We start from the raw sequence: 572006 nt of genomic DNA on the forward strand, positions 1-572006 counted from the left end.
CATTACCGCCCTAGATCATTTTCTTTGGTTATCGTCACAGCCGTGCACATTCTCCCTTAAACCGAAACCACGATGGCTCTCAAGAAACTACACTGGACCTTGTGCAAACTGGAAACTGCATATCCTGAGGCCACGTTTATTATAGCTGGGGACTTTAAACCTCTTAGGGATTACGGATCGCTAGCGGTCCACGTGCGACAACATCCGGGGGAAATTGCTGAATACCAAAGTCAAAATAAGAAAATCGAAATATTAAACATTCCTGAACATACAAGTGTCTTACATCATTTAAAAGCTAAAGTCCTTCTTTATATCCAAAAAGTATGTTTAGTTGGCACAATTGATTTCAGTAATCCAGTCCTTCAACATGCATAAAAAGGAATCCAGAAAGCTACTGGTAAACTTTGATCAAACAATGTTTCTAATCAAAAGTCAAACAACGTTTCTAATCAATCCTCAGGTACCCTAATATGTAAATAAATGATAATATTTCAGACAGAAAGAACAGTGTTCAATAGATAATAATAATAATCACAGTAGTTGTCGAGGGTGCAGCAAGTCAGCACCTCAGGTGCTGAACAGTTGAAACTGGAGCAGCAGCACGGCCAGGTGGACTGGGGACAGCAAGGAGTCCTCATGCCAGGTAGTCCTGAGGCATGGTCCTCGGGCTCAGGTCCTCCGATAGAGAGAAAGAAAGAGAGAAAGAGAGAATTAGAGAGAGCATATTTAAATTCACACAGGACACCGCAATAAGACCGGAGAAATACACCAGATATAACAAACTGACCCTAGCCCCCCGACACATAAACTACTGCAGCATAAATACTGGAGGCTGAGACAGGACGGGTCAGGAGACACTGTGGCCCCATCCGATGATACCCCCAGACAGGGCCAAACAGGAAGGATATAACCCAACCCACTTTGCCAAAGCACAGCCCTCATACCACTAGAGGGATATTTTCAGCCACCAACTGACCATCCTGAGACAAGGTCGAGTGTAGCACACAAAGATCTCCGCCACGGCACAACCCAAGGGGGGGGGGGGGGGGACGCCAACCCAGACAGGAAGATCACATCAGTGACTCAACCCACTCAAATGATGCACCCCTCCTAGGGACGGCATGAAAGAGCACCAGTAAGCCAGTGACTCAGCCCCTGTAATAGGGTAAGAGGCAGAGAATCCCAGTGGAAAGAGGGGAACCGGCCAGGCAGAGACAGCAAGGACGGTTCGTTGCTCCAGAGCCTTTCCATTCACCTTCACACTCCTGGGCCAGACTACACTCAATCATATGACCCACTGAAGAGATGAGTCTTCAGTAAAGACTTAAAGGTTGAGACCGAGTCTGCGTCTCTCACATGGGTAGGCAGACCATTCCATTAAAATGGAGCTCTATAGGAGAAAGCCCTGCCTCCAGCTGTTTGCTTAGAAATTCTAGGGACAATTAGGAGGCCTGTGTCTTGTGACCGTAGTGTACGTGTAGGTATGTATGGCAGGACCAAATCAGAAAGATAGGTAGGAGCAAGCCCATGTAATGCTTTGTAGGTTAGCAGTAAAACCTTGAAATCAGCCCTTGCCTTAACAGGAAGCCAGTGTATGGAGGCTAGCACTGGAGTAATATGATAATTTTTTGGTTCTAGTCAGGATTCTAGCAGCCGTATTTAGCACTAACTGAAGTTTATTTAGTGCTTTATCCGGGTAGCCGGAAAGTAGAGCATTGCAGTAGTCTAACCTAGAAGTAACAAAAGCATGGATTAATTTTTCGGAATAATTTTTGGACAGAAGTTTTCTGATTTTTGCAATGTTACGTAGATGGAAAAAAGCTGCCCTTGAAACAGTCTTGATATGGTCGTCAAAAGAGAGATCAGGGTCCAGAGTAACACCGATGTCCTTCACAGTTTTATTTGAGACGACTGTACAACCATTAAGATTAATTGTCAGATTCAACAGAAGATCTCTTTGTTTCTTGGGACCTAGAACAAGCATCTCTGTTTTGTCCGAGTTTAAAAGTAGAACGTTTGCAGCCATCCACTTCCTTATGTCTGAAACACAGACTTCTAGCGAGGGCAATTTTGGGGCTTCACCATGTTTCATTGAAATGTACAGCTGTGTGTCATCCGCATAGCAGTGAAAGTTAACATTATGTTTTCGAATGACATCCCCAAGAGGTAAAATATATAGTGAAAACAATAGTGGTCCTAAAACGGAACCTTGAGGAACACCAAAATGTACAGTTGATTTGTCAGAGGACAAACCATTCACAGAGACAAACTGATATCTTTCCGACAGATAAGATCTAAACCAGGCCAGAACTTGTCCGTGTAGACCAATTTGGGTTTCCAATCTCTCCAAAAGAATGTGGTGATTGATGGTATCAAAAACAGCACTAAGGTCTAGGAGCACGAGGTTAGATGCAGAGCCTCGGTCTGATGCCATTTAAAGGTCATTTACCACCTTCACAAGTGCAGTCTCAGTGCTATGTTGGGGTTTATAACCAGACTGAAGTATTTCGTAAACATTGTTTGTCTTCAGGAAGGCAGTGAGTTGCTGGGCAACAGCCTTTTCAAAGAATTTTGAGAGGAATGGAAGATTCGATATAGGCCGATTAGTTTTTTATATTTTCTGGGTCAAGGTTTAGCTTTTTCAAGAGAGGCTTTATTACTGCCACTTTTAGTGAGTTTGGTACACATCCGGTGGATAGAGAGCCGTTTATTATGTTCAACATAGGAGGGCAAGTTGTGACCGGCGTTACCTTAGATTGTAAATTGTCATGGTCAAAACATATGGATTCAATGGTTGCAAAGATGGGGAGAGGTCTAGCCGTAATAATATCTGCTTTTTTGACACCACATTCCAAAAAGCAAGTTCTGCAGGCTCTTGTTTTGTCTAATCTTGATTATTGTCCAGTCGTGTGGTCCAGTTAAGCTACATCTGGCCCAGAACAGAGCAGCATGTTTTGCTCTTAATTGTAATCAGAGGGCTAATATAAATACTATTGTCATGACTGTCCTGACCAGGTCAGGTTACAGGAGACCACAACCCTACCGATTATCTCTCAACCCCAACAGAGGAGGAGAGATCGAGGGGTCTGAAGATGTGGGGGGTTTTATGGTCCCTCACGCCCCTGGTAAATCTCAGGCCACAGACAAATTCCTTTGTCCTGTTACTGAGAACCAGCCTCAGAACATTAAACATGAAATAAAGGGACTTTGGAACAATGGTTTTCGTCAGCCACAATGGTGGTCATGACGGTAGATGGAATATGAAAATGTATGTCATTTTTGTTTTGTTATTAAAGGTTAATAGATTACGTTATTACGAAAACATTGTAACGTGAAGAGTTTTCCTAGTAGATGTTTGATGTTTTTACATTGTACATTGTATGGAAAATATCCAAATCAAAGAGAATGTTTTGGGGAAGATGAAATGTTAAGTTAGTTGTCTAAAATTGGATTTGAATAAAACCTAGACCTTGCTCTTAACTTGGTACGCCCAGAGAATTGCCCTAAATGTGGCTACGCCCACTTCTGACCCAAGGGTATAAAACCTGTGAGTATAGAATTTACAGGAGGACTACGTGACCCCAGCTGCAGCAAGGTCTAAAAAAGTCAACGAACCCAGAACGCAACGCAAGTTTGAGGACAAAGAAAACCTTTTCTACCCAAGCTACGGATGAGTAGCTGTGTCTAAGGGGGCGAATTCAAGTCAAACCACCTAGCCTCCATCTCCCATAGAATCGTGGTATCTAAAGGGTTTCATTCCTATGCTGTGAGCTCTGAGCTACAGCTGTCTGTCCTCAGAAGACCCCTTCCAGAGAAATGGGTGAGGGAACAGACTCCTAACCCAAAAAGGACACTGACATCGGGAGGACGAGCAGGGAGGTGTGCAGGAGAAGTGCGTCATCGAACAGCGGAAAGGTCCACGCAAAGAATCCTCGGAGATCATCCCCACGTAACTACATCATTATATTCTGACACATAAGAGCGGCAGTTTGGGGCAAAGCTAGGGTTAGAATAGCGTAGCTGACAAATTCACCCAAATATATATTTCTCTTGTGTACTTTCTTTTTTCTCTCTCTATTGAAATCCTCATTGTGGCTAACACGCGCCATAGTGTGTTGGCCCGTTATACTAAGTTCTAATCAATAGCCTATAATGTGTTTTGTCTATGTGTATCTTTTATCATCATTTTAGCTTTTTAGTAAATAAATAATCAACTTCATAATTCATTAGTGAGACTCGGGTCCGTGCAGATTCACGGGCTATACGATGTTCAGAATGAGATTGGTAGAGGCAACTGGTTAATTAGCGGCTGTTGTAAAATCTATATTCTGATATTCTTTGAGTTAATTTGGGAAATAGAAACTCAATTAAAACTAGTTTTCCCATGGTGCCCCAGGTTAATGAGTTAATAATTGCTTGATTCAGTTAATCCCGCAATTAGAAACTTGTAATCATTCGATGAGCAACAGTCGTCACATTAGCTAATACAACGTCACGACACTATGCATGCCAGTCTCTCTTGACTAAGAGTTGAGGAGAGACTGACTGCATCACTATTTTAATAAGAAACATGAATGTGTTGAAAATCCCAAATTGTTTGCATAGTCAATTTACACACAGCTCTGATACACACATTTATCCCACCAAACATGCCACCAGGTATCTTTCCATAGTCCCCAAATCCAGAACAAATTCAAGAAAACATACAGTATTATATAGAGCCATTGTTGCACGGAACTCCGTTCCATTTCATATTGCTCAAATAACAACGCCTCTCCCCTATTTGACCTAGATAGTTTGTGTGTATGCATTGATATGTAGGCTACATGTGCCTTTTTAAAAATTTACATAGTTCTGTCCTTGAGCTGTTCTTGTCTAATTTTGTACTATGTTTCATGTTTTGTGTGGACTCCAGGAAGAGTAGCTGCTGCTTTTGCAACAGCTAATAGGGATCCTAATAAAATACCAAATATCAAATACCAAAACTGACAGATTTTTATGGGGATTATTTTATTATGCCAATTGATTTCCACAGGGGCGCGGACATCAATTTTAGGGTTTTTTAACAAGTCACATAATAAGTTTCATAGACTCACTGTGTGCTAATAGCGTTTAACATGATTTTTGAATGACTCTTCAGGGATTTCACCATGAGGCCAATGGTGATTTTAAAACAGTTACAAAGTTGAATGGCTGTGATAGGAGAAAACTGAGGATGGATCAACAACATTGTAGTTACTCCACAATACTAACCTAGCTGACAGAGTGAAAAGCAGGAAGCCTGTATAATGTAACAAGGCACTAAATAATACTGTGAAAAAAGTGGCAAAGCAATTCACTTATTGTCCTGAATACAAATGTTTGGGGCAAATCCAATACATCACGGAGTACCACTCTCCATATTTGCAAGCCGATTGGTGGCATCATGTTATGGGTACGCTTGTAGTTGTTAAGGACTGGGATGTTTTTCTGGATAAAGAAGAAACCGAATGGAGCTAGGCACAGGCAAAATCCTAGAGGAAAACCTGGTTCAGTCTGCTTTCCACTAGACACAGAGATTCATTCACACTTCAGCAGGACAATAACCTAAAAGACGAGGCCAAATCTACACTGGAGTTGCTTACCAAGAAGACAGTGAATATTCCTGAGTGGCCGAGTTACAGTTTTGACTTAAATCTGCATGAAAATACAGTGGGGCAAAAAAGTATTTAGTCAGCCACCAATTGTGCAAGTTCTCCCACTTAAAAAGATGAGAGAGGCCTGTAATTTTCATCATAGGTACACTTCAACTATGACAGACAAAATTAGAAAAAAAAAATCACATTGTAGGATTTTTAATGAATTGATTTGCAAATTATGGTGGAAAATAAGTATTTGGTCAATAACAAAAGTTTATCTCAATACTTTGTTATATACCCTTTGTTGGCAATGACAGAGGTCAAACGTTTTCTGTAAGTCTTCACAAGGTTTTCACACACTGTTGCTGGTATTTTGGCCCATTCCTCAGATCTCCTGCAGATCTCCTCTAGAGCAGTGATGTTTTGGGGCTGTTGCTGGGCAACACGGACTTTCAACTCCCTCCAAAGATTTTCTATGGGGTTGAGATCTGGAGACTGGCTAGGCCACTCCAGGACCTTGAAATGCTTCTTACGAAGCCACTACTTCGTTGCCCGGGTGGTGTGTTTGGGATCATTGTCATGCTGAAAGACCCAGCCACGTTTCATCTTCAATGCCCTTGCTGATGGAAGGAGATTTTCACTCAAAATCTCACGATACATGGCCCCATTCATTCTTTCCTTTACAGGGATCAGTCGTCCTCATCCCTTTGCAGAGAAACAGACCCAAAGCATGATGTTTCCACCCCCATGCTTCACAGTAGGTATGGTGTTCTTTGGATGCAACTCAGCATTCTTTGTCCTCCAAACACGACGAGTTGAGTTTTTACCAAAAAGTTATATTTTGGTTTCATCTGACCATATGACATTCTCCCAATCTTCTTCTGGATCATCCAAATGCTCTCTAGCAAACTTCAGACGGGCCTGGACATGTTCTGGCTTAAACAGGGAGACACGTCTGGCACTGCAGGATTTGAGTCCCTGGCAGCATAGTGTGTTACTGATGGTAGGCTTTGTTACTTTGGTCCCAGCTCTCTGCAGGTCATTCACTAGGTCCCCCCGTGTGGTTCTGGGATTTTTGCTCACCGTTCTTGTGATCATTTTGACCCCACGGGGTGAGATCTTGCGTGGAGCCCCAGATCGAGGGAGATTATCAGTGGTCTTGTATGTCTTCCATTTCCTAATAATTGCTCCCACAGTTGATTTTTTCAAACCAAGCTGCTTACCTATTGCAGATTCAGTCTTCCCAGCCTGGTGCAGGTCTACAATTTTGATTCTGGTGTCCTTTGACAGCTCTTTGGTCTTGGCCATAGTCGAGTTTGGAGTGTGACTGTTTGAGGTTGTGGACAGGTGTCTTTTATACTGATAAAAACTACAAATAAAAAAAATTACTCTCTCCAGAAATAAGTCTCTCACTGTTGCCGCCTGCTACCGACCCCCCTCAGCTCCCAGCTGTGCCCTGGACACCATTTGTGAATTAATCGCCCCCCATCTAGCTTCAGAGTTTGTTCTGTTAGGTGACCTAAACTGGGATATGCTTAACACCCCGGCAGTCCTACATTCTAAGCTAGATGCCCTCAATCTCACACAAATCACGAAGGAACCCATCAGGTACAACCCTAAATCTGTAAACAAGGGCACCCTCATAGACATCATCCCGACCAACTGGCCCTCCAAATACACCTCCGCTGTCTTCAACCAGGATCTCAGCGATCACTGCCTCATTGCCTGTATCCGCTACGAATCCGCAGTCAAACGACCACCCCTCATCACTGTCAAACGCTCCCTAAAACACTTCTGTGAGCAGGCCTTTGTAATCGCCCTGGCCCGGGTATCCTGGAAGGATATTGACCTCATCCCGTCAGTTGAGGATGCCTGGTCATTCTTTAAAAGTAACTTCCTCACCATTTTAGATAAGCATGCTCCGTTCAAAAAATGCAGAACTAAGAACAGATATAGCCCTTGGTTCACTCCAGACCTGATTGCCCTCGACCAGCACAAAAACATCCTGTGGCGGCCTGCAATAGCATCGAATAGTCCCCGCGATATGCAACTGTTCAGGGAAGTCAGGAACCAATACACGCAGTCAGTCAGGAAAGCAAAGGCCAGCTTCTTCAGGCAGAAATTTGCATCCTGTAGCTCTAACTCCAAAAAGTTCTGGGACACTGTGAAGTCCATGGAGAACAAGAGCACCTCCTCCCAGCTGCCCACTGCACTGAGGCTAGGTAACACGGTCACCACCGATAAATCCATGGTTATCGAAAACTTCAACAAGCATTTCTCAACGGCTGGCCATGCCTTCCTCCTGGCTACTCCAACCTCGGCCAACAGCTCCGCCCCCTCCCGCAGCTACTCGCCCAAGCCTCTCCAGGTTCTCCTTTACCCAAATCCAGATAGCAGATGTTCTGAAAGAGCTGCAAAACCTGGACCCGTACAAATCAGCTGGGCTTGACAATCTGGACCCTCTATTTCTGAAACTATCTGCCGCCATCGTCACAACCCCTATTACCAGCCTGTTCAACCTCTCTTTCATATTGTCTGAGATCCCCAAGGATTGGAAAGCTGCCGCAGTCATCCCCCTCTTCAAAGGGGGAGACACCCTGGACCCAAACTGTTACAGACCTATATCCATCCTGCCCTGCCTATCTAAGGTCTTCGAAAGCCAAGTCAACAAACAGGTCACTGACCATCTCGAATCACACCGTACCTTCTCCGCTGTGCAATCTGGTTTCTGAGCCGGTCACGGGTGCACCTCAGCCACGCTCAAGGTACAAAACGATATCATAACCGCCATCGATAAAAGACAGTACTGTGCAGCCGTCTTCATCGACCTTGCCAAGGCTTTCGACTCTGTCAATCACCATATTCTTATCGGCAGACTCAGTAGCCTCGGTTTTTCTGATGACTGCCTTGCCTGGTTTACTACTTTGCAGACAGAGTTCAGTGTGTCAAATCGGAGGGCATGCTGTCCGGTCCTCTGGCAGTCTCTATGGGGGTGCCACAGGGTTCAATTCTCGGGCCGACTCTTTTCTCTGTATATATCAATGATGTTGCTCTTGCTGCGGGCGATTCCCTGATCCACCTCTACGCAGACGACACCATTCTGCATACTTCCGGCCCGTCCTTGGACACTGTGCTATCTAAACTCCAAACGAGCTTCAATGCCATACAACACTCCTTCCGTGGTCTCCAACTGCTCTTAAACGCTAGTAAAACCAAATGCATGCTTTTCAACTGTTCGCTGCCTGCACCCGCACGCCAGACTAGCATCACCACCCTGGATGGTTCCGACCTAGAATATGTGGACATCTATAAGTACCTAGGTGTCTGGCTAGACTGTAAACTCTCCTTCCAGACTCATATCAAACATCTCCAATCTAAAATCAAATCTAGAGTCGGCTTTCTATTCCGCAACAAAACCTCCTTCACTCACGCCGTCAAACTTACCGTAGTAAAACTGACTATCCTACCGATCCTCGACTTCGGCGATGTCATCTACAAAATAGCTTCCAACACTCTACTCAGCAAACTGGATGCAGTTTATCACAGTGCCATCCGTTTTGTTACTAAAGCACCTTATACCACCCACCACTGCGACCTGTATGCTCTAGTCGGCTGGTCCTCGCTACATATTCGTTGCCAGAAACACTGGCTCCAGATCATCTACAAGTCCATGCTAGGTAAAGCTCCGCCTTATCTCAGTTCACTGGTCACGATGGCAACACCCACCCGTAGCACGCACTCCAGCAGGTGTATCTCACTGATCATCCCTAAAGCCAACACCTCATTTGGCCGCCTTTCGTTCCAGTTCTCTGCTGCCTGTGACTGGAACGAATTGCAAAAATCACTGAAGTTGGAGACTTTTATCTCCCTCACCAACTTCAAACATCTGCTATCTGAGCAGCTAACCGATCGCTGCAGCTGTACATAGTCTATCGGTAAATAGCCCACCCAATTTTACCTACCTCATCCCCATACTGTTTTTATTTATTTACTTTTCTGCTCTTTTGCACACCAATATCTCTACCTGTACATGACCATCTGATCATTTATCACTCCAGTGTTAATCTGCAAAATTGTAATTATCCGCCTACCTCCTCATGCCTTTTGCACACAATGTATATAGACTCTCTTTTTTTTCTACTGTGTTATTGACTTGTTAATTGTTTACTCCATGTGTAACTCTGTGTTGTCTGTTCACACTGCTATGCTTTATCTTGGCCAGGTCCCAGTTGCAAATGAGAACTTGTTCTCAACTAGCCTACCTGGTTAAATAAAGGTGAAATAAAAAAATAAATAAAAAATAACAAGTTCAAACAGGTGCCATTAATACAGGTAACGAGTGGAGGACAGAGGAGCCTCTTAAAGAAGAAGTTACAGGTCTGTGAGAGCCAGAAATCTTGCTTGTTTGTAGGTGACCAAATACTTATTTTCCACCATAGTTTGCAAATAAATTCATTAAAAATCATACAATGTCATCTTCTGGATTTTTTTTCTCAATTTGTCTGTCATAGTTGAAGTGTACCTATGATGAAAATGACAGGCCTCTCTCATCTTTTTAAGTGGGAGAACTTGCACAATTGGTGGCTGACCAAATAATTTTTTGCCCCACTGTATATGGCAAGACTTGAAAATGGTTGTCTAGCAATGATCAACAACCAATTTGACAGAGCTTGAAGAATTTTGAAAATAATCATGTACAATCCAGGTGTGCAAAGCTCTTAGAGACTTAGCCAGAAAGAATCACAGCTATAATCGCTGCCAACTGTGAATTTAACATGTATTTACTCAGAGGTGTGAATACTTACATAAATTACATCTTTGTGCATTTCATTTTCATTTAATTTGCAAACATTTCTAAAAACATGATTTCACTTTGTCATTATGGGGTATTGTGTGTAGGTGGGTGAGAAAAAATATATTTTGAATTCAGGCTGTAGCACAACAAAATGTGAAATAAGTCAAGGGGTAGGAATACTTTCTGAAGACCCTGTACCTTTGTCTACCTTTGTCTAAGACGAACTTTGTATTACAAGCCGCTAAAAGTATTGTATGATGCAGGAGATGTCGTTTTCATACTAGTACTCTGGTATGGTTCCAGTGTATGTACTCATCCTCCTGTTAAATATGCATGGCGATCCCACGGCAGCCTCTGAGCCCTCCCACACACAGTACAGAGTAAATAGCATATCTAACAGCTAGTATCTGACGATTGAGGTGACGCCATGTACACAGCCGTTGGGCAAACACCCACGCTATGCGGTTGCCTGAGAGTGTTGCCTCATCAGAGAAAGAATCCAGCCTTACATCTACGTCTATTCTATTCTCTAAGTTGGCACCAAAAAGCACTTCATCTGATTGAGCTTAAACCCTAGCTTGGAGAGGTGAGGTTACAAGGGAAGTTGTGTCTCATACCGCAATCTCAGGGGTGTGAAAGCTGCCTCTGCACATTGCTGAACTTTCAGGGAGCTAGTGCTAGCCTGAATGGAAGAGAGAGATAATTGTTGGCTGTTCCTTGAAAAGCAAACCCTAGAAACCTGTGTGTGTCCTGGGAGGATGCTTATATGAAGAAAAAAAAGTCCAACATTTTGATTGATGTGAACCCATCGCCTCGACAAATAGAGCGAGACAGCACATTGAACGTAAACATACGGACTGTGAACTTCAGATAGTCACTGTTCCCAGAACATTTGTTAGGTTGCGGTCAAATGTTCTCGTAACACAGCAACTGTCAAGTCGTGCTGATGATTATACAATGTTTGTATAAAACATTTGCCTGATGTCACAAAAACATTCCCAGAACACATTTAATCTTTTCTTTAAAGGTTCCCAGAATGTTTCAATAGGTTGTCATTATTGAAAGAGATTGTGATATCTCAAATCTCAAAATAGGGCTACTTAATGTTAGATCCCTCACTTCCAAGGCAGTTATAGTCAATGAGCTAATCACTGATCATAATCCTGATGTGACTGGCCTGACTGAAACATGGCCTAAGCCTGATTAATTTACAAGTGAAATGAGGCCTCTTCTCCTGGTTACACTAGTGACACTAGTGTTGCAAACATTTACGATAGCAAATTTCAATTTACATCTATGCAGCCTACTCAACACATTTTTATAGCTACTGTTTACAGGCTTCATGTCTTGGTATACAGTGTTCCTAACTGAGTTCCCTGAAATCCAATCGGACCTTGTAGTCAAGGCAGATAATATTCACATTTTTGGTAATTTTAATATTCACATGGAAAAGTCTACACACCCACTCCAAAGGCTTTCCGAGTCATGATCGACTCAGTGGGTTTAGTCCAACATGTCTCCTGACCTACTCACTGCCACAGTCATACTCTGGACCTAGTTTTGTCCCGTGGAATAAATATTGTGGATCTTAGCTTTTTTCCTCATAGTCCTGGCCTATCGGACCACTAATTTTTTAAGTTTGCAATCGCAACAAATAATCTGCTTAGAGCCCAACCAAGGATCATCAAAAGACGTCTATAAATTCCCGGACAACTCAAAGATTCCTGGATGCCCTTCCAGACTCCCTTCACCTACTCAAGGACGCCGGAGTACAAAAATTGGTTAACCCCTAACTGAGGAACTCAATTTTACCTTGCGTAATACCCTAGATTCAGTCTCACCCCTAAAAACAAAAAACATTTATTATAAGTAACTAGCTCCCTGGAATACAGAAAATACCAGAGCCTTGAAGAAAGCTTCCAGAAAATTGGAACGGAAATGGTGCTACACCAAACTGGAAGTCTACCAACTAGCTTGGAAAGACAGTACCGTACAATATCGAAGAGCCTCCACTGCTATTTTTTATACTGTCGCAAATATAACTAAATTAATTAACTTCTTTGACGAAAAGATCATGATCATTAGAAAGCAAATTACGGACTCCTCTTTAAATCTGCATATTTCTACAAAGCTCAGTTGTCCTGAGTCTGCACAACGCTGCCAGGACCTAGGATCAAGGGAAACACTCAAGTTGTTTAATCCTATATCTCTTGACACTTTAATGAAAATAGTAATGGCCTCTAAACCTCCAAGCTGCATTCTGCACCCTACTCCAACTAAACTACTGAAAGAGCTGCTTCCTGTGCTTGGCCCTGTCACGCCCTGGTCTTAGTATTTTGTGTTTTCTTTATTATTTTGGTCAGGCCAGGGTGTGACATGCGTTTTTTTATGTGGTGTGTTTTGTCTTGGGGTTTTAGTAGGTATTGGGATTGTGGCTTAGTGGGGTTCTCTAGGTAAGTCTATGGCTGGTTGGAGTGGTTCTCAATCAGAGGCAGGTGTTTATCGTTGTCTCTGATTGGGAACCATATTTAGGCAGCCATATTCTTTGAGTGTTTCGTGGGTGACTGTTCCTGTCTCTGTGTTAGTTTGCACCAGATAGGCTGTATAGGTTTTCGTGTTACGTTTCTTGTTTTTGTATTGTTAGTTTTTGATCATTATTAAAGATGAATCTAAATTACCACGCTGCATTTTGGTCCGACTTTCTTTCACCCGAAGAAATACGTAATAGAATCACCCACCACAACAGGACCAAGCGGCGTGGTGACAGGCAGCGACAGGAGGAGCAGCGATCACAGGACTTCTGGACTTGGCAGGAGATATTGGACGGAAAAGGACCCTGGGCACAGCCTGGAGAATATCGCCGCCCCAAAGAAGAACTGGAGGCGGCGAAAGCGGAGAGGCGCTGGTATGAGGAGGCAGCACGGCGACGCGGATGGAAGCCCAGTCAGCCCCAAAAATGTCTTGGGGGGGGGGGGTGGCTCACAGGGAGTATGGCTACACCAGGTAGGAGACCTACGCTAACTTCCTGTGCTTACCGGGGGGCTAGAGAGACCGGGCAGGCACCGTGTTATGCTGTGGTGCGCACGGTGTCTCCAGTGCGGGTGCATAGCCCGGTGCGGTACCTACCAGCTCCTCGTATCGGCCGGGCTAGAGTGGGCATCGAGCCAGGTAAGGTTGGGCAGGCTCGGTGCTCAAGAGCTCCAGTGCGCCTGCACGGCCCGGTCTATCCAGTACCACCTCCATGCATCAGCCCTCCGGTGGCAGCTCCCCGCACCAGGCTTCCTGTGCGTGTTCTCGGCCCAGTACCACCAGTGCCAGCACCACGCATCAGGCCTACAGTGCGCCTCGCCTGTCCAGCGCTGCTATAGCCTTCCTCCTCTCCAGCGCTGCTGGAGTCTCCCGCCTGTCTAGCGCTGCCAGAGCCTTCCTCTACAGGCTGCCGGAGTCTCCCGCCTGTTTAGCGCTGCCAGAGCCTTCCTCCTCTCCAGCGCTGCCGGAGTCTCCTGCCTGTTCAGCGCAGCCAGAGCTGCCAGTCTGCATGGAGCAGCCAGAGCTGCCAGTCTGCATGGAGCAGCCAGAGCTGCCAGTCTGCATGGAGCAGCCAGAGCTGCCAGTCTGCATGGAGCAGCCAGAGCTGCCAGTCTGCATGGAGCAGCCAGAGCTGCCAGTCTGCATGGAGCTGCCAGAGCTGCCAGTCTGCATGGAGCAGCCAGAGCAGCTGGATCCGCCAGTCAGCCATGATCTTCCAGATCTGCCAGTCAACCAGGATCCGCCAGTCAGCCAGGATCTTCCAGATCCGCCAGTCAGTCAGGATCTGCCAGTCAGCCAGGATCTTCCAGAACCACCAGTCAGCCAGGATCTGCCAGAGCCACCAGCCAGCCAGGATCTGCCAGATCCTACTACCTGCCTGGGCTTCCTCTCAGTACTGGGTTTCCTCTCAGTCCCGAGCTACCCCTCAGTCCCGAGCTACCCCTCAGTCCCGAGCTACCCCTCAGTCCCGAGCTACCCCATCAGTCCCGAGCTTTCCCTCAGTCCCGAGCTTCCCCTCAGTCCCGAGCTGCCCCTCAGTCCAGTGGGGTCCATGCTGAGGGTTATTAGGCCAAGGTCGGCGGTGAGGGTCGCCAATCAAAGGACTAGTTACAAAGGGACTAAGACTTTGTTGGAGTGGGGTCCACGTCCCGAGCCGGAGCCGCCACCGTGGACAGACGCCCACCCGGACCCTCCCCTATGGGTTTAGTTGTGCGGTCGGGAGTCCGCACCTTGGGGGGGGGGTTCTGTCACACCCTGGTCTTAGTATTTTGTGTTTTCTTTATTATTTTGGTCAGGCCAGGGTGTGACATGGGTTTTTTTATGTGGTGTGTTTTGTCTTGGGGTTTTAGTAGGTATTGGGATTGTGGCTTAGTGGGGTTCTCTAGGTAAGTCTATGGCTGGTTGGAGTGGTTCTCAATCAGAGGCAGGTGTTTATCGTTGTCTCTGATTGGGAACCATATTTAGGCAGCCATATTCTTTGAGTGTTTCGTGGGTGACTGTTCCTGTCTCTGTGTTAGTTTGCACCAGATAGGCTGTATAGGTTTTCGTGTTACGTTTCTTGTTTTTGTATTGTTAGTTTTTGATCATTATTAAAGATGAATCTAAATTACCACGCTGCATTTTGGTCCGACTTTCTTTCACCCGAAGAAATCCGTAATAGAATCACCCACCACAACAGGACCAAGCGGCGTGGTGACAGGCAGCGACAGGAGGAGCAGCGATCACAGGACTTCTGGACTTGGCAGGAGATATTGGACGGAAAAGGACCCTGGGCACAGCCTGGAGAATATCGCCGCCCCAAAGAAGAACTGGAGGCGGCGAAAGCGGAGAGGCGCTGGTATGAGGAGGCAGCACGGCGACGCGGATGGAAGCCCAGTCAGCCCCAAAAATGTCTTGGGGGGGGGGGGGGGCGGCTCACAGGGAGTATGACTACACCAGGTAGGAGACCTACGCTAACTTCCTGTGCTTACCGGGGGGCTAGAGAGACCGGGCAGGCACCGTGTTATGCTGTGGTGCGCACGGTGTCTCCAGTGCGGGTGCATAGCCCGGTGCGGTACCTACCAGCTCCTCGTATCGGCCGGGCTAGAGTGGGCATCGAGCCAGGTAAGGTTGGGCAGGCTCGGTGCTCAAGAGCTCCAGTGCGCCTGCACGGCCCGGTCTATCCAGTACCACCTCCATGCATCAGCCCTCCGGTGGCAGCTCCCCGCACCAGGCTTCCTGTGCGTGTTCTCGGCCCAGTACCACCAGTGCCAGCACCACGCATCAGGCCTACAGTGCGCCTCGCCTGTCCAGCGCTGCTATAGCCTTCCTCCTCTCCAGCGCTGCTGGATTCTCCCGCCTGTCTAGCGCTGCCAGAGCCTTCCTCTACAGGCTGCCGGAGTCTCCCGCCTGTTTAGCGCTGCCAGAGCCTTCCTCCTCTCCAGCGCTGCCGGAGTCTCCTGCCTGTTCAGCGCAGCCAGAGCTGCCAGTCTGCATGGAGCAGCCAGAGCTGCCAGTCTGCATGGAGCAGCCAGAGCTGCCAGTCTGCATGGAGAAGCCAGAGCTGCCAGTCTGCATGGAGCAGCCAGAGCAGCTGGATCCGCCAGTCAGCCAGGATCTTCCAGATCCGCCAGTCAGCCAGGATCCGCCAGTCAGCCAGGATCTTCCAGATCCGCTAGTCAGCCAGGATCTGCCAGTCAGCCATGATCTTCCAGATCTGCCAGTCAACCAGGATCCGCCAGTCAGCCAGGATCTTCCAGATCCGCCAGTCAGTCAGGATCCGCCAGTCAGCCAGGATCTTCCAGAACCACCAGTCAGCCAGGATCTGCCAGAGCCACCAGCCAGCCAGGATCTGCCAGATCCTACTACCTGCCTGGGCTTCCTCTCAGTACTGGGTTTCCTCTCAGTCCCGAGCTACCCCTCAGTCCCGAGCTACCCCTCAGTCCCGAGCTACCCCATCAGTCCCGAGCTACCCCATCAGTCCCGAGCTTTCCCTCAGTCCCGAGCTTCCCCTCAGTCCCGAGCTGCCCCTCAGTCCAGTGGGGTCCATGGTGAGGGTTATTAGGCCAAGGTCGGCGGTGAGGGTCGCCAATCAAAGGACTAGTTACAAAGGGACTAAGACTTTGTTGGAGTGGGGTCCACGTCCCGAGCCGGAGCCGCCACCGTGGACAGACGCCCACCCGGACCCTCCCCTATGGGTTTAGTTGTGCGGTCGGGAGTCCGCACCTTGGGGGGGGGTTCTGTCACACCCTGGTCTTAGTATTTTGTGTTTTCTTTATTATTTTGGTCAGGCCAGGGTGTGACATGGGTTTTTTTTATGTGGTGTGTTTTGTCTTGGGGTTTTAGTAGGTATTGGGATTGTGGCTTAGTGGGGTTCTCTAGGTAAGTCTATGGCTGGTTGGAGTGGTTCTCAATCAGAGGCAGGTGTTTATCGTTGTCTCTGATTGGGAACCATATTTAGGCAGCCATATTCTTTGAGTGTTTCGTGGGTGACTGTTCCTGTCTCTGTGTTAGTTTGCACCAGATAGGCTGTATAGGTTTTCGTGTTACGTTTCTTGTTTTTGTATTGTTAGTTTTTGATCATTATTAAAGATGAATCTAAATTACCACGCTGCATTTTGGTCCGACTTTCTTTCACCCGAAGAAATCCGTAATAGAATCACCCACCACAACAGGACCAAGCGGCGTGGTGACAGGCAGCGACAGTAGGAGCAGCGATCACAGGACTTCTGGACTTGGCAGGAGATATTGGACGGAAAAGGACCCTGGGCACAGCCTGGAGAATATCGCCGCCCCAAAGAAGAACTGGAGGCGGCGAAAGCGGAGAGGCGCTGGTATGAGGAGGCAGCACGGCGACGCGGATGGAAGCCCAGTCAGCCCCAAAAATGTCTTGGGGGGGGGGGGTGGCTCACAGGGAGTATGACTACACCAGGTAGGAGACCTACGCTAATTTCCTGTGCTTACACAGGAGGCTAAAGAGAGCGGGCAGGCACCGTGTTATGCTGTGGTGCGCACGGTGTCTCCAGTGCGGGTGCATAGCCCGGTGCGGTTCCTACCAGCTCCTCCTATCGGCCGGGCTAGAGTGGGCATCGAGCCAGGTAAGGTTGGGCAGGCTCGGTGCTCAAGAGCTCCAGTGCGCCTGCACGGTCCGGTCTATCCAGTACCACCTCCATGCATCAGCCCTCCGGTGGCAGCTCCCCGCACCAGGCTTCCTGTGCGTGTTCTCGGCCCAGTACCACCAGTGCCAGCACCACGCATCAGGCCTACAGTGCGCCTCGCCTGTCCAGCGCTGCTATAGCCTTCCTCCTCTCCAGCGCTGCTGGAGTCTCCCGCCTGTCTAGCGCTGCCAGAGCCTTCCTCTACAGGCTGCCGGAGTCTCCCGCCTGTTCAGCGCAGTCAGAGCCTTCCTCCTCTCCAGCACTGTCGGAGTCTCCCGCCTGTTTAGCGCTGCCAGAGCCTTCCTCCTCTCCAGCGCTGCCGGAGTCTCCTGCCTGTTCAGCGCAGCCAGAGCTGCCGTCTGCATGGAGCAGCCAGAGCTGCCAGTCTGCATGGAGCAGCCAGAGCTACCAGTCTGCATGGAGCAGCCAGAGCTGCCAGTCTGCATGGAGCTGCCAGAGCTGCCAGTCTGCATGGAGCAGCCAGAGCAGCTGGATCCGCCAGTCAGCCAGGATCTTCCAGATCCGCCAGTCAGCCAGGATCCGCCAGTCAGCCAGGATCTTCCAGATCCGCTAGTCAGCCAGGATCCGCCAGTCAGCCATGATCTTCCAGATCTGCCAGTCAACCAGGATCCGCCAGTCAGCCAGGATCTTCCAGATCCGCCAGTCAGTCAGGATCCGCCAGTCAGCCAGGATCTTCCAGAACCACCAGTCAGCCAGGATCTGCCAGAGCCACCAGCCAGCCAGGATCTGCCAGATCCTACTACCTGCCTAGGCTTCCTCTCAGTACTGGGTTTCCTCTCAGTCCCGAGCTACCCCTCAGTCCCGAGCTACCCCTCAGTCCCGAGCTACCCCTCAGTCCCGAGCTACCCCTCAGTCCCGAGCTACCCCTCAGTCCCGAGCTACCCCTCAGTCCGAGCTACCCCTCAATCCTGAGCTACCCCTCAATCCTGAGCTACCCCTCAGTCCCGAGCTACCCCTCAGTCCCGAGCTGCCCCTCAGTCCAGTGGGGTCCATGGTGAGGGTTATTAGGCCAAGGTCAGCGGCGAGGGTCGCCAATCAAAGGACTAGTTACAAAGGGACTAAGACTTTGTTGGAGTGGGGTCCACGTCCCGAGCCGGAGCCGCCACCGGGGACAGACGCCCACCCGGACCCTCCCCTATGGGTTTAGTTGTGCGGTCGGGAGTCCGCACCTTGGGGGGGGGGGGGTTCTGTCACACCCTGGTCTTAGTATTTTGTGTTTTCTTTATTATTTTGGTCAGGCCAGGGTGTGACATGGGTTTTTTTATGTGGTGTGTTTTGTCTTGGGGTTTTAGTAGGTATTGGGATTGTGGCTTAGTGGGGTTCTCTAGGTAAGTCTGTGGCTGGTTGGAATGGTTCTCAATCAGAGGCAGGTGTTTATCGTTGTCTCTGATTGGGAACCATATTTAGGCAGCCATATTCTTTGAGTGTTTCGTGGGTGATTGTTCCTGTCTCTGTGTTAGTTTGCACCAGATAGGCTGTATAGGTTTTCATGTTACGTTTCTTGTTTTTGTATTGTTCGTTTTTTATCATTATTAAAGATGAATCTAAATTACCACGCTGCATTTTGGTCCGACTTTCTTTCACCCGAAGAAAACCGTAACAGGCCCATCTATGTTTAATATAATAAACAGCTCCCTATCCACCGGATGTGTACCAAACTCACTAAAAGTGGCAGTAAAAAAAAAAAAAAAGCCAAACCTTGACCCAGAAAAACAAAAAAACTAATGGCCTATATGAAATCTCCCATTCCTCTCACTGCCTTCCTGAAGACCAACAATATTTACCAAACGCTTCAGTCTGGTTTTAGACCCTATCATAGCACTGAGACTGCACTCGTGAATGTGGTAAATTACCTTTTAATCTGGATCTGACAATTCATCTTGATGGTTGTACAGTCATTGCAAATAAAACTGTGAAGGTCCTCGGTGTTACTCTGGACCCTGATCGCTCTTTTGATTAGACTATTGCAGTGCTCTACTTTCCGGCTTCCCAGATACAGCATTAAATAATCTTCAGTTTGTGCTAAACACGGCTGCTAGAATCTTGACTAGAACCCCCCCAAAATGTCATATTACTCCAGTGCTAGCCTCACTACACTGGCTTCCTGTTAAGGCTAGGGCTGATTTCAAGGTTTTACTGCTAACCTAAAAAGCATTACATGGGCTTGCTCCTACTTATCTTTCTGATTTTGTCCTGCCGTACATACCTACTCGTACGCTATGGTCACAAGACGCAGGCCTCCTTATTGTCCCTAGAATCTCTAAGCAAACAGCTGGAGGCAGGGCTTTCTCCAATAGAGCTCAATTTTTATGGAATGGCCTGCCTATCGATGTGAGAGATGCAGACTGTCTCGACCTTTAAGTCTTTATTGAAGACTCATCTTTTCAGTAGGTCCTATGATTGAGTGTAGTCTGGCCCAGGGGTGTGAAGGTGAATGGAAAGGCACTGGAGCAACGAACCGCCCTTGCTGTCTCTGCCTTGCTGTCTCTGCCTGGGCCCCCCACGGGGGAGATCTTTGTGGGCTATACTCGGACTTGTCTTAGGGTAGTAAGTTGAAGATATCCCTCTAGTGGTGTGGGGGCTGTGCAAAGTGGGTGGAGTTATATCCTGCCTGGTTGGCCCTTTCTGGGGGTATCGTCGGGCGAGGCCACAGTGTCTCCCGACCCGTCCTGTCTCAGCCTCCAGTATTTATGGTACAATAGTTTATGTGTCGGGGGCTAGGGTCAGTCTGTTATATCTGGAGTATTTCTCCTGTCTTATCCAGTGTCCTGTGTGAATTTAAGTATGCTCTCTCTAATTCTCTCTCTCTCTGTCTCTCTCTTTGTCTCTCTGTCTCTCTCTTTCTCTCTCTCTCTCAGAGGACCTCAGCCCTAGGACCATGCCTCAACACTACCTGGCCTGATGACTCCTTGCTTTCCCCAGTCCACCTGGTCGTGCTGCTGCTCCAGTTTCAACTGTTCTGCGTGTGGCTATGGAACACTGACCTGTTCACCGGAAGTGCTACCTTGTCCCGGACCTGCTGTTTTCGACTCTCTCTACCGCACCTGCTGTCTCTAACTCTGAATGATCGGCTATGAAAAACCAACTGACATTTACTTCTGAGGTGCTGACCTGTTGCATCCTCTACAACCACTGTGATTATTATTATTATTTGACCCTGCTGGTCATCTATGAACGTTTGAATATCTTCGCCATGTACACCATGCACTGTTATAATCTCAACCTGGCACACCCAGAAGAGGACTGGCCACCCCTCAGAACCGGGTTCCTCTCTTGTTTTCTCCCTAGGTTCCTGCCTTTCTAGGGAGTTATTCCTAGCCACCGTGCTTCTACATCTGCATTTTGGGGTTTTAGGCTGGGTTTCGGTATAGCACTTTGTGTCATCGGCTGATGTAAAAAGGGCTTTATAAATTAAATTAGATTGATTGATTGATTGGCTAATGACTTCTCCAAAAGAAAATTGGAGTCAGGAGTTTGCTAACTTGGAGTCCAATCAATGAGACAAGATTGGAGATTTTGGTTAGAGCTGCCCCTCACTACAAAAAACTCACAAAATCTGAGTTTGCTATTCACAAGAATCATTGCCTGATGTGAACCATGCCTCAAACAAAATAGATCTCAGAAGACCCAAGATTAAGAATTGTTGACTTGCATAAACCTGGAAAAGGTTACAAAAATATCTTTAAAAGCCTTGATGTTCATCAGTCCACATTAAAACAAATTGTATATAAATGGAGAAAGTTCAGCACTGTTGCTACTCTCCCTAGGAGTGGCCATCCTGCAAAGATGACTGCAAGAGCACAGCACAGAATGCCCAATGAGGTTAAGTAGTATCCCAGAGTGTCAGTTAAAGACTTACAGAAATCACTGGAACATGCTAACATCTCTGTTGACGAGTCCACGATCTGTAAAACAAGAATGGTGTTCATGGGGGGACACCACAACAGAAGCCACTGCTGTCCACAAAAAAACATTGCTGCACATCTGAAGTTTGCAAAAGAGCATTTGGATGTTCCAAAAAATTCTGTCGACAGATTAAACTAAAGTTGAGTTGTTTGGAAGGATGGAACACACAGCACTATGTGTGGAGAAAAAAGGCACAGCACACCAACATCAAAACCTCATCCCAACTGTAAACTATGGTGGAAGGAGCATCATGGTTTGGGGCTGCTTTGTTGCCTTAGTGCCTGGACAGCTTGATATCATCGACGGAAAAATGAATTCCCAAGTTTATCAAGACATTTTGCAGGAGAATGTAAGGCTATCTGTCTGTGAATTGAATCTCAACAGGAGTTGGGTGATGCAACATGACAATGACCCAAAACACAGAAGTAAATCAACAATTAAATGGCTTCAACAGAAGAAAATATGCCTTCTGGAGTGGCCCAGTCAGAGTCCTGCCCTCAACCCTATTGAGATGCTGTGGCATGACCTCGAGAGTGGTTCACACTAGACATCCCAAGAATATTGTTGAACTGAAACAGTTTTGTAAAGAGGAATGGTCCAAACTTTCTCCTGACCATTGTGCAGGTCTGATCTGCAACTACAGAAAACATTTGGCTGAGGTTATTGCTGCCAAAGGATGGTCAACCAGTTATTAAATCCAAGGGTTCACATACTTTTTGCACCCTGCACTGTGAATGTTTACATGGGGTGTTCAATAAAGACATGAAAACGTATAATTGTTTGTGTGTTATTAGTTAAGGCAGACTGTGTTTGTCTATTGTTGTGACTTAGATGAAGATAAGATCACATTTGATGACCAATTTATGCAGAAATACAGGTAATTCCAAAGGGTTCACATACTTTCCCTTGCCACTGTATACTGTAGCCAAGAAAGTAATACTAAGTGTATGTTGTGTAGTAAGCTGTTAGTAGCCCATGTGCCTCACCCTAATAATTTGGTCCCTTTCCCCCCTCATAACTTAGCCTACTGTTCTGACTTGGTGGTGCACATGTAGCCTATAGCCTGTTTTCGAGAAATGTAGTCATCACATTTTGTAAGAGCTTTAATTTTCTGCTTATATGCCCCCTTTATTTATCATACAGCTTTGACTTGGTGTACAGGGAAAATACTGTAAGAACGGCCCATGTTCTGAATTCTGTCACTGTACATTTCAAAAGTGCTGAACAAATAATTATATTGATTAACGTCTGTCCTAGCTCGGATTGCCTCTTATCCGCTCATTTTCCCCTTATGCCATAGTTTGCACATCTCAATTGTCAGTAGACCCCCATTTGTTTATGCAAGTCAGCAATATCAGTTATGTTTTTTTTAAAAGGCAGTAAATGAGGCTGAATGAACTGTTTCGCTGTTAGACAATGCTCCTTGATAGCCAGGTGTAGCGGTGGTAAGGATTAACTCCATGGTGCTGAAAAGAAAGCTCTGCTGTTGGGACAACAATTTGTGGGCACCATTTGTCACCGTTACTGTGTAATTAATGTATTGTTTTAGTGTTGTGTAGTGACTTTGCTGGCATGCATCAAATACATATATATATATATATATATATATATGTATATATATTATTTTTTTTGCCCCACCAAGATGTACATGCTAAAATTCCCCTGATGTGTTTTACTATCTCCTGCCTTAGTATACAGTAGGCTCTGAGATTAAATATGCTATGATGTCGGCTCCTATCACAAAGCAATACTGTAGCCTACCCATGATGTTCATTGTATTATGCTGCTTTGTGATCTCCTAACCAACGGTAAATGCATCTGTTAGGCCTACATTTTAATGTTTTTATTAGCCCTACCATTATTAGAATTCCCGTGCATTAAAACGCCTCAATTCTCCCCTTTAAATAACAATATTTGCTTGCAGTACAGTTGATCAACCACTAGAAGTTATGTGTTCTGCGTTCTCTGCATGAGTGAGTGCACGTAGTAGATGGACCGTAGAGATCACAGTAGTAAGGCACACAAAAAATGCAGGAGGCGGGAACAGTAAATAAATAAGCCAGTGCCCAGCGCCGGTGGATGCTCAGCGCAACAAGTTCGCTTGTTAGTCAGCCCGAAATGTAATCTACTCGGTGCTCCTGCCTTTGTGTTTGACAGCTCGACAACTCTGACAACCGCTTTTCCCCTCTTCCAGTCTTGTCTACCATTTTCCCTTTACCCACGGACTTCTTCCTTTAGAGTACGATTAGGTGGACGGACATTCGACCTAATTTCTCTTCCCCGAGTCCGCCGCGGAAATGATATACTCGACAGCGTATCTACCCAGTTTCCACGGTAGGTTCTTATCCATGTCGAGACCGCAGACAGGGTCAACGAGAGGCAGATTTATTTCTGCCTCGCGTTCCTGTCACTGTATTTATTTACCCGTTATTTTACAAGATAGACAAGTTAATTGGTTAATATGACCGACGGTTGAAGGTAATGAACAGGTAGGTGATTCAAGTCGGACAGTAACATTATTATTATGTTATTACATAACGGATAGGTTAGTGCTTGGCCATTCAATTATCTATTTGAGTGACATAATGCATTTCTTCGACACTCCTGCCACTGTGCTGTGGTAGTCGATGCACTCATCCTGTCATTCGTCCGTGCCAACTTTGTGCACTGTTCCTCTAGGACAATGGAAAAAGGTGTGCAGAGAGAGATTTCCAGTGTGCTGACAATGTGAAATCATGGCAGCTAAAATAGACTTGCTCGGTTCTCAGTAGTTTCTACTTTGGGAATGGAAACTTGTCACCCAGCACATGATAGCACATGATGTTCCACTCATGGCTATGTCGGATATGTGGTTGGGTTATTATGATTCGTTTAGCCAACAGCCCCATGTACGTTTAGTGTCTGTCTGAAAGGTAATGACATGCGTTTTTCTAATGGTTCGTGTCAAACGGGTCATGCAATTCCAGAGAGTGGTTAATAATTAGACACAAGTGCGTTTGAATCCATTTGGCATACTTTTGTATATGTAGTGTAGCTTCCTCTCTGATCTCCATGCAACCACTCATAGACTGAACCACGTGATTATTATTCGCCCCATCTGACACAATGTATCATCCAGCTGCAACATGTAGCCTAGTGCTCCCTTGGGCTTGCGTATTATGAAAGACTTCAAATAAATCGTGTTGACGGCATTGAAAAACCATCCTGTGGCTTTTTCCAAATACCGCGGTGTGCTGTATGTCGCCCAAGCCTATCACACAATACCAATTACAGCCATCACAATTGTAAAGCTCTCTTTATTGAAAGGTTAAACAGGTTAACATTGCCTATGGCCCAACCTCTATTATGAGTGTCTGAAAGAGATGGATCAATTATTATGTCCCATTTATAATGGGGAATAGTCCGTTTTATTGTACTTGTATTGGAAATGAAAGGTGCTAATTGAGCACTACAGGCTATGTTTGGCCAGCCTAATATTCTGAAGTGAAGTAGGTTGGGAGCTTCAAAGAGAACCCATTTATAAAACTGTGGACACGGCTCTCGGCAGCGAGGTAATTTACATCTCAAGGTTCTGTATCCGCTCGTGTTGTAGATATAACGGCTGTCTGAAAGTCGAAGTTGGACAGAACAGCCTCGACTAAACCAAACAGTAAAATTGACTTTGTGGGCGAAGATATTACTTTACTAGTAAATGATTGAATTCATTACTACTGACATTGGATCATGTGGATACATTCCTCATTGCTTGCCATGCAACTTCCTTAGACCTATCCACCACACAATGCCCCCTGTCTATTGGTATGCATCTCCCATAATGACTGATTTACTGTGTGGCCTGGTGTGATGTTGTTTACAGTTTCCGGTCCACTAGGCTGAAGCCAAAATCTTTATCTAGGGGGAAATGGTTCCCCTCCACAGAGTTTGAGACAGGCACACTGTGGCCGTTTCCCCTAGAGTTGTTTGGAATGGACTCCTCGTTTGGGGACAGGGAGCACTGAAGGGATGAGATCACTCAGGGACACTTTTAAAACAAGAGACCCATTGAGGAGGTTTAGAAGCATTCTGGCTCTGATTTGGGGTCAGTAGCAGCACTACACAATATAACTGTTTGTGTTTGTTTAGTTGTAAAACCGCCGCCCCTTGAATGTCTTTTGGACCCCTAAAGTTACTACTTACTCGTTAGAACTCCCAAAGAGCAGCCATGATCTATCGTTCAGGTGAGCAACTACTTTATTTTTGTCTTCTGGGGGCAACAAGTTATGACGGAAGAGAAGCTGCATGTGTCCAACTATAGTTGAACAAACAAATGGCCTACCAAATGTTGGAAATTTGGTATAAAGCCTCGTTTGTTCCTTTAGTCTAATTTGGTAAATATTTTCTAAACTCTTCTTGAACTGCGCCGTAGGTTAAGTGCTTGTAAAGTAAGCTTTTCACGGTATTGTCTGCACTTGTTGTGTTATAATACGGCCTACCAAATGTCGGAAATGATCAGCAGAAACTTTTCTAAAATAGGGGTGAAAGTAGCCAGTAGGCTTTACAGTCCAGTACGGAGTCTCAGCAAAATCCATGATTATGGAATTATTATGGTGGATTTAACTGCGGCAGGTGCCCTACTTTTCAAAGTGATTTGTTTGACAATCAGATGAAAACATCACACAACAACCATGATATGCGAAACTGAGCCTGCGCAGACCACACAAAAACAACAGTAACTGCGCTAAGATGTTTACATGCAACAGTATCCCGTCTAAGACCAGGCATCTTATCCGGGTTTCTCATAACCGGGATACAAGCTTTTTTGGGGGGTTATTGGGATATGATGTTTATATGCGTCAAACTCAAAAGCAGAATATTTGAGTATCCTGAATAATAATGGGATATTGGTGTGCATGTAAATGTGGTCAGTGGCCACCATAATACCATGCAAGTTATAATCAGCCAGTAAAGACATATCTTGAAATAAACATGGACATTAATCCGATTGGTATTTGACCGTTAACTTGCAGTGTTGATGGAGTTGTTGTAGCTTGCTTGCTAGCTTATTCCATCCCCATACACCATGCTAAATCCAAGTGGGCCAGTTTGTTTTGCATGGCACGTTTTTAAAAATCATCTACTAGCAACATAACATGACAAAACTCTTTGGGCACTTTAGTACCTACTTCCCCGATTCGCCTCCATCACCGAAGCCACCAGCAGGCTGTTCCTTTCTTGACTTCAAAGCCGCAGTGTATTGTTGGTATATGAGTTTTTTTGATAAATGTAATTCAAATTGTGAAAACAGAAGTCTTTTTTTTATAAACTTTTGCGCAAAAAAAAAAAAATGTTTGAAGGAATATAATCAGTCGACGTTGTTTTAGATGTGTGGAATATATATTGTGCAACCTTTCCTTTAACAGCACAAGTGAGGCTGGATTATTGATAAAATCTCTGAATTAAATATACTTTTGAACATCCAGTGGTTGTTTTTAATATTGTATCTAGATTATTTTTAACCATCATCTCAATGCTAGCCTGGTCCTAGATGTCTGTCGATCTCTGTGGGACAATGACCATGGGAGTTGGCAAGACAGCACACACAGATCTGGGACCAGGCCATCTCAGTGCACGTTACTCTGATCCTGGCGGAGCTAGGACGCCAGACAGCACACACAGATCTGGGACCAGGCCATCTCAGTACATGTTACTCTGATCCTGGCGGAGCTAGGACGCCAGACAGCACACACAGATCTGGGACCAGGCCATCTCAGTGCACGTTACTCTGATCCTGGCGGAGCTAGGACGCCAGACAGCACACACAGATCTGGGACCAGGCCATCTCAGTGCACGTTACTCTGATCCTGGCGGAGCTAGGACGCCAGACAGCACACACAGATCTGGGACCAGGCCATCTCAGTGCACGTTACTCTGATCCTGGCGGAGCTAGGACGCCAGAGAGCCAGTCAGTCACCAAGGGGCTTACTGAACTTCAGAGAACATGACGCTTTGAATAAAAGTGGGAAGAGAAGAGCATGTTTCGCAGATGAAACCAGGAGATACCTGGTCTGGGGAGTCACCGGGCATTCACCTACACTGACCTCAGATCCAGTTCTTCCTACCTGACTGGCAAATTAGGAGAAAGTTCAAGAAAGGACAGATGGAGAGAGCAAAGTTGTGTAACTAATAAAATGAAAATCTTACCAAGCACAGAATAAACACAGAGTGTACAAAACATTATGAACACCTTCCTAATATTGAGTTGCACCCCCTTTTGCTCTCAGAACAGCCTCAATTAGTCTGGGCATGGACTCTAGAATGTGTCAAGCGTCCCACAGGGATGCTGACCCATGTTGTCACCAATGCTTCCCACAGTTGTGTCAAGTTGGCCGGATGTCCTTTGGGTGGTGGACCATTCTTGATACACACAGGAAACTGTTGATTAAAGTGGATGTAACAAGTGACATCAATAAGAGATCATAGCTTTCACCTGGATTCACCTGGTCAGTCTGTCATGGAAAGAGTTCCTAATGTTTTGTACACTCAGTGTATCCAGGACCTCTGCACCAGGCAGTGTCAGAGGAAGGCCCCAAAAATGGTCAGTCATAGACTGTTCTCTCTACTACTGCATGGCAAGCGCTACCGGAGTGCCAAGTCTAGGACAAAAAAGCTTCTCAACAGTTTTTACCCCCAAGCCATAAGATTCCTGAACAGGTAATCAAATGGCTACCCAGACTATATGCATTGTGTGCCCCCCCTAACCACTCTTTCATGCTGCTGCTACTCTCTGTTCATCATATATGCATAGTCACTTTAACTATACATTCATGTACATACTACCTCAATTTGCCCGACCAACCAGTGCCCCCCCCCGCACATTGGCTAACCGGGCTATCTGCATTGAGTCCCACTACCCGCCAACCCCTCTATCATATATGCATAGTCACTTTAACCATATCTACATGTACATACTACCTCAATCAGCCCGACTAACCGATGTCTGTATGTAGCCTCGCTACTGTTATAGCCTCGCTACGCTACTGTTGTTTTATTTCTTTACTTACCTATTGTTCACCTAATACCTTTTTTGCACTGTTGGTTAGAGCCTGTAAGTAAGCATTTCACTGTAAGGTCTACACCTATTGTATTCGGGGCACGTGACAAGTAAACTTTGATTTGATTTCTCAAAGGGGAATGCGTTGCTGTAAGCCGTGTATCCTGATTAAATCCGAAGGGAACAGACAGGTGCAGGCACAGACAAGTTGAATGATAGTTTGTTAATGCTAGGGATGTAACAAATTAAAAAAATTAAACCGCCATTTAAAAAAAATTGGTTTTCCACATGAATTCACAATGCAGCTGCGTTTCTGCCAGCAACAGTTTGGGCCTCCCGGTGCGTCCCTTTCAGGTGGTTAAGCATTGAACCTGTACTACCATTACCTCAATTCCACCTAGAAAAGTTTGCATTTCGTTCTCATTTACCTTCTCAAAGTATTGTCATACAGGACTTCACCGGTGTCTCTTGCCTTTTTCTGACATTTTCCCAACTGTTACCGACACTGACGTAGAGGTGGAGAGTCGACTCCAATTGAATTGATTTCTCGACTCCTTTCATGCTGACTCCCGGTGTAAACTCTAATTTCTGAGTGTCAAGATTCGATTCCCGCTAGGACTCCACTTCAACAATTCAGTATTTTTGGAACGGAGGAGACGGATTAGTTGCCGTACTTCCGAAAACGGAAACACGTGCATCTTTCATAGCGAGCTAGCGAGGGATGGAGAGAGAGAGGGGAGGGGCCACAAGTATAGGCAGGTAGACCAGTGACCGAGTCAGAACTGTGTACGAGGCCCATCTATGGACAATCAAAAGCTGGTTCTCGCAATGGACAGCTGTATCTGTTGTTTGGCTTGCAATGTCTCGCAACTTCAGTCAAGCAGGGCCTATCATCAGTGAATAGGCCAGGATGTTAAGATGCAACACTTTGCTCTCCCAGTCACACAGAGTATCTGCGTAAGTGCAGGTGGTTTATTGGTTGATTTGGCCTTGTGTGTGGAGATCTAGGAGAGTGTCTAAGCACGGCTTTATCGATCGCAGCTTCCACAGTCATGTTGCTGGTGATGCAGGTTAACTGACTTGCCTAGTTAAATATAAAAAAAGTTAAAAAAATAATATCGCTGAGTCTACATTTAAATTACGCATCTTTCCCTTTATAGCCTATCGTCTAGTTAGGCTAAAAAATTGAAAATAATATGTTTTGTGATAATGGCACTGTGTTTTTCGTTTAGGAATTTTTCTTAACGTTAAGGATCCCAATTTCGTTTCAAAGTTGTAATGTTCACACCCCTAGTTCCTGTATCGTAGTGATCACACTTCATTGGTCACTCATCAACCTGCATCAGGGAGCTGCGATCGATAAAGCCGTGCTTAGACACTCTCCTAGATCTCCACACTCAAGGCCAAATGAACCAATAAACCACCTTCTCCCTACGCCACTGTGATTAGAGAAGAGAAATGGGGATGAGACTAATTAGATCTATTTATGTTCCCAGCCACATCACAGGAAATGGGTTTCCAAGAATCAGGGAGCCATGGAAACCGTAGTCGTGGTTTGTCTCGATGGAGCTTGTACCTGTCTTCTCAGGCAGTGTGTGTGTGAACTCCGCAGCTGTTGCAGATAGGATCACGTCAGGAGATGGGTGAAAAGGGTGGCCCTGGAGCGAAAGGAAGGGAACAGAGAGGCGTCAACTCTTCTTAAAGATGCTGTCCGGGATCTTAAGCACTTACTTCATAACATTTTGTACGGAACATTTCATACGAAATGGATGGCGTAGTACACGATTGTGCACAATTTTCGAGGGACCTGTTTTCGCTTGTGAGCACTACTTCCAAAACTACTGGGTGACAATATACAAAAGGCTCTGGAGCATCACTTCAATGACAGCTGAAGCCGACAGGAACAGGAAACCAGATACACGTATATAGTACGACAACAGACTGACATATATTTTTCACATCTTATCCCATTTTTTTACTCTGAAATACATTTCTGCACATTCACTCTACTATTTCTATCTACTATATCAACACTATCAGAATTCTGTTCCTATGTATTTATTTTTTCTGTTTAGCACAGTTTTAAATTGTGACTCCCTTTTGAAGGCATTCGTGTTTGTCTAAGGGAACGGAAAGGCTACACTTGCTCACAGATGGTTCGTTTCGCAAACCCTCTCAAGGTCCTCTGTTTTGTGTGCTACCTGACCTTTCGCGAGTTAACCTGCACTCCTCATATAGCCCAGGCTGTGTTTGCACCGGGTTTCTATCGGTTGACCATTAAACGAGGTGTCTCCTCATGTCCACTTTAGAACTCGGTAACGAGAAGAAGGAAAAAGCCCGACTCGAATGGCCTTTTCTCAGGCTGTTGCCATGGCGACTGAGAGAGGAAAATACCTGCGTGCATAGCGGCCGTACGTGACTGTGTGGCAGAGTGAGATTTTGCAAGCACTGGGGACAAAAGGAAGCCCACTGACAATATGTGTCCAACACTGTCACGGAACTGCCAAGAGCTTTTTTGTTGTTGTGTGGTGATGCGTTTGGTCTTTGGTCGAGGGAAGAAGCCTTTGTCTATCCATAGTGCAGGGCCACTGGACAGAGAATAACGAGCCAGGCCTGGCATGCAGTAGAGAGTAAGTTCCTTATATTGCTCCGTTCTCTTTTCACTGCCATTATTAAAAAAACGTTGCCCTCCCGAAACGTGTTGGTGGCCCTGTAATCTAACCTCATCGTCTCCTGTATTATTTCCCTCCAACAATAAGATCACTATTCCGTCTCGTTTGGCCGTTTCTCTATCTTTGAGGTCGTGGGGATATAAAACTCCCTTTGTGTCCGGACAGTCCGGGTGGGTAGTGTCTGGTGCCAACTCTACCCCATGGCAGTCCCGACTCCCGTCACATTGCAGCTAAAGAAAACACAATGCCAGCTAGTCCTCCGGACCAGCCCTGTGCTTTTCCCTGAGCTGCATTTTGGACACCCTCCAAATGGCACAATGATCTCTTCTTCAGTGTCATTGGGTGAGGCAGCATTGGTGAGGATTGGGAACCTGGCAAGGTATAATTGACTAAGTACAGAATACAGAATATGGGGTTGATAGACCTAGAGCTGCGAATGCCTCGTCTGCCCTGGTTAAAGTAGGGCTGATCCAGCCCTTTGAATTCGAATGTGAGCGTAGTTACTTACTTTTCACATTGAATCGTGTGTGTGTGTGTGCATTTTGTCATTCTCTCATCTCATAAGGCTCACACATACAGACTCATCAACCTAGTTACTTTTGGCAACTCATTGTGTCTTTGCTGCTTCTCCGTTTGCTGCCACCACACTATTTACACTCTGCATCACTACCTGTCACCGTGTTTGTCATCTCCCGTTGTCAACTCGCTGTCATGCCATGTACATCCTCTGTCGGCCTATCTGTCTCAATGTAAACTCTCCGCTGCCTGGCATCCCCGGCTGAACTGCCAGGGTTAACCGTTGTCCTTTGACTGCTTGAAAGAATATCTCGTGAATGGGTGTTTTTATCATGTACACCAATGAAGAATGTGGGGTCTTCAGCATCTTCAGAGGAACGAAGTTGAAGTCCTTGAAAGGATTTAGGGCGATAAGGGATTTTGCAGCAGGGGGGAGGTTGAAAGACCTGTGCGCCAAGCATGTATGAATCACGGGCTTGAATGGAGACAGGTCAAGCTCAGTGGTGGTCTTATCTCAGATTCACTTCCGTCTTATCAGCCTTCCTCATCTGCTTGAACTGCATCTGTTCAGCAAACGGGCTCTGTTTTATTCCCTTCAGAACACTGAAGGGAAGTTGAAACAATGGTATTTTGTTTGATGTGCCCGCTAATTACTGTTTCTAAATGTGTTCATTGTTCACCCAGTCGAAGGAGTCTACGTGCTTTGCCAAGCTAACGGTTCTGAAGCCGTGCGAGCGGCCCACGCCTCAACCTTTCTCTCTGCGGTCTTTTAATGATGGTCGAACCTCTATATTTAGTCGTTATCTCCCACACTCCCTCCCTCGCCTCCTTCCCCTTCCCACCTTTTCAATAAGCTGGGATGTTAGCTGAACTGACAGCCTGATCCTCACACCACTTCTCCGTCCGGCTTGTCAGTTATCACCTACCTTGTCTCTCCGTTCCCAGCCCACCAATCAACTGTCCACCTACCTTGTCTCTCCATTCCATGCTAGCCAATCAACTGTTAGCGTGCCGGTCTTCCCTCAGACAGCCACCCAGTCTGTGGTTGTTATTCTCATTAGTGACTTTCTACTCTCTTGGAGAATGGTATTAGCTAATGAAAGAGGGCTTTGTTGTTTCAGGTCAGGGCCAGTTTAGTGGATTGACAGGAAACCACTAATGACAAGCAGAAAACCACACTCTGTTGCGGTTGTCTCAACTCGTGAGCAGAACAACTGGAATCCCACAGTTATTAGCGTGTGGATACCCAAAGCTGGTTAATTAATTAGGGGTCCATCAAGGTGTGTGACTCTCACGAAACCAAACGTTTGGTTTGGAGGTGACAAAGCTGAACACAAAGCATGTCTGTTCTACGAAATATATTCCCAAATAAACGTATTCTCAAATATTGTGTTTTCTCTGTTACGCTGTGTAAACTGAACTGAACTGACATGTACTAGCATTCAAAAGTTTGGGTTAACTTAGAAAAGTCCTTTGTAGACTATTGTAGCTCTAAACTGCTGATTTTGTTATGGAATATCTGCATAGGCATAGAGAAGCCCATTATCAGCAACCATCACTCCTGTGTTCCAATGGCACGTTGTGTTAGCTAATCCAAGTTTATCATTTTAAAAGGCTAATTGATCATTAGAAAATCCTTTTGCAATTATGTTAGCACAGCTGAAAACTGTTGTTCTGATTAAAGAAGCAATACAACTGGACTTCTTTAGACTAGTTGAGTATCTGGAGCATCAGCATTTGTGGGTTCGATTACAGGCTCTTAACGGCTGGAAAAAACAAAGAACTTTCTTCTGAAACTCGTCAGTATATTCTTGTTCTGAGAAATGAAGGCTATTCCATGCGATAAATTGCCAAGAAAATGAAGATCTCGTACAAGGCTGTGTACTACTCCCTTCACAAAACAGCGCAAACTGGCTCTAAGCAGAGGCCCTGGTGCACAACTGAGCAAGAGGACAAGTACATTAGAGTGTCTAGTTTGAGAAACAGACGCCTCACAAGTCCTCAACTGGCAGCTTCATTAAATAGTACCCGCAAAACACCAGTCTCAACGTCAATAATGAAGAGGCAACTCCGGGATGCTGGCCTTCTAGGCAGAGTTCCTCTGTCAAGTGTCTGTGTTCTTTTGCCCATCTTAATCTTTTCTTTTTATTGGCCAGTCTGAGATATGGCTTTTTCTTTGCAACTCTGCCTAATTTGTACATGTAGGTAGGGCTAAAGTGACTATATATAGATAATAAACAGCGAGTAGCAGCAGTGTAAAAACAAATGGGGGGTCAATGTAAATAGTGCGGGTGGCTATTTTATTAATTGTTCTGCAGTCTTATGGCTTTGGGGTAGAAGCTGTTAAGAAGCCTTTTGGTCCTAGACTTTGGCGCTCCGGTACCGCTTGCTGTGCGCTACCAGAGAGAACAGGCGATGATTTGGGTGACTGGAGTCCTTGACAATTTTTTGGTCTTTCCTCTGACACCGCCTAGTATATAGGTCCTGGATGGCAGAAAGCTTGGCCCCAGTGATGTACAGGGCCGTATGCAACACCCGCTGTAGCGCCTTATGATCAGATGCCGAAAATTTGCCATATCTGTCAGGATGCTCTCGATGGTGCAGCTGTAGAACATTTTGAGAATCTGGGGATCCATTCCAAATCTTTTCAGTCTCCTGAGGTGTTGTCGTGCCCTCTTCAAGACTGTCTTGGTGTGTTTGGAGCATGATAGTTCGTTGGTGATGTGGACACCAAGAAACGTGAAACTCTCCACACGCTCCACTTCAGCCCCGTCAATATTAATGGTGGCCTGTTCGGTCCTCCTTTTCTTATTGTCCACAATCAGCTCCCTTGTCTTTCTCTGCCAGGTCTCTGACCTCCTCCGTATAGGCTGTCTCATCGTTGTTGATAATCAGGCCTACCACTGTTGTGTCGTCAGCTAACTTAATGATGGTGTTGGAGTCGTGCTTGGCCATTCAGTCGTGGGTAAACAGGGAGTACAGGAGGGGACTGAGCACGCACCCCTGAGGGGCCCCAGTGTTGAGGATTAGCGTAGCAGATGTGTTGTTGCCTACCCTTACCACCTGGGGGGCAGCCCTGTCAGGAAGTCCAGGATCCAGTTGCAGAGGGAGGTGTTTAGTCCCAGGGTCCTTAGCTTAGTGATGAGTTTTGTGGGCACTGTGGTGTTGAACGCTGAGCTGTAGTCAATGATTAGCATTCTCACATAAGGTGTTCCTTTTGTCCAGGTGAGAAAGGGCATTGTGGAGTGCGATTGAGATTGCATCATCTGTGGATCTGTTGGGGCGGTATGCAAATTGGAGTGAGTCTAGGGTATCCGGGATGATGCTGTTGATGTGAGGCATGACCAGCCTTTCAAAGCACTTCATGGCTACCAAAGTGAGTGCTACGGGGCGGTAATCATTTAAGCAGGTTAACTTCGCTTCCTTGGGAACAGGGACTTTGGTTGTCTGCTTGAAACATGTCGGTATTACAGACTCGGTCAGGGAGAGGTTGAACATGTCAGTGAAGACACTTGGCAGTCGGTCCAAAGTAATTCAATGCCTGTACTTTATCACGTAGGATGCAACTTTCCAGTGATACTATTTTTTTCTACGTAATGTTGTTATTTAAACAAAATTAGACAACCCCATAGTAGAGTAGTTGACCCATTTACCTAGTCAGCTTGTTGTTGTGTGCTCTATGCGAGAAAAGTATTCCTCGTTGCGAGAGTTGCGAGAGCCATAGATAGGGAGGGAAACATGTAGTGTTTTAGACAAGTAGTCTTGGCTCAACAATTCTTAATACAACCGCGGGAAAACGGTTTCGAAAGCAGTTTTTGCAAATGTATTTTGAAAGCAGTTTTAGCCTTTGTTAAAAAAAGAGGGGGGGGGTCCCATCATTTTACAAATGCTGTTACAACTAGGGCTGGAGATTTCCAGGGTTCTCCCAATATGATATTATCACAATAATTCTGTATGTATTTCGATACTGTGATTCGATATTCCAGTCATATTGCTCGCCATATGTCTACTGCAGAGGGACGTGAGAGAGACAAAATACGAGTTTTGATCAGTCATGGGAATAAAATTGTTGAAAACAAATTGTCTCCGGATTTAAAAAGAAGATGGAGAACAAGCTATGAAGGCAAGATACTGGATTTTAGACACGGGTACAGCCAACTAGCACAAAAATAATATTGTGATGTTGTCAAAACGATGCGATTATACTGTTAAAATGAATATCCCGATATGTAACTGATTCCCCCCCTTCACTAATAGTCTTTTGCACAGTGCGACATTTTTCACTGACTTCAGATTTGCTAAGAGTACAGAGAGTACTAAGCATTTGGAACTGTTTATGAAAGGAAAGGTCCAGGGACAGCAAGGGAAATGAGCAAGTGTGAAATTGTGTCTGGGTACAATTGCATTACCCACACATATTAAGGAGAGTGGGTGTCACTAGCTCTTCCTCAGAAGTGCCTTTCTCGCATTTTTAGCACCCTTCCCACTTTCTAAATAGTTATTGGCATCCTTGATAAAGATGAGCATATCAAACAAGTCAACAATTTCTTTGTGGATTTTGATTAGTGCTTGGGGTTATTGTCTTTCTGGAAGATCCACTTGCGGCCAAATGTCAGCATCCTGAGAGAGGCAACCAAAACCTATAGACTCTATGGTTGCTAAAATGGTAAGAGATCTGTCCATGCTCTGCTTTCTTGACATCTCAGTCAACCAGACAGGTCCGACAGGCCTGGTCATGTGCTACAAAGAGGGACATAGGTCAATTGCAGTTGGTCCAGAACAGGGTAGCACGTATTGCACTTAGATGTTGATGTGTTGAAGGTATCAAACTATTTGTTCAAGCAGTTGGCACACAGTTCGGACACTTTTCGGCAATCAGAAGTCTCTTCACAGTCTCCAGGTTCAGAACAGAGGCAGGGAAATGCACAGTAATAAATAGAGCCATGTCTACATGGAACTCTCTGCCACCCCAGGTAACTCAAGCTAGCAATAAAAACAGATTCAAAAACCAGATAAAATAACACCTTACGGCACAATAGGGACTTTGAAGAGACACAGATATTTGTATATATTTTGTATTGTAATTTACACGGTATTATGTATTGTATTATGTAGGTGGGTGGCCTTGTAAAAATCCTTGGCTTATGCGAGCCCGAATGGCTCATAGGGTAGGAGCTATCTCCTGTTTCTGAAGAGTGAGGCAGAGTCAGGAGATTATGAATATCATGTATTTCATTTGTTGTGTTTTGTTTCCTGTTTGGACTGTTTTGCCTTGGTAGCGGATAATTGGGGAACCCAATAAATACTACTACCCGGTTTTTGGTCAAATGTCTTGGTACTTGGTGAAGTTCATGATGCCGTTGACCTTAACAAGGCCCCCAGGACCAGTGGAAGCAAACTAGCCCCATAACATCAAAGATCCACCACCATATTTTACAGTAGGTATGAGGTACTTTTCTGCATATGCTTCTTATTTTCCAACGCCAAACCCACCATAAACATTTTGCCATAGCCATCTCAGTCTCCGGATTTGAACCCCATTGAAAACCTGTGGTTTGAATTGAAGATGGCAGCCAATAAGCGCAGACAAAGGATGTCAAGGATCTGAAAATACTATGTATTGGGGTATGGTCTAAGATCCCTCCCAACGTGTTCTCCAATATCACAAAACATTTTAGAAACAGGCTCAGTGTCGTTGTCAAAGGGTAGGGTACTGAAAACGGCTGTTGATCATTTTGATCCCTATCTAAAAAAACATGTATATTTATATATTATATTACTTGTTAAACACAATCTCTTTCTCTGAGAAATTGTATTAATATAAAATACATTTCAAATACTTTTGAGCATGCAATATATTATTTATTTTACACAGTTTATTTTATACAGTCTTTTTTTCTCATCTTTATCAAGGGTGCCAGTAATTATGGAACTAGCTGTAGCTGTGGACTATATCCTGGGAAAGTGGGTTTATAGGCCTTTTCATACCACTGAGCAGAGTGAAACCAAGCTGTACCGAGCTGGCCCTGTTACACATCCACCATTCATACCACTGAGCAGAGTGAAACCAAGCTGTACCGAGCTGGCCCTGTTACACATCCACCATTCATACCACTGAGCAGAGTGAAACCAAGCTGTACCGAGCTGGCCCTGTTACACATCCACCATTCATACCACTGAGCAGAGTGAAACCAAGCTGTACCGAGCTGGCCCTGTTACACATCCACCATTCATACCACTGAGCAGAGTGAAACCAAGCTGTACCGAGCTGGCCCTGTTACACATCCACCATTGTAACTGAAAAAGACCATGTCAAAGGAAAATATCATCTGCCAGCACAGTTTGTCTCGAGTCAGCACTATAGTTAGAAAAGGGTATGTGTATGTACTTGAGTGAAGTGTTTCTGTTGATAATTTAGTCCGTGTGTGAATGGGTTTTGTGTTTTGTTCTGTCCCCTCAGGCTGAAGATGATGGAACACCAGGAGCAGAGTGATGACATCAGTGTCCTGAGCCCGCTGGAGTTGCTGGCAGAGGCCGCCAAGGAGGATGATGGACACTGCCAACCACAGTTCAGGTGAGGCATCCCCACTACCTATGGCACAGATTTAGGATCATCGAACCCCCTACCCTCTCAATCCTAATCTTAATTGTTGAGTTATAAAACTGACCTCAGAAGAACTGAACTAGGACCACTTCAACCTACTCCCTTCCCATACAGGGCTCCTGAGTGGCACAGCGGTCTAAGGCACTGCATCTCATTGCTAGAGGTGTCACTACAGACCTTGGTTCAATTCCAGGCTGTATCACAACCAGCCGGGATTGGGAGTCCCATAGGGCGGTGCACAATTGGTCGTCCGGGTTAGGGTTTGGCCGGGGTAGGCCGTCATTGTAAAAACAAATTTGTTCTGAACTGACTTGCCTAGTTAAATAAAGGTCACAAATAAAATACAGTACACTTATACGGATCTTGGATATGATATACTCCATTGCCTTTGAGTGGTCAAGAAAATGTCTGTCCTCGCTTGTTCTTTTAGCAATTGTTAGGGCAAATAGAAGAGGCCTCCCTGCAGACTCCAGGGTGCTAAACAGATGGATAATGTCACCTCATGCTGTCATGATGTACACACTCAGTCAGTCATGGTTAATGTGGCTACTCTGATCACACCGCACCCCCAGCGAGCAAAACTAGTTGCAATGACATCATCATGGTTGTATAGCGGTTGCATAAAGACATGTTGTTAACATCTTTTTTTAGCAACCAGAAAATCACATTGTAATCTGTTTATATAACATCTTCTGAATCAGAAAAAAAAACAATTCTCAACCAGAAAATAATGTAATTAAGATGCCATGTGTCATTGCTTGCTGCGCTGACTAAGGACAGGGTTGGCCAATTAGCAACTAGCGGTATGATGATGTACAGTGATATTGCCATCTCTTTTCACCATATTCAACAACACTGTCTTCTCCTCTTCAGTAGCCTACACGTCCCCACTTGCATTCTGCCCCACCTTGCGGTCTCCTCTGCATACAGGAGTGGTATAATTGCTAATGGCTTAGGATACAATAAAAGTCTGGAAAACGCCGGCAGCCTGGCACACAAAGACAGTTAAAGGTCTCTGCTGTCTATTTAGTTTTACATTGGTGTCGAGTAGAATAGAATCACACCTCGTGATTCAACATTGAGGACTAGGTGCGAATGCTGTCTTGAGGTCTGGGACCCACCCTTTTTCCAAAGTGTAATTATAGTGACATTTTCCTTGACTCAGGAGCAGGATTAGCTTTCACATGCTTTCCTAGCAATTACTATAAAGTATTTCTGGGAAATCTCTCTCTTCCTATCTCATTTTTATACCCTACCCATCTGTCAACACGCCGTTTACATCATGGTCTTTTGATACAGCATAGTTGCACTTGTGATTAATCTAAAGTGCACAGAACACACAGACAGACAGACAGACAGACAGACAGACAGACAGACAGACAGACAGACAGACAGACAGACAGACAGACAGACAGACAGACAGACAGACAGACAGACAGACAGACAGACAGACAGACAGACAGACAGACAGACAGACAGAGAGAGAGAGAAATGTTTACTGTTAATTTTTATTGTTTATTTCACTTTATATATTCACTTTATATATTATCTACCTCACTTGCTTTGGCAATGTTAACACATGCCAATAAAGCCAATAAAGCCCTTGAATTCAATTGAATTGAATTGAGAGGGAGGGAGAGAGAGAGAGAGAGTGAGTTACGGAGTAATGTCCTGACATAGACCCGTACCTACCCTGGTTTGTGACTCCCAGTCACTGTCAGACCTGGGGTAACCTCTCACTGGCAGAGACGAACAGACAGACAGCCACATTCTGTCAGGAACACAGCCAACAGAGTCAGAGATCACGTCAGGCCTTTTAACACAGCGTCCTGGTTTTAACTGTCTGTCCAATAATACAGTACATTGCTATGCTATACGATACTATACAACACAATATAATACAATAGAAATCAATGACAATATAACTTTATAAATCCCCCAGCCAGACTATTGAGTTTCCTTACAGATAACTACCCACTTAGCATCTTAAATGTTAGTAAGCAATGCTATAGGGCTAATTTACCCTTCAGGTGATCTGAGATCTGTCTGAAGCGCTCATAATAACAGCACTAACGGTGAGGCAGCAGTAGTCTGTGCTGTTCTGGGAGTGTGACTGATAAACAGGCTCTCTGGCAGCACATGAAAGCCTAGAAGGGTGCGTGCTGAGGGAGGAAATACAGAGGGAATTAGGATCATTAGATATGAAAATGGAACCCCCCCCTCCCTCCACCCCATACACACACACACACACACACACACACAGACAGAAAAGGCACACACACTCAAAACGCACGCTATCATACACACACAAAGGCGTTGTGTCTCTGCTCACTCAGAGAGTCTCACGTGTAAAGAGAATCCCTGTGGTGATACTGTCTGCTCGCTGCACTGAGCCAAAGAGGGAAAACCAGACCTGGTCAGAGAGACGAGCTAGCTCTTTAAGAGGGAAAATGCTGGAAAATAAGTGGGCAAAACCATTGTCTATGTTGTCTATTGTCTATGATGTCTATTGTCTATGTAAATATGTTGTCTATGTCTATGTAGTCTATTGTCTATGATGTCTATTGACTTTGTTGTCCATTGTCTATGTTGTCTAGGTAAATATGTTGTCTATGTTGCACCTCCGTCACTCGGTCGCATCGTTGCCATTGTTATCCGCTTGCCTCAGCTTATTGATGTGTGACTGATGGTTAATACCAAGTCTTTCTGAACGGGGGCTAATGGCTGTTTCATAAAATGTACACTATTGTGGCCTGGAAATATGATCACATTGCTAACATAGACAAATAAAGAGTAGAAAACAACGTTGCCAGCATTGTGATGTCATCGAGTTTAATTTAGAGGAGTGGCAATGTTGCTATGAGCTAGCAAAGTTAGTCAGAAATAGCTAGCAATGCTAACGTTAGCGAGCTTACATTTCAGCGCTCTGCACTCAATCTTAGCTAGCTAGCTAAAGTTCTAATGCATCTAAAGTCAGTTTGGAGATATCGCAATGATCACAAAATCTTGTCCTACAAATGATTTGCCTCCTTTTGAAATGTCATCGTGTTTCCAAGCCACAGTAATGCACTTTAGACTAGCACCCATTGAGACTGAATTGAGTAGAATGCTCAGCTGGACATCAGGCCTAAAACGAACGTTCAAAACAATATTATGATGTAATGAGCAACCCATGAATATGTTGTCTATGTAAATACAGGTTACTGCCAAAATAAAGGAAACACCAACATAAAGTGTCTTAATAGGGTATTGAGCCAGAACAGCTTCAATGCACTTTGGCATAGATTCTGCAAGTGTCTGGAACTCTTAGAGGGATGCAACACTATTCTTCCACCATAATTTGGTGATTTGTTGATGGTGGTGGAAAAACGCTGTCTCAAGCGCTCCAGAATCTCCTATAAGTGTTCAATTGGGTTGAGATCTATTGACTGAGATGGCAATGGCATATGGTTTACATTGTTTTCATGCTTTTCAAACCATTCAGTGACCACTGAAGTGTTTCCATTATTTTGACAGTTACCTGTATATACAGTGCATTCAGAAAGTATTCAGACCCCTGGACTTTTTCCACATTCTGTTACGTTACAGCCTTATTCTAAAATTGATAAAATAGTTTTTTTTCCCCCCTTCATCAATCTACACACAATACCCCATAATGACAGAGAAAAACATAAATTTTTGCAAATGTATAAAAAGAAAACTGAAATATCATATTTGAATAAGTATTCAGACCCTTTATTCAGTGCATTGTTGAAGCAACTTTTGCAGCGATTACAGCCTCAAGTCTTCTTAGCTATGACGCTACAAGCTTGGCACACCTGTATTGGGGGAGTTTCTCCCATTCTTCAGATCCTCTCAAGCTCTGTCAGGTTGGATGGGGAGAGTCGCTGCACAGCTATTTTCAGGTCTCCAGAGATGTTCGATCGGGTTCAAGTCTGGGCTCTGGCTGGCCCACTCAAGGACATTCAGAGACTTGTCCCGTAGCCACTCATGCGTTGTCTTGGCTGTGTACTTATGGTCGTTGTTCCATTGGAAGATGAACCTTTGCCTCAGGTCCTGAGCGCTCTGGAGCAGGTTTTCATCAAGGATCTCTGTTCTTTACTCCGTTCATCTTTCCCTCGATCCTGACTAGTCTCCCAGTCGCTGCCGCTGAAAAACATCCTGACAGCATGATGCTGCCACCACCATGCTTCAATGTAGGGATGGTGCCAGGTTTCCTCCAGACGTGATGCTTGGCATTCAGTCCAAAGTCTTCAATCTTGGTAACATCAGACCAGAGACTCTTGTTTCTCATGGTCTGAGTCCTTTAGGTGCTTTTTTTCAAAACTCCAAGCGGGCTGTCGTGCATTTTACTGAGGAGTGGCTTCCGTCTGGCCACCCTGCCATAAAGGCCTGATAAAGGCCATCGGGTTCTTGGTCACCTCCCAGACCAAGGCCCTTCTCCGAATTCTTCAGCTTGGCCGGGTGGCCAGCTCTAGGAAGAATCTTGCTGGTTCCAAACTTCTTCCATTTAAGAATGATGGAGGCCACTGTGTTCTTGGGGACCTTCCATATTGCAGGCATTTTTTGGTACCCTTCCCCAGATCTGTGCCTCGACACAATCCTGTCTCGAAGCTCTACGGACAATTCCTTCGACCTCATGTCTTGGTTTTTGCTCTGACATGCACTGTCAACTGTGGGATCTTATATAGACAGGTGTCTGGCTTTCCAAATCATGTCCAATCAATTGAATTGACCACAAGTGGACTCCAATCAAGTTGTAGAAACATCTCAAGGATGATCAATGGAAACCGGATGCACCTGAGCAAAATTTAGACTCATAGCAAAGGATCTGAATACTTAAGGTATTTCAGTTTTTTATTTTATTTTATAAACTAGCAAAAAATGTTAGAACCTGTTTTTGCTTTGTCATTATGGGGTATTGTGTGCAGATTGATGAGGAATACAAATATTTTGTATCAATTTTACAATAAGGCTGTAATGTTGTCTGTGTTGTCTACATCTATTTAAATGTGTATATGTTGTCTGCTGTCTATGTAAATTAGCTAGTAGTTATTGAGATAGATGTTTGTGTGCATGCAAGCATATGAGCAGGGCTGAAAGTGTGTGCATACATGCACACTGCACACATGTCCTAAAGAAATTGCAGACAGGAGCCATGTCATCTTCAAGCTGCTCTTCACACTTAAACGCCATATCAGTGCGGCTGTGGTGTGATCTGAACTGGGCCCCAGCAGAGCTCAAAAACACCTCCCTAAGATAGATCCTACCCCTACAAACACACCACACCCACACACATACACTCCTCACCCTCTTCTCCTCTCACGCAGCACCCAAGAGGCTGCAGGAGATGCAGAGTGCTGGGAGAGGCAGAGCGAGAGGATCACAGGAAGAGATGGAGAGAGAGAGAGAGTGCTGCAGCCCAGCGCACGTGCAGCCTGCACATGTTTACTAGAGAAGAGCGGAGACCCCGTTATGTAACACATATCTAGGGGGAGGGGGGAGGATAAGAGGAAGAGTTAGATGGAAGAGGGAGAGTGAGATGGATAGAAGGGGATTGAGGGAGAAATAGATGGGAAAGAGAGGGAGAGGAGAGAGACATAATGGGGAGGGAGAGGGATTTATGGAAAAGAGGGGCAAGGAGGGAGAAATATATATGGCAAAGAGAGGGAGAAGGAGAGAGAAATACATAAGCATTCACTCCCCATGACTTTCCATATTTTGTTGAGTTACAGCCTGAATTTTAGATGGATTAAATTTAGGTTTTGTGTCACTGGCCTACACACAATATCCCAGTGGAATTATGTTTTTCTACATTTTTACAAATTCATTTAAATAAAAATCTGAAATGTCAATAAGTATTCAACCCCTTTGTTATGGCGAGCCTATATAAGTTCATGAGTAGGAATTTGCTTAACAAGTCACATAATAAGTTCAATGGACTCTGTGTGTTTAACATGATTTTTGAATGACTACCTAATTTCTGTATCTTAAACATACAATTATTTGTATGGTCCCTAAGTCAAGCAGTGAATTTCAAACACAGATTCAACCAGAAAGACCAGGGAGGTTTTCCAATGCCTCTCAAAGAAGGGCCTCTATTGGTAGATGGGTAAAAAAAAAACTATCCCTTTGAGCATGATGAAGTTATAATACAGTCACTACAAAGATAAAGGCGTCTTTCCTAACTCAGTTGCCGGAGAGGAGGGAAACCGCTTAGGAATTTCGCCATGAGGTCAATGGTGACTTTAAAACATTTACAGAGTGTACTGGCTGTGATAGGGGAAATCTGAAGATGGATCAACAACATTGTAGTTACTCCACAATACTAACCTATGTTGTGACTTTACTTTCATTCATCTGATGACTGTTATTTATCTAATCAACTAACTCTTTAAAAGTCAATCGATTAAATACATAATAAACTAATAATAATAAACAAACTATTATTATGGCACCACGAGAGCATTGTTTTAAAGAGTTACCATATCCCGATTAAACTCTAAAGGTCTTTACCTATTACATCCATAAACAGTCAACTCATTAACCATAACCTCATATCATCCTTCTGAACAGTCGTAACCTCCTGCATCTGCATAAACCCCAGCCTTACTTATGATTCAGTACTACACAAATTGTTTAAATGATTTATTTACTAGCGAACTAAATGATAACACAGGATAAACATACACATTTAATACATTAAAACAGGTCCCTAGAGGACTGACACAATATGGCGTTTTGTTACAAAGGAGATGAAGAGGGCGAGAGAGAGAGAGAGAGGGACAGAGACATAATACTTTGGTACATTTAGAAACTACTCTCACAGTAATTATATACTTTTCACACGAACCACTGCCAGTTTGGAGTAAGAAATCATGAATGTATTTACATGTAAATGCCTTGGTTCACCGGGTATCTCTGTCGGAACCAAGCCTTCTTTGAAAGGTGTTTGGTTGGGACTTTCTGTGGCACGCTTGTAATGCTCTGATTGTCCCCTGTCTCTTCTACATTTGCACTCCTCTGCCGTTGCCCGGCATCCGGCGACCCGTCGTGTAGTCCTGAACAGAACAACAGAGCTCACTCTGCTTCCACTCGCTCTGGAAGATGATTCTTTGAAGATAGGCTAGCCAGCCGTATCGATGGTTCTCAGTGGGGCGATGAGAGTATTAGAATACATACGATGGCTAGCCTATCTATCTACGATCAGCCATACCAGTGATTGTCCGAGAGGTGACGTTATTGTCTCTACCTCGTGTTGAGATTTCAGAGTTCTATCCACTTTGGACGTGAGCTGCAGCTCAATGCCTCTCTGGCCTGGTATGTTAATTCTTAACCCACTGTTTTATACAGTTCATTCAAAAACGCTCTCTGACCTCACTCAAGGGGCGGTGACTACTCACTTGTACAAAGTTATAGAAACAATTTCCTCTTGTAGTTTCTAAGATCACTTCCCTCTCTTAACAAAAATACAATTTCGTACACAATGTAGAGGATATAGACTTCGTACAGATAGTGTCTATACTTTTCAAGTTACAGTATTTCCTTTATAACATTTTTATTGACATCACAAAATGACAACCGAAATGACATTATTATTCTTTAGATCGGCTCTGACCATTCTCCACGTTCCATGTTAGAAATATTGTTCCAGCATTCGCTTTAGAACGTGTTACAGATTCGGCGGGAAAACGTCTGCGAAACAAATTCCATTACATTTCTTTGTGAATTTGGAGAGGGAGATAGCTGAAAATTCTAATTCTTGATTTACAACAGGGTTTGAACTGTCATACCCCCACCAGCCCCCCCTCCCCTGATCCGACCTATTTGAATCCTCACAGGACAGTCATGACACCTAAATGACAGAGTGAAAAGAATGAAGTCTGCACAAAATAAAAACAATTAAAAACATGCATTCTGTTTGCAATAAGGCACTAAAGTCAAACTACAAAAAATGTGTCAAGAAAATTCACTTTATATCCTGAATAGAAAGTGTTATGTTTGGGGCAAATCCAACCCAACACATCACTTAGTACCACTCTTCATATTTCCAAGCTGGCTGCATTATGTTATGGGTATGCTTGTCATCTGCAAGTTTTTTTTTTTTAAGAAACTGAATACAGCTAAGCACAGACAAAATCCTAGAGGAAAACTTGGTTCAGTCTGCTTTCCACCAGACACATGGGAGACAAATTCACCTTTCAGCAGGACAATAACCAAAAACACAAGGCCAAATATACACAACATCTGTAACGGCTTTCTTCTATCTCCTCCTCGGACGAGGAGGTGTAGCAAGGATCGGACCAAAATGCGGCGTGTAGATTGCGATCCATGTTTATTAAACAATAGCAACACGAATCTAAATACAAACACTACAAAACAATAAACGTAACGAAAACCGAAACAGCCTAATACTCGTGCACATAAACACAGAACACGGACATAAGGACACTAATGACAATCACCCACGAAACACCCAAAGAATATGGCTGCCTAAATATGGTTCCCAATCAGAGACAACGATAAACACCTGCCTCTGATTGAGAACCACTTCAGACAGCCATAGACTTCACTAGAACACCCCACTAAGCTACAAACCCAACACACCACATACAAAAACCCATGCCACAACCTGGCCTGACCAAATAAATGAAAATAAACACAAAATACTTCAACCAGGGCGTGACAACATCGAATGTTCCTGACTGGCCTAGTTACGATTTTGACTTAAATTGGCTTGACAATCTATGGCAAGACTTGAAAATGTCTGTCTAGCTATGATCAACAACCAACTTGACAGAGTTTGAGGAATTTAAAAAAGAATAATGTGCAAATATTGTACAATCCAGCTCTTAGCGACTTACCCAGAAAGACTCAGCTGTAATCGCTGTCTAAGGTGATACTAAAATGTATTGACTCAGGGGTGTAAATACTTATTTCAATACATTTGCTAAAAATGTCTAAAAACATGTTTCCACTTTGCCATTATGGGGTATGTATAGTATGTAGATGGGAGAGAGAAAAAATATATTTAATCCTTCTTGAATTAAGTCAAGAGGTATGAATACTTTCTGAAGGCACTGTATATGGGAAAGAGAGAGAATGAGTCACACACACACACACACACACACACACACACTGCTACCTACCTTTCAAATACAAAGCAAAGAGCCTCCACTCACCGGCTGGTTAGATCTCAGTCAGTGAGAGCTGAGAGCCTGGAGCAATGCCATTGGAGGTAATGATAGCCCTGTCACACACACACACACACACACACACACACACACACACACACACACACACACACACACACACACACACACACACACACATAGAGACATTAGACACCACAAACACACAGAGATTAGACACCATACACCTGCTTCTAATCCACTGCCAGGGAACACAGAGAACTGCCAGCCTTTGACTTGAGAAGCATGGCTCAGCATCTATATCAGGGGTGCTGGAAAGCATGGGAACCAAGTACCTTAAGGAAAATCACTTTGACACGTGAAACATTTTTTTATCACAGTGAATTCTATAGGACTATTCTATTTTGCATTGGGGAGTTCCCAAAAGTGTCATTTTTCCAATTCCACTCCCTCCGAGAGTCGTCGTCATCAACATATTTTTTTGTACTAGCTACTGAATTCTATCAGAGCTGGTATTACTAGTGAACAGCGTTGGCTTTGATGTAGGTAAACACTGATTTTCCTGCCAGAATGGTGAGAAAAGGACAACCATTGGCTGTGTGCGTTTCTCTAATGTTTACCCACACCTGATTTGGTATTATCAGTAGCATTTTGAATGGGGGACTCAAATCCTGGTAGCACACTATCTATTGTACACCATTTCTAGCATAGTTGACAGTAGCATGGGTGCCGAGAAACATTGTGTACGCTGGCCCAAGTTGCGTTGGTTGTGCCGGGTCTTAATTAAAAGCTGTTTAATAATGGAGGACGATGCAGCTCACTCGTCCCCACGGAGTGCCAGTGTTTTTCTATTAGCGGCCTCGGCGCTGCCTGGGTACTGGCAAGGGGCCTATAGCACTGCCTGTTTACAGCACGGAAGAAATGGAGGCACAAGTGCGCACAGAACACACGCAGGCACAGACCCATTGCGTCAGCGGCAGTGGTCCCTTAGAAGTTGAGGATTACATCAGTCAGGCTGACACACACACACACACACACACGCATGCATGATACTTACAAACCATTTTCTTTCTTTCGCTCTCCCATCCCTCTTTCACTCTCACACACACAAACCACTCGCATGTCCCACACACCCGCACATACATGCCACTTAATCTCTCACACGTCAGACATTGGCATTTAAATGTCTCTTATCTACGCTCACGGCTGATTCAGCTCCCGTCTCAAAGTAAGCCACTCCAGATAATGTTCCCAAACAAATACATTAGAATGACTTTAATAATGACTCATCGATTTCCCTCCCCTTCCTATTTATAGCCCAGGGGAGAACGACTGCCCCCTCTCATTCAAGCCACATAAGTTCAAGGCCGACTGCGGTACTGCAGGCATTGTTAGCAGAAAACAGGATCCCCCATTCTAGTGAATCGAATATCAATTCCCCCAAAATATATATACAGTACCAGTCAAAAGTTTACACACCTACTCATACTACATTGTAGAATAATAGGGAAGACATCAAAACTATGAAATAACACATATGGAATCATGTAGTAACCAAAAAAAGTGTTAAACAAATCAATATATATTTTATATTTGTGATTCTTCAAAGTAGCAGGGTACGAGGTAATTGAAGTGGAGAAGTGTTTACTGTGTAGGAAGAGATAAAGTGACTAAGCAACGGGATAGATTATCAAAATGGTAATCTTTGTGGTCAATCTTCGTACCAATAATTGTTCTATGTCCTTGAATCAATTATAAAAAAAATTGCACACAGAAGAAGTTATAAGGATAATTGAGTTGCTATTCAGCCTGCAGTACCCCGGGCGGCCTTCAACTTGAGTTACTCAATAAGAGGGGACAGCACTGAGCTAGCCTGCAACATCACTTCCTGGAGTAGCTCAAACTGCGCATGCTATGTCTCCATGAGACGCCATCTTAACCGACTTCATTTTGCTTCTATGCACAATTGAGTCTTCACATAGGAATGAATGGTGTTACGTGATCGATGGCTTTGTCCATTCATATACAGCCATTGCTATACCCCCCCCCTCTCTCCCTCTCCTTTTGACTCTCATCTCCCTCCCTCCTTCCTATACCTCCCTCTCCCTCCTTTTTCCCTTCCTTTCTCTTTCTCTGTAGTTGTGTGTATGTGGCTGGGTGTCTGTTGGTGTAGTGTCTTTGTACTACCAGGGAGCCAGAGGGCACGCTGCTGCAACGGCCAATCTCTCCCTTTCCCTCTAATGAGAGTGTGCCATAGAGATGGCCACGTGAGGCTGGGTTACACACGCGCCCCCGCGCGCGCACACACACACACACACATACACACCCTTCACACATACTGTACATCAAGTAAAATGTTATTAGTCACATACTTCGTTAAACAACAAGTGTAGACTAACAGTGAAACACTTACAGTGCCCTGGGAAAGTATTCAGACCCCTTGACTTTTTCCACATTCTGTTACTTTACAGCCTTATTCTAAAATGGATTTAATAAAAACATTTCCTCAGCACACTATCCCATAATGACAAAGCAAAAACAGGTTTTTGGACATTTTTGCACATTTATTACAAGTAAAAATAGAAATTCCTTATTTACATAAGTATTCAGACCCTTTGCTTATGAGACTCGAAATTGAGCTCAGGAGCATCCTGTTTCCATTGATCATCCAACTTGATTGGAGTCCACCTGTGGTAAATTCAATTGATTGGACATGATTTGGAAAGGCACACAGTGCATGGCAGAGCAAAAACCAAGCCATGAGATCGAAGGAATACTTATGTAAATGTGATATTAAATGTTTTTTTTTATTTTTATAAATTAGTAAACCTTTCTAAAAACCTTTTTTTTGCTTTGTCATTATGGGGTATTGTGTGTACATCAATGAGGAAATCAATTTTAGAATAAGGCTGTAACATAACAAAATGTGGAAAAAGTCAAGGGGTCTGAATACTTTCCGAATGCACTGTAATTAGAAGTAGTGACATGTGGAATGAATAAATGCACTCACACACACTTGCACTTGCCCATACACACAGACAAACACACACACATACACATACACACACACACACACATATACACACAGTGCCATCTCTGTCTCAGTGGAAATTCTGTACTAGACCACTGGGCTAGAGTACAGCCAGTCTCTGTTTGTCTTGGGCCGGCCTGATGCCACTGCGAGCAGAAATATATTCTCTTCTCTTCCTTTGCTCTCTGTCTGCTACTCCCTCATTATAGAAGCCAGTGGGTTGCAGAACTGTAGGACAAACAAACCGTTTGGGATTAACTCTCTCTCATCTCTTTCACCAGACCAGTGCTTTTCAAACCTCTCCTCGGGAACCCTTAAGACATTTCACCATTTTGTTGTAGCCCTTAGCGAGCTCACCCGATTCACCTATTCAAGCGCTTGATGATTAGTTGACAAGTTGAATCAGGTGTGCGAGCTGTGGAATTGCTCAAACACATGGAACTGCTGAGGGTGCCTGAGGAGAGGTTTGAAATCCCTTGGACTAGACAAGAGGACCACAGTACTGCGGCTTGTATCCTAGCTAGGTTGTGCAGAGCCGTGGTCGAGTGGGTAACACTACCGGCCCAATCTGCATATGCCTCCCCACTGGAGACTGGGGTTCCATCCCTGTCTCCTCTTATGTCTCCCTTCTCACTATATCCCCTACTACCGGTATATAACCAGGAAAAAAAGACTAGGTTGAGTGAAACTCTATTCTTATTTTTATATCAATATCCGAGGTAGCTTTTCTCCCTATGTGGTCTTGCGTGACCATAATCGAATGCCTCGTTTTCGCTCTGAAAGTTTGACAACCTGGAAATCGAGGTCCACCGTGTGCTACCAACAAGAAGAAAATCATATGAAATGTGCAAATGCTTGCTATTCCGGTTTTAACCGGTTCAACTTAAGGCCCCTCTGTTGTGTGTCGTTCATTTGTGGTGGAACTCCAACTGAAAGTATACGCAGAAAATGGTACACAGCAGTTTACTGGAAGAGAGTTGTTAATTGCAGGCATTACAGGAGGGACAGTGAGTCTATGAAGGGCAGTGTGAGTGAATGACCTCTCAGTACTAAGGGCTATAGAGCCTCAGTGGATAGGCAGTCGGAACAGCTCTAGGGCTGTGTGTGTGTGTGTGTGTGTGTGTGTGTGTGTGTGTGTGTGTGTGTGTGTGTGTGTGTGTGTGTGTGTGTGTGTGTGTGTGTGTGTGTGTGTGTGTGTGTGTGTGTGCCAGTAATTGTCTCCTGTGAGAACAACATGTAGGCCACCCAAAAGTTCCTGAGGACAACAAATGCTGCATTCACCGCTACGGACAAACTGACGCCGCTTACTCACCCACACTCAGGCTGTGGCCTACACACACACACGCTCGCAGGCACACACACAAGTACACGCACACAGACAGATAGAAAAAAAGACAGATAGACACACACAGACTGACACGCAAACACACATATACACACAAAAACACACACTCCCCCCCCCCCCTCACACCTCTCACAAACACAGGAAAGCAAACACAGAAAAGAGGAGAGTAAATAATTCATACTGAACACAGTTCGATGTGGTGGGAACTAACCTCATTATGCAATGCAGTTTACATCTTGTATAACCCACATAAGAACTGGAGTTTCTCTCAGACCACCTGACATCAATTCCTTACCTGAGGGTCTGTGTCCAATAACTTAGTCTGTGCGCTCCTCCTGTTGACTGTGTCTGAGAACTCTGATCACACACACACACACACACACACACACACACACACACACACACACACACACACACACACACACACACACACACACACACACAGTGCCTGGGACCTCTAAAGCTGACGATCTATTCATCCTCTGGTGTTTAGTATTGTTCTGCTTCCATTTTCTCCTGGTCTCTGTTTGCACTTGATTAGAATATTGACAATGGTTTCTGCGTATGAACAAGAGTGTGTTTGTGTGTGTGTGTGTGTGTGTGTGTTAGAGAGAGAGAGAACTTCTCTGTTGTGTATATATACTGTATGTACAGTGCATCCGGAAAGTATTCAGACCTCTTGACTCTTCCCACATTTTGTTACATTACAGCCTTATTCTAAAATTGATTAAATTATTTTTGCCTCATCAATCTACACACAATATCCCATAATGACAAAGTGAAAACAGTTATTTTGACATTTTAGCACATTTATTAAAAATGAAAAACAGAAATACCTTAATTACATAAATATTCAGACCCTTTGCTATGAGACTCGAAATTGAGCTCAGGAGCATCCTGATTCCATTGGTCATCCTTGAGATGTTTCTACAACTTTATTGGAGTCCACCTGTGGTCAATTAAATTGATTGGACATGATTTGGAAAGGCACACACCTGTCTATACAAGGTCCCACAGTTGACAGTGCATGTCAGAGCAGAAACCAAGACATGAGGTTGAAGGTATTGTCCGTAGAGCTTCGAAACAGGATTGTGTCGAGGCACAGATCTGGGTAAGGGTACCAAAAAATGTCTGCAGCATTGAAGGTCCCCAAGAACACAGTGGCCTCCATCATTCTTAAATTGAAGAAGTTTGGAACCCCCAAGACTCTTCCGAGAGCTGGCCGCCCGCCCAAACTGAGCAATCGGGAGAGGAGGGCCTTGGTCTGGGAAGTGACCAAGAACCCAATGGTCTCTCTGACAGAGCTCCTGAGTGCCTTTGTGGAGATGGGAGAATCTTCCAGAAGGACAACCAATCACTCTGATAGAGTGGCTAGATGGAAGCAACTCCTCAGTAAAAAGCCCATGACAGTAATTGTCAAAAGCTGCCTAAAGGATTCAGACCATGCTGAAACCAAGATTGAACTCTTTGAGCTGAATGCCAAGTACCACGTCTGGAGGAAACCTGTCACCATCCCTATGATGAAGCATGGTGGTGACAGCATGATGCTGTGGGGATGTTTTTCAGTGGCAGGCACTGATAGACTAGTCAGGATCAAGGGAAAGATTAACGGAGCAAAGTACAGAGAGATCCTTGATGAAAACCTGCTCTAGAGTGCTCGGGACCTCAGACTGGGGCGAAGGTTCACCTTCCAACAGGACAACGACCCTAAACACACAGCCAAGACAATGCAGGAGTGTCTTCAGGACAAGTCTCTGAATGTCCTTGAGTGGCCCAACCAGAGCCCGGACTTTAACCCGATCTAACATCTCTAGCGAGACCTAAAAATAGCTGTGCAGCAACGCTCCCCATCCAACCCGACAGAGCTTGAGAGGATCTGCAGAGAAGAATGGGAGAAACTCCCAAAAATACAGGTGTGCCAAGCTTATAGTGTCATACCCAATAAGAGTTGAGGCTGTAATCTCTGCCAAAGGTGCTTCAACGAAGTACTGAGTAAAGGGTCTGAATACTTATGTATATGTGATATTGCGGTCCCTTACTTTGACTACTTTTGCTAACATTTAAAAAAAAAAAACCTGTTCTTGCTTTGTCATTATGGGGTATTGTGTGTTGATTGATGAGGGAAAAAAACAATTTATTCCATTTTAGAATAAGACTAACATAAAAAACAATGTGGACAATGTCAAGAGTTGTGAATACATTAAATGCACTGTATATAGTGTGTCTCATAAATGGAGTACATTACAGAGGACTGTGGTGAAAGGAAGCTGTGTAATACGTGTTTAAGTTTAGATTGGCCTTCTCTTTTCCCTGAAGGCAGGGAGTGGGGGGGAGGTCTGGTCTGGCAATGTTGGCACGGCCCTAGTGGTGTCATCATACCTACCTAGCCTCGTGATCCATGGTTGGCATTTCTTGAAAGGAAGGTATCTCCGCGAGCAACAAACAAACGGTGGTTGGCCTCAGAAATCCAGGGACTATAGAGAGGCTTTTAGTCACACTTTATAATAATAGCGTTCACAAATAAGCCATTTAAAAGCTCATGAACGTTTAAATGCTTATGAATTGTAATGGTTATAAAAAAGTATAAATGCCTTTACGTGTATATTAATGTTTCTAAATAATACAATACTTAAAGGGCGGCTGAATTTCCTGATTTAGCCTCTGTTTCAATTCTCCTCATTAGGAAATGCGCCTGAGAATGAGATTTGGGTCTTGGAGGTGTGCTTTGATGTGGGGATCTTTTGTGTGTGTGTTCGAACGTGGGAAGCGTTTGAACTTTCACTCTGCCAAAACAGTACACAGTTACAGTCACTCACCCTTCTAGATAAACTGAAGCAGTCTAACCAGGTCTTGTGTCTGGAAGTAGCCTAGACTAGCTAGCAAGCTAGCCAACTAATTTTGCCAATTAGCTTCAGCCGGCCGGAGTGCGACTGTGGCAAAGTTGTTTTTTACTTTGAAAGCCTATCTGTGAGGCTAGTTAGGGACAGTCAATAAATTACACAATGTAAATGGGACAATATGGGTAATTCTCACATTATCTCAAATTCTTTATTTCATATGACAGTACACCTACTTTAATATAAATATGGTATCAAAGCAAGTATTGTTGTTATGCCACACAGTACAATACTGTAAAATGGACTGTATTATACTGTAAAAATGTAAATGCTACCGTAATCTGAATGAGTGATTGGATGAATGAATTAAATTCATTGAGGGGAGGGGTTTGAATTTCACCGTTTTTAACTGTAATTACAAGGGATTGGTGCAAGCAGGTTAGTAGATAGGTAAACTGCTTATACATTATAGCATATTAATTCATATTTGGTGAAGTGAGGCCTTAACATAGGCTTCCAAACTGGCAGCTACTACAGCTACTACAGGGCAAAACAGACCCAAAGGACATGGCAAAATGCTCAATCATTTAAGGTTGAAGACTTGTTGCCACTCCAATCTGTATACATTTTAAGTTTATGGGGCACTATAACCACATAGGGGTTAAATTGGTACAGCATTTTCACTCACGGGTGCAACAAATATAGTGTCTTACAAGGTAGGGCTGGGAATTGCCAGGGACCTCACGATACGATATTATCACAATACTTATGTATTGCTATTCTCACGATTCTATATGTATTGTGATTCGATACTGTGATTTTATTGCAATTCGATGTTCCAAACATATTGCCCACTATGTATCTGCTGCAGAGGGACAAGAGAGACACACGAGAAAACAATTTTTTGATCGGTCATGGTAATAAAAGTGGCGGAAACATATTGACTCACCGTTTAAAAAAATACCTGCGTTTTGGAACAGGGACGGCCAACTAGCGCAAAAATGATATTGTGACGTTGTAAAAAAGAATGTTGCGATATATCCTCAATTACGATTACGTAACTGTGTCGATTTTTTTCCCCCATCACTATTACAAGGCACACTTGTAAATATGTTAATGAGACAGAAACAAAAATCAGCCAGGTCACCAGTGATGCAATTCAGTACTCGACAACCATCCCATGTCTGAGGACGGCGTATTTTTCTGTTGAGAATACCCCAAATTACAGTATAAATTCCAGTTTTTTGTTGCATTGGAACATCAACATGGACACCCCCAAAAACTGTAAAAAAAAATATAAAATATCCACATTGGATTGGAGCGCTATTTTTAGGGCACTTTTAGGAGTCCGTATGTAATTCAAACCCTGGCAGTTATCAAATCGGTTATATAGGGCTTGAACCGAGACCTTGCACGTGACTATGACTTACTGATGTGATTTGATTGGATAATTCATATAAATTAAGCTGTTCCAATTGAAGAATGACACACATTTTAAAACCATTTGGGATCCAATTCAAAAGGATTATTTACACAGTATTATTCTTATACAGAATCATGTGACCCTGCCTGCACCTTGCTGGTACCAGAGTCAAATCTTTTCGAATATATATTTTTATATTCTGCATTCTTATTTGTGACTCAGACACAGTGTTCTTGGTTTCAGTCAGAGGTAGTCTCAACCTGTCACCTTGACTATGTTGTCAATCAGCTACTGTTGTGGTCTGCCCCCCCCCCCCCCCCTCCGTTAGACAGCCCCTGCCTACCTCTCTGTCCCTTGGCTCCTGTCCTCGTTTCTTTCTCTCCGCTCTCCTCTGATAATAATATCATAATACTGTATATGAGATTTAGCAGACAGACACTTTTAGCCAAAAGTCACTTACAACAGTGACTCACTTACAACATACACTGTCGCATTGGTGGTAGAGGGGGCCTCACCTCACCTCACCTCCTGGCTGACAGAGAGACAGATGGAGAGAATGACGCCCTGACTGGGTGCATGTGGACTGACACCAGCTGACTGACAGGTATCCGATGGCACGTGACAGACAGGATTGTACCAACATGGGGTTAAACACTGTCACTGCTCTTTAGAAGACGCTATTTTGGGGACTGCTTCAGTTGTTGCGGTGGTGAGGGGGAGTGACAGAATCAGACCACAACACTAGCCATATAGGGAAAGGAAAGCTGGACACACAGATATCTAGGTATTGTGTAGTGCTGCTGTTTCCTTAATAGAGTATATATTATATTATAACCTGGGTGGTTTGAGCCCTGAATGCTGATTGGCTGACAGCCGTGGTATATCAGACCGTATACTACGGGTATGACAAAACATTTATTTTTACCGCTCTAATTATGTTAGTAACCAGTTTATAATAGCAATAAGGCACCGCGTTGCGTCGTGCGTATGAACAGTCTTTAGCCGTGGTATATTATATTAGCCATATACCACGCCCCCTCGGGCCTTATTGCTTAAGGATACAGTGTTTGTTTCTATAGTAGCCTACATCTAGTGAACACCAATTATTGTGCAGTTTGTTTTGGTATCACGTAGAAACCATTTAGGGTGTTCTCTGTTTGTATAGACTGTTTGTATAGCTTACTGCAGTGTAATGGACAATACAGTAGGTGGTTCCCTGTCACATTAGATTGTCACTACGATGCTCTAGTCTAGCCACGGAACCAAAATAGAACACCTGGAGAGAGTGATAATGACACAGTGGCCCTCAATGAAAACCAGTCACAACCGGTCTGAAGGCTTCATTGTCCCTCATTGACCACCGTCCAAAATCTATAGAGCTGAAATTATTATTATTATTAAAACAAATTACAACCAAATCTCTACTTTCGATTTAAATGGCGTGTTATAGGAGGGTCCAGACACCTTTTGTGTGATTTCACGTTTTTGATAAACTTGCCCCAAACAGAAAATTACTTCCTCGTCCTCATTGTGTAGTATTGGGGCCCCGAAAGCACAAACAGTACAATATACCAGGCTTGAGCTGTGAATGGGAAGTAGCCTCTCCAAGCCATAATCAGCCCTTGGGGATATTAGAGGGTGTCTACTTTGGGCTTTAGTGGTCTGAGTTTAGTATCAATCACTTTAGGTGTGTGTGCGTGTGCGTCTGTCTGTCTGTGTGTGTGTATGTGTGTGTGTATTTGTGCCTGTGTGTGTGGGGTCAGGACTTGGCCAATAGAGACATCTGCTAAACTGTTTGTCTTTTACTTGACTTTCACAATCTGACTTTACATAAACAGACTTTTCATATTACCTAAGCATTTACATTCACACCGATGACCTGTTTGAGGTGTGTATGTGTGTGTGTTTGCCTGTGTGTGTGTGTGTGTCCATTTGCATGTCCCTGTCTTTGATTAGTGTGTGTGTGTGTGTGTGTGTGTGTGTGTGTGTGTGTGTGTGAGAGAGAGAGAGAAAGAGAAGACTGAGCTTGTGTGTGCCATTCAAATATATGGGTCATTTTGTCCATCATTAGCAGTTCAACAGTACATGCTATCATAGTCTTCCTCTGCTTAAAGACTATATGGAGGATACATTTGAGGAACAAATGCATCATCACCATCACAGTTTTTGCTCTGTACTGAAAGTGCTCTTATCTTGTAGACTTGGTGGGATTGTACGGACAGTGGACTAGTTAACAAAATACCAGAAACAAAAAATGTTCTGTTAACTATCCGGATTGAGCTGAACATGGCACAACAGTCAGATGATTCTTTCTTTTTTTTCTCCTCGACATATTTAGAAACTTGTGTCACCCCTCCTAAACTTCTCGGTGTTTCTCTCTCCTCCACAGGCTGCAACTGATTGATGACCTGACCTATGAAGATGTCAAGAAATGCTACAGGGGCTCGGTGAGTCGTTGTTTTTTTTCTCACCGCATCCAGATTCCCACTGTCTGTGGACATTTACACGGTATTGTCGGCATAAGGAAGTAATGGAGGGCTTCGTTCATGTGTAAAAAAAATAAAATGTCCTACCCACTACAATATTACGTATAGTCCAAGGGGAGACACAGTAAGGTCGTGTGTAGTTGTACTTGAACTATCACACAGAAATACTGCCTTTACCCGAATTTGTAAGCAAGACGTAATGGTATTTTGTCATAACAAAGGATTGAGTTCATGGCAAGTTATTTAGCATGGTAACAGTCAGTTCAACAGTCCACAGAACATTGTATGTGCATAGCATGAGTGTCAGCGAATGCATTTGAAATCTTACGAAGTGTTTGTTATTTTACACGATTTTAGCACAGTAACAGTACGCATACAGTATGAGTTTCAGGGATTTGCATTTCATACGATTTCAAATGTGTATTATTGTCCAAGGTTTTCTAGTGCAAGCTTCACATACAGGGTTAAGAAAAGTATGTGAGGTTTAAATTAAGCTCCGAACGGATCAGACCATATGCCCTCTGATTTGAATAAACTTGTCTCCAGTCTGATGCGCACACAGACTCACGCACAACCGCAATCGAACTGATTCAAACAATCACTCCCCTTCAGAATGGCTGACAAAAATTATCCCTTAGAAATTAACCCACAGACGTTTCCAGCAAAGGAGTTTCCGTCTTTAATCTATTTCTGTGACATGGTGAGGTTGGACCCGGGTGCAGAGAAGAGACCAGATGAGGAATCAGTGGTTACGTAGGAACATAATATTTGACTGAGAAATGGTAACAGAAGGATCACAGTAACGCTGGGGAAAACCCAGCAAACACTAAGTCTCGAAAACTCACTCAGGCGACAAACGCACACGGCATACATAACTCGAAAATAGAAAACACGCCTCTTTTAACAGGGAAATCCGAATGAGTAAATAAGACACACCTGAGCGTTGTTAATGTCTCTAGGGCGGTCTCTGCCGCCCTCTGGTGACAGGTGGAACCATGACAATTCTAAGTTATAACCCAGGTTGAGGCAAAGAGGGGAAGGGATTGTCTGTGGCACCACTACAGAGGAACAGAGAAGGGAAGGGAACACTGTTAGATGTTACGCAGGATAAACAATTGGGTCAGAACACATTGTGACATAGGAAGTGTGTCTGAGTTATAAAACAACACAGTGTAACAGAGAGGGTGTGGGACTAGTGTATAGTGATTGACCAGCACCAGGGGAACAGGTGTGTGTGTTTTTTGTGTGCGCTTGCGTGTGCACGTGTGTGGAGAAGAGTGCATTTCTTATGCGTGTGTGTGTGTTTATATTTTATTTTATTGCCTGTTCAGGGGCAGAACGACAGATTTGTACCTTGTCAGCTCGGGGATTCGAACTTGCAACGCTCTAACCACTAGGCTACCCTACCGGGTACCATGCCAAAGCGCCAGCCCCCATAGGGAAAGGACAGGGCAGGATCACGTGGCTGAGAGGAACTTAATTGATTGGAAGGGGTTTTATGCACTTCCAAAATAATAACAGGAGCTGAATCATAATCTGTTACTAAAGATTACTAAAGATTAGGTGATATAGTCACATGGCCATCAACTTTTTTTCAAGATTCCGTTTGGGAGAAGTAAAACAGTAACATTTTCTGAAAGGAACCTCACCCACCTCCCCCTTCTCTCACCCCTGTCTATCCCCGTCTCACCCCTGTTCTCCCCCTTACAGACGGTCAGCAAGTACAATTCCCAGTACCACAAGCTGTTCCAGACCGTTCCCAAGGAGGAGATCCTCATGAAAGGTAAGTCAGGGGAAATGGAACACTGTCCACACATCACACACTCTGTCCATAATACGAGAATGCTCCTGTACTTAGAATGCACGCCCAGTACATTGCTTCATACAAAGTGGTATGCCAACTGACGGCTTGGGTTGAATGGGTGCATGACGTTTGTGGCAAGATAAAATACAGTGCAAGAAAACACCATTTGAATTGGGAGTGCTGAACTGCACTGTGTTTGAATGGGGTTTGCATCACTCTAATGTTGACTTGACACTAGACTAGATATGGCTGTGCATGGCTATATCACTGTCCGCTGGCTGTCAGAATCACGTCGTCAATCTCCTTACAGCAGGCTTCACAGTGCTTCCTAGCCGTCTGCTTTCCACTCCACAGTGTCTTCCTCTCCCTTCTCTCTCACTACTGTTCTCTCTTTCCATCTCTTTCTCTCTCTTTCCGTCTCTCTCTCTCTCTCTCGACCACTCTCCCTTTTCTCCTCTCTGTGGGGGACCCTGTACCAGCCTGCTGCATTCAGCTGGAAATGGAAGTTGGATAACTGAAATCATTCAACCGCCTTTAAGCCAAAAGCCCTCTGAATCAGAGAGGTGCGGGGGGCCGTGATCAAAAGCCTCTCCAATCACAAGTTGCCACTTTGGACTGTTTGTGTTTTGGTCATGACTCATATTTTGTGACGTTAGTTCATAAACTGTGTTAGAACAGAATTTAGTTTATTTCTGGTTCTTTCAGAATTTGTGGTACGGGCGTCTAAAGATTGATGTGTTAGTATGCAGGCCCTAAAGAGAATATTTACGGGGAAAAGGAAAATGACATAATGATATTGCAAGTTGAGTTGTGTTTCTATACGAAAGGAAATCATCACTAGCCAACGGTATTCCACAGTTCCATACACTTCAGCTGTATCCCACAGCCACAATGTGTAGGTTTGAAGCCAACTCATATATATCCCACGCTAGCCTCCAGCTCTGCGGATTCTCCCTCTGGTGTGTGTATTCCCCACAGAATGAAATAGAATTGTATTGTATCTCTATGGTATTCCCGGTCTTATTTGTGGGTTTTTTTTCTCCCATTTCCAGTGTATTCCTGTGCTCTTCTCCGAGACATCCTACTTCAGGGCCGCCTCTACATCTCCCGCAACTGGCTGTGTTTCTATGCCAACCTCTTTGGGAAGGACATCAAGGTGAGTGTCAAACAGCCTCGGTGATGTGGTGGTTCATTCGCTCCAGTGGGTCTTCCGTGGTTAGCAGTTACGCTACTGCTGCCTAGTTCACAATGGGAAGGAATTGCAACCGCCCTCAGCCTTGACACAAAATGTCTTCTCTCTTCTAACAATGGGCACATTTGTAAATTCACTCCGGTTATCTACTCCGATTTCAGAGCACTCTCGTTTGAGTGTGCCAGAGCGCAAAATAACTTATGCATTTATGAACGCTCAACAACTGTTGTATATGGCCGGTGTCAGTAAACGTCAGTAAAAAAGTGTAATTATATTGTTGCCAGCAGCACAGTTACAGTCACCAACGCTCTGGATAACATGAAAACAGCCTAACCAGCTCTGCTCGGGCGGTTAAAATGGTCAGAGGTGTTCTCTCATTTGTGTCTGGGACTAGCTAGCAAGCTAGCCAACATTAGCTTGCTAGCACACTCTGGCACTCCAAATTTAATTTACAAACACGCCAAATATGAAGACCTGTGTTGAAAATAAATAATAGGCTTATCATCATACATATCAATGCTTATATAGCGTTGTTGGTACGGTCATTCCCGTTGATAACAGGCTCTCATTTTTACCTCCACACTGTCCATTGATTAGGGATCATTGAACATAAATGGGTGTTTCTCTGTTCAATTGCTGAAGGTTTCTCTCTTTGAAATAGAGAATTAGGCTGTCTGATAGAGACTTATATCCTCTGCAATTTACAACCTGAACACAAAAGACATTCAAATGAGTCGCACTGCATGCAGGTTTCCCTCTATTAAGTCCGTCATTGAAACGGCTTATTTGCTCATGTTTCCTAGTTCAGATAATTGAGCTTGAAAAATGTAATTGGCCTGTTTTGATGTGGTTATTGAAAATAAGTACAATAAAGTGACACGATAGTCAGGTTATTTATTGAACAGCAAACAGTTTTACAAAGATGTTAAGTCCATTTACAGTAAAGGAAATTGAGTTGAGCACCAGTTTCCTTCTTTACAAATCAATACTTTCCACGACGTCACGGGACACAACATAAAAATGTAGTAAGTACGTTCTGAATAATACAATTGTTGGTCAGTCAAGTGTAAAAAATGTTTTCCAGAGGAAAGGGTATTTTGTATTGTATTCTATTGAATGGATAAAGCATAAGCCTAACAAGGCTATTTTAAGCTCAAAGACCCGTTCACCAGCCAGTCATTTGAAGTGACTGAAGATTAAGCACGGTGTCAACTCGCCCTGAACCCAACGATCAATCACTCACTGTGTGTACACTTCCACTGGAATAGACCTTTACCTCTTCCTTATCTCACACTGTTCCGCTCCCCCTTTCTTTAAATGGGCACAAAGTCCCAAGATTGGGGTGCATAGTTATGTAGCGGAAAGGTCACACAGCTAATTTTTTGTCATGTGCCGTGTGTCTACTCTTAACTCAGCGAATGGCATCCCAAACACTGTTCTGTACAGAATAAAATGCTTCTTCGAAATGTTTGCAAGTCATCCGGCTCAGATTCCCCATGTATAAATGGATTGGGTAGAATTTATAATGTCCATGTTAGTTGCTCTCAATATGCAACAATAATGCCATTGCAATGAGAATGTGCAAAATAACAATATTACCTTAATGTGTCCTTGTTGACTGACTGATCACTAAGGGAGTGAAGGGATGCTACGCTTAACACTAGAAAAAGCCTGGCCTCATTGGGCCCCCCTTCGGGCCAATGACGTGTCTTCTGAACGTCAACATTCTAGTAAATACATTTCATATGCAGTACCAGTCAAAAGTTCGGACACATCTACTCATTCAAGAGTTTTTCTTTATTTGGACTATTTTCTACATTGTAGAATAATAGTGAAGACATCAAAACAATGAAATAACACATATGGAATCATGTAGTAACCAAAAAAAGTGTTAAAGAAATACAAATATATTTTCTAGTTGAGATACTTCAAAGTAGCCACCCTTTGCCTTGATGACAGCTTTGCACACTCTTGGCATTCTCTCAACCAGCTTCACCTGGAATGCATTTCAATTAACAGGTGTGCCTTGTTAAAAGTTCATTTGTGGAATTTCTTTCATTCTTAATGCGTTTGAGCCAATCAGTTGTGTTGTGACAAAGTAGGGTTGGTATACAGAAGATAGCCCTATTTGGTAAAAGACCAAGTCCATATTATGTCAAGAACAGCTCAAATAAGCAAAGGGAAGTGACAGTCCATCATTACTTTAAGACATGAGGGTCAGTAAATGGAGAAAATGTCAAGAACTTTGAAAGTTTTTTCAAGTGCAGTCACTAAAACAATCAAGCGCTATGATGAAACTGGCTCCCATGAGGATCGCCACAGGAAAGGACGTCCCAGAGTCACCTCTGCTACAGAGGATAAGTTCATTAGAGTTAACTGCATCTCAGATTGCAGCCCGAATAAATGCTTCACAGAGTTCAAGTAACAGACACATCTCAACATCAACTTTTCAGAGGAGGCCTTCATGGTCGAATTGCTCCAAAGAAACCACTACTAAAGAACACCAATAAGAAGAAGAGACTTGTTTGTGCTAAGAAACACAATGGACATATATTTTCTAAACTGCATTGTTAGTTAAGGGCTTGTAAGTAAGCATTTCACTGTAAGGTCTACACCTGTTGTATTCAGCGCATGTGACAAATACAATTTGATTTGACAAATATGATTTGATTTGATTAGACCGGTGGAAATCTGTCCTTTGGTCTGATTAGATTTTTGGTTCCAACTGCCGTGTCTTTCTGAGGCACAGAGTAGGTGAACGGATGATCTCTGCATGTGTTGTTCCCACCGTGAAGCAGGGAGGAGGAGGTGCGATGGTGTGGGGGTGCTCTGCTGGTGACACTGTCTGAGATTTATTTAGAATTCAAGGCACACTTTAACCAGCATGGCTACCACAGCATTCTGCAGCGATACGCCATACCATCTGGTTTGCGCTTAGTGGGACTATCATATGTTTTTCAACAGGACAATGACCCAACACACCTCCAGGCTGTGTAAGAGCTATTTGACCAAGAAGCAGAGTGATGGAGTGATGCATCAGACCTGGTCTCCACAATCACCCAACCTCAAACAAATGACAATTACAAGTTACCTTAGTTTTAAAGAGCACAACCTCTTATTTAATATTACACCACATTCATGTCAGTAGGAATAAGACTCATTGTGTCAATTGTGTAGAATTCCTTCCTCTGTAGTCATATCACAAAGTGAATGCACAAGCTGCATTTTGAATGCCTTCAGGGACCAGCACCTGCGGTTTCTGGGAAGGAGCCATTGCAGGGTCCCGCAAACAATGTATGCATTTATGATGGACATTTTGAGCATCCCCAAAACATATCCTTCCACCATTTTTTTGCCTGTGGATCCAACACTGTAATAGCTTCTCATTTGGTCAAGATGGTCAACCACACTCTTCATTTTCTTGTTATAATCCATTATAAGGTCTGGAAGGGATTTCTACCACCGTTTCTACCACTTTTAAAAACAACTCCAAACCCCCTGCCTTTCACTTTAGGCACATGCTGTGTGGTACAAGGGTGAATGTTGTGACTTGGGGCAGACAAACTCCATGGAAACGTAGGCTCCCCTCTCGGGTTTTCTCTCCCTCTTCCTCTCTCTCTCAGTCTGCTTCCTCCTCTCCCTCTTCCTCCTCCTGTCCCTTTTCCACCCGCTCTTCCTCCATGTTCCTCTTCAAAACAACTAGTTAGCTGACTACAGTAGATACAGCTAAACACTAACTATTTCAACGAAACAGAGAGCAATCATTCGAGCTCCACCGCTGATGCTCTCACCTGTACCAACCAAGTTATCGTGACATGACTTGCTAATCTGAGAACGAATCCACAAGTTTCACAGCATCAAACATCGACAACACCAAACATATATCTGCTCTTTACTTATTTCAATCACCTCGACATCATCGTTTTTCTGCCCCAAATATATAAACATTTAAATGACAGAATACCCTGTATCCGGTTTCTGCTTGATGACAATAGCCACGCAAATACGACAACAGGTTTATTAATTAGTACATTTTGCGATATTGACACAAATATTATTGTTAGATAAGAAAGGCTGTTGACGGCCGCTATGGTTTTTGAGTTAAATATATTAATGTGCTTTGAGTGTTGCGAATTCAAGTATTTTTGGGGGTAAAGTATTTTTTAGGAAATGTCAAGGATGGGGCGGGACAGTTAAAAAGTTGTTTTTAGTCAACATGACGCTCTTGGCTCTCCTAGTGCTGCAGGAGTAAAGGGATGCTATGCTATTAGGCTAGGAAGTGCAGGTGCTAATCATGTTTGCTTTTCCTCTACAGGTGGCCATTCCAGTGGTGTCAGTACGGCTGGTGAAGAAACACAGGACAGCAGGCCTAGTACCTAACGGGTTGGCCATCACTGTGGACACCAGCCAGAAGGTATGGCTCAGCATAGTACAGCAGCACAATGCAATATGGCTCTACCACTCACAGACAGCTAGCATTATCTAGGTGTTAACCCTAACACTTTAAGAGTTTTTTTCTTCATAGAAGAGTTTCAAGCAGGCCGGGTAAATGTTTTTTCGGGACGCCTATGTCCAAACACTATAAAAAATATATTTATTAAAATATATAGACTGGAAATAAACTACCGTTCTAAAGTTTGGGGTAACTTAGAAATGTCCTTGTTTTTGAAAGAAAAGCACATTTTCTGTCCATTTAAAATAACATCAAATTGATCAGAAATACAGTGTAGACATTGTTAATGTTGTAAATGGCTATTGTAGCTATAAAAGGCAGATTTTTTTCATGGAATATCTACAGAGGCCCATTATCAGCAACCATCACTCCTGTGTTCCAATGGCACGTTGTGTTAGCTAATCCAAGTTTATCATTTTAGAATGCTAATTGATCATTAGAAAACCATTTTGCTACTATGTTAGCACAGCTGAAAACTGTTGTCCTGATCAAAGAAGCAATAAAACTGGCCTTCTTTATACTAGTTGAGTATCTGGAGCATCAACATTTGTGGGATCGATTACAGGCTCAAAATGGCCAGAAACAAAGAACTTTCTTCTGAAACTCGTCAATCTATTATTGTTCTGAGAAATGAAGGCTATTCCATGCGAGAAATTGCCAAGAAACTGAAGATCTTGTTCAACGCTGTGTACTACTCCACTTCACAGAACAGCGCTAAAAATTATTTAATGGAAAAATTGTATTTGGCCCTATCTGGTAAAGACCAAATCCATAGTATAGTAAGAACAGCTCAAATAAGCAAAGAGAAATGAGTCCATCATTACTTTAAGACATGGTCAGTCAATGCGGAACATCTCAAGAACTTTGAAAGTTTCCTCACGTGCTGTCACTAAAAACATCAAGAGCTATGATGAAACTGGCTCTCATGAGGACTGCCACATGAAAGGAAGATCCACAGTTACCTCTGCTACAGAGTACAAGTTCATTTGAGTTACCAGCCCAAATAAATTCTTCAGAGTTCAAGCAACAGACACATCTCAACATCAACTGTTCAGAGGAGACTGCATGAATCAGGCCTTCATGGTCAAATTGCTTACCATAATATGGACTTGCTTCTACCAAATAGGGCTATCTTCTCTATACCAACCCTACCTTGTCACAACACAACTGATTGGCTCAAACGCATTAAGAAGGAAAGAAACTCCACAAATGTAATTTTAACAAGGCACACCTGTTAATTGAAATGCATTCCAGGTGACTACCTCATAAAGCTGGTTGAGAGAATGCCAAGAGTTTGCAAAGCTGTCATCAAGGCAAAGGGTGGCTACTTTGAAGAATCTAAAATCTGAAATATATTTGGACTTGTTTAACACTTTTTTGTTTACTGCGTGATTCCATATGTGCTATTGTGCAGTGTTGATGTCTTCACTATTATTCTACAATGTAGAAGTGACCCTTGAATGAGTAGGGGTGTCCAAACTTTTGACTTGTACTGTACTTCCATAATTGTCTTTTACTGATACCGGGTGGCCTTCAGACGAGTCTTGTGAGGCCTGTGGGCATCCTAGAGCAAAATAACCTAGGGGGGATAGTGTGTAGGTCAAACTGTTCGGACGCTGCAGACAGAAGTTGGCAGATCGGCCGTGCCGACTTCAGACAAATCCCAAAACGCTTGTGGGGGGTCGTAGAGCAAAACGGAGAACACCATGTTCGTGAGTCTCGCGATTTCCGCGGGGCTCTAGGTGGTTAAGACACTTTGTGTCCTTTATTTTGGCAGTTACTGTACCTGTAGTTTGTTCTCAACAGACACTGCTCTGATTTGAGAATATACAACATATCAGGTTAAAGGCCCAGTTCAGTCAAAAACGTGATTTACCTGTATTTCCACACTATCAGGTAGGAATAGTACTGTGAGCATCTGTGTGAAAAGACCGCCTTAAATTTCAGCTTTTTTTGTGGGATGGAGTTTTGGTGACCAGGCATTAAATGTGTTAATATACCAATAAGAAACTGTTCCGAACCTCTCTGCCAATAATAGCTAGGTTTCCCCTCCCCACTCTGACCACTCCCAGACAGTCCTAGCAAAATTCTAGCATGAGAAATTGCTCTTTGCTCAAAGCTATTTTTGTTCCTTTTTTACTATTTTAATTAATGGAAAACAATCACAGTAAGGTTGCTCAGAAATGATTTGATATTGAGATAAAAATGGTGCTATTGGACCTTGAAAGGTCAAAGGTCACATCCATGTTCACCTTATTGACTATATACAGTTCTTCAGAGGTGTTTGCTTTGAGGATATGAGCAGTTTATTTGTAAATGAATTAACATATTTCTCTGTACTTCATTTATCTCTGTGTCAGAAGCCCATTCTTCTGGCCCAGCAAAAATGATTTCTGTTTGATGGAAGCCTCCACACTCGATGGATCTTAATATTTTTGGATGTGATTTATATGGAGTAGTCTACAGCTTGCATTCATGGAGCTATAGAAGACACGTTGACCCAATGGCTTCTTGCTACTTAATCACTTCGTGATGTATTGCTTTGAGTTTTTCTTGTTTTTCTTTATTTAATTAGATCCATTGGGTCCTCAATGGGGTGGGATTGGGTTGGGGGAGGGGGGGTTTGTAACTTCATTCTGTTTTGTTTGCTTATCTTTATTTAATTAGATCCATTGGGTCCTCTGTGTGGTGGGATTGGGTTGGGGGGGGGGTGTAACTTCATTCTGTGCATCTGTATTCTTGTTTGCTAAGAGTTATTATTATGAATAAAAACATTTGATCGTAAAAAGGGATGTACAGCGATCAGGGTGCTCGCGTTTTGTTTCAAACGGTAACTCAAGAGTCTGTTCTCGTTCTTGTACAAGTTAGTGGTGTGATGTAACAGGGCTCCTGACACAGCAAACGCCTTTTATGGGGTTTTACGGTCCTTAGTGATGATGGCTAAAGCTGCTGACTGCCACCTGGCTTTGTTTTGTCTTTCATGAATTAGAGAAGCTGAGTAGGGGGAGACAGCTCTCACATAACTTCAATGACTAAATGTGTTTTGGGAATAGTGGTCTAAAGCAACAACAAAAAAATGGAATGGGTAACACTTACTATACACCTATTGTCTGTTTCGTTTATCTAGTACACAGCTGGATTGATTGGTTGAAGCTACTCAGTCATTGCATGTCATAAAAATGTCAGTTGACAAGTGAGAAATCGAACTTTGTTGATAACCTGTGCATCTTCACATCTGCTGTAATAGACCGTCAAAGGTAGTGGATTTATTTTTATTTTTAACCCAAGTGTCTTGTTCTCTCTTGCAGTATGTGTTTGTGTCCTTGCTGTCCCGAGACAGTGTCTACGATGTCCTCAGGAGGATCTGTACACACCTTCAGGTGCGGAATAACCTCACAATATGCCATTGTCAAAGGGACTTTAGTATACCAGTAGATGCAGTAAAAGGTCAGTGGAACGCAGACCTTGGGGGAGAGAAGTTTGCCGGATGGGCGCACACTAACCAAGTTGATATTTGCCAAATCCATCAAGATTGCTGTATTGTAACAGGCCCACAATGTGGTTACTAAAGTCCCGTTTGGATACATTTCGCTGTTTTCAGTGCATAACATTTAGAAAGTTGTCCCTTTTTCGGGTTTAGAAAAAGTGGTTGCTAAATGCTAGCTCCCGTTCGTGTAAGCTGATGGCATAGCTGGCATACAGAAATTGTTGGTGGCAGTCAGATGTTATTTTACTGTAATGTAGATGATGATATGTACATGTACTGGGGTTGACATCCATACAAGCATTATACACCGATTTTTACCTCAACATAGTGTGAAATACACCTAAACAATAGCTTGAATGGGCTAATTTTGCTTGGGGGCAATTAGGCGATTCGGGATCTTTCCCCCCACTCATTTCCATTGTTTTTGGTCGAGATCCATTGACCTCTTTACCTCATGCATGGTCTGTGAGATTGAGCAGATATCGTGGATATCAATACTGATGTGTAGTTACACAATAGAGAACTACTAATTACTGTAGTTACAATGTAACCTTATTTTCCTCCTTAGGTGAATGGGAAGAAAAGCCTTAGCCTGAAGCAGTACTTGGAGGAGCCTAGCTCACTATCTATGGTAAGCCCAGCCAGTACACACAACGACACTACTCTGGGTGCAGTACAGTAGGATAGGTATGGTAGCCTGGGTGCCAAACGGTTTATGCTCTCTTACAAACATGGAATGAGTGACAAGGAGTTAGCAAGAGATCAAAACACAGTCTCGCACCCAGGATACAGTTGTGGTGCAACCAACCCTGCTTTACACAACAGTCTAGATCCATCTGCTACTCTTTGTTGACCAGCAGCCAAAGACCATAAATTGAACTTGGCAATGTGCAATTTACAGCATCCCTGTACTTTATAGTAAGTGTGTGTAGGGTCAAAGAGATAGATGGGGTCATGTAGCGTTAGAATTATTCAAGTCAGAGTTAGGCATTTGTTAAAGATGTCTATTTCTTTTTACTTTTACTGTTGGAAAGCAATATCCCAAGTATGAGCACAGTAAAGTACACACACTTTATGGTAAAAAAAAAAAAATTGAGCAAAATATAGTTTTTTTAGACACTACTGCAAGGAGACTGGAGTGGTACTTTAAGTGTTTTGAATATGCCCCTACACATTACTCAACGTGACTCTCATAGTAGTAAATTGCACTACTATACTGAACAAAAATATAAACGCAACATGCAATCATTTCTAAGATTTTACTGAGTTACAGTTCATACTGTATAAGGAAATCAGTCAATTGAAATAAATTCATTAGGCCCTAATCTATGGATTTTGACGATGTAGGCAATTTATGGTAGAGAAATTAACATCAAATTATCTGGCAACAGCTCTGGTGGACATTCCTGCAATCAGCATGCCAATTGCACGCTCCCTCAACTTGAGACACCTGTGGCCTTTTATTGTCCCCAGCACAAGGTGCACCTGTGTAATGATCATGCTCTTTAATCAGATTCTTTCTATGCCACACCTGTCAGGTGGATGGATTATCTTGGCAAAGGAGAAATGCTCACTAACAGGGATGTAAACAAATTTGTGCCAAATTAGCTTTTTGTGCGTGTGGAAAATGTCTGGGATTTTTTTTATTTCAGCTCATGAAACATGGGACCAACACTTTAATATTTTTTGTTCGGTGTATATACACTGAAGCATGCTTCTGGCCTTCCTTGTCAATTGTAAGTCCTCTTAAGAATAAGATAAAAACTGCTGTTTTTAATCCTTTAGTAGACCCTTTTTTGATTGTTGCCGTCATCATGGGTTAAGGACATCATGGGTTATTAAGAAGCTTAGCATGCTGCTATTTTACTCAGGCGAAAGTCAAATGTTTTTTTTTAGAGCTACTAAAGCAATAATAATCCACTCAGTGATGTGAGTGCTTAAAAGGGACCTCAAACTCGAACTGCCCTTCTAGCCTTTTCTCCTCTTGATCTTGTTTTTTACTCACTGGCATAATGGTAGGTTCCAATTCGTTTACAAAAAAACCCATATCCAAATTAATAACAGCCGCTGGGAAAAAAGGCCAATATATAGAAAAAGAGAATGCCTACTCACTGTTTCGCTTCTCCCAAACGTGATAATTTAACAAAGCTTAGGCAATACAATCCCTAACTGGTCAACCAAAAACATTGTGATTATAATCGCCCAAACGTAATTAAAGATACCTTTTCCTTTCAGCCTCTCTCAACTTCATCTCCTCTCTTCCTCTGCGGGCCTCTCCTCTCTTCCCCTTGCTCCTCTCCTCCCTCATTCAGGATGAGTTCCCTGTGGTCAATGACTTCCCTCCTGTGTTGAAGTGGAGGAGAAAGCCGTCCATTCCGTCCGTGTCCTCCTCTCTCCCAGACCTCCTGGGGAACTCCACCAGCAGCCTGAGCGCAGTGGACACCCCCTACCTACCCACTGAGGTTCCACTGACATTGAAGAGTAAGATCAAAGGTAAGCCCCGCTCAATCATCAATCATCATGGAGCAACAGGTTCATGGGGCGACAGATTTCTTGGGTTGGAAAGGATTATTTTGGATTAAAAAATGACTCCAGGCTGCACATAAACGCCTAAAGCCTGATAGAAAGTATGTCGAAATTATAATGGACCTATATATTTGGAAATAACTGCCCTTTTTCCAGTCCACAAATAGATTTTGACAAACAAATCAGTCCAAACAAAAGTATTCGCAACCTTCCTTTTGAATTTTTCAATCCTTATGTGGATTGAAACCCTCGATGTTGCTTGCCCCTAGAGGTTAGAGAGGTAAACCTGGCCACAAGACGGTTGCCAGTTCGAAACTTTGAATCCCGGGTCTTATGGGGAAAGTCTAAAAGGAAGTGAGCAGGCAACTGGAGGGTTGCTGTTGTCAAGTCCTACAAATGGTGTACATGTTTTAGGACCTCTGTCAGGTTCAAAGTTCAAAGCCTAAATCATACAGCAGGTATCCTCAAACAGTGGACAATAACCTAACCACTGGTCCAAGGTCAGATATTTTCCAGCCCTTTTATGGCCTAGGTTAGGATTGGGATGACGGTAATCTGATCCATAGAGGCAACCTTTCATCCATCACACTGTCAGCACTCTCACAAACAGCCTGTCATGCTCAGCTCAGTCAGCTCAGTTGTAGCTTGCATGGGTGCCTGATTTACTTTTTTTTTTTATCCAACAACAGACGGGCAACGACAAGCTAACTAAAACAGAAACAGGCTAACTTAGCTAAATGACTAAATTATACATACTTAATGACTAACATTTAAATGTAAGCTAGGCTCTGTTTTGGTTCTCTGTGCCTGACGGTAGTCTCTCATGACAGACGGGTACCGAGATAACTCTTGACAGAAAAGAGGACTATTAGCCGATATCTCTTTCTTCCTCCACACGCAAGCTGTTTTTGCTAATGTAGTCATTGGAGTCACCTTTTGGGCCACAAGTCACACGCTATTGACTCACACACTGATAAGTAGGGATCTATGGCTACTAATTACCCAGCCGATAGTCTTTTTCTAACCAGCGTGCACAGAGACACGTACGTTCTCCAATAAACTACCTGAACTCTTGATTTTTGTATGAGCTCAACTTATTTTTTTTCTTCTTCTTTCCCTTCTACTGGCTAGAGCAGAGATGGACAACTGGTGCCTCCCCACCCCCCCTTTTTTTAGGCCGGGGACCAATTAATAAAAGTATATATTTTTTTTTTTACATTTGAACTCAACATACTTTTCCTTGAGAGTTAGAGGAATAGAGTACATAAGGTGCAATTTCGAAATTTGGTTGTGCATCAGCATCAGCAGATTGGTAAATTAGTCTAGTGGCCAGCTATCTAAACTTCTAGTAAGCAGTTTAGATAGGGTGGAGGCAAACGTTTGCGGTTTTCACTATGGCAAAATATGTAGAATTGCAGCAAATTAGCTGTAAAACTGAAGAAGAAAAAATTCTCCGCCCCGTGGCAAAATGAGAATTGCTTGAAATGAGTTATAAAATAGCAAAGTCTTCTCTCCGCCCCATGGCAAAATGTGTAGAATAGCAGGATTAGCATTAATTATTAAGCCAGTGAGGAGTTTATGTATGGGGGGCAATGAGTGTTGAATTTAGTCAAGATAAACTTGTATTGCTATTTTGATATGTGAGGCATATTTACTCTAATAGAAGGAACATAATGCTTAGGTTGTTACAAGTGTACTGATATAAGTGTGATGCACGTGACATCCCGGCAACTTTGAGAAAAAAACACTTGACATCGGAGTTGTCCCTGTTGACATTCGAGACGTTCTGTACATATTCGTGAGGCTAGCTTAGCATCTCACTCTCCATTGAATACAAGCGATTGACGTCAACACCCTTCATCGAAGAGTTCAAAAAACTATTAAAATAACGAGATGTATCCACCAATCCAAAGACAGGAATAGGCGGGAGCTTGACAGCCCGCTGTTCTGCTCTGTGGACAACAAATCCCATTGTTAGGGTGAAGACACAAGCATCTCGTCATTATTTCCAGTATCTCTGGTTGTCCCTGTAGTTCTAGAAGTATGAGAGGTGCCCTCAGAGTGGCGGGAAACACACAGACTTCTCCTTTCATACATAATTGTACCTTCTCTCAGATCATTAAAAGCCCCGCTGTGTGGTTTTTAGCAGGGTCCTGTTCATTAGGCACCAAATTGAAGAAAGTGGACTGAAAAATGGAGAGACTACTTTGACTTGTCCAATAAGAAACGCACATTTTCTGTTTGCCGTTGCAAAAACATTTCCATAGCGTGACATAATGAACAAGACCCTGTCGAGGCCAACCCCAGCCCTGTTAAAAAAGATGGCTAGAATGAAATGTTAGCACGATCAACGCATACAAATGTACAAAATATATCTGACTGTAAAACTAGCTCCAAGACTAGTATTGTTCCTTTCTATGTGGAAGCACCACTTCAAAGCAACGATTATGGTTTAAAGGGTGTGTAGGCTAAGTAAGGTTGTAAATGGATCCCCTGACTTTCTCCAACGTGTCTACCTTCAAGTTTAATTCCTGCTGCGTTGGTGTCAGACTTGGGATAGGAGACGGACAGTGGTGCATAGCTGTTACATGCTGACCAGACCAGACACGTGTAACGGATGTGAAATGCTAGCTTAGCTAGCGGTGGTGCGCGCTAAATAGTGTTTCAATCGGTGACGTCACTTGCTCTGAGACCTTGAAGTAGTGGTTCCCCTGTTACACACGTTGCGTGCGCGAGCGTCGCAAAATACATTCAGAAATCCATGTTATTCAATTATTGCTGGCGCGCGCCAACGAGCGTCTGCGAAAGTCTCCAACGAGTGTGCGCTGAAAGCCCTGCCTCTCCCATCTCCTCATTGGCTTATAGAAGCAGGTACCCACGTGCCATCTCCTCATTGGTTATACCCACGTGGATGACTGAAGGACGAACTGTTTTGCCGGTAGTTGTGGTAATACAATGAAAGTTTCACCATATAAGTTAAATGATGAAAAAGCCTGGAAGGAGGAGAGTTGACTAGAACCAACTCGGTTGGCCGTTTTATGTGTGGATTAATTGTCGGAGTAGAGGACCTTGTGCATTTCAGGTAAAATAACAACTCAATGTTTATATCCCAGGACAAATTAGCTAGCAACAGCAAGCTAGCTAAATAGGACAAATTAACGTTAGCTAGCAAGTGTAAGCTAACTAGCTAAATTGCCATACATGTTTAATGATTTTCGACCTGTCCCCAAATTAATGTCATTGGTTCAGTTTGTTTTGATATTTTAACCTGCGTGTGGTGATCGCGTTTGGTGTGGGGGGGGCAAAATAAATTTATGCACGATAGCGCACGCGCGCAGCCGGTTTGGGTTCCGTGTTAGCCACCCACATACTCAGCGCTGTGTTGACTGTGTAGTCTATAGAGAAAGAAAAGCTCAATGATAACACTCAGGCCATTATGCTGTGGTGTGTTGTCTAAAGACGGGTTGGTTGTTTAGCCACAAAACCGGCACTTACGCAATGTTTATTGAAAACATAAATACATATGTGAGCACTTGTTGTCTCTCAAATATATTGTTACAGTTGTTGGTTAGCTAGCTAGCAATTATTTTACCATATTAGCAAAACAAGACATGGTATCAATAACAAGATACAACGAGCTGTAGCAAGCCACCCAAGATTCCCCACATTCCCCGCAGCGTCTTGTCATTGTTGCTAGCTATCTGACCATTCAGAATCACAATGCCAAACGGCCTTCTGCCTCATCGATGTGCGCGCATCATTTTTTTGTGACGTTGTCAGCCGACCCTTCTATAGAGACAGAATAGCTTAATGCTAATGCCTTTTAGCATTGCTCTCTCTTGTGGTGTTGTCTATAGAGAAGCAACAGCTCAACGCTAACGCTAACCCATTTTGGTCTGTTGTGTTGTGTGCAGAGCGGAGTCTGGAGACGGAGAAGATCCTCCTGGCAGAGCCAGTACCAGAGCTGGGCCACATGGAGTACCAGCTGCTCAAGTTCTTCATCCTTCTGTGAGTACTGGACAAACTCACCAGGTGCTGTTTGTGTTCTCGTGGCGTGACAAGCACCATAGGAGTTGGCAAGGCAACCCAAACAGATCTGGGACCAGGCTTCGGACGGACCACAATGCACTCACATCACACACAGGGATAAGGTCCTGTTATTATGCACTTCGGAAGAATATAAATTGCATCGACTTCTTTCCTGGTGTCACCGCTCCTCACCTCCTTCTCAAAACCCATTGGATGAGAAGGTCAGAGGTCCCTCCCCTCTGACCTTCTCGTCCCATGGGTATTGAGAAACACGAGGAGTGACGACGTGAGGAATCAAGGCAATGCAATTGCGATTCTCCCTTGCTGTCATACTGCCACCTGCTGGTCATAGTAATTCTGACCAGTTCTTATTAAACTTAGTGTACATATTACATTTGCATCTCTTTACATGATCATTTTTTTTGTAAATGGCATTACGCTGTTCTTTTTCATGGCTGTTAAGATTTTTATGAATTTTATAGCATGCTTGGGGGGAAAAAACTATGTTGAAGCTCATGGCACGTCACTCACATAATGATCCATAGGCCTTTTACTATAGCTGTCAGTGTACACGTGTGTGGAAAACAATGTGGGGAAAGTGTATGTCTCTTGTCTCCCTCAGTATCATTCTGCTCATCGTGTCCTCCTGCTACCTGGCCTTCCGTGTGTGTAGTCTGGAGCAGCAGCTGTCCTTCCTCAATACACACCCGACAGTGCACATGAGAGAGAGGTGAGGGGCACACACATACACGTGCATTGGTTCACACACACAACCCGAGAGCGATAGTTGAGTGTGACACACACACACATAAAGACATATTAGTTTATAACGTAGGTGCACAGGTCGAGAGACGAACTGGAGTAATCAAGGTGACCGACAGTGACACACATTCAATACCACCTTGCACACTCTTGCTTGCATCTAGCTGATCTGGAGTGTCATCATTAGTCCAAACCGTTGCAACTAAAAGGAGAGCTTCTATTGGACAAATTCAGGTTGGTCCCTCCCTATGCAATAAGGCCAAAATATCATATCACAATATTTTAGGTTTTTGAATAATACAAGTTCTAAATATGCTTCATGAGTAATGCATAACCCTAGGGTGGCAACACATACATTTGAAATGTTTTTTTTTAATGGGGATTTCTACATTCTGATTGTTTAATACTGTTCAATCAAACTTCAACCAAAAGTTTGAATATATTGGATACAGTGTTTGACATGACAACGAATGACAAATTCAGGGAGGGGTTATTTTAACTGGGTTGGAACCAAAGTGTTGGTCAGTGTTTCCCGGTGGACCCTAATTAGAGGTTACATTCTAGGTTATCTTACTTGATGTAGCTAAAATATTCATGTTTTGCCTATTCCTCTCTGATTTAGAATATAAAGTTGCACAAATGACATGCTGATCTATGTCTACACCAGCACTGGTATCAGACTGTATTTTTTTAGCTAGCTAGCTACGTTTGCTCTGACTAAGCACATTTAGCCAGCTAACTATCGATGAGCATTCGTGGCTAACACAACTTATTTTAGCCACAACTTGCCAAGAAAAGACAAACTAGTTGTTTGCAGACAGTAAGATGCACAAACTAATAGTGTCATCATAGAAGGCTTGTGGATTTACAGGACGTTAAGAAGCGAAGTGGAAAGCAGCACCGCTGTCACAATCTTGTTGCATCTGCAGCATTGACCATGCAGACAGTCACTGCGGGTAAACAGCAAGCGAAGTGGCTGTGACTCGTGGTAGAGCACTCTCCTTGGGTGACGGGGGGTGGGGCTTGGCGTGTGTGGAAAGAGAGCGGGAGAGAGACGACTCAAGTAGAAAAACGGGTGAACTATAAAAAAAAAAATTAAAACTGCCATTGCATGCGGTGGAGTGGCGTAACACATTAAACAAACCATACATTGAAATACCGTAATACAAGGTAAAGTAAAAACCCAAACTGGTACGTGCATCAATACCGGTATATAGTCAAATACGGCATGCCGCCCAGCCCTAGGTTCCTTCGTTCAGAAATGTTTTGCGACAGAATCGTTGGAATGAATACAACTCAAAAGCTTACCTTGACTTGGAAGAGTTGCAGTGTTGGATAGCCTTAGCCAGCTAGCTAACATAGATAGCATTCCTCTCTGTTTGATTCATGTCGGGAATAGGCTAAATTAGCTGCATTAGCTAAGTAGGTGAAAGGTGAACTATGCTTCTTCTCCTGGCGTCACCAGAAAATGCTAACATACGTTTTTCAGGGATACAGTATTTGCAACCTAACTTCTGTTTCCTCTGAAAAACGGAAGCGGGAACTCCGCTCAAGGCATCTTTCTACGCCTGCCACATTAGGTTAGTCTAAGGTAAACTAGTTACTATCTCCCTCTCTCTGCTGCGTCTCCTTAATTTCTCAAGAAATTAATTTGTTGAAAACTGTTCAACTATTGACTTTCTCTGTCTGCGAGTCAACTACTCACCACACTTTATGCACTGCAGTGCTAACTAGCTGTAGCTTATGCTTTCAGTACTAGATTCATCCTCTTATCCTTGGGTGGACAAGTTGTTCATTCATACTGCAAGAGCTTTTGATAGATTGAAGAACGTCCTCCGGAAGTCGTCATAATTACTGTGTAAGTCTATGGAAGGGGGTGAGAACCTCCTAGATTTTGTATTTGAAATCAATGTACCCAGAAGACGGAAAACAAATCTTTGTCCCCCAGTCCCTTTGTTCATTTCCTATCTCAAGAGAGTGCTGAATGCTTTGATAAGTCATATTTGCTGCATAGTCATATTTTACTAGATATAACATTATATTCCCACTTCAAGATCAGATAGTGTTATTGCTATGCCAACGTGCATGTTTGTCTCCTCCCAGGTAACACTTGCTGTATGCTGCGTCCCCATTGGACAGATGTCCTGTCAGTCACGGAGGTTCTCCTGATGATTGGGCAAACAGAGACTCGGTTCATTTACCTGTCCCACCATGTAGGTGTGGAGGAGTGCCCTGCTGGTTCAATGAGAAGACAATGACTTGAGAAAAGCCAAGATCCGAAGCAAAAACTGCACTTAAACAGACAGCCTAGTAGGGGGTGCCAGTGAGTCAATAATCCTCTTGTCATTCCCTAGAAAGACTATGGACCCCTCGGGACAAGAGACTAGGATGGAATGAGGAGAATGGAGGAAAATTGGAAGTAGAGGACTAGAGAGTAAATGTCAATAGGGCTGTGCCAACCAAGTTCACCTGACCTTTGACCTCAATGTCCTTATTTTACTGCCAAGGAATTACAATTACAATTCCAGTCGACTGATCAGACACCTTCTTCGCATTCAGGATTTCAGAGACTAGAGTATTTTTTTTTCTTCCAGAGACTTTTTCAACAGGAACAGACTGAACCCAAGTGGGTGTTTTTTGTGTACACTTTTGTGGAGAGTTGCTGCCAGAGAGACTGAAGACAAGGTATTCCCTTCCGTTAAGGAACTCAACCTGACCTGGTCAAACAGTTCCCACCGCAACCCACCCGGCAATGTTTACTGAGCACCGTCACTAAGGCACGAACTCTCCTGTACCCTAATGAAGAAACTATTTCAATAGACATTATTATCAGAACTTTATCTGCCTGTCAGAATTGTGAGATGATATGCTAGAGTTACGGCTGAACTATAGCGGTCTTGTCATGCAAACTGAAAACATGGTACCGTGTGTGTCGGGTGAGGTCGACAAGTCGTGAGGTGAAAGGATGCGAGCGTGTGTGCGTGTCAGTGTGGGTGCGTGTTTACGTGTGTATGAGTGTTTTCAAACATTATGTGTGCAACTTAAACAAGTGACTGGGAATATCTCAAGGTAGCGTGCAGCTTCTCCACCTGACAAACGATGCCTGCATGTAATGTAACACTAGATATTGACCGAATTGTAAAGCCATTGTCTGTGACACTGTTGCATGGATGTTATCGACGGAGTGGAACTAACGCAGAGTAAAGCAGTGACGGTATCGAGAGAGACGCAGGTTGACAGAGAATGTCGTTGCTGTTCACTTGTTCTGTAGCGTTCCACGTGGAGGTGTGTACTATAGAGATTGTACAGTACTTGAAACCTAATCATTGCATTTCATAGGAGATTATGTATTCATGTCATCCATGGTGTGGAAAAATATGGCCTCCACTTCAGCTACTAGGTGCACCTTTTTAAAGCGTATCTGAGGCTGGTTCAGAGAGAATTGTGTAGACTAGAGTGTATTTACTACTAGAGCCTGTATGTATTTATTTGTGTGCAATTTTGTACTGAGTCAGAAAGGCATGTTGTTTTTAGTGAGTCGGTATGGGTGTTTGTTCACTGACGTATTTCTAACATGGGTCGTGTTCATTTTGCACAAAAGGGGGGGGGGGGGGGACTGATTTTAAATTAACTACTTGGATTTGTCCAATCGTGCCCTAATGAATACGACCCTGTCTTGCAGTAGGGCTGGAGTCAGCAGTGCCGTGCGTAACTGTGAGACAGCAGTGACTAATAAACAGCCTTCCTTGCCTGTGCCTCTTGTGACCTTTGACCTCTTATGCACACACTTCCTGACCCGTGCCTCTTGCGACCTTTCACCTCATATAACTGGATCCCAACACTGGAAATTTAAACATCTGGAAGAAATAATGGAGGAACATCAACAGTAGGTCCTCCCCCTACTGACCTACAGCCTATTTACCGTGCAGGGGTTACTTTATTACAAGTGTGTGGGATGTTAGATTAGTTGGGAGAGACTATGGTAAACACAGTGATGAAATGCCCACTCTCGGAGGGTTAAATGTATGCATTTATTGTTTGCAGATGTGTTCTAATACTTACAGTGCATTCGGAAAGTATTCAGACTCCTTGGCTTTTTCCACATTTTGTTACGTAACAGCCTTATTCTAAAATTGATTATAAAAAATGTTTCCCTGATCAATCTACACACAATACCACATAATAACATAGCAAAAACAGGTTTTTATACATTTTTGCAAACATATTAAAAGTAAGAGTGAAATATCACATTACATAAGTACAGTGCCTTGCGAAAGTATTCGGCCCCCTTGAACTTTGCGACCTTTTGCCACATTTCAGGCTTCAAACATAAAGATATAAAACTGTATTTTTTTGTGAAGAATCAACAGCAAGTGGGACACAATCATGAAGTGGAACGACATTTATTGGATATTTCAAACTTTTTTAACAAATCAAAAACTGAAAAATTGGGCGTGCAAAATTATTCAGCCCCTTTACTTTCAGTGCAGCAAACTCTCTCCAGAAGTTCAGTGAGGATCTGTGAATGATCCAATGTTGACCTAAATGACTAATGATGATAAATACAATCCACCTGTGTGTAATCAAGTCTCCGTATAAATGCACCTGCACTGTGATAGTCTCAGAGGTCTGTCAAAACGCAGAGAGCATCATGAAGAACAAGGAACACACCAGGCAGGTCCGAGATACTGTTGTGAAGAAGTTTAAAGCCGGATTTGGATACAAAAAGATTTCCCAAGCTTTAAACATCCCAAGGAGCACTGTGCAAGCGATAATATTGAAATGGAAGGAGTATCAGACCACTGCAAATCTACCGAGACCTGGCCGTCCCTCTAAACTTTCAGCTCATACAAGGAGAAGACTGATCAGAGATGCAGCCAAGAGGCCCATGATCACTCTGGATGAACTGCAGAGATCTACAGCTGAGGTGGGAGACTCTGTCCATAGGACAACAATCAGTTGTATATTGCACAAATCTGGCCTTTATGGAAGAGTGGCAAGAAGAAAGCCATTTCTTAAAGATATCCATAAAAGTGTTGTTTAAAGTTTGCCACAAGCCACCTGGGAGACACACCAAACATGTGGAAGAAGGTGCTCTGGTCAGATGAAACCAAAATTGAACTTTTTGGCAACAATGCAAAACGTTATGTTTGGCGTAAAAGCAACACAGCTGAACACACCATCCCCACTGTCAAACATGGTGGTGGCAGCATCATGGTTTGGGCCTGCTTTTCTTCAGCAGGGACAGGGAAGATGGTTAAAATTGATGGGAAGATGGATGGAGCCAAATACAGGACCATTCTGGAAGACAACCTGATGGAGTCTGCAAAAGACCTGAGACTGGGACGGATTTTGTCTTCCAACAAGACAATGATCCAAAACATAAAGCAAAATCTACAATGGAATGGTTAAAAAATAAACATATCCAGGTGTTAGAATGGCCAAGTCAAAGTCCAGACCTGAATCCAATCGAGAATATGTGGAAAGAACTGAAAACTGCTGTTCACAAATGCTCTCCATCCAACCTCACTGAGCTCGAGCTGTTTTGCAAGGAGGAATGGGAAAAAATTTCAGTCTCTCGATGTGCAAAACTGATAGAGACATACCCCAAGCGGCTTACAGCTGTAATCGCAGCAAAAGGTGGCGCTACAAAGTATTAACTTAAGGGGGCTGAATAATTTTGCACGCCCAATTTTTCAGTTTTTGATTTGTTAAAAAAGTTTGAAATATCCAATAAATGTCGTTCCACTTCATGATTGTGTCCCACTTGTTGTTGATTCTTCACAAAAAAATACAGTTTTATATCTTTATGTTTGAAGCCTGAAATGTGGCAAAAGGTTGCAAAGTTCAAGGGGGCCGAATACTTTCGCAAGGCACTGTATTTAGACCCTTTACTCAGTACTTTGTTGAAGCACATTTGGCAGAGATTACAGCCTCGAGTCTTCTTGTGTATGACGCTACAAGCTTGGCACACCTGTATTTGGGGAGTTTCTCCCATTCTTCTCTGCAGATCCTCTCAAGCTCTGTCAGGTTGGATGGGAAGTGTTGCTGCACAGCTATTTTCAGGTCTCTCCAGAGATGTTCGAGGCTCTGTCTGGGCCACTCAAGGAGATTCAGAGACCTGCATTGTATTGTATTGTATTGTATTGGCTTTGTGCTTAGGGTTGTTGTCCTGTTGGAAGGTGAACTTTCGCCCCAGTCTGTCCTGAGCAGGTTTTCATCAAGGATCTCTCTGTACTTTTCTCCGTTAATCTTTGCCTCAATCTTGACTAGTCTCCCAGTCCCTACTGCTGAAAATCATCCCCACAGCATGATGCTGCCACCATCATGCTTCGCCGTAGGGATGGTGGCAGGTTTGCTCCAGACGTGACACTTGGCATTCAGGCCAAAGAATTCAATCTTGGTTTCATCAGACCAGAGAATCTTAGTTCTCATGGTCTGAGAGTCTTTAGGTGCCTTTTGGCAAACTCCAAGCAGGCTGTCATGTGCCTTTTACTGAGGAGAGGCTTCCGTCTGGCCACTCTACCATAAAGGCCTGATTTGGTGGAGTGTTGCAGAGATGGTTGTCCTTCTGGAAGGTTCTCCCGTCTCCACAGAGGAACTCTAGAGCTCTGTCAGAGTGGCCATTGGGTTCTTGGTTACCTCCTTGACCAAGGTCGTTCTCCCCCGATTGCTCAGTTTGGCCGGGCGGCCAGCTCTAGGAAGAGTCTTGGTGGTTCCAAACTTCTTCCATTTAATAATAATGGAGGCCACTGTGTTCTTGGGGACTTTCAATGCCTCAGAAATGTTTTGGTGCCCTTCCCCAGATCTGTGCCTCGACACAATCCTGTCTCAGAGTTCTACGGACAATTCCTTCGACCTCATGGCTTGGTTTCTGCTCTGACATGCACTGTCAACTGTGGGACCTTATATAGACAGATGTGTGCCTTTCCAAATCATGTCCAATCAATTGAATTTACCACAGGTGGACTCCAATAAAGTTTGGAAACATCTCAAGGATGATCAATGGAAACAGCATGCACCTGAGCTCAACTTCGAGTCTCATAGCAAAGGGTCTGAATACTTATGTAAATAAGGTATCTGTTTTTTGTTTTGAATACATTTGCAAAAAAAATTAAAAACCTGTTTTTGCTTTGTCATTATGGGGTATTGTGTGTAGATTGCAGAGGAAAATGTTGATTTAATCCATTTTAGAATAAGGCTGTAACGTAACAAAATGTTGAAAAAGTCAAGGGGTCTGAATTCTTTCCCAAGGCATTGCACATTACTGCTACTAAAGTAGAGTTCATAACGTTGTATGCAACACATCTGTTTGTGTTACTCAGCAATAAGTTATGGATAAGACAAAGAGCTGATTGTCTATGAGGGGAGGCACATAGGCCGTGTTACTTACTCTGTGTAAAGCAGCCCCCCCCCCCCCCCCCCTCCCTCCCCCCACCTCAGGTAGCCTAGCGGTAAGAGAGGCAAGCCAGCAACAGGAGGGTTGCCATTTCGAATCCCGGGTACAATTGGAAAAGAAATGGTTGTGAAGTGAGCTGGCAACCAAAGGGTTGCTGGTATCAAATCCTAGATGCCATTGCCTGCCGTTATGCTCCCCCCCCCCCAACAACAGCTCCCAGGGCGCCCAGTGTGGAAGCCCCCCGCACCTCTCCCCCAAAGAATTGTGTGTGTCTTTTGGAGGGGTTGGGTTAAAAGTGGAAGTTCAATTTCGGGTTGGACCTTGTAAGCAATGACCAATAAAGTGATCTTCACCTCAGTCAATGGGAGCCTTTGATGGGGGATGTACAGAAGGTTTTTTGCTGACACACCCATGACACTGGCTACACATTGGGAGAAGCACCACTGACAAAGTAGGGGGAAAATTGCTGGAGTTTTGCTATTGGTTACAAAACATTGCATACCCAATGGAAATACGATCCCCATTTTCTGTGGACGTATATTATTATATTATTCAGCAAAAACAGACCCAAACTCAAACTAAGTAGATATAGTTGATATAGATAGTTATTGTTATGTGCTTTTGGAAAGTTCAGTGGTAAATCTAGACTTGGTTGTTGGCTGTTCTATGGTTTCTAGCTGTAGCAAATTCATCCAGAGTCTAGTACAGCTCTGGCTTTTGTGAATTACTTTCTGCAGTCCATTGCAACAGTATTTGGAGCAAACATTTCCAGCCTACGTGTGTGAAGTTGCTTGTGTCTCTTATCATAGCAAAAAGAACCGCACTATGGCTGGGATTCAGTCAAGCCCGTCTTTGTTTACAAACTTCACCCTGTGCACACACTACACGCTAAGTTAAAGCATACCTGTGAGGGGAGTCTACCTGGTAGTCGCAGTGAGTGCTCAAGTAGTGGGATTGTACAGTAGAGGCCACTTCATTCAAGCAAGAGGTCATATTTGTTTCCATCCACAAGAAATTACACAGAAATTAGTGACCATCGAAATTGACCCACTAAAATAGATCTTATTCTCCTCAAAGCATTTCTCCAGAAGGATATATATGTTTTAGATAAGTAGATGCACTGTGTCCATCAATTGTCAATTTTGTTTTGATGCTCTCTTGTGCTTTCTCCGATCTTCTGTTGCCGAGCAGTATCAAGATACTTCAAATATAACTCTCCCTTCCTATTAACTATCTGCGTGACACAACTATTCAACGGGTCATTTTTCTTGGAGGTGAGCGAGAGGATACCTCGGGCGCGGTAATCTGACACTTTTTTTTGTATAAAGAACGATTATGGAGCATGGTTCGTGGAATGATAGACCTACCACCGGAGAAAGAACAGGATGCGCTGTCTAAGTTTTATATATTTAAAAAAATATATGTTTTAATGTCAATTAACCTTCTGGGATGCTCTCCCACTTGCGGTGAGAAATGTTTTCAGATATGCACAGGTGAAGCTGAGGTCCACGCCGGTAGATTTATGACAGGTGGTGATGTTTATGCTACATTACTAGTCTCCCGTCTACCAGACTCGAGGCCTCTTCTCATGGTCAACACCTACACAGCTCTGCGCAGAGAGGAACTGGAGATGCTGTTATGAACAAGTATCTGCTTCTCTGCTGATAGATCTACAGCAGTCCCATTGCCCCAATTCCAAATTCACCGCTAGACGTGGGGTCTGACAACTATAAGCAATACGGTGAAATGTATTACCATATTGCTTACACACATCAAATCCTCTCGTATCTTCATAGGTGCATAGGTTCTAGGGCTGGATTTGAGATTGCGCAACTCCAGGAACACTCCTACTATCGAAATGATAAGGTGGGTTGAGGCAACTGTACAATCAGAAGGGTCTGTGTGATTTAGTATTTGTATCCACCTTAGCTTTTCGGTAGGAACCAGAGGGAAGCTAGTCTAATGATCAACAGAAGAAACGTCAACATGACATTCCTGTGTGTGCATGTGTGTATGTGCAAGAAGCTGTGTAATGGGGCTGGGACTGTGTGTGGGTGGTGATGGAGACAGTATAGGGTTCCGCACCCCTCCTTCCTCCTTCTCTCCAGTTAATATATGCACTGGGAGGGAGTTTGACTAGGACATTCCTGCCTGGTGGCTAATGGCTGCTGGGGTTCAGGGGACAGTCTTTATGAGTCTCTCCCCTGGGAGGTGGGGGTGTTCAGGGGGAGAGCAGAGCAAGTGGAGGGCAACCAACCATCCGTGGTGGAGGATGTCTGGGTGGGTGTCCGTGTTCAACCTTATTTTTCCATTCTATATAAGACTTGACCAAACGACTAGACCAATCAAATCAAATGTTATTTGTCACATGCGCCAAATATAACAGGCAACAGGTATAACCTTACAGTGAAATGCTTACTTACAAGCCCTTAACCAACAATGCTTTAAGAAGTTAAGAAAATAAGTGTTATGTAAAAAATTGAAAATAAAAATAAATATTTCAACAACAGCAGTACAATAACAATAGCGAGGCCATATACAGTGGGTGCCGGTACAGAGTCAATGTGCGGGGGCACCAGTTAATCGAGGTAGTTGAGGTAATATGCACATGTAGTTAGAGATAAAGTCAATGCATAGATAATAAACAGAGTAGCAGCAGAGTAAAAGAGGGTTCTGGGTGGCCCTTTGATTAGCTGTTCAGGAGTCATATAGCTTGGGGGTAGAAGCTGTTAAGAAGCCTTTTGGACCTTAGTGTTCTTGGGCACTGACCACTGTTGAGAGTCTAGACCTGGAGCTGAGTACCATGGGGCCAGAGTGGTTAGGCCAGATATGCTCCAAACACCGCTGTCCAGGCAAACAGTGAAGCGAAGGAAAAATACCATGCATGCTGCAGCCGATGTGGCCCTTGGGTGTAATTTGCTGTAGAGCCAGGGGTCACACACACACACCTCAGTGTGGGGGGCAGCACGTGCCACAAATTCAATAAAACGGGAAAACAACCAGGGAGGACAACCATGTCTGTGGGTTAACTATCAATGACCTGACAGTGTCTGTTTCCCTGCAGGGAGTCTGTCTGACATGGGATCTGTGTCTGTGTCTATCTATGATGGTATCTATGTCGAAACTAACTGAACTGAGATCCATTTTTGTGTTTGTGTCGAGCCATAATACTATCTGTGTGAGGCCTGGCTGTTCCAGGATCAGTGGATAGAGGCAACACAGTGAGGCTCGGGAATGGGGAATTTGCTGACTGAGCAGATGGAAGTCTCGACTCGGCCTCTAGCTCTCCCCGGAGTCCCTTCAGCCTCTGGAATGTTCTTCCAGGGACCTTTGCTCTGCTCAGTCTGTCTGTACGAGATGAGGCAGCCGTGGGCGAGACAGCGGATGACAAATGAAATGACTGACACCGTCTCAGTCTTTCTCTTCCATTTAGAACAAGCAGTGAAGAAACAATACACCAGAATGAACCAAATCAGCGCACATACACTACATGACCAAAAGTATGCTCTGCGAACATCTAATTCCAAAATCATGGGCATTAATATGTGGTTGGGTCCCCCCTTTACTGCTATAACAGCCTCCACTCTTCTGGGAAGGCTTTCCACTAGATGTAGGAACATTGCTGCGGGGACCAATCAGCCACAAGAGCATTAGTGAGGTTGGGCACTGATGTTGGGCGATTAGGCCTGGTTCACAGTCAGCGTTCCAATTCATCCCAAAGGTGTCCGATGGGGTTGAGGTCAGGGCTCTGTGCAGGCCAGTCAAGTTCTTCCACACCGATCTCAACAAACCATTTCTGTATGGACCTCGCTTTGTGCACGGGGGCATTGTCATGCTGAAAGGAAAGGGCCTTTCCCAAACTGTTGCCACAAAGTTGGAAGCACATAATACACTATAATGTCATTGTATGCTGTAGCATTAAGATTTCCTTTCACTGGAACTAAGGGGCCTAGCCCAAACCTCCTCCACCAAACTTTACAGTTGGCACTAAGCATTCGGGAAGGTAGCTTTCTCCTACCATCCGCCAAACCCAGATTTGTCCCTAAGACTGCCAGATGTTGAAGCGTGATTCATCACTCTAGAGAACGCGTTTCCACTGCTCCAGAGTCCAATGGTGACGAGCTTTACACCACTCCAGCTGACGCTTGTCATTGCGCATGGTGATCTTAGGCTTTTGTGTGGCTGCTCGGCCATGGAAAGCCGTTTCATGAAGCTCCCGACGAACAGTTCTTGTGCTGACGTTGCTTCTAGAGACAGTTTGGAAGTCTGTAGTGAGTGTTACAACCGAGGACAGATGATTTTCACGCGCTACACGCTTCAGCACTCGCCGGTCCCGTTCTCTAAGCTTGTGTGGCCTACCACTTCACGGCTGAGCAGTTGTTGCTCCTAGACATTTCCACTTTACAATGACAGCGCTTACAGTTGACCGGGGCTGCTCTGGCAGGACAGAAATGTGACGAACCGACTTGTTGGAGAGTTGGCATCCTATGAATGTGCCACGTTGAAAGTCACTGAGCTTTTCAGTAAGGCCATCCTACTGCCAGTGTATTTCTATGGAAATTGCATGGCTGTGTGCTCAATTTTATACACCTGTCAGACCCTGAAATTGGCTTATATGGATAGGTCTACATTTAAAGTTTTTTTTTACAGAAGAATTATGAAATGCATATGCATAACCATGGTAGCAATTTTACGCTGCTGCTACTCTCTGTTTATCTTATATGCATAGTCACTTTAACCATACATCCATGTACATGCTACCTCAATTGGCCCGACCAACCAGTGCTCCCGCACATTGGCTAACCGTGCTATCTGCATTGTGTCCCACCACCCGCCAACCCCTCTTTTTACACTACTGCTACTCTCTATTCATCATATATGCATAGTCACTTTAACCATACCTACATGTACATACTACCTCAATAAGCCTGACTAACCGGTGTCTGCATATAGCCTTGCTACTCTTATTTTCAAATGTATTTTTACTGTTGTTTTATTTCTTTACTTACCTACACACACATACACACACCTTTTTTTCGCACTATTGGTTAGAGCCTGTAAGTAAGCATTTCACTGTAAGGTCTACCTACACCTGTTGTATTCCGCGCACATGACAAATAAACTTTGATTTGATTTGAAAGGGAACAGTTTGGAGATCATGGGGAAATGATTATACCAAAGGAGAGGACACAACAGTTCACCTTAAACAAGAAGTCATGTGCATTTTACATATACTGTACTTTTCACCCCATTTATTTCCAAACGAAATCTGAAAATACTCTGGATACATTCAGTAACACGATAAGAATATTCCTGGACAACGTCGGGTAGATGCAACATAAGACCACAAAAATCAAGGTTTTTAGTGAGAGGACTAACTGGTGTCTCCAAGTGGCCACACAGCTCTCCAAAGTGGGCACTGATCCTAAGTCATTTCGGTGCACTTTTATGACTCAAAGAAGAGTCTTCAACTATAAGGTGCTTTCTTTGAGCTCTCCTACCTGTGCCGTTGAGGAACTAGAGCGAGCACACTTGTAGTTGTTTTGAATACAACCCTGCATCCCCGCCCTCACACAATTACTGTCGTTGTTTACGCAATCCAAATACGGTCCATTATAAATCACAATCTGGGTCAGGTGGGCATCATTTGTAAGCCTGTTCTATTGCCAACATGACTGGCTGAGTTCTAAAATACAATATTACAGTGTTAGGCTTTCACAATGCAATTCAAGGAAACGGATATGCTTGGTATGCATGGAAAGGAGTCCTGGGTGCATTCAGGTGTGCGTGCCGTGGCAAATGTTCTTCACAATACACAAACATAAGCTCATTCTGTTCAGAACAACCCATGGTGTGACGTCATGTCATCTTGTAACTAACTGTACATCAAACATAGTGATCATAAACGTTGACACTGTTTATGACATGAGTTTTATTATAAGGAAACGTGAAGTGCACATTTGGACTCACGGGTGTTTGGCTTGCTTGCATTGACATCAAAGCGGCATATATTATCAAATCCCATCAAATCTAATTGTATTGGTCACATACATGTGTTTAGCAGATGTTATTGCTGGTGTAGCGAAATGCTTATAATCCTCAATGTCTCATCTTTCAAAATACATAGAGTCCTCTTAATTTCCAACATGTCCCGCACTCCGACAACAACAAATATGCTAAAGTTGCCCAGTTAGTGGGTGGGATGAGGTGCTCAAGTTCAGAACGGCTGTTAGTCAAAACCCATAAAGCGCTGCGAAGCGCAGAGCCCGAGCTCTGACGTCATGTATAGCGCGTTACTGTACAGGCACTGCGCTCCATTTTCAACCCGTATATTGGTACAAATGTAAACGGTTAGGACCCTGTAAACTGGCCTCAAAGTGATACATCTGATCAAGGATCAGTATTATAGGGGCACTCGAACTCATTTTGAATGAAGAGTTGTGTAATGGAGGATTTTCTGATAAACCAGTCGACCGTCAGTTTAAAGACCACCAGGCCAGCAGGGGGTGCTCCATAAAATATATATACGAGGATAAAGGTAGTCAATTCGCACAAGTGTAATGGACACACACAAAGCTTACGGTAAAGTATTTCCTTACTGGTATTCTTTCAGGGTCCTTTACTAAACACATCAAATAAAATCCAAATGATGCGTTTCTCTGTATAACAGAAGGACCCATGGTGATGTAAAAGCCCTGACTGCTTCAGTCATGCCCTGTTTCTTCTACTCCAAGGATCATCAACTAGATTCAGCCGCGGGCAGATTTATTTCCTTAGCGGATGTTCCGGGGGACATTTTGGAATATAATTACAAATCATTTGTAGGCTGCAAATTGGCCGCAAGAAGCCCAAACTGATATGTTTGACTTAAACATAATAATTTCAAACCTTGCTCACATTCGTATACGATCCCATATCTCTCTGTTATGCGTGGGACAACGTTTGAACAGATTTTCTAAATTAAAATCACTTGGAGCTGATTTTCTAGTGTTTTTAGAGGTAGTTTTTTTTGCTCAGAAAACTTGGCGGGGGGGGGGATAAAAAAAAATCAACAGTTTGGGGAACCCTGTTCAACGCTATCATTTCCCCCAGGTATACTGCAGACGCTGGGACACTTACGGGCAGCCTAAAAGCTGCACACACCCCCCCCCCCCCTCCCTCAGCGCTATGATAAACATTGGTCTTTTCTGGCATATTTATTTTCCTAATGTAGATCTAGCAAGAAGATGCCTCTCTATCCTCTAGAACGAAGCGTTGCCTTGTCTTACAGTCAAATGCCTGAAATGAAATAGTGCCTCCGGGATATTTGGGCAGCTTCTTTGTGTTTAAAGCAGTTGTACGTCCTATGTCCACAGTGTTATGCTCTGTGAGTGTAAATTAACCAATCAGATGTCTCAAGCTGGACCATAACAGGAACATAACACGACTGTTTGATTTTATAGGGGCTCTTGGTTCAGTTACGGGAGCAAAGGACAAAAAAGACCTTTCGGTTTTTCTTGGCAGCAGAAGCATGAGAATGAAAAGCATGCGACGACCAAACAGCGGTCTTCAAATGAGGAATCTGATCTCATGTTTACGTAATATACGTTCCCCTAATGTGTGCATGTTATGTGTAGCACGTGTGCACATGTGTTCAGCCATTGACTATAGCGTCGTCACGTGGTCTCTGAAATGTGTTTTCCATCGGTTGGAGTCTGTGCCGTGTTCACTTCACTCCTCCTGGGGATCCTCAAGCTCTTCTGAAAGCTCTTCTGAAAGCTCTTCTGAAATCTCTAAACCCGGCCGAGGCCTTAGGAAAACCAGAGGGCAGGCATGGAGGCGTCGGGACGGGTGACATTGATTGATAAAGTCAGGAGAGAACATGCCCCGTCCCTCTCAGCGCACACACACGTCCACACTCACATGTGCTAATGCGCAGCAGCACACACACACCTCTTCAAGGCATTGGATCATAGCTGAGGTGTGCGTATGTGTGTGTGTGTGTGGTGGGGGGAGGCATAGGGGGGATTGGGACGCACGAAATTGAGTGATGAAGTTATACAGAACGATTAATTAGGAGAGAACATACCTCCAATCAACTCAACACGCACACACACATCTCAAGGCACTTGATCGTAGCTGCGGTGCATTTGCCTGTGTGCGGGGCCCATTTCTGCTGCTTTCGATATGCCTAATGGGGAGAGAAGTTCGGGGGGTCGGCGAGGTAGTCGACGAGCCGTCAGCCGTGGAACTGGACTGTTTCCTCATATTAAAGCTGTCTAATTCTAACCATAATTCACCCGCAGAGAGCTCTACCTTTCAGAGGGCATTAATTACTTTTTTGTCAGCTCTACAGACCCTCTAGTCTGTGTCCCAAATGGGTCCATAGGGCTCTTGGTCAAATGATGTGCACTATGTAAGTAAAAGGGTGCCGTTTGGAATCTCTAGTCCACATCCCTCCACCCCGGACCCCCGTCCTGAGACCGTGGAGGCGCCAAGGCCGCAAGTGGCGACAGAGACAGGGGAACTCGAACCTGCAGCACCTGGTCGCCTGTCACCACATGCTAATGAACACCACCTGCTGGAGAGAGAGAGTGAGAGAGAGAAAGGTGTCGGAAGAGTACATGTCCTAAACAAATTACCTCAGGCAGTGACCCATGGGTGCAATGGAGGTATGTTGTATCACACTTGTGATAGTTACTACATATGACCATAGACAGCTCAGTGTGTGTGTCATTTCTGTCTCTACGCTGGGTTGGTTGCAAAGCAATTCTGAATATTATTTCCCTTCCTTCTTAGCCTAGGCCTACTGTGCTATATTCTTGTATAAATGAGGAAAATGCAAATGAGATATGCTCAAGGCATTGGAATATATTCAATTATTTCCACCCATCTTAGAGTGAAGCGAACACGGTACAGACTCCAACCGAATGTTTCAAATCCAAGTTTATTGGTACACAGATTTGCAGATGTTATCGCAGGTGTAGCAAAATGCTTGTGTTTCTAGCTCCAAACAGGACAGTAATAATACCTAGCAATACAAAACAATATGCACATAGTCCAAATTATCCAAGTTGAATGAAAGAAAATGCAAAATATCAGAACGAGCAATGTCAAGTCAAACGTTTGGACACACCTACTCATTCCATTTTTATTTTATTTTTTATATATAGTTAAACAAATCAAAATAGATTTTAAATTTGAGATTCTTCAAAGTAGCCACCCTTTGCCTTGATGAAAGCTTTGCACAAGCTTGGCGTTCTCTCAACCAGCTTCATGAGGTAGTCACTTGGAATGCATTTCAATTAACACGTGTGCCTTGTTAAATGTTAATTTGTGGAAATTCTTTCCTTCGTAATGCGTTTGAGCCTATCAGTTGGGCTGTGACAAGGTAGGGTTGGTATACAGAAGACAGCCCTATTTGGTAGAAGCAAGTCCATATTATGGCAAAGAGAAACAACAGTCCATCATTACTTTAAAACATGAAGGTCAGTCAATCTGGAACATTTCAAGAACTTTGAAAGTTTCTTCAAGTGCAGTTGCAAAACCCATCAAGCGCTATGATGAAACTGGCTCTCATGAGGACTGCCACAGGAAAGGAAGACCCAGAGTTACCTCTGCTGCAGAGGATAAGTTCTTTAGAGTTAACTGCACCTCAGATTGCAGCCCAAATAAATGCTTCAGAGAGTAACAGACAAATCTCAACATCAGACTTATTGGTCGAAATGCTGCAGAGAAACCACTACTAAAGGACACCAATAAGAAGAATAGACTTGCCTGGGCCAAGAAACACAAGCAATGGACATTGGACTGGTGGAAGTCCAAATTTGCGATTTTTGGCTCCAACCTCTGTGTCTTTGTGAGAAGGATGATCTCCGCATTTGTGGTTCCCACTGGAGGAGGAGGTGTGAGCATGGAGGAGAACGTGTGATGGTGTGGGGGTGCTTTGCTGGTGACCCTGTCTGTGATTTATTTAGAATTCAAGGCACACTTGGGCCTCCCGGGTGGTGCAGTGGTTAAGGGCGCTGTACTGCAGCGCAGCTGTGCCATCAGAGTCCCTGGGTTCGCGCCCAGGCTCTGTCGTAACCGGCTGCGACCGGGAGGTCCGTGGGGCGACGCACAATTGGCCTAGTGTCGCCCGGGTTAGGGAGGGCTTGGTCGGTAGGGGTGTCCTTGTCTCATTGCGCACCAGCGAATCCTGTGGCGGGCTGGGCGCAGTGTGCGCTACCCAAGGTGGCCAGGTGCACGGTGTTTCCTCCGGCACATTGGTGCGGCTGGCTTCCAGGTTGGATGCGTGCTGTGTTAAGAAGCAGTGCGGCTTGGTTGGGTTGTGTATCGGAGGACGCATGACTTTCAACCTTCGTCTCTCCCGAGCCCGTACGGGAGTTGTAGCGATGAGACAAGATAGTAGCTACTACAACAATTGGATACCACGAAATTGGGGAGAAAAAGGGGTAAAACATTTTTAAAAACGAAAAAAAATAATGAAAAAATTATAATTCAGCAAAAGGGGCACTCTAACAGCACTCTGTAGAGATACACCATCCCATCTGGTTTGCGCTTAGTGGGACTATCATTTGTTTTTCAACAGGACAATTACCCAAAACACAACTCCAGGCTGTGTAGGGGCTATTTGACCAAGAAGGATAGTGATGGAGTACCACGAAATTGGGGAGAAAAAGGGGTAAAACATTTTTAAAAATTAAAAAATTATAATTCAAGGCACACTTAACCAGCATAGCTACCACAGCACTCTGTAGAGATACACCATCCCATCTGGTTTGCGCTTAGTGGGACTATCATTTGTTTTTCAACAGGACAATTACCCAAAACACACCTCCAGGCTGTGTAGGGGCTATTTGACCAAGAAGGAGAGTGATGGATCAGATGCATCAGATGACCTGGCCTCCACCCAATCACCCAACCTCAACTTAATTGAGATGGTGTGGGATGGATTGGACCGCAAAGTGAATAGAAAGCAGTCAAAAATTGCTCAGCATATGTGGGAGCTGAACGTATTCTCTGCAGCAGAGGTAACTCTGGGTCTTCCTTTCCTGTGGCGGTCCTCATGAGAGCCAGTTTCATCATATCGCCTGATGGTTTTTTGCAACTGCACTTGAAGAAAATGTCAAAGTTCTTGCAATGTTCCCTATTGACTGACCTTCATATCATAAAGTAATGATGAACTGTTGTTTCTCTTTGCTTATTTGAGCTGTTCTTGCCATAATACGGACTTGGTCTTTTACCAAATAGGGCTATCTTCTGTATACCACCCGTACTTGTCACAACACAACTGATTGGCTCAAACGCATTAAGAAAGAAATTCCACAAATGAACTTTTAACAAGGCACACCTTGTTAATCGAAATGCATTCCACCTCATGAAGCTGGTTGAGAGAATGCCAAGAGTGTGCAAAGCTGTCATCAAGGCGAAGGGTGGCTACTTTGTAGAATCTCTAATATAACATATATCTTAATTTGTTTAAGCCTTATTTGGTTGCTACATGATTCCATATGTGCTATTTCATAGCTTTGATGTCGTCACAATTATTTTACAACGTAGAAAATAGTAAAAATAAAGAAAAACCCTTGAATGAGTAGGTGTGTCCAAACTTATAAATATATAAATAATGGTGTGTATAGACAGTATGGACAGTATATGAATTGAAACGGCGTTTAGTAATAATTATATAGGATGAGCCATGACTAGTAGAATACAGTATATACATACAGTATCTTCGCAAAGTATTCAAACCCCTTGACTTTTGCCACATTTTGTTATGTTACATCCTTCTTATAAAATCGATTAAATCGTTTTTTTCACGCATCAATCTACACACAATACCCCATACTGACAAAGCAGAAACAGATTTCTAGAAATGTTTGCTAATTTCAAAACAAACAAAAAAATCACAGTCTCTGCCTCTGAAGAACATCCCCATAGCATGATACCACCAGCATTCTTCACCGTAGGGATGGTACCAGGTTTCCTCCAGATGTGACACTTGGCATTCAGGCCAAAGAGTTCAATCTTTCTTTCATCAGACCAGAGAATCTTATTTCCCATGGTCTGAGATTCTTTAGGTGCCTTTTGGCAAACAAAGCAGGCTGTCATGTGCCTTTTACTGAGGAGTGGCTTCCATCTGACCACTCTACCATAAAGGCCTGATTGGTGGAGTGCTGCAGAGATGGTTGTTCTTCTGGAAGGTTCTCCCATCTCCACAGAGAAACTCTAGAGCTCTGTCAGAGTGGCCATCGAGTTCTTGGTCACCTCGCTGACGAAGGTGTTTAGCTTATCTGGGAACCAGGCGTCGGTGTCCGCTACATGGCTGACTTTTTTTTAAATAATCCGTGATTGTCTGGAGTCCCTGCCACATACACTACTGTTCAAAAGTTTGGGGTCACTTAGAAATGTCCTTGTTTTTGAAAGAAAAGCTTGTTTTTGTCCATTAAAATAACATCAAATTGATCAGAAATACAGTCTAGACATTGTTAATGTAGTAAATGACTATTGTAGCTGGAAACAGCTGATTTTGAATGGAATATATATATAGAGTTGCAAAGAAAAATCTCAGACTGGCCAATAAAAATAAAAGATTAAAATGGGCAAAAGAACACAGACACTGGACAGAGGAACTCTGCCTAGATGGCCAGCATCCCAGACTCGCCTCTTCACTGTTGACAGTGAGACTGGTGTTTTGCAGGTACTATTGAATGAAGTTGCCAGATGAGGAAGTCTGTTAAATTATTCTTTATTACCAACGCAGTATTGTAAACTCATCATTCATGGCCGATGTTTGCTTGTTTGCAGACTTTTTGTACAGCTTTGACAGTGCTACTGTATCTTTTTTGTGTAACGTCCTGACCTTAGTTCCTTTTTTATGTCTCTGTTTAAGTTTGGTCAGGGCGTGAGTTGGGGTGGGCATTCTATGTTTTTGTTCTAGGTTTTGTATTTCTGTGTTTGGCCTGGTATGGTTCTTAATCAGAGGCAGCTGTCGATCGTTGTCTCTGATTGAAAACCATACTTAGGTAGCCTGTGGGTAGTTATTTTCTGGTTAGTGTTTATTGCACCTGTCAGAACTGTTCGTTTATCGTTTTGTTGTTTTTGTTCTTGTAATCATTCTTTATTAAAAGTATTATGGATACGTACAACGCTGCACTTTGGTCCTCCTCTTCTTCCACCAATGACAATCGTTACATTTTGACACGCAAAGACCCAAACGTCATTCCATAGTATGTATATTGTGAAGCTAATAGCAGTAACGCTATTACTGTGTAACTCCGGTAGGGTAACATCTGAAAAATAGCGCACTTGGTAGTGCGTACCTATGCTCGACCAGTTGGCAAAAGCCAACATCACCCACAACAGAGAATGGTTGATTGTCAAGGGCAATGAATTCCATTATATTGGCTTTAATGGATTCTCGCTGAAAATGTCTTACTCTTTCAAATGACTGCTAGACTTGTTGACTGCCCGATCCACACAGCAGACATTGTGGGCTAGGTTAGGAATGCTGTGTTGCACGTGTTGCACAGCATTTTACGTGGCGTCATTAATGTCACGCCATGACCTTAGAGCTTTTTATGTCTCTATTTTGGTTTGGTCAGTGTGTGAGTTGGGTGGGCATTCTATGTTCTTTTTTCCTATTTCTGTATTTCTTTGTTTTGGCCGGGTATGGTTCTCAATCAGGGACAGCTGTCTATCGTTGTTTCTGATTGGGAACCATACTTAGGTGACTTTTCCCCACACGGTTTTTGTGGGTAGTTATTTTCTCTTTTGACAGGACTGTTTTGGTTTTCGTTCATTCTCTTTGTTATTCAGTGTCCAGTTGAAATAAAAGTATGAACACTTACCACGCTGCGCTTTGGTCCTCACCTTCTTCAACAGACGATCGTTACAGAACTACCCACCACCAAAGGACCAAGCAGCGTGGAAGAGTGGACTGGACATGGGAAGACATCCTGGACGGCAAGGGATCCTACACATGGAAGGAGATCCTGGCTGGAAGGGATTGCCTCCCATGGGAACAGGTGTAGGCAGCCAGGAGAACGGAGGCAGCAGGAAAAGGGAACCAGCGTTATGAGGGAACATGGCTGGCAAGGAAGCCCGCGAGGCAGCGCTGAATCCGGAGCGTCCAGAGGCGCCCTTCGGTCCGGAGCGTCCAGAGGCGCCCTTCGGTCCGGAGCGTCCAGAGGCGCCCTTCGTTCCGGAGCGTCCAGAGGCGCCCTTCGTTCCGGAGCGTCCAGAGGCTCCCTTCGTTCCGGAGCGTCCAGAGGCTCCCTTCGTTCCGGAGCGTCCAGAGGCTCCCTTCGGTCCGGAGCGTCCAGAGGCTCCCTTCGGTCCGGAGCGTCCAGCGGCGCCCTTCGTTCCGGAGCGTCCAGAGGCTCCCTTCGTTCCGGAGCGTCCAGAGGCTCCCTTCGTTCCGGAGCGTCCAGAGGCTCCCTTCGTTCCGGAGCGTCCAGAGGCTCCCTTCGGTCCGGAGCGTCCAGAGGCTCCCTTCGGTCCGGAGCGTCCAGAGGCTCCCTTCGGTCCGGAGCGTCCAGCGGCGCCCTTCGGTCCGGAGCGTCCAGCGGCGCCCTTCGGTCCGGAGCGTCCAGCGGCGCCCTTCGGTCCGGAGCGTCCAGCGGCGCCCTTCGGTCCGGAGCGTCCAGAGGCGCCCTTCGGTCCGGAGCGTCCAGAGGCGCCCTTCGGTCCGGAGCGTCCAGAGGCGCCCTTCGGTCCGGAGCGTCCAGAGGCGCCCTTCGGTCCGGAGCGTCCAGAGGCGCCCTTCGGTCCGGAGCGTCCAGCGGCGCCCTTCGGTCCGGAGCGTCCAGCGGCGCCCTTCGGACCGGAGCGTCCAGAGGCGCCCTTTGGTCCGGAGCGTCCAGAGGCGCCCTTTGGTCCGGAGCGTCCAGAGGTGCCCTTTGGTCCGGAGCGTCCAGAGGCGCCCTTTGGTCCGGAGCGTCCAGAGGCGCCCTTCGGTCCGGAGCGTCCAGAGGCGCCCTTCGGTCCGGAGCGTCCAGAGGCGCCCTTCGGTCCGGAGCGTCCAGAGGCGCCCTTCGGTCCGGAGCGTCCAGAGGCGCCCTTCGGACCGGAGCGTCCAGAGGCGCCCTTCGGTCCGGGGCACGCTACGTGGGTGCCCAGTCCGGGGTCGGTGGCGACTGTCCCCGCTCTAGAGGCGGCACCTAAGTGGGCCAAGCCAGAGGTGGAGCGGGGTCTATGTCCTTCACCAGAGCCGCCACCTCGGAGAAATGCCCACCCAGACCCTCCCCTATAGGTTCAGGAGGGGGGGGGGGGGGGTACTGTCACGTCCTAACCTTAGAGCTTTTTATGTCTCTATTTTGATTTGGTCAGGGTGTTAGTTGGGTGGGCATTCTATGTTATTTTTTTCTATGTTTTTGTATTTCTTTGTTTTGTATTGTTTTGTATTTTCTGTTTTGTGTTTCTGCACCCGACAGGACTGTTTTGGTTTTCGTTCATTCTCTTTGTTATTCAGTGTTCAGTTGAAATAAGAGTATGAACACTTACCACGCTGCGCTTTGATCCTCACCTTCTTCAACAGACGATCGTTACAATTAGGTATGCACAGTAGCTTTGACATCGGTTTTTAACGTCGATGTTAAACTAGACATACCGATGTATTAAACTAGACATGCCGATACCCATGTTGGCATTTTTAGCTAATACCGGCTAATCCCTATATGTTCACCAATATATCGTGCATCCCTAAAAATAGATTGGGGGCTGTGAATTTATGCACGGGTTGACAGTTGGGTCTTTAACTAGGGTGTTGATTGGAGAGGCAATGTTTTTTTTCGGAGGGGGACAAAGAAAAGGGAAAGGGGGATACGATTAGTACCCATGTCCTCGTGCAAGGGACTCACGATTAGTACCCATGTCCTCGTGCAAGGGACTCGAGTCCAAGGCACCGGTTTTGTATAAACACCCCTCCATGGGTGTGTTTGACAGGGACAAGGTGCTAGCAGAGGGCAGAGAGTAGCCAGGGAGTAGAGCCGAAAATAATATTCAAATACTTGAGCTGGGCTTGATTGAGCTTTCCTGGCGTAATGGAACCTATAGAATAGTAGCAAATATGCAATCCCTGTCCTTCTGGCACTCCAGGCAGACTTAAGCAAACGCTAAAAATATTTGAAAAATATTAAATAGTATTTGAACACAGGTCTGCAGATGAGAAAGGTCTGTCGTCTCACCCACATTACGGCTTCCCACGATGCTCAGCCATTGGCCGTGACACATGTGGAGTTGATTGGAACGTTTCTTGTCTCTTGGAATGAGCCAATTATTTACACTCCGTGGTTCAAAGCTGGCTGTGTGTTTACTAGACTACAGATCTCATCAAAGGAAGGAGGACTTTGGTTAAAACGGGCTTCCAGGAAAAGTAAATCACATTTAGGAGGAACCTAACTGACATCAGCAAGAGCCTTATGATTTTGGTATGAGCCATGTGTTTGAGCCTCAAGTGTGGAGACTGGTTTCCCAGCACACCATCATAAGTGTCAATCTTGTGGTAAATGTCATTAACATAACTCCTGTACAGGACTTAATCCCTTTGTATCCAGCTTCCCTTAGCGCTCTGGGAGAGTTACTGACAGTCTCTTTCATACCGGATATCTCACACTGTCTGTCTGCGGACAACAGGTGTATTCTATATCCATATGATGAGAGAGGACAAATTTTTTTCTCATGAGCATGGCCTTATTTCTTTTACAGCATGTTGGATGACTGTCATTCATATTCCATTCATATAACATCGATAGGTTTAGGTATATAACACTCAAATGTTCCCTATACCCATCATGAGGTTACTACAACCTAGCCTATGAATGAAAGTTTACAATGCAGGTGCACACAGGTCGAGAATGTTTTTGAGATGACAGACAGTGACACATGGACAGACAGTGACACATTCAATACCGCCTTGCACACTCTTGCCTGCTTCTAGCTTATCTAAGGTGTAATCATTAGTCCAACAGTTGCAAACAAGAGTTTTTATTGGACAAATTCAGGTATTTTTATCCACGTTTCATTTGCTTCCATTTAAGAAACGTTTTTTCAACAGAATCGGTGGATTGAATACAACCCTGATCACGCAAACACAGTTTACTTTCATAGCAGCCACGTTGTATTCATTCTAGCCTCTATGCACTTTACTCTCTCACCTTTTCACAATTAATTAATAAAACCAAAAGCTTACCTTGACTTGGAAGAGTTCCAATGTTGTGTTGAATAGTCATAGCCAGCTAGCTAACATAGCATCCCTCTGTTTGAGCCGGGTGTTTCAGTAGGCTAAACTAGCGAGCTGCATTTGTAAGTTAAGTAAGTGAAACTGAAAGGGGAAAAAAATACAATCAGAAATTCATTTGTTGTTGTCTTTCTCTCTCCGAGTCAACTACTCTCCACATTTTATGCACTGTAGTTCTAGCTAGCTGTAGCTTAGGCTTTCAGTACTAGATTAATTCTCGGATCCTTTGATTGGGTGGAGGACATGTCAGTCCATGCTGCAAGCCCTCTGATAGGTTGGAGGACGTCCAAATTAGAAGTTGTCATAATTCATGTGTAAGTCTATGGAAGGGGGTGAGAACCAAGAGCCTCTTAGGTTTTGTATTGAACTCAGTGTATCAAAAGGAGGATGGAAGCTAGCTGTCCTCCGGCTACACCATGGTGCTACCCTACAGAGTGCTATTAAGGCTACTGTAGACCTTTGCAAAACAATGTGTTTTAAAAGGATAACTTTTTCAATGTTTTACATTCTTTATTTTTATGAAATTCACTGAGAAGGATGGTCCTTACCTTCCTCCTCTGAGGAGCCTCCATTGCTGGGTATTGTCAATAAGGAGCAGCAACAGTAGACACGGTAGAGTTTAGGGTTGAAAATATCACAGTTGTGATATTGAGTGCTGGGTATGATGAAACAAGTGAAGCTACAAGTAAAATCCATTAGTCTCACAACTCTCACCAGAGGAACACATCACTCTGGGCCTATGGGGGGTTTCTTATCCTTTCATAGCACTATACACCCCCACCACCAGAGGTCAAAGTGGTCCAGTCCCCTAGTTCACACCTCGTCTTGTAGGAAACAGACATGAGAAGAGAGACACCACGACAGCTTGTTGATGCTCATAGCGCCCTCGGAACATGACGCTAGAAAGCCAGCCGTGTCCTCAACCATCTCGAGTCCCACAAACTCTTGTTACCAAACAACACCAGCGTCACATTGAGAAGACCACCGAACGTGGTAGAGAAAAGGGTGTTTTTGCTCTTTAATCCAGTACCATTTTGACATTACCCCACAGCTTCATGTTCCCATAACCATGGTTGTGTAGGGTCAGCCACGTTGTGACCACAGGGGGTTAGTAGCACCTTAATTGGGGAGAAGGGGCTTGTGGTAATGACTGTAGCGGGTTCAGTGGAATGCTATCAAACACAGCAAACGCGTGGTTTCCAGGTGTTTGATGCCATTCCATTTCCTCCATTGCTCCGGACATTATTATGAGCTGTTCTCCCCTCAGCAGTCTCCACTGGCTGTGCCTGACAAACCCTTGTTGCCGAAACACAGCCGTCTTCAGAAGCATTCCAGAGAAGAGAGTATTTTCCAGCCCTACTTAAACAAAATCAAACCCAAGGCCTATTCGTGTCCTTATAACCAGCCTGTGTTTGGGGCTCTTGTGCTTTAGCCACACAATAAGCCCGGTTCTTTTTATGTAAACGACATGTCAAAGTTTGGTAAACTGACCTTGGGATTACCACAAATATTCATATCCTCACATTGTTCTCCTGGGCTGAGATTGGCTGGGAGCCAGGAAGGGGAGGTCCAGATCCACCTCTGCTGCCTGCACCACAATTAACAGCATGTAACTGCTTTGTTTACAGGACGAAAGTGAATAATATATGGGATTTCGATTAGATTTCACAATGTCACGTCGACATTCCGTCAAGCAGGAAGCTAGATACTCTAGTGTATATAGACAGTATTGTCAGTGGAGGAGGAGAGAGAGTGTCAAGTGACACGCGCAGAGCGCTTGATTTTAGCTGCCGTTGACGGGCAGGACTCTCGCGTTGTGCTTGTGAATGAATTTGATCATGTAGCCTACTGATTACTTCTTGATGAATAAATACAATTCAAATGTTTTGTTGTTTCTCTGTAATACTAGCCACCTAACCATTTTATGAAGTTGGCTTTAGCTAGCTGGCTAGACAGATTCCCAATCTCCCAACCTCATAGCTACAAAACCATTTCAGGCTATCAATCGAGTCTTAGCTGGCAATCCTACTGGCAAGGTTGCTAGACTTTAGAAAAAAACTAAAGTTGCTTTAATTCCAACAGAGATTAGATGTCACATTGAAAACTACCATTATGTGACACATTAAGAAATATTCAAATAAGACTCAAAGGAAGAACACGGAAAAACAAAATCTACTCTAATGGAGTTGATTTGTTAATTCAAAATTCATCTGAGTTCAATTTAAATAAGTCTGAGAGTTGGATATTTACTCCATTTGGTGTCGTTTTAACTCCAAAAATATCAACACCATGACCAGAGTAGTTTTAACACAAAATGGGGGTGGGACCATCTAAACTCCAAAATAGTGTTACATTTGACTCCATATGGGTTGAATTAACTCTTGCGATTTTACCGTGTATGTATTACATATAATTTAATTGCCAAATTTTGTTAAAGATAAATTTCACTACTGCTCTTTCACTGTACATGTCATTAATATAATTATAAATGTATATCATACATTTTTTTTTCCTCACTACACTCAAAGACGAGCATTTCTGCATCTCACCGGTAGAAACGGGCCATCTATATTTCCTGGTTGTAAGAAAACCACAATATCCAGAATTCATAGCGAATTCATTACGTAGTACCGCCCCTGTCGAGGTGGAGTCAGTCGAGAATGGGTGTCAACAGGTAGCTAACGTTACTCAATGGACCAGTCACTCGTTCATAGAACATCAGCTTGCAAATAACTATATATTTTTATTTTTGTTTCGACAACAACTGTAAAGTATAGTCATGGTGTGGTGCACAGTACCAGGATGTGCAAACTACAAGCAAGCACAGGCTGCTGGAGTAACATTAAAATGTGTTACCTTATTAAGCCAATGAGTCCCACCACGATGCCAGTGCGATTTGGACTTCTAACCCCTTTTAAACATTGTGTGTTTGAGGTACACACTTTTGGGTTATACCATTGGATATGTCTATTTCTTCTGCATCCGTTGGTACCATTAGTATGTGATTAATGGGGGCTAAGTTAGAGAGGTGTTTGCGAGATAAGGGCTGATCCCGAAGGGGACCGGAGCCAGGTCTTTTTTACAAGAACATCTGTAGAGTGACTCCATCGTTGCATTATCCACATGGTAAATGTGAACTTGTGAGTCTGAAAATGGACACTGGAGGTTATAATGAACCAATTAGGCACATTTGGGCAGTCTTGATGCAAAATTTTGAACAGGAATGCAGTGGTTCATTTGATCAGTCTGATACTTTGCACATACTGCTGCCATCTAGTGGCCAAAATTGAAATTACTTCTGGGATGGGATAATACATTATGGCCTTTCTCTTGCTTTTCAAATATGATGGTACAATGATTTTTTTTAAAACGCATGTTTTTTCCATTGTATTATCTTTTACCAGATCTATTGTGTTATATTCTCCTACATTCCTTACACATTTCCACAAACTTCAAAGTGTTTCTTTTCAAATGGTATCAAGAATATGCATATCCTTGCTTCAGGTCTTGAGCTACAGGCAGTTAGATTTGGGTGTCATTTTAGGCGAAAATTGAAAAAAAGGGGCGGATCCTTAAGAGATTTTAAAGTACAAAAGGGAAAATAAATAAACATAAACGTAGGTTGTATTTACAATGGTGTTTGTTCTTTACTGGTTGCCCTTTTCTAGTGGCAACAGGTCACAAATCTTGCTGCTGTGATTGCACTCTGTGGTATTTCACCCAATAGATAGTTTATCAAAATTGTAATTGTTTTCGAATTCTTTGTGGGTCTGTATAATATGAGGAAAATATGTGTCTCTAATATGGTCCTACATTTGGCAGGACGTTAGGAAGTGCAGCTCAGGTTCCACCTCATTTTGTGGGCAGTGTGCACATAGCCTGTCTTCTCCTGAGAGACAGGTCTGCCTTCGACGGGCCTTTCTCAATAGCAAGGCTATGCTCACTGATTCAGTACATAGTCAAAGATTTCCTTAATTTAGGGTCAGTCACATTATTTGGTGTTGTACAGTACATGGAGGATATTTTTGCATAACTCTGCACGCAGTCTCAATTTAGTGATTGTCCCATTTTGTGAATTCTTGGTTGGTGAGCGAACTCCAGACCTATCAACCATAAAGGACAATGGGTTCTAGAACTTTCAAGTATTTTTAGCCAGATCCTAATTGGTATGTCAAACTTTGCAGAAGATATAGGTGCTGCTGTAGGTCCTCCTTGGTTGGGGACAGAAGCACCAGATCATCAGCACACCTTAGACATTTAACTTCAGATTCTAGTAGGGTGAGGCCAGGTGCTACAGACTGTTCTAGCGCCCTCACCAATTTGTTGATATACATGTTGAAGAGGATGGGGCTTAAGCTGCATCCCTGTCTCACACCCCGGCCCTGTGGAAATAAAGGTTTTTTGCCAATTTTAACCGCATACTTGTTGTTTGTGTACATGGATTTCATAATGCTGTATGTTTTTCCCCCAACACCATCAATTTATATAGTAGGCCCTCATGCCAAATTGAGTCTGAAGCTTTTTTGAGATCAACAAATAATGAGAAGAATTTGCCTTTGTTTTGGTTTGGTTTGTTTGTTTGTCAATTAGGGTGTGCATTGTGAATACGTGGTCTGTCTTATGGTAATTTGGTAAAAAGCCAATTTTGACATTTGCTCAGTACATTGTTTTCGCTCAGGAAATGTACGAGACACTGCTGTTAATGATAATGCAGAGGATTTTCCCAAGGTTGCTGTTGACGCATATCCCACAGTAGTTATTGGGGTCAAATTTGTTCTAAATATTGGGGAATATGCCAGAGCTGAGGATGATGTTAAAGAGTTTAAGTATAGCCTATTGGAATTTGTGGTCTGTATATTTTATCATTTAGGATACCATCAATCCCACAGGCCTTTTTGGGTTGGAGGGTTTGTATTTTGTCCTTTAGTTCATTCATTGTAATTGGAGAATCTAGTGGGTTGTGGTAGTTTTTGATAGTTGATTGTTATATTTGTATTTGATAATCTATATGTTTTGGCTGTTTGTTCTTTGTTATAGAGCCAAAAAGATTGGCGAAGTGGTTTATCCATACATCTCCGTTTTGGATAGATAACTGTTCGTGTTGTTGTTTGTTTAGAGTTTTCCAATTTTCCCAGAAGTGGTTAGATTCTATGGATTCTTCAATTACATTGAGCTGATTTTTGTATTGTTTTAGCGATTCACCATAATGAAGGCGTATACTCAGGTTTTCTGGGTCTCTATGCCTAGGTTTGATTGATTTCTCCATTTCTTTCGTAGGTTTTTGCATTCTTCATCCAACCATTTCTCGTAAATTTTATAAGGTTGTCTGCTTGAAATGTTTAGATTTGATAGGGAAGCTGAAACGTCAAATATACTATCAAGGTTTTCTACTGCTAAGTTTACACCTTCACTATTACAGTGAAATATTTTGTCCAGGAAATTATCTAGAAGGGATTGCATTTGTTGTTGCCTAATAGTTTTTTGGTACATCTCCACACTACTTTTCTTGCATCTATAGAATTTCTTAATAGTATTCAGTTCCCTTGGCTTTGATGCCTCATGATTGATCTGTTCAAGTAGTGTGTGATTTTGTTGTGATCTGATAGGAGTGTCAGTGGACTGACTGTGAACCCTTTGAGTTGAGGTCAGTGATTAAGTACTCTTTTTAGTATTTAACCAGGTAAGTTGACTGAGAACACATTCTCATTTACAGCAACAACCTGGGGAATAGTTACAGGGGAGAGATGAATGAGCCAATTGTAAGGATTAGGTGGCCATGAAGGCATGAATGCCAGAGTGGGAATTTAGCCAGGACACCGGGGTTAACACCCCTATTCTTACGATAAGTGCCATGGGATCTTTAGTGACCTCAGAGTCAGGACACCCATGTAACGTCCCATCCGAAAGACGGCACCGTACAGTACACATGACAATATCCCGATTCACTTCCCTGGGATACTTATTTTATACCAGAGGAAAGGGTGCCTCTTACTGGCCCTCCAACACCACTTCCAGCAGCATCTGGTCTCCCATCCAGGGACTGACCAGAACCAACCCTGCTTAGCTTCAGAAGCAAGCCAGCAGTGGGATGCTGGCTGGTATACAGTACTACTGCCAAATTGTGTACCTACTAAAGGAGTCCTCTCGAAGCCTACCATTGACTATGTACATACCTAGTGTCCGACAGAGCTGCAGGAGTTGTAACCCATTTCTGTTGGTTATGTTGTCGTGGTTGTGTCTAGGGGGGCATATGGGGGAGGGAATGTTGTCACCTCCAGGCAGGTGTTTGTCCCCCTGTGTGTTGAGGGTGTCAGGTTCTTGTCCAGTTCTAGCATTTAGGTTGCCACAGACTAGTACATGTCCCTGGGCCTGGACATTTTTGATCCCCCCCTCTTGAATGGAGAAGCTGTCATCGTTAAAGTATGGGGATTCTATTGGTGTGATATAGGTAGCACACATGAGGATATTTCTCTCTGTTGAGGTCATTTCCTTATTAATTTCTAGCCAGATGTAAAATGTTCCTGTTTTGACTAATTTAATAGAGTGGGTTAGGTCTGCTCTATACCAAATTAGCATACCTCCTGTGTCTCTTCCCTGTTTCACACTTGGTAGATGGGACTACCAGCTCTCTATAACCTAGAGGGCAACCAGTCTCCGTTATACCATGTTTCTTCTCTCTCTCTCTCCACTATGTATGTATGTATGTATGCATGCATGTGACAAAATAAAGGAAACACTTTAGTAAATGAGAGATACAAAGTATATCTGATCATCTGCACAAAAAAAACTTCAACCCATAAGTTCTAATAACGATGAAGTCCTATGAAATATAGATCTTAATACATACATACATACATACATACATATACTTTGTATCTCTCATTTACTAGTGTTTCCTTTATTTTGTCATATATATACGTACGTACATATATGACAAAATAAAGGAAACACTTTAGTAAATGAGAAATACAAAGTATATTGAAAGCAGGTGCTTTTAATTAAGCTATTAGCATCCCGTCATGCGTAAATGATTTTGGCTACCATGGCTAGAAAAAGGGATCTCAGTGACATTGAAATGATGCTCTCAAAGGAGCATACGGGGTTTAACGTGTGTGTGTCAGTCATTCACCAGATCTCAACCCAATTGAACACTTATGGGAGATCCTGCAACTGCATTTTCCACCACCATCAACAAAGCACTAAATTATGGAATTTATTGTGGAAGAAAAGTGTCACATCCCTCCAATAGAGTTCCACTTGTAGAATCTATGCCAAGGCACATTGAATCTGTTCTGGTGGCTCGTGGTGGCCCAACACCCTATTAGGACATTTTATGTTGGTGTTTAGTTTGGCAGTTACCAGTATATTTTAACATGTACACTGGGGTCCAGAATTATTGGAAAAAACCTGTATAAAACGGTATACATATTGTATGGTCAAAATGTTATCAATTATATACTTTTATTGTAATACAATTGCTTAGCGAGAGATTTTGTTTAACAAGTAATGTACAGTATATATTTTTTTGAAAGATAAGGGCCAAAATGATTGGCTCCCCTGTTTTCAATATTCCAGCACCCTCCCTTGCTGTCAGTGTCATTATTCTGGCAAGGGGGTGGTGCTGGAGTTTTGAAAACTGAGGATCCAATCATTTTGACCCATATCTTTTTTACCTAGATTTTTTGTTACTTGTTAAATATTTCTTTCTTTGAGCAATTGTATTAGTATAAAAGAACACGTAAAAAAAACATATATATTTAGTATTGAATACAGCTCAGTGTTTGTATTATTTATTTTATAGTCATTTTTGCTCATCTTTATCAACAGAGTTGAAATGTATTTGGCTAAGATGTATGTAAACATCCGACTTCAACTGTATATCCATGGGGTATCGGTACCAAGTCAATGTGTGGGGTCAAAGGTTAGTCGAGGTAATTTGTACATGTAGGTAGGGGTGAAGTGACTATGCATAGATAGTAAACAGCGAGTAGCAGCAGTGTAAAAAAACAAATGGGTGGGTGAGTGGCGGACTGGAATCTCTGACAATGTCCTGGGCTTTCTTCTGACAACGCCTAGTATATACTAGGGTTTCGACCGATTAATCGGAATGGCCGATTAATTAGGGCCGATTTCAAGATTTTCTAACAATCGGTATTTGCATTTTTGGACACAGATTATGGCCGATTACGTTGCACTCCATGAGGAGACTGCGTGGCAGGCTGACTACCTGTTATGCGAGTGCAGCAAGGAACCAAGGTAAGGTGCTAGCTAGCATTAAACTTATCTTAAAAAACAATCTTAACATAATCACTAGTTAACTACACATGGTTGATGATATTACTAGTTTATCTAGCTTGTCCTGCGTTGCGTATATTCGATGCAGTGCCTGTTAATTTATCATTGAATCCCAGCATACTTCGCCAAACGGGTGATTTAACAAGCGCATTCACGAAAAAGCACTGTCGTTGCACCAATGTGTACCTAACCATAAACATCAACGCCTTTCTTAAAATCAATACACAAGTATACATTTTTAATATTGCCTGCTAAACATGAAATTATTTTAATTAGGAGAAATTGTGTCACTTCTCTTGCGTTCTGTGCAACAGGGCCTGGCTCGTTGCGAACTGTGTGAAGACCATTTCTTCCTAACAAAGATAGCCAACTTCGCCAAACGGGGGATGATTTAACAAAAGCGCATTTGCAAAAAAGCACAATCATTGCACGAATGTACATAACCATAAAATCAATACACAGAAGTATATATTTCTAAACCTGCATATTTAGTTAAAATGAATTCATGTTAGCAGGCAATATTAACGAGGGAAATTGTGTCACTTCCCTTGCGTTCATTGCACGCAGAGTCAGGGTATATGCAACAGGCTCGTTGTGAACTAATTTGCCAGATATTACATAATTATGACATAACATTGAAGGTTGTGCAATGTAACAGCAATATTTAGACTTATGGATGCCACCTGTTAGATAAAATACGGAACGGTTCCGTATTTCACTGAAATAATAAACGTTTTGTTTTGGAGATTAAAGTTTCTGGATTTGACCATATTAATGACGTATTTGTGTGTGTTATTATATTATAATTAAGTCCATGATTTGATAGAGCAGTCTGACTGAGCAGTGGTAGGCAGCAGCAAGCTCGGAAGCATTCATTCAAACAGCACTTTCCTGCATTTGCCAGCAGCTGTCACGCCCTGACCTTAGAGAGCCGTTTTATTTCTCTATTTGGTTAGGTCAGAGTGTGATGTGGGGTGGGCATTCTATGTTTTGTTTTCTATGTTTCTATGTTTTGGCCGGGTATGGTTCTCAATCAGGGACAGCTGTCTTTCGTTGTCTCTGATTGGGAATCATACTTAGGTAGCCCATTTTCCCTCCTTTCAGTGTGGGTAGTTCACTTTTTTTGTGGCACTTAGCCCTGTAAGCTTCACGGTTGTTTCTTCGTTTGTTGTTTTGTTGGCAACATTTTAAATAAAAAGGAAAATGTACACTAACCACAGCGGCACTTTGGTCCACTTCTTTCGACGGCCGTGACAGCAGCTCTTTGCTGTGCTTCAAGCCTATCAACTCCTGAGATTAGGCTGTCAATACTAAATGACCTATTAGAACATCCAATAGTCAAAGGTATATGAAATACAAATGGTATAGAGAGAAATAGTCCTAAAATAACTACAACCTAAAACTTCTTACCTGGGAATATTGAAGACTCATGTTAAAAGGAACCACCAGCTTTCACATATATCTCATGTCCTGAGCAAGGAATTTAGCTTTTTTACATGGCACATAAGTTAGCATTTTTACATGGCACATATTGCACTTTTACTTTCTTCACTTTGTTTTTGCATTATTTAAACCGAATTGAACATGTTTCATTATTTATTTGAGACTAAATTGATTTTATTGATGTATTATATTAAGTTAAAATGAAATTGTTCATTGTTCATTCAGTATTGTTGCAATTGTCATTATTACAAATATATATATATATACATACATATAAAAAAATTGTTTGATTAATCGGTATCGGCTTTTTTTGCTCCTCCAATAATCGGTATCGGCGTGAAAAATCATAATCGGCCGACCTCTAGTATACAGTTGAAGTCGGAAGTTTACATACACCTTAGCCAAATACATTTAAACTCTGTTTTTCACAATTCCTGACATTTAATCCTAGTAAAAATTCCCTGTCTTAGGGTAGTTAGGATCACCACTTTATTTTAAGAAAGGGAAATGTCAGAATAATAGTAGAGAGAATTATTTATTTCAGCTTTTGTTTATTTCGTCACATTCCCAGTAGGTCAGAAGTTTACATACACTCAATTCGTATTTGGTAACATTGCCCTTAAATTGTTTAACTTGGGTCAAATGTTTTGGGTAGCCTTCCACAAGCTTAGCCTTCCACAGAGTCAGGTTTGTAGGCCTCCTTGCTCGCACATGCTTTTTTTTTAGATCTGCCCACAAATTTTCAATTGGATTAAGGTCAGGGCTTTGTGATGGGCACTCCAATACCTAGACTTTGTTTTCCTTAAGCCATTTTGCCACAACTTTTGGAAGTATGCTTGGGGTCGGAAGCTTTAACTTCCTGACTGATGTCTTTGGATGTTGCTTCAATATATCCACAGAACTTTTTGTTGCTTCTTCCTTGCTGAGCGGCCTTTCAGGATATGTCGATATAGGACTCGTTTTACTATGGATATAGATACTTTGGTAACTGTTTCCTCCAGCATCTTCACAAGGTCCTTTGCTGTTGTTCAGGGATTGATTTGCACTTTTGGCACCAAAGTATGTTCATCTCTAGGAGACAGAACGCGTATCCTTCCTGAGCCATATGACGGCTGCGTGGTCCCACGTACTATTGTTTGTACAGATGAATGTGGTACCTTCAGGCGTTTGGAAATTGCTCCCAAGGATGAACCAGACTTGTGGAGGTCTACCATTTTGTTTCTGAGGTCTTGGCTGATTTCTTTTCATTTTCCCATGATGTCAAGCAAAGAGGCACTGAGTTTGAAGGTAGGCCTTGAAATACATCCACAGGTACACCTTCAATTGACTCAAATGATGTCAATTAGCCTATCAGAAGCTTCTAAAGCAATGACATAATTTTCTGGAATTTTCCAAGCTGTTTAAAGGTACAATCAACTTAGTGTATGTTAACACCTGACCAACCGGAATTGTGATACAATGCATTTAAGTGAAATTTTCTGTCTGTAAACAATTGTTGGAAAAATGATTTGTGTCATGCACAAAGTAGATGTCCTAACCGACTTGCCAAAACTATAGTTTGTTAACTATAAATTTGTGGAGTGGTTGAAAAATTAGCTTTAATGACTCCAACCTAAGTGTATGTAAACTTCCGACTTGGCCCCAGTGATGTACTGGGCCGTACGCACTACCCTCTGTAGTGCCTTACGATCAGATGCTGAGCAGTTGCCATACCAGGTGGTGATGCAACCAGTCAGGATGCTCTCGATGGTGTAGCTGTAGAACCTTTTGAGGATCTTGGAACCCATGCCAAATCTTTTCAGTCTCCTGGGGGGGAAAAGGTGTTGTCGTGCCCTCTTCACAACTGTCTTGGTGTGTTTGGACCATGAGATTTTGTTGGTGAAACTCTCGACCTGCTCCACTACAGCCCAGTCGATGTTAATGGGGGCCTGTTCGGCCCCGCCTTTTCCTGTAGTCCACGATCAGCTCCTTTGTCTTTCTCACATTGAGGGAGAAGTTGATGTCCTGGCACCACACAGCCAGGTCTCTCATCATTGTCGGTGATCAGGCCTACCACTGTTGTGTCATCAGCAAACTTAATGATGGCGTTGGAGTCGTGTATGGCCACTCAGTCAGGGACTAAATACACACCCCTGAGGGACCCCAGTGTTGAGGATCATCATGACAGACATGTTGTTGCCAACCCTTACCTACCCTACCCTTGTTCTGTCTATTCTGGTGGATTAAATGGAAATTGCAACCAACTTCACATGGCCTGTTTTTTTTATTGATGTTTTGGAGATTATTTCATTTTCAAATAACCAAAAGTGAGAGGTTGTATCTAAATCAAGGGAAAAAGGCCATTCTTGAACATGGGGTGAGACATTCTTACTAATCTGCCAAAGAACTTTTGCATGACTGAAGCCTTTAGTGAGAGGTATAACGCTTTAATATTTAATCATTTCTGCACTCCGAATTCATATATCCGGGATGCTGGCTTTCTAGGCAGAGTTTCTCTGTCCAGTGTCTGTGTTTTTTTGCCCATCTTAATATTTTATTTTTATTGGCCAGTCTGAGATATGGCTTTTTCTTTGCAACTCTGCCTAGAAGGCCAGCATCCCGGAGTCACCTCTTCACTGTTGACGTTGAGACTGGTGTTTTGCGGGTACTATTTAATAAAGCTGCCAGTTGAGGACTTGTGAGGCGTCTGTTTCTCGAACTAGAACTACACTCTAATGTACTTGTCCTCTTGCTCAGTTGTGCACCGGGGCCTCCCACTCCTCTTTCTACTCTGCTTAGAGTCAGTTTGCTCTGTTCTGTAAAGGGAGTAGCACACAGCGTTGTACCAGATCTTGAGTTTCTTGTCAATTTCTCGTATGGAATAGCCTTAATTTCGCAGAACAATAATAGACTGACGAGTTTCAGAAGAAAGTTATTTGTTTCTGGACATTTTGAGCCTGTTATCGAACCCACAAATGCTGATGCTCCAGGTACTCAACTAGACTAAAGAAGGCCAGTTTTCTTGCTTCTTTAAATCAGCACAACAGTTTTCAGCTGTGCTAACATAATTGCAAAAGGGTTTCTAATGATCAATTAGCCTTTTAAAATGATAAACATGGATTAGCTAACACAACGTGCCATTGGAACACAGGAGTGATGGTTGCTGATAATTGGCCTCTATGCCTATGTAGATATTCCATAAAAATTAAGCCGTTTCCTGCTACAATAGTAATTTACAACATTAACAATGTCTACACTGTATTTCTGATCAATTTGATGTTATTTTAATGGACAAAAAAAAGTGATTTTCTTTCAAAAACAAGGATATATAATTTCAATGACAACCTCAAGCCAACCATAAATTGTAGAAATGATTTTACAAATATTAAAAGCATTTAATAAAGCATTAACTAAAAGGTTTGCAACTTGAAAATATTGTACAATTTACATTGTGTAAGTTATTGACAGTCCCTAACTATCCCCACAGATATCCAAGGTGAATCAGTCGATATAATCGAGAACTATTAGAAATCACGCGATATGAATCAGACACACGGGCGTAATGCAGTTTCTCTGGACCTCCGCGAGGTCGGAATCCCCCCTCCCCCCTTAAAAAATACATAATGCGTCAGCCAATCACAAAGTCGGCCTATAGACTACCGATCACTGTCCATGGTGCTGAAACGTGTCTATTATGCTGCATGCCTATCGAATCGATGATAGGCTCTCTGTGTTGCCAGGGTTTATATAGCTTTGCTTTAGCAAATGGATAAATGTTTATTGGTAGGCCTATATGGTCGTAATTTTCTCCATGTTAAGCATAACATTTCACGAAGCTATAGACTGTGTCGCAATGGTGCCATTGTTAGAATGCTGGCTGGTGTCTTACTTGCTCAGTAATTAAAGTTGGAAATTCCTACATTGCAGATTGTACCTGAGCATGACTAAGCCGTCTGTGGTCGACAATGCGCACCTCTTCTCTGAATCGATATTTGGTTTTAATGCAGACGAGAGCACTGAATCCAGCCTTACACAGATATGAGCTGGTGAAGGGTAGCCTACCATGAGTTTTATGGTGCTTTCAAGACCCCTGGAAACTCTGAAAAATACTAGATCAAATCAGGATGTCAGTGATCTTTAGGCCGGAAAGTCAGAGCTCTAGAAACAGGTCGGACTTCCTGAGTTGGAGTTCCGAGTTGGATAATCGTTCAAAAATATTTTTTCCAGTTGGAGCTCGTTTCTTTCAGAGATCCCAGTCATCTTGAACGCACTGTTCCACGTTGTTTTGACAGCAGGGTGTTCCGTTTCGAGTCAGGAACCAAAACTCCTCCGTAGTGACCTGTGAATATCCGTTCTCTGCAGCATTCGATCAGCTGTTCGATTTCACTTACCGGAATATCAACTGAGCCAGGATTGCAGCCAAATCGATTTGGAAGTAGGTCCCAAAGTGCTATTCCAAGCGAGGGAGATGAGCAGTCATCACTTGTGTGGGTCACTTACTGATGCATCTCCCAACATATATAGTGAACAAAAGTCAATGCTTCGGCATCTCTGCCCTCACAGCTAACGTCCATCTGGAGAGCATAAGCCGGAGAGTTTGAGTCATTCAGTAAGAACATAAGTTCTTTGTTTAACAGTGTTACGTGACAAAGGTATTGATGTGAGTTTCTGTGCCTCTGCCTCCCCACACATTGTTTTCACCATGTCACTGTTGACAGTGAGCACAGGTATAAATACACAGGGGATAATGGTGCAAATGGACGACACCTGGAGGGGGGTGGAGACAAGCACAAAGACAGGTGAAACAGATCAGAGTGGGACAGCAATAATGTGTGGTTTCATAGCATAGCGGGCCTAGCCATTTACCGTGGGAATGATTCAAGTGCAACGGACAATTGCAGCCTTTTCCCCATGATCTAATGGCGCTCTCTGATTGAATTTTATCTTTTAGATTTGAATAATTTTCATTTCGATTTTTAAGCGTTCAGTACATATCTGTCTGACCTTGTCTTGTGAAGTATGTCCTATGATATGTGTTGTATTTTGGTGAAGTGTTGAATGTTATGTGAATTAATTCATACTGTTGCCAGGCTATCGTTGGTCCCAGTGGACTCCCCAAGCCTACCCCTCCCCCTTGTAAAACTATCAGGAGCTATGACTTCAAATTCATGAAAAAAGAAGAGTCAAATCCTGGATCCTATTCTCTGCTGTTGTGATAATGTTGATTATTCGTATGTTATTTTAAACTTTTTCCAGTAGCTCTTTGTGTTTTGCCTCATAACCCCTCACGGCTCCTCTGTTTGTGACACAATTGAGATAAATCACAGTGGTGAGTCTCTATAAGGGCTGCTTTTTCAATCATCTGCAAGATAAAAAGCTGTGTTGGTGGAGCAACATTTTTTGTCTGTATCCTTTAATAAAGTATTATGTAAAATTACTCTGATCTGAAAATATTATTTACTACTTTGTTGTCTTCCTATTGTTTCCTCTAGAACTGGTTAGGGAACGAAAGAAGAAAACTGGCCCAGAATCAAGCTGCCTCTCCCCCAAAAAATGAAGCTCTACAAATGTAATGTGTCAACCTACAACCTGTTTATGAGGGACCATGGGCAAATGGCAGGCATTACAACCTGCCACAAAAGCTCATTACATTAAGGAGGCAGGCGAGCTTCAGGCAGTTGGTCAGGAGTTGGAGGAGAACCTGAAGGCATCAAAGGTCAAGGATTATTTTAGCCGGCTGAAATCAATGGTTGGAATATATACAGTGCATTCGGAAAGTATTCAGACCCCTTGACTTTTTCCACATTTTATTACGTTACAGCCTGATTCTAAAATCGATTAAATAAATGTTTTTCCTCCTTAATCTATACAGAATACCCCGTAATGATCAAGCGAAAACAGATTTTTTAAAATGTTTGTAAATGTATTAAAAATAAATAACTGAAATACCTTATTTACATAAGTATTCAGACCCTTTGCTATTAGACTCAAAATTGAGCTCATGTGCATCCTGTTCCCATTGATCATCCTTGAGATGTTTCTACAACTTGATTGGAGTCCACCTGTGGTCAATTAAATTGATTGGAATTAAATTGACAGGCACACACCTGTCTATTTAAGGTTGACAGTGCATGTCAGAGCAAAAACCAAGCCATGAGGTCAAAGGAATTGTCCGTAGACCCCCGAGACAGGATTGTGTCGAGACACAGATCTGGGGAAGGGTACAAAAACATTTTGCAGCATTGAAATTCCCCAACAACACAGTGGCCTCCATCAGTCTTAAATGGAAGAAGTTTGGAACCACAGAACAGGCGTAAACAGCTGAAGTTGGAAGTTTACACACACTTAGGTTGGAGTCCTTAAAACTCGTTTTTCAACCACTCCACAAATTTATAGTTAACAAACTATAGTTTTGGCAAGTTGGTTAGAACATCTACTTTGTGCATGACACAAGTAACTTTTCCAACAATTGTTTACAGACAGATTATTTCACTTATAATTCACTTATAATTCACTGTATCACAATTCCAGTCGGTCAGAAGTTTACATACACTAAGTTGACTGTGCCTTTAAACAGCTTGGAAAATTCCAGAAAATGTCATTTTAGAAGCTTTAGAAATTGTAGACCTCCACAAGTCTGGTTAATCATTGGGAGCCATTTCCAAACGCCTGAAGGTACCACATTCATCTGTACAAACAATAGTACGCAAGTATAAACACCATGGGACCACGCAGCCGTCATACCTGCCAGGAAGGAGACGTGTTCTGTCTCCTAGAGATGAACGTACTTTGGAGCGAAAAGTGCAAATCATTCCCAGAACAACAGCAAAAGACCTAGTGAAGATGCTGGAGGAAACAGTTACAAAACTATCTATATCCACAGTAAAACAAGTCCTATATCGACATATCCTGAAAGGCTGCTCAGCAAGGAAGAGCCACTGCTCTAAAATCGCCATAAAAAAAGACAGACGGTTTGCAACTGCACATGGGGACAAAGATCGTACTTTTTGGAGAAATGTCCTCTGGTCTGATGAAACAAAAATAGAACTGTTTGGCCATAATGACCATCTTTATGTTTGGAGGAAAAAGGGGGAGGCTTGCAAGCCGAAGAACACCATCCAAACCGTGAAGCACAGGGGTGGCGGCATAATGTTGTTGGGATGCTTTGCTGCAGGAAGGACTGGTGCACTTCACAAAATAGATGGCATCATGAGGGTGGAAAATTATGTGGATATATTGAGGCAACATCTCAAGACATCAGTCAGGAAGTTAAAGCTTGGTCGCAAATGGGTCTTCCAAATGGACAATGACCCCAAGCATACTTCCAAAAGTTGTGGCAAAATGGCTTAAGGACAACAAAGTCAAGGTATTGGAATGGCCATCACAAAGCCCTGACCTCAATCCTATAGAAAATGTGTGGGCAGAACTTAAAAAGCGTGTGCGAGGAAGGAGGCCTACAAACCTGACTCAGTTACACCAGCTCTGTCAGGAGGAATGGGCCACAATTCACTCAACTTATTGTGGGATGCTTGTGGAAGGCTTCCCGAAACGTTTGAACCAAGTTAATTTAAAGGCAATGCTACCAAATACTAATTGAGTGTATGTAAACTTCTGACCCACTGGGAATGTGATGAAAGAAATAAAAGCTGAAATAGATCATTCTCTCTACTATTATTCTGACATTTCACATTCTTAAAATAAAGGGGTGATCCTAACTGCCGTAAAACAGGGAATTTTTACTAGGATTAAATGTCAGAAATTGTGAAAAACAGAGTTTAAATGTATTTGGCGAAGGTGTATGTATACTTCCGACTTCAACTGTATATTTAATAAATAACTCTGGTAATACTTAACCTCAAGCATACAGTACATCTATATATAATGCCTCATACAGTAGTGTACCTCTTTTATTGTTACAATTAGGCAAACCTGCAGCTTCACAGTCCAAGTTCAAAGGGTTTGACAAGGCTAGGGTGCAAGGAGTCTAAGCCTTATTCAACCAGAAGTGTAGTATGCATCATTATATTTGAATTAACTATACACATCTATGTGATTCAACAATGAAATAACTGTCCTGCTGCATTTAAGCAAGCCTAAAGTGGAACTGACAGCATTTTTAGCAACATGAAATCTTATTCAAATCTGTTCATATACACCCCCAGGAAGAATGACACTTTTTTTTGTTACATTTTCTGACACGCGAGCACTTAGATACGGTCATTTTCACATTTTTATAAATTCATAGAATGTTTGGGAATGACAGAGTAAAGGCATTTGTGAAAATTTGAGTTAACTGATGGTGTCAGTGCATGCAGCCGAGTTGATGGTCATGATTCTAGGTTTGAGATGGACGGAGGAGGTGAAACCACTCAGGAGTTGTGATCTGTTCTGAGGAGGAAGTGTGAAAACGGGCAGGTCGGATAGGGGAGACTTGTTTGTGGAGATGATGGTGTTGTTCATGGGATTGGAGGTAAGCTTTTGCTGGGTTACCGCCCATGTGGGCGTGGAGGGTAATGAGAAGGCTGATGTATTGGCTAAGTGTGCGTTGAGGAGAGAGGGGGTAGACTACAGTTGGGGCACACGGGTTTGAATGCCACAGTGTGGATGATAGGGAGACATGAAGTAGTTCTGTTTGTTTAGCGGAGGAAACAGCAGAGCATGTGTTATTTTGTGAACTGTATGACGTAGATAGGGGGAGATTGTGTGAAAGGGTTAGAGAGGCTTGACGGGTTTGGAGTTTGGGTGGTGTAGTGGGGGGAGGAAAGTGATGTCTAGGGCTCTATTTCACTGTCTTCAGGGAACAGGGATAATGAAGAAAATGGGGGTGGGGGTGTATGCACCTTAAAAGTTGGACGCGATCTGCCAAGAAGAAGAAGAAGCTACGCAGATGTTCCATAGCCAGTCAGAGCTACAGTCATAGCCATTTGCAGTAATAATCAGTAATACTCAATTTGCTACATGGGCCTGCGATCATTCATTTGAACTGGACTGTGTTTTTACAGGCAGAAGCAACAGATAAAATTTCGGTGATTAGAATGCATTTGTCGAAAGCCACAAAAGATGTAACTACCACGGGAGTCCTCTTACATTTGGGAACATTGCAGTCCTATTGATCAAACAACCATGAAATGGTAGACTCTCTCTCCCTCGGTTATGCACATCAACACCAGCTAACGCTCGAGCGAGATGAGCTCAAATCTAAAGTAGATTTAATTTCTTACCGTATGTGACACCCAAGCCTAGGTGTAATCATTAAATTACATACACATAGAATCCCTATTAATTTCATATATGATCTCTGTGCCTCAAAGATGTGTCGTATCACATTTAACATGCAATACCTTTTAACATAGGCGGTGCGTGGGCTTGAGGTTTGGGAAACTCATTTTCCCCATAAACATGTGCCATTTTAATAAAGCATTCCATGCATCCTTGCTTACAATTCCTAATGTAATGACTAGATCACATTAGATGGGAATGTCTTCTTCTTTAAGGTTTTATTGGCTGTCCTTTGGGTGGTAGACCATTCTTGATACACACTGGAAACTGTTGAGTGTGAAAAACTCATGAACATTGCAGTTCTTGACACAGTGCGCCTGGCACCTACTACCATACCCTGTTCAAAGGCACTTAAATCTTTTGTCTTGCCCATTCACCCTCTGAATGGCACACATACACAATCCATGTCTCAATTGTCTCAAGGCTTAAAAATCATTCTTTAACCTCCCCTCCCCTTCATCTACACTGATTGAAGTGGATTTAACAGGTGACATCAATAAGGGATCATAGCTTTCACCTGGATTCACCTGGTCAGTCTAAGACAAGTGTATAAAATCGACCGCACAGCCATGCAATCTCTATAGACAAACATTTGTAGTAGAATGGCCTTACGGAGGAGCTCAGTGACTTTCTACGTTGCACCGTCATAGGATGCCACCTTTCCAACAAATCAGTTTGTCAGAGCTCTGCCTTGCTAGAGCTTCTCCGGTCAATTGTAAGTGTTGTTATTGTGATGTGGAAACGTCTAGGAGCAACAACGGCTCAGACGCTCGCAAAGTGGTAGGCCACACAAGCTCACAGAACAGGACCGCCGAGTGCTGAAAAGCGTAAGAATCATCTGTCATCTTACTACAGAGTTCCAAACAACCTCTGGAAGCAACGTCAGCACAATAACTGTTTCATCGGGAGCTTCAGGAAATGGGTTTCCATGGCCGAGCAGCCACACACAAGCCTAAGATCACCATGTGCAATGCCAAACGTTTCCTGGAGAGGTGTAAAGCTTGCCGCCATTGGACTCTGGAAAACTGTAAATGTTCTCTGGAGTGATGAATCACGCTTCACCATCTGGCAGTCCGATGCCAGGAGAATGTTACATGCCCCAATGCATAGTGTCAACTGTAAAGTTTGTTGGAAGAGGAAAAATGGTCTCAGGCTGTTTTTAATGGTTTGGGTTAGGTCCCTTAGTTCTTGTGAATGGAAATCTAACGCCACAGCATAAAATGACATTCTAGACGATTCTGTGCTTCCAACTTTGTGGCAACTGTTTGGGGAAGGCTCTTTCCTGTTTCAGCATAACAGTGCCCTCATGCACAAAGCGGTGTCCATACAGAAATGGTTTGTCAAGATCGGTGTGGAAGAACTTGACTGGCCTGCACAGAGCCCTGACCTCAACCCCATCAAACACCTTTGGGATGAATTGGAACGCCAACTGCGAGCCAGACTTAATCGCTCAACATCAGTGCCCGCCTCACTAATGCTCTTGTGGCTGAATGGAAGCAAGTCTCTGCAGCAATGTTCCAACATCTAGTGGAAAGCCTTCCTAGAAGAGTGGAGGATGGGGGGGACCAACTCCACATTAATGCCCATGATTTTGGAATGAGATTTTCGACAAGCAGGTGTCCACATACTTTTAATAATGTGGTATCTATCCTAACTTTTAATAATGTGGTATCTATCTATCTATCTATCTATCTATTAAACAGGACATATCTGAGGGGGCATGTGCCCCCTTTGGAGCTGGAGTAGGAGATTGGGTTATGGGTGGAACTAGGGTTAGAGGAGGAAGGGGTTGGACCTGGGGTTGAAGTTGGGCTGAGCCTGGAGGTTGGGCTGGACCTATGTCTAATTCTGGAGGTTGGTATCAATGTATGTTATGTAGGTAGGAAGTTGTGTATGTTATGAATGATGCTTAAAGGGATTTCCCAGGACTTTTGTATACTTTTTTGCCTGTAGTTCTGAAGCATGAGCCAAAAGCACTCACAAACTTCTACAGATGCACAATCGAGAGCATCCTGGCGGGCTGTATCACCGCCTGGTACGGCAACTGCTCCGCCCTCAACCGTAAGGCTCTCCAGAGGGTAGTGAGGTCTGCACAACGCATCACCGGGGGCAAACTACCTGCCCTCCAGGACACCTACACCACCCGATGTCACAGGAAGGCCATAAAGATCATCAAGGACATCAACCACCCGAGCCACTGCCTGTTCACCCCGCTATCATCCAGAAGGCGAGGTCAGTACAGGTGCATCAAAGCTGGGACCGAGAGACTGAAAAACAGCTTCTATCTCAAGGCCATCAGACTGTTAAACAGCCACCACTAACATTGAGTGGCTGCTGCCAACACACTGACACTGACTCAACTCCAGCCACTTTAATAATGGGAATTGATGGGAAATGATGTAAATATATCACTAGCCACTTTAAACAATGCTACCTTATATAATGTTACTTACCTTACATTATTCATCTCATATGCATACGTATATACTGTACTCTATATCATCGACTGTATCCTTATGTAATACATGTATCACTAGCCACTTTAACTATGCCACTTTGTTTACATACTCATCTCATATGTACATACTGTACTCGATACCATCTACTGTATCTTGCCTATGCTGCTCTGTACCATCACTCATTCATATATCCTTATGTACATATTCTTTATCCCCTTACACTGTGTACAAGACAGTAGTTTTGGAATTGTTAGTTAGATAACTTGTTATTACTGCATTGTCGGAACTAGAAGCACAAGCATTTCGCTACACTCGCATTAACATCTGCTAACCATGTGTATGTGACAAATAAAATTTGATTTGATTTGAAGTGGTCCGGGACAATTGCGTACTATATCACATATGTACAGATATGTGCGCCACGTCATTGCGCTTTCTCTCGCTCTGCTGTGTGTGATGCTTGCTAGCTGTCACTCAAATGGCGAGGGGCTGAATGTCTTTGGCTGGAACTCGAATTGCTAGGGGGCTGGCCCATGTGGGGGGAAATGTTAGGGAAATGGCATAGAACAGCATCCAGAAAACAATGGCTTTCAAACTATTTTGTGGCTAATTGAGGTAAGATAGTAATTCTGCTCATATATTATGCATGTGTAAACTACACATTGACACAACCAGCATGAACCTGAAGGTTTAAAAAAATACTTACTACTCGTAAAAGTACCAGAGCATGTCTTTAAGACCTATCCAGAGAAATGAGACACAGCCTAGCAACAAAAACAGGAAATGACACCATCCATGGTTCCCAGGAAATGTAAAAGCCAAAGACTGCTAATGCAAAATTGCAAATCATGTGAAATTGATAATATATACAAATCGAATTGCACTCGAAGTGTTCTCCCCTACTATGGGTCATTTTAGCGGTCTATCCCAGGGTAAAAACACTTTTGAAAAATCTATTACATTAGCATTTGTAAATCACAGTTTAAAAACAATGCTATTGGGAACCTTTTTGACTTTTAAAGGGAAAGTCAGAAGATCTTCTAGTTTTTGTTACAGAACAAAAAAAATGCAATCAAAACTGTCATTACTGCCACCAACTTGTGTAATAGCAGCCAATTTGCTTACTGTAAATATGGCACTCAGAAATTACGATTTGAATAGTTGATTTAAACCTTCTGACCAACTAGTGGGTCAGGCGGCACCCCACTATCTGATTCAGAGACAGCAGGGTTTCAAACTGTAGATCCCAGTTCCTATATTTGAAAATACAAATGGGTTTTATCAAACAAAACTATGCTATATTTTATCTCTGGGACACTCAGGATGACAAATCAGAGCAAGATTACTGAATATAAGTACATTATTTAACTTCAGAGGAATGTATCAAACCAGTTGCTGTGACAAGTGTTTTGTTGTTGCGCACTCTCCTCAACCAATAGCATGGCAGTTTTTCACTGTAATAGCTACTGTAAATTGGACAGTTGGCTGTTACTTACAACGTCATTCTAGTCACATTAGCGCACGTTAGTAACAACCGTCCCGGTAAAGGGACGCCGATCTCGTAGATCCTTTTATCTACTTCAGTTGCTTTGGCAATGTAAAGATATGTTTCCCCTGCCAATAAAGCCCCTTAAATTGAATTGAGAGAGAGAGAATTTATTCGTATGGGCCATTAGGTTGCTTTACTAAAACTCTTTCTTCTTTAACAAACAGCCCTATTGTTGTGACATACTCTGCACAGATGACCTACTAATGTTAGGTGTCCAATTTTCTTCCTTTGGCCTCTTAAATTGTTTGGCATCTCAAAAAGCAGGCTAATGTTGTAACAGTCAGTTGGCTGCCGGTGCAGAGGCTCACTCATTCCCGCTCCGAAGGCTTTTATTGGGCTTATAAACCTTAACGTGTCGGCAGTAGGTGCCGCGTGCTCCTGGTGAAATGTCGAAGCCTGGTGTGGATGGCCACCCATCATCACCCAGAGCGTGGCATGGCTCCAGAGACAGTAAATATGAGAAGTAGACTGCCAGCCCGCTCATACTGCTCTGCTCTACCATGCATTCACTCCCCTTTGTGTGGCTCCACTCCCTAAAGGGCTGTGATATTAAGACACATATTGTTTACTTGTTAACCGTATAAAATGAGGTGGGAGATTACAGGGAATGTATTGTCTTTCCACCTGTATTTGGTAGAAGTTAATCATTTTGTCTGCTGGGGATGCATTTGCTCCATTTTTATTGGTGAGTTTAAGATAATAATATAGTTTAACATGTTTTTTTAATGACTAACTTATCTCAGTACCCCACACATACAATTATCTGTAATGTCCCTCAGTCGAGCAGTGCATATCAAACAGATTCAACCCAAAAAAACAGGGAGGTTTTCCAATGCCACAAAGGTAGATGGGTAAAAATAAAAAAGCAGACATCGAATATCCATTTGAGCATGGTGAAGTTATGAATTACACTTTGGATAGACCCAGTCACTACAAAGATACAAGTGTCCTTCCTATCCAGGTGTGGAAAGCTCTTAGAGACTTACCTAGAAAGACTCACAGGTGTAATTGCTGCCAAAGGGTGTCAATACTAAGGTATATGTCACGTTCTGACCTTAGTTCCTTTTTAATGTCTTTGTGTTAGGTTGGTCAGGGCATGAGTTGGGGTGGGTAGTCTATGTTCTTTTTACTATGTTGTTATATTTCTATGTGTTTGGCCTAGTATGGTTCTCAATCAGAGGCAGGTGTCGTTCGTTGTCTCTGATTGAGAATCATACTTAGGTAGCATGTTTTCCCCATTTTGGTTGTTGGTGTTTAATTTCTGTTTAGTGTCTGTTCACCTGGCAGAACTGTTTCGTTTTCTCTTTGTTATTATTTTGTGTAGTGTTCAGTTTGTTCAATTAAAAACATGACGAACACTTACCATGCTGCATTTTGGTCCTCCTCTCCTTCCACCAACGAGAAGCGTTACAGTATATTAGATTTATTTTCAATAAATGAGCACATTTTTTGTCATTATGTGGGTAGATGAGTGAGAATTATTTTTTAATTTATCCGTTTTGAATTCTGGCTGTAACAACAAAATGTGGAATAAATTGAGGGGGATGAATACTTTCTGAAGGCACTGTATGTCACAGGGCTTGGCAATCAATCCCATGAAAAACAGGTGGTATGTCTTCTGAATATTCAAAGAGGCGTTAATTTACCCATACATTCCACATACGGCACTGTATACAAGTGTCAATCTGATGTTGATGGAGGCAAACTTTTCTGTCATAAATCAAATAGATATAAATAGGTAATCAACGCCTTGAGCAGCCCTGGAGCAGTTCCTCTAAATCTCCTCAACAATGCTCGCAAGAAGAGGTATGTGTACAGCACGGCATGTGGGCACTGCTTGTAGTAGTGTTAGCCCTTGGTTCCCTCCAGACTTGGCTGCCCTTGACCAGCACAAAAACATCCTGAGGCGTACTGCACTAGCATCGAATATCCCCGTGATATGCAACTTTTCCGGGAAGCCAGGAATTAATATACACAGTCAGTTAGGAAAGCTAAGGCTAGCTTTTTCAAACAGAAATGTGCATCCTGCAGCACTAATTCCAACAAGTTTTGGGACACTGTAAAGTCCATGGAGAATAGGAGTACCTCTTCCCAGCTGCCCACTGAACTGAGGCTAGGAAACACTGTCACCACCGATAAATCCACGATAATTGAGAATTTCAATAAGCATTTCTCTATGGCTGGCCATGCTTTCCACCTGGCTACCCCAACTCCGGCCAACACCCCCCGCAGCAACTGGCCCAAATCCAGACGTCTGATGTTCTGCAAAATCTGGATCCCTACAAATCAGCTGGGCTAGACAATCTGGACCCTCTCTTCCTAAAATGATGCAACCCCTATTACTAGTCTGTTCAACCTCTCTTTCGTATCATCTGAGATTCCTAAAGGTTGGAAATCGGCTGCGGTCATCCCCCTATTCAAAGGGGGAGACACTCTAGGCGCAAACTTTTACAGACTTATGTGTATCCTGCTCTGCCTTTCTAAAGTCTTCGAAAGCCAAGTGAACAAACAGATCATCGACCATTTCGAATCCCACTGTACCTTCTCCGCTATGAAATCCGGTTTCCGAGCTGGTCAAGGGTGCACCTTAGCCACGCTCAAGGTCCTAAACTATATCATAACCGCCATCGATAAAAGACAGTACTGTGCAGCCGTACTCATCGACCTGGCCAAGGCTTTCGACTCTGTCAATCACCGTATTCTTATCGGCAGACTCAACAGCCTTGGTTTCTCTAATGACTGCCTTCCCTGGTTCACTAACTACTTCTCAGAAAGAGTTCAGTGTGTCAAATCGGAGGGCCTGTTGTCAGGACTTCTGGCAGTCTCTATGGGCCGACTCTTTTCTCTGTATATATCAATGATGTCGCTCTTGCTGCGGGTGATTATTTGATCCACCTCTACGCAGACAACACCATTCTCTATACATCTGGCCCTTCTTTGGACACTGTCTTAACAAACCTCTAAACGAGCTTCAATGCCAAACAACACTCCTTCCGTGGCCTCCAACTGCTCTTAAATACTAGTAAAACGAAATGCATGCTCTTCAGCCGATCGCTGTCCGCACCCGCCTGCCCAACTAGCATCACTACTCTGGACAGTTCTGACTTAGAATATGTGGACAACTATAAATACCTAGGTGTCTGGCTAGACTGTAAACTCTCCTTCCAGACTCATATTAAGCATCTCCAATCCAAAATGAAATCTAGAATCTGCTTCCTATTTCGCAACAAAGCCTGCTTCACTCACATTGCCAAACATACCCTTGTAAAACTAACTATCCTACCGATCCTTGACTTCAGCGATGTCATTTACAAAATAGCCTCCAACAGTCAACTCAGCAAATTGCATGCAGTCTATCACAGCGCCATTCGTTTTGTCACCAAAGTCCCATATACTACCCACCACTGCGACCTGTATGCTCTCGTTGGCTGGCCCTCGCTACATATTCGTCGCCAAACCCACTGGCTCCAGGTCATCTATAAGTCTCTGCTAGGTAAAACGCTGCCTTATCTCAGCTCACTGGTCACCATAGCAACACCCACCCATAGCACAGGCTCCAGCAGGTATATTTCACTGGTCATCCCCAACACCTCTTTGGCTGCCTTTCCTTCTAGTTCTCTGCTGCCAATGACTGGAACGAATTGCAAAAATCATTGAAATTGAAGACTTATATCAAATCAAAATCAAATGTATTTATATAGCCCTTCGTACATCAGCTGATATCTCAAAGTGCTGTACCCAGCCTAAAACCCCAAACAGCAAGCAATGCAGGTGTAGAAGCACGGTGGCTAGGAAAAACTCCCTAGAAAGGCCAAAATCTAGGAAGAAACCTAGAGAGGAACCAGGCTATGTGGGGTGGCCAGTCCTCTTCTGGCTGTGCCGGGTGGAGATTATAACAGAACATGGCCAAGATGTTCAAATGTTCATAAATGACCAGCATGGTCAAATAATAATAATCACAGGCAGAACAGTTGAAACTGGAGCAGCAGCACGGCCAGGTGGACTGGGGACAGCAAGGAGTCATCATGTCAGGTAGTCCTGAGGCATGGTCCTAGGGCTCAGGTCCTCCGAGAGAGAGAAAGAAAGAGAGAAAGAGAGAATTAGAGAGAGCATACTTAAATTCACACAGGACACCGGATAGGACAGGAGAAGTACTCCAGATATAACAAACTGACCCTAGCCCCCCGACAGAAACTACTGCAGCATAAATACTGGAGGCTGAGACAGGAGGGATCATGAGACACTGTGGCCTCATCCGATGACACCCCCGGACAGGGCCAAACAGGAAGGATATAACCCCACCCACTTTGCCAAAGCACAGCCCCCACACCATCAACCACCAACTTACCATCCTGAGACAAGTATAGCCCACAAACATCTCCGCCACGGCACAACCCAAGGGGGGGGGGGGGGGGGCGCCAACCCAGACAGGAAGATCACATCAGTGACTCAATCCACTCAAGTGACGCACCCCTCCTAGGGACGGTATGAAATAGCCCTAGTAAGCCAGTGACTCAGCCCCTGTAATAGGGTTAGAGGCAGAGAATCCCAGTGGAAAGAGGGGAACCGGCCAGGCAGAGACAGCAAGGGCGGTTCGTTGCTCCAGAGCCTTTAAGTTCACCTTCACACTCCTGGGCCAGACTACACTCCATCATATGACCCACTGAAGAGATGAGACTTAAAGGTTGAGACCGAGTTTGAGTCTCTCACATGGGTAGGCAGCCCATTCCATAAAAATGGAGCTCTATAGGAGAAAGCCCTGCCTCCAGCTGTTTTGCTTAGAAATTCTAGGGACAATTAGGAGGCCTGCGTCTTGTGACCGTAGCGTACGTGTAGGTATGTACGGCAGGACCAAATCAGAGAGATAGGTAGGAGCAAGCCCATGTAATGCTTTGTAGGTTAGCAGTAAAACCTTGAAATCAGCCCTTGCCTTGACAGGAAGCCAGTGTAGGGAGGCTAGCACTGGAGTAATATGATTATGACCAAATTTTTTGGTTCTAGTCAGGATTCTAGCAGCCGTATTTAGCACTAACTGAAGTTTATTTTGTGCTTTATCCGGGTAGCCGGAAAGTAGAGCATTGCAGTAGTCTAACCTAGAAGTGACAAAAGCATGGATGATTTTTCTGCATCATTTTTGGACAAAAAGTTTCAGATTTTTGCAATGTTACGTAGATGGAAAAAAGCTGTCCTTGAAACAGTCTTGATATGTTCTTCAAAAGAGAGATCAGGGTCCAGAGTAACGCCGAGGTCCTTCACAGTTTTATTTGAGACGACTGTACAACCATTAAGATTAATTGTCAGATTCAATAGAAGATCTCTTTGTTTCTTGGGACCTAGAACAAGCATCTCTGTTTATATCTCCATCACTAACTTTAAGCATCAGCTGTCAGAGCAGCTTACCGATCGCTGCATCTGTACACAGCCCATCTGAAAATAGCCCATCAAACCAACTACCTACCTCATCCCCATATTTGTTTTTCTGCTCTTTTGCACACCAGTACACGCCCTGGCCTTAGTATTTTGTTTTTTCTTTATTCTTTTGGTCAGGCCAGGGTGTGACATGGGTGAATTATGTGTTCGTCTTGTCTAGGGTTTTTTGTAGATTGATGGGGTTGTGTTTAGTATAGTAGTCTAGGTAAGTCTATGGTTGCCTAGAGTGGTTCTCAATCAGAGGCAGGTGGTTATCGTTGTCTCCGATTGGGAACCATATTTAGGCAGACAAATTCTTTAGGTACAGTATTTCGTGGGTGATTGTTCCTGTCTCTGTGTTTGTTGCACCAGATAGGGCTGTTTCGGTTTTCACGTTTCTTGTTTTTTGTATATACACGTATTTTCATCTTTATTAAAGATGTTTATGAATAACCACGCTGCATTTTGGTCCTCCTCTCCTTCGACAGAAGAAAACCGTAACAATCTGCACATCTATCACACCAGTGTTAATTTTCTAAATTGTAATTTCTTTGCCACTATGGCCTATTCATTTGCACACACTGTATAAATATTTTTATATTGTGTTATTGACTGTACGTGTGTTTATACCATGTTCTTTGTTCTTTGTTGTTTTTGTCGCACTTCATCTTGGCCAGGTCGCAGTTGTAAATAAGAATTTGATCTCAACTGGCCTACCTGGTTAAATAAAGGTGAAATAAAATACATTTTAAAAATCCACTTGAACAGGCATACCTTCCATTACTACACCCTGTGGTCAGAAGAAACAAAATAGTGAAATCATAGGATCGGACCCTTTTTGTAATTTTTGCCTAAAATGACATACCCAAATCTAACTGCCTGTAGCTCAGGTCCTGATGCAAGGATATGCATATTCTTGATGTCATTTGAAAGGAAACACTTAGAAGTTTGTTTAAATGTGAAATTAATGTAGGGGAATATAATAGATCTGGTATAATATTAAAACATAAAAAAATCATGTTTGAAATACAAGAGAAAGGCCACAATGTTTTATTGGAGTTTAGGCGCAAATGTGGTCTGCCCAAATGTGCTTAATTGGTTTATTGATACATTTTCAAGTACATAACTGTGCACTTTCCTCAAACAATAACATGGCATTATTTCACTGTAACAGCTACTGTAAATTGCAATGCAGTTCGATTAACAAGAATTTAAGCTTTCTGTCCATATAAGACGTGTATGTCCTGGGAAATGTTCTTGTTACTTAAACCGTAAAGCTAATCACATTAGCGCATGTTAGCCACACCGATCCCGTAGTTAACACTGAAGTCACCAAGCTCATAAAATAAATTGTTAATTTAATTTTTTAAGTTCATTGGAAATAAATTGGGCTCAGAGTACCTAGCATAAGAATGAAAGTTTACAATGTAGGTGCACAGGTCAAGATTGATTTTTGTAATCAAGGTGACAGACATTGACACATTCAATTCCGCCTTGCATACTCTTGCCTGCATCTAGCAAATCTAGGGCGTAATCATTTGTCCAAAAGTTGCAAACGAGAGTTTCTCTTGGACAAATTCAGTTAAGTTTATCCGCGTTTTGTTTTCCGTTTGCTTCCGTTTAAGAAACGCTTAACAGAATTGGCAGAATGAATACGCCAAATTATCAAACGCAATCACAGTTCACGTTCATAGCAGCCACATACAAAAAGTATGATCCCTTTGATCATTGTATAATTCCCTCTCACATCTACACGCTCTCCTCCTCTCACCATTTCCCTTCACTTGTGTACTTCAGTGCACAACACATCAGCTGTCTGTGACCAGACGAAAAAACCTCTCCAAGCCAAACCTTCATACCATAACTGCTAACCGCTACACGTTGTCAACATATTAGTTAACGTCAGGGAGGTAGGTAACCTAGTGGTTGGAGCGTTGGGCTAGTAACCAAAAGGTTGCTGGATTGAATCCCTGAGCTGGCAAGGTAAAAATCTGTCGTTCTGCACCTGAACAAGTTAATCCACTGTTCCCCGGTAGGCCGTCATTGTAAGTAAGAATTTGTTCTTAACTGACTTGCCTAGTTAAATTAAGGTTAAATGTTCACAAAAATGTCATAGTCAACATAGCTACTAGATCTAACGTGTTAGTAAACCTGCTACATTCATGCAGTTTAGCAGTTACACTGTCGGGCCCTGGTGGCAATAAATTAATAAAACCAAAAGCTTACCTTGCCTTGGAAGAGTTCCAGTGTTGGATAGCCATAGCGAGCTAGCTAACATTGCAGCCCTCTGTTTGAGCTGGGTGTTTGAGTAGGCTAAACTAGCTAGCTGCATTCACCAGCTAAGTATGTCTAAGTGAAAAAAATACTACAAAATATAACTAGTACTCTCTCGCTTCTCCTTCATTTTTGAAGAAATACATTTTTTTCAAAACTGTTATACTTTTGTCTTTCTTTCTGAGTCAACTACTCAACACATGTTCTGCACTGCAGTGGTAGCTAGCTGTAGTTTATGCTTTCAGTACTAGATTAATTCTCTAATCCTTTGATTTGGTGGACAACATGTCAGTTCATGCTGCAAGAGCTTTGATAGGTTGTAGGACGTCCTCCGGAAGTTTTCATGATTACTGTGTAAGTCTATGGAAGGAGAAGTGAGAACCATGAGCCTCTTAGGTTTTGTATGAAGTCAATTTAACCAGAGGACAGAAACTAGCTGTCCAACAGCTACACCATGGTGTTACCTTACAGAGTGCTGTTGAGGCTACTGTATAATTTCATTGCAAAACAGTGTTTTAATCAATTATTTGGTGACGTGAATATATTTAAATAGTTTTATCTAAAAAGGATAATTTTTAAATGTTTCACTATTTGAATTTTTATGAAATTCACTGAGGATGGTCTTCCCTTCCTCCTCTGAGGAGCCTCCGCTTATGTCAATACACATCCAAGAGTACAACCAGTTTTTTAGACACTTGCTGCTGATGAGTATTTTTTTTATTTTTCTGGCTGAGACAGTTTGTTTGGATTGCCAATAATAATTGATAATTGAACTACTATTAGGGGCGGTAGGTACCCCAGCGGCTAGGGAGTTGGACCTGTGGCCAAAAATTGACAATACATTTAAATTGTCCACAACAAATAAGAGTGAGATATAACTTATTAGTCCATACAAGATGGACATTTTTCCTCTGCTTTTAACCCAACCACTCCGATATACACACAAACATCAGGTTTGGATCACTGGATCAGAAGGCAGCCTCAGTGCACCCACCCACTGCGGAGCCAGGCCCAGCCATTCAGAATAAATTTTTCTCCACAAAAGGGCGTTATTACAGACAGAAAATACTCCCCTCTACCCTCAGACAATCACGCCGGTGAAGTAGCCGGATGTGGAGGTCCGGTCTGGCGTGGTTACACGTGGTCTGCAGTTGTGAGGTCGGTTGGATGTACTGCCAAGTTCTCTAAAACGACGTTGGAGGTATCTTATAGTGGCGAAATTAACATTAAATTCTCTGCCAACAGCTCTGGTGGACATTCCTGCAGTCAGCATGCCAATTGCACACAAAACTTGAGACATCTGTGGCATTGTCTTCTGTGACAAAACTGCACATTTAAGAGTGGCCTTTTATTGTCCCCAGCACAAGTTGCACCTCTGTAATGATCATGCTGTTTAATCAACTGCTTGATATGCCACACCTGTCAAGTGGATGGATTATCAAAGCAAAGGAGAAATGCTCACTAACAGGGATGTAAACAAATCCCGTATCTGTCGCAGAATGTTGCTGCTAACCTTGTGCGATAGCAAGCCTTTTCCTTTTGGACAAAAATGATGAGAATATGGAGAGTTATGAAGTTATGAAAACTGGGTGTTTTGCAAATGTTGAACTTGTAATATGGCTACTAATACTGGAAAAGCTCAATTAAAGTCCAAGTATACAAATTTGATGATATTCTTGCAGAAAAAATGTAATTTGAATGTAAATGTATCCTTCAAGATTTGCCCAAATGTGACTTCACACTAAATGTCATGTAGTTTGCTCATACTTCAAGTTATCCGTCTGAAACTCTGCACATACACTGCTGCCATCTGGTGGACACCATCAGAATTACAACCAGAGTGATGGCTAGATTTGGGGCCTTTCTGTTGCCTTTCAAAGACGGTGGTAGAACAAAATTAAAACGGTTGGTTTATTCTTTGTATTTTCTTCTACCAGATCTATTGTGTTATATTCTCCTACATTCAATTCACATTTCCACAAACTTCAGTGTTTCCTTTCAAATGGTACCAAGAATATGCGTATCCTTGCTTCAGGGCCTGAGATACAGACAGTTAGAAAAAAGATGTCAATACGCACATTTTTTGGCATTTTGTAACAGATGTCTATTTCCACTCATTAAATAGCGTGAGTATACAGTACATGCAGTTTGGATGCTGGAATTATTTGGGAGTGGACAAACATGCACTTTTTGAAGTGATTTGTTTGAAAATAGCATGACTGATTATGTTCATGCCAAATGTAAAGGTAATACATTTTTTACAGTTTAAATTACATCTTTATTAATAGGCCCATAAAAAAAAGAATGTGCGTGCACTCAATAGAGACCCTCAAATCTCACGGTGTAATTAGCACTTCCTCTTTCCTTCAAATCACCATATGATTCAATTGACATGCTTCCACTCCTGGTACGTGGTGCATAATAAGAATTTACACTGCGACGCCAGAGATGACATCTTTTTCTGAAAATTCCCTGAGACACAATGCACTTTCCTTTTGTTCTCCTGACGTACAATAAATCAACACCATACCACTCCTGGTCACTGATTGACTCCACCTTCCCAATCACCAACACTGGATTGCTGAGGAGTGGAAAAACAATCACCAGGTCTGATAAATTGCCAGTTCAAATCAAATCAAATGTTATTTGTCACATGCCCGAATAACAGTGAAATGCGTACTTACAAGCCCTTAACCAACAACGCAGTTTTAAGAAAATACCGAAAAGAGATTTAAAAAAAAAGTAAAAGTAAGAGACAAGAAAAACAAATCATTAAAGAGCAGCAGTTAAAAACAATAGCGGGGCTAAAAACAGGGGGTTCCGGTTCAGTGTCAATGCGCAGGGGCACCAGTGTCGAGGTAGTTTAGGTAATTATGTACATGCAGGTAGGGTTATTAAAGTAGCTATGCATAGAAGATAACAGAGAGTAGCAGCGGCGTTGTGGTGGTGCGGGGGTGCAAATAGTCTGGGTAAACATTTGATTAGCTGTTCGGGAATCTTATGGCTTGGGGGTAGAAGCTGTTTAGAAGCCTCTTGGACCTAGACTTGGCGCTCCGGTATCTCTTGCCATGTGGTAGCAGAGAGAACAGTCTATGACTAGGGTGCCTGGAGTCTTTGACAATTGTTAGGGCCTTCCTCTGACACCGCCTGGTATAGAGGTCCTGGATGGCAGGAAGCTTGGCCCCGGTGATGTACTGGCTGGTAGCACTACCCTCTGTAGTGCCTTGCAGTCGGAGGCCTGAGCATTGCCATACCAGGCAGTGATGCAACCCATCAGGATGCTCTCGATGGTGCAGCTGTAAAACCTTTTGAGGATCTAAGGACCCATGCCAAATCTTTTCAGTCTCCTGAGGGGGAATAGGTTTTGTCGTGCCCTCTTCACGACTGTCATGCTGTGCTTGGACGATGATAGTTTGTTGGTGATGTGGATGCCAAGGAACTTGAAGCTCCCAACCTGCTCCACTACAGCCCCGTCGATCAGAATGGGGGCGTGCTCGGTCCTCCTTTTCCTGTAGTCCACAATCATCTCCTTAGTCTTGATCAAGTTGAGGGGGAGGTTGTTGTCCTTGCACCACCAGGTCAGGTCTCTGACCTCCTCCCTATAGGCTGTCTCATCGTTGTTGGTTGATCAGCCCTACCACTGTTGTGTCATCAGCAAACTTGATGATGGTGTTGGAGTTGTGCCTGGCCACACAGTCATGAGTGAACAGGGAGTGCAGGAGGAGACTGAGCAAGCACCCCTGAGGGGCCCCTGTGTTGAGGATCAGTGCGATTTAATCTTAGTCTTGTATTGACACTTTGCCTTTTTGATGGTTCGTCAAGGGGAAAGTGGGATTTCTTATAAGCTTCAGGGTTAGAGTCCCGCTCCCTAAAAGCTGCAGCTCTATCCTTTAGCTCAGTGCGACTGTTGCCTGTAATCCATGGCATCTGGTTGGGGTATGTATGTACAGTCACTGTGGGGACAACGTCATCGATGCACTTATTGATAAAGCCAGTGACTGATGTGGTGTATTCCTCAATGCCATCGGAAGAATCATGGAACTTATTCCAGTCTGTGCTAGCAAAACAGTCCTGTAGTTTAGCATCTGCTTCATCTGACCACTTTTTTATAGACCGAGTCACTGGTGCTTCCTGCTTAAATTTTTGCTTGTAAGCAGGAATCAGGAGAATAGAGTTATGGTCAGATTTGCCAAATGGAGAGCGAGGGAGAGCTTTGTACGTGTCTCTGTGTGTGGAGTGAAGGTGGTCTAGAATTCTTTCCCCCACTTGGTTGCACATGTAACATGCTGATAGAAATTCGGTAAAACTGATTTAAGTTTCCCTGCATTAAAGTTACCAGCCACTAGGAGCACTGCCTCTGGATGAGCGTTTTCCTGTTTGTTTATGGCGGAATACAGCTCATTGAGGCGATTTTAGTGCCAACCTCACTGATATGTAGACAGCTACGAAAAATACAGATGGAAACTCTCTTGGTAGATAGTGTGGTCTACAGCTTATCATGAGCTACTCTACCTCAGGTGAGCAAAACTTGGAGACTTCCTTAGATATTGTGCACCAGCTGTTGTTTACATAAATGCATAGGCCCCCGCCCGTGTCTTACCAGAGGATGCTATTCTGTCTTGCCGATACAGTGTATAATCCACCAGCTGTATGTTCCTAATGTCGTTGTTCAGCCACAACTCGGTGAAACATAAGATATTACAGTTTTTAATGTCCCGTTGGTAGCATATACATGCTTTCAGTTCACCCCATTTATTTTCCAGCAAGGCAGATTAGCCACTTATCGCCTGATCCTCGCAAGGCACTATGATCTTTTGCCTCGAATTCTGTTTCCTTCTCCAGCAAATCACTGGAATCGGGGCCTGGTCAGGTGTCTGCAGTATATCCTTCGCGTCCGACTCATTGAAGAACCCCTCGTCCAAATTGAGGTGAATAATCCAAGTTCTAATGTCCAGATGCTCTTTTCGTTCATAAGCGACGGTAGCAGCAACAAAATGTACAACACAAGTTACGAACAACGCGAAAAACCAAACAAAATCATATGATTGTTTGAGAGCCGATAAGACGGACCCTCCGGCGCCATCATCAAGTTGCGTTAGCTGATGGCAAGAGTCAAGATTTGGCTTAAGCAGCATGAGTCCAATGCCCCATCCTACCTAGTGTCAACGAGGCTGTTCTGGAGGGGAAGAGGAGTCTGACCTGGTACTAGATGAGTGTACCTAATAAACTGGCCATTGAGTGTATATCTAGTCATATCGCATGCCTGGTATACTATAGGCTACAGCAAAAGCAGAAAGCTTACTCCTAATTTTCAGAATGTATATGATACAGCAGCCTATCTTCAGGTTGTATTACTCTGGAGACCCCTCCCTCGTTGACGCCCATTCCCAGCACAACTCCCTCCCACCAAACTGTAGGCTACCTCCCATAATACGATACAATGAAATGATAAAATAGAGGTCGCTCGCTCAGAAGTTTACACATATTAACACGAAAAAGACCAAGCTGTTGGCTGGTGACGTGACACAGAGCTCTCAAATACGCAATATTCTGGAGAAAAAATGAAAGGAAATTTGGATGATCTACTAGTTGACACCTGAACGGAGTAAGATTTATATTGAAGGAGCCAGCCAGGGGTGCCGTTTGGAAAGCAGTCACATTGGCATTCGTGGAAAGGGAATTAGTATGGGTTTGAGTGCAGTACTGTATTTGTAAGCAGACGGAACGCACGCCTTCCTCATTAGAAACGGTTGTATCGGGAGCTGGACTACAGGAGTGGATTCAAGCAACAGTGGAGGTAAACCCGTTTGATAACGTTACTCACACTTTACATACGAGAGCATAGATTATATAGTCAATGGCAAGCACCAAATCTACCTAACTGTCCCTGTGCAAGGCTATTGACATCAAGTCGAATGTCAAATCGCTCTTGCAAGCTGCTGTCTCGCTGCATAGCGTTGAATGGCACATCTATCGTGGCCGTTCAATTCCAACACACAGACGCTTAAACGGGTAGTAACGTTATTACGTCGAGAAAATAACGTGACAACATTCAGGTTTTCTTTAGGTTTGCTTTGTGTGGTCGAAGACCACTAGCTCAGTCACCCGAACAGGCTCGAAGAAGCATAATTTTCACCCATTTGCCTTTGATAATGTCATGGATGCGGTTTTAAAACAGACACGTAACACATTTTCCCCAAACTGTTAGGTACTAGGTCGGTTCGATTTGTTGACCCCACCTATCAAACGTGTAACGTTATAATAAGACATTGTCACATTCTCAATGGACAAGCAACAGTCAACGTGACGCATTTGGTTGAGTTACTTTGTATCTGACTAGTAGCGTTCCATGTCGCGGGGAGTGGGGGTGTAATTACTCTTTGACTTGTATTGTTACACATGTAGCCACTGCCATATTTGCCACTGGTCAACAGGGCTTATTCAGTGAGGTTGCGTTTGGTGTATGGAGATGCTTGCAGGATGGGCATCATAAGCGTTTTGATGAGGGGGAAACGGCACTTTCCAGAGCAACAATGTATTCATTATCTATAGTAACTATAATATAGAATCATGCCATTTTATTGTAAGGAACCATGTCCATACTCTACAAAGCACATGGGTTAGTTTAACTTTTTTTTTTTATATTAACCTGAATTCCCAAGGAGCCTTAAAGGGGAAAACCATCGAGCTATTCAGCAAAGAGCGCAATAGGTGACTGCAGAAGGAGATCCCCAAACTTGGCCTACCTCTATAGGGAATATGGTACCTTAGTCCTAGTTCGTATTCCGCTCTACATTGTGTCAATGTCTCATAGTGAGGGAAGACATGGGCATAGAGACCCACATTCCTCAACAACTCTTAATTTGCCGACATTGAGCAACAGTCCTCTCAAAGCCCATGTCACGAGTCGCTATGGGCCTTGGTCAATCCTCATGAAATACCACAATGATGTTATTCTCAGCAGGGAAGACAGGCTAAAGTTGTTATGGCGTGGAGAGGTGACATCTCAACAAAGGTTGCATGCAACTGTATCTACACTAGGAAAAAAATGATCTTGGTTGGTCGAGAGTAGTCTGTTCTTTCGACCTATTAGTCAACATTTTTTAACGCATATTTTTCCCTAAATAGACACACCCTATGTGTTAATAAAATCAACCAGATGTAGGCTACAGAGCTTGTCTGATGCTTTTAGCACACTGTGATTAAATAATTAAGGCACGCCAATGACTCGAGGGAGACAGAGATCAAGATCGCCTAACCAGAATTAAAAAACCTGTTCCCATTCCCCCACTTCCCCCTCCTCCAGCAGCTGCTGGCCTTGGCAGATTCTGCCATTTAAGCTCCTGAAGTTGTCGGTAATAGGCTACACCAGGGGTCGGCAACCTTTTCCATTTGAAGTGCCAATTTATCTTAACATTCATACTGATCTGCATGCCAGTTATGATTGTCAAATGCACATTTTCGTGGAACAGTTTCATTTATAATACTCTTCTCAAAATTCCAAAAGTGACTCCTATTTCCATTAGCAACTATGTAAAAATAGCCTACATAAAGCCAACAAATAAAAACATTGAAGCCTGCAGGTAGAAAATATCCTGATAATAAATATCTGATAAATCACATTGGCTACGCATGGCCTGTCTGCAAGGAACTTGAAACATTGTATCAACTATAAACTTGTTCCTGCCTGAAGCTTACACTTGCAAAATTGTATAAAATATTCTGCGCCCTCAGTTTCCAGCGCCATTGATCTCCGGACAGACACAGCTGTAGGCTATTTGAGCAAGGGAAAATAAGTAGTCAGGTAGGCCTATTTTATGACGTTTCCACCGGATCAGAGCATTACATTTTTTCCCCCTTTCACACCAAGTGGTTATTGAAAGAGCTGGAAAGATTTTTCAAATAGGCTACGTTGAGGAACTACTGTCATCCTCAATGGATGTAAAAACAGACTTTGTTTACTTTCTGTTTGAGGTGAAGAAAAATTTACTTTGAGAAGCTCCACAGTGGTGGTGTGTTAAGACAATCAGAAATACTATCAGATCCAAAAATGGGCACATTTACAGGCCTACATTTGGATGCAGGCCAGGTAGCCTAGGCCTACTTCTATGCATAATCAGGTATGCATAGAAGGCCTGTTTTCAACAGACATCACCGGCAACAACGTCGCCTATGGGCACAAATCTACCGTTGCTGGACCAGACAGGACTGGCAAAAAATGCTCTTCACTGACGAGTCACGGTTTTGTCTCACCAGGGGTGATGGTCAGATTCACATTTATCGTCAAAGGAATGAGCTTTACACAGAGGCCTGTACTCTGGAGCGGGATTGAGGTGGAGGGTCCGTCATGGTCTGGGGCGGTGTGTCACAGCATAATCGGACTGAGCTTGTTGTCATTGCAGGCAATCTCAACACTGTGTGCTACAGGGAAGACATCCTCCATCTTGTGGTACCTTTCCTGCAGGCTTATCCTGACATGACCCTCATGACAATGCCACCAGCCATACTGCTCGTTCTGTGCGTGATTTCCTGCAAGACAGGAATGTTAGTGTTCTGCCATGGCCAGCGAAGAGCCCTGATCTCAATCCCATTGAACACGTCTGGGACCTGTTGGATCTGAGGGTGAGGGCTAGGGCCATTCCCCCCCCAGAAATGTACGGGAACTTGCAGGTGCCTTGGTGGAAGAGTGGGGTAACGTCTCACAGCAAGAACGGGCAAATCTGGTGCAGTCCATGAGGAGGAGATGCACTGCAGTACTTAATGCAGCTTGTGGCCACACCAGATACTGACTGTTACTTTTGATTTTGATACCCCTTTGTTCATGGACACATTATTCCATTTCTGTTAGTAACATGTCTGTGGAACTTGTTCAGTTTATGTCTAATATGTTGAATCTGGTTATGTTCATACAAATATTCACACATGTTAATTAAGTTTGCTGAAAATAAACGCAGTTGACAGTGAGAGGACATTTATTTTTTTTGCTGTGTGTGTGTGTGTGTGTGTGTGTGTGTGTGTGTGTATATATATACAGTTGAAGTCGGAGGTTTACATACACTTAGGTTGGAGTCATTAAAACTTGTTTTTCAAACACTCCACAAGTTAATTGTTAACAAACTCTAGTTTTGGCAAGTCGGTTAGGACATCTACTTTGTGCATGACACACACAAGCAATTTTTTGAACAATTGTTTACAGACAGATTATTCCAAAAGGCACTGTATCACAATTCCAGTGGGTCGGAAGTTTACATACACTAAGTTGACTGTGCCTTTTAAACAGCTTGGAAACGGCTTGAAAGTTCCAGAAAATGTCATAGCTTTAGAAGCTTCTAATAGGCTAATTGACATAATTTGAGTCAATTGGAGGTGTACCTGTGAATGTATTTCAAGGCCTACCTTCAAACTCAGTGCTTATTTGCTTGACATCATGGGAAATTCAAAAGAAATCAGCCAAGACCTCATAAAAAAAATTGTAGACCACGAGTCTGGTTCATCCTTGGGAGCAATTTCTAAATGCCTGAAGGTACCACATTCTTCTGTACAAACAATAGTACGCAAGTATAAACACCATGGGACCACGTATCCATCATACCGCTCAGGAGGGAGACACGTTGTCTCCTACAGATGAATGTAGTTTTGTGCAAAAAGTGCAAATCAATCCCAGAACAACAGCAAAGGACCTTGTGAAGATGCTGGAGGAAACGGGTAAAAAAGTATCTATATCCACAGTAAAACGAGTCCTATATCAACATAACCTGAAAAGCCGCTCAGCAAGGAAGAAGCAACTGCTCAAAAACCGCCATAAAAAAGCCAGACTATGCTTTGCAAATGCACTTGGGGACAAAAATTTTACTTTTTGGAGAAATGTCCTCTGGTCTGATGAAACAAAAATAGAACTGTTTGGCCATAATGGCCAATCGTTATGTTTGGATGATAAAGGGGGAGGCGTGCAAGCCGAAGAACAACATCCCAACCGTGAAGCACGGGGGTGGCAGCCTCATGTTGTGGGGGTGCTTTGCTGCAGGAAGGACTGGTGCACTTCACAAAACAGATGGCATCATGAGGATGGAAAATTATGTGGATATATTGAAGCAACATCTCAAGACATCAGTCAGGAAGCTAAAGCTTGGTCGCAAATGGGTCTTCCAAATGGACAATGACCCCAAGCATACTTCCAAAAGTTGTGGCAAAATGGCTTAAGGACAACAAAGTCAAGGTATTGGAGTGGCCATCACAAAGCCCTAACCTCAAACCTATTGAACATTTTTTGGGCAGAACTTATGCAAGGAAGGAGGCCTACAAACCTGACTCAGTTACATCATGTCTGTCAGGAGGAATGGGCCAAAATTGACCCAAATTATTGTGGGAAGCTTGTGGAAGGCTACCCAAAACATTTGACCCAAGTTAAACAATTTAAAGGAAATGCTAACAAATACTAGTTGAGTGTATATAAACTTCTCAAATCAAATTTTATTTGTCACATACACATGGTTAGCAGATGTTAATGCGAGTGTAGCGAAAGGCTTGTGCTTCTAGTTCCGACAATGCAGTAATAACAAGTAATCTAACTAACAATTCCAAAACTACTGTCTTGTACACAGTGTAAGGGGATAAAGAATATGTACATAAGGATATATGAATGAGTGATGGTACAGAGCAGCATAGGCAAGATACAGTAGATGGTATCGGGTACAGTATGTACAAATGAGATGAGTATGTAAACAAAGTGGCATAGTATAAAGTGGCTAGTGATACATGTATTACATAAGGATACCGTCGATGATATAGAGTACAGTATATACGTATGCATATGACATGAATAATGTAGGGTAAGTAACATTTATATAAGGTAGCATTGTTTAAAGTGGCTAGTGATTTATGTCCTTTCCCATCAATTCCCATTATTAAAGTGGCTGGAGTTGAGTCAGTGTCAGTGTGTTGGCAGCAGCCACTCAATGTTAGTGGTGGCTGTTTAACAGTCTGATGGCCTTGAGATAGAAGCTGTTTTTCAGTCTCTCGGTCCCAGCTTTGATGCACCTGTACTGACCTCGCCTTCTGGATGATAGCGGGGTGAACAGGCAGTGGCTCGGGTGGTTGATGTCCTTGATGATCTTTATGGCCTTCCTGTGACATCGGGTGGTGTAGGTGTCCTGGAGGGCAGGTAGTTTGCCCCCGGTGATGCGTTGTGCAGACCTCACTACCCTCTGGAGAGCCTTACGGTTGAGGGCGGTGCAGTTGCCATACCAGGTGGTGATACAGCCCGCCAGGATGCTCTCGATTGTGCATCTGTAGAAGTTTGTGAGTGCTTTTGGTGACAAGCCGAATTTCTTCAGCCTCCTGAGGTTGAAGAGGCGCTGCTGCGCCTTCTTCACGATGCTGTCTGTGTGAGTGGACCAATTCAGTTTGTCTGTGATGTGTATGCCGAGGAACTTAAAACTTGCTACCCTCTCCACTACTGTTCCATCGATGTGGCTAGGGGGGTGTTCCCTCTGCTGTTTCCTGAAGTCCACAATCATCTCCTTAGTTTTGTTGACGTTGAGTGTGAGGTTATTTTCCTGACACCACACTCCGAGGGCCCTCACCTCCTCCCTGTAGGCCGTCTCATTGTTGTTGGTAATCAAGCCTACCACTGTTGTGTCGTCCGCAAACTTGATGATTGAGTTGGAGGTGTGCGTGGCCACGCAGTCGTGGGTGAACAGGGAGTACAGGAGAGGGCTCAGAACGCACCCTTGTGGGGCCCCAGTGTTGAGGATCAGCGGGGAGGAGATGTTGTTGCCTACCCTCACCACCTGGGGGCGGCCCGTCAGGAAGTCCAGTACCCAGTTGCACAGGGCGGGGTCGAGACCCAGGGTCTCGAGCTTGATGACGAGCTTGGAGGGTACTATGGTGTTGAATGCCGAGCTGTAGTCGATGAACAGCATTCTCACATAGGTATTCCTCTTGTCCAGATGGGTTAGGGCAGTGTGGTTGAGATTGCATCGTCTGTGGACCTATTTGGGCGGTAAGCAAATTGGAGTGGGTCTAGGGTGTCAGGTAGGGTGGAGGTGATATGGTCCTTGACTAGTCTCTCAAAGCACTTCATGATGACGGAAGTGAGTGCTACGGGGCGGTAGTCGTTTAGCTCAGTTACCTTAGCTTTCTTGGGAACAGGAACAATGGTGGCCCTCTTGAAGCATGTGGGAACAGCAGACAGCAGTATAGGGATTGATAGGGATTGAAGGGATAGGGATTGAACAGCAGTATAGGGATTGATTGAATATGTCCGTAAACACACCGGCCAGCTGGTCTGCGCATGCTCTGAGGGCGCGGCTGGGGATGCCGTCTGGGCCTGCAGCCTTGCGAGGGTTAACACGTTTAAATGTCTTACTCACCTCGGCTGCAGTGAAGGAGAGACCGCATGTTTTCGTTGCAGGCCGTGTCAGTGGCACTGTATTGTCCTCAAAGCGGGCAAAAAAGTGATTTAGTCTGCCTGGGAGCAAGACATCCTGGTCCGTGACTGGGCTGGATTTCTTCCTGTAGTCCGTGATTGACTGTAGACCCTGCCACACGCCTCTTGTGTCTGAGCCGTTGAATTGAGATTCTACTTTGTCTCTGTACTGGCACTTAGCTTGTTTGATAGCCTTGCGGAGGGAATAGCTGCACTGTTTGTATTCGGTCATGTTACCAGACACCTTGCCCTGATTGAAAGCAGTGGTTCGCGCTTTCGGTTTCACACGAATGCTGCCATCAATCCACGGTTTCTGGTTAGGGAATGTTTTAATCGTTGCTATGGGAACGACATCTTCAACGCACGTTCTAATGAACTCGCACACCGAATCAGCGTATTCGTCAATGTTGTTATCTGACGCAATACGAAACATCTCCCAGTCCACGTGATGGAAGCAGTCTTGGAGTGTGGAGTCAGCTTGGTCGGACCAGCATTGGACAGACCTCAGCGTGGGAGCCTCTTGTTTTAGTTTCTGTCTGTAGGCAGGGATCAACAAAATGGAGTCGTGGTCAGCTTTTCCGAAAGGGGGGCGGGGCAGGGCCTTATATGCGTCGCGGAAGTTAGAGTAACAATGATCCAAGGTCTTTCCTCCCCTGGTTGCGCAATCGATATGCTGATAAAATTTGGGGAGTCTTGTTTTCAGATTAGCCTTGTTAAAATCCCCAGCTACAATGAATGCAGCCTCCGGATAAATTGTTTCCAGTTTGCAGAGAGTTAAATAAAGTTCGTTCAGAGCCATCGATGTGTCTGCTTGGGGGGGGATATATACGGCTGTGATTATAATCGAAGAGAATTCTCTTGGTAGATAATGCGGTCTACATTTGATTGTGAGGAATTCTAAATCAGGTGAACAGAAGGATTTGAGTTCCTGTATGTTTCTTTCATCACACCATGTCACGTTGGCCATGAGGCATACGCCCCCGCCCCTCTTCTTACCAGAAAGATGTTTGTTTCTGTCAGCGCAATGTGTGGAGAAACCCGTTGGCTGCACCGCTTCGGATAGCGTCTCTCCAGTGAGCCATGTTTCAGTGAAGCAAAGGACGTTACAGTCTCTGATGTCCCTCTGGAATGCTACCCTTGCTCGGATTTCATCAACCTTGTTGTCAAGAGACTGGACATTGGCAAGAAGAATGCTAGGGAGTGGTGCGCGCTGTGCCCGTCTCCGGAGTCTGACCAGAAGACCGCCTCGTTTCCCTCTCTTTCGGAGTCGTTTTTTTGGGTCGCTGCATAGGATCCACTCCGTTGTCCTGTTTGTAAGGCAGAACACAGGATCCGCGTCGCGAAAAACATATTCTTGGTCGTACTGATGGTGAGTTGATGCTGATCTTATATTCAGTAGTTCTTCTCGACTGTATGTAATGAAACCTAAGATGACCTGGGGTACTAATGTAAGAAATAACACGTAAAAAAACAAAAAACTGCATAGTTTCCTAGGAACGCGAAGCGAGGCGGCCATCTCTGTCGGCGCCGGAAGTTCTAACCTACTGGGAATGTGATGAAATAAATAAAAGCTGAAATAAATAATTCTGTCTACTATTATTCTGACATTTCACATTCTTAAAATAAAGTGGTGATCCTACCTGACCTAAGACAGAGAATTTTTACTGGGATTAAGTGTCAGTAATTGTGAAAAACTGAGTTTAAATCTATTTGGCTATGGTGTATGTAAACTTCCGACTTCAACTGTGTCACACACACACACACACACACACACACACACACAGTACCAGTCAAAGTTTGGACAAACCGAAGGGTTTTTCTTTATTTGTGCTATTTCCTTCATTGTAGAATAATAGTGAAGACAAACTATGGAATCATGTAGTAACCCCCCCAAAAAATGGTTCTATCCAAATGTACTTTATATTGGAAATTGTCTAAGTAGCCACTTTGCCTTGATGACAGCTTTGCACACTCTTGGCGTTCTCTCAACCAGCTTCATGAGGAATGCTTTTCCAATAGTCTTGAAGGAGTTCCCACATGCTGAGCACTTGTTGGCTGCTTTTCCTTCACTCTGTGGTCCAACTCATCCCAAACCATCTCAATTGGGTTGAGGTCGGAAGATTGTAGAGGCCAGGTCTTCTGATGCAGCACTCCACCACTCTCCTTCTTGGTCAAATAACCCTTACACAGCCTGGAGGTGTGTTGGGATCATTGTCCTGTTGAAAAACAAATGATAATCCCACTAAGTGCAAACCAGATGGGATGGCGTATCGCTGCAGAATGCAGTGGTAGCCATGCTGGTTAAGTGTGCCTTGAATTCTAAATAAATCACAAATGATGTCACCAGCAAAGCGCCATCACACCACATCCTCCTCCATGCTTCCCAGTGGGAACCACACATGCAGAGATAATCTGTTCACCTACTCTGCGTCTCACAAAGACACTGCGGTTTGAACCAGAAATTGCAAAGGACACATGTCCACCTGTCTAATGTCCATTGCTCGTGTTTCTTGGCTCAAGCAAGTCTCTTCTTATTGGTTTCCTTTAGTGGTTTCTTTGCAGCAATTTGACCATTTAGTCCTGATCCACGCAGTCTCCTCTGAACAGTGAGATGTCTGTTACTTTAACACTGATGCATTTTTTTGGGCTGCAATTTCTGAGGCTGGTAACTCTCTTGAACTTATCCTCTGCAGCAGAGATAACCCTGGGTCTTCCTTTCCTGTGGTGGTCCTCATGAGCGCCAGTTTCATCATAGCGGTTGATGGTTTTTGCGACTGCACTTTAAGAAACTTTCAAAGTTCTTAATTTTCCGGATTGACTTTCCTTCGTGGCTTAAAGTAATTGACTGTTATTACTCTTTGCTTATTTGAGCTGTTCTTGACATAATGTAGACTTGGTCTTTTACCAAATAGGTCCAATCTGTGTACCAATTATACCTTGTCAGAACACAACTGATTGGCTCAAATGCATTCAGGAAAGAAATTCCACAAAAATAACTTTTAACAAGGCACACCTGTTAATTGAAATGCATTCCAGGTGACTACCACATGAAGCTGGTTGACAGAATGCCAAGAGTGTGCAAAGCTGTCAAGGCAAAGGGTGGCTATTTTTAAGATTCTTCAATATAAAGTGTATTATGATTTTGTTTAACACTTTTTTTGGTTACTACATGATTCCATGTGTTATTTCATAGTTTTGATGTCTTCACTATTATTCTACAATGTAGAAAAAAAAAACCTTGAATGAGTAGTGGTGTCAACTTTTGACTGGTACTGTATATATTTGCTACTGCTCGGCCAAAAATATTTTGGTTGACCAGCAGTCTATCGACAAACCAGTCGACTAAATGTGGTCATTGCACGCTCCCTCAATTTGAGACCTCTGTTGCATTGTGTTGTGTGTCAAAACTGCACATTTTTGTGACCTTCTGTCTCCAGCACAAGGTGCACCTGTGTAATGATCGTGTTGTTTTATCAGCTTCTTGATATGCCACACCTGTCAAGTGGTTGGATTATCTCGGCAAAAGAGAAATGCTCATTAACATTGATATGAACATATTTGTACACAAAATTTGAGCAAAATGTGCTTTGTGTATAGAACATTTCTAGGATCTTTAATTTTAGCTTATGAAACATGGGACCAACATGTTGCATTTTTATATTTTCAGTATATTTACAGCTCAGCGTTTATGGCAAATTTAAATTGTTTCGCAAGCACAATGACAACCTAACACTGCTAGCCTGACAGGGAATGATTCAGAATGTTGGAGTTTGCTGTATTTCTTTAACATTTTATGCAGGTGATCGCATAAGCGAGCAAATGAAAAGCCTTGGAGAAAATCATTGAAACATTGATTTGACAGTGTACTTAAAAAATCTTGGAACAAATGCCTAGTACCACATTGTCTCAACAGCAGTGGCTTACCTCGGTGGCAGACATTTCCCTCAACACCCCTGGTTTTAAATGAGCTAATTAACACATGGCAATGACTATCACCTGTGACAGTGAGCCACTGTTCCAGCTCCGCCAATCGAAACACACAGACAATCGATGCAAAAAGGCTTGTCCTTCACTAATGTTGTTTGGCGTTTGTTTTTGATTTGAAAGCATCACCTAGGATCGGGTTTCCCAAACTCTGTGCACATTTTGGTTTTTGCCCTAGCACTACACACCTGATTCAAATAACCAACTCATCATCAAGCTTTGATTATTTGAATCAGCTGAATAAGCAAGTGAGTTTTTGTGCATGGCTGAAACAGAAATGTGTGCTGTTGGGGGTTACTTGATGACTGGAATTGGGAAACACAGACTTAGGGCATGTATTTGTTCACTTATCCCTGGTCACACCCATGCATTCCCAGTTTACACCATATTTATAACATTGAGCAGGGAATGTGAACATATTTATGGTTGCTTTACTACGTTCCAGTTGGCACCATATCTTGATGCCCATTGCTTTTGCATTTGGCTCATTCAGTCTTTCCAGTTGCAACATTCAAGGCTTGTTGCATAAAACATGACCAGGATGAGTTCCTCTCATACTATAGGCCTACTCTGTCACCAGAGCTAAATGCATCTTATACGAATGTGTATTTATAGGCCTACAAAAATGGAGGGATATCTCAAATAGAACTGTCGTTGTCTTAACATGGCCAAGGGATGTGAGAATATACTATGGTAAGGGTCATTGACGCGTTCAGCCAGCGACAGGGCAATTTAACTCGGAGGTGGCGGCAGTTGTATCCTAGTAACCTTCTGGCCCCCGGGCCACGAGCCACAATTCATGTGACAAGTCACAATAGTTGATGAGAGTGGCAATTTGTCGCATCACGATGCACGTATAGCCTGTGCTTTTGCCCACGTAGACATTTTTCTGAATTGGCCCAACATATTTGGTCCAATAACTGTATGACATTTCGCTTACAGGTAGAAAAACACAAAGGAATTGAATCAAACATGCGTCCGCCCAAGCGATTTATTGAATGTACAAAACCGTATTTATTTTTCTGTAATTCATTTTGTCAGAGTTAGCCCACGTTGCAGTCAAAGCAACATTTTTAAAGGACTATTTCAAGAAGAAGAAAACAAATCTGTTTCCCATCGTTGCTGTCCAAGGATATTAGAGGATTTTCCATTTGCGAGAGCGCTCTTCAAAGGACAGTGTCACTGGCACAGATTGTTAGTGTAATATCAGCATTCCGTTTGATTTCGACATGGCCTGATTCTTATTGGGGCCCTTGTTTCTTGTCTGTCTTCAGTGAATCTCTGCATCTATCTACTTGTATTCATAAGTTAACCTGAGTATAATGGTTGCAAGAAGATCAACCAATTGTTATTTTACAGCGGGTAGACATACTGTTAAACAACAATGTCCCCTCTGCCTATGCTATCATGTGCCAGGCCCGGCTTGCTATGTATGTGCCTGTCTTTGGCATCAGGCAGCAGCTGGGGAGGAGGGGGAGAGAGAGGGACTGTCTCATATACACTGCTCAAAAAAAGAAAGGGAACACTAAAATAACACATCCTAGATCTGAATGAATGAAATATTCTTGTTAAATACTTTTTTCTTTATATAGTTGAATGTGCTGACAACAAAATCACACAGAAATTATCAATGGAAATCAAATTTATCAACCCATGGAGGTCTGGATTTGGAATCACACTCAAAATTAAAACCACACTACAGGCTGATCCAACTTTGATGTAATGTCCTTAAAACAAGTCAAAATGAGGCTCAGTTGTGTGTGTGTGTGGCCTTCACGTGCCTGTTTGACCTCCCTACAACGCCTGGGCATGCTCCTGATGAGGTGGCGGATGATCTCCTGAGGGATCTCCTCCCAGACCTGGACTAAAGCATCCGCCAACTCCTGGACAGTCTGTGGTGCAGTCTGTGGACAGTCTGTTGGTGGATGGAGCGAGACATGATGTCCCAGATGTGCTCAATTGGATTCAGGTCTGGGGAACGGGCGGGCCAGTCCATAGCATCAATGCCTTCCTCTTGCAGGAACTGCTGACACACTCCAGCCACATGAGGTCTAGCATTGTCTTGCATTAGGAGGAACCCAGGGCCAACCGCACCAGCATATGGTCTCATAAGGGGTCTGAGGATCTCATCTCGGTACCTAATGGCAGTCCGGCTACCTCTGGCGAGCACGTAGAGGGCTGTGCGGCCCCCCAAAGAAATGCCACCCCACACCATGACCGACCCACTGCCAAACCGGTCATGCTGGAGGATGTTGCAGGCAGCAGAACGTTCTCCACGGCGTCTCCAGACTCTGTCACGTCTGTCACGTGCTCAGTGTGAACCTGCTTTCATCTGTGAAGAGCACAGGGCGCCAGTGGCGAATTTGCCAATCTTGGTGTTCTTTGGCAAATGCCAGACACCTGACACCTGTAAGCACAACCCCCACCTGTGGACGTCGGGCCCTCATACCACCCTCATGGAGTCTGTTTCTGACCGTTTGAGCAGACACATGCACATTTGTGGTCGGCTGGAGGTCATTTTGCAGGGCTCTGGCAGTGCTCCTCCTGCACAAAGGCGGAGGTAGCGGTCCTGCTGCTGAGTTTTTGCCCTCCTACGGCCTCCTCCACGTCTCCTGATGTACTGGCCTGTCTCCTGGTAGTGCCTCCATGCTCTGGACACTACGCTGACAGACACAGCAAACCTTCTTGCCACAGCTCGCATTGATGTACCATCCTGGATGAGCTGCACTACCTGAGCCACTTGTGTGGGTTGTAGACTCTGTCTCATGCTACCGCTAGAGTGAAAGCACCGCCAGCATTCAAAAGTGACCAAAACATCAGCCATGAAGCATAGGAACTGAGATGTGGTCTGTGGTCACCACCTGCATAACCACTCCTTTATTGGGGGTGTCTTGCTAATTGCCTTTAATTTCCACCTGTTGTCAATCCATTTGCACAACAGCATGTGACATTTGTCAGTCAGTGTTGCTTCCTAAGTGGACAGTTTGATTTCACAGAAGTGTGATTGACTTGGAGTTACATTGTGTTGTTTAAGTGTTCCCTTTTTTGTTTGTTGAGCAGTGCATTATCATTACTTAGCCTACCTGAAAGATGCCAAGGGCCTGAACTACGTTGAATTGCAGGAAATGACCTTCAAAACAACACATTAAACAAAATCAAGCTGGTTGTGTTTTTCATTATAGGCTATCTCAATAAACAATTTAAATCAACAATTTGAAAAAGGGGACAGGCTGGTAAGCCCTGGTATAGGCCTACTAACTATAGATGGCTATGTCATGGAGGTCTGTAGATGCAGCGTTCTACACTGTGTGTACAAACAATAGGAACATCTTACTGATATTGAGTCCCCCCTTTTGCCCTCAGAACAGCCTCAGATCGTCGGGGCATGGACTACAAGGTGTCAAGCGTTCCACAGGGATGCTGGCCCATGTTGACTCCAATGCTTCCCACAGTTGTCAAGTTGGCTGGTTATCCTTTAGCACCACCATTTTTAAAACACACAGAACTGCTGAGCATTAAAAAAAAAAACAGCAGCGTTGCAGTTCTTGACACAAACCAGAGCGCCTGGCACTTACTACTATACCCCGTTCACAGGCACTTCAATCTTTTGTCTTGCACATTCACCCTCTGACTGGCACACATATACAATCCATGTCTCAAGGCTTAAAAATGATTCTTTAACCCTCCCCCCCTTCATATACACTGATTTGAAGTGGATTTGACAAGTGACATCAATAACAGGATCACAGCTTTCACCTGGATTCAGGCGTTCCTAATGTGCAGGCGTTCCTAATGTGCTGTACACCCCGTGTATATCCAGCCATATAAACTCCTGTTGATGTTTACCCACTCAGGAAGTTTCCTTTGATTCTGTTTAGGCCTCGAGTCGGTGGCTTAGCGTCGCTTGAAGCCAAATCCCAGCTCGTTTGTTTGGACGGCAGTCTCACCATAACACACAAGAACAATGGCAGGAGGAGACTACGAGGATGTGGAGAAAGTCAATAGGGCTTAATGGCCATTGTGACACACAATCACAGTCTACCATTGACTGCAGTGGGAGCTATCTAAGCTAAAGTAATGCTAACAACAAGAAGTTAGCCTAGCCATTCAATGTGATTGGAAAGACTGCTTAGAGATGCTAATGGTAAACTAATATAGCTTCCTTTTTTCATTGGGTGACTCTTAGGGTCAGCTTATTCACCGAGGATATGATTTGTAGGTGGTCTATTTGGTCTTTAGTCTCAGTTTGGCAGCTAATGCTGATGTTAGCATTTTTGCTCTCACTCTGTAGCTAGCTGATGGGTAGAGTTGTTGGTGGGATTGACAGTTCTCGTCCAGCGCAGCACTTATGTAAGGCAAACACAATCTTTTTTTTTTAAGTTAGCACCATTTCATTTGGGTTTTGAAGGCAACCAATCATTTTACATGTCTCAGTGTTTTGTGGTGAAGCCTGTTCATACGCTGACAGGGTGGTGACATTCTTTAATGCTTGTTTATTTTCCGTTAGTGCTGAATCACTGTCTAATAAGTACTGTCATTTTTCTGCATTACTTGTCTGGCCAGTGTTGGTCAGTCTGTGTTAGTCCGTTTTTTTATATTAAATAATTCATCAGTGGGTGCTTATTTGTCATATTTCCTTTTTTATTTTATTTTTATCCCAACCCTTCCTGAGACACCTTCTGAGATTGGCGTCACAGCCAGGGTCTGCCATTATGTGGGTAGTCTAGTGTGTGTAGTCTGGTCTGGGTACAGTACAGTCATAGGGGGTGGCAGTTTGTCCCTGTAGCCGAATGACAAATGAGAGAAGGGTGGTGGCTGTCGACAGACACCCCCCTCCTCTAACCCAGTCTCTCTAGCAGTGTATTGGAGGAACAGTGTGACAGACAGTGGGAGGGCGGTGGCCAGTCAGTCACCAGGCCTGCGTCACTGAGCTGGCACAATGCAGACCAGTGCCTGGGTGTGGCACCACAGCTTGATGTGGAGCCCTGCTGTCCTAGCGCACTAGGAATGGACAGTCTGTCTCTCTCTCTCAAACACGTTTGTTTTACAACCAAAAAGTTGATTCCTATTTTAAAAATCTGATTTTCCTTTACCTAACTCCTAACCCTAATGGTAAGCCTAAAATAACCTTTTTCCTTGAAATTGCCCCTATTGTCAGAATATATTGTCATACTATCCTTGTGAGGACTTCTGGTCCCCATAAGGATAGTAAAACACATACAAACATACAGCTCAAGTGACCTTTCTCTCAATTTCTCTGTCCCTGACTCTACTTCTCTCCCTCTCGTCCCCTTCTCACTCTCTCCTCTCTCTCTCTATCCCCCCCTCCTCTCTCTTTCTCTCTTTCTTTCCTCTCTCTTTCTCTTTCTCTCTCTCTCTATCTTTCTTAATCTCTCACTTGCTCTCATTACTTCTACACTCAGCTGAGGGGACTCTGAAAGTATAGTCAAGGTTCTGTGAAAGTTGTTTTGTTCCCTATTACAGGTGTCCTACTTGTGTGAACAGTGTCGAGGTTAATCTGGGACACTGGACTATAAATATACTAGGTTATGGGTAGAACATAATTCCTCCTCACACAGTAGTTAAGAGAGGAATTGTCATGTGTATCATTGTTGAAAGGGCCACTATTCTATCAGTTGAAAGATTCCATTTTAGAAACAGCACTTCCCTTTTCATATGGAAAACGAGCTGGAAAAGCCATTCACTTACATGGTAAGCTGTCAGTCAACAGTCAAGTTTATCTTTAATGATTCTACCATACTTGGCCTACTTCCACAATGCAAAGAGGAACGTATAAGTGCAAGTTAAAGATTTGTGGTGCAGTAGTTTCTCTTTTACTATAGAGTGTACGTCCACACACAAACACACACACTTACCCCCTCCACACATACACCCCTCTAGCTCATCTGTGTCCATGTGACTCCCATGAAGCTCTCTGTCTGTGGCTCTAGATCATTTGATGTGAGGGATGTTCAAAGGCAGAATACCCACTCACTGTGATCCGTCACTGATCAGAGCTCCAGGCATCCCCCCCCACACACAGTCACGGGGGCTGTCTTGGGTACCCTTTTTAATACCGCTTTGCAAATTTATTTAGGCCCTCCACGGTGTCATGTTTGTTTAATACACAATTCACTCCCATTCATTCACCCACAGATTCTTGTCCATTTCAGAAGTTACATGGTATATCAACCTTGTCCGCTACTGGGAAGGAAGGAGCTGTCGCTAGGAGCTCTACAAAATACTTGTATTGCAATGTTTAGCCTGGGTCTGAATGGTAAAACGGGTCACTAATTAGTCTGTAGTGTTACCATAGAGATGTATAGTAATATGTAAATTCATGCCAATGTGCCGCATGAAGAGGTAGAGGTGTATAATGTTCATACGCTCAGCCCGTACATTCTACTTCCTTTCACAAAGAGTGTCACGAAATGGGCAATGGAATATAACTATAGGACTGCTTACATTTTAATGAATACATCTATCTCCTCACTCAAAGCGACTGTGTTTCAGGGTCTATTTTGAATAATGTGGGGAGATAGTGCAGTAAGGGAGTGTAATCTATAGAGCTGATGAAAGCTGCATTGTCTACACCAGCTCCAGACTGAGCTGTCCTATTGGCCGGTGTTCACAGTGGCGGGGCAGATGATTGGCTCGTGGCTGTGATGGCTGGTTGTTCAGTGTTTTCCTGGAGTAGCCAGCCAAATAGAAAAAGTATTTAGCTGAGCTGGGGGGGGGGGTCCCAGCTTGCTCCCCCCATGGGTTAAGACATTTTTGCAGAACAAGCAATATTTTTCAGAGATATCTTGTCCCGCAGTTTTACGTGCACGGACCTAGTTCACATAACTCGGCAAGGAGCCAGGTGAAAAAGAGGCCTTATACTACGGTTACATTCATTTTTATACATAGAATAAAGTAGGTGGAGTCTTGTCGTTTTGGTCTTCTTGACTGGTCGGAGGGTTGGAGGCGGGCCTTGCTCTAGCCAGAGCGGGCCCCATTGGTGCACAGCAAAAGTCCTTTGCTCTTGGGACCGGCCAGTTAGAGGGAGATGAGATGTGTGTTTATATAAGGAAGAGGGGGTCAGTCTTATGGCTGGGTGTATGTGTTCTTACGACGGAATGTCTTTGTTTATATGAGCTATGTGTATGAATATTTATATAACAAATCCCCCTCTTCACATCTATTAGACGTGAAAACTATAGCAGAAAGGTGGCGTTTGCAATCGTGGGTATACATAAATTTTCGGGGCCCATGTCGGTGTAGTCTATACTAATATCCTGAAAACATGCATTAGGTATTAAGTATGAGCCCATTGGTGTTCGATATGGTTTCTTTGGGTTGTGTCTGTCACAACCATTGCATTCGTCACAAAATAAATCATCGTCATAAAATAAGTCAGTCATATTTTTTATGTGAGGGTGCCACCAGATGTGCGAGGCCTTTTTGGAGGGTCTTTAGTTTGCCTTCGTGTGTGGGGCCATGTGTTTCTCATAAAAGTTCTGGGTCCATCAGTGTGGCCTGCTTCATGGGCATGGGCTGAGTCTGTATAGATATTTAGTCTTTCCTTTTCCTCTGATGAGGACCTGCGTCAATCCGATGATTTCAGCTAATTTGGCCGATGCTGGTTGAGGGATGATGGCTGATTGAAGGGTGACATCACGAGGTGAGCTGTTTTTTCAATAGCTTTTGCTACTGCAGCAACGTATCTGGAGCATGTTGACTGTCCTACCTCAATGTGGTCAAGTTTGAAGAGTAGTACATCAAGACCCTTCTCTCCCCCTCTTGTTTCTGGAATAGGACGGATGAGGTGAATCCTTCCCTTTCAGAAACATCCAAATGGAACTTGTTCTTGTAGTCAGGTGCAGTCAGAGCTGCTGCCGCTGATAGATCTGTTTTCAGGAGTGCTATGGCTGTTGATGCTTCAGCCGTCCAGGCCAGGGGTGCATGGAGGTTCCTTGATCGTAGGATGACCGGTGCTGCCACCCCCTCTGGGCCACACCCAATGGTACAACACCTGATAGGTGGGGTCAGGTGCATCATGTCTTCGTCCCAGTCTGCAGCGTAGAGGCAGTCATCAGTTTCTGTTGCATTGAGTGTGCAATGGATCTCAGCTTGGGGAGTCTTATATGGGTGCAGAGTGTAGATTTGAGCTTTCAGTTGGTTGAACTTAAACTGGATGTGAGGGGTGGCAGGCCCTGTGGGTAGGCATTTTAGCCAGTACACTTCTTGGGCTTCAGACAGTGTGGTCATCGGCAGGAGTGGCATCCTCATCATTCTTACTGGGTGATCAGGTGTTGAAGTGGGAGGGTTGGTTGTAATCTTGCTGCTCCTGCTGCATGTGGCTAGATTCTGGGTGGTTGTATGCTGGCTGTTGCTGATGCATGGGTGTGGGTCCTGGTTGCTGATGTTGCAGAGGTGGGTTTCCCCCACTTCCTCTTGCTCTCCATTGCTGTTGCTGCGGGGAGAGTGGTTTCATGCAATCTCTGGCAAAATGACCGGGAATTCCGCAGTTAAAACACTGGTAGTTTCCCCCTCTGTGTTGTCCAGTGTAGGGACCCCGTCGAGCCCATACTGGGTGTTGTTGTTGCAGGATATACTGCTGTGGTTGAGGGTATTGGGGTGGTTGGGCCCCCCTAGTGGCCGTGAGTGAGGCTGCCTGCTGTTGGATCATCTGAGAGACAGTCTGGGCCACTATTTGGGAGATGTCTGTTTTGGTTCCCGGCTCCTTCGTTTGTTCCGCCACCATCTGTTTCTTAGGTTTTTCTCCTTGTTGTGCTTCCTTCAATTGGAGTTTCAGGAGTTGTACCTGGAGGGACTGCACCTGGCTCTCAGCACCCCCTATTTCCTTGTTGTGCTGGGTCACATGGTGGTGCACATGCGTATTGAATTGGGTCAGAGGAAGTGCAATCAACCCTACCGTTCCTCTGAGTTTGGTTTTAACATCTCCAGGACACCCGTTGACCACCATTTCCTTCCACATGCTGAGTGTGGTATCAGTGTGATCGAATGGTTCTTCGTGGACCGATCTCCATGTGGTCTTAGCCCTGTCCAGGTATGCTGCAGGTTGCTCACCTGGGTTGATTGTAAAGGAGGATAAGGTGGCATGGTTTCTTTCTGTAGGGTATGCTCTCCGTAGAACTTCCCATAATCTGGTACGGAAGTGGTCTATGGGCAGTGTTGGGGCCCACCATCCAAGGTCAGCTGCTGTCATGAGGGCCTCCATGGTTCCGTGGTCGGTGGCTCTTGCTAGAAGTGCTTTCATGTCTCCTAGGCAGAGTTGCAGGCCTGACGTAAGTGTCTGCAGTTGAAGTAGCCACGCTGAAGCTCCTCCATGTAGGCTAGGCATCTGTCCCATCAGTGTTGTTAAATCAGTAATTTTCCAGGGCTGGTACTCCACAGTGTGTGCATCACCTGGTGTCGGTCGCAGGGGGTACTGTCCTGCCATCTCCTGCTCTCGCTCTCTTCTATCAGCAATTCTGGAGGACCGACGGAGTGTTTCGGACCCCATTGATTCGGTAACTTTGGTTACTGTTCCTCTCATTATGCCTTCCACACGGTAGGCTCCCTCTGTGTTGTTATCTTGGTTAGCTATTAGCTCCCTGAGTTCCTTAGCTCGAGCTATTGATGATTTCAGCAGCTCCTGCATCTTAGTCACGTTTGGAGCTCCCATCGGAGCTGGGGTGAGCACCATGTCAATTTCTTCTTCGTTTTCGATATCCATGTTCTGATGACAGTCCTCCCTATCCGTCTGATAGAAGTGGTTTGAATCTAATCTTGTTTGTAGGTGTCCTCTGGTTTCAGAGGTGAGAGAGTTCACAGAGGAGCATTGCGGCCTCCGTTCCTGGGGGAGGTCTCCTGCTCCTGGAATCCCAGTTTCGAACTGTTCACGTACCATATGGCCAGCCGTTATCCCCAGGGTAATTTCCCCTTTTAACTCCCCTTGGTCTATTCTCAGAACTGGAGCCTGTATTGTGGGAGGTGCCCTGGGCAGGAATGGGTTGTGTGACGGGCTCTGGTGATTTTGTCCCTTTGAGTATGGCGGGGGCTGAACTGCCTCCATTGTCAATTGTGGATATAGTGAGGGAGAAACGGCCACAGGGGGAGCCGTGGGCAAGTTCTCAGGCTCAGAGCTTTAACATCCCCCGACGCCACAAAATAGCCACGCACATCATGTCTGGTGTGTTTTTGGGTAGCACCCTCCTACTCTCCTGTATGGCCCATGTACCTATCTTGAGCTCCCCCTCCGCTCTCTCTCTCTCTCTTGTACCTACTTTTTTGAACCTGTGTATCTTGTTTCTCTCCGCCTCACTCGCTTTTGCATGCTCTACTGCGTCCTCTAATTCTGTCTGCATATCTTGGAGTTTCCCCCCTGTAGGTGTTCCTCCGCTAAAATAACCTGCTTGTGTCCATCTTATCCGTAATCCTTTCCACACTTTCTCCACTTTCCCATACTGTTCTTTACCTCCCGCTCTATCAATCATACTCTGATCTAAATATTCATTGAATTTTAGTTTGGGCGTGGTGGCTGCAGACATTTTATCTAGTTCGTCTGATAATGTGTATAATGCGTTATTTTAGGTATATTCAATCCTTACTATGTGGTGTTTATTTCTATCGTTGTATGCTTAGCCCGTCCCTGGTCGAGACCAGGGATGTACTGCTGTACTGGCTGTGGCTTATCTCTTCCACCCCCACCCTCGCATACAAAGGGGGTTATCAGTATGTGACGCCCGCCACGTGTCTGTTTCTCCGGTATTTTATTTGAATTTGTTCAGCGATTCGTTTAGGTATTTTCTAGAAATGATTCGGCGATTTCCTTTTGGAACAATATATCAGTGAATATATGCGGTTCTATAACAATTTTCAGAGTAATTCTAGCTCTTTAGGAAATATAGATAGAATTTCTAGACAACTAAGAGTTGTTCAGTGAATTATTTAAATACTTTCTGTAAACAATTCGGTAAATTCCTTTATGAACTTATATCAGTAAATTCGAGCGATTCTATAGCAATTGTCAGAATAATTCTATATCTTTAGGAAATATGGATAGAATAGAAAAACCCAAAAATCAGTGTGTAGCTTTTAACGTCTGTCAAACAAAGTCTGTACTAAGCTCGGCGGCTTATTTAAATACTTTCTAGAAACAATTCAGTAAGTTCCTTTATGAACTTATATCAGTAAATTCCAGCGATTCTATAGCAATTGTCAGAATAATTTTAAACTTTAGGCAATATCAACAGGAATGAAAAAAAACGAAAATCAGTATTCCAGCCCGGCTGCTGTCAATCAAAGTTGCACAGCCATTCGATACTAAGGTGGCTTTGTCTATCAGCACGTGTGCCTAATAGCCCAGTTACGTATCCCAACCTACTCCGCGACAAACGTTTCTTTCAATTTAATTTCCCCCATCTCCAAATCATGGAATGTCAACTCTGGTTCATATTATGTTTATTGTTTGATGTGCAATAGCCACCTCATTCCCGATCTCTGTCTTGTGGAACGCCAAACTTACATATCCTGTATCTACTCGACTACACCTCTTACAAAACCTATTAAATAATACACAGCTTTTTTAATAGGGCATTTTTCATGCAGATTCATTCAATCCAACCACACCTCCACAAGACCTATTCGATGTTATATGTATCAACAGGAGATTTTATTTGCAGATCCGGTTCATCTATCATTCAACTATAACCGCACCTCCACAAGACCTTATTCGATAGTACAGAACGTATCAAAATAGGACATTTTTACTTGCAGATTCGGTTCATCTATAATTCAACTATAACCACACCTCCACAATACCTTTATTCGATAGTACAGAACGTATCAAAATAGGACATTTTTACTTGCAGATTTGGTTCATCTATAATTCAACTATAACCACACCTCCACAAGACCTTATTCGATAGTACAGAACGTATCAAAATAGGACATTTTTACTTGCAGATTCGGTTCATCTATCATTCATTCATTCGTATGAAATTCTCATTGAATTTCCAACATCCATAATTGTGTCCTTTACGTGTTAAAACACAGCCACTATTTAACGTCACCTCTATACACAACCCAATACATATATAATTAGGACAGTTTTCTATGCAGATTTCAGAACAAATAGGGTCCCTGGAGGAATTTAACACATTGGTCAATCACAATTCACACATTCCTATTAAAATATCTGAGTATAGGCCCATTAATAAGAATATATATATATATATATATCTTGTTTTGTAAAAAAAAAAATAATAATAATATCTTTAATCAATGTCTTAGGTTCTTATGTAAAAAAATTGGGCACCGATTCATACTCACGCCCAGTACTTTCTGATCAAAATTTGGTTTAGGCTATAATACAATATGCAGATTTCGATATAACCGGCTCTGCTCACCTTATATAGAGCGCTCCGATCAGATTTCCTGAGGCAAGATGAATGGCTGGGGAAGTCACTCTTCCGTCTGATTTTTTTTAGCCGTGATCAGTCTCGTCCTCTCACACTAACTTATAATAGATCGAATTCAAGAATAACCAAACTCTGCTACCAAGTTCTGTTAGTGTTCAAATACTGGAGAGTTGAGACCAAATCACGGACGCTGGACAGAGTGGATTTCAGTTGTAACAAAAGACAGTTTTAATGAGTCAGAGATATCTTGTCCCGCAGTTTTACGTGCACGGACCTAGTTCACACAACTCGGCAAGGAGCCAGGTGAAAAAGAGGCCTTATACTACGGTTACATTCATTTTTATACATAGAATAAAGTAGGTGGAGTCTTGTCGTTTCGGTCTTCTTGACTGGTCGGAGGGTTGGAGGCGGGCCTTGCTCTAGCCAGAGCGGGCCCCATTGGTGCACAGCAAAAGTCCTTTGCTCTTGGGACCGGCCAGTTAGAGGGAGATGAGATGTGTGTTTATATAAGGAAGAGGGGGTCAGTCTTATGGCTGGGTGTATGTGTTCTTACGACGGAATGTCTTTGTTTATATGAGCTATGTGTATGAATATTTATATAACACTTGGAAATATAGATTAGTCAAATGGTTTTACCTGAGCCTAACCCCAAAACTAAGGTCTTATTAGCCAGCCTTACTCTGTTGTTTATTTTGTTGTCATGGAGGACTGATTGGGCTCATTGATTTGAGTTGAGTTGAAAAGTAAATGCTGAGCTCATGGAATGGCATGCTTTGAGCACATGCTATTTACATGTGAAAAATGAATGCCATTTGCTGCATTTGCTATAGGCCTATTGTTTATCTTTTTGTCGGTGACACTTTGATATCTTGATAATGTGCAGCTGTTTAAAGGGCAAATCCACAGATGAAACAATAACAAAATGGAGGCCCCGTCTCTGTTTTGGTAAAAAGCTGAGGGATGAGCCTGGAGAAATGTAACCACTCTCAGATTAATAGACCGCTGTGGATGCAAGGACTGACCGTCCATTATATCAAAATTATTGTTTTAACCATGTTATGAGGCTACAGTGTTTGTTTACAATGTTTACCAACATTGGAGAAAAACAAGCTTATATTTTGGGTTCTCATAGAGTGTGACAGTTGAACTAAGCTCATGAGGCATTTCTAAGTTATATTCTTCAAGAATCAATATTATTATTCTACAATATTATTATTCTACAATGTTGAAAATAGTAAAAATAAAGAAAAATCCTTGAATGAGTATACTGTCGCACTGTATATATACATACATACATACATACATACATACATACATACATACATACATACATACATACATACATACATACATACATACAGTGCCTTGCGAAAATATTCGGCCCCCTTGAACTTTGCGACCTTTTGCCACATTTCAGGCTTCAAACATAAAGATATAAAACTGTATTTTTTGTGAAGAATCAACAACAAGTGGGACACAATCATGATGTGGAACGACATTTATTGGATATTTCAAACTTTTTTAACAAATCAAAAACTGAAAAATTGGGCGTGCAAAATTATTCAGCCCCTTTACTTTCAGTGCAGCAAACTCTCTCCAGAAGAGAAGCCTTAGGAATTGCAATCAGACCAAATTTACACTATCTTGGATAGGCAAAGAGTTGAAAAACTACAAACCTCAGATTTCCCACTTCCTGGTTGTATTTTTTTCTCAGGTTTTTGCCTGCCATATGAGTTCTGTTATACACAGACATCATTCAAACATTTTTAAAAACTTCAGAGTGTTTTCTATCCAAATCTACAAAAAATATGCATATCTTAGCTACTGGACCTGAGTAGCAGGCAGTTTACTCTGGTTACCTTATTCATCCAAGCTACTCAATACTGCCCCCCAGCCATAAGAAGTTAAAGGGATACTTTAGGATTTTGGCAATGAAGCCCTTTTTAATAGCATTAGCGCAATTGCTAACTAGTGTTAGCACAAGACTGGAAGTCTATGGTAACTGCTAGCATGCTAGTAGATACAACAGACTTCCAGTCACTGTGCAACGCTAGTTAGCACCGGGCTCGTGAAACTACCTCTTAATTTCCTTCATAGTGGATTTATAGACATAAAAATGGTATCCATGAGTTAATCCATGACTCTGGGGAAGTAGATAAAGGGCTTCATTGTCAAAATCTTGAAGAATCCTGAATTTTCCCAAAAGTATATTGCCATGGCTACAGTAGGCTAGCTAAGATGAATGTTTGGTGTCTTTTTGTAGCTGGCTTTTTTTCAGACTATCAACAGTAGCCATCATATTGCTGTTATGTTCACTATTGAGGGTTTACTTTTGTATATCACTTTCTCAAATAAATATGCTCAGCGAGTAGATTGATGGGCACTTCTTTTTGCTCTGGGCAGCTAGTGTGCTGTGTGAAGGCATCAACTCATGTCTTGCTCGATTGCTCGGAGTTGTGAATCACGGGAGCGTGGTGGTGCTTGAATGAACGGCCAATCCTATTGCTCAAATACAAAGCATTACATTTATGCGTGTAGTTTTCAATGGTAGACTTCAAGAGATCAGGTAAATGTTGAACTGGAAGGACCCTGTCGGGCTAGTGACTGACAAGACTTACAATCCACTTGCCTGGCATTTTTTTTCTGGGCCCAGACCCTGCACCTAAAGAAAATAAATGTATGTGCCAGAAAACAATAGGCTAAGTCGATTTTTGTCATCGTTACCAGATTATACTCTATGGGATGTGCAAATTCACTCATTATATGGGAAGTGCAAATTCATGCTCTCTCTGTAAAGAAATTTGACTACAACCACAGGTCACACACACACCCAGGTACCGAGAGGCAGGACAGACAGCAGACTGTCAAACTAGCAGTGTTTCCTGTCATTGCTCATTTTATGAGTGACAGGTGCCACATTGTTCATTTTAGCCGGAGAGGGCTCTGCAGATTTTTTTTTTCTGACTACCAAATTGTAAAGGAGTCTAGTTCATTTAAGTGGAAAAGGTACTCTGCTGAAAATAAGACTGTAATCAGCTGTATAACCGGCACTAGCCGGCACTATTGGAAAACACTGGTCGATGTGCCGCTGCTCAGAAATCACTCACTGGGGAGAGTGTGAACATGAATGAGGTTGGCCATCAGAGGGTGGGTGAGTGTGTGTGTGTGCGTATATACAGTGGCTTGTGAAAGTATTCACTCCCTTGGCATTTTTACTATTTTGTTGCCTTACAACCTGGAATTAAAATAGATTTTTGGGGGGTTTGTATCATTTGATTTACACAAAATATTTATATTGTGAAACAAGCAAGACATAAGACAAAAAACTGAACTTGAGCGTAGTTATTGTAGTTATTACCATGCGTGAGATCCCCACATTGTAGCCTGTACATTTAATATATTCACTGATTAAGTACTCTAAGAACTCAGTTCTACCCAAAACCAGGAGTATCAAATTCCAGTCTTTGAATGATGCTGTGTGTGTATGCATGTATTACAGTTATACACTTCAACAGTGTTCACCAATCCTGGTCCTGGGACATCAATGGTACACATTGTAAATATGCAGTATACCAGAAACATGATTTAACTAGTTAAAGGCTGATTTGTAATTCATACAAAAACCATACACTACACTTCCAATGCATCATGTAAATCTCTAAAATTTCTCTAATTTCCTTAATCTGCATTAATCTGATCAACACAGGATAGGAGAAATATTTAATCAAATGAGACTTAATTTCAACCAGTAGAGAATGTGAAATGCTTTATTGAAAATGTTCATTATTCAAGTGTTATAAATACATAATACATGCATTATAAATATTATAATTGTAATATTATAAATGCAAGTTCAATCTGTACTTCAATGCACATCTGGTGTGCATTATAAAAACAGGAGAAGATAGAGGTTGTGAGGGAGGTGTTAAGGGAAAGAGGTAAGCACAGAGGAGCAGGGAAGACGGCATATTATTAATGTATCACAGTGCTACCCTATTCTCTCAGTTCATCACAATTACATACATACATCCTAACCAGCCTTGGGCTCCCGTTCGACCGAAGGTTATTTTAAGAGCGGGTGAGGTGGCCATGACGGGACTGGGGGTTGGCATCCTCTCTCACATCAAAGCATACCCTCCGAAAAGAGGGACAGAGCATGTTTTTAAGCCTTGTTTATTAAATTTTAACATTTCCATCATAATTTGCAAATTAAATTCATAAAAAATCATAAAATGTGATTTTTCTAGATCTTCCTCATTATGTCTGTCATAGTTGAAGTGATGAACATTATAGGCCTCTCATCTTTTTAAGTGGGAGAACTTGCACAATTGGTGGCTGACTAAATACTTTTTTGCCCCACTAAGTTCAAAGATGAAAAAGCCTTGAAGGTGGAGAGATGACTAGAAATGATTCAGTTGGCCGTTTTATGTGTGGATTAATTGTTGGAGTAGAGGACCTTGTGCATTTCAGGTAAAATAACAACTCAATGTTATATCCCAGGACAAATTGGCTAACAACCGCAAGCTAGCTAAATAGGACAAATTAGCTAGCAAGTGCAAGCTAACTAGCTAAATTGCCATACATGTTTAACAACCCTGTCATCTCAGATTTTCAAAATATGCTTTTCAACCATAGCTACACAAGCATTTGTGTAAGAGTATTGATAGCTAGCATAGCATTAAGCCTAGCATTCAGCAGGCAACATTTTCACAAAAACAAGAAAAGCATTCAAATAAAATCATTTACCTTTGAAGAACTTTGGATGTTTTCAATGAGGAGACTCTCAGTTAGATAACAAATGTTCAGTTTTTCCAAAAATATTATTTGTGTAGGAGAAATCGCTCCGTTTTGTTCATCACGTTTGGCTAAGAAAACCCCCCGAAAATTCAGTCATAACAATGGCAAACTTTTTTCAAAATTAACTCCATAATATCGACAGAAACATGGCATAAATTGTTTAGAATCAATCCTCAAGGTGTTTTCCACATATCTATTTGATGATCAATCACTCGTGGCAGTTTGGTTTCTCCTCTGTTCAAAATGGAAAAATGCACGCACCTGGAGATTACGCAATAGTTTCGACGGAGGACACCGAGCGGACACCTGGTAAATGTAGTCTCTTATGGTCAATTTTCCAATGATATGCCTACAAATACGTCACAATGCTGCAAACACCTTGGGGAAACGACAAAGTGTAGGCTCATTCCTTGCGCATTCACAGCCATATAAGGAGACATTGGAACACACCGCATTCAAAATCTGGCTCGCTTCCTGTATGAAATTTCGTCTTGGTTTCGCCTGTAGCATTAGTTCTGTGGCACTCACAGACAATATCTTTGCAGTTTTGGAAACGTCAGTGTTTTCTTTCCAAAGCTGTCAATTATATGCATAGTCGAGCATCTTTTCGTGACAAAATATCTTGTTTAAAATGGGAACGTTTTTCATCCAAAAATGAAATACTGCCCCCAAAGGTTCAAGAGGTTAATGCTTTTTGACCTGTTAACCAAATTAATGTTTGACCAAATGAATGTAATTGGTTCAGAGTTTGTTTTGATATTATAACCTGCGTGTCGTGATCGCGTTTGGTTTAGGGGGACGAAATAAATTTATGCGCGATGGCGCACGTGCGCAGCCAGTTTGGGTTCCGTGTAAGTGGCTGCAGAGAACTTTATGCTGAAAAACATGCACAGACACACGAGGACAAACAATATAGTATAGTTATCGAAATAATGACATGTCCTTGCCTATTCTTTGAAGGTGGAAGGAGCCACAGTTATACACCTGAGCATGCTTACTGCACAACACAATAAATCAGATTGATACATGTGTGGGTTATAGCTGCCACTTTCAAGGAGTGGGACTCCAACCCGGAAGCTTATAAGAAATCCCACTATGCCCTTCGACGAACAATCAAACCGGCAAAGCGTGAATACAGGACTAATATTAAATCGTACTACACCGGCTCCGATGCTCGTCTAAATGTGACAGGGCTTGCAAATTATTACAGACTACAAAGGGAATCACAGCCTAGAGCTGCCCAGTGACACGAGCCTACCAGAAGAGCTAAATTACTTATATGATCGCTTCGAGGCAAGTCACACTGAAACATGTATGAGAGCGTTCCGGACGATTGTGTGATCATGTTCTCCGTTGCCGATGTGAGTAAGACCTTAAAACAGGCTAACATTCACAAGGCCGCAGGGACAGACGGATTGCCAGGACATGTACTCCGAGCATGTGCTGACCAGCTGGCAAGTGTCTTCACTGACATTTTCAACCTGTCCTTGACTGAGTCTGCAATACCAACACGTTTCAAGCAGACCACCATAGTCCCTGTGCCCAAGAACACCAAGGAAACCTGCCTAAATGACTACCGATCGTAGCACTCACGTCTGTAGCCATGAAGTGCTTTGAAAGGCTGGTCATGGCTCACATCAACACCATTATCCCAGAAACCATAGACCTACTCCAATTTGCATACTGCCCCAACAGATCCACAGATGATGCAATCTCTATTGCACTCCACAATGCCCTTTCCCACCAGGACAAAAGAAACACCTATGTGAGAATGCTATTCATTGACTACAGCTCAGTGCTCAACACCATAGTGCCCTCCAAGCTCATCAATAAGCCAAGGGCCCTGGGACTAAACACCTCCCTCTGCAACTGGACCCTAGACTTCCTGACGGGCAGCCCCCCCCCCAGGTTGTAAGGGTAATTAACAACAGATACGCCACGCTAATACTCAACATGGGGGCCCCTCATGGGTGCCTACTCAGTCCCCTCCTGTACTCCCTATTCACTCATGACTGCATGGCCAGGCATGACTCCAACACCCTCATCAATTTGCTGATGACACAACAGTGGTAGTAGGCCTGATCACTGACAATGATGAGACAACCTATAGGGAGCAGGTCAGAGACTTGGTAGTGTGGTTCCAGGACAACAACCTCTCCCTCAGCTTGATCAAGACAAAGGAGATGATTGTGGACTACAGAAAAAGGAGGACCGAGCACACCCCCATTCTCATCGACGGGGCTGCAGTGGAGCAAGTTTAGAGCTTCAAGTTCCATGGTGTCCACATCACTATCAAGGTCCAAACGCACTAAGACAGTCGTGAAGAGGGCACGACAAAGCCTATTCCCCCTCAGGAGACTGAAAAGATTTGGCGTGGGTCCTCAGATCCTCAAAAGGTTCTACAGCTGCACCATTGAGAGTATCCTGACGGGTTGCTTCACTGTCTGGTATGGCAACTGCTCGGCCTCTGACTGCAAGGCACTACAGAGGGTATTGTGTACGGCCCAGTACATCACTGGGGCCAAGCTTCCCGCCATCCAGGACCTCTATACCAGGCGGTGTCAGAGGAAGGCCCGGAAAATTGTCAGCCACCCTGGTCATAGACAGTACTCTCTGCTACTGCATGTCAAGTGGTACCGGAGCGCCAACTCTAGTTCCAAAAGGCTTTTTTAACAGCTTCTACCCCCAAGCCATAAGACTCCTAATCAAAGGGCTACCTAGACCCGTCTTTTACTCTGCTGCTACTCTCTGTTTATTATCTATGCATAGTCACACTAACGCTACCTTCATGTACATATTACCTCAACTAACTGGTGGGTGGCCCCCACACATTGACTCTGTACCTGTACCCCCTGTATATAGCCTCCTTATTGTTACTTTACTGCTGCTGTTTGATTACTATTATTTTTTTTAAAATAATTCTTAATTTCTTAAAGCATTGTTGGTTAAGGGCTTGTCATTAAGCCATTTCACTGTAAGGTTGTTGAATGTTGTATTCAGCGCATTTGACAAATGAAAATGAGATTTGATTTATTTGTTTGGAGATCTCCCGCACACGGCTTGCCTCTCTTGCTGCGTTTTTGGTCCCCATCCTTGAAACATCCTGCAAAGCAGCAGACTTCTCCTCTGGCACATGGCGGAAACTGGGAATTGAAGAACTGCAGTTGACATAGCTAAGTAAATGGACGAATACTCTTATTGCAATGTGGATGGCTGTTAAGCGGACCCATGTCTCATTCAGGGGGTCTGGGCCCCCTGGTAATTCGCACTCTGTTGATAGCTCTGAAACATTCTCAGTAGCAGCGCATTTATGAGTGCTTCCGATGCCGATTAGGGGAGCGGGGGCTATACCGAGGATATAGACTACTTGAATATAGGCTATTCACATCGCAGTTCGAGCGGATTCCTTCCACATGTTGTTGGAAGACCAAAGACAAAGTAAAGGGACATTTGGGGACACAAGTTATGCTTCTTGATAATCGCAGATGGATTTAACATGAGCATTTTGTTTAGTAATTTTTTTAGTTCATTAGACATTTGGCAATGTGAAACCAGCCTGCCCAAATGAAAAAAAAACTACAACAAATAGTCAAACTCTGATTCGAACTATAGCTCAGAACGATGTGTGTAGACGCTTTAAGTTTACACTGAAAGAATTAGCGTGAGTGGCAAATTAATTTTGTAGGCACATCTTACTAACTAGTGTTTTGGAGAGAATAAGTTGGGCAAATGTAAAACAGAAAACGTGGATTTGGAAACAAAGTGGAAAAGCAGTATCGTTTTCTCCAACATCTTGTTTGTAAGAATCTGTTTCTACTTGACCGGTACGTTGACCTCATGCGAGTGGTCAAGCCTCGAGGAACAGCTTCCCTGAGTGGCATGGAGCGCGGGGCCTTGGTATGTGTGGGAGTTGGGGTACAGGAGGCGAGCGAGACGACTCACAAGATGCAAATTGCATATAATGAACAGCGTAAACCCCTCCTCACCCAACACACACTCCTCCTATCCTTCTGTTCTCTCACGTTAGTGGCTTAAAATGTCATGTTCCTAGCCAGGTCTACAGTCCAAACATCCTCACTGTACATCAGCCTACTGTCTCCATGGATTTCTGTCTTTAGACCAGGGCTTAGAAGCAGGAGATTGCCAGGCTTGTGCTTGACTGTACTGTACCGTATGCCTGGGTCTTGTGTGCAGTCAAGTCAATCTCATTAGGGAGTGTATTGGCTGGTGTAAATGACTGCCGGAATAACGGATGGCCCCGTAAGCTCTACGTTTCATGGGTTAATTACAGTGGTGTGCGTGTCTGTCTCCTTTGCATGTGTGCATTCATGTTAGTATGTGTACGTGCCTGCGTTTTATTGCATACTTGTATTCTATCCAGGCGCCAGGGCAGAAGGGCACCACTCAAGAGCTCCTCACTCTCATCAACTCCTGCAGTTCCCTTCGGATCTCGTCTGTGGCAGTCTAGTCCTTAGCCCAGCCCAGCCTGGCTCTGCTTTGATAGTTGTTTAGGGAGAGAGACCGAGGGAGATCCCAATTTTAAAAGAGAAGAGCAGCTACAATGAGATGGAAAAAAAAAGTGTACCTGTGACTCCAAGTCGTTTTGGTGGATTGGAGGGTAGGGAGAGGTGAGTGTGGGGCATCAAACCAAATCAAATGTTATTTGTCACATACACATGGTTAGCAGATGTTAATGCGAGTGTAGCAATGCTAATGCTTCTGGTTCCCGACAGTGCAGTAATATCTAACAAGTAATCAAACAGTTCCCCAACAACTACCTAATACACACAAATCTAAAAGGGTGAATGAGAATATAAATGTATGGATGAGCGATGGCTGAGCGGCATAGGCAAGGTGCAATAGATGGTATAAAATACAGTATATAAACTCAGCAAAAAAAAGAAACGTCCCTTTTTCAGGACCCTGTCTTTCAAAGATAATTTATAAAAATACAAATAACTTTACAGATCTTCATTGTAAATGGTTTAAACACTGTTTCCCATTCTTGTTCAATGAACAATAAACAATTTATGAACATGCACCTTTGGAACGGTCGTTAAGACACTAACAGCTTACAGACGGTATTCAATTAAGGTCACAGTTATGAAAACATAGGACACTAAAGAGGCCTTTCTACTGACTCTGAAAAACACCAAAATAAAGATTCCCAGGGTCCCTGCTTATCTGCGTAAATGTGTCTTAGGCATGCTGCAAGGAGGCATGAGGACTGCAGATGTGGCCAGGGCAATAAATTGCAAGATCTGTACTGTGAAATGCCTAAGACAGCGCTACAGGGAGAGAGGGTGGAGAGCTGATTGTCCTCGCAGTGGCAGAACACGTGTAACAACACCTGCACAGGATCGGTACATACGAACATCACACCTGCGGGACAGGTACAGGATGGCAACAACTGCCCAAGTTACACCAGGAATGCACAATCCCTCCATCAGTGCTCAGAATGTCTGCAATAGGCTGGACTGAGGGCTTGTAGGCCTGTTGTAAGGCAGGTCCTCACCAGACATCACCGGCAACGACGTCGCCCATGGGCGCAAACCCACCATCGCTGGACCAGACAGGACTGGCAAAAAGTGCTCTTCACTGACGAGTTGCAGTTTTGTCTCACCAGGGGTGGTGGTCGGATTAGTGTTTATCGTCGAAGGATTGATTTGGAGGTGGAGGGTCCGTCATGGTTTGGGGCAGTGTGTCACAGCATCATCGGACTGAGCTTGTTGTCATTGCAGGCAATCTCAACGCTGTGCTTTACAGGGAAGACATCCTCCTCCCTCATGTGGTACCCTTCCTGGAGGCTTATCCTGACATGACCCTCCAGCATGACAATGCCACCAGCCATACTGCTTGTTCTGTGAGTGATTTCCTGCAAGACAGGAATGTCGGTGTTCTGCCATGACCAGCGAAGAGCCCGGATCTCAATCACATTGAGCACTACTTTGACCTGTTGGATCAGAGGGTGAGGGCTAGGGTCATTCCCCACAGAAATGTCTGGGAATTTGCAGGTGCCTTGGTGGAAGAGTGGGGTAACATCTCACAGCAAGAACTGGCAAATCTGGTGCAGTCCATGAAGAGGAGACGCACTGCTGTACTTAATGCAGCTGGTGGCCACGCCAGATACTGACTGATTGCTTTTGATTTTGACCCCCCCTTTGTTCCACATGTCTGTGGAACTTGTTCAGTTTATGTATCAGTTGTTGAATCTTGTTATGTTTATACAAATATTTACAAATGTTAAGTTTGCTGAAAATAATTGCAGTTGACAGTGAGAGGACGTTTCTTTTTTTGCTGAGTTTACATATGATTTGAGTAATATACGATATGCAAAGATTATTTGAAGTGACATTGTTTAAGGTGACTAGTGATCCATTTGTTAAAGTGGCCAGGGATTTGGTCTCAATGTAGGCAGCAGAGTTCCATGGAAGGTTTTGTGTGTGTGTGTGTGTGTGTGTGTGAGCGTAGTATGGCAGTATGTCTGTCTGACGGTTGAGTTTAGTCTGTCTGTACAGTATGTTAGTAAGTGTCTTTTGTGTTGGAAAGAAGATTGGCTTGATGTGGCATGTGTCTGAAGGTTGTGTGTGCATTGCCACATAGGCTAGTGTCTGATTTGTTTTCTAGGTCTATGCATGTACCTAAGGGTCAGTGTATGTGCATAAGTTACCTAAATGATTGAGCATGCATTCTTTACCTTAGACCCCAACTTACGTACAATGTGGAAAAGACAGTGTGACGTTTCTGGCCCGCGAGAGTGGTTGAGCTTAGAGGAAGTGAGAGGAGCTCTCCCTTTCCCCCCTCCCCCGGTCTCTCTCTCCATATCCCTCTCCCTTCTCTCTCCCTTTACTCTCTCTACCCCCCTTTCTCCCACCCTCTCTCTTTCTGCATTAGCAGTTTCGTTCTGGACTCGCTGTCTCTCGCTAGCAAAAACGGCAAATGCAACCTAAAAAGAAAATAGTGCACCATAGGGAATAGGCTGCCATTTGGGATGTAGTCATGGACATCATAAACCCATACATTCCGATTTCCAGTGGATCGCCCCGTCATAACGGGATTTAATGACATGCATGGGGACCCTAATCATCCTCTTGTCCCTGGCCACACCGTCTGTGCATGGTGTGTGCGAGACGTGAACCTGTGGTTTGCACTTGCACAGCCATTTGTGTGTGTTCGTCAGGTGTAAATGTATGCATGTCCGTGTTCGTATGGGTTTTCACGATACTAGAATTTAGATTTCGATACCAGGTTCTGGTATCACGATACTCGATACATCACGATGCCACCACTACAAAAATAAGGCGTATTATCCAAGGTATGGCACTTGATCCGAACAGAGGCTCCGCTACTGCTGTGTTCAATCGTCGGGCCTCTTGAGTTCAGTATCATTACATTTGAACATTTTTATGGGTATGTTTGAGACAGAGGTGTATGCATTAATGACTCAATTATACAATCAAATTGCAGAACAACATAATGGCAATCATTTATTTCAATGGTAAATCTCTACTGATAACCTGTGCAAATCAAGACGTAGCCTCGGTCTTCACAATGCATACTGTCCTGTTATTCAATAGGAGTTTGTGCGTGCATTGAGTTATTGAGCTTGTTTTAGCTTCATGGGGCAAGCAGAGGACAAACGATCCCTTCAGTTTATGAATTATCTGCTAGGAGAATATATTATTTGATTGTGCTGATCAGCAATATTTGCGTAGAAGATGCAATCTGTTCTTTTATAAAAGTGTTCACTGTCTCTTGAAGAAAGTAATGATATCATTCCCAAGGCAGAATGTGGCTATGGAATCTAGTGGAAACCATATGGGAAGAGAGGGAGATGAAGGTAATGAGTTTTTGGTGGCGAGGGAGACTAAGTGAATTAATAACGTTTTTTTTGTGACAATCCGCTTTGAAATCAGCATATTTTTTTTTGTATCATGAAGTACCAACGTTTTGGTATACTGTGCAATACTAGTGCATATGTGTGGGATGTGATCATCCGTGCCAGTATAGTATATAGTCTGCCGATATAGTATGTACCCCATCCCAGTCTATTGAAGTAGTGTGTATGCCCCCAGGCCAGGCCGTGCTGAGAGAAAGGTTTGGCCTAATGGCTGTATTGTCAGGGTTAAATGGAGTGCGTCTAATCCAGGCCACTGACACACACACACACACACACACAGTCTATCTATCCTTGTTCCTGGGTATTTTTACTGTCTCATCCCCAGGAGTATGACTGGTGGGCTAATGGGCCCGATGCTCCTGAAAGTAAATGTTGCTCACTTCAATGCCACAGTGATACCTCTGAACAAGACAAAAATCGGTGTCCAATGGCTGTGGAAGTGAAACCAATTTAGTACATGTGCTGGATGTTGGGTAATCTCTATTAGGGACGGGAACGGTTATCCAGATATCCAAACAGACGTTAGTATTTGATTACTTGAGTGAGCGTTCATTTTTGGAGAAAAATATTTTGTAATATCCTGTGTTTCTCGAGTCGTGGTTGAAGGAGGATATGGATATACAGTGCATTTGGAAAGTATTCACGCCCCTTCCCTTCCAAATTTTTGTTACGTTACAGCCTTATTCTAAAATGGATTAAATTAAAAAAACTACAGAAATACCTTATTTACATAAGTATTCAGAACCTTTGCTTTGAGACTCAAAATTGAGCTCCGGTGCGTCCTGTTTCCGTTGATAATCATTCAGATGTGTCTACAACTTGATTTGGAGTCCACCAGTAGTAAATTATATTGATTGGACATGATTTGGAAAGGCACATGCCTGTCTATACAAGGTCCCACAGTTGACAGTGCTTGTCAGAGCAAAAACCAAGCCGTGAGGTCGAAGGATTTGTCTGAAGAGCTTCAAGACAGGTTTGTGTCGAGCAACATTGAAGGTCCCCAAGAACACAGTGGCCTCATCATTCTTAAGCGGAAGAAGTTTGCAATCACCAAGACTCTTCCTAGAACTGTCCGCTTGGCCAATCTGACCAATCATGGGAGAAGGGCCTTGGTCATGGAGGTGACCAAGAAACCCAATGGTCATTCTGACAGCGCTCCAGAGTTCCGCTGTGGAGATGGGAGAACCTAACAGATGGACAACCATCTCTGCAGCATTCCACCAATCAGGCCTTTATGGTAGAGTGGCCAGACGGAAGCCACTCCTCAGTAAAAGGCACATGGCAGCCTGCTTGGAATTTGCCAAAGAGGCACCTAAAGAACTCTCAGACCATGAGAAACAAGATTCTCTAGTCTGATGAAACCAAGATTGAACTTTTTGGCCAAGTGTCACATCTGGAGGAAACCTGGCACTATCCGTACTGTGAAGCATGGTGGTGGCAGCATCATGCTGTGGGGATGTTTTTCAGAGGCAGGGAAATTAGTCAGGATAGAAGGAAAGATGAACGTATCAAAGTACAGAGAGATCCTTGATGAAAACCTGCTCAGGACCTTGGACTGAGCAGGAGTGGCTTCGAGACAAGTCTCAATGTCCTTGAGTGGCCCTGCCAGAGCCCGGACTTGAACCTGAGCGAACATCTCTGGAGAGACCTGAAAATAGCTCAACAGTGACGCTCCCCATCCAACCTGACAGAGCTTGAGATGCTCTGCAGAGAAGAATGGTAGAAACTCTCCAAATACAGTTGTGCCAAGTTTGTAGCGTCATACCCAAGAAGTTTCCAGGCTGTAATCGCTGCCAACGGTGTTTCAACAAAATATTGAGTAAAGGGTCTGAATAATTATGTAAATGTGAGATTTCCGTTTTTATTTTTAGTAAATGTGCAAAACAGTCTGAACCTGTTTTTGCTTTGTAATTATGGAGTATTGTGTGTAGATTGATTGATTTGATGAAAAACAACAACAATTTAATAAATCTTAAAATAAGGCTGTAACGTAACAACATGTGGAAAAAGTCAAGGTGTCTGAAATCTTACCCAATGCACTTTGTCTCGCTGGCTTTTCTATATATTGTCGACTGGATGGCAGACTCGGGTAAGACGAATGGTGGAGGGGTGTGTCTCCTTTGTTAACCTTTCTGATCTCCCCATCCCGGATCCGGGTTCGTGAATACAGACTCAAGCTCATTACCATAACGCAACGTTAACTATTCATGAAAATCGCAAATGAAATGAAATAAATATGCTAGCTCTCAAGCTTAGCCTTTTGTTAACAACACTGTCATCTCAGATTTTCAAAATATGCTTCTCAACCATTGCAAAACAAGCATTTGTGTAACAGTATTGATGGCTAACGTAGCATTTAGCATTAGCATTCAGCTGGCAACATTTACACAAAAAAACAGAAAAGCATTCAAAAAAATCATTTACCTTTGAAGAACTTCAGATGTTTTCAATGAGGAGACTCTCAGATAGCAAATGTTCAGTTTTTCCTGAAAGATTATTTGTTTAGGACAAATCGCTCCGTTTTCTGCGTCACGTTTAGCTATGAAAAAAACCCTGTATCCAGGATTGTGTAAATCTATCAGCAAGCTCATTAGCATAACACAACGTTAACTATTTATGAAAATCGCAAATGAAATGAAATAAATATGCCATCTCTCAAGCTTAGCCTTTTGTAAACAACACTGTCATCTCAGATTTTCAAAATATGCTTCTCAACCATAGGAAAACAATCATTTGTGTAAAAGTAGCTAGCTAGAGTTAGCATTTCGCGTTAGCATTTAGCGTTAGCATTAGCGTTAGCATCCAGCACGCAACATTAACAAAAACATAAAAGCCTTCAAATAAAATCATTTACCTTTGAAGAACTTCTGATGTTTTCAATGAGGATACTCTCAGTTAGATAGCAGATGCTCAGTTTTTCCAAAAAGATTCCTTGTGTATTAGAAATAGCTCCGTTTTATCACATTTGGCTACCAAAAAAAATCCATAAATTCAGTCCTCAAAACGCAAACTTTTTTCCAAATTAACTCCATAATATCGACTGAAAACATGGCAAACGTTGTTAGAATCAATCCTCAAGGTGTTTTTCACATATCTCTTCATTGATACATCGTTCTTGGAAACATGCTTTCTCTCCTGAATCCCAGGAGAAAATGCCTGCACCTGAAGATTACGCACAAATTTAGACAAAGGACACCGGGCGGACCTCTGGAAAATGTAGTCTCTTATGGCCAATCTTCCAATGATATGCCTACAAATACGTCACAATGCTGCTAAGACCTTGGGCGAACGACAGAAAGTGTAGGCTCATTCCTTGCGCAATCACAGCCATATAAGGAGAGAATGGAAAACAGAGCTTCAGAAATTCTGCTAATTCCTGGGTGATGCATCATCTTGGTTTCGCCTGTAGAATGAGTTCTGGGGCACTTACAGACAAAATCTTTGCAGATTCTGAAACTTCAGTGTTTTCTTTCCAAAACTGTCAAGAATATGCATAGTCGAGCATCTTTTCGTGACAAAATATCGCGCTTAAAACGGGAACGTTTTTTATCCAAAAATGAAATAGCGCCCCTAGAGCTCTAAGAGGTTAATAACAACAGCTGGTGCGCAATTTCCAATATTAAGAAAATCTCTAGTTTTTGTTCGCCTGAGTTAGAATACCTCATGATAAGCTGCAGACCATACTATTTACCAAGAGTTTATCTATATTCTTTGTAGCTGTTTGTTTACCACCACAAACCGATGCTGGCACTAAGACCACACTCAACGAGCTGTATAGGGCCATAAGCAAACAAGAAAATGAAAAATCAGAGGTGCCGCTTCTTGTGGCCGTTGGTTTTTATTGCAAGGAAACTGAAATCCTTTTTACTTCATTTTTACCAGCATGTCACCTGTGCATCTAGAGGCAACAAAACTCTAGATCACCTTAACTCCACACATAGAAATGCATACAAGGCCTTCCCTTTGGCAAATCAGACCATAACTCTACCCTCCTGCTTACACGCAAAAATTCTAACAGGAAGTACCAGTGACACGCTCAATACGGAAGTGGTCCGATGAAGCGGATGCTAAGCTACAGGACTTTTTCGCTAGCACAGACTGGAATGTGTTCCGGGATTCATCCGATGACGTGGAGTATACTCCACATCAGCCACCGGCTTCATTAATACACTGAACAGAATTATAAAACGCAACAATTTCAAAGATTTTACTGAGTTACAGTTCATATAAGGAAATCACTCAATTGAAGTAAGTTCATTAGACCCTAATCTATGGATTTCTGGTAATACAGATACCTTTTAAAAAAATGGTAGGGTTGTGGATAAGAAGCAGTCAGTATCTGCTGTGACCACCATTTGCCTCATGCAGTGCACCAAATCTCATTCACATAGAGTTGATCAGGCTGCTGAATTAAGAATTCCTCTACAATGGCTGTACTAAGTTGTTGGACATTGTAAGGAACTGGAACACGCTGTCGTACATTTCAATCCAGAGCATCCCAAACATGCTCACTGGGTGACATGTCTGGTGAGTATGCAGGCCATAGATGAACTGGAACATTTTCAGCTTCCAGGAATTGTGTACAGATCCTTGCGACACGGGGTCATGCGTTATCATGTACGAACCTGAGGTGATGACGTCAGATTAATGGCACGATAATGGGCCTCAGGATCTCCTCACGGTATCTCTGTGCATTCAAATTGCCATCGATAAAATGCAATTGTGTTTGATGTTCGTAGCTTATGCCTGCCCAAACCATAACCCCACCGCACCATGGGGCACTCTGTTCACAATGTTGACATCAGCAAACCGCTTGCCCACACGACGCCATCTGCCCGACACAGTTGAAACCGGGTTTCATCTGTGAAGAGCACACATTGGCAGCGTGCCAGTGGCCATCGAAGGTGAGCATTTGCCCACTGAAGTTGGTTATGACGCCGAACTTCAGTCAGGTCAAGACACTGGTGAAGAAGAGCACGCAGATGAGCTTCCCTGAGACTGTTTCTGACAGTTTGTGCAGGTGAAGAAACCGGATGTGGAGGTCCTGTGCTTGCATGGTTACACTTTGTCTGTGGTTGTGAAGCCAGTGGACATTCCTGCAGTCAGCATGTCAATTGCACACTCCCTCAAAACATGAGACTTCTGTGAAGAGAGACATTTTTATAATAATGTATTATTTCAGCTCATGAAACATGGAACCAACACTTTACACGGTGTGTTTTACAATACATTTTAATTATAAGTACGTCGTTGATGTTGTACCCACAGTTGACCGTGCGAAAGTATTCGGCCCCCTGGAACTTTGTGACCTTTTGCCACATTTCAGGCTTCAAACATAAAGATATAAAACTGTATTTTTTTGTGAAGAATCAACAACAAGTGGGACACAATCATGAAGTGGAACGACATTTATTGGATATTTCAAACTTTTTTAACAAATCAAAAACTGAAAAATTGGGCGTGCAAAATTATTCAGCCCCTTTACTTTCAGTGCAGCAAACTCTCTCCAGAAGTTCAGTGAGGATCTCTGAATGATCCAATGTTGACCTAAATGACTAATGATGATAAATACAATCCACCTGTGTGTAATCAAGTCTCCGTATAAATGCACCTGCACTGTGATAGTCTCAGAGGTCCGTCAAAAGCGCAGAGAGCATCATGAAGAACAAGGAACACACCAGGCAGGTCCGAGATACTGTTGTGAAGAAGTTTAAAGCCGGATTTGGATACAAAAAGATTTCCCAAGCTTTAAACATCCCAAGGAGCACTGTGCAAGCGATAATATTGAAATGGAAGGAGTATCAGACCACTGCAAATCTACCAAGACCTGGCCGTCCCTCTAAACTTTCAGCTCATACAAGGAGAAGACTGATCAGAGATGCAGCCAAGAGGCCCATGATCACTCTGGATGAACTGCAGAGATCTACAGCTGAGGTGGGAGACTCTGTCCATAGGACAACAATCAGTCGTATATTGCACAAATCTGGCCTTTATGGAAGAGTGGCAAGAAGAAAGCCATTTCTTAAAGATATCCATAAAAAGTGTCGTTTAAAGTTTGCCACAAGCCACCTGGGAGACACACCAAACATGTGGAAGAAGGTGCTCTGGTCAGATGAAACCAAAATTGAACTTTTTGGCAACAATGCAAAACGTTATGTTTGGCGTAAAAGCAACACAGCTGAACACACCATCCCCACTGTCAAACATGGTGGTGGCAGCATCATGGTTTGGGCCTGCTTTTCTTCAGCAGGGACAGGGAAGATGGTTAAAATTGATGGGAAGATGGATGGAGCCAAATACAGGACCATTCTGGAAGAACCTGATGGAGTCTGCAAAAGACCTGAGACTGAGACGGAGATTTGTCTTCCAACAAGACAATGATCCAAAACATAAAGCAAAATCTACAATGGAATGGTTCAAAAATAAACATATCCAGGTGTTAGAATGGCCAAGTCAAAGTCCAGACCTAAATCCAATCGAGAATCTGTGGAAAGAACTGAAAACTGCTGTTCACAAATGCTCTCCATCCAACCTCACTGAGCTCAAGCTGTTTTGCAAGGAGGAATGGGAAAAAATGTCAGTCTCTCGATGTGCAAAACTGATAGAGACATACCCCAAGCGACTTACAGCTGTAATCGCAGTAAAAGGTGGCGCTACAAATTATTAACTTAAGGGGGCTGAATAATTTTGCACGCCCAATTTTTCAGTTTTTGATTTGTTAAAAAAGTTTGAAATATCCAATAAATGTCGTTCCACTTCATGATTGTGTCCCACTTGTTGTTGATTCTTCACAAAAAAATACAGTTTTATATCTTTATGTTTGAAGCCTGAAATGTGGCAAAAGGTCGCAAAGTTCAAGGGGGCCGAATACTTTCGCAAGGCACTGTACATACCCCAACCAGAAGCCATGGATTACAGGCAACATCCGCACTGAGCTAGACCTGCCGCTTTTGTGGAGTCGTACACTAAGAAATCCTGCTATGACCTCTGACGAGCGAACAAACAGGAAAAGGGTCCAATATAGGACTAAGATCGAGTCATGCTACACCGGCTCTGATGCTCGATTGATGAGCCAGGGCTTGCTAACTATCATGGATTACAAAGGGAAACCCAACTGCGAGCTGCCCGGCAACGCAAGCCTACCAGATGAGTTAAATGCCTTCTATGCGCACTTCCTAGGCAAGCAACACTAAATCATGCATAAGAGCACCCGCTGTTTCGGACGACTTTGATCTCGCTCTCCATAGCTGATGTGAGTAAAACATTTAAACAGGTTAACATTTGCAAGGCCGCGGGGCCAGACGAAATGGCAGCATGCGCTAACCAGCTAGCAAGTGTCTTCACTTACATTCTCACCACATTCTCACCACATTCTTCACCAACTTGATTCAAGAACGGGGACTATGGTGGTCCCCTCCAAGCTCACCACCAAGCTCAGGACCCTGGGACTAAACACCTCCCCCTGCAACTGGATCCTGGACCTCCAGGCAGGCAGTGAAGGTTGGCATTCAACACGGGTGCCCCTCGGATGTATGCTTAGTCCCCTCCCGTATTCTCTGTTCACCCACGACCGTGGCCGTGCACGACTCCAACACCATCAGGTTTGCTGACGACACGATGGTGGTAGGACTGATCAACGACAAGGCAAACTATAGGAAGGTGGTCCTGCCAGTGTGGTGCCAAGAAGACGACCTCTCCCTTAATGTCAGCAAGACATTAGCTGATCGTGGACTACATTAAACAGAGTGGTAAGCACACCCACATCTACATCGATGGGGCTGTAGTGGAGTGGGTCGAGAGCTTCAAGTTCCTCAGTGTCCACATCACTAAGGAATTAACATGGTCCACATACACCCACACAGCTGTGAAGAGGGCATGACAGTGCCTCTTCCCACTCAGGATGCTGAAAATATTTGTCATGGGCTCTCAGATCCACAAAGTTCTATAGCTGCACCATTGTGAGCATCTTGACTTGCTGCATCACCTCTTGGTACAGCAACTGCAAGGCACCCGACCGCAAGGCATTACAGAGGGTGGTGAGTACAGCCCAGTACATCACTGGGGCCGAGCTTCCTGCTATCCTGAGGGGTAACCTACAAAGCCGATTCAAGCAGTTAGCGAGGTAACTTCGGTCAAGTTCAAGAGTTCAACTCGGGATAACCCGCCTTTTTTAAAGTGGCTCCCGTTTTGCCAGGTACATTTCTATGGCAACAAATGTTTCAGAACTAACCTGCTCCCAGGCAGGCTATCTCCACCATGAATGAATTGACTTCCTTTTGCAAAAATTGTGTCGCCACCCCCTTCATTTGAGCAAGACGACTGATTTTAAATATTTAATTAATACAACGTTTTTTTGTTGTCTTAAATGGTGGTGTTAAAATATTACATTTAGTAATGAAAGAATGCATGTTAAACTTCACGCAATGTAACAGGTTTGTATGACTTATGACCAAAACATTTTATAGGAGTGGGGGGAAAGAGTGCCCGGGCATTGATAAGCATCCCAAAGTACACCAAAGACCGCATTAACAATAAATGACAAAACAAAGATGGCCCTGTAAAAAGCCTATTCCACACCATAGCCTGCTGAATTTGCAAGATATAACTTTTCTTTCATTTTGATTTCACCACAAATGAAACTGTGGCACTGACTTGCCCAAGGATTTAGTTCCGCTTTCGATTAGCTATGTGCAACAGGTGGATGAGCAATATCTACCATCGTAGTACAGATGAAGCCTGAGCTGGAATGTGATGTTAACTGAAGCTTTCGAAGAGCCAGAGTACATACCCCTCTGGACCTCTATACCAGGCAGTGTCAGAGGCATGGACTGTGCTCTCTGCTACCGCACTGGAGGTGCACCAAGTCTGGAACCAACAGGATCCTGAACAGCTTCTACACCCAAGCCATAACTGCTAAACAAGACTGCTAAATATCTAATCAAACGGCTACCTGGACTACCTGCATTGACTCACACACTACATACGCCCACACACACACAACATCCGCACACATCCATACTGATGCCACGCACGCGGGTTCACATGCACGCGGGCGCACACGCACGCTACAGCTCGGACTATTTATTATCTATCCTGTTGCCTGGTGACTTTAACCCTACCTATATTCACTGTGTATTTATTCCTCGTCTCACTAGTTCAATTATTATTTTTTTTTTTATCTTTAACTCTGCATTGTTGGGAAAGGACCCGTAAGTCACTGTTAGTCTAAACAAATCAAATACATTTTCATTGCTTGCGTACACAGAGAAATGCTTGTTTCTAGCTCCAACAGTGCTATACACACACAATCCAGAAAAATTAAGAATATATATATACACATACACATACACTAACAGTCAAAGGTTTGGACACACCTACTCATTCAAGGGTTTTTCTTTATATTTACTGTTTTCTACATTGTAGAATAATAGTGACGACATCAAAACTATGAATAACACATATGGAATCATGTAGTAACCAAAAAAGTGTTAAACAAATCTAACTGTATTTTATATTTGAGATTCTTCTAGGTAGCCATGACAGCTTCGCACACTCTTGGCATTCTCTCAACCAGCTTCATGAGGTAGTCACCTGGAATGGATTTCATTTAACAGGTGTGCCATGTAAAAAGTTAATTTGTGGAATTTCTTTACTTTTTAATGCGTTTGGCTCAATCAGTTGTGTTGTAACAAGGTAGGGGTCGGGTCATATGAGTAGGCGTGTCCAAACCTTTTTGACTGGTACTGTACATGCATACAGACAGTCAGTCAGTCAGTGTATTCAGAAAGTATTCATATACCCCTTGACTTTTTCCACATTTTGTTACGTTATAGCCTTATTTTCTAAGATGGATGAATTCCCCCCCCCCCCCCCCCATCAATCTACACACAATACTCCATAATGATAAAGCAAAAGCAGGTTTTAAGAAATGTTAGCAAATGTATAAAAAAATGATTGAAATATACATTTTGCATAATTATTCAGACTTCACTCAGTACTTTGTAGCACCTATTGCAGCGATTACAGCCTTGAGTCTTCTTGGGTATGACGCTACAAGCTTGTCACACCTGTATTTTGGGAGTTTCTCCCCTTCTCTGCAGATGCTCTCACGCTCTGTCAGGTTGGATGGGGAGCATCGTTGCACAGCTATTTTCAGGTCTCTCCAGAGATCAGATCAGGATCAAGTCCAGGTTCTGGCTTGGCCACTCAAGGACATTCAGAGACTTGTCCCGAAAACACTCCTGCATTGTCTTGGCTGTGTGCTTAGTGTCGTCCTGTTGGTAGGTGAACCTTCGCCCCAGTCTGAGGTCAATTGAAGTTTTATTGGTCACATACACATAGTTCCAACAGTGCACAATGACTACCTTATACACACAAATGTAAAGGGATGAATAAGAATATGTACATATAAATATATGAATGACCGATGGCCGTGCGGCATAGGCAAGATGCAGAAGATGGTATAGAATACAGTATATACATATACGATGAGTAATGTAGGATATGTAGGGATTATTAAAGTGACGTTATTTAAAGTGTCTAGTGATACATTTATTACATCCATTTATTAAAGAGGCCAGAGATTTGAGTCTGTATGTTGGCAGCAGCCACTCTGTGTTACGGATTCCTGTTTAACAGTCTGATGGCCTTGAGATAGAAGCTGTTTTTCAGTCTCTCGGCCCCAGCTTTGATGCACCTGTACCGACCTCGCCTGGATGATAGTGAGGTGAACAGGCAGTGGCTCGGGTGGTTGTTGTCCTTGATGATCTTTTTGGCCTTCCTGTGACATAGGGTGCTGTAGGTGTCCTGGAAGACAGGGAGTTTGCCCCCGGTGATGCGTTGTGCAGACCGCACTACCCTCTGGAAAGCCTTGGGGTTGTGGGCGGAGCAGTTGCCGTACCAGGCTGTGATATAGCCCGACAGGATGCTCTCGATTGTGCATTTGTAAAAGTTTGAGGGTTTTAGGTGCCAAGCTTCTTCACCACACTATCTGTGTGGGTTGACCATAGAGGTCAACCAATTAATTTATGGTTGCCGATTATGGCCGATTTATATTTCAATCCACAAGGAGACTGCGTGGCAGGCTGACCATCTGTTACGCGAGTGCAGGCAGCAAGGAGCCATGGTAAGTTGCTAGCTAGCATTAAATCTTATAAAAAACAATACATTTTAACAATCAGTTTACTACACATGGTTGATGATATTACTCGTTTAACTAGCTTGTCCTGCGTTGCATATAATCAATGCGGTGCCTGAAATTGTGTCACTTCTCTTGCCTTCAGTGTAAGCGGCGTCAGGGTACAGTTGAAGTCATAAGTTTACATACACTTAGGTTGGAGACATTAAAACTCATTTTTCAACCACTCCACAAATGTCTTGTTAACAAACTATAGTTTTGGAAAGTTTGTTAGGACATCTACTTTGTGCATGACACAAGTCATTTTTCCTACAATTGTTAACAGACTGATTATTTCACTTTTTATTCACTGTCACAATTCCAGTGCGTCAGAAGTTTACATACACTAAGATGGCTGTGCCTTTAAACAGTACAAATCAATCCCAGGACAACAGCAAAGGACCTTGTGAAGATGCTGGAGGAAACGGGTACAAAAGTATTTTTATCCACAGGTAAAGGAGTCCTATATCGACAACCTTAAAGGCCGCTAAGCAAGAAAGAAGCCAAAAAACTGCCATAAAAAAGCCAGACTACGGTTTGCAACTGCACATGGATTTTTTTTTTACTTTTTGGAGAAATGTCCTCTGGTATGATGAAACAAAAATAGAACTGTTTGGCCATAATGACCATCATTATGTTTGCAGGAAAAAGGGGGATGCTTGCAAGCTGAAGAACACCATCCCAACTGTGAAGCATGGTTCACAAAATAGATGACATCATGAGGGAGGAAAATTATGTGGATATATTGAAGCAACTCAAGCATCTCAAGATATCAGTCAGGAAGTTAAAGCTTGGTCGCAAATGGTTTTTCCAAATGGACAATGACCCCAAGAATACTTCCAAAGTTGTGGCAAAATGGCTTAAGGACAACAAGGTCAAGGTATTCGAGTGGCCATCACAAAGCCCTGACCTCAATCCTATAGACAATTTGTGTGGGCTGAACTGAAAAAGTGTGGGTGAGCAAGGAGGCCTTCAAACCACACTTTCCTCCGTTTGCCAGCAGCTTTTCGCAATGATTGAAGCACAGCGCTGTTTATGACTTCAAGCCTATCAACTCCTGAGATTAGGCTGGCAATACTATAGTGCCTATAAGAACATCCAATAGTCAAAGGTCTATGAAATACAAGTGGTATAGAGAGACAGTCCTATAATAACTACTACCTAAAACTTCTTACCTGGGGAATATTGAAGACTCATGTTAAAAGGAACCACCAGCTTTCATATGTTCTCATGTTCTGAGCAAGGAACTGAAACGTTAGCTTTCTTACATGGCACATATTGCACTTTTACTTCCTTCTCCAACACTGTGTTTTTGCATTATTTAAACCATGAGCATTGAACATGTTTCATTATTTATTTGAGACTAAATAGATTTCATTTATGTATTATATTAAGTTCAAATAAGTGTTCGTTGTTCATTCAGTATTGTTGTAATTGTTATTATTACAATTTTTTGGGGTTCTCCTATAATTGGTATCGGTGTTGAAAAATCATAGTCGGTCGACCTCTAGTGGACCATTTCAGTTTGTCCATGGTGTACGCCGAGGAACTTACAATCTTTCCACCTTCTCCACTACTGTCCCGTTGATGTGGATAGGGGGCTGCTCCCTCTGCTGTTTCCTGAAGTCCACGATCATCTCCTTCGTTTTGTTGACGTTGAGTGTGAGGTTATTTTCCTGACAACACACCGAGGGCCCTCACCTCCTCACTGTAGGCCGTTGAGTTGGAGGCGTGCATGGCCACACAGTCATGGGTGAACAGGGAGTCATGGGTGAACAGTGTCCTTAGTGCTCTGGTGCAGGTTTTCATCAATGATCTCTCTGCACTTTGCTCCATTCATCTTGCCCTTGATCCTGATTAGTCTCTGCCGGTGAAAAACATCCCCACAGCATGATTCTGCCACCACCATGCTTCACCGTAGGGATGGTGCAGGGTTTCCTCCAGACGTGAGGCTTGGCATTCAGGCCAGAGACTAGTCAGGATCATCTTGGTTTCATCCGACTAGAGTCATCCCTACGGTGAAGCATGGTGTTCTTGGGGACCGAATGTCTTGTTACCCTTCCCCAGATCAGTTCCTCGACACAATCCCATCTTGGAGCTCTAGGGACAATTCCTTCAACCTCATGGCTTAGTTTATGCTTAGACATGCACTGTCAGCTGCAAAGGGTCTGCATATTTTTGTATACATTTGCCAAAATTTCTAAACCTGATTTCGCTTTGTCATTATGGGTTGTAGTGTGTAGATTGAGGGAAAAATATTATTTAATCAATTTTAGAAGAAGGCTGTAACGTAACAAAATGTGGAAAAGGGAAGGGGTCTGAATACTTTCCCGAAGGCACTGCTGTGTTTTGTACATAAACATCATTATTAAAGTGACCAGTGTTTAAATCACTCGATGTACATAGGGCAACAGCCTCTAAGGCGCAGGGTAGGGTAGCCAGCTAGAATAGTGACTGAGGCTTGTGGTTACTTTTTAAAGTTGCACTATGCAGAAATCACTCCTCCATTTCCTTCTTGTTAAAATAGTAGTTGCCTGTTTTCAGTTTGACAAAATAAGCTAGTATAGTGTAGAGAATCATGGTACCATTCTAAACCGCTGTGAAATATATTTTCCATAAACAAAAATGTTGTTTCAGCTGTTTTGAAGCTGGTGTACTAACCAAAAGTTTATGACTCGAAAACAAAACTTAAGAATGGGAAGCATTGAAATGGCACACACAGAACAGATATACTGCTTCCTAGACTTGCTTTCAAGTAAAGTTATAACATTGCTATGTGAATTTGGTCAGGTCGCCCAAAAAGTTACATATTGCCACTAACTGTTGTTTACGAAGCTTGTGACAAATACAATTAGATTTTTCAATACTTATTTTAATAAAACAACAATCTTTTGTATGTAGTTTTTCTAACTTTTTTTGAGGTAGTGCTGCGCATTTAGCCCTCCCAGTCTCTGCCCTGACATCGGTATGCTATTTTCCCCACTTCAAATATCAGTTACAGGTGCGCACCTAACGGAGTTCCCACAGGACCTAACACAGTTCAATGCAAAACACTCACTTTGTAACAGAGCCAAGTCTATCATTGCAAAAACCAGACTTCTCTTTCTTTCACTGTTGCTTTTAGCATGTGCATTTGCATCATTCTGATTGGTAAAGAGAGTTGAGCATTTATTTTATACTTTTTATGTTTTGTTTTGAAGTTAGACCGGGGTTGTCAATCATAAGCGGGGGGGTCCAATCCGGCACGCTGGTGGTTTGAGTTAAAAAAAAAAATATATAATAATAATAATTTGAAATATTGAAAAGCAACTCGATATACTGTACTTTAATATACTTTAAAAAACTAAAACCAAATCGGCACTGTGTAGAAATGATAATGGACCTACATTCAGACACTTTCTTGTCCAGCTCACAAATAACAATCACTGAAATGAAAGCTAGACAGTCGGGGAGCTTTGAAAATTCGAAAAACTACTGATCGATTACACATTTTCTTTGCTAATTTTGACGGCGAGAAAATATAACCAATTTTCAGTATAGCCCTCCAGAGAGCGAATGCAGCCCCTGGTGCAAAATGAGTTTGACATCTGTAATTTCAGACTATCTGGATCAAAAATGTCATGATATATTATTTGAATAGTGAAATAATGTAAAATGCCCATCCTTAATCTCTGTTGCGTTCGAGCGTGTTTCAGTATTTACTGTATAATCAATCCTCTCTGTCCACCTCCTTGTCTCTAGCATGGCCCTTTTTGTTCAGACTAAGCACTCTATAGCTAAAGGCTGATGATTATGAAGATTTTTTTTATTTTTATTTTTTTTATTTCACCTTTATTTAACCAGGTAGGCTAGTTGAGAACAAGTTCTCATTTGCAACTGCGACCTGGCCAAGATAAGGCATAGCAGTGTGAACAGACAACACAGAGTTACACATGGAGTAAACAATTAACAAGTCAATAACACAGTAGAAAAAAGGGGAGTCTATATATACAGTGTGTGCAAAAGGCATGAGAAGGTAGGCAAATAATTACAATTATGCAGATTAACACTGGAGTGATAAATGATCAGATGGTTATGTAAAGGTAGAGATAGAGATATTGGTGTGCAAAAGAGCAGAAAAATAAATAAATAAAAACAGTATGGGGATGAGGTAGGTGAAAATGGGTGGGCTATTTACCAATAGACTATGTACAGCTGCAGCGATCGGTTAGCTGCTCAGATAGCAGATGTTTGAAGTTGGTGAGGGAGATAAAAGTCTCCAACTTCAGCGATTTTTGCAATTCGTTCCAATCACAGGCAGCAGAGAACTGGAACGAAAGGCGGCCAAATGAGGTGTTGGCTTTAGGGATGATCAGTGAGATACACCTGCTGGAGCGCGTGCTACGGATGGGTGTTGCCATCGTAACCAGTGAACTGAGATAAGGCGGAGCTTTACCTAGCATGGACTTGTAGATGACCTGGAGCCAGTGGGTCTGGCGACGAATATGTAGCGAGGGCCAGCCGACTAGAGCATACAAGTCGCAGTGGTGGGTGGTATAAGGTGCTTTAGTGACAAAACGGATGGCAAAACGGATGAGATACCATTACCACTAATGTTTTGGTTTGCAATATGCACACAATATGTGTGTTAATGTGTGACTTGTTTGTACAGTATGGTCCGTTTTTACAGTGCAAACTGTCAGTCCTTTAGGCTAGCCACCAGCCACCATGATTTCCTGATATTATCCCTGAGGATTAACTTCCTCCTCTGATGGTATATTTAATCTGTGTGGGATTGGGCAGAGGCCCGTTGACATCATGCCGTCTCCATGGTAACCCCAGATGACGGGCCTATAGGATGAGAGCTCTCGGGTTTCAGGGCTAGTGGGTAATATTGATGAAGTATTTCTATCCGATTTGGAACCAGGCACTTCAGACTTCACCCTTCTTGACCTAATCTAGGAGGACATTGCATTCACATTGACTTTCAACCAACCCAGCGTTATTGCATCATTGTCCACTGGTTCTAGCGAGAGATGACTCCTTGGTGAGGATTGGTCAATGCTGCTCTGTGTACATGAAACACTGGTTACTGTAATGGTACGCTAATGATTCCAGCACATACAGTACAGGACACTGGTGGTGATGGGTATTAGGGGCTTTGTGAGTCAATGGAAACAGCCTTCCACTGTACATGTGATAATAGTTTGATTTAGTACCCAGGCTTCTATGTTAATATAATAAAACTGATGAAAAACAAAGACAACCCTTACAAGAAAAAAAATCTGTTTTTAAACTGCAGTAAAAGTGCAGTAACTGCAGTCGACTGTGGTATTTTGGACACTGCAGTTATATTGCACTGTAACTGCTGTTCCACTGGAAAATTACTGCAGTAGAAACTGTTATTTTGGATGCAGTATTTGCAGCATACTGCATTATGACTGCAATAATTTTTTCGTAAGGAAAAGACCAATAGATGGCACAGATATGAGAGAACCCCGTTGTCATTAGTTAAAAAAGAACTATGGTTGATTTAATTTAATTTATCGATATTTATGAAAAAGTTATACAGTACCAGTCAAAAGTTTGGACACACCTACTCATTCAAGGGTTTTTATTTGTTTTTATTATTTTCTACATTGTAGAATAATAGTGAAGACATCAAAACTATGAAATAACACGTGGGGAAATAATGTATTAACCCCCCTCAAAAAAGCTACACAAGGTAGTCACCAGGAATGCATTTCAATTAACAATGTGCCTTGTTAAAAAATTTTTACATTTCTTTCTTAATGTGTTTGAGCCAATCAGTTGTGTTGTGGCAGGGTTGGTATACAGAAGATAGCCCTATTAGGCCTTCATAGTCAAAGAAACCACTACTAAAGGACACCAAAAATAAGACTTGCTTGGACCAAGAAGCACAAGGAATGGATATTAGACCCGTGGAAATGTGTCCTTTTGGTCTGATGAGTCCAAATTTGAGATTTTTGGTTCCAATTGCTGTGTCTTTGTGAGATGCAGAGTAGGTGAACGGATGATATCCATGTGTAGTTCCCACGTGAAGCATGGAGGAGGAGGTCTGGGGGTGCTTTGCTGGTGACACTATCTGTGATTTATTTAGAATTCAAGGCACACTTGGCTACCACAGCATTCTGCAGTGATACGCCACCCCATCTGGTTTGCGCTTAGTGGGACTATCATTTGTTTTCAACAGGACACCCAACACACCTCCAGGCTGTGTAAGGGCTATTTGACGAAGAAGGAGAGTGATGGAGTGCTGCATCAAATGACCTGGCCTCCACAATCACTTGACCTCAACCCAACTGAAATGGTTTGTAAAGAGTGAAGGAAAAGCTCCCATCAAGTGCTCAGCATATGTGGGAATTCCTTCAAGACTGTTGGAAACGCATTCCTGGTGAAGCTGGTTGAGAGAATGCCAAGAGTGTGCAAAGCTGTCATCAAGGCAAATGGTGGCTACTTTGAAGAATCTAAAATATATTTAACACCTTTTCGGTTACTACATGATTCCATGTGTTATTTCATAGTTTTGATGTCTTCAGTATTATTCTACAATGTAGAAAATAGTAAAAATAACGAAAAACCCTTGATTGAGTTGGTCTGTCCAGACTTTTGACTGGTACTGTATATTGTTGATGTATTTTTTTAATCCACACATCTGCATTCCCCCACACAGCAGCAGACCTATTTGTCCAGGCCCCTAGCTTCCAGGGTAAGATGATAACAGGGTTCTACACTGGTTCTTGTGAGCACTCTAACCATCTTACAATGATGGGGTGCGGTAAACTGCTCAATACTGGAGGTGTTCATCTAATAACAGAATCACTTGGCTGAGAGAAGAGAACATAAGAATGTGTGGAGAGTTATTTGCTCCAGATTCACCCCCGCTGGCTGTTCTCCTCTAACCCTGAACCTAAACCACTCCGGGTTATCTGACTGCATTATGGTTTGTTATCAGAGAGAATTAATGACCAACCGTCAATCTATCGATCTGATTCGATCTTCCGTTTGATGTAGACTTGCTGGTTTCTGCTCCTCTTTTGGCTGTCTGATCGCTCACAGGCCTACTGAACGCTCCAAACGTGTCTAAAACTCAGTCACGCTCATCATACCATGTTGGAATTTTCTGGAAGCCAACCTCCATTTCCCGAAGAGAACTAGATCATCCCACTGTTGGCTTGGACAAGTGAGAGGGAGTGAGGAAGTGAAAGAGAGAAAGTAGCAGAGGGGGGCAGTCCAGCTACAACGAAATGTTCAGAACTGCAACATTACTCAATCCAGCTGAACAATGTGCTCATTGAACAGTGGGAGTGCATTCTTTCTTGCTGTGGGGGACCCCAGCGGCGCAGGCACACCACAATGGCCCTTTTTGTTGAGAGCCCCAGTGTCGCAGTTCTACAGATATACGGCCCAGACTGCCGCACAGTCAAACATTGTGCATATCTAACACACTAATGCAGGACATGAGACAGTCATGTCTACAGCTAGAGGCTATGGACGCAGTCCAGCGTTTGTTTTTGGTCCTCCGATGCGGCCGAAGTCTATGAACCCACTTGATAGACTTGGGAGTCGTCAGTGTGGCGTTTTTGTTTGAGTTAGGCAAAGTAATCTCTTTACGTTCCTCTACGGCGCATAGAATTTGACATGCAATAACGGGGAATATTCCAATTTGTCAGCGTAGTCCGAAAACATATTTTTGTTGTGAGATTGTTCTGGCAATTCTCGCAAAACTAGCCTTTTTTTTGCATTTGCTTATTTTTTTACATGTATTGTTTAACGATATACTCTTCAAACACTTCAAATTTTCCAGAGGGGGCTCTGGTACTTTTTTTTAAATTATATGACCCAGTTTATGCATAGAAATGTACATTTAACAGTCATTAACCAATCAGATTGGTTCTCCTTTAGGATTACACATTTAGCAAGCCACCAGTAGGGAGGGAGTTCGCTTTTTAATACATTTAACAGTCATTAACCAATCAGATTGGTTCTCCTTTAGGATTACACATTTAGCAAGCCACCAGTAGGGAGGGAGTTCGCTTTTTAATACATTTAACAGTCATTAACCAATCAGATTGGTTCTCCTTTAGGATTACACATTTAGCAAGCCACCAGTAGGGAGGGAGTTCGCTTTTAATACATTTAACCATTCACTGTGTTTGCTGGTGCTCATGACATGTATCTTAACTTCAGAATGAGCAGAGAGCCCACTCTGGAAATGGTACGTACTTGTAGAGTATATTGTTCCAAACAATATGTCATAAAATGAACTAAATCAAAAAGGGTTGTTTTTTTAGATATGAATAAATTGTGTTGAATAAAATGTACACACATTCATTTCAGCATCAAGACCTACTACATACTTTAGAGCACACTGTAAGGAGGATAATGTCACCAAGATGTCTGTTTTCATGTACGATTCACAGATCATAGGGTCTTACAGGAGGCATGTACAGCTCAAAAAAGGGCCTAAAATGGCCACTTTCACCATGATTAAAAAAATCATAATGGTTATGCAAATGTAAAAAGCATGTGAAATATCCTTCACTCCCAATGAAGTTTCTATGTGAAAATTGCCAGAACAATCTGACAAACCCTAAAAAAAAATTCAGGCTACACTGGTACGGAATCGCCAGATTGACTCCAGCGGTGTGATTAGAAGCCAACGCTTCTCAAAACGAGCAGTTTGATGTAGCGCTTCTTTGACGTTTGAAATGGGGCCCTATCCCTCTGTTCCTCTTTCCAATAGACAGTCAGGCTCTTTTGGAGCGGACGTTACCACACCATAATGGGGAGGTTGCGCAACGCAGCAACCCACAGGGCCCCATCATTACCTGGCATTGCAGTGCTGCTGCGTTCAGTATCAGCACTCTCCAGTGCGGGTTTCTCTCCCTGTCTCCTCGCTACCTCTGTTGACCTCGCTGTGGCACAGGAAGAAAGGAAACAACAAAACAGACTGTCTCCTCTGCAAGGCTGCCTGGCGATGGGAGGTTATATTGTATGTTCAGACAGAGCTCTCTGGTTTCAGAGGCTCAGATATCTGATGCTTCACTTGTACTGTACATGACCTTAGAATAGCTCTTAGTGGTCTAGGCCGGGTTACTGTACAGCACTATGTGACAGCTGTTGAAAAGGACTAAATAAATGTAATTGATAATCAAATGAAAGTCATCGTAGGTCAGAGTAGTCTGAGTATGAGAGCAAGAAGAGGAAGATGGAAAAGTGAAGTAAAGAGTGGATATGATCTTGCTGGGGGATCCATTCATAGACCTCACGACCTGGCTAGTACTGTATACTGGGGTATTTGGAAATAGCCATGGGATGGTGTTTCAATACCGTCAACTTTCTTTTTTGAAGTTTTTCAATACATTTGTATATTTGTAGCTACTTTTTAAGTAAATGCCTGCAGTCAACTCGTGCCACGCATTAGGAGATGAAGCAGATCGCGTTCTTCATTTCACCACAATTATTTTACATTACGAAGCTAACCTTAGTTCCCCGGGAACAGTTGAGCCAGTCAAGTGTTTGTTTGTAAATGGCACATCGGGAGAAAGTGGGGAGCAAATGAGTCCAGTTGTGTATTGACTGACGGGTCATGTTTTATATTGAAAGTAATGTTGTTGTTTTTTTCGTGGTGTTTTTTTCTTCAATAAAGTGATTGGGGGCATGTAGCTATAGTTTTCCTTTACAGAAAATACAACACATTCGGCAGAAAATAGCTTCACTTTCATCAGGTGAAAACGGACGTGCAACACTATTTTGGCTGGCAGCCACCCAGGTAAAGATGCTTCATTTTTTAAAATTGAACCTTTATTTAACTTAGCAAGTCAGTTAAGAACAAATTCTTATTTACAACGACGGTCAATCCCGGACGATGCTGGGCCAATTGTGCGCCGCCCTATGGGACTCCCAATTACGGTTGTGATACAGCCCGGGAATCGAACCAGTATGTCTGCAGTGACGCCTCTAGCACTGAGATGCCGTGCCTTGGACCGCTGCGCCACTCGGGCGCCCAAAAGCAATGTCTTTATTGCAACAAACGATGCATGGCCGTCACACTTCTAATGTTTAGGCCTAACATAGAAAGAATGTAGCCAGCTACATTTCCTAACTTTTAACAAAACGTTAAGTCTTGTGTTTTACGTGACAAAAAATAGGCTTTGTACACTGAGAAAAGTACTGCAGCTACACAAGTCAAAGTGCTGTCTGCTGATAAAATGCCCGCTTAGTGAATACTCATCCAAGTTTAGAAGTGCAACTGCAGTACAAGATGAGTCTTATGCCGAGCAGAAATGACAATAAGAAGCCTTTTTAGATCTGGGTTTACAAAACACAGAATTCTGCGTTAACACGGCCCCTAAGTTTAACTTGCTATCTACGTAAGTGGCTGAATTAATAAGGTGACGGGGCATCACATTGTGTTAGCTTTGACTTTGACTTCTCAAACACGGCAGAAAGCGATCTTGATTTTCCTTCAGGTTTTTTCTCCTCGCCGTTCTCCTGTCTGCTCCTCCCCCCTCTTCTCGGAGCAGGGAAGCCCATTGCCCAAGCGACTCCAGACTCCAAACAGACACAGCGTGTAGACATGCTGCTGGAGAGGACTGTCAAAACTTTGCCTTTTAAACTTTGTTCGTTTGCACAATGTCTCTCGTTCACATTCATTTGGAAATGTCCATACTAACCAAAAAATGACATTCGGTAGCTCCTACCCATAGATGTATAATTTTATCAGCTGTTTTGCCTGTGTTTGCAATTTTGTATATTTTCGTTTGCGCTCATTAGCATATCTTGCAGCCACCATCGAAATTCGCTAATTCTATTAACATTCTGGTAATAGACGCACAATGTATTTATTATATTTTATGCCCACTATTGTACTAAGCCCGGTAATACCGTAAATCCCTGTGTGAGAGAAGGACGGTATGATGATATGAAAATCTGGATACCGCCAAAACTCTACTCCCTACCGCAGGAAAGGCCAGATGAGCCAAATGTGTCACTGTGGTGCTATGCGTGACCATTCAGTGAAAGTGAGCGAGAGAGGTTGACTGTGTCACGCTGTACTAGAAAGAGAAGCTCTGAATCGATCTTCCTCTTCCCCTACCGGAGTTATTGTTCTGGGGGATATGGGAAGGTGACCAAAAGGGAATAGTGGAGCCTTAGTACACAATGACTTTGGAGATATTACCTTAACACACTGTGTTCTTTGTGTCTGTACATTTTGGGTGTGTATTAGAGATGGGGGGGAGAGAAAGAGAGAGGGAACTGAGTTAATAGGCCAGACTAGACCTGGGCCCATTTCCACAAAGCGTCTAAGAGTAGAAAATTGCTCGTAAGTGCTGAGAAGAGACATTTCACTCCTACTTTAGGACCTTTTCTGCGATGCTTTTGTGGATACGAGCCCAGACCCAAATCTCAAATGCAGCACTGTCTCATGTAGGATCAGCTACAGAAAAACAATCCAGACCTGAATGGGATGCCTTTTTTTTTATTTCCCTGCTTCTCCCAAAAGTGAATCATACCCTGACCTGTCAACAACTTCTAAAACCTAGCGTTTCCATCCTGTAACGTCTTGTAAAATCCTTTGTGTATAATGAACGAGCCCAAAGGCCGAAGGAGTCAGCGGTGTCACCCTGCGCACTGGGCTCTTTTGGTGCGTAGAGAGGTCAAGGCCCGGATATTTACCCCATGTTTACAAGGCCATAAACAGGCCATAATCTCAGCTTTTTGAGGCTCCTCCCTTTTTACAAACACAAACCACTGGCCCCACCCTCATGGGAAGGCTGGACAACAAGTCGTGACTTTGGACTTGGTTTGCGTTTGCTAGATGCAGTGCTCCCGTTTGCTAGATGCAGTGCTCCCGCCGTACATAACACAGCCTATATGGAATGCCACTGAAAATGCGTCTGTAAGTAGAGTGTAATTTGTATGTGTTAAACGGTTGGATCGGTTGGTGTGTGCAGTGGCTCATGGGGCAACAATGGATGTTTCTCTTGTGCAAGAGGTTTTGCTAAGTGGAATGTCCTCGGGGGTCCATTGCAGTGTAAGAGGGGCATGATCGCTTCTCGTCAAGGCAGTGGCATGAGCTTTCGCATATGTCCTGCTGCATACTGACTCGCTCTCATTCCTTCTGTGACGTCCACCCTTCCTTATGTCCTTCCTCCCTTATGTCCTTCCTCCCATGGAGTCTGAAGCGTAAGACAAAGCCCACACACTTTTGACTGGTGCCGTATGTATAGACGGGACTAATTACACAATTTTGTCCAATTTTTATTTCCCGTTACGTTCCCTATTGGACCCACTGCTATGCGATTTCTCTCCTGTTCTATTGGTTTTCATATCAACTTTCTTTCGTTGTCCAGAAGCCAAAGGAACAGTCCTGGTCATATTAGCAACCCATCCTAGTGGTTGCATCTTTTAGAGTTCCCCTCTTTTTAACAGAGATGTTCATCTCTGTCACCTGCTATCAGGTGCTCTGTTTAGAATGGTGTTTCCCCGGGAATTATATTTTAGCAAATGTTTTAAAAAAAAGTTTTGTTGGCTGCTTCATTACAAGAGTTGCATGTTCTGTTAAGATGCGTTGCCATAATAGAAATGTCACTTCTGTTATGATGCGTCATGACATACATTTCTCAAATGGCTGGTCAATTTAGATATTTTTGGTCACGTTGTCTGGCGCCACATTTTCCTAACGCAAACCCTGGTCTGAGTGGATGTCACTTCAGATTTCGTTGCGTGTTCGCTCTGCAGTTAAACTGCCCGAAATGTGGGGACAAACACGTAATTTCACATCCCTCTGCTGACTGTCAAATTCCATGCTTTGGAAGGGCACACTGCGGGTAATTCTTGTGGACAGGATGGTTGTTTTGCTTGTTTTTCCTCTGTACAGTGCCCAATGTTGTTTGAGACCACTGTTTATTGAGGCGCTCTAGCCGTATTTGCAGCAATGGCCTTTTCTTCTCAGAGCCAATGACTTCATCTCCGTGACAAGACTATAGGACAAAAGTCAAACCTGCTTTTCCACTCACAGGCATTAGTTCAGATGCTGACCTGCTTTTGTCCATCCATAACCAAGGAAGGTTGGTTGATGTGGAACTATTCTGTCTGCAGAGACCAGCATAGTCAACCTTCGAAGAGAATGGAGGGTCCATTGTCTGAAGTGCTGTCTACTATTTATGTAGTGCACCTGTGAGTGATGTGTTGTTTTCACGGGTCGACATTCAGAACTCCGTCCTTCTCAAGCTATGTTACTATCCACAGAGCCAATGTCAAGTAACTAGTGTTTCAACACTATCCGCAGAGCCAATGTCAAGTAACTAGCCCCGACACACACACACACACACACCACACACTCCTGCCGGTCGGGACATGTTTGATTCTGCTCTGTCCAACACTGTGAGGTGTCTGTTATTATGGCCAGATTTGCTTCCCTTTGAACTCCCCAAATGGCCTGGTCATTAATTCTAGTATACAATTTGTGTATGAGAAGCTGTCCGTCCAAAAGTATTTCTCAGCTCGGGGCTGCATTGGGTCAAAACTAAACAAATGGGGTCTTATACTCAGCCTATTGATTATAGGCTGAGTATGGGACCAAAATCAGGGAATGATACCATACCGGACACATGTTTTACAAACAGGAAACTGATGGAGAAATATAATTGTCTCAATGCCGGCGACGTGTCTTGCCATTTTGTTGAAATGACTGTTTTTACAGGATTGTTTTTGTTTTATCGTAACTGTGCCTTTAATAACAGCATCCACTTTTCTTTTTGACGGCGGTTGGCCAAAGTCAATGAATGTATGCTACGTTGTAGCATTTCTTCTTAGCGTTACGCAGTAGCTTCTCTGGAACCCGGAAGTTCACCCCACGTCACTGAGCCAAAGTAGTGGCAAGTTCCTCTCGTGTTTGGGTGGAGAAGTTACGGTAAAGCTACCTCGAAAAACACGCTGGTGTTTCTGTTGGCTTGGCTGACCGTGGGTGGGAGAGCCCGACGTGTCCTTGCCTCTGTCCCAGCTGGGTTTTCATCTGACGGCGTAGGGGTTGTGAAAGGCCGTCACGCCTCGATTAGAACACACAAAATCCACCTCGTTAAATGCAATGATGTTTTCGCTTAGCTTATTCATAATAAACGGAATTGAAGAACGATGGGAAACTTGCACCTTTTTTTTGCCTTTGGTCCTCACTGAACCATGTGGCTGATGGTTTTCTTCTTTTCCTTCCACCTTCCTGGCCGCAGGTTGATCCAATGTTCTGTACTGGCAGCTTTAGTGAAACATTTCCTTTCTCACCTACCGCCGATGGCCTGAGTTGAAATGCAGAAACTGCGTTGAGTTTCTCTGCAGATGTCGAAGATTCATTATGAGCCTCACGAGCGGCTCGCTCTGAGATCTAGTCTGAGACTGTTTGGGCGCTCTAAGTGGCGCAGCGGTCTAAGGCACTCGGTGCTAGAGGCGTCCCTACAGACCCTGGTTCGAATCCGGGCTGTATCACAACCGGCCGTGATTGGGAGTCCCATAGGGCAGCGCACAATTGGCCCAGCGTCATCTGGGTTCGGCCGGCGGTAGGTGCGTCATTTGTAAGTAACAATTTGTTCTTCACTGACTCTCCTGGTTAAATACAATAGATGGTGAACCAGAGATATTATTGAAAGATCTGGGTTGTGAGTTTATTCCCATTCGTGTTCTGCTTATTTTGCTTACGGGGCACAAGTGGTGTTTCTGTACGTATTCTACAGCTCCGTCAGGCTAGGCCTCAGGGAGAGGGCTGATCTGAGACCTGTGAATGGGACATGTTCTCAGGCTACATCAGAACGGCTCCGTCAGTCAGACTGGGGCTCAGGGAGAGCTCTGATGAGATCAAATATCCCCCCTCCCTGAGGATTACATTTTTTTTGTTTTCTTCTCGTAAGCGCCGATCAATAATGGCTCACTTCACTGCACTCTACTGCACTTATCGATCCGTCAATTCCACCCAGGCTGAGTTGGCTTGTCTGGGCACAGAGGTACGTCAGAGGGAAGAAGTGGAGGCAGGGAAGAGTAAAGCGTAATTCAGAGTTCCCAGACCCGATAGTCCAGTGTCCCATTGTGACATAGCTGCACGGCTCTGAGAGCACTATCAGTGAGGGATGCACAGCCCGAACGCGCACCTTCCCAAAATTCCCAACCAACGCAGATCCGCGTACCGCAGTTTTTCGGGTCCTATGAACATGCGGCAAAGAGGAAAAATGTGCAGTTTTTATGCCATGGGGCATAATGAAAAATGTGCAGTTTTTATGCCATGGGGCATAATGAAAAATGTGCAGTTGTATAGCAAGTCTCCTGCTATTCTACTCATTTTGACATGAGGCTCAGAGAAAATGTTGCAGTTTTACAGCAAATTTCCTCTAATTCAGATGGCTAATGATGTTCATATGTTATCTCTTCTAGAACACTACCGCGTGTATACTTGTTGGACTATGCGAGATACTTTAGCCTCGGGCCATTCAGCTGTCTTGTCTAGTACAACATGCTCACTGTCAATCATTTTTTTGGAGGCGCTGCAACTGCAGGCCGTTCTAAAAGCTCAATGAGTATTTATAATGTACATTTGGTACGTATACTAGATTAATCTATCGCAGTAAAATGGGTATACTGTACGTGTCATCCAGATGTTAGCTGTGTGTGTAGCAGGCTCCGAGAAAATCTGTTTTTATATTTTTGCCTGATTCCATTTAGTTTTCCCCCAAATTGTGTTTACTCTGTTTATTTAAATTTTTTAAATGCAGGTTTTCACTCTCAATCACACTTTTTTAAATAGAAAAACAACAAAATTGGATTTTTTATGTCCACAACAATGATGAAACCACATCAGGGGACCACTTTTGAGGTCTGAGGGAAAAAAATCAAACCTATTTAAAATGTTGGTGTAGTTACCCTTTAATACAAGTATGCACTAGCCAGAGACCGTTGTAATTGTTATAGATTTGTCTGTCGCGCTCATGTTTTTGGGAAAGCCTTTCCATCTTTACCAGAACACGGTTATCATTAGCATCATTGGTGACTGCGACACAAAGTTTAAACATACCCACACCCCATACCAAAATAATTATACATTTAAAATACCATTTCCGAAGAAAAAAATTGGATACATGTGAAATGTTTTTTATTAAATGCGTTTTAAATACATTCCAACCTAATTACTTTTGTAAAATGTATATCAGTATTTATAAACAGGTGGTTCGAGCCCTGAATACTGATTGGCTGACAGCTGTGGTATATCACACCGTATACCACGGGTATAACAAAACCATTTATTTTTACTGCTCTAATTACGTTGGTAGCCAGTTTGTAATAGCAATAAGACACCTCGGGGGTTTGTGGTATATGGCCAATATACCACGGCTAAGGGTTGTGTCCAGGTACTCCGCGTTGCGTCTTGCCCAAGAACAGCCCTTAGCCGTGAAATATTGGCCATATACCACACCCCCTCGTGCCTTCTTGCTTAAATGTATACAGTATATCACATTGCATCAGAAAATGTATATGTATTTTAAAAATACATTCTGAAATGTACTGAACAAAAATATAAAAATATGCTACAATTTCAATGATTTCACTGAGTTACAGTTCATATAAGGAAATCAGTCAATTTAAATAAATTCATTAGGCCCTAATCTATGGCTTTCACATGACTGGGAATACAGATATGCATCTGTTGGTCACAGATACTTTTTTAAAAAGAAAGAAGGGGCATAAATATATTTCCAAAAAAATGTTATCTGCGTGTTGAAATAAGGAGTGTTCCCTCATATATCTCACCAAGTAACATTGTGTTGAATCACCATGTTTTTGCTATTGGCATAAGATCTTTGAGCTTAAACAGAAAGGACAAATGGCTATGGTCCGTCATTATTCTAGGAATATATACATTCAGAAACGGTCAATCAAAGAACAGTTTACAATAGAAAAGTCCATTCTTGAATATGAGTTGTGGATGTGAGAGTAATAGGCATATTCTCTTTCAGCTGGATGTTTATAGCCACAGTTCACATAGACCCATCTCTTTTGATGTTTTGGTTTAATACCTTCGACATGTTAGGAAGAGGACGTAGTTGATGACTTGTCTAAAATTGCATCCCGCACACGGTTAAAATCACCCCGCCTCATATAATATTCCTGTTACATTCAGATGGTGTAAGGTCATTAATGAACTTTGGGTCATCTTCATTTGGGCAGTAAAAAAATCAGTAAAGTTATTTTTTTTCCTGTGCCAGGTGTCTTTTTAGCATTTATTAAAAACACAATTCGGGTCTGTAGTAATTTCTGTAGACTTTAATGGGACTTTTCTTTTATTAATGATAATTGATACCCCTCTGGATCTTGAGGACTAGGCGGAGGAGCAGGCCAATCCATCCCAAGCTCGCCCAAACCTTTCACTTTCTACTGCTGATAGGTGAGTTTCTTAAAAAGATAAAACAGATGTTGGTGTTTTTAATAATTTTTCAAATAAGAAAATACCTTAGTTATTTTGGCAGGCTGCACAATTCCATAGATAATCCATGTCAGATGTTAATGTTTTCACACACTATCTATATATATATATATATATATATATATATATATATATATATATATATATATATATATATCTCTAACACACACACACACACACACACACACACACACACACACACACACACACACACACACACACACACACACACACACACACACAAATTAGTGGATTTGGCTATTTCAGCCATACCCATTGCTGACCGGTGTATAAAATCGAGCACACACTGACCTTACTGAAGAGCTCAGTGACTTTCAACGTGGCACCGTCATAGGATGCCACCTTTCCAACAAGTCAGTTAGTCAAATTTCTGCCCTGCTAGAGCTGCCCTGGTCAGATGTAAGTGCTGTTATTGTGTCTAAGAGCAATAACGGCTCAGCCACGAAGTTTTAAGTGCGTAGCGCATCAAAATCATCTGTCCTCGGTTGCAACACTCACGACAGAGTTCCAAACCATCTCTGGAAGCAACGTCAGCACAAAAACTGTTAGTCGGGAGCTTCATGAAATGGGTTTCCATGGCCAAGCAGCTGCATAAAAGCCTAAGATCACTATGTGCGATGCCAAGCGTCAGCTGGAGTGGTGTACAGCTCGCCGCAATTGGACTCTGGAGCAGTGGAAACGCATTCTTTGAATCACGCTTCCCCATCTGGCAGTCCAACGGATGAATCTGAGTTTGGCAGATGCCAGGAGAATGCTACCTGTCCAAATGCATAGTGCCAACTGTAAAGTTTGGTGGAGGAGGAATAATGGTCTGTGTTTTTCATGGTTCGGGCTAGGTCCCTTAGTTCCAGTGAAGGGAAATCTTAACGCTACAGCATACAATGACATTCTAGATGATTCTGTGCGTCCAACTTTGTGGCAACAGTTTAGGGAAGGCCCTTTCCTGTTTCAGCATGACAATGCACCCATGCACAAAGCGAGGTCCATACAGAAATGGTTTGTCGAGCTGGCCTGCACAGAGCCCTGACCTCAACCCCATCGAACACCTTTGTGATGAATTAGAACACCGACTACGAGCCAGGCCTAATCTGTCAAACATCATTGCCTGACCTCACTAATGCTCTAGTGGCTGAGTGGAAGCAAGTCCCTACAGCAATGTTCCAACATCTAGTTGAAAGCCTTCCCAGAAGAATGGAGGTTATAGCAGAAAAGAGGGGGACAAACTCCACATGAACGCCCATGATTTTAGAGTGAGATGTTCGATGAACAGGTGTCCACATACCTTTGATCATGTAGCACTACATGACTAAAAGTATGTGGACACCTTCTCGTCAAACATCTCATTCAAAAGTCATGGGGTGTCCACATCCTTTTGGCCATGTGGTGTATGTCTTTTATAACAGGGTGGGGGCATAAAAAATGGGTCAACTTGAAGCACCGCTACCTCCTAAATATTCTTGGCATTCAGCTCCAAAAAGTGACTCTCTGACCACTTATACCACGGGCAAATATGTATGAAATGTTTTGTTCAAATCAAAAGGGGTGTGGTCAAAAAGTGATAGAAATCAAACGGAATGACCCTTAATCATTACTGTCATTTCACTTGGCTATGGTCGTCAGAGAACCAAACGGTCTGTTTTTAAACTAATGTATTTAAACTAATTGTATACATGACCCATGTTGGGAGTTACTGTATTCTCTCCACCACTATAAGTAGAGGGAGGACTAGACCGGAGAGTAAACAAAGCTAAGGGTTGACGGGACAACAAACGAGAACCAAGTCTAGAGATGGAGAAAGAGATTGGCTTGCGGTCTGCTATGAGACCACGAGAGTGAGAGCGAGGGATGGAGGTCAGAGAAGGAAAGAGAGCTTCTGTGTTGGGCCTTAGAAACAGAGACGGTCTCTGATACTGGGAGGATGAGGAGAGGGAGGGGGGGGGGGGGGGGGGGCTTAAATCCATACAATACATCAGTGGGCTTTCCATAAGGGAAACGGCGCCACTCTCCGCCCCCAGCATGTTTTTGTTGTTGTTTTTGTTTTGTGGTACCTATTCTGCTGTTCTGTTATGCCGGCAATGATGTCGAGTGGGGGGGGGGAATCTGTGTTCGCTGATTGCAGTAACTTTTTGTTGTCGTATCCGAAACAGACGTGGCAGTTTCACCATTAAGGATTTCATCTTTAAGGCGTGGTGGTGCGGATCTTGTGGTTGAGAGGGAGGGAGTGATTTGTTTGGCTGGAGGTGGATCATGCTGTCGATGGGGGGGGGGGGGGGGGGGGGGGGGGGGCTGTATCAGCCAGTGAGCCGCACAGCCAGGGCTGAGGCCAGACTGGGCCAGGGTGATGTCATATCCCCTGGGGAGTGTGGTACTGTAGCAGCACAGAAGGGAGGCTGCTCTGTTGCTCTGCACCATGTCTTTGTCACACACTCACTCCCCAAGATCTATCGACCCGGCTGGGCTGGGGCTCAGTGTGCGTGTGTACAGACATACGCGCACAAGCGTGCACACAAACGCACGTGTGCACATTTCTTTGCTCTTGTAAGAGCACAAGCAGACGGACACACACACACACACACACACACACACACACACACGTGCCACACAATTTCCGTTGTTCCCCCTGTCTTACCCACCCTCAGTCTTTGATAACATCTCTCCTCCATGTCCCTCTCTCTCTCTCTTTCGCTCTCTCACTTTCCTCCTAGTCACACCACGCTTTCTCCCTCACTCTCTCTCTCTGGCTGCGATCAGATTTCAGAAAACAACAGATCTCCCTCCCTCTCATCCCCTCCCCCTCTCCTCTCCTCCCCCTTTCCCTCCAGCTCTGCTGCCAAACCCCACACACAAACGCTCACTTCCCTGTCATTCCCTGGACAGAGGGCTGAGGTAGAGAGAGAAGGAAAGAGGGAGAGAAAAGGAGTGCAGGAGGGACGTGGGGGGAAAAAGGCTGCGTGTCTGTTTTGCAGATGAGTATGTCCTCATGGCGGTCTGATTTTGACCAGTGAGGATCTCTTTTTTTTGTGTGTTTTGTTGTTGTTGAAGCAATCTGTCATTTGTACACAATCTGTGCTTCTGGATTTTTGTCATTCTACAATTCTACATTGGACTGGAGTTGGTTAAGGATGTTGACTCCTCTCATGCTAAAATTGGAGTTATTGTCTTGAGTTCCTTGGTCGAGAGCTGCGTCAAAGGAGTGTTTGTTCAAGATTCAATGCAAGGTCACTTCATTGACCATCCTCTGTGGATCTCTAGTCACTGCGGACATTTTGAACGAAGCAAGATTGGCTACGGAATCTTTGACTTTGTCCTTCCTTTGGAGATGACACGCATGTACATGCATACTTCAAACACACTCCTACTCTGAATGACTCTGCACTCTTTCCTCGCGCACGGAATTCCTGGAAGATGTGTGTGTGTGTGTGTGCAGTAGTTCCTGTGAACCGTGCTAGTCTGATGGATTCAGGAATTCTCTCCTGCTCACATCCTCATCGGACATTCCCTGGAAGCCTAAGTCTTTGAAGGCCTTTTTAACCTCTAAAGACCTCCGTAAACTGCACAACCGAACGTCATCTTCCCGTAAACTCCCAACACACTCCCGACAATGTCTGAGGCTGATATCATCACTGCTGTATTCTAGTACGCTCTCATTCCCAACCAACGTCAGACTGCTCTCTGAGGCGATTTTCCGTGGAACTCCGGCAGGATTTGCCTTGTTGAGCTGTGTGGTTTGGTTGTAACTGCAGGGTCCACGTTCCTCTTGTTGGCTCATGCCTGTTACCCTGCAGGTCAAAGGGTAAGTGGAGCTGGAACTTTGTCTATTGCTGCCTATCACAAGGCCAAATCATTTTGATGATTTATCTTGATAAGTACTGTATGACCTCACTCAAGGGACAAGTGTAGCAGTTTGCAAGGGCTATAGGACTTTGTTCTTCTTTGAAAACCTGGGTTGGAACCGGTTCAGGGAACAAAACTGGAAAATAACATTTTTCAAGGAACAGAATGAGAACCGGGAACGACAGTGATCTATAGTGTTCCGGAACAGAACCGTTATTTTGAAGGCATGGCAACCAGTTAATAATGTTCTTTTGGGTTCTGGGATATATTTTTGGGGACCCACAAAAAAATGCAACAATGCGCCTATGCAAAGCCCTCACTCTGTCACTTATGACAGTCTGCCTGCCAGCTAGACTCTTTTCCTGTGCATGCGTGAAATTAGGGAGAGGGATTTTTATTTAGAGAAGAATGGATTCACTTTTTCAATGCTAGTTAAGGTTACTATAGTTGTCACGTTTCACATTGGATTTATTAACTACAAAAAGGTAAGACGTGTTTTATTTTCATTCTGGTGTCGCTCTGCACACACGCGCTTGTTAGCTAGCTAGCTAACGAGCTCTGGTCCAATATTAAGCCAAGTCTCGAAAGTTGAGACATTCAAAGTTCCTTCTTAGAAGGCGCTCCTCAGGAGGTATAATTCTGTGGGACTAATTCAGATAATGCATGTCATCACAAGATGCCAAGCTTCCTTCACTCTCTCTCGCAAAATTCCAGTCGCATGTTAACAACTATAGCTTGTAAACTTCTCTATCCACTCTAATTGTTGAAGTAATTTAAGGTTAATGCTAAATGTAAAAAATAGTGTAGTATAGTGGAATGAAAAACATTATGGTTCTGTTCGGAACAAAACGATTTGAAAATCATTTTGGTTCCAACCCCTGCTTGAAAATGGGTTTGAAAGGAGAGTTGAAAAGGTTTGGGTTGGAAATCCATAATTTTGGTGTCTAGTAGACTAGATGAAGAATACAGTACAGGATATCTGTTTTCGGCAATGTCAGTCTGCATGTTATCAGAAACCACATTTTATTTTTTAGGAGTGCGTGAAAGTACATGAAGATTATTGAAGTGTGTGTGTGTGTGAGATCTTCTGTGGTCAGGGATTTTGATCAAACATTTCAATAAGGAAATGTAAATGTCAACCTTTTAGTGTATTTCACTAAGCGCAAAAGTAGTGTGATGTGTGAGGTTGATGTGTGAGGATGTGGAATGCAGACGTTGTATGGGTGAGAACACAAACTAAACGGGCTGTTTGCTGATGTTACTGAAGGAGAGGCGGAAGTGCAGGATGACTCTGAATTTCAGTTGGTGGTTTGTTGAAATCTGGATTTTTCTTTGGCCAGACATTCTGGTAACAGCCTAGTGTGGTTGGGGATTCCTGTCTCTCTTTTTCTCTTTCTGTCTATTTCTTTCTTTCTGTCGGTCTGTCTCTTTCTGTCGGTCTGTCTCACACACATATACACACACACACACACACACACACACGATGTTCCTTGTGAAAGCAGGACCTGAGCAACCCCCCCCCCCCCGTGACCTAGTGGTGAACTGACCCTGTCAGTTGTCAGATAAATGGCCTCCTTTTTTCATTAAGAGCTTTCTTTATGTCTCTCGGTTTACGGCCCTCATGTCTACAGCCACATCAATGGGGATCCCCCATCCACATAAGAGCTTCGGCTCAACGTTATCTCTGTTATCTACCCCACACTGTCAGCTACATTGACGGAACTGTGACAAAACAAGACAACAACAAAAACCATGTATCCCCCCCCCCCCCCCCACCCCCCCCCCCCCCCCCCCCCCCCCCCTCGTTCTCTTCCTCCCCTACCTGTATCGGGTTAGCAGTGAGGTCGTTGTAATCGGCTCGAGCTCTGTCGGAACAGCGAGCGCGGTGCTCCGAATCAAATCAAACGTTATTTGTCACATGCTTCGTAAACAACAGGTGTAGACTAACAGTGACGTGTGCTTACTTATGGCCCTTTCCAACAATGCAGAGAGAAGAACAAAAAATAGAGTAATAATTACACAAGGAATAAATACACAATGAGTAATGATAACGTGGCCATATACACGGGGTACTGGTACATAGTCGATGTGCAGGGGTGCGAGGTAATTGAGGTAGATATGTACATGTAGGTAGGGGTAAAGTGACTAGGCAACAGGATAGATAATAAACAGTAACGAGAGTAATGAGTCGAGAGTCAGTGCAAAACGGGTCAGATCTTATAGCGATTGGTTAACTATTGAGCAGTCTTATAGCTTGGGGGTGGAAGCTTCAATCTCCTTGACAAGGTCTTTGTCACCGTGCAGCTTTCGCTGTCCCTCAGGCTTGGGTTGGACCACCACCTGTCCAGCACTCCAGGCTGGAGTGACCTCACCTCCACTGCACAGAGCTGGCTACAGAGGTGCCTGACAGTAAATGGAGTAAATCCCAAACAGTGGTGAGCTAGGTGCTATCAACCGTGTTATCTGCATTGGGAGCCTGTCGGGGCCTGAGCTGGTATGCCCCCTTGGCTCCTTACCCTGACCGCTGACCTTTCGGTCCATCCATCAACCGCGACCCTGCCTACTGTCCAGACATCTTTCTGTTGGCTCTGGTGACTGCTGCCTGTTTTTCTCAAGGCCCACCAGCCTCCCAGTCTTATCGTATCCGGGTCTATTCAGTCCCCAGCGTCGGACTGACTGTCTCTCTATCCGCCCATGCTGTGGCTCCTGTAGGCAGGAAAGGTCAGGCCAACCTCTCTCCAGTCTCTAGGCTAGAGTGGTGTGGTTTACTGTCATATGTGGAGTCCCATGATTTTCTGTTCCCCCACTCCCTGAGGGTGGGCAGCTAGGTTGGCTGGGGTCAGTGTCATCTAATTTCAGTCCACCCAGGAGCCAGTTTAGGAGTGTGGCTCAATTGACAGATTTTCCTCCTTTTTTTTCTTTGCCGCAGGGTTGAACGTTGCATGGGTATTTTTTTCTTTATTTTTCTCTTCGAGAACCCTTGTCTCTCTTCACGCTCAGGCTTGGGCTTTTTTTTTGTTACAGCACAATCTCATCACATTTTGCATGAGGCTATATGCTCACCTAACTACACTACTCATCCAAGCTAGCATTTACAACTTCAGAGTAGCAGCGGTCTATCGCAGTACTAGCTGTGCCACTAGAGATTCTGGGTTTGAGTCCAGGCTATGTCGCAGCCGGCCGCGACCGGGAGACCCATGGGGCGGCGCACAATTGGCCCAGAGTTGTTAGGGAAGGGTTTGTCCGGCAGGGATGTCCTTGTCCAATCGCGCACTAGCGACTCCTGAGACGGGCCGGGCGCAGTGCACGCTGACACCAGGCCAGGTGTACTGTATTTCCTCCGACACATTGGTGCGGCTGGTTTCCACGTTAAGCGGCATTGTGTCAAGAAGCAGTGCGGCTTGGTTGGGTCGTGTTTCGGAGGACGCACGGCTCTCGACCTTCACCTCTCCCGAGTCCATACGGGAGATGCAGCAATGACACAAGGCTGTAACTACCAATTGGATACCACGAAATTGGGGAGAAAAAGGGGTACAAAAAAATGAAAAAACTTCTGAGTAATTGTGATGTATGCCTGAACAATGAAACACTATGCTTAGACAAGGACAGAGATATGAGTGGTATACCCCAGTTGTTTATCAGTAACCAGCTGCATGCTCTCTCGCTCTCTCTCCCCCTCTCCCCCTTTGTCATCCATCCTCATTGACAAATCTCTATCCCCAGTGTGGGGTTCTCCTACGAGCTCAGAGACAACTGGACGTGTTGGCAACAGTCACAACTCACTTAGCCCCAGTAATGACTCACTGAGCAGGGTTGATGGAGGCTCTTCACAGGGCCTCCCATGTTACTGCACAGTAGATGGACGTCGTGACGTAGCTTGAGGAGCGCCGTGCGAAGGCAATCCAGACTTTTTTTTTTATTTTTTAACGACCCAACAACAGAATGGCAGGCTGTCAGTGTGTCTCTCTAGGGGGCTTCTCTTTCTCCCTGTTGTCTCTCTCGGGAGACTGCAGCGTGCAACAGGCCCCTGAGGCAAGCAGACGGAATATGTTTTTATGATGCTGTGCTGAAGTGGTCTTCTTTACATCTCCTCACTCTGTTTCAATTCAATTCTAGGGGCTTTTTTGGCATGGGAAACATATGTTAACATTTCCAAAGCAAGTGAAGTAGATCATAAACAAAAGTGAAATAAACAATAAAAATGAACTGAACATTACACCCACAGAAGTTCAAAAATAATTAAGACATTACAAATGTCATATTATGTATATATACAGTGTTGTAACGATGTTCAAAATGGTTAAAGTACAAAAAGTAAGTTGTATTTACAATGGTGTTTGTTCTTCACTGGTTGCCCTTTTATTGTGGCAACAGGTCATATTTCACCCAGTAGATATGGGAGTTTATCAAAATTGGGTTTGTTTTCAAATAATTTGTGGATCTGTCATACATTTGGCAGGAGGTTAGGGAGTGCAGCTCAGTTTCCACCTCATTTTGTGGACAGTGTGCACATAGCCTCTCTTCTCTTGAGAGCCAGGTCTGCCTTCGACGGGCCTTTCTCAATAGCAAGGCTATGCTCACTGAGTCTGTACATAGTGAAAGCTTTCTTTAAGTTTGGGTCAGTCACAGTGGTCAGGTATTCTGCCACTGTGTACTCTCTGTTTAGGGCCAAATAACATTCTAGTTTGCTCTGTTTTTTTTGTGAATTCTTTCCAATTTATCAAATAATTATTTTTGTTTTCTCATGATTTGGTTGGTTCTAATTGTGTTGCTGTCCTGAGGCTCTGTGGGGTCTGTTTGTGTTTGTGAACAGAGTCCCAGGACCAGCTTGCTTAGGGGGACTCTTCTCCAGGTGCATCTCTCTGTAGGTGATGGCTTTGTTATGGAAGGTTTGGGAATCACTTCCTTTTAGGTGGTTGTAGAATTTAACGGCTCTTTTCTGGATTTTGTTAATTAGCGGGTATCGGCCTAATTCTGCTCTGCATGCATTATTTGGTGTTTTACGTTGTACACAGAGGATATTTTTTGCAGAATTCCACATGCAGAGTCTCAATTTGGTGTTTGTCCCCAATTTTTTTGAATTCTTGGTTGGTGAGCGGACCTCAGACCTCACAACCATAAAGGGCAATGGGTTCTATAACTAATTCAAGTATTTTTTAGCCAGATCCTAATTCGTATGTCGAATTCTATGTTCCTTTTGATGGCATAGAATGCCCTTTTTGCCTTGTCTCTCAGATCGTTCACATCTTTGTGAAAGTTACATGTGCCACTGATGTTTAGGCCAAGGTATGTATTGTTTTTTTTTTTGTGTGTGCTTTAGGGCAGTAATGTCTAGATGGAATTTGTGGTCCTGGCGACAGGACCTTTTTTGGAGCACCATTATTTTGGTCTTACTGATATTTCCTGTCAGGGCCCAGGCCTGGCAGAATGTGTGCAGAAGATCTAGGTACTGCTGTAGGTCCTCCTTGTTTGGTGACAGAAGCACCAGATCATCAGCAAACGGTAGACGTTTGACTTCAGATTCTAATAGGGTGAGGCCGGGGGCTGCAGACTGTTCTAGCGCCCGCGCCAATTCTGCATCCCTGTCATGTCTCTCTCTCGCTCTCGCTCTCGCTCTCGCTCTCTCTTACTCTATCACTTTCAATTTCTCTCCTCTGCAACTCACTCATTCTACCCTCCTCCCTGTGTATCTCCCTCTCTCATGTTGTCTCTGTTAATCTCCCGCTCACTTTCACTCTCTCCTCCTGTCTGTGTGATAAAGAGAGGCGACCCGTGAAGCTGCAGACGCAGATCTCTCCAGACAATGGAGACACAGCAGCACAGTTCAGATGAGACGGACGGACAGACAGTCAGACGGACAGGCACCTGAGAGAGCAGCTGGCCTGCTGCCAACTGCAGGAGGCAATTGCAGAGCGAGAAAAGAGGGGGAAGGGGAGGCTAAAACGAAGAGACAAAAGAGGCTGCGAGAGAATCCATACCGTAGAAAGACATGAGCTAATGCGGAGAGGGGCTTAGTAGTTATGACATCCACTCTACCTTTGAGGCTCAATCTAAAGAAAAGCAGATCAGATCTCTCTCCCCCTGAGGATATTTCCATGTACAAATGACACGCTCATTTCTCTCAGCCGAATGAAAACCTACACCTACCTGTAAATAGAAATGGTAGTTCCTGGAAACACGCTGTACTGCTTCGTAGTTGTTGCTTTGAGGCCTAATGTTGTTCGCATGAAACCATTCATCTTTTTGAGTTTGTTCTGATAGTCCGATGCCTGTCCTTTAGAATTTCTTGTTTTTGTGTGGCAAGGGATCAGAATTAGGAGTTTTAATCACTTCATAATTCCTAAATAAAATTGATTTCAGTAAAAATACTGTGCCTAATTGGTCGGTCTACCTTTACTTGTTACTTCTATGGACTTGAATTATCCTCCCTCCTCGTGAGGGAGAGAAAAGATATGTGGGGTTTTGGTAATGGATATACAAGGCCATGTTTCTTAAAAAATGCAGAACTAAATATAAGTTTTGATAGGGGTCTTCAACATTATTGTGTTTTTAGATGTATTTCTAATTTCTTTTAAGACTTTTCCTGGTAGATGTTGTCTTAACCCCTTTTTCATCTGTTTGACTAGAAAGACTAGTCTTTGCGTGTTCCCAATTTTGTAGGATGGAAAATGGTTGAACATTTTATTTTATGCCTTCATTTAAAAAAAACATACAGACTGTTCGCTTTCATTTGGCACCTAATTCGACATGCTCCTATAAACTTCACATGTTGGCACTCATGGATCCTTTTACATGGAAATGCCCTCAGCTAATCAACCGTGTGTGATGAAGATAAAGCGAATCTGATCGAAACTAACGCCCTCAGTCCAAATTCTTCATCTCTCATATTTAATTTAAGGGAACAATTTGCCACGAGTCTTGCATAGTATTTTGCCTACATGTTGGCTCCATTGATGAGAGATGTCTCGATAGGACATAAATGGCCGTCGATGTCAGTAATTGTTTTTTGACGTTGGTCTCTGTCGCCTTAGCTGTGGAGTTAGAATATTTTCTTTTGACATGCTAGTTGCTAAGCGTAGCTTAGTCTCTGTACTTGTACAGTGTTCTCTGTGGTGAATGGTGGCCCGTGGAGAGCACTCGGTCTATCCAGTATCAACAGGGAAGTGGTGAATTAAGCCATTGTGTTCTCATTAGAGACACTTCTGTGTGGACGCTGGCAGCTGTTAATCTTGGCACGCGGACACTGGGATTAGCACACACACGGTCCATGGCTCAGATAAACAAGGGCCCAGTGGCTTAGAAATTTTGTAACACTCATACTGTCTGGAGTTTTTTACATTTTTTATAAGGCGTTACTTGGTTTTGCTCTCTGTTTTGTGACTTTCTCTAGAACAAGATAGCAGTTATTTTGAATATGACACACACAAAGCCTGTGACACATAAAATGTACAATCTGTAACCTCTCCCCTCATGTTGTTCATCTGCCTCTAACTTTTCTCTCTTCTTTCCTAATATATATTTATATATTTTTTTCTTCTTCTCTTCTCAGCTGGAATGTCCTGAGTCAGTCCCCCGGGCCCAGAGAAGAACTCCCAGCAGCAGCAGCGGCAGCCAGCGCTGATGGGACCTGCTGCTCCAGTATGAGCCTTCAAGATGCCGGCTGCGGCTATGCTAGCACCAACGCTAACGCCAATGTGGCGGCTAACACGGCTAGCGGCAGCATGCGGCGGCGCCTGGAGGACCAGGAGTTCACCCTGCGCGTCTACCCGGGCGCCCTGGCCGAGGGAACCATCTACTGCCCCGTGGGCGCCCGCAAGAGCACCACGGCTGCCGAGGCCATCGAGCATCTGCTGGAGCGCCTCAGCCTGAACGGCACCAAATGCTACGTGTTAGCCGAGGTGAAGGAGTTCGGCGGGGAGGAGTGGATACTTAACCCCAGCGACTGCCCCATCCAGCGGATGATGCTGTGGCCCCGCAACGCCCTGGAGAACCGCTGCGGCCTGGGCAGTGGCGAGGACTACCGCTTCCTGCTCCGCGAGAAGAACCTGGACGGCTCCATCTATTATGGGGGGAGTCTCCAGATGTGGCTGCTTGTGACCGAGGAGCGCCGCCGCATGGTGGAACGGGGTTTCCTGCCCCAGCCCGCAGGGGGCGAGCACCCTTCCGACCTGTGCGCTCTCCCCGAGCTGACGGAGCGCGCCCTGCTGGAGAGCCTGCGCGCGCGTTTCCGCCAGGAGAAGATCTACACCTATGTCGGCTCCATCCTCATCGTCATTAACCCTTTCCAGTTCCTACCCATCTACAACCCCAAGTATGTCAAGATGTACGACAACCATGCGCTGGGCAAGCTGGAGCCGCACATCTACGCGGTGGCGGACGTGGCGTACCACGCCATGCTGCAGCGACGGAGGAACCAGTGCATCGTCATATCCGGCGAGAGCGGCTCGGGGAAGACCCAGAGCACCAACTTCCTGATTCATCACCTGACCGCCCTCAGCCAGAAGGGATTTGCCAGCGGGGTGGAGCAGATCATCCTGGGGGCGGGGCCTGTGTTAGAGGTAAGGACTTGATTGGTTTGTTGACTGGTTGTGGGGTTTTAATATTGTGTTTGTGTGTGGGGGAGAGGCTCCAACTCTACATACACAAGTGTGAATGTGATCGATGTTTTGTGAAATGCAGGTCATGGCTGCTGACTGGGTGGTGGTAGAAAGGCAGGTGGAGGGGCTACATATCATATGAAAGTGAGGATAAACTAGCGGTCGCGGCTTTAGCCTAAATTCTCATGTCTTACTGTCTCGTCCTTCTTTATCCCATCATTGGCCTCATGTCGTGATACCCTCTTCCTTGTTACATGAATTAATGGCAGGTATACACTTCATGATTTCGCCACCCATGGTTTTTACCGTCCCAGATGAATTTTCATGATCGGGGTGAAATCCTATGAACTTTGGCTAGGATCAGTATGTTGGGACTCATGTTTGAGTGGGTCATGGACACACCGATAATGGCTGTTCAGTTTTCCAGACCCCTGTCGGATGTCCCGATTTTTAATAAAAATAAAAAATAGTTTTAGGACATTTCAGAAATGCTGGTTGTGCATCTTGTAGTATGAGCAGTGCTACGATGCGATTGGGCAAGGACTACTGCCAATAGCCAATGAGCACTCAGCATGACCAAAACAATGATGGCGAAGAGGAAAGCAGCAACAACAACACGTGCCATGTGGGCCGAGGTGATGGAAGACAGATTGGTGAAGCTGCGACCTATTTGTTTAATTATATTTATGTCACCTTTTATTTAACCAGGTAGGCCAGTTGAGAACAAGTTCTCATTTACAACTGTGACCTCACCTGACGTACCAAATGCAGGGCAGGATCAGCTAGAGAATCATTGTGTAACGTGAGCTCCCACATCCTGGGGTTGAGTGAAAGAAAATCTGGAAATGTGAGCACGTCCCAAGTTAAGATTTTAGAAGTCGTATAGTATATGCTGTCCAGCGTAACTGTAAATGAGGCAAATGATTGACAGCTTGCTGTGACAGTAAGACATAGGGAAGTGGTGGTGGTGGGGGGGTGGGGGGGGTGCTCACTGTGCTACATACAGAAGTACAAACGCGGAACTGTGTTGTGAATTATAGGTCATGGTTACAGGGAGGAAGTGCGACATGAAAGCCCAGTATAATATGTTATTTCACTAGCAGCCGTGTGTATTTAGCCATGAGACGAAGCATGTCACAGTGGATTATAGACATGTTTTAAATAGAGATTGGAATGCCTCGACATGCGGAACCTATATTTATCTGTTATCGGAACATATGAGCTGATGCTTATATACGTTATTGACCTAGAAACCGTGCTTGGACATTTTTATAGCTCTTCAGAAAACCTAAATGCAGCATGGCCTACTCAAAATGGGATTAGGAGTCGATTTATGCATTTAGATTTTGATGTATAAAAAAAGCCAAGGACTACTAAAGGGCACTAATTTTACTCAAGTCTGATTTGTGACTGCCTTTCAGTGCTCGTTACTAAGTGATTGGCTGCAACAGGAGCCTCTTTGTCGAGTTTGTGGTTTTCCAGCGGCCATTTTGTCTGCCACGAGTCACGACCCAAGAACACTGCTGCACATACAGTGGGGTCATGGTAGAATGTGCACACTCACCATGTGCTTCACATGTGGACCCAATGCTGCAAAGCAGGCCTCGGATCTGGTTAGTTAGGGATAAGGGGGCCGGTAGTCCTCAGGAAATCATAAATACATATTTTTATAAGACCTTATTCGAGTCTTCCGTTGAAAGAGAATAGAGAGAAATTTACCTTTTTTTATAATTTAAAAGGGCTTTGAACTTTGAATCTTGTGTTGGATAACAACAGAGTTATGAGCTAAGGCTTGTTCACCAGTTCTGATATCCTCCAGGCAAGTAATACGTCAGCGTGAACCAGTTACTAGGTGTAGATACTTGACATGGATGAATCTGAACACCTGTCCGGTTCTCAATTCCAATGTGGCAGTTCTTCTGTTTTTTTTTGTTTTCTACAGTATGCTTTTGTAGGCTGTCGGTCTCCTACTTCCTAGTCTATAAGCAGAAGATAACAGACCTTGAATAAATACCTTTGAAGTCGATAGTAATGACATGCAATTTTTTCTCTTAACCAGCTGAACATCCCAGTCTCTCTTTGATATGAGTAGCAGCGGTATCGAGTGGAGAATGTATCGCTCTGGTCGGAAGTTTCCCCAAGGTACAGATCTAGGATCAGCTTCCCCTCCACCAATCCTAATCTTAACCACCAGTGGGGGAAATGCAAAACTGATCCAAGATCAGCGTCTAGGGGCAACTTCCCCTCCCTATTCCAGGAGGTATCAATGGCTAACTGTGAATACTTTGAGGCCTGACATTCTTTGTCCCGCTGAGCTGGACCGGTGTCGAGCAGTTTGTGGTAAAAAAGGTCACCGACTTACAATCTGAGCCGTAGAAGCGGAACTACTAGACAGTTCTTCTGGCCGGCCTCCAGTATAGCCATGCCAATTACAGACCCGTTTGCCTCGGTCAGATTTTTTAAGTATTTTTTTTATTTTACCTTTATTTAAGGCAAGTCAGTTAAGAACAAATTCTTATTTTCAATGACGGCCTAGGAACAGTGGGTGAACTGCCTGTTCAGGGGCAGAACGACAGATTTGTACCTCAGGGATTTGAACTTGCAACCTTCCAGTTACTAGTCCAACGCTCTAACCACTAGGCTACCCTGCCGCACCAGATGCTCAGACGGGTCTAGTTAATCTAGCTGCTGGTGGTGCATTGTTGAAGTGGCTTGTCAAGTGGCCTGGGCTAACATTGAATTGTTTGCCCTGTGAGATTGCTTATCGGCCACTGCCATTGGTAGGTTGTGGGAGTTTGGGGAGAGAGGCAAGTGTTGCTCTGTTAGCTGGATGCTAGCAACTCGTTTTGCCCGGTGGCGCTTGCTATGGCTCCTCCTGTACTCGTCTTCTTATGTACCGTACACATGTACATAAGCATGTATCCAAGTTAAGATAAAGATGACTATCTGTGGGAATAATGGCTACTCTGGTTTCTAGGAAAAACGGAACAGAGATTCAGGCGTGCGCGCACACACGTTTGTATCCACGCATACATGCACAGATGAAGGCACACATACACTTCACTGCATATGTACACACACTGTGCCTTTTGATGTTGCCTTGACCTGACGCTTGCGCTTCTGCTGCGGAGGCAAAAAATCTGCTGCCATTTCACTCCTGAGAGAACAATACGCCTCTGGTCTTCATTCCAGCACATGGACACCCTGGTGAGAGCAGCCTGCCCTCCTCTCGCTCTCTTCCCTCATGTCCTGCCTTGCAGCGTATCCCCCCCCCCCCACGCACACACACGCGCGCATCACATTCTGTTACCGTGTAGTGTGGGTTAACTGCATCTCAGGTTGATGCCAAGTTAGTCATCTTTATCTTATCTGTGGGAATGCTGGCTACTCTGGTTTCCAGGAAAAACAGAACAAAGATACATATACACACACACACACACGTTTGTAACCATGGCCTGAATCTGTTTTACACCCTTGCTGTGGGTAACCCATAGCAGTAGACTAGAGACACTAACTCACTGTGATTGACATTGATTTTCCTTATCGGTGAAGGGCACCATAGCCTGCACTCCAAAAACAACTAAAACCGCAATCTCCAGTCTACTCTTCTCCACCAATGCACCATCGCCATGACCGACAGCATGACATCATTCCAGCAGTATCATCTAACAGCTCGCTTCACCCCAAATGTCCCAGTAATCATTACTTACCATAAAAAAAAACCTTTTAATGTGTCACCGTAGAGGCCAGCAACTGCAGCCGTGTGTAATCTGACCAGCGTTCAGAGCCCCAATGACAGAGGCATGACGGCACAGGGTGCATCAATATTGTGCTGACAGGAACACTGTGGGATGATGGGAAAGAAGTGTGGCTAGTGTCATACAATGTTTTTCTAATCAGTCAGGTGACTCAAACGAGAAATGTTTGCCACAGGCCCCAAATACCGCCCCTACACCTCTGCCTGTTTAATCGCCATCTCTTGAAGGAGAAAGACCCGTCTCTGAGACTAACTGTATGACATTTTGCAAGCATTCAATAGCATTCATTCCATCTATAGTTTCCTGTCCCTGATTATTTATAGGAGAATAAAAGTATATCCCGACATTGATTTGAGCCCTCCAAGATGGCACCGTTTGACTGAGAACTGCGCTGCAGACGTGGTATTGTTCCTATCATGTAGCCTGGCTCCGATTTTGAAGTTGCCCTCTATGCAGACAGCCGATAGACTATAGTAGGGATCCAGTATCAGTTAGCATTCGCTTAGCTCTCCTGGAAGGACTCCCCAGGGTGACAACCAGCTAATCTCTACTTCAGACAGACCCTACTTCATTCAGGAGGTCGAATCTAGTTGGGATCAGACCACGCTAATTGGTCAGGCTCGCCCTTGAAGGAAAGTGCTCAATTTACCCAACGCGGGGCAATCTCGTCATGCAAATCACCCGACGTTCCCAAGATTTACGCGTCTCGCTGCCTCATTTTTACATGGACCCTTGACTCGTCAAAACACCGTCGGGATCTATATGCCCCGCATCCTTCCAATGACACCCTAATGTTCCAAAGTTTTTTTTTGTTTTAAAGAAGAGGGAAAAAAATCTAAATGGCTGCCCAACTCTTTCTTCGTACTTTGTTGGCCAACCACAAACCCTTCCCAGTCTGAATAAGCTAACACACTGACCTTAGCTGTGGGCTGTGTGTCTGGGGGCTGATGGACTGAATCTGGGGTTCTTCCGCTGGGGCTCTAGGGGACAGATTGTAGCCTGCTTTGTTCTCGTGGTGTTCCAGCAGACGTGCCTGCCTACGGAGTAGTAATAGGCCTAATAGTATGGTGGTGGTGGTAGAAGCAACTGAGGCCACCGCCAGATATCACCTCTTAACCAGGCCCAGAGCGACGGACAGCCCTGTCTGCTGTGGCTCAGATGGATGGCTCCAGGTAGTGCCAGCCTCTGGTCTCTATCAATGGAGTTTGGGTGTAGAGAGTGTATGTGTGTGTGGGGGTCTGTGAGGTGCTGTTCCGACGCTTCTGAGCTTAAGATCAGAGATGGCCTTATCGCTTGAAATCCCATATAGCCAGGCATATGGATGCACTTACAGTAGACACCAGGCTTGTATCCGGCTGTATAGCTACGTTTGCTCTGACTCTGTACATTTATTAGCTAGCTAGCAACATGCAACCCTGCATCCCACTGCTGGCTTGCTTCTGATGGGAGACCAGATGCTGCTGGAAGTGGTATTGGAGGGCCAGTAGAAGGCACTCTTTCCTATGGTCTAAAATAAATATTCCGGTAATTGGGGACATTGCCCGGTGTAGGGTGTAGTCTGTGGGCTGGGACGTTAAACGGGTCTCCTGACTCTCTGTGGACACTAAAGATCCCATGGCACTTATCGTAAGAGTTGGGGTGTTCACCCTGGTGTCCTGGGTGAATTTCCAATTTGGCCCTCATACCATCATGGCCACCTAATTGTCCTAAGCTTCCAAATGGTTTATTCATCCCCCCTCTTCCCTGTAACTATTATCCAGGTCGTTGCTGTAAATGAGGATGTGTCCTCAGTCAACTTACCTGGTCAAATAAGGGTTAAAATAATAATAAAAACTAGCGATTAACGGCTTACACGACTTAGCCACAACTTGCTAAGAAAAGGCAATAAATAAAAAATATAAACGCAACATATTACAGTTACAGTTCCTTTAAGGAATTCAATCAATTGAAATACGTTCATTACAAGGAATTAAGATATACATCTGTTGCTCACTGGTACCTTACAATAAGGTAGGGGCGTGGATCAGAAAACAAGTATTTGGTGTGACCATTTGCCTCGTGCAGCGGGACACATCTGCTTCGCATAGAGTTGATCAGGTTGTTTGTGGCCTGGGAATGTTGTCCCACTCGTCTTCAATGGCTGTGCGATTGACATTCAATTCTCTGGCAACAGCTCTGGTGGACATTCCTGCAGTCATCACGCCAATTGCACGCTCCCTCAACTTTAGACATCTGTGGCATTGTGTCGTGTGACAAAACGACACATTTTAGAAGGGCCTTTTATTGTCCCCAGCACAAGGTGAACCTGTGTAATGATCATGTTGTTTAATCAGCTTCTAGATATGCCACACCTGTCAGGTGGATAGATTATCTTGGCAAAAGAGAAATGCTTACTAACAGGGACATAAACAAATTTGTGCACAACATTTGAGAGAAGATTTTTGTGCGTATTGAACATTTCTGTGATCTTTTTATTTCAGCTCATGAAACAAATGATAGATGAGGCAGATATGCATACAATCAGGGGTAAATAAAATATATAATAAATAAAAAGCAACATATGGAGAGAGTCATGTGAATAGAGGCACTGCAGATAGTGCTGATGACTGGTCCTTCCGAACCACGCATGAACAAGGGAATCTATATTCGGAGAGCCTGTTTCTGTCCTGCCCTTGACTTTGGTGCAGGGCATGTGATGTCCATAGCCTCTTCGTCGCAAAACTCCCCGATCTTCTCAAAAATATACGTTTGTCAAGCTGTGTCCAGTCCAGGCGGTGCTTCTACAGGCAGACCATCTATGATGTCAGCGTTGCGCAGCAGCTGAAACCTGGTCCCGACTGAGTCTGAACGCTTGGTGATGACGACACCAGGCTCCAGAGCATCGAAGCTGTAAAACAGGAAATAACAAAAAAGATTGAGAAGACATTACAACCTTACACAACATCAATTCACCTCCCAAGTATAGATTAGAAAAATAACCTCATACAATACAATGAAAATGATATTCAGTGCTAGTCCTGCTTGATCTATGGCAGCGGCATGAAGTCAGGTGTTGTTGCCAGCCATAGCTTTCTACCAGCACCGTACCATCCTCCAGTCCAACCAGCTGTGGGATGTTGACCCCTGGCACAGTGCTGTCCTTCACAACACCAGCAATCTCTGACAAAATGGCAGTCGTATTGGAGGTCAATTAAATAATCATAACATGTTGTTTATGCTTTACATACCAAGGTTTGTCATTGATTTCTTGTAGAGCTGCTTTTGTCACATGGCATCAGCAGCTTTCCACCAAGTGTTTTTGTCCTAGGTGGCGTCCTGATAATACTATTGCATTATCCTCTGCGTAGTCGTTGATGAAGGTCACGCTCCTCATGCTTTAGGTGTAACCTGTGCTTGCTTGGGCCAGCTCTCTTTTTGATGGGAGGAATTAGACCATTCTCCTTCTATGATTGGCGGAGGAGAGTCCAGTGTGTTCTACTGATGCTGAAAGACACACATTCCAGATGCAAATATTTTAGCATTATTATACAATAGATAGCCGTAATCACCGTCAGACACCTGGCTAACTTGATGGGTCGTCAGCCAGCTAGCTAAAAGTGAGCTTTAACTTGGGGTCTTTTGTTTAGACAAAAGTGTAGCTAAACAATGAACCATAATCCCAATCCATAAAATGCTAGCAATACAAACCGATTGTCATTGCTAGCTAAAGTTAACCAAATAGGGTCAATGTTAGCTAGTTAGCTAGCTAACATTAGGCTATAACTAGCGATGCGAAATGGCATTCCGAGAGAACATCATACACATAATGTTAGCTAGCGAGCCAGTCATCTCACGTCAGCTAGCTATCTAACAGTACGCTTTAACTTGCAATGAAAACAACTTTCTGACAAAATTAGAAACATATATAATATCTGAAACTGTATATATGGATGGATGTTTCACAGCAGACTTCAACCCCTTTCATTAAATAAGACGTCCTGTGAACGTTTCTGTTTTGTTTGTACAGATTGCTTGGCCCGTTGTGTCAAGTCACTCTGGTTCACACTGACCGTGTGCAATGCCATAATAATCATCTTAAACTTTAACCCCCACCCAAACTCTGACCATTTTACCAGCCCTGGCAGAGCTGGTTAGGCTGTTTTCATGTTATCCAGAGCGTTGGTGACTGCAACTGTGCTCCTGGCAGCGATTTAATTCTGCTTTTTTGCTGACATTTACTGACACCAGCCATATTCAACGGGTGTTCAGCGTTCGTAAATTCATCAGTTATTCTGCACTCTGGCACACTCAGATGTTTACAACTCTCCTGTGAAGTAGTGACCCGCAACATACGCCTAGTTTCCTAAAACGGGTCACATATTTCCTTCTATGTTGCCAGCTATTGTGGCAGACCCAAGGACTCTTAACAGGTTATTGTGTTTGTTATGCTAGCCTTTCTAGGATAGCTTTCATAACGTTGGACTAAGTACAGCAGGCGGTCTACCTGAGAGCTAGCGTTAGCATGTTTTTGTCTAATCATGAGCTCCTGTTAGCACATCTCTCTCCATAATCCATATCCCCAGCTCACTGCACGCCCTCCAATGGGCTCCCAACATCTGTTCCCTGGATTATACTCATCCCGCCTCTCTCCTATCTCTTGCTCTCTCTCTCTCACTCTCTTTTTCTGGAACATTCCCCTTTTCCCCCTCTCAGGAAATTGTACAGGATGCATGTACCTTAGCAGACAGCTACATGTACATGGTATACAAAGACGTTAGTATAGCTTCAACAGGAAAGACCATGTTCAATACGTATCATTGTCTCCTTTGGCTGTCCTCTGTCTCGTTGCTCTTCTACATGACAATTGAAGTCTGATTTCTGGACACTTAGCCATTTTGTGTAGCCTCACTTTAAACTAGGGCTTGCACAATTACCATATAACCGTGTAACCAACGGTTATTGATGAAGACCAAGAAAATAAAATAACGGGTGTCTTCGGAAACTATTCAGACCCCTTGGCTTTTTCCACATTTTGTTACGTTACAGCCTTATTCTAAAATTGATTAAATGAATACAAATCCTCAGCAATTTACACAATATCCCATAATGCCAAAGTGAAAACAACATGTTTTTAGACAATTTTGCAAATGTGATAAAATTAAAAAACTGATACCGTATTTACATAAGTATTCAGACCCTTTGCTATGAGACTTGAAATTGAGCTCAGGTGCTTCCTGTTTCCATTGATCATCCTTGAGATGTTTCTACAACTTGATTGGAGTCCACCTGTGGTAAATGAAATGGATTGGATATGATTTGGAAAGGCACACACCTGTCTATATAACGTCCCACAGATGACAGTGCATGTTGGAGCAAAAACCAAGCCAGGAGGTCGAAGTAATTGTCCGTAGAGCTCCGAGACAGGATTGTGTCAAGGCAGAGATCTGGGGAAGGCTACCAAAACATTTCTGCATCATTGAAGGTCCCCAAGAACACAGTAGCCTCCATCATTCTTAAATGTAAGAAGTTTGGAACCACCAAGACGCTTCCTAGAGCTGGCTGCCCGGCCAAACTGAGCAATTGGGAGAGAAGGGCGGGGAGGTGACCAAGAACCCGATGGTCACTAACAGAGCTCCAGAGTTCCTCTGTGGAGATGGTGCAGCACTCCACCAATCAGAGCCTGGACTTGAATCCGATCAAACATCACTGGAGAGACCTGAAAATACCTGAGCAGCAACGCTCCCCATCCAACCGGACAGAGCTTGAGAGGATCGGAGAGGATAGGATAAACTCCCCAAATACAAGCTTGTAGCGTCATACTCAAGGCTGTAATCGCTGCCGAAGGTGCTTCAACAAAGTACTGAGTAAAGTATCTGAATACTTATGTAAATGTGATATTTCAGCTTTAGATTTTTTTAAAATAAATAACAAAAAATGTTTAAACCTCTTTTTGCTTCGTCAATGTGTGTAGATTGAGGGGGAAAAAAAACATTTCAATAAATTTTTTAACAATGCTATAACTTAACAAAATGTGGAAAAAGTCAAGCGGTCTGAATACTTTCTGAAGGCACTGTATATGTCTATTAGCAGTGTTTCCCATCCCTCTCCTAGGGCCCCCCCAAACGTTTCACATTTTAGCTTTAACGCTAAACTGGCACACCTGATTTCAAATGATTTAAACTAATCACCAAGCCCTTTGGCTCATAATTACCTCAACTTTACAAAGCGCTTGTGGTGATTTATATAATTATTTCTAATTTTATTAACTTGTTTGTTTTGGGGACGGACAACTGACTGAGGACTGTATGGCGGGGCATTCGTGAGGTTGAGTCCGTTTCTGTGGTAACGGGGACTCTTAACAATGTGATTTGTTGCTCCTTGCTGAAATTGAGAATGTTCATTCAAATGATGTTAAAACTGATGTGGTGCTTGCAATGGAATGTATTTTTTGTTTGTCTTGTCAAGTGAGTCTAATCAACAAATCACAGCATATATTGATGTGTACATATATTGATTCTGCTTTTACTTCATACTTTGCTGCTGTGGGCAGAGCCGGAAGAAGAACTGTGACATCTCACTCCCTCATTTTTTTCAGTTTAAATGGAAATCAATGAACAAAGTAGACCCCCAGCTGCTATCGAATTAGTGTCTATTGGAGAGCCACCGCCCTTACGTTTACCTTTTTTTTTTCTCCATTGGTAAACGGCCCGAGTCTACGGGTACACTCGCAATGGCTGCCAGTCAACCCATTATGCCGTCGTTGATTTGAATGGGGACGCCCATGCTATTCGTTCTATTTCAATGGTTGCACACGCAGTCAGGAGCGCACATTTCTGTGTTTTTTTGTTGTTGTTGCTATTTGAACGGTTATTACGGTGAACTCTGTCATTTGGCTGGCCAATTACGGTCATCCAAAATGCCATGACCGTCACAGCCCTACTTTAAACTCAACCTTTTCATTTTGACTGGGCTATTATGTCCGGTGCGAAAAACTCTTATGTCGACAACACAGTGCACCACAAAAAAATAAAAAGATTGTCCTTGCTATCACTCAAGACATGCTATCTCGACATCACTCGTACTGTACACAGTTGTCTTGATTGTATAATGTACTGCCTGTACAGTATACACGCTCCTCCTTGTCAGTCTCTGCATGTGTTGTGCAACTGGCATGAATTAAACAAGCGCGTTATCCCAGTTGATTTCTCCCACGGCCGCTGCTGTGTTGTGTAATTATTCATGTGCGCGAGAACTGCTGCTCGGTGTGGGAGTTCAGTATCTCTAAAGATGTGGTGTGTATTAACACACTAGATGTGTGTTCTGTTCATTTCCATTTTCAGTAAAAGTCAGGCCTTGGCTTTGTTGCTATGCTCAGACTCATTTTATTCAGGGCTATGTTGTGTTCAGTACAGATTAGTTTAACTCAGACAAGTCACCTATCTTTGCACATAATACCACGTTATACCTAAGCAAGTTAAACATGTCTTCGTGTCATAGACTGCACAACTGCAGCACACCCACACACAAAGCCAGAATGAAATGGCCTAGCGCAGGAAATGTATTGTCTAAATGGGCTTGATTCAATCGGGGCCTGCTAACTTGGTGACCGGCCAATCAGATTTAGATGAGATTGAAGCCATTAGGCATTTTAATTGGAGGCCAGTTCCATCATGGGCTGAGCCAGTGAATCGGATCTGCACTCTGCAGCAGTGACCTCACCAACTTGATCCAGTTAGCCTAGCTAGCTATCATCTATCAAACTAATACCTTATCTAGTCAAGAAGAGTACACAAAACATTAGGAACACCTTCCTAATATTGAATTGCACCAGCGTTTCTGCTGCTCCAGAGTCCAATGGCGGCAAGCTTTCCACCACCCCTCCCGACGCTTGTGTGTGCGTCTGCTCGGCTATGGAAACCCATTTCATGAATCTCCCGACGAACAGTTATTGTGCTGACGTTGTAGTTAGGAACTCAGTTTAGAGTTTCGAAACCCGAGGACAGACAATTTTTTTATTTCTTTTAAAATCTTGTGTGGCCAACCACTTTGCGGCTGAGCTGTTGTTGCTCCTAGACGTTGCCACGTCATAATAACAGCACTTACAGTTGACCGGGGCAGCTCTAGCAGGGCAGAAATGTAACAAACTGACATGTTGGAAAGGTGGCATCCTATGACAGTGCCACGTTGAAAGTCACTGAGCTCATCAGTAAGGCCATTCTACTGCCTATGTATTACTATGGAGATTGCATGGCTGTGTGCTCGATTGTATACAACTGTCAGCATCGGGTGTGGCTGAAATAGCCGAATCCACTAATTTGACGGGGTGTCGACCTACTTTTGTAAAAAAAAAATCCATAACCGAACCGACTTCAAATAGGAAGTGTCATTTTGTTGCAAAGCTTTGTGATTGGTTCACTCGAGTGAGCCTTGCGCGTCAGTCACAGCACATAAGAGCGTAGTGCCTTACCGCTATGTTTTCACAGAGACGCGGGCAGAGTTTAAAAAAGAAAGAAAATACCACAATCATGACTAGCTCACTAGGTGGGTTTAACTGTACCACGATTTTTACTCCCCACACCTTTCAGATATAAAGAAAAGGCGGTATAAAGAATAAGGTATGGTAAAGGTTGCGGGGTTTCGTCGAGCTGTAACTGGTTCCATTCCATCTCCAGAAAGCACAAGAAAGAGGATTTCATACACTCACCATCTCCGATTTGTTTTCAAATGTTTCTGTGGTTAGAAGCCGAGAAGGTTTAGCCTTCCTGGTACAATATTTGGCTGAAAGATAATCTGAGAAATGAAGCTAATTGATTGCACCCAAATTTCATTGTTTAGCTTCAATTCTCAGTATCTGTTTCTAACTACGGAAACCATTTCGGGAACAATCTGAGATGGTGGGTGTCATGCCTTGCTGAAATTAAACGGAACGACCCTGGAGTCCAGTACAAATGCAGCTTCCTTACAAAATGTCTGCTTCCTCCCTTTGTGCCTCGATCGATAACAGTAACTGAGATCCTAATTACCGTGGCAGATATTGCAGCATTCAAACACGAGATGGCATCAGAAGGGCTACGTTGCCTCAGGTGGAGTACTGTAGATTCCAGAAATCCTTTGGATGCTATGGTGGATCTCGCAGCATCCTACACACTAGCTAGCGCAATAAAGGGCCACAGCAAGAGAGAGCAGAATAGCATTAGCTTAGCATAGCGTTAGTGTAGCCTCAGGCGGTAGTGCTGTTCCATAGATTCCATTAGCCTAGCTACGCTATCTCTGGTGGCTGTTCCCCCTCACAGTGAGACCCCCAGTTGGGATACAGCCTGCAGCAGACTTATTCCATCACTTCACTGTGACAGTAATTAAAGCTTTGATTCTCTCTCTACCTCCCTCCCCCCTACTCTTTCAGTTTTTTTTCTACTTTGTCGTTCTGCATGTCGCTCCCCTTGGAAAGAGATCAGTGTCATCTGTTGAAAAAAGATTGCTTTTGGTTAAAATTATGATTTACAGTACTGTTGCTAAATGGCACAGGGTTGCTTGGCAGGCATTTTGCTTGAGTGAACAAAATATCGTAGCTATGTTTTGACTTCTGATGTCAATTAGAAACAGTGGGCCGTCACCAACGATGTGAAATGAGAACGAATGGGGCTGGCACACATAATTATTGCTCCAGAAAGGTGTTTGATGTGCACACGCTATCTGAGCTAAAACATGTTGTCATATTGCCAGGTCGGTCAGATCAGTTAAGCCCAGCTAGACATGCTAGGATAGACATGGATTCATATTTCTGGCATCAGACACCGTCTGACGTAAAAGCGTCAACAGTGTTCTGAGTTCTGTGACGAGTGGCGTTGCACATATTTTCGCAATCCCCAATGTTTTTTTTTTTTTTGCGCAAGCGGATTCAGTGGGGATTATCCGGGTCATTGAAAAGACTTGTCAGTTCTTTCTCCCACATGGGGCTTTTGAATACAAATAAGATGTCACAATCTGAATCAACGTGTCTTTATTCACTATTCGTTGCTTGTAAAAAAAAACGTCTTTGTACGCGTTAGGGAAACCATCAGGTTGGAACAGGTCTCTAAAGAACTGCCCTTACCCAGCGCAAACACAAGGCCTCTCAAACGAAAGGCATTGGATTAGAGTCCAATTCACAGTCCGCAGCCTTTTTGAAACGAGGCCGTGTCGTGAACCACACAGGTGTGCTATTGAGATTCGCCCCTTTTCTGAATGGTTCGAGAGGGGGAAAATATAAAGCAGGGGAGTGTTTGGCTGAAGTTTGAACTTGCCCACGGCGTTATCTTTGCTCCACACACAGCCCTGGCCCAACAGGTGTTGCCATTCCAAGGAGGTGTCATATTAGAGGGAAGTGTGTGCGTCTGTGCACATGTCTGTGTGGGCTGTGTATACTACACGTGTGGGCTGTGTATACTACACGTGTACATCTGTGTGGACTGTGTATACTACACGTGTACGTCTGAGTAGCTCGAGTGGCTCACAGCTTGCTTACCCATCACCCATACTCCCATGTAGGGTGTATGCAGGGTAAGTCTCTCCCCCCTCCAAACCCTCTGTTGTAACTCTATCTCCCCCGTGTCAAACTCTCTCCCTCATATTCTCATAAATGAACAGTAGCCCGTGTTGCCCTCGTTCCCCTGGCAGTGAGTATGCCGCAGGTTGAGTTAGAATAGAACAACGTCCGCTGTAATAGGCCACCATGAATGAGCTGTAGCACGTACAGTCTGACTGTGTCTTCCCTTCCAGCAGCAGCAGCAGCAGAGAAGAGATCAAAGAGCCCTGTTACAGCGCCCGTTCCCTCTCCTCTCCTCTGTTTCTGTGTTGGCACAGTGCTACAGGGGCATGTGGGATAGGACTCGTACAAGCAAGGAGAAGGGGAGGGGGGGGATAGAGGGAGAGAAGGAGAGATATAAGGGATTGAGCCTTAATAAGAGAGATAAGGGGTGGAGCTCTGATGAGACGGTGGAAGGGGGGGTTCCAATTATAGGGGGTTGTTTTTAATGTAGTCCAATTCACTCTTATACAGTGCATTTGAAAAGTATTAAGACCCCTTGACTTTTTCCACATTTCGTTACGTTACAGCCTTATTCTAACACTTATTCTGTTTTTATTTTTTTAGTCCACACACAATACCCCATAATGACAAAGCAAAAACAGGTTTTTAGAAATGTTTGCTAACATATTAAAAACTGAAATATTACATTTACGTAACTATTCAGACCCTTTACTCAGTACTTTGTTGAAGCACCTTTGGTAGTGATTACAGTCCTCTTGGGTATGACACTACAAGCTTGGCACACCTGTATTTGGGGAGTTTCTCCCATTCGTCTCTGAAGATCCTCTCAAGCTCTGTCAAGTTGGATGGGGAGTGTCGAGGCACAGTTATTTTCAGGTTTCTTCTGAGATGTTTCTTCCATTTAAAAATGATGGAGGCCACTGTGTTCTTGAGGACCTTCAATGCTGCAGAAATGTTTTGGTACCTTTCCCCAGATCTGTGACTCGACACAATCCTGTCTCGGATTTCTACGGACAATTCCTTCAACCTCATGGCTTGGTTTTTGCTCTGACATACACTGTCAACTGTGGGACCTTATATAGACAGGTGTGTGCCTTTCCAAATCATGTCCAATCAATTGAATTTACCACAGGTGGACTCCAATCTAGTTTGAGAAACATTGGAAACAGTATTCACCTGAGCTCAATGTTGAGTGTCATAGCAAAGGGTCTGAATACTTGTGTAATTAAGGTATTTCTGTTTTTTTCATAAATGTGCACAACTGTTTAAAAATCTGTTTTCTTTGTCATTATGGGGTATTGTGTGTAGATTGATGAGGGAAAAAAATAATTGTATCATTTTTAGAAGGCTCTAACGTAACAAAATGTGGAAAAGCCCAGTGGTCTGAATACTTTCCGAATGCACTGGAAGTCCACTTTGTGACCAACTAGAACCTTGGCTTGCCTTTCCTTTCAGACTCGATGGCTTTTTGATAGACCCCTTTATCATGTTATTGTATACAAATAAGGAACCCCCCCCTCCTCGCCCCATCACCTCTCACCGTTTAACCCGCCCCAGCACCTTGTAAACAAAAAAGCTTGGAATGTCTTTGGAGGGTTGACTTTCATCGCTCCATAAAGCGCTTTAACAAGCCTAGTCTGTTTTTGTCTGTGCCTTTTCTACTTCCTAGTACTTTATCCTAGTGAACACAACCCATTCTTAAACACCGGGTCCCTCGCAATGTCTTTTCTGACCCCCGAGGCAGAGCAGTGTCAGTAATATCTCCTGTCACATTGGAGTCCTGCACATTCACTCACAGGATGCATCCCCTGTTTTGGGGCTAATGGCTATTCCGGACTAAGAGACGTATGCGTTTGATCACTGGCACTGGCACCCTGATCTATTTGGATCAGTAAATATTTTGGGTGGATCGATATATTATTATTGTTGCTCCTTAATTATTATTATTATTTGTTATTTTTCTATTTTTAAATGTTTTACTTCAGTTTTTTTTTGTAAATACTTACCACTTGTTTTTCTTAACTGCATTGATGGTTAAGGGTTTGAGTTTTAGTTAATTTAATTTTTTACAGGGACAGTGCACATTTAATCAACGTTTCAGTAAAAGTGCCAGTTTTAGCCAGCCGGCTAATTTTCAACCGCAGTCCCTGGGCAGGTCATTCAAAACAATTACAATATAGACAATCATTGAGCAGTGAGCACATGCAGAGCAACATAGGACAAGCAAGACGTAGCATACAGACAGAGCAACATAGGACAAGCAAGACGTAGCATACAGACAGAGCAACATAGGACAAGCAAGACGTAGCATACAGACAGAGCAACATAGGACAAGCAAGACGTAGCATACAGACAGAGCAACATAGGACAAGCAAGACGTAGCATACAGACAGAGCAACATAGGACAAGCAAGACGTAGCATACAGACAGAGCAACATAGGACAAGCAAGACGTAGCATACAGACAGAGCAACATAGAACAAAAAGCAGCAAGTAAGCAAGCATTTCACTGTAAGGCAAACCACCTGTTGTATTCAGCGCATGTGACAAATAAAATGTGAATTTATTTGGATTTGATATTTGGGCGTGGATCTATATTATTGTGTGTACTTGTATGGTTTGACCCTAATGTGTATTACAGGGATCCAGTTGTTTTTTTCAGCACAGCATTCTATTTTGCTCCTTTGTACCAATTCCCTCCTTGCCTGTGCAATTACAAATCCATGCGATTCTAAATACCCAGTTAGACGCTGTTTGTGGTGTGTGTGTGTGTGTGTGTGCATTTTTTTTTAGATTGACGCCGCGAGTGTGGTGTTAGGATCTGAGTGGGCTCTGTGTGTGTGTGTGTGTGTGTATGTTGGTTTTGGGATTACATGTGGTACGTGTTACAGTAGCCAGTCGTAATGTCACGTCGGAGCTGTGCACTGGTAGCCCTGATGTAAAATTAGGCTGCGCTGCTGAAACAAACGGAGCTGCACCCAGAGTATTGGTCCCTCCATAGAGAGTTGGAAAGAGACACGGAGAGAGGTAGACAGACGGAGACATTTCAGACAGAGATATTTCAGAAGGACACATTTCAGACAGACAGCTGGACACGTTTCTGACAGACAGACAGGAAATCCTGACTATTTACAGGAAGGGGGAAAAAAAGAGAGGAGAATGATGAAGGAAATCCGGTTTCGTCCTTCGCTCCCCAAACGTTTCTCTGTTTCCTCCTTCCCCGCTAGACGGAGATAAGACGACAAGAAGCCGAGGCCTCTTATTAAATCAACTTGAGTAAATCCACCATTCCAACCGCTCGCTAATTCAACTTCCATCTCTCTTCCCCAGCGGTTTGGGTAACACAATACCAAGCTATGGAGGAAAGAGATCGACCGATAACTCCTCCGCCTGCCATTTTGGCTTTAGCCATGTGACCGTTGCTAAGTGAGTTAATGGAAATCAGACTTCCTGTTAAAAGTATAGGTTATTTATACGTAGGTTCGGAAACAGACAAAGTGGAGGTATTAGTGTAATGCCAATAAATCTGGCCAGTCTCGTAAACTTAAACTCTCCTGTTATTGAGTGAGCTCACCTTTTAGAGAAAGATATTCTATACATAAACACAAGTATGTGGGCACCCATTCAAATGAGTGGATTTGGCTATTTCAGACACACCCGTTGCTGACAGGTTTATAAAATCGAGCACACACAGATCGAGCAATCTCCATAGACACTAATTTGCAGTAGAATGGCCTTACTGAATAGCTCAGTGACTGTCAACGTGGCACCGTCATAGGATGCCACCTTTCCAATAAGTCAGTTTGTCGATTTTTCTTCCCTGTTAGAGCTGCCTCGGTCAATTGTGAGTGCTATTATTGTGGGAAACGTCTCGGAGCAACAACGGCTCAGCCGCGAAGTGGTAGGCCACACATGCTCACAGAACGGGACCGCTAAAGTGTTGAAGCGCGTAAAAATCGCCTGTCCTCGGTTGTAACACTCACTACCAAGTTCCAAATTGCCTCTGAAAGCAACGTCAGCACAATAACTGTTTGTTGGGTGCTTCAGAAAATTGGTTTCCATGGCCGAGCAGCCGCATGCATGCCTAAGATCACTGTGCACAATGCCAAGCGTCGCATGGGGTGGTGTGGACTCTGGAGCCGTGGAAACGCTTTCTCTGGAGTGATGAATCACGCTTCACCATCTGGCAGTCAGACGGACGAATCTGGGTATGGCGGATACCAGGAGAACGCTACCTGCCCCAAAGTATAGTGCCAACTGTAAAGTTTGGTGGAGGAGGAATAATGGTCTGGGGCTGTTTTTCACGATTAGTTATTAATGCCCATGATTTTGGAATGAGATGGTCGACGAGCAGGTGGCCACATACTTTTGGTCATGTAGTGTAATTCCTTCTGAATCAATAAATAAATTGCCAAACTCACAGCCCTGGTTAGTAATAGTATGCCATCTCCAAATCGCCACACTTCCATCCCTGGATATTAAGGATGCATGGCGGAACACCACACCTCAGGTTAACGCTGTGGACTCAACATATGCTTAACCCTATGGGGCCTATTGAAACAGTGTTTCGTAACCCATTCCCTATTGAACATCACATTACATTTTGTAATTTCAGTCATTTTATTCAGGATTTATCCTAATAATATACCTTTTGGGGTGATTTCTTCACGTTACCAATTTGTCTCTTGGTGTAAAGTCCCTCGATGCTACCTGCTACTTCATAGTCATAACCAACACAAACACAGCTACACCTACCCAAGCTAGCATCTACCTTTCATCACTCAACCGCATCAGGTATTGTATCAATGTTTGTTACATTCCTGGCCCATGTAAAAACCACTGTTTGCTGTGTTGACGCAGACAAGCCAAGGCTCTCTACAATGAAAGCTGGTGTTATGGTCTATTCTGCATTCCAAATGGCACCTTTTCCCCTATATAGTGTACTACTTTTGACCAGGTTGTGTGTTTCAGGGAATAGGGTGCCGTTTGAGACACACACTGCAACTTCTATTGTAATCAGATGGTGTTTTTGTTCTTTTGGGGCCGTCTGAGTTCAGATCAGTCCGGCTGCAGGTATCAGTGCCTGGTCTGCTGGACTGACTTTGGCCCCTCTTTCACATCCAGAATAAGCAGTTTTCCAGAGAGCTCTCTTCCTCTTTCTCTCTTTCTTTCCTGCTCTCTCCCTCTTTCTCTCACTCACACACTGTGACACAGTATGCATGTCACGCAACACAAATTCTGACCCGTAACTTTTCTGGCTCTTCTTTTTCACATTACCAACTCTCTCACACAGACACGTGCTAGAGCGCACACACTTGAATTCGCAAATCTTTTAGCAATTCATAAATCGCTCTGAGCCTCTCTCCTCGCATATGTAAATGCGTGTGCGTGCACACACACCGCTGACTTGGCTTCAGTAGATCTGCTGGTGGAATGTTCTTCACAAGCTAAGGTTAGAACCACTGCGCCGTCTTACCATCAGCAGCGTAGCTTTGGGTAATTAAATCACCATTTACCATTCCTTTAGTGCTATTTTAGGCGGGAATTTATGCATTTGTGTTTCCCACCTTACATTTCAAAGCATTTATGCACAACCCTATATATTTACACACACACACACTATTTATTTATTTATTTATTAATTAATTTATTTATTCATACATACATACATACATACATACATACATACATACAGTGGGGCAAAAAAGTATTTAGTCAGCCACAATTTGTGCAAGTTCTCCCACTTAAAAAGATGAGAGAGGCCTGTAATTTTCATCATAGGTACACTTCAACTATGACAGACAAAATGAGAAAAAATATCCAGAAAATCACATTGTAGGATTTTGAATGCATTTATTTGCAAATTATGGTGGAAAATAAGTGTTTGGTCAATAACAAAAGTTTATCTCAATACTTTGTTATATACCCTTTGTTGGCAATGACAGAGGTGAAGACTTACAGAAAACGTTTGACAAGGTTTTCACACACTGTTGCTGGTATTTTGGCCCATTCCTCCATGCAGATCTCCTCTAGAGTAGTGATGTTTTGGGGCTGTTGCTGGGCAACACGGACTTTCAACTCTCTCCAAAGATTTTCTACGGGGTTGAGATCTGGAGACTGGTTAGGCCACTCCAGGACCTTGAAATGCTTCTTACGAAGCCACTCCTTCGTTGCCCGGGCGGTGTGTTTGGGATCATTGTCATGCTGAAAGACCCAGCCACGTTTCATCTTCAATGCCCTTGCTGATGGTAGGCTTTGTTACTTTGGTCCCAGCTCTCTGCAGGTCATTCACTAGGTCCCCCCCGTGTAGTTCTGGGATTTTTGCTCACCACTCTTGTGATCATTTTGACCCCACGGGGTGAGATCTTGCGTGGAGCCCCAGATCGAGGGAGTTTATCAGTGGTCTTGTATGTCTTCCATTTCCTAATATTTGCTCCCACAGTTCATTTATTCAAACCAAGCTGCTTACTTATTTCAGATTCAGTCTTCACAGCCTGGTGCAGGTCTACAATTTTGTTTCTGGTGTCCTTTGACAGCTCTTTGGTCTTGGCCATAGTGGAGTTTGGAGTGTGACTGTTTGAGGTTGTGGACAGGTGTCTTTTATACTGATAACAAGTTAAAACAGGTGCCATTAATACAGGTAACGAGTGGAGGACAGAGGAGCCTCTTAAAGAAAAAGTTACAGGTCTGTGAGAGCCAGAAATCTTGCTTGTTTATAGGGGACCAAATACTTATTTTCCACCATAATTTGCAAATAAATTCATAAAAAATCCTACAATGTGATTTTCTGGATTTTTTTTCTTCTCATTTTGTCTGTCATGGTTGAAGTGTACCAATGATGAAAATTACAGGCCTCTCTCATCTTTAAGTGGGAGAACTTGCACAATTGGTGGCTGACTAAATACTTTTTTGTCCCACTGTATATATTTATTTATATATATTTATTTATTTATATAGAGCGAGAGAATGGCAAGAGTGTGCAAAGCTGTCATCAAGGCAAAGGTTGGCTACTTTGAAGAATCTGAAATATATTTTGATTTGTTTAACACTTTTTTTTTTGGTTACGACATGATTCCATGTGTTATTTCATAGTTTTGATGTCTTCACTATTATTCTACAATGTAGAACATAGTAATAATAAAGAAAAATAGGTGTCCAAACTTTTGACTGGTACTGTGTGTGTGTATAAATCTATGTTTTAATTTAAAGTATGCAACTTTTTAAAACCAAGATAAATCCCTATAGAGCTCTCTAGTAAGTTGAAATGGGTGAGGAATGACTTGGAGTACCGTGCCAATTGTAAAACTTCTAGGTCATGATAAGACTTCAGAGGGAACCATTTAGGGAGCTTTGGATTTGAGGTGTGGACTTCAGGAAATAGGTGCAGGGCTCTCAAATGGCAACTCTTCCTTTTATATAGAGTAATGATGCACTATGTAGGGAATAGAATGCCATGTGGTACACAGCCCAGGTCCGTTAATGTAGATATAGCCCTATACAGTATGCTGTATGGAGGCTAGCCAGAACTGCTGAAACAGAAAAGTATTGCATAAAATCAAATTCTATTAAAAGCAAATGATGCTGTGACTTGTAGCACCATATTTATTATAGAATCATGAACTGGAATGATGGTTAGATATAGGATAAGGAACAATGGGAAAACGTATGCATATGGCAAATCAATTCAAACTTTATTTGTCGCATGCGCCGAATACAACACGTGAAATGCTTACTGACGAGCCCTTAACCAATAGTGCAGTTCAAGAAAGGGTTAAGAATTGTTTTACCAATAAAACTAATGTAAACAAAACAAAAAGATAAAAAGTAACAAAGTAAAATAACAATAGCGAGACTATATACATGGGGTACCGGTACAGGTGAGTTGAGGTAATTTGTACATGTAGGAAGGGGTGGAGTGACGATGCATAGATAATAAGTAGCAGCAGTGTAAAAACAAAGGGGGGGGGGGGGGGGGGGGGGTGTCAATGTACATAGTACGGTGGCCATTGATTAATTGTTCAGCAGTCTTATGGCTTGAGGGTAGAAGCTGTTAAGAAGCCTTTTGGTCCTAGACTTGGCGCTCCGGTACCGCTTGCCGTGCGGTAGCAGAGAAAACAGTCTAAGACTTGGGTGACTTTAGTCTCTGATAATTTTTTGGGCTTTCCTCTGACACCGCCTAGTATATAGGTCCTGGATGGCAGGAAGCTTGGCCCCAGTGATGTACTGGGCTATACGTACTACCCTCTCTAGCGCCTTACGGTCAGATGCTGAGCAGTTACCATACCAGGCAGTGATGCAACCGGTCAGGATGCTCTCTATGGTGCAGCTGTATAACTTTTTGAGGATCTGAGGACCCATGCCAAATCTTTTCAGTCTCCTGAGGGGGAATAGGCTTTGTCATGCCCTCTTCACGACTGTCTTGGTGTGTTTGGACCATGATAGTTGTTGGTGATGTGGACACCAAGGAACTTGATGCTCTCAACCCGCTCCACTACAGCCTCGTCGATGTTAATGGGGGCCCGGTCTCTGACCTCCTCCCAAAGGCTGTCTCATCATTGTCTGTGATCAGTCCTACCACTGTTGTGTCGTCAGCAAACTTAATGATGGTGTTGGAGTCATGTTGGCCACACAGTTGTGGGTGAACAGGGAGTACAGAAGGGGGCTGAACACACACCCCTGAGGGGCCCCCGTGTTGAGGATCAACGTAGTAGATATGTTGTTGCCTACCCATACCACCTGGGTGCAGCCCATCAGGGAGTCCAGGATCCAGTTGCAGAGGGAGGTGTTTAGTCCTAGGGTCCATAGCTTAGTGATGAGCTTTGTGGGCACTATGGTGTTGAACGCTGAGCTGTAGTCAATGAACAACATTCTCGCGTAGGTGTTCCTTTTGTCCAGGTGGGAAATGGCAGCGTGGCGTGTGATTGAGATTGCGTCATCTGTTGGGGCGGTATGCAAATGTTTTTTTAATATATTTTTTTTAACCTTTATTTACCTAGGCAAGTCAGTTAAGACTGGTGTAGTAGGATCCAATCTTAATCCTGTATTGACGCTTTGCTTGTTTGATTGTTCGTCTGATGGCATAGCGGGATTTCTTATAAGCGTCCGGATTAGTGTCCCGCTCCTTGAAAGCGGCAGCTCTAGCCTTTAGCTCAGTGCGGATGTTGCCTGTAATCCATGGCTTCTGGTTATGATATGTACGTACGGTCACTGTGGGGATGACGTCGTCGATGCACTTATTGATAAAGCCGATGACTGAGGTGGTATACTCCTCAATGCCATTGAATGAATCCCGGAACATATTCCAGTCTGCTAGCAAAACAGTGATGTAGCGTAGCATTTGACCACTTCTGTATTGAGTGAGTCACTGGTACTTCCTGCTTTAGTTTTTGGTTGTCAGCAGGAATCCGGAGGATAGAATTATGGTCAGATTTGCCAAATGGAGGGCGAGGGAGAGCTTTGTATGCATCTCTGTGTTTGTAGTAAAGGTGGTCTAGAGTATTTTTTTTCTCTCTGGTTGCACATGTGACATGCTGGTAGAAATGAGGTCAAAGGGATTTAAGTTTGCCTGCATTAAAGTCCCCGGCCACTAGGAGCGTCGCATCTGGATGAGCATTTTCTTGTTTGCTTATGGCCTTATACACAAACACATGCTTACGCACGCACTGGTACCAACATGAACTAAGAGGGATGTTTAACAGCGTAACAGTGCAACTTCAACCATAAATGAGTTACTTATTTTACTGTATGTCGTGTTCTGTTATTTAACCCATCAATGTGAAGAATTCCATTGCACGAGGCCAGTCACGTTACTGAACACACACTACAGACTCCGTCTGCATGGCAACAGTCTTGCCAGCCCCGATGTCGTGAAGCCATCAGGGCCCGTAATGAGATTAGGCATAATCTCATCGATTTAAACTGTATTATGATTTATGGGCCTTTGTGTGTTTATGTTGGTATTTGGGGATTGTGTGTGTGTTATATGTGTTTCTCTCTGTGTGTGTGTGTGTCTCTCTCTCTCTCTCTCTGTCTCTCTGTCTCTCTGTCTCTCTCTCTGTGTGTGTGTCTATCTGTGTGTGCTCTGGCACTTACGTGTGTTTGACGCCTCTGTCATACAGTACACACACGCACACGGGAAAGAGGCCCCGTGTTCAACAGCAGAGAGTCTCTCAGGATTAACACTTCAAAATAGTGAAGTAGTCTCTTCCCAACAGGCATTGGGCACGTGAAATAGTTCACTAGATTATTAACGTTCTGTGTCAGTCACACTTAGTAACTTGACCCGTTATTCTTTCTGTGATTAGACAGAGGCATCACACACACACACGGCGTGTAGCCTGATTCGTGATTAGAACCAGAGCGGTAAGCCTAACACTAGGCTAACCGCTAACTGCTAGCCCCACTGATGATCTGTAAAGGAACTCATGACTGCAGTCAGGGCTATTCTGTACTTATGTCTGGAACAGCACACACAAACCACCCTTCCACACTCTCCCAACTTGGCACACGGCCACAGCCCCTCAGTTCCTGTCAGAGCCAGTTGGGTAATTAACTTTTCATCAGGTGGAGTTAAACCCAGTCTACAGCCCTGTAGCCCCCCCCCCCCCCCCCCCCCCCCCCCCCTCCCTCTGTCTTCATACTGCAGGCTGACGCTGACAGTCAGAGTGGCTGATGTTGAAAAGAGGCTGTCCGGAGCATTTTATTGGAGCCCCGCAGCGCACAACCCTTTCTGAGCCCAATGGGATCCAGATGTGGCTTTTCAAGCCTGGTGACAATCACAATTTGGGGGCGGGGGGGGGTGCGGGAGATTCAGGAGTCACTGCCAGACACACACATCCGTGTGTGAGTGGGCGCACACGTTCACATTTAGACAGACACACATAGATACTTTAACATGTGCAACACCAATATACACTGACACAGGCACACAGAAATTCCAACACACAAACATGCAAGCGCACACACATACTCACAGGAGAGAAAACACTGAAACACACCCACCCATTCATTACAGTGTAGATCTAGTGTGCCCATATGCATTACATACTAGATTGTGTCAGATTAAGTGTTTGCGATACAAACATGTAGAATTTAGAATGCTGAAGTGATTAATAAGAGGTATTTCAGATCATGTCTTCGCATGGTCTCCGAAACAGGACACTGTTCACTGGTGTCCTAGCTAGCTAGCTACTTCCCTCGCCGTAACGTAACAGGACTGCGTGAAAGCAGTGCTCGGCAGGCCGGGACGAAGGACACTGCACCGGTGTTCTAGCTAGCTCTTTCCCTCGCCATAACGTTAACAGAAGTCCAGACTCTCGTGGTGGCTACCCCATAGTTTATGCTAAGGTAGCCACGCAGAGCGACATACCTATCAATATCACGTCATTCGTCACTATGGGCTGACGGAACGTTGTAACAATGGACCCCATGCGAATTGGGCAGCCCGTGATAATTGGATAGCCACCCATGCAGAGACATGGTTTTAATGAGTTCATCTGACTCTGGGTAAGTAGTAACGGGGCTTGATTGCCAAAATCTCTCACTATCCCTTTATTACATTTTTTTGTAGCGGCGGCAACGATTTAGCAGTGACTGCCTGCCGCCGCTAAATTAATGTAGGAGAAATACTATTTCATAACACTCTGCCTACATCACATTGAGCCCTGAGGGTCCCTCTTTCAGACACAGCGTGTTAGCCGCTGTCTCTGTCTGTATTCCAAATGGCACCCTATTCCCTTAATAGTGTACTACTTTTGACCAGTTTTCATAGGACTGTGGTCAAAAGTAGGGCACTATATAGATAATAGGGTGCCATTTGGGATGCACACTGTGTACGAGCCCTAATCAGCGATGGCATTTCACACAAAGGTAATGCTGTGGGATTTTCTAAACAAGTCTGAGTGGAGGTGATGGCTCAGAGCCATTATAATTCTCTCCCACAGCAGGCTTTGATCCAGGATGACATGTTTTCTATGTGGGAGAGTTTCAGAAAAGCAAACTCGTCCTTTAAAAGTTGCAGCATACTGCGGCGCAGATTGCATGGTGCCGCAGAATTCTATTGCACGTTATTTAAGTGTGAACCACTGGTACCATTTAATAGTAGTTAGTGCTAGTTTGACCACCAGAGGGCATCTTTGAGAAGCATTTAATAGCCTTCAATCGTGGCTGTACTAGAGAATTTGAAATCTTTTTTTGTAAGTTAATTATTTTGATTAATATTATGGTGCTTCTATTCCAAGAAAAACGAAAATCCTCTGGGTTTCCGTTAGGATGGAACAGAAAATATGGCACTATACAATGTGGCGGTCGGGAGTACAGTACTGGGGTATTTAGCTAAAGAATCCCCATGTCGTGCAGGCACGTGGGAGACCAGGGTTCAATTCCCCGATGGAGAGGAAGGAGTAGGCTGTCCTTGTTAATAAGAATTTGTTCTTAACTGACTTGCCTAGTTAAATAAAGGTCACACTAAGAGCAAAACATTTCCACACCCTAATTTTCTAATTCTAGTCTAACCAATACCCAAATGGAGATTCCGTGAAAATAAAAATCTCATTGATTTATCAAGACCAGTCCCCAAGCTTGTCTCAGAGCAGTGCGAAATGGTGCAAAATAGTTGTAGGCTATTGCTTCAATATGCTCTTTAAATAAATAAGACCTACACCACTTTTAACAGCACATTACTCAACACTAGTGAGACTCAAGTCGCCTACAGTTTATTGAAGAAGAAAAAATCACGTGACTCTCCGCCAATAATTACATATTGAGGATTGGAGGATATTTCTGTAATTCAGTGATATTTATTCCCATAGTATTTTGTTATGGATCCATAACTAAATTAACATCGGCATTTTGAAAGCGTTTTAATCATTATTTTATTAACAAACGCATAAAGATGCTATTATTAGTTACATTGTTTTAGTTTGAACGTGCAGACTGCCACTAAGAACAGAACAGTGGGAGCGTTTCCCTAGTTAGCTCCGTTATTAGTGCAATGCCCCTTAAAGTGCTGCCAGTGTGGCGGGGTGGGGGTCAACCCCCCCAATCAAATAAAAACATTAGTGTAACAACAGTTTTGGTAAGTAATACTGATGTTGTGCACAATTATCCATTTCTATTTAGGTTTATGTCGCCCATTCATTGTCAGTTAGAGACACAGTAGGACCCAAAATCAGAATCAGTGCTCGTACTAAACCACAAATGACCTCTAAATCCCACAACATAATCGCAAAACTTTTAGTGGAGCAACCACTGTACATCACACTAGATGCATATTCTGTAGTCATCGCTGATGTCATATGTCCAGTAGCTAACTTGAATCTCCCGCAAATAAGAGTAAATGGCCATTGGGAGAGCAACGCAAACACACACACACACACACACACGCTATAACAAGAGAGTGGGGAGGGGGTGAAAAAGTAGGCCCTGTCATTTTCATAGGCTACTGTAAAAGTGATGTTAATACTATCACACAATGAGTGTGTAATGCAAATGAATGTGCTGCACAAATGAATGTCCTTCCCCTACATTCAGGCGGAGATCCGTCCCAAGTTGTCTTGCCTAGCCAAGGTACTAAAATTATTGCACTGACTGTTGACCAATAGGTTTGAAGCTTATTTCCTGCAATTCCATACATTTTGTCATAGGGTGCAAACAAAATGTTGTGGTTTGTAAACTAATTTCCTTGCAATTCTATAGGCTGAGAAACCTGAATTTAAAAAAATGTTGACATGGGCTAGTTGATCTGGACATTTCTGACAAGTTAGAAATAGCTCTCTAACATTACCAGAGGAAATTATGATGCACTACCCAATTTACAAATTGCACCTTGTGCAGTCTACTATTAAAACTTTCAAGAGTAAGTTTAAAGCCAGACTGAGTTCCCTCCTACTGACCCCTCTCACAGTTTGGGAATCACTGCTCTAACTCACTATCACATGTCTGATGGGCTACACACTCACTCATTGGATGGCTCGAACGGGTACCCGCCTATAAATATCTGGGCGTTTGGAATGATAAATATCTGTGCGTTTGGAATTGATAAAGATCTAACGTTTTATAGAAAACATACCGATGAGCTAGTTAAAAAGCTAAGAATTTAAAGTAGGCTTCTTTTTTTAGAAATAGATTTAGCCTCTCCCTGAACAGCAGGAAGCAGATTGTGCAGTCAACTTTCCTGCCAGTTCTTGACTATGGTGACGGCTTTTACCAGAATGTAGCAATAAGATAACTACCAAGACAGCTATAAATACATTACATCAGGTTACATTACATCTTAAACCATTGGATGCCGTCTACCGTAGCGCCCACAGTTTTAATACTCACTACTGCATCCTGTATCAGAATGTAGATCACTTCATTACTCCCTTCTTGTTTACAAAGCTCTGCTCCACAAGCTTTCAACATACCTCACTTCCCTGTTCAAATATACAAATATGAGATAGCAAATCCGTTTGCAGGGTTGGTTAACCCTTGAGGTCCTGCTCGTCTCCACAAAGTTTGGTAAATCCGCCTATAGTTTTTAACGCACCGCAGTTAGGGAATACCATAAAAAACAAATTACACCTGGATTTCCTGGTGCTGATAGGGCAGTTTACTGAAGTGTGCAATTGTTTCAATTGACTCTTATAACTTGTTGTAATAACCTGATGTAATGTATTTATAGCTGTCTTGGTAGTTACCTTTTTGTTGTATGTGTTGATGGAATTTTTGTCCTCAGGGCACCATTGTAAATGAGACGCTGGTCTCAATTGGGCTTCCCCGAGTAAATAAATAATAAATGATAACCGAGTGAAAGTTTGTCTTGTCGTTTTAGTATTCTACACACGGTATTGGTCCAACATTCAAAATGTTTTTTTTGTTTTTTTTTAGGCTTGATCTGAAATGCAGGCATATACACCAACTGTCATTTTGCACAGAAGAAAGCATGCGATGTTGAGAGAAGCCACAGGAAAACTGGTAGCCCAAGATGCGTCACCTCGGAGCATAACCAATAGGCTGCATTGGTCATTGACCTTATACCCGTCAAATAACGCAAAGAATCACAGATACCTTTTAAAAGATGCAATGAAATAAAATAAAAGGCCTAAACTATACATTACGCTAAAGAATTCGCCAAACAACCAGTAGGCTTACATGAGGGAAAGACAATGAATTCATTATTCTTGCACGGTGGCCAGGGCCATAATGGTTGTAGCTTACCATTTAGACAAGTTGCAGCCTCCTCCATGCTGTGTTGAACCTCATGAGAAGTTTCTGATTCCAGTCTCCTTCCTGGCAGAATGTACTTGTCCGGTCCCCCTAAAATGCCAAGCTGGAACAGCTGTGCTTTTCGTTGATGTAACAAGCTGTGTCTGTGTTCACTAAACAACCTTCTTCAGAGTGGAGAAGGAATTTCCACACATTGCTGTCGATGTCCCAAACGTAATCCAAATTCACGTTTCGGTGCCAACCACATTGCTGACAAAGGCCCGCCCGCCGTATCTTTTGAAGAAAACTGAGTGGGGTCCATTTGTTGTTGCTGGCTGTGGTTGCGATTTCGCTTTGCAAGAATCAATAAACTCTGCTTCCACTTGTTCAGTTTTGCTTAGGTCCAACAGGTTGTCAGGTGCTAGTGGCTGGGGGTAACGGAGATGCAGGTGCTTGCTGTGATGTTGTCCTTGTGCTGTTGGTGCCATGCCCTGGTGTTTATCAATCGAATTGGCCACCAGGTAGCGTGGGAGATGGGCGGCTATTACATTTTCTGCCTGGCTCCTCAACCTCGTGGTGCGGTCAGCCAGCTGCTCGGTGAGCTCGGCAGAACACTCAACATGGTGGACCTCCGTGTTTTGTTCTTGGAAGTGCCAAGATTAGCCAGCTAATATTATTCAGCTCTACTCTACCAAAACTTAAGATTGTAGCTTCTAGCTAGCCTATTATTAGCTAGCCTATTATTAGCTAGCCTATTATTAGCTAGCCTATTATTAGCTGTCCCCTCTGTGAGGAGAAAAAACTGTCAATTTGACCCAGCCATGAGTGGGATCCAATGAGCTTCCTAAACATGGTAATAAAGTCAGTACCTTATGACATTGCATGGCTAGTTGCCCAATCGGAATGCATTTTTGGATTTTAACTACTAAATATTACATCTCATCAGTTCTATCTTTTTCTTGTTCGTTCGTTCTGTCTCATTGAATGATACTTGACATACTGTAGATGTGCATTAGAACCGCATTTCCTTCAATCTGAGCTTCTTTTTCTGTCTGTGTCACACGTTTGGAATGAAATGGCCTGCAAGGCTGTCCGTGATATACCCCTAATGGGCATGTTGCTCTTTTTGGGTGTGGTCAGAGATTAGTCAATAGATGAGTGCTAAATTTCCCAGAATAGGAGAACTTGATTCAATGACGGGGTTAATGACCACTCTTTTCTGTGGCACAACCCATGTTTGAGGCTACAATAAGCCTAAGGACCAAGTACGAGTGGTATTAGGGTCTTCTATGTTCAATATAAAAGACCATCATATATTGAGTATGTAATCGTTTTGAGTCTTGAGTCTTTACTCTTATTGATTAATATGGAGTTCTGCTTGGGGCTTAAATACCCTGCTTTGGTCTTAAATACTCCAGACGTATGGTAACTTCAAGTTGTTGGGGATACATTTCATGTAGCAGATGGTGTGCATTTAATTAGCTGGGGCTGGGCCCTATCCGATAGTCATTGAGAAGTCCTTCACTTTATTGCAGCGCTCTCATGAAGCACCAATGACTACCCCGTGATGCTAACCGCTAGCGCTCACCACATGAAAGGGCTATCCTCCATTTAAAAAGTGTGATCTAATGGCAGCGTGATATTAGCCATTAACCAAGCCCACATGTGTTAGGGGAATGAATGAGTCGGTTGAAGATGCAGCCGGTCCCAATTGACTCCCTACGTCTTGCCCTTGGCCCTAATGCTTCGATGTGTTTGCCGATCTGAATGGTCTGGATAGCTCCCACCGTATTGCTTAGACCGTACAGATCTAGAGAATAGAAGGGCTGGGGGCAATTTGAATTGAAGGGGTAGATGGCGATTTGGGACTGGCTGTGGAAGTCAGTGGAAAGACTAGCCTCATCAAGTTCACCAACTGCCTGTTACTGTACATGATAAATGGCCCCTGTAGGTGTCAATACAATCGCAGTTGACCGTTGTCAATACAGTCGCTTAAATACACCTAAATGACAGTTTGTGGAGTGTTTTTGAGCAAATATACGCTACCTTTCAAAAGTTTGGGGTCACTTAGTAATGTCCTTGTTATTGAAAGAAAAGCAAAAAAAAAAGTGTCCATTAAAATAACATCAAATTGATCAGAAATACAGTGTAGACATGGTTAATGTTGTAAATGACTATTGTAGCTGGAAACGGCTGATTTTTTTAAAAATGGAATATCTGCATAGGCGTACAAATCAAATCAAATCAAATGTATTTATATAGCCCTTCGTACATCAGCTGATATCTCAAAGTGCTGTACAGAAACCCAGCCTAAAACCCCAAACAGCAAGCAATGCAGGTGTAGAAGCACGGTGGCTAGGAAAAACTCCCTAGAAAGGCCAAAACCTAGGAAGAAACCTAGAGAGGAACCAGGCTATGTGGGGTGGCCAGTCCTCTTCTGGCTGTGCCGGGTGGAGATTATAACAGAACATGGCCAAGATGTTCAAATGTTCATAAATAACCAGCATGGTCGAATAATAATAAGGCAGAACAGTTGAAACTGGAGCAGCAGCACAGTCAGGTGGACTGGGGACAGCAAGGATACATCATGTCAGGTATTCCTGGGGCATGGTCCTAGGGCTCAGGTCCTCCGAGACAGAGAAAGAAAGAGAGAATTAGAGAGAGCATATGTGGGATGGCCAGTTCTCTTCTGGCTGTGCCGGGTGGAGATTATAACAGAACATGGCCAAGATGTTCAAATGTTCATAAATAACCAGCATGGTCGAATAATAATAAGGCAGAACAGTTGAAACTGGAGCAGCAGCACAGTCAGGTGGACTGGGGACAGCAAGGAGTCATCATGTCAGGTAGTCCTGGGGCATGGTCCTAGGGCTCAGGTCCTCCGAGAGAGAGAAAGAAAGAGAGAAGGAGAGAATTAGAGAACGCACACTTAGATTCACACAGGACACCGAATAGGACAGGAGAAGTACTCCAGATATAACAAACTGACCCTAGCCCCCCGACACATAAACTACTGCAGCATAAATACTGGAGGCTGAGACAGGATGGGTCAGGAGACACAGAGGCTCAGAGGCTACAGAGGCTCATTATCAGCAACCATCACTCCTGTGTTCCAATGGCACGTTGTTAGCTAATCCAAGTTTATCATTTTAAAAAGACTAATTGAAAATGAGAACTGTTGTGCTGATATAAAGAAGCAATAAAACTGGCCTTCTTCAGACTAGTTGAGTACCTGGAGCGTCAGCATTTGTGGGTTCGATTACAGGCCTAACACGGCCAGAAACAAATAACTTTCTTCTGAAACTCGTCAGTCTATTCTTGTTCTGAGAAATGAAGGCTATTCCATGCGAGAAATTGCCAAGAAACTCAAGATCTCGTACACCGCTGGGTACTACTCCCTTCACAGAACAGCGCAAACTGTCTCTAACCAGAATTGAAAGAGTGGGAGGCCCCGGTGCACAACTGAGCAAGAGGACAAGTACATTGGAGTGTCTAGTTTAAGAAACAGACGCCTCACAAGTCCTCAACTGGCAGCTTCATTAAATAGTACCCGCAAAACACCAGTCTCAACGTCAACAGTGAAGAGGCGACTCTGAGATGCTTGCCTTCAGTGTGTAGTCAGTGTGTGGAAGCCAGGAGATGCCAAATGTGTTTTATTTTACTCTACGGTTTATTACCGTGAGACTGGAAGTTATTTGCATAACAATTAGCGGCTGAAAAAATGTCATGACCGACACTGCCCTAGTTGGAGGAGTGTGTAAGAGTGGTGTGTGTCACTTTTCCATAAAGTCAGTCGGTCATTGGTCCCACACACAGAGTCTGGAGCAGCAGAACAGAACTATACACCGAGTGTACAAAACATGAACACCTTCCTAATATTGAGTTGCACCCCCTTTTACCCCCAGAACGGCCTCAATTCGTCGGGGCATGGCATTCCCAGGGATGCTGGCCCATGTTGACTCCAATGCTTCCCACAGTTGTGTCAAATTGTCTGGATGTCCCTTGGCTGGTGGACCATTCTTGATACACACGGGAAACTCCTTGAGCATAAAAAACCCAGCAGCGTTGCAGTTCTTGACACACTAAACCCGGTGCGCCTGGCACCTACTACCATGCCCCGTTCAAAGGCACTTAAATCTTTTGTCTTGCCCATTCACCTTCTAAATGACAGGCAAACACAATTCATGTCTCCAGTTTTCTCGAGGCTTAAAAATCATTATTTAACCTGTCTCCTAACATTCATCTATGCTGATTGTAGTGGATTTAACAGGTGACATCAATAAGGGATCCTAGCTTTCACCTCGTCAGTCTGTCATGGAAAGAGCAGGTGTTCCTAATGTTTTGTGCTCTCAGTGTAGTTTAACGCTGAAGAGTCTATAGTGGGAGGAACCCACCCAGCCTGACCCAGAGTGATTTCACTTAATGAAAACATCTTCCAATTTTACCTCAGACCACCCCATACAGCCTTGAACTGGGTTGGTCTCACTGCTTTACATTATAGTGGAACAACTATCTAGGGTACACACTCATCCATGTACTATGTCTGTGCATGTAGCTGTGTACTTATGCTGTGTGTGTGCTCATCTCTATATGCTGCACTGCTGTATAAAAACTATCCCATATTATTTATAGCATACTGTAAACAACATTAAACACAGGCTATCTTTTCTATGTGGAGGCCTCAGTGTGACCTCCACTCCTTGGTCTTGTTCATTTCTCCTCCGCCTGGCCCCCCTTAAGAGGAGTGCGTGGCTCGTCCCAGTCCTTCGAGCTCTTTCCTCAAGGTACGAGATGAGACACTCTCTACAGTGCGCCCCCCCCCAAGGAAGAAAACGCTGGCCCTGTTCTCAGAGAGATCGCGAGGGAGAGCGTGGGGGCATACCACGAGGAGATGGAGAGACTTTGAAGGAAGAGTTGAGGATAAGAATTTAGGAGAGAGGGAAGCATATGAAGGTGGGTGAGGGGGGAAAAAAAGGGGACAGACCTATCCAGTTCCCATTGGGGTGAAATAAGTTCAACTTCAAGCCAGATGTGAGGATGATTACAGAAGAAGTGTTCTTCTAGCACAGGCTACACACAGGATTACTTTCGCGCTCAAACAGGAAATGCTGATAGGAGAATGCAGCCAAGGCAAACACACACCGGGCCCAAACTTGCCATCTGGAGAGGGCCTGCACCTGCTACCAAAAGAATGTGATGTCATTCTCCTGAAAGAAAGCCACACGTGGGTTGAGTTGTTAGTCAGTTACACACTGAGCGATTCTAAAACAATCCTCAAAGGAAGACCGAGGCTACATCCTGTGATTACAGCAGTAAAGTCTCCACAGACTGTCTCCATCGAAAAAGGTTTTAAATAAGCCTATTGAACTGCACACAGGCAGCAGCACAGTTCAGACTAATCACTTTGAATGTGGAAGGCTTTGATTTGAGGACAAGACTCCCAGTAAGAGTCGATGTGTTTTGAACCTATCAGTTGTGTTGTGACAAAGGTAGGAGGGTTTACAGAAGGAAGCCCTATTTGGTAAAAGACCAAGTCCATATTATGACAGGAACAGCTCAAATAAGCAAAGATAAACAACAGTCCGTTATTACTTTAAGACATGAAGGTCAGTCGATCCGGAAAAAGTTTCTTCAAGTGCAGTCGCAAAAACCATCAAGCTCTATGATGAAACTGGCTCTCATGAGGACCGCCACAGGAAAGGAAGACCCAGAGTTACCTCTGCTGCAGAGGATAAGTGTATATGATATATTATACAATAAATCATCCCAGTAGTTTTACAAACCGGATGATTTAACCTCCGCCCACTAATGAAACTCAGTTTTCCTCCTATAGTGTCTGAAATGTGCATGTTTGATATCGGCTACAGAATCACTGATCTACAGTACCAATCATTTTGCAGTACAATAGCTCGCTACGCGTTATGTGAAGATTAGTGATTCTGCGCCTCCCCTGGCTCAAATCTCCTCAAACATGCTGAAAATCTTGTGTAGGTTGTAGCAACTGTATGAGCAGGCTTTGTAAACTCTACTGCCACGAGTGTTTTTTCCTGTGGAGGTAGAGTGGCAGTAGTGGGTTAGGACTCCCCGGTGAGCAAAATTGGTTGAAAGACATTGAAAATGTATTTTCAACCAAAACGTTTCAGGAGGTCTTTGCCGCAGCGTGAGGAGTGTGACACCTAATCCCCCACCAGCCCCCCCCCCCCCCCTAGCAGTATCCGGATAAACAGCAAACATGGAGGCCAACATGTGGACAGGAAGGTTAGCGGGCAGCCAACATGAATCATTTGAGACTTTACATTACAGACAGTCCAAACGGTATGTATTGTCAATGTGTCGCAAATGGGTGACAGTACATTGGTGGCGTTTGTCAAGCCAGTAGGTCACCTGTTAGTGTTTTCCCGAGGACAATGAGGAAATTAGGCTAGGAGAATAGTATTGGGTCCCAGGCTCTGAAAAAAACGAGTGGGAACCAACAGCAGCTAGCTAGCTGGAGTGGTAGAGATACTCTTAATGATCGGCTATGAAAAGCCAACTGACATTTACTCCTGAGGTGCTGACTTGCTGCACCCTCGACAACTACTGTGATTATTATTATTTGACCATGCTGGTAATTTATGAACATTTGAACATCTTGGCCATGTTCTGTTATAATCTCCACCCGGCACAGACAGAAGAGGACTGGCCACCCCTCAGCCTGGTTCCTCTCTAGGTTTCTTCCTAGGTTTTTGTCCTTTCTAGGGAGTTTTTCCTAGCCACTGTGCTTCTACACCTGCATTGCTTGCTGTTTGGGGTTTTAGGCTGGGTTTCTGTACAGCACTTTGAGATATCAGCTGATGTACGAAGGGCTATATAAATACATTTGATTTGATTTTGATTTAGCTAATGATGCTAACTTGTGTTAGACTGAACAGGTCTTGACTGGGCTGCAGTACATTCACATGAAGGTTCACTAGCCATTAGCCGTAGCCTAGCGCTGAAGTTTCACTAGCATTTGCCATCGTCTAGTGCTGAAGTTACACTAGCGTTGGCCGTAGCTTAGTGCTGAAGAGGTCCTGACAGGCAATTAGCGGGTCGTGCGCTGTGCCACCTCAGAGGGTGTGAAATTATGCTATGTCTGCAGGGGTGGTCGTGCTAACAAGCTAACACCAACTGACAGCGTGGAACAGCCCTCAGGGTACTGGCTCCAACCGGACATTATCATTCTGCTATTACTGAGCTAATTTAGAGATGGCTAATAGAGCACTGCTGTTACACACACCTTCACAGGCACACATACACACATGTAACAACACATACACTGTACAGTAGAGTGAGTACAGGCCAGCCCAGTGTGCGGTACAGTGAGTTTGTTTTCCTCTCCTGTCCCTCTGCAGTGTCTAGTCCCAGTGGAGGTGGCTGCTCTGTAGAGGTCACCGCTAGATCAACCTGACACAGTCCCACTCATTACTCATAGACACACGCGCACGCACAGTGCCATCGGGAAATATTCAGACCCCCCCCCCCCCCCCCCATTTTCCCTCCCCGTTAATTATTCTAAAATTGATTTAAAAAATAATTTATCCTCAGCAATCTACACAAAATACCCCATAATGAAAGCTAAACACAGGTTTTTAGACGTCCTCCTTGATGTTTCTACAACTTGATTGAAGTCCACCTGTGGAAAATTCAATTGAATTGATTGGACATGATTTGGAAAGGCACACACCTGCCTATATAAGGTCCCACAGTTGACAGTGCACGTCAGAGCAAAAACTAAGCCAGGAGGTCGAATGAATTGTCCGTAGAGCTCCGAGACAGGAATGTGTCGAGGCACAGATCTGGGGAAGGGTACCAAAAAATGTCTGCAGTATTCAAGATCCCCAAGACCACAGTGGCATCCATTATTCTTAAATGGAAGAAGTTTGAAACCCCCAAGACTAATCCTAATGCTGGCTGCCCGGGCAAACTGAGAAGGGCCTTGGTCAGGGAGGTGACCAAGAACACGATGGTCACTCTGACAGAGCTCTAGAGTTCCTCTGTGGAGACGGGAGAATAAGGCTGTAACCGAACAAAATGTGTCAAAAGTCAAAGGGTCTGAATACTTTCTGAAGGTACCCACCCGTATGTACAGACACACACACACACACACACACACACACACACACACACACACACACACACACACTCGTACAGTTGTCCCGCTGAGCGCTGTTCACCTTAGTCCATTAGCCCACCACATGGGGCTACTGCTCTGAGACAGCGTTAGCTGTGAACACGGAATGTCTCGTGAATGTTTTATGTCTTTTTTTTGCCCTTTCCTCCCTCCAGAGTCCAAATCAAGTTGCGTTGGTCACCATACACATATTTAGCAGATGTTGTTGCAGGTGTAGCCCTCCCTTTTCTGTCTTCTGTCATGCGATCTCTAGACATCCCTCTTTCCTTCTCTACCTTTCTCTGTTTCTTTTCTTTTTTTAAACTTTTTTTTCTCTTTCGCCTCGCTCCCTCCTGGTGTTTCAGGGGCCAATTCAGTAAGAATAACACTGGGCTGGTTGGTTTGTCGTCTTCAGTGCAGGACTGCCCAGGGTTCCAGCTCATAAAGTGCAAATTAAAATCTGGCCTCTTGGAATTTGCCTGCTTAATTACCACCATGCTCATCTACAGCAGTGGAGAGAGGAAGGGAGGAAACGAGTGAGTGTTTTAGCAGCAGGGGAGACCTACTCCCCTTGATTATCACCGATTGGAGTGTGTGTTTTGTGCGGGTTGGTTGTGTACTGTAGACCGGGGTCACACGCCAGTGGTCCCGCGGATTAATAACTTTGCTCAAGCAAGAGTAAACTTTTTGTGTAAGATGTTGGTAAAGTCAGAGGACTAGGATGTGAACAGGCCTGATCACCGACCGATTAGTCTGCGTCACTCTCTCTTTTTCCCCTTCTATTGCTCCCTACTGATTTGGTTCGAAAAGGCATGACATGCCTGCTTAATGCCCTTTTTTAAAAAGGGGAATTGGAAACCTCTCATTTCCATGATCAAAGGGGCATTTTGAGTATGAATGCTGTCTCATAAATAGTAATGATATGTCCATATACTCAGTACACATGTAACATGGAAATACACTTGTAGCAACACACACACACACAAGCCAACACACACACACACACACCACCATCCACAATCACTCCACCAACCCCCACTCACTTCCCACACCAGTTAATAAAGCCTCAGCACAGTATGCACTCGTCTCAGATTACCCATAGTGCCGCAGGAGTTTGGTCTCTTTCACTACCTTCCCGCACTTCCAACTGACTCCACTCGGCCCCGTCTGTCTCCTAATGACCCATAATGGCAAACTCTTAAGACCCTTAATGGGCAACTGAATCTCCTCTGGCCCTCTAGCACTCCCGATTCCACTCATATAATCAGATTAACTACTCTCTCGTGTGTGTGTGTGAGAACAGATAACTGGACAGTGGTAAAGTTAGCTTAGATAAGAGGCATCACTGTGACATTGACCACTGCTATTGGCCCACCTGCTGTGATTTTACATATAGCAGAGCCATGCATGATGGGTATTAGGATCTGTGGTGGGTGATGATTGACTCTGTTTGGCTTTAACAGTGAGTGCACTGTACTCCCTGACTCCGAGACCTAGCCAACAGAAAAGTGACCTGTGAGAAACTATCACACTGTACAGTGTTTGGGTGTTTTTTTGTGTGTGTTGGGTGCAGGGAAGAGGAATGAGTAAAAACCTGAGCTTTTGTATGTATGCGTGCTTGCATTTCCACGCTACATGTTTGTTTCATATGTACAACGATCCTAAATAAACCTTAACGTATATCCTCCTCTTCTCCCCAGGCATTTGGGAACGCCAAGACAGCTCACAACAACAACTCCAGCCGCTTTGGCAAGTTCATCCAGGTCAACTACCAAGAGAGTGGTACCGTCCGGGGGTGAGACATCTACACCTTCTTTATCCAGCCTCGCCTTCCTTCCTCGTTCTCTCTCTTTCTTGCGGTCGCTCTCATACACTGCCTTTCTATTCAATTCAATTCAATTCAAGGGGCTTTATTGTCATGGGGAAACATATGTTAACATTGCCAAAGCAAGTGGGGTAGATAATATACAAAAGTGAAATAAACAATACAAATTAACAGTAAACATTATACATACAGAAGTTTCAAAACAATAAAGACATTACAAATGTCATATTATGTATATATACAGTGTTGTAACAATGTACAAATGGTAAAAGTACACAAGGGAAAATAAATATGGGTTGTATTTACAATGGTGTTTGTTCTTCACTGGTTGCCCTTTTCTTGTGGCAACAGGTCACAAATCTTGCTGCTGTGATGTCACACTATGGTATTTCACCCAGTAGATATGGGAGTTTATCAAAATTGGATTAGCAGCAGTGGGCTGAAGCTCTCTCTCTCTGTCTCTCTTTCTCTCTCTCTCTCACTCTCTGTCTCTCTCTGTCTCTGTCTATTTACAACAACAAAAAATTAGAATCAAAATTGTCAATGGGACATCTCAATCTCTGTATGATGTAAATCTTGTCTAAAGTCACTCCTGTGTGTGTGTTCAGAGCGTACGTGGAGAAGTACCTTCTAGAGAAGTCACGTCTGGTCTACCAGGAGCACAATGAAAGGTAAGGGGGAGAAAGTATTTACCTACAGCTTAAATGAAATGCATGCAAGTATATAGTATTACATAACTTATATGGTTGTTTATCTAGTATTGATTCAGTATCGTAAAATCAGCTTGATTCAGTGGTAAGTAATCCAATCCAAGTGCGTTGGTTGTGTACACAGTTTAGAATACGTTATAGTTGATGCAGAGAAATGCTCCGTTACTGGCTCCTAACAGTGCAGTAAAATGTCAAACGAGTACACAAATATCATAAACAATAAATCAAGACAAATCCAATTTAACAACCTTAATACAGTCATTCAAACTCAATATTTGTGTATGTACACAACAATATATAGCTGTAGATAAATTAGGGAATCCATTATCAAGAATCCAGTATTTGAATACGCTGTGTGTTTAAGCAGTGTAACAAAAATGCAATGTACAGTAGTAGATATTAGAATTAGCCATGTCGAATACAGTATGTATTGGTATGTATCCACTACCAGTCAAAAGTTTCGACACACCTCCTCATTCAAGGGTTTTTCTTTATTTTTTACTATTTTCTACATTGTAGAAGAATAGTGAAGATAACAAAAATATGAAATAACACATACAGTGGGACAAAAAAGTATTTAGTCAGCCACCAATTGTGCAAGTTCTCCCACTTAAAAAGATGAGAGGCCTGTAATTTTCATCATATTTTTAAGTGGGAGAACTTGCACAATTGGTGGCTGACTAAATACTTTTTTGCCCCACTGTATGGAATCATGTAGTTACCAAAAAAGTGTTGAAACAAATCAAAATATATTTTAGATTCTTCAAAGTAGCCACCATTTGCCTTGATGGCAGCTTTGCACGCTCTTGGAATTCTCTCAACCAGCGTCATGAGAAATGCTCTTCCAACAGTCTTGAAGGAGTTCACACACATGCTGAGCCCTTGTTGGCTGCTTTTCCTTCACTCTGCGGTCCAACTCATCCCAAACCATCTCAATTGGGTTGAGGTCGGGTGATTGTGGAGGTCAGGTTACCTGATGCAGCACTCCATCACTCTCATTGGTCAAATAGCCCTTACACAGCCTGGAGGTGTGTTTTGAGTCCTTGTACTGTTGAAAAACAAATGATAGTCCCACTAAGCGCAACCAAAACCAGATGGGATGGCGTATCGCTGCGGAATGCTGTGGTAGCCATGCTGGTTAAGTGTGCCTTGTATTCTAAATCACTGACAGTGTCACCAGCAAAGCACCATCACACCTCCTCCTCCGTGCTTAATGGTGGGGACCACACATGCGAAGATCATCCATTCACCTACTTGGAATCTCACAAAGACACGGCGGTTGGAACAAAAAATCTCAAATTTGGACTCATCAGACCAAAGGACAGATTTCCACTGGTCTAATGTCTATTGCTCGTGTTTCTTGGCCCAAGCACGTCTCTTCTTCTTATTGGTGTCCTTTAGTAGTGGTTTCTTTGCAGCAATTTGACCATGAAGGCCTGATTCACGCAGTCTCCTCTGAACAGTTGATGTTGAGATGTGTCTGTTACTTGAACTCTGTGTTGCATTTGTTTGGGCTGCAGTTTCTGGGGCTGGTAACTCTAATGAACTTATCCTCTGCAGCAGAGGTAACTCTGGGTCTTCCTTTCCTGTGGCGGTCTTCCTGAGAGCCAGTTTCATCATAGTGCTTGATGGTTTTTGCGACTGTGCTTTCAAAGTTCTTGAAATTTTCCAAATTGACTGACCTTCATCTCATAACGTAATGGACTGTTGTTTCTCTTTGCTTATTTGAGCTGTTCTTGCCATAATATGGACTTGGTCTTCAATCACATAGGGCTTTCTTCTGTATACCACTCCCAGATTGTCACAACACAACTGATTTGTCTCAAACACATTAAGAAGGAAAGAAATTCCACCAATTAACTTTTAACAAGGCACACCTGTTAATTGAAATGCATTCCAGGTGACTACCTCATGAAGCTGGTTGGGAGAAGTGTGCAAAGCTGTCATCAAGGCAAATGGTAGCTATTTTTAAGAATCTCATATATTGTGTGTGTACACACACACACACACACACACACACACACACACACACACAGTATGAAAAACAGTATAAAAGAAACGGTAAGTGACCAGTGTTTTAATGTTTCTATATACTGTACATGGAACAGCCTGGACAATTAAGGCCTGTAGGTCAGGAGACAATCTCCTGTTTCTGTAGCGTGACGCAGCTTGATATATATTGGGTCCCATTATTTAAGTCTTTGGTATGACTCGCCCTGGGATCAAATCCCCAACCTTCCAATCTCACTCTAACCGCTCAGGCCACTAAGTTGATATTCCAAGTAACTTTCAGTTTTTCTTGTCTGTTGTTCTCTGACACTGAATAAGCCATCTTAATTTCCTCAATCTCCACACAGGATATCTGATGTACATCCGAAATAGATCAGAATAGCTGTCAGAATAACTCATTGCTTTCTCATAATGAGTGTTATATTTTTCCCCTCAAGTTGAATCATTATCATTATTGTGGTTATGTAATATCATATACGTAGGCTATTAACTACATAAACAGTATTGTTGAACTTCTTTTTTTTTACATTCATGTTCATAAACATGTTGTTGACAGGTTGTGCAACCAGAATACTCCGACACATACACACCACCTCATCGCTAAATCACAAAATCCCTAATAGGTTTAAAACCGTGGTTGTTTTATCCCCCAAGCCCTGAATTTGGCCCCGCTGGCCACCAAGGTTTCCATTTCACCGTGATGGCAGCACAGGCGGCCATATTGATGCGGCTCAAACTCAAACCAGACCTCCCAGCCTTCTCCTTTAGACCGGGGGGGGGGGGGGGGGGGTGAGGAGAGGAGAGGTCACTGTTAACCACAGTGTCCACTCCAATAAGTGTTATGTTTTAGACCAAGTCTTGAACCTACCGAAGTACAAATTTACAGTTCTTTATCTTGGACGCACGTAGACACACACACACACTTGGAAAGCTCCCAGTCTTTGTCACGCCTAATCATGGTTTAATACTTTGGCGACGTACTGTTTGTTTTCACTGGAAATGCAACCTCTCGCTGTCTATAATGTGTTGCGCGGATTGAGTCTCTACAGGGTTTGCCTATTGCTTTCACGGTCGTAAGAGACCACACTTTTGCATCAGGAGATATCAGATGGGCTCCATGTGCGTGTCGCACATTTTAAATTCCGATTTTCGGCTCTAGTCATGCGTTGCTGTCAACAGGACAGCTCTGTGCTTAAGCTAAGTGTGTGTACACCACTGTATTGTGTTGACAGCAATGCGTGACATCAAACAAGTCTGACTTAGGCTGGAGTTTATGGAGCTAAATCCACATGTGACAAGTCAATGTGGTCAAGACTCAGCTCAATCATCCGTCTGGTTCTTTTTTCTAACCCATTGGCCCACTCAGCAGAACTCTCTTATTCTATACTGTGTCAGAAAGTCTCATGTTAAATATGTCAATCTGGCAAACCTGTTTTTACCTCAATCTGGGTTGTGTTCATTGGGCATCAAACATAAGAAAACAGACTAAAACAGGGGAAGGGATGACATGGACCAGTCCGATAAGAAACGCTTTTCTCTTTCCGTTGCAAATTGTTTTAAAACGTGTTCGGTTGTATGCCATATTGAACACCACCTTGGCAACCCTGTGTCTCCCTCCTCTCTCCAGGAACTACCATGTGTTCTACTACCTGTTGGCCGGAGCCAGTGAGGAGGAGAGGAAGGCCTTCCACCTGCTCAAACCTGAGGAGTACCACTACCTCAACCAGGTGGGCTCTCCCCACACACACACACACACACACGGAATCAGGATGTAGTATGGGTGTATTCGTGTGTGTGTGTATCCTGTGGACACATGTAATAGCGAGAGAGCTGTTTAGACTGCAGGTGATGCTAATGGTTGCACTTCAGTTGGATGTTTGTCTCGCGCTTCAGTTCCTAAATGGAGCCCGTCTCAACACCTCTGGCTGCTGATTGCTTTGACCCACATTCCGAGTGTGCGTCTGTTCACAGCACCACTACTGTGTATGTGTGAGCTTGCGCGTGTGTGTGTGCGCTCGCGTGCCTGCGTGTGTGTGTGTGTGTGTGTGTGTGTGTGCTCGTGCGTGTGTGTACACATCTGCCTACTTTGGCAACAGATGCATATTCAGATTCACAGGACACTGGTGAAAATCTGCATCCTTTGTTCCTTGGTTATTTTTTGGCATCCCAAAAAAGTATGTTTTTTTTTTTCTTCTTCCCCCTCCTCTTCCCCCAAAACACCCCTAATCCCCCCGACAACAAACCCAGCTCCACACCGTCTGTTACTCTGCACCGCTGTTTCCATGGTGACAGCACGAGTGGAGAGTTAATCTCGATTCCTGGCGCGTGCAGCGGCGCTGGCTGTGTGTGTGTGTGTGTGTGTGTGTGCGCGCGTGTGACGATGGCATGCGTGTTCATGGTGTGTAAAGCGGTCTGTGTTTTTGTATCTCTCTGTCGCTCTTTATGTCTTTCTCTCGCTCTGTATGACCGGGACCCTATACGTGTTCGTGCACGATACAAAGGACATTCTCCGAAACAGATTGCTGTTGTCTTTTCTCCTTTTTTTTTTAGTAAAGAATATAAGCTGTCATGTGCAATGCATGGCAGCATTGGCATGTGTCTGTCTATGTAGCCCATCCCCGGTGAACACTCCTAACCCTATCTGGGAGCAGGGTGTGAATTCCTCCCATAGCTGAGCAGTTCTATTACTCTTGCGTCCTTCCTGTGTCCATGTGTCCACAGAGAGAGAGAGAGTGAGTCTGGAGTGTGTCACCCTCTGTTCTCTCCCTCTCTTTCGCTCGAAATGTTCTTGGAAAGACAGATCTTTCTCCCGCAATTCAAACTAGTTGAGTCATTCATTTTTTTTTTTTTTAGGTCATTGCTAAATGGATTTAATTATTGCAGCTTTGGGGATTTGTGGTGTGTGTGTGTGTGTGTGTGTGTGTGTTTAGACCAGTTTAGTGAATCTTCCCCCGTGTATTAACAGTATGCGTCATCTCCGAGTCAGTTGAGTGAGTGTGTTTTGAGTGTGTGTATACATACCTCTCTCTAACCCCCTCTACCTTACTTCCAGATGACAAAGAAATCTCACAGACTCCACTGGGAAAATTACTATGAGAGCGAGCTGGTCAGTATTGTGTGTGTGTGTGTGTGTTTAGTTGTGCATACCTCTTTTGAGTGCGCGTGTGTCTGTGTACATGTGGGGTCGATTTGGTGCTGGGTTGGGCCTCGGCTCTTGTCACGTCTTCACACACATGAGAGCACAATCCTGTTTGTTTTTGGAGTGTGTGTGTTGATATCTTTCAGTGTGTTGTTGTCTCCCTGCCGTTGTCTGCACAGCCTTCACTTATAGTGGTCTATGTAGTGGTCATTGTGATGTCCTGTATCTGAGTGTCTGTTTATATGGCATGTCTCAGGGGTGAGTCTATGACCTCCCTGCCCTTTCGTCTGCAATCCCTGACCCCTGAGTCAGAGGAGATGATGTCAGAGTCTCTGTCGCGCCGTGCCTCCCAACGCTTCCTGACAGCTTGGCTGTACTCTTTCCCTCTCTTTTCTACTCACTCACTCACACGCTCTGAAACATAAACAAACACAAGGGAGCGTCTGACACAAGATCACAATGACCAAACATGTTTGCCGTTTTAAAAAATTTGGGATGTGGTATGTTTCTGGCTTGGTGGCTATGGGTGTATTTCCGTGTCTTTTTTGGGTTCACTTTGGTCGAATTGCTTTGGTGTGAGAAGCATGCTGTCGTGGGACACATTTTGAATGATGAGCACTTTCTCACACAACACCGGTGGCCTGTCAAAAGGCATTTACCGCCTAAGTCTGTGTTTAGGACAAGGGGCCAATCCTAACTTGGAATATTTCTCGCACTGATATCAATGTGTGATTTTTTAAATTAATCTTTTGAGATACGCGCACAGACAGTATCTCAAGTCAGAATTCGGCCCCAAGTGGGATAATTGCTAAAAGCTATATGCCATATGTATCGAATTTTATCCCAAACATTTTCACCATGTACATTTTAGCGTTAACTTAATGATGACTAGGCGTGGTAAGTAAACTGTAGCGTATGTGCTGAATAAAATACCGTTCTCTGTTTGAGAAGGTAAAAAGAACAGGAGGGAGCTTTCTTCAGTCATTCCCTCAGTGTCTAAACCAATTTTGTTTTGATTAGAGGAGTACCAGAGTTAAGGGTTTGGTGTAGGCCCAGAGATTCCAAGTTGGAACTGTCCGACAATGATCTCTCTTTGTTTTCTCAACTTCCTTTGACATATCGCATTGCGCTGTTTGGCATTTGAGAAGAAAAAAAACGACCAACGAACCCAGCAATTCAGACATTCTCTTTTTTTACCCAAGTGCTTGTGAAGCCTCAAATCTCATGTTGGAGAAAGTGCACATTTTCACCTCAGAAATTGCCCGTCACTGTACCCTGGAAACGGTAAAGAAATCCAAACAGCAGGGAAGAATGTTAAATGGTTTTAGAAGCTGATCCTGTTTCGTGTGTGTGTTTGCTCTCTGCCCCATCATTAGAACTGAGAGGAAGGCCGCTCTCTATTAGCCCTGCCAGTGGCCACCAGGCTCCGAGCACGGAAGGACAACCTTGTGTGTGTGTGTGTGTGTGTGTGTGTTTTGGCTTGACCACCTCCCTTAGAACAACAACCAAACACTCCTATGCCACAAGGCTGTTGTATAAAGCAGGCTTATTCAGTTCCTGGCCTGGAGGGCCAAAGTAGTTCAGTTAAAAAAATATATATTTTGTAAATGATTGATTCATGATTATCAATCAACCCTGAATTAGGGGAGAATGAAAACCAGAGCTCCAAGAATGAAATGGACTATGATTCAGTAAATCAGATAAGATGTGAACTAGAAAAAAGATGTGGAAGGGTGGATGAGTCAAAAGTAGTGTCAGAGTGTGTAAGACATGACCAATAGTTAGTGTGTGTGGTATTCTATGGTACAGGTGTACATTGTATTGTCTGTTGATAGCGGTACTCGTTACTTCAGCAGGACTGCTTCACTGTGGAAGGGGAGGACCTGAAGCACGACTTTGAGCGGCTGCAGTTGGCTATGGAGATGGTGGGGTTCCTGCCTGCCACACGCAAACAGTAAGTACATTAAACACATGCATGCACACTCACACACACACACACACATACACACACACATGCCCCGCATGTCTGTCTCTTTCTCCCTTTCTCTCTCCATCTTTTCCACACCATCATTTCTAATGCAGTTGTCTAGGTTTATCCTCACCTTAACTCGTATTTGACTCCGTCCCTCTCTCTCTCCCTCTCTGTCTGGTAGGATCTTCTCCCTGCTCTCTGCTATCCTCCACCTGGGCAACATCCGCTACAGGAAGAAGTCCTACAGGGACGACTCCATAGACATCTGTAACCCAGAGGTGCTGCCCACCGTCTCGGAGCTGCTCGAGGTGTGTACCTGCATGTCAATTAGTCCTTCGTTCACTCGTTTGCTTGACCCGCCCATTCTGATATCTCTGGTGCTTTATGATGTCACTTGTTTGCTTGGTCCAACGCTCTAATCACTAGGCTACCCTGCCGCCTTACACCAGCTCTGTCTGGAGGAATGGGCCAAAATTCACCCAACTTATTGTGGGAAGCTTGTGGAAAGCTACCCAAAACGTTTGACCCAAGTTAAACAATTTAAAGGCAATGCTACCAAATAGTAATTGAGTTAACTTCTGACCCACTGGGGATGTGATGAAATAAATAATTCTCTCTACTATTATTCTGACATTTCACATTCTTAAAATATAGTGGTGATCCTAAGGCAGGGAATTATTCCTAGGATTAAATGGCAGGAATTGAGAAAAACTGAGTTTACGGTAAATGTATTTGGCTAAGGTGTATGTAAACTTCTGACTTCAACTGTACCAACTCCGGCACGAGCCGCAGTTGTCACGTTGATTCCTTTGTATTTTAATGGCTGTAAGGAATGCAAATGGATTAGTTTACAGTCAGACGCAGAGTAGCAACAACAGGACTTTGTTACTAACTCACTGTATGGAGATGGGGGGGGGGGTGGGAATGTATTCCAAGATGATTTGGCTTTGCAGGCAGCGTATCTTTTGATAGTTTTTATCATTTTGTTATATCATTTTGCGCCGCGTTCGTCTTTATTGGTGGAGTCATCCCCGCTGGACACGGACGTCGGTTTAACGTCTTGTTTTGAGTGACATTTGTTTGAGTTGTCGACGAGCGTCAAGTCAGCGTGAAGTCAACAACAAATGTCACCACGTTAAAAGTTTGGTGAAGAAAATACTAATCCCTTTTTGCGAATCCAATCAGTTTTCCACGTTGGTTTCAACGTCATCATATTTTGTTAAAAGGAAAGCACTCTCCTGTACTCACTGTTCAGCCACGACTGTGTGGCCACGCACGCCTCCAACTAAATCATCAAGTTTGCGGACGACACAACAGTGGTAGGCTTGATTACCAACAACGACGAGACGGCCTACAGGGAGGAGGTGAGGGCCCTCGGAGTGTGGTGTCAGGAAAATAACCTCACACTCAACGTCAACAAAACTAAGGAGATGATTGTGGACTTCAGGAAACAGCAGAAGGAACACCCCCCTATCCACATCGATGGAACAGTAGTGGAGAGGGTAGTAAGTTTTAAGTTCCTCGGCGTACACATCACAGACAAACTGAATTGGTCCACCCACACAGACAGCATCGTGAAGAAGGTGCAGCAGCGCCTCTTCAATCTCAGGAGGCTGAAGAAATTCAGCTTGTCACCAAAAGCACTCACAAACTTCTACAGATGCACAATCGAGAGCATCCTGTCGGGCTGTATCACCGCCTGGTACGGCAACTGCTCCGCCCACAACCGTAAGGCTCTCCAGAGGGTAGTGAGGTCTGCACAACGCATCACCGGGGGCAAACTACCTTCCCTCCAGGACACCTACACCACCCGATGTCACAGGAAGGCCATAAAGATCATCAAGGACAACAACCACCCGAGCCACTGCCTGTTCACCCCGCTATCATCCAGAAGGCGAGGTCAGTACAGGTGCATCAAAGCTGGGACCGAGAGACTGAAAAACAGCTTCTATCTCAAGGCCATCAGACTGTTAAACAGCCACCACTAACATTGAGTGGCTGCTGCCAACACACTGACTCAACTCCAGCCACTTTATTAATGGGAATGGATGGGAAATGATGTAAAATATATCACTAGCCACTTTAAACAATGCTACCTAATATAATGTTTACATACCCTACATTATTCATCTCATATGTATATGTATATACTGTACTCTATCATCTACTGCATCTTTATGTAATACATGTATCACTAGCCACTTTAACTATGCCACTTTGTTTACATACTCATCTCATATGTATATAATGTACTCAATACCATCTACTGTATCTTGCCTATGCCGCTCTGTACCATCACTCATTCATATATCTTTATGTACATATTCTTTATCCCCTTACACTTGTGTCTATAAGGTAGTATTTTTGGAATTGTTAGCTAGATTACTTGTTGGTTATTACTGCATTGTCGGAACTAGAAGCACAAGCATTTCGCTACACTCGCATTAACATCTGCTAACCATGTGTATGTGACAAATACAAATTGGATTTGATTTGATTTGAAACGACGTAGATTTCAACCCGTTTTTGCCCAGTGGGATAAGACTTGTTTTCATTTTCAACATTGAGATGTCTTATGAAAACTGGGTGACTAGAGCTCATGACAGCCAGAATATTGTGCAACACACACACACACACACACACACACACACTCAATTGTGGCATGGCATCCATAATTTGTCACTGAATTGTTTTCAAAAGTTTGCGTAGACTGCAAATCGTTTTTATGGTTTTGATCGCCACAGGCCAGCGACGAGGCCAATGCAAGGGTACTAGTCCAAAGAAATCCCTCGTCAATCAAATATTTCCAATGAGATACACACCACTCTTAACGAATCACATCCTACTCCTGACAGTTTGTTGGAGTGTTGTCACCCCCAATATCTGACACTGTTGAAATGGTTGTTTGAGCAGAGCTGGCTGAACTTGCACTGTAAATACATGGTTAGGACCAGCACGCGTGGACACACACACACACAAGCTAAGCTAAGCTAGACATTATACTGTAGGACTAACATGATTAGACAATGGGCGTGCTCCATTTGAGGAACTCAAGTGGGAGACATAACGGGAAGAAAAAGCATGGCAGATGCGTGATCTAGAATATCTATTTCTATTCAGAAGTTGTTCATGTGCTGAGAAGAGTGTCTGTATTTTTGGGGTCCGGATCACGTTCTCTCCTTACAAAGGAGACTTCTTGACCCTTTTCACACTACGGAACTGAACCAAATTGGCCCATGGGAAACTGTACCGCAACCAGCCTGTATACACCACAGTTGCTGGAACCATGCTGAAAAGGAAAACATCTGAGCCAGCACCGTACGGTTCTGATCAGCTCGATTAGTGTGAAAAGGGCATTGGATGTATTGTAGCCCCAGTTCTCTGACTCACGCTTCCACTGCAGTGCTAACGAACCAACACAAGTGCCTTGTGGGAATGAGCTTGCATTAGACACGCCCGCCTCCTTAACCACAGCTCTTCCACTCTGTGCCCTGCTGCATCTCCCTCCTACAGTAGAACCGCAAATACATCATCACTCTCCGCTGTTGTTCCACAGCTACGGCGTCTGACTGCTAATGCTGCCAGCCAACTGAGCAATTCTCCTGTACCTCAGAATGTAGCCTGTCATTGTCACAGTTGACATATCTAATTGTGCTGTGCTTTAAAGACAAAAATATGTTATAGGAGGGCATCAAGGTATCTTTCTACACTACTTAAGCAAACTGACTGACATAAAGCCTACATCACGCTATCATAACCATGACGTAACCGCTAGCTGAGGTCAACTTACTGTAGAAACTCTGACCGGAGCCTACTCGGCGGTGGGCACATGCTGTTCTCATTTACCTCAGAAGTGAGGGATTGTACGTCGCTCTACCCGCGGACACAAACCACAAGGATTACGCAGTCTACCCTGTTGAGTCACTGATAAAACAATGATCAAAGTGTGTTGGAAAAGTCTGACAACTGTGCCACAGGGTATTATGCAGAAAGGGGAACCAGTTGGGTGTTTTAAAGGAAGAGAGTCGTTTTGTGCCGCAAGTACCATGTGATTTATGTGGACGTGAGAGGAGGCACATGCTCACCACATGTTCAGGGTCGGAGAGAGTAGAAGCACCGTCGAAAAGGAAATACTGGGGTTTCTCAATGCTCTGGTACAGTAGTCCCGTTGTCACATTATTCAAACAAGGCAAAGTTTTGCTGAATTAATGGAATAATTCGCCTAAATGATTAGATACTATGCCATTAATTTATACAGCGGAATGACAGCCCGCAACTAAAGATTTGGGTGTGCTTACTTGGCTCGGGATAAGCTTTTAGCACTTGTGTCTGCTGCAAAACAATGGGCGTGATAGCTGTTAGCCCCTGTCTAAAAGCAAAATCACCTCAAAACCACTAACATGAGCAGCAAATATCTAGAACATAAACATGTATCATATCATACCACGGGTGAACTATCGGTCACCAATTCACCATCTTTGCGTTTACTACACTGGTGTCACGTGAGCAGCACTTTCCACAGGGAAAGCTAATTGGCCGTGGTGTAGACTGATGCATGAATGGGAATATGACTGGCTCGGACTTCCTGTTTCTTGTGTGGGGGGGTGGCAGAACAGGAAGAGGAAGTGGAGCAGGGTCAGATGGTAGAGTTGACAGACTGGTTCCTCTGGCTGGACCACAGGGTCCCAATAGGGCTAGGTGGAGCTAGGACAGTGTTAAGTGATGGGACTGTGACAGTAAAAGAGTTCCAGGGTCAGTTTGGGCCTTGCTTCAGGACACATCTCCCATTTGCTTGATTGAGAAATGTATTAATATACAGTAACAGGACAGATGTATTTTTTTATGTATTAAAAACCGTGCAAGAGAATGGAATCTAAGCGTGGTTACCAGGCGACAGTCATGAAGCACAGACCAATCGGTGAGCCGTAGAATTAGCTCCGCACCCAGTGGGAGATTACCAAGAAGTACGAATTTAAATCTAATTAGTGTCCCTCACAAATGCTGCTGTTTACATCAAAGACCATTTATAAAGGAAACAACTGAAAAAAACATTCAGCCATGATGGTGTTTAAGATCAACACCCTGCCGCTTCACACTCTCTCGCACGCGCACACACACACACACACACACACACACACAGTGTACCCTCTGCCGCGTCCTCAGCAGCAGCTGTCAGCATAATCCCAGTGGATGGATGAGTGGTCAGATGTGTGTGCAGTGACATCTGTCTCTCTCAATGGGCTGTCTGCTGAGGCCAAGGCTAGCATGCGTGTGAGCGCGTGCGTGTCTGTGTCCTGCTCTACACAAGGAAGCTAATCTCAGCTAACCATGTCAGTGTCACTTAGAAAGAGGGGATTGAGTAGAGCATTGGCTAACCGCTATCTGTTGTTATCTAAAGTATGTATGCAACTAATAGCTATGCGCTCTATTCAGAGTGACTTCCTGTCTCTACTGTCTGACTGACCTTGTGCTTGTCTATGTCCGCAGGTGAAGGAGGAGATGCTGTTCGAGGCTCTGACCACCAGGAAGACTGTCACGGTGGGAGAGCGGCTGATCGTGCCATACAAACTGGCAGAGGTGACCGCGAGATTTCCTGTTCTTTTAATAATAACAAACATCATAACACAACTGCACCAGACCACACAGGCGGCTTTGAACCCTAGCTGACCCCCACAGTGACAACAACAACAGCCTCAGAGCTTCAGAACGCTCCAAGATATTTCATCTTGTATAAAGTCTAGGGACTTCGTTGATAGAGTCGTGTTTATGAATTGTTGACAGCCGAAATTCTTAAGGACACTACTTGTTTGCTTGGATTTGCTTTCCTTCCGCCGAAACTCAAAAGGCTTTTGTAGTCAACAGGGGGAGGGCGTACAGTACATTCCTAAAGGCCTCGAGAAAGAAAAGCAGAGTCTCTTTGTTTGGCCGCAGAGTGCGTCAGTGGTCAGGGATTATAAGGGGCCGTCTCATGAGGGTTTGTTGTGGTGGCGCTGATCCCCCCCCCCCCCCCTTAGCGCCAAAAAGCATCCTTGTCGCGCATGTATGCCAAATCTCACAGAGAGCCTATTTGAAATGACCTTAATACAAAACCTGGGTTGAGGTTCATCAATGGAAAAAGTTGTAAAACATTTTGCTACAGCAAACAGAACTGTTGTTTTTGTTTTTATGTCTAACGAACACTGCCCAGCATTCTCTCTCAACCGTTTCATATGAGTTCCTGCCTGTCACCCACCCCGGTCGCCTGGGGGCGTTTGTGTTTCAGAGGAAATTCTACACAAGGCTAGTCTATAACTGAGCTCTCCTCCACCATCCCACCCCCTTCTGGTTACACATTAGCGACTAGCTACACAATAGCTGCATCCATCCCCCCAGACAGTCATGTGGTCTCCGCCTAGGAATGTGCATCCTCCACTGGAATATACAGCCGGACCAGAAACCAAATCCAGTCTCCGTCTTCCTCAGCCTCTCCATATACAGTCGTACTAGAGGCTCAGACAATGGACTTTAAAAAAACGTAATCCTATAGGAAGACTGTGGCTACGATACATACTCAACACTTACTGTTACTGTAGCTCTGTTGTTCTGCTAATGCTATGGAAGTCCCCCATCCGCCATAACTTAATGTGGAGAGAGAGAGAGGTCTTTGAGGAGGTGGAGCGTTGAGAGAAGGGAAGGGAAATAAAACGAGGGGCCCTCCACTGCATGGAAATCCCCATCTGTCACAGCCTAATATGAGCCTTTTAGAGAAAGGAGCGCGGGAGGGAGGGAGAGATTCCATTCACCGTGTCAGAAGGATATCTGCACAGAACAGCACCAAGCATGTTCCCTACACTACTGCACATCAGTAGGATACTGCTGTAGAGGCCGTAGCAGTTCCCCTGGTCACTGAGACATCTCCTCTCTGCTCCCAGGGAAACTAGGCCTATACCATCTTTCTCTCTCTTTCCCACTTTCTCTCCCCCTTTCTCTCTCTATATCTCTCTCTCTCTATATATATAGGCGGTGCCTTGCGAAAGTATTCGGCCCCCTTGTAACTTTGCGACCCTTTGCCACATTTCAGGCTTCAAACATAAAGATGTAAAACTGTATTTTTTTGTGAAGAATCAACAACAAGTGGGACACAATCATGAAGTGGAACGACATTTATTGGATATTTCAAACTTTTTTAACAAATCAAAAACTGAAAAATTGGGCGTGCAAAATTATTCGGCCCCTTTACTTTCAGTGCAGCAAACTCTCTCCAGAAGTTCAGTGAGGATCTCTGAATGATCCAATGTTGACCTAAATGACTAATGATGATAAATACAATCCACCTGTGTGTAATCAAGTCTCTGTATAAATGCACTTGCACTGTGAGTGTCTCAGAGGTCCGTTAAAAGCGCAGAGAGCATCATGAAGAACAAGGAACACACCAGGCAGGTCCGAGATACTGTTGTGAAGAAGTTTAAAGCCGTATTTGGATACAAAAATATTTCCCAAGCTTTAAACATCCCAAGGAGCACTGTGCAAGCGATAATATTGAAATGGAAGGAGTATCAGACCACTGCAAATCTACCAAGACCTGGCCGTCCCTCTAAACTTTCAGCTCATACAAGGAGAAGACTGATCAGAGATGCAGCCAGGAGGCCCATGATCACTCTGGATGAACTGCAGAGATCTACAGCTGAGGTGGGAGACTCTGTCCATAGGACAACAATCAGTCGTATATTGCACAAATCTGGCCTTTATGGAAGAGTGGCAAGAAGAAAGCCATTTCTTATAGATATCCATAAAAGGTGTTGTTTAAAGTTTGCCACAAGCCACCTGGGAGACACACCAAACATGTGGAAGAAGGTGCACTGGTCAGATGAAACCAAAATTGAACTTTTTGGCAACAATGCAAAACGTTATGTTTGGCGTAAAAGCAACACAGCTCATCACCATGAACACACCATCCCCACTGTCAAACATGGTGGTGGCAGCATCATGGTTTGGGCCTGCTTTTCTTCAGCAGGGACAGGGAAGATGGTTAAAATTGATGGGAAGATGGATGGAGCCAAATACAGGACCATTCTGGAAGAAAACCTGATGGAGTCTGCAAAAGACCTGAGACTGGGACGGAGATTTGTCTTCCAACAAGACAATGAGCCAAAACATAAAGCAAAATCTACAATGGAATGGTTCAAAAATAAACATATCCAGGTGTTAGAATGGCCAAGTCAAAGTCCAGACCTGAATCCAATCGAGAATCTGTGGAAAGAACTGAAAACTGCTGTTCACAAATGCTCTCCATCCAACCTCACTGAGCTCGAGCTGTTTTGCAAGTAGGAATGAGAAAAAATTTCAGTCTCTCGATGTGCAAAACTGATAGACATACCCCAAGCGACTTACAGCTGTAATCGCAGCAAAAGGTGGCGCTACAAAGTATTAACTTAAGGGGGCTGAATAATTTTGCACGCCCAATTTTTCCGTTTTTGATTTGTTACAAAAGTTTGAAATATCCAATAAATGTCGTTCCACTTCATGATTGTGTCCCACTTGTTGTTGATTCTTCACAAAAAAATACAGTTTTATATCTTTATGTTTGAAGCCTGAAATGTGGCAAAAGGTCGCAAAGTTCAAGGGAGCCGAATACTTTCGCAAGGCACATATATATATATATATATATATATATATATATACACACACACACACACACGGGTTAACACACATGAGGAACGGCCTGACTGGTTGGATACCTGTCAGTTTCCTTCTCTCATGACTTAATTGCCAGTTTATTCTACTGTCAATGATATATTACCAAGCATTAACCTAGTTATTTCATGAAAGAGGTCCTATAAAAAGAAGCCTACTGTAGCTAAGGCTTGCTGCATGCTGGCTAATGAGAGAGGTAGAGTGTGTTTTAATTAACCACGGCTCTGCTGTGCATTCATGTGCTTTAGATTAAACAGTGCCACTCTATATCAAAGCTATTTAAACGTCTTTGCAGCTAACGTACATATATATATATATATATCACACACACACACACACACACACACTGTCTTATTTTATTAACCTTGTGGTGACACAGAATCGATTCTCATTCAAAATCCTATTTTCCCTAACCTTAATCCTGAACCTTTAACCCCTAACCTTTAACCCCTAACCCTAATTCTAAACCCCCTACAAATAAGTAGCCTTTTTCCTTGTGGGGGGGGGGGGGGGGGCAGGCAAAATGTATCCAGCTGGTTGAATCTTTGTTTGTTTACTATTCTTGTAGGGACTTCTGGTCCCAACAAGTATCGTTAAACATGTTACACACACACACTTCTATAAACTGGCATCACAAACAGGCAACCAATTGGACACAAACGCTTCAAAAACTCACACGCACCCCGTCGGAGAAGAGGCTAGCAAGTTATTTGCGTTGCGGTCTCATGCCGGGTGTTGTTTTACACCTCCTGTGGCTCACGGAGTGTGTTTGTAAGCCATTAGCGAGAAATGGCAAGGCCCCCTCTGTTAGGCTCCTCTGCAAAGGCTTCTAATTTCCAAACACCAGCCAAGACCTTGTTACAGACTCGACCCCAGAACAGTTTACTAAACTCTCTCTGATAACTTCCCTCTAATTATTTTGTCAGCCTCTTGGGTGGCCATCTCATAAATTTTGTTTTCGGGAGTTGTTTTTTCCTTCTTCTCTCCATCAAATTCCATTCCCTGACATTTCTAGCACTGTGGTAAATAATTGAATCTGGTTGTGACGTTTCCTGACAATGGAGGTTCGTTGACGCGACAGAATGTCATGTTTGAAAATCCCTGGTGGACGTTTTGAGCCGTTTTGATTGGGAGTGGGGTTTGAAACTGTTGCATAATGCATGTGGACTTACATAACCTTTGGGAGCAGGAAACAGCGAAGCTCATACCTCTAAAAATAACGCCTAGATCAATAATGCATTAGGGAAGAAGAGGAGGCTTTTTAAAACACATATTTTTGCTTGGTCACTATTCTCTACTCCCCCGGACCTAGTTGAAACTGTTTAGACACGTGCTGCAAATGCACTGTACATTAAGGGCGTGCGTTCAGGGACACAACACATTAGTCCGTTTAATAGAAATGTGTTGTGTATCACACATTTTTACTTCCTCATAAATTTGTGCTCCCCTCGACCTAGTCGAATCGGTTTAAACACACGTACCTGCCTGCTGACACTCTACTGTACATTAAGGTTGCGTTCAGGGGCACGCAAGGTTACTGAAGGTTCATAACAAAGTTCAAATGTGTAGTATGTAAGCCTAACAGACATAATTCTCTGTCATGTGGAGTATGTTGGACAAGCCTCCAGTAACAGCACAGACCTGTGTCTGACCAGCCACAGCTAACCAGACTTAAACGCCATTCCCCTTCCATAACACTCCTATTATAATAGTTTAGCATAGGGCTGTTACGGTGACCGTATTACCTCCACAACGGCAGTCGCGAGTCTTGACCGCAGTCAAATTCCACGTGACCGTTGAGTCCCGGTAACTGGACTTCTCCAAGACCGTGCTCTGATGGTCCATTAATAGCCTACCGAACATGCTAACTGCCAGTCGCTAATCGCCTGGTACTCGGCGCTCTATTGTCCCTTTAATCACTCTGGCATTAATGCAAATGCATTCGAATATCAAACACTTCATGAGAGCCTTGTCATTCAGAGTTTGATCAGAATAGGATCACCTCATTGCTAGAGCCAATTTCTCGTAGCTATGTGATGCATGGAATGAAATAAGTGTTTTGCAACATTTCTGTAGACTGTGCTATGCAATTGCGTGAGAAAACAGAATGATGGCCTCTATTAAAAAGAGGAGGATCCCATCAGTTTTCTCTAGGCTAACTATGTTTATTTTCTTATCTTTGTTAATATTAAGCACATTGCTTCACTGTACAACCGGCGTATAGCCTACCTGGCTGGCATGAAAATGAACCGCGGGAAAAGCATCCTCCGTTCGCTATTCAAGTGCATAAGGATGACGTCTTTTTTTTCCCCTGCCCGACTTCCGACAGGTGCATGATAATGGCCCATTCGCAATCAAAACTCATTTCACACATATATTATTTAGTATATGTAAAGACTAGATTAAATTGAGAATAGTCTGATGGGGGAGAATATTGTCACTTGTGAATAATGCCCAGCCTAACGCAAGAAACAGAGAGCATTCATTTTTGTTGTTTTGTTCAAATCATAGCCACATGCATCATGTAGCCTAGCCCATAGGCCTATATGTTTTGATAAGGTTTGAATCACAACTAAAGTGGCCAAATAACTGTAAGCGTAGCCTATAGGTGAACGACCACCTTGATTCAGTAGTGTGTGGTGCCAGGACAACAACCTCTCCCTCAATGTGAGCAAGACAAAGGAGCTGATTGTGGACTACAGGAAAAGGTGGGCCGAACAGGCCCCCATTAACATTGACAGGGCTGTAGTGGAGAGGGTCGAGAGTTTAAAGTTCCTTGGTGTGCACATCACCAACAAACTATCATGGTCCAAACACACCAAGACAGTCATGAAGAGGGCACGACAAAACCTTTTCCCCCTCAGGAGATTGAAAAGATTTGGCATGGGTCCCCAGATCCTCAAAAGGTTCTACAGCTGCACCATCGAGAGCATGCTGACCGGTTGCAACTACTCGGCATCTGACCGTAAAGCGCTACAGAGGGTAGTGCGAACGGCCCAGTATATTACTGGGACCAAGCTTCCTGCCTTCCAGGACCTATGTAATTGGCGGTGTCAGAAGAAAGCCCAAAAAATTGTCAGACTCTCCAGTAAGTTGTAGACTGTTTTCTCTGCTACTGCACGGCAAGCGGTACCGGAGTGCAAGTCTAGGACCAAAAGGCTCCTCAAAAGCTTCTACCGCCAAGCCATAAGACTGCTGAACAATTAATAAAATCGCCACCGGACAATTTACATTGACCCCCCTCCCCCTCCCCCTCCCTTTTGTACACTGCTGCTACTACTCACTGTTTATTATTAATGCATAGTCACTTCACCCCCACCTACATGTACAAATTACCTCAACTAACCTATAGCCCCGCACACTGACTCGGTACCGGTGTCCCCTGTACGTAGCCTTGTTATTCTTATTGTTGTTACTTTTTAATTGTTACTTTTTATTTTAGTCTACTTGGTAAATATTTTCTTAACTCTTCTTGAACTGCACTGTTGGTTAAGGGCTTGTAAGTAAGCATTTCACGGTAAGGTCTACTACATCTGTTGTATTCGGCACATGTGGCAAATAAGGTTTGATTTGATGTAGCATCATTTGAAATGGTGTTTTTTACATTGGATAAAAGCAGAGATACAGAGATACAACAAAGTATGTCATACACTGAATGTGAGGAAGGATGGGAAAGGAATTCTGCTTTGAAAGTTTAAACTTTTTGAATGTTTTGGTACTACTACTGGAGAGTTTATAGGATGCCCTCGATGTTGTAGCTGTAGAACCTTTTGAGGATCTGAGGACCCATGCCAAATCTTTTCAGTGTCCCGAGGGGGAATAGGCTTTGTTGTGCCCTCTTCATGACTGTCTTAGTGTGTTTGGATCATGATAGTTTGTTGGTGATGTGGACACCAAGGAACTTGAAGCTCTCAACCTGCTCCATTGCAACCCCATCGATGAGAATGGGGGCGGGCTTTTCCTGTAGTCCACAATCATCTCCTTTGTCTTGATCACGTTGAGGGAGAGGTTGTTGTCCTGGCACCACACGGCCATGTCTCTGACCTTCTCCCTGTAGGCTGTCTCATCGTGGTTGGTGATCTGGCCTACCACTGTTGTGTCTTCGACAAACTTGATGATGGTTTGAAGTCGTGCCTGGCCATGCAGTCATAAGTGAACAGGGAGTACAAGAGGGGACTGAGCACACACCCCTGAGGGGCCCCCGTGTTGAGGATCAGTGTGGCGGATGTGTTGTTACCTACCCGTACCACCTGAGTGCGGCGCAGGATCCAGTTGCAGAGGGAGGTGTTTAGTCCCAGGGTCCTTAGCTTAGTGATGAGCTTTGAGGGCACTACTGTGTTGAACGCTGAGCTGTAGTCAATGAATAGCACTCTCACATAGGTGTTCCTTTTGTCCAGGTGTGAAAGGACAGTTTTGAGTGCAATAGAGATTGCATCTGTGGATCTGTTGGGGCGGTATGCAAATTTGTGGGTCTAGGGTTTCTGGGATAATGGTGTTGATGTTAGCCAAGACCAGCCTTTCAAAGCATTTTATGGCTACAGACGTGAGTGCTACGTGTCGGTAGTCATTTAGGCAGGTTACCTTAGTGTGGTGGTCTGCTTGAAACATGTTGGTTTTACAGACTCAGTCGGGGACAAGTTGAACATTTCAGTGAAGACACTTACCAGTTGGTCAGCGCATGCTCGGAGTACACATCCTGGTATTCCGTCTGGCCCTGCGGCCTTGTGAATGTTGACTTGTTTTAAGGTCTTACTCACATCTGCTTCGGAGAGCATGATCACACAGTCGTCCGGAACAGGTGGTGCTCTCATGCATATTTAATCGATGCACTTATTGATGAAGCCAGTGACTGATGTGGTGTACCATCAGAAGAATGCCTTTAGAAGAATCCCGGAACATATTCCAGTCTGTGCTAGCAAAACAGTCCTGCATCTGCTTCATCTGACCACTTTCTTTTGGTCAAGTCATTGTGCAATCATGTATAAAAAGAGTTTTGACTGGCCACTACTGTATTTCTTGTGCTGCTCTATTTATTGCTCAATTCTTAAAATTAAGCACATTATTCCGCTTTACAACCGGTGGAGCCTACCCGGCGAATTATAATCGTAACCGCGTTCGCTATTCGAGTGCAGGCTACGGATGACATGTTTTTTAGGTGGGCCATTCTAAGTAAAAAAAAATAAAAAATGTCCATACGTAATTAGTAGGCTATATGTAAAGACAATATTACATTGAGAATAGTCTGATGGGTGAGAATATTAACAAGTTGTGAATGAGAGACTGATGAAGTGCGTGTGGCCTGTGCAAGAAACAGAGCAGAGCTCATGCCTTTTTAATGCAACTTTTTTTCAAAATCATCAATAGTTGCATCATGCAGCCTTAGTATTCAAAAGGTATTCAAAAGGCCTAAGGTTTGTATACCAACTAAAGTCGCATGAATTACTCTGATTAAGCATATAGGAGGACCTGTTTCAAATGATTGAATCAAACTCCCTCGGAAATCGTTTTGGGAAAAATATCCTTTCTATTTTATTAATCTATGTTCAGTTGTATTCGTCTTACTATAAAATAATGCCAAAGGAATTATAAGCGAATCTTACCTGCTAAATTAACTAGTGTAGCCCACAGCCATATGGCATAGCCAGATCAGTACCTAACATAAGGACGACTCAGAATATGATACATATGTTTCTATAGACCTGCATAAAATCAATAATGAATTTATTGTGATGGTTTAGGCTATATTAAGTTGATTTATTTTAAATGTAGATGTTCCATGTAACGTCCGCATAGGCTAAGCGCGGAAACACGGAGATGCTAAACATGTTTGTTAATTAACTGTCGATTACCATGAGACTAGCATTTATTTGCATGACAGTTACCGGATGACAAAATTGTAATGACCGCCATAGCCCTAGCTTAGCATGCCTTTCATCACCTTAAGTAGAGAGCGTACTTTCCCTTTGGCCTGTCGAGGCACAATAATCGTCTATCTTGTCAGTTGCTTTTTATGGATCGATGACGTGTCCAAAAACTGATTTGTGTGTCTGGAAACACTTAAAGCTTTGGCTCTGAATCTCCTAAACACCTAAAGCTGTAGTGTTGTAACACAGCAGGGCTTGGAGTGTGGAAAAACCAGAGGAACTTGTCATCTGGCATGCTGACAAACGTTGCACTATTGTTGGCGAGCTAACATTGTTATGCATTAGAGGATGCTAACATGTTACCAAAGATAGTACAGTATGAGGATTCCTAGAAACTGCTTCTCCAATAAAAAATCCCTGATCCCGCTTGTAGGCGATGTTGGCTAGCTAAGCTCATGCAGAGAATTAGTCATCGGGTGTCTTCTCGCGCTGAACTGCGTATGTGCAGGCCCGTCAAATCAAAGTCACTCCTGCGATATAAAGTTGTTTTTGATAAAAAAATTAAATCATGTCAGTTTTTTAAACTTTCGAACCTTTCACGAACCTTTTGCTTCTCCCATTGACTTCCCAAATCCCAGTCTGGCCTGTAGAGTCTGCTTCGCGAAGCGTTGCTGGAAGTATCGCAATGTTGGGCCTCTGTGATGTTACACTGATATTGGCTAGCATTGTAGGCATCTCCTATTCATTCTCCACTTGCAAGGCATGGTTCCATGTAGCCTACTGCTGTCTATCCCAACCGAGTTATACAGTTGGCGCCGGTTTAGAGAAAGCTAGGCTCAGACTAATTCTTTACACATTATACAATCCGGATGGACGTAGGACGTACAAATTATAGATGTGCCTTCAGTAACAGGATTTTCAAAAACAAGTAACCCCCTAAGGCTATGCTTTGTAGCCTTCTAGGGCGTACAGGCGTGATTGCATGGCATCCAATATAGGGCTACACGTTCTACGTCATCTCAGCACCACTTCTTGTGTCCTCCTTAAAGAACAACCTCTCCTCTCTGGGGTAGGGGGCAGTATTTTGACATCCGGATGAAAAGCATGCCCAAAGTAAACTGCCTGTTACTCAGGCCCAGAAGCTAGGATATGCATATAATTGGTAGATTTAGATAGAAAACATTCTCAAACTGCTAAAATGATGTCTGTGAGTATAACATAACTGATAATGCAGGCGAAACCCCAAGGACAAACCATCCCCCAAAAAATTAAAAATCAGCTTACCACTATTTTCAATGGCTAGTACTATAATTTTAAGCCCAGTCCTCCCAAATTGCAGTTCCTAGGGCTTTCACTAGATTTGGAAAGAGTTTCAGGCTGATTTTTGGAAAATGACCGAGAAATTGTAGTTTTTCTAGGTGGCTACCATTTTGGCTGTAGTGTTTCCAAGAGAGTGGAGGAAAGTGCGTTCTTTCTTATTTATCTCCGGTAATGAACATACAATTTAAGACGGAGAATAGCATTGTTTATTTGCGTATTAGGATACCTAAGGTTTGATTGTAAACGTTGTTTGACTTGTTTGTAAAAGTTTATTAGTAACGTTTGGGATTCATTTTGTATGCATTTTGATGGAGGGAAACTGAGTGGATTATTGATTGAAGCGCGCCAGCTAAATTGAGTTTTTATGGATATAAAGAAGGACATTATTGAACAAAAGGACCATTTGTTATGTAACTGCAACCTTTTGGAGTGCCATCAGAAGAAGATCATCAAAGGTAAGGCATTTTTTATATCGCTATTTCTGACATTTGTATTGCACCTGCCTGGTTGAAATAGGATTTTCATGTGTTTGAATGCGGGGTGCTGTCCTCAGATAATTGCATGGTTTGCTTTCGCCATAAAGCCTTTTTGAAATCTGACATGGCGGCTGGATTAACAAGAATTTAAGCTTTATTTTGATGTATAACACATATATTTTCAAGAATGTTAAATATTTGAATTTAGTGTTTTTGAATTTCGCGCTCTGCAATTTCACTGGATGTTGACCAGGTGGGATGCTACCGTCCCACGTACCCTAGAGAGGTTTTAAAGAACATATCCGTTTAGAATGCTGATGACAGTCTATTTGTTCATTTGCCTTTCTAAAGTACGTACTTCAACGTTTGACTGTGGCCAAGTGCAAAGGTAGAAACGCTAAGTGTGCCTTGGTTTTGCTTTGCTAAGCTGGTGCAGTGCAGGGAGCAGGTGTTGGCTGGGCTCCCAGCATTTGGGAGAGAGAGTGGTATTACAATGCATCAGCATCCCTGAGTCAATGATACTGCAGATGGACAGACAGGCATATCTGGCTTGAGAGACGTGTACTGTAAACTGACAGGCAGACAGGTGGCTAGATAGATATTTTTTTATTTTTTTTATTTCACCTTTATTTAACCAGGTAGGCTAGTTGAGAACAAGTTCTCATTTGCAACTGCGACCTGGCCAAGATAAAGCATAGCAGTATGAGCAGACAACACAGTTACAGTGTAGAGTTACACATGGAGTAAACAATTAACAAGTCAATAACACAGTAGAAAACAAAGGGGGAGTCTATATGCAATGTGTGCAAAAGGCATGAGGTAGGCGAATAATTACAATTTTGCAGATTAACACTGGAGTGATAAATGATCAGATGGTCATGTACAGGTAGAGATATTGGTGTGCAAAAGAGCAGAAAAATAAATAAATAAAAACAGTATGGGGATGAGGTAGGTGAAAATGGGTGGGCTATTTACCAATAGACTATGTACAGCTGCAGCGATCGGTTAGCTGCTCAGATAGCTGATGTTTGAAGTTGGTGAGGGAGATAAAAGTCTCCAACTTCAGCGATTTTTGCAATTCGTTCCAGTCACAGGCAGCAGAGTACTGGAACGAAAGGCGGCCAAATGAGGTGTTGGCTTTAGGGATGATCAGTGAGATACACCTGCTGGAGCGCGTGCTACGGAGAGATACCTACATACTTATGGGCAGATTAATATAATATTATTTATATATACAGTGGGGAGAACAAGTGTTTGATACACTGCCGATTTTGCAGGTTTTCCTACTTACAAAGCATGTAGAGTCTGTCTGCAAATTAATTACTTAAATCATACAATGTGATTTTCTGGATTTTTGTTTTAGATTCCGTCTCTCGCAGTTGAAGTGTACCTATGATAAAAATTACAGACCTCTACATGCTTTGTAAGTAGGAAACACTGCTGATAATGCAGGTTATCAAATACTTGTTCTCCCCACTGTATATACAGTGCCTTGCGAAAGTATTTGGCCCCCTTGAACTTTGCGACCTTTTGCCACATTTCAGGCTTCAAACATAAAGATATAAAACTGTATTTTTTTGTGAAGAATCAACAACAAGTGGGACACAATCATGAAGTGGAACGACATTTATTGGATATTTCAAACTTTTTTAACAAATCAAAAACTGAAAAATTGGTGCTATCACAGTGCAGGTGCATTTATACGGAGACTTGATTACACACAGATGGATTGTATTTATCATCATTAGTCATTTAGGTCAACATTGGATCATTCAGAGATCCTCACTGAACTTCTGGAGAGAGTTTGCTGCACTGAAAGTAAAGGGGCTGAATAATTTTGCACGCCCAATTTTTCAGTTTTTGATTTGTTAAACAAGTTTGAAATATCCAATAAATGTCGTTCCACTTCATGATTGTGTCCCACTTGTTGTTGATTCTTCACAAAAAAATACAGTTTTATATCTTTATGTTTGAAGCCTGAAATGTGGCAAAAGGTCGCAAAGTTCAAGGGGGGCGAATACTTTAGCAAGGCACTGTATAAATAATATTATATTAATCTACCCATAAGTATGTACAGTGGGGCAAAAAAGTATTTAGTCAGCCACCAATTGTGCAAGTTCTCCTACTTAAAAAGATGAGAACGGCCTGTAATTTTCATCATAGGTAAAGGGAGGGAGAACTTGCACAATTGGTGGCTGACTAAATACTTTTTTGCCCCACTATATATCACACACACACACACACAGTACCAGACAAAAGTTTGGACACGCCTACTCATTCAAGGGTTTTTCTTTATGAAGACATCAATACTATGAAATAACACATATGGACTCATGTATTAACCAAAAATAAGTGTTAAACAAATCAAAATATATTTTATATTTGAGATTCTTCAAAGTAGCCACCCTTTGCCTTGATGACAGTTTTGCGCACTCTGGCATTCTCTCAACCAGCTTCACTTGGAATGCTTTTCTGGCAGTATTGAAGAAGTTCCAACATATGCTCAGCACTAGTTGGCTGCTTTTTCTTCACTCTGTGGTCCAACTCATCCCAAACCATCTCAATTGGGTTGAGGTCAGGTGATTGTGGAAGCCAGGTCATCTGATGCAGCACTCCATCACTCTCCTACTTGGTCAAATAGCCCTTACACAGCCTGGAGGTGTGTTGGGTCATTGTTCTGTTGAAAAACACATGATAGTCCCACTAAGCTCAAACCAGATGGGATGGCACATCGCTGTGGTAGCCATGCTGGTTAAGTGTGCCTTGAATTCTAAATAAATCACAGACAGTGTCACCAGCAAAGCACTGACACAGACTGACACCACACACACACACTGACAGACGCACACAGACTGATGAACACAAACACAGACTGACAAACACACGCACAGACTGACAAACACACGCACAGACTGACACACGCACAGACTGACACGCACACAAACACTGACACGCACACAAACACTGACTCACACACAAACACACAGACTGACGCAAGCACACAGAATGACGCGCACGCACGTTCGCACGCACACTGACTGACGCAAGCACACACGCACACACGCACGTTCGCACTCACACTGACTGACGCACGCACACGCGCACACAGACTGACACACACACACAGACTGACACACCCACACAGATTGACGCACACACGCACACAGATTTTTTATTTATTTTTTATTTTACCTTTATTTAACCAGGTAGGCTAGTTGAGAACAAGTTCTCATTTGCAACTGCGACCTGGCCAAGATAAAGCATAGCAGTGTGAACAGACAACACAAAGTTACACATGGAGTAAGTAAACAATTAACAAGTCAATAACACAGTAGAAAAAAAGGGGAGGCTATATACATTGTGTGCAAAAGGCATGAGGAGGTAGGCGAATAATTACAATTTTGCAGGTTAATAACACTGGAGTGATAAATGATCAGATGGTCATGTACAGGTAGAGATATTGGTGTGCAAAAGAGCAGAAAAGTAAATAAATAAAAACAGTATGGGGATGAGGTAGGTAACAATGGGTGGGCTATTTACCGATAGACTATGTACAGCTGCAGCGATCGGTTAACTGCTCAGATAGCAGATGTTTGAAGTTGGTGAGGGAGATAAAAGTCTCCAACTTCAGCGATTTTTGCAATTCGTTCCAGTCACAGGCAGCAGAGAACTGGAACGAAAGGCGGCCAAATGAGGTGTTGGCTTTAGGGATGATCAGTGAGATACACCTGCTGGAGCGCGTGCTACGGATGGGTGTTGCCATCGTGACCAGTGAACTGAGATAAGGCGGAGCTTTACCTAGCATGGACTTGTAGATGACCTGGAGCCAGTGGGTCTGGCGACGAATATGTAGCGAGGGCCAGCCGACTAGAGCATACAAGTTGCAGTGGTGGGTGGTATAAGGTGCTTTAGTGACAAAACGGATGGCACTGTGATAAACTGCATCCAGTTTGCTGAGTAGAGTGTTGGAAGCAATTATGTAGATGACATCGCCGAAGTCGAGGATCGGTAGGATAGTCAGTTTTACTAGGGTAAGTTTGGCGGCTTGAGTGAAGGAGGCTTTGTTGCGGAATAGAAAGCCGATTCTTGATTTGATTTTCGATTGGAGATGTTTGATATGAGTCTGGAAGGAGAGTTTGCAGTCTAGCCAGACACCTAGGTACTTATAGATGTCCACATATTCAAGGTCGGAACCATCCAGGGTGGTGATGCAGGTCAGGCGTGCGGGTGCAGGCAGCGAACGGTTGAAAAGCATGCATTTGGTTTTACTAGCGTTTAAGAGCAGTTGGAGGCCACGGAAGGAGTGTTGTATGGCATTGAAGCTCGTTTGGAGGTTAGATAGCACAGTGTCCAAGGACGGGCCGGAAGTATATAGAATGGTGTCGTCTGCGTAGAGGTGGATCAGGGAATCGCCCGCAGCAAGAGCAACAGATTGACGCACACACGCACACAGATTGACGCACACACGCACACAGGTTGACGCACACAGACTGACGCACGCACGCACACACACAGACTGACTGACGCACACACATACACACACACACACACACACACAGACTGACGCACGCACACAGATTGACGCACACAGGTTGACGCACACGCACACAGACTAACGCACACAGGTTCACGCACACACGCACACAGACTGACGCACGCACACACACACAGACTGACTGACGCGCACACACACACACACAGACTGACGCACGCACGCACACACACAGACTGACACACACACACACACAGACTGACGCACGCACGCACACACACACACAGACTGGCACACACACACAGACTGACACACAGACTTGATGGAAATACAAATATATTAGACGAGACATAGATAAGCCTAGATAAACAGATCAGGAGAAAGAAGGATACGGTACAGTAGTTTTGTTTCGTCGTGCTGCAGTTATAGCCTTTGAGGGTTTGCCCTTGCATGTCTGATTAACCTTGTGCAGTATTAAATCCCTGTAAAACCACATGCTGTGCAGGAAGATTAGCAAGCACTTTAAGAAGGGAGAAACATCTGGGACAATAACATATGTAAATAATATGTTACAGATGCTCACACACACACACACACACACACACACACCTCTATTTCTGTCTAGTGGATTCATTTGGTGTGTTGTGAAGAGTACGGCAGATTATTTTATGGAGATGTTTTCCATTGTTGCTTGTTCCTAATCTACATTGTGTAAGGATTTGAACGACATTGTGTTTTTATATTGTCCTATAGTCTGTACAGCTCAAGATCAAGAGGGGAGAGTATTGTGTGTTTTTGTGAAGGGGAGAGGCAGGGGGGGTTGACAGGGGGATAAACCCATGGTCCAGATGGAATGCATATACTTTATACATTTGATTGATTGATTGATTATAGCGCTGTGATTGGAGCAGACGGTAAAATGTGTTCTTGTGTCATGATTGTCTCTGTGTGAATGTAGGCTGGCACCGTGCGGGACTCCATGGCCAAATCCCTGTATAGCGCCCTGTTTGACTGGATCGTCTTCAGGACCAACCATGCCCTGCTCAACAACAAAGACCTGGAGGACAGTGCCAAGGTAGGATTTAGACATACACTACCGGTCAAAAGTTTTAGAACACCTCCTCATTCAAGTGTTTTTCTTGATTTTTTACTATTTTCTACATTGTAGAATAATAGTGAAGACATCAACACTATGAAATAACACATATGGAATCATGTAGTAACCAAAATTGTGTTAAACAAATCAAAATATATTTTATATTTGAGGTTCTTCAAATAGTCACCCTTTGCCGTGATGACAGCTTTGCACACTCTTGGCATTCTCTCAAATAGCTTCACCTGGAATTATTTTCCAACAGTCTTGAAGGAGTTCCCACATATGTTGAGCAGTTGTTGGCTGCTTTTCCTTCACAATGCGGTCCAACTCATCCCAAACCATCTCAATTTGGTTGAGGTCAGGGGATTGTGGAGGCCAGGTCATTTGATGCAGCACTCCATCACTCTCCTTCTTGGTAAAATAGCCCTTACACAGCCTGGAGGTGTGTTGGGATCATTGTCCTGTTGAAAAACAAATGATAGTCCCACTAAACCCAAACCATATGGGATGGTGTATTGCTGCAGAATGCTGTGGTAGCCATGCTGGTTAAGTGTGCCTTGAATTCGAAATAAATCACAGACCGTGTCACCAGCAAAGCAGCACCACACCAGAACACCTCTTCCTCCATGCTTTACGGTGGGAACTACACATGCAGAGAACATCCGTTCACTCACACCGTGTCTCACAAAGACACGGTGATTGGAACCAAAAATCTCCAATTTGGACTCCAGCCAAAGGAATAATTTCCACCAGTCTAATGTCCATTGCTCGTGTTTCTTAGCCCAAGCAAGTCTCTTATTTTTATTGGTGTCCTTTTATGGTGGTTTCTTTGCAGCAATTCAAACATGAAGGCATGATTCACGCAGTCTCCTCTGAACAGTTGATGTTGAGATGTGTCTGTTACTTGAACTCTGAAGAATTTATTTTGGCTGCAACTTCTGAGGCCGGTAACTCTAATGAACGTATCCTTTGCAGCAGAGGTAACTCTGGGTCTTCCATTCCTGTGGTGGTCCTCATGAGTGCCAGTTTCATCATAGCGCTTGATGGTTTTTGCGACTGCGCTTTCAGAGTTCTTGAAATGTTCCATATTGACTGACCTTCATGTCTGAAAGTAATGATGGACTGTCATTTCTCTTTGCTTATTTGAGCTGTTCTTAGCCCTATTTGGTAAAAGCCATATTATGGTATGTTCTGTATACCCCCCTACCTTGTCACAACACAACTGATTGGCTCAAACGCATTAAGAAGGAAATAAATAACACAAATTAACTTTAACAAGGCACACCTGTTAGTTGAAATGCATTCCAGGTGACTACCTAGTGAAGCTGGTTGAGAGAATTCCACGAGTGTGCAAAGCTGTCAAAGGCAAAGGGTAGCTATTTGAAGAATCTCAAATAAAAACAATATTTTGATTTATATTTGTTTAACACTTTTTTGGTTTTTACATGATTCCATAAGTGTTATTTCATATTTTGGATGTCTTCACTATTATTCTACAAAGTATAAAATAGCAAAAATAAAGAAAAACCCTTAAATGAGTAGGTGTGTCCAAACTTTTGACTGGTAGTGTACACACGCACGCATTAAGTCGTTCATGACACTGACACACGCACACGTTCCCTCACACACATTCTTCACACTCATGCAAGCTCTGACACACACACATACATAATATACAGTTGAAGTCGGAAGTTTACGTACACCTTAGCCAAATATATTTAAACTCAGTTTTTCACAATTCCTGCAATTTAATCCTAGTAAGAATTCCCGGTCTTAGGTCAGTTAGGGTCACCTCTTTATTTTAAAACTGCTTGATACTACCCATCCCGCATGCGGGAGCGTAACGTAGCCTCAAACTAATTAGCATAAAGCAGCGGACATAAATCTTCCTAGAAAATTTTCCTATTCATGAAAATCACAAATGAAATATATTGAGACACAGCTTAGCCTTTTGTTAATCACACTGTCCTCTCAGATTTTTTTAAATATGCTTTACAGCCAACGCTAGACAAGCATTTGTGTAAGCCTAGCATAGCATTATGCCCTGCTAGCAACAGGCAACATTTTCACGAAAATAAGAAAAGCAATCAAATTAAATTATTTACCTTTGAAGAACTTCGGATGTTTTCACTCACGAGACTCCCAGTTAGATAGCAAATGTTCCTTTTTTCCAAAAAGATTGTTGTAGGCGAAATAGCTCTGTTTGTTTTTCACGTTTGGCTGAGAAATCGACCGGAAAATGCAGTCACTACAACGCCAAACTTTTTTCCAAATTAGCTCCATAATATCGACAGAAACATGGCAAACGTTGTTTAGAATCAATCCTCAAGGTGTTTTTGACATATATATTCGATAATATATCCGTCAGGACAATTGGTTTCTCATAAGAAGCGATTGGAAAAATGGCTACTTGTGTACTTTACGCAAGATTTTCTGCCGGAGCCATCATGTGACCACTCGCTAAATGTGGTCCCTTACGGCTATTCTTCAACATAAATGCGTAAAAAGACGTCACAATGCTGTAAACATCTTGGGGAATACGTAGAAAACGTAAGCTCATTCGTAGCTCATTCACAGCCATATAAGGAGTCATTGGCATGAGGTGGTTTCAGAAAATGTGGCACTTTTTATCTGGGTTTCGCCTGTAACATCAGTTCTGTTGCACTCACAGACAATATCTTTGCAGTTTTGGAAACGTCAGAGTGTTTTCTATCCAAAGCTGTCAATTATATGCATAGTCGAGCATCTTGTCGCGACAAAATATCCCGTTTAAAACGGGAAAGTTTTTTATCCAAAAATGAAAATACTGCCCCCTAGTTATAAAAGGTTTATTTTAAGAATGTGAAATGTCAGAATAATAGTAGACAGAATTATTTATTTAAGCTTTTATTTCTTTCATCACATTCCCAGTGGGTCAGAAGTTTAAAAACACTCAATTAGTATTTGGTAGCATTGCCTTTAAATTTTTTAAACTTTGGTCAAACGTTTTGGATAGTCTTCCACAAGCTTGCCACAATAAGTTGGGTGAATTTTGGCCCATTCCTCCTGACAGAGCTCGTGTAACTGAGTTAGGTTTGTAGGCCTCCTTGCTCGCACATGCTTTTTCAGTTCTGCCCACCAATTTTCTACAGGATTGAGGTCAGGGCTTTGTGATGGCCACTCCAATACCTTGACTTTGTTGCCCTTAAACCAATTTGCCACAACTTTGTAAGTATGCTTGGGGTCATTGTCCATTTGGAAGACCAATTTGCGACCAAGCTTTAACTTCCTGACTGATGTCTTGAGATGTTGCTTTAATATATCCACATAATTTTCTATCCTCATGATGCCATCTATTTTGTGAAGTGCACCAGTCCCTCCTGCAGCAAAGCACCCGCACAACATGATGCTGCTACCCCCGTGCTTCACGGTTGGGATGTTGTTCTTCGGCTTGCAAGCCTCCCCCTTTTTCCTCCAAACATAACGATGGTCATTATGGTCAAACAGTTCTATCAGAACAGAGGACATTTCAGAGGACCTACGATCCCATGTGCAGTTCCAAACAGTAGTCTTGCTTTTTTATGGCGGTTTTGGAGCAGTGGCTTCTTCCTTGCTGAGCAGCCTTTCAGGTTGTGTCGATCGATATAGGACTCATTTTACTGTGGATATAGATACTTTTGTACCCGTTTCCTCCAGCATCTTCACAAGATCCTTTATTGTTGTTCTGGGATTATTTTGCACTTTTCGCACCAAAGTACGTTCATCTCTAGGAGACAGAGCACGTCCCCTTCATGAGCAGTATAACAGCTGCGTGGTCCCATGGTGTTTATACTTGCATACTATTGTTTGTACAGATGAATGTTGTACCTTCAAGAATTTGGAAATTGATCCCAAGGATGAACCAGACTTGTGGAGGTCTACAATTTTTTTCTGATGTCTTGGGTGATTTCTTCTTATTTTCCCATGATGTCAAGCAAAGAGGCTTTGAGTTTGACGGTAGGCCTTGAAATACATCCACAGGCACACCTCCAATTGGCTCAAATGATGTCAATTAGCCTATCAGAAGCTTCTAAAGCCATGACATAATCTTCTGGAATTTTCCAACCTATTTAAAGGCACAGTCAACTTAGTGTATGTAGTTAATTATAAGTGAAATAATCTCTGTAAACAATTGTTGAAAAAATGACTTGTGTCGTGCACAGAGTAGATGTCCTAACCGACTTGCCAAAACTGTAGTTTGTTCACAAGAAATTTGTGGAGTGGTTGAAAAACGAGTTTTAATGACTCCAATCTAAGTGTGTTAATTTTCTACTTCAACTGTACACACACACACACACACACACACACACACACACACACACACACACACACACACACACACAAACATTACACATGGTCTGACGCTAGGTAAAGCCCCGCCTTATCTCAGATCACTGGTCACCATAGCAGCACCCACTCGTAGCACACGTCCCCAGCAGGTATATCTCACTGGTCACCCTCAATGCCAATTCCTCCTTTGGTCGTCTTTCCTTGCCAATGACTGGAACGAACTGCAAAAACCTCTGAAACTGGAGACTCATATCTCCCTCACTAGCGTTAAGCACCAGATGTCAGTGCAGCTCACAGATCATTGCACCTGTTCACCATCTGTAAACAGCCCATCTATCTACCTACCTCATCCCCATACTATTATTTATTTATTTATCTTGCTCCTTTGCACCCCAGTATCTCTACTTGCACATTCATCTCTGCACATCTACCATTCCAGTGTTTAATTGCTATATAGTAATTACTTCGCCACCATGGCCTATTTATTGCCTTAACTCCCTTATCTTACCTCATTTGCACTCACTGTATGTAGACTTATTTTATTTTGTTCTACTGTATTATTGACTATGTTTTGTTTGTTTATTCCATGTGTAACTCTGTGTTGTTGTATGTGTCGAATTGCTATGCTTTATCTTGGCCAGGATGCAGTTGCAAATGAGAACTTGTTCTCAACTAGCCTACCTGGTTAAATAAAAGTGAAATAAAATAATAAATTTGCACTCTCGCTCTCTGTCTCTCTGTCTCTCTCTCTCTCTCTCTCTCTCTCTCTCTGTCTGTGTGTCACTGGCTCACTCACACACACATAATTTCATCACAGGCCAGTAGAATTCGTCACGTTTTTGCACTGTGGTGAAGTTTGCGTAGGCTGTGTGTTCCAGCAGGGCTCGGAGGGTAGAAAAACCAGAGGAGATTGTTAGCTGTTAGCTGGCATGCTAACAGACGTTACGCTAACAGACCATTTATTTTCTAAACCTAACCTCATGTCTAGCTCTGTCGACCTCTTTCTTTTGGTCTGTGGCTCTATTTAAAGGTTTCTCTCTCTCTCTCTCTCTGTTTGTTTCTTTGTTTCCGTTATCTGTACTGAATATGTTTCTCTCTGTCTCAGTTTGGTGTGTACTGGAGTTGCATCATTTTTGCTGCGTGTGGGTGGGGGAGGGGTCACCGTGGCAGCTGACTGGCTTTGCCCAGTGGGCATGGAAAGGATTAGATCACATTTGCATCTCTCCTCCCAAATGCGTGCGTGTGTTTGTGTACACATGTGTGCCCAGAAAATTGAGGCAGATGGCACGATGGCCTCTTCTGCTTGTTTTGGTGGTGCTCAACAGACGTGTGTGCGTGTGCGTGTGTGTGTGCGTGTGTGTGTGTGTGTGTGTGTGTGTGGGAGAGCAGATGAGGGTAGATTTAGACAGCTGTGGTTTGGGGCAATGTTAGAGGCACTGTTGTGTCCCTTAGCCCTCCTCTGTCCCACAGTGCTGTCTGATGTGCTCAGCCAGACCGCTAGACTCTTGAGACGTAAGATATTGGAGCAGAGTTGAACATCCATCTGTCACTCACAATTTGTCATTCCCCTGTCTTTATTGGGCCTTACAAATTGTACACTTTTCATGAGGCCTGCATAGAGAGAGCAGGATGGCATAGACAGTGACATATGATGCCCCGTTATTCCATTATGTCAGGGCTATGTAGGTTTTGATGGAAGGTTCATCAAGAGCTCATTGTCTTTTTTTCTAGATGGAGTATTATGTATTAAAATGTTTAATATTTGATCGATGCCAAATTAAAGTGAACACTCTCTTTCTCTGCAGATTCTTTCAATTGGAGTGCTGGACATCTTTGGCTTTGAAGACTACGAGAACAACAGCTTTGAGCAGTTCTGCATCAACTTTGCCAACGAGAGGCTCCAACACTACTTTAACCAGCACATCTTTAAGCTAGAACAAGTAAGGTCTCTCTCTGTCGTGTGTGTGTGTGTGTGTGTCAGTGCTTATGGACCACACTTCAGGTCAACAACAGAATAAAGCGCGTTCAGTCATACAAGTTTTAACTGTTGTTTGGACTACAGTGTTTTGTGTACAATAAAGTCTCCTATTCAATCCAATGCTGTGACTGTAGAAATAGAAGCTGCGAGTCTACCCATCACTACCATTCTAGTAATTATGTATTTCTATAGTTGTGACTTATGGCTCTTTAGCTGAGATGTGTGATCACTTAACCTGAAAGCTGTGACTGGTCTGCCTGTTTACAAGTTCCACAATCGCTATTGTGAGGTGTGTTGTAATTTCCTTTCTATAGTACCCTCACCTTGGTCTTATTCGCTGGGCACACAATCGCTCACACCCGGCCGTTGTGTGTGTTAGCGTCATACTGTGTGTGCATATATGTATGTCTGAGCTTCAGAGTGGGTGTGTGTTCCTCTCACTGCATTGAATCTACTCCACATTCCACAACATTATGTTTATAGACTTCTCCAAAAATGATAGGGCTTTTTATCGCTTCAGATTGAAACCGTAGATGAAAACCACGTAGAATGAATAGGGTTGTGAAAAAGGGCTATTTCTTCATCGTTGGAAGGAATGCAGTGAAAGCATGGTTTACGAGGTCTGGAATTTACGCACTCGAGGTTTCCAGGCGGGGTGTTTTGATTTGGTTTTGATGAGGATGTTTTGGCCCTCTTGGCTACCGACTCGAGTAACACTGCCTGTCTCCCCTCTGTCTGTGTTTACCACTTATAATGACCTGGAGATAGGCTTGTTCTATTCATGTTTTGTCTGCATGGTGTTTATTGTTTTGGTTTATGTCCCATTTAGCCTATTTTAGGCTAGCGCCCCAGTGCCTGGCTTATGAGGACTTTTGAGTGCGGTTCATTTCTTACTCAAGTTCTATGCAGACTTTTCAGTGGGGTAAGTTTCTTTCGCTGACTTTTGAGTATTTTCAGTTGCTTATGTAGGGCCTTACCATATCCACGTTGCGGACTGAATCACAGAATCCAGACGGAATTCAACAATATTCAAAAATATACTTGGTAGGAAATCAACTAAATTGATTGAACTTCTTACAAAATGTATTCATTTGAGCATGAGACAGTTTATCATGAGACATTAAACAAAATGTGTCAGCGATTCATATTTCCCTGCGACCTTCTGAACAGGCAATGGCCGTGTCTGTGACGCGCGTGTATGTCGACCCTTTGTGCAGCCGTTAGCGATGGTGCTAACGATAACCTTCTTGTTGAGATGATCCCAAAAACCTTCTAAATGAAATGTTATTTTACGAGGTAAACTATGCTTACCTGGCAGGATGATATCATGATTATTTGCATCTATCCAGTGGCCTATTGTTTTGCAAACTCTGTGATCACGTGCGCTACAGAAACCCCGCTGACCAAAGAATGGTCTCTTGCTGGTGCGCACTTGAATTAAAAGGTAACTACACTCAAAATGTTTTCCTGATGTGGTTTAAGCATTATTGTGGACTTAGAACATCCAATTCATTTTTTGTATTATTTTTTATCTGTACCAGGAAGTATAGTTCATCCAGCCTAGCATTAATTCTATGGTGCATGTTTTAGTTATTTATTCTTTATTTAACCAGTGCCCGTATCCACAAAACATCTGAGTTGTAAGTGCTGATCTAGGATCTTTCCATATATTATTATTTATTATGATCTAAAAGTCAAAACTGATCATAGATCAGCACTCCTACTCTGAGACGCTTTGTGGATACAGGCCCTGGTCCCATTGAGATAGGAATCTCTCTTTCAAGGTAGCCCTGAGTCCTTTAGCTGCTGCTTGTCATTGCTGTGACCGGTCATTTGCGTCAGAACCTGTGTCAGTACTGTTACCACTCCATGACTCACCACTTGCACTAGTGCACGTATCTACTAAGGCACTGCCATTACAGTGAAATAGCAGGGCAGAAAGGACACACACACACACACACACACACACACACACACACACACACACACACACACACACAGCTGCTAAGTGGTTGCGCTAAAGCAGGACCTTTTAGATCCACTCTTCTGTCAATTGATCAATTGATTTTGTCTGTAATTGTCTTTGAGTGTTGTTTTCATATCTAATCAGGTAATCATTATTTTACCTTAGGTCTTTCCCTCTTTGTCTAAGTGTAGAATAATGTATGTGTGGTTGAATCTCTCTGTTCTGTTTCAACCATCGCTACACTGCATGTAGGGCTGTTGCGGTGACCGTATTACCCCCACATTGGCGTCATGAAGGCAGTCAAATTCCACTTGACTGTTTAGTCACGGTAATTAGGCATCTCCAAGCTCTAATGCTGCTGATGGTCATTAGTAGGCTACCAAACTTGTTAACTGCCTGGTGCTCAGCACTCTATTGTCCCTCTAATCACTCTGACATCAAAGCAAATGTAATAAAAAATATAATCAAACACTTCATGTTGCCCAACATTTCTATAAAATCAGAGTGATGGCCTCTATTAAAAAGAGGAGGATCCCATAAGCTTTCTATAGGCTAGGCCTACCATATTTATTTCTCAACTCTCCTAATATTAAGCACATTGCTTATCACATGCCCAGTAAGGCAAGAAACAATTCCTTTTTTTGTTGTTGACTTTTTCGAATCATAGTCGCACACCTCATGTAGCCTATCCCATAGGCCTATATATGTTTTGAAGGTTTGTATCACAACTAAAGTGGCCAGATAACTTAAAATGTAGCACATTAATCCACTTTACAGGGGGTGTAGAGCCAAACTGGCATACATGAGCAGTGTGTGAGTTTCAAGTTTGGGGAAGATAATTTTCACCATAAAAATGCACCTTTTATAATAAAAGCATTACCTACATAATTGCATTTACAGACCCTTTTTGATAATGGTGTTTTCCCAGTAATGGAACATTCGCGCTTATAGCCAAATGCTGTGTGCGCATTGCTGCGCTTATAATGTGAAGAAATAGTCTAATAGGACATCACATTTTAAGCTAAACTTTGTCAGCCTCATTGCGTAAAAAGGTTTTTTTTTTATGCTAGTGGTTGTATTAATTTGGGTTTTATCGCATCCCACAACTGTCCCAGACTATGTTTGGAATATTTATTTCTCGCACAGAATGGAATAGGTCGACTTTTGTACTGTGGGGGATAGTAGATTGACATAGGCCAGTGCTTTTGCTGTTCGTTAGCCCTACTCATCTTGTTGGCTGACCAAAAAGTAAATGTGGACAGTTTTTCCAATATCTTCAATGTGCACCTCGGAATTGGATAAGGATACGTGCAGTTGCATCCCCGAAGTGTCTGTCTTCACTTGTAGCCTGTGAGAAAGGCCCAATCATGTGATGGAGAGCAATGTGAGTGAGAGGTGCTTCCGAGCACGCAGCAATCATGGAGAAGGGCACAACGGCTACTGGCATGGATATTTTTAGGGTGCATTATGGCCACAGAAAGGGGATGCCGCCAGGAAATCCGAGGCATTATCAAGTGCTTGTCAAATTGTGAATAAGAGACTGAATGTGTATAGCCTGCACAAAAAAACAAAACAGAGCTCATGCTTTTCAAGCGACTTTTTTCAAATCATAATTTACTTGCATCATGCAGCCTTAGTGTATTAAAAAATCAAAACATATAGCCCAACGTTTGTAGAGCAACTAAAGTTACATGAATAACTCTAAATGAAACATATAGGAGTACCTATTTCTCCATTAACCGCTCGACACAGAATAGCCGCATGTGTGCAAATCGTTTGGCGAAAATATCCTTTCTATTTTATTTAGCTTTGTTCAATTGTATTCTTCATAATATAAAATAATGCCACGGAATTCTAACCAAATCTTGCCTGCCAAATGAACTAGTGTAGCCCACAGCCATATGGCATAGCCAGATCAGGGCGTAACATCAGGACAACTCTGAGTATACTATTCTGTTCTTCTGAAATAGACTACATTTTCTTTAGACCTGCCTAAAATAAATACTGGTTTTATTGTGAAGGTGTAGGCTGTATTACATGGATTTATTAGACTTTTTAAAATGAAGATGTTCCAAAGGTCTGCATTCAGTGACTTGTAGGCAGTGTGTGGAAGCCAGGAGATGCTAAATGTGTTTATGTTCATTCATGGTCGATTACCTCGAGATCGACCGTTATTTGCTTGACAATCGCCCGGCTGACGAAATTCCGTGACTGCCGCAGCCCCGACTGCACGTCCTCAGTGTACTTTGATTAGCATTTAGCATGTCACCCGTGAGTAAATTAGGTCTGGAGGACCTAGGCTGTGTGATGAGCGGTCATGATGAGGCTGAGACACTTGAGTTTTCATTAACACAGTAATTCTCTGTCTGTCTCTCTCTGTCTATCATGATGAGAAACTGATGAGCAACACTTCAGTTGTCCTTAACACAATGACATACCCTGCGCCCTCGTTCTGCAGTCAACACATCTTTGATACGGTGTGCACACTGCGTGTTAGGTTGTCTACTCTGTCAACCACCGTAGTTCTCTCATTCTCATGGTGACCTCCTAAAACTGCTGCTGGATAGATGTACGCTGTGATCAGACAGACGGACCAACACGGTGTCACGATGGCTGTCACCGCTCGTCTCCCTCTCTCCGGTCCCCGATTGGCTGTGGCAGGTCGGCGGGCGGGCCCATCGCTGCCAGCTGGAGGAGAGGGAGGGGAAAAAAGAGCAGTGTTTTTTTTTTTAAACGTGTGGGCTAGTGTCCCTTCACTCACAATGATGCTCACATAGCCAATGCCAGCTGGTGGTTATATGTCATCTGTTTCTGTCACCTCCACTCTGTGGGCTGGGAACACACGTGCGCACACACACACACACACACCACACACACACACACACACACACACACACACACACACACACACACACACACACACACACACACACACACACTGAGTGTTTTTAGCCCGGTTTAGGGCCTTCACAGCAACTTTTGAAATGCACTAATTGCTCTTTTATCATAAAATGGAACATTTGATATGAAGTTAAATAATACAAAATGATTTTCTGAACAAATGCAGCTTGTACAGTGTTGATTAATATTAGTTCGGGTGTGAAACAAAATGTGTCATTTGTCATGGAAAACATTGTTGTGTAAGGCCCTGTCAAACATAACAGTAGCTAAAACCAACCAAGCCTTTAGTAATTCTTATGAAGTCAGTGTTTTTCTGTTAGGCCTATACTGTAGATTTTATCATCATACCTCACTTTTGGTTCTTAAACCTCTTTGATGTTAAGGGGACTTTGAGCAGTTCTGGACCGGTTCCGACTGGTGTACAAAACGCTCTGTGAACGTCGCAGGGTCCAGTACTGGAAAGCCCCATCTGCCTGCTTCCCGCTACCACCCTGTCAGCAAAACAAAGACATCGCATTTTCTGGCCTACCTGGACAAAGAATCGACAGAGCCCAGCCCGGGAGACGGCATATCAAATCAAAGATTATTGGTGGCGTGCACAGATTTGCAGAGGTTATCACAGCTGCACCGAAGTGCACCTGTGATAACAGAAACAACACATACACATAATCCACATGAAAGGGGACAGTTCAGCAATGTGATCGATCGCGGTTTTGTCTCACTGTGATTATTTTCAGCCAGATTTGGCGCTCTCATTGTGAATAATTAGAAAATCAATTTAGTAGAAATTGAAACACGGCCACTTTCTCTTGGTCACAGAGGGACGTATTCACTTTTGTGTGTAAAGCGGAAGTTGTAACGACTCTGCAAGCATTCTAATGGTGTGTCTGCATCGCTCAGAGGAGGCTTGGCAGAAAATGCTCTGTTGTCAGTTCTATGAAATGCGGCCAAATTTGTACTGTCACTTTAAATGGGATCATGTTTGTTTTACAGTTTATAAGAAAGGTGAAATCTTCTAATAAGTTATTTGTAATTTGATTGTTGCTATATTTAGAAAGCATTTCAGGTACTTCAAGCCCTATTACCCCCACTTGTGTTGAATAGAAAAAAAGTTGTATAGTTGTTTGTAGTTTCATAATATTTGTATTATTTCCTTGCGCTTTTGTCCTCAAAAGTGAGTACACCTCAGCAATGTATAACTATCTTTATCAGAAAAGGTGAGTTCCAGACCTTTCTAGAACAATGCCGCGCTACTCGTTATTGTTTATGGCTATCTCATGAAAATAATAACTTTTGGGTATGTCTATTTAGGCGGAAATCTACATTTCGCCATAACATTCTGAAACATGATCGGGACCTGGTCCTTGTGATAGCCAACTAGTAAGTAGGAAACTGCCACTTAAGCATTTACCCCAAAAACATCACCCCTAATGTTGCTTTTAGGGGGTGTTTGGCCCTGCGTAGTTATTGTTTTTTTCATATGTGAGTTTATTTTACGATAGAAACTGTGGAGGTTAAATTGAGTACCAGGCCTTGTGTAAGGGGTTGCCAGATTCTGAATGATTTGTGTTTGTGAATAGTGGTGTGGTCATGTCCCTTCCCTCCCTCTGACGTTTGAATTACGTTAAATACTACACACTTCTAATCCCCCTCCCTTGCTCTGGGTCCCTTGCTCCAAATCCTAATCTGATAAGATCCTGATGAAATGCAAAAATGACCTCAGATTAGTGTGTAGGGTAAATTTATTCTACTCCCCCTTGCTCAATCTAGGATCAGCTATCCAGTTTATCCTCCCCAAATCCTAACTTGAATTGTTAGGGTGATGACATGCAAAAATTAGTCCTAGTCCTCTTCCCCCACACTGGGCCCTCTCTCACCTCTCCAACCAATCAGTTACTCTTATCAGCAGTGAGTATTTGAGGGTTTACATTTGAACAGTGGCCAAAGCAAATAGGACCCCACCAAATAGTATTACCCACAGGGGCCCGACTCCAATGTTTACACCGCCATGCCAATTGCTCTTTAATATACGCTCCGTATGAAAATGAGTTACAGACGTATCCGAGCTCAAAAGCACTTGACCACAGCCTCTATGCAAACAGTGTATCCCATGTACGCACTCTCCTGAGATATATAGACTTCTCGCCAACTTCAAGAAAACATCTGTGCTCTGGTATCTGTGTTTGAAATCAGAGGGCGATTCGATCCTGCCTTTTCGATGAATAATTGTGTAAATGGAATGTCAGTGCATTCATAATGCATCACCCGCCCACTTAAGTCTGTAAACGTAATGAAATGTAAAAATGGCCATCATTTAGATAGGATTTGATTAGCTTTATACCGGTACCGCCTTATTCCAACCCCGTGGCTGCTATTTCCGGTCAGCGAGTTCAGCTCACGCCTTGAGTATGTCATCACCATGAGTCATGTGGACCCGTCTTAAGTCCCAATCCTCTGACTCCTTCAGACCTCTCTGCTCTACAGCATGAGTACAGAGAAAGTAAACTACCCTCACGAACAGCGATAGCCTGATCCCAGATCTATTCATGGTTGGAAAGAGGCAACCTCTTTCCAACTCCCATTGGCAAGACTGCGCTAACAAATCTGGGATCAGGCTATACAGAGATGCTCCATGACTCACAATGATGTATCTATACTCTAGCTGCTTCTAAAGGTTTAAGAATCACCATAACTTGCTCCCCAACTCACTCTACAGACCCAGTGTTCCTCCCTACACTTCAATAAACCACCCTTTCATTTTATAGTAACGAGAGAGCGCCTGCTTCTGTCCCCTACGGCCCTGGGCCGTTAACACTGGGGCAGCCTGCCAAGTACAATACAGCATAGGATGCAGAGAGAGAGAGAGAGAGCAGTGAAAAAGAGCAGAGAGTGAGAGAAAGAGAGAGAGCAAGTGACGGAGAGGGGGAGAGAGACAGAGCACAGGAAGAGAGCACAAACTGCAGTAATAGATGATACGGCCATAACCCCTGAAAAGCTCTGTTGCACATAGAACTTATGTTCCCCTCTGTAATACAGGAAGGTTTAGGCCTTGATTGCTTTGCCCTGTGTTTAGTTCAGATTTGTCATGTCCCAGGTTGGAATTTCTTTGAAATTCTTTTTTTTTTTAAATAAAAATGTATTTTGAACTTTTTGTCTTTTGTGATAGATTAACACCGGAGCACTGTCATAATGAGACGGTATCGTAATGCTTCATGATGTGAGTAAGTTGTATGTACAATTTCATGGGTATAGTTTGCCTCTAGCTGTCACTTGGGCTGAGGAATAGAAAGGCTTATTTCCTCTAAAACTATGACTAATTTGTCATTTCTGGTTCATTTTTCCTTTTCCACAACCTCTTTTCTCTAACTACTGCATGTTAAGAAGGCTTTACTTTGTGTGCTTGCCACATAGGGTTTAGACCGCAGAGAGAGAAAGGAAGGGTAGGCATGTCAAGTCGCACACATGAAAGCATGTCCCTGCTTCAGCTGGCCACGCTAGCCAGCTAGCCCTGCTAGCTGCGGAGATGGGCGTCCCGGCTAGTTCCACTTCCTGGTCCTCTGTTGTGATGGTGTCTGACCCAAAGACGCACACGATGACTCCCACAGGGCTTCTGGGTCATACTACAGTAGTCGGAGAGCTCGAGGGGCTTAGAACACCCAGCTAACATATGTGACCTGCACCCCTAAACCTGTTTATATCCCTCCCCAACTCCACTGGGTTCCAGGTGTCATAAACTGGTGGTTTTCCAGACTTTCTTCGTGACGTTACACTGTAAAAGGTCTCGCCCTCATCTTTTTTGGGGGGGGGGGGGGGGGGGAGGGGGCGGCTGTTCACACGTGGACACACTGGAGACCTTCGTTGTATAGTTAACCATCTGGTCTGTTTCAATGTGGCTTATGCTTTCTTATGCTTTCTGCGTCTATAGACGCACCCATACGTCAATCTAAGTAACATAGTACAAAAATCGCCTATCAAAATCCATCAGTTTAAGCTAGAGATATCAGGTTTGGGCAATCCACCGCATCAGTCTATGCCAGCCTGCCGCATCTGCGGTGGAAGGTGGCCGGGCTGCAACAGTGTTTGTCGGACCATGAGAGGAAAATCTGTCAAATGTCTGTATCATCCAATCGGCACTCATCTGAAGGTAACCCATACAAACGAAGGGTTGGAGGTAGTTTTGTGCCAACAAAATATGTGTCCAAAAAAACAAAAATATTTCCTTTGACAGATACTTCAAAACCTTAGTCAAAAAATTAATCATAAGGAATATTATTTTTTTTGCCATTTATTAATGTGTTTTTATGGGCTAGTAGTAAAGACCAAACTCAATATTCTATTGAATAATCTTTTTATTAAAAAAAATTAAAAACCTAAAGTGGTCCTAAAAGAAAAAATCTAATAGCTAAATGATCCATGGTATGACCATCTTAAAACAATTCCATATGTTAGCCTAGCATACACCTTCCAGTCGTTGTGCTAACGCTTGTTAGCAATTGCGCTGGTTAGCAACTTCCTTCCAACTGCACGCAGAGACTTAAAAATTGTATTCACGAGTTTATCTGACTCTGGGGAAGTAGATAAAGGGCCTCATTGTCAAAATCCCAAAGTATCCCTTTAAAGTTATCAGAATGTACCATAACAAGTGTGATGAATGTACTGTTCAAACATGTTGTTTCTCTGCTGCATTCCCCAGACTTTTGACTTGACACTCACATGAATTGAATGAAATGTATTGAGTCCCAAAGGTGAAATGTTACGTATTGGATGATTTGTGAACAACTTTTACCGTGGGCACTATTTCTGACACCACATCACTGTTGCCCCCTCAGGAGGAGTACAGGGCAGAGGGCATCAGCTGGCACAACATCGACTACATCGACAACACCGGCTGCATCAACCTCATCAGCAAGAAGCCCACTGCGTTGCTCCACCTGCTGGACGAAGAGTGCAAGTATGTGAGCTATCACGTCAAAGCCGGTCTCTTTTCGCCATCCTTTTTTTTTATACACCTCTGTCCTAGTTAAAGCAATACCTCAGGGCAGTTTCCTGCAATGTCACATTAAGATGTGTAATTTCTTTCCAAAACCTGTAAAAAGGGTTTGTTCTTGAGTGTCCTCAAGCTCCTAAGAACATAGTAGTTGGGAAGGATTAGGCAGGGCCCAGAAGATGGTGCTGGTTTTGCTGTTTGCTCTTATGGACTTCCCTTTTCAATTCAAACTACAGGTTTCCAATGGGGTTCCGTGTCCAGAGACTGAGATGGCCTCTGCAGAATGATGATTTTGTGGTCAATTAACCATTTCCGCAAGGGGAGGGTGCTGGAGTACTGTTATCAAATCCAATATTATTTGTCACATGTACCGAATACAACGGGTTGTAGACTTTACTGTACTTGCTTATGAGCCCTTCCCAATTCCCAAGAAAAAAATAAGACAAGTAAAAATAGTGCAAAAATGAATAATTTTTACCCCTATATTTTTTTGTATTACTTATCTATTTTCCTGAGCAAATGTATTACAGTAGTATAAAATAATTTAAAAAAAAAAATTTGCATACAGTATAGCTCACTCAGTGTTTGTATTATTTATTTTATACAGTCTTTTATTGCCAATAATTTTTGACCTGACTGTATGTCAAACGTCTTTAGAACAAAGCCAATATAAAACCAAGTTGTTTACATTGATGGACCTACACATTTATAGTGACCTTAGTCTCCCTACTTAGTCATCCCGCAGATTACAGACGAGATGAGGAATACAACAGGCTCTCTTCATTACTAGTGAAATGCTTGATTGATTACAGCTTTAGCCAGGCTAACTTAAACACATAAAAATGATACGCATTCATACGTTTGCCTTTTTGGGACACATGTACGCTTTCGCTCGCCCTTTTTAAAAGCCTCTCTCTCTCTCACACAGGCCACTTCACAATACCATCTCAATCCCACATAAATTAAAGTCAGCCACACACACAAAAACACACAGGACCACCATGACTGTATTAGCCATGCTAAGCTAGCTAACCTAGCTATTAGCGCTGCTAACCACTTAGCCCTGAACACTCATCTGGATGTAATAACAAGTGGATGAATGAGTGTGGGGACTGCTTTCCCAGAGCCACAAGGTCAAAGAGGGATCTTTTTCCCCCTCTTAAAGTCCTCCCTCCCGGGCCCCTCACGTGATTTATTTCATCATACGGAGGAACGCGATGGTAATCATTATGAAGCAGCCCAGAACCCACTTAAGATTTCAGAATTTATAGTTAAGAGACCGCAAGCTAGCTGAAGCAATCAGACTCTCTCAAGGATAGCATTTGCTTCCAGGGGCCCTACTACAGGTTAGTCCATTTATAAAGGGCCAGTGACGCGTTCTCTGACCCCAAGGGGAGCCAGGATGTGTCATAGCCTCCGAGGCATGTTTTAGTGTATGGTGTGTAGTTTACTTTAATAAGGGAGCACGTTAATTTGTACAGAGCAGAGGAGTCCCTTAACATGCTTTAGCTAAAGGGCGAAAGTTTGCGACAATGTGTATGATAGAAAAAGCTGACACCAATTTACCCCGGTATACCATAGGCTTATAATTTTTGGTATACAGTTCCCAACATATTTATTTGGATAGTAAAGCTAAAACCGTTAATTTGCTTTCGAGTTCAAATGTTTCATATGAGGCGACAGAACAGAATGTCACCTTTTTTATTTGAGGGTATTTTCATACATATTTGTTTTACTGTTTAGAAATTAAAGCACTTTATGTACTGTATCTAGTCCCCCCATTTTTAAGGTGTCATAAGTATTTGGAAATTGAGCTCAGGTGCGTCCTGTTTCCATTGATCATCCTTGAGATGTTTCTACAACTTGGAGTCCATCTGTGGTCAATTTTATTGATTGGACATTATTTGGAAAGGCACACACCTGTCTATATAAGGTCCCACTGTTGACAGTGCATGTCAGAAGGAGGTCGAAGGAATTGTCCTTAGAGCTCCGAGACATGATTGTGTCGAGGCACAGATCTGGGGAAGGGTACCAAAACATTTCTGCAGCATTGGCCGCCATCATTCTTAAATGGAAGAAGTTTGGAACCACCAAGAACCACCTAGACTCTTCCTAGAGCTGGCCGCCCAGGCAAACTGAGCAATCGAGGGAGAAGGGCCTTGGTCTGGGAGTTGACCAAGAACCCGATGGCCACTCTGACAGAGCTCCAGAGTTCCTCTGTGAAGATGTGAGAACCTTCCAGAAGGACAACCATCTCTACAACACTCCACCAATCAGGCCTTTATGGTAGAGTGGCCAGACAAAGCCACTCCTCCGTAAAAGGCACATGACAGCCCTAAAGGACTCTCAGGCCATGAGAAACAAGATTTGCTGGTCTGAGGAAACCAAAATTGAACTCTTTGGCCTGAACGCCAAGCAGCACGTCTGGAGGAAACCTGGCACTATCCCTACGGTGAAGCATTGTGGTGGCAGCATCATGCTGTGGGGATATTTTTCAGTGGCAGGTTCTGGTAGACTAGTCAGGATCGAGGGAAAGATGAACAGAGCAAAAGGTAGTTCCTTGATGAAAATCTGCTCCAGAGCGTTTAGGACAGGCGGAGGTGGCTTCGGGACAAGTCTCTGAATGTCCTTCAGTGGCCCAGCTAGAGGCCGGACTTGAACTTGATCGAACATCTCTGGGAAGACCTGACAATAGCTGTGCAGCGACGCTCCCCATCCAGCCTGACAGAGCTTGAGAGGATCTGCAGAGAAGAACGGGAGAATCTCCCCCAAATACAGGTCTGCCAAGCTTATAATGTCATACCCAAGAAGACTCAAGGCTGTAATCGCTGCCAAAGGTGCTTCAACAACGTACTGAGTAAAAAGGAAGGAATACTTATGAAAATTTGAATACATTTTAGAATAAGGCTGTAACATAACAAAAAGTCAATGGGTCTGAATACTTTCCGAATGCACTGTATAAGTGTATTTGTCCAAATACTTACAACATTTTCAAATGGGTGGATTTCATTTGAGCTGGAACAGGTCTGGCACCTCTCCGTTTTTGGACTGTTGCTCCGGAGCCTTTTTGGCCGGATCCGATACCTCTTGTGGCATCTAAAACAATTTTCACTTTTTACAACGTGTAAACATTTGAATAAAAGCGATCAACGTTCATTTGAGTGGCCTTCTCTGTTAATTCTCCTGCACACCCCAAAAAACATTGTGTAAAAGTTGTTTTTCAGCCTGGGCCTGTTATTCTAAGAGTTGATTTTGGTTGGGCCGGTCCGGGCTTATGGTTTGCGCAACATTGTAACCTATGTTTTAGACCAACGCGTGGTCGTGGCTGTGCGAGAGGCACGCCTGTATCTCTAACAGAACTTGACTGGCGTGATAGACATGAGCCTGCAACTCTCATCTCTCCAGCGTTGCACTCTCCAACGTTGTAAAATGATGTAGAATTGCATGAAATGCGTTTATAGAAGGCCATATTTTTATTAGACCCTAGGCTACCGAAACATTTCCCCATGTGGGTATCTCCTGCAAGCGCCTCGACTCTCCTGCTCTATGCCACTACGCAAATGCATTGCTTTCATTTGTAAATGTTAAAATATATGTATGGAAATACCCTCGAATAAAAGGTCACATTCTGTTACTGTCACCTCATTTTGAAACATTTGATTTCAAATCCAAAATGCTGGAGCATAGAGCCGAATTAAATGTTTTAGCTTCACTGTCCAAAGGAGGGTCGTCCAAATAAATATGTAGGGGAGTGTAGCTAGAGATTTGTGTCCGGTTTCATAGGACTTTGTCATGCATTTGTTTCTTGTGAATTCTGAGAGGTAGACCGAGACGTCTAAAGATGATATGTTGCCTGTCAGTAAATACCCTGGTCCCAACTCTGTGTTGTCATGCATGACCACAGGAGTTAGCAAGGCAGCACAAACTGATCTGGAACCAGGCTAGTCAGATCTCTATCCCATGGTATCCCATCCTACAGTCTTTATATTAATGAATTAACCCTTTTAACTTACCCCCCCTTCGTTTGTTCCTTTAGTTTTCCCCAGGCCTCTAACCAGACCCTGCTGGACAAGTTCAAGCGGCAGCACGAGGGGAACAGCTACATCGAGTTCCCCGCAGTCATGGAGCCGGCCTTCATCATCCACCACTACGCCGGCAAGGTCAAATACGGGGTCAAGGTAAGGACTGCTGACGTGATTTCATGATGGCAACATGTGTCCTTAGATCAGTGTACTCACCTGTCGACAACACAACATTCTCAACAACAGGTCATGCCACATGTCAGCCTGGCTTTGTTAACTGATGATTGCCCTTGACACAAGCCTAAATGTACTCCTGGACCTCTAATAAAAACAATGAAATATTCTGTGCCAGAAAAAGTGTAACAAGGTGTGTAGCTAGGTACTTCCCTTGAGAGAAAATCAATCCCAAATTCTCAGCAAAAGAGAAATGCATTCAGCAAATTCCCTGCAAAAAAATGCATTCAGTGATCAGTTATGACACTGTGGTATTTGCCCTGGCCTTGCATCATTCTTCCATTCTTTGAGTCATTTGTCAGACTTCTCAAACATACACTTAGTGTACAAAACATTAGGAACACCTGCTCTTTCCATGACATAATGACGTAGACATAGGGTAAATCCAGGTGAAAGCAATGATCCGTTAATGATGTCACTTGTTAAATCCACCTCACTCAGTTTAGATGAAGGGCAGAAGACAGGTTAAGAAGGATTTCTAAGCCTTAAGACAATTGAGTGAATGGGCAAGACAAACGATTTCAGTGCCTTTTGAACGGGGTATGGTAGTAGGTGCCAGGCGCACCAGTTTGAGTGTATCAAGAATTGCAACACTGCTGGGTTTTTCCCGCTCGACAGTTTTCCTGCTCGACAGTGTGTATATCAAGAATGGTCCACCAACCAAAGGACATCTAGCGAACTTGACACAACTGTTGGACGCATTGGAATCAACATGGGCCAGCATCTCCGTGGAACGCTATCTACAACTTGTGGAGTCCATGCTCTGACGAATTGAGGCCGTTTCGAGGGAACTCTATATTAGGAGGGTGTTCTTAATGTTTTGTACGCTCAGTGTAGACCGTAGGTATAGTTACAGAAGGGAAACCAGTCCTCTTGTTGTTCCATTGACCTGTTTTGCAATTTGAATCAGATTCACTGCCCAGTTCCCTGCTGTGTTTTGATAAAAATCTTTATATATGCTGGAGGGGTGATACTTGTTATCATATTGTATATAGGCCCACCCATAACTCTCACATATCAGTTGACAGCTACCCAGCATGTATGCATTAAACGTGTTAGTAATATGGTTGATAATGAACACAGCTGGTACATGGGAAGCCATGAACACCAGTGGAGGGAGAGAGTACATGGAATTGTGCATGTGTGTGCGACGTCAGTGCTATTAAACAAATATTTTCCCGCCGCAGTGTTGTTTTGCATTCTTAAGTAAAGGGCATAGTATTCTCTTGCACGATGATATGAAATATGAAACAAATCGTATTTACGTTATCGATGTTCTCTCCTTAAAGGCCCAGTGCAGGCAAACACTTGATTTTCTTATGTTTTATATATTTCTACACAATGAGGTTGGAATGCCCTTCTCGTGTTCAGAGCCGTTTGAACAAGGACACATTTGCACTCGCTTTTGGTTTCGAGCTCATAAGTGAGCCATGATATAGTCATTACCACATTAGTGTCATAGGTCTTACACATAAAGTGTAGCTAATTATGTTGCCAAATCCTTGCCAGTTCAATCCACCTTAGAGCCATCCCCTCCATTTGGTATTAGTCGGTTCATAGATTTACTGTAGTAGCTCATAGATTTACAATTAGTAGAATGAACACCCAAGTGTTCAATTAATAGACGCTTACCATTAACAGTCTTTCTTAAAATTCTTTGTTTGTACTGGCAATTCTGCTGCTAAAGTATGGTGTAGGTTATGTCTAGTGTGTTTATCTATAGTTGATCCAGTTGATAGATCTGTATACTATCTCCCCCCCCCCCCCCCCCCTCCCCTCCCCTCATGCAGGACTTCAGGGAGAAGAACACGGACCACATGCGTCCGGACATCGTGGCCCTGTTGAAGAGCAGTAAGAACGCCTTCATTTGTGGCCTGATGGGCATCGACCCCGTGGCCACCTTCCGCTGGGCCGTGCTCAGAGCCTACTTCAGAGCCATGGTGGCCTTCAGGGAGGCCGGGAAGAGACACACCGACAAAAAGACTGGTGAGACTAGGGCTGTTACAGTGACCTTATTACTGCCACACCTGGGGGGTCACGAGTCGTGACGGCAGTCAAATTCCACGTGAGCGTTTAGTCACAGTAATTAGGCTTCTCCAAGCTCTGACGCTGCTGATGGTCATTAGTAGCCTACCAAACTTGCTAACGGCCTGGTGCTCAGCACTCTATTGTTCCTCTAATCACACTGGCATCACTGCAAATGTGATCAAAAATCTAATCGAAACACTTCATGAGTGCCCATGAGCTCATGTTGCGCAATATTTTTATAGGCTATGCAACTGCGTGAGGAAAGAGTTTTGATGGCCTCTTAAAAAGAGGAGGATCCCATCAGCTTTCTATAGGCTAGGCCTACTATATTTATTTATCAACTTTCCTAATATTACGCACCAGTGTTGATTTTAGCATGTAAATCTTGGTGGGGCAAACAACAACAAAACATTGGGATGCATGGCAGCAAAGCCACTACACAACACTAAACAATACATTAATTGCACTATAACTGTGACAAATGGTGCCCACAAACTTTTAGGGCCTAAATAAAGCTGTCCCAACTGCAGAGCTTTCTTTTCAGCACCGTGGAGTGAATCCTTACCTCTGCTACACCTGGCTATCAGCAGAGCCTTGTCTGGCAGTGAAACAGTTCATTCAGCCTCGTTTACTGCCTTTTAAAAAGATAGCTGATATGGCCCACTTGCTTAAACAAATGTGGTTTCTACTGACAGTTGAGATGTACAAACTATGGAATAAGGGGAGCGGATAAGAGGCTATCCGTAATTTTGATTAATGAGCGAGCTAGCGACAGAATTCAGAACATGGGCCGTTCTTACAGTATTCTCCCTGTACACCAAGTCAGAATCGTAGGATAAATAAAGTGGGACATATAAGTAGGAAATGAAAGCTCTTACAATATTCGATGATTACGTTTCTCTAAAACAGGCTATAGGCTACATGTGCATCACCAAGTCAGAACAGTAGGCTAAATTATGAGGGGGGAAAGGGAAATTATTAGGGTGAGCTACTATGAGCTACTAACAGCTTACTACACAACATACACTTAGTATTACTTTCTTAGCTACAGTATACATGTCTCCCTGGCATATTACATCATTTATGCAGAAGCATACAATACTTTTTTGGACTCACCTCACAGGAAGGTGGTGCGGCGGTCCTTCTTGTGGTCAAATTTGGTCATCAAAGTCTGGCATTCTCTGGATTTATGGTGCTTTCAAGACAACTGGAAACTCAGAAAAATAAAAGGTTGAATCATGACATCAGTGATCTTCAGTCCGGAGCTCTAGAAAGACAATTGAGTTCCCGACTTGGAATTCCGATTTGGATGACTGTTCAAAAGTATTTTCCTAGTCGGTGCTCGTTTTTTTCTGAGTCCCAGTGTTCTTGTACTCACTTAAGTCTGAGATTTCATAATTCCGAGTTTCCAGTTGATATTGAACAAGGCAGAAGTCATGCAGGATTGACAGCATGGCCAATGTATTCAATATTTTCTGGCCCATGGTGTTGCATGTGAATGTTTATCCTTTTAAGCTTGGAAAAAGACCCTTAAACCCAGACTTGGACCACACACCCACTCCAATGAATAGCAGACTAGTGATTGCCTTGCAACACTTGCAGTTAGCTGCTGATTCCTTCCAAACCACTCATTGTTGAATTTGCGATTTCCAACTTGTTGTGTAATGTCTATTTCCAAATGCCAATGAGCACAGATACGTTTTATCTGTATTTTCTCTTTATATGACAAGGATCGAAAATAATTTGTCAGTAGATTGTCGACTTGATTCATGAAGATGACTGCTTGTCTAGCTTGCTAGCTAAGATTTTGAAAGTATGATGTTGACATGATCAGTCCAATCAAAGCTACGGTAGATATAACGTGATTTGACATAATTTTATCTGTGGCCAATGACCTTGAGCCTTCTTGGATGGGCACTTCTAATGTAAGTCTATGGCACCACCCAAGGGGCTTAAATTTTCAAATTCTCCCCATACATTTTGCAGTGATGTAGTGTCCCCATGAGTGACAGAACACTGAGCATACCACCGCGTAACTAGAGAACATTGCCAACCCCTATGCTCAGTGTTTTCTGCTGGCTGCCTCACCACCACAGAAAGTACTGAGCTAGGCTGAAACACCTGCATTTTGGAGCTGCCTTACTCAAGACCATGTTTGTATGTGGCTTCATTAACTCAATTATTGTTTTTTAAATACATTATTTGCAAACTGATATGTGACACGTATTAATGCCAAAATAACACTCAAAACAGGCACACACACAAAAAAAAAAAAATTTGGACACACCTACTCATTCCAGGTTTTTTATTTATTTGTACTATTTTCTACATTGTAGAATAATAGTGAAGACATCAAAACTATGAAATAACACATATGAAATCATGTAGTAACAAACAAACAAAAAAGTAGCCACCCTTTGCCTTTGAGGACAACTTTGCACACTCTTGGCATTCTCTCAACCAGCTTCATGAGGTAGTCACCTGGAATGATTTTCAATTAGCAGGTGTGCCTTGTTCAAAGTTAATTTCTGGAATTTATTTCCTTCTTAATGCGGTTGAGACAATAATTTGCGTTGTGACAAGGTAGGGGTGGTATACAGAAAAAAGCCCTATTCGGTAAAAGACCAAGTCCACATTATGGCAAGAACCGCTCAAATAAGCAAATAAGCCTTCATGGTCGAATTGCTGCAAGGAAACCACTACTAAAGGACACCAATAAGAAGAAGAGACTTGCTTAAGCCAAGAAACACGAGCAATGGATACTATACCAGTGGAAATCTGTTCTTTACTCGATGAGTCCAAATGTGAGATTTTTTTGGTTCCAACATCCATGTCTTTGTGAGACGCAGAGTAGGTGAACGGATGATCTCCGCCTGTGTGGTTCCCACTGTGAAGCATGGAGGAGGTGTGATGGTGTGGGGATGCTTTGCTGGTGACACTGTCTGATTTATTTAGTTTTCAAGGCACACTTAACCAGCATGGCTACCACAGCATTCTGAAGCGATACGCCATCCCATCTGGTTTGGGCTTAGTGGGACTATCATTTGTTTTTCAACAGGACAATGACCCAACACACCTCCAGGCTGTGTAATGGCTATTTGACCAAGGAGGAGAGCGATTGAGTGCTGCATCCGATGACCTGGCCTCCACAATCCCCCGACCTCAACCCAAATTTAGATAGTTTGGGATGAGTTGGACCACAGAGTGAAGGAAAAGCAGCCAAGTGCTCAGTATATGTGGGTGCTCCTTCAAGACTGTTGGTAAAGCATTCCAGGTGAAGCTGGTTGAGAGAATGCCAAGCGTGTGCAAAACTGTCATCAAGGCAAAGGGTGGCTATTTGAAGAATCTTAAATGTAAAATATATTTTGATGTTTAACACTTTTTTGGTTACTACATGATTCCATATGTGTTATTTCATAGTTTTGATGTTTTCACTATTATTCTACAATGTAGATTATAGTAAAAATAAAGAAAAACCCTTAGTGTTCTGAAACTTTTGATCGGTGGTGTATTTTAACAAATGTCTTTACTGGAACCTGAATCTCTGGAAGACCAGTTAAAGGGTCAGATATATATTAGCATGTCATCCACATAGAGTGAAACTTTATGCTGTAAGCCCCCTCTTCAAGTATCTTTGGTGTTATTACGTACTGCTATGGCTAAAGGCTCAACTGCGATGGCAAACAGCTGAGGGCATAGAGGACAACCCTGTCTTGTCCCACGTTAAAGTTGGAAATAGAATGAAAGGTTATTATTTGTAGCTACACTGTAGCTATAGTGGAGGAGTAAAGGACTTTTATCCAGCCCATAAAACTGGGACCGTATCCAAATTGTTTGAGAGTATAAAATAGATAATCAAACCACCCAATCAAACGCCTTATCATCATCAAGTGATAACAATATCTCTGGAGTGTCAGATGAAAAGTAATTATTAAGTATATTATAAAGACATCAAATGTTGAGAAAATAATGATACTTTTTTATGAAACCAGTTTGATCTGTAGAGCTAAGGGAGGGAAGGACTGACTCAAAACGGCATGAAATCATCTTAGAAAGTATCTTTACATCGCAATTCAGTAAGAAATTGGCCTATATGAACCAAACTCAATGTCTCATTGCTGAGGGTAAAGAGTTTGAGGGGAATGATTCCTCAAATATGGAAAGCAAGAGAGGAGAGAGTAGATCTGAGAATTTTATTTGTAAATTCCCCTAGGCGTTGAATATTGCACTTCCTTAATCTTGCGCTATACAAAATAATTTGGTCCCTTGGGCGACAGTACACAATTCATTACATCACCACCTAGTATTAGGTGTGTGTCCATAATTGAGGCTCAATTCAGTCTTATGTAGCAACATTTGAAATTGTGTTTTTTTACATTGGATAAAAGTAAAGACTCAGAGCTCGAAAATGGTATATCATACACTACAGTTGAGGAACAATGGGAAAGTAATTCTGCATTGAAAGTTGATCAACTTGTAACTCCACTTTTGAGAAAATGGCCGTTGAATGTTTTGGTACACCCACTGGAGAGCTTTTTTTTGTCTGCACTCATTCGGCATCGTTCACACCCTCTTAAGCTATAGCCCCGCCCATAAACTCAGAGCGTTGTCAGATTGTCCGTTCGGAAATTCAGAGAGATTTGCTCTAGGGGAGTTTAGAGCACACGAAATAGAGTTCACCAGAGCGTTCTGTCCTAACAGGAGCAGATAAGCACCCAAGCTAAATGGCTAACTTTGAATAGCTTGCTAGCTATTTCCAGACACAAATGAGAGAACAGCTCACAGATTATTTTATTGTTGTTTTTATGTTATCCATGATGATGTAATCCGGAGACAGGTGTTTTCTCCATTTCATTAGCAATCATACTCTAATTCCAATGATTTCAAAACTCGATCTCTCACATGTCCAGCCCACTCATTATCTCAGCCAATCATGGCTAGTAGGAAGGTTACTTACCTTTTTCTGTGGCTAAACCAACTAGGCCCATATTTTAATAATTGTATTAGTATTTCCAGATGGCAGACAAGTTTGTTATTAAGGCACATGAATGTTCACATGTTTACGAAGGCATTTCTGCCCCAAAGCACATTTAGATTTTTTTTTTACGTTTACGTTCAAATGGCTAGTGGTGATGCACGACATACGCCTAGTTTCCTGACACGAGTCACATTTGGAAATCAAGAAAATGTCATTTGTGAACAATGAACTGTTATCCCAATTTATTGCATGAATGTAAGCCAAGATAACAGGTGTATTATACAGGCTTCCTGCAACATTAATGAAGCGGCCTGCCGAGTCTGCCTCTACACTTGACATTACGAACAGTATGTTTTTCCTAATTAAAATGGCTGCTCCTCTAGTTTTAAAATGAAAATTGGAATGATATGATTGACTTTTCCACCCTCCTTTTAAATGAAAGTGGTCGAAGATGCAGAGATGTGTCTCCTAAAGAAAGGTGATATCTACTTTAAAGTGATTTAAATGAGAAAGAACCCTTTTACGTTTCACTGGGTGATTTAAAGATGTAACATTCCAGCTAGCAAAAGTGACCGAGCAACCAGCTCTCCCTCTCATGATATTAGGTCTAGCCATGTAAAGTCAGGTGGGAAAAGGATAGATCAAATCAAATGTATTTATATAGCCCTTCGTACATCAGCTGATATCTCAAAGTGCTGTACAGAAACCCAGCCTAAAACCCCAAACAGCAAGCAATGCAGGTGTAGAAGCACGGTGGCTAGGAAAAACTCCCTAGAAAGGCCAAAACCTAGGAAGAAACCTAGAGAGGAACCAGGCTATGAGGGGTGACCAGTCCTCTTCTGGCTGTGCCGGGTGGAGATTATAACAGAACATGGCCAAGATGTTTTAAATGTTCATAAATGACCAGCATGGTCAAATAATAATAATCACAGGCAGAACAGTTGAAACTGGAGCAGCAGCACGGCCAGGTGGACTGGGGAAAGCAAGGAGTCATCATGCCAGGTAGTCCTGAGGCATGGTCCTATGGCTCAGGTCCTCCGAGAGAGAGAAAGAAAGAGAGAATTAGAGAGAGCACACTTAAATTCACACAGGACACTGGATAAGACAGGAGAAGTACTCCAGATATAACAAACTGACCCTAGCCCCCCCGACACATAAACTACTGCAGCATAAATACTGGAGGCTAAGACAGGAGGGGTCAGGAGACACTGTGGCCCCTTCCGATGATACCCCCGGACAGGGCCAAACAGGAAGGATAGATGCCCGATTACAATAAGAACTGATCCATTAAACATAAAAAAAGGCAAATAAACCCAAAAGTTTAAAAAAACAAAACCAAAAAAACAATACTCTGAAGTCGGGTATGAAAAATAAATCCCACACTGGGCACCTAATAGAACAAGGTAACTGCTAATCCCCACACAAAGAAATCCACACATAATGTGCTTGTATCAAGCAGAAAGCCTTGGTGAAATAGTGAAGGATTTAAAACAAGTTAATAAATAAATAAGAGACACTTATTTACAAGCCCAAAACTAGGCTGTTTTAAAAGAAAGTTTAACATTTTATAAATCAGCAATACCACTAAGTTAGCAGCAACATCTTTAAAGAAATGACGTAACCTAATAATAGAACTGTGCTTTATTTAACCTGGATATGGGTACCATCAATAGATAGAAATGAGCAGCTTCATGGTAATAAAACATTAAAACATTAAAACAAAAGGAGAATTGACTCATCAGAACTAAGGCACTAACGTTACCTAATAATAACAATATGAACTGATACCACTGGCAACGCTATACAGTATCTACAAAAGAGAGACTGAGTCTGCAGTGGTAGACACATTCGTCCATTACCTTAATCGTCAAATAGGTGAACATTCAGTCATTTTCTTCATTAAACCTCGGTAGAACGTTCGCCTTTATGAAGGCCATCGCCTTGTGGTGGTCTTGGAACTCTTTCTCAGTGCCGTTGTATAATATGCGGAGTCAGGCAGAAAAGGCCACACCATACCTTAATGCCGGTCCGTCCCCGGAGTACACTCTTGATATCATTTAAAGGGGCACGGTCACAAGCAACGCTGGGGGCATAGTCTGGGGAGATGGAGATGGGTGCTCCGTTGCATCAAATTGGGCCAAATTCTCGCACGCCGAAGAACATCAACACAATCCTGATAGTAGTGTAGTTTAGCCACAATGACGCAAGGCTTTCTGCCAGGCTTTCTTGCTTGAGACCCCGATGTGAGCGGTCTACAAGGACGTCTTTATCCAAATTGAGGGCTTCCTTCAATAACTTTGAGACCGATGAAGTAGAACTTGAGCCCAGGTCCTCAGCTACCCCCATGATCCTGATATTGGATCTTCGCATATAACCTTGTAAATACATGCATTGTTCTTTAAGGCTAGCCACATCAGTTTCGAGCTTCTTAACCGTGGTTTGTAGTGTAATTGTGTCATCTGAGCATGTTGACAAGCCTTGTTCCATGTCGGAGACAGTTTTCTTAACTGTATCCAGTTCAATACGAACCATTGCTGTATGCTTTGCGAGTTCATTCTTGACTGCTTGTAACTCCGTCTTAATAAAATGTAAGTCCTCACTGAGTGCCTCCTTGAGTTCCGACTTGAGTGTAGATGAAATGTCCGCTCTGGGGGCAGCAACTAACTTTTTTCGCAGAGGGGAGGAACTGCTGCTCCCACTTGTTGAAGAACTCGAGCTCCTCAGTCTTGTGCCTAGTGTTTTCTCTCTTGTCAGTGACTCCGCTGAACTTTTGTAGGTTATGCGCAATTTAAGCATATATACAAGTTGAACAAAGTAAAGCGCGTCATTCAAAGGCGGTGTTTCCTAGTCCTTTTTGGGTCAAAGCGCAGAGAAAGTATCAAATAAATGCAATTTCAGCAGGAGCTCGGACAAACGTGACCTACTCCATGGCTTGTCAAATTGTGAATACGAGACGGATGAAGTGTGTGTAGCTTGCGACTTTTTTCAAATCATCATTAGAGTTCCCATCATGCAGCCATAGAATGTGTAAAACATCAAAACATATAGACCAATGATTGTATCACAACTAAAGTAGCATAAAGGACTCTAAATGAAGCATATAGGAGGACATGTTTCTTTGTTAACTGCTCAACACAGAATAGCCAAATGTGCGCACTATTATTTTTTTCTTCATACTATCAAATAATATAAAATAATGCCACGGAGTTCTAAGCAAATCTGACTTGCTAAATGAACTAGTGTAGCCCACAGCCATAAGGCATAACCAGATCAGCACCTAACATAAGGACAACTCACGAGTATGCTATTCTGTTCTTCTGAAATGGACTACATTTTCTTCATATCATGTTTCTTTAGACCTGTCTAAAACAATTAATGGATTTATTGTGAAGGTGTAGGCTCTATTTAAATGGATTTATTAGACTTTTTAAAATGTAGATGTTCCAAAGGTCTGCATCAGTGGCTCGTAGCTAATTAACGGTCAATTACCGAGACCGGCAGTTGTTTGCTTGATAATCACAAGCTGACAAAATGTCCTGACCGCCACAGCCCTAGGTGAGACCATAGACTGCTCGAGTACGTAAACATTAACACATACATGTATGTGTATACACTCAGTCAAGCACACACACACACACACACACACACACACACACACACACACACACACACACACACACTTGGACGTACACTCTCCCAGACACACACACACACTCTTGGACGTACACTCTCCCAGACACACACACCGCTCTTCCACAGTGATAGAGTGCACATACTGAGGCTTTTTGTGATACGAGTTATCTCTCTCCGGAGCCACCACAGTACAGTATGTTTCCCTCAGTGGGCTGTCAGAAATAGCAACTGATCAAATGTTACTTTTCTCCAGGGTTGCGGGGGGGGGGGGAAAGTTTCCCTGCCACATAATGTGTTTCTCCTGATCGTTCTCCGCCATTAGACTAGCTTGATTTCACAACCCCTGAACGAAAGTCTATTCCATTATTCATCGCCATGGAGACCGCCCCCTGGTTTCGGGGATGTTCAAGTATGCATTTTTATACCCATGTATAAACACTGGCAAGGCAACATCCTGGAGGTTGATAGTTTTAGGGGGACAAACCTGACCAGTGATGATGCATGGGCTGCTACTCCCCCCCCCCCCCCCCCCCCCCGATTATAACTGAACTTCCACATTAGGCTTCATCTCCAGCCATTTACGTGACATTCAGTCAAACATTTTGCAAACTTAACAACATACTATTTCTTCCTCTTATTTCTCCCTGTCTGTTCCTCTCTTTCCTCCCTCCCTTTTTCGCTCTCTCTCTCTTTTTGTTTCTGTCTCTCACCTCTGTCTCCTCTCTCTCTCTTTTTCTTTCTTTCTTTTTTTCTTTCTTTCTTTTGCAGGGAATGATGCTGCTGTACCATGTGTCGTCAAGAGCGTGGACAGCTTCAGCTTCCTCCACCACCCTGTGCACCAGAGGAGCCTGGAGATCCTGCAGAGATGCAAAGATGAGAAATACAGTAGGAAACTCCAAGTCTCACCATCCTCTCTGCTGCCCAACTCCCCTTTCCTGGGCTTACAAATAAAGAAGGGGACAATTAGCTTGTTTTGAATTAACTTGTTCTCCCTCAATTAAAGGCCCACTCTGATATTTACAGTGTTTTTTTTTTATCATTTAACATGTAACTAATGTGTTTGTATTTGGGGCGGCAGCGTAGCCTAGTAACCGGAAGGTTGCAAGATCGAATCCCTGAGCTGACAAGGTACATAAATCTGTCGTTCTGCCCCTGAACAAGGCTGTTAACCCACAACTCAAATGTGAAATCCATTAATGGAATTCATTGCCCTTGACAATCAACTGTTCTCTGTCGTGGAAGATGTTGGCTTTCGCTGACTGGTCGAGAAACGGTACACACTACCAAGTGCGCTATTTTTCAGATGTTGCCCTACTGGAGTTACACAGTAAGAGCATTACTGCAATTAGCTTCACGACATACATACTATGGAACGCCGTTTGGGTCTTTGCATGTCAAAAATTATACAGTAGCACTGTCAAAGCTGTACAAAAAAACAAGCAAACACCAGCCACAAACGATGTGTTTACAATACCGCGTTGGTAATAAAGCATCATTTGTTCAACTGCAACTTCTGGGGTAGCTAGCACCAACACAACCAGCCTGAAAACAAAGACCAGTAGGAACTGCAGTCATTTTTATTATTCTTAGCAATGATTTAGGATTTATTGTTAGCTAGGTTGTCAGTTGCTGTTCTCCTATTGAAATTGAACTTCAGTTCATGAAAATAAATCGCTAGCCAGCTACTTAACCCTGTTGCCCAAAGCTAACGTTATAAACAGCCAGCTAGCTTTATCTGGCTAGTGAGGCTAGACCGGGACTAGCCACAATAAGGATTAGGCACAATAGTGGAATTTGCGGTTTGCCTTCAAAATAAAAGTATGTCATTGACAGTGATGCAAATGATTACAAATAGTAGAATTATTCCATACTTTTATTTTGAAGGTGTTGATAATGGGATATGTAGGAGGGCGAGCCGGTCAAGGATCGATTCAGACAAGGTGGTCTATTGTATGACAAGTGACAGTTTAATTATGAGTAAAGATATCTGGTACAACGTATACGGGCCCATTTCATTCGGTTCTTAAGGAACCAGCAGAAAAGAGCGCAGATAACAGAGTGCACATGTCTCATATACAGAACAGAAAGTAGGTTGATTCTAGAAGATCGGGTCTTCGGGTTGGTTCAGGCTGAGGTGTAGTCTTCTTGGATTGGCCCTGTTGGGCCGTCCGTCATCCCTCTGAGTCTTGTTCTTTGTCACACAATGTTCAGCTAAAAAAGGAGATTAGGTGTGTGCGCTGGTTTCTGCAAGTCAAGGCTGTCTCTTCCTCCCAATGTGTGGGTGTATGTCTTATCTGTGTGTCCTCGGCAGTTAGTGTGTGTAATGTGTGTGTGCTGTGTGTGTGGGTGTGGGAGCTATCCTGTATGGGACCTAACATGTTTTACTGTGAAAATACGTTGTCTCAGTTATAGCAATGTAATAGCAGTAGGCTGGTCACCTGCATAAGAAATAGCACTTCCTTACAAAGGCTAACCGCAAAGTCCACTATTGTGGCTAATTCTTAGCTTCACATCGATGGGACCGACCACCATTAATCAAATAAAAACTGTCTTATAAATTAGGGTTATTTTAGATGACCCCTAGCTGTATAGTTAGCTAGCTAACTATAGCTACTGAAACAGATTGTCGTGTTATTTGAAGTGTATCTTTTTTGACACGCAAAGACCCAAATGGCGTTCCATAGAAATCCTGGTTAAGAATGAAACGACTGAACAAATTAACAACGAAACAGCACAGCAAGTAAGTGAAATAAATAGGTTTTGATTATGTTTTACTGGTAATGGGGACATACGTAAATGCCAACAAAATAACTTTTTGGTCAGTGTGTGTGTGTGGTGTAACCTTTATTTAACTAGGCAAGTCAGTTAAGAACAAATTCTTATATACAATTGGCCCAGGCGACGCTGGGCCAATTGTGTGCCACCCTATGGGACTCCCAATCACGGCCGGATGTGATACAGCCTGGATTCAAAACAGGGACTGTAGTGACGCCTCTTGCTCTGAGATGCAGTGCCTTAGACCGCTGTGTCCATGTATGTGTGTGTTAACTATTTAACTTCAAACTTAAAAGGCTGCTAACATTTTAAATATTGGTTATCGATATTGGGTATTTTGGCAAGGAAAATATTGGATATCGGTATCGGCCAAAAATGTAATATCTGTGCATCACTAGTAATAATAAACAGGTCTGCAACAATTTTTGGCCTCGACAAGAAATTGCATTGCTATTACTAATAACTCATTGGAAATCAGACTTGGATCCTCTTACTTCATAAGGCCCTGTTGTGCTATTTGCCCTGTAATAGTGATCGTAATGAGGCTGTTTGTCATGCATGACCACTCCCACACATACGCACGGAAATAGACCTCATGGCAGTGTGTTTAATAAGCACTGTGAGTTACTGTTTCCTCCTTCCTCTGTTGTTCCATTTTCCTCCGTCCTCAGGGGCTTCGCTGCCGGTTCAGAGACGGACTGACAATAGCCTGGACCCTGTCGCGTGTGTGTGTGTGTGTGTGTGTGTGTGTGTGTTCCATATGTCATAGCACTTTCATGATGGACACACAAATCAAACTGAATCCAATGCGCAACAGCCTCAGTCTCTTAAATGGATCACCCCTGAGGGAAATGTTTCCAGTGTACAGGACAATGGACAGTTAAAGAATTCAGTGAGCTTCCAAGCCTCCAAACCATGCAGCTTGTCTCAAATGTTCAATGTTAAATACAATTACGCCTCAGGCCCGTGGGGATATCTCTCTCATTCCCCATTATCTGGCCTTTTTAAAGCATGGCAGGGAGATACCTGCTGGGAAATCAGTCCATTATGAGAGTTGAGACGGGAGGGAGGGAGCGCTCATATCTGTCCTCATCAGCCTTTGGCCTTTGGGGGGGGGGTGGCGGTGGCTGATCACTGTTTAGAAAATGAGGGTCTGGCAGTGCGGTGCCTTTTAATCACACACGCATGCATCTTGCCTGATAATGGCCCAATGTGAATTAAGCAATACATTAACCAATGATACAGACTGACTAGACAGACGTTCATTGTATGCATGTTTTTTTGGTGATGAGACCACATGTCCCTCCTTAAAGGTTTATAAAATTGACACATCCTCACACTCTCTCTCTTTCTCGCTCTCCCTCCTCCCTTACATCACGGTCTCGTACAGGTATCGCTAGAAAGAATCCCCGGACCCCCTTGTCAGACATCCATGGCACCAACACACTGAACGAGAAATCCGCCAGGTATGAACCTGGCTGTCACACTGTTTTATGGACACTCAGAGCAATGAGCTGTTCTGCTTTCAGTGTGTGATTGTTCAGTATATGCTACAGCAATTAGCAATTTCTCTCTCTCTGTGTCTCTCTCTCTCTCTCTCTCTCTCTCTTTCCTGAAGGGATGGTTATGGTGTGGGCTGTAACGGGCGTAGCTCCATACAGGGTCGTCTGTCTTCCTCAGGCTCGGAGTTCGATGACGGCGTCTTCGTCAACTCCACTAGCAGCAAGCTCCTGGAGAGAGCGCAGGGCATCCTCATGTGAGTATGACTACAAAGTCGGACCACGCACACACTCAAACGTTGATCAGCCGGTGTTCAATCCCACGCTCAATATGTGTTATTATGTGATTATTCTGGGGAGAGCGCAGGGGCATCCTCATGTGAACATGATCCGTCTGACATTCATCATGCAGCTCGCACCACGGTCAGCAACCGTGGTCAGGCAGTGGTCAATCCATGGTCAATGTGTGTTTATGCTGTATGTTCATTCTGTAATATATCTGACAACCTATCTCTCTCCCACAGGCGGAACAAAAACTATAAGTCCAAGCCCTGCCTACCAAAGGTAAGGACCTTACAAAGATGTGGTCATTTTCCACCGTGAATGTACAAGTGAGAATTTCTCTATGGCTTCAACATATGATATACATATGAAAGGCCAATAGTGAATTAATGGGTAACAGCTGGGGTATTCAACCTGGGGTCTGCAAATATATATATATTTAAATTACATGGGGGGGGGGATTGGACAAATATCACTAGCAACAACAGAATAAACAAATGTTTTATTTATAATGACAACGTTATTTCTCAATTCCTAATATTGAGCAAATTACACTCATTGGAGCTAATTACACTCACTGAGGTATCTAACATAGGCTTGCAGACGCAGTATTATTCTGGCCAACACATGACTATCCTTTGTTTAACAAGCTAAATAGTTCTTATTAGCGGAAAGTTTCTAGCTAATAGGCTATGTTTGAGTTTCTAGCTAATAGGCTATGTTTGAGTTTCTAGCTAATAGGCTATGTTTGAGTTTCTTCCTTCAATTATGTGGGAAGGTCATAAAAATGGAGAAAAAAAAGATCTACCAAATCGATTCATTTTTTAAAATGTTGACGATCCTATTTCTCCTTTCCATTATCATTCACCTGATGATAAGACAAGAAATGATATGATGGGGGGGGTTGTCGGTTTGCCTGAGCGGGGGTACATGGGCAAGAAAAATAGCCCTTGATTACAGCACTGCAGTGAAATGACAGAGCTGAAAGCTGAAATCCGTTTGCGATATTACAACAACAAAGACGTTACCTCAAGCAACAAACGCAGATTTATTTTCTCCGACATCATTGCACGCTCAATAGAACAGGGCACTATGTACTGCAACTTTTATTTTTGATTTTTTTAACCTCTCCTCCATTTTATCAAAACAAAAACAGTAACAAATGTAATACTCATCTGACCGTGTTCTTATGGCGGTTCCTCTCTCTGTGCAGCACCTGCTGGACGTGAAGTCTCTGAGGTACCTGAGCAGTGTGACCCTCCACGACCGCATCACCAAGTCCCTCCTCCACCTGCACAAGAAGAAGAAACCGCCCAGCATCAGCGCCCAGTTCCAGGTAAGACTCAATTTCCGTCTCGCCCTCTCGTGACAGACTCTGTCGTTCAGAATTTCAGCCCTTAAAACCAATGCCCAATTCCAAATTCCAACACTCAGCTTCTACATATTCCCGAGGCACTTTGTGTAGTACTTAAAGAATTGGACAGATGTCAAGAAATATTTATATAAATGAAACATTTACTTAACATTTACATTTCACAAAAATGTCACAGAAATGATTTCAGATCTGCATCAAGTGTCGGGGCAAGAGGTTGAATTGGACAGGAATTGACTGTAATAGATAACATTAGCTTTTATAATGCCAGGTTTATGCAATGTATTATGAGATGTTCATTACGAGATGTCAATATGATGGGATGCTAATGATTATTGTGCTAATAAGCTAATGCCAATTGTCTCTTGCTGTGTGAAGGCCTCCCTGAACAAGCTGATGGAGACCCTGGGTCATTCGGAGCCCTACTTTGTCAAGTGTATCCGCTCCAATGCAGAGAAGGTGTGTTCAAGCTACTGTAGTTACAGCTACTTCAGTTTGGTTAGATGCTAATGTAACTACTGTAACTACTGACAAGCTCCAGCGAACATTAAAACCACTGAACAAACCAATGTCTGGTAATTGCATAGCCCGTTATAGCCAATTATACAATATGTTACTGTTATTGTGTGATCTAAATCTCTCTCTTTCTCTATTGTACCTCTCTCCCTTTCTTCTTTTGTGCCTTTATTTCTGTCTCCTTCCTTCTCTCTCTGGATATTTCTCTCTCTCTGCTATCTCGCTGCTCGCTCTCTCTCTCTCTCAGCTCCCACTGCGTTTCAACGATGCCCTGGTGCTCAGGCAGCTGAGGTACACAGGTATGCTGGAGACCGTCCGCATCCGCCAATCAGGATACTCCATCAAATACACCTTCCAGGTAAGCCCTCGCCAACCAATAAGGATACAGCACTGTCATGGGGCACAGAATTAGCAGAACAAATCAAATCAAAATCCAATCAAATGTATTTATATAGCCCTTCGTACTTCAGCTGATACCTCAAAGTGCTGTACAGAAACCCAGCCTAAAACCCCAAACAGCAAGCAATGCAGGTGTAGAAGCACGGTGGCTAGGAAAAACTCCCTAAAAAGGCCAAAACCTAGGAAGAAACCTAGAGAGGAACCAGGCTATGAGTGGTGGCCAGTCCTCTTCTGGCTGTGCCGGGTGGAGATTATAACAGAACATGGCCAAGATGTTCAAATGTTCATAAATGACCAGCATGGTCAAATAATAATAATCACAGTAGTTGTCGAGGGTGCAGCAAGTCAGCACCTCAGGAGTAAATGTCAGTTGGCTTTTCATAGCTGATCATTAAGAGTATCTCTACCAATCCTGCTGTCTCTAGTTGAAAACAGCAGGTCTGGGACAGGTAGCACGTCCGGTGAACAGGTCAGGATTCCATAGCCGCAGGCAGAACAGTTGAAACTGGAGCAGCAGCACGGCCAGGTGGACTGGGGACAGCAAGGAGTCATCATGCCAGGTAGTCCTGAGGCATGGTCCTAGGGCTCAGGTCCTCCGGGAGAAAGAGAGAATTAGAGAGAGCATACTTAAATTCACACAGAACACCGGATAAGACAGGAGAAGTACTCCATATATAACAAACTGACCCTAGCCCCTCGACACAAACTACTGCAGCATAAATACTGGAGGCTGAGACAGGAGGGGTCAGGAGACACTGTGGCCCCATCCGATGATACACCCGGACAGGGCCAAACAGGAAGGATATAACCCCACCCACTTTGCCAAAGCACAGCCCCCACACCACTAGAGGGATATCTTCAACCACCAACTTACCAAGGCCGAGTATAGCCCACAAATATCTCCGCCACGGCACAACCCAAGGGGGGCCGCCAACCCAGACAGGAAGATCATAATGCGCACACCAGATACACAATACTGTGTATTACCTGCCTTAGTTGAATGCACTGGCTGCCTTTAGCTCTAGGTAATAGTATCTGCAAAAGGACTTAAATGTGAAAACTGCAGAGTCTCAACAGTAGAGTCTCAATGAGCTGCACGTAGACGTAGTGATGTCACATCCGCACACTTGTAATGTAGTCAGTCTTATTAACAGCTTGTAACTTTTATCCCTCGGAGGTCACTATTGACATGCTGTCTTTAACGTTGTCTTTCGTCTCGTCTGTGCAGGACTTTGTGCGTCACTTCCGTGTGCTCTTACCAGACAGAACTAGACCAACCAAGTCTGGCATCCGGGAGTTCTTTCGTCAGGTTCACCTAGCACCTGCTGGGTATCAAGTGGGCAACACAATGGTACGCACTCTGGGGATGTCCCTTTTTTTCTTCTTTATTTGTCTCTCTTTTTCTTTCTCTCTCTCTTTCGCCATCTTTCTCTCACTTTGATACACGCTCGCGTTGCAGCCGTTCTGTTCCTATTGAATTTCCCTGGCTGTGGGTGGGTCTGGTCATTTGTGGGTGTATATAGTCACGGACGCCCCTCCCGGGTCTCTCTCTGTACTGCAGGTGTTCTTGCGGGAGGCAGAGCGGCAGCGGCTGCAGGCCCTGCTCCACACGGAGGTGCTGCGGTGCATCGTCACGCTGCAGCGCCGCTTCCGAGCCCGGCTGGAGAGGAAACACTTCATCAGGATGAGACAGGCCGCTGATGTCATCCAGGTGAGATGACGAAGTCAGGGCACCGCACCAAGTCCAGGGTTGTGTTCATTAGGGCACGCCATAGCAAAAAAAAAATCAGCAGAACACAAAATTAGCATTTCTTATTGGACAGGTCTAGGTAGTCCCTTCCTGAATGAACACGATCCCGTCACTGTACTGGCATAACAGACTAAATAAAGCATGTGTACACAACTTCCCCGCACAGCAAGTTTAACACTAACTTTTTTAGCCGATTTATAGTAGTTCCATTCTACATGACCCACAGATGTATAAAATTGATCGTAACCAGTTTAGGTTATTGCGTAACTCTGGAGATGAAGTAGAACATATTTTTGTAGTTGTGTAATGACTCAGTCCTGTGAATCTCTGTACTTTTCTTCATGCTCCGTCTATAAGAAGGAGGGGGAAATTGCATAAATAAATGAGAAACGCGGGGCTTTTCTGGAAGCCATCTTGTTTATGGAAGAGATACTTGGCAACAAGAAGAGACTCAGTCTGCTGCCCTAATCATTGTCAGATTGAACAAAAAACTAACTGAATACGTATTTCTTACCTCGAAATGATTCTCCGCACTGCTCCAAAAGCTCACATGCAATTCATTCTAACTTAATGCAACGATATCACCCCAGTCAATTAATTCATTTTTGTTCATTCATATTTCTTAATTCTCTCCTTTCCATAGAGGTGGTGGCGGGGCTGCCTGCTCAGACAGTCGGAGGCGGCAGTGGACCCAGCCGTCCAGGAGGAGGCAGCAGTGTGCCTGCAGGCAGCATGGAAGGGCTACAGGGAGCGCAGGCTGTTCCTGCAGTGGCAGGACTCTGCCCTGATAATACAGAGGAGCTGGAGAAACATCAGCCGGCGCAGGGTTCTAGCGGCCATTACGGTGCAGACAGCCTGGCGGGCCTACAGAGAGAGAGCCCACAATTGTAGGACACACAGTGCAGCGACACTGCTACAGGCAGCGGGTAGGGGCTACCTGGCACGCCTAAGGTAATGAGGAGTGACAAACTTTTCTATTTTATGAAAGGTACAGGTAACTGCCAAAAATAACGGAAACACTTGAGTAAATGAGGGATACAATGTACACTACATGACCAAAAGTATGTGGACACCTGCTCGTCGAACATCCCTTTCCAAATCATGGGCATTAATATGGAGTTGTTCCCTCCCTTTGCTGCTATAACCTCTTACGGCTGTTAAGGGGATCGATATGACAACAGCCTGTGAAAGTGCAGGGCGCAAAATTCAAACAACAGAAATCTCATAATTAGAATTCCTCAAACATAGAAGTATTTTACACCATTTTAAAGATACACTTCTTGTTAATCCCACCACAGTGTCCGATTTCAAATAGGCTTTACAGCAAAAGCACCACATACGATTATGTTAGGTGCTATTCACAGAAAAACACAGACATTTTTCCAGCCAAAGAGACGAGTCACAAAAAGCAGAAATAGAGATAAAATGAATCACTAACCTTTGATAATCTTCATCAGATGACACTCATAGGACTTCATGTTACACAATACATGTATGTTTTGTTCGATAAAGTTCATATTTATATAAAAAATCTCAGTATACATTGGTGCGTTGTTCAGTAGTTCCAAAAACATCTGGTGATTTTTCAGAGAGCCACATCAATTTACAGAAATACTCAAAATAAATGTTGATGAAAATACAAGTGTTATACATGGAACTTTAGATAAACTTCTCCTTAATGCAACCGCTGTCAGATTTCAAAAAAGCTTTACCGAAAAAGCACACCATGCAATAATCTGAGTACAGCGCTCAGAGACCAAAACAAGCCAAACAGATATATGCCATGTTATGTACTCAAAGAAGCCAGAAATAGCATTATAAATATTCACTTACCTTTGATCTTCATCAGAATGCACTCCCAGGAATCCCAGTTCCACAATAAATGTTTGATTTGTTCGATAAAGTTCATAATTTATGTCCAAATACCTCCTTACACAATCCAAATTCATGACGCCCGGGCAGACAAAGTCAAAATGTTCCGTTACAGTCCGTAGAAACATGTCAAACGAAGTATAGAATCAATCTTTAGGATGTTTTTAACATAAATCTTCAATAATGTTCCAACCGGAGAATTCCTTTGTCTGTAGAAAAGCAATGGAACAGAGCTCTCAGAACTCTCATGTGAGAGTGCGCGAGACTGAGCTTGTGGCACTCTGCCAGACCACTGACTCATTCCCCTCTCATTCCCCCCTCCTTCACAGTAGAAGCATCAAACAAGGTTCTAAAGACTGTTGACATCTAGTGGAAGCCTTATGAAGTGCAATATGACAATATCACACTGTATATTCAATAGGGAATGAGTTGAAAACCAACAAGCCTCAGATTTCCCACTTCCTGTTTGGATTTTTTTCTCAGGTTTTTGCCTGCCATATGAGTTATGTTATACTCACAGACATCATTCAAACCGTTTTAGAAACGTCAGAGTGTTTTCTATCCAATTATACTAATAATATGCATATCTTAGCTTCTGGGACTGAGTAGCAGTTAGTTTACCCTGGGCACCTCTGGGCACCATCCAAGCTACTCAATACTGCCCTCAGCCATAAGAAGATAACAGCCTCCCCTCTTCTGGGAAGGCTTTCCACTAGATGTTAGAACATTGCTGCGGGGACTTCCTTCCATTCAACCACAAGAGCATTAGCGAGGTCGGCACTTATGTTTGGAGATTAGGTCTGGCATGCAGTCGGCGTTCCAATTAATCCCAAAGGTGTTCGATGGGGTTGAGGTCAGGGCTCTGTGCAGGCCAGTCAAGTTCTTCCACACCAATCTCCACAAAACATTTCTGTGTGGACCTCGATTTGTTCACCAGAGCGCTGTCATGGTGAAACAGGAAAGGTCCTTCCTCAAAATGTTGCTACCGAGTTGGAAGCACAGAATCATCTAGAATGTCAATGTACTCTGTAGCATTAATTATTTACCTTTACTGGAACTAAGGAGCCTAGCCCCAACCATGAAAAACAGCCCCAGACCCCTATTCCTCCTCCACCAAACATTACAGTTGGCACTATGCAATGGGGCAGGTAGCGTTCACCTGGTATCTGCCAAACTCAGATTTGTCCGTAGGACTCCAGATGTTGACTCTAGAAAGTTGAGTAAAGTTCAATCTCGTGCTTCTCTGCGCAGGGGATATTTCTTCTGCACGGTAGTCAAATCAAATTTAAAAAATGTGTCACATGCCCCGAATACAACAGTGAAATACTTACTTACAAGCCCTTAACCAACAATACAGTTTTAAGAAAAAAGTGTTGATAAGTAAGAAATAAAAATGACAAATAGTTAAAGAGCAGCAGTAAAATAACAATAGCGAGGCTATATACAGGGGGTACCAGTACAGAGTCAATGTGCGTGGGCACGTTAGTCGAGGTAGTTGAGGTAATATGCACATGTTGGTAGAGTTAAAGTGACTATGCATAGATAATAACCAGAGACTAGCCGCAGCATAAAGGAGAGAGGGGGGGGGGGGGGGGGGGGGGGGGGCGCTATGCAAATAGTCTGGGTGGTCATTTTTATTAGCTGTTCCGGAGACGTATGGCTTGGGTTAGAAGCTGTTAAGAAGCCTTTTGGATCTAGACTTGTTGCTCCGGGACTGCTTGCCGTGCGGTAGCAGAGAGAACAGTCTATGACTATGGTGGCTGGAGTCTTTGACAATTCTTAGGGCCTTCCTTTGACACTGCCTGGTATAGAGGTCCTGGATGGCAGGAAGCTTGGCCCCGGTGATGTACCTTGGCACCGGTGATGTACCACTACCCTCTGTAGTGCCTTGCGGTTGGAGGCCTTGCGGTTGCATTACCAGGCAGTGATGCAACCATGCTCTCTATGGTGCAAGTCCCGGGGGAGCTTAGAAGAAACATTGCATAGGGTCATGTATAAAAATACCCAGTTGCCCATTATTTTGGCTACCATGGCTAGAGAACTCAATGACTTTGAAAGAGGGATCTCAAAGGAGCATAGGGCATTTAAAGTGTGTGTGTGTGAGGCAGCGTTTTCCATCAACAAAACACTAAATTACAGAATTTCTCCTGGAAGAATGGTGTCACATCCCTCCAATAGAGTTCCAGACGCTATAGAATATATACCAAGGCACTTCTGGTGGCTCGAGGTGGCCCAACCCGTATTAAGATACTTTATCTGGGTGTTTCCTTTGTTTTGGCAGTTACCTGTATAGAAAGATGGGCAATAAGGATACATAGGCTGGATTTTGCTCAAACCTAGATCTCAAACACCTGATTCATATAGTTTGTTCAAGAAAACACAAGTGTTTTAGTGCTGGGGCTGGAACAAAAGCTTGCACACTATTGCTCCCAGGTCCAAATGATCCTACATTGATGAATAACATCGGATACGAGAAGGAATGGAAGGAAGATTGCTTTAAACTGTGTTTGCTTACAATGACTGTTTCCTACAGGTTCACAGAACTAAAAGAGCAGAGTATGCATGAAAAGCAGTTGCTCAATGGACAAAGGAGCCCCACCACAGAAGAAAGAAAGCCAGAGAGGACCATTGGCCTGGATACTGACACCTCGGACGAACAGGTCCTCGAGATCAACCACAATCATGACATCCAAGATGTCTCCACAGTCTGGCCTACTGAAGACTCTAAGGAGTCTAAGTCGGCGTGTTTAGTGAAGGAGGAGGAAGAAGGAGAGAGCGAGAGAAGCCAGAGTATAGAGGAGCCCAACTGCCACAAGACGCGGGCCAAGAGACAGAGCCGGCGCATGAGGGAGCTGGAGCAGGCCCAGTTCAGCTTGGAGCTACTCAAGGTGCGGACCCACAGCACAGGAGGGACTCTGCAAGAGGAGGAGACCCCTGTACCCCCGTGTCCGGACAGCACCCCCTGTCCCCTGGACGACCACCAGCCCTCCTCGCCCCACCGGTGCTTCCCCGTTAGCCACGGGAGCTTTGAGCTGCTCGACACCACCATGGATGTGGAGGCGGGAAGGCCTGGTTACCCCGGTTGCCATGATACCCAGTCCATGCCGCTCCAGACCTCTTCCCAAGAGGATTTGAATGGACCAAGGTCTCCAGAGTCCCAGCCCCAGCCACAGAATGACCCGGAGGTGGTAAATGAGAATGATCCAAGCCCCAGGATGGAGGAACTACCCACCATGATACCATCCCCTATCAAGGAGGAAGTGGCAGAGGATCCACAAGCTACCTTCTATATCCCCTCTGAGGACCAAAGCCGCGAGCCCAAGCAAGAGAGCCCAGGCAAGCCCGTGAAGGAGAGGCGAGAGTCCGCCTTACGAAGGCCCGTGGTTGTGGTCATCAGCATGCAGAAGGAGACCCCTCTGGAGGGGGAGCTGTGGGCGGCGACAGCCCAAGAGAGTGCACTCCAGACAGGTGTGACCACCACTGCCTCCCGCCTTACACCCATCGCCGGCCTGGAAGTATCAGAGAAGGCCCAGCCACCCAGGACTGTTACCCAGCCTCGGAGAGACTTAGCTGGGGTAGACAGGTCTAGCTTGGTCCCCTCCTCCACCTCCACCCATGGCCTTTGTCCTTCCAAGGTAGACATCCAGATAGTCCCCGAGCCCAAGGCCCCATCCGGTGAAGTCCTACCCAGCCAGGTGGAGAGGAAGGCAGGCTGGCCGGTGCAGGACAACTGGGTCTCCACCAACAGTATCTTGGAGAGCAGGGAAGTTTCCACCAAAGCAGCAGCCAAGGCACCACAGAAGAAGAGCCCGACCCAGACCATCATTGTCAGTATGACCGAGAAGCCCCCCACCAACACCACATTCTGCTCCCGACGCAAGCTCCCCTTCTCCAAGTGAGTGTCATTTTGCTGTAACGTTGCTGTAATGATGCTGCTCAGTCAAAGTATCACTTAGCAAAGCTTTGTAATTAATTTCTTCTCACTACACTAGCTTGACTTGGCAGTGTGTACGAATGAACACTTTCATTTCAACAAATCACCACAGGGCTTTTTCTCCAAATGTACAGAAATTTATTTCTTATTTCTGTTGTTTTTCATTGTCTTGATCAGCAAAAACACAGGAAGAATAAGTTTGAAGATGTAACTAAATGCGTACACTTGAAAGTCAACAAATAGTTGTAACGTTTCCTGAATGTGTTGTAGGTCTGATAAGGACCTGGTGAACCAGGAGCGGTCGTTGGCCATGCATAGACAGGAGGCCTCCGCCTCTAGAGCCACCGCTGGACAGAGAACCAAAGAGGTGGGGTTGCGCCCAAGTACACTACCCAAAGTTTTAAGAACTTACATACTGTAACTTACATAACTCGTTACTCATTCTGTTGTAATATACTAAAGCACTCTATGTTGATGTGTAGTTCCTACTGATATATTGTTTCAACTAAATAATAGAACCAGCAGCTGTGGCTTGTATGTGAGAGTGTGTGCTTGTATAAGTTGCATGTCTTGTAAATTTGTGTCACTCAGACTGTCAGTGTGTCTCTATGTGATAACCACATAGAACACACACACACACACACACACACACACACACACACACATCCCTATCTCCCATCACGTACCCAGACCACTGATGTGTTGTGGTGTGTGTGGTTGAGCAGGTGGGCCGGCCCGGCCCCAAAAAGAAAGCCCGTATGTCTCGGACCCGTTCTGACTTCCTGACCCGCTGTAACTCCGAGGGGGCGGGCCAGTCGGACGATGACGACGTCGACACATTCTACACCCCCGCCCTGTCCCGCACGCTGCCCCTCCTCCCCCCGCCCCCCCTGACCCACCCCAAGGGGGGCACTGAGCCGGCCTGTTACAGTGACTCTGAAATGGTAAACGGACCCTGCAGGGGTCCAAGCGACCCCCCCCCCCCCCCCCCTCTTGTCCCCTACCTCCTACTGACCCCCACCCAATTTATTTTCTCTCTGGGGGCCATGCTTACTAGCCTGAGGGTACTCTTTTAACACGACTAACCCCATTGAACTAGCATCCTCCAACTTCGTTTAGTTTTTACCCACTGGACAGAGACATGTTTCTGTACTACCAGCTCGTTGCTTGACGCTCCTTTATTTCTCAGATAGGGGGGAAAAACCCGACACGGGCTCAGGCCTCTTGTAGCGATAGTTTGTCGCAACTAAAACAACTTTACAGCGTGGCTGCAACTGTAAGTGGTAATGTCATGGTTTCAGATCTGTGTTTTCTCCCAAAGAGAATAATCATCCTTCATAAACACCCAGTACCCCTAACCAACCACAGATCTAGGATCAGATAACCTAGTCCCTAACCTTAACCTTCATTTTGGAGGTTTAAAAGTTGATCTGACCCTGGAGCAGTAGTCAGGAGCTGACCTGGAGCTGATCTGACCCTTGGGCAGTAGTCTTGTGTCTACTCTGATCTTGTGACATCCGTCTAGTTGCTGGAAGAGGAGAAATGCTATGTCCCTCTCCTCTTAGCCTGGTCCCAGAACTGTTTGTGCTGTCTTGCTAACTCCTATGGTTATCCCAAACAGATCTGGGACCAGGTTAGTCCAACTAGTCTTAGCCAGAAGTGCAATCGGTGATGCATGCTGGAACCTTCTACCATTGACACCATTTCATAAATACCTTTTATTATCTCCCTAACAGGTCTTTCCGAGCATGAGCACCCTCCCTCCCTCACCCAGTCATATCTCTTTTAGTTTGAAATAGTCGTTTTCTGGTCAAATATGTCTGTACTCTATATGTAAACATGTCTATGTCTCAGTATTCAAACATGTTAGATTGTTTGTGGACTGTTGGCTGTTGTTTTGTGCAGAATGAATGAGTGATGGATGGATGCTGTAGGGACATCCAACGTGGATGTATTTCTTTGTTCTGAGATTCAGGTTTGATTGCACTGCCCTCTATAGGACAATGCATTTTCATGTCTCAAATGTGTCTCTTCTGCCTTTTCAGCATATGACTCAAAGACATGGCAAACTAGCCTGGGCGTTTTGATGCCCAATCAATATTGAAAATATTTCACTCCACTATGTTTGGTATCAAGACTTACCTCGCTACACCCTAACTTTCTATTCTCCCAGGCTTCTCACAAGGAAGAGCATAAGAAGTTCCACAAGACTATGTCTTCAGGGGACCTGGGCAAGGTAGCAGCGCTTGGGAAGACATCCAGTCAGGATGGAAGGTAGCTACAGCACCTTCTCCTGCTCTCTAGCCCATATTACAGTAGCAAGACGCAATGTCTCAGTTGATAGAGCATGGCTCTTGCAACGTAAGGATTGTGGGTTCGATTCCAGGGACCACCCATGCGAAAAATGGATTCACATAGGACGGTGGATACGTGTCTTCTAAATGGCATTTATTATTATTATTATATTACAATCATTATGCAGAGGCACAAATGGAGCTCATATTGTATTAAACAGACTATTACCCTTATACAAAGACAAATCTGAGCCAGCACACACATTGGCGAATCTGGTCGGCCCAATCGAAATAGAATAAAGGTTTGTTCTAATCTGCCTGTGTTGACTCTGTTTGTGGCAGCAGAGTGCGAGGGAAGATGCGTTTCTGGGGCAAGGCCAAGCATGCAGAGAAGAAGCTGTCCAGAGAGAAGCAGCAGACCACCAGGAGTGAGTCCACACAGGGAGACTGCACCGACAAGACAGGTAATTACACTGTGTGCGCGCACGCAATGGACAATAAAGTTGTTCATACCATGGCATTGTTGAATACTTGTTTCTGCTGGCTTGAAGGGCATTCTGGAGCGTGTGTTATTCCCCAACAACGCATGGTATATTTGCACGGTAGAATTCAAATGTTTATAGTTTATTCTGACATGTTCTATGTTTGAGCTGCCTTTGAAAGTAAAAGTCGAATTGAAAACATAATTGGCATTGTTGAATTTGATTTTAGGTCAGCTAGGACAGATCGGGTTTGCATCGAAACTAGAGTCTCTTTGTTTGGTTACCATGGCAGCTACTGACGCTATCTGGTAAACTTCCTAGCTAACGTTACTTCAGTGGATGTTGAACACATTTCTACCGGCAACACGTTCTCTGGAAAACACCTTCCATGTTGTTCAGCATTTTCCAGAGAACGAATAGCCCCTCGTTGATAATCCCTTACATATTGTATAACACTGGACATGTGACATTCCAACAAAAAAAAGTCACATGCTTTATAAACAACAGGTGTAGACTAACAGTGAAATGCTTCATTAACGGACTTGCCTGGTTAAATAATAACATTTTTTTATTTGTTATTGTATTTATTCCTTATGTTATTATTGTTTCTCTGTCTTGTTGGGAAGGGCTCTTAAGAACAAATTATTATTTACAATGATGGCCAAACCCTAACCCATGATACAGCCTGTAGTGACGGCTCTAGCACTGAGATGCAGTGCCTTAGTCTGCTGTGCCACTCAGGAGCCCCATGATTAACAATAACTTGGCTACTATATACACTGGGTATCAGCACCGAGTCAGTTTGCAGGGGTACAAGGTAATTGAGGTACAGTGGGGCAAAAAAGTATTTAGTCAGCCACCAATTGTGCAAGTTCTCCCACTTAAAAAGATGAGAGGCCTGTAATTTTCATCATAGGTACACTTCATCTATGACAGACAAAATGAGGGGAAAAAAATACAGAAAATCACATTGTAGGACTTTTTAATGAATTTATTTGCAAATTATGGTGGAAAATAAGTATTTGGTCAATAACAAAAGTTTATCTCAATACTTTGTTATATACCCTTTGTTGGCAATGACAGAGGTCAAACGTTTTCTGTAAGTCTTCACACACTGTTGCTGGTATTTTGGCCCATTCCTCCATGCAGATCTCCTCTAGAGCAGTGATGTTTTGGGGCTGTTGCTGGGCAACACGGACTTTCAACTCCCTCCAAAGGTTTTCTATGGGGTTGAGATCTGGAGACTGGCTAGGCCACTCCAGGACCTTGAAATGCTTCTTACAAAGCCACTCCTTTGTTGCCCGGGCGGTGTGTTTGGGATCATTGTCATGCTGAAAGACCCAGCCAGGTTTCATCTTCAATGCCCTTGCTGATGGAAGGAGGTTTTCACTCAAAATCTCACGATACATGGCCCCATTCATTCTTTCCTTTACACGGATCAGTCGTCCTGGTCCCTTTGCAGAAAAACAGCCCCAAAGCATGATGTTTCCACTCCCATGCCTCACAGTAGTTATGGTGTTCTTTGGATGCAATTCAGCATTCTTTGTCCTCCAAACATGACGAGTTGAGTTTTTACCAAAAAGTTATATTTTGGTTTCATCTGACCATATGACATTCTCCCAATCTTCTTCTGGATCATCCAAATGCTCTCTAGCAAACTTCAGACGGGCCTGGACATGTACTGGCTTAAGCAGGGGGACACGTCTGGCACTGCAGGATTTGAGTCCCTGGCGGCGTAGTGTGTTACTGATGGTAGGCTTTGTTACTTTGGTCCCACCTCTCTGCAGGTCATTCACTAGGTCCCCCCATGTGGTTCTGGGATTTTTGCTCACCGTTCTTGTGATCATTTTGATCCCACGGGGTGAGATCTTGCGTGGAGCCCCAGATCGAGGGAGATTATCAGTGGTCTTGTATGTCTTCCATTTCCTAATAATTGCTCCCACAGTTGATTTCTTCAAACCAAGCTGCTTACCTATTGCAGATTCAGTCTTCCCAGCCTGGTGCAGGTCTACAATTTTGTTTCTGGTGTCTTTTGACAGCTCTTTGGTCTTGGCCCTAGTGGAGTTTGGAGTGTGACTGTTTGCAGTTGTGGACAGGTGTCTTTTATACTGATAACAAGTTCAAACAGGTGCCATTAATACAGGTAACGAGTGGAGGACAGAGGAGCCTCTTAAAGAAGAAGTTACAGGTCTGTGAGAGCCAGAAATCTTGCTTGTTTGTAGGTGACCAAATACTTATTTTCCACCATAATTTGCAAATAAATTCATAAAAAATCCTACAATGTGATTTTCTGGATTTTTTTTCTCATTTTGTCTTTCATAGTTGAAGTGTACCTATGATGAAAATTACAGGCCTCATCTTTTTAAGTGGGAGAACATGCACAATTGGTGGCTGACTAAATACTTTTTTGCCCCACTGTATATACAGGTGAAGTCAAAGTTGACATACACCTTACACAAATACATTTACACTCAGTTTTTCACTATTCCTGACATTTAATTCTAGTCAAAATTCCCTGTCTTAGGTCAGTTAGGATCACCACTTTATTTTAAGAATGTGAAATGTCAGAATAATAGTTGAGTGATTTATTTCAGCTTTTATTTCTTTCATCACATTGCCTGTGGGTCAGTAGTTTACATACACTAAATTAGTATTTGGTAGCATTGGCTATAAATTGTTTAACTTGGGTCAAACATTTTGGGTAGCCTTCTACAAGCATCCCACAATACGTTGGGTACATTTTGGCCCATTCCTCCTGACAGAGCTGGTGAAACTGAGTCAGGTTTGTAGGGTTCCTTGCTCGCACAAGCTTTTTCAGTTCTGCACACAAATATTCTATAGGATTGAGGTCAGGGCTTTGTGATGGCCTCTCCAATACCTTGACTTTGTTGTCCTTAAGCCATTTTGCCACAACTTTGGAAGTATGCTTGGGGTCATTGTCCATTTGGAAGACCCATTTGCAACCAAGCTTTAACTTCCTGACGTACGTCTTGAGATGTTTCTTCAATATATCCACATAATTTTCCATCCTCATGATGCCATCTGTTTTGTGAAGTGCACCAGTCCTTCCTGCAGCAAAGCACCCCCACAACATGAGGCTGCCACCCCCGTGCTTCACGGTTGAGATGGTGTTCTTCGGCTTGCAAGCATTTTTCCTCCAAACATAACGATGGTCATTATGGCCAAACAGTTCTATTTTTGTTTCATCAGACCAGAGAACATTTCTCCAAAGAGTACGATCTTTGTCCCCATGTGCAAACCGTAGTCTGTTTTTTTTATGGGTGTTTTGGAGCAGTGGCTTCTTCCTTGCTGACCTGCCTATCAGGTTATGTTAATGTTTTACTGTGGATATAGATACTTTTGTACCTGTTTCCTCCAGCATCTTCACAAGGTCCTTTGCTGTTGTTCTGGGATTGTTTCGCACTTTTCGCACCAAAGTACGTTCATCTCTCGGAGACAGAACTCATCTCCTTCCTGAGCGGTATGACGGCTACGTGGTCCCATGGTGTTTATACTTGCGTACTATTGTTTGTACAGATGAACGTGGGACCTTCAGGCGTTTGGAAATTGCTCCCAAGTATGAAGCTGACTTGTGGAGGTCTACAATTCTTTTTCTGAAGTCTTGGCTGATTTCTTTTGATTTTCCCATGATGTCAAACACTGAGCTTGAAGGTAGGCCTTGAAATATATCCACAGGTACACCTCCAATTGACTCAAATGATGTCAATTAGCCTATCAGAAGCTTCTAAAGCCATGACATCGTTTCCTGGAATTTTCCAAGCTGTTTAAAGGCACAGTCAACTTAGTGTATGTAAACCTCTGACCCACTAGAATTGTGATACAGTGAATTGTAAGTGAAATAATCTGACTGTAAACAATTATTGGAAAAATTAAGTACAAAGTAGATGTCCTAACTGACTTGCCAAAACTATAGTTTGTTAACAAGAAATGTGTGGAGTGGTTGAAAAACATGTTTTAATGACTCCAACCTAAGTGTATGTAAAGTTCTGATTTCAACTGTATGTTCATATAGGTAGGGGTGAAGTGACTAGGCAACAGAATAGGTATTGACCAGTAACAGCAGCGTATGTGATGAGTCATAGAGTTAGCACAAAAAGGGTATCTGTTTGTTTAACTATTTAGTAGTCATGTCTTGAAGCTGTTCAGGGACCTGTTGGTTCCAGACTTGGTACATCGGTACCGCTTGCCATGTGGTAGCAGAGAGAACAGTTTGTGGCTTGGGTAGCTGGAGACTTTGACAATTTGTAGGGCCTCTCTCTGACACCGCCTGGTATAGAAGTCCTGGATGGCAAGGAGCTCAGCCCTAGTGATTTACTGGGTGCGTACGAACTACCCCCTGAGGGGGAAGAGCCATTGTCGTGTCTTCACAACTGCTGGTGTGTATGGACCATGTTATTTTACAGCTTACAATTGGTTCACCCCTCTCTCCCCTGTAACTTTTCCCCAGGTCGTTGCTGTAAATGTGAATGTCTCAGTCAACTTACCTGGTAAAATAAGGAAAACAAAATGTATAATAAATAAATGTTTCCTTAGTGATGTGGAAACCAAGGATTTTGAAGCTCTCGACCTGCTCCGCTGCAGCCCTGTTGATGTGCATGGGGGCGTGCTCGGCCCTCAATTTCCTGTAGTCCACAATCAGCTAGTTTGTCTTGCTGACGTTGAGGGGAGAGGTTGTTGTCCTGGCACCACACTGCCAGGTCACTGCCCTTCTCTTTATAGGCGGTCTCATCGTTGTCGGTGATCAGGCCTACCACTGTCGTGTCGTCAGCAAGCTTATAATGATGGTGTTGGAGTCGTGCGCAGCCACGCAGTTGTGGGTGAACAGGGAACACAGGAGAAGACTAAGCACACACCCCAGTGGGGCCCCCGTGTTGAGGGTCAGCTTGGTGGATGTGGTGTTGCCCACCCTCACCACCTGGGGTGGCCCGTCAGGGCCAATTGCGGAGGGAGGTGTTCAGTCCTAGGGTTCTGTGCTTAGTGATGAGCTTGGAGGGCACTATGGTGTTGGAACACTGAGCTGTAGTCAATGAACACCGTTCTAACATAGGTGTTCCTCTTGTCCAGGTGGGAGAGGCTCGTATAGGGTGCGAAAGGAATTGTGTCATCTGTGGATCTGTTGGGGCGGTATGCAAATTGGAGTGGGTCCAAGGTGTCTTGGATGATGGTGTTGATGTGAGCCATGACCAGTCTTTCAAAGCACTTTATGGCTACAGATGAGTGCTACGGCGCTATAGTCATTTAGACAAGATATCTTGGCATTCTTGGTCACAGGGACTATGGTGGTCTGCTTGAAACATGTAGTTATTTCAGACTGCGTTAGGAAGATGTTGAAAATGTCACTGAAGACACCCGCCATCTGGTCAGCGCATGCCCCGAAGTACACTTCCTGGTAATCTGTCCGGCCCACGGCTTTGTGAATGTTAACCTATTTAAATGTTCTATTCACATCGGCTAAGGAGAGCGAGATAACACAACTTCATCCGGAACTGCTAGTGCTCTCATGTATGGTTCAGTGATGGTTCCCTCGAAGCGAGCATAGAAGGCATTTAGCTTGCCTGGTAGGCTCACGTCAATGGGCGGCTCGCGGCTTGGTTTTCCATTGTAATCTGTGATAGTTTGCAAGCCCTGCCACATCCAACGAGTGTCAGAGCCGGCATGGTAGGATTTCGATCTTAGTCCCGTATTAACATTTGTGTGTTTGATGGCTCGACGGAGGTTGTAGCTGGATTTCTTCTAAGCTTCTGGGTTAGTGTCCCACTCCTTGAAAGCGGCAGCTTTTTGGGATATGTACGTACAGTCACTGTGGGGATGACGTCATCAATGCACTTATTAGTGAAGCCGGTGACTTGATGTGGTGAACTCTTCAATGTTATCAATGAACACATTCCAGTCTGTGCTAGCGAAGCAGTCCTGCAGCTTAGCATCCGCTTCATCGGGCCACTTCCACATTGAGTGCGTCAGTGGTACTTTTTGAGTTAAGAGTTTTTGCTTGTAATCAGGTATCAGGAGGATAAAGTTTTTGGTCATATTTGTCAAAGGGAGGGTGAGGAAGAGCCTTGTATGTGTTTTTGATTGTGGATTAAAGGTGATCTAGAGCTTTGCTGCCTCTAGTGGCACAGGTGACGTGCTGTTAAAAAATACAACTGAATAGAAAACCAAAACAATTGTCTTTACAACACCGTTACTGTGTCTTTGTCTCTCTGTGCTTTGTGGGTCAAGATGGCACGTCATCTCCCCCCCACAGTCCCGACCTGACTGCAACCAGGGGCCGGGATTCCAAGGAGAACAAGGACCCCTCTCCCAAAGTGAGGCGGAGACGCAGCGTCAAGATCAGCAGCGTGGCCCTAGAGCCTGCCCAGTGGCAGAACGATGCTCTGCACATCCTCACCAACGCCCATGACTACAGGAGCATGAATGACTTCCTCATGAAGAAGGTAGACAGACTATGTATACCTGTCTGTCTTACAAACACTCTCAAGTTAATGCACAGGGCACTACAGAAAACTGTTGGTTTCCTAATTTAAGATGATACACAATACACACACATAGAGATGCACGCTCACACATACAGAAGTGTACACATACAGTGCGTTCAGAAAGTATTCAGACCCCCTCCCTTTTTCAAAATGTTGTTTCGTTACAGCCTTATTCTAAAATGGATTAGATAAAATAAAAATCCTCATCAATCTACACACAATAATCAATAATGACAAAGTGAAAACAGGTTTAGACATTTCTGCAAATGTATTACAAATTTAAAAAACAGATACCTTATTTACATAGGTATTCAGACCTTTTGCTGTGAGACTCGAAATTGAGCTCATGTGCATCTTGTTTCAATTGATCACCCTTGAAATGTTTCTACAACCTGATTTGGAGTCCAGCTGTGGAAAATTCAATTGATTGGACATGATTTGGAAAGGCACACACCTGTCTATATAAGGTCCCACAGTTGACAGTGCATGTCAGAGCAAAAACGAAGCCATGAGGTCGAAGGAATTATCCGTTGAGCTCAGAGACAGGATTGTGTTGAGGCACCGATCTGGGGAAGGGTACCAAAAAAGTTCTGCAGCATTGAAGGTCCCCAAGAACACAGTGGCCTCCATCATTCTTAAATGAAAGAAGTATGAAACCACCAAGACTCTTCCTAGAGCTGGTGGCCTGGCCAAACTGAGCAATCAGGGGAGAAGGGCCTTGGTCAGGGAACTTCCAGAAGGACAACCATTTCTGCAGCACTCCACCAATCAGGCCTCTATGGTAGAGTGGCCAGACGGAAGCCACTCCTCATTAAAAGGCACCTGGGGAAAAAAAAAAACGCTTGGAATTTGCCAAAAGGCACCTAAAGACTGTCAGACCATGAGAAACTAGATTCTCTGTTCTGATGAAACCAAAATGTAACTGTTTGGCTTGAATGCCAAGCATCAAGTTTGGAGGAAACCTGGAACCATCCCAATGCTGAAGCATGGTGGGTTCAAGCCAGAGCCCGGACTTGAACCCGATCAAACATCTCTGGAGAGACCTGAAAATACCTGTGCAGCAACGCTCCCCGTCCAACCTGACAGAGCTTGAGAGGATCTGCCAGGAAGAACGGGGGAAACTCCCCAAATACAGGTCTGCCAAGATTCTAGCATCATACCCAAGAGGACTCAAGGCTGTAATCTCTGCCGAAGGTGCTTTACAAAGTACTGAGTAAAGGCTATGAATACTTATGTAAATGTAATATTTCAGGTTTTTTTAATATATAAATGAGCAAACATTTCTAAAAACAGGGTTTTTAAAAATATAAATGAGCAAACATTTCTAAAAACATGTTTTTGTTTTGTCATTATGGGCTATTGTGTATAGATTGATGATGGGGGGGAAAAAAGCAAATTATTCAATTATAGAATACGGCTGTAACGTAACAAAATGTGGAGAAAGTCACGGGGGTCTGAATTTTTCCGAATGAATTGTACATTCACCAACATTCACGTATTCTCAAATGCAGTCGTGTAAATGACTTCATCATTAAAGGTGGACTCAGCGATCGGTTGCAGATGCAGACAGTAAACAGCATAATGGGTCGTTGTAGCGTGAGGCTCAACTTCTCCGCTGTTTTTGGTCCTGTGGCTGCTATACCAGGCTGCAACAGCGTGATGTAAACCCGTGCACACACACAGACACTGTGTGCGACTGTGCGAGACCAATGTCTCACACACACACACACACCAGAATGCTACAGCAGTGCTGTATTGTACTATACCGTATAATACGATAGTCACATATTTATACAACAGCAGCATACTTTAGGTTTTGGAGACTACAGCATTTGATGAGTTTGATGAAGGAAACCTGCATTTATTATGACCATTTATTGTACCACATAGATCAATGACCTGGACTCTGAGGACGGCAAGAAGGACACCTTGGTGGACGTGGTCTTCAAGAAGGCTCTGAAGGAGTTCCGCCTCAACATATTCAACTCCTACTCGACTGCTCTGGCTGTGAGTACCACTATGGTTGTTTCGCTGTCATTTCAAGTTTGATGTATGTACAGGTATGTACAGGATACACATGGTATACACCGTCCAACAAAATGCTTACTTGCAGGTTCCTTCACAACAGTAATAAGAAATAACAAAAGATTAGAATATGAACATAAAGTTAATGGCTCAGTAGAATAGAATAAACATTTTAGTATAAGTATAATATAGGAAGGCACAGTTTATAGTACAGTGATTACACGTTAGTAGGGCTGTTACGGTGACTGTATTTCTGCCACACTGGCAGTCACGTGTCATGACCGCCGTCACATTCAACATGACCGTTGAGTCACGGTAACTAGGCTTCTCCAAAAATGCGCTCTGATGCCCGCTGTTGGTCATTAGAAGGCTACGAAACTTTCTAGCGGCCTGATACTCAGCGCTATATTGTCCCTTTAATCATTCTGTCATCAATGTAAATGCAATGGAAAATCAAATCGGACACTTCATGAGAGCCCTGGCATTCACAGTTTGAGCGGAGTAGGATCACCTCATGTGTATAAAGAGCCAACTCCTCATAGCTGGTTGATGCATGGAATAAAATGTGCCTGTAAGCCCATGTTGCGCAACATTTCTATAGGCGTTTGATGGCCTCTTTTAAAAAGAGGAGGATACCATCAGCTTTCTATAGGCTTGCTATATTTATTTCTCAACTTTCCTAATATTAAGCACATTGCTTTCCTTTACAACCTGAGTAGCCTACCTGGCTGGCATGAAAATAAACTGTAGGAAAAGCATCCTCCTTTTGCTTGGTCCATTCTAAATCAAACTAATTTCACACACATATTATTTAGTATATGTAAAGTCTAGTTTAAATTCAGAATAGTCTGATAGGTGAGAATTGTATCACTGTTTCTGTGCAGTCTAAGGCAAGAAACAACGCATGCATTTTTTCCCAAACGTTTTCAAATCATAGTTGCATGCATCGTGTCATGTAGCCTAGCCCATATTTTGATAAGATTTGTATCACAGCTGAAGTGGCCAAATAAAGTGAGTTTTTATTGGGACAGTGACACATTTTGTGTTTTGGCTTTGTACTCGAGCACTTTGGATTTGAAATGATACAATGACTATGAGGTTGAAGTGCAGACTGTCAGCTTTAATTTGAGGGTATTTTCCATCCATATCGGGTGAACCGTTTAGAAATTACAGACCTTTTTGTACATAGTCCCCTTATTTTAGGGGACCAAAAGTATTGGGACAAATTCACCTATGTGTAGTAAAAAGTGTAGTATTTGTTTCTACGGAGCAGGCCACGATGCCACCGGTCGAGACGCTCTCAATGGTGCAGCTGTAGTATTTGGAGAGGACCCGGGGGTGGCATGCCAATATTCTTCAGCCACCTTAGGAAATAGAGACGCTGTTGCACCCTCTTGACAAGAGTGGTGGTGTTGTTGGTCCATGGCAAGTCCTCGGTGGACGCAGAGGAACTAAAAACTGCTGACTCGCTCTACTGCAGTCCCGTTGATGTGGACCAGGGCGTGTTCCCTCTTCTGCTTCCTGAAGTCAACAATCAATTCCTTCGTTTTGCTGATGTTGAGGGAGGGGTTGTTGTTCTAGCACCACAAACACTTACCTCCACCCTATAGGCTGACTCGTCGTTGTTGGTTATCAGGCCTACAACCGTGGTTTTGTCAGCAAACTTTATGATGGAGTTGGTGCCGTGCAAAGCCACGCAGTCGTATCTGAACAGGGTGTACAGCAGAGGGCTGAGGACACAACCCTGTGTAAAGAGTCAGTGTGGAGGAGGTATTGCCAATCCTCACAGCCTGTGATCTGCCCATCAGGAACTTCAGGATCCAGTTGTAGAGGGTACTGCCCAGACCCAGGGCTCTGTACTTGGTGACAAGCTTGGAAAGAACAATAGTGTTGAATGCTGAACTGTACTCAATGAACAGCATTCTCACATAGGTGTTCCTCTTGTCCAAAGAGAAAATTGGAGTGGGTCCTGTGTGCCTGGCATGCTGGCCTTGATGTGGGCCATGACCAACCTCTCAAAGCATTTCATGATGAAAGTGCGATGGGGCGATAGTCATTTGGCCATGCCACCTTGGTTTTCTTGGGCACTGGTCACGATCACTTTTACAGTGGGCCTCAAGGTACTGGGCACCCCAATCACAACCGTCAGTGACCACGGATGCATTTTTACTTGGACAGTGGCTGACTGTATTGTAGCACATGAATCGATTTTTGTAATCTTGCCTCCCTCACTACTACTTTCCTCCTCATCTCTGCCTGTCCCATACTACTTTAGACGGTAGTACTGTCATCAATTGCATTATAACACTCTCTCACAAGATCTCAAAACTCTTTGCAGTAACACATATGGGCTTTTTTCCCGCTAATATCTTCTTCTCCTCGTTCCCTCATCCCAATCCCCCCCCATCTCTTCCTCCTCCCCCTTTCCCTCTCCTCCAGATGGATGACGGTAAGAGTATCCGCTATAAGGACCTGTACGCCCTGTTTGAACACATCCTGGAGAAGAGCATGCGGCTGGAGCAGAGGGACTGGAGCGAGTCGCCGGTCAAGGTCTGGGTCAACACCTTCAAGGTCTTCCTGGATGAGTTCATGACCGAGTACAAGCCCATGGACAGCACCATCGGCAAGGTAGGGTTTGTGTGAGCGGGTGGAAGGATTTTGGCTGGCTGGCTGGGTGGGTGTGCTTGCGTCCGTACATGTGTCAATGCGTGTGTGTTGTTTTTTTAGAATGTGCTTCGACAGGTCAGTCCCATTTGAGATGGAAATCCTATAGCAGTCTTACAAGCTGATGCATGGCATGTTGGATCAGTGTTCATTTTGTCAACAGAAATAGTGACAGCAGTGCGAAGGACATGCGACACCCGGCACACACAGCCTACATCAGCTGGTGAGCTGCAGGGGAGTAGGCAAGGGGGTGTAGGCAGACAGGCGCCGCTCCGGCCCTGCTTTCGATTATACACATTGTGCAGGCAACTTTCTTGCTTCCCTGTAGCAAACCAATCACCACCAGCCTTCTAAATAGCTACCCTTTGCCTGGTTAACAAACACAAGCTAGGGCCTCCCGAGTGGCGTAGTCTAAGGCACTGCATCGCAGTGCTAGCTGTGCCACTAGAGATTCTGGGTTCGAGTCCAGGCTCTGTCACAGCCGGTCGCGACCGGGTGACCTATTGTGCGCCGCATAATTGGCCCAGCGTCGTCCGGGTTAGGGGAGGGTTTGGCCGGCAGGGATGTCCTTGTCCCATCGCGCACTAGCGACTCCTGTGGCGGGCTGGGCGCAGTGCATGCTGACAATGTCGCCAGGTGCACGGTGTTTCCTCCGACACATTGGTGCGGCTGGCTTCCGGGTTAAGTGGGCATTGTGGCTTGGTTGGGTTGTGTTTCGGAGAACGCACGGCTCTCGACTGTCGCCTCTCCCCGAGTCCAGACGGGAGTTGCAGCGATGAGACAAGATTGTAACTACCAATTGGGGAGAAAAAGGGGTATAAAAAACACAAGCTGCTTCACGAAATTTGAAACAATAGCAGCATTGAGTTTAAGAGAGAAAAAAAAACAGTCTAGGTATGTTTTTCTCTCACTTCAGTATAGAGAAGTAGTCTGTCTTTGATTTTGTAATCTCGCTCAACCCTCCTACTTTCTCCACTGCATTTCATAGCCAGATTCTGTAGCCACGTCTCCCTCTTTCGCTCAGAGAAAATGGCTTGAGAGATTACCATTCAAAAGACCCATAATGCCCATAATGCTGTTTCTTTGTTTCTATCGTACATTGGTGGGTCGTGTTTTACATTCATAAAGCATATTGCTGGCCATTGTAGAACTAGGCTACTTAACCGTTTTAGGCTACTGGGCCGCGTACAGCAGGATGCAACATTTTGGAACGTTCAGATAGGCTCTGTAGGCTGCCATTAGCAACTCAATTATCCTTAAAACGTCTTCTGTGTTTGATTATTTTTAAAATAATCGGTTCAAGGACATACATCTGGTGTATTAGAAGCAATTAATGGTACCATGATTGTCTTCGAATGTTGTATTTATTTACACAAAGGTTGACCACGAAGATCGCCATTTGCCTATTCACTATCACGCGGGATCCTGTTTTCTGCTAACAATGCCTGAAGTACCGTGGTCGGCCTTGAACTTCTGTGGCTTCAATGAGCGCGGGGGCAGTCGTTCTCCCCGGGGAATAACATTGGCTCTATTCATGGAATTCCATCTGCAACATCAAGAAAGTTTTGCAATGGAACGTGGCCCCTACTAACATTACCAGTAGCCTATAACGTAAACATTTGGTGGCACACAAAGAAAGTAAGAGATAGCAAACAATTTATTGACTAAATTCCTCTTGCCACTACACTATGGTCTGGCAGTGTTTAGGTGCCTTTGGACTGGTTAAATAACTTTATTTTGAGTCAATGTGGACCTAGTGACTCAGCACTTGGACCAGGACTCCAGCCATAGGGACTCGACCATTGGGGACTCGGACTTGAGCACAGGGGACTTGGGACTCGATTCGGACTCTAGGTTTAGTGACTTGACTACATCACTGGGCGAAACGGTCATTAGCTGTCGTTCTACTTTTGGACATCAATGTGGCTTCGGCGTCCGTGGAACGTTGATAACCAAAGGCAATGATGCGACTGAGGTGCAGCCCCATACTGCTTTGCGGCACCAACCATCTGGTGATTGTGCTTCTCTCTCTCGCTCTGTCTCTGTGCTTGTATGTGTCAGTTTGTTGTGTATTTATTGTGCAATATTTATGTAGGCTGAATTAGGAATGTACATGGCTAGATCATTTGTATATATTCCTAGATGTGTTTGTCATATGTCTGCTGTTGGGAAGAGAATAGGATGTTATGCAGAAAAATATGTTGGTAGGACACGGCTATGTATGTGTGTGCACATGGAAGTCAGTGATTTGTGCATACTATAGGTTAACGAGGCAATACAAATGCGATTTGACTCAAATGTGACAAATGAAGGGCGTTTAGTTTACAAAAATGGCCCAATGTTTTCGTCATTTTTAACAATAACTACACCTAGTCGTTATTTAAATGACCAAAAATGTGACTAAGTGATATTTTAGTCAAAATGATGAAGACTAGACTAAATGTAAAAAAAAGATTGCCAACATTAACACTGTGTTGGATGTATGGGTGGGTGCATGGCATGTTGGATGGATGGGTGGGCGAAGGCTTGATGGGCGAAGGCCTGATGGGACTAGTCACTGGTCTGTCTGTCTCCTGTTCTCTTAGGCCCCCAAACCAGAACGCAAGAAGAGGAGGAAAAAGGAACCTGACATTGTGAGTACTATATTCTATACCGTATCTCTACGCTTTGTAATGCATTTGATGGCTCTATCTTTATGGCAAACTGAGTTGAGCCCCTCTATCACCCTCTGTAGGTTGAGGAGCACAATGGGCACATCTTCAAGTCCACCCAGTACAGCATCCCCACCTACTGCGAATACTGCTCCTCTCTTATCTGGATGATGGACCGGGCCTGCGTTTGCAAACGTGAGTTCACACACACACATTAACAGTTCCACTCCACACTTACACTCCACACAAAAAAATGGCCAATGACTCCAGTCACCCAAGTCATAGACTGTTCTCTTTGTTTGTTTTTACACTGCTGCTACTCGCTGTTTTATGATCTAGTCATAGTCACTTTACACCTACCTACATGTACAAATGACCTCGACTAACCTGTACCCCAGCACATTGACTCGGTACCGGTATCCCCTGTATCCCCCTCATTGTTATTTTATTGTTACTTTTTAGATTTTTTTACTTTAGTTTATTTAGTAAATACTTCTTAACTCTATTTTCTTCTAAATGCGTTGTTGGTTAGGGGCTTGTAAGTAAGCATTTCTCGGTAAGGTACCTTTTGTATTCGGCGCATTTGTGACAAGTTCGATTTGATTTGATATACACTGCCTTCACAAAGTATTCACATCCCTTGACTTTTCCCACATTTTGTTGTTACAAAGGTGGATTAAACTGGATTTGATTGTCTTTTTTTGTTGTCAACAATCTAAACAAAATACTCTGTCGAAATGGAAGAAAAAGTCAAATGTTTTAAGAATTTATGGAAAATTAAATAGTAATATCTTGATTAGAGAAGTATTCAACCCCCTGAGCCAATACATGTTAGAATCACCTTTGGCAACGATTACAGCAATGAGTCTTCCCGGGTAAGTCTCTTAAGGGCTTTGTACACCTGGATTGTACAATATTTGACCATTATTCCTTTTAAAAATTCTTCAAGCTCTGTCAAGGTGGTTGTTGATCATCGCTAGACTGCCATTTTCAAGTCTTGCCATAGATTTTCAACACAATTTAAGTCAAAACTGTAACTAGGCCACTCGGGAACATTCAATGTCGTCTTGGTAAGCAACTCCAGTGTTTATTTGGCCTTGTGTTTTAAGTTATTGTCCTGCTGAACGGTGAATTTGTCTACTGTTGGAAAACAGACTGATTCAAGTTTTCCTGGAGGAGTTTTGCCTATGCTTAGCTCGTTTCTGTTTCTTTTCATCGCCTCCCAAAAAATCTCCCCAGTCCTTGCCGATGACAAGCTACCCATAATATAATGCAGCCACCACCATACTTGAAAATATGAAGAAAAGGGTTGAATACTTGACTCGAGACATTTCAGCTTTTTATTTTTTTATTAATTTGTTTTTTAAAAATGAAACATTATTCCACTTTGACATTATGGGGTATTGTGTGTAGGCCAGTGACACAAAATCTAAATGTTATCAATTTTAAATTCAGGCTGTAACACAACAAAATGTGGAAAAAGTAAAAGGTGTGAATACTTTTCTGTTACGTGAATATATTTAGTATAGTTGTATCTAAACTTGTTAAATGTTTCACTATTTCCATTTTTCTGAAATTGACTGAGTAGGATGGTCCTCCCCTTCCTCTGAGGAGGAGCCTCCACTGATATATACAAACACACACAGACTCCCACCATTACATACACACACATGTACAACCCCCCCCCCCCACACACACACACACACACACTACCACCCTTCCACTCCACTCCACTCCACACACACACACGCTACCACCCTTCCACTCCACTCCACACACACACACACACACACCCTCTTCCTGTGCTGCCTCTTAAGTGTCTGTAATCAAATTGTGTCCAGCTGTTCTCATAAATCTATCTCCTCTCCATCCGCTCTCTAATGTTCACTCGAGCACAGGCATTGGCAGCTTTCTCTCTCCAGACTGCCTGCTCTATATTTAAGCCTTTTGTGGTCTGCTTGTTGAATGACGGGTTGTGGTTGGACACGAAGCATTGCTAGAACGTTGCTTAAAGGTTAGGGGATGCAGATTGCTTGTTGACAGTTGGAGACTTAGCGTTGATAGGTTGGGTAAGGGTATAGAGATAGAGTGTCTGACTCTTGTGTCCTCTTCGGCAGTGTGTCGGTACGCCTGCCATAGAAAGTGCTGCTCTAGGATGACCACGAAATGTAGCAAAAAGGTAAGAGGCTATTGTGTATTCATGATTAAGAATGTAAAGAAGGAATAGAGTATCAGGCAAGAGACAATTAAGTACTTGCAGGGATGATGTAGTTTTTAAAGGGATAATCCATCCAAACCACTAATTCCTATGATTAACAGTGTTAAATAACACGAATATGGGGAAAACCAATCAAAAAAATGATGAACAAATGTTGTCGTTATAACAAGGTTGGTAGCAATGTGAAAATCGTTGAGGAAATCTGTTGCAGCTCAAGTCGACTACAAAACCCATAATGCAATGCTCTCTCTTTGGGCTGGCTAGCTAGCTAGGTAGTGCTTAATTTGGCTCCTCTTAGTTTTGGACTGTTTCGTTCCGGAACCTGTGCGTCTCGTGGCATGAAAAATAATCTTCACCGTTTGCCATGTAATTTTTTTTTAAAAAGCAATCAGGGTTCATTCGAGTTGCCTCCTCCCCCCTTAAAAAACATAATGTGAAAGCGTACATTTTCAGCCTGCGCCGGATAAGAATTAAGGTCAGGCCTGGGCTCATGGTTGGCTCTACATTGTAGCCTTGAGACCAACATGTTGCCGTGAGAAGAGAGAGAAGCACATCTTTAGTCTATCTCACACAGAGCTAGGATTTATTTTACCTTTATTTAAATAGGCAGAATCAGTTAAGAACAAATTCTTATTTTCAATGACGGCCTAGGAACTGCCTTGTTCAGGGGCAGAACGACAGATTTGTACCTTGTCAGCTCGGGGATTTGAACTTGCAACCTTTTACTAGTCCAATGTTACTAGTCCAATGCTCTAACCACTAGTCAATGCTGCCGCCCCAATGATGAGATTTACTTTCTATGATCTCTCCCCCTCCCTCTGCTCTGATAGACACGAGCCTGCAGCTCTCCAGCGTAGCACTTCGTCATTTATTTCCTTATAGAATCATATCCGTGGGAACCGTGCTGCAGTCTACTGCTGTATGTTCAGAAAGAAATTAAATCATTCAGAATACTACACCAGGATTAGGCCTATAAACCTATGTGGTGTGGGTATGGTGTTGTGTGAATGAATATACACTGTATATTCTTATTCAATTGGAAAGGCAAGACATGTTTATATTCCATTTTAGTCTATAGCTTTACTTAAGTTTACATAATGACACAGTTTATGTGAATAAACCTCAAAATAAATGATCAAAGAAATCACAATTTGGACCTTTACAGCAAAAAAAACAAAAACAAAAACATTTAAAATGCAAAAGAGGAAAAGAGGGGAATGAGTCACTCAGTCTACTTTTTCCATGGATATTTTTTGCTGCTCTTGACTGATTCAACAGTCCTCTTTGTCCTTTTGCATAGCCAGAGAGAAGTCCTTACATGACAAGTCACAGATCACAGATATTGAAGTTCATTTTTGATCCGATTTGTCACTGTGCTGCAACTGTTTCTGGAGTCTGGCCATTAAATGGTCACCAGAGAGAGAATCCTCTACAAAGGCATTTGAGCCTGGCACACTGAGGACAAATGAGACAATCCTGAACATGTTGATCAAGTTGGCTTTCCCTAGGTTTTGGAAAACTGCCACCCACTTCTCACTGGTGGATTTTGTGGCATCCTGTCTGGCTTTCTGTATTTCCTCCCGGCACAACACTCTTCATAGAGTTGGTCCATACTGACTGTCTCTGTCATTTTGAGGGCAACCAGCACCTGCTCCAGGTCAGTGAAGGAGAGCTCCTCATAGAGTTGGTCCATACTGACTGTCTCTGTCATTTTGAGGGCCACCACCACCTGCTCCAGGTCAGTGAAGGAGAGCTCCTCATAGAGGCCGATCAGTTTCACCATTACAATGTTCTGGTGAGAAATCAAACCACTTGTCAATGTATGTAATGACAGTGTCATAGAACTTCACAAAGTCCTGTTGCCGCTTGGACCTTTGTGCTGACACTTGTTTGTCCATCAGCTGCTTGGTCTGGCATCCAAAAAAGCTGTTCTGTTTCCGCTGAAGCACCTTCATGTTGAACTTTTGGACTTCCTAGTAAACAGCTGTGATGCAGAGTGTTGTTTCCTCCAGTTTTTTTTACGAGTTGCTCAAAAACACACCCCCGCGTTGTGGAAAAATCTCAGCAGCTTCCGTTTTTTTCTTCCTACTCAAAAATACTCTTCAGTGCCACAGGACAGGTCTCCCCAAGGGATCATGAAGTATGAAGTAAGAGCTGGCCAGATTTGCAGGAGACGATCGACAGCTGGATGAAGAGAGAGCCAAGATGCAAACATGTCACAGAATTTCACGCCACTCAACGTCAACAAAGGCAAAAAAAATGCACTCAGTTCCTCTCTTCGGGAAGCAGATACTGAGAAGCGCTGTAGATCTTTAAAACAATTGTCTCAATATCCACTGACAGCTGACCGCAGGCGTGCTTCCAGGCATAATGAGCTATGTGAGCTGGGCAATTAGCTTTCAGAATGCGATTGTTGGCACTGCTCAATAACTGGTAAAACGGAGTGGTGTTTCCTGAAGTTGACATTGGCGTTATCTGCTGCATAGGCTGTGCTGTGTCTAATATCCAGTTCGTGCTTTTCCAGACAGTTCATCAGAGCTTGATGTATGCCATTTACAGTTTCATCACGGTCTTCATAAAAGTCATGTAACTTGCACTACACTCAGACAGAGAATTATCTCACTCACACTGGAAACATGTTTCTATTTCCCTTGTTTGTGGCGTCACTGGCCACTGCGAAATGCACGGGCTCACCTTCGATCGGGGACAGATCATCCAAAATATCCCTGTCTTTGGTCCTAAAACATGAATTGTATAATCATCTCAGCTTTCGTTCTTCGCAACATTTGAGTCATGAAATAAAGGCACCTTTGAGCTTAACAAGACAGTCGGTGCCGTTGTAGCCGAGTCCGTGTGTAACCATATGGTACACATACGAGGCTTCACTTGCAGCGATTTTTTTCCCGTTTTTTCCACAGTAGACGTTAGGAAAAATGCACCGATATTGCTAGCACCTTTAGCTAGTGCGGCCTTCTTGTGCATTTCTGTGGACGCATGCTGAGTTAGGTCATTCTCCTCTCCGTGGCCAATTGAGAATTCCCGACGGCATGAAGTACAGAAAGCTTTCGTCGAGTCACCACTGACGGGTTTAACCCACGTCTTTTTTTTGCCTCCCATTGTTTGTTGTAGCTGCAGTCCTTTCTTTTTTGAAGGTTTATCCATATTTCCTTGATATGCCAAATCGGCCGAACAACAACAGAATTGGTGCGTTTACGCTATACTGGGATTGGATGAATATACGAGACATGGGAGGTCCCATATGGGACAAACTAATTTATCCCAATATAAGGGGCATCTCGGCTAATATGGGAAAGTTGGCAACCCTATGCAGGCAATACTTTATTATAAAAAAAATGTTTATTATGCCTTCCGGTACTTCAGAGCTCCCCAGATCACCCCCCTCTCGCGCTCACTTTTTGTTTCGGCACCTGCCGATTTACAACTGAAGCACAGGCTAGCTAGTAAGTGTAGCTACACACAATAAAACCAACATCAGTATCAGCATGTGAAGTAGCTAGCTACAATAGCTGTAAAATAGCCTAAACAAATTCCTCTGTTTGCCTGTACTTCTCAACTTCTATTTCTGTGTGTCCGTCCTTCCATCCGTGTGTGTTTTTCTCTATTTCTGTGTGTAGTACGACCCGGAACTGTCGTCCAGGCAGTTTGGCGTGGAGCTGTCTCGTCTGACCAGCGAGGAGAGGACAGTGCCCCTGGTGGTGGAGAAGCTCATCAACTACATTGAGATGCACGGCCTCTACACCGAGGGCATCTTCAGGAAGTCTGGCTCCACCAATAAGATCAAGGAGCTCCGGCAGGGGCTGGACACAGGTGTGATTGACAGGGTCCTGCTCCAGTTACCGTAGATTGTAGGGTTATGTTGTAAACCGGGGAGGGACAACAGAGCCGTGGTCACCGCACTCTCTATAGGTTTTCTGATTGGTTAATATAATGACAGGATACAGGGAGGTTATTTTAGAAACTGTATGCCCTAGAATGAAAATAGGCTGTTGCCACTACTATTACAGCTTGTGTTAACAGTTCCCATGACACCACGTCCAAGGTATTCACACTACCGGATCGAAAGCACTGTGTCCGTAGCAAAGAGTTTAACAGTTGTAATGTTTACTCCAACTATAGTATTTAAGTCATATTTATACTGAACAAAAAATATAAATGCAACATGTCAAGTGTTGGTCCCATGTTTCGTGAGCTGAAATAAAAGAGAGTGGGGGATGTGCTGAGGAGTATTTATGTCTGTAATAAAGCCCTTTTGTGTGGAAAAACTCCCTCTGATTGGCTGGACCTGGCTCTCCAGTGGGTGGGCCTATGCCCTCCCAGGCACACCCATGGCTGCGCCCCTGCCCAGTCGTGAAATCCATAGATTAGGGCCTAAGAATGTATTTCAATTGAGTGATTTCCTTCTATGAACTGTAACTCAGTAAAATCTTTGAATTTTGTCTCCCATTGCCCTCCAACTCCAGATGTGAGCAGCATGAACTTGGACGATTACAACATCCATGTCATTGCCAGCGTGCTCAAACAGTGGCTCCGCGACCTGCCCAACCCTCTGATGACCTTTGAACTCTACGAGGAGTTCCTCCGAGCCATGGGTAAGAACTGGGGTCAGAAGTAACCACATTGGTATTTGTTACAATGTTACTGTGTAGTAATGGTTAAAAGTGGCCTCTGTACCATTTTATAGATGCCCCGAAGGTGTAGATATAATATAATAGATATGACGATGATATAATGGATGAAGGTATGTTGTGTGTGCATAGAAATACAAATACTAGAACATACATTCCCTTTCAAGAAGGTGACGGGTGCCACCGGCGGCCATGTTGACTGCACCCATAGAAGTAAAGCAGGAAGTAATTATATTTTTTGTATGACGTGGCTTCCCCCACGCAGGCCAGCCAGACAAGCGGGAAGTGATCCGTGGGGTGTACTCTGTGATTGACCAGCTCAGCCGAACCCACCTGAGCACCCTGGAGCGCCTCATCTTCCACCTGGTCAGGTGAGTGGTCACGTTACCCCACGGGAAGCAGGATGTGGAGACTCACTGGATGCCTCCCGATTCTCCGTCCCCTTCTTCCAAAGTGTGCACTTTCCGTCATGGACTTAACTATCGGAAACTCCCTCCAGTCAATACACCAAGCCGATGCTTCTAAATCCATGAATGGGTGCGTGGGAGAAGGGTGGATAATTGGGAGGTTGTTATCCACTGTGTTCCAGTTTTGACATCTGTTCTTTGTTGCGACCTCCTCTGATGTGTGTGTGTGTGTGTGTGTGTGTGTGTGTGTGTGTGTGATCTTCCAGGATCACTCTGCAAGAGGACACCAATCGTATGTCGGCCAACGCCCTGGCCATAGTTTTCGCCCCCTGCATCCTCCGCTGCCCCGACACCATCGACCCCCTGCAGAGTGTCCAGGACATCGGCAAGACCACCGCGTACGACTCAGACTAGAATGAACAAAACACACCACAAACACCCACCATCACTCGATAGTTGCGAGTGTGTGTATACCAAGGCACTGACAACAGACACACACCCAATTGCTATTCATCAGAAGAGTCCATGTGTTATTTCTGTTGTGAATCCTGTTCCTATCAGACAGATTCAATTATAAAGTATAGACTTAGCAACAGGACAAGCCACGTTATTCACTGGTTGCTCATTCTGTGTATCCTCCTCTAGGTGTGTGGAGCTGATCATTGGAGAGCAGATGAATAAGTACAGGGCCAGACTGAAGGACATCAACAGTCTGGAGTTTGCTGAGAACAAGGCCAAGAGCAGACTGACACACATCAGGAGGTCCATGGTAAGGCACCAGGACACCAGGGGTCGTGTTCTTTAGCCATCAAACCGGATAAAAATTGGAGGGACTTCCTGGACTTGTCCAATATAAAAAAAAAAACGTTAATTTTAATTTCAGAACATTTAAGCGTTTTCTGTTGCATGCCCTAATGAAAATGACCCAGGGGTCCCAGGCAGGACAAATGTGACTGAGGCCATCATAGACTTCCCTCTCCATCTTCCAGTGGTTGAACTTTCACCTAATCTTTAGCCCTTAGTTCCTCTCACCGGATGCAACGTTCTCCAACATTCTCCCAGTGATCCGAACATTACACTCAATTATGAAATTACTTTAGCTGTGATTTCGGCCATGACCTCATGGGTCATGATTTAAGTTAATCTCCAGAAGTATTTCACTTTACCACCATATGAAAGTTCATTTGAGTGCAATTGGTTGTAATAAAAATTGGCCTACCCTCCATTTCCTTCTAATACCACCATGTAGTGTTTAGGCTTCAGCCCTAACCCTGTTCTCTCCTCCCCCCCCACTCCAGAAACCTGTACTAATCGCTGTTAGGTTTATTGGCATAACCCGCACAGCCACCCCGGTATGTATTCCTAGTATATACTCCATGAGATCACACCCAGTCCTGTCAGACCATTTGTCTGTGGTGCTGTCAATCAACCAGTCCTGTCAGCCCATTTGTCTGTGGCGCAGTCAATCAGCAAGTCGGCACCTCCCTCATGCTATGAAGTCCACGTGCCCTCACATTGCTATCTCTTCCGTCCTTCTGTCTCTCTTCCCTTCTCTTCATTCTCCCTTTCTCTATACACTGAGTGTATAAAACATTAGCAACACCTTCCTAATATTGAGTTTCACCCCTTTTGGCCTCAGAACAGCTTCAGCTCATCAGTGCATGGACTCTAAAATGTGTCGAAAGCGTTCCACAGGGTTGCTGGCTCATGTTGACTCCAATCCGTCCCACAGTTGTCAAGATGGCTGGATGTCCTTTGGGTGGTGGACCATCCTTGATCCACACGGGGAAACTGTTGAGCATGAAAAACCCAGCAGCGTTGCAGTTCTTGACACACTCACACCGGTGCGCCTGGCACTAACTACCTTACCACGTTCAAAGACACTTAAATATTTTGTCTTGGCCATTCACCTTCTGAATGTCTCAATTGTCTCAAGGCTTAAACATCCTTCTTTACCTGTCTCCTCCCCTTCATCTACACTGATTGAAGTGGATTTAACAAGTGACATCAATAAGGGATCATATCTTTCACCTGGATTCACCTGGTCAGTCTGTCATGGAAAGAGCAGATGTTCCTAATGTTTTGTACACTCAGTGTATATCTCTTGTCCACAGAAGATTGTATTTGTGTCTACCAAAGTCGGCCAACTAATATTCTCAGCTTGTCACTTATCCTCGCACCGTTGATTTGTCATACATTTGTAATAAATATCAACCTTTTATTATTTGTTAATTGAAACCGTTTTATGATTCATTCATGACTATCAACGGTCATTACTAGGTCATGTGAGAGAAATGAGAGCTGTGGTTCGTCCATTGGATAGATAGGGCAGTGTTTAGATTCTGAGTTCTGATTGGTTAAAACCGCATTCTAGCTGATGTCTATTCCACAAGTTACCACCTCTAAATCGGACGTAAAATGACCATTTACTCTGTTCCATCTGACTGCGCAATCCACTGTCTCATCAGCCCAGCCAGGCAATTTCTGAACTTGATCTCCACTATAAAAAGCATCTTTACATTATCTCACATTTCTTTTAAACTAAATTGTTGTTTTCAACAGCTGAGATTTGTATAAACTTTGCTGTCTGTCTCCGACATTTGCAACATTGTTTTAATATTCAAATTAGATCTCCAGGTGTCCCATAATAATGAACGTTTCGGGAGTCGAGACGAGACAGACATGCAGCATTTCTCAGCCAGTCGAAATCATGAATCAGCTGGCATCATATTTATGGATATATACAAAAAAAATGAAAAAAAGGTACAACGAAGTGCAGCTCATTTGCAGTCTTTCCAGTTTCACTTTGAAGTTATTGTGTTAGCTGTGTTGTTGGCTAGTTCCTCCGAACAACAGTGTCCTGATGAGAGAACACGTTTTCTATGCTAGGCGAAATCGCGCCTCATTAGCACATTGCTATGGATTAATGCAAATAAATGTCACTAGAAAACAGCTTAAACAAATGCAGATACTGTTGTTATTCTGTCTGCACTGTTTGACGTGACTGTAAGTTAGCCGTAGTTGGCTAGCTAGCAAGCAAGGGATAAGAACGTTGCCAGCCAGTATTGCAATGGAACATTTAGAACCAACGTCCATAGATACAGAACAAAAAGACTGAAGGACTGGGTCGTGTCTCTGGCAACCGAACCGATAGAACGAACGACCGACCGACAAGCCGGGCTGAGTAGCAACCCTAGATTTGTGTAAGGATGAAATAGTATGAAAAAAAATCATAAAAATAACGTTTTTAATGAACATATGTCAATCATTATTTGAATATGTTGGTAACCCTTTGTATAAAAGTGATAATGCCCTCGGCTGCCCATGTCGCCCGTACCTTAATCCGCTACTGATTTGTATTAGTCTATAAATAAATCTCTTTGACAAAAGTTGTCAGCTGTCACGTCTTAGTCGACTAGTATTTTTGAAAGTGTAAGCATAATTCATCAATAGTTGTTCTGAAATGTGTGTTTGCCAAAATGTTCTGCCTCCTCTATGTTTAATATAACACGCACACATTAGTTATTCATTTCAGTTGCCTATCCTGACATGAAGTTTATCTATAGAAAGCATTTGACTCTGATGTGTGCCACAGAAAGTATTTGATTCTAGCCACAATATTAAGGAAATTAGAAGGGGGGGGGGGGATTTTCGGCGCAACACCCGTGCAAATATATCCTCCAAACACTGGCTCCTCTGGCATTATCACTCAAATAACCAATGAGCTTGCTTTGTTTGTTTTATGTTTTCATTATTTGCATCTTGACCGAACTTTATTTTTTTGTTGCTTCGCATCATAACATGCAGCCTAAAAAGGTCATGCACACCTATGTATGCTTGCGTGCGTGCCTGTGCTACAGTTTGTTGGTTTTATAACACTCACAAAGTAGTTTTTAATCAGAACTTGATGAACATATTCTAGAAAATATGCATATTCAGTTGCTTTGTGCAGGTCTGAGAAATCGACGTTAAAAAGACCATCCTCAACCATGTCCCTCGCTGTGGGTTTTACTGTCCAACCATCTTGAATGCTCATCTCTCGGGCTGTCGTCACTGTGTGTGTGTTTGCTAGTAGAACCTGTCTTCATGACACTGAGTCGGATGTTAACCGTTCCATCAGCCTCTATCCTAACCACCTAATGGCCTGCCGTAGCCTAGCCAAATAGCCTAGCTTACCTCATAGACTAGCCTTTATGCTAACTAGCCCTCTGCTCTGTGTCCTATAGGGCAAAGGTGGTCTTCGGAGGGGTAGCAGCCACCACACGCCCTCCCCACCCCTCAGCCCCAGAGCGGTCCCGGTGGACGGGGACAGTGCTGGGGAGGAGGGGGCAGAGCCAGGGCTGACGGAACAGCAGCAGGCCGCCATGCAGCAAGAGGAGAGGGTCCTCACCGAGCAGATCGAGAGCCTGCAGAGAGAGAAGTAAGCCTGTCATGTCGTCCTTATTATCTCTTATTAACTATAACTCTAGTACTGTAGGGGGCTTTCTCAAAAAACGGTACCTGCCCTTGGACCTTCTCCTCCAATGTGTTTTGACAACGAGGCGAGGACATAAGGAATTGAGGAAAGACGAATTATACTGTCTGGTGAACAACTTATACCCTCTGGTGAACAATTTATACCCTCTGGTGAACAACTTATACCCTCTGGTGAACAACTTATACCGTCTGGTGAACAACTTATACCGTCTGGTGAACAACTTATCCTGTTGATCCTACTTGATGTAACGGATGTGAAACGGCTAGCTTAGTTAGCGTGGGCGCTAAATAGCGTTTCAATCAGTGACGTCACTTGCTCTGAGACCTTGAAGTAGTAGTTCCCCTTGCTCTGCAAGGGCCGCGGCTTTTGTGGCGCGATGGGTAACGATGCTTCGAGGGTGACTGTTGATGTGTGCAGAAGGTCCCTAGTTCGCGCCCGGGTATGGGCGAGGGGACGGTTTAAATTTGTACTGTTGCATTGATGCTGTTGACCCGGATTACTGGTTGCTGCGGAAAAAGGAGGAAGGTCAAAAGGGGGGTGAGTGTAACGGATGTGAAACGGCTAGCTTAGTTAGCGTGGGCGCTAAATAGCGTTTCAATCAGTGACGTCACTTGCTCTGAGACCTTGAAGTAGTAGTTCCCCTTGCTCTGCAAGGGCCGCGGCTTTTGTGGCGCGATGGGTAACGATGCTTCGAGGGTGACTGTTGATGTGTGCAGAAGGTCCCTAGTTCGCGCCCGGGTATGGGCGAGGGGACGGTCTAAATTTGTACTGTTACATTGAGACGCAGACGTCTCAAGTAGGCACCTGGAATTGCAAATGCGCTACGCTAAATGCTAAATGTACTCGTTAAAACTCAAACGTTCATTAAAACACACATACAGGGTATTGAATTAGAGCTACACTCGTTGTGAATCTAGCCAACAAGTCAGATTTTTAAAATGCTTTTCGGCGAAAGCATGAGAAGCTATTATCTGATAGCATGCAACACCCCAAAATGCCTGAAGGCGACGTAAACAAAAGAATTAGCAGAAATAAAATATAAAACATTCATTACCTTTGACGAGCTTCTTTCTTGGCACTCCTATATGCCCCATAAACATCACTATTGGGTCTTTTTTCGATTAAATCGGTCCATATATACCCAAAATAGCCATCTATGGAAACTGTGTAATTCAGAAAAAACATCGTTTTAAAACGCTGCGTCATTTTTTAAAATTAAAAAAGTCGACGATAAACTTTCACAAAACACTTCGAAATACTTTTGTAATCCAACTTTAGGTATTAGTAAACGTTTATAATCTATCAAAATGATCACGGGTGCGATGTGTATTCAATAGCTCCACGTCTTCAAATCATGGTCGAAAATCTCTCCTCCAAAACATCCTGTCGGAGACCGGAAGAAATGGAATGTCTTTCCTTTGTTTGACTAAGAAATAACTCTCAGATGACGACAATGGCGACATCGTGTGGAATCTGTAGGAATTGCATCCGAGGCCCTATTTAATTTGGTGTCCTTTAAACAATACATGCAAGTTTTTTTTTTTTTTTTTTATTTTACCTTTATTTAACCAGGCAAGTCAGTTAAGAACAAATTCTTATTTTCAATGACGGCCTGGGAACAGTGGGTTAACTGCCTGTTCAGGGGCAGAACGACAGATTTGTACCTTGTCAGCTCGGGGGTTTGAACTCGCAACCTTCCGGTTACTAGTCCGACGCTCTAACCACTAGGCTACGCTGCCGCCCCTGGCGCATGGATATTATTTTCAGCTTTCAGTGACCAGTTTTTATTGCGCTTTTCGATGAAACACACGCTCTGTTATAGTCACAGCTGTGATTTAACCAGTTTTAGAAACTTCAGAGTGTTTTCTATCCACACATACTAATCATATGCATATACTATATTCCTGGCATGAGTAGTAGGACGCTGAAATGTTGCGCGATTTTTAACAGAATGTTCGAAAAGGGAGGGGGTAGACTTAAGAGGATTTATACCGTCTGGTGAACAACTTATACCCTCTGGTGAACAACTTATACCCTCTGGTGAACAACTTATACCGTCTGGTGAACAACTTATACCGTCTGGTGAACAACATATACCGTCTGGTGAACAACTTATACCCTCTGGTGAACAACTTATACCGTCTGGTGAACAACTTATACCCTTTGGTGAACAACTTATACCGTCTGGTGAACAACTTATACCGTCTGGTGAACAACTTATACCCTCTGGTGAACAACTTATACCGTCTGGTGAACAACTTATACCGTCTGGTGAACAACTTATACCGTCTGGTGAACAACTTATACCACCGTCTGGTGAACAACTTATACCACCGTCTGGTGAACAACTTATACCGTCTGGTGAACAACTTATACCACCGTCTGGTGAACAACTTATACTGTCTGGTGAACAACTTATACCACCGTCTGGTGAACAACTTATACCACCGTCTGGTGAACAACTTATACCACCGTCTGGTGAACAACTTATACCACCGTCTGGTGAACAACTTATACCGTCTGGTGAACAACTTATACCGTCTGGTGAACAACTTATACCACCGTCTGGTGAACAACTTATACCGTCTGGTGAACAACTTATACTGTCTGGTGAACAACTTATACTGTCTGGTGAACAACTTATATATGCCATTTTTGCAGAAGCTTTTATCCAAAGCAACTTTTTACATACGGGTGGTTCTGGGAATCGAACCCACTGTCCAACCGTTGCAAGCACCATGCTCTACCAACGTACCTACACAGGACCACATGTCGACAGGGTGTTGATGGGATGTATACATGTTGATCGTGTGTGTGTGTGTAGGGAGGAGTTGACATACGAGATGTTGATGTTGGAGCCGCGGGCGTCTGATGATGAGACTCTGGAGTCGGAGGCCTCGATAGGAACAGCAGACAGCTCTGAGAACCTCAGCATGGACCATGAGGGAGCCGCCTCCTACCCCTCTGGTGAGACTGGAGAGTGTGTGTGTGTGTGCGCGTGTTCTATATGTGGTGCGTGCCTGTCCGTCTGTGTGTGTGTAGTAAACACTTTTCTCTAACCAAATATTTCTCTTGACAGGCACCTACCGCTCCCGGAAGCCTGAAGCCAAGAGCCGCCGCGGCCTCCGGAGACAACCCGACTCTGTGGACTCGGTCGACTCCATCTTGTCCACCGCCTCTTCCTCGCTCTCCTCTTCCTCCTACCACCCCTCCTCCTCGGTTATCCCTCCTTCCCCCAACTACCGCTTCCGCTCCTCCTCATCCGGCCCCCTGCTCGCCTCCTGCTCATCGGGCCTAGGAGTCCCCGTAGTGCAGTCTGAGGGGGACCCGAGGGGCACTGTGGGGGTGAAGAGTCGCCACCGCCTCCGGCTGAGTAGGAGCTCGCCGCGTGAAGCCCCCGAAGGCCACAGGAGGGAGTCTGACTTCAGCTCGCCGCCCCAACAGCTGGTTCTGTATGGCAGTAACGAGTTTATGGTGTGAGGGAGAGTGGCGGAGAGACGAGACATCCGAACCGCCTTCTATCCCCCATGCCGATAGAATGTGTATGAGGAAGGGAGGAAGGGAGTGAAACAGGGCTGGAATGGGCCATGTAGGCATCCATCTCTCACTTCTGTCCTCCCCTAGCTGTGCTCACCTCTCTACTTCTTCCCTGTGCCAGTCTTGCCTTGGAGGTCTGCCGCCGTCCCACGATGCAGTTCGGCGCCATCCGCTTGGTGGGAGTGGGCTGAGAGTGAAGTGAAAGATGATGAACGGAGAGGGAGAAAGAGAGATGGGATGAATGAACGAAAGAAATAGGAAGCCTCGGGAACGAAGATGGAGGCATGTCAGGAGGCTGTAGAGGAATAAAATGGCGAGAGAGATACGGAGAGTGAAGTGAAAGATGATGAGCGGAGATGGAGAAAGAGAGATGGGATGAATGAACGAAAGAAATAGGAAGCCTCGGGAACGAAGATGGAGGCGTGGCAGGAGGCTGTAGAGGAATAAATGGGCGAGAGAGAGACGGAGAGTGAGGAAAAGGATGAGGGCGGCTGCCTTGACTCACCTGTCTTTTTAAACTTTGACCTCCAAGCCCCTTGACCCCTGCTGGAGCCTCAGGGGCACAGAGGGGCTGGAGAGAATGGAAAAAAAATAGAAGCTACAGCGCCATCTTTTGAGTGGAGGTCTAAAGTGGTTTGAGCCACTCAAAAGCAGAGTGACTGACTGAGAGTACTGTCCACCATTTTGATAAGAAGCACTCCGCTACTCTCACATCTGCTTTCAAGTTTACACGATACAGCCTCTCCACAAGGCTGCATGCTCCTTCATTACACTTGTTTCCTATGCCTGTTCAAGAGACTACTGTGGTGATATGTTATAAATGTGTAATATGACATTACTATTATTATTATGTTATTAAAAATATGTAAATAGAAGGAACTCCAGTGCTACTGGGTCGTCCAGTGTTTATAATAACTGTGTCTTGTCAGGAGTCTTTTGCAAAGTGAAGTTTATGGGATTCAGGTTATGGTTTTGTTTGTCGTTTTGTTTTGTTGATTTTTAACAAGGTTGGTGCTATCCGGGATCTTTGGGACGTCCCTACCCTAAACACTAACCCTTATCCTAACCCGCACTATAACCGTAAACCTTACTGAAACGTAACCATTTTTTTTATTTCAACTTCAATGGGGGGTAGGGACGTCCAAAGTATCCCTGATAGCACATACCATTTTAACAGAGCCACTTGATGTGTTCAGTTGGTGCCACTTCTTCTCATGTGAAATAATGCATGTGGTGCAACAAGGGATTGACTTTCAGACACTTACGATCATCACATCACTGTTGCCATTGTGTTTGACACCGCGACTGCGGTGTTCAATGTTTATCAGCCATAATGTATTGTAATGCCTTTCTCCTCCATCCGTCGTTTGTCTGTCCCCGTCCCCTGTCCCCCGTCCCCACACACAATTCTACGTTGTTCTGAGACATCAGTGTTAAGAGTAACCAAATCAGGACTTGAATTTATTTTGTCTTTTTATTGGTGTTTCATTATTGTTGTTGTTAAAGTTGCCATTGAGGCTATTGTCAGCTTTACTTGCGTGGTAAGGGGGATTTTGTTGAGACAAAATACATTTTTATCGCCTATCTGTACCAAGAGGTGTGTGTGTGTGTGTGTGTGTGTGTGTGGTTGGTTGGTTGGTTATCACTACTGCTCTGTTCATTTGATGTCAACACAGTCCAACCTTTACGACAGACAGACAGACACACACACACACACGCAGTCCTCTGCTATGTATGTCCCATACAACCTTTGAGCCAGCCAAATCCTTCGCCTCTGATTTTGACATTGGTTAAAATATGAATGAACCTTTCCATCCACTTCACTACCGGGCCTTCCTGAACAGTAGCATTTACTCCATGCTAAATGTGTATTTAAATGCCTCGCAGAGAAAAGGCAATCGGTTTCAATTGTCCAGTGTGTTTCAACAGAAGATAACTCTCTGGTACTGTAAGATAAATACCGCTGTACTCTCACTCTCTATACCGTGCAATATCCTATGTGCCCTGTAGGGGGACCTGTCTGTCTGTCTATCTATCTATCTCTTCTCACCAGTACTTAACCTGGAGTTAAATCAGTATTATAGTCTTGCCATTCCTGTACTGTACTTGCCATCCAATGCAATACAACAAGGACACATCTGAAACAACACAATCAAAGTCTTGACATAGAAAAGGTGTAGGACTTGATCGCAGAATAGTCGTCATAATGAATAGGGAATTTCATGTAGCCCTATGTGTTTTGTCACAAGCTTGCCTCTTCTTCAGTGTGCGTTGTTCCATCCAGATTCTCCACTGTGTCCCAAAACCCTTTAGAGACTTTACTTGCTGCTTGTTGTCTACTATTCGGGTGAAGCAGCTGAACCATGGTGGTATTTTAGGGAGCAGGCACCTCGATTCAGTCACAACCAAACCTGGGTTGTATGCATTAGGCACCGAATGAAAGAAAACTGACTGAAACAGGAAGGGACTACCCGAACTGACTACCAATAAGAACCGCTTGTTTTTGTTTTACGTCGCAACGCTTTTTGCTACGGTGTGCCCTAATGAATACGACCCTGGTTATCAGAAAGAGCACTCAGAAGTTCAGTTTCGAGAGGGGAGCACTGAGGGTTGTTGAGGGGCGTGGGAGAAAATAACCATTCATGCTGGTCAAAAACCCACACTAAGCACGGGATTTGTACACCCTAAGGCTGGCATTGGCGTACTGCTAAAGTGAATGTACCTATCACTGGAAGGCAATGCTCTGCTTTCTCTTGTCGTTTTGTTGTTATTTTTATATACAGTATGTATATTGTATTTATGATCATGCTTACGAGTGTACATTGAAGAGGGGGGGAAAAAAGCCTGTAATTAAAAGGATATATTATCCTGTGTATGACTCCTTCTATAATATTAATCATATTTAATGTTTTTTTACAGGCTCAAAAAAAAAACTCATGTTTGTGCTACAGCAAAAATCCAACTTGAGCAATTGTATCTTTTTGTGTGTGTGTGCTACTCTGGACACAGTTGTATGTATAAGGTGCAATTTGTCTAATATTTCTTTTTTTTTATTATATAAATTATATGTCTATGGTAAAAATAAAAATAAACAAATTTATGGGGGAAAAAATCATGTGCTTATTAAAAAGGCCAAACTGTTGTGAATTGTGTGATTAAAATACAGTGCATTCGGAAAGTATTCAGACCCCTTGACTTTTTCCACATTTTGTAACATTATAGCCTAATTCTAAAATAGATTAAATCGTTTTTCCCCCTCAGCAATCTACACACACTATATAATATACCTCATAATAACCCACTATACCCCAACCCCATAAACATTTTTTTTTAAACATTTAAAAACAAAATATCACATTTACATAAGTATTTACTCAGTACATTGTTGAAGCACCTCTGGCAGTGATTACAGCATCGGGTCTTCTTGGGATTGACACTACGAGCTTGGCACACCTGTATTTGGGGAGTTTTTCCCCATTCTCTGCAGATCCTCTCAAGCTCAGTCAGGTTGGATGGGGAGCGTCCATGCATAACTATTTCCAGGTCTCTCCAGAGATGTTCGATCGGGTTCAAGTCCAGGCTCTGGCTGGGCTACTAAAGGACATTCCGAGACTTGTCCCGAAGCCACTCTTGCGTTGTCTTGGATGTGTGCCTAGGGTTATTGTCCTGTTGGAAGGTGAACCTTTGCCCCAGTCAGATCCTGAGCGCTCTGGAGCAGGTTTTCATCAAGGATTTCTCTGTTCATTGCTCCATTCCTCTTTCCATCAATCCAAACTAGTCTCCCAGTCCCTGCTGCTGAAAACATCCACACAGCATGATGCTGCCACCACTATGCTTCACTGTAGGGATGGTGCAGGCGCTTCAACTGCAACGTGCTGGCCAGGGCTCTAGGGTAATGCTCCCTGAGGCATTGGTTCAAGGAAGAAGTGTCTGGTATCCTAGATATGTTCTTGATTAGTAAGGAGCTGTTTGCTCATAGACTGGCTAGGTGCTCCCCTGCAGGAGCTCAACCAAACGTTGAGTCCCAGTCAGGAGCAGTGGTGTTTCATCACACCTTCCCCCCTGCAATATACATCTAACCCATTGACTAGAAGGGCTTTCTGATCGAGGGAAGCATATGTACAATATAGTTTGTTTTGATTACACACACATAGGTTGTGCTGTTTTCTTATGTGTGTTTTCACACTGCATTTCCACAGTTACTTGTAGCTTCTTTTTTTTTACCTAGAAAAAGAAATGAGGAAGTCCTTTTGAATTTTTAGCGTATCTGTGTGCCCTGGCCTGTACAGTGAATATAGCACTTTTAATTTACAACTAAAGTGCTGTTTGGTTTTGTTTCAGCAAGTTTGTGGATGATCATGTCCACAGTATAAAGACAGTCGTTTTCAGACACGTGTCTGCTGGCATTTTTTCCATTACACACAAGTGTTTGGAGCTTGCTATAGATCGCTCATTGGCACAGTTGGTGGCCTCTGTCTTCTGTCCGTCGTCTGTGAACTCGCTGTGACGTGGAGAAATAACCGTGTGGGCGGTGGGTTAAAGTAATTAAGTAAAAATACTTTATACTTACGTTTTTTTGGGGGGGGGGGGGGGTATTTGTACTTTTAATATTTATATTTTTGACAACTTTTCCTTCACTACATTCTTAAAGAAAATATTGTACTTTTTACTCCATACATTTTCCCTGGCACCCAAAAGTACTCATTACATTTTGAATGCTTAGCAAGACAGCAAAATGGTCTAATTCACACACTTATCAAGAGAGTATCCCTGGTCATCCCTACTCCCTCTGATCTGGCGGATTCACTAAACTCATAAAGGTGTGTAGTAACTTAACCTTCTATTTTTTGAAAAATAATTCTTGCTGATATGAATGATAGGTTCCTTATGTTTCCAAAACCATACCGCAAGCGATGCATGTTCACGTTGAGACTGAACGTCTTAACAAAAGTCCCTCCGAGAAGAAGATAACTTCATCAAAATACACTGAAGGTAGTTAGCGTCTATGAATGGGGTAGTGGTAGCCTGCTGTGTTTAAGGGGGTTTTCACACTTTCAGACAATTTTTGTGAACCTTTTTTATTGCAATGTGAACACTCCAAAGAAACTCAGGCCCATCAAAAGAGCCCCCGAAGCGAACCCGAACTGAGGCCATCTCGAGAGGTCATTAAAAAAAAATGCAACACCCCTCTCCCCAAGTAAAAAATATTTTCACATGACCCACCCCTTGTACTGTGAAATAAATGTAACATTCCATGGCCCATGGTTTATGAACTGACAAACAAAACGATGCCGGATTCAAAAGTTCAAGAGTTCAAATTCAAGAGTTTTTCCCATTTTTTTATTATTATTTCAAATTCCTGGTACTGCCCATATGTAGCTTGTTTTTGGTCGCAAGTTCCTGGAATGTCAGAAGAATTAGAACATATACCTGGAGCTTACTGCAAATACAGTTGAAGTCGGAAGTTAGCCAAATAAATACACCTTAGCCAAATACATTTAAACTCAGTTTTTTCACAATTCCTGACATTAAATCCTAGCAAAAATTCCTTGAATTAGGTCAGTTAGGATCACCACTTTATTTTAAGAACGCGAAATGTCAGAATAATCGTAGCGAGAATGATTTATTTCAGCTTTTATTTCTTTCATCACATTCCCAGTAGGTTAGAAGTTTATATACACTCAACTAGTATTTGTTAGCATTTCCTTTAAATTGTTTAACTTGGGTCAAATGTTTTGGGTAGCCTTCCACAAGCTTCCCACAATAAGTTGGGTCAATTTTGGCCCATTCCTCCTGACAGACATGGTGTAACTGAGTCAGGTTTGTAGGCCTCCTTCCTTGCATAAGTTCTGCCCAAAAAATGTTCAATAGGTTTGAGGTTAGGGCTTTGTGATGGCCACTCCAATACCTTGACTTTGTTGTCCTTAAGCCATTTTGCCGCAACTTTGGAAGTATGCTCTGGGTCATTGTCCATTTGGAAGACCCATTTGCGACCAAGCTTTAAGTTCCTGGCTGATGTCTTGAGAAGTTGCTTCAATATATGCACATAATTTTCTATCCTCATGATGCCATCTATTTTGTGAAGTGCACCAGTCCCTCCTGCAGCAAAGCACCCCCACAACATGATGCTGCCACCCCCGTGCTTCACCCGTGCTTCACGGTTGGGATGGGATTCTTCGGCTTGCAAGCATCCCCCTTTCCCTCCAAACATAACGATGGTCATTATGGCCAAACATTTCTATTTTTGTTTCATCAGAACAGAGGACATTTCTCCAAAAAGTACGATCTTTGTCCCCATGTAAAGTTGTAAACCGTAGTCTGGCTTTTTTATGGCGGTTTTGGAGCAGTGGCTTCTTCCTTGCTGAGTGGCCTTTCAGGTAATGTCAATATAGCACTCGTTGTACTGTGGATATAGATACTTTTGTACCTGTTTCCTCCAGCATCTTCACAAGGGCCTTTGCTGTTGTTCAGGGATTGATTTGCACTTTTCGCACCAAAGTACGTTTATCTCTAGGAGACGGAACGCGTCTCCTTCCTGAGCAGTATGACAGCTGCGTGGTCCCATGGTGTTAATACTTGCTTACTATTGCTTGTACAGATGAACATGGTAGCTTCAGGCGTTTGGAAATTGCTCCCAATGATGAACCAGACTTGTGGAGGTCTACAATTTATTTTCTGATGTCTTGGCTGATTTCTTTTGATTTCTTTTGATTTTCCCATGATGTCAAGCAAAGAGGCACTGAGTTTGAAGGTAGGCCTTGAAATACATCCACAGGTACACCTCCAAATTACTCAAATGTTGTCAATTAGCCTATCAGAAGCTTCTAAAGCCATGACATCATTTTCTGGGATTTTCCCAGCTGTTTAAAGGCACAGTCAATTTAGTGTATGTAAACTTCTGACCCACTGGAATTGTGATACAGTGAAATATAAGTAAAATAATCTGTCTGGTAACAATTGTTGGAAAAATGACTTGTGTCATGCACAAAGTAGGTGTCCTAACCGACTTGCCAAAACTATAGATTGTTAATTAACAATACATTTGTGGAGTGGTTCAACGAGTTTTAATGACTCCAATCTAAGTGTATGTAAACTTCTGACTTCAAATGTAAATACTCCTCAGTTTTTATCAGTCGTCCTGATGGCTGGTTTAAGACGATTCCGCAGGTGAAGATGTCGAATGTGGAGCTCCTGGGCTGGCGTATTCTGCGGTTGTGAGCCCGTTTGGCCGTACTGCCAAATTCTCTAAAAACTATGTTGGAGGCGGCTTATGGTAAAGACATGAACATTCAATTATCTGCCCACATCTCTGGTGGGAATTTCTGCAGTCAGCATGCCAATTGCATGCTACCTCAACTTGAGACATCTGTGGCATTGTGCTGTGTGACAAAACGGCACATTTTATAGTGGCCTTTTATTGTCCCCAGCACAAGGTGCACCTGTGTAATGATCATGCTGTTTCATAAACTTCTTGATATGCCACAACTGTCAGGTGGATGGATTATCTTGGCAAAGGAAAAATGCTCACTAACAGGAACGTAAACAAGTTTGTTGACAAAATTTGAGAGAAATAAGATTTTTGTGAAAAAATGAATATTTCTGGGATCTTTAATTTCAGTTCATGAAACATGGGACCAACACTTTACATGTTGCATTTATATTTCTGTTCAGTCTACATGCATGAAAAGCATGCATAGTTGCCGAGATCGTTCCAGTGTTTACATGTTTCTGCACATGCTTCAGCTGATAGAAATCTGAATGTATTCCCAGCGCTTTGAAAATTTTGTAATTATTCTGTCCTGTGGATAAATTGTTTCACATTCGTACTGCCAAAAGGACCAACCACACGGACAACTGGTAAAGTACGTTAAAATATACTTTTATTCAACATTCTTACTTGTAGAGGTCATGGGAGGAAACTTTTCTGATTCAAGCTCTCCTGATTAAATGCAATTCAAATTCAGGTTTCCAGGCAAACCAAAAGTCATTGCTGTCTTTGTTTTGAAAGTATCAACTTTACTCTGTATATCTAAAAGCATTCCAGGTGAAGCTGGTTGAGAGAATGCCAAGAGTGTACAAAGCTGTCATCAAGGCAAATGGTGGCTACTTTGAAGAATCTCAATTACATTTTGATTCAACACTTTTTTGGTTACTACATGATTCCAAGTGTTATTTCATAGTTTAGATGTCTTCATTATTATTCTATATATTATTCTATATTATTACAATATAGAAAACAGTAAAAAAAAATAAGAAAAACACTTGGGTAGGTGTCCAAACTTTAGACTGGTACATTATATTTTATATATATATATATATATAAACATCGATAGATATATATATATATATATATATATACAAAACAATATATGGGGGATTGGAAATGATGCCGACAATTACATAAATGGAAGCTACAATCGATCTGCAATATTAAAGCTGATCTACCCCTTATTTTAAAAAAGCAGAAGACATTTAGTAATAAAAGTGGCGCTTTATAGTTATGTGATGACATCGCGTACCTTCCAAATTATTCGGCAATCAAAATTTATTTGAAAAACAGCATTTCCATCTTAATTTGTCACAATAAAGTTTGGTAATAGACAAATCTACCCGTCGAACGGATACAAATGTTGTTGCTCTTTAGCAAACGCCTCCTTCCTCTTCCGTTTCCATCACACATGTATCCAAAAATGTTTGGGACATTGCTTTTGTCAAATGAACCTGGGTCAATGGTAAACCTGCCTAGTGACTCAACATAATCACATGCTTAGTTTGACGCTGAAGGAGAGGACGCAGTTGGCGCAAAATACTAGGTTTTCAGAAGTTAGAAATAAAGTAATTTGAGCAAAACATTTTAGTGAACTGACGATTTGTAACTTTAGAAAACATTTTTGGACCAATGCATGCTACATTTGGATCGTTTGGGTTCTGCGTAATGATGCACTTATATCAAATCCAGATAGCTGATGTTCTGAAAGAGCTCCAAAATCTGGACCCCTACAAATCAACCGGGCTAGATTATCTGACGAAATTGTTGCAACCCCTATCACTAGCCTGTTCAACCTCTCTTTCGTATCGTCTGAGATTCCCATTGATTGGAAATCTTCCGCGGTCATCCCCCTCTTCAAAGAGGGAGACACTCTAGACCCAAACTGCTACAGACCTATATCTATTCTACCTTGCCTTTCTAAGGTCTTTGAAAGCCAAATTAACAGATTACCGACCATTTCGAATGTCACCGTACATTCTCCGCCATGAAATCTGGTTTCAGAGCTGGTCACGGGTGCACCTCAGCCACGCTCAAGGTCCTAAACGATATCATAACCGCCATCGATAAGAGACATTACTCTGCAGCCTAAAGCTTTCGATTCTGTCAACCACAACATTTTTATTGGCAGACTCAACAGCCTTGAGTCTGATTGCCTCGCTTTGCTCACCAACTACTTATCCGATAGAATTCAGTATGTCAGAATCGGAGGGCCTGTTATCTGGACGTCTCTATGGGGGTGCCACAGGGTTCAATTCTGGGCCGACTCTCTTCTCTGTATACATCAATGACGTCGCTCTCGCTGCTGATGATCCACCTCTACGCACAGACGACACCATTCTGTATACTATGAGGTTTCTGTGTTGTGCACTATAGCCCATTACCATATATATGATTGAATATTATCTGCTGTTGGCTTGTGTGGATGTATGTAGGTGTTATGCACCATTGCTGACTTGAAACATTGTTAACAGTTTCAGGGCCATGGGCCTTTCTCATGATGGAAAAATACAGAATAACATACTAAAACGGACACATACAGAACGTAGTGTAGCAAACCACAGACTGTTTTTTGTTAGAACTCAAACTTAACAATAACAGAAACCAGATATGTGATAACGGTATCTAGGGAATGAGCGCATAGATACTCGACACAGCAAGTTACATCTATCAACTGGAGCGCCCGGGGGCTGGTACCAGCTCGTACGACAACAATCAATAATAGGCTGGGTGAGTCTAAACCACGCCCAGTCTCTACTGTGATAGGCCAACAGACGGGTTGGAACTATGTCTATCACAGTATAAAGAATACTGTTTACATACATCTTGTCAGTTCTCTGTTTTGCCCTGCGAGGTGGGACAGAGAGCCTGTATATACGAAAATTGCATTTACCACTTATTGCTTAGCTAATAAAAAATACATAGTATACAATCGGTGACTCATTGTCATATTTATCCTGATACCAGATTCGAATTGACGCAACTCTAACAATACCTCTGGCCCTTCGTTGGACACTGTGTTAACTATCCTCCAGATGAGCTTCAATGCCATACAACTCTCCTTCCGTGGCATCCAACTGCTCTTAAAAACGCAAGTAAAACTAAATGCACGCTCTTCAACCGATCGCTGCCCGCACCTGCGCGCCCGCCCACATAGAATATGTGGACAACTACAAATACCTAGGTGTCTGGTTAGACTGTAAACTCTCCTTCCAGACTCACATTAAACATCTCCAATCGAAAATAAGCTTCCTATTTCTCAACAAGGCATCCTTCACTCATGCTGCCAACCATACCCTCGTAAAACTGACCATCCTACCATCCTCGACTTCACCGATGTCATTTGCAAAATAGCCTCCAACACTCTACTCAACAAATTGGATGTCTATCACAGTGCCATTCGTTTTGTCACCAAAGCCCCATATACTACCCACCACTGCGACCTGTATGCTCTCGTTGGCTGGCCCTCGCTTCATACTCCTCGCCAAACCCACTGGCTCCAGGTCATCTACAAGTCTCTGCTAGGTAAAGCTCTGCATTAGCTCACTGGTCACCATAGCAGCACCCACCCGTAGCACGCACTCCAGCTGGTATTTCTCACTGGTCACCCCCAAAGCCAATTCTTCCTTTGGCCACCTCTCCTTCCAGTTCTCTGCTGCCAATGACTGGAATGAACTGCAAAAATATCTGAAGCTGGAGACTCTTACCTCCCTCACTAGCTTTAAGCACCAGCTGTCAGAGCAGCTCACTGCACCTGTAAATAACCCATCCAAGCTACCTCATCCCCATACTGTAGTTATCTTGCTCCTTTGCACCCCAGTATCTCAACTTGCAGTCGTCCTCTGCACAGCCTACCATTCCAGTGTTTTATTTGCTATATTGTAATTGCTTTACCACCAAGTCCTATTTATTGCCTTATCCCACCTCATTTGCACATGCTGTTTATAGATCTTCCTGCTCTATTATTGATTGGATGTTTGTTTATGCCATGTGCAACTGTATTGTTGTATGTGTCGAACTGCTTTGCTTTTATCTTGGCCAGGTCGCAGTTGCAAATGAGAACTTGTTCTACCTGGTTAAATAAATCAAATACTAGAGCACACACACGTCTCTTCATTCTGGGTATTCAATCCCAATGAAAGCACTCCACGCACTAGTACAGAATGTTTTATTTAGGTTTACATACAGACACTCTAGAGAGCCATGCTACTGTAGTATAGTCAAATGCAAAACCATGCTCTCATTCCAGCTCCTATTGAAAAATAAGTAAAACCGTTATACCTTTAACCCATAGACTAGTTTGCAATCAAACCTACAGTAGTAGGTGTCTGTGTATATATATATATATATATATATATACATACATACATACACATACACACACAGACACCTACTACTGTAGGTTTGATTGCAAACTAGTATATATATATATAATATATATATATATTTTTTTTAAACTATTGTAGTGCAAACCGTTCATGTAATTTAAAATATCCTGGACAACACCAGTTGGCATACAAACAAGTTCAGAACAAATTATTTAAGTTATCGTTCTGTTCCCGTCCTTCATTCACAAATCGTAAGTAGATCATCGCTGTTCAATTGAAAGCACCAGGGTCATGCTCATTAAGCACAAAACAGAAACGGGGAGGTACAATCAGTACTTCTCCAATAAGAAACTAATTTTCCTTTTGCTACGATGTGCTCTAATGAACACCAACCAGGAGACATGCCTGACCCAACAGAGCTTCATTCAAAATGAATGAACAAACATACAAAATTTCACTTTTTTGACCTTTGGGGAAAGCTATTTTGAGTGTTTGAGAGACTACATTGCAGTCTGCGACTACAGACTGTCTGCTATACAAGTTATAATCAGTAGTCATTTAGGATGCAAGATGAGTCGGCAGTCTACAGTCACCAACTGCAATGCAGTCCCTCTCAAACACCAACTTTGTATCCTGTAATAGAGTGTGAGGTGTTACCATTGACACAGTACAGCTCACCTTCAGTCCAGACTACTGCTGAATGCATTTCTGTTGAATTGCATGGTCACATGATGCTTAAGCCTTACAGCATACATTTTCTTCAACTAAACCAACTTCAATGTTGGTGATCCAGCTGAAGAAAAGGCCTCCCCATACAGTAGCTATACATTCTTACTCTATGCTCTAGTTGTAAGTACACTATGTATGCGGCGCGCAAATATGCATGCGTGAATGGGCAGGTGCCTTTGTTCCGCAAACATGCACAGGAATCTCAGCATACTGTAAAACGCCAAATGTTCCCAATACAGCTGATATATTTAAAATACTCTGTTTTTGTTATGATGCATTGTCTTAAAAGCACTACTATTGAACAGAAGATTTCCCCCACTGAAAAAAAAAAAGCTTAGAGGTAATTAATTACAACATGCTCAATTAAAAAAACCATCAGCAACGACAGAGTATGTGACACTTACAGCGAGATGTGAGCTGAGGCATACTGTACCAATGAAAACTCCATAATCACCGATACTGTGTAAACCTTCACAGAAACATGGGCCGAATAAAAAGGACCACAGCGAGTACACAAACCACAAGGGCGTGTATCACACACACACAAGCTGTGCATGTTCCTGTACCTGTCAGGGCGATTGTCTGAGAAAAATGAATGGAACTGCACATAGACTACAGTTAAAGAGGGGTTAAAACTGTTAGTAGGCCATCTTCAGTCTATCACTACTGGCCTTATGTCAGGGGACACCCCGGCATGACGAATGGGAGAACCACGGGTTGGGTTGATGTTGGTAGGTGACATTATCAGAAGGCCTGGGGCTACAGGAGACTGCAGGCCCGGTACATAGTCATTCCGGAGGGGGAGGTGATGTGAAGGGAGACGCTCTCATTGGCTGAGATGAAGAGGACAGTGCCCCGGCTCAGGGTGATGTCAGAGAGGGCAGCGGCGGAGGTGCCGGTGGCCTCGCCCTCAATCACCAGCAGGATGCCCGCACAGTCCACCGGGGCCACCGTGTACTGCCTGACTGAGTCTGGCACCTGGAGATGGAGAGAGGTGGGGGAATGAGGGGAAGCAGAGGAAGAAAGGGAATAGGGGGTTGGAGAAGGAGGCAGACATAGGTCGGGGGAGAGAAAGGGGGGTAAGTAGTGAAGGAAGAAAATTTGACATTTAATTTATGAGACACACTGGAACAAATATGGTAATGGCTTAGTACAAGAGACCCATTTAAAACAGAGAATATTATCAAGGCGGAGTATAACCGTTTGTGTTGTCTGGCGTGACAATGACCATAGGAGTTGGCAAGACACACAAACCGACAGCACAAACAGATCTGGGAACAGGCTAAATAAGTAAGTCAATTACCTGTATCCTCATGACAGTGAAGTCAGGAACAGGGGGGTCATAGAGGTAGACAAAGGGGTCTGAGGGGTCCTGTATGGAGGGGAAGATCTTGGCGCTGGCTGGAGCGGGGCTGTAGTTCAGCATCTCACACAGGGTGTTGACGTCGATGAACTTGGGCGTCAGGCCGGCGCGCACCGTGTTGTCTGAGCAGGCCATGCACTCGATGCAGTCTGAGTAGCATTGTGAGAGAGAATTGGGATATAGGACACTTTCTTTCAAGTACACTTTATAAAAATTTAAAAAATATATTTTTGAAGATTAGAATTCTCACTGCTGTATTTGAGATTCATTGTAACTTTACATGTCAACATAATGATATAATTAACATGAACAAATGTCATAGTTTAAAATGTATTTCAATAGGTAATCTCATTGTATGACAAATCCACATACTGATATAGCGCCCAAAGTGTAGTTAAAAGAAAATATATATATTTTTAAAAAAGGGTCTGAAGCGCTATACTTTGGAAGCAACAATACAAGTGAGCAGAATTTTTGTTCTCATTTCTACAGTATCCTCTCAATAATCCAGCACCTGGGAAACATGTTCATGGCTTTGCGCATACCACCACATTAAACAATTGCATTATTCACCACATGGCCAAAAGTATGTGGACACCCACTCAAACATCTCATTCCAAATCATGGGAATTAATATGGAGTTGCGCTCGTGTTTCCACTGCTCCAGAGTGCAATGGCGGCGAGCTTTAAACCACTCCAGCCAAAGCTTGGCATTGCACATGTTGATCTTCGGCTTGTGTGCAGCTGCTCGGCCACGGAAACCCATTTCATGAATCTTCTGACTAACATTTGTGCTGACGTTGCTTCCAGAGGCTGTCTGGGACTCAGTAGTGAGTGTTGCTACCGAGGACAGGTGAATTTTCAGCACTCGGCGGTCCTGTTTTGTGAGCTTGTGGCCTACCACTAAGGTCTGTCAGAAAAACAGCACTAACAGTTGACCGGGGCAGCTCTAGCTGGGCAGAAATTTGACAAACTGACTTGTTGGAAAGGTGGCATCCTATGACAGTGCCACGTTGAATGTCACTGAGCTCTTCAGTAAGGCCATTCTACAGCTAACTTCTGTCTATGGAGATTGCATGTCTGTGTGCTCGATTTTTACACTGGTCAGCAATGGGTCTGGCGGGAATAGCAAAATCCACTATATTGAAGGGGTGTCCACATACTTTTCTATACATAGTGCATTTCCATTGTTCTCCAACAGCCTATCAATACACAACTTTAACACATCTAGTTGACTTTCTAAGAAGCTGACTGGTTGACCCCTGACCTCCATTGAGGTACGCGTGCGGTTCATTGGCACCCAGAAACATGGCGTCGCCTGGCTCCAGCACAATGCGGTTTAGGAAGTAGATGGAAAAACAGCCGATGTCACCCGGATACTGGGAGTGGAGCCGGAGCAACAGTTCACTGTTACTGTCTGATGTGTCCTTCCCTGCAGCAGCTGAATGAGGTACAACAGGTAAAACAAAAGTCTTTAACATAGGGTCATGTTCATTAGGGCATGCAACGAAAATGTTCTCGCTACAGAAAATAAAAACGAGTGTTTATTGGATAAGTCCCTCCCAGTTTCAGTCCGTTTAATGCATAGTGAACAACCCATCTCTCGTGAAAGAGATTTGTATCTCAACAAGACCAACCTGGATAAATGAAGGTTTAATATTACCCAGAAAGATGTTTTGGTGCAAGAGGTCCTTTGGAAAACTTGACTAATCATTATGCAGTAGAAAATATACAATCTCAAGGAGTATATCATTTATTCCAATGTACTATTGATTACAGGGGTTAAAGAAAAGATAAGAGTTTGGGGCCAAGTTAACTAACCTCCCCTTTCATGTAAGAAAGTCATGGCCATCATGCTTTTAGGGAAAGAGGATCATTTTGTACATGTATTAAACTGAGAGTTTGACCAATTCCAGTCCCCTTGCTTAGTGGGTTGGGGTTCTCCCTGGGAGAATTTGTATATCGCAGGACAGAGAAGTGCAGTTCTAGGAACTTTAAAAAGAACATTCTACTCCAAAATGATAATTTTTCTAATTAATGCTGACACCATGTAAAACATACATTTGACTTTACCATATTGAACCATGCATATAGGAGCCCATGTATGGTCAGATGTGCTATAAGCATGATCACCTGTAGCCTAACTGACGCAGCATAGTGGCTTTAAAATGTAAGCACAATATCCTGATTATTATTATTAGTACATGAATCATTCAAATCATTCACTCAAACAATTTCTATTACAAAGTACAGTGCCTTCGGAAAGAATTCAGACCCCTTGACTTTTTCCACACTTTGTTAAATTACAGTCTTATTCTAAAATGGATTAAATTAAATTGTTTTCCTCAATCTACACACACCCCATAATGACAAAGCGAAAACAAGTTGACATCTTTGCAACTGTATTAAAATAAACAAAAATACCTTACTTACATAACTATTCAGACCCCCTTACTATGAGACTCGAAATTGAGCTCTGGTGCTTCCTGTTCCCATTTATTATCCTTGATGTTTCTACAACTTGATTGGAGTCCAACTGTGATAAATTCAATTGATTGGACATGATCTGGAAAGGCACACACCCATCTATATAAGGTCAGACAGTTGACAGTGCATGTCAGAGCAAAAACCAAGCCATGAGGTCAAAGGCATTGTCCATAGAGCTCCGAAACAGGATTGTGTCGAGGCACAGATCTGGGGAAAGGTACCAAAACATTTCTGCAGCATTGAAGGTCCAAGAACACAGCGGCCTCCATTCTTAAATGGAAGAAGGCCAAATTTAGCAATTGGGGGAGAAGGGCCTTGGTCAGGGAGGCGACCAAGGCGGTCACTCTGACAGAGCTCCAGAGTTCCTCTGTGGAGATGGGAGAACCTTCCAGAAGGACAAACATCTCTGCAGCACTCCATCAATCAGTTATTTATGGTAGAGTGGCCAGAAAGAAGCCAGTCCTCAGAAAAGGCATATGACAGCCTGCTTGGAGTTTGGGGAAAGATGAACGTAGCAAAGGTGAGAGAGCCTTGATGAAAACCTGCTCCAGAGCGCTCAGGACCTCAGGCTTGGGTGAAGGTTCACCTTCCAACAGGACAACCCTAAGCACACAGCCAAGACAACGCAGGAGAGGATTCAGAACAAGTCAATGTTCTTCAGTGGCCCAGCCAGAGCCCGGACTTGAACCCGATCTGACATCTCTGGAGAGACCTGAAAATAGCTGTGCAGCGACACTCCCCATCCAACCCGACAGAGCTTGAGAGGATGTGCAGAGACGAATGGGAGAAAATCCCCAAATACAGGTGTGCCAAGCTTGTAGCGTCATACCCAAAACGATTTGAGGCTGTAATCGCTGCCGAAGGTGCTTCAAAGTACTGAGTAAAGGGTCTGAATACTTATGTAAAATGTGATGTTTGTTCTTTTTATACATTTTCAAATATTTCTAAAAACCTGTTTTTGCCTTGCCATTGGGGTATTGTGTAGATTGGAGGGGTAAAAAAAAAAAAAAATTTAATACATTTTAGAATAAGCCTGTAATGTAACAAATGTGTAAAAAGTCAAGGGGTCTGAATTCTTTCCGAATGCACTGTATATCATTGCTCCTTCAAGTAGTATGTTGTGCAGCGGCGTCTCCCTAAACCATGCATGAAGCTCCAGTTGTAAAATGATACCACGCACGCTTTTGAAGTAGAGAAATAAACGTAGTCCTGTGAAACTGGGATCCATATCTAACAAGACACAAAACTGCTTTCCAAAGATTAATAGAGCTCTAGGGGCGCTATTTCATTTTTGGATAAAAAACGTTCCCGTTTTAAGCGCGATATTTTGTCACGAAAAGATGCTCGACTAAGAAAACACTCTGAAGTTTCAGAATCTGCAAAGATTTTGTCTGTAAGTGCCCCAGAACTCATTCTACAGGCGAAACCAAGATGATGCATCACCCAGGAATTAGCAGAATTTCTGAAGCTCTGTTTTCCATTCTCTCCTTATATGGCTGTGATTGCGCAACGAATGAGCCTACACTTTCTGTCGTTCGCCCAAGGTCTTAGCAGCATTGTGACGTATTTGTAGGCATATCATTGGAAGATTGACCATAAGAGACTACATTTTCCAAGTGTCTGCCTGGTGTCCTGCGTCGAATTCGGTGCGCAATTGCCAGCTGCTTCTACTTTACCATTTGATTCAGGGGAGAAAGCATGTGTCCAAGAACGATGTATCAATGAAGAGATATGTGAAAAACACCTTGATGATTGATTCTAAACAACGTTTGCCATGTTTTCAGTCGATATTATGGAGTTAATTTGGAAAAAAGTTTGCGTTTTGAGGACTGAATTTATGGAATTTTTTTTGGTAGCCAAATGTGATGTATAAAACGGAGCTATTTCTAATACACAAGGAATCTTTTTGGAAAAACTGAGCATCTGCTATCTAACTGAGAGTATCCTCATTGAAAACATCAGAAGTTCTTCAAAGGTAAATGATTTTATTTGAAGGCTTTTATGTTTTTGTTAATGTTGCGTGCTGGATGCTAACGCTAATGCTAACGCGAAATGCTAACGCGAAATGCTAACGCGAAATGCTAACGCGAAATGCTAACTCTAGCTAGCTACTTTTACACAAATTATTGTTTTCCTATGGTTGAGAAGCATATTTTGAAAATCTGAGATGACAGTGTTGTTTACAAAAGGCTAAGCTTGAGAGATGGCATATTTATTTCATTTCATTTGCGATTTTCATAAATAGTTAACGTTGTGTTATGCTAATGAGCTTGCTGATAGATTTACACAATCCTGGATACAGGGGTTTTTTCATAGCTAAACGTGACGCAGAAAACGGAGCGATTTGTCCTAAACAAATAATCTTTCAGGAAAAACTGAACATTTGCTATCTGAGAGTCTCCTCATTGAAAACATCTGAAGTTCTTCAAAGGTAAATTATTTTTTTGAATGCTTTTCTGTTTTTTTGTGTAAATGTTGCCAGCTGAATGCTAATGCTAAATGCTACGTTAGCCATCAATACTGTTACACAAATGCTTGTTTTGCAATGGTTGAGAAGCATATTTTGAAAATCTGAGATGACAGTGTTGTTAACAAAAGGCTAAGCTTGAGAGCTAGCATATTTATTTCATTTCATTTGCGATTTTCATGAATAGTTAACGTTGCGTTATGGTAATGAGCTTGAGTCTGTATTCACGAACCCGGATCCGGGATGGGGAGATCAGAAAGGTTAACGCTGATCTCAAATGCAACCTCTCCAGAATCCATACGACGGCACTCCGTCGCAGTGACTTAGAACTATAACCCCTGTTATTGTCTTTTTAATAACCTCTTTTTGAAACGTACGCAAGAAAGTTGAGGCCTGGTCCCAGATCTGTTTGTGTAGTCTCGGCAACTTTTATGGTTGTTGCCAAATAGGTCACGTTTGGCTTGACATGTCAATGACCATAGGAGTTGGTGATACAGAACAAACAGATCTGGGCGTCTACCCACATGAAGAAGTGTATGGTGTCACAAAAACAAAATGCATATTGTTTGATGCTCACCTTCCTCAGTGACTCTTTTCACCAGCATGTTCAGCTGGTCCACAAACACTTTCTTCTCACAGTTCATCATGCGGGTGAAGCACTTCTTCAGGGCCAGCGAGGTGCGACCCGCCTCCCCTCTACTGCTCACCAGCTCCTCTGCCGTCTCACTCCCTACAAGAGCGTGGAATTCTGGCACGGCTGGGGGGGAGACACATTTTACACTCTCAGCAAACTTGAATACAATCCTCGGATGGATTGTTACAGTCAAGGCCGGCTCTAGCCTTTTGGGGGCCCTAAGCACAACTCAAAATGAGTGGCTCCCCTCTTGGCGGAGCAGAGAAACATGTTAGCTGTAGATAAAATAAAAGCGTGGGGAGAGGGCTTTGCCTCCCACAGAGAGTGGTGCCATTTTTGGTCCACTCCTCATTCCCCATACTTTTGAATGCACTGCTAAGTGATACAATCTGTTCCACTAGCATTGCTATATTCTCAAAAGATGCTAGCCAGAATATTCTAGATGTCGCTAAATAACCAGGTAACAAACTTAAAAATAGTTGAGGAAACGGCAATACCCTAGGCAAGTCAAAAATGAGCCAACACTTCAAATGAACTATCCCTTTAAAGGGGTTACTGAGCATCATTGATCTCTACTTAATGTATCTTAAAGTGAAGGAATTCCCTCAACTGAGCTGCTGTGCTGTTGAATACATTTTAAAAACATGGACTATAAAACACTGATAATGGACAGTCTGCAAGATATGGGACTCACATTTGAGAAAGCCAATGATCTCTTCCACGGGCCTGAAGCCACAGAGGCCTTCAAAATGGGTGAGTGCGACGGCCATCTCAGGTTTGTGGTTGTTGTCAGGGTAATGCTCTGGAAACTGAGCATGGAGCCGTCCAGCCAACTCCTAGTGTGAGAGCCAATGGGAAAAGAGCAATTTGATTTTTAAAAAATGAAACAAATTTAGAATAGAAACACAACTAAATGTAGCCCCCTCCTCCCCTTTGGTTTTTGGGTTGGTCAGTAGACTAATTTTCCACTGAAAAATGCTGTGCTACAGTGTTCCCTAATGAACACGACCCAGGACTTACCCTGTTCGGATGGGCCTGTATTGACAGAGCGGTGTTGACCGACAGGACCTTGAAGAGGAAGGGAAGCTGGCCCTGGAAGGTGTCTTTGACCTTTGACCCCAAGCATGCTGGGTAGTCTGCAATCCACTGACCGAGCGTCCTCTGGGCTATCCGGTTGTCCTTGATGAGGGCGTCTCCTTTGGGGTGAGCACCCATCCAAAGCTGCAAGACACACAGGGAGGGGCCGCATCATTGACCATACAAGAGTATTTATCTTTTAAAAACAGTTTAATATAAAGCATAAGCTGGCACACACCCAGAGAATATTATTGAGTGTAGAAGCGCTGACTAACTGAGAATAAACTAAAAACAAAAGAGACGCACACTCCATACGTATAACCTCCTAGTAATTTATTGGGTAAAACATTTCAGCATCACTGCCTTCTTCAGGGTCTTTTTTACCCAATACATTCCTGGGAGGTTATACACAGAGTGTGCAACTCTTTAAATATATATAAAAACAGAGTTAACATCACTTTGTGATTTAGCTTCGTCATCCATTGTGATCAAGTTCTCTCAAAGATAAAAAAAAAAAAAAACACCTTTAATTAATTTAGTTTGTTTTAAGTATGAAAATGTCAATAACATTCAAAGAATGATAAACAGGATATGAACACAGTTCAATAGAATGATCTTCAATGCATATATGATAGCCTAGGTGCCATCTTAGGAAGCTATTGTTTAGGACCAGAGGATTGTCTCAAACAGGAGAAGGCACCCAGACTATTGACTATGGATGCTGATTGCGGAGTATGAAAATACATCTGCCCATTCACCATAGCACGTCCCCACTCCCATGCTCAGACCTATTAATGTCAGCAGCATACCACCCTGCATACCACCGCTGGCATGCTTCTGAAGCTAAGCAGGGGATGTCCTGGTCAGTTCACGGATGGGAGACCAGATGCTGCTGGAAGTGGTGTTGGAGGGCCAGTAGGAGGCACTCTTTCCTCTGATCTAAAAAAATCTCAATGCCCCAGGGCAGTGATTGGGGACACTGCCATGTGTAGGGTGCAGTCTTTCGGGTGGGACGTAAAACAGGTGTCCTGACTGAGGTCATTAAAGATCCCATGGCACTTATTGTAAGAGTAGGGGTGTTAACCCCAGTGTCCTGGCTAAATTCCCAATCTGGCCCTCAAACCATCATGGTCACTTAATAATCCCCAGTTTACAATTGGCTCATTAATCCCCCTCTCCCCTGTAACTATTCCCCAGGTCATTGCTGCAAATGAGACTGTTCAGTCACCTGGTAAAATAACAGAGAAATAAAAAATTGACCTTTATGATAAACCCTCCCTGTGAAGCTAAATAAAGAATGACTTGTGACAGGGCAGGCATTGAGGGAGCTTGAAGGGTAAGAGACTCTCAGCCAAAGTCCTAAAGGGCTTTGTAAAAATTAAAGTTATCTGCAGGACAGGAATGGGAAAAAAAACACCATAGGCTACACCTTCAGAGAGAGCATAAGGATTTAGAAAATTATTGATTCTTTATTAAAATGTCATTTTAATATTTTATATTATTTAAATTTTTATTCTGATTTCTATTCAGTTCGTGTTGAAAAAGTTAACACGGACGGACGAGGAAAAAAAATCCAATCAGGATTTTTTGGGGGGTGGACATCTGCCATTTACAGGGGAGAACGACTGCCTCCTCTCATTGAAGCCACGGTACTGCAGGCATTGTTAGCGGAAAACAGGATCCCCCTTATATTGAGTGGGAAAAGGAAGATATTCGTTGTCAATCTTTGTGTAAATGTAATGTTTTGAAGACAATCATGGTAATAATAATAATTGCTTTTAATATACCAGATGCATGTCCTTGAACCAATTATTTTAAAATCACACAGAAGAGTATAATTTACTTGCTAATGTACCTCTCAGATTCAAAGGGGTTGGGTTAAATGCGGAAGACACATTTCAGGTGAACTGACTAGGTATCCCCCTATGACAACCTATACAGGAACTGTGGGTCCCCCGCGGGACGGTTGAGCTAACATATGCTAATCACATTAGCCTGAGGTTGTGAGTAACAAGGACAGACATATCTGATACTGGCAGAAAGCTTAACAGGAATTTAAGCTAACTGCACTCTCCAATTTACAGTAGCTATTAGTGAAAAAATAATATGCTACTGTTTGAGGAGAGTGCACAGTTATGAACTTGAAAATGGATTAATAAACCAATTAGGCACATTTGGGCAGTCTTGATACAACATTTTGAACAGAAATGCAGTGGTTTATTGGATCAGTCTAAAACTTTGCACATACACTGCAAAATGTTAATTGCACCTGGGCTGGAATACATTATGGCCTTTCTCTTGCATTTCAAAGACGGTACACAAAAAAAGCATCTTTTTTACAGATGTAATGTGTTATATTCCCCTACATTAATTTAACATTTACACAACCTTCAAAGTGTCTCCTTTCAAAAGGTTTCAAGAATATGCATATCCTTGCTTCAGGTCCAGAGTTGCAGGCAGTTACGAGTTGGGTGTGTCATCTTAGGCAAAAATTGAAAATAAGGGGCAGATCCTGAAGAGGTTATTAATGGCAGCCTGCAGTACCCCAGTCGGTCTTCAACTAAAGTTACTGAATGAGAAGGGGCAGCACTGTGGTAGCACGCAACTTCACTTCTTGGAGTAGCTCAAACTGTACATGTTATGTCTCCATGAAGAGCCATCTTAAACGACTTTATTTAGCTTAATCTGGCTATTGAGCCTTCACATAGGAATGAATTGTCTCATGTGATCAATGCCATTGTTCAGTCAATGGTCATTCAACTGTATTAGGCCAGAATTTTGGAGTGACATGGAAATCAACCAATAACATTTGGACTTGCAATGAGTGGGACTGTTTTTACTAGCTCTTCTTTAAAAAAAATATGGTTTTACTCCCAACTTCTCCAATTCCTAGATACATCATTCCTGAGAGCATGAGCAGTAGCCTAGTTTACCATTGGTCTAGCTAGCTTTTGTTTTGTTGTGCAGAAACACGCGTTATCAGGGAGGATGTTTCTGCTAATTTGTTAACGTCGCCCTTCATGATTAACTTTCAAAAAATAAAGTTCTGTTTCAAATTATCATGATTTGGTGAGTGGCAGTTTTTTTGCAGCTCACTTGCTCTTAACTACCTCTGAAAATAAGGTGTGAAATTGTTGCATTTATACTTTAGAGCACTGGTTACTTTGTGCTGAACGTGATAACAGATGTGCGCAATAGGAAGTAGATTGTAAATTTCGATTTGGAAATGCTTAATGTTTTTGTTATGATTGGGGGCCTACTGGCCTTTAATTAATGGGTCGTATTTAACAGTATGCTGTGTGTGACTGCTCTCTTTCTTGTGGCTGTGTATGAGTTTTTATTTTAAATATTCCCTCCTACACAGAGTGCGCAAATTATGGTCACCTTAGATGTGCCCCTATTGTAGTCGCTAGACTACTGGTGAAGTTTGACGTTCAGGAATATTTTTACCCCCGCTAAAGCCCTAGGTCCAATAATCACGGTTCACCACTGTCTAAATCTTACCTCGGCATAATGTTTGTCAGCTTCAATGACAGCCGAGGTATCCCCACCAACAACCAGTTTGGCCACCTCACTGTCCAGACCGACCTTCCCCCATGCATAGTTCTGCACTGCACAGGATAGCGGGAATACTGTAAAAATGAGAAAACAGAGACAGTAACTTTCAATATGAACAACATGCACACCAATTTTATCACAAGTCTACAATATGACTGAGAATTGCACTTTTGAGTAAGTCCCTCCGCACTGCAGAATCTGCAGCGTTCATTGAAAGCAAAACATCAGCTATTTTATAGGTTATTGAACGCAACCTTTTAATTCGAATATATCTCGTGTAAATAATGTGTTCTCATTTTCAGAATGCTAAACGATACACGATAACTAATGCGTTTGCGTGCTCTATTATGAAGGTGGCTCGCGTGCAGTAAACGTAATCTCTGGTAAAATTTAAATGGATGCTTGCGAACGAAGTTGCTTTACTTCATGTTTAAATACGAAAACATGCTCTGCTGTTCGATTGCGGTTATACGGCGACATTGTCGCTACATGTGACAGTGTCATTAAAAGCATTTTACGGATTAAATCAATACAAAAAAGAGAAATATGTTTCACCTCTTACTTCCTCCATGGCTGCAACGTCGGCTATCACTGTAGTTCTGACGTCTTTATATGGCCATGGGCTCATCCTATGCCGCGTTCAAAACAACTGGGAACTCCGAAATCTCTGACTTCCGACTTCAGTGCGTTCAAGACAAACGGGAACTCGGAGAAACATTTTTAATGGTCATCCAACTCGGAATAACAAATCGGATACTCTGTCATTTTTTTAGAGCACCGACTTTCCGACCTGAAAATCAGTTGGAGATTTCCGAGTTCTGAGTTTCCAGTTGTTTTGAACGTGGCATGTATATGTTACTTTCAACAAATGTATGTATTTCCCTCTGCTGCAGTTTACTGATCAAATTCAAATAATCGTTTCTTTAAAAAAAAATTGCCTTGACCTTGTCAACATTAGCCTAAGGGGGGAATTTTCCAAATTATTGTATTTTTAACCATAGGTCTGGCTAGTGCCATTAATACACATCGAATTGTTTCAAAATAGTATTAAAGACATGCACACATGTTTTGTCTATTTGCTTTGTAAATAAATCGGAGACATGCCGTCTCCCAAAACACCTATTTTGATCTAAAGGTGGGGGGCCTTACTTGACTAGCCAAATGACGTAGGTAGACGTCATCTCATACGTAACCAACGTCTGCGCACTAAACTCCATTTCAGGAAGTTACCAGTGCGATAAAAAGGAGCATATCAAACGATAGGACGACTGTGTTTTGTTTATACTTTGAGGAGATCTATAAAACGCCATTAAAATGTCGGGATTTGACGATAACCCATTTGCAGATTCGTCCAATGTCAACCCTTTCCAAGTAAGACCCTTTCATTCCACACTAGAGTTGATACAAAGTTGCTGCTAACTTTTAACCAATATTTGCTAAAAAGTAACACAAAGAAACATGTTGGGTGTATTCCGGGTTTAATTCGGGCGACGTGGCATGATTGACAAAGCTTCAGCCTCTAATTTGTCATTGTCTGCAAATGAGGGTGGGGTTTCGCCATTCTCTCAGCTACAGGAAGTTGCAAATGTAGCTAAATACAAATTTGATAAAGTAAATAGTTTACAAGCTGATACACTGGTCTACTACTTCCTTTCAAAATAATATGGAATTCCACAAGTTAGCACGCCATGGCATAGGCTATACGATCTTGGGGTAGGCTACTGTTAGTGAGCACATTGTCTGTATCATCTGTTTTTCATCAACCGAAACCTACACAATTCAGCTTACCTTTTAGATGGGAACCAACCTGGACTCAGGGGTAGACATATCATAGTATATGTAAATCCAATACACTCCTATTGGTCTGATATTTGTTCCGTTTCATATGATATGCATTATTTTGTGGATGTCCATCATCCATTTTGTATGATATGTTATGAATTTGCAAAGCGTATGATATGTTACAAATTCATATTTGTTTGGGCAACATTAGCTAGGTTGCTAACACCAGAGATATTAGAGAAAGGAGATCGGAAACCCCATTGTGCAATCAATGGAGGAATGTGTCAAATATAATACCCCAAGCAGCAGACTATCGACCAATTGTGTTCACGTTGTTATGCCGCATCACGCGGTTGCTAAGATAATTGTCACGCAATCCCTTCACTTAGTCAGGTTATGAGTCGAGAAGCTTGCCTATTTTCCCTGACAGTACATGATGTCACGATTCCAAAGCTATACAATAATACAGATAGCAAGTTAATTATCTCACATCTCTGAAAATATTTGTGATGTTGATGAAATTCATGCTAATGTTGGGTTGTTGAGCTAGTGCTCAATTGACTCCCATTCACTCCTTGAAGGACAATTCTCTTTGTCCCAAAATACCCCAGAATGCACCGCACAGCCTGTTGACCTGGCATGTGCAAAATACATAATACGATTCCAGTGGAGTTTCCCATCTCTTCTGAAGCATCGTTGCTAACACTAACTAGGTGGCTAATGTTAGTGGGGTTAAGGGTTAGGGGAGTGTTAGCTAACATGCTAAGTAGCTAAAAAGTAGTATGAAGTTGCTAAAGTTGCCCGTGATGAGATTCATGATGACCTAGAATATAATTAATTCTACATGAAACAAAAATATAAACGCAACATGGTACAATTTCAAAGATTTTACAGACAGTTCACAGGTAGACAGACAGAAAAGTATACATAGTCTTACACACACTCTCAAGTAAATACACAGGGCATCAGAATACTGTTGCTTTCCTAATTAAAATGGTACACAAAAACACTACACACAGACATGCACACACACACACACACACACACAGAAGTGTACACATATACTGAACAAAAATATAAACGCAACATGCAACAATTTCAAAGATTTGACTGAGTTACAGTTCATATAAGGAAATCAGTTAATTTAAATAAATTCATTAGACCCTAATCTATGGATTTCTGTTAATACAGATATGCATCTGTTGGTCACAGTTACCTTAAGTAAAAGGTAGGGGCGTAGATCAGCAAACTAGTCAGTATCTGGTGTGACCACCATTTTGCCTCATGCAGCGCGACACATCTCCTTCACATAGAGTTGATCAGGCTGTTGACTGTGGCCGTTGGAATGTTGTCCCACTCCTCTTCAATGGCTGTGCGAAGTTGCTGGATATTGGTGGGAACTGGAACATGCTGTTGTACATGTAGATCCAGAGCATCCCAAACTCGCTCAATGGGTGACATTTCTGGTGACTTCACTTTACATGCTGTGTTTTATATTTTTGTTCAGTGTAATTTGAGTGTCCTGGATGTACGTTTACTGTACTATGTTACGTCTAGTTTGAGACCAGGCTGTGTGGACTGACTTCATTGCTTCCATGATGTCTAGGCTGTAGGTCTACAGTTCAGCTGCACTTTTTTTTACAAATGGCCTATCTCTCTATAGATTTTAACAAAATTAATTGAACATGCTTATGCCCACACTGGTCATCAAGGAAGTGTGAGAGAGATAAGCTGAACAAACTCAATTGCACAGCAGCGAGATAGCATATAGGCTAGGCATGAATATAAATTATCTTTGATCAAGAGCAGTAGGCTGAATTTGTCCGAATGAATGCTAGAGATCTTGCAACTCTGCAAAATTCTGTAATGTTTCCTGTGACTCATTACTATGTAGAGTAGATCAAACTTCTTCTATTGGCTAGAGCCACAGCTGGTAAGTCCATTAAACAGTAGGGTGGTTGAGTATTTGAGTATTTTACAGTATATTCTAACAATACCTCTGCATATAGAATGCTGCTTACTTTAGTGTACAATACCAATTTTCAGTACGTTTGCCATCAGTTAAAGGACTGGCCTAGTGTGTAATGTTGACAGAATGCAAAATCTAGGCTTAACAAATCATATCCACTGTTTCAATCAGAACTTACAGAAACCAAATACCAAGTAGGCTGTGTTTGTTACTTGTAGAGTGAAAAACAGTATTACTGTAACCACGTCACATTTTGATTCAGACCTACAATTACTTCAATGGTAGCTAAGAGTTGCAAAGAAATCGCTCTTCCTGTACTTTCGCTGTCTCTAGTTCGCAATGGTACTGACTGTTTGCTTGCGGGGTGTGTATGCGCCTGAACAAATAGCTCAGCCTACAGTTCACAGCTGCTGTTCACATGTCTGATATTGCAATTCTGGGCGTTATTACTCAATTATGAATTCGGATATGAAGTCTGACTCGCCGTTGGATTAGATACGAGTTTGCCTTTAGCTGTGGGTTTGTGAAACAGGAAAACCTTGGTAATCATTGGTGACCACACACACACTGCCAGGGTGGCCTATATAGGAATGTCTGGTGTAACGTTGTCAAAGTCTACTTTCTAGTAGGCTGCTAGGCTAGTTTACTGGTTTCTCTATAGACAACACCACTCCCTGGTTGTTATTACTGTATTGTTGAGAGAGCGTCCCGTCTTGTATTTCTTGTTGTGGTTAGGCCTACACCTTATTATCGTTATTTGGCTTATGTATGTTTCTGCCGTCATCATTTGTCTCCCAAACTACCTCAAACATACAGTGCATTCTGAAGGAATTCAGACCCCATGACTTTTTCCACATTTTGTTACGTTACAGCCTTATTCTAAAATTCATAACATTTTCTCATCAATATACACACAATACCCCACAATGACAAAGCAAAAACAGGTTTTTAGAAATTGTTAAAAATATATATATATATATATATATATATATATATATATATATATATATATATATATATATATATATATATATATATATATATATATATATATATATCACATTTACATAAGTATTCAGACCCTTTACTCAGTACTTTGTTGAAGCACCTTTGGCAGCGATCACAGCCTAGAGTCTTCTTGATTATGACGCTACAAGCTTGGCACAACTGTATTTTCTGGAGTTTCTCCCATTCTTTTCTGCAGATCCTCTCAAGCTCTGTCAGGTTGGATGAGGAGCATCGCTGCACAGCTATTTTCAGTTCTCTCCAGCGATGTTCCATCGGGTTCAAGTCCGGACTCTGGCTGGGCCACTCAAGGACATTCAGAGACTTGTCCCGAAGCCACTCCTGCATTGTCTTGGCTGTGTGCTTAGGGTTGTTGTCCTGTTGGATGGTGAACCTTTGCCCCAGTCTGAGAACCTGCTCCAGAGTGCTCAGGACTTCACAGGACTTCATCAAGGATCTCTCTCTCCGTTCATCTTTCCCTCGATCCTGACTAGTCTCCCAGTTCCTGCCACTGAAAAATATCCCCACAGCATGATGCTGCCACCACCATGTTTCACTGTAGGCATGGTCTGGATGGCATGGTGACGCTTGACATTCAGGCCAATGAGTTCAATCTCGGTTTCATCAGAACAGAGAATCCAAGTGGGCTGTCATGTGCCTTTTACTGAGGAGTGGCATCTGTCTGGCCACTCTACCATAAAGGTCTGATTGGTGGAGTGCTGCATAGATGGTTGTCCTTCTAGAAGGTTCTCCCATCTCCACAGAGAAACTCTGTCACTCAGAGTGATCTTCTGGTTCTTGATCACCTCCCTGACCAAGGCCGTCCTCCCCTGATTGCTCAGTTTGGCCCGGGCGGCCAGCTCTATTAAGAGTCTTGGTGATTCCAGACCTCTTCCATTTAAGAATAGTGGAGGCCACTGTTCTTGGGGACCTTCAATGCTACAGAGATGTTTTGGTACCCTTCCCCAGATCTTTGCCAGAATTGTACGTAATTATGACATAACATTGAAGGTTGTGCAATGTAACAGGAATATTTAGACTTATGGATGCCACCCGTTAGATAAAATACGGAACGGTTCCGTATTTCACTGAAAGAATAAACGTTTTGTTTTCGAGATGATAGTTTCCGTATTCGACCATATTAATGACCTAAGGCTCGTATTTCTGTGTGTTATTATGTTATAATTAAGTCTGATTTGATAGAGCAGTCTGACTGAGGCAGCAGCAGGCTCGTAAGCATTCATTCAAACAGCACTTTCGTGCATTTTGCCAGCAGCTCTTTGCAATGCTTCAAGCATTGCGCTGTTTATGACATCAAGCCTATCAACTCCCAGGATTAGGCTGGTGTAACCAATGTGAAATGGCTAGCTAGTTAGCCACTCTACCATAAAGGTCTGATTGGTGGAGTGCTGCATTGGTGGAGTGCTAATAGTGTTTCAAACGTCACTTGCTCTGAGACTTGGAGTAGTTGTTCCCCTTGCTCTGCTCTGATTTTGTGGAGCGATGGGTAACGCTCGATGTGTTCCTAGTTTCGAGCCCAGGTAGGGGCGAGGAGAAGGACGGAAGCTATACTGTTACACTGGCAATACTAAAGTGCCTATAAGAACATCCAATAGTCAAAAGGTATATGAAATACAAATGGTATAGAGAGAGAAATAGTCCTATAAATTCCTATAATAACTACAACCTAAAACTTTTTACCTGGGAATATTGAAAACTCATGTTAAAAGGAACCACCAGCTTTCATATGTTCTCATGTTCTGAGCAAGGAACTTAAACGTTAGCTTTCTTACATGGCACATATTCCCCTTTTACTTTCTTCTCCAACACTTTGTTTTTGCATTATTTAAACCAAATTGAACATGTTTCATTATTTATTTGAGGCTAAATATATTTTATTGATGTATTATATTAAGTTAAAATAAGTGTTCATTCAGTATTGTTGTAATTGTCATTATTACAAATACATTTTAAAAATTGTCCGATTAATCGGTATCGGCTTTTTTTTGGTCCTCCAATAATCGGTATCAGCGTTGAGAAAAACCTAATCGGTCTACCTCTAGTCTGAATACTCTCCGAATGCACTGTATCCATATTTTTGTGGTCACCAATGATTACTAAGGTTTGCCATCTAATTATCTGATTGAATTGTTAAATGGCAGGGATGTCTCTTCATCCTTCTTGGGAAAGCTGCCAGGTGTGTCAGAGGGGCTGATGGCTACTACGCAAATCAGATTATAAAGTCTATGTGTCACATGACTTCATGTGTGACACATTATCATGTGCTGAGAGCAGACCGACTCCCACCTGTTCATATCAACCCCCATGTCTCTTCTGGATTTTGTTTGTTTGTATTGCTCTGCTCTCGGGCCAGGGGTCATTCAGCCTTTACTTGGAAGTTTTCTAAACGGTCCTGTAAATAATTAGCCTATCTTAGGCTAACATCAATCTTTTCTCTGATGCCCACTGAAATATTAAGTCAAACTGGACTCCGGGATGAATGTGGTTGTCCCTGATTTTACATTTTTGCTACATTTCTTTTTTGACTTCAGGAAATGAAACGTCTTGAGCTATTCGATATCACAAGAATTCATAAGCACTCTCTTTTTACGTGAGCTCTGAAATGAAAGGCTACGTGCGTCACGTGAACATTGTCAATGTTCCGTCGCATTCTTTCCCGTGACGGATCAATAGGCCTATTAGATGAGACGATTATGTCGTAATAATAAGAATGAGTGTTGCATATTGGCGTTTCCGTCTAAAAGGACCCACGAGCAACAACATGTGAAGTCAAACAGGTGCATGTCCAATACAAGTTTAGTAGTCTTTCTTTTTGAGAAATGAAGGCATATATAAATGTTTAAACCATTTGCTTATTCCTAATTTTCAGGATTGGAAAAAGGCTTTGATTTCTGGTCAAACAGATGGATAAAGGGTCATCTACCAGAAAAGGTCTTAACATTTTATTAGAAATAGATCAAAACAGAATAATGTTGACGTAAAGACCCATGCCAATTAATATCAACACCTATATTTGGTTTTGGAGAAATGATTTGCCTTCTGTAAGTTCAAGAAACATTTGCTTTGTGCCTTGTAACTCTGTTACCAAAAAATCCAAATACCTTTTAAGATATTTTCTAATTTCTCTCCCTCATGAGTAGGGAGAATAACAAAACTAACATAAGGGTAGACCTACCAATTAGTTTGTGTTTTTACTGATATGAAGTTTGTTTAATTATTAAGTGATTTAAAAAATAAATAAAAACACTTCATCAGTAACTGAATTATCGAAAAATCAGTGTTGGAATTACTGCAACTGAATTGGCTACAATGGGAAATCATAGTAGTCACAAACCACAGTTGGGTAACTTGCTACTGTCCTCCCATCCACTGGCATATTGTTATGTTCAGCTCATAACTGTTTTTTTCTTTAAACAAAGCGGGAGAGACCAAATTGGACCAATCATAGATGTCTATGTTTCTCAAATTTACACAGTAAAAGAAAGTAGAGTGCAGTACTGTACAATGTATTGTACTGTACTTAACATATCTACCGTACTATAGTGAGCTGTAATGTCCAAACTTGTGAAACAAACTTCTGTGATTGTTTCAGATTTGGTCTGGTTCGGACCAACCAAATGTAGTCTTGTTTCGGGACGGAGCTCATTACAATAATAGCCAGTGTGTAGAATATTACCAAAATATGCAAAATAAGGATATTGCATATTTCTATCTTTGTGTATCTATTCAGGATGCATCACCATGAAGAGAATGACATTTATAATTATGCATTTCTGTATAGTACAGATCAGGGACCCATGATGTAATTCTGTTACCAGATGTAAATCTGATTCACCTACTGTAGTTCAATAAACAACATTTTTTTTTTTCATGTCATAGCTGACATTCTTTCTGGAGAATTTGTTGAATCTTAATTCAGAGTAGATATTTAACTGAATTTTTTGGAAAGCGTGGTCGCATTAAATATGCATCTGCGCAATTCTTACAATAAATGTGTTTTTGTGAAATTCTGTGTAAATCGTTCAAAGTAGTCCTTGTGCATAGAGTTGTATCATTTGTTAAACTTTGAAATCCAAAGTTTTTCATTTGGCATACATTTTCAAGTGAAACATCTGAGTCAAAGCATAACTGTGGACTTGCCCATAATATTGAAGAGAAAATGTGTTGTTTTGTTTCAGGATCCCTCAGTTACACAAGTGACCAACTCTGGTGTAGACCACATTGAGCAATTTAACCCTTTCCCAGACCATCAGACGGTAAGATGACCTGCTTTTTACCCTAGCATGAACGCACACATACACACTCTGTAATACAACAAACCAAACCACTCACTGATTAAAACTACAGTAACTCATGTGGACTAGATTGATGCCCGTTGATCACAGATTGCTGTATTGTGTGTTGGTGTTTGTCCCACCTTTTTCAGTCTGCCATGTGTCTTTCCTGTTTCAGGCTGGCCTATCAGGGCCCACCATTCCGGCTTCCACCACCCTTTCCCAGCCGGCCGTGCTCCAGCCGTCCACAGAGCCCGGCCCAAAGGTCAGTGATGGCGCTTGTCACTAGTTCACTATGAAACCAAAAGCCATCAACGTCTTCGCATGAGACTGAAAATATAGACTTTTTCACATTTGGCTGTCTTCCTGGCCATACTGATTTAAGCTATATGGATTTTTTTGCTTCTGGGGGTGCCAAAAGGGCTCCCTTAAATGGACAGATTTATAGTCCAGAAATGACCTCAGTGGACAGAAAGGGGACACATCTACTGTCAGCAAAAGCATATATTGTTTGCCTAAAACTATTTGTGTGGTTTCATGAGATAAGTCACTGATTACGTTAATATTATTATCATACATGTATGTGAACCACACAGACTAAATGTGACCTGTCCTCTCTCCCCTTCCGTCTCTGCAGGCCACGGCGGCTGCAGCCCAGGCCAGCCTGCTGAGGCAGCAGGAGGAGCTGGAGAGGAAGGCTGCAGACCTGGATCGCAGAGAGCAGGCACTTCAGAGCAGGGGAGCCTCCACAGGTCACTCCCCTTCACTCTATTCTCTCCCTATACAATGCCACGCCTTGTATACACCGCTCGCGCTCTGAAGATATCCTACCTTCTCAACAAGTTTTAGGGTCAATTTCAATTCAAGCAATTCAGGAGGATAACAGAAGTTCCAGGACTTTCATGTAGTAATTCAGGAAGAACAACTGCAATTGCTGGAATTTCAGTTTGCAATTTCAATTTCACTTCCTGAATAAATGGAATTGACCCCAACCCTGCCTCTGACATTCCTTACCTCTACAGCAGGGACGGGGTCAATGCCCACTTCATTTCAGGCAAGCCAGGAAGTGAATTAAAATTCTAATTCATGAATGGAATCATCTTCTTGGGAAAGAGGAGGATCAATCAGGATACATTTAACATTTTGGCAATGGAGCTGTTGGAAAAAGTGATTGATTGAATGTTAATCAATGAATTTCTATTGTAATAGGCAAAGAAAACAACTGGCCACCTCTTCCCAAGATCTTTCCCATCAAGCCTTGCTTCTACCAGGACTTCTCAGAGGAGATTCCCGTGGAGTACCAGAAGGTCTGCAAGATGATTTACTATCTGTGGATGTGTAAGTATACTGTCGTGTGTGTGTGTGTGTGTGCGCGCATGCAGTACTACCACAGAGACGGGTTTGTTACTTTGTTAAATCCCGCAAAGATGCTGACTTATATTGTAATGTGACGCACTGCCCACCCTTCTTTAATACCCCATCGAGTTTATGTCCGCGTGGAAGTCTAAAGAGCAGAATAACAAAATCCCCATTGAAAAGCTGTCAGTTTAAGCTACAGATGTACTGTATCCTCCCACATCCTCCCATGTTGGCCTTCCCGCATCTTCGGTGGAAGGTGGCGGAGCTACAGCGGTGTTTGTCAGGCCAGGATACGTTTTCACGGGCCTCGTCTGAACTTGGTACCGCCGATTTGCCAACTTCTGTCTGTAGCGTCCGAACGGTTTGGGCTCCAAACTAATATGACTCCGCCATCAAAAAAGCTGAGACTGTCACAAACGCGTAGATGTTGTACATGTTTTGCTTTACAACGTCCACAAGACTTGTCTGAAGGTATCCTGGTACCGGGCCATAAAATTCCAAATCAAATAGCTAAATGATCCATGGTATGACCCTCTTAAAACAATTCCATAAGTTTTGCAACGGAAAACAAAAATGAGACCAGGTTGCCTCGCCATGTTTCAGTCAGTTTTCTTCCATTTGGTGCCTAATGAACGCAACCCTCTCCCTCCCTCCAGTCCACTGCGTGACTCTGTTCCTCAACCTGCTGGCATGTTTGGCCTACTTCACTGCGGATTCCGCGTACGGTGTGGACTTTGGCCTGTCCATCCTCTGGTTCATCCTGTTCGCCCCCTGCTCCTTCCTCTGCTGGTACAGACCCGTCTACAAGGCCTTCAAGTGAGTACCAGGATTGACTGACCTAATTATTTTTCAGTCTTGACTTTCATGCCCAGTAGTACAATGTACATGACATTTTTTATGTTGATGGCATCCTGTCCAATAGCCAAATACCTGTAAGGGATGGACCAGACACGGAGGGACAGAGTAGTTCGTAAAATGAAGGGTTGAACTGCCTGATTCTGTTATGGAATTGACATCCAATGTGAGTTTGCTCAACCCTGTGTGCCCTCGCTCTCACTTCTTTTGCAGGACGGACAGCTCCTTCAGTTTCTTCTTGTTCTTCTTTGTGTTCTTCTGCCAAGTGGTGTTGTTCGTCATCCAGTCTGTGGGCATCCCCAAGTGGGGAAACAGGTGGGTCTGAGTGAATGGGACGCTAAAGATGTATTTAATTTTTTTTGCATGTCTTCAATCTGTATGTGTGGAGGGGGGTTGTGCGTGCACATATGTGTTTTTGTGCGTGCCTGTGTGTGTGCCCGTGTTTGTTTGCACCTCTGTGAATACGTACAGAGGTGTACATGCCGGCCTTTGAGATTTCTCTCTATTTCTCTATATCTCGCCCATCTCCGCTCTCTCTTCATGTCATGTCTTTGACAGATTACCTCCTACTAGAGTCTCTCTTTCCTCATAAAGACTCCTCTGTAAGTGAGAGGCTTTGGCTCCTTCTGCTCTTCCTGCAGTAACTCTCCTCTCCTGGCCCTCTTCCAATACTAGAAGCCCATCCAGAAACCCCCCCCCCCCCCATCGTCAGTGTTGGCAGATTTGAGCGAATTAGATACAGTGGGTGTAAGCAAGCAATATGGTGAACGGTCCCCTATGTCCTGTGGTGAGGCTAGGCAGAAACATCACCATTTTGCTTACACCTATCCATCCTATTTGTTTAGGTCGGCCAAGTGGATGTTTCTGGGGGAAAAATGCAATTCAAAAAGGGGGGAGAATGTAAATTGCATTTGCTTGATTCCTTGCATCCTCTTTCCTCACCTCCTTCTCGGAACCCGTTGTATGAGAAGGTTGGGAATCAAGGAAATGCAATTGAGATTCTCCCAAGGCCTCGGGTCTTTCTTACTTCCTATCCAGCTGTTCAGTTGTGCTTTCCTTTATCTGATTTAAACATGAAGCTTCTTACTCTGCTTACAATTTGGCTCTTAGTTAGAATGGTGTATGCCAGCAGCATACCACCCTGCATACCACTGCTGGCTTGCTTCTGAAGCTAAGCAGGGTTGGTCCTGGTCAGTTCCTGGATGGGAGACCAGATGCTGCTGGAAGTGGTGTTGGAGGGCCAGTAGGAGGCACTCTTTCTTCTGGTCTAAAAAAATATCCCAAAACCCCTGCCCTGTGTAGGGTGCTGTGGGACGTTAAACAGGTGTCCTGACTCTCTGAGGTCATTAAAGATCACATGGCACTTATCGTAAGAGTGTTAACCCCGGTGTCCTGGATAAATTCCCAATCTGGCCCTCAAATCATCACGGTCACCTAATAATTCCCAGTTTACAATTGGCTCATTCATCCCCCTCCTCTCCCCTGTAAGTATTCCCCAGGTCGTTGCTGCAAATGAGAACGTGTTCTCAGTCAACTTACCTGGTAAAATAAGGGATACATAAATGTCGCTGAGGATGACCTCCAGGTGGTTCATTGTTAAAAGTGAATAGCTTAGTACAATCTAGCAGAACTCAACAGATGCATTGCTTTGAATAGTTGATCAATTAACTTATCTGAAAATATTTTTCATAAATTAGACCCCCCCCCCCCCCCCCCCCCCCTCATCGTCAATGAAATAGAGTATTTTGGGAAATTCTATAAATATTGTGAATTGAAACCAAAGAATATGGTTCAATGGTGAATAACATACATTTTAGAACATAATTCCATTGGACAATACATTCACATATTAGACTAAATGAAACGAATGACCCTATATGGATCCCTCTCTTTGATTCCAAGTGGTTGGATCGCCTCGTTCACCATCATCAGCACCAACAAGGCAGTGGGAGCCATCATGATCGTGGTGGCTTGCTTCTTCACCGTCTGCGCTGTGCTGTCAGTCATCCTACTGAAGATGGTATGTGGCGTTACAGTACCTACCTGTATGTCATAACTGTACATATCCAGACTTGGGGACAAAACAGTTTTTTTTTTTTACTTGTGACTGAGCACAATTTTTTTTTTCTCCAGTATGACTGGTGCTTTACTGTAAACTTGTATCGACGTGATGACTACAAATCCCATTGTTCACTTCTGTTCAAGCTACGGTATATCGTTCTTACGAGAAGCCATGACTGGTACTCTACATGACTGCAATTGACTAACGTACTCGCTCAGTTTATGTTCTACATTCGACAATAAAGACTGACTGCTACATCCCACTACAAATTAGGGCCGGGATGTTTTGGCAAAAATGATGAAAAAAAATAACCTGCTGTATGTAAAAAAAAATATTTAAAAAAATGTAATGTTGTGCCACAGCATGGAAAATAAATACATGTGACTCTGGATGACAACATAATGATGTTTGTTTCCAACATTAGGGCTGTTTTCCTAAAGAAGTAAATTCTTCTTTGTGTTTGGTTTCCTTGCCCACGATACTAATGAGTATCGCGATACTGGTATATTATCCCAGCCATAATACAAATACCACCTCTACACCTATCAGTATAGAATCTATAGACCCTAATGCCTGGGTCTCCTCCTTTCCCAGGTGCACAGCCAGTACCGGCGTACCGGGGCCAGCTTCCAGAAGGCCCAGCAGGAGTTCTCCCAGGGCGTGCTCACCAACAAGTCCTTCCAGACGGCCGCCACCTCCGCAGCCTCCTCCGCCGCCTCCGGAGCTTTTCAGGGGAACAACTAGACCCAGGCCCGGGCTAACTTAACCCCCCAGATACGCCCTTCCCCTCTTCCATCCATCCCAACGCCCACCAACACACCACCTTTCTGGGATGGGGATGGATCCCCCACAACCTGCTGTCAGCAATCCCTTATAGGTCATACCATGGAGCCTCCGTCGAAGAAACCACCATTGACTTGACCAGCAGTCTGTCTGCCGGGGGTTTCCGTAAGGCCTGATCTGGGATCTGTTCTTTTTTTAAATATAAGAGCTGTGGTCACCTGACAGCCCCCCCCCCCCCCCCACACACAAAAAAAGGGCACTTGAGTAGGAAATTGTCCCCGCTGTGCTTTTTCCGAATGGAAAGTCGAATGATTGCGAAATCTTGCGATGTTTTTCAGTATGTGTGCACTTTTTCTTTTTTTGCAATGTCCTCTGTTCGTGTGTGTCGATGTTCTCTTTTAGGTGTGTGTGTGTCCTGGTCGTGTCATAGAGAAGATGGCGTGTTTTGTTTGCTTTATGCATGTTGTCAATTCAGTCTTTGTGTATATACCTGCTCTCATGTCTGACTGTTGTTAAGTAACCACATGTTGGGACTCCAACGATGGTGGCTTTTCAGCATCCTTCAATTTCAACGTGCTAATGAAGAGAATGAGTGTTTGCGTTCAGTAGGGTGATACCTGAATGAAAAGCATCATGCATGAAGTTTAGTTTAGTGGGCACTCAGTCTAGAACTATGATAATCACCTAGGTTATTAGTTACCAGGGCTACTGTAATTATTAAATGCACATTTGCCATTATACTTGCGCATCACAATCTAATGTCCTTTTCAGATTTACACCATTTCGTTAGCCTTTTCAGACAGTTCTCGTCAAAACGAGGTACTTTGGTTTTCAATCTTTTCACATTGTAGAAAGTGCCTTCTGTGTTTGTCTGCTTATTGGCTTTGGCAATGAGAGACTGGTGTTGTGTAAGAATGGGTTGAATATATGTTGGTTTGTCAGTATATACTGTCCCATACAACTTAAAGGGACAGTTCACCCCGAAACCAAAGTTTTGTCATTTTCATATCCTCAAAGTGGTCTATTTCACAACGTCTGTGATATCACTACAAATGCATTCAAAGAAACTTTTCGGTCTCAATCCCAAACCAATGGGGATCTTAGTGCAGATGGCACGGAATAGACTCTGCTTACAATTTAAAGGCCCACTCTTTGATAGTCACACCTTTTACGGTATGGTGGCATCTGGCAAACTTGGATTTTGGCGTGGACTCTACCTTTAACCAAAGCTGTGACCTGTGCCTTGACCTGTGCCTTGACCAAAGCCTTGACCAATGCCTGTGTGAGGTGTCACCTATTGAGTTTGCCTCTGTTGCCATTGGTTCCTACGGTAACCAAGCCTTAACCTTTTTTTTATGGGGAAAATTACATGATTGAAGGAAGAATTGAAAGAGAATTGAGACAAATACCTTTTCGTAGTATCGTGTCGACCCGTGTCGTGTTTTCTTTTCACATTATTCTTTCCAGTACGGTTCAGTCAACTATGGAGGATGAGTAACCAGGCCAGTGCAGTACAGCTCAGCTTAGCTCAGTAGTGTGAAAAAGGTATCGGTTAGACTGACATTCCTAATCCTAACTACAAATGATTGCTTTGTTGTATTCTATGGATTTGCCACTAAGACTAAACGTGAACAATGCGAAATAGATTTTTGCTCCACTTTGATTAAAAAAAAATATACTTCAGGGGGAAGTGGTTGTCAGTCAAAGCTGGATAAGGTAGTGCTGAGTGGTTAAAAAAAATAAAAGTAAAGTATTTCTTAATAACCAGGTTTCCATCCAACTTTTTGAATGAGTGTAAAGTAGATGTTTGATTTTTTTATTTAATTTTTTTAAAATATCGACAGAACAAAAAACTCTAGGCAAGGTGGGCTCTTTTTATGGCAATGAAATGAATTACGCGAGCAATAGAGGTGAATAATAACCATCATATCGAGAGAGAGAAAAAAATAAAAACTTGGGAGTCATGTTGTGTGGTCCTCCCATTACTGCTCGTTGAGAAAACATGCAGTTTATTCGGCTACAGATGAAATAAATTATGATGAACTTCACAGGGTGGTGAAAGTGCAAGGTGATGGGCTTGATGCTCCTTTCCAATAAATATTGAGGGTCTTATTTTGGTGATTTTTGGCTGCCGTTTGACAAACATAATCTTGCTCTTTTTGTCCATTTTAATCATCTCATCGTGTAGTAGGTTATACCTGCACTGTATCTGCGAGCTGTTGGCTAGAGCACACGTGCCAAAACCAGAATGGGCACATTCTCTGTGTAACGCAACGTTTGTTGTGACAAAAAATCAGTAGAGTTGAAAATACGATGGAAACCCATTCCTTTTTTTTTCTTTAAAAAGAAAATGGGAATTTAACCGCAAAAGTTATTTTTATGTCCAATATGTCATCACGCCCAGCATTTTATCCACAAATCAATTTGATGGAAACGTAACTCCTGTGGGAAAATGTGTGTAGTATTGTTTTTGTGCGGATTTTTGAATATTCGGATGAAAATCTGTCGTCAATTGGATGGAAACCTAGCTACTGTAACAGAATACATTTTCCCCTAAGTTTCCTAGAGGAAGACCAGCGCCTAAATTATTTGTGAATGGATTGATGTAAACTATCTATTTTGTCATTTTCATTTGTCACCTTCACAAGAGTATGTATTCATTGTCGGTTTAAATGTAACAATTGTCCGAGATCAACTAAGCAAATCAATAACTCTAATGAAGAATGTAATATTCAAGCTAATGGTTTACTAATGGGTAAATATTTAATTTTCTGAATCATTGTTACTTGATATTGAAATATATTTAGTTTTCTTAATATCTGTGTGAATATGACCATTTGCCTGCAATGTATTGGGAGTGGAGAATTATATATTGCCTTTTGTATTTCAATGTTAACTATTAACTTAGTGTCTATCTAATAAAAATGGTTGCTTTAATTGATACAATTTTTGTGTTTTAAATTGAGATCATAAGTTTACTCAGGATCTTTTCATCAGTGATGTCTCAAAGGGCTACTTTGGCCCTGTTAAAACTTTTTTTTTTTAAAATCCATAATTTCCTTGAAGTGATCCCTGATCTTACATGATTGGATAGATAAGAGCAATGCTTCTGTTGAGTTGCTTTTACCAATCTAGTGATATCAGAACCGACACGCTCTACACTTTCTCTATACCGACGTGCTCTACACGTCTAGGAAACTAGGACGGAAGCATGCAAATCTAAAGTATTTCGAATAGGGACAATGTTGAAATGCAGCGTGGCCTTCATTGTATTTTCTTCACAAATGTAGTACATTGGATGTTCCCTGTAGCTTAGCCATTGACCCATTAGGGTGGCAGGTAGCCTAGCGGTTCGGAGTGTTGGACCAGTAACTGAAACGTTGCTGGTTCAAATCCCGAGCTGACTAGGTGAAAAAATATGTCTGTGCCCTTGAGCAAGACACGTAACCCTAATTGCTCTAAGGTCACTGTCGGTAATGGCTGATCCCTGGCTCTGACCCCACTCTCCGGGGGAGTGGGATATGCAACAAACAAAAAAACTTGTACATTAGAGAAATAGGACAAATGTAAGCACCCACCTAATGATTATTATTTTTATTATTATTATTACTCCACTGTCGCTGCAGTGACTTTGCAGTAAAGACTGAACAGCAGGTGAGGCTCATTCTTCTCTCCCCAGGGGAGTCTGGCTGCAGCCCAGAATAACAACCCAGCCTCCTCCTGTTTTCCTTTTATTCTCCACCATCACCAAATGGGGCCAGACAGTGTCCCAGCTAACCCGTCAACCACCCGACCTTGCACACTGATCAATCCGAGCACAGGACACACACAGAGCCAGACACAGAGACCCAGGGAAATTATCCTGACGCTTTACAGGTACATTACACGGCAGGGGAGCTATTTATAAGTCAAACGAAGCAATTACGGTCAGAGGAGGCGAGGAACGGTCTCTGAGTCTGAACATCTTTGGCAAGTCAATGAAGGGAGGGAACAAGGAGGCCGGTGGCTGTGTAACTGTATATTTGCAGACAAAACATATTGTTGTGGTTTTTCTGTCCAGGAAGTTTGGGGTGTTATCAATAGTTGTAGTCAAAGCCTGCACCCAGATCTGTGTGTGCTGTCTTACCAACTCCTAAGGTAATCGATGACAAGCAGAGGACACTCCAAATCTTCAGGAGTTATATACTAACTTATTCTTGACACTATTGGAATGGCATCACCTACCTCAGTTGGTATAGGATGGCGCTTGCAACGCCAGGATACTGAGGTTGATTCCTGGGACTACCCGTATGTAGAATATATGCATACATGGCTGTAAGTCACTTTGGATAAAAGCATCTGCTAAATGGCATATTGTTATTATATTAGAAGTTTAGCTGATAGCTCTCTAAAAAACTTGGGATTTGACCTATCATAACTTGCACCACTGCAGAGACATGGATGACAAGAGTATACCTTTTTTTTTAATGAGGAGAGACATGTTTGCCAGTAGAGGGCAGCATGGTGGCGTTTCTGGAATATGCTGGAATGAAGTGCTGACTCACTGTACGGTGCTGTATCATACACATGTACCTGCATCTATACATTTACTGCTTGGGGTATGTACTCAAATGACCAATCTATGAATGACTGATTCAATCTCGCTCTGATTCAGTTTCTCTCTCAGGTCTCTCTCAGTAGCTAGGTTTCCATCCAATTTGGCGAATATTCTCAATTCTGTGTAAAAACAATATGCGCATTTCCCCATCAGAGATGTTTCCATCAAATTGACTTGTTGCAGAATTTTTGTTGTTGTTGCATGATGACGCAGTACACATCCAAATAACGTTTATGGTTAAATTCCCATGTACTGTATAAAAAATAAATAATAATAAAAAATCTAAGTTAAATGTGTTTCCATGCATTTTCAACTCTACTGATGGTTTTGTCACAAAAATGTGGCATTATATAGCGAATGTGCCCACTCTGGTATTGGCAATTGTGCCTTAGCCAACAGCTCACAGAGACAGTGCGAGTATAGCCTACATCATGAGATTGTTATGGACAAAAGAGAAAGATTATTTTTGTTTCTCAAACAGCAGCCAAGCAAAGGCAGGCAAGCATCGATCATGTCACCAGAATAAGACCCTCGATATTTATTGGAAAGGAGCATCAACCTCATCACCTTTCATTTTCACTACGCTGTGAAGTTCATCATCATTCATTTAATCTGTAGCCTAATAAACTGCATGCTTTCCCGAGTCATAGTGGGAGGACCACAGAGACTCATCGCATGACTCCCAAGTTTACTTCGAAGGTTATTATATCAATATTTGCGCAGAAAAACGTTTCCTCGGCCATTTTTCGCATTATTGATTTTACATACACAATATCCCAGCTTGTCTAGCATATTTATTTTGGTCTAAATTTGGAAAGTTTACCGATAAAATTTGACATGTTTTATCCAACATGTACTTTGTTGGAAAAAAAAGGTTGGATTGAAACCTGTTAAATTAAGCATTTACAGATTGCGCTATAGCAATTTAAAGGGAACATTGCTTTTAAATTTAAATCGCTGTAATGCTGAACTTCCTTCTCTGTCTGTCTGTCTGTCTGTCTGTCTGTGTCTCTGTCTGTCTCTCTCTCTGTTACACACACGTGCGTGCACACACACAGGAAATTGCACACAGTTAATTACCCCCCAAAATAACCTGAAATATAATAGCCCATTGGAATTTTGGAACTGCAGTGTTTTAACCCAATTGCATCAACCTTCATAAAAGGGTCATGTTATCATCGTGATGGTTTCTGCTGCAACTCCCTCTGGTATATATTTAGATGTGTGAACAGCAGGGACAAGGGCAGTGTCCCAAATGCCACTCTATTCCTTACATAGTGCACTACTTTTGAGCAGAGCTTTATGGGCCCAGGTCATAAGTAGTAGACTATATAGGGAATAGGGTGCCATATTGGACAGAACCAAGCTTAACAAGGAGAAAAGCTGAATTAGGCAGATAATAAAGAGACCATTTCAAGACTGGCCTTTACATTGAACTCACTGCATGGCCTGAATGGGAAATAGCAATTAATGACTTAATTTCCCACTGATCATTTTAGGCCTAGCTCATCCACTGTGCAAGATTGCCTGGGTTAGTACATTGAACAAATCAGAAATTGGAAACGGGGTGCAAAGTCATCTGGAGCAGAAAAATAACTTCCTTACATATTACATAGTTGCATTTTTATTTACCACATTTTATCCATCTTAATAAAAACGGGGCAAATCAATAGACTTTTAATCTGACCCGTTGCATTAGTGTTGTTGAGTCGTATCACGATGACTAAGGCTTTTTTATTTTAACATCCCTAAAAAATATTTTTTTAAACTTTGATGTTGACAACATACCCCCCAAAAAATAGGCTTATAGTCTTTCTCAGCATTTTTGTCAATGTTTATAATTAATCCTACCTTGTCTGACAGATCCAGAAAAACATACAATGGGCGGATCTCTGAGGCAGCATTGCAGCAAGCCATCTGCTTTAATGCCAGTCTGAGCCTGGCATGAGCTGGCATCGCCAAAATGTCTGAGAAATTTGCACATTTTAGCAGGGGAGTCAGCAGTTTGCTGTGGCTTTGGAATTACACTGGTACTATACAGGCACCTTAATCTGCCATCTTGGGCAGAGACTAACACAAACACACTTTGACAAACTGCTAAAATGCTATTTGATGTGTGTGTTTGTGTGTGTGTGTGTGCATGTTCGTGTGTATTTGTGTGTGTGTGTGTGTGTGTGTGTGTGCATGTGTTTTGTTCTCAGAGTGGACAATATAGGCTACTGAAAATAAACTTTGAGATGCTGCAGATGTCAGCCCATTGGTACCTTTGAGAATTAAACGTAATCGTACTTTGGGGTGGGGTTCTAAAATCAAGGTACTCCCCTTGGACATGCCCAATGACTCAATATGTGACATCACCCTGCTGCATGGGCGTTTCGACCAATCAAATGGAAGTAAACAGCTCCAAAAGTGAACGTTATGATACCCCTGCGAGCCCTCCCCTACCTTTGCCCCTGCACACACCGTGCTCCTGGAAGTTGTCATGGAGATAGACCCGTCCCAGGCGTCTGCTCTCGGGATTGTTGCCATGGAGATCCCTGCTCGAGGTGAGCTCTCGGCAGTGCAGGAGGACGAGAGCAGCAAGCAACTAGGGTTCGAGAAGCGAATTCAGGACCTTGGAGAGCAGCGGCGCCAAGGACCCCCTTTCAACCAAGGGAACTACTACATGCTTATAGTGATAGGAGAGATAGCGACAGACCACCAGCTGCAACGCGCTAGAGACCAAGTTGAGCGGGGTGAGTAGCCCCGAGTCACCGAGTCTCACTTTTTACATACTAATTCTGTAATTCCAGCATGCATAACGTCCTCTAATAAATATATATATATATAATATCATAGAAAATATTGGAACGTAGAAGATACAATTGGAAGATATTAAAAATGCTTGGCTGTTTCCTTTTAAGGAAATGACGCATCGGGAATATTGAATCATCAGTTCAAAGAAATGCCCATACGCCACTTTTTACTGGAACCTTTTGTGCAATATAGACTTCTGGTTTGCTTGAAGTGCACCTGTTTTGTCTTGAACGTTTCACAAGCGTTTAATAAATTACGAGGGATTATCTAATTCTTTGGTTAAAAAAGAAAGAAAATTGAGTACATATTCATTCGTTTTTAAAAATAGGGACACAAACATATGGAATAATAATTGCTTCCCAGATAATTCATGCGTGTTTTGAATAGCCTACCATATAAGAGGTTCAGGTTTTTTCTATAGCCCATGTAGTCTGCCATTAGAGGCCCCACTACGGGAAGGGGGAAAAAAGTTGCGCACATTCTCAGCAATGGTGTGACACACAAACAGTAACGAATTGACCATGAGGTGGGAAAATGCTTAGAATAACTGGTTTGCCTTGTTAGAAAAGCACCTTGCCGAGCTGCTGGTGTGTTATCCTCATGAATAATGAGGCATCCATAGCACTGAAACATTCAGAAGGATGTTCGGTTAAATACAGTAATGTTGTTGTCTGTCAGGTTCTCTCTTTATCAAGGAAGCCCAGGGACCATGCCAAGTGTTGCACCTATGGGAAAATCTTCAGTGTGAGCTAAAAGGCTAACGGGCTGCCATTTGGATAATAGAAAGTTGGGTACAAATGGAGGGTGTCATCCAATGTTTCTTAACACAGTGGGTTATGTCCCAAATGGCACCCTATACACTTGCCTTTATATTGCACTACTTTTGACCAGGGCCCACAGGGCTCTGGTCAAAAGTAGTGCACTGTATAGGGAACATGGTGCCATTTGACACAAACTCGTGGTGTGAAAGATGCTAGGTGTTTTCACAGGAGTTTGCTGGTCAGCAGCAATTTGAGCGTGGCTGCCAGCTCTCCTCCGCCAGAGACGGCTAATGATGAATCACCCTATTAAGTGCCTGGCTGGCACCATGGCAACCGCCTCATTGCCGTCATTACCAAGGACCATTCACATCATGACACTTTTTCTTAGGATATGAGAGATCGTCGTCATCATCATATTGTTTTTCATACGGTGCTATCAAAATAGCCTGGATTCCGGTCTGTTTCCATTCATGCCAACTTCTCGTGGTTTTGGAAAAGCAACAGAAATCGTTGTGTCGTTGTTGAATGCAGAATGAGTCAGGCAACCCTCCCTGCTAGTTCCATTGGGCTTTTATCCTGTAAAAGACTTGACCTCTCCGTTCTCTTGTAGTCTGGAAGTGACATCAATACTTGGTAGGCTGCCCTTGATGGAGATGAGTGGCCATTTTATGTTGCCTTGGATCAGACTACTGGTCTCCAGTTGGGTTTAGTCCTCTGATCAAGGTCTGAATGATGACCCTACTGACAAACCTCTGCAGACAATACCCTCTGATCACAATATACTTTAGTCCTAGGCCTAGATTCAATCAGATCAAGCATTAACCGGCGATAGCAGACACCAGCATAGCAGATGTTTTGGCATTGTCGGAGGTGGAACTGCGTTGAAGCCGTCAAATCAGTGAGCAGCTGCGCTTGTGATCATTGTCATGAAGCCACACCTGCCCCACTCGCGTTAGAAGTTCAGAATGAGAAAGTGTCGGCAATGTAGAAAATCGTTCAACGAAATAATGAGGATTTCTATCATAATCGAGGTGTAGATTACATCTCACATTCCAGTGTTCGAACTTCTAAACAAGGCTGCATGGGATTTCTCTTAATGCGACTGCATGCAGCCAATGGCAATGTCCACTTTAGGTATAATGCCTGAAGGTCCGTTTCTAGACCAAATCTTTCTCGTGGTTGTGGCTGCTCATAGCAAGTGGCCAGTGGGTGTCATCATGAGATCTACTACTGCAGAGAAGACCATCATGTTTAGCTGGTTCGGCTACTCCAACTCGTTAGCGACAACGGACCGCAGCTAGTTTCCCAAGAAATGGCCACCTTCCTATAGGTGAATGGTGTCCAGCACATCAGGTTGGCACCGTATCATACATCAACCAACGAGCTGGAGGAGAGGTTTGTACAGACCATGAAACATGCCTTAAAAGTGTCTCAGGGTCAAGGGACACTGAACCAATGTGTGAACAGCTCACTCCTCATGCAACCCCCAAGCTTTTTTACCTGCTTAGGTACTCATGAAGAGAGATCTATGCACAAGATTCGATCTGCACAAACATCCAAACGCAAAGAACACAGGGCGATATGTCAACAGGAGAGTCAAGTCAAACGTCATGAGCTTTCAGGACTGAGCTTTCAATCCGGGAGATACTGTCTTAGCTAGGAACTACCTCAAAATGACCAAAGTGGGTTCCTGCAGCAGTCCTTGCTCAGACTGTTCCTGTGTCCTACACTGTCCAGACTGCAGCGGAGGTCATCTGGAAAAGGCACACAGATCAGTTACTGTTGAGTAAAGAAACACTGACAAAAGCACCAGTCGTGAGTAGTCCAGAACTGTTACTGGGTGACACCCGGACACCAGCAGTCATCACCTAGGGGCTCACAGTCACGTTCTCAGGACACTGACTCAGCCGGCACCCACACAACAACACGGCGAGACCGTGACACAGGCTACTCACGTGCCTACGCCTGTGTCAACACGACAGTCTAAAGACGTCGTTGTTGAGAGTGAGGTTGACCGTCGTAACCCTGCAATAGAAGTAATATGGTTAATAATTTTGTACACAATATTATTTCCCTTCATTTAAATTGAGTAACACCAAGTGAGACTTTGGATTTAGACACAAATGTATTAGCTAATCATTTTCTTTAGTATAAACCCCTTCCCTGATAACAGTTTGCCATTGGGGAATGCTCAAGGTCCTTTGAAATGGGTGATTTGAAGGCAGTAACACCAATGACATAAAACTGAGGGAAAACAGTATATTATTTCAAATAAATTGCTATTTGAAGAGCCATCTTTGTTTTTATTGATCTATATATTAAATAATTTTGTTCACTCTATAGCATTCCAAATAATAGCTAGATACAGTATCTCTAAATCCCCAAAACATGTCACTACAACGTCACTACAACGTCACTACAACTCTACATTTGATAAATGGTCAGATATAAACAAAAACTATTTGTCATTTAAAAAGTTTTATTCAAAGGCGAGTGCCACGGATGCCACAGCAATTCAAGAATGACCCTCAGGGAACATTTTCAATGCGTTCTTGTAGGAGCATACGAAATAGGCTACAGGCGTATTCCACACAACAAAAAACACACAAAAAAGTGTCAGGAGAAGACATATAGCCTAGCGGTCATGGCTCACAGTAGCTTAGCCAAAACTGGAGGCTGGCAGGCAGCAGCATGGAAAATTACCCTTGACAGTGTAACTGAGAAAATGAGCTCTCCTCCTGCTTTCTCTCCCCCTGATCCGCTCCTCAGACACAGTGCGTACACAGAGTAGCTACTTTGCATTCTCTATCCTTCATTCTCAGAGGATTTCTAAACCACCTTTGGCATCACACTGTGTGTCCTACACACAGAGTTACAGGGGTGCGGAACTAGTCCTCCATTATTCATTTGGTAACACTTGGGGAATCAGTATTAATGGTGCTTATTGGCTCCGTGGGGTTTTATGATTGGTTTGAGCCAATCAGAGCAGAGTTTGTTGAGCTGCAGTGTCGTTCAGTTTGGTGATGGGTAGTTAGTCAAAGAGGTCTTCTGAACTATTGAACACACTGTTTTCCTACGACTATTGAGTGATCACACTCCTCCTTCTATGACCCATTGGGCACACCACGTCATTTCAACGTGGAGAATTGGGTAATATTTGGTAGATACGTTGATCAATGAGATTCCAACCTATTACCACCCACTCAAAAAGAAAGCCAAAAGTTTGTTGAATCCCCCAATGTGTTGTCCCTATGCTTTCAAACGTTTAAAAGAACTACGAAATTCCAAGTGAGTATCAAGGTTTTTGGGTTCAGTTGTCACCTAAATGTGTTATCGCTGCGCTTTCAACCATTCAAAGGCACACCAAAGTTCAAATGGGGATACAGTGTCAGATATTGTGTTTATTTATGAAACAACTTCATGTGTCATGACTGTGCTTAATCTAGTAGCGCAACCAACGGGCCTGGATTGCAGTTAGTTGAGAGGACATTAAAGTACAAAGTGCAAGTGATCAATGTCGTTTCTTTTAGCCATTGTGTAGATTTCCACCGACCTGTGACCCCGTGAACATGCACGCGTTCTATAATTACTTAATACATGTATTGTTACTGTAACCTCAAAATGTGGATGTGTTACTCATTTTAAAGTGGAATGAATACTGTTACATTCATTTGTAAGCTAGCCTTTAACATTAGGCTATTTACTGACTTACAAAAGTCATGTTGAATTGTGTTTGGTTGTCAACGCAACCGAATATCAACATTTGAAGGAGATGCATCTTCTGCTTGGATAGTTCCATCTGTGCCACTGAGTCTGGCTTTAATTCTAGTTTGTCTACAAATTAATCATTGATGTTTGATTGACGTCATTTAAATCAAACTTTAAATGCACTTTAAATACAGGCTGATTTGATTTAATCCTATTTTTGTACTTAGATTTTTTGGTAGAGATGGAGACATGGATCCAACATATTTATTATTAACACGTAGATGAAAGCTTGAACAGTGGTGGAAAAAGTACCCAATTGTAATTATTGAGTAAAAGTAAAGGTACCTTAATAGGAAATGACTCAAGTAAAAGTGAAAGTCACCCAGTAAAATACTACATGAGTAAAAGTCTAAAAGTATTTGGTTTTAAATATACTTAAGTATCAAAAGTAAATGTAATTGCTAAAACATACTTACGTATTAAAAACAGAACTAAAAGTATGAATAATTTCAAATTCCTTATATTAAGCAAACCAGACTGGCACCATTTTCTTGTTCTTTTATTGACAAAAAGCCAGGGGCACACTCCAACACTCAGACATAATTTACAAACAACGCGTGTGTGTTTAGTGAGTCCGACAGATCTGAGGCAGTAGGGATGACCAGGGATAAGAGCATGAATTTGACAAATTTATTTTCCTGCTAAGCATTCAAAATGTATTTTTTTGGTGCCAGGGAAAATGTATAGAGTAAAAAAGTACATACTTTTTTTTTTTAGGAATGTAAGTGAAGTAGAGGTAAGTTGTCAAAAATATAAATAGTAAAATACAGATACCCCAAAAAAACTACTTTAGTAATACTTTAAAGTATTTTTTACTTAAGTACTTTATACCACTGAGCTTGAGACCCTAAGCCTATATGTATTGTCTATTTTTAATTGAATCCTCTGCTGAATAACAACCGTGATGATATATGTTTGATGAAGTATGGTTACATTTCATTTGCGCTGTTGAATCTGTCCTTTGGAATGACTTTGATAGCAACAGTGAATCTATTAAGTGGAGAGTTCTCAACAATCCTTCTCATGGTTTGCACATTGGTAATAGTCAGTGACAAATACAGTATCAGAGCTAAGCAGGGCTTGGTTAAAAGCCTGGATGGGAGACCAAAGGGCAGGGCCGGTCCTAGCCGTTCCTCGGCCCTAGGCGAGACCAACAAAAATATGCCCTGCAACGCGAGAATAGTCCTAGTAAGCAAAATGATGTTGAAAACATGTCTAAAATATGTCTTATCCGGACGTTTAAGTTATGTTCAATTTAAGTTGTGAATGGTCTGGAAAGGACCAAAAATAGACGACCAAGAAACGTTGGCTCGTGCTTACTGGGGTATAGCCTACTATATCTGTCTGCAATGGAATTTTAGGAATGCCCATCCATGTGGTAGGCCCACCATTTGGAAAACAGGCCGTTGCATTGGCTTCATTAGTCCTGATTCCTGTGACTAATCAATTTGGCTAATTAAGCTCTGAATATCAGTTACCCAACTTTACTTGGAGCTATTGTGAGCCCATTTGAAATGTGTTTACACCGTGGGAAATGCAGAAGTACTTTCCTTTTCGCTGTGATCAGCTGGTCAAAAATGGACAGATACAAACTTGAAATCACGGATCAGGACAATTGGGTGAAACTCCCTTGTCCGTTCCATATTGTAGATTTTACTTTGACCTGTCCTGTTTTGAGGACGTGTTGTTTGTTAACATGACAGTGCATTTTTTTTATTTGATTGTGCGCCGTTTAGATGAGGCTATTTGATCTGAGAAACCTGCATGATGTAAAAAGTGTCCTGTAGGCTACATAGTCTTTCTTTTATTTAGACTTTTTTTTAGCCCTTTTTCTCCCCAGTTTCGTGGTATCCAATTGGTAGTTACAGTCTTGTCTCATCGCTGAAACTCCCGTACGGACTCGGGAGAGGCAAAGGTCAAGAGCCGTGCGTCCTCCTCTGCTTCTTGACACAATGCCCACTTAACCCGGGAGCCAGCCGCACCAATGTGTCGGAGGAAACACTGTACGCCTGGCAACCATGTAAGCGGGACAAGGACATCCCTGCCGGCCAAACCCTCCCCTAACCCGGACGACGCTGGGCCAATTGTGCACCGCCACATGCGTCTCCCGGGTCACTGTGACAGAGTCTGGACTCGAACCCAGAATCTCTAGTAGCACAGCTAGCACTGCGATGCAGTGCCTTAGACCACTGCACCACTCGGGAGGCTCCGCATAGTCTTTCTACCATATCCTATATCTGCTACATGATTTATGTTACATGGTGGTTTTGACGGAACGTTGGTGGAATGCCGCAGCGATGCGTCTCTCCAACAGCACCCTGGAGAGGCACGCTGTGAATGGACAAGCAAAATATTTTGCTCCTCTGCCTTTGACAAAGTGGGTACTGCTTATCACAGGGCGGCATCGACGCTCACCTAAAAAATACCTTTTGCCACTGGTTGAGAGAAATATTGTCATTGTTTTGGGGCCGAATCATGTGAGGTTTTATGTGTTGTACGTCTTGGTCAGTTTAGCTCAGAAAATACCGCCCTCGTAAGTCTGCCACCACAGGGGGCCACCTAATCCAGGCTAATGAGCGGGCCGGCCGTGCCGAAGGGACAGCTGTAGACAGATCGACTCTCCAGTAGGAGGCGTTTCCCAGCATACTGTTTTTTTCCTTAATGCATACTTTTAAATTATATTATGTGATCTAAACATACAAATAATAATAATAATTTCCTTAAAGTAAAATTTTGTAAGTACTCATGTACTAAAGTACTAATGTTACTGTCCCCACTACAACAACAAATATATTTAAATACATGTTATTTTGTCCTTCTGGGGAGTGCCAATATGGCCGACCGGTGGCTTCAAAGCCTTTCATTGGCTGTCACGCCCTGGCATTAGTATTCTGTGTTTTCTTTATTATTTTGCTCAGGCCAGGGTGTGACATTGGTGATTTATGTGTCTTGTCTAGGGGTTTATTAGATGTATGGGGTTGTATTTAGTAGAGTTGTCTAGGTAAGTCTATGGTTGCCTAGAGTGGTGTTTATTGTTGTCTCTGAATGGGAACCATGTTTAGGCACCATATTCTTTGGGTATTTTGTGGGTGGTTGTCTCCTGTGTCAGTATTTGTACCACACGGGACTGTTTTGTGTTTTCACGTTTCTTGTTTTTGTAGTTTATTTCATGTATAGTTTTTCTTATTAAAAAACCATGAATTATAACTACGCTGCATTTTGGTCCTCCTTTCCTTCGACAGAAGAATCCCGTTACATTGGCCAATACATCAGCAATCCAGAGTTTGTATACATCATTGGTCAAAACATGTCAAAATGGCTGCCATAATGACGGATGTCATTGTCACCTCTTTGTGAAGTGTTTTGTCAGTCCAAACACAAAATACCTAATTGAGCGAGGAGCATTGAGCCCTTTACCAGAATTAGTATCAGTGACACAGCACTTCAGAGAATAGACCACAGTTGTCTGCAGTGGGGGAAGGAACGTTTCTCTCTCTATCTCAGTGAAGCAAAACAGAACCTGGAAAACAACGACCTGACATATACAGAGTACAGTACATATTATTTTTGAGACATGGGGAGATATGAAGGGGAGGATGAGGGGGTGGATGAAAGTAAATTATATTAATCTCCTATCCCAGACTCCTTTCCCTACCAGTGAATAGGATCAGAGACAGGCTTCTCCTGCGGTTTATGCCCTGTTGAATGAGATCTGACGCAGGCTTCTCTCTGAACTTCAGAGAATCTTAGCCTGAATCCGATCTGACAAAGGGCTCTCCCTAGTGGAACGAGGGTGTTGACGGGAACATTATTGAGAATCGGTTTTGCTTGTACTGAACTCACTGCTCTTCATCAGTGTGCCTGTTCTGGCAACACTTTAGCTTGAATCCACATAGAATGCTTTATGATGCAGTTCTAATTTAGTGTAAGGCGTGTCATAAGCATATGACACCTTATCATGCCATGTTATTGTGATGTCATAATTATTGATGAAAATTTGTAAATCAGATTTGTTTTTTTTTTGAAAAACTGTTCCTTAACTAAATTACCATATGTTCTAGTCCAGTACATTCATCCAAAATACATAGATAGAAAACATCATGTCTGTCTGGACCAACTTTTATTCATTCCAATTAGATACAGTATCAGTCAGGGTTAAATTCAGTTTTGGAGAAATAAAGTCTCTCATGAAATGGAGAAAAAAAAATTGCACTGAAATATTAAAAATATGAAGGTTACAGAGATTTCAGAGACGTTGGTTGTTTTCATATTTCCTTGCCTTTCTATCCCTGTGCTCTTGCTCAGTCCCCTCATACATTATTGAATGATATAAGGATCTGCAGTTAATAAGAAATCCATTAAAGGGGAAGTATAAATTAATGTTATATGTTTCTTAGCCCTGCATGTAGTCTATGGGCCACTATTGTACGTTTGCCCCTATCCCTTCAACAGAAGCTAGTAGTGGCTGTTTAAAGAAACTATGGTTCCTTCTGACCCATAGACTACTGTCAGGGTAAGGAACTTATAACAGTAAGGTCTAAAATACAGAACTTATCCTTTAATGTAACATATTTTGCCCTCTTGTTCTGTGTTGTTTCACCAGGGATTCGCTCCTGGGACATCAGCCTCAAGTCATGTGACCTGGACCAGCAGCTGCAGCTATTTGTGACGCGCCACTCCGCCCAGTTCTCTGCAGAGGTCAGAGGTCAGTCAAACCTGGGTCGTGTGACATCACACACTACGGCATTGGAATACATGGGTCCTATTCGAACTAGCCTGGTCCCAGATCTGTTTGTGCCATCTTGCCACCTCCTGTCTTTGTCACGCCAAACAATGGCCATGACATAGGTGTTGGCAAGATAGCATAAACAGATCTGGGACCAGGCCATGTTCTAACACCAATTGACAAGAATTCATGTTCATATAAATAAGATGATACTTTATTAATAGGTAGAGTACACAGAGATCCTATTAAATGAAGTTATAGAATTATATCAGGGCCTTGCACAAACCTGTTGGGGGGGGGTTATCAAACGAAACAAATCCTGAAACCATGAAAACGGACATGTTGACCGATGAGTAAAGTATTTTGCTCAATTATTTTGAACTGAAATAAATGCTGCACTTATTAAACAAGGACTTACACAATTCCAGTCAAAAGAGAAGATTGTCAGAAATACTGTAGCCTACCTAGCTCCATTTCTTGCCACTCTCATGTATCCCATGTATCCCAAACTTTGACCCGCCACCCCCCATAAAGGAGTGCTACAAAACTCGCGACCACGCACGCACAATCGCTGTGCAAATGTAGCCAGTGATGGATTTTCGGCCTATTGAACAAGTTCTTTCTGGTCACTGATCTGGATATGCGTGCCCGCCTTTCCGAGCCAATGCTGATGACTGTTCATTGGCCAACAATCAAGATGCTCAACTTTTGTTGGTTTCGATGCTGAGATTAGAATTTTGCGACCACTTGCGGGCATTGGGTTCAGAACAACAACAATGACAACAACCCAAAAAAGTATACATTTTTGGGGACAATATACTACCACCGAAAAGGACATTTTGGAGCCTGGAAACCCTGTCTGTGCACGTGCCTGAATTCTAGGGTACGGTAATAGTACTCTGGTGCGAGGCGAGGTGACTGGCGAGGTACTCTATGGAGACTTGGGTCCTGTTCAAATGCTTTTGAAAAAACATTCTGCCTCCCTCACTTCCTTCAGGACATCACTGATCTATGAACGATTAGCGACACGGGAACGACGAGACACGAGGCGTTTTTGGTATCCCCCTATTGCTGTCACCAATCCAGCCTTTTCAGGTCTGTGATTAAATGAAATGAGGAGGTAAGGATGCATTTCTTTCATGTTGGAACAAGTCTATTACCTCATTCACCTTGAACGTTAGACGTAATCCCTGTACCTGTTGCCTAGGAATAATGATAGTAATCCTTACTTACTTCATTCATCTTTGTCACATAAAATGAGCTGTGAAACACGATACTAAGGGTTTGAGACTGCAATTTGAATTCATTGCATTGAAGATGAGCCCCACTTTGCTACAGTAGACATGTTATAGACACACCAACAATTCTTAGTCCTGTGATGGTGGTTGACATTTCTGCATGGTTAGAGCGTCGGGCCAATAACCAAAAGGTTGCTGGATCGAATCCCCGTGCTGACAAGGTGAGAATCTGTCGTTCTGTCCCTGAATAAGGCAGTTAATCCACTAGGTTAACGTGAATTAAGGCTGTCGCTGTGAAGGTTAAATAAATCAAATATATATATATATATAATCACCATGGTTATTATTGGGGAGCTGTGTCAGGGGCAGGGGTACTGCAGAGTCAGGTTTTAGAGAGAGGGGAGGAGAGTAAATTCCCTGCCAGGTAACTTGAGAGCACAAACAAACTACAGGATAGATTATTACACTGCACCGACAATAAGTGCTGAGCCGTATCAGAGCAGGCAGAAATGACACAGCATTCCTTCGAGAGGATAAACATCCAGAGGACGTTCTATGTGAAAAGAATGCTTCTTTTTATAGTGGTGTAACTTTTTTTTTCCGGTTTCAACCGTTCCGTGTTTCCAGGTCGCTTCACGGTGTCGAACACGTTGCTATGGCTACCAAATGCACACAGACATTGTGCTGCATAAAGCCATCTGCTCTATCAGTGACCCTGTGTACTGCTTGTGTGGGCAGCTTCGATCTATTCTTAGTGATCTAGTATCCCAGGACCATTGCTCTTAAGAATCTCATAGCAATGTGGATATGTGCTGTAATTGAATGTGATTTTTTAAGACGTGGTTTAAGCCCAAGGGAACAATGAAAGGTTTTACAAGCCATTTAACAGTACTTTACTTCAACGGAAGCGGCAAACTGGACTTGACACAACAGTGGTGATGAGGTAATGGACCATGCCGTCACCTCTCGCTACTTTTTGTTTGACATTCAAACAACAGCTAGGTTTTCCACTTAGCTCTGACTTAGATTTCATCGATTCGTGCTCTTTGCAGAAACGTAATGAATGCAGAATAGTCCGAACATACACATCCAATGGCTTTGTGCAGTTGCTCACGTCAATGATTATGGGTTTATTCTGTCAACGCTGAGGTTTGAAACACTAGCACAGTAAAGGGTTGAAAAACGGTGTGTTCATAACCGAGCTTGTGGTTCTCATTTTAGACCACCTCTGCATCACTTCACGTCTGCATGCTGGTCCTCCAGGCAGAAATGGGGGTGAGCCAGGCCACCGTTCCCAGCCAAGGGCACTCGAGAGCGAGATCAGATTGTGCTGATTCTGAGCTTTGTGGTGGAGACAAAGGGACTGCTGGTTCTCTGAGGCAGCTCAGGTTGAGTGAGGCTGGGGCTGCTTTGGAGGGCCGGGGATGGCTGGGATGTGGGGGGGGGGGGGGGGTAGAGAGGAGGGCTGGGGCTATCAATTGCACTCCTCTGTTCAGCATTAGATAGGCTACAATGCAGATCAATGGCACTGAATGATGAGGGGAATTCATCGCCTGCATTGCAGAAATAGATAATGGGATCATGTTGCTCAAAGTCGATGGAAAGACACAACTCAGTCCTGGAGCAAGCTCAATGGAGAACCTCCATAAAAAAATATTTCTAGGTCCAGGAAGCTTAATCTGTGTCCAGGAAATCCCCCCCCCCCCCCCCCCCCCCCGCCAGTTTTAGCATCGTCTAGTATGACACAGCCTAAGACGGAGGAAAACCAATGGAAGCTGTGTTGTAATTAATGCTGGGCAACAATACACTGAGTGCACAAAACATTAGGAACACCTGCTCTTCCATGACATACACTGAGTGTACAAAACATTCCATGACATAGACAGACCAGGTGAGTCCAGGTGAAAGCTATGATCCCTTATTGAGGTCACTTGTTAAATCCACTTCAATCAATCAGTGTAAATGAAGGAGAGGAGACTGGTTTTTTTTATTTTTATGTCTTGAGACGTGGATTGGGTATGTGTGCCATTCAGAGCGTGAATGGGCAAGACTACATATTTAAGTGTCTTTGAACAAGGTATGGTAGTAGGTGTCAGGCGCACCGGTTTAAGTATGTCAAGAACTGCAACGCTGCTGGGTTTTTCCCACACAACAGTTACCTGTGTGTATCGAGAATGATCCACCACCCAAAGGACATCCAGCCAACTTGACACAACTGTGGGAAGCATTGGAGTCAACATGGGCCAGCATCCCTGTGGAACTCTTTCGACACCTTGTAGAGTCTGTGCCCCGATGAATTGAGGTTGTTCTGCGGGCAAAAGGGGGTGCAGCTTAATTTTAGGAAGGTGTTCCTAATGTTTTGTACACTCAGTGTATGTCACTCCTGTTGTCAGCCGTGTGGCCTTGAAGCGGGTTAGGGTTAGGTAAGGGTTATGGTAAGGGTAGAAGTTAAGGTTAGGGTTTAGTGTAGGGACATCCCAAGTAACCCTTATTGCACTAACCTTTCCAATGTCTGGTCCTTTTAGTGCAGTCTTCCTGACTGACTTCTTCAATACTGTACGTTACTTAAATGAGCTTGGAGTTTGAACACTCAGGTGTTGGATGGTGGAAGTGCAGCAGCGAACCCCCATGATTCGCCTCCTCAGTTGTAAAGGATGTCTGCAGCGAATTTTGTGCCTGTCTGCATTTTCTACATTTTGCTCCATCCGTTTATTCATTTTGTCATCTGTACTTGACACTCACAAACAATGAACATACTCACACAGAGCATCAAGGGTGTGTATCATACACGCGCGCACGCACTCACACACATACACACTTTCTCCCTCCCACTGACGGACCTAAAAATGATTTGACCGCAATGATGTGCAGTATCCTTTCTGGTGGTCTCTAACACATCCCCCTCTAACACCCAGCCGAGAAGCAAGGCATGAGGCATGGATTACCGTCAGCAATTTACTCTGATTAAGTCCTTCTAGGCTTAGTGAAGTCACCGATACACACAGAGGTGTGTAGGCTGAACCTCACATGGGGAGTATCGATGGTGCTCACCGGGTTCCCATCAACAGAAATGGCTCAATATCCACCGAAACTATCAAACAAACCACTATTCTATCCTTCAACTGTTTTGTTTTTCCCGATCATTTTATTCTCAGTCAGTAATGGTACAAACAGACAGAGTCTGCATCCTAAATAGCACCCTATTCCCTATGAAGTGCATAACCCTTGACCAGTGCACTATAAAGGGAACATGGTACCATTTGGGAAGCAACCGGTTACTTCTTCCCAGAACACAGAGATCATTCAGTGTTAATTGGGGCTAGGTGCAGTGGGCTATGGGAAATGAGGGCGGATGTGGGCTTCAATGCTCAGAAGGCCTATGGGTTACTTTGTAGTGAGGCCGTTTATTATTTCTGTGAAAGGGGGATATGGCAGGAAAGCAAGAGAGCGGTGGGATCGTAAAGCAGCTGTAATCGCCATATAGAACTTCCTCCCCAACACGATCCACAGGTGGAGAGGAGGAGGAGGCGAGATGACCTGGGATAGTGTGTGTGTTTGTCAGATACGGTAAGCCACAATCAGATGGGTTCATATGAGACAGTAATGCTCTGTAAAATGAATTAGATCATTAGATGAGAAGGTTCCCGAATGATAACACAGAACATGTGGTAAGAAATGATAGGATATTAAATCAAATATATTTTACTTTAATGCGCCATTCTTTATCTTAGGTTGGCACAACAAGAAGACAAAATGTCAGAAAACTCACTGCACAATATCCCCTCCAATTCAATAATAATTTTAGCACAGTGATGCCAAAATTGCCTTCACGACTTCAAAATAACCTCTTAAAAGTGTATGTGAAAATTCATACATTGTGTGACATGACAGAGGTTAGAGGCGGCTTGAGGGTAGTGGGTAGATGATAATTAATAAGATCCAGGGTCAATGGTTCCTATTTTCTTAGTTGCATCTATGTTCCTCCTCTTGAGTGACAGAACACTGAGCCAATCACGGCGCAACTAGAGAACTCTACCAACCCCTAAGCTCTGTAATTTCCGCTGGCTGCCCCATCACCACAGAAAGCACTGTGCTAGGCTGAAACACCTACATTTTGGAGCTGCCTTACTCAAGAAAGCAAAAAAGAGACCATGTTTGTATACTCAATTTTTTAAACATTTTTTTTTTACATTGTTTGCAAACTGATATGTGACACGTATTAATGCCAAAATAACATGCAACAACCAAAGTGGGGCTCAAAACAGGAATGATGGGTCACCACTGCCTACCAGTGAGTTTGAGGCTGTATAATGTGAGTTTGAGGCTGTATAATTGTTTGAAACCTGAATGTTTTACTTGACTTCAAATAATGAGGAATGTCAATGCTTCAAAATAGCCTAGCAAAAATCCAACCATAGAAATGTGAAGACTTCCTCATGCCATTAACCAGCATTTCTCTCCTATTCTATTGGTTTTCATATCAACTTTCTTTCATTTTCCGAAAGCCAAAAACATAATCCTAGTCATATTAGCAACCCATTCTAATTGTGGCTATTAGATTCCTCGCTTTCTAAATTTGGAACTGAGATTTTAATGTCTGTCACATACAGATGTAGGATTTTAATTTGAGCCAGTTTGCTACAGCAGGAAAATCATCCTGGAGTAACAAGAAATGTGAATTATTATGTAGATTATAATTAATGGACTTTTTTTTGAAGGGGTTGATACATTTTTCGTAGGGCAAATCAAGTCTGATATCTGAAGGTGGATATTATAAACTTTAGAAGCCTTTTTAAACCTCAAATACACAACAAGTTTGCATTTCCTGCTGTGCAGAAACATTCTCAGCAACAAAAGAGTGATCAAATTAAGATCCTACATCTGTATGAAACCGATCGCATTAGATGCGCTGTTTAGAGCAGTGTTTTCATGCAAATTTAATTTGGGCAAATGTTTGAAAATGAAGTTTTATTAGCTGCTTCATTACAGCAGTTGCATGTTCAATAATAGGCTATATAGCCTTTTGACTGTAAAGCATTAAACACACTGAGAATCTGACTGCTGATAAACTGCCAATAGGTACTTATCACAGTAGGAGGTTGTTCCTTCTCTTGCTAGAACCTGCTGCGTGCCAACCTGGTACTGACGGATCTGCATTTGTACTTGTAGAATGCTCGGCAGTGGCCGACAACTTGACTTTGCACCAATCAGATAGCACGAACCTCCACGTGGGGGAGCCAACTGGAGTGACAAGAAAAAGGACAAATAATATCTCTTTTTCCAGTCTAATCCACCCTTTTCATCAGATTTGTTCTAACTAAAACAATAAAGCGTCATAAAACATTTTTTTTTTCAAGCCTTTACACCTTTTACGTCTAGCTAGGGAGTTTTGTGCTTCAAGAAGGATGTTTTTCTCCTTACGTTTGGATGTGCACTAGCTTATTTGTTAGCTAGTTCATGTGAACTTTCTAACTAAGCCAGGCAGTCACACACACATGATAAGAAACGAATGGGGTGGTACGTGAAGCACAATGCACACAACAATACATGCTTTCGTCCCAGTCTGAAGTCCTCAGCGCTCTGGGGCAGGTTTTCATCAAGGATCTCTCTGTACCCTGCTCCATTCAACAAAATGTGGTAAGAGTGAAGGAGTCGGAATACATTCCGAATGTATTGTATTAATGACCTAACAGCAACAACAAGTAATCAAGCCTTAATCACATGGATTGTCAAAGTTGAAGCTTTATCAGAAACACTCATGTTTATGACTGACTATGGTAAATGTTATGTCTTACAAAGCTGTTATAAAGACTTTGTGAACACATACGGGGGGGGGGGGGGGGGGTACAGTAAAGTGTTAAATACTATATAGTAAAATACCCATAAATACTATATAGTTACTTATTCAACATGTTTAACAAGCATCCAGGCTGTTCTTCTTCCTGTTTATACCCTTTTGTCTTTCTAAATCTTCAAGTCAGACCCTAGTGGTAGAGCACTGCTTTATAACACTGTGTGATAGAGTCATCAAGAGGTCCTGAGACACTTCCATGTTCTATAACCGACACTTCCTGGTTCTATTACCGACACTTCCTGGTCCTATTAGTGCCCTGCGATTCTGTGCAGCCCAGTTCTCTGACCTCATTTAGGGCCCTGAAACTGGCTTCTGCTTCTTGTCACTGCCATTAATTACCCTGCTAGCCCCGGGGTTCTGACTGGGTCACCCTGCACTCTGAGTCTCCCTGAGTAGTAGCCCAGGTTGAGCTGTGGGTTACTTTTTTGGAGGAATGGTAGTGTTTTGATAGTCGGAGTTAACCTTGTTACACATGTGATTGTGAACACCCCTTACACTTATGTGTGGTACTCACTTTTTCCTGTGACTCACTCACACACACACACACACACACACACACACACACACACACACACACACACACACACACACACACACACACACACACACACACACACACACACACACACACACACACACACACACACACACACAATTCAAACAAATGAAATTGTATTGGTCACATACACATGGTTAGCAGATGTTAATGCGAGTGTAGCAAAATGCTTGTGCTTCTAGTTCCAACCGTGCAGTAATATCTAACAAGTAATCTAACAATTTCACAACAACTACCTTATACACACAAGTGTAAAGGAATGAATAAGAATATGTACATATTAATATGTGGATGAACGATGGCTGTGCGGCATAGACATGATGCAGTAGATGTTATAGAGTACAGTATATACATATGAGATGAGTAATGTAGGGTATGTAAACATTATATCAAGTGACATTGTTTAAAGTGACTAGTGATACATTTATTACATCCAATTTTTAATTATTAAAGTGGCTAGAGATTTGAGTCAGTATGTTGGCAGCAGCCACTCAATGTTAGTGATGGCTGTTTAACAGTCTGATGGCCTTGAGATAGAAGCTGTTTTTCAGTCTCTCGGTCCCAGCTTTGATGCATCTGTACTGACCTCGGCTTCTGGATGATAGCGGGGTGAACAGGCAGTGGCTCGGGTGGTTGTTGTCCTTGATGATCTTTTTGGACTTCCTGTGACATCAGGTGGTGTCTATGTCCTGGAGTGCAGGTAGTTTGCCCACTGTGATGTGTTTTGCAGAACTCACTACCCTCTGGAGTGCCTTACGGTTGTGGACGGAGCAGTTGCCGTACCAGGCGGTGATACAGCACCGACAGGATGCTCTCGATTTTGCATCTGTAGAAGTTTGTGAGTGTTTTCGGTGACAAGCCAAATTTCATCAGCCTCCTGAGGTTGAAGAGGCGATTTTGCGCCTTCTTCACCACGCTGTCTGTGTGGGTGGACCATTTCAGTTTGTCCGTGATGTGTACGCCGAGGAACTTAAAACTTTCCACCCTCTCCACTACTGTCCCGTCGATGTGGATAGGGGGATGCTCCCTCTGTTGTTTCCTGAAGTCCACAATCATCTAATTTGTTTTGTTGACGTTGAGTGTGAGGTTATTTTCCTGACACCACACTCCGAGGGCCCTCACCTCCTCCCTGTAGGCCTTCCCATCGTTGGTGGTAATCAAGCCTACCACTGTAGTGTCATCTGCAAACTTGATGATTGAGTGGGAGGCGTGCATGGCCACGCAGTCATGGGCGAACAGGGAGTACAGGAGAGGGCTGAGAACACACCCTTGTGGGGCCCCAGTGTTGAGGATCAGCGGGGTGGAGATGTTGTTTCCTAACCTCACCACCTGGGTGCGGCCCGTCAGAAAGTCCAGGACCCAGTTGCACAGGCCGGGGTCAAGACACACACACGCGCACTGCAAACGAGTCTGTAAAAATAGCCATTATTTGAATGGAGGATGAAAAGTTGTCAGTTTCCATTACATGTCAGTAGTATCTAAACCAACAGAACATGGCCTTGCACTTGACTTCTCTATTTCCACCTCCCTGCACATTGGGTTGACTTGTGCTCTCTAGGAAGTGTTTTTTGCTCTACTACAGTGCATTACAGCTAAGCAGGAGGTGAGAAAGAGTTTACAGGGCTACAGATTGAGAAAGGGAAGTCAAAATGAGATACACAGGAGTGCATACTGTAGGGACAATCCAGTGAACATTGTAAAAGGCTAACAATGGGCTGACATTAACTATGAGTATAAGGCTTATGCCGATAAATTATAGGCTGTGCTCAAAATGGCACCATATTCCCTACATAGTGCTACACTATGAAGGGAATAGGGTGCCACCCACTATACAGAAAATAGGGTGCTATTTGGGAAATAGGCATATGCTACCGCACAGAAGTACTCAGTGGCCCATAGTCACTAGCTACAGTACATCCAATCTGCTGCTGCTATGCTAATCCAATAGCAGTAAAATGCAGTGTCATCATGGTGGACTGACTGTCTGTTAATCCCATTTACACTCACCAGGCATATTAGTGCACGCTAACTCTCCCAATGGGAAGAGTGGTGTAATAAAATAGTCAGCGTGTAAATGTCGAGTCATATTTCAGAAATGTTGCTGGGGTCTCATTCTGTAGGTTTAATTTTCTTTCGCTGAGGTTTCACTGAAAATGTTTCAGAAAGAGCAATACATGGATCAAGGTTTTTGCCAGTGTCCATTTTTCATGTTCAACTCTCGACAGTTAAAGTAGTCTCTCGGAGGTACAATATTCCTCCCTGTACTCACCCACAGAAATAGGTGGAGTGTTTTATCTGTTGTGGGGAACTGTAGAAAGAATATTGAGAATGGTGAGGTTTTGCAAGGTAAGAGTATTCTCTTTGGTGACAGATATTTAGCATCTCAGATTAAAGACTCAGACAGCGCTTCGGCACAGCGGGGTATGGATCCTTGTGATTTGACCATTTCTTGAGCCAGCGGGAGAGGGTGAGTTAATATCTTAGAAACCCAGAAATGATATTTGGTTCAAACCTGTTTGAAAACATTCACATCAGTGTTGTACAGTAAAACAATTTGATAAATTGAGAAGGGCTAATTGGCTAATGGCCAATTACGGAGCATACTGTATCAGTTGTTTAAATATTTTCTACTCTTTTTAAATCTCTCCCTTTTGTGTTAATTCAGTACAACATGAAAATCTACAAGACCCAAAAGCACAAGGCAATGTCACTGATTAGATTAGTTTCATGTAGACTTCATGCAGTTGTGGAACCTCACAAATGTATACTATGAATGGGGGGAAAAAAATCCCATGATTACAAATAGAGAATCAAATAGCCAAGAGTAAAAAATGGCTTCAGGGGCACCTGGCATGAGGGTCTGTGGTATCCTTGGGACGTCCCTACCCTAAACCTTAACCCTAACCTTACCCTAACCTTAACCATAACTTTTACCATAACCTTAACCAATTTAAATGTAAACTTCAATGGGGTATGTACATCCCAAGGATCCCGGATAGCACAGACCCTGGTGTAGTTTGCCCCCGGTGATGTGTTTTGCAGAACTCACTACCCTCTGGAGAGCCTTACGGTTGTGGGCGGAGCAGTTGCCGTACCAGGCGGTGATACAGCACCGACAGGATGCTCTCGATTTTGCATCTGTTAAAGTTTGTGAGTGTTTTCGGTGACAAGCCAAATTTCATCAGCCTCCTGAGGTTGAAGAGGCGATTTTGCGCCTTCTTCACCATGCTGTCTGTGTGGGTGGACCATTTCAGTTTGTCCGTGATGTGTACGCCGGGTAACTTAAAACTTTCCACCTTCTCCACTACTGTCCCGTCGATGTGGATAGGGGGATGCTCCCTCTGTTGTTTCCTGAAGTCCACAATCATCTCCTTTATTTTGTTGACGTTGAGTGTGAGGTTATTTTCCTGACACCACACTCCGAGGGCCCTCACCTCCTCCCTGTAGGCCTTCCCATCGTTGGTGGTAATCAAGCCTACCACTGTAGTGTAATCTGCAAACTTGATGATTGAGTTGGCGGCGTGCATGGCCACGCAGTCATGGGCGAACAGGGAGTACAGGAGAGGGCTGAGAACGCACCCTTGTGGGGCCCCAGTGTTGAGGATCAGCGGGGTGGAGATGTTGTTTCCCTACCCTCACCACCTGGGGGCGGCCCGTCAGAAAGTCCAGGACCCAGTTGCACAGGCCGGGGTCAAGACACACACACAGGCACACGCGCACTGCAAACGAGTCCGTAAAAATAGCCATTAGAGGATGGCTGGAGGATGGCATGGAGGATGAAGAGTTGTCAGTTTCCATTACATGTCAGTAGTATCTAAACCAACAGAACATGGCCTTGCACTTGACTTCTCTATTTCCACCTCCCTGCACATTGGGTTGACTTGTGCTCTCTAGGAAGCGTTTTTGCTCTACTACAGTGCATTACAGCTAAGCAGGAGGTGAGAAAGAGTTTACAGGGCTACAGATTGGGAAGTCAAAATGAGATACACAGGAGTGCATACTGTAGGGAGAATCCAGTGAACATTGTAAAAGGCTAACAATGGGCTGACATTAACTATGAGTTTTAGGCTCACGCCGATAAATTATAGGCTGTGCACAAAATGGCACCATATTCCCTACATAGTGCTACACTATGAAGGGAATAGGGTGCCACCCACTATACAGAAAATAGGGTGCTATTTGGGAAATAGGCATATTCTACCACACAGAAGTACTCTTGGGACGTCCCTACCCTAAACCTTAACCCTAACCCCTACCCTTACCCTAACCTTAACCATAACTTTTACCATGACCTTAACCAATTTAAATGTAAACTTCAATGGGGTATGTACATCCCAAGGATCCCGGATAGCACAGACCCTGGTGTAAGAGCACCATCTCTCCAAAACGGTATGTATGTATGTGTTTGTGTGTGCATGTGTGTGCACACATCATGCATTATTGAAGCAGATATTAAATTATTCAAAACATTCATATTGATCCCAGGGCCTGATATCACTGTAGTCTGGCTCGGAGAGAGAGAGAGAGAGAGAGAAGATGGAGAAAGAAAATGGAGAAATACATAGAAAAAAAGGGGAGAAGGAAAGGTGAGAGGGAGGATAGATAGTGCGAGAGAGAGAGATAAAGCTTAGGTCAGAGGGATGACAACCATCTCATCATCCCATTGATCTCTTAGACCATTCCCACACCACACACATCAATGGTACCCTGGTGGGCCAAACAGAATCCAACCCTGGGTTGATGGGGGGCGTATCAGCCCTGGACACATACTGTAACAGAACATAGTCCATGGCAGGAATGTTTACTTTGGGGTGTGTGTGTGTTATTAGGTGAGGTCTAAAAAGAGCACTGCTGAGCAGTGAAATGTAGCATACCTTGTGAGATGTAGGTGTTAAGTTGCCCAGAGACGCTGATCTTGGGCCAGTTTTGCATTCCCACCAATAATGGTTAGGTTAGGATTGGGGAAGGGGAAGATGATCCTAGATCTGTACCTAGGGGAAACTTCACCCTAATTCATTTACAAAAGAGATGCTAATGACAATAAGTTTTGGATGACCCTCAGAATTACACTGGTGCCACGTCTGACTCTGTAGCTGGCAATCTTTGGCTAAGTTCCAGATCGTCTGTAAATCAGTCATGCTGCACAAATGAATGATTTAATGCAGCGTCATCTACATTGCATATGGGGATCAAATTACAAAATCATATTGATGTGGTTAATGACCTGTTAAACACTTATCTTAAGCCTGTCGCATGCTTCCCAGTCTAAACATTTTGCGTATATGACAGAATTGTGTGAAGTTTTTGTTTGTTAACGCAACAAAATGTGGAAAAAGTCAAGGGGTCGGGATATTTTACGAATGTACTGTATATATACAGTTTGGACACACCTACTCATTCCAGAGTTTTTCTTTATTTTGACTATTTTCTACATTGTAGAAGAATAATGAAGACATCAAAACTCTGAAATAACACATATGGAATCATGTAGTAACCAAAAGAGTGTTAACCAAATCAAAATATATTTTAGATTCTTCAAAGTAACCACCCTTTGCCTTGATTGCAGCTTTGCACACTCTTGGCATTCTCTCAACCAGCTTCATGAGGTAGTCACCTGGAATGCATTTCAATAGAGGTGCCTTGTTAAAAGTTCATTTGTGGAAGTTATTTCCTTCTTAATGCGTTTGAGCCAATCAGTTGTGTAGTGGTGGTATACAGAAGATAGCCCTATTTGTTAACAGACCAAGTCCATATTATGGCAAGAACAGCTCAAATTAGCAAAGAGAAACGACAATCCATCATTACTTTAAGTCATGAAGGCCAGTCAATCTGGAACATTTCAAGAACTTTTAAAGTTTCTTCAAGTGCAGTTGCAAAAACCATTAAGCACTATGATGAAACTGGCTCTCATGAGGACCACCACAGGAAAGGAAGACCCAAAGTTACCTCTGCTGTGGAGTATAAGTTCTTTGAAGTTACCAGCCTCAGAAATTGAGGCAAATAAATGCTTCACATAGTTCAAGTAACAGACACATCTCAACATCAACTGTTCAGAGGAGACTGCATGAATCAGGCCTTCATGGTCAAATTGCTGCAAAGAAACCACTAATAAAGGACACCAATAATAAGAAGAGACTTGCTTGGGCCAAGAAACAAGAGCAATGGACATTAAACCTGTGGAAATCTGTCCTTTGGTCTGATGAGTCCAAATTTGAGATTTTTGGATCCAACCGCCGTGTCTTTGTGAGATGCAGAGTAGGTGAACGGATGATCACCACGTGTTTTTTTTTGCTAATTTATTGAAAATGAAGTATTCACACCCTCAAGTCAATACATGTTAGAATAGCCTTTGGCAGTGATTATAGCTGTGAGTCTTTCTGGGTAAGTTTCTAAGATCTTTGCACACCTGGATCGTACAATATTTTCACATTCTTTTTAAAGTTATTCCAGCTATGTCAAGTTGGTTGTTGATCATTCTTAGACAGCCATTTTCAAGTCAAAACTGTAACTAAGCCACTCAGGAACATTTAATGTCATCTTGGTAAGCAACTCCAGTCCTGGTGTTTTAGGATTTTGCCTGTGCTTAGCTCTATTCAATTTATTTTTGATCCTAACAAGCATACCCATAACATGATGCAGCCACCAATATAATATAAAGAGTGGTACTCAGTGATGTGTTGTATTTGCCCCAAACATAACACTTTGTATTATGGACATTAAGTTAAAACAATTGCCACATTGTTTTCCAGTTTAATTTAGTGCCTTATTGCAAACCGGGTGCATGTTTTGGAATATTTGTATTCTGTACTGGCTTCCTTCTTTTCACTCTGTCATTAAGGTTAGTATTGTGGAGTAACTACAATGTTGTTTATCCATCCTCAGTTTTCTCCTATCACAGCCAATAAACTCTGTAACTGTTTTAAAGTCACCATTGGCCTCATGGTGAAATCACTGAGTGGTTCCTTCCTCTCCGGCAACTGAGTTAGGAAGGATGCCTGTATCTTTGTAGTGACTGTGTGTATTGATGCACCATCCAAAGTGTAATAACTTCACCATGCTCAAAGTGATATTCAGTGTCTGACTTATTATTATTTTTTCACCCATTGGAAAACCTCCCTGGTCTTTGTGGTTAAATCTGGGTTTGAAATTCACTGCTCGACTGAGGGACCTTACATATGTGTGGGGTACAGAGTTGAGGTAGTCATTCAAAAATCATTTTAAACACTATTATTGCACACAAAGTGAGTCCATGCAACTCATTATGTGACTTGTTAAGCACATTTTTACTCCTGAAACTATTTAGGCTTGCCATAAGAAAGGGGTTGAATACTTATTGACTCAAGACATTTCAGCTTTTCATTTTTATTAATTTGTAAAAATGTGTGATGAACATAATTCCACTTTGATATTATGGGGTATTGTGTGTAGGTCAGTGACACAGAATCTAAATTGAATACATGTTACATTCAGGCTGTAACAACAAAATGTGGCAAAAGTCAAGTGGTGTGAATACTTGCTGAATTGCAGTATATATATTGTAGGATTTTCGTTTTTAGGATGAGTTGGTGGTGCGGACAGGGCCGAATTGTTGTCCCAGTCCGACCCTGTCTTACTCACCAGAATGTTTTGTGCTTAGTCTTAGCAGTGGAAGAGTTAAAGCTGGTGCAATATGTGAGTCGCATAGCGCCCCTCACTGGCCCAAAAAGTCGTAGCTGAACCATAGGCGGTTGGTGGCTGCAGATGATGTTGCCGCATCCCGTTCCGCTTTGCCACAGGCCTGCATTCGTATCAAAATCTGCCAATCTTCTCTCCAATCCCTCGCTCGCTCCCTCCCTCATCCTCATCCTCCTCCTTCTCACCCCGCCCGCGCGCACACCACCAATGCTCCTCTCTGGTTTCTAGACACACGACTCTACGCTTAAGTGGCTCGGCATCGGTAACGGTATGTAAATCTGTCTATGACAAGTAATCCTGGCAAATCGGTTTTACATAAAATATGCCGAATGATTAGGCTATATGTTCAGCCGTTCCTAAAATGGAGTCCGTTATCCTTATGTTTGCATGGAATTGATCAATGGTAGACTAGATGTGTACCGATAGACTTGTGACGTAGGGTGACTGGCTCCTCTCCCTTTATCCTCAGATGACTGCATTACATTTCAATGTATTTCATCAGAAACATCATGAGCCCATTTTTAGACGCATCGGATTTATCCACCGTATTCCCGTGTACAGATTGACTTTTTAATTCACATTTAATTCTAATTGTTTGAATAGCATATTTGCCGTGACAGTAATTTGTTGAAAACAATTCCAGACAGTACTAAGTCATTAAATAATCAGACACTTATTTAAACCTACCTTGACATATGGGAGAGCGGTACAGAACGCTCAGGTGACGGAGTTCAACCACTCTTTGCCTCGTCCAAAGTAACTGGATTAATGCACTATGAAGTGAAGATTAGACACGCGCATGTGGCATAATTCGTTTTAATATTGAACTGTATCAGTTTTAAAAAAATGTAGCCGTGGTATTCATTAAGATGTAGTATTGAATATATTGAGATATGAATGCAATTAAATCGGCGCAATAGAATGCTGGTTTGTTTCCACTGGGCGCCTTGAGCTGTAGTTCGATTCGTTCCGCTCGATTGGATGGTGTATGTTTTTTTAACCGCGAGTGGGCGTGATATGGATACGTTGTTGAGAACGACGTTACGTGTGTTTACCTCTCGGTACATCGAGGACATAATTGAGAATCAAAACAAGCACGCACAAACGTCCCTCTAAGCTCTCAAATAGACTATAATAAAGTTTACATCACTTAGGAATGGGTGCATTTTCTAAAGATTTTAAGATCATGAATCGTAAACTGGATGAATTAGTCTCGTTTGTCAATGTCAGAAATGTTGGTACTGATTTTCTTTGTTCAGCTATTGCCTAGGGCAGCATGCTTTCTGTGTTATTGTGAATGTTGTAAAGAAATGTGTCATGAAGATTATTTGTTCTGCTGTTTAATACGATGTGATTAGTACATTTTTCTTTGAGATTCTGTAGCAATGTTGTAACCTATGGATACTAGTGTTGTGCTGGGTGAATTGGGACTGTCCCAGGCCTCCAGTGACTCAGCAATGGTCTGTGTGACTCAGACGCAGCCTGTGTGTGTGTGTGTGTGTGTGTGTGTGTGTGTGTGTGCGTGCGTGTGCATGAATCTGCTTGCGCCTGCCGACTGTACGACCAGTGATGATGAATGGAAATACTAATCAACAGAGGAATAGCAGGGATGAAAGAGGGATTCAAATGATGTTAGCGAATTGATAGGATACTGCATTCATTCTCCTTCTGTAATATAATGAAAGTGTATGTAAATTAATGAATTAGCCATTAGTATGACTGTAAAGTGGAGGGGCTACCATTGGGATTTTTATTTTTTATTTTTTTTACAATAAAATAATCAGGCTCGCAGGCACACATTTTGGGGTAATGCTTTGAATCCCAACGAAGAACAACTTGAACATAATGTAGCTTTCTCACCCACCAGAGTCAAGTGAAAGTGCACCAGCTTGACAGTCAGCTAAATGCTTTTGTGGGCAAAAGTCAAAGCTAATGTGCATTAGATAAAACCTGTTTGGGTGCTCTCTATGAGCTAGCCATATCAGTCGTAGCCTATAGCATTTCATCGAGCTTTGTAGAGCTATTGGCTAGCTTAGCAAGGCTAGGTTTAGCCTGAGGCTACTGTGTTGAGTCACACTGTCGTTGCTACCCACTGTTCAACCCACACAGCTTGCATACATTTTACTAGGATAAATGCTTTGTTTCCTGATAGGGTTATGGTAATTTGAGCAGATATGTAGACTGGACAATGGTCTGTAGGAAAAACAAGACTGTTTTCTGGTGTGCTTTGGGAAGGCTTTGGGCTCAATTCAATCTGTATCGCTGTAGTTAGGGCAGTTTAAATTTAAAGGTGATTTCCAGTTGAGACGTCATGTGCAAATTTGACCGTGAATGGCAATGTTCCCGCATCATTGCCTTTAAATTTCAATCGCGCTATAGCGCTGGACTTCTGCGATACAGATTGAATCAAGCCCTTTGGTTGTCAATTTCATGACGCAACCTCCAAGGCAAATAGAGACATTTGCCATAGCTGTAGGCAACATAGATTATGGAGTGTGTTTTATTTACGGTCCCATTCATTCAATTCGTATTACCAGGTTTATAGGAAATTTAGTGATTTAAATAACCATATCCATAAAAATCTATCTGGCCATTCCACATCCATAGACATAAGCTTAATAAACAGTAGTGGTCTGCCAAAGCATTCTGGTTGAAACTGGCAGACAGGCACAATCAGGTGATCCAACTTCATCCATTTTAAATACATTTCTAATTGAAGGACGTTGCGATTACCGTCGTCATTATGCGTGTATAATTTGCTACAACGACTTACTTAATAGTTTCAAATTGATGGAGTCTTAGCCCTAGTTCAAACACCACTACCTCACTTTATATTTGGAAGAGCGGGGATTGAGTGCTGTCTGAAACATTGCAGTGTGCCTCGCCAGACTTTTGATAATAGTTTGGGAGCCTCTGCCGCTCATTGTGTGTGGTGAGGGTGAACTAGCCTCTGGTTCAAGGATCATGAACAGTTCTTCCACTGTCGGGAGAAATGGTAATACATATTAATATATGTTAATTGCATGCAAATAAAGGTTGGTTTGCTACCACTCCCACAAAGGAAGAACAATCAGCCTTAGATTTGCAGGTGGTCGCGTTAGAACAGACCCAGGGTCTGTTTGTGTCTGCAGAAATGCTAAGGCTTATGGTTAGTGTCATTTTTGGTGCACTTTAAAACCAGGAAATTATGGTAAAAACCTGACTTCTCAACACAGAGGTTGAAACATTAATGACCGATGGGCTTTATATCAACATACAAATTGTTTGGCAATCTCGGGAGATAATAGAACATTATGTTGCACATTAGGCCTAATATCGCTATTTAGTGCAATACGAATTCTGGTTGCTTTATTAACACAAGAGGTCGGTGTTATTCCTGAATTTGATCCAAAACCAACTAGGAAGTGTTGAGAACAGTATCTTAATTTCTAGTCAGTTCGTCTCGCCATAAATTTGCCGTCTGGACTGTGCATTATTGACTCAACAGGGTGCTTACTTCCTAATCTGTCAGGATTTGGGATTGGGTTTGAAACAAAGAACCACTCTCACACCGGGATTAGGAGTGTTGGTTCATGACCTGGCTGACATGTTGCACGTCTGGGGAAATATGTTCGAATTAATGTAATCACGGAGACCTTTTATTTAGATCAACTCATTTGTTGAAGCGAAGTGCAATCTTTGAATAACAACAGGATTCCATGAAGGAAGCCATGCAAACAAAGAAACAAACATGCACACGCAAACACACAGACAACAATAATAACAGTAATAAGGCTCGGAATAGCTTGGCTAAAATACAATCCATAATTCAAAGATGGTCCAATGTGTGTTGCCTTACATAAAGCTGTGATTTAGTCTAGCTAGCTAGATTGCCTAGCTTGGTCTAACCAGACTGAGTACTGTGTCACCATTGTTTCACACAGCACTCGGTCTGATTTACCCTCCAAAGCAGACACAGCCAAAACAACCGCTATGCGGATGTTGGCTAAAGCAGATTTGATTGAATCAAGCCCTAAGTCAACCATGCGGAAGTTGCTTAATTGCTTATTCCTGTTCATATACCCAAAGTCCGGTGAATGCATGACTCATGGTTTAGCACAGTTATTGATATGTGTGCTGGAACATATACAATTATGTTTATAATCTGAACATACAGTGTCATTAATGATATATATATATATATATATATATATATATATATATATATATATATTACACACAGTACCATTCAAAAGTCTGGACACACCTATTCATTCAAGGGTTTTCTTTATTTGTACTATTTTCTACATTGTAGAATAATAATAATAATAATAATAATAATAATGAAGACATCAAAACGATTAAATAACACCTATGGAATAATTTAGTAACCAAAAAAAGTGCTAAACAAATCAAAATATATTTTAGATTTTAGATTCATCAAAGTAGCCACCCTTTGCCTTGATGACAGCTTTGCATAATCTTGACATTCTCTCAACCAGCTTCATGAGGTAGTTACCTGGAATGTATTTCAATTAACAGGTGTGCCTGGTTAAAAGTTAATTTGTGGAATTTCTTTCCTTCTTAATGCGTTTGAGCCAATCAGTTGTGTTGTGACAAGGTAGGGTTTATATACAGAAGACAGCCCTATTTGGTAAAATACTAAGTACAGCAGTAAACATTGATCCTCTACTGAAGGCTTCTATTCCCACTGGTCCCCAATGGTCGTCCTGCTCCATCTCCCATCCTGATCCCAAATCTGCTGACTAGGCCTGGAGTACCAGGCATCCAATTGGCCTGACACACCTTTAGGCACTGAGGTGCTTGGGCTCAATCGAGCCGTGCAAGCAAAGATGGTCCTTTTGGGGAGATCAATTTCATGTAGCCTACATCCCTGCATTTTTTTTTGACGTAGTGTTCCATACTAAAATTCTCCCCGAGGAAACGAAAGGATTAGATTTGTCACCATGCTGGCTTGGTGTCATTCTCATGATATGGGTTGCAGCTATTCTTGATTTTTTTTTGTGTGTATTGTGTGAGCTTTTGTCTTGAAGGGAAGACATATGCCTCAAGCCTCAACAAACATACTCATACATTTCAACACTCCAAGTAAGGACACAATCCAAATCACAAATACAGTGAGGGACAAAACATGAGTGGGCCGAAAAGTTTTGAATGCATAACCTCCATAATGGAAATCTGTTGTCCAAAAATGTTACATAGCGCTTAACATTCACTTGAAGAGGCATATCTATGGGATATTTTATGGGAATTTCCACCTCCTTGCTTGCTGGATTCCCAAAATAAGATTTGTGAGATGGAAAAGGACGGAGAATGTTCTTTCTCTCTCTGGGTTTTCTCACCTTAAGCAATGGTATCATGGCATCACTTGTCGTTGTGCTGAAGGTCACCTTGACAGGTATTTTTCATAATTCGTGTCCCCTGGTTGTTGTCTAGTCAACCCTGTGACCCTGTCTTGGATTTGTCATGGGGATGGATGACATGTCACTGTGCATCTGACTCATTTGTGACAGCCATTTTATAATCATTACATCAACACTGACACCTCTTGGACATAAGTATGGAGAGGAGATGCACAAACCTTATGATTGTGTGTGTGTGTGTTGGCTACCCTGAGAGCATTTGCCATGCAATATGCAGAAGAGATATTCCGATGTGTTACTGGCTGTGTGGGCTGTAGATGAGTTGTGGTTACACAAGCACAAGTTGTGGTGCAATTAGTGTTCATTACCAACTTCTAATCGTTTGCGTCTTGCGGCATCATACAATTCACTTCCCTAATTCTTAATGATTTTTGAGAAATGACTGTTCCGTCTCCCCTCGCAGCCTCTTACCTAAGAGTCAAGTTCCTCCGTAGCCTACATGGAGCTAGATGGAATACTGTAAAGGGAAAACGAAGCAATGGTTTTGGATGCAATATAGTGAAACAAGAGTGAAAGATGGTTTGGTCAGGAGAGTTGGAGGTGAGATATTTATTGGCAGTGTAGGCCCCCCGAGTGGCAGTGGATCCCCCGAATGGCTGTAGGCCCCCCGAATGGCAGTGGTGATGTCATGGTTGGCACAGTGTGGGCATCCCGGGTCTCTAGGAGACGGTGACACAGCGTCAAACCCCTACTGTTGCCCTTTTCTGGATGTCTGGTTTTCTGGCTGTCTCCTCACTTTCTTTACTGCCTTTTTTCTCTCTCTCTGTCTTTATGTCCTCTGTTGTATTTTAATTGTCTATTATTATACCTTCACCGATGTGTCTTCTCTGTTCTCCTTGTCTCTTCATCTCCTGATACTCAATCCGGGCCGGCTCCAGGCAGAAGCGACATAAGCGGTCGCCTATGGCCCCAGGCGGCTAGGAACTCAGTCTAGGTCTCAACTTACTGTTGAGAGTTAGAATAGTGGAATACACAAGGTGCAAGTTCAAAATTTGGTTGTGAATTAGCCATTTTTATATTGTTATGTCAGTCATTCAATTAGCCTTGTCAGCTAACCATTCTTATATTGTTAAATTAGTCTAGCCAGCTAACTAAACTTGTAGTAATCATGGCACACCGGGCAAGTTCCCAAGGGACCCTGACCTCTAGGTGGCCCCCATACATTTTTTGTCACTCGCACTCAGATGTCATTAATAACATGGCATAAGTCATTTCAAATGGGGTAGAATTGCAGGGGATTAGCTGTCAAACAACAAACAAAATAAATGCAACATTTTTAGAAGTGCATGTACTTTTTAAAATAAAATTGCCAAATTTTCTCTCCGCCCCATGGCAAAATGTGTAGAACTGCAGAAAACTTGCTTTAAAACGGCAAAGAACTATAATAATTAGGAACTCAGTTGGGGTCTCAAATTACTGGTATGAGTTAGAATAGTAGAACACACAAGGGTGCAAGTTTGACATTTTTGGTTGTGTATCAGCAGTTTTTCTCTTACGTCAGTCACTGACAGTCACTCACTGACAGTCACTCAATGACAGTCACTCAATGACAGTCACTCACTGACAGTCACTCAATGACAGTCACTCAATTAGCCAATTTTTAGATTGGTAAGTCAGTCTAGCCAGCTATCTACAGTGCCCTTCAGAAAGCTTTCATACCCCTTGACTTATTCCACATTTTGTTGTGTTACAACCTAAATTCAAAATGGATTAAATATATATTTTTCAGACCCATCAACACACAACACCACATAATGACAAAGTGAAAACATGTTTTTAGAAATGTTAGCAAATTTATTGAAAATTAAATACAGATATCTCATTTACATAAGTATTCACACTCAATACATGCTAGAATCAATGCACACCTGGATTGTACAATATTTGCACATTCTTTAAAAAAATTCTTCAAGCTCTGTCAAGTTGGTTGTTTATCATTGCTAGACAGCCATTTTCAAGTCATGCATAGATTTTCAAGCAGATTTAAGTCAAAACTATAACTAGGCCACTCAGTAACATCCAATGTCGTCTTGGTAAGCAACTCCAGTCCTTGTGTTTTAGGTTATTGTCCTGCTGAAAGGTGAATTTGTATCCCAGTGTCTGTTAGAAAGCAGACTGAACCAGGTTTCTCTCTAGGATTTTGCCTGTGCTTAGCGCAATTCCATTTATTTTTATTCCCCCATAAAACTCCTTAGTCCATACCAATGACAAGCATACCCATAACATGATGCAGCCACCACCATGCTTGAAAATATGAAGTCTTAAACAGGATGCATGTTTTGGAATATGTTTATTCTGTACAGGCTTCCTTCTAATTGTGGAGTAATTACAATGTTGTTGATCCATCCTCAATTTCCTCCTATCACTGCCATTAAACTCTGTAACTGTTTTAAAGTCACCATTGACCTCATGGTGAAATCCCTGAGCGGTTTCCTTCCTCTCCAGCAACTGAGTTAGGAAGATCGCCTGTATCGTTGTAGTGACTGGGTGTATTGATGCACCATCCAAAGTGTAATTAATTATTTCGCCATGCTCAATCTCTGCTTTTTGTTTTGCCATTTACCAATAGGTGCCCTTCTTTGCGAGGCATTGGAAAATCTCCCTGGTCTTTGTGGTTGAATCTGTGTTTGAAATTCACTGTTCGACTGAGGGGCCTTTTGTATGTATGTATGTATGAAAATTGTATGTGTGGGGTACATAGATGAGGTAGTCACTGAAAAATCCTGTTAAACACTATTATTGCTTACAAAGTGAGTGAACTTATTTTTTGACTTAAAAATAACATTTTTCCATAACAAATTGGTTGAATACTTATTGACTCAAGACATTTCAGCTTCACATTTTTCATTACATTTGTAATAATTACACTTTGACATTATGGGGTATTGTGTGGTAAGTGACACAAAATCTCAAATTAATCCATTTTAAATTCATGCTGTAACACAACAAAATGTGAAAAAAGTCGAGGGGTGTGAATACTTTCTGAAGGCACTGTAAATTTGTAGTAATTATGGCTGAATACTGACCAGGGGTCAGGGGCCCTGACCTCCAGGGGGCCCCCACTGATTTTGTTAGTCACTCTCTGTTACGGTGAGTGAATGAGGACCCAAAAGCGAACTAACTTAAACAGAGCTTCTTTAATAACCAAACATAGGTAGGCTCAGATAGACCGGCAGATTCGGACAGGACAGGACAAGGTTACAGCAAACATGACGATAGTCTGGCTCAGGCATGAAACACAACAAACAAGAATCCGACAAGGACAGGAACAGAAACAGAGAGAGATATAGGGACCTAATCAGAGGGAAAAAGGGAACAGGTGGGAAACGGGGTGAATGGGTAGTCAGAGGAGACAAGGAACAGCTGGGGAAAAGCGGGGGAGAAAAGGTAACCTAACAACGACCAGCAGAGGGAGACAGGGTGAAGGGAAAGGACAGAGACAAGACACAACATGACAGTACATGACAGTACCCCCCCACTCACCGAGCGCCTCCTGGCGCACTCGAGGAGGAAACCTGGCGGCAACGGAGGAAATCCTCGATCAGCGCACGGTCCAGCACGTCCCGAGAGGGAACCCAACTCCTCTCCTCAGGACCGTACCCCTCCCAATCTACGAGGTACTGGTGACCACGGCCCCGAGGACGCATGTCCAAAATTCTACGGACCCTGTAGATGGGTGCGCCCTCGACAAGGATGGGGGGGGGGGGGGGGGGGGAAGACGAGCGGGGGCGCGAAGGACGGGCTTGATGCAGGAGACATGGAAGACCGGGTGGACGCGACGAAGGTATCGCGGAAGAAGAAGTCGAACTGCGACAGGATTAATGACCCGAGAAATACGGAACGGACCAATGAACCGCGGGGTCAACTTGCGAGAAGCCGTCTTAAGGGGAAGGTTCTGAGTGGAGAGCCAAACTCTCTGACCGCGACAATATCTAGGACTCTTAGTTCTACGCTTATTAGCAGCCCTCACAGTCTGCGTCCTATAACGGCAAAGTGCAGACCTGACCCTCTTCCAGGTGCGCTCGCAACGTTGGACAAAAGCCTGAGCGGAGGGGACGCTGGACTCGGCGAACTGAGATGAGAACAGCGGAGGCTGGTACCCGAGGCTACTCTGAAAAGGAGATAGCCCGGTCGCAGACGAAGGAAGCGAGTTGTGGGCGTATTCTGCCCAGGGGAGCTGTTCTGACCAAGACGCAGGGTTACGAAAAGAAAGACTGCGTAAGATGCGACCAATAGTCTGATTGGCCCGTTCTGCTTGACCGTTAGACTGGGGGTGAAAGCCGGAAGAGAGACTGACGGAAGCCCCAATCAAACGGCAAAACTCCCTCCAAAATTGAGACGTGAATTGCGGACCTCTGTCCGAAACGACGTCTGACGGAAGGCCATGAATTCTGAAAACATTCTCGATGATGATTTGTGCCGTCTCTTTAGCAGAAGGAAGCTTAGCAAGGGGAATGAAATGAGCCGCCTTAGAGAACCTATCGACAACCGTAAGAATAACAGTCTTCCCCGCTGACGAAGGCAGTCCGGTGACAAAATCTAAGGCGATGTGAGACCACGGTCGAGAGGGAATAGGAAGCGGCCTGAGACGGCCGGCAGGAGGAGAGTTACCGGACTTAGTCTGCGCGCAGACCGAACAAGCAGCCACGAAACGACGCGTGTCATGCTCCCGGGTGGGCCACCAAAAACGCTGGCGAATGGAAGCAAGCGTACCCCGAACGCCAGGGTGGCCGGCTAACTTGGCAGAGTGAGCCCACTGAAGAACGGCCAGACGAGTAGGAACGGGAACGAAAAGAAGGTTCCTAGGACAAGCGCGCGGCGACGGAGTGTGAGTGAGCGCTTGTTTTACCTGCCTCTCAATTCCCCAGACAGTCAACCCGACAACACGCCCCTCAGGGAGAATCCCCTCGGGGTCAGTGGAGGCTACTGAAGAACTGAAGAGACGAGACAAAGCATCAGGCTTGGTGTTCTTAGAGCCCGGACGATAAGAAATCACGAACTCGAAACGAGCGAAAAACAGCGCCCAACGCGCCTGACGCGCATTAAGTCGTTTGGCAGAACGGATGTACTCAAGGTTCCTATGGTCAGTCCAAACGACAAAAGGAACGGTCGCCCCCTCCAACCACTGTCGCCATTCGCCTAGGGCTAACCGGATGGCGAGCAGTTCGCGGTTACCCACATCATAGTTACGTTCCGACGGCGACAGGCGATGAGAAAAATACGCGCATGGATGGACCTTGTCGTCAGAGAGGGAGCGCTGAGAAAGGATGGCTCCCACGCCCACCTCTGACGCGTCAACCTCGACAACGAACTGTCTAGAGACGTCAGGTGTAACAAGGATAGGAGCGGATGTAAAACGATTCTTGAGGAGATCAAAAGCTCCCTGGGCGGAAACGGACCACTTAAAGCACGTCTTGACAGAAGTAAGGGCTGTGAGAGGAGCTGCCACCTGACCGAAATTACGGATGAAACGACGATAGAAGTTCGCGAAGCCGAGAAAGCGCTGCAGCTCGACGCGTGACTTAGGGACGGGCCAATCAATGACAGCTTGGACCTTAGCGGGATCCATCTTAATGCCTTCAGCGGAAATAACAGAACCGAGAAATGTGACGGAGGAGGCATGAAAAGTGCACTTCTCAGCCTTCACAAAAAGACAATTCTCTAAAAGGCGCTGGAGGACACGTCGAACGTGCTGAACATGAATCTGGAGTGACGGTGAAAAAATCAGGATATCGTCAAGGTAAACGAAAACAAAGATGTTCAGCATGTCTCTCAGGACATCATTGACTAATGCCTGAAAGACAGCTGGAGCGTTAGCGAGGCCGAAAGGAAGAACCCGGTATTCAAAGTGCCCTAACGGAGTGTTAAACGCCGTCTTCCACTCGTCCCCCTCCCTGATGCGCACGAGATGGTAAGCGTTACGAAGGTCCAACTTAGTGAAAAACCTGGCTCCCTGCAGGATCTCGAAGGCTGAAGACATAAGAGGAAGCGGATAACGATTCTTCACTGTTATGTCATTCAGCCCTCGATAATCTATGCAGGGGCGCAGAGACCCGTCCTTCTTCTTGACAAAAAAAAACCCCGCTCCGGCGGGAGAGGAGGAGGGGACTATGGTACCGGCGTCAAGAGCTACAGACAAATAATCTTCGAGAGCCTTACGTTCGGGAGCCGACAGAGAGTATAGTCTACCCCGGGGGGGGGGGTGGTTCCCGGAAGGAGATCAATACTACAATCATACGACCGGTGTGGAGGAAGAGAGGTGGCCCTGGACCGACTGAACACCGTGCGCAGATCGTGATATTCCTCCGGCACCCCTGTCAAATCACCAGGCTCCTCCTGTGAAGAAGAGACAGAGGAAACAGGAGGGATAGCAGACATTAAACATTTCACATGACAAGAGACGTTCCAGGAGAGGATAGAATTACTAGACCAATTAATGGAAGGATTATGACAAACTAGCCAGGGATGGCCCAAAACAACAGGTGTAAAAGGTGAACGAAAAATTAAAAAAGAAATGGTTTCACTATGATTACCAGAAACAGTGAGGGTTAAAGGTAGCGTCTCACGCTGAATCCTGGGGAGAGGACTACCATCCAGGGCGAACAAGGCCGTGGGCTCCTTTAACTGTCTGAGAGGAATGTCATGTTCCCGAGCCCAGGTCTCGTCCATAAAACAGCCCTCCGCCCCAGAGTCTATTAAGGCACTGCAGGAAGCTGACGAACCGGTCCAGCGTAGATGGACCGACAAGGTAGTGCAGGATCTTGAAGGAGAGACAGGAGTAGTAGCGCTCACCAGTAGCCCTCCGCTTACTGACGAGCTCTGGCCTTTTACTGGACATGAAGTGACAAAATGACCAGCGGAACCGCAATAGAGACAGAGGCGGTTGGTGATTCTCCGTTCCCTCTCCTTAGTCGAGATGCGGATACCTCCCAGCTGCATGGGCTCAGCACCCGAGCCGGCAGAGGAAGATGGTAGTGATGCGGAGAGGGGGGCGACGGAGAGCGCGAGCTCCTTTCCACGAGCTCGGTGACGAAGATCAACCCGTCGCTCAATGCGAATAGCGAGTTCAATCAAGGAATCCACGCTGGAAGGAACCTCCCGGGAGAGAATCTCATCCTTTACCTCTGCGCGGAGACCCTCCAGAAGACGAGCGAGCAAGGCCGGCTCGTTCCAGCCACTGGAGACAGCAAGAGTGCGAAACTCAATAGAGTAGTCTGTTATGGATCGATTGCCTTGACATAGGGAAGACAGGGCCCTGGAAGCCTCCTCCCCAAAAACAGATCGATCAAAAACCCGTATCATCTCCTCCTTAAAGTCCTGATACTGGTTAGTACACTCAGCCCTTGCCTCCCAGATTGCCGTGCCCCACTCACGAGCCCGTCCAATAAGGAGAGATATGACGTAGGCGACACGAGCAGTGCTCCTGGAGTAAGTGTTGGGCTGGAGAGAAAACACAATATCACACTGGGTGAGGAACGAGCGGCATTCAGTGGGCTCCCCAGAGTAACACGGCGGGTTATTGATTCTGGGCTCCGGAGATTCGAAAGCCCTGGAAGTGGCCGGTGGATCGAGGCGGAGATGGTGAACCTGTTCTGTGAGGTTGGAGACTTGGGTGGCCAGGGTCTCAACGGCATGTCGAGCAGCAGACACTTCCTGCTCGTGTCTGCCTAGCATCGCTCCCTGGATCCCGACGGCTGAGTGGAGAGGATCCGAAGTCGCTGGGTCCATTCTTGGTCGGATTCTTCTGTTACGGTGAGTGAATGAGGACCCAAAAGCGAACTAACTTAAACAGAGCTTCTTTAATAACCAAACATAGGTAGGCTCAGATAGACCGGCAGATTCGGACAGGACAGGACAAGGTTACAGCAAACATGACGATAGTCTGGCTCAGGCATGAAACACAACAAACAAGAATCCGACAAGGACAGGAACAGAAACAGAGAGAGATATAGGGACCTAATCAGAGGGAAAAAGGGAACAGGTGGGAAACGGGGTGAATGGGTAGTCAGAGGAGACAAGGAACAGCTGGGGAAAAGCGGGGGAGAAAAGGTAACCTAACAACGACCAGCAGAGGGAGACAGGGTGAAGGGAAAGGACAGAGACAAGACACAACATGACAGTACATGACACTCTCACTCAGATATTATTAACATGGCCTAAGTCATGGCAAAATTTGTAGAATTGCAACATTTCTCTCTTTATTTTTTTTCTCTGCATTGTTGGGAAGGACCCGTAAAAGAAAGCATTTCACGTAACACCACACCTGTTGTTTACGAAGCATGTGACAAATAACATTTTATTTGATTCTACCTCATGGCAAAATTGATAGAATTGAAATTAACTGTATAACAGATGTTTTTTGTATGGGGGGGGCAACCAAATCTCGCTTGGGGCCCCCAAAAGGCTAGAGCTGGCCCTGTACTTAATGAGGGTGAATATACTTAGTTTCATCCTTTCCTTTGTTGTATATTATAGCACATCCTTCCTCACTGGTCAGAGATGATTGGCCATAGATGTCAGAGCACTATGATGCCAGCCCAGGCTATATCCCACCGTTTGCCTCCTGGAGTTTATTCTGTCTGGTCCCTGCAGATAGGGTAAGAAGCCTTAGAAAGGGGAGCCTTCTTAGAGTAGTATATAGACGAAAGGTCGACCGATTAATCGGCATGGCTGATTTCAAAGTTCTCATAATAATCAGTAATCTGCATAACAATCAGTAATCTGCCTTTTGTGGTACGCTGATTATGGCCGATTACATTGCAATCCACGAGGAGACTGCGTGGCAGGATGACCACCTGTTATGCGAGTGCAGCATCAAAAGGACCTTGTGGCTGCAAGGAGCCATGGTAAGTTGCTAGCTAATATTAAACTTATCTTATCAAAAACAATCCATCTTCACATAATCACTAGTTAACTACACATGGTTGATGATATTACGAGGTTAACTAGCTTGTCGTGCGTTACATATGATCAAAGCAGTGCCTGTTAATTTACCATCGAATTACAGGCTACTTCAACTTCACCAAACGGGTGATGATTTAACAAAAGCACATTTGTGAAAAAAGCACAATCGTTGCACAAATGTACCTAACCATGAACATTAATGCCTTTCTTAAAATCAACACACAGAAGTATATATTTTTAAACCTGCATAATTAGTTTAAATAAATGCAATAAATGCATGCAATACTAACTAGGGAAATTGTGTCACTTCTCTTCTGTGCAAGCAGAGTCAGGGTATATGCAGCAGTTTTGGACGTCTGGCTTGTTGTGAACTGTGTGAAGACCATTTCTTCCTAACAAGACCATAATTAATTTGCCAGAATTTTACATAATTATGACATAACATTGAAGGTTGTGCAATGTAACAGCAATATTTAGACTTAGGGTTGCCACCCGTTTGATAAAATACGGAACGGTTCCGTATTTCACTGAAAGAATAAACGTTTTGTTTTTGAAATGATAGTTTACGGATTTGACCATATTATTTATGACCAAAGGCTCGTATTTCTGTGTGTTTATTATAATTAAGTCTGGTTTGATATTTGATAGAGCAGTCTGACTGAGCGGTAGTAGGCAGCAGCAGGCTCATAAGCATTCATTCAAACAGCACTTTACTGTGTTTGCCAGCAGCTCTTAGCAATGCCTGAAGCACAGCGCTGTTTATGTCTTCAAGCCTATCAACTCCCGAGATTACGCTGGCATTACTATAGTGCCTATAAGAACATCCAATAGTCAAAGGTATACGAAATACAAATGGTATAAAGGGAAATAGTCGACACGTCATAATTCCTATAATAACTACAACATAAAACTTCTTAACTGGGAATATTGAAGACTCATGTTAAAAGGAACCACCAGTTTTCATATGTTATCAAGGAATTTCAACTTTAGCTTTTTTACATGGCACATATTGCACTTTTACTTTCTTCTCCAACACTGTGTTTTTGCATTATTTAAACCAAATTGAACATGTTTCATTATTCATTTGAGACTAAATTGATTTTTATTTGTATTATATTCAGTATTGTAATATATATATATATATATATATATATATACAATTCAGCCGATTTAAATCGGTATCGGCTTTTTTTGGTCCTCCAATAATCGTCATCAGTATTGGCATTGAAAAATCATAATCGGTTGGCCTCTAATACAGACCAACACAGAGACTCAGACAGATAGTCCTGCCTCATTTCCCCAGGTGATGATCTGGGTGGTATTCATTATGCATGAAAATGGTCTGAAATGGAGTGAAGTGGGAAGGTAGTATCTGAATTTGTCCAATTAGAAATGCTCATTTGTGTTGTCCATTGTTGTGCCCTCATGAACACACCCCTGGACTCAGTGATTTGGCCACAACCATTCCGAGGTCGAGGTCTGAGATTGGTACTCGGAGGCCCAGCTGCGATTAACGTGGAGAGGCTTTATCTGGCTTAGCAGCACAATCATCCAGCGCAACCAAATCACAGGACTAGGATTACAGCGAGGAACTGGGATATATACCTACTGTTCAGGTTCAAGGTGGCGAGCCAACTGACATCCAGGAAATGGTTGGGTGGTGTTGGCATGGGGTTTGTTTAGTTGTTTAGGGTGACACGTTACAGAACATACAGACAGAGTTGTATTGTATGTTACCAACATGTTTTTAAGACATGTTTCCCAACTGTCTGCTCTTACATTTCGAACTACAATGGACTATATATTTTGCACAAGCCCGTACGGGAGTTGTAGCGATGAGACAAGATAGTAACTACTAATAATTGGATACCACGAAATTGGGGAGAAAAAGGGGGTAAAATTCCCCACAAAAAAATGGCAAGAATTTTGCTAGGACTGTGCAGGTGTCTGTCTGTGCAGGTGTGGTCTGAGGGGAGGGGGGAAGCGCACCTGGAAACGGAAAACTAGCTGTTATTGGCAGAGAGGTTTGAAACTCTCTTTGTTATCGGTCTATTAACTTATTTACCGCCTGGTGATGTCACCAGGCAAGCTGAAACTCCACCCATGCAAAATATGCTTATTCGAGGATCCTTTGTAGATTGTATTTTTAACCAGCAACTATCATGAAATAACACTGATCATTTAAAAAAAAAATTTTTACAGTTTGTTTCATCAGCTGTTGTACAATATGATACAAACACAGGAATTTTGACTGCATTGGGCCTTTAAAATGTCATACTTGGTGGTCTGTCTTTTTTGGAGACTATAGCCTGGTCTGTCATTTTCCATTTCAATGTGCTCCTCTTTATCTATAAGTTATACTAAGCTCTACCCTCAGAATGGGATGAAGTCACATTAGCTAAATGAGATTAGCGGCGCTAACCCTGTTTTTATGTGCCTCTCCACGCTACCTTTGTTTACTGCGATGGGTGGCTTTCGATAAGATGGCCCATGCAGGCATCAGGTTCAAATTGCCTTTTTATGCTTCCCTGTTGGGTGTCAGTGTTGCGTAAAAGCTCACCTTCGTCACCTTGTCTCAGTTACTTAGGAGTGACTGCTGGAGTAAACATAAATTACATCATCAGGTGTAGCCCTTAGAGCTTAGCACAATGGGGTTCCATGATGGTCAGCTGCTTGCTGTGTGTACTTTGAAGATGTCTTTGGGTAAGTCAACCATCTCTCATCCATACCCTTCACACACTACTGAGCCAAACCAAGCCCAAGCCCAACTGTACTGGGCACGGTAGTTTGAAAAGGGTGCCAGAGAGTGCATGAACCTGCATATAAATTAAGTCTTAGTTGTCTCTTTAGCATCAAATCGATACCAGATTTATGGTTTGTATATTTTGTGTATTGGATAGAGGAGCTGTCCAGGGTGCTGAAGTCATGCTCCGCCCAAACATAGGCTACTGTATGTGTAACTTACTGTAAGTTGCTATGGATAAGAACAGCTGCTAAATTACAAAAAAGTCAAATGTATACATTTAAAATGTATTGACATTTTACATTTTAAATATTGATGTCGCAGATGTATCATTTCTACATTTCTTTATTCAAAATGTAGTTATTTGTTACATTTGTGTAAAACCTAGCAGTACTACTTATTTCTCTGAGTGAGGCGGATATATAGCATTTTGCAACAAAAGAAACATGATTATTTGTATCTCTGAAATGAAACCATAAAGTGATAGATTTTAAACAAACACATATGTCATTGAACAACCCCATGCCATGATTAGGTAGTGAAAAAACACAGCAATCTCTTTCATAATTTCTTTAAAAAATAAAAGCTCATTTACCAACATTTCTGAAAATGGATATATAGCGTTTTGGAATGAAACTCTTGAATTGAAGATGTGATCGTTTTAAATTCCTTCAACCTCCTCACAGTCCCTGATTGCTAAATGTGGAGCAGGCTATTTGGAGCAGTGCAGTGACTGGGCCGTGGTCGATCATCAGATCAGTGCTCTGTTTTAGCTGTTTTTTTAACAGAGCGCTCCCATTTCCAGAGTTCAGATGCGGGTATTTATATCAAGCAGGTCAGCTCAGGTAAAGGAGTACTGAGGAGAGTAACAGTGAGTTCTGTCTGAAAACGACCTTCTCTCCTTTGGGTCCAGGACTACTGTATGGAACCTGTGGCGTTCGGTGCCGTTTAAGATGAGGGATGACGCAAAAAATGTTTACGAGCATGGCCTTATTTCTATTACATCTAGCTCATCTACGGTGTAGTCATTAGTCCAACAGTTGCAAATGAGAGTTTCTATTGTACAAATTCAGGTAGGTTTATCCCAGTTTCGTTCCTTTTGCTTCAGTTTAAGAAACGTTTTTTCAATAGAATCGGCGGAATGAATACACCACTGATCAAACAAACACAGTTAGTACAGTGTACAGTCAGTAAGCAGTTTAACATTTACACCAGTGGGCCCCGGTGGCAATACATTTGTAAAACCAAAGCCTACCTTGACTTGGAAGAGTTCCAGTGTTGGATAGTCATAGCCAGCTAGCTAACATAGCATCCCTCTGTTTGAGTAGGTTAAACTAGCTAGCTACATTTGCTAAGTAGGGTAGTGATCTCTCTCCCTTCATTTTTGAAGAAATTATTGGTTCAAAACTGTCTTTCTCTCTCTCTGAGTCAACTACTCACCACATGTTATGCACTACAGTGCTAGCTAGCTATGCTTTCAGTACCAGATTGATTCTCTGATTGTTTGGGCACATGTCAGTTCATGCTGCAAGAGCTCTGATAGTTTGGAGAATGTCCTCCAGAAGTTGTCATAATTACTGTGTAAGTATTTGGAAGGGGGTGAGAAGCATGAGCCTCCTAGGTTTTGTATTGAAGTCAGTATACCCAGGGGAGGATGGAAGCTAGCTGTCCTCCGGCTACACCATGGAGCTACCCTACAAAGTGCTGTTGAGGCTACTGTAGACCTCCATTGCAAAACAGTGTGCTTTACTCAATTATTTGGTGACGTGAATATATTTTGTAGAATTTTATCTAAAAAGGATAACAACTTTTTAAAAGTTTCACTTTTTATTTTTGGGAAATTCACTGAGGAGGAATGTCCTCCCCTTCCTCCTCTGTGGAGCCTCCACTGATGGAGAGCCAAGTCAAGTGAGTCTGGAGCTAAGAGTTTAGTTCCTCCTGAGGTTTCACTGGCTTCCCACATTAATTATGTGTGGATGTGGGTGTCTGTGAGTGGTTTGGGTTTCATCATGTGTATCTTCAAGAAGTCAGGACCACCATTGTACAGAGAAGTGAGGACACAAGCTAATGATATGGTAATTAACTCCTCTGTGAGCCTCTTTGACATTGCTAAAACAGGCCTATTGCTGAATGTGTTAGGGAGGCTGCTTCAGAAGTTCACAGCTGCTGACGACTTTTTTGTACATGTCAGAAAATGACACAGAAGTGAGTGATAGAAAATTCCTTGGTGAAATAAGAGCAGTCTGGGGATATTGCGCAGGAAACTCAACAATAAAATGCATTGGTTAAGATTTAGCCTGCATCTAGCTTATCTAGGGTGTAATCATTAGTCCAACAGTTTCTATTGGACAAATTCAGGTATGTCTATCCCCATTTCAGTCCGCTTGCTTCTGTTTAAGAAACGTTTTTGAACAGAATCGGCGGAATGAATACACCACTGATCAAACACAGTTAGTACAGTGTACAGTCAGTAAGCAGTTTAGCAGTTACATTAGGTGGCAATAGATTTGTAAAACCAAAGCCTATCTTGACTTGGAAGAGTTCCAGTGTTGGATAGCTAGCTAACATAGCATCCCTCTGTTTGAGCCGGGTGTTTGAATAAGCTAAACTAGCTAGCTACATTTGTAAGGGAAAATGAAAGTGAAAAATAAGAAATATAGCTAAAATATAGGAAAGGTGGATTTTCGACATGCCTTTGGTGTATGGAACGCCGTTTGCATGTAAAAAAAAAAGATACATGTCAAATAACACTATTTGACGTGTTAAATAACCTTTTCATTTGACACGTCAAATAACACAGTTCTATTATAGAATGTTGTGTGTTCTGAATTTGCACGTGCAAGTCAAGCGCCACCACTACTATCGGTAGCGCTGTCAAAGCTGTACAAAAAAAAAGTCTGTAAACAACTAATCACCGGCCACGAACGATGTGTTTACAATACCGCGTTGATAATAAGGCATTATTTGTTTGACTGCAACTTCTGGGGTAGCTAGCTTTAGCTTGGTACCTAGCTAGCACCAATACAACCAGTCTGAAAACAATGGCCAGTAGAAACTGCAGTCATTTTCATTATTCTTAGCAATGATATATGAATCCTTGTAAGTATTAGCTAGGTAGCCACTTGTTGTTTGCCTATTGAAATTGAACTAGCTAGCCAGCTACTTAACTCTGTTGCCCAAAGCTAACGTTATAAGCAGCCAGCTTGCTTCATCTAGTGAGGCTCGACCGGACCGGGTTATGTGGGGTGAAGCTAGCCAAAATAAGGATTAGTGGAATTTACGGTTGTCCTTCAAAATAAAAGTACCTATTTGAAAGTGATGCAGAAGATTACAATTGGTGGAATCATGCCATATTTAGACAAGATAGTGTTTAACAAGGTTGGAATGTGAAGCAATGAAATTGGGTATCAGTTTACTCGGCGACACCCACAGAACACAACTGTGAAGAGTTTACGCAAATATTAGCGTTGTACCTCTTATCTATCGCGGGACTGTGACTGTGGAAATCACCTCCCCAGTCAGCATATTGTGTGTATTGACATTCACATTGCACTGCACAGCTTTACCTAAGGATTGGGGATCAATGAAATGGGGTATCAGTCTAATCAATACCCAATATGTTTTTTTCCTAACATCCTCCTCAGAGTTATCAGACTCTAAAACATCCACGCAGTATTGTTTTTCACTGAGTAGACTGATACCCCATGCCATTGATCCACAATCCAGTAAAGTACAGTAAAACAAGTATTCCTCCAATGCAATTCGAAAGTATAATAATACAATCAGTGTGATTTCAACAGATTTTTGTCAAATGAACAAATTATTGTATTTTGTTGATTTTATATAACAACATTCAAACCTCGTTTAGCATGATCTATTCAATTATGGCATAATTCTACTATTTGTATTCATTTGCATCACTGTCAATTACATACTTTTATTTTGAAGGCTAACCGCAAAGTCCACCATTGTGGCTAATCCTTATTGTGGCTAGCTTTTAAATAGATGGATCCGACCACCATTAATCAAAAAAAGCAGTCTTATAAATGAGGGTTATTTTAGATGATACCTAGCTTTATAGTTAGCTAGCTAGCTATAGCAACTGAGACAGATGTCGTTTTCTATGTTTCTGGGGAAGAACATTGCATCCATGCATCCATGAGCTAGCTAACTTTTTTTTTATGACCAGGTGTGCGAGACAACTTTACCAGTGACGTGCAGTCATATTCAGGTCCTGATTGGTCAACAAGCTTATTTGACACATCAAATAGTGTTACATGACACGTCAAATAGTGTTTTTTTTTTTTTGACACGCAAAGAACCAAACGGCGTTCCATATTGGTGGGATGTCAGTTTCCATGAAGTGGGATGCTTTCATGTTTCTGGGATACTGGTTAAATGAAAAGCCAGAGGGATGAATAGAGGAGGGGAACTTGGCAGAACATCCTGCTATTCCAAAGGACTGTTGAAACAAAACAGCAAAGCAGAGAAACAGAGCTGTCTGACGTGGAGGCTACCACAGATGCAGTCCTGAGGATCGAGACGTGTGTGTTTATATTATTCATCATAGTGGCTGGAGGTTGATGGGCATGCTTTAGGCCTACATCATTAACGGAGTTCATGAGTAATGTATAATCATGTCAGATTTTCTACACATTTGATTATTCTGTTATCTGAACATATTTACTTACTGGTACCAATGACATAGGCCACTTACTGTAAATTATACTGTGTGCCGTTCTTCGTCAGTAGCAGTGCTGCTACTTACAGTGGTTTACTACTCTAATGTTAAATACTGAAGTAAACCTTCCTGTTTAACTTCCTGCTGTTTTCTCAACCTACTTTTTTTCTGAATAAAGAAACAGAGAGTTATAACCAACATGGTCATCACCGAGATGATGTCTTGCTGAGAAGTGAAGGCAATGGTAGCCTCTTAAGTCTCTATCCCGTAGGCGTATTATTCACCTGTCTACTTAGTGGACTGACCAGCCCCTGCTTGACATAGGCTCTCTGTTTTTCAAGTATCACAATGTACCAGTCTGCAATGTCAGAGAGGGGTCGTCCTGCCGGGACTAGCAGCTAACGCAGTCTCCTTTCTGCTGTTTCACCTGAGAAAGCATACCAGGAGGGCAAAGGGACACGCCGTCTCTCTGGAAATAGACTATAATCCTACTTGTCCTTATTCTGCCTGCGCCTGATATCATATGCCTTTGTTCTCGTATTCTATTACGCCCATGTTTTGTATATTCCCCAACGTCCCCCATGTCCCCATATTCTGTACTCTTACAACGTAAGATATCCAAACTAACTAATGTAGTCAATGGCTTAGTCACGATGCAGTGAGTCTCCTTCCCCACAGTCTGTGGGCAGCTAGGCTGAAGTGGGCGAACTCTCGTCAACGGTTCTTCCAGTATGCTCTAGTGAACAGGGTTCTCTTTTGGTACCTCACTGCTTCAACTATAGTAGGCCTACGCGGTAAAACGTCACTGTCCCTCTCATAGTTTGCCTAGACTGGTCCCAGATCTGTTTATGTTGTCTAACCAGCTTCTATAGTAATTGGCAAGACGGAACAAACATATCTGGGACCATACTAACAGTTTGCTTTTTCCTGCTGCTAATGGCAGCATTTGACCAGTTCTGTAGCAGGTCCAATCACCTTTCCTCTCTCAAGCCCCAGGTCCAATCACCTTTCCTCTCTCAAGCCCCAGGTCCAATCACCTTTCCTCTCTCAAGCCCCAGGTCCAATCACCTTTCCTCTCTCAAGCCCCAGGTCCAATTTCTATGTAATGATATCATTTTTATCATTGGCAACGAAAGCTCATTAGCACCACAACCATTTGGATGAGGTTTCACTTTTTTGCATCATTTCAGCCAATTATTCTGTTCCTCCTACTCAGTCAACTGACTGACTCCAACCAATCACAGAGAGTTTGAGCTGTCACTCCACAGCAGACAAGTAAGTAGCTGTTCAAATGCAAACTTTTTCTATTTTGGAAATGAATCAAAAGTATCCATCCTGATTGTGAGTCAAAAGTGTACACTGTCTGTCATGTCAGGCCAAGTTGTCATTCTCATCACCTAGGCCTGTACCTTCTATCCCCTAATTTACTATTTTTTAATGTTCTCCTCTTTCTCAGTCCACAATCCAGTAATCACTACCTTGCATGTGGCAAGCAACTAGTGCTGAGCGATTAACTGAAATGTTGATTTCGTTTTGTTGTTCTGTTTTTTTTCTGTGAGCTCAATTCGCACATTGCACAGTTTCTCGAGAGATAAATCAGATCCAGCCTGAACTGTGCGATGTAGTAGGGAGGCCAATATTATACCTAGTTTAGCGCATAAAACGTAATTCACTACAATGACCATAATCCATTGTGCATCTACTTGTCTGGTCTGTGTTTCTTTTATGCCTGCTACGGAAGAGGCAGAAGAATGCACAATCGTGAGGGGATATAGAGAGCAGCTCTTGCTTCGCGAGGTACAGTATCTCTATCTGAAAATACATGACCTAAGTGATTGATAGTTGGTTTTCAGCAGTCATAAAAGTAGGCCTTAATTACTTTGAACTACAAGTACTACAAAATAGTGATTTTTGTCAGACAGCATATGCAGCCCCTCTATAGAGATGAGATGATGACTTAATAAATGAATAAAGTCATTAAATAAAACAAATGTAATATACACAACTGAAACATTTTATTAAGGTAAAGTAATGCGAATAAATGATGGTTAATAAGTGATAAGCAGTAATGGACAGTCACTACCATCATGGAACTTTTATTCATTGTTTTATTCTGTGTTAAAGCATTCAACTCAAATCATCAAAACCGAAATTGAAAACCGTGATTAATTTGTAATAATCGAACCGAAACCCGACCTCGAAAAGCACCAATCGCTCTGCACTACAAGCAACACAAAGCGACCCTCTGTAGAGCTCTTTCCCAGCAAAGAGTTGACAGTGCATATACAGTACCAAAATGGAGGAGGACGGCAAACTCGGGATGTATAGAAGATAGCAAGTGGAACACAGAGTCAAGTTCCCTCACTTATTAGCCGGCTCTATTATTAGTCTGCATTGGTGCTTAAACAAACGGGAATGAAATGCTTATCGTCACACCTCTGAACTGAATGGGTAGAAATGCTGACACATAATTAACCCTAACCTTACTAAAACATAGAAAAGTGACATTTTTGGCTGATTTAAGATGAAATCGTCCACTCTGTTATGGTCAACCCTGTTACTTTATCTGGCACTAAATAGGCACTTGCTATAGTATTATTTTTATTTAACCTCTTGAGATGGGGAAAATGTGTTTATGAAGTTGGACATGTGCTCTTTATGACAGAATGTTAAAATTAGGTGAAATCCAATGTTTTTTTTGACCAAGTTATACTTCTCAAAAGGCGCCGAATTGGTGGAACGACCTGGATATTCAGCATTATATTCACTAATTAATCATTTATGATTTATTATGTTTGCTCTCTTTTTACGTCAGTGATTTCATACCAATTATGCCAGCTTACTGCATTGTTTTCAGTGTCTGTGATATTGACCAATAACCTGAAAATCATATGAGTCCTTGTGATGATGATTGCCAAACATTTGGATATATTGGCCCAATATTTATGTTACAAAGCCATGTAATTCTAGCTTAAGTATTATCCAATTCTCAATTATCTTGCATGAAAATGTCAGTAGCTGTTCTCCACTTCCAACTGCGCACAGACGTCAATTCAACATCTATTCCACGTTGGTTCAACCAGTGTGTGCCCAGTGGGTTTGTTCTGTTCTAAAAAGCTGTACCTGTTAGCTCTGATTTCAAGCCGCAACCAGTAGTAGACATTGGTGACCTACTTCCTGTTCCAACTTTTGTTCTTGCCTTGACGCACTGTGGTGTGTGCTCTCTCTAAGTGTCTGCCCCACATAACAGGCACCACGCAGTACAGAGTACTAAATCTCCCCGACTGAAAAAGGTTTTCACAGATAAACTCTGGATGCTCTCCAGCAGGATGTCTTTGGGGCAGACTGCTCAGACTCTGGCAAGATTCTCAGTAGCCTTTTAAGCTGTTGACCTGTGCCAATGTTGGTTATGTCTACAAGGGTTTGAAAGGAACACTTCAAAGCAAGTGCATGAAAGATGTTGACAAAACACGTCTGGCCTCTCTCTCATGTTGTTCGATTTTTCTGGCCCCTGTAGGGCAAAGGACTCTCCACCACAAGAGTGATGTCCTAGAGACAGTCGTGTTGGTCAACCCATCAGAGGATACAGTTGCTTCAGAGGTGTGTTTCAAGATTTAAAATATATATTATATTTTCTGGTTTGTTACTATATTTAAACCAGCTTTCAATCATTGTATACATCTGTTTACCTTTTGTCATTATGATTTAAAACCTAAAACAAACTATTTCCTCTCACCATGCTTTGAATGGAATACCATAATGGCATAACAAAATGTAAATACATTTGATTCATTTCATAGTGTAGCCCATATAAAAAGACACACTCTTTGTTCTGTGCTGTTTCCTATAACTGCTCTGTTTTGCTCTCTGCCCCAGATCCAGTCTCTAGTCACAGACTCCGCAGGACACAAACTCCTGGTCCTGAGTGGGCAGAACTCAGACCACGGTGACCTGCTTCTCCAAAGTGGGGTTTTCACCTATAAGAGCTTCTCACAAGTCTTTGCTGATCCTGGGGTAAGATATGACTGTTCAGAACAGTCAAATCCTATTCAAAACAGCCTGTTCTGACACTTTACTGTCGTCTCTAGCACTGGCTCATGTGCTCATGTTTTTCTAATGAAGATTAGATTACCAATGAAACTACAAATATTTTATATACCCCCCCATGAACTGGAATTGTGGAAAAACATGAAAACAACAATGTCATTGAGCAATTTTTACACATCAACACTGACCTTGGCTTGTCTCTGTCTGTCATTCTCCTGTAGGTCAGTGATTTGCTGGGCGAAGCAGCCCCCAAGCAGCGGGCCACACTCACTGTGTCCTGCCGATCGGAGGTGGGTTGGAGCTCTCTGGGTCAGCACCAGCACCTACGGGAGTTCCTCGAGTACAGACTGAACACTGAGCCTGTGCTCCCCAAGATGGAGGGAGTCACAGAGTTCACGGAGTACATCTCCGAGACGGTGGATGTGCCTTCTCCCTTTGACCTCCTGGAGCCGCCCACATCTGGAGGCTTCCTGAAACTGTCCAGGCCCTGTTGTTACATCTTCCCTGGGGGGAGGGGCGACTCGGCCCTGTTTGCGGTCAATGGCTTCAACATCCTAGTGGATGGAGGCTCTGAACGTAAATCATGCTTCTGGAAGCTGGTCAGACACTTGGACCGCATCGACTCAATTCTACTCACTCACATTGGTGCAGACAATCTGCCAGGCATCAACGGGCTCCTTCAGAGGAAAATAGCAGAGCAGGAAGAGGAGCAGTCACAAGGCTCAACCACCTACAGTGATTGGATGAAGAACCTGATCTCTCCAGAGCTTGGTGTGATCTTCTTCAATGTACCCGAGAAGCTACGTATGCCAGAATCAAACCTAAAGGTCAAGCGCAGCATCGAGGAGGCCTCCCTCACGTTGCAGTACCTCAACAAACTGGGAATCAAGCCGGAGCCTCTCTGTAGACTGGTCAGCAACACTATTGAGCCTTTCACTCTTTTCCATAAGATGGGGGTGGGCAAGTTAGACATGTATGTTCTGAACCCCGTCAAGGACAGTAAGGAGATGCAGTTTCTCATGCAGAAGTGGGCTGGTAACAGCAAGGCCAAAACAGGCATTGTGCTCCCCAATGGAAAAGAGGGAGAAATATCCGTACCTTACCTGACATCAGTTACAGCATTAGTCGTGTGGCTTCCTGCCAATCCTGCCGAAAAGATTGTCAGAGTGCTGTTCCCTGGAAACGCACCACAAAACAAAGTCCTGGAGGGACTAGAGAAATTAAAGCACCTTGACTTCTTGCGATACCCAGTAGCCACACAAAAAGACATAGCCTCAGGGGCTCCTCCCTCTGTTGTAAAACAGACAAAGTTAAAGCAAAGGACAGACAGCAAAGAAAGTCTGAAATCATCTCCCAAGACTACAAAACCCCTTAAGAAAGAAGCAGATGATGAGGTATCGGCAGTCACAGAGGCAAAGAGTGACTTTGTAAAGGAGAACAAGATAGAGAAAAAAGAGAAGAAACTTAAAGAGAATGAAAAACCCACAAAAATAATAAAATCCAAGACTGATGCACCAGAAAAGAAAAAACTATTGAAGGAGAAATCCTTGAGAAAACATTCAAAGGAAAGGGCATCCAAGATGGATGAGAAAAAAGACAAGGAAAAGAAAGAGAAAGTCAAGAAAGTTGACACAGCTAAAAAAGAAGAGAAAAAAGACTCCAAAGTTGACAAGAAAAAAGATGCGTCAAAGTCAGAGTTGAGAAAGATAACAAAACCTGACTTAAAACCCCTCACACCAGAGGTCAGAAGGACCCTGCACAGGGCAAAAGTGTCAAGTAAACCCAAAACCGACAAAAGCAAAGGCAAAGCGGCCAAGGCAGAGCCGGCTGAACCCAAACCGGAGGAACCAGCAGCAGAGAACATTCAACCTGAGCCACTACAGAATGGGGGTATTGAGGGCATATCTGCTTCCTCCACTCCAGAGGATCTTACCAAGGACTTTGAGGAGTTAAAACAAGATGAGGTATCATCAGAGCCACCAGAGAGTGCAGTGGAGACACCAGCAGAGGAAAACATGGCCGAATCCCCTACCCAGGAGGAGGAGAAAGAACAGGAAACTGTCTCTAAAACTCCACCAGGCACAACGTCTCCTGAGAAGGGAGTAATGGAAGTTGAAACTGAGTCTCAAAGCAAAGAGGACAAATTAACACAAGAGCATAAAGAAGAATTACAAGCAGAGAAAGTGGAACTATATGAGGATGAGGGAGCTGCAGTTGAAGATGAGGAGGAGGAAGAAAAAGAAGGCCCGATTGCAGAGAGGAAAACATTTCAGGAAGAGGAAGATATGGGGATAGGGGAGGAAGAAGATGATGCAAAAGATGATGTGAAGGATAATGAACTAGACAGGAAACATGAGGTGGAGGAAATGGAGAAAGTTGAAAAGCCCACAGATATGGCGGTAACAAAAGAGGAAAGCAGAAGAGCTTCATCCCAGGAGGAGGAACAGGAAGAAGATGGACATGCTGTTGAAAAGGCTGAGCTGGAAGAGGTAGAAGTTCTAGACATGATAGCAGATGAAGAGGTCAAAATCAAACCTGAAGCGGGAGAGAAAGAAACATTGGCCAAGAATGGGGAAAGCAAAGCAGTTAAACATACTCCTGGAGCTAAAGAGGAGGATGAGGAAGATGAAGAGGGCTATGTGTCAAATGTGGGAGGCGCTACCGTCGACATAGTGTCAACACTGCAAGGAACTGCTGCAGCCGAGCCCATCTCCTTCATTCAAGACGAAACCATTCCAGGCCACTCTGAAACTGAACAGACCATCTCTGATGAGGAAGTTCATGAAGAGGCTGATGACAGGATACTAAACCTCCAATATGAAGTGGGTGCATATGACATCTCTGTCCCAGATCAGACAGGCTCCTTTGACACCATCCATGGGATGAAGGAGATGCAAGCATCAGCTATGGCTGATGTAACAGCCAAAGGTTTTATTTGTGGACAGGAGCAAGTATCGGTATTCACTAACATCATTGCTGCTCCCTTGGCTGAGGAGGAACATGTTTCCTCAGCCACATCCATCACAGAGTATGATAAATTGTCCTCCTTCCCCACCTCTATTGCAGAGGACCAATCAGTGGCCTCTGTCGCTACACCTCAGACTGAGGAAACAGGCAAAAGCTCTCTGCTTCTTGACACTGTTAATAGCGTTCCCCTGGCAATTCCAACAGAGGCCACACATGGGAAAGAACATTTACACTCTGCTGGGACCATCTCACCAACATCCTCCTTAGAGGAAGACAAGTACATGAAGTCAGTTCCATCCGAAGAGTGCCTGTCGGTTATCTCTGATTTGAAGACAGAGGCTAAGGTCATCAAGACTCATGATGAAGAGGAAGAAGATCAGGACCAAACTCCGAACATGGACATTTCACTTGGGGAGAGCTATGCCTCCCCTCAAATGCTCCAGGATAGAGATAGGGATGTGGAACAGCTCCCTGCTTCTGAGGCTCCTGTCTCCAAACTTGTTCAGGATTTGAAGCAGGATCACCTACCAGTTGAGGAGGTACAACTCTTTAAGTCCAAAGAAGACATCTTAACAGTGGTGCCTTCAAAACCCCTTTCACCCCCAACCTCTTTCTCAAAGCCTTTTAGGTCAGACTCAATTACTTCGGAAGGTGAAGAGCGATGCTGCAGTCCAGACGATAGCACTGTGAAAATGGCCTCCCCCACACAATCTTCCCACCCCAGTGCAACCAGCTCTCCAACTCACTCTCCTCTTCATCAGTCGCCTGTGGAGGAAAAGACCAAGGACTTCCCAGGACTGGACCATCAAACACAGGGTGACCTTCATGATTCTGCCACCAAAACAGAGGATAAGGATGGAAAGAAAGATCAAGCGGAAAAGGAAGATAAAGTGGATACGAATAAAAAATTGGATGCTGACATCAAGAAAGTTGAGTCGGACCTACTACCATCGGTGGAGAAATCATTTCAAAAAGACTTGCCCATTACAAAAGCGGAAGAAAAAGATGGTCTCTCCCCTTCCAAAGGTGAGATGGAACAGGAACCGGAGACAACTCCTCTTACCTCTGAGTCAGTCACAGGCAAAGACGAAGCTTCCATATCAGGAAAGGAATCTCTGACAGTAGACATTTCTAGTGGTAAGGCTATACTCAAACACAGTGACGAGGAAGATGATGACCATCAACAGAAAGAATCCAAAGTGTGCAGTAAGGCTAAATTCCCAAAGGGGAAGGAGAGTAGTTTCTTAGATTATGACGATGGTGAGGATGATGATAACGATAATGTAAAACCCATCAAACAGGACATGAAGGATACAGAAAAAAATGACACACATGAGGCTAAAACTATCAAGGAAGAGAAAGAGGAGAAAGAAAAACAAGATGTGTTTGAAGCTGAAACCATCAAGGAAGAAAAGAAAGAAACATTTAAAATTGGAACAACTGAAGCTACTACTGAAGCTGAGCCCATCAAGGAAGATAAAGATGAGAAAGTGAAGGAAAAAGATTACATTCATGAAGCTGAACCCATCAAGGAAGAGAAGAAAGAAGCAGAAAAGGTTGGTACAACTGAAGCTGAACCCACCAAGGAAGAGAAGAAAGAAACAGAAAAGGTTGGTACAACTGAAGCTGAACCCATAAAGGAAGAGAAGAAAGAAACAGAAAAGGTTGGTACAACTGAAGCTGAACCCATCAAGGAAGAGAAGAAAGAAACAGAAAATGTTGGTACCACTGATGCTGAACCCATCAAGGAAGAGAAGAAAGAAACAGAAAATGTTGGTACCACTGACGCTGAACCCATCAAGGAAGACAAAGATGACATTCATGAAGATAAACCCATCAAGGAAGAGAAGAAAGAAACAGAAAAGATTGGTACCACTGAAACTGAACCCATCAAGGAAGATAAAGATGAGAAAGTGAAGGAAAAAGATGACATTCATGAAGCTGAACCCATCAAGGAAGAGAAGAAAGAAACAGAAAAGGTTGGCACAACTGATGCTGAACCCATCAAGGAAGAGAAGAAAGAAACAGAAAATGTTGGTACCACTGATGCTGAACCCATCAAGGAAGATAAAGATGACATTCATGAAGCTAAACCCATCAAGGAAGAGAAGAAAGAAACAGAAAAGGTTGGTACAACTGAAGCTGAACCCATCATGGAAGAGAAGAAAGAAACAGAAAATGTTGGTACCACTGATGCTGAACCCATCAAGGAAGATAAAGATGACATTCATGAAGCTGAACCCATCAAGGAAGAGAAGAAAGAAACAGAAAAGGTTGGTACCACTGATGCTGAACCCATCAAGGAAGAGAAGAAAGAAACAGAAAATGTTGGTACCACTGATGCTGAACCCATCAAGGAAGATAAAGATGACATTCATGAAGCTGAACCCATCAAGGAAGAGAAGAAAGAAACAGAAAAGGTTGGTACCACTGAAACTGAACCCATCAAGGAAGATAAATATGAGAAAGTGAAGAAAAAAGATGACATTCATGAAGCTGAACCCATCAAGGAAGAGAAGAAAGGAACAGAAAAGTGTGGTACCACTGAAACTGAACCAATCAAGGAAGATAAAGATGAGAAAGGGAAGGAAAAAGATGACATTCATGAAGCTGAACCCATCAAGGAAGAGAAGAAAGAAACAGAAAAGGTTGGTAAAACTGATGCTGAACCCATCAAGAAAGAGAAGAAAGAAACAGAAAATGTTGGTACCACTGAAACTGAACCCATCAAGGAAGATAAAGATGAGAAAGTGAAGGAAAAAGATGACATTCATGAAGCTGAACCCATCAAGGAAGAGAAGAAAGGAACAGAACAGTTTGGTACCACTGAAACTGAACCAATCAAGGAAGATAAAGATGAGAAAGGGAAGGAAAAAGATGACATTCATGAAGCTGAACCCATCAAGGAAGAGAAGAAAGGAACAGAAAAGTTTGGTACCACTGAAACTGAACCAATCAAGGAAGATAAAGATGAGAAAGTGAAGGAAAAAGATGACATTCATGAAGCTGAACCCATCAAGGAAGAGAAGAAAGAAACAGAAAAGGTTGGTACAACTGAAGCTGAACCAATCAAGGAAGATAAAGATGAGAAAGTCAAGGAAAAAGATGACATTCATGAAGCTAAACGCATCAAGGAAGAGAAGAAAGAAACAGAAAAGGTTGGTACAACTAAGGAAGATGGTACAACCAAGGAAGTTGGTACAACCAAGGAAGAGAAGAAGGAAAAGGACAAAGAGAAAGATGATACTTGTGGGGCTGAGCCCATCAAAGAGGAGGAGAATGAGAAGGAAAAATATGATACCTTTGAGTCTGAACCTACGAAAGAAGAAAAACAGAAAGAAATAGGGAGTATAGTCACTTCTAAAGACGAGCTAAGCTCTTGTATCTCTACCTCTAAAGTGGAGCCAGCCTCAGACTCCACCACTACAGAAAAAATAGAGCAAGAGAAAGATAACTTTGTGGCTGAACCCATGAAAGATGAGAAGGATGACACTTGTAAGACTGATGCCATCAAGGAAGAAAAGATGGACAGAGAACATCCTCTTCAGTCTGAACCAATGAAAGAAGAGGAAAGAAAAAAAGAGAGAGATACTTTTGACAGTGAACCGACTAAAGGAGAGCACAGAGAGAAAGAAAAGGATGATACATGTATGGTGGAATCCACCACAGGGGGCAAGACAGAAAAAGACGACAATACATTTTTTGAGATTGAAGTGAGCCAGGAAGAGAGGATAGAGAAAGATGATACTTATGTGGCTGAATTCAGTAAAGAACAGAAGATGGAAAAGGAGCAAGAAAAAGAAGATAGTGATTTCGAAGACATCAACGATGAGGAAAGAGAGGAAGATAGAGATGACAGTTATGAAGCTGATCCCATAAAAGGAGACGAAAGAGCAAAAGAAAGTGAAACAGCTGACACAGTCAACTATGAAATGAGCGTGAAAGAGACAGGAAAATATGGTTCTCATGAGATTGAACCTACTAGAGAGGAGAAATGGGAGAAAGAGAAAAAGGAGGTGCAAGAGAAAGATCTAAAAGAGGCTTTACAACACAGCGTACAGACAGCAATGATAGAAAAGGTAGAGGTGACTTCTGCGACAAAGCTTGAACCTACATTTCAGGTTCAGTACTCAGACGGAGATGAGGAAGATGAGGAGGAAGATGAAGAGGAATCCATTTGCATGGGTGGTGCAGGCTCAAGACCTTTATCAGTGGAACCTAGACAATCAGAACACGAGATCATCTCTCAAGACCTGCTTTCCACTCAGTCACCAGAGAATGTGCTTAGTGACCAGACGAAGGACAGCCACTCTGAACAGACCACTGGGCTTGTGTCTACATTACCAAAATGGGAGACCTCTCCTGATAAAGACCTCAAAGAGCAGCATAAAGAGCGACAACATAGACTCTCCCCTGAACTAGAAAAGGACATCAAGACAACTGAGACCACATCAGCAACCCATCCCAGTCAAGAGTCCACCATTGGTTTCCCTACCTTGAAACCAGTCTCTGCTATGCCTACCACCAAATTAGAGCCAGCCTCTGACTCCACCACTACAGACAAACAGTCTATAGGTTCAACACTATTAAGCACTGACAGCAAGGCCAGTGTGACGGTATCCACCCAGCATGAAACACTGCTGCTATCTATGACAACAAGCAAAGAAGCATCTAATACGGATGAAAAGACAAAGCATGTTTCTCCAAAAGAAGATGAGAAACCAGGCAAGGAAGCTGAGATGGAAATTGAAAAAGAGCGGGGAGTTGCTTCCCCAGAGCATACACAACCTTGTTCATATTTTGTCTTGGATAAAGATTCTGAGAAGGTTCCCGAGAAAGTGAGCCACGTCGATGCCACAAAAGCAGACAGTACCTCTGAAACATTGAAAGGCTTTGAGAAAATAACAACGGAGACTGTCAGTGTGAGCTTGCAAGAGGACCAGGGCTTTGATGTGTCTAAGTATGAACCCTATGAAAAGCCCATTTCAAAAGAAAAGGAATCAGACTATAAAGAAGACCGTGAGGTATCTAGAGAGTTTGATCGGTCAACACAAATTGGCATTGATGATAATAGGAACGTTAGCCAGGCAGATGCTGGTGCAGCTGCATTCTACTCAGAGGATGAGGAAAAAGAGGAACCGCTGTCATTCAGCAGAGTTGATTACACCCCTCCACCTTTCCCCAAGAGCGAGAGAAGTCTCCATTGCAGCTCAAGTGCCTTCACTGAACACGATGACAAAGAGAAAGGTCAAGAGGAAGTGAGTGATAGGAAGGAGGGGCAATCTACACCACACGTGGAAAACAGCTTTATGTATATAGAGACTCAAGACAACAAGACCACCCCAGCAGCAGAGCAATACTCATTTGCTTTCAGTCTCAAAGAAGATAAACCTGAAAAAGTTGAGAAGGATGAAATGAAGGACAAGACTGGAGCATCTCCCAGTGTAGAGGAGTATATACCAGTCCAGTCAGGCAGAAAGGAAACAGCCTCTTCCTCATGGAGTCAATCCAACACCGATGCCCAAGCCTCAGCTACAGCCATGCCCTTTGAAGACGTCCCTGAGAAGCAGACCACAGAGAAAGAGAAGGAAAAAGATGAGCCAGTGAAAGACTATATGGATTCATCTGATAGTGAGAGTGGGGACTCTCCCTGTGGTCGCTACTCACCAACGGAAAAAGACATGTTACCTCATCAAGCTTTGCCTAAGGAAATGGACAATCAGGCCACTGCTGCCCCCTTGGCCAGATATTCAGGACAGCTCCTAGACGATAATGTTCTTGCATCTGAGTGCACTCAAATTGGAAGCTCTATCACCAGTAAATCTACAATGGGCCATTCTGAGAGAGAAGGCACTCCGGACAGTGTAGATAAGAGGCTACTGGTGTTGGGAGAGGATTATGATGATGAGGAAGATGATGCAGAAGAAGAAGCCAGTGATCTAGATGTGGAGAAGGGAGCGAGAGAGCAGTCTGAAAAAGAAATCTGTAAATCTATATTGGATGATACCACTACTTCTAAACGTCCTGTGACAAAGGAAGAGGACAAGAAGACCCTCTCACCCGAACCTGAACCCAGCCTCCTCAAAAAGGAGGAGCCTTCCCATTCAATGGCCACAAGCAGCCCTCCACCAGCAGATACTGCAGATTCCCTTTTGAAGAATGTAGTTGGGGCCTCGCCACTCCAGTCTGGCAGTTCCACTGCAATAGAACAAACAGGATCTGGAGGATATCCTTCTGAATCCTCAGAGTATTCCGAGGACAGCCAACTGGGGTTAAAGGAGGAGAGGTTTGACAGTCCTGACCCCTCTTTGCCCACCAAGTCCAGTGAATATAAACATTACAGTCAGGGAGACATTGAAGCTGACAGGCAGAGAACCCCAGATACCACTAGTAGAAAACCTGAGGAAGATCCTTCGTGTTACCTCTCATCTGCCTCAGCTTTTCTATCAACCAGCCACCAGTTGGGGGAGGAGTTAGAGACCCCCGTCAGAATGTCTAGTGGCCCCTACAGGACAGATTCTGAGGGTGCTTCCTTTGAGTATTCTTTATTCAAAGACGAAGACTCCTCAGCCATGCACTCAACCCTCTCAACCTCAGGGGTCATGTTAAAGGATGAGTACCTAGAGGCATCTGAAAAGCTTACCTCAACAACTACAGCTACATTCAGTCTGACAAAAGTCTTTCCAGTCTTAGCTACTCCAGCCAAAGACATTACAGAACAAGACTCATCATCAAGCCCTGAGATGGACAAGGGTCAAACCTCAGAGAACGTTCATAAACTTGAGGGCACTGTTGAAACCAAAACCATAACGTCTGCTGGAGCTTCAGAACCACCATGTTCCCAGCTGTCCAAACCCGCTGAAACCATATCCACTTCAAGGGCTTTCTTTGAGGTTTCCCCATTGCAAAGAGCTGATTCTTCTGACAGAGAATCCCAGGGCTCAGCGGTCAGCAAAGAGTCCTACACTTGCAAAATGGAGGACAGTACTCTTCCATGCCGCATTGAATGCCAGAAATTTGCAGTGACAGAACAAGAAGAACGCATGCTGTCCATGGCTGAGACATACATGGTCACTATTAACTCCAGTACAACCACAACAGTGTCCCAATCTGATGGGGTGACAAAACCACAGCAGTCAACTGAAGCCTCTTCCAACGGGGCTACTGAGGTTAGTACAAGTCCCCAAGAAGTCCTCAGTGGAGCTAGCAAAGCCTCTTGTGTCACAACAGCAGACCTGCCTAAAACAGAACAGAAAAAGGAGGAAAAAGAGACAAAGGATGAGAAAGATATGATGGCAATGAAAGAGGAAGAAGTGAAGGAGATCAAGGTAGAGACCATAAAGGAGGACACCAAAATGACAGAGCAGAAGGACAAGGAGGAGACAAAACAGATGGACGAGAAGAAAGAGGTGGCTGGAGAGAAGGAAAAGGTAGAGGAGGAGGAGAAAGTAGAGGAAAATAAGTTGGAGGAGAAAGAGAAAGACGGGAAGGCAGAGGAGAAGAAAGGCAAGACTGTTGAGAAGGAGAGTGAGAAAGAGATGGAGAGGAAGGAGGGAGAGAAAGAGAAGGTAGAGGATAAAAAATCAGAGAAACAGGAAGAGAAGATTGTCGAAAGGAGGAGGAGTAGCTTATCTGACTGGGAACTCCTACAAGGGCCGGGCGCATGCCCAAGTGCCCCTCCTCCAGGCTATGAAGACGAGGAGGAAGAAGCGTATGAAATGGAAGAAGCAGAGGAAGAGTATGTTCAAAAAGAATGTGTATCCACAGGCGAGCCCACCCCTCTGTCCACAGCAGAACATGCCCACCATACAAAGGCATCTGCAAAAGCAGATGGAGAATCCAGTTGCCCCACTGACTTGCATATGGAGGCTACCTCCACCTCCCCCCCTGGCTATACCTCATGTGAATTCAAACACCGCAAAGGGGAGATCTCCCCATCCTTCATTAACCCCAGTCCACACGCCCTCTCCAGCGATGATGGCGAAGAGGACAAAGGGAGTGACCACTCTCCAGAGGGGGATGAAGATGACCGGGAGCAACACTCGGTCAAGAGGAGGTCTCACAAGCAGAAGCGACAGCACATTCAAAGTGGAGCTGCTGGAGCTGGAGCGGGATCGCACCCAGTTTCCATGCCTCCTGGTGGCATGGCAACTGGACTTGGGATAGTGCTAGCTGGAGAGGAGACGCCCCCCACATCAGCAAGTGACTCGTTGGCGTCCCAGTCGGACTCTGATGTACCTCCCGAGACCGAGGAGTGCCCGTCGATAACCGCAGAGGGGAACCTGGACTCTGACGAAGATGCAGAACACCTGCCGGTGGATAAACTATCTGCCTCCGCCACAGGAGGGAGCACTCAACCCCCTTCGCCCAGATCAGCTGCGAAGGCCCATGACCCCCCACCTGCCCCCATGAAGGATCCGCTCCCCCACCTGCCTCACCCTGATGTGTGCATGGTGGACCCAGAGGCCCTCCCTGACAACCAGAGCAGCACAGAGAAAATGCTCAAGAAGGACCACAAGACCACCAAGAGCCTGCGGAAGGGCCTGGGCAAGCCTAAGTCTGCGTCCCCAGCCCGGAAAGGGAAGCGGTCTACCACCCCTGCGAAGCAGGCCTCCAAGGATTCCTCGCCTCGATCGGTCTCTCTGAGGAGGAGGGATACGGAAAGGAGCTCTAGGCTGACGTGGATGTCCGAGGGCCAGGGATCCAAGGTGGACCTACACGCTCCAGGGAAAGGCCTTGTGAATGGCGTCAAGAGCAATTTGGGTAGGTAAAAATAAAGTATGATGATACAACTCAATATTTAGATATGATGATGTGATTCCATATTCAGTAGTGGACACTTTCACGCCTGTAAAAAGTTAAGGAAACTAAAAACGTAATTTACGTTCAAAGATAATAGAAATGTAATAGGCCTACCTTTGTTTCAAAATCATTCCCCAGGACTTTATGACGCACAATTCCCCATTCTAATTTACCCTTGATTTACGTAGACATATAAGTCTGAATCCCCCCCCCCTCCCCAATCAAACAGAGGAAAAGTCATTAGTCATTCTCAAGTCATTAGAGACTTATACAATTTTACATTATGGTCCTCCTCCTCCAGGTACCAACACCCAGAAATCTAGTTCAGCCGTCCCCCCTGGTCCTCCAATCTATGTGGACCTGGCCTACGTGCCCAACCACTGCAGTGCTAAGAACGTGGACCAGGAGTTCTTCAAGCGGGTACGTGCTGCGTACTACGTGGTGAGCGGCAACGACCCAGCTGGTGGAGAGCCTAGTCGTGGAGTCCTGGATTCCCTGCTCGAGGGAAAGGCCGCGTGGGGCTCCAATCTACAGGTGCTTACTCTCATTCTCTTTGTCTGCATACATGCAGTCTCTGCTGTTATGTAAAATGTTGATAGACGATGTAACGATGTAACTGTCAATGTTGTTCTACAGTAATTTGCCTTCCGGCAGTTTGAATAATGACAATGATGTAATTAACATTTCCTGTTGAGTATCGCACAATACTCCCAGTGGGAAAAGCTGGTTACAATGTATTTAGAGAGTTGGGCCAATGAGGTTTCTGCATTGTGAAGCACTTACATGACACTTCAACATTCTATGGCAGCCATATTAGCTCCCCATTAACGTTACATGGTGAATATTTAAACAATGCTATGCAGTTGAACGTTTAGAATTAGAACAATACTCAAAATTCTAAAAGTTGGCCCAACTCTCTAAGGGTGCGTTCGTAAATTCACTCTGGCTATCTACTCTGATTTCCGAGCACTCTCGTCTGAGTGTGTCAGAGCGCAGAATAACTGATGAATTTACAAATGCTCAACACCCGTTGAATATGGCCGGTGTCAGTAAACGTCGGCAAAAAAGCGGGATTAAATTGTTGTCAGCAGCAGCCAGTTACAGTCACCAAACGCTCCGGATGTCATGAAAACAGCCTTACCAGCTCTGCTCGGGCGATTAAAATGGTCAGAGTGAGGTGTTCTCTCATTTGTGTCCGGAAGAAGCTAAGAAGCTAGCAAACGCTAGCCAGTTAGCTTGGGTACTTGACTGCCGTTGTGAGGTCAGAACGCTCGGATCAACCCTACTCCTCGGCCAGAGTGTCCAGTATGCGCTGACAACGCTCTGAATCTGGCACCCCAGATTGAATTTACGAACACACGCTAAATATATGGCTCTGGTTGCAATGACATCAGTATGACATATTTTGTCCGGTTGTACACTGGTTTTAATACAACATTTTGAAAAACATGAATTAGCATCTGGCAAAACATGTCTTTATCTGGTTGTAATCTGACCAGATAACATCTAGAATATGACGTTTTGGGATTGGGTTGGTCATAATCTGCTTATATGAAATATTCTTGAACAGAGGAAAACTGTTAAGAACAAGACATAACATTATGCTGCCTAATTTTACCCTCTGGGCTGATTGGTTGATTAATGTATTGATGTACAGTATTGGTAGTTTTGACTCATACATGTCCTCCTCTCTACTCTAGGTGACTCTGATCCCTACTCATGACACGGAGGTGACGCGGGACTGGTACCAACAGACACATGAAAAACAGCAGGACCTGAACATTATGGTCCTGGCCAGCAGCAGCACAGTGGTCATGCAGGATGAGTCTTTCCCTGCCTGCAAGATTGAGTTCTAAATTCTGCACCGCTTGCTATTTTACCCTCCTCCCCTCATCACTCCATATTTGGCAGGTAGAGAGAGGTCCTTTGCTACTCTCTATCCTCCCAAAGCCTTCTCTTCTGTCAGCTCTACATTTTGCTCTCTCGTGGTGTAAGACTCCATTGCATTTGCTGTAGTCTTCGGTTGGTGTACTGGCTTCCAACTGGTCAATGTCACCTGAGAACAGCCACCACTCAGGCAGAAACATTGATATAGGGTCCATGGTAGCTGTAAAAAAAGTGTGAGGTGCATTCACTTCTAGCACGCTTTCGGTTTAAACAACATACTCGCACGATAAAACCACCTCTTTCTTTGATCTTAATTCATTTTGCTTTTCACAAATAACCTCCCCCAACACACACATGTTGTGATCATCTGTGAAGAGGGTAAATCTCAATAGTTATTTCAAAGCTTTCCAATCATACTGCACCCAAATCCACATCTAAATGGGCAACACTTTCCAACCAACCAACCAGCCATCTTAACAATGTCAAACTCCCAGTCAATGAAGACAGTGCACAGTTGTGCAGTCTTACTGATCGTCGTGAACTCAAGAGAAATACCCAACAAAATGAAATACAATTAAAAAATTGCACATCCAGGAGGGCCAAAGTAAGTGCCAAAACACTTTTGAGGTGTTCAACAATCTCCGAAATAAGTCCAAAGCCTTTTAAGAGGTGAACAGTTAGTTGATCTCAATTGTACGCAGACTACGCACAATGTTGTACGATGGTAGTATTTTTGTAAGTATCTTAAGTTGAGGCTTTGTTTTTCGATATGAGACATTATTCCTGTTTGGGGATATTACGTAAGATGCAGCTTTCTATTCTATAGCGTTTGGCTTTCTCAGTACTCTTAATAACTATGTCAACTGATGTTCCAACCAAAAAAAATGACTATACCACATTGCTTGTTGTGAAGCTTTAGGAGGCGCCTGAAGGTGCCACTTTTATTGAAAGAACTAGCTTTTCTGGGTTATTTCCCTCAGTGGCTGAAGTATGACGCTTGCATTTAGCTCAGACTCCTTCCTTGAAGAGGTAGAGGGTCCTTGACCGTGTGTCTAGTCCTTGCAGTCTCCAAGTATGGAGTACAAACGTGTTCTGATACCTAAACGTTTGGCTGGGTGTACGCTAAAGTGAACGTTATACTGTAGGTGCCGGGCAATGGGATGGCATTTCTATATTCACCATATTTCTGCTGGGCGTAATGGTTCTTTCTAAATATCTGAAGTCCTTATCGTCGTCTTTTGTCGGTTGCATTAGATGAATACTCAATTAAAAAAACATACAGTATAAACATTATATATTGATCTAGGGAGAGATTGTATTAGAGGTATGCTATTTTGTGATAACACAGCAGAGGAGGATGTTAAATGCAGTCTCCGTACATTTTGACGTTTTCTCCCGCTTATTTATATTGTACTTGTCTGTATGAAACGATTTGATGAAGCGATGGAAACTGCAAGTGGCCTTCCTCCGTGGAGAATGTAGCAATAGAGTCTATTCCGTCCTTGTGAGACCGGGTTGTGTGGAGGTTGTGTGTGGGTGATATTTTGCAAAAATGACTGCGGTGGTAGGCGGTCGCTCTCATGTGCCTTCTGGTTTTCGGTATTTTTGGGCAAGAGAGAAGGATTAGAGAGGAGTATGATAAGGGCTTCCTCTTTCATACTAGCCATTGTGGAGCGGTGAACTTGGATCCAGGGACAAGTCAAGAAACAGTGGAGGAAATGCCACGCGGACAAATCGATAGTCGTTGTCCAGGGATATCTAGTTAGCCTAATATCCATATGGATGGATGCTGTATACGCACAAGGTTGGTAGGTGAAAAGCTAATTAGCCAGCTTAGCCAGCACATTTAGATTCAGTTACTGATATGCTGGTCAGCATTTGTCCCCTATCTTAAAGTGTCACCCAGCAAATGTATCAAACAATAACATGATGAAAGAGCAAGTTATTGCACCAAGCAAGAATGCACTTTTCCAGAGGGGGGTTTAGAAGTGGGGCTGCGGTTCTAGTGAGAGAAGCACCGAAAATATACAATTATCATTCTTTACCATAATGTGAACTATGGTAGCGTTTGATTTTAGGACAAGTACCTAGCGAAAGTACTCCATACTGTATGTAAATAAATCAATAAAAAAGACTTGTTCTTCAGAATGATTTCTTAATTGAAGAGGTAAAAAAATATTTAAAAAATAACACCGGTAGCTATTTATCTAGTTAAAAAAACAAAAAACGGACTTTTCAACCCTAAGAAAATATTTATCAGACGAGCATGAATGTGATGTTGTTGATTGTAGTGGGTAGAGATGTGGCAATGTGTACCACAGTCAAGTAGCATTAAGTTGTGTGTTGAAGTATGTGCATGAGTGGTACACACGGAGACAGGGTTGGGTTTTGAAGATGCATCATAGTGTTGTTTTGTTTTTTTAATGCCGAGTTAGCCAGTGCGGTGTGTATTTTTTGTTGGTTAATCGGGAGGTGGAGCTTCTTAAAATTGTCGCACTGTTCATTGGAGCTCATTACAAGTCTGATTCACATTAAATTCCATAGAGCTTAGTCACTTTTTGATTAATGTTATATTGTTTTCTTACATTTTGAGGAGCTTTTGTTTTGGTAGTTGTATTTATCAAATTCATTTACAGTTATGTATACATGACCAGTATTAGATTTCTTTATTTTAAAAAAAATAATGTTTTTCAATATCAGTTACAGTACATGTAGGACTAACACAACTATGAATGTCTCTTTTGTTTACATTTCTTAGATTGTATTTTCAAAAAGATTACTGAACATTTCTTTTATAATAAGCGTCTGATTGTCATAGATTATTATTATTTTTTTTTTTTTTTGCTTAGTGATTCTTAAAATGTAATGTGTTCTTTATTAGAACTGCTGAGTTGTGTGTTTGGGGCTCCTGAGTTGAGGTCAGAGAGAGTGGACTGAGTAGGGCAAACTGGTATTGCTGGAGATACTGTCTCTGACTCATAGTCTGCTGCAGAATCCAAGACTGCAGACAGACAAGACATCGACCTGCAAGGGGAACACTCTCTCCCTCTACCGGACTCAGAACCTAAACAGTCTCCTCTTATAAGCTGAAACCATTAACCCACAGTCTGCAGCGATCTTGCTCCTAGCCTGGGAAGGATGCCATCCTTGTCCTTTTGTTGAACTTACTCAAATGTGCTTGAAAATACTGTATTGTAAGCTGATATAACAGTATGCAGGAGAGCCTCCCCCCAGGTCTGTTCTTAGACCGGCAGCAGAGCTAGCCAGACTCGCGCAGCTCTGAGTGAATGTTTCCTTTCAGTATTATTAAGATACTCAATGTGTAAGCTACAGATTTATTATGCACTGCGATAGCGTTGATATGCATGTCATGTTGAATACTGTTTAGAGTCACCTAGGTTAGAGAGATTGAGGGCATGTATGAATCAAATGTATCAATACATTGATCAAGCAATCAGCCCAGCCGGCAAAACTAGGCAATATAACGTCCTATTTGGTTCTTAACTGTTTTTTTTCTGGTCAAGAATACATCATAAGCTAATCAGATTCCAACCAGATAAAGACGTTTTTCCCGGATGATAAATTACATACCCCAGGATAAAAGAGGCCACACTAAGCCTATGAGAGGTTGTCAGTGAAGGTACAAATATATGGCCTTGGATATTTTACAATATGTTGCAAGGGTTTCTAAACTGAACTGATCAAACTATACGGCGGTGTACAGACCTAGTACTGTATGGGTGAGGGAAATCGGAACCAGGGTCAAGATGCGCTGTTTAACCTATATATTGTATGGCTTTTCTGAGTGGTCTGACATGTTGTATTGTCCTGAAGTCTGAGTTTGTTTTTAATTGTGGTGGAGAAATCTTAGTGGCTTGATTTCAAATACACGGCCTTTAGGATCATGCCTCCTGGGGCCTTGGCAGAACGCTGTGAAACTCTCAATACAAAAATATATACAACAAATATGACTTTGCAGGAGCAGAATGATCTAAACCTGAAATAATAACACTGAATGTAGGGTTGGTATTATTTATGGGTTGCACCTAGGTTACTCGGTCGCGTCGTTGCCATTGTTCTCAATGTTCTACAAATGCCGCAGCATATTGATGTCCGACTGATGCTAAATTAATGCTCAGTCTTATCTGGACAGGGGCTAATGACTTCCGTCAAAATTACACTATAGTGGCCTGGAAATACGATGACATTGGTAGAGTAAACATATAATGATTTGAAAACAACTTTGCCATCATTATGTCGTCTAGTTGACTTTACAGAGATGGCAATGTTGCGATGAGCTAGCAAAGTTAGTCAGAAATAGCTAGCAATGCTAACTTTAGCTAGCAAAAAATGTCAGTGCTCTCCCCTCAATCCTAACTTTGCTATAGTTATACTGCATCCGAAGTCAATCTGGCGACATCACAATGACGACAAAAAGCTTGTCCTACTCCTTTTGAAATGTCATCGTGTTTTCAAGCCACAGAAATGCACTTAAGACTAAATCTTCATCAGTATCCGTTGAGACTGCATTAAGTAGAATTCTCAGCTGGGCATCAGTCCTAAAAACGTACATTCAAAACAATATGGTAACGAAACATGCAAACCATGAATTTTTTTAATTTACATTTTATTTTACCTTTATTTAACTAGGCAAGTCAGTTAAGAACAAATTCTTATTTTCACTGACGGCCTAGGAACAGTGGGTTAACTGCCTGTTCAGTGGCAGAATGACAGATTTGTATCTTGTCAGCCCGGGGATTTGAACCTTTCGGTTACTAGTCCAACGCTCTAACCACTAGGCTACCCTGCAGCCCCGGCATTGAATACTCAATGCTTTTGGATTTAAAAAAACCGAATGCGAAATCAGTGGAGGATAGCCTAAGGAAGTGATGGACTACTGTATTCGGATTTAATTTCTAGAACAAAAGTTGAACTCAAAATGGATATCTCGTTTTTATCCATATTGCAGTGGCTGTTGTTTAATTTTCAGTTATGTCCAAGAGGAAAAAACTGTGATTTCCCGACAACACAAACAGTTGGTGTCCAATACTTACAGAAACACACTTACAAAATAACACAGAAAAAGTACCAACAGCAGCTTTTTCCTTTCCTGAATATGACTTGAAAACATTGAAACAAAAACAATTAAAAGTTAAATGAATGATACATGTACATTCATGTGCAGTACACAAAATCAAAATGGACATGTTATGAAACATATGATCCTTCTTGTTATACGTTCACATGTTAGAGGATTTGAATCAAGCGTATCAAAATCCTAGGCATTGAACAAAGAAACAGTCAATGCTGACTACTGTAAAGTACAGATGAAAAACAACAAATATATTTCAGTTCCATCTCTCTCATTACGAAACAATGAAGTCATTTGAACACAAGTTCTCTGTCATTCTCCCATCATCTCTCTGCATGTGAACTATTTAGTTATTATCCTGAATGTAATAATTGATTAACGTGGAAATAAATCAAGAAATGCTCTCTTAAAACCGTATATTTGAAACAGGCGATTGTTTAACTGGTATTGGGATGGCATATACTATTACTGGGCTCTGCTTTACTGTTTTTCCCTAAGATGTTGTTGTTCTAAGAAAAACGCTGTACTACTGTAGGTCTTCTGTTTTTGCAGCTGTATTAATCATAGGTCTGTTACTATCTTCAGTGCAATATTCTCGCGCTCTCTCTCTCTCTTTAAATCTAAAATGCAAAAACTAGAACTACCGCAGATTCATTGTAAAAGGGAAACAGCCTGGTGATGACAAATAAAAATACATTTATTGAAATCAGACCATGAGCCTCTGTGGTTGTTTTGGGATCTTTGTCTCTTATTTGAGTCAGTGTTGTGTCTCGTTGTGACTCCCATGTAAATGAGGGGGAGGAGGAAGGGTTGGCATATGCAGACTAAACCGAACACATGGGGAAAGATGTATTCGTTCAAATGTAGCCAAAATGAGAAATGAATCAAATAACTGAAAATGTAATGTATCATACTCTGAAGCTGTCCTAAAATGGACACCATACAACTATGGACACCATTCACCAGGTTTCCTCAACTGGCGGCCCACAGGCCAAAAAGTTATATTTGTCGCTCCAAGATATGAGAATTTTTCCAAGTGATTTTAAATGTGGAAATCTGTTCCCAAGTACTCCAACCCATAATAGAGACACGTGATCATATACAAATGTAAGCGAAGTCAATTTGCAGTCTACAAATGATTTGTAATTTTGTTTCCGACCCCCTGACCATTCGCTCAATCCCCAAATGTGCAATTTTTGGCTCCAACCGCCGTGTCTTTGTGAGATGCAGATTAGGTGAACGGATGATCTCCGCATGTGGGGTTCCCACCGTGAAGCATGGAGGTGGTGGTGTGATGGTGCTTTGCTGGTGACAGAATTCAAGCCCACTTAACCAGCATGGCTACCACAGCATTCTGCAGAGATATGCCATCCCATCTGGTTTGCGCTTAGTGGGACTATCATTTGTTTTTCAGCAGGACAATGACCCAACACACACTTCCAGCCTGTGTAAGGGCTATTTGACCAAGAAGGAGAGTGATGGAGTGCTGCATCAGATGACCTGGCCTCCACAATCACCTGACCTCAACCCAATTGGGATGGTTTGGGATGAGTTGGACCACAGAGTGAAGGAAAACAGCCAACAAATGCTCAGCATATGTGGGAACTCCATCAAGACAGTTGGAAAAGCATTCCTCAAGAACCTGGCTGAGAGACTTCCAAGAGTGTGCAAAGCTGTCATCAAGGCAAAGATTCTTCCTTTGAAGAATCAAAAATATATTTTGATTTGATTGACACTTGTTTGGTTACTACATGATTTCATATGTGTTATTTCATAGTTTTTATTACATTTATGTATTACTACATTTATTCTACAATGTAGAAAATAGTAAAAATAAAAACCCTTGCATGAGTAGGTGTGTCGTAACTTTTGACAGGTACTGTACATGTCATATTTCTGCTGTTGGGAAGAAAATAGGATGTTATATTTTTCTGCATGTTGGTAGGACAAGGCATTGTATGTGTGTGCACATGGAAGTAAGGAGGCGATACAAATGTGATGAGACTAAAATGAAAGGGCATTTAGTTGACTAAAATGGCCCACTGTTTGTCATTTTGACAACTAGACTAAATCATTATTCAAATGACAAATGTGACTAAGTCTTCATTATATTTTATATTTTAGTCAAAATGACTAAGACTCCCCCCCCCCCCCCCCAAGGGGGCCAAAATGAACACTGGTGTGTGAGAGAGATAGAAGTGTGCGCGCACCAGTGTCTATTCCATGTATTCAGTGTGGGTTCTGTGGTTGCCATGGCACTGTAAAGTAGCCTAGGCAGAAAGCTCTGTAAGTACTGTACATATTTGTATTATATCTAAGTGGTTTTTGTTACATTTCTAAATCAGGGTTTTGGCTCTATATCTTGTGTTCTTGACTCTCAAGAGTTTCAGGACTGTGATGAAAAGTATTCGGGGTTGATAGCTAGCTGGCTGTTTGGATTCAAATAACGTGACTTTTTGTTTTGTCTGTTTGGAAGTATTAAACCCACGACTGCATGCTGTGTCCATAGGTACCAGAGGAAGTTCAGGGACTGTTCAGGGAATGCTCCTGACCACTGCCGAGATGTGGCTTTTCGTGTGCTTTTCAGCAGCTGTGGCATCACACAGGTGGGTGCTACATTCATGGCAAAGGAGGACCAGTACCAGAGGAGTGGATCCAATGTATTGACTGACCATTCAGAGAAGCAGGTGTAGTGCACTGTTGAAGAAGCGCTCCGGGCTTATTTTCTTTGTTTCTCATTGGCTGTCCCGTCGATGCCCTTTCCACTGAACCTACATTGCCTATCAAATACAAATTGCCTCAACTTAAAACCAAGCAGAGAGACTTTTAATCTCCATTTACATTTTGTTGTGTTTTTACTTTTTATGTGCTATGAGATTTTGGAAAGCGTACAAACATAAACATATTTTTTTTTATGAATTATTAGATCTGTAACCCAAGTATGGTTAGTGTTGTAGCTTAGGTCTACTGTGTTAATATTTTTTGAGCCAACTTGTTTTGTGCAATCGTAGATGATTTAAAATTCCTTATCCACTTGGGGTTGTATTGTGTTTTAAATGATCAAATCTATCTAAATGTATTCAGTGTGTGTGCATGTTTGTGTATGTGCACCAGTGTGTGTGTGGCCAACGGTGGTGGGTATGAATGACATCAGTGTTTGGCAATCGGTGAGAAGGCAGACTCGCAGCTTTTCCCGTCGCACTCCCTGTAGGGTGACGCAGCTCTTTCCATTCACCCGCCGTCTCTAGGAGAAGTCAATTACAAAGAGGGGGTGGGGGGCTAGCTGAATTGAAGTGGTCTCCATAGCAACACTTCAGAGCTGGAGCCAAGGAAGGAGTCATCATTGTGGTTTGCCGGAATGAGAGAGGGGGAGAGAGGAAAGAGAAGGAGAGGAGATGGCGAGAAGAAAGAGGGAGAGATAGAGGCGTCCCAGCCAAGAGCAGTGACTCAGATATACTCAGCTGTCAGACAACACCCCTCTCTTTCTTTATAGATCGATAACACGGGCTCCGTCAGTCTAGCCCTTGACCACGATAAGGACAGTTAACACAACGCAGCCTGTTGATAGACCAGGGACAAAACGCCCTGTTTAGACTGGACAACTAGATGGGACCCGTCTCCCACAAACGCACACACAGATCCACATTCACACGCAGGAATACTGTCCATCGAAAGAAAACGACGGCTTGGATTTTCCCATGGCCTTAAAGTTGAATGACATGTCAAGGAGTAATATTAACCCGAGTTCTGTTACATCACCCACCATACCTGGCTATGTTCTCCAAATATTCCTCTGAGTACACCTGTTAAAATTCCCATGTATTAGTTCACCATGACCCGCGTGTATGAGAAGAAGCGGACTGAGCCTCATAGATGCATCGTTTCTGTTTCAGAATGAAGAGGTGCTGTAGCTCTGCTGGCGTTGCTGTTCTGTCTGGGATCAGGGAGAATAACGTCCCTCAACAGCAGTAGTGGAGAAAATACTCCATTGTCATAGTTGAATGAAAGTAAAAGCTATACATCAAGTTCCTTATATATACACACTAGCAAACCAGACGCCACGATTGTCTCGTTTAAAAATATATATATATATTTTTAAATTATTAATGGACAGACGATCACTCCCACATGCAGGCATAATTTACAAATGCAGTATTTATGTTTAGTGAGTCCGACAGATCAGAGGCAGTAGGGATGATACCATGTTATATTGATAGGTGTGTGAATCATATTGCTGTCCTGCCTGAGAATTTGAAATGTAACCAGTACTTTCTGGTGTCAGGGAAAATGTAAGAGAGTAAAAAGTACATATTTTCTTTAGGAATGTAGAGAAGTTTAAACTTTTTATTTATTTTTTTAAATAGGCTAAATAGTAAAGTACACATATCTCAAATGACTTCAATTATTTTTACGCCACTGTTCAGTCACAGGACCGAAACTACAGAGACCACACAAACTGACACCTGGGCTGAGGACGTTGCTAGACATGGTGGTGCAACAGAGCGTGGAGCTGAGGTACTTGGAGGCCAGAGTGACAGCCAGGTGGATGAGCTGAAGTGAGAGAACACCATTTTAGAAAACAGGCTGGGCACTGGCAGAAAATAATGTGGGCAGGTTAGTATAATAGTGGGGGTCATGAGCTGGAGCTGGAGGATGTGGTCTACGTGGGCCTCTCCTCAGTCTTCACCATCTTTGATAAATCACAATAAAACACATCAACTTCAGTGGCTTTCTGCTCTTCTCCTCTATAACACAATAAAAACAAATGTGGGATGTTTCGTATCTTTCTATTTATTCTGTGATGTCGCATTCAAGCTCGGTATGGGCATTGCTGAACTGTACAATGAAGGCTTGTTAAAAGATCTGTTTCTCTCCCGTCATTCACTATCCACTCAACTTAAACTAATTGAAGCAAACGATCGTCTTTGATCCAATGTGTGGTGCCACTGAGTCGCGAGCATATCATACTATACTGTAATAGTGAACCTGGCCACACCAATTGTGCCCCTATTAGACTTGTTAAAATATATTTTTTTATTGCCTGAGACTAATGAAGAACCACAACCTTCAGAAATCAGATATTACTTTTAATAAAACAACCTTGGTGTTTTATTGGTAGACCTTAATAAGACAATGTCTAAGGAGAGGATTCTATACAGCATCAACTATCTTTGGCTGATATTACATGGCACATTAAATAACCACCAAAAAAAAGAGTCCTAATTTCACCTATAAACACCAGTCATTAAATAAATCATTACTATCAAGAAAAACAATGTGAAGAAAACTCTAATGAAAAAATAAAGCTTTGTTCTACAGATTCAGCAGTGCTAGTTTTACATTAGTGCAGTTGAGAGCATCCTTGAAATAGCATAGACTACTACATACCAACTACAAATACAATGACATTCATGTTCTCTTCAGAATCCATAGAAACGTTTTGGTTTTACAATTTGGAGAATTCCTGTACAAGAACACCATTGTTTTTGTTAAACGATTCAATGCATACCTTCCATCTAAAAATGTTTTTGTTTTTTTTATCCATAAATACATAAATCAACTATATTTATCCCCACTGGGACAATACAAATGCCCAAATAATATGTATTACACCATTTGATACACAATCGTTTAAATTAACATTAAAAACATAACTTTGGCAAGACAGCAGAAATGTTCAAAATAGTTTGAGGACCCAACCCAGTATAGACTGAGGAAGGCTAAAGGCACAGCTATTTTCCTCTGGAGTGGTTTACCCTTGAAATACTGTAAAAAATTTACCACAGATTTTTATGTAAGGTGTTGAGACACGTGTATTGTTTATATTATTGGTATGTTGAGATCAGGATATGAAATATATTTCACATGGGACTGAAACATAAAAACAATTATGTATATAAAATATGAGTTGTGTATTATTTCGTGACAAAATGCTGTGTAGACATGATAGGAAACATACACTGAGTACACCAGAACGAAACACCTTCCTAATATTGAATGACACACACAATCCATGTCTCAATTGTCTCAAGGTTTACAAATCCCTTTTTGACCTGTTTGCTCCCATTCATCTACACTGATTCAAGTGGATTTAAGTGACATCAATAAGGGATCATAGCTTTCACATGGTCAGTCTGTCATAGAAAGAGCAGGTGTTCTTAATGCTTTTGTATACTCAGTGTACAGTATTCCTGTTGTATCGTATTGTACCCCCCCAATCACATAAAGTACAGTCACCCCAAAACAGAATATAAAAAGAGGGACACACAACATAACTGAGAAAGCAGTCCGTATTTGATCAACTGGCTCAACTATACCTGTATGCCAATAATTGGTGTAGAATATTCTGAACCTGCCTCCCGTCTCTGTGAAAGGAGGTCTCCCATTGTCTCTGTTCAGCAACAACATCAGCAGGCAGTCTGAATCAAGGACAGACAGATGGGCTGTAGTGATTCCATCCAGCCTCAGGCCGGTCTATACCCTGCCGAGGACACTGGCCATAGGCTCCCCTGGCTGTCGCTCAAATGGGGCAGTGTTGGTTGGACAGACAATCCGCCTGAGGGATTTTGTTTGTTTTTGTCCACAAAATAGGACGAACGGTCCTCAGGGTCCAGCACTGTATGCGACTGTGATTACTAACAATAGTTTGAAGGCACTCATAGAGGTTTACAGGCAAAGTGTGGATGGATGGATTAATAATGGCTTCCTCTGAAGGTCCAGGTGTTGGGTTGTCCTGCGGTTCCTCTGTGGGGGGTGAGGGGGTTCCGGACTACTCACTGAAGCTGAAGTGTATGGCTGGGTTTGATGGGTTCACTGAGGTGGGGGAGGAGGGCCCTGCACTGGACACTGTGCTGGGGGGGCCACTGCTTACTGCGCACACACAATGATAAGAGAAAGAGAGAGACCCACACAAACAGAGCAAATATTAGGTGAAAGTAATTGAGTTGTGATTGAAATTGGGGATATTAGAATATTAGGCATAGTCCTGGGTGAAACTCAACTACTGGTGTTTAATCTGTTTTTACTCCATATATCTCCATCCAACCACATACAAAAACACTACATGGCCAAAAGTATGTGGACACCTGCTTGTCGAACATCTCATTCCAAAAACATAGACATTAATATGGAGATGGTCCCCCCCTTTGCTGCTATAACAGCCTCCACTCCTCTGGGGAAACTTTCCACTAGATGTTGGAGCATTACTGAGGGTCTTGATTCCATTCAGCCACAAGAGCATTAGTGAGGTCGGGCACTGACGTTGGACGATTAGCCATGGCTCAAAGTCGGCGTTCCAATTCATCCCAAAGGAGTTTGATAGGGTTGAGGTCAGGGCTCTGTGAAGGCCAGTCAAGTTCTTCCACACAGATCTCGACAAACCATTTCTGTATTGACCTCGCTTTGTGCAGTGGCATTGTCATGCTGAAAGGGCCTGCCACAAAGTTGGAAGCACGGAATTGTCTAGAATGCCATTAGTAGTGTTAACATTTCCCTTCACTGGATCTAAGGAGCCTGAACCATAAAAAAAAACAGACCAGACCATTATTTCTCCACCAAACTTCACAGTTGGCACTATGCAGTCGGTCAGCTAGCGTTCTCCTGTCATCCGCTAAACCCAGATTCGTCCATTGGACTGCCAGATGGTGAAACGTAATTCATCACTCCAGAGAACGCGTTTCCACTGCTCCAGAGTCCAATAGCGGCGAGCTTTACACCACTCCAGCCAACACTTGGCATTGCGCATGGTGATCTTAGGCTTGTGTGCGGCTGCTCGGCCATGGAAACCCATTTCATGAAGCTTCCGACAAAGAGTTATTGTGTTGACGTTGCTTCTAAGGGGCAGTTTGGAACTCGGTAGTGAGTGTTGCAACCGAGGACAGACGAACAGACCACTCTGCGGTCCCGTTCTGTGAACTCATGTGGTCTACCATTTCGCGGCTGAGCCTAGACGTTTCCACTTTACAATAACGGCACTTACAGTTGACCAGGGCAACTCCAGCAGGGCAGAAATATGACTGACTTGTTGGAAAGGTAGCATGCTATGAAGGTGCCACGCTGAAAGTCATGGAGCTCTCCAGTATAGGCCATTCTACTGTCAATGTTTGTCTCTAGAGAGTCCGTGGCTGTGTGCTCGGTTATATACACACCTGCCTGCAACGAGTGTGGCTGAAATAGCCAAATCCACTAATATGTTTCCACATAATTTTGCCCATGTAGTGTATCTAAGTTGCCCTAATGTTTACCTTTTATACTAGCTATTCAAATTAGTAACTAATCAGACCATTATTACTGTTCCAGCTGGCTACATTAGGTATGAAACGTTAAGCGCAGCACATGATTAATAGCAATTTCGCCAGCACCTTGTATATGTGACTCGTTTCAGGAAACTAGGCGTATGGTCGCACATCACTACTTCACATGAGAGGCATTTGAACATTTCTGTTTATTACGTGAGCTGTTCAGTATGTGTTGAGTCCTTTCTACCGCGCCGTTAAAAAAAAATTATATATAACGTTAGCCATCGAGAACTACAAAAGTTTTGCTACTTTTCTAAACATTGATGCCCTGAATTTACCAGGTGCTTTAGACAGATCAGTTGGAAAAAAGTGATTAGCTACTTTCTGCACATGACACGGTCAGTGTGAACCGGAGTAACTTGACAACGCTGGACAAACAAGATGTAGATACAAACAAAACAGAGTTAAATGGTTCCAGTGAAGCATTCATCCTTGTATAAAGTTGAGAGTTGTGCAGCGGTCTAAGGCGCTGAATCTCAGTGCTAGAGACGTCACTGTAGACCCTGGTTCGTTCCCGGGCTGTATCACAACCGGCCGTGATTGGGAATTCCATAGGGCACAATTGACCCAGCGTTGTCCGGGTTAGGGTAGGGTTTGGCCGGGGTAGGCAGTCTTTGTAAAAAAAATAACTTGTTCTTAACCGACTTGCCTAGTTAAATAAAGGTTACATTTAAAAAATGGAGTCTAGCTACATTTTCTGATATTATAATTTTGTCAAAGTCGTTTTCATTGCAAGTTCAAGCGTATTGGGTTACGTGTGTGATGTGTAGTAATATTATTTGAATCAGAAATCCATTTTCATTCTTAGTTATAGCTAACTAACATTTAACCTGGTTGGTTAGCTTTAGCCACCTGCAGTAACTAATAGACACTAAGTAACTAATAACTATAAAATATTTTATCTGGACACTGTTGTTGATATTGCTACTATGCAAGTAGCCATTGCAGTATACTGTTTACACCGTGTGTAATCCTGGCATGTGACAAATCAACTTTATTTTATTTGACATTGTTTTTACCAGAGACTGTAATGTGAAGAACATGTCAGAACAAAGAACAAAGTCAGATTAGGATATAGGCCAAGGATTAGATAGTGTACTTTTACCTGCAGTTTTTCCTTATTGTAAGATACTACTTTCACCACTTTTAGTCTTGAAATCGTTGGTTGTTTACTACACTACCTTACTCCCTCTGTTTAGCACATGGCCTCACGTGTGAATCCTTAAAGAGATGGGTGGAGCTAAGACTTGAGATGGTGTGAATGATGCTGAATGGGTGTAGACAAAGATGAACTGTCCAGTAGGTGTACCAAAACATTCAAGGGCCATTTTCTCAAAAGTAAGTTACAAGTTTATCAACTTTCAAAGCAGAATTACTTTCCCATTGTTCTTCAACTGGAGTGTAATGATATACCATTCTCTGAGTCTCTACTTTTATCCAATGTAAAAAACACAATTTTCAGATTTTGCTACATAAGAATCGAGGCGGTCGTCACATATTTCAAATTCTCTCTCATTGACAGACGGGCGAGTGTCATCATGACATTGCGGCACTTTGGGGTGAACACCCACTTGTCTCAATCAATGAGAGAAGATTGTACATAGAGCCAAAAATTTATTTAACTGAATAACAGAGAATTTTCAAAAATTGCAATTAGACATGGAAGTTTAGAAGACGCGTTGTCTTTCAAGTTGAGAATTGAGGAAGTATTGCCAATTTAAAAGGATGTTCTGAAAATCTCTATGCTACGTTTAACATTACCTACCTAGTAACGCCTGTCAGCCAGCTGGACCAGTAATAATGGTCTAACTAGGCAATACTTTTAATAGCTACTTCTGTACTCAATTCCGTTGCACTGACTATTGGGAAAAGAAACAATGTCACGCCACCTCAAATGAAAACAAAACTGCTATTCATCCAAGCGACACTTCTAACATCCAGCATGTTTTCTACTCCTCCTCCACACCATAATAGACATTAAATGGGTTATGAGGAATAAGGAGAGAGAGAGAGAGAGAGAAAGAGAGACCGAGAAAGCAGCTCAGAGCAGCTGTTGAAGCAATCCTAAAATACTGGTAAAGGGCCAAATGAATCACCATGTAGCCCACTGGAGGCACAACGAGTGGGAAGGGAGGGAAGAGGGAGGGGGGCACCGACAACAACAGACCCCGGTGGCGAGTCGGAGACGGCTCGGCAAAACTAAGTGGTATTATTATGCCGAGTCCTACTTTACAGAAGTCATAATTGATCACGCTTCTCCTCTTGGCGATGAAAGACAAAAACACAAGGCTCTCGTTTAGTATGACAGATTAAGGGCCAGCAAAGCAGGCTTTTTATATCTCATGCAGTGGAGGGGGAGAAAACTCTCTTTCTCTGCCTGGTTTTGGGTGCTGGTTAGGCTGTTAGCCTGTGTCATGATCATTAGGCAGTAACAGGCAACAAACGCAAGAAAACAGACTGAAAATGGGGAGGTACTAATGGGATTTATTATGTTTAAAAAAATAAATCTACCGCATACCCTATTGAACACAACTCTGCTCTAGGACAATGTAAGTGTGGCTAAGACTAAGCATTGCTATTGTGGTGTTGGGTCCTTTTCATTTTCATGTTTGTAGATCTGATCTACCCATGAGGTTGGGAGGAGCGTCCGCCATATTGCTTACACCCATCTGAGTAAGGGCTTGGGGTAGTGGTCGGACGGACACGGAGGTCAGTATACTCACAGCATAGTGGGTGGGTGGGGGGCCGAACAGGAGTTTCTGAGGAGGAGAGGGCCTTTGGTGGGGGGTAGGTGTGTGCCTGGCCATACCCCTGGCTTGACGTGTCGAACAAGACAGAGAGAGCTGGAGGGAAACGATAAATGGTATTTATATAAGCTGTACACTACTAAACATTATATTAGGAGACCTACAGGGGACATGTATTATATGCCAGTGAGAAAGACAGTGACGACTCGGACACAAAATATACACTACATGACCAAAAGGTATGTGGACACCTGCTCAGCAAACATCTCATTCCAAAATCATGGGAATTTATATGGAGTTGTCCCCTTGTGTGGCCTACCAACTCGTGGCTGAGACGTCGTTGCTTCTAGACGTTTCCACTTCACAATAACAGCACTTACAGTTGACCGGGGCAGCTCTAGCAGGGCAGACATTTGACGAACTGACTTGTTGGAAAGGTAGCACATCTATGGTGATTGCATGACTATGTGCTCAATTTGATCCAACTATCAGCAACAGGTGTGGCTGAAATAATTGAATCCACTAATTTGAAGTGGTGTCCACAGACTTTTATAGTGTATGTACTTGTTAGCTTGTTCCCAAATCTGTTTGTACTGTCTTGCCAATAGTGTGCAAGCTAGGCATGTTGCTTCTGGAAAGCACCAAATACCTACCTTGACTAGAATACCTACCTTTCATGGTCTTAGCGTGGGCGTCGCTGCTGTCCTCACACACAGCATTGAGGAACTCGTCCACCTGCTTGAGGGACAGCGAGTTGTGCAGCGTCTCCAGTGGGTAGATAGAGGGCACCATGGAGCAGCCTTCAAAGCCTGCAGCGGAGAGGAGACACACAGTTGCACCACCCCTCCATCTGATCAAGGAGAAGTGGTGATACAGTAATACAGCACGTAGCCCCTTCCCCAATGGCCCGGGCCACCATTTCTGGTAATTAAACCATCTGACATCAATGTGACGTCACTTGATGGAGAAAGGTAGACATGGGCGTCCAGCAGGACACCGTGCGAGGACCATGCCAAAATCCAGCCAAGTCATTCACACTAAAGTAGCAAGCCATAGAGACTCAACTAAAGACCTGTTTTGCATTGCGAACGGCGTACACGTCCTGCGCCGAGGCCTAGTGTTGTGTGACGACAGCCTTTTCTCTCTCACTCACACACACACACACACACACACTGCAGCCCAAAAGAACACCATGATGGAAGCGATATCACCACACAAACACAAGGAATGGATGAGGTCAAGCAATGCATCATCCATCCATCCATCATTCATTCATCCATTTTCCAGAATACATGCATTCAGCCATGCATTTCTCCCCGAACTGTCCAACGTGTTATACATTCTAGTCTTCCGCTGATATGTTAAATCTTCCCCCAACAGACTGACAGTTTAATTGAGATTCATCAATGTGTTAATGTGATTTCTCAAGAGATAGGCCACAAGTAACCAATCAAGTAACTTGGTCAGGACGGACTGCCACCAACCCCAACGATTATACTGTGGTGAAGCTTTGCTGGAGCTTTTGAGTTTGCTGAGCTTCAGCCATAAGCATTTCCAACATCATCATTAAATCTGGGTAAGCCACGGTCAGAGGAGAACATGAGAGGGTTTTGCCCTGCCAAAGTCTCAGATGACAACGCTAAAGAATATAAAAGGCCTGTAGCCACAAAGAAACTCAGAAAAAGGTCCTAGGGATCCTGTTAAAACATGTTCTAAGACAACAACAAAAACATCCAGCTCAGAGTAGGTTTTTAGGATAAGACACTGCTCAGAAACGGAGTCAGGTGTAAAATCAATTCATAAAAAAAAGGTTCTCTCAGCTGGTAATTACGATAGTTTGAGGAACCGCAAAGGAAGAATTGTGATTGTTGACAATGTTGAAAATATGGGGAATAACCAATCGCAGAGGCATCGCCAGCTGTGAACTCTATTGCACGCTTCAGACAAAACGTACATTTCAGTCACTTAGCAGACGCTCTTATCCAGAGCGACTTACAGGAGCAATTAGAGATAAGTGCCACCGACAGATTTTCCACAGTAAATGTAAAACGTTTGACAGATTTTTAGTTTGACACTATCACTTTGCCTACTCTTAATTCTTCCCTAATATATTGGCTTGCGTAACCTTTTTTTTTTTACCAATTCTGATACTTTGATAGTATTACTGTTATATCAACACACTCGTCAACTCCCGTTTAAAAAGTCTAAATCGCTTGGGCACAGTAGGCATCAAGTCACTTGCACAAAGCATTTAGATGAAAATGATAGACCCTTCCAACACAATCAAAGTTAACATAGATGCCTTCAAATGCCCAATTTAAGCACATTTTTTAACAATGTAATATTGCGCTCCAAAAGGGACAACTTGAAATAACATGTAGGTTAAAGAAATAGTAAAAAATAAGTGATCATTTATTCACCTAATGGTTATGAGTTATAAGTATTTAGGCATATCATGTGAAATAGTCCTTGTGAAATAATTGTCAAAAGCGCAAGATACAGTCGTCGGAAGTTTACATACACTTAGGTTGGAGTCATTAAAACTCCTTTTTCAACCACTCCACAAATTTCTTGTTAACAAACTATAGTTTTGGCATGTCGGTTAGGACATCTACTTTGTGCATGACACAAGTAATTTTTCCAACAATTGTTTACAGACAGATTATTTCACTTATAATTCACTGTTTCACAATTCCAGTGGGTCAGAAGTTTACATACATTAAGTTGACTATGCCTTTAAACAGCTTGGAAAATTCCAGAAATGAAGTCAAGGCTTTAGAAACTTCTGATAGGCTAATTGACATCATTTGGGTCAATTGGAGGTCTACCTGTGGATGTATTTCAAGTCCTACCTTCAAACTCAGTGCATATTTGCTTGACATCATGGGAAAATCAAAAGATATCAGCCAAGACCTCAGAATTTTTTTTTGTAGACCTCCACAAGTCTGGTTAATCATTGGGAGCAATTTCCAAACACCTGAAGGTACCACGTTCATCTGTACAAACAATAGTACGCAAGTATAAACACCATGGGACCACGCAGCATCATATTGCTCAGGAAGGAGACTTGTTCTGTCTCCTAGAGATGAATGTACTTTGGTGCGAAAAGTGCAAATCAAACCCAGAACAACAGCAAAGGACCTTATGAAGATGCTAGAGGAAACAGGCACAAAAGTATCTATATCCACAGTAAAACGAGTCCTATAAATCGACATAACCTGAAAGGCCGCTCAGCAAGGAAGAAGCCACTGCTCCAAAACCGTCATAAACTGTCATCATTGACTTCGGGACAAGTCTCTGAATATCTGTGAGCGGCCCAACCAGAGCCCGGACTTGAACCTGATCTAACATCTCTGGAGAGACCTGAAAATATTTGTGCAGCGACACTCCCCATCCAACCTGGCAGAGCTTGAGAGGATTTGCAGAGAAGAATAGAAGAAACTCCCCAAATACAGTTGTGCCAAGCTTGTAGAGTCATACCCAAGAAGACTCTAGGCTGTAATCGCTGCCAAAGGTGCTTCAACAAAGTACTAAGTAAAGGGTCTGAACACTTTTGTAAATGTCATATTTTCAGTTGTTAAACATTTCTAAAATATGTTTTTGCTTTGTCATTATGGGGTAGTATGTAGATTGATGAGGGGGGGAGGAAAATATATATAAATCAATTTTATAATAATAAATGTGGAAAATCAAGCCATCTGAATACTTTCCGAAAGCACTGTAGGCCTAGATTATTTATGGCTTGATTACATGGAAATATCAAAACGTTCTTTCAACAACTCCGAAGCCATAGCATATGGCGCAGGAACCACGGACATGTTGCCTTTTAGGCCAAATCATGAGGTTACTAGAGAGACATATATAGCTATTATTTTTACCCTTAAGAGTAGGGGTAAAAGGCTCTATTCTCATCACTTACGACCATTTTTCTACTCTGAGACGCTTCGTGGATACGGCCCCTGACCTATAGCTCTCTTTGCCTTTCCCCTCTCTCTCTGCTTGCCTCGGTCTGTCTAGCTCCATCGTTTCTTCTCCCAGTCTTTCCACCTCTAGTTCCCCCTCTTTGTGCTGCAGCCTTTCCCCTCCATATGGATATCACATTCAGCTCACATACCAGATGCAGTGAGAAGAGAAGACTGAATTCTACACTGCACCATTCATTCACTACCTGTGAGACCTTGTGGAAGAGACACACAACATAGAACTACACTATATATTCCAAAGTATGTGGACACCACTTCAAGATAGTGGATTCGGCTATTTTCAGCCACACCCGCTGCTGACAGGTGTATAAAATCGAGCACACAGCCATGCAAACTCAATAGACAAACATTGGCAGTAAAATGGCCGGTACTGAAGAGCTCAGTGACTTTCAACCATCATAGGATGCTACCTTTCCAACAAGTCAGTTCGTAAAACTTCTGCCCTGCTAAAGCTGCCCCGGTCAACTGTAAGTGCTGTTATTGTGAAGTGGAGACGTATAGGTGCAACAACGGCCCAGCCGCAAAGTGGTAGGCCCCACAATCTCACAGAATGGGAACGTGGAGTGCTGAAGCGCGTAGCGAGTTCCAAACTGCCTCTGGAAGCAACGTCAGCACAAGAACTGTTTGTCGAGAGCATCATGAAATGGGTTTCATGGCCGAGCAACCGCACACAAGCCTAAGATCACCATGCCCAATGCCAAGCGTCAGATGGAGTGGTGTAAAGCTCGCCACCATTGGACTCTGGAGCAGTGGAAACGCTGCTCCAGACGCTTTACCATCTTGGCAGTCCTACGGACGAATCTGTGTTTGGCGGATGCCAGGAGAACGCTACCTGCTCGAATGCAGTGGCAACTGTGAAGTTCGGTGGAGGAGGAATAATGGTCTGGGGTTGTTTTTCATGGTTCGGGCTAGACCCTTTAGTTCAAGTGAAGGGAAATCTTAACGCTATACAATGACATTCTAGACAATTCTGTGCTTCCAACTTTGTGGCAACAGTCTGGGGAAGGCCCTTTCCTTTTTCCCGCATGACAATGCCCCCGTGCACAAAGCGAGTTCCATACAGAAATAGTTTGTCGAGATCGGTTGGGAAGAACTTGACTGGCCTGCACAGAGCCCTGACCTCAAACCCATCAAACTAATTTGGGATGAATTGGAAGATTGACTGCACTAATGCACTTGTAGTGTGAATGGAAGCAAGTCCCTGCAGAAATGTTCCAACATCTAGTAGAAAGCCTTCCCAGAAGAGTGGCGGCTGTTATAGCAGAAAAGGGGGGGACCAATGCCATATTAATACCCATGATTTTGAAATTAGATGTTCTACGAGCAGGTGTCCACATACTTTAGGTCATGTAGTGTATTTGTGCGGTCGGTTTTTATCCTTGCATTAGCAACACATTACAGGCAGGGTTGGGGAGTAACAGATTTGTAATCTGTTACAATTTTTTTTAACTGTAATCCTTTACGTTACAAGCTAAATTATTGTACTCAGATTATATACTTTTTAAAAACTAGATTACTTTTAAATTCAGAAAGGATTTTTTTTTTTTTTTTTTACACTACTCTTTTCTCAATGACATTCTATTCGGCATTGAAAAAAAGGCACAAGTTTAAGTTTGTTCCACCTTATCAAGTCTGGCCAGAAGACCACTGACCCAAATGGGTTTGATGGATTGCAGGAATAGGCTTTTGTAGGCTACAGTCCAAGCTCTGCCTTCCAATGGCATGACTGCTGTTTGCATCCAAATATTATCCAACTTGAATAAACGCTTGGAGGTAAGGGTGACAGCAGTGGTGTAGTCTACGGCGATACGGATATCACTTATTATTATCTACATAGCGCATTGATGTGAATCACACTGCTGCTCTCTCATTTAGCTATTTGCGCTTTACGGATTGTGGTTGTTGTGGACGAATGATCACAATCCAAATGTGTATTTGAACCCAATAATGGTTGAATTGAATAAGTTTAAGGTGCCTATCAATCATTGTTTTTGAAACCAGTGGACAGCCAGTGAAAATTGTGCTCGTAACAGCTGCACAGTGCGGTCCCAGCATATGGAATAAAATTGGGGAATTTATTGCTTTTTTTAAATGTAATCCATAGGCCTAATGGACACGTTCAAACTCGCACACTTTTGATAGACTTTTAAAGGGGCCATCTGTAGTTGAACCATCCATTTTTGGACACACAAGTTCCCAGACATTTCTGGGGGGGGGGGGGGGGGGGGGGGGGAATAGCCTAGCCCTCACCCTCCGATCCAACAGGTCGCAGACATGCTCAATGGGATTGAGATCAGGGCTCTTTGCTGACCATGGCAGAACACTGACATTCCTGTCCTGCAAGGAATCACGCACAGAACGAGCAATATGGCTGGTGGCATTGTCATGCTGGAGGGTCATGTCAGGATGAGCCTGCAGGAAGGGTACCACATGAGGGAGGATGATGTTTTCCCTGTAACACACAGCGTTGAGATTGCCTGCAATGACAACAAGCTCAGTCCGATGATGCTGACACACTGCCCCAGACCATGACAGACCCTCCACCTCCAAATCAATCCCAATCCAGAGTACAGGCCTCGGTGTGACGGTCATTCCTTCGACGATAAACACGAATCCGACCATCACCTCTGGTGAGACAAAACCGAGACTCGTCAGTGAAGAGCACTTTTTTCCAGTCATGTCTGGTCCAGCGACAGTGGGTTTGTGCCCATAGGGGATGTTGTTGCCGGTGATGTCTGGTGAGGACCTGCCCTACAACAGGCTTTACAAGCCCTCAGTCCAGCCTCTCTTAGCCTATTGCGGACAGTCTGAGCACTGATGGAGGGATTGTGCGTTCCTGGTATAACTCGGGCAGTTGTTGTCATCCTGTACCTGTCCCGCAGGTGTGATGTTCGGATGTACCGATCCTGTGCAGGTGTTGTTACACGTGGTCTGCCACTGCGAGGATGATCAGCTGTCTGTCCTGTCTCCCTGTAGCGCTGTCTTAGGCTTCTCACAGTACGGACATTGCAATTTATTGCCCTGGCCACATCTGCAGTCATCATGCCTCCTTGCAGCATGCCTAAGGCACGTTCACGCAGATGAGCAGGGACCCTGGGCATCTTTTGGTGTTTTTCAGAGTCAGTAGAAAAGCCTCTTTAGTGTCCTTAGTTTTCATAACTGTGACCAGTAGTGCTCAAAGCATGCCATTCCATGAGCGCAGCATTTAATTTTCAACTCGAATCAATGAGCCCAATCAGTCATCCATGACAACAAAATCATAAACAGAGTAGGGCTGGGTAATAAGTCCTTCGTTTTGGGGTTATGCTCAGAGAAAACAATTAGGTTAATCTATACTTCCAAGTCCTATTCTTGAAAATCAAAGGGTATAACATTTATTGGAATGACTGGAATTCTGATAGACTTTGGTTTTTAATGTAAAGATATAATTTAATCGTATTATATGTAGTAGACCGCAATGGGTTAGAGGAAGTCAAACATCCATATATGGCAGCTATGTAAACTTTAACATGGACTTATCCTGCAATCGAAGTGGTTAAATTGGTAACACATTTTTATTTTCTTCTAACGCCTCTTAAGGGGAAAGTCATCTAAAAGTAACTGAATAATCAGATTACGTTACTGAGTTTGGGCAATCCAAAAGTTAAGTTACTGATTACAATGTGGCAGGTAACTAAACTAGTAACTAAACAGATTACATTTTGAAAGTAACCTACCCAACCCTGGTTACAGGTTTTTCACTGATCCGGATAAACCCTGAAATGTGTTTTAACCATGTACGGAGGTTCTCTCAGTTAATATAAGACATCATGGCAGCTGTATTTAGCTTTCAAAGGCCATCATTTCTTTTGCCTGCTAGCCAAACTAAAGACAACGTCATTTGCTAGCTAACACAACTCTCAAAGAATTCAAGTTCCCGACAGCTACAAAAATAGCTGGTTTGGCATATTTAAAAAATCCAGAGCACCTTTAAACAGTCTCATATTATTTTGGGATTCTTTTGGTCTGGTACATACAGTATCTTCAGAAAGTATTCATACCCCTTGACCCATTCAAACTGTTGTTACAGCCTGAACTCAAAATGTATTACAAATATTTCTCTCACCAATTTACACACAATACCCCATAATAAAAACATTTTGAAATGTTGCCAAATGTATTAAAAATGTAATGCATAAATTTAAATTTACCTAACGTATTGCCTAAAGTTTGTGAATACTTGAAGAAGCACCTTTGGCGGCTATTAAAGTTGAGAGTCATTTTGGGTGTCTGTATCAGCTTTGCACATCTGGATTTGGGGATTTTCTCCCATTCTTCCTTGCAGATGTTCTCAAGCTATGTTAAAGTTAGATGGGCAGCAGCAGTGAACAGCAATCTTCAAGTCTTTCCACAGATTTTCAAATGGTCCTTCTTGCCCGGACGGCTAGCTCTAGGAAGTTTGAGATATATATATATATATAACATTTTCCAATGATGGAGACCACTGTGCACTTGGAAACTTTCAAACACTCTATAAATTGTTTTATACCCTTCCCCAGATATAATTGTGATGAGGCATATATCTTGGAGCTCTATATGGACTGTTCCTTGGACTTCATGGTGCAGCTTCTGCTCTGACATGCACTGTCAACTGTGGGACCTTATAAAGACAGTTGTGTTTGCTTCTATATCATGTCCAAACAATTGAATTGGCCACAGTTGGACTCCAATCAAGTTGTAGTGAAATCAAGAAATTCCCGTTTCCCTTGCCTTTCCATTTGGAGTGTCATAGCAGAGGGTTGTGAATACTTAAATACATGAGATACGCATTTTATTTTCTTCAATACTTTTGTATAAAACCTGAAAACAGGTTTTCACTTTGTCATTATGGGGGTATTGTGTGTAGACAGGTGAGAAAGAAAAAAACATTTGAATCCATTTTGAATTCAGGCTCTAACTACAAAATGTGGAATAAGTCAAGGGGTATGAATACTTTCTGACGGCACTGTACGTTGCTTTCTGCAAGCATGGCCAACAGAACGTGTGTAACAATCGTAACATGGCAACCTCATATGTCGCTAGCGGTAAATGACCCAAAATGCACTAATGATTTTGAAATAGTACCTTAGATTTATAATATTTAACTGTGCAACTTCACTAGTTTTGAACCCCTCAGTGTTCATATTCACTCTCCACATAATGATGTTGAAACTTTGCTATTTTGTTTCCTGGGTCACAAAATGCCATTTCTGAAGGCTTTTCTTTTGTGTGGGTGGCATCCCTAGTGGTAGGGAGGAGGGAGATCCAAATAAAAAGACGGCGCGAGAAAACATCAGGCTGACAAATTCATGGAAGAGAATGATACTCCATTTACTAGTCTACTAAGGAGAATAGTAATAAAGTATGAAGTATTTCCTAAAATAACTCAAGTGATTTCCTGTACAGCTACAGAGCTCTGGACTGATGTCTAGTACTCTCAAGGGTGGAGATGCGTAGGCACAAAAGGGGGACATCGATTCAAGCTCCAGAAACCCCTGAAAAATCGGTAGTTTACTGACAGACCACCGCTTAATTAGCTAACGACCTAGATATTCACCACAGACAGATCTTAGATCTTAAATCTTGTCAAAAGACCAACATATCATTAATGGATTCTCAAATGGCACCCAAATGGTACCTCCCATAGTGCAGTGTCACCATCATTCCAATTAAGTATATCTGAATCAACAATCAGGCAGCAGTCCCAAAAGGACAGTACAATAGTTGTTGGTGCCACTTCCCATTCACCCCCACCTGTTCATAGTGTTTGCTGTGTTACCCCCAACCTAGGGGGTAGCATGCATTGCACTTCACTCAGCAGCAGAAACCCTTCTAGAAGAGGTTTGTCCATGGTCATTCAATAGTAAAGCCATGTAGACTTGCCAACATGCAGAGGCAGTGCTGGTTGTCGTGCAGTTTCCAGAGCAGGGGCTGGCCAGAATACGGCATCAGGTACAGCAGCCACAGTGCCTTAGGATTGCCTTTTCTTTTTCTGTCAAGCCCGATAAAAAAAGATCTCGAAATGAAATGAAAGCTGGCAAAAGATCCTTTTGGATGAAAAGCCTCAGCAGCAAAATGAGTAAGGGGTATCGCTCCATCGATAGGAGAATGAACACTCCCTTTATAGTTGCCACTGCTGCATTTTCTGGCAGGCATGCAGATAGACAGAGCAAGAGACGGGTTAAGAGACAGACAGGGAAGGAATAGGGCAACAAATTAGACTGATGCCATTCTCATGTAGACAGTGATACCGAGTTAGACAAAAAAAAACTAAATGAAGACAGAAAAAAAAAAAAAAAAAAAAAAAAGTGGGGAGAGGGAAAAGCAAAACAACAAGCCTGCATTGGCAGCACCCCAGCACTGCATGAAGGGGTGGAGGGGAGGACACGGGAGGTCTACAGAGGGCTGACCGTAGAGGCACTCGGGGAGGTCTTGGCCAGACACCAGCCAGTTCCTGAGGAGGCGCAGATGGTAGGGGCACTGGTGCAGGTGGTGGGCCATGGCCCTGTCCAGAGAGGCCAGAGGGGGGCAACACAGGAGGGCCGGGTCAGTGACGAGCCCCTTCAGCAGCTGGGCTACAAGATGCTCGTCTAGGGGCTCTGAGGAAGAAGAGGCAGAGCGAGGAAGAGAGCACAGTGGAAGAGGAGCAAAAGAAAAAGACTGTAGGTGGGCCCGTACGTGCATAATGCTAAAGGGGCAGGCGCTCGTTTTCATTCTAAAGAAACAAGGCTACAGGTCCCAGGCTCTCATCCACTCAACTGACACATGGAGAAAGGAAAAACAACTGTCCAGCTACAGTTCTCACCATCTGATTATCACGGGGTAATGCTGTGTAATGGGTAATGCACATTGGAAGCCTAAAAATGGTAGAAATGCTTACAGGCACGTCAGTCATAATGCCTCTTTCATCTCCATGAGTTACAAGGCTTTTTTTGGACTCCCAACACCACACCTGTCTCAGGAGTGTAGAAGATCACAAAGGGCGATTCTTTCTTTCAAGAAAAAACTGAACTACAAAACAAGGAATCAATGTTTTCATGTGGAATAAAAAAAGAAGAAGCATTTTTACCTCAAGGGGGAATGTCAGATCATAGAAAATGGGAACACACCTGAAGACCCTATGAGTAGTACCTCATAATCGCCTCAGAAATACTGTAAACAATTGAACAGACGTAACGATATCTACCGGAGACAAAGATTGGCCCAATGTCAATCTCAAATAGCTCCTTTGATCCAATGCATCATTCATGGCAACACAGTATTGTGCGACTGTGGATGTCTAACTTAGATAGAGGTCAGAACAAAGGCAACAGGTGTTAATGGGCAGATGGAGTGGGTTGGTTACATGAATGAGGGTCTGTTGAGTACTGTAGGTCGGATGAAGAGTTACTGTGCATCAGTAACGGGAAATCCCTGTTTAGCGCCCGCTTGAAAAACATAAATCAGACCAAAGAGACACAGAAAAGCCATTTATCCACCCCACCTCTCTTTTAAGTACTGCCAGTTTATATAGCTATTCATTTGCGATGCAGGTCCAGACCGTACTGTATCCAAACCCACCTTTCTACATACTGCATGGGCTGCACTGTTTAAGGCCACCTATAAAAACACTGATCACCGTAGCCATCGCATTGAGTACCAGCAGAAGTCCACGCAAATCTCTGTCAACACAGACACCATGTGTGGAATCTCTCAATTACGGAGGCTACGCATAGTCCATCTGCTCCTCGTAGTCAGACGATCCAGGCACTTGAATGACATACAATACTGCTATTCGGGAAACTCCCTCCATCCTCAATCTGTTCAACGGAGCGAGAGGAAGAGCAAGGCCCAGAGTCGGCAGTTTGAATGGGTCTCTCCATAAACCAAGCTACAGAAGAAGAAGTCCCAACACATGTATATTTGTTCACTGTCGAACAACGTTGTACACAAATGCTCACCACTGTTATTTTCCCCCATCGTAGCAGCTCAGCTCCAATTGGTTGGGGCAAATCTGACTGCCATCAAAGGGTTCATCCATGCACGACGAACCCATCCAACCCGCTGGATGGTACACTGCTGCCTGGACACCTAGGCCATGCCAAGTACCAATACCTTTAATAGCGCACAGCAAAGTACATAGCAACAAGACTAGCTTGAGACCAGGAAGAGAGACGGGAGAAATGAACGGTTGGTTGGTCAATCCCCCAGAAGTTTCCGATGATTAAGTGGCGTGGACACACAAAGCAACACACATATGGCAATATCTCTTACACAGAACGTTGTAATGTGAATGCCCTTTCTGTCAATCACCAAGTGGTACAGCCACATTTGAACGCCAAAACATGAATTAAAATGAAAGGATATAGACTCAACCCTTCCCTCCATCACCCATCGTTTGGATACTATTATTCCGTAGGTTTAGCACAAACTCCGTTTTCAGTGGGTCAAACTGAAAGGTCTATCGCGAGTCGAACAAGAGATTTGACAGTCATTTCACGAGTAAAAAGTTTTTTTTTTTTTTGAAGGCTATTCATTTGCTTTAAACACGGGTTATCCTAATCTAAAAGTAGACTGGAATGGTGGAGGGGCTAATCGTCTCGCCAGAGAATGGGTTTGAATGAACAAATAGGAGCATGTGAGGATAAGTAATATGTATACACAGCAACACATGGTGATATATCGGAGGCGATATATTCCATATACAAACACTGAGTGTACGAAACATGCTCTTTCCATGACATAGACAGACCAGGTGAAAAGCTATGATCCCTTATTGACGTCACTTGTTAAATCCACTTCAAAATCGGTGTAGATGAAGGGAAAGAGACAGGTTAACAAATTATTTTTTTTATGTGCTGAGACATGGATTGTGTATGTGTGCCATTTAGACGGTGAATGGGCAAGACAAAATATTTAAGTGCCTTTGAACGGGGATATGGTAGTTAGTTGGTGCTTGAGGCCACCGGTTTGTGTCAAGAACCGCAACGCTGCTGGGCTTCTCACTCAACAGTTTCCCGTGTGTATAAAGAATGGTCCACCAGCCAAAGGACATCCAGCCAACTTGACACAACTGTGGGAAGCATCGGAGTCAACACAGGCCAGCATCCCTAGGGGAACGCTTTCGACACCTTGTAGAGTCCAGGCCCCGACAAATTGAGGCTGTTCGAGGGCAAAAGGGGTTGCAATTCAATATTAGGAAGGAGTTCCTAATGTTTTGTACACTCAGTGTATATCCATCCTGTAGGAAAATGGTGGATCAGATGTTAACAGATAAATGCAGTGTAGAGGCCGATAAACACAGATGTTGCTAAGAATGAACGTTGAAACCAAACAGATGGAGACAGGACGTCTTGTGAAGTAGAAACTCAAGAGAAATCGAGATCTTGATATGGATGTAATTACGCAGCCAATTTCAAACCCAAAATAGTTCCCCCCCCCGAAAGACATGCAAGATATAAAAGGGAAACTAAGGAGTGGCGAGGTATACTTGAAAAAAGGCAGACATACCGTTAGTCGGATGCCTGGCAAACGACACAGAAAATCTCTTTACTGCCGGCATAGAGAACAGCTCTGAGGAAATAAGAAGGGTAACTGGCGTTACTGGGGATACATGCTACCTGTGCACATGCCTGTATCTAGTGTGAGTGCATATGTACCTACGTGTGAGTTTTCCTGACCCCTGTGTCTTTAAACAAATATATTTATTTATTTATTTATTTATTTAACTAGGCAAGTCAGTTAAAAGAACAAATTCTTATTTACAGTGACGGCCTACACACACCCTAACGACACTGGGCCAATTGTGCGCCGCCCTATGGGACTCCCAATCACGGCCGGTTGTGATACAGCCTGGAATCAAACCAGGGTCTGTAGTGACGCCTCTAGTACCCGAGATGCAGTGCCTTAGACCGCTGCGTCACTCGGGAGCCCAAGTAGTTCCTCTCTATAATGCTGCAGCTATGTACGGTATACGTTTGCCTGTGTGTGGTGAGTGATATGCAGCATGGGAAGGCAGCATGGAAAAAGGGGTAATGAAGGAACAATGGAGAAGGTGGATGGGATGGAAAAGCAAATGATAACGCAATTGTGGTCGTTTTGAATGGAGACAGAGGACTGACATTTGCGTAAGTCACCAATAGCCTAAAATGTACTTAAATCTTCAATCTTTCTGGAACAGTCTTTCGAGTCTATTCTCTCTAAAGAATATGCTACGACAAAATGATCTGGAAAGGAAACATCCAGTGATGGCAACTGAGATTTAACATCAACCTAGATTACAATAGTGTAACCATCTGGATTTGAGAGCTGTGACTGTAAACACAATCAGTGCTCATTTGTCTTTGGCCAGCATTATGTGAGTGAGTGAGTGAGTGTGTGTGTGAGTGTGTGAGTGTGTGAGTGAGTGAGTGAGTGAGTGAGTGAGTGAGTGAGTGAGTGAGATTGCAAAAACACAGAGACAAAACCCCCATCACCAGAGAAAAGCCTTGGTGTTATTCTAAACCCCGCACATCTCTAGTCTCCTACAAGCAAAAGATGTAACATCTTCAAGCATAATATTAAAGCGACCGTTTCTTAACGTGTACCTAATACGGTGAAAACAAAGTGCACAGTGACACCCATTGGACAAAACGGGCACTTCAATTCAATCCGCATTGGAACAATCGTTCCTCTTCACATGCAGGTGGGCAGGTAATTTGGTCTTCATATTACATACTGTGCAGTTACTATCAGGGCGCTCGCTGATCTGATGACGAGAGGTAGGTGTCAGCTTTTGGATTAAATTAAGCCAATCTTTGTGCTCCAACATTTCAAGCCATATGCCCTGATGAAAACATGTGCGATAATCAGAGTTCAATTTAGACGAGGACCCCCTGGGTGGCTATAATAATAGTCAACTCACCATTTCACTCTATAGTGAGCCAGGAAATGGTGGTATGCAAGTGGGAATTATGCAATGCTGGATTAATGGATCTCAAGGCAGATTTCAAGCCTTCGCTTCCCTAAATTAAGGGGTTAATATAGAAAATTCCCCGTTGATTAACAAATCCTTTTACCCCCTAGTTATGACATGACATGCACACTGATACAGAATATATACAATTGTATAGACAAGATTTACTTAGCAACCTAATCACACACAGGTTATGTCATGTAATCAAAGGGAACCCATGTTGCTTTGATTAGGAGAAGCAGGATTACTGGTCATGGGTAACGCATTTGATTGTGCGCAATCCAATACCAATCCATGCTCAGCATGCAATGTATTAGCATATAATCACAATTGTGGTCCCTGCTCATGCTGTTGGGGGGTGGGGGACCACTCGAGCAGAGGATTGTTCTAGAGGCAGAAGGATAGAGGGGGGAAAGGAGGGCTCACAGATAATTTGGGTGATGAAATAACGTCTTGTCCACCAAGGTTGGGAAGGAGAGTAAAGAGTGTTTGAGCAGGAACTAAAAATGGCAGATATGGCGGACATTTTTTTCCCTTTTTCTTTTTTTACGGGCACCGTACGGCATTTTCAGCGTCCATTTGAAAAGACAGGAGCCAGATAGCGGTCGATAGTGAGAGAGAGAGATGGATAGAGGAAGGACGTACCATCTCCAAAAGGCAAACCGGGGGACAGGGGGGGTTTGCGGTGGTGGGTGCGGACGTAGTCCCGCAGGTTGGGGGCGCTAGAGGACACCCCCAGGACAGAGGCACTGAAGAGGCCCGAGCACAGGGACCCTGTTGTGGAAGAACCGCGGGGTGGGAGAGAGGAGGGGAATGGGGAGGGGGGAGGGGGGTTGTTAGTTCTCATTGCACACCATGCGGTTCTTAATAAGAGCAGTTCAGTGTTGCTAAGGGGTATGTGTGTGTGTGTGTGTGCCTGTGTGTGTTTATGAATAGAGTGGAGCACACAAACGGAGACCACTCCTAACAGCGGGCCCCTAACCCCTCCTAAAAGAAAAATAGATAAAGCCTCTCCTTAAGGTCTCCTCCTGGGAAAGGAGACTGCCTAAAGGCTTTACACTTATATCGACAACTGGTAGGACCACAGACAAAGGATGACATATATTTAAGAAATAAGGGGGACTAATTGTATCTGAGGTTATATTGAATCAACTTGTGGAAGTTTCCTTGCTTCTCTTGACAGATTCATGTAAATGGAGACAGACTGGAATAGCATCCGGGGGGGGGGTCTGCGGAGCCCAGACCCCCATATATAGAGCCCTATTGGCAGGAGAGGTCCTTGGTGGTGGGGCTCTAAGGCTACATCCCAAATGGCCCCCTATTCCCTACATAATCCAGGACTTTTGACCAGGCCCATGGTAGTGCACTATAAAGGGAATAGGGGGGCCATTTGGGACACAGCCTAAGATGGCATTCTCTCCACTGACTCTCCATTGACCTCTGGCTTACATAGTCTAAGCCTGGGAGCTTTGGCTGCCGGACCTACCTACCACTATGGAGTCACGGCAGCTATGCAGCCATCAGAAAGAGAGAGGAGAAAAGGAGCGAGAGGGAGAGACAAAGAGGGAGGGAAAACAGACAGAACGAGAGAGCGAGAGAGCGAGACAGAGAGACAGAGAAAGGGAAAGAGAGAGGTACAGAGAGAGGGAAAGGGGGGAGAGAGAAAGAGATGGCCGGAGAGAGAACGAGAGAGCAACAGAACGAGACAGAGAACGAGAGAGCAAGCGAGACACAGAGAGAGAGAGGTCATTCACATGACCCAAAGAGATTAGTGAGCGCTGATGACAGCGTTGCTGAAATATGACAGTGGCAGCAGTGGTTGGCAGAAACCAGATACCCACCTAGGCCAGTCGGTTTGATCTCAGGGGACTGGCGCGAGCAGGAGGGGAAGAGGCGGTAGGAGGCGCCCTTGGAGGAGCCGGGGGAGGTCTCGGAGAGGACCTGGGTGGGGACAGGGAGATTGTCACAGTGCGACAGACCGAGACAGACAGACAAACAGCTGACACTTAGACAGGTAGCGAAATAATCATGCAGTCACTAATGGAGACATCAAATCAAATGTTATTAGTCACATGTGCCGAATACAACACCTTACAGTGAAATGCTTACTTACGAGCCCCTAACCGACAGTGCAGTTTCAAAAAACATGGATAAGAATAAGAGATAAAATTAACAAGTCATTAAAGAGGAGCAGTAAAAAATAACAATATATACAGGGGGGTGCGCCGGTACTGAGTCAATGTGCGGGGGCACCGGTTAGTTAAGGTAGTATGTACATTTGAAGTCGGAAGTTTACATACACCTTGGCCAATTACATTTCAACTCAGCTTTTCACAATTCCTGACATTTAATCCTAGTAAAAATTCCCTGTCTGTCTTAGGTCAGTTAGGATCACCACTTTATTTTAAGAATGTGAAATCTCAGAATAATAGTAGAGAATGATTATTTCAGCTTTTATTTTTTCATCACATTCCCAGTGGGTCAGAAGTTTACATACACTCAATTGGTATTTGGTAGCATTGCCTTTAAATTGTTTAACTTGGGTCAAACGTTTTGGGTAGCCTTCCACAAGCTTCCCACAATAAGTTGGGTGAATTTTGGCCCATTCCTCCTGACAGACCTGGTGTAATTGAGTCAGGTTTGTAGGCCTCCTTGCTCGCACACGCTTTTCAGTTCTGCCCAAAAAATTGTATAGGGTTGAGGTCAAGGCTTTGTGCTGGCCACTCCAATACCTCGACTTAGTTTTCCTTAAGCCATTTTGACACAACTTTGGAAGTATGCTTGGGGTCATTGTCCATTTGGAAGACCCATTTGCGACCAAGCTTTAACTTCCTGACTGATGTCTTGAGATGTTGCTTCAATATATCCACGTAATTTTCCTGCCATCTATTTTGTGAAGTGCACCAGTCCTCCTGCAGCAAAGCACCCCTACAACATGATGCTGCCGCCATGCAAGCCTCATCCTTTTTCCTCCAAACACATTATGGCAAACAGTTCTATTTTTGTTTCATCAGACCAGAGGACATTTCTCCAAAAAGTATGATCTTTGGCCCCATGTGCAGTTGCAAACCGTAGTCTGGCTTCTTCCTTGCTGAGCAGCCTTTCAGGTTATGTCGATATAGGACTCGTTTTCCTGTGGATATAGATACTTTTGCACCGGTTTCCTCCAGCGTTTTTACAAGGTCCTTTGCTGTTGTCCTGGAATTGATTTGCACTTTTTGCACCTAAGTACGTTCATCTCTAAGAGACAGAACGCATCTCCTTCCTGAGCTGTATGACGGCTGTGTGGTCCCATGGTGTTTATACTTGCATACTATTGTTTGTACAGATGAACGTGGTACCTTCAGGCGTTTGGAAATTGCTCCCAAGAATGAACCAGACTTGTGGAGGTCTACACATTTTTTTCCTGAGGTCTTGGCTGATATCTTTTGATTTACCAATGATGTCACGTAAAGAGGCACTGAGTTTGAAGGTAGGCCTTGAAATTCATCCACAGGTACACCTCCAATTGACTCAAATGTTGTCAATTAGCATAACAGAAGCTTATAAAGCCATGACATCATTTTCTGAAAAAGGCACAGTCAACTTAGTGTATGTAAACTTCTGACCCACTGGAATTGTGATAGTGTATTATAAGTGAAACAATCTGTCTAAACAATTGTTGGAAAAATTACCTGTGTCATGCACAAAGTAGATGTCCTAACCGACTTGCCAAAACTATAGTTTGTTAACAAGACATGTATGGAGTGGTTGAAAAACGAGTTAATGACTCCAACCTAAGTGTAAGCAAACTTCCGACTTCAACTGTACATGTAGGTAGAGTTAATTAAAGTGACTATGCATAGATGACAACAGAGTGGCAGGCAGTGGTGTGGAGAGGGGACAATGTGAATAATCTGGGTAGCCATTTGACTAGATGTTCAGGAGCCTTATGGCTTGGGGGTAGAAGCTGTTTAGAAGCCTCTTGGACCTAGACTTGGCGCTCCGGTACCGCTTGCCATGTGGTAGCAGAGAGAACAGTCTATGACTAGGGTGGCTGGAGTCTTGACAATTTTCAGGGCCTTCCTCTGACACCGCCTGGTATGGAGGTCCTGGATGGCAGGAAGCTTGGCCCCAGTGATGTACTGGGCCATTTGAAAAGCACTTCGGAGGCCGAGCAGTTGACATACCAGGCAGTGATGCAACCAGTCAGGTTCTCAATGGCGCAGCTGTAGAACTTTTTGAGGATCTGAGGACCCATGCCAAATCTTTTCAGTCTCCTGAGAGGGAATAGGTTTTGTTGTGCCCGCTTCCTGACTGTCATGGTATGCTTGGACCATGTTAGTGATGTGGACACCAAGGAACTTGAAACTCTCAACCTGCTCCACTGCAGTCCCATCGATGAGAATGGGGGCAGGCTATGGTCCTCTTTTTCCTGTAGTCCACAATCATCTCCTTTGTCTTCATCACGATGAGGTTGTTGTCCTAGCACCCCACGGCCAGGTCTCTGACCTCCTCCCTATAGGCTGTCTCATCGATGATCAGGCCTACCACTGTTGTGTCATCGGCAAATTTAATGATGGTGTTGGAGTCGTGCCTGGACATGCAGTCATGAGTGAACAGGGAGTACAGGAGGGGGCTGAGCACGTACCCCTGAGGGGCACCTGTGTTGAGGATCAGCGTGGCGGATGTGTTGTTACCTACCCTTACCGCCTGGGGGTGGCCCGTCAGGCAGTCCAGGATCCAGCTGCGCAGGGATGTGTTTAGTCCCAGGGTCCTTAGTTTATTGATGAGCTTTGAGGGCACTATGGTGTTGAATGCTGAGCTGTAGTCAATGAATAGCATTCTCACATAGGTGTGGCTGTTGTCCAGGTGGGAAAGGGCAGTTTGGAGTACAATAGAGACTGCATAATCTGTGGATCTGTTGGGTGTGGTATGCAAATTGGCTAGGGTTTCTGGGATGATGGTGTTGATGTGAGCCATGACCAGCCTTTCGAAGCACTTCATGGCTACAGACGTGAGTGCTACGGGTCTGTAGTCATTTAGCCAGGTTACCTTAGTGTTCTTGGGCACAGGCACTATGGTGGTCTGCTTAAAACATGTTGGTATTACAGACTCAGACAGGGAGAGGTTGAAAATGTCAGAAGACACTTGCTAGTTGGTCAGCGCATGCTCGCAGTACACGTCCTGGTAATCCGTCTGGCCCTGTGGCCTTGTGAATGTTGACCTGTCTAAAGGTCTTACTCACATCAGCTGCGGAGAGCGTAATTACACAGTCTTCCGGTACAACTGGTGCTGTCATGCATGTTTCAGTGTTATTTGCCTCAAAGCGAGCATAGAAGTAGTTTAGCTCGTCTGGTAGGCTCGTGTCACTGGGTAGCTCTCGGCTGTGCTTTTCTTTGTAGTCTAATGGTTTGCAGGCCCTGCCACATCCGATGAGCGTCAGAGACAGTGTAGTACGACTCGATCTTAGTCCTGTACTGACGCTTTGCCTGTTTGATGGTTCGTCTGAGGGCATAGCGGGATTTCTTATAAGCCTCCGGCTTAGAGTCCTGCTCCTTGATAGCGGCAGCTCTAGCCTTTAGCTCAGTGCGGATGTTGCCTGTAATCCATGGCTTCTGGTTGGGGTATGTACGTACGGTCACTGTGGGGACGACGTCATCGATGCACTTATTGATGAAGCCAATGACTGATGTGGTGTACTCCTCAATGCCATTGGAGGAATCCCAGAACATATTCCAGTCTGTGCTAGCAAAACAGTCCTGTAGTTTAGCATCTGCTTCATCTGACCACTTATTTTTATTGATCTAGTCACTCGTGCTTCCTGCTTTAATTTTTGCTTGTAAGCAGTAAGCAGGAATCATGAGGATAGAATTATGGTCAGATTAGCCAAATGGAGGGCGAGGGAGAGCTTTGTATGAGTCTCTGTGTGTGGAGTATAGGTGGTCCAGAGTTCTTTTCCCTCTGGTTGCACATTTAACATGTTGATAGAAATTAGGTAAAACTGGTCTCCATTCATTTGTAAAAACAGACGCATTACTTTACTAAAGAATCCACTAATAGGGACGGGCTACACAGGGCGTTAAAATGCTATGTAGCCTGACAAGCGTTGGATTTCTGTAAAGTATTACAAAATTAAGGTTTGTCTCTTTCTATGTGGGTTTGGATTCAAACAGGCCTATCCCAGCAATACAATATCTGAACAGATGAAAGCTGTGCCTGGGTTATGTTTATTATTATTAACTCAAACAGGTAGGAACTACCTGGACTTATTCAATTAGAAACAACAAAAAATATTTTCCATTGCAAACTGTTTTCCGTTGCGTGCACCAAAAAGACACCACCCTAAATGTGGAATACACTCAATTTGGGACAGGGGACACAATAACTAACATGGCCCTGATCAAGTACCTCCATGGAGCCAGTCTTGCGGTTGCGTATCATGGGTGATCTTCTGATGCTGATTAGCTCAGAGAGAGGCAGGGCCCGGTCAGGCTCGTCCTGTGATAGGTCCTCCAGACTGCCTTGGTTGGTCTGCTTCTCCTGGTTCTGGATTGGATTAAAGAGACCGATGAGGGGGGGGGGCTGTGGATAGACACACCCACCCCCACCCACACAGACACCACACAGACCTCAGCGGAGGCTGGGCGGAAGCCAAAGCCCAGAGGGACGTTCTCCTCGTCCTCACAGCTCTTCACCCCGGGACTGAAGTGGAGCTCCACGTGGAAACGCTCCTCTGACCCGGGGTCCTGTTCAACACACACAAAGACACACAAAACTGAAGCACTGAGGCTATACGACAGAGCGAGGGAGTGAGAGGAAGAGACACATACTGACAGGATGGTACAGTAATGGTACCAGGTGCAGTAATACTTCAGAAAGAAAAGACGACTGACATAGGGACAGAGAGGCCTAACTGACCTTGTTGTTATCCTCATACAGCATGATGACTATCTGAGTCATGTAGTTGAGTTCAGAGACGGCACTGAGGTAATCCATGGCCTGTTTCCACTGCTGGTCCTTCACCTCCTGTCACACACGCAAACACACAACATTATAACCAGAGAAAACTACACCTAAATTATTTTTCTTCTGATTTTGAACCCAAGTCTGCAATATTCATGACCTTAAGTGTAGTATCACAATTGGTACTTCAAGTGAACTATCCCTTTACAACAACTAACCTGGCCCCAGATCTGTTTGTGCCATCTTGACAACTCCTAAGCTATGATCATTGTCACTATTATCATGCCAACTAGATTTGGGACCAGGCTACTTTAACAGTGACAACGTACATCCAGTAGTCCGCCGTAGCGGAAGATGCTGAGCAGCGAGTGGACGTGGCTCTCGCTGGTGAAATAGAGGCGGGTCCGGACGTGACGCCCTGGAGACATGACCCCCCGCGAGTACCTGAACCACCAGAGGGAATGAAAGACAAAGGGTGATCACTTACGGGGGCTCTAGAGACACACCTCAATGGCAGGTTTACTGGATAGAAACTGAACCTGGGACAGTGGCACATAGCCAGACCTGGTCCTAGGAAAGTGGAACTCACTCCCCAACATGGTGTTATAAGAACTGCTCCTAGGGCGACCGCGGTTCAAATACTATTTAATGCTATTGATTGCAAATACTTTCACATACATTTTTAAGTATTTAATTAGAAAATAGAAGTAGAATATTGGAAATAAGTGTATTTTCAAATACAAAATTTAAGTACTCTGTTTGGTCCTAGGGGTATTTGAAATGCATTTGGAAATCATTTTTAAATATTCAACCATCAAATAAAATTGTATTTATTTGTCACATTCGCTGAATAGAATAGGTGTAGACCTTACTGTGAAATGCTTATTTACAAGCCCTTAACCAACAACGCAGAGTAAGGAAATGCTAATTAATAAAGTTTAAAAAAAAGCAACATAATAAAATAATAACCAGGGAGTCGATGTGCGGGGGTACGTGTTAGTATAGGTAATTGAGGTCATATGTACATGTAGTTAGGGGTAAAGTGACTATGCATAGACAGAGTAGCAGCAGCTCCGGTACGGCTTGCGGTACCAGAGAGAACAGTCTATGACTAGGGCCTTCCTCTGACACCGCCTGGTATAGAGGTCCTGGATGGCAGGAAGCTTAGCCCCAGTGATGTACTGGGCCGTACGCACTACCCTCTGTAGCGCCTTGCAGACGGATGCCGAGCAGTTGCCATACCAGGCGGTGATGCAACCAGTGATGCTCTCGTTGGTGCATCTGTAGAACTTCTTTGAGGATCCATGCCAAATCTTTTCAGTCTACTGAGGGGGAATAGGCGTTGTTGTGCCCCCTTACGACTGACTTGGTATGGTTGGACCACTCGAGCCCCGTCGATGTGAATGCGGGCATGCTCAGCCCTCTTTTTCCTGTAGTCCACAATCAGCTCCTTTGTCTTGCTCATGTTGAGGGAGAAGTTTTTGTCCTGGCACCCCACTGCGAATTGGAGTGGGTCTAGGTTTTATGGGATGATGGTGTTGTGAGCCATCGCCAGCCTTTCGAAGCACTTCATGACTACAGACGTGAGTGAGGTCGGTAGTCATTTAGGCAGGTTGCCTTGGCGTTCTTGGGCACAGGGACTATGGTGGTCTGCTTGAAACATGTAGGTATTACAGACTCGGTCAGGGAGAGGTTGAACATTTCAGTTAGACACTTGCCAGTTGGTCAGCGCATGCTCGGAGTACACGTCCTGGTAATCCGTCTGGCCCCTGCATCCTTGTGAATGTTGACCTGTTTAAAGGTCTTACTCACACAATCTGGCTGGGATATGTACGTATGGTCACTGTGGGAACGGCGTCATCAATGCACTTATTGATGAACCGGTGACTGATGTGGTGTACTCCTCAATGCCATCGGAAGAATCCCGGAACATATGCCAGTCTGTGCAAGCAAAGCAGTCCTGTAGTTTAGCATTTGCGTCATCTGACCACTTGCGTATTGAGCGAGTCACAGGTGCTTCCTGCTTAAATTCTTGCTTTTAAGCAGGAATCAGGAGGATAGAATTATGGTCAGATTTGCCAAATGGAGGGCGAGGGAGAGCTTTGTAAGAGTCTCTGTGTTTGGAGTAAAGGTGGTCCAGCTTATTCCCCCTCTGGTTGCACATGTGACACGCTAATAGAAATGAGGTAAAACGGATTTAAGTTTTCCTGCATTAAAGTGCCAGGCCTCTTCTGGATGAGCATTTTCTTGTGTGCTTATGGCCTTATTCAGCTCGTTGAGTGCGGTCTTCGTGCCAGCATCGGTTTGTGGTGGTAAATAGACAGCTACAGATGAAAATTATCCTGGTAAATAGCGTGGTCTACAGCTTATGAGATACTCTACCTCAGTTGAGCAAAGCCTAGAGACTTCCTTAATATTAGAGATCACGCACCAGCTGTTATTGACAAATAGACACAGACCACCACCCCTCGTCTTACTGGACATAGCGGTTGTCTTGCAGCTGCATGGATAAAAAAATAAAAAAACGTATTTAACCTTTATTTAAACTAGGCAAGTCAGTTAAGAACAAATTCTTATTTAACCTTAACGACGCTGGGCCAATTGTGCACAGCCCTATGGGACTCTCAATCACAGCCGGTTGTGATACAGCCTGGAATCGAACCATGGTCTGTAGGGACGCCTCTAGCACTGAGATGCAGTGCCTTAGACCGCTGCGCTACTCGGGAGCCCTGGAAAACCAGCCAACTGTATATTATCCATGTCGTCGTTCAGCCACAACCTCGGGGAAACATAAGATATTATAGTTTTTAAAGGTCCCGTTGATAGGATAGTCTCGAACAGAGCTCATCCAGTTTATTCTCCAATGATTGCATGCTGGCCAATAGGATGGATGGTAGAGGTGGGTTACCCACTCGCAGACTAATTCTCACAAGGCACCCAGATATGTGCCCTTTGTATCAGTGTCTCTTCATTCGAATGATGGGGATTTGGGCCTGGTCCGGGAGCAGCAATAAATCCTTTGCGTCCGACTGATAAAAAAAAAATAATAGTTGTCCAGCGGTACACACCCATTATAACAGGGATCTAATACGAACTCGGGCTCAGACAATGGACAAAGACAGTGTGGGACCAACTGCAGCAGAGTGATGAGTATCTATAATAACAACTGATCCTAGACCAGTGGCACCGAGCCACAGATCGTGGTCACAGGTGGCACTGCAACTCACAGTGGGTGCAGCTTGTTGACGGCCTCGTCCTCGTGGGTCCTCTGCAGGTCTAGCTGGATCTTCTTCATCAAGGGCAGGCAGTAGGCCTGGGCAATGTCCATCTTTTCTGGCTTATTGATGCCATACTCCTGGAAAGAGAAACGGAACAATTTCATGCTCAAAGATGTTACTTCGGTTGATCATTTTCTGGCAGGTTCCTAAAACTGTAATTTCATAGCCAGGCTTACTGTACTTGAAGGGATAGCAAAGTAAGCTTAGTCGACATTACGCATTTGAAAAGGAAACGATAAGGAGTAAGAAAGAAGCACCTTGAGCCATAATCATCCTCAGAGACTGAGGGGACGGGACTCTAAAGTAACACGCTGGTCAAAACTCCTTCCCTCTGTGTGTGTTCACGTTTCTCTATCCAACAAGGAGCAAAGAAATGTTCAGGAGTCATGCTCCCCGCTTGATAGGTCGAGACCACTGCCATAGTCCCCGTTTGCGCAGGTAAACATGAACGTGTGGGTATTCGTCTTCCCCTCACCTGAGGTATGACGATGTCGGCCAGGGCACGGGACAGCCTGAACAGCTCCAGTGTGTCCTCCAGGCCCAGCGTGGCGTTGTGCTGCGTGTCGTACTTCACACAGTCGTAGATGTCTGGGATCTTACTGATGTCGTAGCGGCCGCTCTTATTCCGGAAGTCCCTTTCCAGCTTGGACCAGCGTTGCAGCATCAGCTCAAGGGTCTCACTGTGGTACAGCTGCAGGTCTGGGAACAGGAAAGGACTTAGCTTACAGCAGACAGTTAGCGTAGCTTACACTAGACAGGAATTCAATTGATGAAATAACACGTATGGACAAAAACAAAAACAAACCAAAACAAAAGTGTTAAATAAAAAAATATTTTATATTTTTCAAAGTAGCCACCTTGATGACAGCTTTGCACACTCTTGGCATTCTCTCAGACAGCTTCACCTGGAATGCTTTTCCAACAGTTCCCACATATACTGAGCACTTGTTGGCTGATTTTCCTTCACTCTGTGGTTCATCCCAAACCATCTCAAATTGGGTTGAAGTCAGGTGATTGTGGAGGCCAAGTCATCTGATGCAGCACTCCATCACACTCCTTCTTGGTCAAATAGCCCTTACACAGACTGGAGGTGTTTTGGGACATGACTGGGAATCCAGATATGCATCTGTTGGTCACAGATACTTTAATAAAAAATAATTTTAAAAAAGGGCCCCAAAGGATCTTGTCACAGTATCTCTGTGTATTCAAGTTGCCATCAATAAAATGCAATTGTGTTCATTGTAGCTTATGCCTGCCAAAAAAAACAATCCCACCACCAAGGGGCACTCTCTACACTACGATGACATCAGCAAACCGCTCGCCCACATGACACCATACACGTGGTCTGCGGTTGTGAGGCCAGTTGGACATACTGTAAAACTAGCTAAAACGATGTTGGAGGCGGCTTATGGTAGAGAAATGTACATTCAATTCTCTGGCAACAGCTCTGGTGGACATTCCTGCAGTCACTATGCTAACTGCACGCTCCCTCAAAACATCTGTGGAAAGGTGTTTTAAAACTGCACATTTTAGACTGGCCTTTTATTGTCCCTAGGACAAGGTGCACCTGTGTAATGATCATGCTGTTAAATCATCTTCTTGATATGCCACACCTGTCAGGTGGATGGATTCTCTTGGCAAAGGAGAAATGCTCACTAACAGAGATAAATAAAGTTGTGCATAACATTTAAGAGAAATATGATTTTATATTTCTGGGATCTAATATTTCAGCTCATGAAATATGGGACCAACACTTCATATGTAGCATTTATATTTCTGTTCAGTGTATATCACATTAGCAAAATGTAAACAAAACTGGAGAAACCTAGTCATTTTGAGGTATATTTTTGACACGACGGCATTCCCGATAGCTAGCAAAAGAGTGTAGGAGCGGTAGATAACTAACCGTCAATAACTTTAGCTAGCGAGCTAAGTAACTTCTCTATCGAACAGAGGTAAAACAATTCACTTATCTACAGTTGGCTAGTTAGCTTCCGCACCGCTCTTTGGTAGCAAATGTAACAGTGAATCCAAACCTGGAAAGCAGTCTCCACTATTAGGAATGGGTCAAAATGTCTTATATCGGACAATAAAGTATTTAAATTCCATTCAATTCTAAACAGAGAACAGACCTGCAGATTTGGGGTCCTCGAGCCTTTTGCGGATCTGGGAGGTGAGTCTCTGGATGAGGGCGTAGACCTGGTCACACGTCCTCACTGGGTTCCCTATGACCTTCATGGAGTTGACCAGAGAGGGGCTGCCTGTAGGGGCCAGCTGCAAAACATAGTAACGGTCACACGCTATTACAGTGGTACAAATGGTGCAGCACTTAATGGAACTCTGCAATGCCAGTGTTGGTATCCATAACAGGTAGTGTTGAAATGTTACGTGAGACTCTGGAGATTGACAGCAATGGCATGATCAGTTGAAGGCGGTACAGTAAGGAATGGATAGGAAACAGGATGGTAGATTAAAAACAATCAAATCTCAAAAACACTTTTCAAGGACTGCTCAAGTTGATGGAATTGTCAATGGAGCCTCACATCAATGCATCAGTGCAACGGAGCCTCACATCAGTGCAACGGAGCCTCACATCAGTGCAACGGAGCCTCACATCAGTGCAACGGGTACCCTAGTTTACATAACGCCAGCAGTTATAATACATTATGATGTAGTTACTGTATAATGTATTGAAATACTTGTCATGAGGCGGCAGGTTAGCCTAGTGGTTAGAGCGTTGGACTAGTGACCGGAAGGTTGCAAATTCAAATCCCTGAGCTGACAAGGGATCTGTCGTTCTGCCCCTGAACAGGCAGTTAACCCACTGTTCCTAGGCCGTCATTGAAAATAAAAATGTGTTCTTAACTGACTTGCCTAGTTAAATAAAGGTAAAAAAAATATATACAAAAATAAAAAAATTAGCATGTCATAATGATTCTTAGTTGAATGCACATTATTATTATTGGCATCATTCATGCTTATTATAACTATTAAGGCATTACACCTGCAGGCTTTTTTTATTGAACCTTTATTTAACTATGCAAGTCAGTTAAGAACAAATGCTTATTTACAATGACGGCCTTCACCCGGCCAAACCCGGACGACGCTGGGTCAACACGGAGATGAAATGCCTTGGCCTGGCACGCCACTCGGGAGCCCCGAGTTAAATGTTAACCATTTCAAAAACAGGGCTTTCCTCCTATGGCCTTTCCAAACAACGACTGGGTGGGTAGCAGTGGTCTCGATGACGGAATCTACAGACTGTACCTTTTGGTAGTCTGCCTCAGTGAAGTCCTGGTCTTTCTGCATGATTTCATGGAGGCGGGCCTTCACCCTCTGCTGGCAGTCGGTCAGAGACTCACTGTCGCTGTCCAGCATGCCGTTCATGTTGGCACTCTTCACCATCTGCACCAGGATGGGAGTCAGCTCCCCCTCCAGAGCCAGCAAACCCTACACAATAAGACAGTTATGAGATATACACACACACGCAACAATATGTTCTGTACACAGAAAGTGTTCATACATGCAAAGGGAGAGATGTATTGACACTGAACACAAATTAAAGGAACCTGGCTTACATATACAGTGAGCATGCATCACACACACACACACACGTTGTACTGTAAACATACCTTCGCAAAAGCGGCAGCGGTCATCTGTACACGGCCTTCGTCTGAAGCGTAGATCTTGAGGTCGTGGCGGTAGGTACTGTGTAAACGAAGCAGACCACAGCCAGGGAAACCGGCATAGTCCCCTACAGGGTCACACACACACAGAGGGAGGAACATCAGGCTTACAGGACATCACAGAGGAAGGGAGAGCGAGAATTAAAGGGTGCCTGCCAGATGAAGCTGGTGGGAGAAGTTATAGGAGGATGGGCTCATGTAATGGCTGGAACGGAATTATTGGGAACGAGTCAAACATGTGGGTTCCATATGTTTTGACCCGTTTGATACTGTTCCAATAATTCCATTCCAGACATTTACAATGAGCCCGTCCTCCTATAGCACCTCCCACCAGCCTCCTCTGGTGCGCGCCTACGTAACAGCACAGACTGTATGTGCACAAAAACATATAGGTAGTATATATCTGCAGTTGATGAGGGAGGAAACAGTGTTGATTTTGTGACAAAAAAATAAAATACAAATATCAGTCAACTGGATTCTGTTCACCTGAAAAGGAAGGAAAGCAAGTCCTTCACATCTCATACCTGGGATGAAAAATGGTTAAAAACACATGGAATGTGGTCGAACCCCTTAACTAACCAATTCAGTTATCATGCTCGTTTTCGTTCGGAAGTGAAACCGAAGCTACGCTGCTGGCTTTTTTCAGACAAACAATTCCAACCCATGGAGAATTGCCAGGAGCATTGTTAGTAGGAGATGATCCCGCAGTCACTGAACGGCTTCAAAACTTGCTGAGTCATGAAACTGCATTTGCAGATGACCAAACACCTTTGCGTCCTTGGATCACCTCATGGACCCTTTCACACAAACCTACAGCAAAATACATATCGTTCTTATGATAAAACCCAAACCTCCCAAGGTTCCCAGGTTAGCCAGTGGAATGGGTGAGTAGTGTAATGAGGACGATGCAGTTTGAATGTATCCATTCGTGACAGTTAACAGCGGGAGCAAAGTCCAAGCCCTTCTTACCAATAAGAGACTCGAAGCCAAGGCGCCCGCAGCTACCTTCTAGTATACAGTGCAGGGTAAGAAGACAAGAGCAGAATTAACAGAAAACGTTTGCTAGGAGACCGTACTCTAACACTCCTCTGTACATATATTGTTTTTTTTGTGGTAATGTTTACCCATTTTTCTCCCCAATTCCGTGGTATCCAATTGGTGGTTAGTCTTGTCCCATCGCTACAACTCCTGTACGGACTCGGGAGAGGCTAAGTTCGAGAGCTGTGCTTTTGACGAAACACGACCCCGCCAAGCCGCATTGCTTCTTGACACATGCTCGTTTAACCCGGAAGCCAGCCGCACCAATGTGTCGGGGGAAACGCTGTACAGCTGGTGACCGAAGTCAGAGTGCACGCGCCCGGCCGCCACAAGGAGTCGCTAGAGCGCGACGGGACAAGGACATCCAAGCCGGCCAAACCCTGTCCTAACCCGGACGACGCTGTGCCAATTGTGCGCCGCCTCATGGGTCTCTCGGTCGCGGCCGGCTGCAACACAGCCCGGGATCAAACCCGGATCCGTAGTGAGGCCTCTAGCGATGCAGTGCCTTAGACCGCTGTGCCACTCGGGAGGCCCTGGTACAAAAACTATATTTTATATAAATATTTTTTTTAAAGCATAGCAAGAAGATGGAAAAAATTATATATAATGAGATTATATATATATATATATATATACATACAGTTAGGGAAAAAAGTATTTGATCCCCTGCTGATTTTGTACGTTTGCCCACTGACAAAGAAATGATCAGTCTATAATTTTAATGGTAGGTTTATTTGAACAGTGAGAGATAGAATGACAACAAAAAAATCCAGAAAAACACATGTCAAATGTTATAAATTGATTTGCATTTGAGGGAAATAAGTATTTGACCACTCTGCAAAACATTACTTAAGTACTTGGTGGAAAAACCCTTGTTGGCAATCAGAGGACAGACATTTCTTGTAGTTGGCCACCAGGTTTGCACACATCTCAGGAGGGATTTTGTCCCACTCCTTTTTGCAGATCTTCTCTAAGTCATGAAGGTTTCGAGACTGACGTTTGGCAACTCGAACCTTCAGCTCCATCCACAGATTTTCTATGGGATTAAGGTCTGGAGACTGGCTAGGACTCTCCAGGACCTTATTGTGCTTCTTCTTGAGCCACTCCTTTGTTGCCTTGGCCGTGTGTTTTGGGTCATTGTCATGCTGGAATACCCATCCACGACCCATTTTCAATGCCCTGGCTGAGGGAAGGAGGTTCTCACCCAAGATTTTACGGTACATGGCCTCGTCCATCGACCCTTTGATGCGGTGAAGTTGTTCTGTCCCGTTAGCAGAAAAACACCCCCAAGGCATAATGTTTCCACCTCCATGTTTGACGGTGGGGATGGTGTTATAGGCAGCATTCCTCCTCCTCCAAACTCGGCGAGTTGAGTTGATGCCAAAAGCTCCATTTTGGTCTCATCTGACCACAACACTTTCACCCAGTTGTCCTCTGAATCATTCAGATGTTCATTGGCAAACTTCAGACGGGCATGAATATGTGCTTTCTTTAGCAGGGGTGACCTTGCGGGCGCTGCAGGATTTCAGTCCTTCACGGCGTAGTGTGTTACCAATTGTTTTCTTGGTGACTATGGTCCCAGCTTCCTTGAGATCATTGACAAGATCCTCCTGTGTAGTTCTGGGCTGATTCCTCGTGGTTATCATGACCATTGCAACTCCACGAGGTGAGATCTTGCATGGAGCCCCAGGCAGAGGGAGATTAACAGTTATTTTGTGTTTCTTCCATTTGCGAATAATCGCACCAACTGTTGTCACCTTCTCACCAAACTGCTTGACGATGGTCTTGTAGCCCATTCCAGCCTTGTGTAGGTCTACAATCTTGTCCCTGACATCCTAGGAGAGCTCTTTGGTCTTGGCCATGGTGGAGAGTTTGGAATCTGATTGATTGATTGCTTCTGTGGACAGGTGTCTTTTATACAGGTAACAAACTGAGATTAGGAGCACTGCCTTTAAGAGTGTGCTCCTAATCTCAGCTCGTTACCTGTATAAAAGACACCTGGGAGCCAGAAATCTTTCTGATTGAGAGGGGGTCGAATACTTATTTCCCTCATTAAAATGCAAATCAATTTATATCATTTTTGACATGCGGTTTTCTGGATTTTTTTGTTGTTATTCTGTCTCTCACTGTTCAAATAAACCTACCATTAAAATTATAGACTGATCATTTCTTTGTCAGTGGGCAAACGTACAAAATCAGCAGGGGATCAAATACTTTTTTCACTGACTGACAGATATATATATATATACACACACACACACATACATACACACACACACTGCTCAAAAAAATAAAGGGAACAATTAAACAACACAATGTAACTCCAAGTCAATCTCACTTCTGTGAAATCAAACTGTCCACTTTGGAAGCAACACTGATTGACAATAAATTCACATGCTGTTGTGCAAATGGAATAGACAACAGATGGAAAGTATAGGCAATTAGCAAGACACCCCCAATAAAGGAGTGGTTCTGCAGGTGGTGACCACAGACCACTTTTCAGTTCCTATGCTTCCTGGCTGATGTTTCGGTCACTTTTGAATGCTGGCGGTGCTTTCACTCTAGTGGTAGCATGAGACGGAGTCTACAACCCACACAAGTGGCTCAGGTACTGCAGCTCATCCAGGATGGCACATCAATGCGAGCTGTGGCAAGAAGGTTTGCTGTGTCTGTCAGCGTAGTGTCCAGAGCGTGGAGGCGCTACCGGGAGACAGGCCAGTACATCAGGAGACGTGGAGGAGGCCGTAGGAGGGCAACAACCCAGCAGCAGGACCGCTACCTCCGCCTTTGTGCAAGGAGGAGCAGGAGGAGCACTGCCAGAGCCCTGCAAAATGACCTCCAGCAGGCCACAAATGTGCATGTCTCTGCTCAAACGGTCAGAAACAGACTCCATGGGGGTGGTATGAGGGCCCGACGTCCACAGGTGGGGGTTGTGCTTACATCCCAACACCGTGCAGGACGTTTGGCATTTGCCAGACAACACCAAGATTGGCAAATTCGCCACTGGCGCCCTGTGCTCTTCACAGATGAAAGCAGGTTCACACTGAGCACATATGACAGACGTGACAGTCTGGAGACACCGTGGAGAACGTTTGGCTGCCTGCAACATCCTCCAGCATGACCGGTTTGGGGGTGGGTCAGTCATGGTGTGGGGTGGCATTTCTTTGGGGGGCCGCACAGCCCTCCATGTGCTCGCCAGAGGTAGCCTGACTGCCATTAGGTACCGAGATGAGATCCTCAGACCCCTTGTGAGACCATATGCTGGAGCGGTTGGCCCTGGGTTCCTCCTAATGCAAGACAATGCTAGACCTCATGTGGCTGGAGTGTGTCAGCAGTTCCTGCAAGAGGAAGGCATTGATGCTATGGACTGGCCCGCCTGTTCCCCAGACCTGAATCCAATTGAGCACATCTGGGACATCATGTCTCGCTCCATCCACCAACGCCACGTTGCACCACACTGTCCAGGAGTTGGCGGATGCTTTAGTCCAGGTCTGGGAGGAGATCCTTCAGGAGACCATCCGCCACCTCATCAGGAGCATGCCCAGGCGTTGTAGGGAGATCATACAGGCACGTGGAGGCCACACACACTACCGAGCCTCATTTTGAGTTGTTTTAAGGACATTACATCAAAGTTGGATCAGCCTGTAGTGTGGTTTTCCACTTTAATTTTGAGTGTGACTCCAAATCCAGACCTCCATGGGTTGATAAATTTGATTTCCATTGATAAGTTTTGTGTGATTTTGTTGTCATCACATTCAACTATGTAAAGAAAAAATGATTTAATAAGAATATTTCATTCATTCAGATCTAGGATGTGTTATTTTAGTGTTCCCTTTATTTTTTTGAGCAGTATATATATATATATATATATATATATATATATATATATATATATATATATATATATATATATATATATATATATATATATATATATATATATATATATATATAAATAAATCATATCGGCCCGCCGTCTAGTCATCTAAAAATAGTCACTTTCCACTTAGTTTGCTAGGCTTTGCTTGGAAGAGTAGTTTATCATGCATTGTCTAGTGTAGGTAGTATAAACATTATTTTAGAAAGCATACATGGAAAGGGAAAGCCTAATGCAGATATAGTGATGTTACTACAGTACTTTGGGATTAGAACATTACAATAAACCTGGGTATAAAAATGACACTAGGCAGGAAGGGGAGAGTGGACCTCCCTTGTACATATGGGGACAATTCAAAATACAAAAAATATATTGTGTAAAACACAATCTGGACTCAAAGATTTTGCTTGACTAATGAACAAGACCTGGCAAATTCCATGTTGAATAATCCTGCAGTGTGTGTGCTTAGTGTTTCATTTTTGTTAGAAATTGAGTTTGATTAACGATCTTTACAAGACAGTGCATCTTCTAAAATGCCCATATGACATTTTTCAGGAAGAGAGAGAAAGCAACAAGCTTTCATTCAGAAAATCGGACTCCTCCTCTGAACCTAAAACAAAACGTGTCAATGACACCCAGTATGTAAAGAACGGTAACACGTGAGGTCATGGTAGAGAGCCTTTGGAGGAGGTGAAATCAGAGTGTAAATGTCAAACGGAAAGAAAGGTATTTGTCTTTGTTTGAGATTGGATTCCCCTTCAGAATGAGAAAGGCAGGCAGAAGTGACGCTGGGACAAATCCTCACCAGATCATAACGCGTTTGAGACTTGAGACTTCCAAATCTCCCATTGACCTCAATTCATGATTTACAAAAAAAACTGAGTTAAGCACATGGATCTCAAGTTAGCCTTTGGAACATTGTGTAAAGTCCTGAGTTTTTCCTGACCTTGTGACTTCACAAAGAGAAATTAGGGGCTCTGTAAATGTGTTACTGGATGTTGTGACAGACAGAATATGCAGAGACATTTTCTTATCAATCACTTTACAGCTTTATCTACATGTAATTCAACTGCTGTTTATAGCAGTAGTTGAATTCATTTACATTGAAACCAGAGGTGCTTTAAAATTATTTGGGTTTGACTAAATTGTGCCCATACAAACTCCCATCTAGCCCTAGGTCCGTATATAGAAGTAGTATACAGTCCAGTGTAGTGGTGAGGTGTAGCGTGTCCAGTAGTAGAGTACTGTACCTTGTCCTCCAGGGTACATGCAGCGGAAGGCCCTCCCCAGCTCCTCAGCCTGTACTCTGCCTGCCGGGGTCAGCTCCCCTCCCCACTTCAACACCAGCAGTAGAGACGGACCCTCCTTCGGACCTTCTGTACAACAATAATACACATGCACGCACACACACCTGCATTAGGTCCTGCAGTTAAATCACAAAAAAAAGCAAAAAGGGTCAAAAGTACACTACATGACCAAAAGTATGTGGACACCTGTCGAACATCTCATTCCAAAATCATAGGCATTAATATGGAGTTGGGTCACCCTTTGCTGCTATAACACCCTCCACTCTTCTGGGAAGGCTTTCCACAAGATGTTGGAACATTGCTGCGGGGACTTGCTTCCATTCAGCCGCAAGAGCATTAGTGAGGTCGGGCAATGATGTTGGGCGATTAGGCCTGGCTCACAGTCAGCAATCCAATTCATCCCAAAGGTGTTCGATGGGGTTGAGGTCAGGGCTCAGTGCAGGCCAGTCAAGTTCTTCCCCACCAATCTCGACAAACCAGGATCTCACTTTGTGCACTGGGGCATTGTCATGCTAAAACAGGAAAGGGTCTTCCCCAAACTGTTGCCACAAAGTTGGAAGCACAGAATTGTCTATAATGTCATTGTATGCTGTAGCGTTAATATTTCCTTTCACTGGAACTAAAGGGCCTAGCCCAAACCATGAAAAACAGACCCAGACCATTATTCCTCCTCCAAACTTTACAGTTGGCGCTATGCATTGGGGCAGGTACTGTTCTCCTGGCATCTGCCAAACCCAGATGAATCCGTTGGACTGACAGATGGTGAAGCGTGATTCATCAGAGAACGCGTTTCCATTGCTCCAGAGTCCAATGGCGGCTAGCTTTACATCACTCCAGCCGACGCTTGGCATTGCACATCTTAGGCTTGTGTGTGGCAGATCGGCCATGGAAACCCATTTCACGAAGCTCCAGATGAACAGTTATTGTGCTGACGTTGCTTCCAGAGGCAGTTTGTGAAGACAAACTATTTTTACGAGCTACGAGCCTCAGCGGTCCTGTTCTGTGAACTTGTGTGGCTTACCACTTCACGATTGAGCCATTGTTGCTCCTAGACATTTCCACTACACAATAACAGCACTTAGTTGACCGGGGCAGATCTAGCTGGGGAGAAATTTGACGAACTGTCTTGCTGGAAAGGTGGCATCCTACTGGATCAAGGTGCAACGTTGAAATTCACTGAACTCTTCAATAAGGCCATTCTACTGCCAATGCTTGTCTATGGAAATTGCATGGGTGTGTGCTCGATTTTAAAAACCAGTCAGCAACGGTTGTGGCTAAATTGCCATATCCACATACTTTTGTATATACAGTTGTCGGAAGTTTAAGTCGGAAGTTTACATACAAGTGTTAATGACTCCAACCTAAGTGTTTTTCAACCACTCCAAACATTTCTTGTTAACAAACTATAGTGTGGCAAGTTGGTTAAGACATCTACTTTGTACATGACGCAAGTAATTTTGCCCCCAAAAAATGTACAGACAGATTATTTAACTTATAATTAATTGTATCACAATTCCAGTGGGTCAGAAGTTTACATACACTAAGTTGACTATGCCTTTAAACAGGTTGGAAAATTCCAGAAAATTATGTCATGGCTTTAGAAGCTTCTGATAGGCTAATTGACAACATTTGAGTAATTTGGACATGTACCTGTGGATGTATTTCAAGACCTACTTTCAAACTCAGTGCCTCTTTACTTGACATCATGGGAAAATCAAAAGAAAATCAGCCAAGACCTAAGAAAACAAATTGGAGACTTCCACAAGTCTGGTTCATCCTTTGGAGCAATTTCCAAACACCTGAAGGTACCACGGTCATCTGTACAAACAATAGTACGCAAGTATAAACACCATGGGACCACACAGCCTCCTGGAGTCTCCTGGAGATGAATGCAATTTGGTGCATAAAGTGTAAATCAATACCAGAACAGCAGCAAAGGACCTTGTGAAGATGCTGGAGGAAACAGGTACAAAAGTATCTATATCCACAGTAAAATTAGTCCTATATCGAACATAACCTGAAAGGCCGCTCAGCAAGGAAGAAGCTACTGCTCCAAAACCGCCATAAAAAAGCCAGACTACGGGCCAAATACCGTACTTTTTGGAGAAATGTCCTCTGCTCTGATGAAACAAAAATAGAACTGTTTGCCATAACGACCATCGTTATGTTTAGAGGAAAAAGGGGGAGGCTTGCAAGCCAAAGAACACCATCCCAACGTGAAGCATGGGGGTGGCAGCATCATGTTGTGGGGGTGCTTTGCTGCAGGAGAGACTGGTGCACTTCACAAAATTGATAGCTTCATGAGGGAGGAAAATTACAGTGCCTTGCGAAAGTATTCAGCCCCCTTGAACTTTGCGACCTTTTGCCACATTTCAGGCTTCAAACATAAAGATATAAAACTGTATTTTTTTTGTGAAGAATCAATAACAAGTGGGACACAATCATGAAGTGGAACGACATTTATTGGATATTTCAAACTTTTTTAACAAATCAAAAACTGAAAAATTGGGCGTGCAAAATTATTCAGCCCCCTTAAGTTAATACTTTGTAGCGCCACCTTTTGCTGCGATTACAGCTGTAAGTCGCTTGGGGTATGTCTCTATCCGTTTTGCACATCGAGAGACTGACATTTTTTCCCATTCCTCCTTGCAAAACAGCTTGAGCTCAGTGAGGTTGGATGGAGAGCATTTGTGAACAGCAGTTTTCAGTTCTTTCCACAGATTCTCGATTAGATTCAGGTCTGGACTTTGACTTGGCCATTCTAACACCTGGATATGTTTATTTTTGAAACATTCCATTGTAGATTTTGCTTTATGTTTTGGATCATTGTCTTGTTGGAAGACAAATCTCCGTCCCAGTCTCAGGTCTTTTGCAGACTCCATCAGGTTTTCTTCCAGAATGGTCCTGTATTTGGCTCCATCCATCTTCCCATTAATTTTAACCATCTTCCCTGTCCCTGCTGAAGAAAAGCAGGCCCAAACCATGATGCTGCCACCACCATGTTTGACAGTGGGGATGGTGTGTTCAGGGTGATGAGCTGTGTTGCTTTTACGCCAAACATAACATCATCTGACCAGAGCACCTTCTTCCACATGTTTGGTGTGTCTCCCAGGTGGCTTGTGGCAAACTTTAAACAACACTTTTTATGGATATCTTTAAGAAATGGCTTTCTTCTTGCCACTCTTCCATAAAGGCCAGATTTGTGCAATATATGACTGATTGTTGTCCTATGGACAGAGTCTACCACCTCAGCTGTAGATCTCTGCAGTTCATCCAGAATGATCATGGTTTAGAGGGACGGCCAGGTCTTGGTAGATTTGCAGTGGTCTGATACTCCTTCCATTTCAATATTATCGCTTGCACAGTGCTCCTTGGGATGTTTAAAGCTTGGGAAATCTTTTTGTATCCAAATCCGGCTTTTAACTTCTTCACAACAGTATCTCGGACCTGCCTGGTGTGTTCCTTGTTCTTCATGATGCTCTCTGCGCTTTTGACGGACCTCTGAGACTATCACAGTGCAGGTGCATTTATACGGAGACTTGATTACACACAGGTGGATTGTATTTATCATCATTAGTCATTTAGGTCAACATTGGATCATTCAGAGATCCTCACTGGACTTCTGGAGAGTGTTTGCTGCACTGAAAGTAAAGGGGCTGAATAATTTTGCACGCCCAATTTTTCAGTTTTTGATTTGTTAAAAAAAGTTTGAAATATCCAATAAATGTCGTTCCACTTCATGATTGTGTCCCACTTGTTGTTGATTGTTCACAAAAAAATACAGTTTTATATCTTTATATTTGAAGCCTGAAATGTGGCAAAAGGTCGCAAAGTTCAAGGGGGCCGAATACTTTCGCAAGGCACTGTATGTGCGTATATTGAAGCAACATCTGAAGACATCAGTCAGGAAGTTAAAGCTTGGTCGCAAATGGGTCTTCCAAATGGACAATGACCCCAAGCATACTTCCAAAGTTGTGGCAAAATGGCTTAAGGACAACAGAGTCAAGGTAGTAGAGTGGCCATCACAAAGCCCTGACCTCAATTCTATAGAAAATGTGTTGGCAGAACTGAATAAGCGTGTGCGAGCATGGAGGCCTACAAACCTGATTCAGTTACACCAGCTCTGTCAGGAGGAATGGGACAAAATTCACCCAACTTATTGTGGGAAGCTTGTGGAAGGCTACCCAAAACGTTTGACCCAAGTTAAACAATTTAAAGGCAATGCTACCAAATACTAATTAAAGTGTATGTAAACTTCTGACCCACTGGGAATGTGTTGAAAGAAATAAAAGCTGAAATAAATCACTGTACTATTATGTTGACATTTCACATTCTTAAATAAAGTGGTGATCCTAACTGACCTAAGACAGGGAATTTTTACTAGGATTAAAATGTCAGGAATTGTGAAAAACTGAATTTAAATGTATTTGGCTAAGATGTACGTAAACCTCCGACTTCAACTGTATAGTGCATGTGTAATCATGAACATGACCAGATAGAGTGTAAGGTTGTGACTCCCTCCCTACCTTCTTCCTCACTGGAGGCTTTGGGCTGTCCGTTGGGCAGGTACGTGAGCTGCACTTTCCTGTTGATGCCTGAGAAATGCCCATACCTGGAAGACACACGGGGTATCTTCACTTAATGAAGCTTCAGTCATCATTATACATGTACAGCACACACACAAACCCAGACATGTGACATTGACCTCAACTCCAATCTAAATCTGTCAAGTCAGGAAGTACATTTAAAAAAGACCCACATTTTAAAAATATAAATATTTTCTTGGATTGAATTCAATTATTTATTGGACTGAATTTCAATGAATCACCTGAATGTAATTTTTTTTTCTCCCCCCCATGGAATTGACTCCAACCTTGTTTGACACGTTTCATTTCAGAACCATGGTTGAGAACAGTCTCCCACTAGCTTCAAACGCTAGCTAGCAGGTGCTCAGTCTGTCAGTCAGTAAGTGGCTAGTTAGGCTAGGCTAAACTAGCTGCCTACCATGTTTCTGGAAACGTGTTTTGGGTTGTATTTTTTTTGTTTGAACTTTGGACACCCGCTGTCACTGTGTGTCACTCTTAATCCCTCATGTGCCATACCAGCGCTGTCCTTTGGGATGTGACAGGCGTTTGGTTAAAGTGCATAGCACTCAGGGGTGAAAGACGACACCATTGGGATTCCACCCACCCGGTTGTGTAAAATTGTCTCTCGGCCTCCCCTGTGGTTTGCGATACAGTGCTGTGGCAATAGTGAGGGCTGCGCTATGTAACAGCAGCTGTTCAATGCACCGGCTATGATAATAATTTAGCATATCCGACACTAATAGAAACATACTGTCCTCTAATTGGAAAAAGTTTAGGAGTCCTTGGGACAAACATGTAGTATGACAAGACTTACAGACCAAGTCCATGACGGCCCCGTGATGGAAAATGGATTTGATAGGCGATACGATCAGTGTTAACGACTGATCCTGGATTCCCCATTCCCCACAGCTTTAGCCCAACGCACACAGATCAAACGAGCAGGAGGACCTGCTCCAACAGACAATGAGTATGTTTACATGCGCAGGAATAATTCGATATTAAAACGGACTACGGCAGTAGGCAGATGATGCAAAAGTCATGTAAAACGCCTTAAATTTGGTTATCATAATCGGCGTTTCTAATTTCTAAATAAGCATACGCCAATTGAAACCTGTTTTTTCCGCACAATCTTTCAAAACTACTAAACAGTTAAAAAAATAATAATAGGCATTCCAGCGGTGTTTCTCATCGAATCTAACTGAGCCAGCACAGGTAGCGCAAGCCTCCCTCTTTAGTGCGAGTGAAGTGAGTTTGGAACAACTGAACTGTATCTTAGAAGTAGTTTTCACATGCAAACTTTATAGGTTTCGACTCAAATATGTTTACCAAAAATAACATGGTGAATGTGGTAGAAAGTTTATTTTAAATGGTTGATTTTCGGGAATTGATCAGAGTGCCATCAGGTAGCCTTATTTCAGATGTGTCCATGTAAACAGGATTATTATGGAAATCGTTCTTGCAAAGAATGTAAAGGTTTTAATCAAACCATTATATTAATCTGACTATCCACAATAATCACGTTGTGTGCATGTAACCGTACTCAACTACATTGTGTCTGTTAAAGTCCTGTCTCTGGTTGGGACACTCAAGGACATTCAGAGACTTGTCCCGAAGCCACTCCAGCATCGTCTTGGCTGATGCTTAGGTTCTTGGTCCTGTTGGAAGGGGAACCTTCACCCCAGTCTAAGGTCCTCAGCGCTCTGGAGCAGGTTTTCATAAAGGATCTCTCTGTACTTCGCACTGTTCATCTTTTCCTCGACTAGTTTCCCAGTCCCTGCCATTGAAAAGAAATCCCCACAGCAAGATGCCGCCACCACCACGCTTCACCGTAGGGATAAGTGCTAGGTTTCAGACCAAAGAGGTCAACTAGGTTTTATCAGACCAGAGAATCTTGTTTCTCATGGTCTGAGTCTCTGCAGAGACCTGAAAATAGCTGTTCAGCAACGCTCCCCAGCCAACCTGACAAAACTTGAGAGGATCTGCAGAGAAGAACGGGAGTAACTTTCCAAATACAGGTGTGCCAAGCTTGTAGCGTCATACTCAAGATGACTGGAGGCTGTAATCGCTGGCAAAGGTGCTTCAAAAGTACTGAGTAAACGGTCGGAATACTTATGTAAATGTGATATTTCAGTTTTTAAATTTGCAAACATTTCTAAAAACCTTAGTGATTATGAGGTATTGCGTGTAGATTGATGAGAATATATTTTTTAAATCAATTTTAGAGTAAAGCTGTAACGTAACAAAATGTGGGGGGAAAGAAATCAAGGGTATGTATAAAAAAAACAACTAAATAAATTAAAATATACAGTACCAGTCAAAAGTTTGGAGATACCTACTCATTCAAGGGTTTTGCTTTATCTTTACTATTTTCTACATTGTAGAATAATAGCGAAGACATCAAAACTATGAAATAACACATATGAAATAACACAAATGTAGTAACCAAAAAATATCTAAATAAAATAAAGAGTTAGAAAATCAAATATAAAATATATTTTGATTTGTTTAAGTAGCCACCCTTTGCCTTGATGATAGCTTTGCACACTCTTGGCATTCTCTCAACCAGCTTCATGAGGTAGTCACCTGGAATGCATTTCAATTAACAGGTGTGCCTTGTTAAAAGTACATTTCTTAATCCGTTTGAGCCAATCAGTTGTGTTGTGACAAGGTAGGGGTGGTTTACAGAAGATATTTTATTTACCTTTTTACTAGGAAAGTCAGTTAAGAACAAATTCTTATTTACAATGACAGATAGTCCTATTTGGTAAAATATCAAGTCTATATTATGGAAAGAACAGCTCAAAATAAGCAAATAAATGACAGTCCATCATTACTTTAAAAGACATGAAGGTCAGTCAATACAGAAAATGTCAAGAACTTTTAACTTTTCTTCAACTTCAAAGGATAAATTGATTAGAGTTAACTGCGCCTCAGATTGCAGCCCAAATAAAAGTAACAGACACAACATCAACTGTTCATAAGAGAATCAGGCCTTCATTGTCGAATTGCTGCAAAGAAACCACTGCCATCTCTGTACTTTGCTCTGTTAATCTTTCCCTTGATCCAGACTAGTCTCCCTGTCACTAAAAAACATCCCTACAGCATGATGCTGCCACCACCATGCTTCACCATAGGGATGGTGCCAGGTTCCCTCCAGATGTGACGCTTGGCATTCAGTCCAAAGAGTTCAATCTTAGTTTCATCAGACCAGAGAATCCTGTTTCTCATGGTCTGAGAGTCCTTTAGGCAAACTCCAAGCGGGCTGTTATGTGGCTTTTACTGAGGAGACGCTTCCATCTGTCATCTCCCTGACCAAGGCCTTTCCCCCCCGATTGCTCAGTTTGGTTGAGCGGCCAGCTCTAGGAAGAGCCTTGGTAGTTCCAAACTTCTTCCACTGTGTTCTTGGGGACATTCAACGCTGCAGCAATTTTGGGTACCCTTCCCCAGTTCTGTGCATTAACACAATCCTATCTCGGAGCTCTACAGACAATTCTTTCAACCGCATGGCTTGGTTTTTGTTCTGACATGCAGTGTCAACTATGGGACCTTATATAGACAGGTGTGTGCGACTTTCCAAATCATGTCCAATCAATTGAATTTACCACAGATGGACTCCAATCAAGTTGTAGAAACATCAAGGATGATCAATTGAGCTAAATTTCAAGTCTCATTGCAAAGAGTCTGAATACTTATGTATTATATCTTTTTTTTCTTCACTTTATGGGGTATTGTGTGTATTTTTTATTTAAAAAAAAATCTATTTCAAAATAAGGCTGTAACAAAATGTGGAAAAAAAATCAAGAAGTCTGAATACTTTCCGAATGCACTGTAAATACACAGTACCAGTCAAAAGTTGACACTTACTCATTCAAGGGTTCTTTTTGTACTATTTTCTACATTGTAGAATAATAGTGAAGACATCAAAACTATGAAATAACACATATGGAATCACGTAGTAACCAAAAAAAAGTGTTAAATAAAAACATATTTGATGACAGCTCTGTAGACTCTTGACATTCTCTCAACCAGCTTCAACTGGAATGCTTTTCCAACATTCTTGAAGGAGTTCCCAAATATGATGAGCACTTGTTGGCTGCTTTTCCTTCACTCTGCGGTCCAACTCATCCCAAACCATCTCAATTGGGTTGAGGTCGGGGGATTGTGGAGGCCAGGTCATCTGATACATCACTCTCCTTCTTGGTCAAATAGCCCTTACACAGCCTGGAGGTGTGTTGGGTCATTGTCCTGTTGAAAAACAAATTATAGTCCCACTAAGCGCAAACCAGATGGTATGGCATATCGCTGCAGAATGCTGTGGTAGCCATGCTGGTTAAGTGTGCCTTGAATTCTAAATATATCAGACAGCATCACAAGCAAAGTACCCCCACACATCCTCCTCCTCCATGCTTCACGGTGGGAAGCACACATGCAGAGATCATCCATTCAACTACTAGGCCTCTCACAAAGACACAGTGGTTGGAACCAAAAATCGCAAATTCGGACTCAGACCAAAAGGCCAGATTTCCACCAGTGTAATGTCCATTGCTCGTGTTTCTTGGCCCAAGCAAGTCTCTTCTTATTATTGGTGTCCTTCAGTAGTGGTTTCTTTGCAGAAATTCAACCAAGAAATCTCACAAATGTACTTTTAACAAGGCACACCTGTTAATTGAACTGCATTCCAAGTGACTACCTCATTTAGCTGGTTGAGAAAATGCCAAGAGTGTGCAAAACCTTTGACTAGTACTCTTTCTGTATGTGTGTGTACAGTTGAAGTCGGAAGTTCACATACACTTAGGTTGGAGTCATTAAAACTCATTTTTCAACCACTCCACAAATTTCTTGTTAACAAATTATAGTTTTGGCAAGTCGGTGAGGACATCTACTTCGTGCATGACACAAGTCATTTTTCCAACAATTGTTTACAGACAGATTATTTCACCTATAATTCACAATTCCAGGGGGTCAGAAGTTTACATACACTACGTTGACTGTGCCTTTAAACAGCTTGGAAAATTCCAGAAAATGATGTCATGGCTTTAGAAGCTTCTGATAGGCTAATTGACATCATTTGAGTCAATTGGAGGTGTAAATGTGGATGTATTTCAAGGCCGACCTTTAAACTCAGTGCCTCTGCTTGAAATAATGGCAAAATCAAAAGAAATCAGCCAAGACCTAAGAAAAAAAATTGTAGACCTCAACAAGTCTGGTTCATCTTTGGGAGCAATTTCTAAACGCCTGAAGGTATCACGTTCATCTGTACAAACAATAGTACGCAAGTATAAACTCCATGGGACCACGCAGCCGTCATACCGCTCAGGAAGGAGACGCGTTCTGTCTCCTAGAGATGAACGTACTTTGGTGCGAAAAGTGCAAATCAATCCCAGAACAACAGCAAAGGACTTTGTGAAGATGTTGGAGGAAGCAGGTACTAAAGTATCTATATCCACAGTAAAACGAGCCCTATTTTGACATAACCCTGAAAGGCCGCTCAGCAAGAAAGAAGCCACTGCTCCAATACCGCCATAAAAAAAGCCAGACTACGGTTTGCAACTGCACATGGGGACAAAGATTGTACTTTTTGGAGAAATGTCCTTTGGTCTGATGACACAAAAATAGAACTGTTTGGTATAATGGCCATTGTTATGTTTGGAGGATAAAGTGGGAGGCTTGCAAGCCGAAGAATACCATCCCAACCGTGAAGCACGGGGGTGGCAGCATCATGTTGTGGGGATCCTTTGCTGCAGGAGGGACTGGTGCACTTCACAAAATAGATGGCATCATTAGGATGGAAAATTATGTGGATATATTGAAGCAACATCTCAAGACATCAGTCAGGAAGTTAAAGCTTGGTCGCAAATGGGTCTTCCGAAATGGACAATGACGCCAAACATACTTCCAAAGTTGTGGCAAAATGGCTTAAGGACAATAAAGTCAAGGTATTGGAGTGGCCATCACAAAGCCCTGACCTCAATCCTATAGACAATTTGTGGGCACAACTAAATAGCGTGTGCGAGCAAGGAGGGCTACAAACCTGACTCAGTTACACCAGCTCTGCAATGCTATCAAATACTAATTGAGTGTATGTAAACTTCTGACCCACTGGGAATGTGATGAAAGAAATAAAAGCTGAAATAAATCACTCTCTACTATTATTCTGACATTTCACATTCTTAAAATAAAAGTGGTGATCCTAACTGACCTAAGACAGGGAATCTTTACTAGGATTAAATGTCAGGAATTGTGAAAAACTGAGTTTAATGCACTTTGGCTAAGGTGTATGTAAACTTCCGACTTTAACTGTATATTTTTTAAACATACTGAAATGACTCTGGGCCTTTGTATTTGATCCAACAAAGAATGTTGTCCCTGGTTATTGTCAATGAGGTGCTAATGGTAACTGGTTAATATGCAATCCCATACCATTATCAACAGGCTCAAACAGTAAGCCTACATATAGTACACAGAGGATGAGAAGAGTGAGGAGGAGGGCGAAGGGATAGTGAGAGGAATTACAGGGCAACTTTCAGAACGACATGCATTGTAGACAACAAAGCACTCTCCCAAACGCATGTGGACACACGCACACTGTTGTGGCTAGTGTTCCCTGATTCTAAGTGCAGTATAACATCCCTCATCATTCTAAATAGGGGTTAATGGTAGCAGTGGTTACAGTGAGTGCGGAGAACAAGGAGGAGTGAACCTCTTCCTTTATAAGGGACAGGGGGGGGGGGGGGGGGGGGGGGAGGCGCGTACTGAGTGTCATTCAAGCTGGATTCCCTTTGGAGAGATAGAAAGGAGGGAGGAAAAGAGAGGAAAAGAGAGGAAAAGAGATAGGGAGGAAAAGAGTTAGAGACGCATGGAGGAGGGGGTTCACAAAGTAAATGTGAAATCTACTAGGCTGGAGTGGGCTTAGTGAATAAGGCTAATTCAATCTGTGTATTGGGCTACAGACACACACAGCAATGACACAGGAGGTTTCTACACCAACGCGTCACAGACACAGCAGAGCAGATGCATGGTCGATAAAATGGACAGATCAGGGCATGATGTCTGTGTGCCTATAACCCAGCCATAGGCGTCTCACTCACATCTCCAGGACAGTCTTGAGCTGCTCCAGTTTACCCTTCTTCTCCTCGATCTCACAGTCCGTGTGCTGCCCCAACTCAGCCAGTAGGAGCCGGGCAATGTCCAGCACCTCCTATACACACACACACACACACACACACACACATACACACACACATTTGTCAAAGTGCTTAACAGCAACCAAAGCCTTAACCCCTACAAAGAGCAAGCGAAGGCAACAGTGGCCAGGAAACATTGACGAACTGGATTAGAAGTAGAGGCCATACACAGCACTACCATATTGTCGTAAATAGAGTTCCCCCCAACAGAGGAACACACTGCAGGTTCCTGGGTTACAGGCAAAGAAGAGATACTTGGACTGACCTGTAGCTGTTTGGGCTTCTTCAACTTCAGTTTCCCTGACTTGTACCCTCCGTACTTCTCAAACAGCTCAAAGAACCTGAAAATAAGACACAACGGAAACAACATTGAGACACAACGGGACTGGGGAAGGTGATTTACAAGTTGTATTTGTTATATGACGTTGATCAGAAAGTCATTAAACGTTGTGTGTCAAATTCTGTCCACTGGGAATGGGGAGAGGGGGAATTTGAGGAGCAGGCGATGTGTCCACTGGGAATGGGGAGAGGGGGCATTTGAGGAGCAGGCGATGTGTCCACTGGGAATGGGGAGAGGGGGCATTTGAGGAGCAGGCGATGTGTCCACTGGGAATGGGGAGAGGGGGAATTTGAGGAGCAGGCGATGTGTCCACTGGGAATGGGGAGAGGGGGCATTTGAGGAGCAGGCGATGTGTCCACTGGGAATGGGGAGAGGGGGCATTTGAGGAGCAGGCGATGTGTCCACTGGGAATGGGGAGAGGGGGCATTTGAGGAGCAGGAGATGTATCCACTGGGAATTAGGAGAGGGGGCATTTGAGGAGCAGGTGATGTATCCACTGGGAATGGGGAGAGGGGGTATTTGGGGAGCAGGAAACAGGAAGATGTACAGACTCACAGAGGGTGTCTGACTTCCATCTTCATTTTCTGTTTGGGGGTGCGGTCTCCGTGGCGGATGATGGCGATGACACAGCGCAGCTCCATCCTGCGGGACAGGTGACATTAAGGTTGCAAAGCTTTGGATAACTTACCAAAGTTACTGGAATACTCAGTCATTTATACTTGAAAAACACACAAACATCCAGTTGAAGTTTACATACACCTTAGCCAAATGCAGTTAAACTCAGTTTTTCACAATTCCTGACGTTCAATCCTAGTAAAAAAATCCCTGTCTTAGGTCAGTTAGGATCACCACTTTATTTAAAAATGTGAAATGTCAGCATAATAGTAGAGTGATTTATTTAAGCTTTTATTTATTTCATCACATTCCCAGTGGGTCAGTATTAGTATTTGGTAGCATTGCCTTTAAATTGTTTAACTTGGGTCAAATGTTTCAGGTAGCCTTCCACAAGCTTCCCACAATAAGTTGGGTGAATTTTGGCCCATTCCTCCTGACAGAGCTGGTGTAACTGAGTCAGGTTTGTAGCCCTCCTTGCTCGCACATGCTTTTTCAGTTCTGCCCACACATTTCTATAGGATGAGGTCAGGGCTTTGTGATGGCCCCTCCAATACCTTGACTTTGTTGTCCTTAAGCCATTTTGCCACAACTTCGGAAGTACGCTTGGTGTCAGTGTCCATTTCGGAAGACCCATTTGTGACCAAACTTCCTGACTGATGTCTTCAGATGTTGCTTCAATATATCAATTTTCCTGCATCATGATGCCATCTATTTAGTGAAGTGCACCAGTCCTTCTTGCAGCAAAGCACCCCCACAACATGATGCTGCCACCCCCGTGCTTCACGGTTGGGATGGTGTTCTTTGGCTTGCAAGCCTCCCCTTTATCCTCCAAACATAACGGTGGTCATTATGGCGAAACAGTTCTATTTTTGTATCATCAGACCAGAGGACATTTCTCCAAAACATACAATCTTTGTCCTCATGTGCAGTTGCAAACCGTAGTCTGGCTTTATGGTGGTTTTGGAGCAGTGGCTTCTTATTTGCTGAGCGGCCTTTCAGGTTATGTCGATATAGGACTTGTTTTACTGTTGATATAGATACTTTTGTACCTGTTTCTTCCAACATCTTCACAAGGTCCTTTGCTGTTGTTCTGCGATTGATTTGCACTTTCGCACCAAAGTACATTCATCTCTAGGAGACAGAACACGTCTCCTTCCTGAGGGGTATGACGGCTGCGTGGTCCAATGGTGTTTATACTTGCTTACTATTGTTTGTACAGATGAACGTGGTACCTCCAGGCTTTTGGAAATTGCTTCCAAGGATGAACCAGACTTGTGGAGGTCTACAATTTTTTTTCCTGAGGTCTTGGCTGATTTCTTTTGATTTTCCCATGATGTCAAGCAAAGAGGCACTGAAGGTAGGCCTTGAAATACATCCACAGGTACACCTCCAATTGACTAAAATGATGTCAATTAGCCTATCAGAAGCTTCTAAAGCCATGATATAACTTTCTGGAATTTTCCAAGCCGTTTAAAGGCACAGTCAACTTTGTGTATGTAAACTTCTGACTCACTGGAATTATGATACAGTGAATTATAAGTGAAATAATCTGTCTGTAAAAATGTTTTGGAAACATTACTTGTGTCATGCAAGTCCTCACCGACTTGCCAAAACAATAGTTTGTTAACAAGAAATTTGTGGAGTGGTTGAAAACAGTTTTAATGACTACAACCTAAGTGCATGTAAACTTCCGACTTCAACTGTGCCTATATATACATAAACTCATCAAAAAAAGAAACGTCCCTTTTTCAGGACCCCGTCTTTCGATAATTTGTAAAAATCCAAATAACTTCACATATCTTCATTGTAAAGGATTTAAACACTGTTTCCCATGCTAATAAACAATTAATGAACATGCACCTGTGGAACGGTCATTAAGACACTAACAGCTTACAGACGGTAGGTAAATAAGGTCACAGTTATGACAACTTAGAACACTAGAGGCCTTTCTACTGACTCTGAAAAACACCAAAAGAAAGATGCCCAGGGTCCCATCTCATCTGTGTGAACGCTGATTAGGTATAATGCAAGGAGGCATGAGGACTGCAGATGTGGCCAGGGCAATAAATTGCAATGTCTGTAATGTGAGACGCCTAAGACAGCGCTACAGGGAGACAGGACGGACAGCTGATCGTCCTTGCAGTGGCAGACCATGTGTCACAACACCTGCACAGGATCGGTACATCCGAACATCACACCTGCGGGACAGGTACAGGATGGCAACAACAACTGCCCGAGTTACACCAGGAACGCACAATCCCTCCATCAGTGCTCAGACTGTCGGCAATAGGCTGAGAAAGGCTGGACTGAGGGCTTGTAGGCCTGTTGTAAGGCAAGTCCTCACCAGACATCACCGGCAACAACGTCGCCTATGGGCAGAAACCCACCGTCGCTGGACCAGACAGGACTGGAAAAAGTGCTCTTCAGTGACGAGCCGCAGTTTTGTCTCACCAGGGTTGATGGTCGGATTCGTCGAAGGAATGAGCGTTACACCGAGGCCTGTACTCTGGAGTGGGATCGAGATGGAGGGTCCGACATGGTCTGGGGCGGTGTGTCACAGAATCATCAGACTGCCTGCAATGACAATCAATGCTGTGCGTTACAGGGAAGACATCCTCCCTCATGTGGTACCCTTCCTGCAGGTTCATCCTGACATGACCCTCCAGCATGACAATGCCACCAGCCATACTGCTCGTTCTGTGAATGATTTCCTGCAAGACAGGAATGTCAGTGTTCTGCCATGGTCAGCGAAGAGCACGGATCTCAATCCCATTGAGCACGTCTGGGACCTGTTGGATCGGAGGGTGAGGGCTAGGGCCATTCCCCCCAGAAATGTCCGGGAACTTGCAGGTGCCTTGGTGGAAGAGTGGGGTAACATCTCACAGCAAGAACTGGCAAATCTGGTGCAGTCCATGAAGAGGAGATGCACTGCAGTACTTAATGCAGCTGGTGGCCACACCAGATACTGACTGTTACTTTTGATTTTGACCCCCCCTTTGTTCAGGGACACATTATCCCATTTCTGTTAGTCACATGTCTGTGGAACTTGTTCAGTTTATGTATCAGTTGTTGAATCTTGTTACGTTCATACTAGAGGTCGACCGATTATGATTTTTTTCAACGCTGATACCGATTATTGGAGGACCAAAAAAAGCCAATACCGATTAAAATCGGCCGATTTTAAAAAGATTGATTTGTAATAATGACAATTACAACAACTGAATTAACACTTATTTTAACTTAATATAATACATCAATAAAATCAATTTAGCCTCAAGTAGATAATGAAACATGTTCAATTTGGTTTAAATAATGCAAAAACAAAGTGTTGGAGAAGAACGTAAAAGTGCAATATGTGCTATGTAAGAAAGCTAACGTTTCAGTTCCTTGCTCAGAACATGAGTCTTGAGTCTTGAGACATGAGTCTTCAATATTCCAAAGTAAGAAGTTTTAGGTTGTAGTTATTATAGGACTATTTCCCTCTATACCATTTGTATTTCATTAACCTTTGACTATTGGATGTTCTTATAGGCACTTTAGTATTGCCAGTGTAACAGTATAGCCTCCGTCCCTCTCCTCGTTCCTCCCTGGGCTCGAACCAGCAACACAACGACAACAGCCACCACATCGAAGCAGCGTTACCCATGCAGAGCAAGGGAAACAACCACCCCAAGGTTCAGAGCAAGTGAAGTTTGAAACGCTATTAGCGAGCGCTAACTAGCCAGCCATTTCACTTCGGTCACACCAGCTTCATCTCGGGAGTTGATAGATTTGAAGTCATAAACGCAATGCTTGACGCACAACGAAGAGCTGCTGGCAAAACGCACGCGAAAGTGCAGTTTGAATGAATGTTTACGCGCCTGCTTCTGCCTACCACCGCTCAGTCAGATACTTGTATGCTCAGTCAGATTATATGCAACACAGGACACGCTAGATAATATCTAGTAATATCATCAACCATGTGTAGTTAACTAGTGATTATGATTGATTGTTATTTATAAGATAAGTTTAATGCTAGCTAGCAACTTACCTTGGCTTACTGCATTTGCGTAACTCCTTGTGGAGTGCAACGAGAGAGAGGCAGGTTGTTATTGCTTTGGACTAGTTAACTGTAAGGTTGCAAGATTGATCCCCCGAGCTGACAAGGTGAAAATCTGTCTTTCTGCCCAAGAACGAGGCAGTTAACCCACCGTTCCTAGGCCGTCATTGAAAATAAGAATGTGTTCTTAACCGACTTGCCTAGTTAAATAAAGATTAAATAAAGATTTTAAAAAATACAGATTTTCGATTATGAAAACTTGAAATCGGCCCTAATTAAATCAGCCATTCCGATTAATCGGTCGACCTCTAGTTCATACAAATATTTACACATGTTAAGTTTGCTGAAAATAGTTTACATATACATACGCACACACACACACACACACACACACACACACAGTATACATTTTTTTATATCCGTGTCAATACTATCCATGAGTCTCTAGTCGGTAGACCATATGGTTAACAATGGCATTATTTTCATAACTCTTCCAACTATTTACACTTTTGTGGTTAATACATGATTCCATGTGTTATTTCATAGTTTTGAGGTCTTCCCTATTATTCTACAAAGTAGAAAACAGTAAAAATAAAGAAGAACAATAGAATGAGTAGGTGTCCAAACTTTTGACTGGTACTGTATATTACATGCGATAAGGCCACACAGAGGGCCAGAGATAATTCCAGACACCTGTGATAATCTGAAGTACCCAAAAAGGCCACTAGAAGTCATGTTATAAAATTCCCCCAAAAACCTTGAAAGTTATCACATGCTGGTAGTTTACTGGTAAACTTAGAAAGCTTCCAGTAATGTACCCTCCCTTTGCAACTCTAGGTGACATTACTGATTTGTTTATTATATTCATACTTTATTTAGTCAGGAGAAATCCTGATGAGGGTTTAAAAAATAAATAAAAAAACATAGGCAAATGTATATGGAAAACAGTGTTACACCTGGTATGAAGCAGGATCCTCTAGGAATACGTGACTCAAGACTGTGTTAGCCCAATGAGCTATAAAGCCTTGGAGTTCGCTGCGGGAGCTAACACAAGTCTTCAAGTTTCAAGAGAGGTTAGCCATCACGTGAGTATAGTTCACTAAACCACCTCTGTTAGACGACCTCTTAGAGAAGAGCAGGAAGAGGAGGAGAGAGAAGGGCAGGAAGAAGAGGAGAGAGAAGGGCAGGAAGAGGAGGAGAGAGAAGGGCAGGAAGAGGAGGAGAGAGAAGAGCAGGAAGAAGAGAGAGAAGAGCAGGAAGAGGTGGAGAAAGAAGCAGGAGGCGGAAAGGAGGAAGAAAATGAGAAGAGTACTCACATGGTTCCTGAGGTGGTGGGGACTATAGGTATGTCCTCGGCCTCCATGGGGATGGACCAGGGGATGTGGAACTGAGGGGCCAGCTCTCGCATCACCATGTTCCTGTGGGGGGGGGGGGGGGGGCAACCAATGGAGTGAGCTTGAGCAGTATTTCAGTTCTGACAACCAATGGAGTGAGCTAGAGCAGTGTTTGGGTTTTGAAAACGAATAGAGCGCGAGTTTGGATCCTGTCCAATTCAAGGAATGACATATGGCTTTAGATACCCAGCTGATCCTTGAGTGTCAAGGTGTAAATCAGGGGTTAAGCTGTAAGGAAGACCGATAGTTGACCCCTCAGCATGACAGCTAGCCGCACCTACCCCAAGACCTTGGCACAGTCGTCATAGTACTTCATGGAGTTCTTCACAAAGCTGAAGCCATTGACGTCACAGACGAATGAGTGGCCATTCGCTCTCAAGAGGTCGAAGCCACACACCGTTTGCTGGGAGTGGAAGAATGCGTCAGTCAGCCATTCAAACTGAATGTAGCCAAATCAAGTCAAGTGCTTTTTAAAGTTGCAATATGCAGAAAATCACTTGGCCATTTCCTGGTTGCAAAAATTTGAATTGTTTGTCTAATTTCAGTCTGTGTGACAATACAAGCCATGCATAGTGTAGAGAATCATTGTACCATCTAAACCACTGCGAAAAATATTTTCAATAAGCAAAAATATTGCATTCTCAGCTGTTTGAAGCTGGTGTACAACACCAAAAGTGAAAGACGCAAAAGCATAGGAATAGCACACAGCACAGATCTACTGCTTAGACTGAGAATGACGTTCTATAAAACTCACATTTCTATGTTAATTTGGTCAGATCGCCCCAAATATTTAAAGACGGCTCCTACCTTCATCTTCTTTCATTCATCTGCACTGATCAGAAAATACATCAGTGGCTTTCACATATCCGGCTCCTGCACAATCATTGCAGACGAAGGAAATAAGACGAGGTTGAGGAGAGGAACCATCTTCAGACTATCGGGATAGTTTTAAGAAGTTTTAAGGCTTCCGGTTGATTTGGAGAGAAGACAAACAAAGTGGTCTGATTAGGTTGAAAAGCCTCACCTTGAAGGCCAGGCAGACCTTGCGGGCCACCAGTTTCTCCATGGCGGTGAGCATGACAGGGTAGCGGATCTCCTTCCCCTCGCTGTCCCGCTCCACCTTACCGTCCAGGGCCGGGGACTTCCTTGCCTCAGCATGGGCATAGTCAGGACCCACTGTGTACACCTGATACAACATCTTATTATACACACAGTCAGGTCCCAGTGTTCACCTGATATCATGTCATACACATCATTGGGTATGAATCATTTCTTTGATTTGCATCAAACACCTTTTTGGTCTCTGGATAGGCTATACCAGTATTCTCAGCTCACCAGCATTTTAAAAACTCCCATAGGCCTATTTCCCCTGAGATCATTGTTTGTTGTGCACTTGTTTTCGCTTTAAAAAAATTCTGTTCGCCTACCATGGGGCGGCAAGTAGCCTAGTGGTTAGAGCGTTGGACTAGTAACCGGAAGGTTGCAAGATCGAATCCCCGAGGTGACAAGGTAAAAATCTGTCGTTCTGCCCCTGAACAAGACAGTTAACCCACTGTTCCTTGGCCATCATTGAAAATAAGAATTTGTTCTTAACTGACTTGCCTAGTTAAATAAAAGGTAAAATAAAAAAATATAGTAGGGTTCCAGACTAACATTTCCCCCCCTCGTGCCGCCAACATTTCCCCCCCTCGTGCCGCCAACATTTCCCCCCCTCGTGCCGCCAACATTTCCCCCCCTCATGCCGCCAACATTTCCCCCCCTCGTGCCGCCAACATTTTCCCCCCTCGTGCCGCCAACATTTTCCCCCCTCGTGCCGCCAACATTTTCCCCCCTCGTGCCGCTAACATTTTCCCCCCTCGTGCCGCTAACATTTTCCCCCCTCGTGCCACTAACAATTTCCCCCCTCGTGCCGCTAACATTTTCCCCCCTCGTGCCGCTAACATTTTCCCCCCTCGTGCCACTAACATTTTCAGATGGTGGCACCAGCCTATGATCACGGCCACGCAATAGAACAAAAATAAGAATCATGTTATGAAGTCATTCACATTGCTATTGCCAAATTCAATAAATCATTTGTTACATCTAAACAGGTCCAAGCAGGAGACGAGAAGACACGGCTCGCACACCAGCACACACTGAAGATGATACCTTGACATCAGTGCCGTCCGTTGGCATGAACTCCTCGTATATGTAGGAGCCAGTCTTCCTCACACAGCTCTCTGGGGAGTACACACTGCTGCGGCTCCCTATCTACAGGAGAGATGGGATCATTCATATACTTATGAGAGCACGTGATTCCGCCTGACAGATGGGCGGGGTTTGCACTTTTGGGACGATTTCCATGGGTTTCATTCGGTCAGGCAAGACCAATCAAGTGCAGCAACAATATTTCAAATGGAGGGCTAAAGGTTGGAGTACCGAATGGGTATAATTGAGTATCAGACATTTCTGCACGGCATGGCTCCTAAAGCTTCCGCCCCCTCCGCTATCGTTTCAACAGCATGACCCATTTGAAGCCAACTGTACCGCCCTAGTGCCTCAGTACCTTTCTGAAGAGTCTCTGGCTGCCCCCGCCAGCTGAGGTGGGGTAGTAGATGTAGACATTGTGGTCCTCTGCGCACACGGGCTTCTCCACAAAGGGCTTGGGGAACACCTCCCCGTTCACCTCCACATGATCCTCCCCCTCGACCAGGTTACATTCTGGGAGGCAGACACACACCAGTCATTTAGAGACAGAGTTCAATCAGGGTCTAAAAAAAGCACACTTGAATGAATGCCCCATTCCAAATTGGACTATAAAACCCTACTCAAAGGCACAATTGAGATCTGAAAGGATTGGGCAGGTGTTCATGTTCATAGCCTTCATCTTCAATAGAACAGGCCTACAACTATGCAACCCTTTAAAGCAGCGGTCGCCAACCTTTTGTGAACCCGTCAATTCTGGTCTTCATTTTGACAGTTTGTTGCATAAGTGCTATAATTTGGGTATTTTAGTAGTACATCTAGCTCTTTTTGCCCCTGGCGGATCAACTCCACTGAAATCGTGACGTAGAGGCACCTTGAGAAAGTTCCTCTACGTCATCTCAAGACGGTATGAAATACACCCCCTTCTAGATGTGCTGGGTGGTACCACCTCAAGGTTTACTATGAAAGCAGGTGACAGCATGCCTTATTTGGCAATGGCAATTTGGCAATTTTTTGCATGATGCCTCCTTGACTAGACTACTGACGTTACACAAATTTTTTAAAAAGCCAGTAAGGCACATTTCCGTGTACGGCCAAATTCAACGTTTTTGCTTGCCTTTTCATACGCAGCTGTGCTTTTACGAAGAAGGGGGGGGTTACATGTATGCTACGAGGATTATATGTTTATATTCTTAGCTCCATCCATTGTGACAAGAAATAGATGACAAATCGGCATGTCAACAAGTATTTTTCCCGAACCAGCGACTGATTGGGGGACAGTCCACTAAAACAGGGGGCTGATAGTTCAATGGTTGGGAGTGTCATTTTTATTTTTCAAATCCTTTATTTACAATATTCATCCCGTGCCCACACACCTCTACCTCGGGAAAAGTTCAAGCATACCTGTGCTAGGGTTCGCCCCGGTAGTAGTTGTAACTTTTTTTTTTTGACCATTGGAAAAATGAGCTACCGCGTAAATACTGCAACGCGGGTTGGATTGAGCCCCTCATCTTCATTTTCAAGGCGATGATTGCACTTTTCTTCCCAACACGCAATGAATGTGAATTTCAAAAGATTTCCTTTGCGCACCACGGCAATAGGCGTCAGGAACTCAGTGCCTTCCCACTGTGAGCTACCCAGAGCCGCATTTGCTCGCCATGCACATCCATTTCTTATTCGACTGTGCGAGTGGACTTTGATAAGTATGCTTTAGTGAGAATGTTGGGACCAGTTACAACTACATTTACAGACAAAGGGTTTTAAGTTTCTTTATTTTCTCATCTCGGCTCCCAGAAGCAAAACGTGCGTCCACGCGAGCCAGCTGATCGATTTAAACGGTAACAGTCTGAGACTAGTTGTGTTGTAACACTCACCTTCAGGTCTGTCTGGGTCTCGGGTTAACACAGCGTAACGAGGAAGGTCAATCCCCTCCTCCTGCAAGATACGATACACCTCCCTCCTGAAGGGGACATGAGACATAAACGCTTACTGACGGAGCAAGTCAACAGACTCCGAGACAAAGTAGGAGCAGGAAGTTGAGCGTGTGTGTTCCCCGGTATACCTGTCTTGTATGTAGTACTGCATGTTCAGGTCATTGATGATAAGTGGGTTTCTGAGGTTGGCGTACTCTACCGCTTTGTCCAATGGGAAACCTACAAAGCCACCCCAATACATGCATTCATATACACAGAACACAACCACATAATTACAGGAAATGGAAGAAAATTCCTCAACCATTACATTGTCGTTCCATTGGTCTGTATACTGGTGTCCTAAACATATTTCCATTTCCCCATGTTTATTTTACTTTTCTGATCCTTCTCCTAAGATGTACCCAATTTAAACCAGGACAAGTCAGACGTACACTATGACTAAACATGAGCAAGACGGGAATGACTGTGTTGGGTATGTACAGATTGTATTCCGTGTATACTTACTGTATATTGGCGTGCATATACATTATACACTTTAATCTGTGCAATGGGCGTGCGCACGGCAGTACCTGATGCACGTAATCGTATGCGGTGGGTGCACATACGTACGTTCGTTTGTACCTTTGGAGTGGAAGGAGACGAGGCAGTCGCACAGGGGCCATTTGTCCACGGGCTCGTTGAGGATGACCTCCTCGGGGAAGATGACCACGGTGATGTACTCAAACTTACACAGCCTTTCCATGATCTGGGTCATGGGCTTGGACTTGGACTTCTTCATCATGGAGCAGATGCCCACCACGATCTGCCTCTCTGGAGGCTGGGCGAACAGAGAGGAAGAGAAAAGAGGTCACTCGCAGCTTACTGTTTGTAATGTGCTGTACATGATGTGATTACTTGTGCGAGGTGAAGCCTAAGCCAATTTTCCATCTTTCCTCTGTCCGGTCATCTCTCCTCACCTCCTTCTCAAAATGCATTGAAGGAGAAGGTCTGAGGAGAGGGACCTTGGATCTTTATCTCCAATGCGGTTTGAGGAGGTGGCGAGGAAAGAGGAAGCAAGGAATCAAGTAAAGACGAATTGGGAAAGGGCCTCTTTCTCGCCGTCTTCATGCACCCACTTACCGAGTCGTAATCCTCATCCTCCTCTTTTCCCTGCCCCTCCTCCTCTCCTTTTCGCATCTCTCCCTCATTCTTCATGCCTCCTTCCTCTGGGCCTGGATGACCTTCATAGGCAAACACAGACGTGGGATTCCCACTCTGGTCCCACCCCTCTCCTCCAGTCTCTGACATTGACAGAGTGGGGACGTTACTCAAACATCTGCCACTCAAAGTTCCGGCGCATCTTTGCGTGCCAGTACACAGTAGGAGGGTGTGAGGTAATAAGAGGGAAGGCTCAGATCACTTTACCGACAACAGGGAATAGGCACTGGTAATGCCTTTTTAAAATGCCCCTCAGGGGTTGATGAAGGTGTAATGAATTGGTGAGGGGAAAGACTCAGGAGGGTGGAGACGGTGGTCTGGGAGCACCAGGTTTACATAGAGGAAAGTGCTGAGGTAGTAATTCGAGGGGAGGATTCTCATGGGTTAGGAAGCAAGCTCTAGGGTGTTGACTTGGGGTGAGGTAAGTAGTCAGGGGTGAGGTAGGTAGAGGACAGAGCCCGAGTTGGGGAAGGAGTAACCTCCCTGTGTCAGGAGAGCGGTCTCATTCTGAAAAGTGGCATCACTCTGGCCTGAGGAGGATGAGATGAGCGGTTCAAAGGTTCCTCCACAGTCTCACCATCAGTCACCACCTACAGGAGGACAACACAGAAAAGCAGAAGCAGATAATGGCACTACTATGGTACAGACCATGTAAAAGATAAAACCCTGTAGAGACATGGCTCAGTGCTTGTTACAACGTCAGCAGGCTGTCTAATAATGCTGCCTCGTCTCTCTACACTCAATGTGTTTGGGCAATTCCACAGTAACGGAATTACACTTTTCAGTCTTTTCAGTTCGCTGCAGCTAGCGACTCAAACGGGACAGTTTTATCTCAATCTCTTCATTCGAAGACTCAATCATGGACATTCTTACTGACAGTTGTGGCTGCTGTCGTGATGTATTGTTGTCTCTACCTTCTTGTCCTTTGTGCTGTTGTCTGTGCCCAAAAATGTTTGTACCCTGTGTTGTGCTGCTTCCATGTTGTGCTGCTGCCATGTTGTGCTGCTGCCATGCTGTGTGGTCATGTGTTGTGCTGCTTCCATGTTGTGCTGCTGCCATGTTGTTGTCATGTGTTGCTGCCATACTATGTTGTTGTCTTAGGTCTCTCTTCATGTAGTGTTGCCTCTCGTGGCCTTTTGGTAGGCCGTCATTGTAAATAAGAATACGTTCTTAACTGACTTGCCTAGTTAAATAAAAAGGTTAAATTAATACAAATACACTGACAAATTTGAAGAAATACCATAGTATTCACTTCAGAGGTTTTGCAGACTCCCTTGAAAAGGCTCAAGGTCACCTGCATCTTTAGTCAACAATATTTCCCTCCAATGACAGAATTCAATGATTACACTAACCAAAAGGTAATGAAACATTCTGGCTTGTATCTCGTAAATACCAGGGTTTTATTTTGTATTTTTTTAAACAGTGGACTTGAGTGTAAATTAAAACATAACCAAGAGGAGGACTTGTCCTCAGTCAGTAGCCTGCCAGAACTGGTTCCTGTCTCTTTTAGCAATGCCCTTCCCCGCCCACCAAACAAAACAGCTGACTTCCAGGGAAAATCTCCAGAAACAGCCAGCCCAACCCAGATCATATCACCGCTCACAGAAGCCAGCCAAGAGGCTCATAAGGCACTTCCTACACAAGGCCATGACCGACAGGGCCTTGGTAGTTGGGAACAGATTCCAAAAATTGTCAGATCCCAGTCACACTCCCGGGACAGAAAACTAATTTCACGATATACTATATCACGCTATAGAATGCTAGCACAGACAGCTCGTGTCCACACGTATATCAACTTCGTCACACAAAACGTGTGAACATGGGTAAATCTGGTCCCCAGAATAGCCTGCCCTTTACTCAGTGTGTTGAAAGGGGAAGAGGCATAAGAGGAGGCGGAGTGAGGAGGGTGGCCGGTAGAGAGCATATTGGGTGCAGAGGCCTACTCTAGTAACGGCAAACAAGCATAACTCCTCGCTCTCCTCGAAGGCGTTGACAGGCCACACTAAACCATGTGGAAGCCCATCTTGGCCACCCGAGGTCAGGGAAACACACTCGGGAAATAAACAAACTCATAAATACGCAGCTACAACAACAGTGGAAAGACAGTCGACGCCGCCATCCTCCCTAGACACACAGTAGTAAGGCTATTTGGCATTGAGTGACTGGGAAGATCGGACTACTGAAGCGATAACAATAAATAAAAACGACACGTTTATAACATGAATGTGAACCACTGCTTTATTTATTATTCTTTAAACTACTACTAGTTTACCGGTTCTAGCGGTCAATTTGTCCCATTAATAATCAAATCACCCATATTAGCAAACTTATTTAATTTCAAACTTTACATTTCTCTAGCATACTCTACTTATTGTGGTGAACAGATCGCCCGCGGTTTATCATCCCAGCTCTATGACGGTTGAACACCTAGTGTTGATGGCTGACTAGCAATGCCCTTAACTGGTCAAGTTTGTCAGGAGTTTTGAGTGTTAAGCCCATTGTCTGTCTGTCGGCACAACACTAGCCTTGTTTCTCATCTCCAATCCTCTGTTCCTCACTGTGCTTCAGTCATCCCTTTGCCTCGCCATCAAATGTTTCTCGGATTCTTCATTCAAAAAAAGGCACTGCGTCCTTTGACGCCTATGACTAACAAACCAAAAGGCCTGATTGAACACGTCCCCATCTCCCTTTGGCATCGCCCAACCCACCATCTGACAATGAGTCACTTCCGCCACCCAAATTTGGGCGGCCCCAATAAAAGGCCTTTAACCTTTGAGACCGTATCCTGTAGAAAGTCAGGCCGCACAGTTTATGATAGGGGTGGAATCATTAGCTGAGCGCTCACAAAAAGCCTCTATCACACTCAGTGAGAACAGGCCCAATGACACAGGAAATGTCTCTGCAAATAGGAGGAGCCACATACTGTCCATTTACTGTTTCCTTTTCATACAGGGAGTGAAGAAGACTGCAAAGACAGGCACAGTCAGAATATTGTCGTCTGCCACTTGCCATTTACTTGTGAATTTTGAAGCCAGCATAGACGTGTTTACTATGAAAACACAAAGTATGCCATCATATGCCTAGTGAGTCATATAGCCTAACAGTTACTATCAGTGCACGGAGACTGAAGAGCCTGTCAGTGCAGGTGATCAGTTTGTTATCAGCAGAGCCTCCCATGCTAAATCATTAAATAAACTGTTAATGATTATGTTCAATAGTCTGGAGTGGACTGAAGGACTGAACCTGTCGAAGACGAATGCCAATACCTCATTCCCCATCCTCGGCCACCAATCACAAAAATAGCCAAAACCCACAAGTTCTCCATATCCCAACACTCCCTCACTCTGAAGGGGCAGTACTGCAGAGGACAGACAATACATGAGGCTTTGAGGAATGCATGACAAATAATTACTGTACAAACAAAGATGTCCTCTGGGTCATTCAATCTCATGACTCTTTATTCATGGTTTCATAACTTCATTGTGTGAATTGTTTGCATTTGATTGTTAGTGTACAGTGCAGTCGGAAAGTATTCAGACCCCTTGACTTTTTCAAAATCTTGTTACGTTATAGCCTTATTCTAAAATGGATTTTTGTATTTTTATTATATATACATTATATAAAATAAAAACACATACATACATACACACACGCATAGAGAGATCTCAATCTACACACAATACCCCATGAATTCAAAACAGGTTTTTAGAAATTTGTGCTAATGTATTGAAAAAAAACGACTGAAGTATCACATTTACATAAGTATTCAGACCCTTTACTCAGTACTTTGTTGAACCACCTTTGGCAGTGATTACAGCGGAGTCCTCTTGGGTATGACGCTACAAGCTTGGCACACCTGTATTTGGGGAGTTTCTCCCATTCTTCTCTGCAGATCCTCTCAAGCTCTGTCAGGTTGGATGGAAAGCGTCGTTGCACAGCTATTTTCAAGTCTCTCCAGAGACGTTCGACCGGGTTCAGGTCCGGGCTCTAGCTAAGCCACTCAAGGACATTCAGAGACTTGTCCCGAAGCCACTCCTGTGTTGTCTTGGTTGTGTGCTTAGGGTCACTGTCCTGTTGGAAGGTGAACCTTCACCCCAGTCTGAGGTTCTGAGCGCTCTGGAACAGGTTTTCAACAAGGATCTCTCTGTACTTTGCTACGTTCATCTTTCCCTCTAGCCTGACTATTCTCCAAGTCCCTGCCGCTGAAAAACATCCCCACAGCATGATGCTGCCACCACCATGCTTCACAGGGATGTTGTCAGGTTTCCTCCAGATGTGACACTTGACAATCAGGCCAAATAGTTAAATCTTGGTTTCATCAGACCAGATAATCTTGTTTCTCATGGTCTGAGAGTCCTTTAGGTGCCTTTTGGCAAACTCCAAGTGGGCTGTCATGTGCCTTTTACTGAGGAGTGGCTCCGGTCTGGCCACTCTACCATAAAGGCCTGATTGGTGGAATGCTGCAGAGATGGTTGTCCTTCAGGGAGGTCCTCCCATCTCCACAGAGGATATATATATATATATATACACACCTTTATTTAACTAGGCAAGTCAGTTTAAGAACAAAATCTTATTTACAATGACGGCCTACAACGGACCAATTGTGCACCGCGATATGGGACTCCCAATCATGGCCGGATGTGAAACAGCCTGGATTCTAACCAGGGTCTGTAGTGATGCCTCTAACACTGAGATGCAGTGCCTTAGACTGCTGCGCCACTCAGGAGCCCTAAAATAAGTAGCAGCGGCGGGACTGCTCAATTTGGCCGGGCGGCCAGCTCTAGGAAGAGTCTTGGTGGTTACAAACTTCTTCTATTTAACAATGATGGAGGCTGTGTTTTGGGGGACCTTCAATGCTACAGAAATGATCTAACATGCACGGGGACCATATTTAAAACAGTTGTGTGCCTTTCCAAGTCATGTCCAATCAATTGAATTTACCACATGTGGACTCAAATCAAGTTGTAGAAACATTTCAAGGAAGATCAATGGAAACAGGATGCACCTGAGCTCAATGACGAGTCTCATTGCAAAGGGTCTGAATACTTATGTATATAAGGTATTTCAGTTTTTATTTATAATAAATTAGCAAACATTTCTAAAAACCTGTTTTTGCTTGGTCATTGTGGAATATTGTGTGTAGATTGATGAGGGAAAAAATAATTTAAATCAAATTTTAGAATGAGGCTGTAATGTAACAAAATGTGGAAAAAGTCAATGGGTCTGATTACTTTCCGAAAGGACTGTATATCAATTCCCCATTACATATATCACCAGTAGTACATTTACCGCTAATTCCTATCATTTCTAATCTACAATGTTTGCTATTTTGGTTACGGTAATTATTTTTAAGGCATTCAAATGTATTATTCCAGTCTTCCCGTTGTCATTGCCTGAGTGGACACATTGTTTGCAGAGTGCACAAGCTATGCTTCACTTGTGAGAAACAAGTTTGTTTTGCAGTATAACTGCATTTCAAGTGCAGTTAACTGCAGTTAATCTGCAATCACTGCATTCAAAATACCACAGTTGACTGCGGTTACTGCAGTTTCAAAACGGCAATCTTTTTTGTAAGAGCCAGTCTGAGAGGAAGTGACCTACCTACATTACACAAGAGGAAAGCAAGGAAATTGTAGAACACTAAAACAGAAGTCAAAATAGCCACGAATGTTTGTTAACATCGTTTCGTTTGGAAATACGCTTTGGACTTTGTCTGTCACAAATGGTTCGTGAATGTTCCTGTCAAGAAAGTGTGCCGCTTTTCAATGAACTCTACTGTGTACACTGTGACAACCTCGCCTCAGTGCCTAACGTTAATTATTTAGCGTGGCAATACATATTACAACGTAGACCACTGCAGCCTATACTTCGTTACAACGTAACTAAGTACACTTCACATTACAGCCAACCGCAATATCGATTAAGAATAGTGTAAGAAGTGTTGCGGTCTTAAAATACAGTTACTTACTTATTGATAATTTGAGTTATAACCAGCTGTCAAGTTCTTTGTCCTTTGATAGTTGTTTTGTTGTGCAACCGCGAAAGTTGAGCACGGCAATGTTTTTCTTCTTCTTAAACTTGTATTGGCGGATCGCAACCGTGAGGTCTATACACCACCACCTACTGTACTGGCGTGTGATGCTGGCCACGGCCTCCCTATTCATCAATTCATCGTATAGCGCTGTTTACACCTACTGTTCCAGAGTGTGACTATATTAAACTTCGTAGAAAAATTGCCCCCCTCAACTAACCCTACACCCGTTTCCACTACTTGGCCCTATCTGATCCTACACCAGGGGCGGCAGCCTGGGACGACAGGATACTATCCTCAACACAGCTTGTAACTATTCTTCAGTTAAACCTCATACACCCAAGTACTTCTCTGCAGCTGCCAGCACCACAGCAATTTATGTGATTTACACTGATGTGGCTTCGGAAAACAAAAGCTCTCACATCCTAACTTAACTCTGTCTGGGAAAGACTGCATCAAAACTCAGAAGAACAGACAATGTCTTCTCTGTCTCACCACTCTCTTCACCAGGTCTACGTAGCCGGCAATGTAATTTGATGGGCTTCCACTTTCCTTTGAAGCAGGACGCTTAATAAGTGACAACAAACAATAAATATACTGTATAAAGCTAACTTTATCCCACCACTCAACAATATGGAAGCAGATCTAATTAAATGGAACAATCTTCCCATTCTTCAATCCAAGATGGCGTAGCAGTGTGGACGTGTTTGTTGTTGTCCCGTATAAATGTTATGTTTTTTTCATAATGTTGTATATATTTCAATCTCTTTTTCCATTTTTAAATTAAATAGACCTTCCATTAACCCGCCTCACCCAATGTGATACGAATCTGCTATTTTTATACCTTACAGCTAGAACCTCTATCAGGAGCTAGCCATCAGAAGCTAACCAGCTAATTAGCTACTAGCTATTTAGTCATTGTTAGCCACTGCTAGCGGCCTTTACCTTTTGCTCAGACACCAGCCGCTTTTAGCCTGGAAAATACCTGCCAGTCTGCACAACGCGATATCAACCATGAGTATAGCGGACTGCTTTTCTCCACTACTTCACTGGATTCCTGCCATAAGCTCTGGACCATTACACCGGATTATCGCAGCTAGCTAGCTGCTACCGAGTGGCCCAGCCCGAAGCTAGCCTTGAGCCAGGCCCATCTCCCAGCCTGCTCAGTGGACCCTATTATTACTCGGCTACACAACTGATGCCTCCTGGACTCTACACTAACACGACTAGAAGCCACTACATCACCTGATTGCTACCGTAAGCTCTGGACCTTTGCACCGGATCATTGCAGCTAGCTAGCTGCTACCGAGTGGCTATAGTGGCTAACGCCCTTGTCCCGAAGCTAGCATCAGTTAGCCTCGAGCCAGGTGCATCTCCCGGCTAGCAAATTAAATTACTCCAGCTACAATTATTATTTTGCCAATTGGCCTGGACCAATTGGCAATTGGTGAAGATGCTTCTGCTAGCCCCGGCCTGCTAACTTTCTGAACGCCGTGTCTCCCGCTCGCCTAGCATAGTAACGACTACCTATCGGCTTCCCTGTGCTTTTGCTGTTCACTGGACCCTATGATCACTTGGCTACATAGTTGATGCCTGCTGGACTGTTCATTAATCACGGTACTCCATTTTGTTTATTGTGTTTATCTGTCGGCCCCAGCCTCGGACTCAGGCCCTGTGTGTAGTTAACTGACCCTCTCTGCCCATTCATCGCCATTTTACCTGTTGTTGTTGTCTTCGCTGATTAGCTGTTGTTGTCTTACGCATTGTTGTCTTAGCTAGCTCTCCCAATCAACACCTGTGATTGCTTTATGCCTCGCTTTATGTCTCTCTCTAATGTCAAAATGCCTTGTATACTGTTGTTTAGGGTAGTTATCATTGATTTATTTTACTGCAGAGCCCTTAGTCCCACTCAACATGTCTCAGATAGCTCTTTTGTCCCACTTCCCACACATGCGGTAATCTCACCTAGCATAACTAGTGCCTCCAGAGATACAACCTCTCTTATCGTCACTCAATGCCTAGGTTTATCTCCACTGTACCCGCACCCTACCATACCCCTGTCTGTACATTATGCCCTGAATCTATCCTACCACGCCCAGAAATCTGCTCCTTTTATTCTCTGTTCCCAACGCACTAGATGACCAGTTCTGATAGACTTTAGCCGTACCCTCATCCTACTCCTCCTCTGTTCCTCGGGTGATGTAGAGGTTAACCCAGGCCCTGTGTCCCCAGGCTCTCTCATTTGTTGACTTCTGTAATCGTAAAAGCTTTGGTTTCATGCATGTTAACATCAGAAGCCTACTCCCTAAGTTTGTTTTACTCACTGCTTTAGCACACTCCGCCAACCCTGATGTCCTTGCCATGTCTGAATCCTGGCTTCCATCCCCAACTACAACATTTTCCGTCAAGATAGAACTGCCAAAGGGGGAAGAATTGCAATCTACTGCAGAGATAGCCTGCAAAGTTCTGTCATACTTTCCAGGTCTATGCCAAAACAGTTCGAGCTTCTAATTTGAAAAATGAATCTCTCCAGAAATAAGTCTCTCACTGTTGGTGCCTGTTATAGACCCCCCTCAGCTCCCAGCTCTGCTCTGGACACCATATGTGAATTGATTGCCCCCATCTATCTTCAGAGTTTGTTCTGTTAAGTGAACTAAACTGGGATATGCTTAACACCCCATCCATCCTACAATTTAAGCTAGATGCCCCCAATCTCACCCAAATTATCAAGGAACCCACCAGGTACAACCCTAAACCGCAAACATGGGCACCCTCATAGATATTATCCTTACCAACTTGCCCTCCAAATACACCTCTGCTGTTTTCAATCAGGATCTCAGCGATCACTGCCTCATTGCCTGCATACATTATGGGTTCGCTGTCAAACGACCACCCCTCATCACTGTCAAACACTCCCTAAAACACTTCAGCAAGCAGACCTTTCTAATCGACCTGGCCTGGGTATCCTGGAAGGATTTTGACCTCATCCGGTCAGTAGAGGATGCCTGGTTGATCTTTAAAAGTAATTTCCTCGCCATCTTAAATAAGCATGCCCCTTTCAAAAAAAGTTGAACTAAGAGTTGAACTAAGAACAGAACACCCCCTTGGTTCACTCCAGACCTGACTGCCCTCTACCATCACAAAAGCATCCTGTGGCGTACTGCACTAGCATCGAATAGTCTCTGCGATATGCAACTTTTCAGGGAAGTCAGGAACACAGGCAGTTAGGAAAGCAAAGGCTAGCTTTTTCAAATAGAAATGTGCATCCTGTAGCTTAAACTCCCTAAAGCTTTGGGACACTGTAAAGTCCATGGAGAACAAGAACACCTCCTCCCAGCTGCCCACTGCACTAGGGAACACTGTCACCACCGATAAATCCACGATAATCGAGAATTTCAAAAGCATTTCTCTACGGATGGCCATGCTTTCCTCCTGGCTACCCCAACCCCGGCCAAAAGCTCTGCACCCCCTGCAGCTACTTGCCCAAGCTTCCCCAGCTTCTCCTTCACCCAAATCCAGATAGCTGATGTTCTGAAAGAGCTGCAAAACCTGGACCCGTACAAATCAGCTGGGGTAGACAAGCTGGAACCTCTCATTCTAAAATTATCCGCCGCCATTGTTGCAACCCTTATTACTAGTCTGTTCAACCTTTCTTTCGTATTGTCTGAGATTCCTAAGAATTGGAAAGCTGCCGCGGTCATCCCCCTCTTCAAAGGGGGGGACACTCTAGACTCAAACTGTTACAGACCAATATCCATCCTGCCCTGCCTTTCTAAAGTCTTCGAAGGCCAAGTTAACAAACAGATCACTGACCATTTTGAATCCCACCGTACCTTCTCCGCTATGCAATCCGGTTTCCGTGCTGGTCACGGGTGCACCTCAGCCACACTCAAGGTACTAAATGATATCATAACTGATAAACCATCGGGTATGATAAACCACCATAAACCATCAATAAAAGACAGTACTGTGCAGCCATCTTCATCGACCTGGTCAAGGCGTTCGACTCTGTCAATCGCCGCATTCTTATCGGCAGACTCAACAGCCTTGGTTTCTCAAATGACTGCCAACTACTTCTTAGATAGAGTTCAGTGTCAAATCAGAGGGCCTGTTGTCCAGACCTCTGACAGTCTCAATGGGGGTACCACAGGGTTCAATTCTCGGGCTGACTCTTTTCTCTGTATATATCAACGATGTCGCTCTTGCTGCGTGTCATTCCTTGATCCACCTCTACGCAGACGACACCATTCTGTATACCTCTGGCCCTTCTTTGGACACTGTGTTAACAAACCTCCAAACGAGCTTCAATGCCATACAACACTCCGTCTGTGGCCTCCAACTGCTCTTAAATGCTAGTAAAGCTAAATGCATGCTCTTCAACCGATCGCTGCCCGCACCTGCCCGCCCGACTAGCATCACTACTCTGGACGGTTCTGACTTAGAATATGTGGATAACTACAAATACCTAGATGTCTGGCTAGACTGTAAACTCTCCTTCCAGACTCATATTAAGCATCTACAATCCAAAATGAAATCTAGAATTGGCTTCCTATTTCGCAACAAAGCCTCCTTCACTCACGTTGCCAAACATACCCTCGTAAAACTGACTATCCTACCGATCCTTGACTTCGGTGATGTCATTTACAAAATAGCCTCCAACACTCTACTCAGCAAAGTGGATGCAGTCTATCACAGTGCCATGTGTTTTGCCACCAAAGCCCCATATACCAACCACCACTGCGACCTGTATGCTCTCGTCGGCTGGCCCTTGCTACATATTCGTTGCCAAACCCACTGGCTCCAGGTCATCTATAAGTCTTTGCTAGTTGAAGCTCCGCCTTATCGCAGCTCACTGGTCACCATAGCAACACCCACCCGTAGCACACGCTCCAGCAGGTATCTCTCACTGGTCATCCCCATAGCCAACACCTCTTTTGGCCGCCTTTCCTTCCAGTTCTCTGCTGCCAATGACTGGAACGAATTGTAAAAATTGCTGAAGTTGGAGACTTATATCTCCCTCACTAACTTTAAACATCAGCTATCTGAGCAGCTTACCAATCACTGCAGCTGTACACAGCCCATCTGTAAATAGCCCATCCAACTGCCTCCCTCATCCCCATATTGTTTTTATTTACTTTTTTTGCTCTTTTGCACACCAGTATTTCTACTTGCACATCATCATCTGCACATCTATCACTCCAGTGTTAATTTGCTAAATTGTAATTACTTCACTACTATTGCCTATTTATTGCCTTACATCCTTACTCCATTTGCATACACTGTATATAGATTTTTCTATTGTGCTATTGACTGTACTTTTGTTTTTCCCATGTGTAACTCTGTGGTTGTTTTTTGTCGCACTGCTTTGCTTTATCTTGGCCAGGTCGCAGTTGTAAATGAGAACTTGTTCTCAACTGGCCTACCTGGTTAAATAAAGGTGAAATAAAAAAATAAAACATCTTAGAGGTAAAATAAACCCTTCAGAATGGCATGGCAACTAAAGTTTATATATTTATTCTCCGTAATACTGATTACCCCACCAAAGATATTCCAGAAGAAAGTATACTAGTTCAGAGGAGACTTTATATGGGCAAATAAAAGTCATAGAATAAAAAGGAAAGTTTTACATCTTCCTAAGTCTGAGGGTGGTTTTCACCTTCCAGACTTGGAATTGCATCAACTCACCACCCAGGTCTTTTACTTGTGAAATATAGTTAAATGCACTAAAGAGGAACAATGGGTACACATTGTAGATGCTTATACTCATCCACATAAGTTTTTTATGTGTTTATTTTCTAAAGAAAAGGTGACTTCGGTCGCCAGCTGGCCAGTGTTTCCTCCGACACATTGGGACGGCTGGATTCCAGGTTAAGCGAGCAGTGTGTCAAGAAGCAGGGTCGCGTTTCGGAGGACGAATGGCTCTCTACCGTCGCCTCTCACGAGTCCGTAGGGAAATTGCAGCGATGGGAAAATACTGTTGCTACCAATTGGATATCACGAAATTGGGGAGAAAAAGGGGGTAAAAGATATACATCTTTTGGACATCAGTGGGAATCCTATTTCAGTCAGAAGATGATATAGGTATGATAGGTAAGATATACAAAACCTTGCAGAGAGCCTATCCAACTGACAATCTCTTAGAAAAAAAATATATAACCTACTGGAACCAAAACTTTAAAAGAACTGATATTGGCACAAGATGGAGGGAATGTTGGAACATAACGAAATTACAGTTAACGAAAATGTACGCCTAATCCAGTATAAACTAATGCATAGAATTTATTATACAAGAGACAAAATTCACAAATTCTACAGCATGATGGCAGACTCATGTCTTAAGTGTGAAAATTACTCAATAATCCATGCCTTTTGGGATGCTATAACGTCCAAAAGTTATGGGCAGAGTTAGAAAGTTGTCTGTCAGAAGTATTACAATGTAAATGTACTTTTAATCCATCTGTCTGCATATTTCAAGACATGGCATTTGAGGGTGCAGTGAGATGCAGTCGGAAGTTTACATGCACTTAGGTTGGAGTCATTAAAACTCATTTTTCAACCACTTCACAAATGTCTTGTTAACAAGCTATAGTTTTGGCAAGTCGGTGAGGACATCTACTTTCTGCATGACTGTCACGGCTTTCTTCCTGGGAAGGAGAGGAGGACCAAAACACAGCGTGGTTGAAGTTCATGGTTCTTTAATAAGAAACACTTAACATGAACAAACTACAAAACAATAAACGTGAAAACCGAAACAGTCCTAACTGGTGCATAAAACACAAAGACAGGAAACAATCACCCACAAAATACCCAACGAATATGGCTGCCTAAATATGGCTCCCAATCAGAGACAACGATAAACACCTGCCTCTGATTGAGAACCAATCCAGGCAACCATAGACTTACCTACACACCTAAAAGAACACAACCCCATAAATCTACAAAAAACCCTAGACAAGACAAAACACATAAATCACCCATGTCACACCCTGGCCTAACCAAAATAATAAAGAAAACAAAGATAACTAAGGCCAGGGCGTGACAATGACACAAGTAATTTTTCCAACAATTGTTCACAGACAAATTATTTCACATGTAATTCATTGTATCACAATTCCAGTGGGTCAGAAGTTTACATACACTAAGTTGACTGTGCCTTTAAACAAAAATTCCAGAAAATGATTTCATGGCCTTAGAAGCTTCTGATAGACTAATTAACATCATTTGAGTCAATTGGAGGTGTACCTGTGGATGTATTTCAAGGCCTACCTTCAAACTCAGTGCCTCTTTGCTTGACATCATGGGAAAATCAAAAGAAATCAGCCAAGACCTCAGAAAAAATCGGAGACCTCCACGTACTTGAACGTACTTTGGTGCGAAAAGTGCAAATCAATCCCAGAACAACAGCAAATTAACTTGTGAAGATGCTGGAGGAAACAGGTACAAAATGATCTATATCCACAGTAAAACGAGTCCTTATATTAACATAACCTGAAAGGTCGCTCAGCAAGGAAGAAGCCACTGCCCCAAAACCACCATAAAAAAAGCCAGACTACGGTTTGCAACTGCACATGGGGACAAAGATTGTACTTTTTGGTCTGATGAAACAAAAATAGAACTGTTTGGCCATAATGGCCATTGTTATGTTTGGAGGATAAAGGGGGAGGCTTGCAAGCCGAAGAACACCATCCCAACCATGAAGCACGGGGGTGGCAGCATCCTGTTGTGGGGGTGCTTTGCTGCAGGAGAGACAGACTGGTGCACTTCACAATATAGATGGCATCATGAGGGAGGAAAATTATGTGGATATATTGAAGCAACATCTTAAGACATCAGTCAGGAAGTGTAAGCTGGGTCGCAAATGGGTCTTCCAAATGGACAATGTCCCCAAGCTTACTTCCAAAGTTGTGGCAAAATGGCTTAAGGACAACAAAGTCAAGGTATTGGAGTGGCCATCACAAAGCCCTGACCTCAATCCTATAGAACATTTGTGGGCTTCAAAAGCATGTGCGAGAAAGGTGGCCTACAAACCTCACTCAGTTACACCAGCTCTGTCAGGAGGAATGGGCCAAAATTCACCCAACTTATTGTGGGAAACTTGTGGAAGGCTACCCAAAATGTTTGACCCAAGTTAAACAATTTAAAAGGCAATGCTACCGAATACTAATTGAGTGTATGTAAACTTCTGACCCACTGGGAATGTGATGAAAGAAATAAAAGCTGAAATAAATCATTCTCTCTACTATTATTCTGACATTTCACATTCTTAAAATAAAGTGGTGATCCTAACTGACCTAAGACAGGGAATTTGTACTAGGATTAAATGTCAGGAATTGTGAAAAACTAAGTTTAAATGTATTTGGCTAAGGTGTATGTAAACTTCCGACTTCAACTGTACCTGATGGGTTGGACAATACTTTTCTTATCAATCATCTTGAAAAAACATATACTTAAAAACGGGATATAAACCAATCTTCCATCGTTAACACAATAAAAAAGGTCTAATGTTTATTATCTAGTTGTTGAAAGTGCATGGGCAATGGAGAGAAACAAAATGGTGCAGTTTGAAGCCATGTGGCGGAGAGTGATACGGGCGCTGAAGATGGGGGTGTGAGAAGGTGGGTCTGGGTATGTTTAATTATTTTTTTAAAGGTAGGATTTGTTCTTTAAAATCAAAGGGGTTTGTCACTGCCATCTGGAGTGTGTGCATGACATTGATTGAAATTCACTTTGTGTTTTATTTTTATTTTATTTATTTTTTTACAATTGTACAAATTATTATGTACAATTCCAGTTTTTATTCTTAGATTTAACTTGTGATATTGTTGGTCCTATGAGGTGTGAAGGCTGTTATGTCCCAGCACTAACACACCTGATCACTGATTACATACTAAATCAAACCCTTGACTATTTGAATCCTGTGTGTCAGTGCTAGACTGGAACATACGCCTGTGGGTTTCCAGGACCAGGATTGAAAAACAAGACTGAACACCTTTTCTGTATACTGTACAATATTTACGTGAAGTGTGTCTTCATTTTACAGTATTCCATAAATTGGGGCCATTATGTCTTGATTCAGATTATGTAACACCTAAACCAGCCCTATAAATCACATTGACGTCCGTGCGATTGGGTTCGCTGAGCAGCATTGCGAAATGTGCAAAGTGCTGTTTGAAAGGTGATAGTGACAGGGGTCCTTTTGGAAGTGACGTGAATAGTGTTAATGTAACTACTCAACATCAAGAGACAGTAGGGCAACGAGGGAAGGTGGAATCAGAGTTTGTCTAGTCACCAATATTGACCTTGAGATCTTTGATGAGTTGGGATGTGTATGCGCCATCTTAATATTGGCCAAAGAAATCTACCAGAAGTAGCCTCATCATCAGACATTTGGCTGGTGAATGACACTACACCTAAGCATTTACCTTTTTTATTTTTTACCTTTATTTTACTAGGCAAGTCAGTTAAGAACAAATTCTTATTTTCAATGACGGCCTAGGAACAGTGGGTTAACTGCCTGTTCAGGGGCAGAACGACAGATTTGTACCTTGTCAGCTCAGGGATTTGAACTTGCAACCTTCCGGTTACTAGTCCAACGCTCTAACCACTAGGTGCAGTGGCGGACTTACCATTAGGTAGAAGGGGCAATTACCCCAAGCCTCACATCATCAAGGGGGCCTCATGAGCTGGGCATAATAAAACGTATTTATACTAGTAATCTTTTTTGTAAAGTCATAATTTCACCACTTGAGGCCCCCCCATGGCCCGCTAAATTATTTCCATACATATACATACATTGAGTGTACAAAACATTAAGAACACCTTTGTAACATTGAGTTGTACCACGCCCTTTTGCCTTCAAAACAGCCTCAATTCGTCAAGGCATGGACTCTACAAGGTGTCAAAAGCGTTCCACAGGGATGCTGGCCCATGCTAAAGCCAATGCTTCCCACAGTTGTGTCAAGTTGGCTGGATGACCATTCTTGATACACACGGGAAACTGTTGACTGTGAAAAACCCAGCAGCATTGCTTGATACAAACCACCCCATTCAAAGGCACTTAAATCTTTTGTCATGCCCATGCACACGATCCATGTCTCAATTGTCTCAAGGCAAATCCTTCTTTAACCTATAACCTCCACTTCATCTTCACTGATTAAAGTGGATTAAACAAGGGACATCAGTAAGGGATCATAGCTTTCACCTGGATTCACCTGATCAGTCCCCCACAGACTGGTTTATGACGGACCATTCCACCCTGACAAAGTTCCTGTGCATTGTTTCAAGTGATATGATTGCAAACGTGACTTTCATTGAAATTAAGCAACAGCAATGAGGTGCTTTCAGAGTGTGGCAAGATAAAAAATATAAATAAATAATGAAGATTTAATTTGAACAGAAAAATTACCTCAGTTAAAAAATGTCTTTAGTAAAAAGGCATGTCATACTCTTTTTGGCCAGACAGCATCAGATACATGGGCTACAAAGAGTAAGACAGAGGGGTGCTGTTTTGCTTGCTCTGAGGCTTTTTCCGGTGAGATGACCTATGATTAAGATTATTCTACCAATGGGACATCAAAACCTGTAACATCTTATGTTTCACGAAGACTTGGCTGAACAACGATACGGACAATATAGAGTTGGCGGGATTTTCCATGCACCGGTAGAACAGTGACGTTACCTCTGGTAAGACGAGGGGTGGGGGTGTGTGTCTATTTGTCAATGACAGCTGGTGCGCAATGTCTAATATTAAAGAAGTCTTGAGGTATTGCTCGCCTGAGGTAGAGTACATTATGATAAGCTGTAGACCACACTATCTACCAAGAGAGTTCTCATCTATATTATTCGTAGCCGTCTATTTACCACCACAGAATGAATCTGGCACTTTGACCGCTCTCAACCAACTCTATAAGGCCATAAGCAAAGAAGAAAATGCTCACCCAGAAGCGGCGCTCCTAATGGCCGGGGATTTTAATGCAGGCATACTTAAATCAGTTTTACCAAATTTTTACCAGCATGTTACATGTGCAACCATTGAAAAAAATCCCAGACCACCTTTACACCACACACAGAGATGCATACAAAGCTCTCCCCCACCCTCCATTTGGCAAATCTGACCAAAATTCTATCCTCCTGATTCCTGCTTACAAGCAAAAACTACAGCAAGAAGTACCAGTGACTCGCTCAATACAGAAGTGGTCAGATGACGCGGATGCTACACTACAGGACTGTTTTGCTAGCACAGACTGGAATATGTTCCGGGATTCATCCAATGGCATTGAGGAGTGCACCACCTCAGTCATCGGCTTCGTTAGTAAGAGCATCGATGACGTCGTCCTCACAGTGACTGTACGTACATATCCCAACCAGAAGCCATGGATTACAGGCAACATCCGCATTGAGCTAAAGGCTAGAGCTGCCGCTTTCAAGGAGCAGGAGACTAATCCGGATACTTATAAAAAATGCTGCTATGCCCTCAGACAAACCATCAAACAAGCAAACCATCAATAGGGGATTAAGATTGAATCCTACTACACCAGCTCTGACGCTCGTCGGATGTGGCAGGGCCTGAAAACTATTACGGACTACAAAGGGAAACCCAGATGCGAGCTGCCCAGTGACACAAGCCTACCAGACGAGCTAAATGCCTTTTATGCTCGCTTCGAGGCAAGTAAAACTGAAGCATGCATACGCTCTCGGTAGCCGATGTGAACAAAACCTTTAAACAGGTCAACATTCACAAAGCCGCTGGGCCAGACTGATTACCAGGATGTGTACTTAAAGCATGCGTGGACCAACTGTCAAGTGTCTTCACTGACATTTTCAACCTCTCCTTGACCGAGTCTGTAATACCTACATGTTTCAGTCCCTGTGCCCAAGGAAGCGAAGGTAACCTGCCTAAATGATTACCGCCCGTGGCACTCACGTCGGTAGCCATGAAGTGCTTTGAAAGGCTAGTCATGGCTCACATTAACAGCATCCTCCCAGACACCCTAGACCCACTCCAATTCGCATACTGCCCCAACAGATCCACAGATGACACAATCTCAATCCCACTCCACACTGCCCTTTCTCACCTGGACAAAAGGAACACCTATGTGAGAATGCTGTTCATTGACTACAGCTCAGCGTTCAACACCATAGTGCCCATGAAGCTCATCACTAAGCTAAGAACTCTGGGACTAAACACCCTCTGCAATTGGATCCTCGACTTCCTGACGGGCCGCCCCCAGGTGGTAAGAGAAGCCAACAACATGTCTGCCACACTGATCCTTAACACTGGGGCCCCTCAGGGGTGTGTACTTAGTCCCTGTTCACCCACGACTGCGTGGCCAAACACGACTCCAACACCATCATTAAGTTTGCTGACGATCACCAACAACGATGAGACGGCCTATAGGGAGGAGGTCAGAGAACTGGCAGTGTGGTGCCAGGACAACAACCTCTCCCTCAATGTGAGCAAGACAAAGGAGCTGATCGTGGACTAACATACCAAGACAATCGGGAAGAGGGCACGACAAAACTTTTTCCCCCTTAGGAGACTGAAACGATTTGGCATGGGTCCCCAGATCCTCAAAAGGTTTGACAGCTGCACCCTTGAGGGCATCCTGACCGGTTGCATCACCGCCTGGTATTGCAACTGCTCGGCATCGGACCTTAAGGCGCTACAGAGGGTAGTGAGAACAACCCAGTACATCACTGGGGCCAAGCTTCCTGCCATCCAGGACCTACACAATAGGTGGTGTCAAATTGTCAGAGACTCCAGTCACCCAAGTTATAAGCCACTGGCAATTTACATTGACCCCCCCCCCCCCCCCCCCCCCCCCCCCCCCCTCACCCTCCCTTTTGTACACCCCTGTATATAGCCTCGTTAATGTTTTTCTTATTGTGTTACTTTTCATTATTACTTTTTATTTTAGTCTACTTGGTAAATATTTTCTTAACTCTTCTTGAACTGCACTGTTGGTTACGGGCTTGTAAGTAAGCATTTCACGGGTAAAGTCTACACTTGTTGAATTCGGCGCATGTGACAAATAAAGTTTGATTTGATGTGATGTTGAAGAAACTGTGTCTCCAGATAAAGCATGGGAGTGGCGAGTCTGTACATAATTAGTAACATAAATACTGTATATTTGACAAGTTTAGCTAATTGAAGCTAATTCAACCTGCAAAAACCAAACATGGCCAACTAAGGCGTAAAATTACTAACAGACCCAGATGAATTTCCATGCATAAACAGTAGATATAAATTAGGATGATCCATTTGCACACTGACACTCAGGCATATGTATAGACAGCCCTGGCATGCCAGACAGGTCGTGTGAGTTGTGTGGGCCTGGTTATTTGCCAAGGTGGGGAGGTGGGGAGGCCAGTGTGTACTGTGGCATAAGGAAATAGTGTTCCATAAAAACCAGTACTCACTCCCCCCCCCCCCCCACACACACACCCCACCCCACCCCTTACCACCTCTCAGCCACCACTCTGATTCTACAGTGTACAGTTGGATATGATTATGTAATATGCCCAAAAGCGATGGCAGCAAAGGCAGCAAAACACTCTTAGGCGCCCTTTATTCTCCCCAGAGGCCAATGGGTCGACCGGCCAGGTCTGGTGCCAGTGCTCCTGAGTCAGTGGCGGTCATCTTGGTTTTCCTGGGAAGAAACCAGGGCCTTGTTCACAGTTTATTGCTCTTGGTTTACAAGGAGAGAGAGCTAGGGGAAATATGGGGTGAAGAGGTTTGTGTAAAGAACGCAATGCCACATAATTTAGCCCCGGCGCTGAGTGAGCCGTTTAAAACATTTAGGACCATCAGAGGGGGGCATAAGCTTCGATCCATCTTCTGAAGGAAAACCTTTTGATAAACTCTGTATGTGTCATTGTTTTCCCTGACTAAATTAGCCACATAGCCAATGGTAAAAAAAAAGAAAACCTGTCCAGTTGGAGACTTATTGGGGTGAGTGTATGTACCTAGTGTGTGTGTTTAGTTTTCTTAATGGTCTATGGAAAGGGCAAGGAGTTTCTCCTACTCATACTTTCCTCAACCTCGTCAAGACGCCCACAAAAAGGAGAGGAACGTTTCCAGGCTGTTAGTATGATTCACGAATCTCACTAGTCTAAAATTAGAACTCTAAGGAATTACACCATTGTCGAATTTTGGGCTGAAACTTTAGTATGTTGATTATTCTTAGCAAATGACTACAAGATTAGTCTGTCACAGATGTACAACAATGTACCATGCTCAAACGAATTAGTTACTGTGAGGAACAATTTGCCTCTGGGGGTGCTCTTGAGCCAAATGAGGTCCCCTAAATGGACAGAAATATTGTCCAGAAATGATCTAATTGAACAGAAAGGCTCCACATTTCAGCATGGAACTTATGATGAGTAAGTGGTATTCAATTTAAACTCTAATCTGTCATAGCCTTTTGGGAAGAAACGATTGAACGGTATGCTATGGTGCCCTTGCTATGTACTGTACGTTGTACAGTAATGCTTTGCTTTACATGCGAATGGGTTGTCAGGATGAGTGGCACATCATTACAATGTGATACGGTACAAACGTGCGTTCTTGTACAGTAGCTCAACTAGCTATAACAGTTCCAACTTTGACTCTCGTCTCAGAGTATGAATAAAACATCCCTTTTGATCTCATATTTGTCACCGAACAAATGTTATTTTTGAAACAGTGCCTTTAACTGTCTACCTGTTACTCTACCTATATCATTCACCGGTCTATTCTCAGAATGCAATGTTCAACATATGATTTCCAGTACATCCAGTTGGCACAGACATCCCAATAAGTTGGCATAGCAAACGGGGCCATCAATTGGGTTATACATTGCATACACATGTACAGGCTATATATGTAATGCCTCCCATAATGCAGCCATTCATTTCTATGGAGGGACGTAAAAAAGCAGACTTCTCCTGACAGACAGTGAGTGGCTGTGTCAGAGCCCTGAGTGGAGGAGAGGAGATGGGAGGCTGAGTGAAAGAAGCTCTTATGGCCCGGGCGCTGTGGCATTAACGCCAGGGACTATTACAGGGCAGTATACAGCTAAACCCCATAGAGATGACTGAAGAATCCCTGTGGCGCAATCCCAAGTGACACCAGCATCTGTTGGTTGTGGAGATGAAATGCATGAATGAATGCCAGGAATCCATCAATGAGAATGTATTTATACACCTTCTTAAAATGAAGTCTGGAGTTTGTGTGCTTGTATTTGTGTGTTACTGTTAATGTCCCTTGGAATTATTGTAATGTCTTTTTAAGAAGTTTCCCTGTCTCTTTCTTAATATATTTACCAAAGAACAGAACTATACTGAACAAAAATATAAACACAACATGTCAATTGTTGGTCTCATGTTTCATTAGTTGGAATAAAAGATCCCAGAAATGTTCTATGTGCACAAAAAGCTTATTTTTCTCAAATTTTGTCCACAAATTTGTTTACATCCCTGTTAGTGAACATTTCTCCTTTGCCAAGATAATCCATCCACCTGACAGGTGTGGCCAGGGTAAAATGTGCACTTTTGTCACACAACACAATGCCACAGATGTTTTGAGGGTGAGTGCAATTGGAGCTGTCCTCCAGAGCTGTTGCCAGATAATTTAATGTTCATTTCTCTACCATAAACCGCCTTCAACATAATTTTTGAGAATTTGTCACTACGTCCAACTGGCCTCACAACCGCAGACCACGTGTAACCACGCCAGTCCAGGACCTTCACATCTGGCTTCTTCACCTACGGGATCATCTGAGACCAGCCACCCGGACAGCTGATGAAACTGTGGGTTTGCACCATTGGAGGCTGCTGAGGGTAGGGTGGCTCATAATAATGGCTGGAATGGAGTAAACGGATTGGCATCAAACACATTCCCCTTATTGCGCTCTAGCTATTACCACGAGCCCGCCCCCCGAAATGAAGGTGCCACAACCCATTGTGAGTTGCACAGCCAAAGAAATTCTGCACAAACTGTCAGAAATTGTCTCAGGGAAGCTCATCTGCGCACTCTTCATCCTCGCCAGGGTTTTGACCTTACTGCAGTTCGGCGTCATCAACGACTTCAGAGGGCAAATGCTCACCTTCGATGGCTGCTGGAACACTGGAGAAGTGTCCTCTTCACGGATGAATCCCGGTTTCAACTGTACCGGGAAGATGGCAGACAGCGTGTATGGTGTTGTGTGGATGAGCGGTTTGCTGATGTCAACGTTGTGAACAGAGTGCCCCATGGTGGCAGTGGGGTTATGACATGGGCAGACATAAGCTACCGACAACAGACACAATTGCATTTTATCAATGGCAATTTGAATGCACAGAGATACCGTGGTGAGATCTTGAGGCTCATTGTCGTGCCATTCATCCGCCGCCATCACCTCATGTTTCAGCATGATAATGCACGGCCCCATGTCGCAAGGATCTGTACACAATTCCTGGAAGCTGAACGTTTCCCAGTTCTTCCATGGCCTGCATACTCACCAGACATGTCACCCATTGAGCAAATTTGGGATGCTCTGGAACTACAGTAGGTGTACAACAACATGTTCCAGTTCCCGCCGATATCCAGCAACTTCGCACAGCCATTGAAGAGGGGTGGGTCAAAATTCCACAGGCCACAGTCAACAGGATCACCTCTATGCAAAGAAGACGTGTCGCACCGCATGAGGCAAATTGCGGTCACACCAGACACTTTTTTTTTTAAAGGTATCTGTGACCAACAAATGCATATCTGTATTCCCAGTCATGTGAAATCCACACGGTAGGGCCTAATGAATTTATTTCAATTGACTGATATCCTCATATGAACTGTTACCCAGTAAAATATTTTACAATTATTTTTGTTCTGTGTATATTGCTCCTCTCTGTCTTCCTTGTGGGTTTGTTGAATTACAAACTGTTGAGGAAGGCCTACTAAGCTAATAAAATAACATCATGATTTTGTAATTGGAGCATTCTGGAGTAGTCAAACAGAGTAACTAACGTCGTATGAAAGGACTGTAAATGTATGAACATAGCCCCGTGACACTATATTTGGCTCAGGGCGTCTTATTTGAGAATCCCTATTTCAGGTGTAAATGCAGCCTCAGAGGTTTTTAAAATCATGCAGGTATTTGTGTTTGCCACAAATCTTTATGGAACAATGCTTGAAAGTGTGGATTTGTTTGAAATATCTGGATTTTGAGGATAGATTCTGAATGATCTTTTGTGAAGCAAATTGATAATATTAGAAAAATAATTCAAATATACACGAAGCTTGAGTTACTATACAAATCTAATAATTGTTTTACTGTATCCTTAAGAAACACAACACCTGCTTCCTGGGCTATGGTGACATCTATCAAAACACAAAACACAGACCTTTACAAATTAGATTTCATTTATAACAATCATTGCAGATTCACTCTTGGATGCCATTATAACACATCAACCAATCAATCAAATGTATTTATAAAGCCATTTTTCCATCAGCCGATGTCACAAAGTGCTGTACAGAAACCCAGTCTAAAACCCCAAACAGCAAGCAATTCAGATGTAGAAGCACGGTGGCTAGGAAAAACTCCCTAGAAAGGCAGGAACCTAGGAAGAAACCTAGAGAGGAACCAGGCTCTGAGGGGTGGCCAGTCCTCTTCTGGCTGTGCCGGGTGGAGATTATAACAGTACATGGCCAAGATGTTCAAATGTTCATAGACAACCAGCAGGGTCAAATAATAATAATCACAGTGCTTGTTGAGGGTGCAACATGTCAGCACCTCAGGAGTAAATGCCAGTTAGCTTTTCATAGCCGATCTTAGAGACAGCAGGTGCGGTAGAGAGAGAGAGTTGAAAACAGCAGGTCCGTGACAAGGTAGCACGTCTGGTGAATAGATCAGGGTTTCATAGCCGCAGGCAGAACAGTTGAAACTGGAGCAGCAGCACAACCAGGTGGACTGGGGACAGCAAGGAGTCATCAGGTCAGGTAGTCCTGAGGCATGGTCCTAGGGCTCAGGTCCTCCGAGAAAAGAGAGAAAGAGAGAGGAGATAGAGTTAGCATACTTGAATTCACACACGACACCGGATAAGTCCAGGAGAAACACTCCAAATATAACAGACTAATCCTAGCCCCCCGACACAAACTATTGCAGCATAATTACTGGAGGCTGAGACAGGAGGGGTCAGGAGACACTGTGGCCCTGTCCGACGATACCCCCGGACAGGACTAACCAGGCAGGATATAACCCCACCCACTTTGCCAAAGCACAGCCCCCCCTCCGAGAAAAGAGAGAAAGAGAGAGGAGATAGAGTTAGCATACTTGAATTCACACACGACACCGGATAAGTCCAGGAGAAAAACTCCAAATATAACAGACTAATCCTAGCCCCCCGACACAAACTATTGCAGCATAATTACTGGAGGCTGAGACAGGAGGGGTCAGGAGACACTGTGGCCCCGTCCGACGATACCCCCGGACAGGACTAACCAGGCAGGATATAACCCCACCCACTTTGCCAAAGCACAGCCCCCACACCACTAGAGGGATATCTTCAAACCACCAACTTACTACCCTGAGACAAGGCCGAGTATAACCCACAAAGATCTCCCCCACTGCACGAACCCAAGGGGTGCACCAACCCGGACAGGAAGATCACGTCATTGACTCAACCCACTCCTAGGGACGGGATGGAAGAGCACCAGTAAGCCAATGACTCAACACCAGTAAAAGGGTTAGAGGCAGAGAATCCCATTGGAGAGACGGGAACCGTCCAGGCAGAGACATCAAGGGCTGTTCGTCGCTCCAGTGCCTTTCCGTTCACCTTCACACCCCTGGGCCAGACTACACACAATCATAGGACCTACTGAAGATGAGTCTTCAATAAAGACTTAAGGTCGAGACCGAGTCTGTGTCTCTCACATGGATAGGCAGACCATTCCAGAAAAAATGGAGCTCTATAGGAGAAAGCCCTGCCTCCAGCTGTTTACTTAGAAATTCTTGGGACACTAAAGAGGCCTTGTGTCCTATGACCGTAGCGTATGTCAATCAATCAATCAATCAAATTTATTTTATATAGCCCTTCGTACATCAGCTGATATCTCAAAGTGCTGTACAGAAACCCAGCCTAAAACCCCAAACAGCAAGCAATGCAGGTGAAGAAGCACGGTGGCTAGGAAAAACTCCCTAGAAAGGCCAAAACCTAGGAAGAAACCTAGAGAGGAACCAGGCTATGTGGGGTGGCCAGTCCTCTTCTGGCTGTGCCGGGTGGAGATTATAACAAAACATGGTCAAGATGTTCAAATGTTCATAAATGACCAGCATGGTCGAATAATAATAAGGCAGAATAGTTGAAACTGGAGCAGCAGCACAGTCAGGTGGACTGGGGACAGCAAGGTATGCAACAGTATGTGTAGATATGTACGGCAGGACCAAATCACAATGATAGGTAGGAGCAAGCCCATGTAATGCTTTGTAGGTTAGCAGTAAAACCTTGAAATCAGCCCTAGCCTTAACAGGAAGCCAGTGTAGAGAGGCTAGCACTGGAATAATACGATCACATGTTTTGGTTCTAGTCAAGATTCTGGCAGCTGTGTTTAGCAGTAACTGAAATGTATTTAGTGCTTATCCGGGTTACATCAATTCACTATGTATGAATCACAAAATTGTCTGTCACTCCCAAACAGAAGACAACTGCATTGATACCACTTTCTTTTTAAATGTACAGTATCAACTTATATTTCCCTATATTCAGTACCAGTCAAAAGTTTGGACACACCTCCTCATTCGAGTGTTTTTCTTAATGTTTACTATATTGTAGAATTATAGTGAAGATATCACAACTATGAAATAACACATATGGAATCATGTAGTAACAAAAAAAACTGTTTTAAATTTGAGAGTCTTCAAAGTAGCCACCCTTTGCCTTGATGACAGCTTTGCACACTCTTGGCCTTCTCTCAACCAGATTCACGAGGTAGTCACCTGGAATGCATTTCAATTAACAGGTGTGCCTTGTTAAAAGTTAATTTGTGGAATCAGTTGTGAGCCAATTCGTTGTGTTGTGACAAGGCTAGGGTGGTATACAGAAGATAGCACGATTTTGTCAAAGACAAAGTCCATATTATGGCAAGAACAGCTCAAATTAACAAAGGGAAAGCCAGTCCATCATTACTTTACAACATGAAGATCAGTCAATATGGAAAACTTCAAGAACTTTGAAAGTTTCTTCAAGTGCAGTCGCAAAAACCATCAAGCGCTATGATGAAACTGGCTTTAATGAGGGCCGCCACAGGAATGGAAGGCCCAGAGTTACCTCTGCTGCAGAGGATAAGTTCATTAGAGTTACAAAATTGCAGCCCAGATAAATGCTTCACAGAGTTTAAGTAACAGACACATCTCAACATCAACTGTTCAGAGGAGACTGCATGAATCAGCTATTCATGGTCAAATTGCTGCAAAGAAACCACTACTAAAAGACACCAATAAGAAGACAAGCAATGAACATTAGACCTGTGGAAATCTGTCCTTTGGTCTGATGAATCCAAATTTGAGATTTGATTTTTGGTTCCAACCCCATGTCTTTATGCGATGCAGATTAGGTGAATGGATGATCTCTGCATGTGTG

The 572006-nt window shown here is 43.4% G+C and overlaps 6 protein-coding genes and 1 long non-coding RNA gene across 29 annotated transcripts; 4 read left to right on the forward strand and 3 right to left on the reverse strand.

The window, feature by feature from the left end:
- Positions 1–23471: 23471 nt before the first annotated feature.
- LOC110491849 (GRAM domain-containing protein 2A) lies at positions 23472–80610 on the forward strand. Of its 2 annotated transcripts, none has more exons than XM_021565661.2 (12): positions 23472–23840; positions 38185–38298; positions 58506–58563; positions 60313–60385; positions 61459–61562; positions 65914–66012; positions 69360–69431; positions 70107–70169; positions 71851–72031; positions 75979–76072; positions 76716–76823; positions 78959–80610. In XM_021565661.2, the coding sequence occupies exons 2-12, from the start codon at positions 38192–38194 to the stop codon at positions 78960–78962; spliced, it is 963 nt and encodes a 320-aa protein (XP_021421336.1). In that variant the 5' UTR covers positions 23472–23840; positions 38185–38191; the 3' UTR covers positions 78963–80610. The 2 variants fall into 2 exon arrangements, with proteins under 2 accessions (XP_021421336.1, XP_021421345.1); XM_021565670.2 differs by lacking the exon at positions 23472–23840 and adding an exon at positions 25551–25723.
- A 56975-nt stretch (positions 80611–137585) lies between these two features.
- On the forward strand, positions 137586–364443 carry myo9ab (myosin IXAb). 10 transcript variants are annotated; one of them, XM_036950868.1, is made up of 44 exons: positions 137586–137959; positions 213725–214733; positions 254054–254148; positions 254787–254849; positions 258526–258625; positions 259951–260004; positions 261891–261991; positions 262191–262317; positions 267497–267586; positions 283793–283909; positions 290044–290178; positions 299913–300034; positions 304107–304248; positions 306117–306312; positions 315734–315850; positions 319131–319206; positions 319359–319496; positions 319764–319803; positions 320735–320857; positions 321272–321352; positions 321657–321767; positions 323037–323159; positions 323370–323519; positions 324202–324509; positions 327964–329325; positions 329635–329731; positions 330090–330308; positions 331538–331638; positions 332001–332122; positions 338381–338595; positions 340528–340644; positions 343102–343290; positions 345912–345959; positions 346061–346172; positions 348095–348156; positions 351831–352023; positions 352677–352805; positions 353107–353212; positions 353515–353646; positions 353894–354017; positions 354547–354600; positions 357475–357668; positions 360550–360692; positions 360805–364443. In XM_036950868.1, the coding sequence occupies exons 2-44, from the start codon at positions 213816–213818 to the stop codon at positions 361203–361205; spliced, it is 7647 nt and encodes a 2548-aa protein (XP_036806763.1). In that variant the 5' UTR covers positions 137586–137959; positions 213725–213815; the 3' UTR covers positions 361206–364443. The 10 variants fall into 10 exon arrangements, with proteins under 10 accessions (XP_036806763.1, XP_036806732.1, XP_036806725.1 ...); XM_036950837.1 differs by lacking the exon at positions 137586–137959 and adding an exon at positions 205157–206134 and having other exon boundaries at positions 261894–261991; XM_036950830.1 differs by lacking the exon at positions 137586–137959 and adding an exon at positions 205158–206134.
- On the reverse strand, positions 220974–243453 carry LOC110491875. The gene is made up of 3 exons (XR_002468918.2): positions 243359–243453; positions 221758–222013; positions 220974–221417 (listed from the first exon to the last, which is right to left on the reverse strand). It is a non-coding gene; the product is annotated as an uncharacterized LOC110491875 (long non-coding RNA).
- An 8237-nt stretch (positions 364444–372680) lies between the features above and the next one.
- On the reverse strand, positions 372681–385813 carry mpi (mannose phosphate isomerase). Its single transcript, XM_021565703.2, has 8 exons — positions 385728–385813; positions 385119–385246; positions 381558–381758; positions 381232–381373; positions 380481–380660; positions 376217–376390; positions 374890–375098; positions 372681–374564 (listed from the first exon to the last, which is right to left on the reverse strand). The coding sequence occupies exons 1-8, from the start codon at positions 385798–385800 to the stop codon at positions 374346–374348; spliced, it is 1326 nt and encodes a 441-aa protein (XP_021421378.2). The 5' UTR covers positions 385801–385813; the 3' UTR covers positions 372681–374345.
- A 556-nt stretch (positions 385814–386369) lies between these two features.
- scamp2 (secretory carrier membrane protein 2) lies at positions 386370–402225 on the forward strand. The gene is made up of 9 exons (XM_036950922.1): positions 386370–386543; positions 394128–394205; positions 394402–394488; positions 394861–394975; positions 395433–395561; positions 396239–396398; positions 396651–396752; positions 398340–398457; positions 399094–402225. The coding sequence occupies exons 1-9, from the start codon at positions 386487–386489 to the stop codon at positions 399241–399243; spliced, it is 996 nt and encodes a 331-aa protein (XP_036806817.1). The 5' UTR covers positions 386370–386486; the 3' UTR covers positions 399244–402225.
- A 4121-nt stretch (positions 402226–406346) lies between these two features.
- On the forward strand, positions 406347–476509 carry LOC110491898 (microtubule-associated protein 1B). Of its 3 annotated transcripts, XM_036950939.1 has the most exons (8): positions 406347–406614; positions 415808–415909; positions 456521–456603; positions 456880–457017; positions 457272–462290; positions 462438–468780; positions 469121–469353; positions 470520–476509. In XM_036950939.1, exons 1-8 carry the CDS (start codon positions 406362–406364, stop codon positions 470673–470675), a joined length of 12327 nt encoding a protein of 4108 aa, XP_036806834.1. In that variant the 5' UTR covers positions 406347–406361; the 3' UTR covers positions 470676–476509. The 3 variants fall into 3 exon arrangements, with proteins under 3 accessions (XP_036806834.1, XP_036806825.1, XP_036806842.1); XM_036950930.1 differs by having other exon boundaries at positions 457272–468780; XM_036950947.1 differs by lacking the exons at positions 406347–406614; positions 415808–415909 and adding an exon at positions 431465–431520 and having other exon boundaries at positions 457272–468780.
- A 4064-nt stretch (positions 476510–480573) lies between these two features.
- On the reverse strand, positions 480574–551672 carry LOC110491905 (inositol hexakisphosphate and diphosphoinositol-pentakisphosphate kinase 1). Of its 11 annotated transcripts, none has more exons than XM_021565775.2 (30): positions 551349–551672; positions 545303–545970; positions 544805–545000; positions 544312–544402; positions 544124–544209; positions 542611–542765; positions 542214–542315; positions 541090–541251; positions 540347–540468; positions 539988–540089; positions 534573–534659; positions 533943–534018; positions 533582–533691; positions 526434–526519; positions 521851–521976; positions 515632–515753; positions 515267–515449; positions 514132–514273; positions 512475–512698; positions 511949–512076; positions 509051–509165; positions 508677–508784; positions 508388–508504; positions 508167–508304; positions 503618–503717; positions 502422–502550; positions 500333–500395; positions 487514–487651; positions 486819–486938; positions 480574–482668 (listed from the first exon to the last, which is right to left on the reverse strand). In XM_021565775.2, the coding sequence occupies exons 2-30, from the start codon at positions 545468–545470 to the stop codon at positions 482568–482570; spliced, it is 3597 nt and encodes a 1198-aa protein (XP_021421450.2). In that variant the 5' UTR covers positions 545471–545970; positions 551349–551672; the 3' UTR covers positions 480574–482567. The 11 variants fall into 11 exon arrangements, with proteins under 11 accessions (XP_021421450.2, XP_021421440.2, XP_021421433.2 ...); XM_021565765.2 differs by having other exon boundaries at positions 509051–509174; XM_021565758.2 differs by having other exon boundaries at positions 544793–545000; positions 551349–551671.
- Positions 551673–572006: the final 20334 nt, after the last annotated feature.

Source organism: Oncorhynchus mykiss, chromosome 2 (assembly GCF_013265735.2).
Source record: "Oncorhynchus mykiss isolate Arlee chromosome 2, USDA_OmykA_1.1, whole genome shotgun sequence".
In the NCBI taxonomy this organism is placed as follows: domain Eukaryota; kingdom Metazoa; phylum Chordata; class Actinopteri; order Salmoniformes; family Salmonidae; genus Oncorhynchus; species Oncorhynchus mykiss.

Bases quoted from the DNA above. Each gene is read 5' to 3' on its own strand.
- LOC110491849 (XM_021565661.2), top strand. From the start codon at position 38,192: ATGATGGAACACCAGGAGCAGAGTGATGACATCAGTGTCCTGAGCCCG. The intron at 58,564-60,312 runs GTGAGTCGTTGT...TCCCCCTTACAG, and splicing joins AGAAATGCTACAGGGGCTCG to ACGGTCAGCAAGTACAATTC. The intron at 66,013-69,359 runs GTATGGCTCAGC...TCTCTCTTGCAG, and splicing joins CTGTGGACACCAGCCAGAAG to TATGTGTTTGTGTCCTTGCT.
- myo9ab (XM_036950830.1), top strand. From the start codon at position 206,109: ATGCCTGTTACCCTGCAGGTCAAAGG. The intron at 319,497-319,763 runs GTGAGTATGACT...TCTCTCCCACAG, and splicing joins AGAGCGCAGGGCATCCTCAT to GCGGAACAAAAACTATAAGT. The intron at 354,601-357,474 runs GTATGTATTCCT...TGTGTCCTATAG, and splicing joins TAACCCGCACAGCCACCCCG to GGCAAAGGTGGTCTTCGGAG.
- mpi (XM_021565703.2), bottom strand. From the start codon at position 385,800: ATGAGCCCATGGCCATATAAAGACGTCAGAACTACAGTGATAGCCGAC. The intron at 381,759-385,118 runs GTAAGATTTAGA...TGTGTCTTGCAG, and splicing joins CTGACAAACATTATGCCGAG to CTTTGGATGGGTGCTCACCC. The intron at 380,661-381,231 runs GTGAGTCCCATA...TCTCCCCCCCAG, and splicing joins GATCATTGGCTTTCTCAAAT to CCGTGCCAGAATTCCACGCT.
- scamp2 (XM_036950922.1), top strand. From the start codon at position 386,487: ATGTCGGGATTTGACGATAACCCATTTGCAGATTCGTCCAATGTCAAC. The intron at 394,489-394,860 runs GTCAGTGATGGC...CCGTCTCTGCAG, and splicing joins CCACAGAGCCCGGCCCAAAG to GCCACGGCGGCTGCAGCCCA. The intron at 396,399-396,650 runs GTGAGTACCAGG...CTTCTTTTGCAG, and splicing joins CCCGTCTACAAGGCCTTCAA to GACGGACAGCTCCTTCAGTT.
- LOC110491898 (XM_036950930.1), top strand. From the start codon at position 406,362: ATGGAGATAGACCCGTCCCAGGCGTCTGCTCTCGGGATTGTTGCCATG. The intron at 415,910-456,520 runs GTCAGTCAAACC...TGGCCCCTGTAG, and splicing joins GTTCTCTGCAGAGGTCAGAG to GGCAAAGGACTCTCCACCAC. The intron at 457,018-457,271 runs GTAAGATATGAC...ATTCTCCTGTAG, and splicing joins AAGTCTTTGCTGATCCTGGG to GTCAGTGATTTGCTGGGCGA.
- LOC110491905 (XM_021565739.2), bottom strand. From the start codon at position 545,470: ATGTCAGAGACTGGAGGAGAGGGGTGGGACCAGAGTGGGAATCCCACG. The intron at 533,692-533,942 runs GTCAGTCCAAGT...GTGTGTGTATAG, and splicing joins AGAAGCCCAAACAGCTACAG to GAGGTGCTGGACATTGCCCG. The intron at 521,977-526,433 runs GTAGGGAGGGAG...ATTGTTGTACAG, and splicing joins AGCCTCCAGTGAGGAAGAAG to AAGGTCCGAAGGAGGGTCCG.